This window comes from Buteo buteo, chromosome 2 (assembly GCF_964188355.1).
Source record: "Buteo buteo chromosome 2, bButBut1.hap1.1, whole genome shotgun sequence".
In the NCBI taxonomy this organism is placed as follows: domain Eukaryota; kingdom Metazoa; phylum Chordata; class Aves; order Accipitriformes; family Accipitridae; genus Buteo; species Buteo buteo.
In genome coordinates this window covers 26,004,878-26,522,429 of record NC_134172.1, presented here as the reverse complement: position 1 = coordinate 26,522,429, position 517,552 = coordinate 26,004,878, and the positions used below count along the sequence as shown (strand labels likewise).

At 39.0% G+C, this 517,552-nt stretch overlaps 6 protein-coding genes and 1 long non-coding RNA gene across 19 annotated transcripts in view; 4 read left to right on the top strand and 3 right to left on the bottom strand.

Annotated features, from left to right (window-relative positions):
* LOC142040889 (1-aminocyclopropane-1-carboxylate synthase-like protein 1) overlaps nt 1–2,335 on the top strand; it is a 14,858-nt gene extending 12,523 nt beyond the window's left edge. Inside the window, 4 exon segments of the mRNA XM_075049247.1 lie at nt 1–124; nt 211–353; nt 511–664; nt 1,369–2,335. The exon segment at nt 1–124 is cut by the window's left edge and continues 18 nt beyond it. Of these exon segments, the coding sequence (XP_074905348.1) occupies nt 1–124; nt 211–353; nt 511–664; nt 1,369–1,538 (591 nt within the window). The 3' untranslated portion in view covers nt 1,539–2,335.
* Nucleotides 2,336–4,944: 2,609 nt separating this feature from the next.
* Nucleotides 4,945–9,896, top strand: LOC142028628 (uncharacterized). The gene is made up of 3 exons (XR_012649646.1): nt 4,945–5,134; nt 6,553–6,806; nt 9,606–9,896. It is a non-coding gene; the product is annotated as an uncharacterized LOC142028628 (long non-coding RNA).
* Nucleotides 9,897–18,845: 8,949 nt separating this feature from the next.
* GATAD1 (GATA zinc finger domain containing 1) lies at nt 18,846–23,312 on the bottom strand. Its single transcript, XM_075049194.1, has 5 exons — nt 22,995–23,312; nt 22,775–22,900; nt 22,095–22,154; nt 19,870–20,053; nt 18,846–19,191 (listed from the first exon to the last, which is right to left on the bottom strand). Exons 1-5 carry the CDS (start codon nt 23,187–23,189, stop codon nt 19,001–19,003), a joined length of 756 nt encoding a protein of 251 aa, XP_074905295.1. The 5' UTR covers nt 23,190–23,312; the 3' UTR covers nt 18,846–19,000.
* A 7,932-nt stretch (nt 23,313–31,244) lies between these two features.
* ANKIB1 (ankyrin repeat and IBR domain containing 1) lies at nt 31,245–129,500 on the bottom strand. 5 transcript variants are annotated; one of them, XM_075049155.1, is made up of 21 exons: nt 129,000–129,500; nt 104,695–104,806; nt 92,517–92,785; nt 72,177–72,477; nt 66,279–66,461; nt 58,625–58,742; nt 55,167–55,375; nt 52,791–52,879; nt 50,895–51,039; nt 49,327–49,493; nt 44,968–45,056; nt 43,820–43,950; nt 42,735–42,869; nt 42,079–42,165; nt 41,920–41,986; nt 41,374–41,519; nt 40,516–40,694; nt 39,912–39,963; nt 36,574–36,685; nt 34,796–34,929; nt 31,245–34,449 (listed from the first exon to the last, which is right to left on the bottom strand). In XM_075049155.1, the coding sequence occupies exons 3-21, from the start codon at nt 92,702–92,704 to the stop codon at nt 33,697–33,699; spliced, it is 3,285 nt and encodes a 1,094-aa protein (XP_074905256.1). In that variant the 5' UTR covers nt 92,705–92,785; nt 104,695–104,806; nt 129,000–129,500; the 3' UTR covers nt 31,245–33,696. The 5 variants fall into 5 exon arrangements, with proteins under 5 accessions (XP_074905256.1, XP_074905246.1, XP_074905274.1 ...); XM_075049145.1 differs by lacking the exon at nt 104,695–104,806; XM_075049173.1 differs by lacking the exon at nt 104,695–104,806 and having other exon boundaries at nt 34,886–34,929.
* A 53-nt stretch (nt 129,501–129,553) lies between these two features.
* On the top strand, nt 129,554–151,326 carry KRIT1 (KRIT1 ankyrin repeat containing). 2 transcript variants are annotated; one of them, XM_075049124.1, is made up of 18 exons: nt 129,554–129,651; nt 130,755–130,826; nt 131,738–131,856; nt 132,282–132,441; nt 133,808–133,900; nt 134,804–134,933; nt 137,049–137,292; nt 137,589–137,704; nt 138,133–138,276; nt 139,371–139,527; nt 139,812–139,919; nt 141,580–141,736; nt 143,244–143,395; nt 144,032–144,198; nt 146,352–146,439; nt 148,175–148,381; nt 148,691–148,807; nt 149,576–151,326. In XM_075049124.1, the coding sequence occupies exons 3-18, from the start codon at nt 131,755–131,757 to the stop codon at nt 149,642–149,644; spliced, it is 2,211 nt and encodes a 736-aa protein (XP_074905225.1). In that variant the 5' UTR covers nt 129,554–129,651; nt 130,755–130,826; nt 131,738–131,754; the 3' UTR covers nt 149,645–151,326. The 2 variants fall into 2 exon arrangements, with proteins under 2 accessions (XP_074905225.1, XP_074905234.1); XM_075049133.1 differs by having other exon boundaries at nt 129,572–129,651; nt 130,755–130,955.
* A 6,842-nt stretch (nt 151,327–158,168) lies between these two features.
* On the top strand, nt 158,169–171,430 carry CYP51A1 (cytochrome P450 family 51 subfamily A member 1). The gene is made up of 10 exons (XM_075049111.1): nt 158,169–158,404; nt 159,189–159,287; nt 160,310–160,486; nt 165,836–165,962; nt 167,113–167,287; nt 167,472–167,591; nt 168,024–168,219; nt 168,475–168,570; nt 169,512–169,680; nt 170,340–171,430. The coding sequence occupies exons 1-10, from the start codon at nt 158,231–158,233 to the stop codon at nt 170,516–170,518; spliced, it is 1,512 nt and encodes a 503-aa protein (XP_074905212.1). The 5' UTR covers nt 158,169–158,230; the 3' UTR covers nt 170,519–171,430.
* A 388-nt stretch (nt 171,431–171,818) lies between these two features.
* On the bottom strand, nt 171,819–296,618 carry AKAP9 (A-kinase anchoring protein 9). Of its 8 annotated transcripts, XM_075049046.1 has the most exons (52): nt 296,512–296,605; nt 296,383–296,435; nt 268,293–268,547; nt 259,953–259,997; nt 252,339–252,392; nt 251,729–251,899; nt 249,055–249,210; nt 247,907–248,104; nt 244,690–247,128; nt 242,899–243,112; nt 242,007–242,086; nt 240,073–240,211; nt 239,527–239,648; nt 237,466–237,571; nt 236,846–237,044; nt 233,712–233,808; nt 232,765–232,857; nt 230,764–231,135; nt 229,555–229,779; nt 227,806–227,946; nt 227,160–227,266; nt 226,249–226,454; nt 217,997–218,208; nt 212,442–212,604; nt 206,264–206,476; nt 205,015–205,053; nt 203,585–203,817; nt 200,920–201,039; nt 197,719–197,895; nt 197,505–197,609; nt 196,917–197,069; nt 196,482–196,661; nt 192,033–193,121; nt 190,810–190,956; nt 189,912–190,415; nt 189,417–189,480; nt 188,592–188,710; nt 187,599–187,790; nt 186,519–186,707; nt 185,714–185,858; nt 184,752–184,971; nt 183,534–183,684; nt 181,951–182,619; nt 179,845–180,050; nt 178,859–178,967; nt 177,826–178,011; nt 177,065–177,265; nt 176,432–176,664; nt 175,363–175,448; nt 174,447–174,522; nt 173,061–173,200; nt 171,819–172,402 (listed from the first exon to the last, which is right to left on the bottom strand). In XM_075049046.1, exons 2-52 carry the CDS (start codon nt 296,428–296,430, stop codon nt 172,359–172,361), a joined length of 11,832 nt encoding a protein of 3,943 aa, XP_074905147.1. In that variant the 5' UTR covers nt 296,431–296,435; nt 296,512–296,605; the 3' UTR covers nt 171,819–172,358. The 8 variants fall into 8 exon arrangements, with proteins under 8 accessions (XP_074905147.1, XP_074905137.1, XP_074905155.1 ...); XM_075049036.1 differs by having other exon boundaries at nt 296,383–296,618; XM_075049054.1 differs by having other exon boundaries at nt 227,160–227,263; nt 296,383–296,618.
* Between the last annotated feature and the right edge of the window lie 220,934 nt (nt 296,619–517,552).

Genomic DNA, 517,552 nt, shown 5'->3' with positions numbered 1-517,552 from the left:
ATCAGAGTTGGAGTATTGTACACCAGAAATCATGAAATTCGGAAAGCTGTGAATCAACTGGCTGTCTTCCATAGCTGTCCTGGACCTGTTCAGCATGTTCTCAGTCAATTCCTTAGGGACAGAGGTTAGCCACACTAGAAATATTTCCATTGAACTGTTTTATTTTTCCATTGCAGGTGGAAAAAAATTATATTTTTCTTGTTTTGATAGATTGGTTGGATAATGTGTTTTTTCCCACCAACAAAAAGCGACTTAAAGAAGCACAGAATATTCTTGTGGATGGGCTTGCAGATGTTGGAATACCCGTGCTCAGAAGTTCAGGTGGACTCTATGTATGGGCGGACTTCAGAAAAGTATGTAAGAAATTTGAAAAGGGGTGGGAATGTAAAACTTGGAAGTGTAAAGTTTACTTGTGCGTGTTGTTACACACTTACCAAAGTCCTGGAAAATCATTTCAATGGATTTATATGCTTGTTCAGTCTTTAATACAAGATTATTTTCTTCTTTTAGTTCTTAAAATCACAGACATTTGAAGCTGAACTTGAATTATGGCAGAAGCTCCTTGATAAAAAACTCCTGATTAGTCCTGGAAAAGCTTTTTATTGTTGTGAACCTGGATGGTTTAGACTGGTTTTCTCCAATTCTGCAGATACGATTTACTTGTGTGAGTGGGTTTTACTTCTAATATGGCAAATAGTAGCACGCAAGTTTTAAGAAATGTTAACATTATAAATAATGAGTTCAAAACTAATTATTCTCTCTCAGCTTGTGAGGGGCATTTTTAGTGTTTGTATGAACTGAGAAATATTAGACTGGCCCAGAGCATTGGTTACAAAGCACTTACATTCGATTATATTAAACTACTAAAGCTTTCAGAATTTAATTTTTAAATTTATTTTTACTCTATCAGAAGTAAGGAACCAAATTTTATGTGAAAGGATTTTTACTCTTTCAAATTATGCTTTATAACATGTGGGAATTCCCCACCATCCTTCAGTTTTATGTGGCTCATGTTGGATATGAAGTATCCATCTCCTATGCTGTAAAATACTTAAACTTGAATGAATGCTTTATACTGTTGGCAAAGTGCATGTTTGTGAAGCATATAGAGCATATAGAGTTACAGAAAAATGTACATTGAAAGGGAACTCTTGGTTCATCTAGTAAAACTTCCTCCTCCAGTCAGGGCCAGTTTCTAAGTCAGAGAGCAGGTTGCCCAGGGCCTTATTCAGTCAAGTTTTGAGACTGTCTAAAGATGGAGATTACACAACCTCCCTGAATAACCTGTTTCAGTGTTTAATCACACTCATGGTGAATTTTTTTGCCATACATCCAGTCAGTATTTCCCTCTCTATTTTCTTTCTACAGGTATTCAGAGACTTGAGCAAATGTTGCACAGTTACGCTGCCGAACCAGTCACAAACAACACAACTTCTACTGCAGATGCTTTATGCAATCCAGAAAAAGATTCTTCAGGCAAACCTTCAAGCACACGAGGAAAAGATGTCTCCCAGCTAAAAAATATACTTGTTTATTAAAATCATATATGCATTTAATGACTCGATATAGTTTAACATGCTTGCGTTTACTAAAGGTGTGTGTGACTTCAGTATTTTTGGCTGTAACCGTGCATAACACTCTCACTTCGCTGTGACCCAGCATTAATAATCTTGCAAGTGGACTTGCTAATGTTGAATTTTAAGGAAAGTAGACCTGCTGGATATTGTGAAATTAGCCTCTGTTAAGCACAGCACTTGGTTTTACTCCATTTCAAGTGTACTATGTGTCAGTAAAATCAGTGAGTCTTAATATATACTTGCACAGTTGTTGAATTATGAAATTTTGAAAACACTGGTAAAATGGTTATGCATATTACTATATATTATGTACTGTATATTTTAATCAGAATACTGCGAGTACTGTAGCTGGCAAAATGTTTTTGTGTATTCGCAATCTCTCTCTAAGCGTACACTTTTCTGTATATGCATGCTAAGTGAGTACTGAGACACATTTAGATTTTTGGTTTCTGGGCTGCCGTTCAGATTATTTCTGTGTGCCTGTCTTCATTGGATAGTGTTTTCATACATTAACTATAAAAAACCCCTTGAAGGTCTGTAATGTATACTCATTTGGCAGAGTTGTATGGTGACTTTTTTGCTTTGGTTTTGATTTGTTGGGGTTTTAAAGTATTTGCAGAACTAATTCACCGTTTTCTCCGTTATTAAGGTTTGGTGAGAGAAAACTAGAACTGCAAAATTAACAGACTGCTGCTGTAAAGGCTCAGTAGGAGGATTGTCTCACTGTGGATACCTAATAAACTTGGAATTTGTGCTCCTGATAGTAACATGGCCATGTTTTTCATGGCATTTAAACTTGGCAACCTTACACTGTTCAGGCTAATAACATAAAGATAAATAATGTGCCACACAGCAATTTTTAAGCTCATAGAATCATGGAATAGTTGAGGCTGGAAGGCACCTCTGGAGATCGTATAGTCCAATGCCCCTTTGTGGGGCAGGGTTAGCCAGAGCAGGCTGACCAGGGCTGGATCTGGTTGGGTTTTGAGTATCTCCAAGGATGGAGACTCCATAGGCTCTCTCAGCAGCTTGTTCCAGAGTTCAATCACTCTTTTTTTACTAAAAAGTTTTTTCTTATGTTTAAACAGAACTTCCTTTTCTCATTTTGTGCCCATTGCCTCTTGTCCTGTCACTGGACACCCAGAAGAGCCTGGCTGCATCTTCCTTACACCATATTGTCCAGGATTTATACACACTGATAAGATCCCCCCTGAGTCTTCTCTATTCCAGGCTGAACAGTCCCAGCTCTCGCCCTCATATTTCAGATGCTCAAGTCCCTTAATCATTGTTGAGGCCCTTTGCTGGACTTGTTCCAGTCTGTCCATGTCTTTCTTGTACTGGAGAGCCCAGAACACTGGGCCCCGGCATTCCAGATGTGTCACACTATTGCTGTGTAGAGAGGCCTGTGGTGTTTAACGTACTCATCTGATCTTGACAAGGAGTGAAGAGTTACACAGCACCAACAGCAAAAAAAACTAATGAGTAAGCTTTTCAGGCCTGTAAAAACAAAGGTTGGTAATAAAACACAATAGAAGACCTTCAGAAAACTTGCTGACTGCACTTGGCAGATGAAATTAACTGTAGATGAAAGGAAAAGCAATGTGATAGAGTCTAACGATGATTACTCTTCAGTAATGATCCCCCATGAAACTGGGGGGATTGTTAAGAGGAATTTGAATGTTAGAAATGACTAGAGAAGAAATAGATGGCTTCAGAAAGTAGTCTGTCATTATAAAAAAGTCCACAGTTCCTGCATGTGTGCTGTTGAAGGTTACACGCAGTTCAGGTCCCCTTGTATCAAAAAGAATAGAGCAGAACTGGGAAAGTCAGTTCGGTCTACTGAGGAGTCCTAAACACGCACCTCTGAACTACAAGAGTGTTTCGGGAAGTAACATGGTGATCGCCCAGGTCTTAATTCCCTTCCCTGAGGCATTTTAAGTTGGGATTTGGCTGTTATTGGAGGTGGGCTACTACACAGAATTTAGGTTTACCCCAATGCATCTGTTCTTACATTAATCTGAAACCCTGCTTCTGAGCATTGGGGAAAGAGATAATGTAGAGATTTGTAACAGAAAAGCAAGGGTTGCTGAGGATGGCAGTGTGTGTGCCAGCACCAGCAGAAACAGCAGAACAAGAGTGAATGAAGGGCATGACCTGCATCGATAATGATGGACGCTGCTCCCAGTCAGTCAGACCAGGTTGCGGGGCAAGCCCAGATGGTGGGCACTGACAAGACCATAGCACCGACAGCTCCTCAGCGGCGGGCCCTGTGCTTTACGGGAGGAGGATGGCAACAAGCTAGCATGTCACACGTGCCATTCCTTTATGGCATTAATGTGAGTGTGTAAAACCAATTTGTTAAGAGATTTGTTAAATAAATTTCCCCCAGATCTTGCACTGAGTTTTGTTACACTAATGTTCTACAAGAGACATTGTTACTTGTTTCTACCTGGAAGTACTGCAAAGAGTTGCTCAAAAATATTGTTGCTCACTAAAAGCTGAGGTGAACTTGTCAGTTCCTTTTCTAACAGTCTCACCTCATTCAGGGTGAGCTGCAGGACATTACGAACAGATTAAGCTTGACTTGGAAGCCTACAGAGGGAGTATATCGCAATATGCATTCCTGTCATTATCCCACAGTATTTGTTTCTATGTATAGCCTTGCGTGGATACGTTAAGTTTCAGCATAACATTTCCACTTATCTCACCAAGGGAGCAGTTAAGCCGCAGTCAGGCTCTGCAAGTTCTGCAGGTAAGAAGCAGTTGCTTTTGGTTTTGTTTCAGCCAACAATAAATGCAGCATCTACTTCTATTTCCTCCATAGCTTGTGATCAGCTTCTCATGAAGAGAAGGGGACAAATCTTTTATCTTGCCTAGCAGCAGTCTACTACTAAGCAGTTTAGAAACAAAGATCTAAGAAAGCAGGAATAGTGAAACAGGAGTTATTAGGATCAGCACCGTGAAAAACTATTGGTTCTCCTGACACAAAACTCCTCCTTTCTCACACACCATACAACCATCCCACTTTTGGCTGTATGCAAAAGATGAACATAGGTAAGTTTTTCAATAAGCTTTACTAGCTGATATTTGCTTATAACTTTTGATGGTGTTCTGTTGAATGTGTATTTAATTTTTAAACACTTATACCATGACTACTTTGTGCAGTCAGACTTTACAGCTAGCTTACGCATTCAGCACTGAACCAATAGGTGCACAGAGAGCACCTTGTTTCTTGAGAAATATTGACAAAGCTTTCCCTTGGCCATTCATTATGCTGTCTTCAGTCAATCCTCATTTTGAAGTTAATAGTCACTAATTGTTTTGTGACATTTTGAAAGGTGAGAAATACGTGGAAAAAACAACCCAGTACATAATGACAATCAGTGAGACAGAAGATGAGTCAGCAAGATCCTGGCAGAAGCAGCACCCCACCAAAAGACGACAGAGGGAAGATCTGACATTCTACCTTCATATGCAAGATGCAAAAACACCCCGTTCCTCTGTAAACAAGCAAAACGACATTTTCACTCTGCCATGTCCTGACTCCTTGAGGAGAGGTAATTGGAAAATTCCGTATTTGGATTCCTGTAATTTGGGAAATAGATACTCTCGAGAAAGGCACGCTGATTAACAGGACAGGTTATCTTTGCTTTAATTCTTAATGGCCTACTGAAATCTAGCCTTCAGAGAGAAGAGGTTCCCAAATTCTGCTCACATATTTCAGATTCATTGCCACAAGCAGCCTTACAGTATGATTTTATCCAAATGTGATCTTATCAGAAAGAAAGGGATCATTGATTGTGTAGGATCCTATGTACATACACTTGTACAGGACTCTGAGTCTGGCATAATCCATGGTTTTATCAGATAACTTTGATAAGGTGGCTAATTATTGGCTAAGTAATCCCTTGCTATCCCTAAAATCAATTACCTCTCCTTCTGTATAGATTAAAACAACCCATTGCTATTTTCTGACGATCCTGGTTGTCAGTAGCCCTGTTAGATGCTCTTTTTGTGAGCAGACTATTCTCCTTTGGCTTTTGCAAGTGTGTAACTCATATACAGAGCATCAGACAGTAGGAAGTTTTCTTTCAGTTTTCTTTCTTCTCCCCACATCCTCTATTGACTGAAGTTATTTACTGGCACACCAAAGTGAAACTACCTTAACTTTGTACCTTTAGCAAGTAAGTAATCTGAAAGCTATAACATAGCATTTTCTCATATAAAAAGTGCACCTGGATGTGTTACACCCTTTATTTGTAAATCAATGAGTTAATTATTGAGCCAATAATCCCCTCTTCATAATAGTAACTGGAGGGTGCCCATGGAAACAAAAGCATAGAGCAACTTTTTACTCCTCTGAAGTACTCCCTTGATACAATCTCTGGGGTCTTCTGTTTTGCTATTCTGTCTGTAAAGCTTTCATGGATCAACAGAATTGGGATATGTAGTGCTTGTACATACATTGAAAAGGATTGTCCAAATTTGACCTTCTGAAGACAAAAATAAAATGTTCCTACTGACGTGTCCTAGAGAAAGATTTGTGTTAAGAAAAAAAAAATCGTGTGTTTGTTTAGAACCTGGATCAGTTAACAGAACCAGTTTGCAGAAAGGCACATTACGTTGGCAAAGGCAGAGAGGTGATGATCTTCAGGAAAGAAGTGGACAGAAGGACCACGAACACAGATTGTGTAGGAGAGCAGCAGGAACTTCTGAAAGTAGCTTTGCCCCTAGAGAAAACCTAAACTGTTTCCTGAGAAAAGAGGAACACTCCTTTGTTCTCCCTAAATGAAAGGGTTCAGAAGATTTTGAAGGAGCCCAAATTGCCATATGTAAGGAAACAGATGCCTGGGTTTACTGTTCTGAGTCAGCTAAAGGGACAATGCCCAGCACAGTATATTCTTGATGTTTTCAGGTGAAAACAATCTTTCTATCCACAGCTAGATTCTAATTATACTTCTGTTTCATTAAACAGACATCAAAGTACTGCAGCATTTCATCAAGATGCATGAACCACCTTGAGACATTGTCCATGAAGAAGTTGTTATTGTCACTGAAGAGATTGAAGTTATCAAAAAGGAAGTTACCAGAGAAAAAGAACCTCACTGAAGCTGTAAGCCAAATGCAAGAATAAAGGAATCAGTCAGCAAGCAGATATTCCCCAAGAGCCAGCATTAGAGTCACCTACTAGAAGGGTTGAACCAAGAGACTCATGTAATCTTCTTGAAGGTAATTGTGACTGTGTGGGTGAAAGAGAGACAATCTCCAAATACAAAATGCTGTTGAAAATGATTGCGAGACTCTGTGGTGGGGAGCAAACAAGAATAACTATTAACAATTATTAATTATTGTGAAAGTATTTCTGCTTGGGACATCATGTTCATCTTTCATAATTTTGGAGAAAGGTATTCTGGTAGCTAAGAGATGTACTAACTCTATCTGTGTTAATAGATTAAAACTACAATTTATTTGTCTGATCTTTCTAATCCAATAAATGTAAAGAGCAGTTGAAACTACAGTACTACATCTATTAATATTTTTGTTCTCAGTTCTGTAAGGCCATTAAGGCTTTACTAATCATAATATACAATATATCACCAACCACAATAAATGTGATCTTTGCTTCTTGTATAATATTCAGTGTAAAGTTGAAAACTGCATTACCTGAAGTTGAAGGCTGCATTACCTCAAAGCAAGGCTAGTATTGGATACCTACAGCTAAGTTCAAACGGTAGGGGCCAGCTCCTGGTTTTTGTGTGCATCCAGGTTTTACCAGGATGAATGAGGTGATCGTCATGTGGCATGCCACAGCAGCAAGAGGGGAACTCTAGCCTCATTTTAGAAGGAGCCTACAGAGCCATACATTTATTAGTTGTGTTTGCATAATAGTCATGTTTTGGCAGAGGACGGTAGCATTACCCTCCCAACAAAGCCATTGCCCAAATGCAAACCATTCTCCAGCACATATTGTTTTGCTACAGGAAAGTTCAGGTGGTTCTAAGGGGTACTCGTCCCACAAATTTCCCACCCCTACTCAGATTATTCGAGCCTGATTCTGAGGATGTTTTGTTATGAATTTTGATCGATTTGGTGTATAGATTTCTCTGTGTATTACTCAGTTCCATATGCACTACTCCCCAGCCCCAGTTGTAAAAATTGTGCATTTGTCCATGTCCCATTTCCCACCCCCTTTACTGGCAAATCCCCTTTGTACATCCTTCACAGAAAGTTGTCCATGTATCCCTAAAAGCCCATGGAGATTTTATGTTACATGGCAAGTTGTGATGGGGGGGGTTGGACTAGGTGACCTTTAAAGGTCCTTTCCAACACAAACTATTCTATGATTCTGTCATTTGTCTTCATCCTTCAAGTGTGAGTTGGTCAAATTCTTGCCACCCATATCCCTCAGCCTCTCCTACCCCTGAAAATTTTATTTGTTCCCTTTTCTGAGGTGGTGGTTCACTAGTTAAGGTAAGCGATGATCCAGCATTAATTAAAAACTGGCATATCCCTGGCATATTCAGAAATGTGCTCTGGATCTCTAGCTGTCTCTGGAGGGGTTGATTTTGATATTAATGCTTAACCAGGCCCTCTACAGCGGGCCTCCCTAATGAAGGGATAATTGAGTCATTGCTGCCACTTCCCTAGACCTCAGCAGTTTGGTTGGGAAAGTCAGATGCTAGGACATTTAAAGTACCTTTCACTGAATGGAAAATTGTTAAATTCCCACCTGCTTTGGGCATTTCCAACCATCCTTGCTTAACTGTGGCCTGTATTTAATATCCCGAGTTTTTTCCCCATGACAGTACGTCAAAAGTGATGTAAGGAGCTCGGCTGTCTCTTCCAGCTGCTCCGACCCAGGACCTCTCTGGCCTGGTGGCTGGAGCCCAGCCTGGGGACCCGGGGCCTCTGCCCAGGCTGGGGGACATGGCAGTCGCTATCCTGTTTGCAGGTTCAACCAGTAGCGAAACTGAGCATGGATCACAGAGACACACGGACACCCCTACAGACACACACGCACAGAGGACGCTGACACGACTAGTCACACACACTGCCACAGGCAAGCATATACATGGGCAGCCACGTCCCTTCCTCCGCCGCGGCTGGCAGAGACAGGAGGTGACTAGCGCAGGCACACACGACACTCTCCAGGTTCACAGCCATACGCACATTTGCACATCCTCAAGCATGGCCTCTTCGCCTGCCTGCCACCCCAACCAGATCCTGGGCCCCCTTACCAGCCCACGGGTCCCTGACTCACTGGCCGGCCCAGCTTGGTGCTCGCTAGCAAAACACACGGCACTCACACGCTTATCCCTCATGGTCCCCACATTTACGGGATACCCTGGTTGTACCAGCATGGGCCCCCCCACCTAACTGATACCCCATCCCCGGCCAGAGGCCTCCCTGACTCGCCAGCTGCTCCAGTTTTAGGTTTGCCAATAAAGGCACATGCACACCCCACGCACCCCACGTCTGGGGAAGATACAGACACACGTGCCCAGCCGCCACCAGGCACGTGGGCCATGACCTGCGGTCCCACTTCAGCCGCTGGTGCTGAGCCCCTCACTCACCTCACTCACCCCGCTCTCCCCCTCCCCAGTAGCTAGTTTTGGGAACATACACCATTCCCACCTCAGTAGCCAGGAGTTAAAGACCCTCAGTGTTCCACCAGACGGCACCACAGGCCGGGGCACCCACATCCCCAGCCTGACTCCAGTAGCCAGCATCAAATTCCACTTGGACATGCACAGGTCTCATAGTCCGTGCAGCACCCACACACAGGGTAGAGTGAGATTACACAGACAGATAGTTAATAAAAGATTTAATAAGAAGTTATAAGGTGACAGGACAGGCTGCAGTGACCAGGCACAGGGCTCAGCTGGACAAGCATACTGACCAGCCTGGTCAGGATTTCTGTCTACAAGCTTGCTCTCTTTTTCCTCATCAACCCAATTTTGTGAAGCCTTTGGTCAGACAATTTTATTTCAAAGAATAAACAGTCTCACACTCCTCATATCCTTACAGGGGACTCTTCGTGGACTCTGCTAGAAGAGATCATGGAGGAAACAGGCAAAACGTGCAGCATGAAGTCACCTGAATACGTGACGGTATACAGTCAGTGGTGCTGAAGGAACCTACCCATGCAATAATGCAACGTCTCACTGAAAGCCAGGTGGGTGGCAGCATGGCAAAGATGGTGCCAACTTATAAAGCTACTGTCATGGCTTAACCCCAGCCGGCAGCTAAGCTCATTCACTCCCCCCTGGTAGGTTGGGGGAAAGAATCAGAAGAGTAAAAACGACAAAACTTGTGGGCTGAGATAAAAACAGTTTAAAAGGTAAGGCAAAAGCCATGTGCGCAAGCGAAGCAAAACAAGGAATTCATTCACCACTTCCCATGGGCAGGCAGGTGTTCAGCCATCTCCAGGAAAGCAGGGCTCCATCACGCATAACGGTTACTTGGGAAGACAAAACACCATAACGCCGAACGTAACCCTCTTCCTTCCTTCTTCCCCCAGCTTTATAAGCTGAGCATGCCATCATATGGTCTGGAATATCCCTTGTGCCAGCTGGGGTCAGCTGTCCCGGCTGTGTCCCCTCCCAACTTCTTGTGCCTCCCCAGCCCACTCGCTGGTGGGGTGGGTGAGGAACAGAAAAGGCCTTGGCTCTGTGTAAGCACTGCTCAGCAACAGCTAAAACATCTCTGTGTTATCAACACTGTTTTCAGCACAAATCCAAAACATAGCCCCATACCAGCTACTATGGAGAAAATTAACTCTATCCCAGCACAGCTACTCCCAGAGAAGACATAGGGTACTACAGATCATAAGCTCAGTGTCTGCATGGACAAATTAGTAGAAAGTACCAAAAGGAGATGCGCTTTAACAGGTAGTGTATATTGGGGGGGAGCTAGCACAGTCTTTGGAAAGAAGAATTCTGCCTCAAAGTTACTGGCATTTTTGAAGGCCTCATCAGACCTGTGGACAAGGGAAATCTCATTGCTGTATTTTGCTTATTTCAAAAAAAGAAAGAGCTTCACTCTTAGGCAAACAAAGCTTCCATGGGTTAAGGGGTAAAGTCCTAGCATGACGAAGTGTTTAAAAAATGGAAAAAAAAAAAGAGTTTGAGTGAATGATTAATTCTGAAATTGGTGGAAAGCCATTGATGAATCCTGCAAGGATCTTCTTCCATGGTCTGTGGTGTTTAACATATTCATAAATGATCTTGACACGGAGTTGTATTGGTTTTGTGCGGCAAGGTTTTGGTAGTGGGGGGGGGGTTACAGGGGTGGCTTCTGTAAGAAGCTGCTGGAAGCTTCCCCTGTGTTCGAGAGAGAGCGAGCCCATACCAGTCGGCTCTGAGACGGACCCGCCGCCGGCCAAGGCCGAGCCAATCAGTGATAGTGGTAATGCCTCTGTGATAACATTTTTAAGAACGAAAAAGTTGGGAGAGTGAGAAGCAGCCGCCGGAGAGAGGAGTGAGAACATGTAAGAGAAACAAGCCTGCGGACACCAAGGTCAGTGAAGAAGGAGGGGGAGGAGATGCTCCAGGCGCCGGAGCAGAGATTCCCCTGCAGCCCGTGGTGAAGACCCTGGTGAGGCAGGCTGTCCCCCTGCAGCCCAGGGAGGTCCACGGTGGAGCAGATCTCCACCTGCAGCCCGTGGAAGACCCCACGCCGGAGCAGGTGGGTTCCCGAAGGAGGCTGTGACCCCGTGGGAACCCCACGCTGGAGCAGGTTCCTGGCAGGACCTGCGGATCTGCGGAGAGAGGAGCCCACGGAGCAGGTTTTCTGGCAGGACTTGTGACCCCGTGGGGGACCCGCGCTGGAGCAGTGTGCTCCTGAAGGACTGCACACCGTGAAAAGGACCCATGCTGGAGCAGTTCGTGAAGAACTGCAGCCCGTGGGAATGGCCCACGTTGGAGACGTTCGTGGAGGACTGTCTCCCGTGGGTGGGACCCCACGTTGGAGCGGGGGAAGAGTGTGATGAGCCCTCACCCTGAGGAGGTGAAGCAGCAGAAAATAACGCGTGATGACCATAAACCCCATTCCTGTTCCCCTTTTGCCGCTGGGGGGGGCTTGGTGGAGAAATCTGGGAGTGAAGTTGTGCCCGGGAAGAAGGGTGGGGTGGTGGGAAGGTGTTCTGAGATTTTGTTTTATTTCTCATTACCTTACTCTGGCTGATTTGTAATAAATTGAGCTAATTTTCCCTAAGCTGAGTCTGTTTTGCCCGTGATGGTAATTAGTGAATGATCTCTCCTGTCCTTATCTCGACCCGCAAGCTTTTTGTTATATTTTTCTCTCCCCTGTCCAGCTGACGATGGGGGAGTGATAGAACGGCTCTGGTGGGCACCTGGCATCTAGCCAGGGTCAATGCATCACAGGAGTGAAAACTGAAACAGCAACAACAAAAAAACCCCTAATGAGTAAGCTTTTCAGGCCTGTAAAGACAAAGGTTGGTGATAAAATACTACGGAAGACCTTCACAAAACTTACAGACTGCACGTGACAGACGAAATTTAATGTAGATAAATGGAAAGGGAAGGGCTTGCTCTGTCTTACACACCATACTACACCTCAACTTTAGTTATGAGCAAGAGATGAACAAAGGTGAGTTTTTCCATAAGCTTTATGTCCTGGTTTCAGCTGGGATAGAGTTAACTGTCTTCCTAGTAGCTGGTACAGTGCTATGTTTTGAGTTCAGTATGTGAAGAATGTTGATAACACACTGATGTTTTCAGTTGTTGCTAAGTAGTGTTTAGACTATAGTCAAGGATTTTTCAGCTTCTCATGCCCAGCCAGTGAGAAAGCTGGAGGGGCACAAGAAGCTGGCACAGGACACAGCCAGGGCAGCTGACCCAAACTGGCCAATGGCGTATTCCATACCATGGGACGTCATGCCCAGTATATAAACTGGGGGGGGGGGAGCAGGGGGATTGCTGCTCAGGGACTAACTGGGTGTTGATCAGTGGGTGGTGAGCAATTGCACTGTGCATCGTTTGTACATTCCAATGGTTTTATTACTACTGTTGTCATTTTATTAGTGTTATCATTATCATTATTAGTTTCTTCTTTTCTGTTCTATTAAACCGTTCTTATGCCAACCCACGAGTTATACTTCTTGTTGTGGTTTAACCCCAGCCAGCAACTAAGCACCACGCAGCCGCTCACTCACTCCCCCCCACCCAGTGGGATGGGGGAGAAAATTGGGAAAAGCAGTAAAACTCCTGGGTTGAGATAAGAACGGTTTGATAGAACAGAAAAGAAGAAACTACTAATGATAAAGATAACACTAATAAAATGACAACAGTAGTAATAAAAGGATTGGAATGTACAAATGATGCGCAGGGCAATTGCTCACCACCTGCAGACCAACACCCAGCCAGTCCCCGAGCGGCGATTCCCTGCCCCCCCCTTCCCAGTTCCTAAACTAGATGGGACATCCCATGGTATGGAATACACCGTTGGCCAGTTTGGGTCAGGTGCCCTGGCTGGGCATGAGAAACTGAAAAATCCTTGACTATAGTCTAAACACTACTGAGCAACAACTGAAAACATCAGTGTTATCAACATTCTTCACATACTGAACTCAAAACATAGCACTGTACCAGCTACTAGGAAGACAGTTAACTCTATCCCAGTTGAAACCAGGACACTTCTTTTCCCGATTTTCTCCCCCATCCCACTTGGGGGGGGGGGGGGGAGTGAGCGGCTGCGTGGTGCTTAGCTGCTAGCTGGGGTTAATCCACAACACTTTACTACCTGGTATTGGTTTATAACCTTTGCTGACGTTCTGTTGAAGATGTATTTAATTTTTAAACACTTATGTCAAGACTACTTTGTGCACTTAGACTTTGTGCACTTTGTGTACTTAGATTTTATAGCTAGCTTATGCATGAACCAATAAATGCACAGGGGTCACCAAGATCTCACAGATAAAGGCCTTTTTTCTTGAGAAATATTGACAAAGCTTTCCCTTGGCCATTCACTATGCTGTCTTCAGTTGATTCTCGTTTTGAAGTTAATTATCACTAATTGTTTTGTGACATTTTGGAAGGTGACAAATATGTGGAAAAAACCAACACAGCGCAGAACAACGATCAGTCCAATGAAAGGGTATGAGTCAGCAAGATCCTGGCAGACGGAGCCCCTCACCAGAAGACCAGAGAGGGAGGATCTCCTGGGATTCTACCTCCATATCCAGGATGCAAAAAGAAGCTGTTCCTCTGTAAACCAGCAAAGCAGTATTTTCACTCTGCCATGTCCTGACTCGTTAAGGAGAGGTAACTGAAAATTCCCTATGTGGATTCCCATCATTTTGGAAACTAGCTTCAATTTCCAAGTACTTGGCAGATTAGTCTAAAAGGTTAAAAAAGGGAAAATAAGAGGGGCTTCTTTACATCCCAAATGCAATGGGAGTCTGCTTGCTTTGCATGCATTGAGCAATACTGACTGCTGCAATGACTACCTGACATCAGGCACTGCAGATTAGCAGCTCCTGGGAAAGTTTCTGTGTTCTTTTCCAGGCTTGTATGACATACGAACTGCTTGTATTTACTAGTGGAGATGTTACACAAACAGAGAATGACTGTCTACCTTAAGTAGGCAATTGCTGTTTTCCTTCTACTTGCTTTTTCACAACACAGGGGAAATAAGACTGCGCACCAGATCTATTAAATGGACATTTTCAACGTGGAAGAACAGAAGGTCACTCTTTCCATAAACCTTCTCATCTTCAGCACACAGGCTCCAGAAAGCAGCAGAGACGATCACAGGCACATACTTTTGAAATCTAGGCAGCATAAATTACCCTGTATACTATCACCAGTATAAAACACTTACTGTTCAGCACTGTCATTATCTGTTACTGTTCATCAATCATCTTTGACATTTCAATTCATCACTTTGTGTTCTTGGCCCTCTGGGAATTGTAGAGACCTGGGTTTGAGGAGTGTGCAAGGAAAACCAAGGGAAATAACACTGAGCGCAAGCAGGGGTAGCAGTTTTATTCGTTGGCACTCTGGCAATCCTATTGTGCTCAATAGACATGCTGAAACATGTATTTTGCAGTCCCATACAATGTTGTAACTACTGCTTTGTCTTTTCTTGGGACCAGGGTATTGAAACAGCTGGAGAACTGCTGGCTTTCGCTTATGAAAGTACCCAGAAATGATGCACCAAATGGCTGGTTCAGATAAATGTTATGAACCGAGAACTTATTAACAGTACCACCTGGGACCTCTACCAGAGTGCATCAGGTTGGTATTTTGCTACTTCTCTTCCTACATCTTTTGTTTTTCTTGGTTGGTAGGATTATGGCACAAGAAAGAAATTAATCTCATTTCTTACCACTTACTATTGACATCTTCCATGCTCCTTCCTCTTAATTGAAGGCTGGAATTGCAATGTGAGGATAGTAAATAGATACGTACCTAGCCCTATGTACTGAAAACCATAAATTTTGCTAAAAATGTTTTGTTTGCTTTTTTTTTTTCTTATTTTTTTTACTGGAATGAGTATTGCTATTATTATTCTGTGCACAATTGCCGACCAAATCATTTCGAGTGCCTTACACCTTAAGAGAGGTAAGTACATTGCTTAAGTCCATGATTTTTCCTTTCCAAGCTCTTTTATTTCTCCTATATAGATATAGAAGTGAAAATTCTCCCTAGTCGTAAAGGAGTTTTAAAAAACAATATCCGCATTATTTCTGTCACGGAAACTCCTTCCTGTTCTGCAAGGCAAATGTTCTTGGATAATACCAACTTCCAACAACTACAAAAAGGGTATCTTCTTCCTGCAGGCAGAGAAAACTGCAATGTATGCATCAGGGCACACTCTATGTTCTATGCATTACTTAATATATTACACACACTCTGCATATTTTAGCTCTCAGCTACATGTTCCATCTTTAGAACTAGAACTGCTTAACGAAAACGTCTGTTGACTGGTCACAAAGCTCTGAAGCTTAACACAAGGCCATAAATTCAGTAGCAGTGTATCCACCCACAGTCCAATGATGCAAGAATGAAACCTACCTCAATTTTGACATAGGGGATACCAAAAAAGAAAAGAGAATAATGAGTGAGCTCAGCTCCTTCAGTTGCAGGCCATCAAAGCCTGTCCCCATGGGATCCTGTGATATTCTTTCTGCTGTTGAGTCCATTTTGCAGGTCTTCCTTTTGCCCTTCATTTTCCTAATATGATAAATTTTCAGAGAGAGACATTGCTCTCGGAGGTCCCATTCTTTCAGCTATGTCCATAAGAAGCTGTCTGGAGAGTCATTCATTCTTCCCATGTTACTGGTTGATGTTCTAGCCATGAACAACAGGACAGTACCATTGTTCAAATACCTATAAATAAAATTATAATGCTTTAATAACAGACCTTGCCTGAGGATCCACTCTCTTTAGGGACCTTACCATCAGAATCCTTGCCCATTTGGATTATTTTTTAGCACTTCCCAGTATAATCAAAAACGAAAATAAAAATACTTAGTGTTTACTAAGGGAGGTTGTTCCATAGCGCTCTCAAAAAAAGATTTTGTCTTTTTAGACTGTAATCGGACATATAATACTTGGAATTATTTTAGATAAAGTCTTTTAAGCATTCTTCTTTCACTGGTTTACATTCTGCTTGAGCATTTTGAGCTAACAGGTTGCCTCTTATGCCTTAGGTTCCCACCATAAAATGACTAGAATGCAATTTGGGGAGTAACTGCATTTGCAACTATGTTACTTTTTATTTGCTCACAAGACAAAAGTTACATACTATTAACCGATTATGTAACAACAAATAATCTAAGCTGTCACAATTTTGATGACAGCTTTATATCTGTTTTATCAAGTCACTCAATTTCTACTAGTTCTGTTTGCATCTCCCAAACTAGCAATACTTACAGTAAAAAGATAGAATTGAACTATCTGTGCTGGAAACCATTAAAACTACCAGGACTGATCCCGCTCTCCCACTAAGCTCTGCCCCAGCTTCATTCTTCTGTCCACAGGTTTGCAACACTAAGGGCAAGACAAATCAAAACATGTAAGTGAAATATATTGTATTTCAAAACAGGTTTTTCTCATGAACATATTACCATTTATCCGCTCCTTTCTTAGAGTGTCTCTTGGAAACACTGAGAGTATCAATAGGAAGGCAGCTGCATCTGGAAGTCAGTTTAAGAAGTTAACAAAAACAGAATTAGAAATCAATTAAATATGTTTCATGGAATTATTCAGTTTATTAACAGACCAGGAAAAGGAGCAAAAGCTTAAGTCAGCTGCAGTAATTTCAGGACTTACCTTTATACATGTCACTGATGATAGTTTATTACTTACCATCCCTAACAACAATTTTGGGGGCTTCAAAATGTGTTGGCCAACTGCAGCTAAAGACAGTCTCGCTGTGCTCGATGTCCTCAGGAAACCCCGACAAGCATAACCACATTAAACACCTCAAGCATTCTGCTGATTATTGGGGCAATTGTATGTACCCTTATAAATTAATACACAGGTGGTTTACTTGATGTGCACCTATTAGATGTACTGACATGAGTTAGCCCATACTGTACAGTACCTGTAATCGTTCTATCTGTCAGGGGTAGTATCAGTAGCTTCATATCACACTGCAGCAAACAAAATAAAAATGTTTAAATGCAGAGCTCCTTTCCTGTATTGGGGAGTCCAGCAAAAAATTTTAGAAGACAAGTTTTATGTTTAATCAGCTGACAAGTAGATAAATCAGCAAAAAAGAAATCTAGAGGAAGTAAAAGGAGAGAAAGGAGAGGAAGGCCAGGAGCGAGGTCACCTTGGGATTAATTACTGCAATGCACTGAACATGAGCACACATCTCACGTGTGTAGCAACTGAAGTTACTTAAGACTTAACTCCGTGTTAGCAGTACACTGTTACAAATTTCTGAGTATTTTGAACAACTGACAGTATCCCTCAAATTTAGCACCTGCTCCTTAAGGTTGACTATTCTTCCTTGTATTTGAAGAGGGCAGAACTGAGGCTGCAGATTGAAACAAGTATAGCTGGTTCGCGCTGTCACGGGTCCCACTGTATTAAAAGTTGTCAATACCTCAGACTTTCAAAATAGATTTCATCTTAAATCAAAGCTTTTCACAAAGTAAAAACATAAGCCTAGTACAACTTTTATAGACTTTCATACAATATACTAAAGTTGATTTGGGGCTTCTGGGTGCTATGGTCACATATGTCAGAAAAAAAAAAAAGCTGAAAAGATCTGTGAATGTAAATTTAAGGCATTTAAGGCCACTTACAGCTCTTATCCTTCATAGGCAGCAGGAACCACTAACCCCAGGGAATTCAGGCCATACAAGCATATTTCATAGTGTTTGGAGCTGACTGGCTTGTAAAAAGCTTAGTGCAGAAAACTTTAACATTTGTATTTTAGTACGTGGTGGTTTTCCCATTCTGCTATTTAAATATTTTCATTGGTATACTGTGACTGTCAATATATAAAATTAGTCTTTATTTCCCTTAGCAAATGCTTTTTTTTTCATTTGAATTACTTGAGGATTTTTTTTCTTACCATCACTAATTGCAAAGACTGAAAAAACAATTTAAAATCAATTTTAAGACACCAAACTAACACACACACCCCCCCCAATAGTAACAATGTGAAACTCAAATCATACATCAGTGTTGGTTTGTTCAGGAAATAAAGATACACTTCTGCCATAAGGATGCCAGGATGGCAAAGCCAAACAACATTAATTTTTAAATCTGCATCCAGCTTTCCAAGAAATTTATCCCCTTATATAAGCAAAGTTTAGCAGGAAGCTACAGACATAGGACCACATTTTAGATTCAGCTGAACAAAATTCCCTTAAAAGGTGACTGTTAAATAGAGTACTGCCTTGCAGAGGATAGGTTTTCATCTGAAGAAGAGAAATCTAAGTAGGTCACTCCTCTCCAGTGTAACAGAAAACTGTTAACTGCATCACTGACCAAGTTTAGTGTTTATTTGAAGCTAGTCTTAAATTATTTAAGAAGCAAACAAAACCTGCAGTCACAGTTAACTAAATTAAGTAAGTATTTAAAGTGCTGGATGATTAAGAGTATGTCTTTTAACTCCTTCTCTGGAAAATAAGTTAGAAAATAAGAACACTAAAGGCAACTTTCAGAAGTCAATTATTTGCTCACTAAAGTTGAAGATGACATGAAACTTGTGGTTTTGTCCCAAAATGAGCAATGATGTCTGAAGAACAGAGCACAGAAATGATGCATCAAATGGAAAGAAAACTTCCACTTTAAAGATCTGATATAATTTAAAATAAATAAATACCATAATCCATAAAGTAAAATGAAAATTTTATAATTTTTTAAAACTTCTTGTATGGGGTTCACAGACCTGAGAATACACCCAAAGTAACTTGTCCAAAGTATTCCTTTAAAAAATTATAAATTATTGGTAACAGTTTCTTTAATGGAGATTGCAGGAGTAGGTCCCACGTGAGTCCATATATAACCCTTCTCTGGTCTTGTAGGAACAGTAGGGAAGGGAGATGATCGAGATTTGAAATATTCCGAAGGTGCATGACAAACAAATTCTAAATATTCCATTTTTCTTGGGAGATCTTCTTCTGGTCCTAGGAAACAAAAAAAAATCTTCAAAGACGAAATTTAAAGGCATAAAATTGGAGTATGCAGGACTTAAAAATATGCAACAACAGCCAACATCCCTTGGAGGGATTCCTCTTCAATCAGTGACCTTCCTGCCAAAGTAGCCTCAAATACGAGGCAAGACACCTCTACCTTTATTTTTCCTGAGCTGATCTTTTTCTTTTTTTTTCCCCTCATTTGAAGCATTCAGTTATTTGAATGAAGTACTTTTGTTAATATATTTTAAATAGATACTATTTGTGGCCTGCCTGTGAAGAGGATTTTTCTGAATTATTAATAATTTTATCATCAGTAGCAGAACACTCTCTATGCCAGTGCTTGCATGCTATGTATTTTAAGTACCCGAGATGAAGATCAGCTAATTCAGGTCACTTTAAAAGAAAAAGCTTGGACTGGTATATCAGGTTTATAGTGTAGTAACTTCAATTCTATCTATGGAGTAATAATTTGATCTTTAAAGTTGCAAGACTGTAATTGTGCCTGTGAGCGCAAATACTCAGATAATCACACTCACTGCAGTAGCGCTAATCATATTATATACAGAAGATAAATAAATGAAGCAAAAAGGTTAATTAAAAAAACACAACTCTGCATTAGTCTAGGCACATGTAAGTAGTTGTATAAAACAAAGACTTGGAGATTACCTATGATATAGGATGCTGGGTCAAAACAATCTTTGGGGCTGGCTTGCGTAGGAATGAGCCAGGTTAGCGCAGCACTCTTTTCACAGTATTGGTCCTGAATAAACCCACGGATCTGAGCGTAGTATGTTTTTCCATCCTGCTCATCAACCACTGAAACAACATCTCCAATTTGATAGTATACACCCTAGAAGATGAAGAAACGATAATTAAATCAAACAATCTGATTTTAGAAGCTTTACTCTGTGATTCTGATTCATAGCTTAAGTATCCGTATCTCAAATTACTGCAGTCTTGAAAGACAGCCTTAATTCAGCCACATGCAAAAGAACGGTGGCGTAAGATAGAGCGCTGTCTCACCTAAGCAGTCATCAGCACCGCTTGTGCACAATCACCCAATGTCTAGGAGTCTGAGGCTACACCTCCTGTCTGCAGAGTGGAGATGGTCTCATTCCGTCAGAAGCAGGAGAGTGCAACACCACCTTCCAGAAAAAGTAACTGTAGTAATTTCCCTGTGTGCGCAGGGAAAGCAGCTTTCTGTGTATGAAGAAGTTCACTCATCTGAATGCAAAGGAGTCCCAAAACACAGATCCACCTCCTGCCACCTTCCATTGTCCTCTGCAATGTGTGAGGCTGCGCACCAAAGGCAACTCACTTCATGTTGTAACAGCGTTGCGCAGCACAATGCAGTGCCTGCACTACCCATCAAGACCAGAGTTTGCCAAGAATTATCCAGGAAGGTTTTGTTTTTAAAAAAGATAAAAAGAACACGAAAAAAACAAACAGCCCCCTTCTCAACAGCACAGCAAAGTATCAAAATAGAAACATTTTGCATAAAAAGATCACATTAAATAAAACTTCTTAGGAATAAAGAAATTATTAGGAATTCCTGATAAAAACACTCAAGACATTAATTCTTTTCTGAACTAGTCAACAGCAGAGATTCATTTGGGATGCCAGACATGAAGCATCAGGTCTCTAGAGAGTATACGGAAGCTCAGTCTACCACTTCTCCTCTGGCTGTGCAGTCTCCCACTGGCTATCCTGACCTTTTCTTTGGGGGAAAAGACATTTCAAATGTTTTGTTTGTACTACTGCAAAACAAAAGCAAATTTCAGAACTTCAAAACACTAACACCTTGGCATGCTGTTAAAAACTCTCTCAAGCATGAATGCGAGGAAGGCTAGCTTCTGCTTTCATTGCAATAGTCAATAGATCCTGTTCCCAGGGTGTTTGAGACTGCTTGCACTCAGCTCTGAGATGGGAGCCAGTTTAGATGTTAGGGCAGTGCAACCCACGCCCTCTACAGGAAACATTCTCTGTGCCTAAGGTAGGAAACTGTCCTGGTTTCAGCTGGGATAGAGTTAACTGTCTTCCTAGTAGCTGGTACAGTGCTATGTTTTGAGTTCAGTATGTGAAGAATGTTGATAACACTGATGTTTTCAGTTGTTGCTCAGTAGTGTTTAGACTATAGTCAAGGATTTTTCAGCTTCTCATGCCCAGCCAGGGCACCTGACCCAAACTGGCCAACGGTGTATTCCATACCATGGGATGTCCCATCTAGTTTAGGAACTGGGAAGGGGGGGCAGGGAATCGCCGCTCGGGGACTGGCTGGGTGTTGGTCGGCGGGTGGTGAGCAATTGCCCTGCGCATCATTTGTACGTTCCAATCCTTTTATTACTACTGTTGTCATTTTATTAGTGTTATCTTTATCATTAGTAGTTTCTTCTTTTCTGTTCTATTAAACCGTTCTTATCTCAACCCAGGAGTTTTACTTCTTTTCCTGATTTTCTCCCCCATCCCACTGGGTGGGGGGGGGAGTGAGTGAGCGGCTGCGTGGTGCTTAGCTGCTGGCTGGGGTTAAACCATGACAGAAACATCACACAAATTTAAGTAATCAGCTATAGTCACTTTTGCTTGACCTCTGCACGGTGAAAGTTAAAAGCTTCAAAACCTTGATTGCAATAATTACTAAGGAAACCAGATGCATCTTTTTCTTGGAAGAAAAAAATGGGACGAAGACAAATATGTAAACTACTGTGGTGAACTACGTTGCAAGACTTAATGGCAGGAACATAAGGCAGAGCAAAATCCTACACAACTGCTAGGCAAGGAGGAACAGTTTCTGGGGATACACCCCTAGTGCTTTCACTATCTGTGATAATTTTTGACACTGGAAACAGAAACAGTGAGCTCTTTTTTTTCAAACAGATTTGCACAAACCGTACCTTATAGAAGATTGATTCTGCTGTAATTATAGTGGATACAGACTCAGGAGCCTTGATGGGCTAAGAAAAGAACATAGAAATGGAAAATCAAGAGGGTTAAAACAAACCAACCATGTAATATAATTCCAGGTTGGGTTTTTTCCTTTTAGACAACATACTGATACGTTGTCCTCTTAGAAAATTAGCAAACACAGGAAATGGGGCGCAAACATTTCAAACATCTGTACGTTAAAATTGGAAACAATAAGGTTAGCATTTTCACCCTCAGGATTTTAAGCGGAGAAGCGAGTACTAAACTTACACGGCTGGTTTCTATTTACACACAACCCCTTCCCTCGAGAAGCGAGCCCGAAGGACTGGATGCTGTGCGGACGGACCGGTGGGTCACGCCGGCGGCCGCGCCCGCGCTACAGAGGAAGAAACCGGCTCCGGCTCTGGCGGCGACTACGGCCGCTTCCCGGCCAGGCTTCAGGCCGGTTTCGCGGCAGGAGCTGCACAGCTCCGCGCCGGGGTCCAGCGCGCCGGCGTCCAGCGCGCCGGCAAGGTGAGCCCGGCGGGGGCCGGGCCCTGCGGGCCCGCCGCGGGGAGCCGCTTCTTCGGGGGACGGGACGGGGCTCCAGGTCCGCCCCGGGGGCCCGCCGCTTCCCATCCCCGCCGCCGAGAGCCGCACGCCACCTTACGTTTTTTAACTTAAAGATGTGCCTCCTCCCCTTGCCCTTCGTGGAGACCTTCTTCTCGGCGGCGGGCGCCGACTTGTACTTGGTGTTCCTCAGCCGCGCAGAGCGCCGGTGGATCTCCTGCTTGCTCTAGGGGGGAAATTGCCGAGTAAATAGACGGAAGGGCGCTGCCCCGGGCGCGGGGCTACGGCCGGCCCGGCCCGGCCGGTCCCTGCGGGCTCACCTGCTTCCCGCCGCCGCCGCCGCCGCCGTTGCTGTGCTGGGCGGCGGCCGAGGTGGTGGCGAAGGCGGCGGGCCCGGGCGGCGCGGAGCGGGCCGTGCAGTTGTTGCACAGGATCTCGCCCTGGCCGCCCTTCTTCCACATGGAGGAGGACGTGCTGCGGCACACGCTGCAGGTGGGCTTCAGCCCCAGCGGCATCCTGCGGCCGGCGGCGGGGCCCGCGGCCCCGGGCAGCGAGACCGGCGGGGAGCGAGCGCGACGCCGACACCGGCCGCGGCGCCGGCCCCTTCCCGCCGGCGGCGGATGTCGCTGCGGCGAGCCGAGGCGCGCCGGGAGGAGCGGGGCGGCCGGCCCTGCCCCCTGCTGGCTGCGGCGCCGCCCGCCGCCGAGGGGCGGCCGCGGCCCGGACCGCCTGGCCTGGCCCGGCCTGGCCTGGCCTGGGCGCCCGCCGTGCCGACCCCCGCGGGGCACCGCCTCCCGCCGGCGGCCGGGGCCGCCGCGCCTGAGCCCCGGCAGGGGCGGGCGGCTGCGGCGCGGCCCGGCCCTGCCCTGCCCTGCCCTGCCGGCGGGGTCGGGGCCTCGGTGGCCGGGGAGGCTTTTTAGAGGCAGAGCGGAGCTCCGTGGGCCCGCGTCCCGCCGGCGTAAAGGCTGTTTCTCTCAGAAGTGGCAGTCAGCCGGCGTTGGCTCTCGGTCCCCGAGGAGAAAGGGTTCGTGTCCCAAGCAGGGCGCGTCGCTTGCCTGGGCAAAAACCGTGACGGAGAGGCAGAGCAGCGTCCCTGCGATCCGGCGAGAGCCGCGGGCGGCCCGGGCCGAGACCCGACGGGCGCAGCAAAGCAGGGCAGCCGCCCGCGGTACCTGCGCCCTTCCCGTCTGCCGGCGGACGCCAGGCGCCCTCGGCCGAAGGTGTATGTACAGCTGCCGTCCTTCCTACCCACCGGAGAATCGGAGGGCACGAGGAGGGCTCAGGCAGTCGTCCCGATTCAGGAGAACAGTGACTGTGGATCTCACCCTCCACACGCGCCAGCTTCGGTCTTCATGAAGCCGGCTGCCCCTCAGTCACGTATCGAACAGTTTAAAAGGCTGGGGAACGGACGCGTGTCTTGGTGAAGCTTTGCCAGCTAAAGGCGGGAACCACGGATCTAACGGTGGTTCCTCACCCTGACGCCACTTCCACGGCCCCAAGCCATCCTGTGTAGATGTTTCTCTAGTCTGATGCTAAGAAAGAAATGCCCACTCACCCACGAGGATTTGCAGCCTCTTAGTTTCCCTACTCAGCCTTCATCCCTGACCCTCAGGTTTCATTTAAACCTTCGTTGGTGCAAATTAAGTCGACTGCTTTTTGTCTTGTTCTCAATGGACACAAAGAACAAATCATCTTCTTTAATAACATTTTTTACATAGAAGAAAATGATCCTGCTAAAATAAATTTTTAAAAAATGTAAAATAGAGGCTATTTCTTTCAATGGTATTATGGTAACAGTTGCATAATTAATAGACATAATTTGCAGGGATCTGTTTACAGATGCTCCCCTCATGCAGTGTGCGGTGGCTGGAGGGCTTGCTTGCATTGGTACTGACTCATGGGCAGCTACACTTAATCTCTTGCATGCCTCTCTTTCACGCCAACTTTGACTTTCTTGTCTCAGGTGCCAAATGTATTTTGTTTGGATTAAAATCCTATTTTACCTTCATCTCCTTTCAAGCTGTTCATAGTTCTTGGGGTGTTTTTTTTTTATCTGCTTCTTTAATCTATCCCTCTGTAGTTTTATGTGATTACCTTGCAGATCAGTGATCTCACAGAGACCTTTACATTCTTTCCACCACTTTTTTTGCAGCTTCTGCCTGCCTGCCTGCCTTCCCAACCACCCATCCCAGAAGTCCTTCACTGCTGGGGCCCTCTCAGTGCCATCACGTTGGCATAGCATCACTAGTCTGTGTAGAAATAAGCAATGGTGTCCATTTCTGCCGAGATAAGTACCTAATACTTTGTGAAGGCTTTTATTCTGTGAATTTTATAAGATACAGTGTTAATGGATTACAAGTACATTTGGAAGTAGTTGGTTTTTTTCAACTCCAGTTTTGCTGTAGCCTTTCTATCATCTTCCCCACTCCCAGCTTCTTCCCCTTTGGTCTTTCCAAACCAATGCTGCAGAGTCTTTTCCTCTTCTGTCACAAATGTAGAATGTATGTGTTTTACACATATCTGTATATTCTTCATTAAATATGCCACTGTATATTGTTCTGATAACTTACTGTGATTTTTCCTTTTGCTTTTAAATAATAACTTGAATTAAAAAAAACCCTCAAGCTTTAAGAAACCTAATTTGAGGTGATAATTTAGGATAATTCAATGTGTTTTAGCCAACCATATTTATGTAATGTTGGCAGAAAAGAGTTTTAATTCAGTATTTTTAGACAAGTCAAAGTGCAGCTTCATTAATGGCTGCCATTTCAATGGAACCTCGATGAAATGACACCTTGAGATTACAGTGCACTTAGTATGATTATTCTGTTGGCCTTGTGAAAGGCCATTAGAGCTACCATGAGGGAGAGACAGGGATTGCTGTCTGTGGCGTTTGATCACTCCTTACCTAGCCTGAAAGGTAATGCAAGGAGCATTGGTTAGGGTATTTTGTCAAAAATTGAAAACAGCATGTCTTTTATTTTAGTTATGCCCAATAAAATTAGCATGGATTAACTTTTTTATGTAGGCAAGAGCTGAAATGTTCTGATCTGCGAGTTGCTGAATACCCAGTAGTTAAGGGTAGCAGGGGACAGGGGCTCAGGACTTCTTAAAAGTACCCCCCTCTAAGTTCCTCTCTAGAGGATTCCAAGTTTTACAATGTTGATCCTAAATTTTGAGCATCCTCTTCAGTTTCCTGATTCTCCTTAATAGGACTAGCCTCTCTTTCAAGCTGAAGTGGGTTGAAAGGCAACTGTTAAGTCTATGGCCTGACTGGAATTGGAAATGCCTGATTTACCCGAGGGATTTTGCACAGTGTAAGCTCAGCTAAAGCTGGGGAGTAGATCTATTTTCTTCCAATTAATGCATATTTCCACTTTATTTTTGCCCCAATAAGAGAAAGGGGTGCTCTTGGCTGAGCTCTTTGGAGTCATCAGAACCCATCCCTGCTCTCAGTCTTCAAATGTAAATAGACAGGACAGAGAAGTGGAGAAGACAAAACGTTGGCTCCACCCGGGGAGCCCACTGGCTGTCATTGCAGAATCATTTCTTCTTGGGAGCTTTCGGGAAGGGTGTCTTTTATTGGAAGTGATGCATGTCCATGGACTCTCTGCATCTCCTGCTTAAGTAGCTGAATTGTTCTGCAGTGGATTTAACTGCATTGCTTCCTCTTAGCTTCCTCCTGCTATCCTGTAGTCTGCTGGCTCACATCTGAAGAATCCTTTATTCTGATTTTCTCTGTGTCACTGTTCCACAGTCAGCTGCAGAGGATGCACCTGGAGTGTCTCTCCAGAAATTTTTGCGCTGTAAATGCATGTAATTTGGTATGAATCTGACTGATTGGTGCACTTTGCATTTCCACATGGTCCTGTACTAAGGTTCTATACTTAGTAGGTCCCTTGTGAGAAAAGCAGGGTTTATTCTCTTAATTCCCATAGCTAAAAATGAAGCCATTCTTGAAACATATTGCACAATTACTACTTGCATAAGTAGCATGCATCTATCTTTGAAACTTCTAGGTCTTAATTACTCATTTAAGTGTGTGGTAGAGCCAAGAACCCCAGATTTTGTGAGGTCTTTGTTTTTTGGCCCCGTGGGACATGGCTAGGTAAAGCAATGGCAGTGATAACATATCATGACCACAAGTACTCTGTTCTCTTAAAGCATATTAAAGCTGTCTCTCAAAGCACTTTATTTGTATTCTAAAATGCCTCTGTGATACAAGAGCAGCAAGAATACACCTTTTAACAAAAGTTAGTAATTCTGCACTTGTCATGTTTTGCCAGTTCAGGCTCTCGGGACTAATTTTTGTAACAGCTGAGAGTTTTTCACTATTGTATCTACTTGCAAATGGGGATCCTGTAGTACAGGCTTTCCGCTTAAAAGGTTATCTTTACAGCTTACTGTTTCTGTGTCGTTTGAGACAGCTCTTGAGGAGCTTGGAGCAGTTTTGATGTAAGTCTTTGGACAGGACTTGAATTAGTGGTTCCAGCTAAACTGCATGCCACTAAAAATACTTTAGGCTTGGTTTTTAGCCTTTACAATACTGATGCAATCAATGATGTGGTCCTTGGGTACAACCTCACTGGTGACTCTCTTTTTGCACCTGTGACAAAAGTGGGTACTGCTGTTAACTGTAACTATGGAAGGTCATTTTCTTTATGTATGTTTTTGTTAAAGAATGTTTTAATGTCTCCTTTATAAGCCAGTATGACAACTGCAAGTCAACACTGATTCCTGAAGGCACAACATGCACATTCCCACTGTGCATGTAAATTAACTTGTTAATCACATAGACTTTATTTAATTAGTAAAAATATGTAAAGGAAATCTGCCAGTTGGGTAAGATTTCATATTAAGTGCAAACCAACCTCAGTTATTTACTATTGACAGTTTATTACAGCTTTACACTTAGATTTCAAAAATATGGCAGATGTTTGTCCTTTTCAGTCAGCTGCACTTAACAGGTTACTTGGGATTGTCATTTTATGTTTTTATTTCAACGAACTTTTCCTCTGGGGTAGACACCTCCCCCCTGCCCCTTCTGATGCAGCCTCAGTGGCATTTTTTAAAGCGGTGCTCAAGTCCTTCCGTGGCTGTAGTTCTATACATTGCATGGGGAGTCCCCACTTCTGAGAAGCCGTGTAGTTAGAGCCTTTCCAGACTCCTGAAAGGTGGCAGGCTCACAGTATAATTTTGTGACTTTTTCTTTATTCTTACACTAGTCAAAGGACCTGCCATAGTAGACAATAAACTGAACCAGTTTCATTCATTACCTCCAGTGGGACTTCACTGTAGTACCTGAAATGTTCCTGGTTTTGATCTTAGCACCTGTGTCCTTAGCAATCTTTGTGCCATCCTGCAACGGCAAGTATAATTTTGAGTATGAGACAATTGTGAGTATACCTCATTTTCCATGACGCTTTGCAGCACATTGCTCTATTTGTTGGATTCTGCAACCAGTTCAAACTTGCCTAGGATATTTTTCCATGGTTTAGTCTGGGAGTTTTTCCTACAGTCCCTGTTTTATTCCTTGTCTGGCGCTGTTAGTGAACTTCAACCTTCCTCTACGTTGTTATTACAATGGAATGTAGAACTACACTCATTCTTATCTGAGTTTATTGAAGTTTCTTCAAAGATGAAACTGGACTGCTGTGCTGTGTTGATATAGCAGAAGCCCTGTACTCAAGCAAAACTTGAAGGGCGACAAGCATGACAACAGCAGTGTAATAGGAAATTGTCTTACAATTATTTTCTTTATGTAACAAATTGCTATTATGTTTCAGTATAAAGATTTCCAATGTGAGTCTATAGAACACAGTAAGATCATTTATGAAAAATATTTTGTCCTTTGTTTTTTTAACAGTAGCTACAAATAGGTAATGCCCTATTGGAACAGTAGTCTTCAGTATTTTGATAATCTATTCAAAGTGCATCTCTGGTGTTACCTCACCCACTTATCTAACTTAAATCTCTAACACTTTGGGAGAAGAGCTATATGGTAGCACAAAGTGCAAAAATCCATCAAGACTGGCTGTGTATCAAGGGGAAGTTACTTGATCTAAATACCTTGCATATCTCCTTATATAATGAATAAACATTATATACACCATAAAGGTCTACATCCTAATGTTTCTTTCAGTGCCATGTATATTGTGCTCACTTTGTACAAATCGAATAAATGTGGTTTTTACTTAGACCATCAAAGAGTCTATCAATTTCTTCTGCCTTCCAGGACAGAATTAATCTCAAATCATGGAGAATGGCTAAATTATAGCCAAGCAGAATTTGGACTGCTGTGCTCAATAACATTGTGCTCCAGAGAACAGAACTGGAATTTTAAGTGTTGCCTGCTGCTGAATTATATGTAAAGACAACATGGTCAGAAGGAGGGCCTCAAACTCTAGATGCCTGAACAGAAGATAAAGACCACTAATTTCAAAATAAGTTGGTTCTGTTTTAAATTGCAGAATATGAAGTTTTCCACTATAACAAGTATAAATTCTAGTATTCTTTGCAATCACAGTAGTGAATCTTGGCTGGCTAATTAATATGACATTGCTGTTTGTTTGCATCCCTAAAGGTGATGAAGTTGGCCACATGGACTGCCATGCTAAAAAATGTAAACAGCAAGGCTTACTGTGCCATTTGCAGAGTAAAAATGTTAGAGCCCGAGTAAGACCTTTTTTCCCAATAGATTATTATAAATAAAATTGATTTGATAATTAAAGCAGAAGGTGCAGTGGCCAAAATATAACTGATGAATAATTTGCATAGTTATGTTCACCGTTGCTCATAGAAAAACACCTGGGTTCATAAACTGATAAATACTCCTTAAAACTCTTTATGTAAAGGTAAATCATTCTTATGTGGTGAACAATTTCTGTGTAAAAACCCTCAAGATAAAATCCCCCATCTTTCTTCCAGTATCGTGTGGTGGATAAGACACTTATGCTTGGATGAAAATATCACTATAATCTGAATCCTGAAGATTATCTATTTGCAGTACTGAACATCTATCTGGATATATTAAATATTTTCTTGCTTATAGTCCATTTATCTGGATATTCACGCAAATGACCTAAAAAGAAAAAATATATGCAAAACACCTTCTCAAGTTTGTATTTCACTGCAGAAAGGATTTCTGTAAAGATCAAGACCTGCATAATTTTAAAATAACACCATCCTGTTAACAATTAGCTTTAACATTTCGTTGGTGAGATGTAACCTTAGGTATCTATGAAGAGTTGAGGAAAAAAGGGCTTTGCAGTTAAGTTAGGAAACATTTTTTCTTTACTCCAGTATTCCATTTTTAGTATTTTTTTATGAACTACGTGGATTGTTTTATGGTGTTACATATTTGGAAAATTGTACAAATTCTATACTTGCCTATTTTTGAAGTGGAATGAAAGCATATCATAGCAGAAAGTCAAGCCTTCATTCACTTCTTTGCCCTCATACAAAGACTGACAGCAAACACAGCTTTACGCTGTATTTACAGGGGATCCATCTCCTTCTTATCATGCACATCTTGTGCTTTACTCTTCAGTTAAAAGGATGAGATGGTAAAAATGACACTCAGTTTTACATCATCACTGGCTTCTCTACATCTTTCAGCTTTCTATATCTGGCTGATCTATAGAAGACTAAAAGGGACAATAATCAGTATATTGTCTAATTCTTGAGTAGATTGTCTAGACAATTTTTAGTAAAGAAACTAGCTATCATTATACCCCTGTTTGGCTTCCATTCTTAACAGCCTCCGTGAGTATTGCAGTGGGATGCCCTGTGTATGCTGGGAGAGGGGAAGAGAAGGAGGAGAAGGTAATGGTGAAATTGGCCTTGATAAACAGATCTCTAAAACTGGGCTGTGGGGGTGTCTGATATTGAAGCATGTTGTGATTCTAAACACCTCAGAAAGTATGTTTTAAATTTGTCTATCTATTAGTATGTTCTAGCTGCCATAAACCCCCAAATCTCTCTTGTGATACTCACAATCTTAGTAAAACTCAGTACTTGCTAACTGCAGCATATGCAGTGACACCACAGCAGCAGGTGATGGAAAGTGCCTTGCAGTGACTAATCCAACTTTGTACACTAGATTTTAGAAGCTCTCCAGCATCTTGTCATGCTTCTTGGAGGAAGCTAATTAAATTACTGTAACAATGAACAGAATAGTTTAGTGCATGTTAACATAACAGAGGTGGTCTGGAATTTCCTGGTAACAACGGAGACTGGATATTAAGTGGTAATTAAGTAACACTAACAGGATCTTTCTCAAAAATTAGTCCCCCCACTCTCTTTAGCACCACTATTTGTAATGACAAGGCATTACTCTACAACAAAAAAGTGCACAATACAGCTGTAGCAATTAATACAAAATTGTCTATTTGAGATTTTGTTTTCAAAGCTTAGTGAACATACATACCTTATATTTACAAATAAAAACATTCAACTTACTTTATGGTCCCCAGCTAATCTGGCACAGGACTGAACATATTCTAAAAATGTCCATCATCAGTCTTAAGAATCTGCTACAGTAAGTCTAAGATGTGATGAGACAGACGGAATTAGTTTAAGTAATAAATGTTTAATCAAAGAATTTTACATATTATTAACAGCATTCATTTGGCCAAACATCTACATGGTTGTAGTATCCTACTTGTATATAAAGTGGGAATGTATCAAGTATAGACTATGAAAGTGCAAATAACAATTCAAGGTTAGAGTAATTTTTTTACATTATAAAATTAACAGGTTTACAAAATAGTCTTGCCAAACTTTATTTTTGAATTGTAAAGTCAATGACTATGGTGTTAAAATAAGTACCAAGAAAATACAAATTTAATAGGCTAATTTCATGCTTATAAGAGTAACACGGAAACAATGGATATACTGCACAACCTAACCAAATTACAAAAAACCAGAACCCACAAACTTCACTATCTTCACAGAGAGCACTCTAACATATCTTACTGTAACTTTGCAAGACATCTCAATGCAATACACAATCTTTTTGTGAGAATCTTTCTATTCAGAAATTACAGTTCAAGGAAGCTATGTGAGTTGAACAACTTTCAGACCAATTCATGATGGTAGTTCATAAAGAACTGTTTTAGTTAAAGTATTTTATACCATAGAACAATTTAAAATAGGTATTCTTCAAAGATGTCCAAAGGTTCATGATTATGGCAGGAGTAGGGCGGTTAGAGGACAAGTTGGAAAATGATTGGAGACTATTCTATTCCATTCTCTCTAAAGATGCCTGCAAAATGAACCAGGGTTTTATGGAGTAAGGGTTAAATATTCTTGTTTCATTTTTTACTAATATGAACCTTGTGACTGCAAGGTTCAAAAGCTGGATTTGCATGAATTAGTTACCGAAACACTCACTTGAACTCACAGTAATCAATACATAAACTTTGCTATCATGACACTTGCCTATACACACTCAGTAGTAATAAACTTTTATATCATATCAACAAATCTCTGGTAACAGTTAAGCAAAACTTAAAATGGAGTGTATGTAATTTGCTCATGTTATGAGAAGTTTTGATTATATGTAATTAAAACAGCCATTTCAACAACTTACTCTAGTTGTAATTACATACTGTACCATTGTATCTCACTAACTGTAGATTGATGCTTTTAAGCAAATCTAAAACCAGTATATTTTTTTCACGGTACAACAACTAGGAAAAGGGTTTTTTGTGTTGGCTTTTTTTTTTAATATATTTTTTTTTTACACTAAACAGTAATCACACAGCAAATGAATATTGTGCAATTGAACAAATACCTAGCAGTGTTTTGTTTATGCAAAAACACTGACTGAACATTTATTTATTTACTGTAAAGGCAAGGCCATGGGTGGTTTTATGGAGGTCTTTGCAGTTAATAGCATAGTTACTCCAGAACAGACACTGAATTTGAATTACTTGTTTAACTGTGGCAACTATCGAGTTGGGTTAGGCAAAGGCACCGTAACATGTTGAGCAGAATGTGTTATCTGAACTTCAATTGTGGGACTGGCTAACATATGAAAATTCTGTATTCCTATATTTTTATAAAATGTTATCATTAAAAGTAATTGCACTACTAGTGCATAGAATGCTTTGTAGAATTATGAAAACAAAGAACTATGATTGCACTTCCATTAAAGTGTCTCTTAAAATACAGCATAGCTGTTGCTAACTCACTGTATTTTAATATTTAAAATAACTGTTTAACAGCAGCATTAGGTTTTATTAACTTAAGATACAGGCTACATTTAATTAAATGCAGTCACCATGGCAACACATGCCAGTTAAATTTAGAGAAGCAATGCTACCCAGTGGTTTCTTTCACTGCTAAGAATTGTGGGGTTAGTCTGATAGAGTAACACTGCACTGTTTCGTTAGGCTACCGCCAGCTAACTATTCACAGTTTGGCACATTTGGACTGTAAATAGACATGAAAAAATCTTTGATTTTAATGGGAAAGAATATCCCCTAAAACTTGTTCCTGGAGCAGTACTAAAGAGAAGCATTAAATACCTCCGTTCACACTGCTAACAAAAATGAAAAATGAGTAACAAAAAGTTATGGAAAACTAAAACATAATGCAAATGAATTGCTAAATGTTATTTTGGTGAACGAATGAGTTCTAAAAAATGGAATAAACTATTTTTTAGGAAAATCAACCAAAATAATCAGTGTAAGCCTTTAATCCATACTTTCAAGTTAAGGATCGTCAACCTAAGGCTAAACAGATGCTGCATTGTATTAGGAATGTGGAATACAACCTACTTATTCCTTTTTCTTGAGAGCAAAAAGGCAAGTACTACCTAATTAAATGCAAAGGATATTCCTTGAAAGGTTCACATTATTATAAAGAACTACAATTCAAGAGAACTCCTAAATATCCGTTGTTACGTCAGTGGTTACAACTGACCTGTAATTATGTGGATCAAAGCCTCCATAATGCTGACTCCACATAATGTACCATCTGTCACTGCCATTCATTTACTCCAGATTTAGTTTTTATTCATACCAGATGCACATGTTCAATCCATTCACTTGAGGTTTGAGGAGTCTGACTTGAAGTATCTCCTGATGCATCCAGGGTGCTTGCTACCTCCCTGCTATGATCACCACTTTGTGATACCGTTTCACCTGGAAGAACGTTTTCTTCAGAAGTGCTTTCCTCTGTTTGGGTTCCTCTGCCTTCGTTTTTGAGTGCATCCTCAAATAGTGCATGCTCCTCCTGAGGCGCCAGCCCTCTGTCTGTAAGATTTGGTTGCCCTGCTGACCCATCTTCAGTACTGGGTTGCTGTGAATCCTCATCTGTTTCTGTACTTGTTGAAGGGATCAGAGCAATACTCTGTGGGTTCATGTCATGAAACCAGGCCATAATATTTCCAAGTAGATTTTCATTGGTATTGGGATCTTGACTGCTGGAATCAGCGTCACTAGATGTTGAGTATAATCCGCTTCTTGTATCGCTGCAGGGGTGTGAATGAAGACGATCAGCTGAAAAGGGATCGTTGCCTGCACCTAGTCTCATCAGACTGTCACCAAGTTCTAACAGCTCAGAGCTGCTCAAAGCGCCTCTTGGATTATCTATACTTATGGGAGCAGAGTCCAATCTTGTAGGCAAAGAGGTACCTATTGCTCCTAAAGATGCCTCATTATTTAGAAAGTCTCTAGTTTCTTCATCTATGGCCAAGCCTGATTCTTGTAATGATAACTGAATAGCTAGCAGGATGTTTGGGTCATCTTCGTCCAAAGAACTCAGAGCCTGTGGAAATACATAAGGTTGCTTTCAGAATAAAACTTTCATCTTGTTACATATTTTGGATTAAAAGTAATTTGGTCTCAAATCTGAAATTCATTCATTATTTCTACATGTCATTTATCAGAATCAATTTTTACTGACAGAGTTGACAACAGAATTTAAAAGGTGACTATTGTTACATTAGTGATTGTTTAGCAGTTCTTACCAGTGTGAACATATAATTTGTTGTCCTAGATTTTCCCTTTCTCATTGAAGAATTAAGAAAATTTGCAGAGACAAAATGACACAGAAAAGCAGAGCAGAGAAAGGCAAGGAAAGCAAAGAATGGAAAAGAGATTAGGGGAGGTACCTGAAGAGAATCCTGGTTTTCAGAGCGACTGACAGGGGTATAGTCATGAAGCGAAGAGCTGTGCAGAATACCCATAGAAGCTGAACTCACCATGGAGGTGCCGTGTCTTCTACTACTGCCACCTTCCTGAGTGTCTGTTGGGCAATTGAAACAAAAATGATTGATCAACCAGTGAGGAAGCCTTCTCCACTGTTTTTTACTGACAGAATCTCTTCCTTCCTTCTGGATTCCAGCTGTGTAATTTTACTCCTTTATTCACTCTGAACTAGATAATCCAAAACACTCCTTCCACACCAACTCTTACACAGTGACAAAACACCAGTCCCACTGTTTTAGGAGTGACTGCCTGGCTCATTTGTGCCTTTCTTCTCTCAATACCCTTCTCTTTGAAAGGATGGGGTATGTCATCACGAGCATGAGCATGCTGGCAGGACGGGCAAAGTGCTTCGAAGGCATATACATGATTTATGGAAAGTCCTGAAAAATACTGCACATGGATACAATATAGGATGCATTTACAGGTGGATTACAACCAAAGTTTACCCATTTCTCTGTTCTTTCAAAGACAACAACTCAGCTGTAATGTTAACGTTACATTAATTTTTACCATAACATTGCAGCACAATTAAGAGTAGAGTCATTAATGTATACCCTCAGCAATCGCTGACATTGCTGTTTCCTTAAAACAACCAACAAAAAATAGAAGTAAAATGCTGTTTCCAGAAAAACCGCTCTTTAATAAAAATAAATGTAACTCTTTTGACTTTGGAAAATGGAATTTTCCACTTCAAAACTCAAAGTGAAATAAGGTGAGACAAACCAATTCTCTCTTGCGTGCTTTAACGGTATGCACTGGTCATCACTACAATATCCAAGTGTTCAGTCAAAGTCTAGTTCTCAAACTAACAGGATGGTTTTGCATTTTACTCGTAACAGGGAAGGACCAAAGCTCACCAAAATTCTTTTTATGTTTCTAAAATAAAAAACGCATTTGTTTATTTCTCCTCAGAAAAGGATTTCTCCTTTTGTTTTTAAAGCACAAGCTATGTACAGGACTTAAGTTCATGAGACACAGCAATGAGAGTTTGTGCAGCATGGATTAGAGACCGAGCACATAACTGGCAGCTCTGAAGAAACAGCATCACAGTTATGATTTGGATTTGAGCTATTTTTGTACCTTTGCTAAAGCTCCTGGCAGAATGGAGACAGCCCAGCCAGCCAAGTTACAGTGACCTTAAGGGACTGCGCTACCGGCCATAGCACTGCTTAGATGAGCAGCATGCTGGAAGTTGTCGCCCATGCCAACTTGTTTCCTGGCTGTCTGCCAGTACAGGAGTTTCTGAGCAGGGTTTTGGAATACAGCTTTATGACTATCTTCCAGCAGGCCTGTAGCAGCGGAACCCTCTTCTACACTCTTTACGCACAACTGGCCCTTTTCATTTGCATAAAAGAGCTTATATACATAAGACTGTCATATGAAGTAAGTGCCCTCCAAATTTCTTCAGAAAAGCAAACCTGCTCTAAATAGCGGAGGAGTTGCTAGCGGGAAGATCAATGCATTTCTCTTCAAAAAGAGGAACAGCCACAATGAAGTGAGGAACACTTCTAAGATCACATACAAAAATACAAAAATAAGCCTTTATGTTGTATGCTGGAAAATACAGCAATGTATTTGAAACTTCTTTAAAGTGTATCCGCAGAAGAACAAACACTGTGGTCACTAATAGCAATTTCTGAAGTAGGAAGAAAAAAAAAACCAGCCCCAGGCAGGAACATACCTAATGTACTCTCACTGGGGTCATCGGGATCTGGAGTATTACTCAGCAGACTGTGCATGTCTCCACGTCGACGCTGCCTGTGCCTCCTCCGATACTGAAATTCAGCATATTCCTGCATAAACCAAAGGTAACAAAATACAGGGCAGCATGCAGTAATATTTTTCTGATGTAACGAGCACCACATTTTTATAAAAAATGTGTGATTTTATATGTTTATTATAAAATCACCTGTTTTCAGAAAAATAAATTGCAAGTTATATCATGCAGTGCTTAACATAAATAATAAAAAAAAATTTCAAAGGTAATCCTAAATCTATAAAATAATGAATTAGCAAAGAAAAATACTTAACGTATTACTGACATCTTAATACTTGCAATCTCCCTTTTTAAAGAATTCCAAGTACACTTTTTTATAAAAGCTTTGATGCCAAACTTTATATACACACACATTGACACCCTTTTTAATAAATATATACCTAGTGATTTTAGAACATAAACACAATTAATCTGAATTAGACCAATAGATTATCTCAGAGTCCCTGTTGCCACCAATGGCCAGCAGAAAATAACCTTTAGAAGGCTACAGAAAGCTGGCTGACATACACCGGGACTTGTTTTACTTTTCCCAGCTTCCAGGGCACTATGGCTCAGGAACTTCTTAAGTTACAGCTGATACTCTTCTACTGAACACTCTTTGATGGATTTTTACTCCATGAATTACACAACTCCTCTATTTTTACCTAACTTGAGCTGACAAGCCATACCATATGGACTTGAACTCCTGCAGCCTGTAATTTCTCATGCTGTGTGTATTTACCAGAGACAGTTTATATAACATTTATGGAAAAGACTCTTTCGGCTACATCAAGCTAACATACCAAGGGTTAATTATCTTAATATTTGGAAATAAATGCTTTGATTTCCATAACTTTCCTAACATTAAGAGACTAATTTTATGCTTGAAGGCAAATTTCCAGATATGCTTTCTGGTTAGTACAGCTGACACTGAACCTGACTCTGTAGGTAAGATCTCAGTTATGCATTTACACAAGGCAATAAAAATATACACACAGGTACTAGCTCTACTCTTTGGAAAAGAATGTTGCTATTTTCTTCCCTAAGCCCCAGGCTGGGAAATCTGTAATCCAAAGGCTTCATTTACCCAAATGACTTGGGAAAGATAACATTACCATTAGCTTTCTTTTCGTACATTAACTCTTCATTCTAGAATATTTCAACATCTGAAGTATCTAAAATTTAAATCCAGAAGTGTCATTTCTCTTACACAATGACCTTATTAATTTTGATGGTATTATGATAGTATGTTGTCTTTCCATGAAGTGTTTCAGCCCAAGTTCTTATGCATAATGACACGCAAACCAAAAAGGTATAGTCACAAAATGATCAGTGTAGGCAGATTTTTATCTATGTAAGGCCCATGAAAATTGTAAGAACATAAAAATAGCTGTACTGGATCAGACAAAAGGCCCATTTAGCCCAATATTCTGTCTTCAACAGTGGTTAGTAGTAGATGCTTGTTAGCCTATGGAACAGCATAAAAACGAGGGCAAACATGAAGTGATTCTTCTCTAAAATACTCTTCCAGCTCTTAGGAAGCTCAGGGATTTCCTAAATGGAAGGCAGTGCCCCAAACAACAGAAAATCTAATCCTGATATGAAACAATATAACTGCATTATTTTAAAAACATATAATTATATAACTATGAATTGGATAAGGAATAATGAGAAGTGATCACTGAACACTAAGATTTATTAGTGATGTCAGAACTTTTATCTGTTTGCAATAAAATCATAGATTTTACTGATAGCCATTTAACTTTTGGTTGCTTTTTAACCGTTAGAAAGATATCTTGACTACTACCGACAAAATTTTATTTCTGATTACTTGGAACAATTTTATACATGTGAACAAAAGGATTTTTAATTTTATTGGGTAGGAACATCATGGTTTCACACAATGGTCTACAACAAGCAGTGTTCCTTGCTAAAACCAGTAAGGTTTTGTTTTCTGTAATAATCTGGTATACACAGACATTCTACTACTTCTCAGTAGAAGTACAGCTCTATGTCAAAAATTTTGTAGTGAAATTCACTAAAATAAAGATGACTGTTATTAATTCTACAAAATTCCTTTAGCATAGGTGGTTGCAAGTATCCTTGATAGCTAAATAGCAAAGAAACCAACTTGCATCATACAGTGCCACACTTAGGCAAATCACAAAAACTCATAAGCAATCATCTAAGCATGACTGCAATGGCACCTACTGCTAAACAGCTTATCAACATATTTCTTATCAGCTTTTTCTCATAACCAGTTCCACTGATGATACAGCAACATCACAATGAGTTTGATATTATCAAATGTGGAATTATTTCAAAAGAAAGGACTAGAGGAACTAGACAGGAGAAGCAAGTTGATCTTTTGTAGAGGAGCAAGCTATTTTCTCACCAGCATGATGCTCACCAACAACAATAGCAAAGGAAATATATAGAAAAAGTACATGGAGTTTTCCATAGAAAAAGTACATGGAGTTTTCCAGGATGCTTTAAAATGACTAGCTAGAAAGAAAAGAGCACCACGGAAATATTGAAATGAAGTTTCCTTCCAAATGGAATGCTTTAATCTAATGTTCTCAAAGTATTAAATAAAAATTAAGATGATAAGGAAAAGCTTTATAGGAAGCTTCTTGTATTTTAGTGCAGAGTCTTGAAAATTATTTACTCTTTCCCATATAAAGGTAGTGGAATATTCACTTTAAAAATTATAATTTTCATTCTTGGTTAAGTAGCAGAAGTTCATCTCATTTGAGTATACAATTTCCATCCTGTTCCAATACATAAAAAGAAACAACTCAAACAGTTAACAATACTTAGGTGTATGCCTGCATGTTTTTGTTGGATTGTTACAGAAGGATGGAAATTTCTTAGACTTTTTGTTAAATTCTGTTGAACTGATGTTGCATTCAAAAATAATCTACACAATTTCATATATTTATTACTTGAAGGTTCCCCAGCACACAGACACCAGTTTATATACGGTTTTAAACTGGTTATGTACTTGGAAAATTATGAATACAACATAGCTTGCCTAATGCCACCTTAAATAACTATAGGCACGTTAGAGGCATTGTTTCAAGTCATTGCATGATCAGCTATGCATATATTTCCTTCTATTGTGAAATAAATAAAATGGTAAGCTTAAACCAACTTGAAATGCTTTGAATCAAAATAAGGAAGCTCTTCATGCAGAATGCGATCATACCTGTGTTTCTAGAATATGCAGAACTAAGTTAAAAAAAGGAAGAAAAATAGTTTACCTCGGGGGATGCAAATCCTAAATATTCCCAATCCCATGTTCCACCAGCAAAGCTATAAAATGAAGAGATACACCATAAAGTTTAGAAGTAGAACAAAGTATGAACCTCAAGAGCTTCAAAACCTATCAACATCTAAAAACTAGCGCAATTGTAACTCTTTAAACTTAACAAGTCTTCTGCTTTAATTCTTACCTCAAAATTCATTTAGAAAACCATACAATTAAACTGTTGACTATTCCAGAACTGCTCAATATTTTTAGCAAATACTTATAGATTTTTTGGAGTGTACCAGGTATTTTGTGACAATCTTAAAGGAAGAAAGTGAAATGGAAGCCATGACATCTAATCATTAATATACTACAAATGGGGAAGCAATTTAGGTTGCAACATACAGAGCAGTGATTCTCAAACACATTTTTCCTCCGTGAAAAGTTGTAATTCCACAAGGATCAAATGTCCAAGAAAATGTCACCATCTGGTGATTTACAACCACCACGTTTATCAGCTCCACTTTACCTCACTGTCAAAGAATGACAGTGGATTCACCCACTGTGGCAGCTATCAATGAACTTTTTTGACTTGCACAGAATTTTGTTTGGATTACCTGCGCCTGGGTGCTTCCGGGGAGTCTGCAGGAGCAACACCACGGGCCACAGAGGCCAGGAACTCTTGCCGCTTCTGCTGCACGAGACAAGCTGCACGGATGATTTTATGGCGAGGAGTCCGAAGGTAAGGCCTGTTCACTTTCTGTGCAAGGTCTTCAGTGACCATTTCTAGGTCTGTCTGCAATAGTTAATAAATACAGAGTAATTTTACATGAAAATGAAATGAAAATCAGGCAGAGCTCTGCACCATAAATACTGAGCAGAATGATATACGTTTTCCTGGAAATACCATTTAAAATACCAAAATACCCTAAAATGTCTGCCCTTCTAGCCTACCCTTTTACTGACCTACATGCTGTCCTCCAGCCTGGAACAGGGATTCCCTGCACTCACACATATTGAACATCTGCGGGGGCCCTAATGGAAAGGAAAGGAGGCAGCAACCCCTGCCGCTGATGCCACCACCACCCAGGTACTCCCCCAGTTTTGTCCCCACCCACTTGTTAGACACATTAATAGGGAAAGACAGGAAAGAGGACCTAGAGAAGGAGATGAAGACTGAAGGTAAAATACCATCTTCAGAAAAGCAGGTTAACAGTAAATAATTTTCTTTTTTTCCTATTATACCTGTCCTTATCCCTTTCATTCTGCAGCAAAATGTTGATTTTCATTCATTCTAAAATTGAACTAAAAGCTACTGTGTCACAGAATAATAAAAATGCATTAATTCTCCAACTTGGTTACAAATACAAAACAGGTGTATCAGTTTTACACTACAAAACCAGCAAAAAGACACTGCTAACTAATATTACACAAAAAAAGTAACATTAGAAAAGCAAAATATATGCATGTATTACCTGCATAAGTTCAAATATTTCCTTCTTTGTGCTTTTAGGCTCCAAAAAGAATCCATATGGATAAGAACACTTAAGAATGCGGCGAGTTTTTAGAAGCTCTTGTACTGCATCTTCAATAAATGTGGTATCAGGACAACCTCCCTCAGCTGTAAGATGAAACAAGCATCGTGAAAATATTTTCCTGCTGATGTCAGTGTTTCTTTTACTCTAAGGGTTTTCCTCCAAAATAATAAAATTTACGTGCATGTCAGTTAAATATTTCACAAGTGAACAGCAGCAAGTTCTCAATGACTACACAGTGTTTTTACTAAAAGAAGTAAGCACAGAATATTAGCTTCTCCCTTACTAATGCTACTTTCTCCTTGAGTCTTTGGAATAGGTAAGATTTACTGTACATTTAGCTTTCATCCAGTGCATATGAATTCTAGTACCGGAGGGATCACATCACACAGCAGACTAATATGAGCTCTATAAAAAAAAAAGGTTTAGCCGTAACAGAGTTGATTTGATTTAAAATCAAATTCATAGATCACAGCAAATACTTACTCCCACTGAGAGCTCTACTCAACTGCTCCATCTTTTCTTTGGCTGTTTTCAGAAGGCGCTGTTCTAACTAGAAAGAGAAAATAAATAAAATCCAATAAGGTAATTATTTTGGATGACTAAAAGAGAAACAAAGATCAGTAAAAATGGCTTGACCCACACCTGGTAGCTAAGTTCATGGTTCTTAAATCTTGTGTAATAGTGCATAAACCTATCAAGCTCTTGAAATCTTCTATGCTTCCTTTCAGCCTGGAAAATAATTAGGAAACAAAAGAAACCAAGATAAATTTTATGATTCAATTTAGCAATGACCATTAGATATAATTACATAACCAAGTGTTTCTATTCCCACTATTCATGAAGTATTTTACACAATGCTGATGAGTGCCATGTAAGTCAAGAGACAAAGCAATTTTTGAAATTCACAAGTCTTCAAATACTGTAACCAAAGAGTTGATACACTATGTGTGCACATATTAAGCAGACCTTCCAAAGGCCAAAATTAAGGCATGTCTTCTGTAGTGCACAGCAGCTAATTACAATACCAGCGTGCCCATTTTGCAAAAGGAAACCATGGCACAGAGAAGTAAAATGACTTGAGTAAAGTCAACCAGTGGTTGTTACCAAAGCCAAAACAAGAACGAAATCTTATGTTCCTATCCACAAATAAGCAGTGTTTTCTTTCTGTCTCTTTGATATATTTAAGGTTGTATTTTTCCATTTCGAACTCAAGTTGGGAAGAATTTTCATTAAACTTATCCTAAATAGAAAATTGCAGCCTTAGCATTATTTTTCAAAAACACACATTCATTTGTTACCTCTACTGTCATCTCCTTGGACTGTTCCTCTACATGTTGAATAACCTCATAGCGAGTGCATCTGTAATAGCCTCCAGTGGAAGAGCTGTGCTTCTTCCATTCTTCTAAGCATATCCAGCAAAAGTCATATTTGCACTTCAGAAAACAAAGGAACAAGGGAAAAAAAAAAAAAAGAAGCTGATACATTGTAGATTTGCAGTTATGCATCATTATTCCTCCATGAAAAACTGAATTAACATCATTCTGAGTGTGCTTATGGTCAAAACAATTTCTGAGGACACTCCCTCCTATTTTACTTTCTAAATCTCTTAGCATTTTATTGGAGGCCAACTATGTGAAGTGTGTGTTACTTTCTTATTTTTAATGATGCTCTTCCAAGAGCACGCTCCTCAAAGAGACATATAAGGTATTTCTGACATAAAGAAACAGTATTCTTAAATATGCTGCTTTTAACTGATTTGAGAGACAAAGCATTCTCAAATGATACTGAACTCATGGCAAAAAATATTTTTTTCTATTTCGGTAGCATAGTGCAAACTCGTGACTAATTTTTTGGCTGCTGTCACCAATAAGTTTCTTTTAGAATTACTCTTTGCTGTCTTTTCATTCTTACTGATTAATTCCTCTTCACAGTTTTCCATTTAAATTTCTCTGTTTTGTTGCTGTTAGAGAAATAATGCAAAGAAAAATGTAGTAAGGCAAAATCTTCATTAGAGCTTACCATTACTTAAAATGTTTCATCTTCTGCCAACTAAAAATGTTCTCTCCCATATCATTAATGATGATTAAACTATCAATTACTTCCGTTTCCTTAAGCTTCATACTGTATTGCCAGTAATTCTTAGGTGTTTATGAAATTGCAATCATTACAGTGCTCAACTGCCAGCCAAACAGATTTCACTACATACTAAATATTTTCTAAATACACGTAACCTGGCATTTGCAAATTATCTAATTCTTACAACAGGTTCCATTAGATCTCAGGCATGACATTCCAGAGATTTTGGACATCTGTGCTCCTAAAACATGACATACACAACCTGAAATATGGTTTCACGAAAAATTATATGAAGGGCCTTTCTCACCTTTGCACATTGCATGTGGTTGCAGCCCTCATTCTTCTGAATTGGGGATTTGCAGTTGGCGCATGGTTTGGAGTTCGTTAGTAGCCACAGGCAGTTGGCAGCATCCTCATATGCCTCACTCACTCCCACAACTTTTTGAAGGTGACAGGAGGAGATGGGGCATGCAAAACCAGAGAAGTTGAAATTATACTTGTGTAATCTTTTGTGAAAATCAGATTAGTAAAGATTTATGTTTACATGTTTCTTGACAGACTATTGTAAAACTTCACTATATATCTTTCTCACGTATATAAATATATACATTTTCTAATTTATACATATTTATATATTATTATTACATGTATTACTCCTATATATTTCCACATGTGTTTCTATATAAATTTATATATATTTGACACACATATAAATGAAAGAATACATGTATGAGAAAAACCGGCATAGTTTGACAAAGCATGGTGTATTTTGCCTCTTTATAAAATTTTCTATGCTTTCCAGAATATTTATAACATATTATGGAAAGGCTCTGAACTGTGGTAACCAAGTTAAGTTGGTATTTAATGAAATTACTGTTCACCTTTAATTTTTTTGTTAACGTTGACCAAGAAAATGTCTGTCCTATGTAAACGCAATCTTTATTAGTTTTTTTCAGTAAATGTTTTTTATCATTAAGCCATTCCCTACAATTCCCTTGCAATTCACCCTCAACCTTACTACTATTATCACCTGTTGGCTTGAATTAGTTTCAAAGCACACAATCAACCACATGGAACACAACTCAAACAGAAGTGCAGACTGGGTTAAAAGATTTAAAATTGTACAGGGCAAATAAAGTTATATTCAGGAATAAATCAATTAATTAAGGAAACAAAGCTGTAAGAGTAAGGTAAAAGAGTTTTGTATGGCCTGACTGAACCACATGCAGATTTATGGGGAGGAATGGTTTATGAAAAACAGTCTACCATAGTGCTCCCTAATATGCAGTTAAAGTGTGAGGCAGCCCTTCATACATGGGTTTCATTTTCTTTCCCTTTTACCCTCTTTTTCAACTAATGTAGAGTTTCTACTTAATGCAACTAAAAGATCCCTCTAGAACCAAAAGACAAAAACAACAGCAAAAAAAATTAACCCCCCCCCCGCATGACTCTTACGTTCTTCTGGTTTCATTTCAGATATTTTCTGTAGCCAGTCCTTCCAAGTTTGGCAGTCACAAGGTTCATGTGCTTCACCAAGACATTCCCTGGAAATGAAGGTGTATACACAATTACTTATCATTTAGAGATTTAGAATTAAAGTTAAAATAGGTTCAAGCTAAAAACCATAGAAACTTACCAAGACACACTCAAACTTTAATTAAGTCAGGGAGATAAAAAGCCATCCAATTAACATTATTTTAAAATACTCTCAGACTACTTGCTCACAAGCACAGATGACCATTATTAAGATTAATGAAGAATTTAAATGAGACAGGAACAGAAAAGAGCTTTTAAAAATTACAATCTAAAATAAATCAGCTGGTTTGCAGTTTGTTTGAGTTATGCCCCGGTACTGTTTTAGTGCCACAAAATGTGCTAGTATAGTTTCTGTGATAAAGGTAAACCAGAATAAAGAGATTATCCAAAACTTGTTAGTTTGCTATAGCTGAAATGCATTTTATGTAGAATTACTTGCACCTATTCAGTTGCAATAATTAATCTTTAACTAGATTCAGGCTTTTAACTAGAACAAGATCCAAGCCCTTCAACACCAGCATGAAGTATTTATGGATGTTTACTCTTTCCACCAGAGTCTCTTAAATGGGGGCTTTAGCTTAGTTACATGGACACAGTGGAGAAATGAATCCCTTGAGCTTCTCTTGAAGTTACTACTAGCTTTAAGGATGGCAATCACTGCTACACAGTGGCAGATATATGGCTTCCAGATGGTGCTTCAGTGTAGATGTGTCAATATGGACTCCGGGTTTGTAATGACTCCTTTTTTTACTGGAATGGCAGCAAATAGCCTCAGACATCTGCCACATCAAACAACACAATTCAGAGCGAGTATATTTCAGATGGGCTCCAGCTGCATCAGAGCATATGCAAGTTTTCTGCAGATCCAATGGTGAACTGCTCTCTGCAGTGCAGATTCAGAAGTTACATCAATACTCTTCTGATTGCTCTTGTCCACTTCTTAAGCAGGAATGCAGGAACAAAGAAAAGGTTACAGCAACAGTTTTCAATGTTTTTCCCACTAGTTAGTCTGCTATCAAACAAGCTTAAATTCACTACACAAGGTTGTCTGGTTTGGAGATACTTAAAATCCGTAGCTCGGAAAGATTGTACTGGAATAAATAACTAGTCTGTAATAAGGCCATCTCAGCCCTGGTTGAAAACTGACACCTTTAACTTCTGTGGGACAGTAGTACACTTAAATCATTGACTTCAAGAGACCCAAGACCTCTTACTCAGTATTTGTTGCCAGAAAGGACTGAAACTAGCAAAAATTAACTTTAACAAACTCAGTTTTAAGTTAAAAGCTGATTAGTCAACCTATTACTGGGAAGGGAAAGGTTGTGTCTTTGATGTTTTCAAATTTGTAAATATGTGGATTTTTAATGAAGTGCACTCATATAGATATCATGTATCTAGATCTAAATCTATAGGATAGTCACAACAAAGTGTTAAAGAACAATTTCTCATGGAAGAAGTTCTTTCTTCAGCCCACCCCAAACCAAGGATTTTTATACTGGGATGTCATTTTACTAGAGTAAGAGCATTTTGCCTGTCACTCATAAAACTTTTTATGAAACAAAGTTGTATTTTGGATAGACTTCCTGACAGCACTGAATGAAGGGAACTAATGCCAAATGGCTGTAATAATTAACAGCATTAGCCTCCCCAGACTGCCTTCCTCGATAATCAGCAGGATGATTTATCGGAAGGTGCAGTACATACTTAATAAAATTGTAGCAAGTTTCAACAAGTTAAAATTCATGGAAGGGCTAAAAGCATCATCCAAGAAGAATGCAGTTCTGGATTTTCTTTCCCCTCATAATAATATTTATATCACATAATGCATTTTGAATCAAAACAGAAAAACACTGTTGCAACTTATAATTGGCTTCCCAAGTGCACCTGAAGAGATGCCTCTCCCACAGGAGAAGACTCTGAGTCTTCATCTAGGATGAAAGGAGGACTGATGATGCAAACCCAAATGTGCACTGCCTGCTACAACTGTGTTCCAGAAGTGTCTGCCTGCTACAATTCTTTGTGCTTCTGAAACAGCATGAAGGGGTTCTAATATATCGAATGTACCTGATAATACACAGGTATAGGATTTGTGCAGTTTTCATTTGCACTACATTTAAATATCTCAGAATGCTGTTTCTGAAAGGGAACAGAATTTTGTATGTCACAATAGATTACAAAGATTACACACAGATTACATTTTGTTGAAGGTGCTGTTAGTGGTGGGTAATGAAAAATGAGTAAATTCTAAGGAGCTCTGTAGTTAAGAGGAACATTACTACTTTCACATAAAAAAAAAAAGGAAATTTCTCAATAGACTCAGAGAATTTTCTTGCTTTTATGAGCAGGAAGGCTATAGATCCAAAAAAAGGAAGTGATTATCTAGGGGTTGGTTGGGGTTTTCTAATGCATAAATTCTGAAGAATCTCTTAGTAAATGCAGTATCAATTGCTACTATAATACCTAAGCTCTAGATTACCTGGGTAAAACTTGCAGAACTGACATAAGTATGGAACTGTGGGATTTGTTGATTGAACCTTAAAGATATGAAGCAAGCTCCCTTTAAGCACACAGTAATGATGAAAACCCTCTGAACTGAGAATACACTTTCTTTTTCTGCAGAGGAACTCATTCATGCACGGGGTTTTTTGTACTGTAAGACTAATATGGCTGTCCTCAGCAAATGCTTCTGATTTATAGTACTGCAGGATGCTTTGGTTGCTAGCAGAATTTTCTTGCCATTGCTGAAACTCTCCATTCACTTCTGTGGGGATGAAAAAAATACCTTGGAAAGCCCCTCTTGGACATTTTGCTGTTAAAATGAGATTTTTTTCAAGACCTTAACCGTATTTGCTTGTGCAGTATCTCAAAGCATTAACATAAAAAGAACGTTCAGAAATATTATCAGGAAACATAAAAAAGACATTTCTCATAAAAATTAGGCACTCAGAGGACATTCTCATGCTCAGAGGACATTCTGGGGAGCTAGTACATTCAGCCCATGTAAAGGAAGCAGAAGGTGCCAATGTCTGAAGGATCATGTCAATATTACACTAAAGTGGTCTCAAGCTGTCTTTCAGGTTAATGGAAAAATTGATTCTCTGTAATCAGAAGCAAGGATGAGAGGATGGTAGCTTCTTGTGGAATAGTGCTAAAGTTTGTTATATGTTCACTGGTAAGAACATTTTCTGGTTTGTTTCTACAGGATTTGTTTCTTTCCAAGTTCTCCATCCATTGTGAACAAACTTGTACCAAGAAGTTCTGTTTTCTGGCTTTTGTGGTTGTTTCATTATGCCTACTTTCCTCTTCTTCCTTTCCATTCACATGGGGAAAGAACTAAAATCAGAAGCATCCTTCATTAAGAGTCTTATGATATTTGGAATCACACACGTTATTCAGGATCTCTACTTCTTGCATCATGGTTTCAATTGAAAAATGAAAAGAAGTATTACTCAGCTTGTCTGAATATCTATACTTTGGTTGACTCTTTTTGGTTTTCCAACCTCAAGAAGGATGTCCCACTACAATAGTCATGAATTGTCAGTCTGATAATCTCAAGGAACTAGGATAGGTCTTTGCTCTGCACTTCAGAAAAATATCCCACTACTTTTTTGCTCTTGTTGATACCGTTGTTGTCCTTTCCCTGGAAGTGCTGAAGATAGGCAATCTGAGGGATGTCTTTTAAATATCTTCTGGCTTTTTACTCCTTCTCGAGCTTGTACTCATCTTAAGACTCAATAGAAGGTAACATAAAGAAAAAGTGCTGATCCTAAAGTGAAATAATGATTGGAGCGATCCTGCAAACAGAATAGCTATGTATGAAGCAAAAGATCCTTCATAGTCCTGTTTAAACTGCAGCTTCTTTGATGTGATTCTATCAAAATTCAGAAAGAGCTAAAAATTGCTGATTTTCTGTACTACAGTTCAGAATGTGCCATGTTTTGATTATACTACAACTATCTAGAGCACACACAAAAATCCCTCCACCAATATCCTGTTTCTCCTCTGTCCCCTCAAAACAGAAAATCACAACACTTCATACTGCTGGTTTGCATCTAACAGAGCCAATAATGAGCACTATAAACCTTTGCTGTGCCCCAAAATACTAAAATATTTGTGTATAAAAGGTTATTTAGTGCATGGATACAGGATAGTAGTGTCATATACCATCCCATACAAATTTTTTTTGCATGCTTGGTGCTAAGTGGGACTTTTTAATGAATCCCCGGAATAGTAGTGACTGTGAGTTTATGTAGATGTTGGTAAGTTTCTAGTACTAACCAGCAGAAAAGATGTCCTTTTCCACAATCTACAGCAGGGGCTTTTAGCATAGGGAAGCTAAGTGTATCCGATCCTGTTGAATTTGATCCTTGTCTTGTTAGCCTTACTGCTCTTTCACAGCCTGGTATAGGACACCATTTAATAGCAGGATTATTTTCAACAAAGGCCTGGGGGAAAAAAAGGAAAAAAGGAAAATATTTTACCACATAAGATCAGATTTAATCATTGATATAAAACAATCTGTATTCATAATCTTCCCTTGAAGGAACAAAGCCAAAAAGCGTAAGGACAATCTTGTAGCTACTTTGACAGGCTTTTAAAAATAGTTATAAAAAGGAAATAATTTAATCTTCACCTTAAAAATGGTATATTTTTTTGAAATAACAACAGTACTCCAGACTTATGCTAAGATGCAAATAACTTGCATCCCAAACAAAATGTTCAATCTGTGCAAGTCAATTCCTTTGTGATATGGCTTACTGTAAACTTCTACTATATACGCACTCGCAATATGCTCATTAACAGAACTGACTCTTGTAGTTGAAAAGAATTAAAACCTACCTTATTGTTTAAAAGAAAAATCCCACAATATATCCCACCCACAATAAACTTGAAATTAGAACTAGACTAACTCAGGAATTTACCTCCAATCTTTTTTGGTTAATGTAGCAGATTTTCTTCTGTAAAACTTACATCTAATAAATGAGGAGGAAAAGAAACTTTCACTACTTTGCTTCGAACCTATGCTGATCACCAGCTACTTCAAATATGAAGATGTAAAAGATTAATCAGATCTGGTAATTTAATTTGCATCCTATTGTGGAAGACTCTTAGAGTACATTAAAGAGACTTGTCAAAGTATTTTATTGTAAACAAAAAAATATTTCTCTACTTTCTTTTGCCCTGCCACCACTGATAAAGTAGCACATTATCTCAAAGACTAGTTCATTACTACACTAGTGAAAAAGAAAAAAGATGAATTAAAAGATTGCTTTTAAAAACAAGTTGCAATGATGGAAATAAACACATAAAGAAATCAAATGGGAAAACCGAATCAAGGTTTTCCTACTTCTCTTCCTATATATACCAATCATATTAAGCGTTGGATGGAAAAAAAATTAATTCACTTGTACTAATAAATTTTTAAAATGGAAACAGGTACTATTTCTGAATGTAAAACAGTCTCTTTGTAATAAAAATAATCCAAAAACTCTTAAAAATTTTAGATTGCCAACACAAACAAGTCTGGCTGATTAAAAGCTTCGTATGACCTGTTACAAATATTAGTTTGATCAAATAATTTTATTAATATTGCATTAGATTACACATTATGGAAGTATTGCATTTGTGCTTAAGGAATAAATATAATGTTCTCTCTTTTTTCTCAGTGGTATATCAAACATTGATATTATGGCATATAAGACAGCCAATTATTCACTGTACGTATTAATTTATGAATTCTACTCGGAAAGTTACAGATGTATTGCAGCATTTCACATAGAAGTTTTAAGTTATTTTTTATAAAATGAAATACAGTTCAAGAGTATAAGAACAGTTTGATAATTTACCTTAATGTCAAATTGAAGGTATCTTTTGTCCATCTCCTTGGAAACCACACTTTCTATGATGTCTACAGGCACAAGCTGGAAACAATCATATGCTGGGCAAAAAATGTTGTGAGCTTCACCCTCCTGAATTTTCAGATTCAAAAATCTGCCAGAATTTTGTCAGTCAGTATTTGTGAATAAAAAGTAAAAATTAAAAGGCTGCTGAATACTTTATACTAGGTTCACAGATATTCACATTAATCAATTTTAAAACAAAGAATAGGAAGTATCCCTTTCTGCTCAAAAGGGCTACAGATTTTTATGATCAGAATAATTAAAAAAAAATTAAAGAACACTGTCATGGTTCAAAAGTGAGCACCATCAGCTGTGCTTAGCCCTGTGTGTTTGTGGCTTCCATCCTTGCCATTTATCAGAGACAGCTCTGCAATGTTTAATTAAACTGAGCATTACTTCTAACTTAAATCAGAAGCAGAACATGTAAGTGTAATTAATCTAGGAAATAATTAATTTGATATGCAATTAATTTTTACAACTGTGCTAGTCAAAATAGGTTCACTCTTGGAAACAAATTTCTAAATGGAGACCTTTACAGTCCCAAAGCACCAGAATGCAAGAGAGAATGAGCTCAGAAATCTGCTGAAAGCTGGACTTTTAACTAGCAGTGCACAAGGTTGCTTAGTTCAAGAGCTGTAACTTACTTATTAATCTGACACCAAGGATGATACTCATCTCATCTAACTTTGATCATCTAAAGGACAGGCAGCTATTCTAACTTAGTCACCTGGGATCCTTTAATAGTTAAGGTAGAGAGACTTGCCAATTCATCCCATCTTAGATTCGTATCTTAGAATGGGATAACTCAGTCCTGGCTATGCTCTGAGTAACTCAGAAATGACTGGCTCAGAAAGATGAATCCCACCCTAGATGTGCCACCACAAACACTTGCTTGACATTGAAGTGTAGCTCTGAGTGTGTGCACAAATCGCAGTACACATAGTCCAGCACCCAATTTAGAAGCACCATGTCAAGCCAGTCATCTTTTGGTAACTTCTACCTCGCTGCATAACAATGTGCAAGACAACAGAAGCATGACTATTCATTTTCTTGCCACTGAAAAGAACTGCATTCTAAAAGCGTATATGGAAGAGAAAGTGCTCTTCCTTAATGTAGGAGGAATGGGTTCATAAAAATGGGGCTGATCTGCAGTAGGACTATCTGCGCTGATATGACACTGTAACAAGACACTATAGTGGTACAGTTCAAGTAGTACAATCTCCTGAATGGGGAAAAGATGAATATAAAAGCACTGCATGCAGATATTCCTGGGAAGTATGATTAATATTTATAGTAGCATAACTATCCATGTCTGAGTTCTTTACTAGCATGACTATTCTGACTTTAAAAAAAATTACGTAGTAACAAAAGCATTACACTAATAGAACTTTCAAGCTAAATCTACTCCTCAGTTATTAACCCTGAATGTAAGAAAGCATTTTAATTGCTCTTCTGACTGGAAATGGATTTTCGATGCCTAAGTTTAGCGTGCTAAACTAAGAGAAGGAATTAAGCATGTGCTTAATTTAGAAAGTGTAAACCCCAACGCCACCAACACCATACACACACTCAGCAAATCAAAAGTAGGCTCATCTATTTACACACAGGCTTAAAACATTTGCCTAAGATTTTGCTAAATCAGGACCAAACCAAACATTATGTAAGCCTAAAACAGTTGATGGTCATTTTGAGTGACAACTTAAATATTCGATAGGGCCAAACCAGTAACTCTCTGAAACCCAAACAGTACTTTAACATTAGCTGTTTACAGTCTCTGTCCTTCCCTCTTCAAAATGGCAAGTATGAAAGTTTCTCAAAAGATAGACAAGTACATATACTCACGCCTCCCAGCACGCTCTGCAGAAGTCATGTCCACAAGGCATATCCACTGGGTCTTCAAACACAGAAATATTAGACATACAAATGTCACACTGTAGATGAAAAAAATACTTCTGATTAAGAAATACCCTAAAGCCTTTCATATTGTTAGCAGGACACATTATGGTGGAAAACCTCAGCAAAAATTTAAAGAACTGCTCAGTATGGGGAAAAAATTAACTGTAGCCAGAAAAAAAGTTATTTAAGCTATAGAAATAGAAATGGGAAAGATCAAGTATCTCTGTTTATATACCACCCTATCCAAACAGCACATTTTGGGGTGCCTTCTGTCATGTCCTCCAGCTCAGTAAGTGCTTCACACTGCAGAGCACTGGGACCTCAGAGTTAGAGTTCTAGGGACAAAAGGGACCTGAATTTTTTATCAGCTTCACAGGCAGCCAGAAATGGGAGTTTGGAGATGACAGAGGTTACAGGAAATGTTTAGTATCTCACACAATCAGGTCCAAATCAAGGCAGACCAATTTGGTTGTGTAACAGCAGCAACTATTGTAAGCAATAATCTACATAAATACTATTTTTTTAAAATACTTCGAGGCTTTTGATCAAAATAAAGAGTAAGTTAAGCTACAAATATTCCAACAGAAGATACCACTGCTGAATTTTATACTACTAGCTACTATAGAAAAAATAACATTGAATATTGAGACCGTTCCTCTGAAAACATTGAAAGCATAGGGATGAAACTACTCATTGCTTGTGGTTAGGCATGAAAATAAATATTCAAGTTCTTCAAGGAGTACAAACAGATTTTTCTTTCCATTGGAACACAGACTGCATGAGAATTTACTTCAACTTTCAATACATTAGATACTATACATACAGAGGATGTTTTCAAAAAGTTAGCCTACGGTATACCACTTTCTAAAAGCACTTGTGTTATAGCCAAAACAAAACCAAACCAAAAAAGTCAGCCTTTAAAGTGCAAAACTCGATGAAGGCATTTATTGTTGTTTCAGTCATTTCAGCTTATTGTCTTGCCAAAATTAAATATTTTAGAAGTCGACAATGCATCAAAAATATTCAGTATTAAATTTATATGAGTTTTCAATTTTGTTTAAAATGTAACTTTAAAATAAGGAATTTCATGAAGCCCTGAGTTCAAAATAACAAGTACAGAACATTTACTGGGACAGTTTTAATTATAAGATAGGATGTAAATGCAAAATCTGAAAAGAAGCTTTATAACTTGTGGATTTATTTTATCTAAACCTTTTAGTTTTCATTTTCCTGCCAAAATGAAAGACTTCAGAAAATATGTATTATTTCATAAACAACATTTTGAAAATATTATTTTGATAGCTCTTTATAAGATTTCTAAACAAATGGGAATACTAAATGTGTAACTCTGGATTTGGATTTAGACACACTAGATCTAGAATGGCAATCATTATCCAAACCTGCATTCCTGGCTTATGGACCATCAATGAAAAACAAAACATGCAATGTAAAACTGAAGACGCGTAATCTTTCATTACCCATTTCAATTAGGAAATATTCCCAGACAATATTTAACTGCTAATGTAAATAAATGTATGATAACATTATTCCTTCTATATAGCATCTTTTTCAGCATTTTACAATTAGAGAAATAAAAGATTTCTATGTAGGAATGCAAAATCTTAATTTTAATATGAGATCTAGGGACGATGCATTTGCAAGACTGCATGTAATATTCCAGAAAAATGCTTAGGTCATGGAGCAAAAGTTTTATAATGCTGCAGCTGTGGATTATTAAAAAGAGAACTCTGTCTTCCAAAAGAACCACACTAATTTTAATGAAAGGCGCTTTCATATTTCAGATTTGCAATAGCCTTGTAAACCGCTTGAAGCAGCCCACACATACTAAAAGTAATTATAAGCTTACAGTACACTAGTGGGCTGACATTTCAAAATGCAGACAAAGAGAATTTTGTTTTCTAAAGAAAAAATTTTCAAAAGGCAGGGTTCACAGCACTGGGTACATTCAAGGAAATGGATACAATGAAAGTGAACATCTTGTTAAGTATTAGATGAGGAGATGCTCAAAAGAGCCAAATGCACTGATGTGACTGGAGCTGGCTAAAATGCTACTTTGTGAGTGACAGTCAAGGTGAAAACAGAGTGCTTTATATTAGCCAGATGCTCGATTGTGTTATTGTATAGAATGTGTAAGGTGTCAACTTCTCTGTTCACCACTTCTGGAAAGAGAAAACACTTTACACCTTTACAAATGTATTTTCAGAATGAGATGACAATGTAGCTCTCCTATCCACATAGGTGTGCTATGTTTAGAAATAAGCTCTTTTGCCCTGCTAGTTTCTGATCTATTTATAAACTTACCACAGCTGTCTCAATATCTCCTGGTGAGGGGCTGATTTCATCAGGGGAAGTTACAGAAGAGCGAGTAGTGCGTGGAGTTCGCGGAGAAGGGAGCGTATCCCATGCGTTGTATCCACTTGGAGGGGGAGTTGGCATCTGAACTCCTGAACGCTGGCAGCAGTTCTCCGGATTAGACATCCATGCTTCAAGTAACTTCTCCCTGTCCCAGTCTTCAATAAATATACAGATACAGGAAATTTTGCAGCTGACAATGTTTAAAATATGTTTTGTAACTGCACGCTCAAAAGAATGTATAAACACTAAGCTAAAAAATTTAGAAATAAATAAAAATGATAAAGTATGAATGGAACTTTAGACATTAAATTTTACAGAACACATTCCAGGATAATACATAATGCAATGTATTTAAGTAAATAACTGCATTGCAAGCATCTCCTTTCCCTGTAATATCAGTCTTAAATAAAATTATTTTTATTATTTATTTACAGCAATTGTGGTAGCCAGGAGACTCAATCAGAAACCAGAACTGCAGTGACTTGCAAAGACAGATCAAAATATAACAGCCCTTTCACCGGAGAATTTTTAATATTTTCCCTTTCTATGAAAAAAGTAATTGTTCAATATGCATTCACTTTTATCTATTGTAGTTTTTTAAGAAGATGAAGCCAAGTGCTACAAATGAAGGAAGAAGACTAAGATACAACTAGATTACAAAAAGATTTGTGACCTAATGAGCTACCAGTCTTTATATATGCATATAAGAGTGATGTATTTCTGGGAAAAAAAAAAGAACCCCCCTCCCCCTGACTGCAAAAAAATTTCATATATTCTTAGCATGTTTTTATTCTATAATTGTTACTGAATGCTTTACTTTCATTCATAATTAACAGTGTCCATTTATATACAAAAAAGAACTAGTGAAACAAATTTTATTATGTATGAAGAACTTAAACCTAAATCAAATTTTTTTTTAATAATTGTTTGAAATGTCTTCTGTTTCTGATTCCTAGGAGTAATACTTAAGATATCTTAAGAATAATGATTTTTTCTATTAAAAATACTTTAAAGTTCTCATTTAAATATAAATCTACCAAATTCCTATATGAATTTGAATCTAAAACCATATTATAGGCTAGTTTAATTTCATTTTTTTAAAGACATGGACGCTGAACATATTTACACTTCAAAAATTATGAACTTTATTAGCATTTTTCAAATTACTCTGAGTTTATAATCTTTCAGAGGGGAACTGACTGATGCTAAGATACACATAAAATTTGCTAAAAGTTATCTTGAGCTCCTTTGTTTGTACTGTATCTTTAAAATTACCCAGGGTTAAGACATGCTACTAAATGGATTCCACTGTGTTTTCTTTACTAAGTTATGAGTTTTAGTAAAATATGAGGTAGTTACATTTGCTAAATTGACTCTCTTCTATCCTGAAATCAAATGCTGTATAACGAACTAGAAGAGAAACAGGAACAATGTTGAAAAAACACTTGTAGAAAAACTGTAAAGTTATTTATTTTCATGACCACCATAATAACAGTTTTTATCTTGGCTGTAACTCTACACACTTCTGTCTTTTGATTGAAAAAAAATACACTCTTAACTCTTACAGCCTGTGTTAGTAAATTGGTATGGTTGTATGATAAAAGAAAGCAAAGTTTGTTGGATTAAGTATTACCTGTCTGTAAACTATTAAAAGTAGTACACAAGAATGATCTTTCCAAGAATTTAAAACATGCTTTTCATACATTAAGTGTGAATTAAGTTAAGACTTCACATTATTCTTTTATGAATTTCAAGATTAAATGCAAAAACATTATAATTTGGCATTTGATGCTTCCTAATTGTCTAAGCCTTTGTAAATAGCTCGGTTATTCCCTTTACTAGGCTGAACCAATTCTATGTCTTCATTTCAAATAAAATAAATTCTGTTTGAATAATTTCCAGTGTATGAGTACAGCTACAGGCAAAATAGTTGACTTTCTCATGATTTGCAAATTGTCTGTGCTTCTTTCTGTGCACTGGCCAATTGCGTTAAGTTATCACTACATCACTAAGGCAACATCAGTAGAACGACCTTTCCAACACAGACTGATTTCTTCTCAACTTTCAGTTCCTGCTTGCTAGATGCTGGCAGACATTTCTCCACAGTTTACATAAACCTCACTGCTTTTGACTTATTACGGACTGTACTGCGACAGTATTGCCATCAGTTTCTTCAAAATATATGCACAGGCTACACAATCTGTCTACCCACTTAGTCAAATATTAGTAATATTTAGCCTTAATGAGAGCATTCTGAGAATGCAAAACAGCATTCAAATAGTGCACAAATTATAAATACATCATAAGAATTAAACAAATAATCAACGTTAAAAACCATATACGCAAAGACTGTGCTTTAAATATCATCAGACTGGCACAAGGTCATGTTGACTTAATTCAGTCTTAAAAGGAACACAAATATCAACTACTGAAAATAATGTAAAAGATATGAGTTTCAGGTACCATACCCCCTCATGAAAGTCTGCCAAATGTTGTGGGTTTAAAATAATGTTCTCCTATTTCACTTTTCCCTCTCCCTTTTATTTTCGCAAGGAGTCCACAAAAATAATAGGGTATGAAAGCGTAATCCAGCAATACATTGGTGAGCATGCAAACCATTAACTGCCTGAGTAGTTCCTTTGGCATACAGTAACAATGCAGATGCTTCAGTAAGCATAAGTTTTGAATCACTGAATTAAAGCCTAAAGCTTCCACTGAGTTTCAGAGATACTTTTGTTTGGAGCAAACACACTGAATTCAGTATATCGCCATTCTGACAACCCCAGTTTAAATTACACGACAAGAGCACTGACTGATTTCAGTGAAATTAAACTAGTTACAGATATACACATGGAAAAGTATACCCTGTATTAAAAGAGTAACTATAAAAATACTTCAAAGGACAAACACTCATATGCTTTAAACCCCAAGGCAATTTCCAGCCATTTATTACAATGGTCAGACTGCTTTTATTGCAACAATAAATAAATAAATAAATAAAATTTGATCCAGTTTTATATACAAATATAGAGTGGCAGAAAACCAACAGTCTGACAAAAATAGGTACAATCAATTTGACTTTTTTGACATATAAAACCATGGAAGTTCTACTTCTGTGTCCCTCACTAAAATAGGAAAGCTCTGTTTCTCCACACTGCTTAAGTTAAAATGTCTTCCATTGTAATTCCTAGTTTGAATCACTTTCCTATCAGCTTCCCTGTCTGCCTCAATGCTTTTTTGACATACTGCAGCTGTACTTCTCTCTGAATTATTGTGTGAACGGTTTCCTGGTCTTTGATTAACTGTTACTTCTCTTTTACTTGGAAATAAAAAGTAAACATACAACTGCAATTTTGATTTTGCTGAAAACAGTTTCTTTAGTAGTCTTTAAGGGTTTGGATTACCATGTGCCCGAAGTAGAGCTTCTGCAGTAAAGAGCGGGGCTTGGAGCATGTCAGCAGATTCCACGATCAGCATATCCTTAAGCCTTCGCAGGTCCTGAAGTCTTAGCCCCTCATATGGCTTTGAGAAGAAGAAAGACAATTTATGTCTAGCAGTATTTTCCATTAGTCTCTAATGCCATATTAAAATTAAAACATTCAAAGCACTGTTACTGATTATCATCTCAACTATGAGGTAATATGTGACAAAATTTAGTCATTGTGCAGACCAATGACCATGCAAAGCTTTATGGAAACGCTGTCATTCTGCAATATTCACAGTATGATCTTTGCACATTTCAAAATCTAAAAGACAGTATCTCTAGAGTCCTCCATTATAGTTGAAGGCCACGTTCAAATGATGAACTAGCCTAACACTGACTCTCTCTCTCTCTCAAAGAAAGCTAGATTTTCACAGAATCCAGCTGAATTTTGAAGTGATTAAACTTCAGACATTGTGGCATGGGTATGAGCACGCATGACTAGATTTGAACTAAGGATTTTAGGGGAGCGAGAGAAAGGACAGGTTAACATATGTTGCATATAGATTCTCTGACACTAACTTTATACATGAATTGAGACCCATTAACTTTGAATTGATCTGGAGGAGGATACATTGAGACATTAGATAGCAAGAAGGGATATGTCTGTGAACAGAATCAGGTACAAGTCTTTTCAGGCAATATCCATCCTCACAGAAGCGCGGCAGTCAGTCATGAATAGGAGAGATGAGACATGCTGTCAGAGGTTCAGAGAAACACAGAATGGTTGAGGTTGGAAGGGACCTGCGGATGTCATTTGGTCCAACCTTCCTCCTCAAGCAGGGTCACCTAAAGCCCGCTGCCCAGGACCATGTCCAGTCAGCTTTTGATTATCTCCAAGGCTGGGGACTTACTATACATGAAGATGTCAAAACTCTTTTTGAGAAACAATGCCCAACTCTGACAGCCCTACACAGTCAGAGCAGATCATCCAGCTGCCTTCCTCATCTGGAGCTCCATCCCCTTATTATAGCGTTAAAAAAAGGTCAAATTAGAAAGACAAGAAGGCAGTAATTTTAGGATTCTGAATTAGCTCCAACCAAGATACTAGATGCATACACATGTTTTGCAGACTCCTTTTTAAAACTAAGAAAGTAAGAACATGACAGCAAATAAGGTATTTGTTAAGTGTTGCACAGGGAAAATGCCCAAAAGGTAGAAAGAGAAAAACAAGTGGGAGGATATGTACAGAGTATGGATACAGAAAGGGCATGTAAAAAAATTCTTCTTAGATGCACTGGTTTTACTTATGTAAAGGATAGCTAACAAAAGATTGAAAGCATTTGACATAAAACTGGTTATGTGGTCAGGACTAATTAGGAACCTGGCTACCAAATGGCAATTGTCTTCACCAATTTGGAGAAGAAAGGACACAGGGCAGAAGCAATAACAGATAACCACAGTGAAGAACACGTATCATTATTATTTACTATCTATATTTTGATTATATATAGAGCATAGTCCAGGATTCTCCAGTGCTAGATAATATGCACACACATGCATGCATACATACATAGACACAAAGCAAAAGACTGGTTCTGTCCTCGGAAGTTTACAATCTAAGTGAAAGCCTACTGTGCGCATAACCCTTTGAGGGTCTTTGAAGGTTTGTCTTCTAACAAGCAGAAGGCAGAAGAGATGGGAGAATGGATACCCTGGGCTGCTACACGATTTTGTTCTTTTGAGACACCTACTTTTAAACATAACACACTTCCTATATTCTAGGTATCATAATAAACTCTATAAAATCCATCTAAAACCATAACTGACTCCCACAAGGACCTCTTCTGTTAGCTAGTCAGTAAAATAAACAGGAACTTCTGGATATTAAAAACTCTGTGATTGGCAAGAGTAATGGCGCCATGGCTCTGCATTGGGTCTTTGTCCTTTTGGAGAAAGCAAGAAATGCAGAAGAGAAATGGACTGTAAGTGTCCTGACCTTTATCTTGATTGCCCAAGTTTAGGGAGTTTCTGTATGTCCTTCCACTGCTGATCATGCATGACTCAGTAAAGGAGAATCTGAGCATTAATGGCTTGCACTGAAATGAGTCTGGGCCACTTGATTCATAGCATGCTGGAATTTGACTGACCTACTTAATTTCTTACAAAAGAAATCATTTATAAAAACATGTCAGAGAGACAGGGATACAAACAGCTGGGTGCCTGAATGATTATAATTGCACAAATATACTGCAAAAAAATGGAAGCAAAGAGTAAATCGTCTGAATCTGAACTGCATTTTGAATTGCAATTGTAAAACAAGTAGCTTTGTCAGCACAACAGTACTCAATTCTTGAAGACCACATATATCATAAAAAGAAATGTCTTTTCTGTTAAACTTGCAATACATATGCATGTTTTAGGACTTAGTATTTTATCCTGAAATGCAGATATGCTCAAAATTATATTTAACTGATTGGTTCTAGGTCAAACACTGGCAAGTATCTCCCTTGAGTAACACGCTATTATATTATCTCAGCTGGAGCATTCCATACAACCCAGCAGGGATTTTTGGATCCTGCGGTTTTTAAGAATCCTGATTTCATCTTTTTAAGTAATGAGGGAAGTATTTCTTAAGAATGTGTTTGAAACTTCAGACATTTGTTTCATAAAATAATATATAAGCCCACAGAAGAAGCTGAAAGAAAGAAAATTTTAGGCTGGCACTATTAAGTAGCTTAATCTGGAAATTCCAGAATGAAGGCTTTATACAATGAGAACCCTTAAAAATGTTAATGTGTACAAGACATAGTCTTTTAGAGACCTGTGAAAACACAGTCTTTAGTTATAAGGATGTATATCCTTTATGTAATATCATGGAGGTTTGTTTTTAACTACTTCCAACATTGATGACTTATCTCTGCACTGCCATACACTGTAAAGGACTTTGATTACAGCTTATGGTGCTCAGAGACCTCCTTTAATACTCATTTACGGAGGAGCTCTTTATTGATATTTGCTGTGAAAAAGGCATTGTTCAGTATTAGCATCACTTAACTATATAATGATTCTGGAATACACTATTTGGGTTACTACTTTAATGCACTGGTGAGCTTCTCACTACAAATATCAACACTTCTGTATTCTTAAGAGCCCTTCTTTTTAACTATTTTTTTCTCAATTTTTCATCAGTAATATTTAGATATCATAAATTATATAATTGTTTTTCTCCTAAAAGTACTTTTAATATGTAAGCTGATTATTTTAATAGTTCATTTCAAACTATTATTATTTTCTTCACTTTTAAAGTACCATTAAAAAAGACAAGGGCAAAGTAACTCTTTGCTACAGTGATGAGTATATAATTAAATGGTGTCAAATATACTCCATGCAAATATCCTCCTTTATGGGTGGATGGAGTTCTATAGTTAATGGAGTCATATATTTAAAAAATCATTTATACTCCATTTAACTCATTCAAGTATAAGTAAATGCACTATATGTATATAAATGTATATATATCTTAACTGCTTATAGTCCCCTCCTCTCTGTTCACTTTATAAACCATTCTCTATCTGTAGAGATAAAGTACCTTTTAATCACTTTAGATAACTCTTTGTATTTATGGTATGTGCATTATATATATTTATATGACATCAATTCTGGAACTGAAGTAAACCATTGCAATTACTACACACTCAATAAATCTGTGATACACTCACTAGCAGTGTATTTCTACAGTATTCAGTAGCACATATGTAAAATTAACTAAGAAATTACATACTTTGCTATTGCACAATGTATTTCACTGAGTCTGACTGAGAGCCAAAACTGTTCTGGATGATCTGCTCTGAAGTACTGCTTGTTCCCAGGTGTTTCTTATGTAAGTTTAAAGCATTGCATGATGTAATTGAAATGAAGGTGCATGTTATCTTCCAGGGATACATCACCAAGACAAATATGCTCCCATGCTAAATAAACAGCAAATTAAAAGACTGCAAATAAAACAACCAAAACCTATAAAAGCAGCTTAAAAAATAATCAGTCACAGTCATATTATTTAGTGTAACTTCAATTAGATGTCAAAGATAAATATAAACTTAGATGTTATATAACAGAGATATTTTTTTTGGAGATTGTTCATCAACCAAGTAAGAGAAAAGAATCAATACAAATAATGTAATCCAAAATACTCTCCTGGCTTGTCTTCTAATACCCTTTCCACCGCCCACACATCATAGATGGATCTTCTTTTGCTACAACTACCTACAGTGTTAAGAGAGTCACACTTTATACTCCATTCTTAAAATATTTAGCATTTCCATTTTATATCAGGAAATACAGATTATGTGTGTGTTGGTACATTGTTTTCAGCACTTTGTGGAAACACACTTAACAATTATGTTTGTGTTTCAAAACTATTAGGGCCTGTTTGCTACCCATCTTTAACTGCAGTCTCTAATTTGATCACTAAAAATGTTTGAAGTGTACTAAAACCAAAGTAAAATAGAACTGTTGCTTTAAAAATATGCTTCAGGGGGCACTGTAATAAAATGAGATTTTAAAAGGTTGGCTAACTGTATGACAGAAATGGATTTTATTCAGAAACCCTTGTGGAAGGAGTAAACTGAACTGCTGGAAAATGGACAGCTCTTTGCTGTTGGGCTCTCAAACTTGAAATATGGGTCTACTCAGCAATCTGTATTTCTTGACAGCTTGAGAGCCTCTGTAATCAAAGGTATGTATGTGCAAGTTATTTTTTTCACTATTACAAGTGTTTCAGTTCTAAACATGAGCACTGACATAATTCCCTGGTGATATTTCACTGTGAAGAACAACACAAACTGGTTCTCAACATCAGAAACAAAGCTTTGCTATTACTCTGAATACATACACTTAATTCAGTCACACTGCACAGAGCACTACAAAAATATTTTGCTCTCTATAAAAAAGAGGATTATTTTCTGCTGTAAACATGGTAGGTCTGGAAGGAGAGGTATTGGGTACTATGACTCCAGAAACTACTATGCATATCATAAACACTGGAGTTAAGCCCGTTTGGCTGTTTTGCCTGGGAAGAAATCCTATTCATCATTTTCAAATGTTTTATCTTTTTCTCTAACCTTCATTCAAGAGATGAAATGACTTTGAAAATGCATTTCTTGGTGTTCCAAAGTTTTTTAATTCTTTATGAATTATTTTTTTGTGTGTTTTGGAAGTATGTTAAAAGGCATCACTGAACAATTACAATCTAAATACCATGTTAAACAAGCATTTTGCACACTTGCTTGCCTCAGTGTTTAATACTTTTTAAAAATGAAATTGAGAGAAAAAAAAGTAGAGGACCATGTCTGAGGGGCAATTTTGGTGAAGGATATGTGTTCTGGGGAAGGCTTTTGGATCACTTCTTACGGCCCATTAAGATAACTGCTGGAGGCATCACCATAGCCAGTGGTTAAGTGCAGCTTTCACTGCCCATCCCAAACATTTGTCCAGAGACCTGGAGGATGAGGACATGAGGTCATTTGGATTGCAGTTCAGTGCTAGTCTTTCTAAGGCTTTTTTTTTTCCAACTGGTTTTGGCCACTCTGAGGGCTAAGACTGAAAAATGAACTTCCCCTGACTACATGCTCTTGGTATCTCTCTTGTGCTAGCACTTGTGCTGTTACAGTTACTCAAGAAGCTAGAGAACTTAACCCACTGAAAAGTTACAAAGAAAAGGGTGGGGGGATGAAGGGAGCACATGATAGCAGAATTGCTCTATGTGAAGTCCCAAGACCATCAACCGGTGTACCAAATACCAGGCTGACATTTTTCAGCTTGTGAATCTTTAGAACATGTGGGAAAGCTGCCCTGGCACGTCAGATGGCTCTAGGTCTGCAGGCCTGCCTGCATTTCGGTTCTCATGCTCAACAACTTTGCTAAAAACAAGTCAAATGAGGAACAGAACTGTATCTTTTAACAGTCTCAGTGAAGTGACCCCAAATTAACATAATTACTTTTTACTTGAGATGCTTGTAACTATCAAGTGTTTAAGCTGATTTTGCTCTGAGCATCTACCTTAAACAGTCACGAGACATTATTTTTCTCTTGCTGAAAAGCCTGTTCAGGTAGGTGGTTCTTGATTTGCCCCATCCATATTTGTAAGTTCACTATTTTCTTAGCTGTGCTGATGCATATGCCAACAAACCCATGGTATAAATATAATGATAAAAATTATTCAGGTTAAATAAAACAATTACATATTATCACTCTTTAAAACTTTCTTCTTTTAAGCCAAATCATTGCTATGGTCCAGTCCACAATATAACCATCCAAATAGTTCTACCTGTACAACCAAAGGAGTGGTAAACTGCAATTGTGGCAAGAAACTGCAGCAGTCTTTCAAATTGGCTTTGTCAACAGAGAAAATGTAATTTCAAACTACATTCTTACAACAATTTGGGTGTCTCTATATGGGAATAATCAGAGAAACTGAGTTAATTACATTTGCTATTTCAATGTACAATTCAAGTATATTAAACCTTATCTCAAAACCTCTCATCTAGGAATAAACAATCTAATTAAGCCTGTTTATATTGCATTTATACAAGAAAATCAGAAAATTAATTGAACAGTACAAAGACTTTCTTACATTCAAATAAAGGTGACCATGCGTGGCATTTTTCAGGGAAACAGTTGATGTGATCTAAGCCTACTCATGTCTAAATCTGAATGAATTTTCTTTTAAGTGTCATTAGGTCTTAAGTGGGCTAAGCTAGTAAAAGGCGAGGCCATGCTACTTTTGAAGGGAGTAGCCATACAGAAATCCATTGTCCTTTAATTTACACAGAATTACTTTGTAATATTTAGTGAATCATACAATTTATCTATGTATTCTTATTTAGAATTTTAGTTAATTAAAATCTGATAACGGATGGGGGAGGGTACTTCTGCTCAGAATCTTTTTGGTTATATTATCCTTATCAAATCACAGTCTTCTGTAAGGCATACCAGAATTCAAACAAATTTGTGTCAGTGAATTGTCTCTCTCTTTCAAAAATTGACTTCAGAATAACACCACCTGTTATTACCTGGTTTTCAAACAACTTCTGGTATGGAGTAGCTTAGGACATCATGTTATAAAACAAGAAAGTAAATGCACTGTTTTGAAATCCTGCACTACTCAGCTGTTTTTTGGTGACATTCAACCCAGTCTCAGTCTAGGAAGATCCACCAGAACATTTTCTCTATTCATTTTCCCATAGATTTTTCTCCTTTTCAGAATTTCTCCTGCCCTCATTTTCAGACAGAAAGGCATCTTAAGAAATAAAAATATGTAAAAAATGTTTTAGAGAAACTGTTTCCCAGCTTACTGGCCTCACTGTATTCTCTCCAGCCTCACAGCCTGCAACACTTTCAAGACAGTCCACGTAATTAAGTACATGAATAAAACTTCTCTTTAGTTTTGACAATGTGTTTGTTATGTTCTCCGAGCTTAACTTGAAAGCTATAAAGCGCTGGGTTAAAATCAAATGGTTTACAAATACACAGTAGAAAGTATAGTACCTACAGAAATACTTTGCAGAATTTTTCCACAATGTAACTCCTATAAATATAAATGTGTAAAATACCCCAAATTTAAAGTATCCTCTGACCTCTTTTTTGTCTAAAGCAGCATATTCAGCTTCAATGCTTTCAGCTTCAGGATCACGTGAAAATACCATTCGAGATTCCAGGTTGAGAGCCAGCTCTTTGTGGTGTTGTTTCTCTGCACAGTCACATGGGGTATCTTTATTTTCATTTTCTGCAAACAAATCTCCACCATGTTTTACTAGAAGCTGAAAAGTAAAATGGCAAATTAAACAGTTACTAATTACCAACTTTAATAATACCCTGAAGAAAAGATCTGTTAGTTAAGAAGAGAACAAAAAAAATATGAACAAGGAAAACAGAAAGAAGAGACAAATATAATAGCAATGGTCTTCAGGAAACAAAGATTCTCTATTGCTATTAAAAAAAATACTGCTTGATTTCAGACATAATTATACCTATACCCACCATAATTCCATGGAACCACAAAATCTCAGAAATATGTTACAAGGCAATGCTGTACAATATGTTGCTGTTAGGTATAGGGGTCGGCGTTCGGAAGATCTCGCATTGTCACGGAAAGTTAGAGGGTTAGTCGCAGCCTTGTGATGTACCTGTAACCCCACCTGCCCTTGTTAGTATAAAAGGAATTAACTGCGCAATAAAAGGCGGAAGTTGGCGCTCACACTGCGTGTGTTATCTGTCTCTTTCCCTGGTCCGGGCCGACCAGTGATCTAAGCGTGGCACCTTGATATGTAGCGAATGCTACAGTTAGGTTTTAAACACTAAAATTCTCCTCTACTGATATGGTCAGTGCTCCATAGAAAATGAGGGGCTTGAGGTCCTCAACCAACCGGCAAGATGGAGCTAGAAACACCTTTAAGTATTCTTTATATATGGGTGTAACTCCACCATTCTTCCCAGCACTGGTACACTGCTGGTGACAGAAAATGGGAGATTCCTTGGGTAGGAGGGAAGATTGGTACCAGTTCACAGGTTGCACGTAATACTGCTGGTAGCGCTACCTTATTTTTGAGGACATGAGAAAAGTGAAATAAAATAATTTTAATTCTAGAAATTCTAATACGGTCTAGTACTGTGCCATTTCACCCACCTTGTCTCTTGCCAGTAACCACCCAGAAATGCAGTCTCTAGGTAATGAACACTAATTGTGCTGCTCCCATTACCTTGCCAACCTTGCCGCCTGCTATAAACGGGTCTGATATAAGCAAGGACAACAAATGCCACAGATTTTAAAGGCCAACAGTGGACCATTTTGCTGATTTATTAGGACATCTTTATAACATGTGCTGAACTTCTAATGACAGGAAGTCAGGACAATCATTCACTGCTAAAATGATTCATCTTATTTCTAAATAAAACTAAAATCCATAAACATTATCTTGCCTTCAGACCATGATGGCTGTAACAACACTACCCTGTATTTTTAGCCAGAATATTTCAAAACTCAGCTTTTAATTTTTATACTTCTAAAATAATAAAATTTCCCCAAAAATGATCTGTTCTCCACATAAACCTTTTAGATCATGATCACTCACTTCCTACTTTTCTCGTCAACAGATTGTATCTCCTTCACCTGTCACTGTAAAATACAGAATGTATTTTACAAACCTGGAATAATTCTTGTAGATTCTTTGGAAACTTTTCGCACATTCTCTAAAATAAAAACAAACGCAAACCCCAAAACACCACAAACCAGTGTAATAACAAGATTCAGTTGAGAAGAAATTAGTGTGATTAAGTATGACACCATATTTTATCTTCATAGCAGTGCATCAGGCAGAAATAAAAGATAATACTGGGATAATTATCAAGACAGCCAGCCTACAGTTACCTTGTTCCATCTAAACTTCTTAACATTGCCAAAACTTCGTTAACTTGAGTTTCACATTCTGTCTGTACATTTTAAACAGAAATTTAAGCAACTAAGACACCTTCTGAGGAAGAAAACAATAAACATACTTGAAAGAACACTCCATAGACCTATGCAGCTCAAAATCTAATCTGCAAGATGAGGAATACGCAAATCAACAAGTTTTTAATAATGAAGCCATATTTCTCTGGAAGCACTGTTAAAAAGGCTTGTGTCTCTTAGGTAATTAAAAGGAAAATAATAATTTAAACAATCACATTAATATTTTAAACAATGGTAAAAATGCCATTTAATATGCCAAATATGCTGTGATAGAGTGGAATATATCTGCATAAAATCAAACCTATTCAGCATGAAAGTTAAGTCTTTTTTCCTATTCAGTATTTTAAGGTAAGCACATTAACTTTGCCCAAACTACCTTTAGCAATGGATTCCACACAGCTGTTCTGCTTAGAGAAGAAATTTAACACATGTGAATGGAGTAGTATCAAGACTGTACATTTGACTATCAACTCTGAACAAATCAACTAGTAGGTGGTTAATGCACAAGGGACTATGTTTGGTTTTTCCTTTCCTTATGTGGGTGTGGTGAGGACAGGGGAAGATACAAGGCCAGGGTTTTCCTGAAAAGTTATGGAAAAAGGAGACAATTAAAGAGGAATGTTGCTCTGAAGTGAGAGTAACCACCATAAAACTAGGCAAAAGGCACTCCTGGGGTTCTAAGTAACCTTCAGTTTACTAGAGAGGGAAGACCACTTCAGGATTAGGCAATTCAGTTTTTTATCTCTTCTTGTTTTGTTAAGAATGTGAATCCTCAAATACTTCTAGGAACAAAGAGATCATTGTTAAATTCCTTCACCAAGCTCTGTTTCAGGCTTTTCATAATGTAGCATTCCTGTTCATAATCCCATTCCTGTTGAAGGAGTTACAAGGACTACAGACTATACTGGAGGACTTATGATATCTCAGATACTAATCGATCTTCTTGGGGAAGGCTAGATAGAACAACTGTGACTGAAAATACCTGTAGCCAGAACTTATCAAGCAGCTGGATCAAACAAGTGGCACTAAAAAACAGAACAAGAGAAAAGTACACAGTCCTTTGCAATTAGTATTTTCGTTTATCAAATCTAAAAAGAATTAAAAGTTGACAATGAAGATAAAAGTGGTATTAACATAGACCTAGGAGACAGCCTGATATTTGTTTACAAATCAATCACATCAAAGGCTCTAAATCAATCATATAACTATACAAATAAAAAAAAGATTAATTCCAGTTGACAGGAAGAGCCAGGCAATACCTGTATGTCATTCAGTTACTGTGTGCATAATTAGCTGGGTCTGAGTATAATTCAGCTAGCAAAGACTGCACAGTGACTTGCCTCCCTGGTGAAAATCAGTTAAGTGTGTAAATAATTTCTAGGGACATGTTGAAGACAAACTGCTAGCATGGAGCTTGTGGAGCTCTAACAATATGGGGCAGAGAACAGAGAAGGTACAGGGGCAAGATTCAGTCTGTGATACTGGAGGTTAAATATCAGCATCTACTCTTAACTCCTCTCAGTACTGAGCAGAGGACCAGAGAGACAGAGGCTTAAGTTAGAGCACAGAAAATGGCATAAGGAAGCTGAGTTTCCATTCATTAGAAGCTCAGAAAACTAGGAAGGATGATCTTTATACTAACAGAATGAAAGAAGTGTTGGCTATTGGAACTAAAAAGACACTATCTGAGATTTTAGAGGGGACTAATGAAAAACCAGAAGATAAAGAAGAGCATCCAGTTCAAGATGATGCACAGCTAAGGCTGAGGAATTGAAATGACAAATTTTAAATGAGAATTTTCAGACAATATCTGGAAACTTGACAGAATACAATCAGTGTTACAAATTAATACCACAGAACATATTATGTGAGAATCACTAAGAAGTTCATAGTATTGGAAGGGTGGCAGTATTTACCTTTTTTTAAAAAAAACAAACCCACAGATAAATAAAATAACTCTATCAACAAATACCAGAGAATCCCAGTGCAATACAATTCTGGACTTAAAAAAAGAATCGTGACCACTGACCAAAACTGTAACGATAAAAGTGACATGCTGACCAAGAACAGAAATGTTGCAGGGGCAGAAACCAGAAAAAAAAAAAAAAAGGGAACTTCAATCACTCCATCTCCCAAGCATATTGAGCAAATTCTATGCTAATACATGATGCTTAAATTAAAATTTCAGACTACATAAGTGGCTGAATAATAGACAAAATAGTTAGCTAACGCATGAGAGGAGAAGCAACTCCTGACTCTGTCCAAAGCAGTCTACAAGACCTAATTCAAAACGTTACCATCAAAGACTCAATAACAATTCCCAAAATGTACTTGGATTCCCCATTCTTGCAGAAGAAGAACAAAGACAAAAAATTCATTGCCTACTTTCAAAAAGTGGTACTAAATAAAAGCATGGAATAAAATTCCAGAAACATCAGAAGAATTTGTGAAGCAAGAACAACGGGACAGAATCGTATGGGAAATAAGAAGCTGAAGTTGTCTCCAGATGAAGAATACATAAAGAACAAAGTCTGGAAAAGATAAATGTAAAATCACAATAAAGAAGGTTCTGAATGTTTTTTTGAGCAGTATGCCACATGCATTAACAACTCGGAATAAGTAATTTTAAAATACCACACGGTAAATCTGTCAATGTGTTTGTAAAGTCGGTTGCTGGACAAAGTGCAAAAGCAATCTCAAATAACATAAAGCAGAAAAGTGGTATGAATTGTTGGAGTCCAGATTCAATGTGGATGTACCACACATGCCTTATGAAGGACACAAAAGAAAGTCTGTTTCAAATTGAAGTCTTAGCACAAGAGGTTCTAGAACTACCAATAAACCAAATACTAATATAAATTACTTAAATTGGTACTTATTCATGAGTCCTAATGGAACTCAAATATGAAATTTCTGAACTATTTATTACAATATGCAACTTATTGTTTAAATCTGTCATGGCACAAGATTAGAAGGTGGTAAAAGTAACACCAATACTAAGAGAAAATCAGGAAAGTACAGGGAGAGCATCATTTTTTGCTGCAGAGAGATCACCAGTGAGGTCCCACAGGTGCTGGGACCTAACTGTTTAAACTATGCAGAAGTTATCTAGAAAAGCAGGTGAATAATCAGGTTATAAACTTTGCTGATGATACTAGGTTAATGAGTGTAGTCTGAATAAACATGAAGTTATACACAGAAGAAAAATAACCTAAATTATACATATAAATGCTGAACTCTGAATTAATCATTACGATTCAAAACACAAATCTTGATGTTACAATAGACAGACTTATGAAAATGTTAACTGTGTTTGAAAATGTTAGATGTTTGTTCTTGTGTTCTTTAAATTAAATTACCAGTACAATTAAATAATAGTCCTCGTTACTTGGTATAGTTTTAAAAATAAATTTGATGGGAGACCTTCAAAGTCATTATAATTCCCCATTACTCATTACTATCCACTACTTTCACAAACATTAAAGTAATTTTTAATCTGTGAAAAGGTAATTATATTTAAGTATGTCAGCACATATGTCTGGCATCCTCTAAAAAAGCTGGGCACTGTAAATTAAAGATATCAAACCTGTTCTTGAAACATGGACAGCATTTCCCATTCTCAGCTACAGAGCAGAATAAAAAGAGCTCTTATTTTCTCTCAGGCAATTATTTCACTTCTCTTTACACATATAGGTATGCCTATGCCTACCTTTAAAGCTTTTTCTCCAGTGTTACAGTCTGCTAATTATATCCAATTTTTATAAGCCCACACAAGTCTTTTTCGCGCTGCGTAGTTTATGTCATGAAGTTAATGTATACGCAATCCAGTTTTTTCATTGTTCTCTACAGACAGTGTAAGTTTTGGGTTGTTTATCTTTGTAATTTTTCCAATTAATTAAAAATAGAATTAAAAAGTTAATTCAATATATATATCAGACTTTTTTTCCCCAAAACAGCTTTGTGAACAACTGTACATGTCATTTACTAATAGCAGTATACGGACTTGTAATTATATATGAACTTTTACCTCGACACAGGTTTTCATCCCTGAGGCAGCAGCATAGTGCAAAGGTGTATTTTTTTTGTTATCAACAGCATCAATGGCTGCTCGTTCATATTGTCCTTCATCCAGCTTTGCTCCCTTCCACTTCAGGATCATTTGCAGACAATCTGCTCTTCTGCAGTCATCTTCTGAGGGTCGTGTCAGGCGAGGATGAAGAGCTCCTTCCGAGATCATGATCTGAGGTCCCATACAGAGCAAGTGCATAGATGTCTCATTGTGCACATTCCGTTTATTTGGGTTACCATCTCTAACAAAAAGGAAAGTTCTGCGGGCGGTGGAGGGGAATAGAAGAAAAAAAATTAGCACACAATTCCATTAATTTCCTTGAAGTGGGGTCTATTATGACAGCTTTCTTCTTGCCAAGATTTTTATTAGCCATGTTAGTGATAAACACTCTTAATAGATAATTACTACTGGACAGTTCTCATTTCTCTTAGGAGTGAAAAGCCAAGATCTGGATGAATTACTGAAATATCATTAAGCTCCATATATAATTACTTTGTCAGTGTGTGACATAAATTTTAGTTGGCAAAGTTTATTCTACAATTCTGTGTTGCATTGCAATAAATGTTATTAAGTCACAAGATTGATGAAATAGATACTTCCTTTCTTCTACTCTATGTCCTGAATAGCAGTGCATTTGGTAGTTTGCAAATAGATAATGCCAGAGCAATTTCCCCAAAATTAATTCTCCTTTCCTGTATCTTTAGTCGGATGTCAATGCAGTACTTACTACTTCTTGAAAATATATGAAATACTTTTCCTGCCAGCACTGCATGCATTGAGGAAAGACTCTGATTTCTCACTCTAGAACATATGGAAATGCCATGTAATGCAAACCCTCACCTATGCAGATAACAGAGGCTGGCAAGAATTTAAGACTTCTCCTGAATGCTTTAGAGGCAGTTCAAAGTGGACAATAAACTATACCGGCAAAAAGGGTCAGCTTAGGAATGAAAGGGAAATAGCAGACTGATTCCTGGAATCACAACTCTGAATCCTGACAGCTTCTGAGACAATGCAGCTCTCTGCTGCTTCTTGCCAGGAAGGAATTATAGAAGTTACAAACCAATTCTGAAATGGAAGAACTGAGACATATCATACAAGTCCTGTGAATCCAAACTTGCTTTAGCCTTTTGAGGTATACTAAAATACAAATTTTTTTCTTAAGGGAGAGTGAATGGTAGGAAATGGCAGAGAAGAAAGACCATCCCTTTGTAGGGCTGGGGTCAGAGACAGCAACGGTGAAAGAACTCTGTGCGAAGGTAGGAAGGACAGCTCCCGGAGAGGTAATACCAGGCTAAATCAGAAGCATGGCACATACGTTCAAGAAATCACTGCAGAAACACTTGCACTGTTCCCATGAGCTCCCTCACATAAAACCAGCAGAAGTCACTGTTCATCTCCTCACCAGGCTGTTCCCTGACTCCGAACAGTTTGCAACTCTGAAAAACGCAGTTATTCTGGAATCCTCATTAAGTCAATACAGGGGACCACTTCCACCCTCCCTGCCCTCACCCCTAAGACTCATTAAAAACAGTTTCAATCACTTCACTTTAAAACAGGCAGCTCAGCCACCTGAAGGCAGGCACTACCTAAATACAAAATCAGACCATATTGCTCTTGGTGAACAGAGGAGAGCAGAAGAATTTGGTAACCAAACTGACAAAAGAAAACATTATTTATCTCAGTTATTGCCTTATGCTATGGTTACAAGACTAAATGCCACCTCCTCTTTCTGTTGTCCCTGAATATATCCCACCAGGCGCTACACAGTATTCTCTCTCTCAGGGTTCTCCCATGCTTTGTTCAGGACAAAGAATAATCCTGAAACTTTTTTATTAATAAAGGAAGAGGCTACACAGGGTGGATGTGGAATGTCCCTTTCAGAAATTATTGAAAACAGACTGGACAAGTACTTCAGCAGAAAAAATTAGGCACAGCTGATCTGGTCTTGCAATGGAAAGATGTCTTGATGATAATAACTGTTTGGTCAGCTGGATTTCTGTCCTTTCTTCCCTCTGAAAATTGCTGAACAGTTTGAGTTCAAAATGAAACTTACTACTAAAATAGTGTTGTTTTAAATAAGTGGTAACAAAGTATTCAGAGGAAAAGACAAAAACAAAACAGTCTCCTCTATGTTGTCCTATTTTGGCAGCAAAAATGTTCCTTAGAGAAATCTCTCTTTTATTCCATGATAGCTGACTTGATAGATACGTTTGTTAGGAAATAAGAATATGCCAAACTTGAGATTAAAGATGTTGCCAAAAAAGTGATAGCACATCTTGATTGCTTGGTTTGTTTTGTTTTCAGAGGAAAGGGATTTAGCAACACAGGCAAAATGCTTCACAGCCAATTACATGAACTGACAGGACAAACCACTATCAAACACTATCCAAAATGAATTTCCTTGTTTGAATTAGCTTTACATAGAGACAGAAAGAAAGGAGGGGAAGGAAGATAGGAAAGAACAGAGAGACAGAAGGAGGGAAAGGAGAGGGAAAGGAGAGGGAGGGATGGAGGAAGGGAGGAGGAAGGAAGGAAGGAAGGGGGAAGGAAGGGGGAAGGAAGGGCAGGAGATGGGAGGGCAGGAGGGAGGGAGAGGGAAGGGAAGGGAAAGGAGGGGCGGGGCAGGGCAGGGCAGGGCAGGGAGGAGAAAAAGATAACTCACTGGGGAACAGGGAGATGAATTCTATAGAGGCACTTAGATATGAGAATGCTAGATGCCTTAGGTATGAGGTTTTGCAGGTACCCACTGCAAAACCTGGATATAGAAAATACAAGGCTAAATCTAAGTAATTTTGGTCTCTGAGAGATGTAACTTTGGTTTGGAGACTCACTAAAACCTGAGTTTCTCTACTTCCGCAATAAAATCTGTTTTATGATACATCAGTATCTTTTCTTCTGTTAACTCCCTTTCACAATTTCGTTTGTTATATTTCTACTTCAAGTAAAGATCACCCCCAGCTTAGCCTTCAATGCATTTGTAAACTGCAGTATGAACAGAAAAATGTAAAATTGCTCATTTTTCAGTTCTGAGAATAAACACAGGGTTTTAAAATTTTATTTTACTATTCCCTCTTCCCCCTACCCATGGCATTTACTATCCATATGCCTCCTAATATTCCATCCCAAAACTCTTGCATCTTCCTTAAGAAAAAAAAAAAAAAAAAAAAAGATCACAGCACTGGGAAGAAAGAGGCAGCGGCTAAAGATTGTAAAAGACTTCATGTGTGGCTCCTTCAAGTCAGTAGGCCTAACTATTTTTACCTGATGTCTGTAATATGAAGTTTGTGAAGCTAGCAGACATCTGTTACCTTCAAATTCGCTGTGGAATAAGTAGAGAATAAAGGGTGATAAAGAAGGGGCCAGATCCCTTCTGCAACCACTACAGGGGACTGCGGTATGGTAGCAAAAGTACCTGGTGTTTCAAATGCAGAAGCATTCAGTAGGAATCCCTGAGAACACACAACTGAGCAAGTATTGAGATTAAAGGCTTCAACTGGCACAAAGGCATAGCACCAAGCTCGTGGTATGAAGCTAAAAGAAACAATTCAGTATTGCAAAGAGGGCAGACTTTGTCTTTCACATCAAGTGCCTGAACTCTTACTTCAGAGTTTGCACTTAGACTATATAACATGCTGGATGGCCGCACTAATTAGACCTGCATATTTTGAATGTCAGGAGAGTCCTTTGGGTATTTGTTAACCAAATCTTTTCCTCCCACTCCGAGTTGCTTTATATTCAACGTACTGATTCCTGCTACTTCTCTAATTAAAAGTAAAATGTTACTTTAAAATTCAGTGAAGAACTGTCTGTGGTTTCTGTATGACGCTGAACCAGGGCCTGAATTTTTTAAATTGCAAGAGGACCTTCATTGTCTCCTCCCAAACCAGATGAAGTTTCTCTAGTATCTTTAGCTATCTAATCATTACCTTCTAGGCTTGATAATATTATAATGTACATTTCTGCTTTCAATATTTAGCTCTTTATCATCACTAGAATTCTATGCTGTGGTATTTTAAAGCATGTGATTCACTCCTGAATCAGGTTACAGTGCATCTGATTTCAGAACAGCACAATGTTTGTGTGGTGACCTGTGAAAGTCATAAATCAGACACTTTTTCTTAAAAACAGCATTTTACACACAAACAAAAATATTCATAACCCCTGCTAACATAATAGCAAGGTTAACTAAATAATATCAATTAAAGAGACCATCCTGCTTATATTCATCTCCCTTCATTTTTTTAAAAACCTTACTATATTTCTCCCAACAACTCTGCTGAAATTCTCTTTAATAATCCCAAGCTATGGGGATTTCATCCCTATCTGACTGACTATAAGCTGTAACCTATAAGTTTTCCATTACTAAGATTTATGTCAATTATAGAAGAACCTTTGTAGAAGGCACAAATGCTAAGTGGATACAAATGCTCTCCTATAGCTCAAGGTAGATATTACACCTTATCCTCAATAGTTCAGTGATGAGATGGTTCTGCCCTAGGCTGAAACTCTGTGCATAGAAGTAGAATTTGAAGGCTGTCAAACCAGTACCCCTTTTTAAACCCAAAATTCCTCTCTAAAGGGTTAAACAATAGTTTAAAAGGTAGCTTTAATAGTGAGTAACTATTAGTATAAATTTTTTCCACCATAAAATTAAGGTCTTGGGGAAAAAAACAATAAAACTCTTGTTTTAAGAAGTTATGTATATCCTAATCTAAAATGAGAAGGGCTTATATCCTGCCTGCTTGCAGATTCTCTGTTCCTAAACAAATAGAAAGGCACTTTCCTGTATTAACCAGATGATGAAAAGCTCTAGGATGGATTTAAATCTTTTAAAGTGTCATTGCTCTGTTTTAGTCTTGCTCCATAGCACAAAGAATATCCCTACTCAAATAAGTCTAACAGCATGGTAGATTTTCAACCCCTGCAGCAAGAAGTATCAGCAGATTATTTTTTTTCCAAGAGAGAAATCCAAAAAACCTCCCTAGAAGCCTACTCCCTTGCCTAAGCTCAACATTTGCCCTTCTGTCCAAGTTATCTGCTAAAAAATTGTCCAACCATCTCTAAATATGTTGAAAACTTCAGTAAGAATAATCTGCAAATTTTCGAGAACTATTTTGCGCCATTTGTAAAAAACACTGGTGGGCTTGGGGAAAAATTAGGTTTGATTACTTGTTTTCCTTGCTTGTCACTCAACTTCTATGTCTCATAAATGGGTATGATAAACACCAGAGCTGCCAAAGGCAGCCAGGACCTCACTCTGGGCACATAAATGGGCTTCAAAGTGCCACATTATTCCCCCTTTTTCTCTCCTTAATCTCCTGATTAAGTGTAAGGGGAAGTCAAGCCAATGCTGAAAAGCCCTGCTGAACCCATGACTTAAAGTTCAGAGAAGATGACTAGTGTCCAAAAAAGGGTAAATTAATACATTTTACATCCACAAATTCATTATTCATCAGGGCTCCATTTTTACCAGTGGTATTTGGTGTGTAAGACTTTCACAGAGCACAGCTACAGACCCCTGCAATTTGGCTCACAACTTCAGAGGTACAAGAAGCTAAATTTTGCCTGGAAATGTACTGATAGAGTGAAAATATGCATTGCCTATGGGAAATACCACTTAACCACAAGGCAGCCAAGCTTTACTCTAGTTGCAGTTTCCAGATTTTGCTTCAAGCTGTAGCTCTTTGCAGAATCCAAACTTGAGGTGACAAAAACATCAAAAAAGTGTTGAAAATAGTGACAAGAAAGAAAGGGCTGTAACATTCAACCTACTATCTGTATTTGCAGAAAAGCAGCGAGAGACTCAAGATCACAAGGCTGTGAACTTGAATAATAAACAACTGGCACATTCCCTCACACTGGAAAACTAACACCACAACCATTTCTTCAGGTTTTAATAAAACCTTTCATATTTGGGGCATGAAAACAACCACATTTACAGTCTCTTTCTCTCTCTCAACAAATGCTATATACTTTATAGCTATATACATGTATACAGATGTATGTGTATATATATGTATGCATATAAAAAATATGAAAATGTACCTATGTATAGAAAAATGAAACCAAATTACAAACTAACGTAAAATGAAATTATAAAGGTAGTTCTGACAGCTGGAGACTAAAGCAAGTCTGAATCTGCTCAAAGACAGTGAAACTTACTGATTTTTTAATGCAAAGCACTTATGTGTACTACATAAACTACACAGCAAATTGCACCATTGCTTTTAAGCAAGACAAGTAAGGTACTAGCAAAAGGTGAGCTGCAGCAACAAGATAAACTAATCTGCACAGGGTTCCCTTTCACAACATCCCCTCTGGTCCTTGGGTTAGACAGCCCATATAAGTCCAGCTTGCTATTAAAAAAGTTACACTGCAAACTCCATTGCAGGCCTAAACCTAAAGCTCATAGCTTTCTGAGCATTAAGAGAAATCTGGGTAAGCCACGAGTTACAACAACATAGAGAAGAGCCAAGCTCTGTTACCCTGTAATTTAAAACTCATATGCAATGAATTAATTAATACAATTATTGAATCATTCAGCTTCCAACACAGTAGGTCAATACTCATGCATTAAACCTTGAATAATAATGGTTATTTCATTAACTCAAAGTACTTTTCTCCCCAAATGTATTATAACAAAACAACCACACCAAGCACTTGAAGAAATCTTTTTAGTTGTTACTGACAGCTGTATAGAAGTATGAGCTGGTTTAAATAATTTTGTGAAGCTTATTATTATTTACTTGATGTTGAGAGCCACGTCTAGTAAAGGTATTTATTGATATTTTTATACCTTACAGTGCTAGAAAATTCTTTATTAGTACTTACAGTTTCTTCTCTGTTTCATTAAGATTCTTAGGCTTCTCTTAAAGCGCAGGAATCTCCTGCATGCAGTAAAAAACTGGGCAGGACACAGTGACTATTTCTGTTCTAAGGTAAAGAATCTGCTGACAGATCATTAACCATTTATCAAAGAAAAAACAAAGACTATTACACTGACTTCTTGTAAGCCTTACATTCAGTTGGCCCCTTGCCTAAGAACTGTTACTAACACTACCAGAATCCCCATAAACACTACTAATATCCTACTGTAGTAAGGAGCAAGGTTATACCAGTGATAATTTGGACTAACAGCAAAGGAAGCATCTGAGAGGCTGTCAATGATACCATCTCCACTGCTGATGGAAGTCTGTGAAGAGCTAATCCTTCCAAATTTGAAGTCTTCACAGACATTTCAAGATCCCTTACGACAAGTACTCCACTCTGGCCTCCAATTCTGTATTTCTCCTAAACAGAAATGCCTCCCATTTGTTCCCATTCATATGACTCCTACCAAGTACAGTACATCTGGCAAAATGGGTTAAATTGATTTCCTGAGTACTCAAACAATTTCTGCAGATTTTCAGAGAAAACCATCAATTTGAGAACCAAGTCCTGACTATGGTACATATGAATCATTTCTTTTACTTAGAGCAATCTAAACTTCAAATGGAAATCTTTGACTCTACCAACATATGCTCTTCTGGGCCTATTTCACTTATGGACTTGATGTAATGTTCAGTACAAAAATACTGCCTAGCACACAAACACTGTCTTTACTCTCTCCTAAACTGGCTCTAAGCCTTACAATCTTTTTCACTGTATTGCTGTCATTTCACCTATGGTTTCCCCAAACAGCTTGTTTCCAAAAGACTATTAAAGTGATTAAAGGTAGGTCAGCACCTGGGTCTGAGTTCCAGTTCTGGACTGACTCATGTTAATGTAGTAGCCCATCATGTAAAGACACCTAAAAAAGGTCTTATACAAATATGTACCTGTCGTGGTTTAACCCCAGCCAGCAACTAAGCACCACGCAGCTGCTCACTCACTCCCCCCCACCCAGTGGGATGGAGAAGAAAATCAGGGAAAGAATTAAAACTCGTGGGTTGAGATAAGAACAGTTTAATAGTATATAAAAAGAAGAAGCTAATAATGATAATGATAACAGTAATAAAATGACAACAGTAGTAATAAAAGGATTGGAATGTACCAATGGTGCACAGTGCAATTGCTCACCACCCGCTGATCGACACCCAGTTAGTCCCCGAGCGGCAATCCCCCCACCCCCACTCCCCCCAGTTCCTATACTAGCTGTGACATCCCATGGTATGGAATACCTTGTTGGCCACTCTGGGTCAGCTGCCCTGGCTGTGTCCTGTGCCAGCTTCTTGTGCCCCTCCAGCTTTCTCACTGGCTGGGCATGAGAAGCTGAAAAATCTTTGACTTTAGACTAAACATTACTTAGCAACAACTGAAAACATCAGTGTTATCAACATTGTTCACATACTGAACTCAAAACATAGCACTGTACCAGCTACTAGGAAGACAGTTAACTCTATCCCAGCTGAAACCAGGAGAATACCAATGAAGAACTTGCTATTCTCTTTACAAAAAAATGCAAATATGTTGAAAAGTTTCTTTGGTTTAGTGGTTATGTGTCAGCTAACATGATTAAGTATACCTTCTCTAGGTAGATAGTAATCTTTGGCTTGGTACAACACAAAAAACCAAGAGGGACAATGTGTAGGAGTGGCAAAGAGACAGAATTGAATTGTGGAGCACAGATCCAAAGACAGTGTACGCTAAAAGTGAGGAACACAAAACTTGGTTAATCCTTACATTTGTTATACTGTGGGCCAAAAAAATCATGTTTTATATATGGTTCCTATGCCTGTTAGGAGGAACAGCAGCACCAAAATACAGAATTAAACCATTCCTGATGCAAAAACGTATCAACAACATCCTTAAGTTATGCTTAACCAGAAAACTATGGTATTTATTTATGAAGGCCTTGAGCTTGGCCTTCCCTTAGACAGTCAGGAATACTGTTTCCATGATCCCATGCCACTTCCGGCTTCTATTTCAATATTCTGAGTAAGATTTCAAAAGAAAAAGAGCTGAGTGCCAAATTAGAAGCCGCTTCCACTGGAGCTGGCTGCTTACCAGCAGCTTTTGTGACTAAATGTCTTCTGTAATGCAAAATCTGTGTGATTTTAATCTCTGTCTCTGGCCCTTTCTTCTATACATTTCTTTACAGCTAGAACCAATTCTCAAACTTAGGTGTCATCCTTCCAGCCTTCTCTCCAAATCCCTCCTTGGAACACGGTTTTTTCTGAAAAGACTTTCCACAATGAATTCTCTTCTCAGATACCTGTGAGAATATTATTTTTAGACTGGTTTCAAACAAATGTCAGATGAATTAATAAGCATTAAACTACTAACGAGTGCGTTCATCTTCACCACTTAAACACACAGCTTCATATTTCTGCACAAGGACCATTATCTACATATCAGCTTGTAAATCACCTAGCAGTGTATGACATCTAGTGTTGATATTATTTATATAGCAATAATGATGAAATTACACAGCAAATACTAACAGGCTTTGCATCACTTCTATTCTTTCTATTTCTTAAAAACTATGAATGTATTACAGAGATTGTCTTGCCTGCCTCTATCTCTCCCTCCAGAAAAATCCTTTCAATCTGTATGTTGCTTGATCTTTAATGACACTAATTTTTATTTTCCTTAAATGTCTCCATTAAGTAATTTTATTACACTTACATTGAAAAAAATCACAAATTTAAAAAATCAAATCATCCACAGTCTGTATTTTAGCCAAAAGGAAAACTGGGTTTATGTTCAATGTCTCTGAATATATTAGCTGGATATTGCATTTAGCTATAAAAGTTAATTAGTTATTTCTGATAAATTTACTTCTGTTTATCAGAAACTGCAATTCTCTCGGTCATTATTCTGGTAACTACTGAGCCAACAGATCTCTCTCACAAGGAAGTCATGTGGGCCTCTAACCCCAGGGTGAAGTTAAGCCATTTGACACAGTGATTCAGCAGTTACCAATCAACTCGACAGAGTCACAAACTCTACCTTGTAACAAAATGAGTTGAAATGAAGATTCAGTCATCCTGGCTGGCAAGGACCAAAGCTGTACTTCTCTACAACCCAAATGTAATTTTATTTTGCCTGTGGTAAAATGTTCACAGGGATTCTAGTAAGGGGAACAGACAACACAGAAAAAGAAATCTTTAATAGTGTACTGCATTAATAAATCTCATCTCACCAGTCACTAATGAAGCAATCTTATTCTGCAGTATCTGATTTCCAAGGAAAGAAAAATAATAACAATGTGGGGAATAGATGATCGTTTCAGTAAGAGCATTTAAACAGTGTGTAAACATGTGCAGGGAAAAGCACTGCAACCTAAGGTTCCCACTTTCCTAAGGGTGCAGAAAAACCTACTAGTAAGAAGCAGGAATAACTCAACACACTCAACAGTGGCACCTGTAACTGAGAGCAAGGCTCTGTTGTGACCAACAAACTCCATAGGCATCACATATATTCAACCTATTAAGCTTAAAATAATCAGAAATCAGCTAGGAAAAGGGCAGTTTTAAGAGCTGAAAACATAGCAGCTGACTGGCTCTTGAGCTTTGCTTGTAGATCAGACTACTATTAAGATAAAGCCTACCGACTGTTTTGTATTTTGTGAGGAAGTCATGAGGAGCACCAGGGAAGCCACCTTGGGAGGCCACACACCTAGTTAGTGAGAACAGCTTTTAAACAAGATTTTGAGCTTTAGGGAAAAAAAACCAAGGGAGCAAGTCAGATAAGGGTGTGAGTTCTTCAATCTGCCTTAGCTGTACTTCAGAAGACAGTGCCCAACTAAGTGACAGCCTTTGAGAAACCTAGTAAACGCTACTGCTGCTACTCCATGTCTGTAGCTGCTCCTCTAAGTGTCCCCACTGTTTTCTGTCTTTGGCAGTTTTCTCCAGTGAGGATTCAGTCACAGTAAGAACTTGCTCAATTTTAAAGGCTTCCTAATTTTATCATTTCTCCATCCTCTTCACTGCTTTTGAGACTGGGTATCATGAAAATGACCTTATAAATGACTATTTTCTACCATCCAGTCACATGTTCTGCTACTGAAGTCATGGCAATTTCAATTCACTTGGTCCTCTTGCTTCTTTATAAACACTCCCACAAAACCTGGTCAGATCATGTTCTTCATATATTATTCTCCTACATCAGATGTAAAACTCCCTTCAGTATTTCATATTCCAAAGCATTTAGTAGGTGACCAAGCCTCATAACCATGTAAAATAACTAATCTGAAAAGGGTCTTACAGAACCAAAACCCAGGTATTTTTCAGCAGCTGAGAAGAACAAACCCAAAACATTCAGATAAACAGCAGTGCTTGGCTTGGATGGATCCAAGCACTGCACTGATCATTCACCACAGAAGTTAAACATTTAATACTTTATCACAAGCAGTTATGTCTGACAAGTAGCATTCATGTCTGATATGGTAAAACCATGGAAGTGTTCAATTTAAAGCTTTGCAGGTGCTTACTATTCAATTCTACATGATCCAGCATATTCTAGGATGAGATTCATCTTCTCAGCTCAGGAGATCTACAATGCAGAAAACTACAGCTGATCCAGTTCTCTCAGATTCCCTTTATCATCAATGGGAAGAAACAGGCACTTCTGGCACACAATTAATTTAAAATATTTTATGGTCAACTTCACAATAAAATGAATTGTGCTGTCACCTTCACTAATTATTCTGACTAGATTTATTACCTAGGTCTACACTGACTATAAAGAGAGTCTAGCATGAATAATTCCAATGCAGACATACTTACTTTTATGAATAAATTTAATCTTAAATAAAATTATACTCTAAATATTCAATTTATCTGTGCAATTGTTGCTAATTAAAAAGAAGCTTGTTTTTTGTTGTTCGAAAGTGAATAATCTAGACAATGACATTCTAATAAATTATGCAGATGAAATATTATAAAGTATTGTAATATTTGAAGTTATTAAACCAGGACAGAATTCTTTTGTTGTGTGGGAGAAAGGGAAAATAGTTAGTTGGATATCTTTTATACTGAGATCAGGTGTCAAAACTTTTAAAAACTACTTTTAGGAAAGAAGCATATGCAACTATTGTACCCTCATAATTTTTTTCCCAAATGAGCTGTAAAATTGCCTGAAGAACACCAAACAAATTTAATCATTCAAAGAGTTACCATGAAGAAAGAAAAAAAGAGAAAAAAAAAAGACTCCTCCAGGATTTCTGAACAATCTGCTGAAAATGTCCATACATTCAACACAAATTTCCTTACACTGGGACCCTACTGTTTTGGTTAATAACTCCATGTTTTTCCCGTTGCCCTTATTAGACAAAGAGCTGCTATTAATCTTCTTACTATTTTTCTTTTGCTCACATTTATATTGGAAGTACAGTTAGGAGAGTAATTTAAAAGGGAACACCAGTCTTAGTGGCAAGGGCATTGAATAGATTTTCAGAAATTTGATAAAGAAAGAATATATTTTGTAGCACCTTTATGAAGATTTCAGCGTGAATGATTTATGTCAATTTGGATCTCAAAGTTTAAACATTTACAGAGCTTCTCAGTCAAAAGAGTAGAGAGTGAAGTAGCCTCTTTTTTATTTGCCTCTCCAGAAAAAAATATAATCTGAAATTCAGAGTAGCTTCAACCTTATCAGAAAATAATCAAATACAGCACCACTCTAAAGGCACAAGATCTGTGAAGAAGTTAAAAGCATTTTATCTAATACTTCTCATTGACATATATTTTTGCAGCACAAAAATCGCCTAATATCCTCTCAACTGGAGACGAGTCATGTTCTAAAAAACAGTCTGCACACGACTCCCTCCAATACACCCAAAATTAATTTTCAACATGACTGCAAAAGGAATAAAACCCAACAAGACCTGACATGGGAAGAGACAGTCCCGAATGTGTTGTGACCAATGCAGTGTTGCCTCTGACATCAACAAATTTTCTGTCAAATTCATCCTATATAACATATTGGTAATCTCAATACACTTTCTCTGATTGCATTACAATTGCTTAGACCAGTCCTTACCGAAACCTCTTAAAATGCCATAAAAACTAGATAAGGTAAGACAAGACAAGACAAGACAAGACTGTAGCCTACATTGACCTGAAATTGCAAGAGCTGCGTATTTATTTAACATATCAGGAAATTTCGGCCTAGAAGAAACCACCACTACTTTGATCTTCTGTCATTCTACTGCTGTGAAAAATACTTCCCAAATCATAGCAATGAAACAAGAAATACCTCCCATAGCCAGATCCTGGGCACATTTACCAATGTTTCTCTCTGGCTAGCTTAGCTATGCCTTGAATGCTAGAGTTCCTTTACTACTATTACTGACTGGCAGGCATCAAAAACATTTAAAAAAGCTGTATTTTTTCAACATTCACCTCAATTTCCAGAATCTTCTGTAACTGGAAACCTTTGTTTTTCCTGTTCTACGAGAAAAATCAGCTTCAGAAACCTGTTTTGTCTCCCCACAGCTCCATGCTTCTATCACCTCCTCCTCCTCCCCATCCCGCGCCTTCAGCCCAGGGCCAGCAGCAACTGCTACAAACAATCCACTTTTGGCTTGAATACTCACGAAGTGCTCAGACATAGCAGGATGAAGCACACAATGAGGAAAATCTGTCATTGATCCAAAAAGCTTCCCAGCAAAGCTACAACACTGCAAGTCACGCCACAACACATATTGCAAAATGACAGTTTATCTAAGATTTTTTTTTTTTCCTTTCAACTACAGGTAGCATCCACATGATTTCCAGCCACTCCATCTCAGCCACCCTCTGGAAAAGCCTATTCTTCTGTTGTATTTTGGGACTGGTTCAGCAACAGCCAGACCCTAGTGAGTAACTTTCCACATTGATAGCAATTCTTTCGAACTGAGCAGTCAGATGGTATCAAATGTACCTTAGGCAAAAAAAAGCCTGAGGGCATTGGAGGTGCTTGATCATCTGAAGACTGCATTTTTTAAAGAAAACATATTTCCTGTATGCTTTTTCTCTGTAATATTTTTACACCCATTTAGTGAATGAAATTTAAACTATCCTCTTGAATAGAAATCTTCCGTTAAGACCTTCATTCATAGGGAATCGTGATAAATGTTTATAGTGGAGTAAGACCAATGTGTATGTTGTACAAAGCTCTCCATCCATCTCTGCTACGTATCTTTCATTATTTTTTTAATGTTTCTGAGTGCTATGTAACTTTTTTCTTTTACTTCCAGAAGCCTTACCTATCACCCATTAGAGACTACCTATTTATTAGCTTGCAGTGAACATAGTCTGAATAGTGACATCAATACAGTTTTGTAACAAAGATAATTCTGAACTAGAGCTGTTAACAACCAAGGCACACTTCTCTGAACATTAGTGCTGAATCTAAGCACCACCAGCAGATGTCTAAAGACTGTAGCAAAAAATCACTGAGTAAATCACACTCAAATTGTTCCTGCAGTATTTACAATATAGTCCAATAAAGAAAACTTAAAATGTTTAGTTCTTTGCTTCCAAAATGAAAAGTAACCTTCTCATGTTTTCTGGAGAGATTTCAAGGCATGTATTTTATCTTTGTATCTTTCTATTTTTAGTAAAAAGTCCCAGACTGTTAGGGGTTGGCAAAGATGGTAGTCCATGGGAGGCGAGGCTGCTGTGGCTCCATGTCCCCAGGTCCAGCCAAAAGAGGGGCTGGGCTGCATTCCCAATAGACACACAGGCAACACCTATATACGTGGCGGACCACACAGATATATGTGGACAGAAACACTCAGCACTCACATGACCACAAACAACACTGGTGGCCTCATCCTGTTCCACTGTCTAGGCAAGCAGGATGAAGGTCTGCTAGTGGGAAAAATCTGCATATAAACAATGTTAATCCCTTCAGCAACTGGCCTTGGATGTTGTTTATCCTGCAACTGGCACTGGATGACCTGGACCTTCCAGTGACCTTGCACGCACACGTACTGCAGATCCTCAGTAACTGGCCTTAGACATTACCAGTACCTGGCCCCTGGATCCTCTCATCTCCAGTTGCCTCAAACAGGCCTTCTGGCTGACCTGTGGACTTAGGGCTGATTCGAAACATGGCTCCCAGGCCACTTAATCTACTCACTGGCTAGTCCAGATCGATACTCACTAGCCACTACACATTGATATATGTACTGACATATGCATGCACTCTGTGTCTCCAGCTGCTGGCACCCGAGGCTCAAGGACCCCTCTGTCATGAGGTCCCTACTTCAGTTGCTGGTACTTAGACCTCCATACACAAACGTGCACACAGCAGAGTCCCATCTCCCGGAAAATAATTAGAAATAGAGTTTAATGAGAAGATAGGACAGACTGCAGTGATCAGGCATGGTCAGACAAACATCATGGTCTGACAAGCCACCCATTTCCACGTACTGGCCCCTTTTAGCCTCTGCTCTATTGTCCCAAGTGTGTTCCTCCCCAAACCGCCTTGATCCCTGTGGTGGGTTGACCTTCACTGCCTGCCAGGTGCCCACGTGTCATGGTTTAACCCCAGCCAGCAACTAAGCACCACGCAGCTGCTCACTCACTCCCCCCCACCCAGTGGGATGGGGGAGAAAATCGGGAAAAGAAGTACAACTCGTGGGTTGACATAAGAACGGTTTAATAGAACAGAAAAGAAGAAACTAATAATGATAATGATAACACTAATAAAATGACAACAGTAGTAATAAAAGGATTGGAATGTACAAATGATGCGCAGGGCAATTGCTCACCACCCGCTGACCAACACCCAGCCAGTCCCCGAGTGGCGATTCCTCACCCCCACTCCCTCCAGTTCCTATACTAGATGTGACATCCCATGGTATGGAATACACCGTTGGCCAGTTTGGGTCAGGTGCCCTGGCTGTGTCCTGTGCCAACTTCTTGTGCCCCTCCAGCTTTCTCGCTGGCTGGGCATGAGAAGCTGAAAAATCCTTGACTTGAGACTAAACACTACTTAGCAACAACTGAAAACATCAGTGTTATCAACATTCTTCTCATACTGAACTCAAAACATAGCACTGTACCAGCTACTAGGAAGACAGTCAACTCTATCCCAGCTGAAACCAGGACACCACCCAGCCACTCTCTCACTCTCCCTCCTCCTCAGGACAGGGGCAGAAAATACAACAAAAAAGCTTGTGGGTTGAGATAAGGACAAGGAGATGGCTTACCAATTACTGTCACAGGCAACACTGACTCAACTTGGGGAAATTAATTTAATTTATTGCCAATTAATAACAGAGTAAGGTAGCGAGAAATAAAAACAGAACTGAAAACACTTTTCCGCCATTCCCCCTTCTGCCCAGGCTCTACTGCACTCCTGACTCTTCTATCTCCTCCCCGACCGAGCAGCAATGGTGTGTTCATAATGCTTCATCTCAGCTGCTCCTGCCACCGTTTCCCTGCTCTAGCTTGGGGTCTCACCCATGGGATACAGTCCTTCCAGAACTGCTCCAATGTGGGTCCTTCCCATGGGCTGCAGTTCTTCAAGAACTGGTCCAGCACGGGTCCCTTCCACAGGATACAGTCCTTCACGAACAGACTGCTTCAGCATCCTCATGGGGCCAGAGGTCCTGCCAGCAAACCTGCTCCAGCATGGGCTCCTCTCTCTACGGGTCCACAGGTCCTGCCAGGAGCCTGCTCTGGTGTGTTCTCTCCACAGGGTCACAGCCTTCTTCAGGGCACATCCCCCTGCTCCGGCATGGGGTCCTCCCCAGGCTACAGGTGGAGATCTGCTCCACCGTGGACCTCCCTGGGCTGCAGGGGGACAGCCTGCCTCACCATGGTCTTCACCACGGGCTGCAGGGGAATCTCTGCTCCGGTGCCTGGAGCATCTCCTCCCCCTCCTTCTTCACTGACCTGGGGGTCTGCAGGGTTGTTGCTCTCACATGTTCTCACTCCTCTCTCCGGCTGCTGTTGTGCAGCAGTTCCTTCCCCTTCTTAAATATGTTATCATGGAGGTGCCACCAGCATCGCTGATAGGCTCAGCTTTGGCCACTGGTGGGGCTGTTCTGGAGCCAGCTGGAGCTGGTCGTGTCTGGCATGGGGCAGCTCCCGATCTCTTCTCACAGAAGCCACCCCTGCAGCCCCCTGCTACCAAAACCTTGCCACAAAAATCCAGTACAATCCCCTTCTGTAGACTCCTCCTGACAGGTGTCACAGCTGGGACATGGGGTGGATGGCTCTCCCGTGACAGCCCTGGAGCAGGGGGCTCCTCCCTCTGAATGAGCTTACTGGGATCCCCCTGCCGCTCTGCCTCTGGGCTCCCTTGTGCTCCTGGGGATGAGCCCTCCATCACACAACCTCACCCAAACTCTAGCTCTATAACCCTACTAACTGGACAAAGAAAATGAGATAGCTGTTGTTTGTGCTAATTAGCTGTGACGAGCAATTTTTGGCTTTTAAACATTAAATGCTCTGTTAAAACAAACTGGTCTGTCAGATAAACATTATTCAGGGCTGCAGACCAAACAGAAGTTATATATTAATGGAATGTCTATTTTCCTTTTTTTATTTCAACAGTTCTAATATATCAAAGCTTTCTATGATACTTAAGAAAAATTGACACAGAAACAATCCTAGTATTTTAACACAATGTTGCTGAATCTTGTGAAAAGAAATTAACAGCTAATTTTCAGATTTTTAAAGCTCGATTATATATTAAATCAAGTTTCTGGGCTGTAAATGCTGGATGGAAGGTGCAGCAGCCAGATGACTCAGACACCTGCTGTAAAACAACTGCAGTTCAAAATCGTTAAGAAAGTTTTGTTAGTTTAAGTTTCTGCCAGTAGACTTTACGCTGGATTACACAAAATTTGTCCAGGTCAGGAGTTTTGCTTCATGACCCTTTCACCTCTTCTCCAATTTCTTGTTTCTTCACTTCTGAGATTGCTATACCAAGATGCCCCCAACTCCCTTTCATTGCAAACTCAGTGCCTGTGTTTTCACTGTGTCTTTGGACAGTCACCACCAGCCATATATCCGGTAACAGGGAGTTTGTCCTTTTGCCTCAGTATTTGGTAACAGCATGGCCAGATAGGTTATTTCTAAACATCCCAGAATATCTCCCTAAATGTATTGGGTTATGCAAAAGGTGTACTGACAACTGCATCACAGTACAGTACTCTGTTTCGAGAAAATTTCACACAGTGAATTGTAGAACGTGTCAGTTCATGTCCACCTACGATAATACAAATACCAGCTTATAAAGAAAAATTGAATAATATGGTATACGTATAAGTAACATCTAGAGTTCGAACTACAAGTTAGTGTAGCTACAGATTCCCAATTATTTAAAATGTTTAATGAAGAGATAAATATAAAATATTGTAGTATTATGGATATCTCACAATTGTAAATTTCTTTCAAAATACAAACAGGTTAAAATTAATTTTATTTTTAGCTAGTGTACTTCATCAGTAAATCGAATTATTCATTTTAATATTCAGTTTATTTAATCACTGCCATACCCAGGACTTTCTATATCAAAAGGAAGAGGCTTAACAGGAAATCAGTTCTGTCCTTTCTATCAACTTTGCAAACAAGCACACTGTAAGTCTGATATTTATTCACTATTACTACTTTGTTTAGATAAAAAGGCTACACTTTTGAGCAGCTTGTCTTAGACAGGAGTTCTGAACAAAGCCCTTAGAAAGACAGAAGAAAAGTAAATAGTAAAAACATCTCAGTAAATTACTCCCAGCAACAGCAACAATTCTAACAGTACAGGTTTTCAGAAGCAGACTCTAGCAAATAATAGCACCTTCACTATGTTTACAGGCAAAAAATGTATTGCAAACTTTGGACTCAAACTAGAAAAAGGAATTATTCTTTTGATCATTTGTTTGCAATATGTGCAAAATAAAACAGTTGTCCTGTGAGACTTAGATGCTGAAGGTCCCATACAGTTAGTAGTAAAATGTAATTTCTAAATTAACTTTTTTTTAACACAAAGAAATTATTTGAGATCTTATCATAACGGTGCAATATGAATTAACTAATGGACTGCTCAGAAGTCAGTAATTATGACTTAATTTCTTTCCATATGTGCAAAAAATTTCATGTGTCCTTGTTGTTTCAATGAGGCTTATTTTCTTAAGAGATATTTTCTTGACAGAAATAACCTGAAAATCTCAGAGGAAAAAAAAAATCACACAGAAAATGTAAATAAAAACTGCATGCTATTTTAAATTTAAGTTTAGTTAAATTTTTCCTGTAATTCAAGAATCAGGAATGGGGGAAAGTTTGGGGATGTTAAGAAACAAACAAACAGATTCAGTGATGAAATGAAAACATCAATTAAAACCAGAAATACAGAATACACAAGGCAGGAGAGAAAAATATTTAGCAAAAATCAAGATAAATGAGAAGTTATAAAGTATAAAAAACTGTTAGGTAAATCTAAAACACTGAGGAAAAATTTATGGTGGGAGGCTAGATAGCTAGTAAAGTTACAGCCTATGAGGGACAAAACAAACCTTATATATATATATATATATATGGGCATATATATGCCCATCAGTAGATAGAAACAGAGAGATGAAAAGAATATTAACAATAACACAGGTCAGTATATATTTCCATTCTGTTTCCTAATATAAGGAAGAGGATATTTATGAAATTCTCTCTAACTTACTCCCTACTGAAGAAGAGGTTTAGCAATGTCTACTCAGTACTAGCTTCATGAAATACTAGACCAGAACAGCTTGTACCTGTGATGTCTGGACATGGATGAGATGTTAATCTTTAACTGATCTTAGAGCGCTGACAAAAATACAGGAGAATGGAAGCAGCTAATGTTTGGGATTGCCGTACATGTTGACTGCAGCAATTATTAACTTACTTATTATTAAGATATTAATGTTCACTGTTATTATGCAAAATGAAAAAGAAAACCTGCCTGAATAACATGAGAATAAACATATATTGCGCCATCTGGAAGTAGATACAATCAGTATGGTATCCATTAGGTACGGCTTCACAAACAAATTAAGACAGGAAAACACATCAAGAACTGTGGAACAGTCACTATTTTCAAAGAACTGTGGTATAGGAGTCTTCAGGAAGCAAGCTAAAACTGTACAAGACTAATGTTACAAGGAACAAAGATACTAAGAATAAAATTAAAAACTGTTATACCAGTCTGTGATTATAGACTAATTTCCATGTTTTCTATTACTACTTGAACATGTTACAAATTCCATGTCTGTAACACACACATACATATGCACATAATATGTGTCCATGTATGTGCACACACATAAGGTATTTATAACCTAGCTGACACTCTTGCATTTCTTAGGCCAGTTTTTCACACCCAAGCAAAACTTCAAATCATACTTACCCCAGAATACGGTTCATTCCATGCCTAGCAGCATAATGGAGTGGAGTATTGTGCTGGTACGTTTCTCCATAAGAAGTATTTGGGTCAAGAGTTTCTTTTAGTTGAGGGTTGCTCTCATAGATTTGGCAGGCCAAGTTTTCATCTCCATTTATAAGAGCTTTGCGGAATTTGGTGGTTGTATTTCCCATGTTGCTATCCTAGCTATCAATGGCACTTTTTCCTTCCCCCTTCATCCACTTGTTGTATGGTTCTGTAACATGCTTTGCAGCCTAAAAAGACAAAAAATATTTCAGTTATTCTGTGAAACACTCTTTCCTAGATGAATTCACCGGGAGCTACAGCACTGTAAGCAGGCATGTGAAGAAGTACATAGGGCCTGTAAACTCTACTCATGAATTGCTGAAGTCCTTCTTTTTAGGTAAATACACACAAATTCTCAATTTTTCACAGGTTATTTCCCTGATAAATTGTGCCATCTCCCAGTGCAAATATCTTCACTACTTATACTCTTTGAACATATGGAAAAGAAAAAAAATGGCCAACATCCACCTGTATTAGAAGACAGGGATGAACACTGAATATCCATTTATGAGAAGTGAATTAGAAATTAGAAGTGATTTCAAAACACATTAGAACCAAAGCAAAATTCTTAAATGAGGTAAAATTCTTCAAAAACATGCAAGAAAGCAGACATTGGTTTAACTTTCACTTAAATCATGCAAAAATGTGCTTGAAGCACCTGTGCTTGTGTAGGTGGGTGTAAACAGCAGTCTTCTGTGCCAGCAAGGCGAATGCCCATGAACACAGGAACTACCATGGCCCCATCTTAATAGTTCTGCTAAGCGGACTCTTTTAAACACCTAACCCCATTTTTAAAATGACACTTAAGAGATCAATAATGAACAGGTCCATACAATGCCAGGCATTATACTGGCACAAACCAACTGCACCTTACAAGTACTTCAAAGTACTTTCCAGCTGCTATGCTCCCCAGCCTCTCACCTTTATCTGATGGAGGGGACCAGCAGGTTGAGTTGCATAAAGACAGGGCAGACGGAGCATCTCCACTCATGAGATGGGTCAAGAGAAGCTTATCAGGTCGTGCAGTCGAGAAGAGCACATGTTGGTTTATGTCAGTGGGACAGACAGGGGACTCAGCACCAGTCTGCAGCTGGTAGCACTGTGAACCTTCTAGGAGGTCTCTTTTGTGCATGAGTCATCCCATTCAGACTGATCCATGCCAGAACTTTCACCCCACAAAGCACACACTGGGATCCAAACATGCCAGGCACAGCACGTTAGGCATTGAGGTTTCTAATGTTGGGCACATATAATCAGGCAGGGCAGGAGCTGCTTCGTGCCCAGTACCTTATATTCAACCTGATGGGACTATCTCAAAACTTCTATGTCTACATTGGCTTTCCAGCACAGTTACTGGTGCCCAGACAGCCTTATAGACAGAAGAAATATAGGAATCCAAGGGGTCTAGTGCTGCACAAAATCCCAGGGAATCAGAATGTAGATGCAACTCATGTGAAAAGGATTTGGGGAAACCTGGGGAAGAGCTGCAATGAGATATTTTTGTTTCTCCAGAGTAGTCCTCTCATGAGCTGCTTGCGGCTACTGTTGTAAACTTCTGTGTCACGTTGCATCCCAGTCTTACTATAGCTTTGCTCAGATCCCTTTCTGCACAAGATCTTACCAGAGCGAGTGTTGCTCTGTCTCCTCTCTGCAGTTCCTCTGAGAGGTCATTTCGTGAAGGGGAGGGAAAAGACTACTTTCATCCTAATCTCACCAGTGCCATTCGAGAAGGAGAGCGGTGGCCTACATTTTCATTGCCTTTTCCTACATAACCTTGGTGAGGCAACCCTTATTTTGGAGTTGTTGTGTCCTACCTTTTGATGTAATTGCGTGAGATAACAATGACACTGCCAAATCAGCTGACTCAACATGCTAAACATGTTGCTCCTGTGACCAGAGTTACCTAACAAGCAACTGCATTAAGCAGCTGAAAGTTTATAATACTAATACTAAAAAAGTTGGCACTCATTGAAAAGCAAATGCACACCCTTCATATGTTTAGTTATATACACAAACCAAAGCCCAGATTCTTCAGCCACACTAAGGATTCTGCAGCATTTTGTATCTTTCCATCATCTCTATATTATAAAATATAAACATGAGATACTATGCAGATATATTTATATTCTTCAAGAAAGCCACTACATGTTCACATTACCATGTCACAGCTCTCAGTGCTGTAGATTAATGTTTTCAGATGCAGAAACAGCTGCATTACTCTAAATATTGTATAGTTTCAGGTGTTAATGAAAGACTGTACAAAACCAAGAAAAACTCTACACTCTTCTCAATCAACCAGCAGTTCATATTACCTTCAACAAATAGGATCTCAAAAATAACTTGAAAGAATTATTTTTCAGTAAAGTTTGCTAACGAGATTAGTTTATGATATTATAATATCTGTCAATCCCTATTCACCACCAATAGCTCTCAAGACTATAAACTAAATTGGACAAGAACAAGTGCCTGGAAGATATCACGTTCCTAGAATCTTCATGAAAATCAATAATGAAGATCCCACTAGTGCCCATAATAAGAAGAAAAGCACAAAACCTTCTTCCATCATTTGAAATTAGAAGGCAACGGCACCAATTGCCATGCACTTATTTCTGGAAATTAGCACATGGATAGCTTCTGCCAGCTGCGGAACATGCTGCCTCTTGCCCCAAACTGGAACGTTAAACAAGTCTGGGTAGGCATGAGGGAGGGTGTTGAGAGTATAAGGAGATAAGATGGTGCCCTCAGGCAGTCTGAGAGGAAGCTGGGGCAGGGTGGTACTGTTGAGATGTTGAAGAAGAGATCTGAATGGATTTAGGCAGGGGTCTGGAAATGTATGGGAGAACTGAGGGTCTGTGTAGGGTGGCTCTACAGAACTAAAAAGCTCAACTTACCTCAGTGCAGAAAAGGCAAAAATTGTAAATGTCATTAATTCTGTTGCACACCAAACAAACTGTATTTATTTTTGATGGCGTATGGACATATTAGGTGGTAGCACAGTCTTTAACTACTAATAATACAAAAGGCACATTGCTTGAACTATTATGTACATTATCATAACATCTGGGAATTTTAGGAATGCGCAGCATGTACTGCATAAGTCCCTGAGCAAAACAGTGACATCTGCTTCCATAAAAAAAGCTTACAGCCTATGTGCACAATAAAGGGTTACATGTGATACAGACATGATATAGAAAGGTGAACAAAATAAAGAGTAAAATACTTGTCTGCATAACAGGACCACTCTCCAAATGAAAAGATTCTCAGTCAAAGGAAAGGGAAAATTTGAAGAAGGATTATGAAACAGAGCAATGATGCAGCTTTGAACAGAAACAAGTGAAAACTCCCTGCAAAACCAAGAATCAGCATAGAGGTATTGAAAATTTAGCAAATGGCTAATGTAACTACAATCATCACGTTATCAAAATAAAATGGAAGATGATAGAATGGGGATAGTCCATGAAAGCCCTTCACGTGAAGGCAAAGAGCTTATATTTGATGTGATAGCAAGAAATCAGCCTCTGGAAGAATGCAAGGAGAGAAGTGTCAGGGTCAAAACTAACCCAGAAAACAATTCCCTACTTAAAATACATGATACGATAAACTGTACTAATGTCTTTCAACTTCATACAGTATCCACAACGTCTTTCATCTTTAACACTAAGACAGGCATTAGTCTTTTATGCTTTGGAAATTTGGTGGGCCACATTGTAGTTTTCTTTTCTGAATCAGCCATTAAACATGCCAGCAGAAGTACAGAAAGACAGGGGAGAAGCTGCCTCTGTACCCTGGCTGCAACAGTTGGCTCCCAGCATATTTGGAAGTCTAGAAGAAACCAAGATGTGACAGCTACTGCCTCTCTCAAGCTGGCATGGCTCATGAGTGCCCTGCTGTGAAATATTCAAGATCTGCCCATTTGCAGTCTCCAGTTCATCTTTCAGCTAACAGACCAACTGCATCTGCCACCAAAGAAGCCTCTACTTCAACTGAAGGAGAAAAAGGACAAAATACGAATTCATGCAACAAACTTCTGGATCCGAAAATGGCTGAAAGAAGCCAAGTCTGACTTTTTTTTTTTGGTGGTGTTTTTTTCCATTAAGAGCTTCAAACCCGTTATGTGTTCTCAGAGGACAGTAAGCTAACAAGGCCGATGCTGGAACCAGGCAGTGATTCAGTGAAAGGAAACTTGGTTTGCTCTTTCGACCTCTCATTTCATGTTTTTGAAAGTGAAGGGCATGTATTTTTCCTCCTGAAAGGGGGGAAACGGGTGGCAGGGAAGGGGTCTGGAAGGTTCAGCCAGTCCACAACCTCAAGGACCTGGAGGGCTCCCGTGGGCTGAATACAGGGGTTGCTAAAGCAGTTTCAGCAGCTCTCAGGCTCGCATGGGTAGTGTGCAGTGTCAATGTCACTGGTCTTGCTTTGATGTTTGTGTAAACCCAGCATTTAAAATCCATAGGCTATTTTTTAATGTGATGTATAACAAAAACATCACAGTGGAACAAAAATGACAACATGAAAACGACAATTTTCAAGTATTTTATCTTAATAAAATGAGACTTGAGTAGAATTTTACAGGACAAAGACAAGATATTTGTCTGGTAGGCAGACCTATTCACTAAATTTTCAGGTTCCGTGATAACAGAAGGGCTATATCATAGCCTTTACCATAACCTCATAGCATTTATCATGACCACAAATACCATAACCTTTACACCAAAGAATACAAGAAAAACTATATGCAATGTTTGCTAATTATACCCCGTATTATTTCAGAATTCCAAACATCAACCATCTCATTCAAAATTAGAAACTGTATTTACTATGCTACTATTGCCAAATAAAAGTTCCATCTTAAATGAAAAAAACAAAATACTGGTTACACAACTCATCATAAAGTCTAAGGAAAGATTTTTATAAACACAGTCAGGGGCATCACACTTCTCTGCTTTGGCAGTGAACAGTAAAACTTCTATGGGCTTATTAGCAACACTGCTAACATCAACACTTTGATATAATAGCTCTATAAATATTTAACAAAGAGACAGATACTCACATAGGAGCGTGAAGACTGTGTACAAGATGAAAAAAGGGTGGATACAGAAAGACATGGGTAGAGCAAGGTAACAATGAGAGATTGAGAGCAGTTGCACCAGCTGCCCAATTACTATCGATTTTTCCATGGGCATCATCATAGAAGTGAGTTTGAAGAAGGACAATTGTAATGGCTTAATAGGATTTCAGAAGGGGTTCGTCCTTTGAAAAACTGCCACGGTACTTGCTAGAAATTTATAATGAATGACAAAATATTGTACAAGTGGGATCAGGTAAGTATTTTTGAAACATCCTACTTCTAACACTCATTTAGGAACCATGTATTGAACACACAAGTCTTTAATGAGATGACATACGTCTCTCAATGTACATTTGAATTGCTTTAATACTGAAGCTGAATTTCTCACTGAATGTAGCACTAGCATGTGATCATACAGCAGCCGTTCTGTATCTTGGGGGATGAAGAAAAGGAAGGGAGACATACTGTACTACACCATACTGCTTATGAAATCTATCAAAACCAGTAAAAAAATACTCAGGTTTAACAAGGAGAAGAAAATGCTATGTATTTCTTGCAGCAAAAAATCTATTATCTATATAATGAGCAAAGATCAGCAATGGATCTAATCATCACTTGTAACCATTATTTTACAATGTAATACTGTGTAATTCCACAGTTTAAGCCTAAAAAGTTTGAATATCATTCACAGCTTAAAAAAAGCCTACTTCTTATTTGACAAAAGTAGTTTTTCATGTAAACTATAAGAACATTATGGTGAAATAGCTAAGTGACCCAAGCTCAAAGAAGCAAGACTTTACAGACCCCCATAATTAAATCTTAATATTATTAAAATAAAATACATTATTGACTAAAATTAGTGTACATTACATGGTTTCTACACCTTTGGAAAGACAAGTGATAATGAATTCCTTATGCAAAAAGGATAAAGAAAAAAGATATCAAAACTACTTGTTTTCCAAAAGCACCTGGCTTTTGCTGACAGCATAAAATACTATATTGTGTTCTAAAAGCATCTTCTGTTTCAAGCACAATTAGCTCAAAAGGTAACGATTTTATTTGCTTTGGATACTGCAGTTAAACAGCTCATTTTTAAAAGCTGAGTTTCTAAAATATTTACTGCAGAGTCTGTCCTGCATTATAAATCATAATTTATTGCAGAAGAGAACTATGAACAGCTTCGTGGTTTAGGAGAAAGCCTAGTAACCTGGTACACTTAGGAGGAGTGTCACATCGTCATGTTGGTAATTTTAATTCTCACTACTGGGACGGACTAACACAAATGAAGCAAGTCAAAAGTCATGTTCAGGAACTCTCAGGATACCAAACCCTCTCCCTAACACCGCAGAAAAAGTCTTGGTTAGTGCTCCTCTTCCTCCCTTGTCTCCTTCCCTCTCTGCAAAGTAAAGAGCACCACAGTGCCAAAAAATTGCTCACTTTATCAAGAGGAAAAAATTAAAAATTAAACATTCAAATGTGCACACCTACTTTATGTATGGCTGGCAGAGATGTATATAATTAAGATGTAGCAGAAAAAGTTAGGCTAAAGCTAACTTTTACATGTTTACAGTAAAGATTTAAGATTTGCCAAATTTTAATTAATGGGCAAAAATTGCTCTTGATGGATACCTGCATCTGGAGGAACATTTCAGCAAACTTTTAAGTAACAAATGCACTAGCAAAGCTTGAGAATCAAGTTATGGAAAAGTGGTGGTGGAGGTGCTTGTTTGGTTTTGGTTCGTTTGGTTTTGCTGTTTGGGGGTTTTTTTTGTTTGTTTTGTTTGGTTTTTTTTACACACTGCAATATTCTAAGGTTTGTGCCAAAAGTTCTGAAGTCATCAACAGGAAATGATGAACGCATCTCTGCCACTTTAAACCTCTGTGAGTGGAGCCTGACATTATCAAATTCAGTGTCATATTTTACACGTCAAAGTACAGACCAAAAAAATAATTGTTATGCCAACATCTCACCCTTTGTAGAACGATCACCAATATAACGTTCTGTGTTTTAAATACCAAGGTTGAAAAGTGGCAATAATGTTGCAAGTTGACCTGCATAAAACATAGTGTATGGTAGTGAGAGAATTAATTATTTCCTCATTTATATGTTTGTGGGATAGAGAGTCTAGCAACTTATGTTAGGATCTTTTTATGCTGGCCTACGTACCCACAAGTAGAAGGCTTAAAGTTATTGCTCAACTCAGTAATTTGAGACTTTGGCTTACTGACTCAGGCACAACGACTTTAATGCAGGTGGAGTATTTTCTTTCAGACACATTTCTTTCACAACTCCAGTTTGTGGAGAAAAAGGGATTTTAAGCATGGCTTTGGTTTTCTTTGCATTGATACACTTACAGGCAGCTGCAGCACAGACTAGAAGCAGTTATCACTTTAAGGAAAAAATTGTGCATAGATCTAGCTAAAGTAATTGCTACATTAATTTTGATGGTGTTGTCTACAGTCCTTGTATTTATCATCTAAATGAAATGTGGGAAATCCACTGTGGTGTAGGTACATACACACATGGCAGAAGAGACAAGATACTGTGCAGCCAAATCAAAGGTTTACTGTGACAAGTTAGATGAAGATAGCATCCCTGCAGATAGTTGGGAAAAGAAATCCAGCGGCACAAGTTAAAAGGAGCACCTGTTTTGGCGCATCCTGTTTTTTTTATCCATAGGGAGCAGCAATTCAGTAAGACAGAACAAAAGAGTTATCATTCTATAATTACGCACTGTAATATCCAATAGTCTCACCTGTAATTGCAGATCATTTCATATTCATTCCAGGGCACCATGTCTTTAGAAAATTATTTTAAAAACAACAACAAACCCCTCAAAGTTCTCTGAAGTCCAGATAATGCTGGAGTTGTTCCCAATGCAACTGTCTGTCAAGGCCTTAATAATCTGATTTAATTTGCTGTAGCTTAGTTACTGCTACAAGAGAGATATACTTATTAATGGTCTTTTTAGGCTCCAGTCATAAAATACAGCAGAACTCTTTTAGGACTAACTCTTCAATCCTCAGGTTAAGTAGACTAACCAAATCTAAAATAATATAAAATATCTGTACATAGTGTAATACCGGCGCTATCATCCTAAGACCTCCTCTATCCAGATCAGAAGGTGAAGAAGCACAAGACAAAATGTTTGACATTTTATTAGATTAAGTCAAGCTAAAGACAGACATGCTTGATAGTTCTGGCATTTTAATCTCAGGCTCACTGTATGTCTTAGTATAAAAAGCTCACTATAGACTGTTCCACTGACTAAAGTAACTCAATACACTTTTGATACAGTGCATAAAACAGTTAATGAAATAAATGGCTATAAAAGTGACTTCTCTACCACAGGTCAATGCTGATAGCACCACTTTTTCATCAAGCAAAAGTGAACAAGTATCACCCACACCCTACATAAAGAAGCACCAGCAGCCCGTGACTCACAGGACAGTTAGCATCAGTGATAAGCTAAAGAATATGAACCAGAGACTGGTAATGTTCTTAACCAGTGCAATGTTTCTCCTGTTGGCAGCATGAGAACCCCATTCACGTAGTGTAATGCCTCTCTGATTGGTTTCTCCTTAACCCTCACACATACTACATACCCAATGTGTTGGCTGGGATGGGAGCCTCTTTGTAAAAAAGACTCAAACACACTTTATTTAACCGTAAGATAAGCAACAACCCAGCTCAGTTCAGTTAAAGACAAATGTGTGTCCCCTCCAGAATCACTTTCAACAGACAAAAAGAATACAGTGAAACCACCACCCAGAGTTACAAGGCAATGGTTTACAGAGTAATGGACAGATGGGATAAACAGACTGACGCTATATGGAGCAAAAAGTCTGAAGAAATTTGTGTGCTCCTGTCAGATTGACCTGCTTAGAAAAACTGAAGGTAAAGACAACCAGTACTGGAGAGCACTGCTAGGACATGAAGCAGAAATGAAGACGGATGCAAACAGCTATAGAAAACCCTATGGGGAGCTTGACTGACCAAACTAAATAGGGTGCAATGCGTCTTGACCCTGGCCTTAACAGAGCCCTGGATGTATTTTTCAAGTATGTTTGTTCAGCTTAACACAATTTAAAAGCCATGTTAAGATTCAGGTAAACAAGTTTGAAACTGCACTGCAGCCTAAAGCCAACCCTCTGGAGAGCCTCTGGTACAATCTGGCCACCCAAAAGCTTTAATGTTAACCATATTTTCAATGGCGTTAAACTGATACAATTGAAAACAAAACTTTTTGGCTGCCAAGGGGCATCCACAGAAAGCAAAAATAAAGAGGATGGCAACACAGGGCTGCTCACGAGCATGCACCTCCACAGTAAAATCTGAAAAACCCTTATACATTTAGAAACCTTAGCATGTTCCTGAAGCAGAATTCTCTCAGTTTAAGGAAGCTTTTTCACAGGAAAGGTTATCAGTTGGTAGGGTCATGCTGTCACTGGATCTTGTAAGTATGCAAGAGGTCTACATGGTGTATCTTAAAAAGTAAGGATAGCTAGTAGACCAGGTCAGCCAACTGCAATCAGACTGTACATAGTAAGCATTGTTCCACCACCTTCTAAAAGTATACAGTTGCATTTAGAAATAATGAGTATCTGAAGTCAGTGCATTTCAACACAAAAACTACTGGTTTTATAAACAGCAATGAATTTTTAATAAAGTAAAAATAAAAAGGTGAGCAAACAAATAAATCTAGATTTTTCAATGTAGAATCTCCCAACATATCGTGCTGTATTTCAAACCATCAGAGGAAAGCAACAATCACAGTAACCTACCACTGACTCCTGACTCGTAACTACACTATTGTGAGGACCAGTGCTCTATCTGTAGACTGCTGATAGTCTGCAGGTTGCACGTTCTGAATAAACCAAGCAACACTTACTGCAATTTCTCTATTATTATCCAAATAACTGAAAGCACTGAAAAGAATATTACACATCATTTCAAGGAATATGTAATGTACGCAGAGTTCCCTATTTTTACTTAACCAAGTTCTGCTTTGAAGAGTGACAGAGTACATCTCTACTTGGTGCGTTATAATTATTTCATAAATATTTATGGGATGAAACTTTGTAAAATATACACTACTTACATCAAAGAAGTATCCGTTTCTATGCTATTCAAGTGGGAGGTGAGGAAAGCATATTCAACTGTCTGAGAAAGATGATGAACAATGTTCACAAACGTACCGGACTAAAACCACACACGCACATACTTTTATTGTTTCCTGGAAGCATTCTTATGTGCTGGTTTTGTTCTCCGTAAAGCTAAAAGACAATGTGACCCCACTGATCTTTCAGAGATCTTGATTTTTTTCAGATGAATGAGTAAATCAATATCCTTTTAACAAAGAGGTAATTTAACTGGTCAGCACTCCTTCAAAGCAATACATTCATTTAGGTCTAAACACAGAATCCAGGAGAACATAGCATGTCTAAAATGAGACAGATTCCCAGAGCAAAATACGTTTTCTCACAATATTTCACAAATGTTTTATGACATTTCTGAGAGACAACTTTAGGAACTATTTAACTCTTTCTAGTCCAAGAGGTATGCATCCTGCTTGTCCTTGGGAGCTAAGCTCCCAGAATCTCAAGAGTCATCATTGCTAAGAACGAGCGATTCAGGTAGCTACAGTGACAAGGATCATCACTTGCACCTTACATAGGCCAGAAAATTAGCAGAACTGCAACTGCTGCACTTCTGATAAAATATTTAATATACCCATGGGCAAAATTCTGACTCTGGCAGGGAAATGGCAAAAGATATATTGGATCTAATCTAACATTAATTTACAAAAACACATAACTTGAAGAAATATTTTTAACTTTTGCCAGAACACCTCTGCTGAAATATTGGGCTGTTTTTCCCACTGCGTACAAACTGTTTAATCATTTACATAAAGGCTGTGGATAACAAAATTTAATTATAGTATGTCACTTACAGTTTGTATTTACAAAGATTATTCTTGACTCTAGCGTAATTACAATGAAACACAACCTTGTTTTGCGTGATAATGATTTTTGGCTTCAAGACAAATATCAAGCCAAAGAAAAGAGAGAGAGAATAAAGCTTATCACAAAAATCCAACAGAACCTGAGATTGAATCATAGAATCACAGAACGGTTTGGGTTGGAAAGGACCTTTAATGATCATCATGTCCAACCCTCCCACCATGGGCAGGGACATCTTTCAGTAGGTCAGGTTGCTCAAAGCCCTGTCCAGCCTGATCTTGAACACTTCCAGTGGTGGGGCATCCACAACTTCCCTGGGCAACCTGTTCCAGTGTCTCACCAGGCTCATCATAAAATAATTCTTCCTTATGTCCAATCCAAATCTACCCTCTTTCAGTTTAAAACCATTGCCCCTTGTCCTGTCACTACAGGCCTTGCTAAAAAATCCCTGTCTTTCTTGTAAAGCCCCCTTTAAATATTGAAATGCTGCAACAAGGTCTCCCTGGAGCCTTCTCTACTCCAGGCTGAACAACCCCAACCCTCTCAGCCTTTCTTCACAGGAGAGGTGTTCCAGCCCTTTGACCATTTTTGTGGCCCTCCTCTGGACCTGCTCTAACAGGTCCACGTGCTTCTTGCACTGGAGACCTCGGAGCTGGACACAGTGCTCCAGGTGGGGTCTCACAAGAGAGCAGAGCAGAGGGGGAGAACCACCTCCCTTCAAGCAGCTGGCCATGCGGTTCTCCTATTAGTTCTTCTATCAATTCTCCTATTAACATAATCGACATACTGACTGATGTAGACACTAATACAATACGAATGACTGCTGTTCTTTGTAGAATACTATTACTGACCTTTCCTATGTAAGGCAAGGAAAGGAGTAAAGACAAATGCAAGTTACCAGAGTCTCTTATTTTGCAAAATCTGACCCATTTGGCATCAAAACTGCATGAAGTGCAACAGAGTACGCAGGCTTAAAGTTACAAAGATTTTCAAGAACCAGTCTAAAAAAAGCATTTACCCAAGTAATAAAATCTTTTACTTTAATTGAGATCTTCAGCTATTTACCTGAAGCTTCCACCAGAAGTAACTGTACAGACACTGGGATCATAAAATAGCTAACGGTGCTTGATGGTTAGTGGAACTTTCTTCATGATCACATCCAGGGGTCATGCTGAAGCTAGACAGAGAAGACAGTAACAGCAGTTATGCCATTTCTCCTATGCTCTCACTATTCCTGCCAGCAACCAGATAAGATAGTAGGAAAAGAGCAACAGGAGTAACAAGTCTGGCTGGATTGCCAGGAGCATGAAAAATGCAGGAAACAAGGGAAAACAGTTTGCAGTAGTCTGTGGGTGGAAAGTGAAAACAGAAAGGAGAAAGGACACTACAAAACCTTCATCATCCACGGGCCACTGTCATGCAAGCTAAATAAGGCAAATCTAGTAGGTGTTCATTAAGCTAAAGGACATATTAATAAAGGACCTACACAAGTAGGTGAATTGTGGTCATCCTGAACAAACATTCCTTATTCTGGCATTTTTTATTTCTAGGAAATGACTGAGACTCTGTAAGTCTCTTATAATGATTTTTCTTTTGTTGAAACTTTCTCAGGTAGTATGTACCTATGCTACTTGTCAGTACAATGCGTCGGTCAGGACAATCAAGCTTCCTTCAGAAACAAAGAGAAGCATAAACAAACGATTAATATTACTACCCTTCCTGACACCCAAGCTTAAGAAAAATGTATGTTACAATGTGCTTGAAAATTAGTATTTATGTCAAAAATCTGAGCAGTAAGTAAAGAAAGCAGATGTTCTATGATAGAAATAAAATTATTTTCAATTTCACTTTTTCTATGTTCTTTTCACAGCTAATATTGCTGACAAGTTTGGGAGTATCAACCAGGGAGTTTTCTGCTCACTCCTGCCTGACATACACTTCAGCTCACATGCCCAAAGAATATTAGTGAACACAGACCTACTTTTTTTTAAAATCGTTCTTTTAAAAGTCCTGTTACATTTGTCTGTTATGGTCTTTCTTAAACAGCAAAACTGTGATATAAACCCCATTCCTTATATTCTAAACCACAACATTCAGGTCACCAGATTCTTACATCTTGTGTCTGCTGGAACATTTCACTATTGCATCCACTGTTTCAATTTCTTATTGCGCCTGAAAACAAAAAACTCTCTGTTCATGCAGAAATGTGTCATAACAATAAAAGAACATCTGTGCTCCAACAAAGCCAATGGCATTTGTAGTGATTAAGGCTAACTGGTTTGCCGTAGGTTTTCCTTTTAAATTATTGCAATACTGTTGTAGAAAGCCAGGAATGGTTTTGTTTTATTGGTTTAGCACACAGGCTACATCATACCACACTTCACTAACCAGCCTATCTAACCAAATTATTCTTCCTTCAGACAAAGTCTTTTAAAAATTTCTTTGTCCCTAATGCAGTAATTTAACAGCAACTTCCATGAGTTTGGATTGAACAACATCAAGACATCTCTTTGGACATCATCCTACAGCTGTGCTAAAAGCTAAGAGAAGGCAAACAAGAAGTCTGTTCAAAGGTATCTGGGGCAAGATACAATCTCAGCCAAATTTGATGATCTGCAAGTGTTATACCAAAGAAATGTCTAAGCTAGGTAAACGGCTACCTGATACAGCAAAAGATAAAGGTGTAGACTGACACTTTCTGGATGAAAACTACTGCCCAAATTCATGAATGAATCCATGATTTTTCACAGAAGAAAGAGAGCAAGCTTTTGGGTAGGGAGAAATGAAGGATCCTTGAAGACAGTAAGGGCTCCTATCCCTATGCTTGCCAAGATCAAGATTTAAGTAATCAGAAAGGATCAGGATGGTGCTGAACTTCTGGCAGAGTCTCTGCTATATTCTCCAGGGGAATTCTGTGGATTTAACACCAGAATGAGTTTAAAAGACTTCGAAGACCTGCAGGAGTTGCTTTCCTTGGTTTTATTTACCACCTTCTGCATGCTACAAAGAACCTGTTTTCCTGGATCGCAACCTCAGAAATTGATATAATCCATTATCTTTCCTGCTAGCAGTCAGTCCTATACATTATAGAGTTGTAAAAAGAACAATCTGCTAAGGGAAGAAATTTCTTTAGTCCAGCAACTAAGTGATTGACCTTGTCCTGAAATCAGAATTTTTCATCATTCATATTTACTCATGAGCATTCTTATTGCTTGCATCCACAGTGTCCAATACTCCAAAAATTATAATAGAATCTTGGAGCCAATGTGTTCTTGAGATATTGGGTTCAACTGATACTCAATTTGGAAACCTGTAAAAACTACCTGGCTTCTACAGCAGACTAAGAAAGTAAAAACTTTAATGAGCTTTTTGTAGCTACATTACTAAGCTAAAAAAAAAAAAGAGGAATTGCAAAAATATTAGACAAGACTTTAAAAATTAAAAGGAAAACCCCCAGGGGTTTTTTCAGCTTTGTAGATTTTGAAGGGTTAGAGTACAAATTAAAAATGACTGTAGGTCTGACAAAGACTGCTAAGAGTCCTTTGCTGTTTTGGAACTTACTTCAGACTGACTGGGAAAAAAAAATGTTGATCCTCAAAAATAAAGGCAGACTTTGCTTAGGAATAAATATCCAAAATTCTAAATGGGAGAGAAACTAAATGGGAGTTTATTCCTACCTTGAAAGAATTCTATCTCCAACAGCAATTTTATTTCAAGACTTTAGCTTAAAGCAAGCTGATTTTCATTATATATACTCAAATGTTATTAATGACAACTAGGTTACTTCTTCAGTTCTAACAAACTCATTTACCACTTCTACTGTTTATATGTCAACATCTTATTGATTAACACAATTTATTGTGTGCTTTCATGAAACAGCATTATATCTGGTTTGCAGCAAACTTTCCAATGGTTTTAGACTTCACAAATATGAAATTGACTTTAGTTCTTCTAAAAGTTTGCTGTTACCAATGTATGCATTTTTTTTTTCCCATTTTGTTTCCAAAGATTATAAACATAGTTACAATAATGGCCATACTGGATCAGATCCTTCTGATTTAATACCTTGTCCAGAGAGTTGCCAGCAGACTATACCAATGAAAACTACAAAAACTGGGCAAGAGTGAACTGATGCTTTTCCACAATACTCTCCCAGTCTTTGGCAATTTACCACTTGATGAATTCTTGAGCCAGACGCACTGTTTTTATGTTAATAACCTGTAATGCATTTTTCTTCCATCAATTTTTTCAAAACTCCCTAAATCTATGGAAAATCTTAAAAGCCCCAGCATCTTGAAATTTCACAGCTTAACTATTAATTGTGAAGAAACATCTTTTTTTAATTTGCCACTTGTTAAATTTCACTTTCACTGTCTACAAGAACTGAAAGGTAGACAGCAAAAGAATTTTCCTATTTACTCTCTCCATTCCACTTGTGATTTTAGAGATTTTTATCACATCACCTTTTACAGGTGATCACCTTTCTGTCACACCAATCTTTTGCTCTTTCACAGAGTGATTAACCCTACTCCTTAAGAAATCAATTCTGTGCAACTTTTAAGATCCTTTCTGCTTTTTCTGATCTTTTTCCAATGCCACTAACACCTTTTTGAGTTAGGAGATGTGGAGCTGTGTACAACATGCAGCATGCATGGATTTACATGGTGGTGGCATGATCTATACTCTTTCAACATTTGTTTTACTTTTTGGACTGGTTACTAAGGACTATTTCTTCAGAGTTTTTATTATAACCTCAAGATCTTGCTCCTGAGTGGTAACAATTAAGACAATAATATTCTATATAAATTTAGTACCCCCCCCAACCATGTGAATCTTTCACCTTTAGCTATATTGAGTTTCATATGCTATTTACCATTGTGTCTCATAAAATTCTTTTGCAGTTGACACTGTGTTTGTAGTATTGTCTAGAGACTATCATCTCACCACTTAACATCTTTTCTGGATCATTTATCCTTACATTAAAAGCAGAGGTCCTAGCACTGATCTATCTGGGACTCTATCAGTAACCTTCAACCACTGCAAAAACTGTCTCTTTATTCCTACCCATTTCTTATCTTTTAACCAGAGACTTCTGCACGCAATGGACCCTTCCTCTTTCCCAAAGCTGTCTGGACTCTTTAAGGCTTCTAAGCAATGTGATCATGTGAAATGCCCTTTGAAAATCCAAGCAGATTATATCAAATGCATTTGCCCTGCTAACTTCTTCAAAGAATTTCAGTAAGTTTGTGAGACCAGACATTCCCTTACAATGCTATGTTGACTGTTCCTCAGGACATCACATTTATCCACGTGTCTTCTAATTTGGTCCATTATTACATCATTTCTACTAATATTCCAGGAACAAGCATCAGGCTTATGTATCGGCTGTTCCACAAGTGTGTCCTAGAATCTTCTAAAAATTGCATCATGTTAACTCACTTCCAGTAATGCAGCACCAAGTTAGTTCTTAAGGGAGAGGTTGAACAGGTTTTTTGCACAGTTTTAATTACCAAAAATTGTACTAAAGAAAACCATATTTCCGCTGAGAAAAATAACCTGAAACAAGACTCTCCACAGCTTTTCCACAGGATTCAACACAGATTGACAGTTCTGAGATCAGACCTACAAAATTAAGACCCTGGCTTTCATCACTAAGTAGGTGCATCTCACTTTGGCAAGTCATACTTGATAAAGGGATGGCATCTATGCTAATCTCCTTTTACCTTGCTTGATTCAGTCAGAATGTAGGAAATCTGTAAAGCACATCTAGAATATTTTTTTACATTAGGATGGATGAGTGTTACTCTGTCTTTTAAAAATGTTGCATTATTTTAGACTTCCCTCCCTCCCCATTTTCTCATGAAAGACCTCTCACTGAGAGCTGGTGAATTATCAAGGAAGGATTGTAGCCAGATACTACAAAAAAGAGAGGAAAGCATAAGTAGCATGATATCACATATGCAGACCTTGCTTCTCCTTACTCTTCACTACTTCACAGCAACAACAAATAAAAGGATACTTGCAAAAAAAATTGCCCCTCTCCTCTAAATTCCCCTGTTCCCATGCTCTCCTGTAATCTGTAAACCTTGTCACTCTTATTACTGTTCTTCTCCACTTCATGTTTGCTGGGGAAGAACAAGGAGAGACCTCCTCACAGAAAACACTTGACTAGCCAAGGCATACCTGAAAAATTTTACTGGATTTCCCCATGTGAAGGAGGAGAAAATTCCTCTGTCCAGAAACAGATTTAAGCATTCAACCCTAATTATACAGTCTAATATACCAGTCAGGAAATACTTTACTTTTTATGCTTTAAACCAGAACACTGCAGTCTAAAAAAGGGAATCATTATAAAAAGATTTAGATTGTAATTTGACAGTTATGCTGGATTGCCACAGAACCAGATCATCTGAGGTACCAGATTTAAGCCTATTCAATAGCACATTGCTAATGGCCATACAGTAATGTTCCCCTGCCTCAGCAAAAGCCTTTGGCTTGCTATCCAGTAGCCAAGATCATCTCATGCCTTGTCCCCGAATTCACCTTTGTGTACTGCCCAAGTTTTTGCAGGATCGGGTTTTTTTGGATGGAAAGCTGCTGCCTCACCTCTTTTTACTGTCTCTTTTTACTGTTACTGTGCCAGCAAGCATGTGTTCTGAAAAGCAGCATTTACTAGATTTACATACCCTTTGTTTCTAAAACCACTTGCCCACGAGCCCATCTAGTATCAAAATAGACAATGTGGAGTTAGCGCAGCCTGGGCTGTGTTCATCACTGACTCTTCCTTCCATGCCTGCTCCATACAGTTCCCAGGGTCATAAGAAAATTATGACTGCAAACATAGCTAGCTCACCAGTGGATCCAGTACTTCTTGGTTAGGTAAGGTGACCTTTAGGACCTCTGTCCCTTACTTGCTGCTACATTAGACAGAGAGATCCTGCAGAACAGAAAGATCCAAGTCATCCTCCTGACTTGGGGAGGTGTCAGTGACACTGCACAGGAGGTTCTTAGCCAGTGCTATTTCTGAACACTGCTCACAAAGTCACAGAGGACATCTGCACATGGGCTTTCCCCGCCGTGGTGGTGCTGCTGCTGTGACTAGGACACATGTTCCCTTCCTGCTACCTCCACAGCTAGGCATGCCTCCTCACATAAGGGAGACTTTTACTTTGATGTCTACCAAACCTGGCTGCAAAGCAGTGACAGCAGACACCCAGCCGAAGACAGCACATGGCCACCTAAGACTACGCAATCCAGCCTGCTTACGTAAAAAAGCAGGTCTACGGCCACCAGTCAAGTCACCGTGTCTCTCCTTGAGCTTGACAAGCCCATTCACCCTCCTCTACCATGACCGGTAAAGCTGTTCTTAAGCAACCTGACCTATCACTAGGAAAACTTCAATTATCAATCCAGCATCTCCTAGGTACTGGTAGAACTTGTATTTGGCTGCCTGAAAGTGACACAGAAATCCACTGGGGTTAGGTCCAAGGATAGAGCTTGTTAGAAGAAGAATCCCACTGCCAGTTTCACTGCACACATCTGCAGGAACAAAAGCAAGCAGTGGTAGATGAGATGTAAGCTGGGGGAACCAGCTGTATTAGTTTCAGCAGCTTGCAGAGTTGTGATACTCAGGAATCCCTTGGTGACCGCTTTATGAAAAACCTACTCCTGTGCCAATGTAACACACAGGAACTTATTTAAGAATAGTTCTTCCTGCTTGTAAAGTGAAAGGCTCCACAAGAGACCCCCCCCTAAAAAAAACCCGAACAAGTGCATTTCTTTTTCCCCTACACTTCTTGTTCCTGTCTTGGGTTGTTCTCCTCCCCCAGGTCCAGTTCCCTGTTATCGCTGCCCAGATCAGTGTGTGACCTCTACCAGATTTCCCTGAAAGGTTCAGAAATTATTACAAAGTCATTTTTATAGTTATTATGAAGCATGCACTTAGCAAGCTGGAAATCTGTCTCCATTAACTTTTTATGACACTAATGTTGTTTGAGAAACTTAGACAGTAGTTTCTAAAGTGGTTTTAATTGACATCAGGGCTGATCCTGCCCTTTCTGTTTCTGATCCACCCCTTCTGTTCATCCATATTCGCGCACTTTCCCTTGTTTTGTACTGTCATGTGCCTTTGTGATTACAGAGAGAAGAATAGCTGTAACTCAGATCAGCTCCCTCTCTTGGGTTTTCTTCCTGGATGTTGATGGTCTGAACAGCCAGAGCATGGCAGCAGTGATAGGGAGGCAGGACTATTTGTACCAGTGCATACTGTAAAGAGTGGAAATACTTTCAAAACTGTTTGTTCAAACTGAAGTGCAGACAGAAGCAGAAACACCAGCAATGTGCAAACTGTGCAAAGCCCACAGTTGTTTGGGTGCTGGAGGCAAGGCAGGAGTACACCAGCACCACTGCGTTAAAGTCAAAACAGTTTTCAGGAAATTTCTCTTGTAGCCCATCATTATTTTATCAGCTATGACTCTGACAGTGGCTGTGCATTCAAAAGGGGATGGTGGATGGAGCACGGACTGGAGGATGTAGCCGGGTGGAGTGGAAGACTGCAGATACAGAGCAGGCATCACAGCACCATAGGCAGCACTGGCTGCTGTAAACTGCACCCAAGCTTACAAGTACCCATGCTGAGCCATGTACAAAGGAGTATCAAACTATATCAGGATGCATACTCCCAACGAGTAACTGATACAGCAGCTTCACCCTAGTCCTTTCCAAAAATGTAAGCAGAACTGGTACCTGAGTCTGGGTCCAGTTTTAATCTCATTATGTAAACAAACAGATGCTATTCCAGTGCCTGATGCTAGGCAAGCAAGACTAGGTGGAAAGACAACTAACATCACTGTCCAACAGGCAGTGAAAGCACACAGGTCAGCTTGCATTTTTACTAGAGGGCAAAGACATGCAAGCTCTGTTACCCTGGCAGTCAAAAAGCAGCAGTGGGGCAAGAAGGTACTGGTGAAAGGTGTTTGGTTTAGCTGCAGGAGGCCCAGCAGGACTCTGGTGAGAACAAAATCTACCAACTTGGCACAAAGCTTTTTGAACAAAGACAGTCTTGAAGCGGAGGGGTGGTGAGAAATATGCCTAATGTAGTCCCTATCCACTTGCACTTTGGGAAAGGGTGATGCTTAACAACAGTCTCCCCTTCCTTCCCTCCTATATCGCATATCCTGTTGCATCATATTTTGTAATAGACTTAAAACTTGCTGGGGGACGATCCATGGACCAGTTTTTCAATTGCTGGCGGATATGCAGAAACAACAATACTTTATCAATAGGGTTGAGGTATTCATTAGAGGATTTAAGTCTTAAGGTCTTCTGAAAATTTCAACAGGCACACAGCTTTAAAAATCCACTCTGGTGTCAGCCTGTGTACTTGTATAACATCCTGCATAGCAAGAAGCATGTTCTAATTGCATTAAACTACTCTCTAGAAAATCAGAAGGGGAAAAAGAGCAACAGACAAGAAGTGAGAGAAATGGAACAGTATTTGTATTACAGTAAAAGTAAGAAGCATCTCTGAAGCAAGCACCTAACAGCTTAAAGAACAGCCATGACTAACAATATACAGTATCAAAAAATATACCTCTATAAAGAGATGAAATAAATATAAAAGACTCCCTTTTCAAATGATGTTTTGTATGAAAACATATTGTATTGCAGCAGAAGGGTGCGAGGCTGGAATGTTCCAGGAATCAGGGATGCTGAAACCACCTACTCTAAAAGGCACATAATCCACCTATGCAATAGCTTGCTCATTTTCAGGAGGTAATCAAGTGTCTGTGTAACATCGAAATCTTATTTCCTTAATCAATTAGAATGGCAAACTGTAAAAAAAAAAGCCCAAACCTTTGCATTTTACAGCCCCATGTCCCATTGAGTCCATTTTGAAAACAGAATACTGCTCTCAGGTCTTCAATTCTACGTGGACAAATTTAAAAGTCACTTCCATTTTTAAGAACGCAACTTATTTAAATAGAAAGATAAATGATTCTTTATCAGAAGCATCCTCAATTGTAGGGAATTGGGGCCACAACATACAATTACTGCATCCTTTCTTGGACATCTCTTTGTGTGCCCTTGGTTACAGCTGTTTGGATACAGCAGCTGGGTGGGCAGCTTGGAAAGGACAACAGGAATCATCAAACAGAGAGTAAGCAGACACAGGCAGTACTGGGGAAAATAAAGTATACAATAGCTAAAGCAAGGCATGATTAGGGTGGACTGTCTGGCTTTAGGAATGTGAAAGGATTTATTTTCACAGTAAGCTGTGGGCAGACTGGTTTGGGAATATTTTTTTGTTCAAAGTTCATACTGAGGTTTTAGTTTCAAAAAGAAACTTTTTTGAACAACTCCATTTAGCACTAACCCAGTTTGCTTTGATCTGCATGTCAACATTACTTTGAAGATGCTACTACATGCTGAAGACACCCAGAAAATACTGCCTGGTTTTGCTAGAAATTGTATTATTCATACAGAAGTTATTCCCAGGAAAAACATGATTTTGGGGTTTAGGATTTCTTCCCTTGCACCCATGAGTAGATGCTAAAATTGAGAACCTTTGAATATTTGCAAAATAATAAAGGACATAATTATTAGTAACTCCTCATGGCTACCCTGATACCACAATGTACAAAACTGAAGTTAATTCAGTATACTTTTAAGGCTTGTGACTAATTTAGAAGAAACTTGACTCATCTCTTCTTAGAAAACCATACGAATAGCTAAAACAGAAGTGTGTGTGTGTGACAAAATCAATCTTTAAGAAGGTGATTGGTCAATTTTTTTAAACTCTGGTTCTCCATACTGCTTCCTCACTCATTGTATATATAACAGAAATACATGCAGAAAAAAATCAACAGGATTTCTGAATTGAGCTCAGTGAGACTGAATTTAAAAGGTATTTCTATGAAATAAAAGACCAAGTCAATAGGCACTTTACATTGCCTTTAAAGTAAAATTATGTGACTGTTTTGTAACCTATTCAGGTTTGCTCATTTTACATTGTAGTAACATCCAGGGTAACAGAGACTAAAACCTCCAAATTATCTCTTTTTAGTTAAACATTACAACTAAGTATTTCATACCAGAACATGATGCCTAACTCCCACTCCAGACAAATGAATTTAGCTTTCTATTCCTTATTAAGTAAATAAGGATAAACCTCAGGCTGCTTGTTTATGAGAAAGTCTGGATTTATGAATTTGAAAAAAACCCCCACGAAACAACACAATCCCCCCCCCCAACCCTAACCTCAACAAATAAATAAAACCAGAATAAGCCTGAATTACAATTACAGTTATACATTTATTTCATTGCCTGAAAGGATGCACAAGAAATCAGGCTAATATCACATAGCAGGAAAAAATTTTAAAGTCATATTACAGAAAAAAAACCCACAACGTTATTTAAAAATACAAAACTCTGGAAAAAAGATACCTAATTCAGGATTAGTCTATTCCATTATGGACACATGATAATTTGAAGCACTGAACTAATCACTTCAAATTTTTGACTATGCAGAAGTCAGGCTAAAAAACAGGGTCTGAGCCATATAGTAGAATTTATGTGAGATAATCATATTGTTCTCTTCTGTGAAGCTCCACAGCCCTCCGGCCCAAAACCAGTTGTATGCAGAGGAGGGAGAAAATAGCTGGTTGTGCAACCACATCATCTGATACAGAGCAAGCACTTATTTACATTGGAAGGAACCTCTGGAGGACAACTGCTTCGATCCTCTACCCAGGGCAATCTTCAAAGCCTCAAAGGCAGCTCAAGGCCATTCTCAATTAAGTTCAGAGTATCTCCAAGGATGGAGAACCCACAGCCTCTCCAGGCAACCTGTCCCAGCATTTGACCATCCCCATGATGTAAATCTTTTCCTAATGTCTAATTGAAATATCTGTTGCTGAACTTTTTCTGTTGCCTCTAGCCCTGTCACCCAGCTCCTCCAAGAGTCTGGTTCTGTCTTCTCTGTACCCTCCCATTAATTGAAAACAAGATCCTCCCCCTAGTCTTCTCTGAACACTGAGGACACCCAGCTCTTCCAGCTTCTCTTTTTACATTATGTGCTCCTGCCCCTTGATTATCTTGGCAGTCTTCCTCTAGACCTTCTCCAGTATGTTAGAATCTCTCCTATATTGGGGAGTGCAAAACTAGACACTGTTTCAGATGCAGTCACACAAATGTCAGCCAACCTGACAGAAATACTCACTTCTCTCAGCTACTGGCTTCATTCTTGCTAAGTAAAGGCACACTGCTGACTCACATTCAACTTGGTGTCCATCGGGGAAAGTGATATCATTTGTTGCAATGTCACTTTCTAGCCATTGGTTCCCAGCCTGTACTACTGTGTAGGGTTATTCTGTTTTGATTTTCAGACTCTTGAATACCAGGAGGTTCTTGTCAGCCCATTTCTCCAGCCTGTCGAGGTCCCTCAGAAGAGCAGCCCTGCCTGCGAGCACACACAACTTGGTGTCATCAACAAGCTTGCTGATGGTGCATTCCATCGCCTCATCCAGGTAGTTAATGAAGATTATAAATGCAAAACTGCACTATTTAATCTTACTGAATACTAATTATCATGTCCTGAAAAGGACAAAGGACTTCCAAGTGGTTTAATTTTAACTAATTAACAGGTTGGTAAATGGGACTTTACAAAGAACTTGTATTTCAATACACAAGCCATCAAATAAAGCTTCTTCAGTATTTTTTTTTTAATGGGCAGTTTGTGCTTGGTGACTCATTGAAATAGCTCCAATGAAAGATTTCTCTCCAACACATCCTTCTAAATATGGAGAACTAAATACATAAAGTATCTGTGTCAGTGACTCTCAAGAAGTCAGGGAAAAGGGCCTAAATTAAGAGCCACTGTATATTTGTACTGCAATACGCTACAGAGCTGTTAGCAATGTCTCAGTACTGCAGGCTGTGTACCTCCATATACAAGCTTTCAGAGAACTCAAGTAACTGGAGTTCTTTCATAAAAAACAAATGCTTTATCTCGAAATTGTACATAACTCACAGTGCTTCATAGGCCTAGATTATTTGGTATTACAATTTTGTAGTAGAACTATTTCTACAGAATAAATGTGTTATCGGTCAGCTCATTGCTGAAGAACCACATGTTCTGCTATCATAAAGTCTGCTATATAGCCATGTCTCAAGCTCTGAGCTTTAAAATATCAAAATCCTCACCTAATGGGTACAGAGATAACTTCAACTATTTAGCAAATGTGAATGAAACTGCACCAGTCAGTAAGTTCTTTAAAACGTTAAAATGTATAACCTGCATTATTAGCACAGCTGGAACTTTGGTCTTCATAGTTTAGTGGCTACACACTTCTGCAGTTTCTTCAAGACATTGATGAAATTCACCATTTTGATAGACTAACAAGAAATTTTCTGGGCTCTGTTCTCCCAGGATGTTTCTATAAATCTATCTGTAGTCTTTCAACATAGGAGAGAGTTAACTGAAGATTAATACATTTGCCTGTCCCCCAACTGCTTAAGAGATCTAGAACACAGCAGAGCCACCTGGATTTAAAAAAAATCCTAAAAAAGTAGCAATTCTGCAAGTAATTTACACAGGCAAGGTTAAGAAAAAGAACATTTAAGAGGAAAACTCTATTGCAACAGCATTTACAGGTTGCTACTGCTGAAAATTAGTCCTGATGTGCATCCAGCCTTGCATGTATTATTTTTATATCTTACACACATAGTAGCTAATAAAAATACAAAAAAAATTACAGAACTGCATACCACAGCAATACAGTAACAATCAAACCCTTAGTACAGGGAAGAGTTCATTAGTAAATTACAACAGCCCTAAAACTCCTATTCTTAAGTCTACGATAAAATTTTAATAGAACCAGTATTTAATATAATGCTAGTGCAAAAACATAAACAAGTATACATCATGATCTTTTCTCATAATATTTCAGCTATTTCTCTGAAGGCTGGCTCATAATAGGAAATATTTCAATTATCATTATCAGTGCTTCATCTGTGCATCCTAAAAAATACACTCTTGCTTTTTAATACAGTAAGACTTTGAGTTTCTAAACAACAACTTTGATAGAAATATACCATTTTAACTTTGCTTTCAAAATTCCTATTAGAAATTAATTTGAAATAAAAGGGGTGGGGGGGATTGCTATCCCAGTTAACATTTGTGAAAGCTCCTTGAAGAGGAGATCTTAAGTGGACTGTAAACATAGCTCAAACTAATAAATATAACAAATACAATTTTCTCCACTAAGTTATTTGATTTGTAGTAATTTACAATCAGGACCAAAACAAGCTGCACACAAACAGGACATGATGTTCCTACAGTCACTTAAAGTACCTGCTATAAGAACAAGCAGGGCCTGTTTTTAAAGCAGAATTATATTTACAAACTAGAAAAATCCAAATCTTTACTATGCTAAATTCCAAGAAGAGTGATCATCAGGTTAAGTACTTGGGGCAGAGAATCAGTGTCCAGCTTATGTTCACATTTAACCACAACTGAATACAGAGTATATAAAACAGTCGAGAAATATGCCATTAGTATATACATAATTAGCATTATATATATTAATTTTAAGTGTATTTTCCCAGAAATAGCTTTGAAACCTTCAAAGCTGTACCTTTCCTCAAGTCATCTTTCATTAAAAAAAACCACACAGAATTATGTTTTCCTCTCTGTAACCTTTAATTATATGTGAATTACAGTTAAATCTTAATTCACATTGGTATTCACATAAAAACTTGCCCATTTGACTTCATTTTCCCTTAGTTTATCTTACTTCTTGCTAGTGCTTTGCTTCACAGCCTATGCAAGACTATGTGTCTCTTCTTATGTTTTCATCTGCCAAGAACTGTTTAGAATTTCTACTTGCACAGAAGTGCCAAATCATTGATGGTGGTCAAAAAAAAAGAACCAAACTCCAAGACCACAGCATGTCTAAACAGGTGTCACCCATCCAATTAATTTCATGAGACAGAGGCATCAGGTAAGTATAACTCAGCGTACCAGCCATTATCACAGCAGATGATGCTGAAGACAATCCTGACTCCATAAAAATGTTCTGCAAGAGCAGACCAAAGCTAGAAACCATTCATGTTGTCAACAGAAGAAACAAACCTTTGCTTCAAGAGGTACAAGACAACAGTGCAACACAAAACAATAATCAGAAAAATAAGGAGGAAAGGATAGAAAGAAGAAAAGCAAGAAAAATAAGAACAAATATTCAGAAGCTAGAGCGCCATCTCAGTAAATACAGAGGAAACAACAACACAACACTAACAACAGCTACTACAAGATACTGCACAGACACTGTATATAAGAGAAATAACACAAACCTTAAGAGTAGTAGCCATCATGGTTCAAGAATATAAACAAACCTCTTATCAGTAGGTTCTACTTTTGTTAACTTGCATAAATGGAAAAGGATTTAAAAGCATCAGATTTAAATACACTACATGATGAAGAAAAAATCTGCCTCCAGAAAATGCATTCTAATCCCTGAAGTTATTCCAGAATTTGAAAACAAGCAACAGACCTTTTCTTTAATAAGCATTTAATAAGCATATTCCTGCCTTTGATAATGACTCCTGAAGCCCCCCCCTTAAATATAAGAACTTACTCCACACTACAAAAAAACGGCCCCAAATTACAAACATTTCTTAAAAGTTGTATGTAGGAGGTATACAAGTGGTGATTTACTTTCTTGCTTGATAGAGAAAATAATCTACAACCAATTGGTCTCTTTGACAACAAAACGACTCTCTTTAGGTTCTTTTGGTTTTCAAAGCCTATTGTCCAGTTACTAGAAGTCAAGGTTCTTAAACTGACTTGTATACAGTCTTGCAGATGGTCCAGAAGTTGATCATTCTTCATCTTTTCCTCTAAACTGTGCTTTATTTCAGAATGCTGAAGTGAGAAAGGGTTATGCCTACGCCTTACAGACTGTCAGCTGTAAATATAAATGGAATACCTCAGATCATTCCAGCAAACTTAAGGATTCACTCAAAATACCACAGTGACTTGGAAATGCCTAGACTGTATTTCTGACCACAGCCTTTATTATACAGCAAGGACTAAGTGGTTCACAGCAGTTTAAAAATACTCCTTTAAAATGAATATACATCATTTGGCTACCACATGGAACTTGGTGACTGCAGTATTTCCAAAAGTCTTTTTGGTTTATTTACTCATATGCTTCTGAGGTACTATTTTCACAATAAAAGTGTATGTCAAAATTGAATACTTATTTGTTGTTGTTGTTATTTTTGTTGGAGAGAAAGGAAAACCTAAATGCAGCAAAGAGATACAGAGAAGTAGCAGCCAACAACTAACTTTCTACTTCCTGGAACGCTATATAGCATGACAGACTACACCACAGAAGTTGGAATCAGAATCATAGGATCGTTTAGGTTGGGAAAAGACCTTCAAGATCTTCAAGCCCAGCCATTAACCTAGCACTGCCAAGTCCACCACTAAACCATATCCCTAAGCACCACATCTGTCTTTTAAATACCTCCAGGGATGGTGACTCAACCGCTTCCCTGCACAGCCTGTTTGAATGCTTGACAACCCTCTCAATAAAGAAATTTTTCCTAATATCCAATCTAAACCTCCCATGAAGCAACTTGAGGCCATTTCCTCTTGTCCTATCACTTGTTACTTGGGAGAAGAGACTGACGCCCACCTCGCTACAACCTCCTTTCAGGTAGTTGTAGAGAGTGATAAGGTCTCCCCTCAGCCTCCTTTTCTCCAGACTAAACCACCCGAGTTCCCTCAGCCGCTCCTCAGAGGACTTGTGCTCCAGGCCCCTCACCAACCTGGTTGCCCTTCTCTGGACATGCTCCAGCACCTCCATGTCTTTCCTGTAGTGAGGAGCCCAAAACTGAACACAGCACTCGAGGTGTGGCCTCACCAGTGCCCAGTACAGGGGAACACTCACCTCCCTGCTCCTGCTGGCCACACTATTTCTGATACAGGCCAGGATGCCGTTGGCCTTCTTGGCCACCTGGGCACGCTGTTGGCTCATATTCAGCCGGCTGTCAACCAGCACCCCCAGGTCTTTCTCTGCCGGGCAGCTTTCCAGCCACTCTTCCCCAAGCCTGTAGCACTGCATGGGGTTGTTGTGACCCAAGTGCAGGACCCGGCACTTGGCCTTGTTGAACCTCATACAACTGGCCTCAGCCCATCGATCCAGCCTGTCCAGATCCCTCTGTAGAGCCTTCCTACCCTCAAGCAGGTCAACACTCCCTCCCAACTTGGTGTCGTCTGCAAACTTGCTGAGGGTGCACTTGATCCCCTTGTCCAGATCATTGATAAAGATATTAAACAGAACTGGCCCCAATACCGAGCCCTGGGGAACACCACTTGTGACCAGCCACCAGCAGGATTTAACTCCATTCACCACAACTCTTCGGGGCACGGCCATGCAGCCAGCTTTTTACCCAGCAAAAAGTATGTCTGTCCAAGCCATGAGCAGCCAGTTTCTCCAGGAGAATGCTGTGTAAAACGGCATCAAAGGCTTCACTAAAGTCCAGGCAGACAACATCCACAGCCCTTCCCTCATCCACTAAGCAGGTCACCTTGTCATAGAAGGAGATCAGGTTGGTCAAGCAGGACCTGCCCTTCATGAACCCAGGCTGACTGGGCCTGATCACCTGGTTGTCCGGTATGTACCATGTGATGGCACTCAGGATGATCTGCTCCATAACCTTCCCCGGCACCAAGGTCAGACTGACAGGCCTGTAGTTGCCCACATCCTCCTTCCAGCCCTTCTTGTAGATGGGTGTCACATTTGCTAACTTCCAGCCAACTGGGACCTCCCTGGTTAGCCAGGACTGCTGATAAATGATTGAAAGTGGCTTGGTGAGCACTTCTGCCAGCTCCCTCAGTACCCTTGGGTAGATCCCCTCTGGTCCTACAGACCTGTGTGTGTCTAAGTGGTGTAGCAGGTTGCTAACCATTTCCCTTTGGATTATGGGGGCTTTATTCTGCTCCCCATCCCTGTCTTCCAGCTCAAGGGGCTGGGTGCCCAGCAAACAAATGGTCTTACTATTAAAGACTGAGGCAAGGAAGTCATTAAGTACCTCAGCCTTTGTTGCTCTTTCCCCCTGCATCCAATAAGGATTCTCCTTAGCCCTCCTTTTGTGGCTAATGTATTTACAGAAACATTTTTTATTGTCTTTTACGGCAGTAGCCAGATTAAGTTCTAGCTAGGCTTTGGCCCTTCTAATTATCTCCTTGTACAACCTCATCCTTATAGTCCTCCTAAGTTGCCTGCCCCTTCTTCCAAAGGTCATAAACTCTCTTTTTTTTCCCTGAGTTCCAGCCAAAGCTGTCTGTTCAGCCAGGCCAGTCTTCTTCCCCACTGGCTCGTCTTTCGGCACAAGGGGACGGCCTGCTGCTGTGCCTTTAAGATTTCCTTCTTCAGGTATGTCCAGCCTTCCTGGACCCCTCTGCCCTTCAGGACTGCCTCCCAAGGGACTCTGTCAACCAGGCCCCCAAACAGGCCAAAGTCTGCCCTCCAGACGTTCAAGGTAGCAGTTCTTCTAACCCCCCTCCTTCTCCAAAAACTATCACTTCCTGATTGCTGTGCCCAATACGGCCTCCATCACATCACCCACAAGTCCTTCTCTGTTCACGAACAACAGGTACAGCGGGGCACCTTCCCTAGCTGGCTCACTCACCAGCTGTGTCAGGAAGTTTTCTTCCACACACTCCAGGAACCTCCTAGACTGTTTCCTCTCTGCTGTATTGTATTTCCAGCAGACATCTGGTAAGTTGAAGTCCCCTGCAAGAACAAGGGCTGGTGATTGCAAGACTTCTCCCAGCTGCTTACAGAATATTTCATCTGCCTCTTCATCCTGGTTCAGTGGTCTGTAACAGACTCCCACCACGATTATCTGCCTTGTTGGCCTTCCTCCTGATTCTTAGCCATAAACACTGAACCCTATCATCACCATCATTAAGCTCTAGACAATCAAAACACTCCCTAACATACAGGCCTACCCCACCGCCTCTCCTTCCTTGCCTATCCCTTCTGAACAGTTTATAGCCATCCATTGCAGAACTGTGGTTGCACAAGTCATCCCACCATGTTTCGGTGATGGCAACTGCATCATCCTGCTGCACAATGGCTTCTAGCTCCTCCTGTTTGTTGCCCATGTTGCATGCATTGGTGTAGATGCACTTCCGTTGGGCTATTGATCGCACCACCTTTTGTCGGGGGGGGGGAGAAGCCCTGACTCCTACATGATCATTCTCAGGCACTTCCATGGTTTCTAACACATCAATAATCCTTGCATCTTAGCTGCTGCATGGATCTCCATCCCCTACCTCCACTGAAACAGCAGATCGAAGGACCTCGCTAGCTCACTGTCCCTCAAACATTGGTGTGCTGCTCCCAGGCTTATCTCTAGTGAGTCTGGTTTTATTCCTTTCCCCCTTCAGATCTAGTTTAAAGCTCCTTCAATAAGCCCTGCTAACTCCTGTGCAAAGATCCTTTTCCCCCCTCAGAGAAAGGTGTACCCCATCTGTCGCCAGCAGGCCTGGCGTCATGTAGAGCAACCCATGATCAAAACAAAAACCCCAAATTCTGCTGGTGACACCAGGCTCAGAGCCAGGTATTGATCTGCTGTCTCTTCTTGTTTCTTCCCTCATTATTCCCTGCAACTGGAAGGATAGAGGAGAACACTGCTTGTGCTCCTGATCCCCTAACCAGTTGTCCCAAGGTCCTGAAGCCTCTCTTGATTGCCCTGAGACTTCTTGTTGCAACTTCATCACTGCCTACTTGAAAAATCAATAATGGATAATAATCTGAGGGCTGTACCAGGGTAGGAAGCTTTCTCTTCACATCTTTAACCTGGGCCCCAGGGAGGCAGCAGACTTCCCTAAGAAGTGGGTCCGGTCTGCATATTGGGCCTTCTGTTCCCTTCAGAATGGAGTCTCCTATGACAATGACCTGTCTTTTTTTCTTTATGACAATGACCTGTCTTTTTTTCTTTATGGGAGCAGTTTTGACGCAGGGCATAGGCTGACTTAACCTCAGTGACACCTCCATGCTAGATGAACCACTGTCCTCGTTATTGTTTGGTTCCACTTGCACAGCCTCATACCTATTATGCAAAGGCACCTGGGAAGGTGGGGTAGTCACAGAGAAGACGCGCTTGCTGTGCCAGGCAGGAACTTGTCACCATTGCCCCCTATCCCTTAAGTCACTGTGTTCAGCCAGGTAGAGTGAGGGTAAGAAAATATCGTCCAAGTTCTTCAGGTACGTCAAAATGGTAAGCACAAGCCACTGGGAAACTCCCTTAAATAGGGAAAATCCCCAAGAGATTTAATAAAGTCTGCTCCAATATAGAAGCCTGCCCATAAGAACTATTCTATACGTAATTAATAATACACTGCCTCAGTTGTCAGGATGTAATATTTAAACTACACTAACTTACTGTCAAAGAATAACATTACTATACTGCAGGCCGTGTGCAAACATTGATTCCTAGGTGCAAGTTTACGCACCAACATAAAACTTACTTTTAGAGAATTCATTTTGGCCCCTCGCCTTCCTTGTCAGTACAGAACTGAACAAGAAAAGTTACAAGAGGAACTCTACAGCCAACACTGTCACACAGCTGCACCATAAAGCCACCTGAGCCAGGAAGGATGCCAGGCATTCAGCAGAGAGGCCCTTCTATTTCCCTACAGTAATTCATTTACAACCTGTTACTATATTTTTACTGCAAATATCCTTCAACAGTCAGAGTTCAGAATTTATGTGCTTTAAAATATAATTCAAAGCAACACCACTAAATGAAAATATCTCTGAAGCAACTCCAACAAAACTCCTTAAAGAAAATTCAGGGATACTAGCAGTACTACAAATTAGCTTTAGGTCAAAATCAGTGTTTGTTTTATCCAAAAACATGGTGATTCTCTTGTTTGGAAACAGGAAAGTTAAGGATACACATAAAAGTGAATTTGAAACATTAATCTATATAATATATGATATTTTTGCAACTTCTGAAAATTACTTTCAATTACTAAAAACAAGAATACAGGAAAAGGATCAGAGAAGTAACAAGGACTCCCTCAGATCACCTCTGCACACCAATAAGAGAAAAGCCTGGTTGATTTTACACAGGCATTTATTTTATTTCTTTTTATTTTCATAGTACAATTTATGGTTTGTAAGACTAAAACCAAAGAAGCAGAAAGTAAGGACGGTACTTTTAACAAAGCATGGAGGCTAAAGGAAATTCAGAAACCATTTTAAAAAAAAAACAAGAAAGCAACTGACTAGTATCTGTCTTTCTCCAAAGTGATTTTTGGACTAATACACTGAAGATATCCCACTATTGCTACACTTACTTGTATAGCACTCCACTTTGAGTATTTTTTGAGATGAGACAGATAAATAGATATACATATACAAACATAAATTATGACAGTGTGGAATGGAAAACATGCTATTTCACTGATACTAGAGAAGATAATCTAATATTTCTAAGAAAAAAAAAAATAATCACAGAATCACAGAATGGTTTGGGTTGGAAGGAACCTTTAAAGACCATCACGTCCAAGCCTCCTACCACCGGCAGGGACATCTTTCAGTAGGTCAGGTTGCTCAAAGCCCCATCCAACCTGACCTTGAACACTTCTAGTCATGGGGCATCCACAACTTCTCTGGGCAACCTGTTCCAGTGTTTCACTCATTGTAAAAGATTTCTTCCTTATTTCCAATCCAAATCTACCCTCTTTCAGTTTAAAACCATTGCTCCTTGTCCTGTCACTACAGGCCTTGCTAAAAAGTCTCTCTACCTTTCTTATAAGCCTTGTTTAAATACTGAAAGACTGCAATAAGGTCTCCCTGGAGCCTTCGCTACTCCAGGCTGAACAACCCCAACTCTCTCAGCCTTTCTTCACAGAAGAGGTGCCCTCTGACCATCTTTGTGGCCCTCCTCTGGACTTGCTCCAACAGGTCCACATCCTTCTTAAGTTGGGGGCCCCAGAGCTGGACACAGTACTCCAGGTAGGGTCTCACCAGAGTGTAGTACAGGGGGAGAACTGCCTCTCTAAACCTGCTGGTCATGCTTCTTTCTATGCAGCCCAGGATATGGTTGGCTTTCTGGGCTGCAAGAGCACATTGCCAGCTCCTGCCCAATTTTTCATCCACCAGTATCCTCAAATCCTTCTCCGTAGGGCTGGTCTCAATCCATTCATTCCCCAGTCTGTATTGATATTGGGGACTGCCCCAGGCCAGATGGAGGACCTTGCGCTTGGCCTTCCACAATGACAAACAAAGACTATTTTTACTGATTCCACTTAAAATCTGGAAGACATTTAGTGGTTCTGAAGAAAACAAGCAGTTTTTAAACATTAGGTAGACTTCTCCAGCTTGAACCTTTAATGTAATGTAATCTTGCATGAAATATCCTCTGCCCCTAAAATTTACACATATGTGTGATTTCAATAACACTCCAAGGAAAAGTATGTGGCATGTATTTTGAGAGGAGGGAGGGAAAGCAGTAAAAGTCTTGGCTGATGATGATGGTGTTGAAAACACAGCTTTCCCTGTCATTTTGAACATTTCAGAATTTCCATGGGGCTGCTCTTCAAGCAAAACAGATCTCTTTTTGCTATGTATCATTATCAATTACGCAAATACAGTGATGTGATTAGAAACATAACTGGTTCAGCACACCTATTTGTAACCTCCAGCTTCCCAATTTTTCTTTCTTACTGGCATGAGCCACCTTAGCAAAGGCAACAAAACTTCAGCAGTGACAACTGCAGAGAGCAACTTCAAGTTTTCAGATTCCAAAGTGAAATTAATTAACTAGTCAGGTAATGATAACTACATGACATCTAAACAGCAAAGTTAAAACAAACATACCCCAACCCCCCCACCCCAAACCACACATACACAACAAAAAAAACCCTAAAAATCAAACAACCTAAAAAAACCCCACCCCACTAAAAAAGAAAAAAATCACCACAAACCCTGCTAGCCAAACTAGTTAACAATTAATAAACAAAGCTCTACTACTGAAACAAAAAGCAATGTAGTGCTAATCAATCACAGCAGAGGTGTCATAGACCAGTGGGTAAGAAACTGCTCAGGACAGATTAAATCAGCCATAGTGTTAACAAGGTCTTATATATTGAACAAAGAGTAATGACATTTTCTAAGACCATTTTTTTATAGTTGTTCTACTGAACAAAAGCTGACAGCTGTAGAAGGCATTCCCTTTAAAATTTACATGTTTAGTTTCCTTTAATTTTCTGGAGTGTGTATGCCTAATAGGAACATATAACAAACAGACGTGTGTAAACTTACATACAATATGTAACTATGTCTAGGAAACTCCATGTTTTTTCAATAAGCCTAATCACATACTTACATATGTACATACCTAGTGCTATCTAGATGTGTATGACACAAGTAAAAATTAGAGGGACTGCATAAAACTTACCGATACTATTATTATTACAATAGTGCCACTGTTGGGGTTTTTTTTCTTTTTTTTTTTAGTTAGTTTTTATTCATAATATTCTGCTGATGCATATATATATATATATATATAAGACAGGGCACCACCAACATTGTTTAGCTTTTTAGTAAATTTCTAGTAATATTTTTATTCAGGATTAATATATTGTGTTATTAAAATATTTTATTCTTTTGTTTAAAAACTAAACTAAAATTTGTTAAAGAAGGAATTGCTTGAGTACACAGAAAGTCTTGGAATTAAAGTTTCCAGAAGCCTCTCCTATAATTTGGTCTCTTATTTGTAAGGACAGCTATTTATTCTTTCCATGCCCAGGGAGACAAAAAAAAAGTTGCTATAAATTTTACCACTTCAGTTCTGTGTAGACACCTCAACTAAATAAGCCACATGTTCTTAGAAGTTGAAAAATGCTGTTGCTTTCCGTACGACTAAAGCCATTTTTTTTGTTTTCCAAGGAAGAAGAGTATTTTTCCCCTGTACCCAAGAGAGATTAAAGAGAATTATGCCACCACACTTCATATTGAAAATCAAAGAGATGAAAGTAAGGAAAAAACACTCATACGTGTAAGGAAGAGACAGTCTCTTCTCATTGCTAACCTCTACAGCTCATAATTCTCTCAAAAGTGGTCTCTCTCTTTAGAGAATGTACTTAAATTACAGTACACCTACTGATGTTATGTCTACAACTAAAACTCCATTTCTGGAACCGGTAAGCACAGGAATGCGCTCAAAGACGAAAGCACAATCAACGGTTAGTAATGATGGAGGGGTCCATGTGAACAATTTAAGCTGTGGTATTAGTGCCTTACTCTGCAGAGCATTTTTTTTGTGACTCCATACAGCTCTGCATGCTATTTGAACTGTAAATAATTCATGACTGCTCAGTCTGTCTTCTAACAAGGTTGTTCTTCATTTTTAAAAGTCTCCCAATTTCCAGTATGCGTTCAGACCTGCCTGGGAGAGTGATACTGCTACTTACATAAAACTGTTACAGGCAGTACCAAGACTCAAATTTTTCCTCTGAGGAAAAAAAAAAAATAATTAAAACACGAGATCGTGAGCGTTCAATTTCATTCAAGAAGACTGTTTAGGACAGCATTACCCAGCCTGGAAGCAAGGTTACGCTGTCACAGCTCACCCAGCAGCATATATGCTCCCACTCTGGCCACTCACACTTTTTCCCTTTTGCCTTCAAGGCAGGATTTCCAGGCTACGAACAAGGCGGGCATGAGCTCAACAGCGGGAGCTGGCTGAAGCCAGGCCATCGGGCAGCTCCAAACTTTCCGACGGTCCCGGCCGAGGGTACCCCGCCGCCCCGGGGCTGCTGCTGCCGCTGCGGCGCCCCCCCCCCCCGGCCGGTTTCCGGGCGAGACCCCCTCCCTCCGCCACCGCAGGGCGCGGCGCCCGGCGAGAGCCTGGGCCGGAGGCGGCCTCCCTCCCCTCGTAAAAACCCAGCCCGGCGGCCCGCCGCCTCCCGCCATTACGCTTCCCCACAGCCCCCTGCCCACCGGGGCCCGCGCTGCCGGGGGCCGTCCCCACGCCGGCAGCGCCGCCGCGCCCGGGGACGGCCAGCCTCGATAGATAACCTGCGGCTTGTTTACCTCGGCACGCCGGCGCTCCCCTCCGCTCTCACCTCCTCCGCTCCCCTCGCCTGCCGACGGCGCCGAGGCGCCCCCGGAGCCGCCTCTCGGCCCGCCCCACCCGCGATGCGACGGGCTGCCGACGCCCAGATGTGCAAAGTCTCCCGGCTGCGCCCGCGGCCGGACTCGCCTCGCCTCACCTCGCCTCGCCCTCCCGCAGCCCCGCGGACCCCGCCCGAGCCTCCCCCAGCGGCGCCGGGGGGCACTCACCGGCTCCTCACAGGGGCTCTCCCCGGCCCTTCCCGGCGCCTCCGCGCCCGCCACCCAGCGCCTCCATTTGCTCAGCGGCCGCTCCTCTCCCTCTCTCTCCCCCGTTCCGCTCTGGATACGGCGCCCTCTGGAGTGCCCGCTCCGCCGGGCAGCCGGGGCGGTCACTCGGCGGCTGAAGCGGTGGGGAGTGCCCGCCCGGCGACGAGGCTCCCTCCGCGCAGGCAGGGCGTTGCGGCTGCCGCCGTCTCGCTGCCCCTTTGTTCGGCGGCGGCTGCTGGCGTTGTGGCGGCGCTGACGGCTGCGGGCGGCGCTCCCCGCGCCCGGGCGGCCGCTCCACCTCAGCGCCTCCCTGCCCGCCAGCAGCGCCTCATGCTCCCGGCCCGCGGCGCGGTCTCTCTCCCTCTTTCTCCGCCCGCGGTCGACAAGCGGCGGCAGCAGCAGCGGCAGCAGAAGTTCAGGCCGCCGACCCGGAAACTCATCGGCAGCCGAGGCCCGCGGGGCTCCGACGGGAAGCGGATCCGCCGAGCCGGGGGAGGGAGCGGGGCGGGGACGGGGCGGAGCGGGACGGGACGCGTCTCTGGCGCGGGGCCTGGGCTCCGGGCGCGGCGAGGGGATGCGGCGGGGGAGGCGACAGCCGGCACCACCGAAGCAGGCAAGGGAGGCAGGGAGCCGAGCGAGCGGGGCCGGGGCGCTGCCCCTCACCCCGGTGGCCTGGGAGCTGTTCCCGCTCTGCGGGGCTGCGGCGTGAGCACCCCTCCGGGGGCCCGGTGCCCGGCCGGCTCCTGGGCGCGACCGGGAAAGTTCGGGGGGCGTTTCCCGGCCATGAGGCGCGGACCGGCGGGGTGGATGCCGCTGCAGCGGCAAGTCCCGGCGGCGCGGGGCCGTTTCCCGCCCGTCGTGCTCCTCTCTCGCGGCGGCGGCGGCGGCGGTCTCGCCACGCCGGCGGGAGGCCGAGGCCGCCGCCGCGGCTGCCTGCTCTCGGCGGGGCGGCCTTCCTCGCGGGCGCGGCGTGGCCGTGTGTCGCTGCGGGGCGGCGGGAGCCTCCCGCTGCCTCGTCCCGGCGGGTCCCGGGCGGCAGCGGAGGGTGCCGCCGGGCGGCGCAGGAGGAAGCCCGGCTGAGGCACGTCCTGGAGAACGCGCACCCGTTGGGACGGGGACGCGTTGTTGGCGCCGGGATTTGGTCGGGCCAAGTTCACTGGTGGTGCCTTCTGAAGCTGGTCATCGCTATTGTCACACCCTCACCCTTCTTCATCCTCTCTTTTTGTTTCCCGGGGTCAGTCGCATCGCAGCTCTCGGGGCTGCCTGTGTCCCGGACATCCTCGCTCCGCTCTGGATTTAGTGCAGAGCGCTGGCGGAGGGAGTTCAGCCACTGCGTATTCACCTGACCATCGCCTGCCACCCCGGCGGCCCAGCCCTGCCTGTGCAGGTTCCCTCCACGCAAGCCTGTGACCCAAACCCAGTATATCCTGGTAGATGTAAGGGAACGCATGCCTTTTCCAGCTGCCCGTAAGGGATGGTGGTTTCTTGTTCGTTTGAAAACTCTTCAATATCCCAAAGTAGGAGCTCTCACAAGTCAGCACATTGCTTATTTAATGTTTCTAGATGCTACTGTAGTGCAATTCAATAGGTGTTTCTATTCGGATATTACTGTCCAAGTACCACTATTAAATCATCTAACTAATGTGTTTATTTTAACTGAAGGTGAAAATGTGCATGCGGTTATTTATGTTGGGTTTTTTTTAATAATGTTTTCAGGTAGTCTGATCCCAGCGAAAATACTGGACTAAGGGCATGTGAATCTGAAGACCTCTGTTTCTCCTAGAACAGGTGAAGAAGCTAGGAACAGCGATGTTAAAAATCTCTCTGGAGGGATTAATCTCCAAAAAGCATGTGCTTACTGATGATATGGAATGAAAAGAGGTTCATTTGCAGACGAAGAAAATTATCAGCTGGAAGGTGCTAATGCCCAGACATGACCTTCTTTTCAAATCTGATATGTGAAGTGATTTAGCCTTAGGAGGTTTTCTTTAACATTCTCATAAAATTTTGTGAGTATAGGAATTGTCACTGGGGGTTAAAGAGAAGGGTAAGCAAAGTTTTGTCTTAAATCTGCTGACTTTTTGCAAAAACTGAAGACATATTCCTTTCATAAGCTCTGTGTTTGAATGAATTGTGCACCAGTTTGCAGCCCCACTGAAGTAAAACTAAGTAAATGAATCCATATTATAGTTTATTTTTATCAGCTTTGTTACTTGGGCTGTAGGCAAGACTGTGTTCTGCTTCCTGGGGGGGGTAGAAAATCAGGTATTTTCTTGAAATCCATGTGGAACTTATAGAAATGCAGTACTTTGTCATAGCACGTTTTATAAGTTACAGTGCTTGTCACTTTAGAATGGTTTTCTTTTTGAATTTCATATGTTTTTCAGAGTTCTAAAATTTTTTGGCCTTTTGCCTGGCTTGCAAAATGGAGAAGATAGTTACAAAGTGGAAAATAATACACGTTGTTTTTATTTTAGAAGTGGGTTAGAGAGCAAGATTATTTGTATTAAATCTATGTGATGTAGGATTTTCCCCTTTCATTAAGAGGAAGTAGAATTGTATCAACCACTGGTATTTCTCCAGCTAAAGAACAATAAAGGAATAATGCAAAGAATCAGTGGATATGATTACTGCATCCTGAAGTTTAGCGTGCTGTTGGATACACTGAACCTTTACTTCCCTTTATTCCTTGTTTCCAGTGATAAATTAAGGAGAGATGGGAAACCCAGAAAACATTGGAGATGCATATGTTGCTGTGATTCGTCCAAAAAATACGGCTAGCCTGAATTCTCGGGAATATCGAGCTAAATCCTATGAAGTAAAACTATTTACTTTTTTTATTTATTATTTTTTAAAAATAATAACTTATAGTAAATATATAATAATATAGCAGAACAGATAATATGATAATAACATTGCTTAAATAATGTCCATGTATGTCATATCTACTATGCATTGCCCCATCCTTATGGTATTTGAACACTTTATGGTTTTGTAATACCTGTATGTTTCATGTCATTTCAGAGCCTTTTGCTCAGTACAAGGGTGCAGCCTTGTCTTATTCTCTTTAACCTTACTGTTACGGAAGTCGTTCTGACTTCACCATCCTGCTTCTCTCCATTCAATACTCCCTGAATTTTGTTACTGCTTTTACAGTGGTACAATGAATACAAAAAAAAAAAAAGTGTTATGTACTTGTTTCAGTTATGCTTAAACTCCTTTGGTTTCATTACTCTTTGAAAGATTTTGTTGCTTGAAGTTCCCATTGAAGGCCAAAAGAAAAAAAGAAAGAAAGTTTTGTTGGAAACTAAACTGCAGGGAGGCACTGAGATAACCCAGAGCATCTTGGATTATGTATTAGAAGCCACCAAACCAATTTCACCAGCCAATCAGGGTATTAAAGGTAAAAACATTTTAAGCTGATTTTTTTGTTGGTAGCTCTATAAAAATATTTTAAAAATTAAATGGGCGTGGAAAGGTTGTGCAAAAGCATGAAATTAGTTTAAAAAAAGGTGTGTTTTGAGGTTCATCAAAAAAACCAAGCCAACTATACAGCTAAAACCTTTAATTTATGTTTGTTTCCCTTTACCTTCCAACTCTATAAAATGCTTACTAAAAGATTTTTATTAAGTGTAACTTTGCCTGTCTGTAGTACTGCTTTACCTTATAGCTAAACTTTTGGTAAACCAGATTGAAGTGGCTTTTTTTATCCTTAATTTCAGCTAAAACTTGACATGAACTAGTGAATTGATCGCTTCTAAAGTCTGTTCTAAAGCCAGCATTGTTCAGCAGACAGTATCTACATGAAAATATTTCTTGCATAACTGTTATCACAGATATAATTTGCGTAGTACATTTTCTTTTTTGGTTGCATAGCTGGTTTAGCAAACCATCTCACACTTGTACTGACAAAATTTGTTTTAGCCAGCATATTACATTTCCAGATTGGTATAGACTGTACTGACTAAAGCACTTTTTTTGCTGTGTACCTCATCTCTGCTTTGTAAATGAGGTTATACTGGGAAGGTTGTCAGTGCGGACAAGACAATACAGTGCTAACAATTTAGAAAAGGAAAGCTGGTTGCATGGTAAAATGTTGTGGGTGGCAGTAACTCGAGTTGGATAGACTTAACAAAGCTACTTGAGCAGCAAACATGAAATAATGTAATAGCATTAATACACATTGAGGAATGCCTAGTAAAAACAAAAACTCTGTTTCTTACACAGTTCAGAGTGTTTTACATTGACTCAGACAGAGGGCCCAAGCATTAATATGCACAGCTTAGTGTGGCCACTGCTAAAATATGCAGCTGAGGTCAGAAAAGCAAACAAAATACTAAATTCTGTAAGGGTGGAAAGGAGGATAACATGGAAAATACTGTCCTACCACTACATGAATAAAGCATTCACCCTAATATGGAATATAGCATGCAGCTGTGCTTTCCCATTTCAAGAAGAGTCTTGTTCAACTTAGGTGGTTTGGGGGGTGAATGCTATGAAAAGTCAGGGGTATAGAAAAGTTGCTATGAAAAAAGGGGTACGGTCATGTAATTTTTCATGTTAATGGGTATATACATGTTTATGTTATTTATTTTTTCATATGTATTTAGACTTTCCTAACTTGCTTTAGATTATAGTTTATAATAATCATAATTTTTTCTTCCTAGAAATTAGGAAGGTTGAGTCTGGTAAGCTTTCAGATAGCCAACATTTTTTTGTTTGTTTTGTTGGTTAATTAATTATTTTGGTTTTTTTTAATACCGTGCTAGGAAAGCGCGTAGTGTTAATGAAGAAATTTCCCCTTGATGGAGAGAAGGCAGGGCAGGAGGCATCACTTTACATTGTTCCAACTGTTGTGAAAGGTAACATGTATAATTTCTGAAGTTGCACCCATTTAAGCAGAAGCTGAGTTAAGGTTTTAGTAAGAATTTTTGTGAATATGCTATATGGCTTTCTCTGTATTTAAACATTAAAAGTTAGATTCAGGTGGAAACCTCTCTCTGAACACTTTAAAACTCAAAAAAATATTTAAAATTAAGGAAAAAACCTTGGTTTTAATGTTTTGCCTTTGTTTCTATAATGATAGCACACTTCTGTTTTAAGCTGTGTTTGTTCACTTGATTATATTTCAAAACATATGCATTAACTTGTATAGAATTTACTGAATGCAAGTGTAAATAAGACATCCTATTCAGTTCAGTGTTGTTTACTCAGAGAAGAATGCTTATTGAAGTCTGTAAACGGTTTTGTTTGCATAAGGAATGGTGAATAAAGTCTTTAGAAGGCTAAGTAAATTGTTTGTCAGGAAAGTATTTAAAAAAAAAAACCAACCTGAAGTAAATGTCTGTGTGCTTTTGAGGAAGCTCCTTAATTTTTGCCTTACCATAGGCCTTAAGGATAAAACCTATCAAATAAAAACCATTGCAGAGTTACCAATAGCAATAAATGCCTCTTCTAGTCCTGAGTCCTATCCTTTTTTTCTGGCAACAGTATACATTTAATATTAATTCCTCAGATGAAGTTGATCACATTGATGGAATAATAACTGAACTTTAAGGTTTTTAAGGCTACCCTGTTAAGTTGTGAATTGTTACATAAGGATTGTATGTAATTTCTGTCAATTAGCATTTGGAAAAAAATGAGTTACTGTAGTCTAAAGTTAGATTATGCTCTCAATTAGTTGGGAATGTGTAACTACAGAAGATGCAGAAAAGAAAATAAGATTATTCTTATCAATGTGTCTTCAGAGTATGTTTCCTTTTTAGATAATACAAAATATGCATACAGTCCTGGATGCCCTGTGTTCTACTGTTTACAAGACATCATGAGGGTCTGCAGTGAATCCAGCACCCATTTTGCTACGCTTACTGCAAGAATGTTAATTGCCTTGGATAAGTAAGAAATGCCATCAGTAAAAACACATTAAAATAGAAGTTAAACAAGAAAATTTGTAGAAGTAGCACATAGTTTTTATGGCATTCTTGTGATTAAGAAGGAAATTATTGTGGTATCATATTATTTTTTCATATTTATCAGAAACTGAAACCTTGACAACGTATTTCTAAACATTTTTAAAAGTCTTTTGCAAGCTGAAGAATGGTGTGCTTTTGTAAATCAAGCGGCTTTTTGGAAGTTCTTGCTCACAGTGAAGATTTTGTAAAATCCTATAAAATACTAATGATTAATCTTCTGTAAGTGACATAACTGCCATCTGTAAGAGTATTTGCCAGAGTGTAGTAAAAATATCCTGTTAATTGTCTACCATTATGATTTGCATTTAAATTAACCCCACTGTTTACGAAGGGAGTGCATATTCCCCAGCCATACAAATTTATTTGCAATAGGGAATTAACTTTCAGAAAGGTGATTAGTTGTTTAGCCAGATTTATAGTAGTTTTACTATGGAGCATTTTTCTGGTCTTTTTTATGTACTCTTAACAAAGAAATACCAGACCTACTTCTGTAGGAACTTATTTGCATTATTAAAGTTAGGTGAAACTCTTGGCTAACATGGAAAATTATAAATTACAGGCTATTATCTAAAAAGTTACCATGTGTAGGGTTTTTACAGTTTATTAGTAGAATCATATTATTTCCATGTATACCATTGTGCCAGTTGTTATATTTATTTGCTACTTAATGAGTGCCTTCAGACTCTAAGCTCTGCTTAAGATGTTTTACCAGCCTTACAGTTGTGAGAGAAACCTTGAAAGTATAGTAGAAAATAGTTTATTTTGATTATTTTTTATGTACATAATCTGAAACAACACTTTTCAAAAGTTCAAACTACCATAACTAATTTATCTGCCAACTGCTTAGAGAAAATGCCTGAAATTACCTCAGAGAGGCAAGAGGGTGTTTATAGTATGATGATCACAGTTTTACAGTCCTCCTTCCCAGCAGGACTATGAGTAAGTGAAGAGAACATGGCTTTTGCAGAACATGATAGCTTGGCTCTGGGACTTAAAAATCCAGGCCTGAGCACATGCATTGAACTGCAGGCCACGTTCTGCCATCCTTACACATTGTCCTGGGACAGACAAGAGCCAAGCGGTCTGTCACTGCATCTATCTTTCCAAAGCATGTACTTAACTTTCTTCTATATTTCTGGGCTAAATCACTAAATGGAATTTATTGTATTCCAGCAAAGTACATGTTTATCTCAAGCTTGTGAGAAAGTATGTGCAGAAACCTGAAATATAAACCTGGCTTTAGACCCTTAGTTAAAATGTGCCCTATTCAACATAACACTGAAATAATTTAGCAATTCAGTCGAAATACATTTATCCAAAAATCCTGAGCACTGTGTTATACTGCATATGTGGCAGGAAAAAATGCAGCATGTGTACAGTGCTGACTTTCCCATCTAGCTCAGAGTAAGAGGGCTCTAAAGCCCTTCTATACTGTCAGTAGGAGTGCACTTAGAAGGGAATGACCTTCAGTACAGCTTTGTGAAAAGGCAGGTGGTAGCCTATGTGAAGGAGACTTGGCAGCTTGGAAACTACCAAAGGACCTTATAATTTTTTGCCTTTTCCCACCTCTCCCTAATGAAACCCATGAGTTAGAAGGCTTAAATCAGCACAGATACTGAAACTTAAACTCACCCTTAAAGAAACTGCTTTAAGTTTCAAAATTTGTATGTTGAGAGTAGTAATACTGATAAACTGAAAGTAAATGAAATGGCGACATGGTGGTGTGGTTAAGTGCTTTGGCTATAACCAACGTTACTCTTGCCTTAGCTTATACTTTCCTTTTCTTTGAGAGCTTGCATCCGCAGGAAATGTGTTTGAGCAAATACATTTGCTTACCTATATTTGGTTAAGAAGTTGCATGGCTGGGAATTAATTTAGTGCTATAAAATTGGCTGTGCACATTATCATTAATATTATTTTTTTTAATTAAGATGTGTAATTATCATACACGCAACCCTTAATCAAACAAAATAATGGACACGCATGGCCAAAATAGTCCTTCCCTACCTCAAAATTACCTTCCCTTTTTCTCCTGCAGGTGGTTGGATGAACGGCACACCCAGTCTCACTCCATCCCAGCTTTATTCAGACCATCTCCTCTTGAGAGAATTAAAACAAATGTAATAAACCCTGCCTATGCTATAGAACCTGGTCAAACAGAAAGCTCGTTACACATGGGTTATACTGCCCTGGAGATAAAGAGTAAAATGCTGGCATTGGAGAAAGCGGATATGTGTATCTATAATCCTTTGTTTGGATCTGACCTTCAGTATACCAATAGGGTAAGAACTATATTTTCATTTTATATTTGTGAAGCATACATACATTTTCATTTTACAATTCATTCATTTATTTGATATGAGTGTGTGCTTTATGTTTAATATAATCAGATTTCTTTATTGCATACTTACTGCTAAATGGTTTTTCAAATCATCACATTTGAACATCATTCTCTTTAATTACAAAATGTTGCTATCATAACTTCAGTTTCAAGAGAATACCCGGCCTGGACGGGGGATTGTTCAGCCAAATCTCAGTAAGATATTTTTTCAGCTGTGTTTAAATTATGTCTTCACAGGTTGACAAAGTGGTAATAAATCCATACTTTGGCCTTGGAGCCCCAGACTATTCAAAGATTCAGATTCCTAAAAGAGAGAAGTGGCAACGTAGCATGAGCAGTGTCACAGAGGACAAGTATTACATTACATTCCTTTGTCATTAATGGATAATTCTGTTTTGTTATATTACAGTAGTACTTGGTAGACTTGCTCAGAATGAGATCCCTATTACTTAAGGGCTTTGCGGTATAAATACATATTTTAAAAAAATATTTGAGGTTTCTGAGTACTGAAACACAACAAAGGACAGATCAAGAAAGGTTAAATTATAAACATTAGGGGAGCATTTCTTAGCATAATGAATACAGCTGTGGCTTGACTACTGCATGACTAAAATACTAGTTGTATGAATATTGGCATATTTTAGCTGCATGAGCTTAATTTTTGTTCTTCATGTAGATCTACAGTTAGTGCTAAGTTAGTAATTTAAAAAAACCTGATGTTCTCAACTACTGAAGTATTTCTGAACTGTGTTTTGCTTCTGTTTCCCCTTTTAATTCATAGGGAACACCAGTGGGTAGATGATTTCCCTCTTCACCGCAGTGCTTGTGAAGGCGACTCTGATTTACTAAGCCACCTTCTGGATAAAAAGTTTTCTGTTAATCAGTTAGATAGTGACCACTGGGCACCTATCCATTATGCATGCTGGTGAGTCAAATTAGTATAGTTTTGCCAATCAAATGTATTCTTGCTATCATGATTCCTTAGCACTCATCATTTATGTAATTTATCATATAGACTCAAAAATGAGAAATCAAAAAAACTCTAGACTTTTTACATTTTTACTCTAAAATATGTTATTGTTAACCTTTTGAAGAGGAAGATGGCTTCAGGTTTTGAGATAATTTCAATCTGAATGGTTTCAGAGGAGGCCAGGTGTGGAGATCATATCATCAAACACTTACCTATTGCCTCTTGTATCTGTCCTGAAGCATCTGTTCTAATTCCTATTGGGGACACTGGGTCTAGTTTAATGTGGTAACTTTTACAGTCTTTGTTGGTTAAAGGCTGTGAGCAGTTTTACAGCACAGGAATTGCTGAGCTGAGCACATCTTAGTGATGGTCAAGCTTTGAGTAGAAAGCTGAACTAGGTAATCTACAGATGTCAACTTGTCTAACTAATTCTGTGATGATTTAGTCTGTTCGTGCTTGAGAGCTTTCCTCAGTTGTTGTAAAAATGCTTTTGTTTTGTCTTTATGCAAGTTAGTCTTCTGTATTTATAGTAGTGTCTGATGATAGGAATAACCTGAAAATCAAACTTAGTTATAAAAAAACCCCACATATTTTATTTTTAGTGTTTGTCAGCAAGTTTGCGTAAACAGTATACGCAAGATTTACCATTTATCAGCATGAGGCTTAGAAGTCCTCGGTATCCATCTGCATGACAATCAGAAGCTTTACGCTGATTCTCACACAGATTATTTTTTTTTTTCAGGCAAGGCTGAGCTGAGCTCTGTTTTGCCATGACTGAATTGCTACAACTACCCAAACTTAGCTAGTTTGAAGCAAGGTTTGGTGTGTCTATAATGAATCCAATAAATGGTTACTAGACCAATGGTTACCAAAGAAGTGCCGAACTGATACTAATTTCTACAAACTTATTAGTGTTCCACTGTCTTTGGTGTAATTTCAAAACTAAAAACACTTGAGCATGGAAATGCACTTTTCTATATCTAGGACTATCTGAAAAAAGATTTTATTTTACATTTGCTGCGTCTGTTCTGCTTTAAACCTGTCTGCAGGTATGGAAAAGTTGAAGCCACTCGAATGCTGTTGGAGAAAGGGAAGTGCAATCCAAATCTTTTGAACGGCCAGCTTAGCTCTCCTCTTCATTTTGCTGCTGGAGGTGGGCATGCTGAAATAGTACAAATTCTACTAAATCATCCAGAAATTGACAGAGTAAGTTCTGTTTGTGTATAGAAATAGCAGTTCTAGCAACAGTTTTGAGCTTGTGTATGTGAAATGTTTTGTGTCCAGATCACAGTGTGTAAACGCAATGATTCCGTTGAGAGATTACAGAAAAATGGTTAAATCTTTTTCATTACCTCTACTTTTCCAATTGTATATCAATTAAATGTTTGAACCCTAGGACCAAGGATTTTAATTATCTCAAAAAATGTGTAAATGTTTACCTATCTCCAGTGAAAACAATGTATTATCAGTGTTTCTGTTTCTGTTTGTAGCACATTACTGATCAACAAGGAAGATCTCCACTGAATGTCTGTGAAGAAAACAAACAAAATGAGTGGGAAGAAACTGCAAAACTGCTGAAGGATGCCATAAATAAACCTGTATGAGTTCATTTTCTAACTAGTTTAAACTTTATATTTAATTTACACAGAAACTTGTAGAAGAGCTAGGCTCACTTATAGTTGTTATTGAAAATGTGCAGGATACTGAAATTGTTAATGTAAATATTGACAAACTGACATTTTGTCTCTTTAAATAGTTCTGCCTATATTTATTGCTCAAGAAGTACATGTAAGACTTTAAATGTGATGTTTTAATTTATTTGTAGGAGCATCACATCAGCTACTGATTTTATATCTACTTTTGATCATACAACCATTAGCTTGCTTTATGTATTGTCATCTTACATGTTGATAAACTGGAGCATTCAGCTGGCTAAATAAATGTTGGCTTCTGCAAAATAGGCTGTACGTCAGTTAGTCAGTGTAGGCTTCCTTGGCAGTCAGTGGAGATTTAGCCAGGATAGTAAACAGAATTTACGATGTGATTCCTCTCATCCTGAAGTAGATTTAAAATTAGCCAAATGATATAAAACTACTTGTTTCTTTTCTTTGAATTGGGATGCAACTTCTATCTCTGTAGGCAGGTGGCAGTAAACCTGTCAATTTTTCAAGATGTTTTAAATTACCTTCATTTCACTCTATATGAATGAATCTTCCAAAATAATTAATGAAGAATTGACCCCCTTTATTTTAGGGATCATATTATGCAGTTGGTCAAATGGCACATATGTGTCTAATGACTCTAAAAGACTAATGCACACATTTTAAGTAGATCTCATAGCGTTATAGGTCATATTAAGTTGTTACTTATTACTGTTGAATTAATACATTAAAATAAAAAAAAAATACTGCAATAGGAGTCACAGTGACTACTGCAGCAAAAATAGACTAATGTTTTCCATCCCAGTCTCTTTTTCAGTCAGTTGTCATTTTCAAAGGTATTCGTCTTTTTTTCTGGAAGTTTTTAGGACCTCAGTTCTTGATGACTAAGTAGATTTGAAGAAGGGAAATAACAAATTCCTGCAACTTTTTTACTCAAGCAGCTGAAACATGTAACCTGTTAGAGAGGTGAAAATGAAAGGTTTCATTGATTTATGACTTGTGTGTGTATATATATGCTTTAAGCACCCAATTTACATTTCAGTACATCTTTCAGGAGGCATACTCCGGGCCCCCATGCAATTCAGTGAAAGCTATGGGACTTCTGAAGGGGAAAATTATTTATTGTTAGTAGTATTATAGAAGTGCTAAAAGATCTTAGTGAGATTGTATTCTTATTGTACTGGGATCTGTGTAAAGGGTGGTGCTTCCCTCTGAAAATTTTTAGTATGGACTAATGAGGGGAATAATTCATAATCTGCCAGTAATAGTGAGGTGGACATTTCGGGTTATGCATAGGCAGTTGAGCCCAAATCCCTCAGGGAACTTTTAAATGCCTGCTTGCCTTTTTGTTCAATGGAAGTGAAGTCCTCAAAGTATCAGTAAGATCTTTCTTGTAGTTATTGTGGTAAAAAGCACAGCATCAGAACTTGCATAGGATGAAACAAGCAGTTTTGATAAATAGTGAATATGCAGGAATTGTGCAATGTTCTTTCTCTCAACAGTATGGATGTTGCTGAATTATGGTAAAATTCTTTTCCTCTTCAGAAGCACCAACAGAAAGGATTTTAACAAGTTCTTTGTTTAAATTTTTATGTAGTATGAGAAGGCACGGATTTATCGCATGGATGGGTCATATCGCTCTGTTGAGTTGAAACATGGAAACAATACTACTGTACAGCAGATAATGGAGGGAATGCGTTTGTCTCAAGAAACTCAGCAGTACTTCACTATCTGGATCTGTTCTGAGAACCTCAGTAAGTAGCAAGGAAGATCGTGATACTTGAGAGGTTATCATAGTTTTTTTTATTTCTGCTTGCCTCTAGAAAAAAAAAATATTTTCATAGGAAAATAGGAAACATGCTCTCTGACAGTTCTGTATTACCCTCTTTCTGTCAACTTTGAAAAGCCATCTTGTAGGAGTTAATTTGTATCTAGACTGTCTGTTAATACACTTTGTCCCTGCCAGAAACTCTGTAATACCTGTAGGTCTCATTCTTTATATCTTTTGCATAGGGAGTGAGACCAAATTTTCTGTTTTCTCTGCTTAAGCTTTCTTCCAGCAGATCAACTCCCAGCCTTTACAGCCTGATGTCTCTAAACTGTGCTTTCAGAGCTATAGAGAGCTGCTCCGTTGTAGCTATCATTTTGGGTATCCCCTATAGATCTGACCCTGTATCACTGTGGCATCTATAATGTATTTCATCTAGGAAGATGAGGCTAGTCCATATTGCCTTTCTGTTATAGGGCACCATTGCTGTCGTAGTCCTTACTGTTAATTTACCCTGATTTTAGTGGTATTTTTCTTCCCAGATTATCTGAAATTGGATGCATGTAGTTCTTTTTACTAATGTTTAATATAATTAAAAGTAGTAATTAAAACTCGTTAATGTTTTTTCATTAGGTCCTCTAATCATATGAATTTTCATGTGTTTTGCACTAAAATGATTTTTGATAAAAAGGTTTTCAAATATATTTGGGAGGTAATACTGATACAAAACGTCATTACATTTGCTGTATTTTTTTTTGGTATTTCTGATCTAAATAAAAAGTATATAATAGTTGTAGTCTTGAGATATATAGCAAAATATATAGAACCACAAAAGAGTCAATGATTGTGATTGTTTTGTTAGAAAACATGGTCAACAGTACTGCTGCAACAAGATAGCTATGGGACACATTATAATAGATTTACAAAGGACAATTCAGGTCTGGTAGGATACTGTGTTGACAGTACCATTAACACAGAAGCCTGCATTTAAAATTTTATTTAGTAATGTCAATCTTCTGAAACTTTCTGAAAAGTTTATGGTTTATATATATAAAAAATGGCAAATATATTTATAGGATAAGCTGTATCTGTATTTTTTTGTCAGAAATAAGACTATTGGACTTTGTATTCTTCCCATAATAATTGAGACAACAGTGTCTAATGTTGTATTACTGTTTTTTAAGGTCCATCTTGGTATTCCACTGAATTTTTAAATACCACTTGACTCTTGAGAAGCTGAAAATAACAAAAATTCATCACTAGTGCATTTAGTGAATCAATGCTGAGAGTTTTGTCAATAAATCCATATTTTCAAAACCTTTTATATATAGCAGTTTAGAAAATACAGGGAAAAATGTTTGTTAATGAGTCCTTAGTTACAGATACTCTGGTTTTGGTGCAGCACTTAGTCATATGTGTATATATGTGTGTGTGCGCGTGTGTGCTGGGTTATTCTGTTTGTTTATTTATAAACAAAACCTGTTATTTTTCAGGCCTCCAACTGAAGCCATACCACAAGCCTCTGCAGCATATTCGAGATTGGCCTGAAATATTTACTGAACTAACGAACTTGGATCCTCAGAGGGAAACTTCACAGCTTTTCCTGAGAAGAGATGTGAGACTTCCATTGGAAATAGAAAAAAAGGTCTGCACTTGGAAGTGATAGTGTGAAATCATGGTCAGAGTCAGAACACTTTGTGTTTAATGACTGTAGTAATTTCCAAACTTGTTTAAACTAGACCTCTCTTTTCCTTTTCTGTAATAGTCTGAGTCTTCAGGTTATTCCCTCCCTCTCTCTTGCCTTCCCACTCTCTCTCTCTCCCCTCACCTTCCCAACTGTTTGGTTTATCATAAGTTTATGTGCCTCAGTCTCTGTCTGTCTGTCATACAGCTAAAAACAACCTGCCCAATTTTGTTCTCTTCCTTGTGCTGTGATTTTTCAGATACTTAATTGGTCAATTTCATTGGGATTATTCAAACATATTATTCAATATGGATTCATGGGAGAAAAAACCCACAGATGTCAGTGTTTCTGTGAACCTTTTTATTGGGCATGGTATGCTAGTCACCTTTAATTTGTAAGTGTGTTAGATCAGTGATGTCTTGAATTAAGTCAATGAAAATACGTCATTTTTTCTATTACAAAGCATTACTAAAATGTACTCTTCCGTCAGGATCACACCTTTGTCTTCTGTCTCTGAATCAGTGAGAAATTGTGTTTATAGTTTCTTAGCTCATTTACTTTTACAAAGAAATCATATTATTTAAATTTTTTTAACAGATTGAGGATCCATTGGCTATTCTTATCCTTTTTGATGAAGCCAGATATAATTTACTGAAAGGTTTCTACACATCACCTGATGCCAAGCTGATCACACTGGCAAGTCTGCTTCTACAAATAGTCTATGGAAATTATGAGAGCAAGAAACATAAACAGGGCTTTCTAAAGTAAGTGTGTGTGTTTTAAAACTGAAAATTATGGTTTTAGATTAAGTATTTTTAGATAGCATGTACTATGGAACTCTCAAATTTTAGGTATGATATATTTAGTATTTTTCTCCATCACTGAGCTCTAGTTCAGAGTAACCACATAACCCTCGTAGCATTAATAGAAGCTGGACATGGGGTCTGAAAAATACATTAGTTTTAGTTATTGCAGTCGCAGGCAGAGGGATGGAGGTTCTGTATTCTCCAAGTCTATACTGAGATACAATAATACCAAAATGAGTGACAGTATTCATGTGAATGAGGGTTTTGACTGGACTGAGATTTGGACAATGCTGAAGAAACCTCTTACTATGTCCAGTTAGACCAACTTCCAGGACTGCCTTTCCTCCCTCTTTGAAGAGGACAGAGATATTATTTCTGTTCTCTCATTTGTATGTGAACTGCTATACTAAATTGGTCAGAAACATAGCACCAGTAGGGCTCTGCCAGATGGTGCTTTTCTCTCCCCTTCTTTCTGCTTGCCAGCACAACAGTAGCTGAGCTGTTCAGGGATATGGCTTTTTCTTCCCACATACATTTCTATAGCAGTATCTGAGCACATCAGGATTCCAGTTATCTACTGTGTCCACCTTCACTCCACCCCCTACCATCTCCACCTCCATTCATGTAACAGCAGCTGTGCTATTCTGGAATGCTACTATACTTCTCGTCTCCTCTCATTCACAGCATCAATTGAACTGTCTTGGCTTGATTTTTTTGTTTGGTTGTATTCTCCACCGTCAGTAAAACAGAGTGCATTTTCTGCCACCGTTACTCTGATGTAAGTGTGGGCTGCCTCTGAAAGGGCTGGCTGTACCAACTGCACTTGTTCATTCTTTTCCCTTCCTTCTGTTAGGTGTAGAGACTGAACCATTACAGAGTAAGCTAGGTGAATGAGCTTGCTGACTGGAGAACTTTTGGGTGGGCTGTTCAGTAGGTTCAGCTGTTGACCCATCTTGTCCTGCAGTTACACAGTTGGTAGATTGAGCATAAGGAGAACTGGGTTTAAGCGGGACTGCCCGCCTGCAGGAGTGTGCAGTTAAACGCAGCTGGGTTTAATACAAAACTACCCCCTGCTGAATCCCAGGAGCTGCACAGTGGTGTTCCTTTCCACACTGAGGCAAATCAGCCATGTGGTTCTGAGCTGATCCTGCTCAATGGAAGTGTTTGGCTCTATAGACAGGACTACTTGGAAAGATGGTTTCGGCCAGATAAAGAGCCTTGTGGGCATTTGGGCATGCTTTCTGCCCATATTTAAATGAATATGTTGGAAAATATCTCGACTTGCTCTTCAGACAGGTGAAGAGATTTATATCCTGAATTTTTTTGTAGTTGACATAAATGTTTATTAAAAGACTGGTCATTTCAAAAATATATCCAGGCTGTTGTTTGTATGAGAGTATCCTTGACCTCGTAAGATCTGGATGCATCGTCCTATGCAGGGTTTTTGCTTGGTAATCATATGTGCAGTTACTGACAAACAGTTTAAAAATGACTAAATAGGTTGCATCACTAAGTTTTTGAGACTATCTTAATTGTGCATAAAAGCAAACTAGGAAAGGCTTCCTTTTAGTGGTTTTTGTTTGCTGTGTTTTGGGTTTTTTTTAAAAAGGCACTTCATATAAATAGCTTCACTTTCATGTCATGTAATACATAACTTTCATGTGGAAATTAATTGGGCCAAGTCCTTGATGGTGCTGAATACAGCAGTGAAGGGAAGAGTATCTGTAAGCTGTCATCTTTTCTGAGTATGTGATATTCTGCTGTAAATGGCTTTTGGTATATAATTTTGGCTTCCAAACTGCAATTCACCAAACTGGTCTGTAATCAAGTAAGAGTCAGGTGTTCTGCTGCTAGCATTTCCTCTCCCTGCTGTGTCCATGATGCAAGTGTGTAATGCAAAGCTGCATCTCCATTAGCTGAGAAGAATTACACTGTATCTTAGGAAGCCTTAGCTTACCTTTCAGGAAAGCTTCTCACCTGATGAGGCAAGATAGCGTAGGAGCTGACTGTCTAGCTCAGTATGTGACTTGAAGATACAAATTGGCAGGCATTGTTCTTTCTCCTTACTTTGTTTAGTGAAGAAAAACTTTTCTGCTTTGTTTTTCTCTTAGTGAAGAAAATCTTAAGTCTATAGTACCAATCACTAAACTAAAAAGTAAAGCTCCTCATTGGACAAACAGGATACTTCATGAATACAAGGTGAGATAAATAATAAAATAGTAGAAAATACTGTCTTAAAACACTTTTTGACTGTTTGGTTGTCAGTTAATGAACAAAAGTACTAGTATATAAAGCTAGAAATGTGTACGTTCTGTATTTTTGGGATGGGTTGTTGGAATGCTGTTTTTCTTGTACATTTCCAGTTGATCTGTTTGTTAGAAGTAAATACAATTATCATCTGTTCATTTATCTTCAGTGTTAACTGTGTATTGGGGATACTGCCAATTCAGGCATACATGTAAAAAAATCCACTCTGAGTTACATTTTCACATCTGCTTGTAAGCAATAGATCCACAAAGTCCTTTTTGCCAGTGTTACTTGAATGTTAGGGATCTGATAGTGCTGCTGATACACACGTGTGCATACACACAAACTCCTTTGACTAGAGCAGTTAATTGAGCAAAATTTTTAAATGTGGACTTGGGCTGCTTCTGTAAAAGACATCTAACTGAGGGCTGTGGATTCCAAATGGGGTCAGAGGCACCTGAAGATTAAATTTGTGAACTTGATAAAACATTATGGAAAACGTGAGGTGTGTCAGAGGAGAACTGTATTGGCTGACATGCATCACTAAAGGTAGCTGCCAGGAAACGCTGCAGAGGCACCCAAAGACTGTTTTCAGGCCTTGCTCCTCTTTTGAAATGAGGTTACTCAATCATAAACTTTCTCTTGGTGCCTGCACCCTTTTTTGTCAGAAACCAGCAGATCATTCCTGTTCTTTTTAATACAGATGAAGGAGGGGATGATAGTGATCTTTCTAAGACTATGGTATAGCAGAGGGCATAGCAGAGTAGTCTCTACTCTTTCTTGTATCAGATAATATGTAAGAATGAGCATAGCTTTCTTGACTTCTGCTCTTAGACCATTATTTTGGGGTGTGGGGTATGGGGGAAGGGGAAAGGAGTTGCTATCTTTTGTTCCAAAGGTATTAATATATTTTACATGTTAAAAATAACTGTGTAGAATTCTGATAAGCTGCAATGCAGGGTGTGGATCCAAAGAGGTTGGTCCCATCCACCACACCCACAGTCATTGCCCCCTAACTGTTTAAGACTTGTGTTGTCTCTCATGCCTGTGCTTTATCTTGTGTGTGGCCCAGCCAAGTTTTTTGTTTGTTAGGGTACTTTGCATCAGTCTGTTTTGAGGTGGGAGCACTCTAGCGATCCTTTGTTGTGACTGTTTCGCTCTTCTGAAGAGGAAGAAATGGAAGCCTGTCTCATTCTGAATGAAGGCTCCACTAAAGAAAAGAAATCTGTACTTCTGTTCTGCTTGCAAAAGAAAAAAAATCCATGGTTTTTCAGGGGGAGGTTCTTGCTCATCTTATCATGCCTCACTGGATTGGACCTTAAAGGAGGAAGAATGCTTAGTTTTAAGGATTGTGATGCATTTAGTGTCAGATGGGTGCATAGCTGCATATCCCTGATGGGTCCAACATACTTCTGAGAGAGGCAAAATTGTGGGGCCCTGCAGAGGTTAGGTCTCTGTGGTTCAGATTTCTGAGGCTCGTACAGGTATCTGCTTTCTGCCTCAGTCTCTTTTTGCGTTTGAGCCTTTCCGTGGCTCTAGGGTTTAATTTAGATGTAGGAAGATCGTTGCTGGGAAAGCACTTTGGGAATGCTAGCTTAGTGGGAATTCCACTAAATAGTGGATTTTCTTCAAATAAACACAACTATTTGGGAAGACTTGTTGATTGCCATTGTTCCTTTATTTCTAGAATCTCAGCACCAGTGAAGGTGTAAGTAAAGAGATGCATCACCTTCAGCGCATGTTCTTGCAGAATTGCTGGGAAATTCCTACTTACGGAGCAGCATTTTTCACAGGACAGATATTCACCAAAGCAAGTTCAAGTAGCCATAAAGTCATCAAAGTGTATGTAGGAGTAAATGTAAAAGGGCTGCACCTCCTCAACATGGAAACAAAGGTCAGCTTAAATGAACTGCCAATGATAGCTGTTAAGCTTAATTCTGTTCTCTTAAATTCTTTGTGCTAGTAGTCATTTTACATCTGGCTGTTTAAACTTGACTGTGAAGATTTCCAAGATTTTAAGATCTTTATAAGGCACTACTAATAGAAAGCCTTGTATTTTTCCACTTTACTACTTTATAAGCTACAACTACATAGTGGAACATACTGTTCTGAGTCAGAATCCTGTCTAAGTGAACGAAGGAAAGTTCAGTTTGTAAGTATGGAGAATATTTTCTGAGTGACAGTTTCCTACATTTCATTGTAGGCTTTACTCCTCAGCCTAAAGTATGGTTGCTTTATGTGGCAGTTGGGAGATGGAGATACGTGTTTTCAAATCCACAGTCTGGAAAACAAAATGAGCTTTATAGTACATACCAAACAGGTAAGCATTGTCATTTCTCATCCTTTATATTCAACTGTTTTTTCCTAAACTAGATACATGCCTTTTCTCTTTTGAAATTGATCACCCTAGTACAGTATAAAAGAAGCCCAAGTCAAGCCACCGCCAAAATTATCTTAAAACTTTCTTTTTAAGATTTCAGAATGTTTGCTTGTTTTCCTAGCATGTGAAGCCTTTAGGGTTCAAAATACATAAAATGCATCTGTAATCATTAGGGTAAACTTTTTTTAATCGAAACTGTTTGTTGCATGCGCCCAATCCCTCGGACTCAAGGATAATTCCAAATACAGTGAGAATCACAGAGTTAGAGCTGGTAATTTTGCTATCAAAACTAGCAGAGCTTAAGACTGGATAAAACTGAGGATCTGCGAAGGCAACTTCACTGCAATTGCTACCAGAAATTTTTTATAGTGTTTGTGGATGTCTGATGGAAAATGCTTGTTTTACCCATAGTCTGCATCAGTGGTACTATGCCATGTTAACATATGTTGTGACAAAATTACACCTTTGAGTATCTTGCATACTTTGACAGTAGTTGCTTTTGATTCTTATATATTAAGGTGGTTATAGGGGAAGTGACTGAATGTTTTGAAAAACGCTTTGATAGCTGAGGAAAATCTGGGTTTTATTTTCCTTGTTTCTAAAATGATCCACCTTCTTACTTATTTTTATCTACTTGCATTTGTCATATATTTGATTGCGTCATAGTTCCGAAATGCTGATAGAATTTAACTGTATGCCTTTATATAGGCAGGTCTCGTTGTGAAACTTCTGATGAAATTAAATGGCCAGTTAATGCCAAGTGAAAGAAATGAATGATGGAAATGAACAATAGCTATGAAACAGCATCTGACAGCTAAGCAAAAACCAACTTATTTCTCATCGTAACAGAAGACTTCCATATACATGAATTTTACACAATAGAGAAGTCAATTTGTACAGTTTTTTAACTTTGTACAGAAGCTGCATGGTTTATTTTTTTAAAAACTATACAACTTATCTATTATTTTTATAAATATTTTTGTGTTTTATGTATAAGCTATTGTAGGGCTTGAGCTTAACCAATAAAGCTAATGAAATGTAAATGGTTTTCTGAGTTGGACGAGTATGAATCAAGTAAGGCTTTTGTTCCCAGAGGACTATGGGACCACCAGTGCCATTAAGCAAGTCTCAGTTAACCTCTTTACCTTTCATGCCATTCTGTGGAACATCAAGGAGGTTGTATATGTTATGGTATTTTGTAGACACACTTTATTTTTAAGATACTGTTGATAAGTATGCAGTTAGACCTTTGAGCAACTACTTTTGATAAACTCTTGTTTTTTATTTGGTTTCTGACAAACATTACAGCTAGCTTTATTTTTACTCTTAACTTTCTCATACTTTGTATTCATATTTATTCTAAAATATTGCATGAGGATGTCAAAAGGGAAATACTTTAAATCATTCAGAAGCCATATTAAATGTTTAGCATGCTTGTTTTTTAAAAAAATGGATTTTTACTTTTGCTGTGCAATATTAAATGTGTATATGGAGGAGGGGTAGATACAGATTTACAAATCAGTCTTACTCAGAGGACTTCAGAAAGTTTAATAAACCTTACCCTGGATTGCAACACATATGCAGTAATGAAAACTCATATACAAGGTACTAATTTATTTCTGTTAAACTAATTTTCCTACTGATTACTTCAGTTTCTTGAGGCTGCAAGCAGTGCAGGATCCAGGAACAAAGATTTATATTGCAAGAAAGTCAGATACAGCTTGTAAGCATTTGGCCGGCTCTTTGCAGAGTCAGGATTGGGTCTCAACAAGTTGGGTCCAAAGTACAAGGTGGGACCCTATGCAGCCTGAAACATGTCCTTGTATGTAAAAATAGTATCCATAACATAAATCCTTAAAATACCTGGTTGTATTTCAGGGTTTTAAGTGCACTTGACTATTTCTTCCGTGTAAAACTGCATGCTAAAACAGTGTGCAATATTTTGTAAGAAAGTTTTTATAAAAAAAATAAAAATTAGCACTTGCCTCTAAGTTTTCAAATAAAAGTTAAAATGAATGTTAGGAACTGTGCTGTTGTACAGTAACTTTACTCATACCTTACTAAGTGCAGTTTAAGAAATTAAAGTAGTAAGCAGTTAAAAAAGTGAACAGGAGACTTGTATTTTTTAATCTTTTTAGCAAGCTATACTTTTCTAGTTAAACTTCACTGGCATAAGTAACAGTAAATCTTCATGGGTTGTTATATTTTATTTAAGGTAGATAACACAAGTCAGGTCCTTCGTAGTGCATCCTTGCTGTCACTTGGCACTGGTATCAGAAATACACTTCTTTACATAGCACTTTGTTAGAAAACTAGAGGAGAAAATGTTAAAATGTGTGTCAGTTGCATATTTAACAATACTATTAATATGCCTTATTGCTGTATAGTTCTTTCTGCTAAATTCTTATTTATTACTACCTAATAAACTGTTTGCAACAAGTCATGTTGTTTTTGTTGTTGCAGCCAGCGTGAAAGTGCCATCAAATGTCTTACCAAGCAGGTGTTAGTACCAAGGAGCAGTAAAAGGCTCATCTTTGCAAAGTATGTAGGAAGCTTATCAGAGAGGATCACAGAGGAGGTCCCATGGTGACTACAAATTAAGGTAGTGCACCTTGGAAACCACTCAGGAATTCGTCAGGAAAACTGGAAACCGTTACTCATGGCAAACCAGAAGTTTGCAGATGTTGCATGTCAGTGGAGTCATTAAGTAGGGAGTGCCCAGTTATGCAGTCCTAGCAGGCTTCTGGCACCTGGGGACGTAGGAGTTGTCTTCCTTGTCACAGCAACACAGGGAAGAGTACAATCCTTCAGTCTAAAAGTGGGGAAATGAAAAATCACAACAGAGAGAAATCCAACACCGTAGAGAGACCACTAGTAACAACCATCCTATCTGTACCAAACAACAACAACAACAACAAAATGAAAACGAGCTGCAAGAATGGCAAGTCTGAAAATTATGCCTTTGTAAGCAGGAGATACTCGGCTCAACTCCTACAGCTTACCTAGCAGGCACGTTTTTAAAAAAAAACATGTAACGGTATAGCTGATGAAGCAAAGACTGGAGTGTAGAACACTCCAGCCAGGCGCACTAAGGCAAAATAGTAGCTGCAAGCTTAAAGCTGTGACGAACAGGCACAATTTTACCGACCGTAATAATTAATCGTCGGACCAGCGCGCTGGCCTGAGGATTGCTCACCCCTGTGAGGGCGGGCCTCGCTTCGGGCGAGGAGCGGCCCCACCCGGCGTTGGGTGCCTTCTGCCGTGCTGAAGCGAACCCGCGTGCTTTTCGGTTGGGGACAGCCCGCGCCGCCGCCTCACTTACTCCAACCGCCCGCCCGTGGGTCTCCGGCCCTGAAAGGTACGGGCTGGCTCAGGGCCGCCCTCCTCCCAGCTTCGCGCCCCGGGGCGAGCGGCGGCCCCGCTCTCCCCGCGCCCCGGTCCCGGCACCACCGCGCCCTCCTGCGCGCGCCTGCGCAGCCGCTCGGCGGCGCCGTCGGTTGCCGCGGCAGCGGGCGGACGCCCTTAGGGGAGCAGCGGCGGCGGCGGCGGCGGCGCTGGGGAGGCCGCGCCGTGTGGCCAGCGCCAGGGCTCGGTGTGGCGGCGGCTGAGGTGGGCGCCGAGATGGGGTACCGGCCCCCTTTGAGCTCAGGGGCCGCTCCTGCCTGCGGGACGGGGAAGGCAGCGGCTTGTCCGAGAGGAAGGCCTTGGTCCTGAGGGAAACCCTTCCTGCAGCCCAGATGTCCTCCTGCCGCGGCTCTGGTGACAGGGGAAGAGTAGGGGTTTCCCTACCGTTGTTAGCTCGCAGCTAGATACGCTTCAGAAAATAGGCGGTTACTGAAAAACCGCAGGTACGGGCTCAACAGAAACAGTGTACATGGTTTGCAAAGGTCCTGCTTGACCTTAAAGCTTTTTTATTAATATGGGGTAAGGATATTATAATAACCTTGCACAGCTTTACTCCATCGGCAGGAAGACTTGTATTAAGGGAACTAGGAAAAAATGTAAATCTATTCGAGGGACTCATGTCTGAAGACTTACAGAGGAAGATGGTATAACTGTGCCTGTAAGGGCAGAGGAAAAGACCAACTAATACCTTTGGTTTGTCAACTGGCAGTCAAGTGAAGTTGGGAAAATACTGTTTATGATACGTCACTAGTAGCAGGAGAACAAAAGTTCAATGAAGTAAATTAAAGTTTAAAGCAGGAAGAATGCGCAAACAGAGCTCCAGAGAACTATGGAATGTCCACTAAGCTGAGCAGTGTATTGTCTACGAGACATATAAGGCTATTCAGTGAAGTGTCAAGCAATAAATCGCACATTTCTGATGTATGTTGTGTGATCTGTATTCTATTGTCTGGAAAAACAAGGTATTAAAGTAGCAAGCACTGCAGTAAAATAATCCCTTTTTTGGGGTAAACAGAGAAGTGGGAGAGTTCACAAATGTGGAAGAAGTCTAGATTTTTTTGAAGATCTCTTACAGTTGCTAGATCAGTCTGCTAATCTTAAAACATATCATTACACATAGGTTTCACACTTACAGTTTGATTTCTTAAAAAAATGGTAAGAATCAATTAGCAACCCAGAAAAAGGAACAATGTTTCTGGAGAAGAAAGAAGATGAAATCCCAAGTGGTCTAAATACAAAAGGACTAAACAAAAGCTTTTGTGAGATTCCAGTTAATGATGCCAGGAAAGACCCACTGCATTCATCAGAGAATCCTAAAGTAGCTGATGTAACTATGAAAAGTTTGAGTGGTATTTCACATGAAGTTCCTAAAGCAGCTGGCAATGAGGAAAGCCATAAAATGACTGAAAATAGATCAAGAAGTGATTTACCTGAAAAAAGGTATGAATGTGAATTCTCAGCTGAGATAAACACTGCCACGATGCCGCAAGGTGTCTCTGAAACAGGTGTGAGAAAACACATACTACTTACATCACCTGAAAAGGATACTGGAGAATTAAACCAAATCCTTTCAGAAGCTGCCAATGGAAATGCCAGACCAGACATATTACCATCAGCAATGAATCCTGAAAGCGAAGAAAATGGATGAACATACATGTTGCCTGAAGAAAAAGCTGAGCATTTCACACTTGGACTAAATGATAAAGGATTAGGGGGCATGCCTCTGCTCGCTTTTGAAAACCAAAATTTAAAATATTTGCTCTTACACAACAATGAAATAAAAAACACTGCATTCAAATACAGGTGATCTGACTAATCTGGAAATCATGTTATTTGAAAGAAATACACTGACACTGTTGCCACCAGAAATATACTTACTTCATAAACTGACAGTACTGAATGTCAGTCACAACCTATTACCTATCTGGTCTCCCTAAAGAATTGTCAAAGCTTGTTAATATTAAGGAACTCAATCACAACAACACTGATGAATTTCCTTTTGCATTGGAAAGCCTTGAGACTTTAGAGCTTGCAGGCAACAAGCTAAAAACTTTATGAGATACCATAGCTGACATGAAAAATTTGAAGGTACTCAACATTGATTCCACTCAAATCTCAATATTCTCAAGGGTTCTCTGCTATCTTCCTCATCTAGTAAAACTCAGCATATGTGAGAACTTGATTCAGAGTTTACCAAAGGATATTAAAGAGCTTAAGAAACTACAAGATTTTTCAATTAGTAACAATAAGCTTATATTTTTGCCTGTGCAGCTTTCCCAGTTGACAAAACTAAAAGTACTCAGAGCTGATGATAACAAATTGGAGGTTCTTTCAGATACAGTGGAGTATTTATGAAACCTTAAGTTTTTGAATGTTGCAAATTTATTCAAAAGCATTACAGATAATCTTTGCAACTGTACCATGTTGAAACATCTCATTATACATAGTAATCAATTAACTCAGCTTCCTGCTAAGATTCACAGACTTAAACATTTAAAGTTTTCGCTAAGTAGAAAACAACTGGACTCACTGGGTGAACAAATACCGCATTTAAAAGACCTCTCCAAAATAGAGCTTTCTGGAAACGCATTAAGATACATTCCTGTTGAATTAAAAAATTGTATATGGATAACCAAAGCTGACCTCAGCAATAATAAGCTCTCTCATTTTCCAAATGTATTGTGTGCACTATTTGATCTTAAACCCTTAAATCTTACTGGCAACTGTATTTCAGAAATAATACCTGGAATTTCTGACATTAAAGAGTTGGAGCAGCTAGAGTTAAAGAAAAAATAAACATTTTCTGCATGCTTGTGCAGCCTTTCAAAATGAGGTTACATGGATGTAAGCGAGAATGAAATCAATAATGGTATGCTAGCACTGGTGTCCAAGATGAAGGCTCTCCAGGTACTGCTGTTACACCATTATCACTTTGACTCATTTACTGAGGAACTGTGTTCTTTAAAATGTTTGAAAACACGTGACATTTCAGATAATCAGATAAAGAATATTCCTTTACAGATTAGCAGCCTGGAAGTGATCAAAGACCTAAATGTACCAAACAACTAGTTTGCATCTTTTCCTTCTGATACATGTCATCTTTCTTCACTGGAGACATTGACAGTGTGACAAATGAATAGGTGGAAGGTAAGAGAACATTTCCTTGTGTTGCACAGATTGTTGTGCTGCAAAATTATTATCAATAGACTTCCTCCTAAAAGATGTAAAAGCTCCTGTGTTTGAATACATCTAGAGTAAATGAAGAGCAGAAAAATAGCTCCTAAAGAGGCAAAAACATGTATGTGTTTACCTATTTTTAATACCATAATTGGACAAAAATCTATTAGGATACACTTTTAATTAGAAATACTAGATATGAACCTCACTTTATATAGCGTTACTGAGGTATATCTTGAGGTGATATTTTGATAATTGGATTGATCTGAAATAGACCATCTATTTTTTTATTTTTCTAGTACTATTAGGAATGTAGGTATTTTCCATCCCAATGGATGTCAAGAGGCAAAATGACTAGCTGGAAGTTGGTAGATAAGCCTGCCTCCAAGATTCCTCTCTGTGAAATGAACAAATCCTTCCAACTTGTGTCATACTTCTTAAAATTAGTTGGTCATTAGACTTTCACTAAGTCAAACAAGAAAAGCTATATTGGATCCCTGATTTCTTATAGCAGAGAAAAATGCCTCACGTTTCTAAAATCCAAAGTTTAATTTCTTTTTTTTTTTTTTTTTTAATACTAAGGAACAAAGCAAAACAATCTCCTGATGAGTTAGGCATTTAAAATTCTCCTTTCACCAGAATTTGCAAAATCAGTATTTCATACCTGATTTCAGAAAAGGCTCATATTTCTTAGTATGATATCAGATGTGGTTATGATCCTTTCTAAGGGCTGGTTTTCTTCAGACCGGGAGCAAAAAGTATGCGATCTTATGTCTGTTTCTTTATTTTCCACAATAATTGGACAACAGTTGAAGTTCCAAGAAGGAAAATAAAAATCAGAAAAGACCAAAGTAAGAACAGAACCAAAAAGAAGAAAATGGTGTGTTTAAATTCCTTGTGGCTGAAGAAAACAGAAAATAAAATTAGTGTTCTGAGAGGGTAAAATTTTTCATTAATGATAACAATGACCAAAAGAACTTGTAGAGCTCCAGCTGTGGAGGTATTATTCTACTGCATGTTTTTTATTGCCTTTCTGTTGTCATGTCTAAAAAGCTTCCCTGCAAATTTCTGTGCTCAGCATTCGTATTTTTATTGGAAAATACCAAATTAGCTTCCACTAGAATCGAAGGTCAGAAGCTTTTATTGTTGGAATAAAATTATGGGATCTTATTTTGCCTGCAGGAAAGTTACCTTTTAAACTTTTTGCAGAAGAGAAAGAGTTGTATCCAAATAAATGCATTGCTTTATTTCTTTATCAGTTAACTAAAATTCCAGAGGAGCAATCTAAACTGGTTTGCCTTGGGGAACTGGACATATCTCACAATGCATTGAATGGAATCCCAGACAGCATAGGGGAACTGGAGTATTTGGTCCATTTAATTGCAAATAATGATATCAGCCAGCTCCCCAAATTTATTACATCACTAAGAAAGCCACAACAGCGTGACCTGAGTGGTATCAGGCATCCAATCCGTTAGCAAAATGTAAGCACTGAACTATTCCCCAAAGAGTATAAATACATCATGAGATTAAAAAGGTGATGGAGCACACAGCCAAGGAAAAGACAGCTTTCCAGTTTTTCACGTCCGCTGCTGTGATCTGCCACGGCTTCTAACCAAGCATCCTCTCTTAAATTTAGTATTTTTAATACAGATTTTTAATAAAATCCGTGAAATCTTTTTAAGCGGCACGATTTTTGCAAGTGAGATCATGAGGCACATAAAGGCCCGGCACGCACAAAGCACGGATCGCTACAGCAGGTGCCGGGCAGGGTCCCGTCGTTGACGAGACCGACATTTTTCTGCCGCAAAGCACACGTGTCTGTGCTCAGCTGCCCACGTGACGCTGCTGGTAGTACAGCCGGTTGTCCAGGGGAGCTCCCGGCGTGGATGACTGTGGGCGGGTTATCTCGGGCAGGCTGTGCCAAATGGATTCTCTGGTATGGGTTATCCTGGGTGGGTCATTCTGGCGTGGGTTCTCCTGCCGGTGTGGCTCACCTGGTGTGAATTATCCAGGGCGGCCTGTCTGGTCAGCTACCCAGGTGGATTACCTGGTGTGGGTTATCCCGGGTGGATTACCTGATCCCGGCGCGAGCTCGCGCCCACGCCTCTCGCTCTCCCCGCCCCCGAGTTCACGACGCGCACCGCCCGGGCAGGCGTGCCTCTCCCCGCAGCGTGCCGCTCGCTCCCCTAGGGCTGTGGCGCCAGGCGGCTGCCGCGGCCCCGCGGGGCCGAGCGGTGCTGCAGAGGAAGGAGGCGGAGGGCAGAGGCCACCGAGCCGCCGGTCAGCGACGGGACCGCGCCGGAGGCTGAGCAACGCCCGAGGCGCCTCGAGACCAGGAGCTCCGGGACGGCCTCGGGCGTTGCCCCTGCGGCAGGCAGCCCCGCGGGGGCGGGGAGCAGCTGCGGGAGGAGGCAGGCGGGGCCGCGCTCCCCCGCTCAGGGGCCGCGCCGGGCGGCCGGGGCTCGGGGCTGCGGCCCGCGGCGACGCTGCCCTCGCCGGCCGGCGAGGCCCCGCGCGGCCACACGGCCGCCGCCCGGACGCGCGAGGCCTCAGCCGGCGGCCAATCAGCGGTCAAGGCCCGGCGCCCCGCCCCCCGCCCGCCCAATGGCGCCCCTCGCAGCCCGGCAGACGCCGTCACCCCGTAGAGCGCGGCCTCCGGTTGGCTCCGGCGCCGGCAATCGTCACATAGGCAGAGATCAGCCCAGCGCAGAGGGGCGTGGCGGTGGCAGGTCCCGCTCCGCGGCGCGGGCGGGCGGGCGGCGGTTCGCAGCCCGGCGGATGGCGGTGGGCGCTGAGGGGACGCTGAGCCTGATGGAGGTCGGCGGATCCCTGCTGGAGCGGGTGGCCGTCGGCAACCCCCTCTCCCTGGTGCTGGCCGCCTCCGCCTTCGCGCTGAGCCTCGGCTACCTGTTCCAGCTGGGTTACCGGCGCCACGTCGGGTCCGAGCAGAAGGTAGGCGCTGGGGGACGCCGCCGGGGAGAGGCGGTGGGCCGGGGCGGGGGAGCCGGAGGCCTCCGCCACCCTCCCGCTGAGGCGGGGGAGAGGGAGGGAGAGGGCGAGGGCCGGGGGGGAGCCGGGCGGCCTCCCTTCAGGGTGCGGGCGGGGAGGCAGCGGTGCGCTCGCCTCTGGCCGGCCCTTCCCGGGGAGCGCCACGGAACGGGCGGTAAAATCCAGGTGTGCGGGAGCAGGCTCTGGCGAGCGAGGGGCCTTCCCGGCAGCCTGCCCAGGGACGGTTTCCAACGGGAACGTTGCACCGGCTCGTCCCTTCGCCCAGCTGGCTGGTACCACGTGAAGCAGAGGCGCCTAGGTGTTGTAGAGGCGAAGGCTGTGCCCCGTGCTGCTTCATCGGTGCAGCTTAAAAGAAGGCTCCCGTGTGTGTATGAAACTTGTTGCTAAAGCGAGGGTCATGCCTTTGGGGGACTGTTTAGCAAATCGTCGACACTGTCTTGTTTCTGACTGCTTTCTTTCCCATTGCAGTAACTTTTTGCTTTGCTTTCAGAGGCATGTTAGCAAGAATCTTAATCGCATTAATTTTGTTTCAGCCAATGCTGCTTTTAAATATGGCTCACTCTTACTCTAAAAAAAAAAAATCAGTTGTCCGAAGTTGGCCTTTTCACAAAAGAGTTTAAACAAAACATGTATAAAGCCTCCTCTGTGTTTAGTTTTTATGTAAATGTTCATGATGTTATTATTCTCTGAAGAAAATCCAATATGCACTTTTCTCTTTCTTCCTCAGAAATACCCACCTTATATTTCATCAAGCATCCCTTTCCTTGGACACGCAATTGCATTTGGAAAAAGTCCCATTGAATTTTTGGAAAATGCTTATGACAGGGTATGTGTTCCCACATGACTTGCTGAGCATATGCTAAAATATTTTTGTGTATCTGTTAAGTTCTCTGTCTGGAACCTGTTTAAAAATAAGTTCATTCTCGTTTACCACCTCAAATGTGGAATGGAGTGTGCAGAGTAGGTGCTGGTTTCTTCTGATCTCTGTATGTACATCACTGTTAGAGAAATGGTGTTTTCTGAGATACCTCTTGTGTTTCAGATTTAAAAAATGTCTGTGTATTTGGGTAATGCTCACAGCTGAATCGCAAGTTAATTAAAAAGCCATTTTCGTGATGTTATTTCTTGTCTTACTTGGGAACTTTTAATCTCACTCTTTACTAATCTGTGACCAGGCTGGAATGTAGCTGACCACCTCTATAGGCAATCATCTGATGAATTTTAAGGCCGTCTCCAATGTTAAAAGGGCTGGTGTATGAAACCTCAGTAGCTTTTATGCTCTAACAGCCCAAAAGAAATTGACTAAGGCAGTAGAGCCTTAATTCCAATGAAATAAGATTTATTGATCTGTTTCACGTTGTCTAAAACTTTTTAGAGTCATAAAGTTAAATCTTAGTTTGGTTAGCTTAGAGAAAGCCAAATTTAGTAGTGGAGGGTCTGCTGGAGATGACCTTTAATCTTTAAAATCTTACATGCTCTTGATTACCAATGCATAACTCCAAATGCAGAATTTTTTGAGACAATGTTTGTAGGTTACTGGAGGCTATATGTGCTGTAATGTCCCCGCTAGATTTTGTAGCATAATTGATCTTTTATTTACATTTTTTGAACTAAATGGTTTTAAAATGTGCAAGATCATGTGTGTTGCTTATAACGTTAGATATCACTAGTAAGTATACTAAGAACAGAATTTAAATGTGGTTTAAAATATTTCTATCTTTATTAAATCTCTAGACATTTCTTAGGAGAGTAAGTGATTTATGGAAGCCTGTACATAAAGAGATAGGGATTTAATGATTTGCATTGTTCTTATTTAAGATAAACTGGTTTTTTTTTTTCCTCTCTCAGTATGGACCTGTGTTCAGTTTCACTATGGTTGGCAAGACATTCACGTATTTACTGGGTAGTGATGCTGCTGCTCTACTCTTCAATAGTAAAAATGAAGATTTGAATGCAGAGGATGTATACTCTCGGTTAACTACACCAGTTTTTGGCAAGGGAGTTGCTTATGATGTCCCTAATACGGTATGTATTTTAAATATAAGATGAGTAGAAAAGTAGTGTAATTTAAATTCTGAGTAGGCAGCCCTGAGCTCTTGGCTCTGCATGATGGTGTTGGTATGCAATTCTGGCATATTGCAGGTAAATTGTCTCAGTTGGATAATCAAGACTGAACATGTTTAGGTTGCTTTATGTACCACCTGGCCATTCATCAGTCTGGATGCTATTTTTTGTTCTTGAAACTATCTAATCCCACCATAGAGGAAAAACTAATAAGTGAGTCTCTTTTTCCTTCCCTTATAGCACGCCACTGACTGCAGCTTACTTTTCCCTTACAAGCAACTTTAGGCCTTCCTTCTGAGAGGGCTTTAAGAGAGATAATTTTTCATTTGTGCCAGGCCAAATCTAGATTAAACAGGAGTATTAATTTGACAATTTCCAGTGCAGGGTTTGTCTTGGTTGGACAAAAGTCCGTCTGTGTATGTTTGCAGAATACAGTCTGCGTGGGTCTGGGAAGCACAGTGGCTGTGTCATGTGGCATTGTTTCTGAGCTAAGCATTGGTTGCTTTCTTGTTTGTGTTGTCTGGCATGGCAGAGTCTTAAACTGCAGAAACCAACTTTTCTGCAGACAGACTTACTCCACTGGGACTCTGTATTCAGTATATGTTGACGTCAACAGCCTGTTGTACAACAGAGTAGTCTGGTGGCAGAAACAGCATTGTGATATATGATATACTTTATTTTTGGATTTTCAGCTTTGACTTAATTTTGTTTGTATAGATGCCAGTCATTTGACCAGTAATAGCTTCTGTGGCCATCAAGACTTTTCCTCCTTAGCATGCCTCTTCATTCTCCCCTGCCAAAAGTACTTGCAGTGATTGTTGCCCTCTTAATTATGTGGCTTAGGGGCAGTAATCACTAGTGTCTTTTCCTTCACACCAGCATTTTGCAGTGACATATGTTGTTCTTATGCCATTCTTTTGGAAATCTCATATACAACTGACTACCAACAACTTGCCACATTGTAAATAAGTAAAGGAGAACTTAGTTTTCTCCTGCTTTGTCAGGAAGTGTTAAATTGTGGATAGACAGCATCACAAAGTTTGGGGGGAGGGTTGTTTGGGTGGTGGGATTTTTTGTGCTTGATGAATTTGCTTAGCTCCTCCCATCCCTTTGTGAATGAAACCAGCAGGACTGCAGCCTGGATAAGAAGTAGGAGATTATTCCTTGTGTCCTAGGAGACCTCTTCCAAAAGTAGGGTCATTCTAACAGACTTGTTTCTACCAGTTCTGACAGTCAAAGGTCTTCCTCAAGAAGTCAGGAATGGAGTTGGGCATCCCTTGTGCAGCTGCTAGAGTGGAGAGGGTACATGATTCTCGGCAATACATCTTTCATGTTCTTCTCTGGTATATACTAGTTGCAGAAAAGTGTCTGTGAATCAGACATAGGCTGCTAAGTTGGCCAGATTTTCACTGTGTTGTGCTTATTCTTTTGATTCTGACTATTGTGGGATGTCTGCTTGAAACCGAAAGGTGCTAGTTTGTCTCTTAGTTCTGTGACAGTTCATCCACTTGTTACAGCTGTCTTGACTTCTGCTTTCACACTTTATAGTTCATGGATGGATTTGAATGTCTGTCTTAATTCAAGAGCTAGTTCTTCGATGAGATCTAATCTCACTCACCCTTCCAGAGTTTTACAGAACTTTCTGTAAGCTCCTTGGAAATGGGCATTTGATACAACTGTGTTCTTCAGGCATACAGGGATGATTAAGGCCTACATCATTGGTCCACCATATACTGTTTTTTTCGGAATTAAGGTCTTTTTCTAGAGTTACCCTAATTTTTTTCCCTAGATTGTGAGTTCTGCTTTAGTCAAGAGATGAATCTTTTCATACTACTCAGCCTTGGCTATCTGTCGAGTCTACTTCATTCATACCTTTGATACTAGAAGGACTTCTTCCTTTTTATCTCTGAACATTCAGGTTCCTCAGAAAATCACCTGGGCTACTGTTTTCCACAGCTAGGAGATGCAGGGATTTTGTTATTGGCATGCGCTGGTTATCTCTAGTTGTGTGTTTCCCTGTATGAATCTAGTGAGGTAGCATGTCCGGTTGTGGCCAGAATGCATTCTGCTAGAGGTGAGCTGGGTTTTTTGCATAGTGCTACCACCATGATTTCATTTCAGACATCTACTGGGAAGGCATTTAGAGAGCCTTTCAAACTTTCATTGGTGTTCTACTGTTGATGGATCATCCAGAACTTTCTTTTGAGACCCCCTTCTCTCTGCTCAAGCTGCTAAGTCTCTATGTCTTAGTCTGACAATGACTTTCAGTCATGTGTTTAGAAGAACCACCCCTTACATTGACTACTTGTTAGAAGGTAACTGATGACTCTTTAAAAGGAGGAAGTTATTTACCAGTAATTCTGGTAATTGTTTGTTAATATGCATAGTTTATATATCAACTCATATTCACTCTGCGTCTCCTCCCTCCAAGCCTCTTGCAGGTAGTTTTGCATTGAGAGGAGCTGAAATGGCAGAGATGTGTTCACTCCTGTGTGCCATTCCTACCTCCATCAAGCTGCAGATGGACTAGCATGTTGCAAGGGAAAATGTGCTTGTCTCTTTGCTCTGTGGCATGTATACCCTCTGATAGACTGCTGGAGTCCCCACTGCATTCTGAAAACAGAAGTTTCTAGGAAGTAACCTTTCTTTTTATGCCTTTTGTTTCGTGAATAACTTCATAGCGCATGCAGAACCCTTGGTGGGAAGACAGTTTTTGGTGTATTACTCATGGTATAGTGCAGATCTATAGGGCTGTATTGGGTTTGTGTGGCAAGGTTTTGTTAGCGGAGGGGTTACGGGGTGGCCTCTGTGAGAAGCTGCTGGAAGCTTCCCCTACATCCAACAGAGCCAATACCAGCTGGTGCTAAGATGGACCCGCTACCGGCCGAGGCTGAGCCCACCAGCGACGGTGGTAGTGCCTCTGGGAGAACGTGTTTAAGAAGGCAAAAAAAGTTGCAGCAGGCACAGAAACAGCAGCCAGAGAGAGAATTGAGAACATGTAAGAGAAACAACCCTGCAGACCCCAAGGTTAGTGAAGAAGGAGGGGGAGGAGGTGCTCCAGGCGCCGGAGCAGAGATTGCCCTGCAGCCCGTGGTGAAGACCCTGGTGAGGCAGGCTGTCCCCCTGCAGCCCAGGGAGGTCCACGGTGGAGCAGATCTCCACCTGCAGCCCATGGAGGACCCCATGCCAGAGCAGGTGGGTGCCCAAAGGAGGCTGTGACTGTGTGGGAATCCCGCACTGGAGCAGGCTCCTGGTATGACCTGTGGATCTGTGGAGGGAAGAGCCCATACTGGAGCAGGTTTTTTGGCAGGACTTGTGACTCCGTGGGGCACCCATGCTGGAGCAGTGTGCTCCTGAAGGACTGCACACCATGGAATGGACCTATGCTGGAGCAGTTTGTGAAGAACTGCAGCCTGTGGGAAGGATCCACACTGGAGAAGTTTGTGGAGGACCATCTCCCATGGGAGGGACCTCATGCTGTAGCAGGGGAAGAGTGTGAGAAGTCCTGCCCCTGAAGAGGATGAAGTGGCAGTGACAACATGTGATAAAATGACTGTAACCCCATTCCCTGTCCCCCTGCGCCGCTGTGGGGGATAGGTAGAGAATTTGGGAGTGAAGTTGTGCCTGGAAAGAAGGGAGGGGTGGAGGGAAGGTGTTTTGAGATTTGGTTTTATTTCTCATTACCCTACTCTGTTTGACTGACAATAAATTAAGTTAATTTTCCCCAAGTGTAGTCTGTTTTGCCCATGACAGTAAATGGTGAGTGATCTCTCCCTGTCCTTATCTTGACCCATGAGCCCATTGTTATATTTTCTCTCCCCTGTCCAGCTGAGGCGGGGCGGGGGGAGTGATAGAACGGCTTTGGTGGGTACCTGGCATCCAGCTAGGGTTAACCCACCACAAGGGCAGATGCCCTAATTCATAATAGGGGCTGGTTTAGGGTGGTTTCGAGGATTCCCAAGAAGGCGAACACACACATACGACTATAAGGGAAAAAGCAAGCATTTATTAACTACAGACATGCGTTATGCTAAGGGTATCTTGTAAAGCAAATTAACATACTGACCCGAGGACTGTGAGGAAGATGGACCATCCGTACATTCTTGTGCTGTCTTGCGCCGTGAGCTCAGCCCAGCAATCAGTAGGTGCCAGCTTTATGTGGGCGTCCCCATGGAGGCAACGGTGGCCTTGCTATACACCAGCCCAATGCTCTTTGCGAAATCCCGGTATTTATACATTTGCAGAGGAACGGCTTTTGGCACATATGGCCAGCGGGTGCCAAAACACGCCTCGGTTGCAACATAGGGAGCCTATGACGCATGCGCTCGGTGGCCAGGCGTGCTGCACAAGCCATAGCCATCCTGTCTGTTGGTTCATGGGCTTTGTACAGGCGGCATATTGTCATAATCCAGCAGTCATGTGCTGACCATGCTCACAGCTGTACCACGCAACAGCCCGCTGCATGTCCTCCCCCAGTATTGCTAAGCTATCTTATCTCTGTGGTCAGCATTCCAAGCAATGGGCAAAAAAACCATTTGTTTTCTGTGCTGACTCTGTTTTTTTCGGCTATCTACTTCTCCCCCAGTCTTCATCCACGGACCAAAATTCCACCTTTTAACTCTCCGTATACAAGGGTTTAAAAATTCATTGAATAATTTTGAGTAGATGTCCTGTCAATCCATTGAATGGTTCTCATCTAATAATGGGCTTTTTACCAGTAGGTTTGTTAGCTATGAGTCTGTACAAAGAAAAAGAGGAAGAGGTGAGAAGGTTGTGAAGCTCACCATTTTCCTAGGAAGCAGTTTGCTTCCTGCTTCTGTGTGTGACTTCCTGGGCAGTGAGATCAGACGGCCTTGTAAAAGAAAGGTGCATCTCTAGACCAGGGGTAAGGTATTACTGCATGAGAGAAGACAGATGCTCTGGGGAAGAGAAAGCAAGGAGGCCACATAACAAGGAACACAGACTGAATGCAGACTTCGCAAGGACAGGTCTGATTACATTTGTGATTATGGATCTAAAGTGCGTTCCATATTTCAGTCTTGAATGCTTCTTCTATCTTCAGGGATAAAGTTTAACAAAGGTATTAAAATTACTTTCTGTTTTTGGTACTGTAGCTCCCTTGAGCTAGTATTTTACTTGGATATTCAAAATGGAATATTATCTATTATTTAAATTCAAGTATCTCTACAATCCTAATCATAATTTCTTTTTACTTCTGTATGTTCTTGTAGTATAAATGATAGTAAGTTGTTAATTACATTAATGTGGTGATTCTTGTGCTGATTGCTTTTTCTGTCTTGGTTCCTCTAGGTGTTTTTGGAACAGAAGAAGATGCTCAAAACGGGGCTAAATATTGCCCAGTTTAAACAGCATGTATCTGTGATTGAGGAAGAAACAAAGGAGTATTTCAAAGCATGGGGAGAGAGTGGAGAAAAAAGTAAGCAAGCCCAGATGCATTTTTCCTCAGATTTTCTGGGAAGGAATTAAGGCCAATGCAGTATGTTTTTGTAAATAATTTACTGCGGTATTAAAGAAATGAAAAATGACATAGGTATAACTGATGTACAAAACATCAGAAGAAACATGCAAAATACAGATTTTATTTAATCAAGTTTAAGGCTATTGGAGAATAAAGCTGCTCAGAAAATCATTGACAAGGAGTAAAGGACTATCTTTTTGTTTCTCAGTCAGCTAATAGAGAGTGTACCTGTTGCCTGGCTGAATCATGCTCGTTTTGCATGAGATGAGTCGGCTCAGTGTAACCACCTCTTAATCCCTAGGAAAAGATACTGCTCTGGCTTCCCAGAGCCTGTCAGAGATCTTAGCTCAGAGAACTTCTGCACTGGAGAACTGCATCCTTGAAGCTGATAAGGTTAGGTTAGTGATCTAAGTGGAATTATTTTATTTCCCACCTGTCTTTCCCAGCTAGCCTGCTAGACATAGCCCATCACTATTGTTGCAAGCCCACAGTGGCATAACAGTGTCAGAAATACTGTTTATTTAAACATATATATTTATGTTATAAAAATATATAGTATTCATATAATATATAATACTTTCGTGTAAAATATACAATATAAATTGTATTAATGATTACATAATTTATATATTCTATAATTAAAATAAAATTATATATTATATTAAATGTATAAGTACTATTATAAAATAATTCATTGAGCAGCAAAACTAACTGGTTTCCCATGGATTTGGATTTCAAGATTAAGTTTTTGTATGACTTCTTTTGTATTTATTAAGGATTGAGCTTGTGCTGCATGCCTTACTTTGGAAGGATTACTAGCTCCTAGAAAAATTTATAGAAAAAAAAAATACCTTAGAAAAAAGTTGTTGAAATCAGCCATCTAATTAAAAAGTTGTTTGAAGAGAGACCTGATAAGACATGCAGAAATCTAAGATTAGATGCTTCATTCTCCCAGTAAAACAATCTAAAACTCTACTTAAAATTATTAATCTGTGTCCAGTTAGCTACTTATTTTTCTCTTCTTCAAAATAAAAATTAGAATAACCTGTAAAACATAACATCTTGCCTGAAATGCATCTTCAGTAATATTTTTCAAATCTTTCCTTAGACCTGTTTGAAGCCCTTTCAGAACTTATCATTTTGACAGCAAGTCATTGCTTACATGGGAAAGAAATAAGAAGCTTACTGAATGAGAAGGTGGCTCAGCTGTATGCCGATTTGGATGGGGGTTTTACTCATGCTGCCTGGCTTCTGCCAGGTTGGCTACCTCTGCCCAGCTTCAGGTACCAGAAATAACAGATGAAGCAACTAAAGCATTTTATCTAAACATCTTTATTGTTTGGGTTTTGTTGTTTTTTTCCCCCCATGTCTTGTTTGTTAGCTATTCTAGACATCCCAATAAATCCTCATAAGCATTTTATGTGTTACTTAGTATAAAGTTGCTAATGGAAGTGTTTTGAATTGCAGACGTCGAGACCGAGCACACAAAGAAATAAAGAATATTTTCTACAAGGTTATCCAGAAACGTCGGAAGTCTGATGAAAAGGAGCATGACATGCTCCAAACTCTACTTGATGCTTCATACAAGTAAGCCAAGGGTTTGAAGACTTGTCATTTATAGATGTTTTACTTTAGCTTTGAGCTCTTCAGTTAAAACTATCTACAAAATATAAGAAATACTCTCTCATGTTCTGAATTTTGTTGCCAGCAATTGGTCCTAGCCTGTATTCTTAAAAACTATACTTGTAAATGGTTATTCAGATTTCCGAGATTTTCATCAGTGTTCCCAAGGTTTCTTCCTTTCTCTTTGCTGGCTCTTCAGTAATGATTTTCTTTAAGGCTCCTAGAGAGTGTCTCTCCCTCTGTTCTCCCTTCTCCCTGTCCCTAGATCTTTCACTGCTCCATTTAGGGTAGGCAACAAAAGAGAAGGAGAAGGAAGTACATTAGAAGAAATTGTAAATGCTACTGTAACTGGAAAACTGATCAAATGAAGCTCTAACATAACACCCTTCAACCTAGGGATGGCCGTCTGCTGACAGATGATGAAATTGCTGGAATGCTTATTGGGTTGCTGCTAGCGGGGCAGCACACATCCTCCACCACCAGTGCTTGGCTTGGCTTCTTCATAGCCAGAGACAAATCAATACAGGACCAGTGCTATGCGGAACAAAAAGCAGTTTGTGGGGATGACTTGCCACCATTAACTTATGACCAGGTTTGTATGTTACATATTCCCACTGGGTATTTTTGTACTTTTAGATGCTTATTAAAACAAACAAACAAACCACAAAACAACAAACAAATGTGAAATATAGTCATATGCTTCATGTTAGAATCATAATCTGGCATAGTCACTCTTGTGATGAAGTACATGTAAATATGAGCTGCTTACTGTTGTTTTTTTTAAAATTTTGTTTGTCTCAAATAAATTCAGGTATATTTTGATACATCATTTTCCCTGTATTTTCAGCTCAAGGATCTTAGTTTGCTGGATCGCTGTCTAAAAGAAACTTTAAGGCTTAGACCTCCCATAATGACCATGATGAGAATGGCCAGAACTCCCCAGGCGAGTACACTTTTTGGAGCTAACTTCACTTCAGCAGAACAGGGCTGGAAAAGGCCGGGCAGGGGGTGTCCTGGTTGGCAGAAGGAAAACAAGAGTGAGCAGTGTTTGCTGGCAGGGATAAAAGCTGATAGCAGCCTGGGTTACACCAGTGAGAGTGTAGCTGGTGTTGATTCAGGAAAGCAATTTATACCTTGAACTTGGAAGTTGTTACCTTCATGTGGAATTATTTGTGTCCACTTTTGGACCCCTCTGGCCCCCAGCAATCGAGATGTTGATGAAGTGAAGCAAGCAGAGGGCCACCAAGATGGCAGGGGGTTGCATCACTTGTCACGTGAGGAGAGGCTGAGGGAACAGGGTTTGTTCAGCCTGGAAAAGGGAGGGCTCTGAGGGGACCTAGTAACAGCCACATGCAGTCTTATTCAGCAACACTGACCCTTTGTTTTAGCTATCAGTCTCACTTGAGCTTAGTTTGGTGCTACCATTTAAAGATATTTTTTGTTTGCCAGGTATTTTTTAAAAAAAATCTATCTAGCTAGCTGTCTTGGAAAAATTTGGCTTGCACTTAATACAATAAAGCTAGGTATATCTGAAAGAAAACTTGCTGTTTGTACAAAGAGAATGTCAAGTAAGTCAATTTTTTGCACAGATGTCCCTCCCATGACAAGTGCTTTCTATAAGTTTTAAGTTCATTCACTTTTTTAAAAACTCTTTCTGTAGAATTGCTAGCCTTGTTAAAGCAGCTGAAAGGTTCCTGCAACTACTTGAACATTGCGCCCTTTACAAGTAAAACAATAAAGTATTAGGCCCTGTTAATTTTAAACAAGCGTAGCCAAAATCTCCTTTGAAATTCAAGCCTCACAATGTATCACTTCAGGTAACATTTTAAAAAGACAAATGGAGAAATTTTGTGATGTGTGGGGGTCTTGTCTCTTCTCTTGTAGACTGTTGCTGGATATAACATTCCCCCCGGCCATCAGGTCTGTGTATCTCCCACTGTTAACCACAGACTCAGGGACTCCTGGAAAGATGCTCTAGACTTCAAGCCTGACCGGTATCTCCAAGATAACCCAGCAGCTGGAGAGAAATTTGCATATGTTCCATTTGGCGCTGGTGAGTAAGAAAACACACCACCTTACTAAAGTGGCTCACACTGGTCATCTTGTACAGCACCTCCCCATGCTGTAGTGTCTGAGGATGTATTTTTTAACTTCTGTTGCTGCCTAAAAGTCTTCTTACTGTGAAAGTGCTGTTAAAAGAATGAAGTCAATAGTTTTGTGTTAGTAGTACCTGTGTATAATTCAGAGTAGCAATCAAAACAAATCTTGAGGTTAGCATGGGTGATATTTGACTCAATTCTTTTCAAGGCAAGGTAAAAACCTGGTACTACAAAGTCAGTTTAAGGCAGAGCAAAAATCTGCATAGAGTTGTAACTGCCAAAACACTTTGCATATACCACTGCAGTAGGGCTAGGGTTGGTATCTTTTCTCAGTGTTGTAAACGCTTCTTTGGTGATTCATACATTAATGCTTTCTGGACAACAAAACAACACAATCTCATTCAAATTACTTCGTCTGTTTTATGCAGTGACAGCTTATAAAAAGATGATGTTGAGGGAGTTCCATAATGGTGTATATGCAGCATCAGAGCCCCACGTTGTTTAGAAAGGAAAGAAGCAATTACTGTCTGCATAAAACTTTAAAAGTTAGCTTGTTTTCAAAAGGGACTTACTAACTAAGTATTCTAACTGCTTTTTATGGTTTTCCTTGTAGGCCGTCATCGCTGCATTGGAGAAAACTTTGCTTATGTTCAGATTAAGACTATTTGGTCTACTTTGCTTCGTTTGTATGAATTTGATCTCATCAATGACTATTTTCCGACTATAAATTACACAACTATGATACACACACCTAATAACCCCATTATCAGATATAAAAGGAGGTCACTGTAAATTTTGGAGCTAAATAAGTAAGGTTTTAAGTTGTGTAAACTAACAGACTTTTGAATAAAATTGTGACAAAACAAGTGGCAAATGGAAACTCCTGCATCTACTGTTAGGAAAGCAACAATAATCTACCACATGCAAAGTCTTTGCATCTATTTTGTTTGTTTGCCCACACCATTTAATGCTGCTGTGTATAACTGCTTGTTCTACAACTTTCTCATTGCATTTTTAAAAGAAAAAGTTTTTTTTCAATTGGTGTAACACTGTTAAGGTGAAGAAACAAGTCATTTCTATAAACGGAACTCTTTGCTTTTGAAAAATAATTGAAGATTACTTTTCCCCAGATAATATGGCATGAGACTGTGTACTGTACCTCTGTATCCAACTACAGTAAATCGGCCAGGGAACAAGTCACAGAAGGGGAAGGTACTTGGTGGTGCTCTACTTCTGATACCTGTGATTCTGTTCCAAGCAAACTAGGTACAGTCTCAGCTGATTCTTGGAAGTGCCCACATACATACTTATTTAAAAGACGTTACTGTACAGCTGAGTAGTAGGCACACTACAAAATGTCCACAGCGAAGTCTTTCTGGGAATAAATGATTTCAATGTCTAACTTGAAGCAGTTGTAAAATGCTTTGGTTCAGAAAGCAATGACCGATTTTCTAAAAATTTCTGAAAGTAGTGATCTCTAAAAGCTTGATGTAAGTGTGAAATTAACAATATGATGATACAAACACTAATTTTGTAAATAACATGTTTGTGTATAAAATGGTCACAAACTAAGTGAAATAGCTGAATGTTGTCCCCCTTTGTACTGACTCATGCAGGATTGTTAAATGGTGTTTGGTTCAAGAGTGGTGATAAATGGTAATGAGCTCTGGCTCATAGGAACTTTGAATTAAATTTATAAACAAACCTCTTGTGGAAGTTTTCTGTACCCTGTCAATTCTGAAAAGCTTTTGTAAGTAAATTTGTAAGAAAATTTAAGGATGAAGTCAATCATGCAAAGAGCTCCCCCCTTCATCAGTGCTCACCATAGCAAGGGCTTTGCCCCAGCCTTCATGTTCTAAACTCAGGTGTAACTGTTATAAAACCTTGTGTTTGTATCAGTCACAGCAACTGAGGGAGTGCAGTATCTTCCCATCCAGCCCTGTCAGATGTGACCAGGGTCTTCAGAAACCAAGCTTGTACCTGTCCACTCTTCTTGGCAGTAGCAGTATTTTGGAATCTGTAAAAAGTAAAGCTGTAGCCACCGTGAGTAGGAGGAGCACAGTGTGAATAAGGGAGGGGTTCCTGAACACAGTTAAAAGCATGAAGTCATCTTTATTTCAGTACTTTGACAAAATACCCATAAAATTCAAAACTTCTACCATTACAAAAATAGGTCTCTACAAGTGATATTCTGTCTGCACTGCCCATAGCAAATATTACGAGTCATGTAACTTCAGTAGCCTTGCCAGAAAAAGTGCAAGTAAACTTAGCTGAATGTAGCTCAATTTCATTAATACACAAGTTTCATCTTCACACCCTTTTGATAAATACAGACTTCATAAGTTAATCATTTAAATTAGCATTCCACAAATATACATGTAATTTAATGGTGGGGTGGGTTTCTTTGTTTTTGGGTTTTGTTTTTTTTTTTTTTTTCATGAACACAAAGTGTCTATATACATAAATCCCAGTCTGTGTGGGTGTGCCAGGATGGAACTGTAGACAGTTGTCTAGCTGTGTTTGTATTGGTCCCACAATATACACATTATACAAAAGCACAGAAAGAGCACAGATTTACAGAAGGCAATCCATTAACATCACTGCCGGTGATGGAGATGTTGAAAGGGTATTATTATCTTCTCATACCCGCGTGCAACTGAGTGTATGAAGTCGAACCTGTAAGAGGGAGAAAGATCTTCATCAAGATTACTTGGAATAAGTAGATGAGGATTCACCAATGACATGTTATTTAGATGAATAAGTGCAAAAGATTTTACATGGGAAATTTTTTAAGAAAACTTCCTCAAATGATGCATTTTATGCTGAAGTAAGACTTTGACACAGTAACTGCAAAAATCAAGTTTGATAAATTACATCCCATTGATTTGACAATTTTCTTGACATATTCATATTCCTTTTACAGCACAAAATTACCATCATCTATGGGACAAAAAGGCTGTAACTTCTGTAATCAAAGTGGGAGGAGAAGAAATTCCCCTTGTACTCCCACTCCTCAGTCTTTTGGGTACATTTTCCCCCATCTAGCTTAAATCTTAATAAGATGCCAACTGAATCCTTGCTGCATATTCATTAGAGATCACAGAAAGTTAAAGTGTTGCCAATAAACTCAAAATCTAGAATTAAAGCACACTCATATGTCTCCCTTCAAAGAATTTAACAATTTTATTTTTAATAAGCTTTTTGCTACAGCTCAGAATATGCCTAAAATCAAAGACGTTTATTACGCATCTCAGAGAACCAGCACATGCTTTCTAACTTGGAACTGTGCCTTGTGCTACCCAGGAGCCACGGGGAGGACTGCCTGAGCCCTTACCAGACTGCACACTGCCAAGCCGCCTTTGTAGTGCCTCCAGCCGATTGATGTAATCTGTTAAAGCTCTTTCAGGATCATAGTTCTGCAGCTGAGAACAGGTGAAAGAGACTGGGTTTAAATCAGCATGCATTCCGTGGAACCTAGGGGCAGAAGAACACATGTTTTTAAAAAGTGAAATTTTAAATAAAACAGAAGTATCAGCAGACACGGCAAAATACTGTAAGTAGGAATACCTTACTGACTGCACGTCCCTTACTTTACCCATGTGGTAGCCAGCACATCATACCCATTTAACCTCCCTGCCATTTATGGCCCAAGCCATCATACTGCCTTCCCCAGAGAAACCACTTTTCCCAGCTGCCTTTTCTTTCTGCTGATTTGTTTTAACCTGATTAGTTGCTGCATTTCTTTGGGACAAAGACCGACCAGCAAATTCCTACTGAGGCTGTAGCAGAAGCTGTGGCATATTCAAGTTTGCTTTTCTATTAAGAAGCTTGCGTGAACAAGGACACAGCCATCTTCACAGGATTCTGTCTCTTCGTTACTTTCTGTAAGTTAAAGTCCAGTCTCTCTTTGTTACTTTCTGTAAGTTAAAGTCCAAAGTGGCTAAAATAGATTAAACATTTTCTCCACGTAAACTGTTACTGTTGCCACAAACTAAGACTACAAATGTTGAGGTGGTTTATATAAAAATGAAGAACCAAAATGGCTAGAATCTGATATTCAATAAAGATCCAACAACTTCGTATAAACTCATCAAAGCCTGATGGCGCTCATAAAAATGCTGCCTTTGACAAAAAATACCTGGTTTCGGTGGCATCCGATTCCCTGATGCCTCTGGTATCACAGCTCAGTACAGCCAACCAGAAGGGATTAATCAAGAGCAAGCAGCGGAGCTACCAAGCAGCTTCCACCCACTCTCTGGCCATGAGGCCGCAGTAACCAGATGACTCTCCCCAGCCCCAGCGAGCGGCCCTGCTTCTCCCTTCCTTCGGCGGAGGGCACCTGAGGCAGCTCCTCCCTGCACCACACCCCGCTGCCAGCCAGAAAGGTGGGCAGGCAGCGGTGGTTTGCTTGGTCACAAAGCCCAGGCTCTACAGACGTAGGTAAATGTTGCTCCCCCCAGCCATCTACCACCAGTTCCAAGAACATGATGTGAATCAGGCAGCAGAAGTCTGCAAGCTTTGGCCTTGATCGAGTGATGAGTAAATGCACACTGAAGCCAAAAAAAGCTAAAAATCTTACAGGATCAAAGATTACAAACCTTAGCAGTAGGCACTGATGCATTCATTTAGTTAAACAGTGTTCTGACAGAGAATGATAATCTAAAATGAGACATACTTATGCTGAAAGTTTACAGGAGGTCTAGGAGACTCTATGTCTGACCTGGATCTACAGGAATGCCTTTGTTCTCCATAGAGATCCATGCCACCAGAGAATGAATCAGGCCGTAATTCATTACCTAGAAATATAAAAAGCAATGTCTTGAAAACTAAAAAGAAAAAAAAAAAAAGAAAAAAAAAAAAAGTAACACCTTTTGCACTTTCCTGGGAATCTCAAATGTGAGTTTTCTGTTTGCATACCACAAAAATGGTGTTCAACAAACGTAAACCACTTTCAGACTGCTTCAGAGAAAACCAGAGGTGAAATCCTGGCCTCACTGATGTTCATGAGAAAACTTTCACAGACTGAGTAGGACAGAGTTTTAGTGCAGACCTAGATAGCCAGGAATTAATAAAGAAGCTTCTGATTCTCCTTAGGCTCCCACCAAAAAGCAAACAGAAAACCGGATTTCCCAAACTTTAAGCTATAACAAAAGAATGACAGGCCTTTGTTCTGAGGAAAAGGCCAGGGAGGGCTGGTCAATAAATAGGCTCTGTCACCACTGTGGGGTCCTGTAGTTACCACGGTTCCTCTGTCCGTCCCTGTCCTAAGCATCCTCTCTCGGAGCTGGGGGTGCAGGTCTCTTAAGAGAAACCCAATGATGCAGATAAAATTGTTTTTACAAACACACTCCATAGGGAAAGTTGTGATATTTTTTTAAATCCCATCCACAATGGAGCAAAACAAGATTGAAGAGAAAGCAAATAGATTAGTGTCTGTGCTGAGCATGAAAACTATCAGAAACCTGAGAAATACGTTAATCCAAGCAATTATAGCAAAAAGGAAGGGGGAACAGCACCCCATTCAGAACCCCCCATTCATTCCACATGAGGAAAATACAAAAAAAAAGCCACTTCCATTAAGCAGTGGTGTGACTTATGAATACCATTTTTTCAGTCATTACTGGACTACGATTTACCTGTGTTCTGGCTAAAGACATCCCTATTGATACTTAGTATACCAGAACCTGTAACTCTGTGCCATCGACGAACCAGGAACTTCATTCTGCATTTCAAATAAAACAAAACAAAACAAAAAAACTTTAGGATAAATGAAATAGTCTGCTAAAAATAATCTTGCTTGTTGTATTCTAGAAGGCATAAGAATTTCTTGAACACCAAGTAAAATTAATGGATGGGCATCTAAAAACTGAAGATCAAGTAGAAAACATCTTTATACACATCCCTAAGAAAAACATCTTTTGGCCAAATCTGCTTTCAGCTTCACTTCTGCAATTCCAGTGATTCCAGAGGTGCTGCATAAGTCCAAATGGACAGCAAATGGCTCAAGCAGCTAAGCAACAGGGCATCAGCATTTTAAAATCATGCTAAATACACTTTTTGCCCTATCACATCCCCAAAATTGTGACTACAGAGCGCTACGAGTAAAAGCCTCACTTACAACAGGTACATGAATAGTTCCTTGAATTTATACTACACACAAGGCTCAGACCAACAGCAAGCAGAAGTGCTTGGGGGTTCAAACCTTTGAGAAGGTTTGCTAGCAACATGGCAGTACTATGCAGTAGTAACCTTCACTACTTCTTCTTCTATTCCTATTCATCCTCAGTCTGAGACCTAAAGTCTTGTTAATTCAAAGGACTACCTAGACAGATAAAATTAGTTCATAAATCTGTATTATACTTATGCATAAGAATTTAACCTTTAAAGGAAATTAAGTTGCAGAAAATACCTTTGTAGGTAAGTGCATACCCTAGAATTGCTAATAATTTTTTTCCTAATATTATGACTTTATGCAATACACTCCATCTTTGATTATCAAATATTGCTTATTCCTGTTACAGATTTTTCGTATGCTCTGCTCACCTTGTCACCCTACACAGTATCTACTATATTCATGACTACCAAAAATGTGTAATTTCAACAGGATAGAACATGACAAGTTCTAGATTCCACTAGAGAGCTAGAAAAGTATATATTAAACTGCACAGTCATATCTGTTAGAAATCGAACTTCATCCAAGCTTACCTTGAAATTGCGATGGACACTCTGACTGCAGAGCGAAATCTTGTAAAACCCTTAGAATGATGTGTGATGATTTCGAGGTCTGTGTAGGAAGGCTGTCCACCCATTCGTGCAATGAGGGCCAGCGTGGCTTCCTCACACTCCTGGAATCCGCCTAGTAACAGCAGCAAATATTTTTTCTGATATATGAGAGCTTTCCGAAAGCTCTCTGCTCGTAGGTATTTGCCATAAATTCTCTAGAACAAGGAGAAAAAAAAAAAAGGCCCCATAAGCTCCAAGAATGATTACAGTTCTAAGACTTTTGACATCATTACCCCTACAGCATTTCTGTGATTATTCATTTCTCGCTATCATGGAGAAGACTGCACTACTGCTCACACTTGTTGAATGTAGCTTCATAATATGAGGATCACCAGAGCAGCAGAAAAAGAGAGCACACACAGAAGGACAACATAGATGCTTACATATCATTCTTGGGGAGAAAAACTAAGGGTCAGTTATCTGAGGATGAAAATTTTAAAACTGAATTAATACCTGTTTACTTAGAATAAGCAGAGTGAACACAATGAAAAATAGGCCCAAATCAAAATGAAAAAAGCGGCTGTAGTTAGTATGCGGGCAACAAATTCTTCCTACCCTTAAAACAGCATTTTCAGAATCTGATCCCAGTTCTCTGAGGAAAGCTTCACTCCTGAGCTCTGCTCTCAGCTTGGAGAGCTCCGCATCAGCTTTTTTCAAAGATTTCTGCAGTGACAGCTTTTCTCTGTTCCAAATTTCCTTCTCAGAGGCAACCAGAGTATCGATATTAACTCCAACATCCGATGAGAGTCTAGAAGACTGAAGACAAAAGAAATTGAATTTGAACCACAGAGGCTGGAAAAGCTTGAGCTGTGACATTCTAGTCATTGGTTTGGTGGAGAGCTCATAAAATTAATGAGAGAAGACCTACCCCCTGATTGGATTTGAGGCCACCTTTGCATCCTAACACCTCAGCAGCAGTGAGTTTAGGACCCTGATAAACGTCCTAAAAAATATAGCTTCTCCAAAAAAATCCCCCTCGTTAGATCATACTAGCTTCATGATCTTGAAGCTATCTGGATCTATTCGCTACTCATCACAGTGACAAGATACCAATCAAAAAGAGAAGCACATGGAATTTAAAAAAATAGAGCAGTTAACAAAAAGAAGCTGGGTAAAATCACAAAGTTTACTGCAAACAGAGTGAGACGAGATCTACTGACCACAGGATAAGAATAACTCACACCCATTTCTTCACTCTGCAGAGGGAAGCCAAGAAAGCCAGACAGCTTGATGACTCCCACTTAGGGGACTAGGACAAAGAATGATGCTTCTATGCCTATATATACATCATTATATCAGCACCACTAAAGACATACATAGTCTCCAGAAGGTTGTCTGTGCTGGTATCTTCTCAGTTCTTCCTCCAGTTTCATAACAGCATTCCTCAAATTATTCTTTTCTTCACTCAGTCTGCTGACAAAGCCTGTCAGCTCAGCATTTTGCCTCAGCAGCCTCTCAGTCAGTGAGCTAGATGGAGTCCCTGGTGGTAGCACTAGCTTCAGCTAGAAGGAAGAAAGAAAACCAAACCAACTTCTATTAGATCCAACTTGAAAATAACTGGCTTACAGTGAAAAACTTTTGTAGATAATGACAATAACTTTGTAATAACATATATAAAGAAAACATAAGTGTACATGTAAACTATAGATCAATGTGACTTTCTCTTCTATGCTTACCTTGTAAATCACAGCAGAATATTTCCATGCAAGCTCAACTGTACCAGACAACAATTCGCAAAGCTTTACTACTATGTTTAGATTTATCTAACTTAGAAGAAAAGAAAAGCCTCAAAGCTTTTTTCAAGTCATGTTGAAAACACTTGCTTAAAATGCAGGTAAGGACCTAGCCAAGCTCAGTTAAAATCAAATATTGCCAAATGCTTTGTATCTCATTTCATTTTTTGCACAGGTGCACACTACTTGACTGCCTTTCCTTTGGTAAATACAGCGCAGTTTAAGTAAATATGTTGCATCAACACAATATGGTAAATATTGAATGTTGATTTTAATATTGGGAAGTACTGAGGAAAGTTTCCCCTCAGTTACAGAAATACTACTGAACAGAAAATATCTTTTCTTAAAGAAAAAGCCATGCGATTCAAAAATTTATAATTAAACTGGAAAAATTTTTATTTGAAAGTTGAAAATTCACTTTTAAGGTGACTAAAATTGAAAAAATAAAAGGAAAGGGGTTTTTACACTTCAACTCCAAATCAGCACACTCACTGGAGCAGATTTTCCTCTAGAAAGTACAGACCTGGATAAGACAGACTTAACAACTCCTTGCTGGTTTCCGCTCACAGCTCATCATCCAAACTCTCCCACCAAAGTTACAATATTGCACTCTCACCTCTTCCAGATAGGACAATCCAGGCAGTTTTTGCAGCTCTGAAATAACTTCTTCAATAGCATTTTGTATTGCAATGAAGTCTTGATCATCTGCTGTTTCAAACTGTAATCTGAAACAAAAGCGACAGTTTCAGCAGCAGGTATAGTCTGGCACCACGAGCCAGCCTGACAGGACTTTCCATCGATCCACGCACACTGGGACTTCAGCATATCGATCCACACACACTGGGACTTCAGCATAATTACTGGAGACATGGCAACATTTTCAACACTGCTCAGCGAGTCTAAATGAAATCGGCTCGATTTTATAAAGAATTTCCATAGAACAGTTTCCACTGATTTTGAGAAAAGGGTGTTCTACGTGAAGCACATTTAAGATGTGGTTCTGCTTCCCACAAATTTGTTGGATCTGTGTGAGCAATTCCACTTTGCCCAAATGTTTCAGAATGAATCTTTAATATTAAATCACCATCACAGCAAAATAAAAACAGATTCAAACCTCCCATAGACCTGGTACCATACTATTTTTTTTTTTTCTTAAGGAGATAGTAACCTGAGAAAATAAGAATCAAGATCAGCTTCACCTGACCATAAAATATTAATTTTTGCTGGGGGAAACAAGAGGGATGATCCACAGCAACAATCCCTACATTCATCTCCTAATACAGTGAATTATTTCATTACTAAATTGTTTTAAAATGATCCACCTACACCATACCCAAATAAACCTTATCACTTTTCAGAGAAAAAAAAGACAATTTTGCTGTAACTTATAAAGGACTATATTCAACACATAACATTTAGAGCTGCACTTGATACTCTGTGATCCTGTCTTACATCACTACATCTCAAGTAATGGCACATACTACAAAACTAGAACAACCCCCAAATCAATTAGGTCTGCAGTCTGTGAATTGATTAAAACCCAATATATTAGCTTCCTGGTTCCTGTTAAAAAAACCCCAAGTAGCTGAAGAGTGGTCTAACCTGCTAGCAGCTTTCCGAGCCAACTGCTTCAGCTTTGGAGATGTGTTTTGCAGCTTTTGTCTGACATGTTCCAGAATTTCAGTGGCAGCAGAGAGATCTCCTCCTCCTGTCAGTGTGGGGTAGGTTGATTCATTTGTCTCAGCTCCTTCCATTTTTTGCTGGAGAACCCAATTTCTTGTTCTGTCATTGGGTGCAGCCCAGGTAGTCTGTACATAAATATGTATTTTTTGAGAGAGAGAGAGAGAGAGAGAGAGAGAATGCATGTGGTCCAGTGCTTTAAAATGGAAACACTTGATTCTGAAACACCCCCGGAAACTGAAGAACAAACAATTCTGACACAGAAAGGAGTTTAGTGTGATTACACTACTGTTGTAGTGTACTACTAAACTATTATTTGTGAATGGTCCAGTGTGATGCCTCTTGACTAAGATCTAGTAATCATACAACTACAGTGTGAATCCATTCAATAAACTCAGCCTCCAGCAAGCCACCCAGCATTTCTGTTTCTTCTGCCAGCAGCTCCTTTACCAGTTCTGCATGGAATTTGGGCAACTGTGCCCCTATGTTTCGGTGACCAACCCATAGTCAGAGGAACAGGACTGGAAAAGCCCACCACGGTCATGGAGGTCAGTCCACAGTCATAGGCAACCATAGCACTGATGCTGCCACAAGCGAAGCAAGGCAATGAACACGTACGTACACGTACTCCTCACCCTTGCTAACACCCCCTCAACACCACTGGCCATGGAAGAAATGCCAGTCCTCCCAAGGAAACCTGAGTCTACAGCTGCATCTTTGAATATTTGGCCACGGTGTGGTACCAATGGAAAAAGGGAGGGTGTTGCAAATATCACAGGAAGCAGCAGGAGATTCATTATTTGAAACTCCAGGCAGATCGACTCAATTTTATAAAGAACTTGCATAGAACAGTTTCCACTAATTTTGAGAAAAGGGTGTTCTACATGAAGCACATTTGAAAATGTGGTTCTGCTTCCCACAAATTTGTTGTATCTGTGTGAGCAATTCCACTTTGCTTTGTGATCTGGAAAGCAGATCACACTGTCTGCTGCCGAGGAGGGGAAAAAGCCCCAACAGCCACTGCCAACCTGATCCAAGGGAAGACTCTTCATTGCCCGCCGTGCTGGCAGTTACCTCTGAGCAGAAGAGCAAGGTGCACAAACTGACCGCGGCAGGAAGGCCGATGCTATCACAGTTACCGATATGCTCAACATCCTGCCTCTAGCTGTGGGTAGTTTCCAACGCTTTGGAAGATCGAAACCAGTAGCCAAATTAGGTGAAGAGAAAAATTTCCTTCCTGGCTCCACAGACAGACAGCTTCCAGAAAGCATGGAATGATGGCAGAAAGGGCAAAAAAATGGTCAGCAAAGAGGCAAGTCTCCTGTCAAACCTCTCTGGGACTATCCACAAATCACTCACCCTGCAACACTTATCTCTTATAGGGAAGTTTCTGGAGAGTTTTAAAAGTAATTTAAGAATAATTTTAAAACTTCCCAAACCTTTTATGAGAGAGAAAAAATTATAGGCAACAGTGGTTCCAACTTTCATTCATCTAAAAATTAGGCTAAATTCTTAAATTAATTTTTAACCTTAATTTCTTCCTTCTGTTTTGTTTGCTAACGTATACATATTCATGCATATGGTTGTTTGATTACTTACTCAATTATTGAAGTTATTGGGAGACCACTTTCAAATGTTTCAAAGACCACTTGTGGTTTATGAACTAAAGATTAAGAGCACTGACCTGGAGCATTCCTGAGTAGGAACAGCTCATTTCTGTGACTGGGTGCAGGGAATATTCTTCTCCTATACTGAGACACAAAGTGTGTGTATACACTCAGACGCATTTCTCCTGCTCATGCTTCTCCTTACACACCTCTACAGCTTCATTCTCAGAGGATGCATGTGAATAGTTTTAGGTAGCAAAACTGGAGTGCTTTCCCTTTCTCTGGTGCCCATATTTTGTAATTTGCAGGCTGTTTTATAAACTGAGTAAAGGCACAGTGACACACAATGCTGATTGAACAGAAGAATTAAAAGCTAAATTGCACAATTCAGTATTACACATTTCTCTCAGTCCTACTGTACCTCATTTGGATTGTGGCTTGGTGTCCTTTCGGCTTCCTTTCTTCCTTCATTCTCCTGCTCTTTGTTCTGTAGTTCTTGGATTATTTCCTGCAACTTCTTTGTTTCATTCCCTAATTTATGAACTTCTTGCTTCTTTTCCCCAAGTTGCCACTGAAGGTCTTCCACTTTGGACTCCAGTTCATGGAGTTTCTTCTGTGCTATTATGTTAGCATCTTGTTCTGCTTGTAATGCTTTCCTCTGGATCTGCCTTTCTTTTTCCATTTGCTGTCTCACTTGCACAGATTCCAGTTTATACTTCTCCATCTCACTTACTAACTCCACTATACGGTCATGTTTTTCATCCATTTGTTTCTGTAGCTCTTTAAGTAATTCCTCAGATGGATTAGGTGTTCCAGCTTGCCCCTTATCTTCAGCACTTTGAAGCTGAGCACATAGCTCTTTTTCCCTTTCTAGGGCACTGCTTATTTCAAGAGCTCGAACCTTCTCTGATTCAAGAAGCACCTGCAACTCAGAATTACGGCCTCGTTCACGTGACAGCTGGGCAGCACTGAGTGCTTCTTGGGATTCAATTTTCTGTTGCAGATCATTTGACAGCTGTTTCTCTTGCTCCAGAAGTTTAGTTAACTGTAAGTTCTTTTGTTTTTGATCTTCAAGTGAAAATTTTAAATCCTTCCATAAGAAAACAGAAGAAAAGAATTGATTAAAGCCATTTGTGTATGCTTTCCATTATCTTTGGCAAATTGCAGATATGCTACCTCTACACATGCTGCTTGTAACAGGTTTTGCTATTCATGATTAATGTGACAATACTCTGAATTCTGCAGTTACATCTGATATTAAAATGTATTACAGATGTCTATTCTAAAATCAGATCATCTCATAAAAGAGTATCTGTAACATATACTTTTTAATGAGATACAAACAGCCGTAGTTCTGAAGTTGAAGATAACTAGCTGCTTTTACTTTCTAAAACTGTGAAAGTGATTTTGCAAGTTAAGATTTCAAGATGTAAATAAACCTATGCTGCTAAAGTGATTGCCTTTTTGTCTTAATACTTGTACTAGGATACCTGCTCTCTCCCTCACTATATCAGATACTGCAGAGGTACCAAGGAAGCTACTAATGCATTTTTTCCTAAACTGAACTCCCTACTTTGGTTTTCATGAGGTGAAACTTTTGACTTTTAAAGTGGAGACAAACAATGTATCTCCTTCAATAATACCCTTAAATACTATCTTTTATAAGTTAGGTTGTAGTGGGTGCTAGGTGTATCCATGTTAGCAGTGTCCTGTCCCCTTGAATATCTGAGGGCTATTATACAAAGCAGAATCTCTTCATCTTGGCCCTGAAAAGCGTAGTTGTTAAATTCCTAATGATTTAAATGGAATTTGCACCAGGCCTTTTTCTTTCTTTGCCACTTCTGCTTCTATACATCTTTCTTCAGCTCTAGATGATATAATACGGCTGTTGAAGACAGAAAATGGAGCACATGTTGGACAAAAATGTAAGCCGAGATGAAATGTTAACCAAAAGAATATTTGTGTGCTCCTTGATGTTCCAGGCCATTTGGGATTATGGAATACCTCAAGCTCTTCTCTTCCTCTTTCCTCAGTGCGTTCCATTTTAGCTTTTTCCTTTTCCAAAGCCCACTGTAGCTCTCTTGATTTTTTCTGTTCACTGGCCATTGTATCCTTGAGAATATCTAGCTCAGCTGCTTTTTCTTTAACTTCAGTCCTAAAAGAGAAATAGGCAACCTTTAGATTAGACAACGGCTCTAATATCACGGTAACATCAGTTACTTGGTATTTATTCCATCTTGTGCACTGAAAACACTGCTCATGTAGTAGAGTAACAGTGAAAAGCCTATTTAGAAAAACAAGCCTAACTAAAAAATAAAGAAAGAGTTGCATAGCTCAAAAAATGACAGAAAGTGTGTCCATCCTGCTAACTTTTTAGTTGCCATTTTTTATTAATTGGTGGCTCAGAGGCAGTTAGTGTTCAACTTAATCCAGTCACTGGCCAAAATCTGAAAGAATGCAGGGGAAATGCATCTTGCTGCCATGTGTCTCAAAGGAAAAAAACCAAAAGAAATGCATCGCGGGGGGTGGGGCGGGAAGAATCTATGCCCTGAATTTTCTTTTTTTTTTTTTTTTTTTTTTTTTGCAAATCAATTTCGCATGAATTTGCAACAGAATCTTGCTCCTGATGGTCTGTAAAGGCTGTAAGGTAAACTATAAAGTAATACCAATTTAAACTCTGTCTTAATTTGTTATCTCTGAGCTGAACATTACGATACCATACATTGGCACATCCATTTGGTAAAGGCATAAATAATAATGGCTTTCCTGAGTGCCAAATATTTGGTCTGTTATCTCTGCTGTTGACCATGCCAAAGCAACACTTAGAAGTTACAGAATTTCATATGGAAGTACTTGCAAAGTCATCTTAACTCTGCAAGTTTTTTCTCCATATTCAGTGGTAGAAGCAGAAAAACCTTTAATAAATATGGTATACTTATTAGCTTGTATACAGTAATCTCGTGTCAAAATTTTAAAAGAAATTTGATATTAATAAATCATTAAATCACACTATGAATCAGATCTTTTTAACCTATAGAATTACTTTTTTTGTCAAATGGAACAGAAGTCTATTTTTTGTCAGGTATGTTTTAGAGAAAAAGTGAGAAGCGTTTACATTACATGAGATAAACTTTCTTAATAAAAACAGTACTATGATTTGAGACAACACAGAAAAGATCATCTTCACTGTCAACACAGAAAGTTTGGCACTGAAAGCCGCACCTGATGGCTTCTAGGTCCTTGAAGTGCTTGTGCTGTGCTTTAAGGGTTGCTTCAAGCTCTAGTTTGGCTTGTGCAAGTTCATTCTTCAGCTCAGCACCCATCATTCTCTCTGAATTCAGCTGTTCCTGAAGCTCAGCTGCTCTGTCCTTCATACTCCGGAGCTCCACTTGCATCTCCAGTATCTGCGACTGCTTCTGCTGCATATTATACTCCAGCATTTCTAATGAGAGTACCATTAATATGAAAATTACTCGGTAAACAAACAACACTGCCTATTTGGGTAAAGTTTCCCATAGCACAGAGAATGACTGCAAGGCTATCACTAACAGTGATATTTTAAAATAATATATTCTTTCAATAGCGGAGTGAAAGCAAAACAATGCCTTTTATACTGGAATACCTTTCATACTTTCCAAGAAATCACATCAACCCTTAAACTTGTTTAAAAGGCTGCGTGTGCAACCATATCAATATGTATCATTTGGATTATGACTAACAACTGAAGTTAGGTACGTATGTATACTTGTGACCACATTTTTGTGACAGTGAGCATTTACTTCAATTTTAAAGTACACGTTCTCTGAACTTTTTGTTGTTCATTCCAATTGCTTCTTAGTTTACTCATTATGACTGATTATCCAACTTAGATAATTTCAAAGCTGTTGAACCTAAACACTGAAGGGCATACCTGGAAAATAACCTTAAAATACAAGCCCAATTTTTACAGCAATTGAAATAACTTTGTATCACTTTCAATTTGATACAAGTCATAAGAACACAGACTATACCTTAATTTTTGCAAAACTAGTCCAATAAGATTGAGAAAAGATGAAAAGTATGCATGGTCAGAACACGAGTATCAAAATCAGAGAGCAAAGGAAGTCAGTATTCGTTCACCTACAACATTATGAGCACTGCCATGAAAGCATTTGGAAATAGACATATATTACAACAGAAGTCACCTTGGCTTTTTGAATCAATCTCTTGTTCTCTCTTCGGATTATTTTTCTTACTGTTCATCTGAGCATGTAATACTTGAACCTCCATCAGCAAACTTCTTCTGTCTGCATTCTGAAGACAGTCCATTGCTGCTCTCTGGTTAGTAGCCTATTAGCATTAGAAACATTTAAAAGTAAAACTCCAGATTTTATTAGAATATCTATGGTTGGATATTACATTTACTTATATATTCATAGTGCGTATATATTCAAAACATTTTCAATTAAGTCATAATTGAGTCAATATTATAATATTGGGAAGAACTGCGTGTTACTTTTTCTATTTCTCTCCTAGGCATCAAAGTTATGGAATCAAAAGAGCTGTCAGTTTTACAGCAAATTGTAATTTTCCTCACTAATCCTTCCATGTTCAGAGGAGCTAACTGACCTCTCTCTGTCCCATAGCAGCCTTTAGCACCTTCTCTTCTTTCAACTTGCTCCACATATACAAGCTACCTTTTCTCTTAGACAGTGTAACATAATTAGAATTAACTTAACGAAATCAAGCTCAGGACAACTGTGTTTTAATTCAAATTGATCTCTGAAGGCTGTATTTTTTCTATAGCTTGTGCACCCAAAAAATCTCTTTCCCACACCACATCAGTTTTTCTTTTTAAAGACACCTCTTCTTCCTACAAGTCTTACCTTGTTTTCACCCTTAGACTGTCAAAACTACTACTAATACATGTATTTTTAAATGGATTTATACATTCAAAATTAAAATTTAATGTAGACAAACACACTTTAACTAAAGTATGTTTTATATTACCTGCTCTTGCAGTCTGTGCTCTAACTGATTCATCAATATCACTGCATCTCTTGTGCCCAGTTCTGCAAGTTCAGTCTGAAATGCAGCAAGAAGAACATTTTGTTCTCTCACAAAAAGCTGTTGAATAGCGTGCAGAAGTTCTCCTCGCCAGTCTGAGACACCTTCAGGAGATTCGGTACTTGCATAAATCTACAGTGGTATAAAAACAATTTAAACAGCAGAATTCAAAGATTACATCAAGAATGGGCATTATAATTTTATGTAAAGTGTGTGTTTTCAGTGGAATATTGAGCTTTTCTTACTCAATAGCTATGTAACAGTCATTCACACAAATAGGTGTTATTTATTGTACACATTATGATTTTTTCTGCATGCACAAATGCTAAACTTTTATCTGTGTTTTAGATGGAAGCAATTTAGCTTTTTGTAACTGAAAACTTAGCCCTGTGTATGGTTCACATATGTATCACATTATCCTTTTAATTTTATGACGTTACATGTATGTTCCTAGAGTCTCACAGAGCTATGTGGTAGTGTGCAGATATTGTGTATGAAGAAGATTTAATTTTATAATGATATAAAGTTAATTCCCCCACTTTGCAAGCTGAAGGAAATGCAGAAGTAATAGAAACTACCTACATACATCCAAAAGTGTAACTGGGGTAATTAGTCCTAATAAGTTTTAACAGATTACCGATTCATATTGTGTTATATTTTAAAAATTTTCCCCCTCTTTTCTCTCACTACAGTATCTTTTTGATAGCATCCAGGTTCCACTACAGCAATAAACCATAACATTAAAAAAAATCTACTTTAACTGCTACTGGAATTATGCTTTCAAAATAGATTTATTTTTGAAAGGTGGATCTATACAGTCAAAAGCTATCAATGCACAGAAGAACAAATGCAAGCTGTAATTTAAGACATATTTTATTACCAGAAAGCGTGACATGCAGTTTTGCTGCATATTTTTAAAATCTTTTGCCTTGCAGAGCATTTAAACCTGAATTGTGAATGTGCCTTATAAGGTTATCATAATTTTTTTCAATTTAGGTTAGAATCTTATGATATTATTTATACCTCAGCTTCTCTGTGAAGTTGCATTTTTGCAATTAGGTCTTTCAAAGATGAAATGGTGCTTAGAAAAGCTTTCCTTTCCTCAAGCCAAGATTCTGGCTCTTGCTTAAGAGGTGGCACCTCTCTTTCACCATATGGAAATTCAGTGAGAGACAGCACCTGTATGCCTTCATGATGGACTGCTCTCAGCAAACCCTACAATAAATATAAAAAGAAATCAGTAATGGCAGTCCTAATAATAATGATAATAACAATCTTATTTCATACATATCTGAATACTTGTACTTCTAAATTGATCAGCACAAGGAAACTATTTATGCTTCCTCATATCAAAGACAGAAGTGTCACCCAGTTCTTAGTATCTGCCAAACAGGAGAACTTATTAAATAGGTGTATTTGTCCTCAGTTTCAAATGAAAATTCCCAAAGTTCATCTGTCAAATCAATATTCAAATTTTAAAATGTTGCTGATGGAAACTAACACTTTAAAAACAAAGTCCTGGGAAGCTTCCAGGTGAGCTTTGCAATTCACTTTTTGAAATCACTATTAAGCTTTGCTGCAAAAGACTTGCTTTTTTTTTAAAAATGTAATTAAAAGCATGATACCCTTACTGTTTTTAAGAAACACATTTGCTTACTTTCATAATATAGATATTATTCTACACCTATAATAAGAGAATCTATAAAATTGTGTAATATATGATCATGACATTATCATTAATACACAATAACTACAATGAATTATAATTAACAGGAGTTAGATCTCTCATAAACATAATTGAGAACAAGCCTACAGTTACAAAACTCGTATTTAGCTTAATTTAACATGCAAAAATGCACATAATTTATCACAAGTATTTTTAAATGTATTAAAATAGCCGAAACTTTAAAACTTATCTAAATGGCTCTATTTTCACTAATCAAGCAGCAGCAGCTAATCTAAGGTTTTGGTAGTATCACTGTTGTTCCATAACAAAAATGATCAGTTCTACTTTACCTTAATTTTTTTTGGAAGTAAATCTGTTGAAGTTCCACCTTCATCTATTCCTTCAGATATTGTGTCAGATCCCTGGGTCTGAGCAAGATACATTCCTTGACTCCAGTCTGAACTGGAGTCTAAAATAAAAGGAGAGAAAAACATGAAAGCTGGATTACTGTGAAACTTTGAAGAACAGGCATCAAAAAAGTATTTTTGTCTGTTGTTGTAACAGGTGGTTGCATGTCACCAGAGTCGATTCTAAGCCTGGAGACTACCTGTTTCATAGTTTTTCTTTTTCAGTTTCAAAGCAGTAACAGCAAAACAAAACTAAAAAAACCCCCAAACTTAAAAATCCTAGTTTAGTTCTAAAAGAGAAACAACTACTTGCACAAACTCTTCTGCCAGATGGCCCTCCCTTAATATGCTTAGCCTTTGCCTGTGAAAAGGATCTTCATCATAGTTTTTATTACTCTTGGAGAAGTCAGTACCTGTCATCATCTCCCACTGCTAGGGAGCTGTAGCTTTAAATTCCATCAAGAGATTATGAAGCTCCAATGAAGTGATAATGTAATAAGTAAGAAGACTATAGGAACTCCGGTGAGAAGAAAAAAATTGGCATCTGATGCCTGGACTCAACCCACCTCCCCTCTAGTCACTTTCCTTTTGTAGCAAATTAATAGACATGGCATGCTCAGCACCTCTGCTAGCATGACATGCTTCTGCTTTGATCTGAGGAGCGGTTGTTTTTATTTCTTAGAACACAAACTCTTTAACAGTAAACTTAATATTAAAAAAGCAGATTTAATTTATAATGCTGTTTGAAATCTATAAAAAGTTTCTTACCACTAGAACCTCCATCTCTAGCTTGATACTGTGGAGAACGTGCTAATCCAGGAAATGAGATTCCCTATATTTAGAAAAGAGAACAATTAAATCTTTAATCACCACACACCCACTCATGACAAGGGAACTAATTCTAAGGAGCAGAAAACCATATGAGGTCTTTGTTCAGTTTCCCCTGCAATCAAAGTAGTCAAAATGGAGACGAGAAAGATGGCATTCAATAAGGTGACCTACACTTGTCCTCATTTCACAGAGCAGGACAGGTCCAAGGCAGTAGCACAAGGAAGCATCTGATAGTCGAGCACACCCCAAAACTTAAATTGCTGAGGAAGGGGTTCATGATCTCTCCCCAGGCCATGGAAACATTAGAACACTTAAAAGCTTTATGCTGAACATGTGGTGGTTCACACTTAACAGACTTTAAATGGGAATTTCTGTAGCAGAAGCGAAAGCACAAACCAAAGTAGCTCCATGAATATGCAATAGGATACATACCTCTTTAGTTTGTAGAGTTTCTATGACTTCCTTTAAAGTATTACATTCTTCAGTCAATACTTGCACTGCAACAAACTTTTCTCTCTTTAATGCTTCAGATTCAGAGATATGCCTTGTCTCCATGTCCATAATTTCAGCAGCATGGAGTTCTTGCATTTGGTCGATTTTTTCAGTAAATTCTCTTATGATCTCTGCAATCTCTTCTGAAGAGCATCCATTTTGCAAATCAATTTGGATTTCTGCATTTTTAACAAGGACTGGTGAAGTCTGGATACAGCTGTTGATTTCCACAGTCTTGTCTGTTTGTGATGATGAGCTTTTTCTAATAAGAGCAGACTTACTGGTTGACAAATCACACAATATTTCCGCATCCTTTTTGCTTTCAGTTTTTACCATTTCCTTGTCCTTTCTCACATAACTTGCAAGCCTCTCTTCTGCTTGAACTAGGTTCTCTTTGACTTTGCGCAGGTCTTCCTGAAGATGTATAAGACTTGCTTCTTTTACCTGTAAACATGGAGAATCTGAATTGCAGTCCTCCCAAACACTTGAAAAAATATCTAAAGCCCAAATAGCCCTCTAAACGATTAGAGCTCAGTTTAGTCCTATTTTAAAGCAGTTATTACACATGGTAACAAATACTATCTCCTAAGAAACACAGCTCTAGATCCACTGTTGCACTACAGTGGACTGTAAAACCACGTACTTTGGCAACAAATGAGGATTTGGTCTACAGCATCAGCTCTGTTCCACTGACAGTAGATGCCAAGTGACCATTTTTCTTAGTGGCATTCTCAGTACTTGAGTAAAAAAACCCAAAAAACTATAGCATTCACATTTGGACAGTAAGTCCTGTATATTCATTTGCTTTAAATACAATATGGAACAATCTGGTTCTTACTGCCAGTTCTTGCTGAAGTTTTTCTGCCTTTTCTCTGTAACTGCTCAGGTCTTCCTTAGCAGCAGCTGCCTCTTCTTTAAGTTGCTCTAGTTCAAGTTCATTAATAAGCACATTTTCTTTTTGACTTTCCATGAGTTGTGCTCGTACCTACATGGCAACACAAGATATGGAAAATGGTGAAGAATCTTACGAAGAGTCACGTATTAACAGCACTGATGGTTTTCATACCAACTTCCAAAGCCACAAATGAAAAGATCATAGGGGAAAACAAATGTATGTTATTTGGATTAACATAGCCTCAGAAAATTAAGACTGAAAGATCACTTTCCTAGATTAACTCCCACAAACTGGATAAGCGTGGGAGGAAAGACAAGTGTGGTAGGAGAGACTGTCTTCTTACAGTTTACTGAACTGCAAGCAGAAATTGGCTACACCACATAGAAAGCACAGGGAGGAAGGTCAACAGAGAGTAGGAAATGAAGTCTGATAATATTATTAAATTTATAAGACATTTATGACATTCATTCAACCTACGTTTGGACGAAAGGTCTTAGAACCTTTTCTGGTCCAGCACTGGGTTCCATGATGTCTCTGAACTTAAGGCCTTCAGCAATCAAGCTAATGTTTGGGCTATCAAGCATAGTCAACTTTGAAAGTTTTAAATTCAAAGGCAACATAACCAGTGGTGGATGGAAATTCAGGACAGTGGTAAAAACTACTGATGGGAAATATCTTTGGAATCAAGACAGGAAAGCAAGAAAAAGAAAACGAAACTCAAAGCATACATAAACAAACAACCTTGTCCCCCAAAAAACTGTACAGACAAATTGCTATCAATCCCTTATCATTCTGAACCCTATCCTAGATAATTTTTACCATTTTAATTTTTATCTCTCTACCTCCATGCCATGTGAAAGTGTAATTCACTCCATTCTATGTCAATTCAAAGTAACAATAAGAAAGTATATGTCCAAAATTCAAAATCATCCTACATTCATGAAAAGGCAAAGCATTTTTAATGCAAAATGGAAACTGATAGTGGGGTTCACCTAAAATAACACCCTTCTCTTCTTTGTAACTCCAGGAATAATAGAGAAATGAAGGTCTACCCCCCACACCAGAATATTCCTATCACTAGTCTCTTAAGAAGTGTTTAATTCATTATAGGTTACATAAAATAACAGATTTCGGTGAAAACAAGCCAAAAGAAAATGGCATCTAACCTGATATGTCTGCACTTCTTCTTGCTTAATGTATTTCTGAATCTCTCCTTCATGTTTTTCTTGAACCTCTTCCAGTAATTGCTGAAGTTCTAAGAGTCTCTCTTCCTTCACTTTAGCTTCCTTTTGTGCAACTTTTACATTTTCTTTTTCTAGCTCCAAGTTACGATTGACTGTTGCCAGTTGGTCTTCCATCTCACTAAGCCTCTGTGTTAAGAGTGATAATTTTGATTCCATCTCATTCTCAGTTCTATCACTCGAACCCTCTGTTTGGGCATTCTTGCTTGCTTCCTCCACACATTTTGAAGCTTCCTGAATTTCCTGCATGAATTTCTTTTGCTCCTGAACTGCATTTAGCTGAACCTGACTCACAAGAGCAGCAGCAACTTTTTCCATTAGTGTCTTTTCCAGTTCTAATATCCTCTTTTTAAGTGTTTCTCTTTCAGCTTTGCCTTGCTCTTTCAGGTCTTCCATTTCATTGTAGGACTGGCACAGTTCTGAATCTTTTTCCTTAATGCATGCCTGAAGTTGCTGCAGTTGTACCTCCATCTTGCTAATGGTGACTCCTGTATTCTCATCTGAAGACCTAAGCTGGGATTGATCTAGCAACTCTATCTTCTCACATAAGCCTTCTTCCACTTTTTCAGTTTTCCCATTGCTCCTATCTTCTGTTTTTTCCCTGTCACCTTTCATCTGTGCACACTTATATTTCTCTGTTATTTTTTCATGCTCTTTTTTTAACATACTTATTTCTTGCTTTAGCTGGTTCATTTTTAACTTAGTTTCCTCAAGCTCATTCTTCGTTCGAGATGCCTCTACATGTATGTTTTCTACTTGCTTCTCCAAAGCTTCCTTTTCTGCCAGAACTGTTTCAAATGTGTGTTTCAGACTGTCAGCATCTTCTTGAAAAGGAGCAGTATCTGCAGGTACTTTTTGTTCAATATTTGCTAGTTCCTGCTGAAGCTTATCAATTACATCATTCAGCTGCTCTACTTCCTCATAATTTTTTTTCTTCACACGTTCTTGATCACTTTTCAGACATTCTACCTGGGCTTCAAGCTCCCGTATATGCTCATTTTGCTCTTCAATAACCTGGAAAAAAAAATACAACAAAAGAACTTCATAATGGGTAACTAATAAATCCTCAGACAATTTTTCTCCTGGACTTCATAGCAACAGTTTAATCAAACGTAAAAGAAAGTATGTCCTCAGTGAATTTCTTAATGGGATGTCTATTGTAACACTTCATGAGAATCAGGACATCTTCACATAGGACTGACAAAGCAGTCTGTGACCTTAATGAACTGCAAAATAGGTGTGAAAGCACTAGATTAAGTGAAAGCATGTATAATATTCACAGAGATATGAAACATTGAAGTTTAAGTGTTCACAATACTTTTTTCCCCAATAGTTTAGTCTAAAGCTCTGTCTTATCCTTTTTATTGAAAATTAAAATGGAAACAAGTGGAGTGGTCATGTCGACTGTTCAATCTTCTTATGAAATCAAGGTTTAATATACTATTTTTACTCAAAGAATTCCAAGGAACCAAGATTTATGAAGCTTATAACTTACAGATAAATTTTCCTGCATTACATTACATAAAGAACTTCCTTTAAAAAACAAATCCTCAAGCTTACCGTATACAGGTCAGATATGTTCAGTTAGATTAGACAGATACTGTGCCCTTCATAGAAAAGAACCACTCATTCATATGGTCAAACAGATTTATGTAGGACAAAACCAATTAAGATGGATATGTATTTTAAATATAAATAGACCTTTAATTAATTGTGTTGAAAAACACTGTTAACGCTTTTTAGTCTGAGAGCACAGAAAACACCTGTCAGTTGACTCTGACATTTCCCATCACAAACCTAAATATATGTTTGTCTGTTTATGTGTGTGTGCATACACATATACAGATGTGCACAAAACCAGGTAGGGCAAATAGTACCTGTAGACCCAGAGCAAAATTATTTCTTTGTGCTATACTTTAAATGAAAGTAAAGAGAGACAAGGTTATAGAACCTTGTAATTTTTTTTAAAATGTATATGACTATCCAAACAAAATACAAAGAGCAATTAGTTCTAAAGACACTTCAAATTACAGGCTGTGTAAGGAGCTCGAAATTCCAAGAAATTCAAAAAAATCATGTAAATGAGCAAATATGAGCATGACGACTTTATGATGCAGAAAAGAGAAGCCATCTTGTATCAGCCTCTAACAAGACATAAATGACTAGACGCAAAAAAATGGAATGATTGGCATTGAAAAACACTAAATTTAATAAATAAAAAAGCCTTAGCAAAAGGAATAATGAGACAAGTTATCAGATTCCAATAGAGTAAGTTTGATAAAATTCATTAAAAAAACCTGCTTGTTAAACTGCACTGGGAGCAAATTCTCATTCGAGTGTAGAAGAATGACAAAAAATCCTTTACAAAGTCAAAATGAAGACAGACCAGATTATAAGTAGTGAGTCTAAGAAACAAAGTGGATATATTTTCTTAAGGGAATGCCTGGAGATCTGAAATGAACAGTGCTTCTACACTGGAAATGAAAAAGGCAAAAGGAAATCTGTCAAAAATATTCAGAAAGAGATACTAGAAAATTAAAATCAGTTATGGAACATAAAATGTGTAAGTCATCTAAAAGTTTTCAAAAAGAAATATGAAAAAGAAAGAAAATGCAGAAGAGACGAAAGATGACTAAATTCATTACTCCAATAGCCATGCTTTTTCCTTTATCTCTCAATACTTCATTAGGTTTAGTTAGTTAAATAGAATAGTAAGAAGACTTTGTAGAAAGTAAAATATATACAAAAATAAATGGTAAATGTGACCACATAAATTAGAGAGGCTGATTTGTCAACCAAGAACTTATTTTTAAAAATCCACAGAGATTAGAGAAAGCTCAAAAACACTAAATAAAACATGAACATGTCATTGGTTTTCAGAAGAAAAGAACAGTGATCCTGGCAACTGCTATCAAGTCAGCATAGCAGTTCCTGTTCTTTGTAACATAATAGAATAAAGGACCACAGAAGGCAAATACAGCAACTAAATGAAAAGCACTTGGGATGAATATGTCTAAGGGACTAGGAAAGTGTTTAACCTAAGAACAATCTATTAATATTTAATATTGATCTCATAATCAAGCAGAGTAATTATTTAATGTCCTGGAAAAAATTAACTGAGTAAGAGGATGAAATGAAGAAAATGAAACTTCATGTAACAGGAAAAGAACCAATTATTAAAATGAATTATACCTGAATGCTGGGTATTTTTCTCAAGGCAAGAAATGTAACCATATTACTGTGGTCATTGTATAAAGCAGAACCATTCTGGATTCCTAAAGTATGATATTGCTTAAATCCAGTTTATAGCTTTGTCATTATTCACTGAGGTTCACTGTAACTAAATTTTGCACATAAAAACTCAGTGAAATTATCCAGCTCGGTCAGAGCTCTATTTTAGTGGATTCAGTATGTCCTAGTAGAATGTTACCCTACAATGTTCAATCAGCTACTGAGGGGTGACAGAATGCCTGTTCTTACCTTACTGAATAATACTTGCTTTGGGGTTAAAGCTTATGACTAATAAATTTTCACATTTAAAATGGTCAGAATGCAAAATTCATCCACTGAAAAAAATCCCATTTTCTTTCTATAAAAAATGTGAGACTGAAGGCCTGTTTCTGCTGTCACTTACATCAATGCAAAATAAGTAGTATTTCTGTTGAAATCAAATGTGTTATATCTGTATAAAATGGAAGTAAGCTAGAAGAAGATGAAGTTCATTATCATAAAAACACATAATTGAAAAATAACAGAAAGCTACAGGTGTTAAATCTCAGTAAATAAAAGAAAGATGAATCTGCTTCTTTCTTTCTTGCTCTCCATTTATAATAAAACACAGCATTTTCTTTGCACATCCACCATGCTTCAAACTGGATTAAAGATGTTGCCAACATTGGTATGGTGACAAAGTATTTACACAAGCTCATGGAGCACAAAAGTTCAACTGCTAAAAGAACCTATAAAGTCCAACATGATCCAGCAGGTGTCACTGAAACGTAACACTGAAAGTAAGTCAGTGAAGGGAAGATGGTAGAATGAACGCTGAGATTGAATTCAGCTACCTACATGCTACTATATGTTCAGAAGTATTAGAAGAATAGAGAATGAAGAAGAATTTAAGACAAAAACTCAAGCAGAAATAAGGCAGAATAATAAAAAGAAAAGGAAGCAAAAAGTATCTTTCATAAAAAACAAGACAAAAGAGGAAAAACAGATTAGGGTTAAAGCGTTGCTTGAAACTGAAGGATGTGCATTTTTAAATTAAGGCAGCAATAGAAGATAATGTAATTGGTGCTGGGACAGAGGGTTTGTTTTCTTTAAACAGCTAGCAACACAAAGTAGGACTCTGAAAAAGATTTCAAAAGTATGTACTTTGTTGTCGGTTGTGACTTCAAGTTGCTGTTGCAGTTTTGCAATTTGTTCATGAAGATGATCTATTTCCTGCTCCTTCTCTTGCATAATGTGAGCGAGCCTCCCAGCCACTAAATGATGGTCCTTTATGGTGGCATCTTCAAATTTCTGGATAGCTAGTCCCAGTATTTCCATTTCATCCTACCAAAAAAACCCCCAAAACCATGTTAGAGTTGTACATAATGTTTTCTGCATATTCTTGTATGAGTATTTAAGGCATAAGAATTGAAATAAACGAATTGCATGGAATGAGAAGTAATTATTTGAGCTTTTTAATATTTTGCAAGCTGAACTGTGGAATGCTTAAGAAAGAATTTGGCATCTTGGCTTTTTCCAAGCATTTATTTCTGGGGAGGAGGGACAATAAAGCTCTAGGCTTCTCTGTTACACAATTACCTTAAATAATTTGTTCTCTTGTTCAAGTTCTTGCATGTGTGTAGTGGACTCCTTTCGCTGAATTTCTAGTTGCATGTGCAATTGCTGAACTTCTTCATTTTTATTTTCTAGCTCTTCTCGAAACTGCTCCAGTTGTTCCTCAAGGTTCGTGATCTATGTTTCCAAAACAAATGGTGGAAAAGGAGTAGACAGTCATACCAAAAATTAAATGTCATAATTTTCAAGAGCAATGCGTACAGTAAACTGGTTTGGCATACACAAGCAAAAGAATGTGTACTCAGTAACATTCTGAGTCCTCAAACTGAATGGAATTTTAAAACCCATTACAAATCAACTGAAATCACTATGAAGTTTTTCTTAATTAGGCTGAATTTTGATTCCAGAAATACTCTTGTAAGTCATAAGCATTTACATAGACAATAACAATTATCATGGCTCACAAGAGAATTTTAAAGGGATTTAGACTGCTGTCTCTCCGACCTGTTAAAAAATTTCACCTGTTAAAAAAATCCACTGAACTCAACAGAAGGCAAGAACTGACAAACCAAAACATCAGCAGAAGCATGGAACATTTGACAGGTATTTTACCTCCTTTTCCTTTCTGTCCACAGCTTCTCGTTCAGCTTGCAGTTGTGCTTCAAGAGGTAATTCTCCCTTTACTATGATGGTGCCAAACTGTTTTCTTTCCTCCACCTTTAAATATAAATAATATTAATAACAAACAAATAAAAAAAATATACTGTTTTGTTCTCAAGCAAACAAGAAAGTAGTAAATACATGATAATTTTAGACCAAACAATACCTTTTGCAAGTTGTCTGCACTGATGATCAAGGCTTGTTCCAGTTCTCTTATCCTGCATTCTAGTTTCTCAATTTCTTCATTTCGTTCTTGTATATCTCTCTGAAGTTGCTCCTTAGAGAGCAAAAGCTCACTGCATTTGTCTGTTTTTTCTTTTAGATGATTTGTTAACTGTTCAACCTGGTGACAATATGGCAAGATGATGAATACATTGTACCAGGCTGGAAGGGTTTGCTAGCAATAGCAACAGCACTCATTTTTGACAAAGTATCCCTCTTTTTTTCTTGTAACAAAACTCCTACTCATTAGGTGAAACAGAATGTAAAGTTAGGATACTGCAGTGCTACATCCAACAAATACAAACACCATTTTTTAAGAAGTCATAGATATCATGTACTCTAGAAATGACCTTGTCCTTCTGAAGCCTTCAGACTGTCTAGTCAGTTAAAAGCAAGTAGCACAGCATCCCTATGCAGCCCACTAAAAAGATACACCTTTAACATCTACGGATGGAATGTCTTGACCCTAAGGTCAGGATGGTATTTGCATCTCTGAGAAATATCATAGTTCTAAAAATCTGTAACAAAATTATTCAAAATAAGGAGTTGATTAGTGACATACAGACATATCCTAAAACTCACTGGGTCTTGGGTCTTTTAGGATTGAAAAGAATTGCTTCAGTCTCAAGAAACACGAAGCTTTGTTTTCTTGCTGGGTTTGTTAAATGGGACCAAACAGACGTGATGGATGATATAATTTCACTTTGTACTGGGGACAAAGCATCCAAATAAAGTATTCTGAATCTCAGTATTTCAGATGTTTGTGGCTCAGAAACAACATATTAAAAGAGTAACCAAAGCAGCAGAGATAAGAATGATCCCAGTTCTAGCAGTATTTCAGAAATGATTATGTGTCTTTTTTATCTGTAGTTTTCATTAACAAATCCATGGTATTAGTCCTGATGCACAGAGTTAAGACCCGAGTTAAACTAAGCAATCGAGCAAGAGACATGAAAAGTAATGTTTGTCCCACTCAAGAAACTGATTTCAGTATTTACAATTAGGAAGTTACGATGTAGCCAAAAGGTAGAAGACTCAAAGCATTTCAATAGATAGGAGAGAAGAGGACCAGAACATAAAGCTGACAGGATGGTATTATTGACGTTATCCATCCATGAGTAACATCAAAGTCTGAAGTGACCACAGAAAAGTCCTGAGAGAGAAATGGAAAAAGAAAAATCAAGTCTAGAGCAGACTCTTTATGACAACCCTCAGAGGAATAAGTTGACAGAGTACGCTGAAACAACAGTAGAAAAGAAATGAAGTTATCAACAGAAAATGCTCACAGCATCCACGCAAAGCAGAAGAGCATTTCAAAAACTGTGCAATTATTAAAAAATAAAGCAGCTATCTCAGAAAAGCATGAGAAATAATGATAAAATGTATATTTATGAAATATTCCAAGTAACATTGTGACATCAAAATATACTATATAGTAAGATTATGTGCCTCATTTGATAAATATTAAATGTAAATCTAATACACTATTGAAAATTCTGCCTATAATTTGTAATGTAATGTATCACATTCAATGCTACCCAGCTCTAAAATAGCTGCTACACCTGTGGTGCTTACAGACATTATCTTATTGTCTATATTTCTACTTACCAAAAAATCCTAAGTTAAAAGCTTCTAATACAAATCTCAAAATAGTAATCACAGTTACAGCTGTCTTTCATTTTAAAGCATGTTTTAAATTTCCATTGTAGCATATCTGCCAACTTAAGAGTATACAGGTATGTGTATATGTGCATATAAATCAGGACCATTTTTACATATAGATTCTGTACAGAAAAATAGGGCAATTTTTATTATGCTATCAAATTTCAAATCTTTTTCTTGGGATTTTTTTTTTTTAATCTCTTTTTTTTAATTTTGACCAGGAATTCAGACACTACTCATGCCCCAAATTAAAAACAGACACATAAAGAAATGAACTCAAAATGAACATCCTGGATTCAGGAAAACTAATTGTGCTAAAGTGTCTCCCCCATCTGTGTAATGTGTCAACAGGAGAGGAGTGTGCACACAGTTTGCAATAGGAGGAAATAGATGCAGAATTGCTCTGTATGTGTTGGTTAACACATACCCAGCTAATTCCAGAAGATTCATTGTTCACAGAGGCTGATGACAGCTATATCACATAGTGCTGACTGAATACTTTAAGATTTCTTACAAATGGTTGTATTAAAAAACCCCCATGAAATACACCTCTAAATCTGAGAATTATAAGTAAATAAATATGTCAACAACTTACACCTCACATATATCAATTTATGTCCTATTACTGTCTATGGTCCTAAACTATATAATACAGAATACTAAACGCTGCTAATATTTAAGAATTGAATTACAGCAACTGAACTACCTCAGTAAGAACTTTGATTTGAAAATCGCAGTGCAACCTAATAAGAGGCATTTTAATACTGAAAATCAGGCAAGAAAATTATGCAAAAATATCAGCCTTGCTCAAAAAAAGCAGGACACAAGAAAACCCCAAAACCCACAAAAAATAAAATGTGATTTAACTGACTAACACGTCATCAAACAAAACATGCAAAAGCTTCATAATATATAGCATTTGCACTGCTGCCACTTTTCTTGATTTTGCTGGGTCTAAGAGTTTTCTCTGACTCCCTTGAGCTGCTGTTCTACAGTCACTAAATTTGTTTCAGCAGAGACAGACTTTCACTGGGGAGGTTCAAGTGTACACAGAGAGCACTACTACATCTCAGGTCCTAAACCTTGGTAACTCAATTCCTTCAGTTGTGCACCTGTGCTATAAACAGGATGTCACAAAACAATGTAAGAACATGTGAAATTGCTAAAGTAGTCCTAAATGTTTCCACAGGCTTTTGAAAACAGTGGATTTTCTAAATTAAGCTATATGAAAAAGCCTTTTTCAAAGTTATGAAGTCTCTGTATGTCTGCTACAAAAAACAAACAAGGCACCAGCCTAAAAAATCCCCAAAACACAGTTTTACAACTTTCACCCAACACCTTACCCTTGATTTAAGGGGATTTACTTTCCTGGCTTGTAAATGGATGCAGGTTAGATACACTGTAAAATAGCTTCATTACAGTATCATAACAGCTGTCAACTTGTCATTTATATTCATTGAGTACAAGTAACAAGATATGTTACCTCTCTAGTTTGATGTTCATTGACAGGCTGACTCCTTTGTGGAATCTTAAGCTGTTGTTCCAGCTTCTGTATCTCTTGTTGGAATACATCTCTCTCATGCTCTCGGTCAATTGCTTGCTCCTGAAAGTTAAGAAATTATTTGGATACACAATTTGATTTAAAAACTAAGTATATTACTACTTATTTCTGTTAATGTGAGGCTGGTAACAGTATGTCAGTATTTTTAAGGTAGCAGAACCTCTTGGAATTACCATTAATTCTTTAATCATTTGGGGCAACAAATTTCACTTTTTTTTATTGAAGAATTAGGACAGGACAGGTACATCCAGCTTTATTTCACAAAAATGACAGTTTTGTTTCTTCTGTTCCAGACACACCACACAAATGGTAATAAGCCAATATTTTATGATTTTCTTTCCCAATGTTTGTCTTTGATATATGTAGCATAAATAGAAATTAAGACTAGAAATTAACTCTGTGTTATTATTGATGAGAAGCCAACAGAAAAAAAAAAAGTTATACATTATTTGCATTTTGCATTTCAGTTTTACTTTTGACCAGTTTCACTTGTTATATCGCAGTCTGACATTTGAGAAATACATCTTTGTATAGGAAATAATGCCCAACTGGTAGCATCCATTGAAATGCAACCTTTAAATGCCACTTTGTAAAACAGACAAACCTTATCGGATGCATTAAAATAAACTAGCTGAAGTATCTGATACAAAGAGGAATGCTTCTGTCTAGCAAAAAAATATTTAGCAAAAATTCAGGAAACCAGAATAAAGCCTCAACCTTTACAAGTTGCAGATTTTAAAAACTCACCTGCTGTTTCAAGGAAACAGAAGAATTCTAATGCTGCTATTACAAACAGTTACTCGTCTCAGCAGTCCATAACTCTGCAGTTCATGCTATTGATAATTCCAAACCATGATGCATTTATGACTATGGGACTTGTAATAGGAATTTTTACTTCTGAACCTTGTCCTATTATGACACACTAGTTTCAGTGAGAAAAATAATCTTCTAATTGTAGAAAATAAAGGAAATCCATTTGTGCTAAGAAGTATCTGGAAAGATCTCTCCTTTAATACTACTTAGTAATAGATAATGCAGAGAAGGTGCCAGAGGATGTTATATTTAGTATGTAAAAAATTACTCCACCCTACTGCTGTCAGCTAGAGAGTTAATTGAGAAGGTACAGAAATAATAGTTTTCTTCCAACAGCAGCATAGGACACTTAAGAGGGAAAAAAAAAAAATGGGAAAAGGAGGCAGGGAAAATTGTGTTTGCTGAAAACAGGGTAGAGTCTAAAACAAAGTTGCAGAGTCAGGCTGAGGTAGGAAGAAGTTGGGTACGATGAAGGCAGCTGCCACTGTGAATGGGGACAAACACACATATAATATAACTGGCTGGAAGGTGTAGCTTAATATTTGGAGTTAGATCCTTGGATGCTATGAAGGAAGACTATAAAAGAAACTAGAGAAATTATGCTTTCAATTTCCAAGTGCAGATGAAGTAGACTACTTAATTCATCGAATCATAGAATACTTTGGGTTGGAAGGGATCTTTAAAGGTCATCTAGTCCAACACCCCCTGCAATGAGCAGGGACATCTTCAACTAGATCAGGTTGCTCAGAGTCCTGTCCAACCTGACCTTGAATGTTTCCAGGGATGAGGCACCCACAACCTCTCTGGGCAACCTGTTCCAGTGCCTCAGCACCCTCATAGTAAAAAAATTTCTTCCTTATATCTAGCCTAAATCTACCTTCTTTCAGTTTAAAGCCATTACCCCTTGTCCTACTGCAACAGGCCCTCCTAAAGTTTGTCCCCATCTTTCTTGTAGGCCCCCTTTAGGTACTGAAAGGCTGCTTATAAGGTCTCCCCGCAGCCTTCTCTTCTCCAGGCTGAACAACCCCAACTCTCTCAGCCTGTGTCCATAGCAGAGGTCCTCCAGCCCTCTGATCATCTTTGTGGCCCTCCTCTGGACTCGCTCCAACAGGTCCATGTCCTTCTTATGTTGGGGGCCCCAGAGCTGAATGCAGTACTCCCGAAGGGGTCTCATGAGAGCAGAGCAGAGGGGGAGAATCACCTCCCTCGACCTGCTGGCTGTGCTTCTTTTGATGCAGCCCAGGATACAGTTGGCTTTTTGGGCTGCAAGCGCACACTGCTGCGTCATGTCCAGCTTTTCATCCACCAGTACCCCTCACGTCCTTCTTGGCAGGGCTGCTGTCAACACCTTCATCCTCCAGTCTGTATTAATACCAGGGGATGCCCTGACCCAGGTGCAGAACTTTGCACAGACTTTAGACTAATACTAACAGACTTTACTGAAAAACATGGAAATTCCACAAACTTTTAAAAATTAAGGTCACAAAAATTTATGTCTCCTCATTAATTTTAGAAGTTTCCCATTATTTTAAACATTTAAGAAGCCTACTAAGTTATACTTAGAAATACAGAGCAGTCCTAAGCAAGCATCTGAAATGAATTTTCAACTTTTGAAACATCAATTAAATTCTTGGGCTGGAACCTATAATGCTGTTGCTATTGCGTGCTTCTTTATGTTTGCTCAAAATCTGAAAAAAATAGCATTTCCCACTGAACCAAACCTCAGTGCAAGTGCCCACCCACCTTCACGAAACTAGCCTTTTACCATACTTACATCTAGAAACTTTCTTGTTTTCTCAAGTTGCTTCTCCAAAGCCTGGTTTTGCTGCCTTAAGTCCGTTAGTTCTGCATTTTTTTCTTGCTCTAGCTCTATGAAACGATTGACCTGTTCTTCCAAGTCTATCTCCAAGACTTTCACTTGCTTCTGAAGGTCATCATACTCTTTTTCAGCTTGACGCTGTACTTCAATTTTTTCTTTCATTAACTTTTCTGTTTCCTCCAGCAATTCTGGTTATAATAAAAGCATCACACACTACTTTTAGATATGAATAGTGAGTAACGTTATGAAGCAAAACCACTCCCCAAGGTATCCATGCTGTCCTCTGCAGAAGGATGTGAACTGGTTTGGGTTTTTACTATTTTTCTTTTTTAGAAAATGTATTTTCTTCTGAGAAATAATCAGACAACCACTAAAGCAAATTCATATTAAAATTACTATCCTTTAGTTAGTCTTCAGAGGACTGTTAATGAAGTTGTATCAGATCACTTCCCTGTTTAAGTTTCATATAAATTAAAAGGTCTTTGTATAATTGAAAAGAAAAGAAAATGCATGGATTTAAACTACAGCTAGAGTCAGCACAGGGGTTAACAAAGAAGTACAGAAAACCCAACCCTCTTCTCATCCCCAGCGTCAGTAAAATCAATCCACTCCCAGTCTTCATCATTTAATGGGATACATTTAAATAATCTGAAGGAAATATTTAAAGACTTAGCAAGATTGTCACGCTGACAGAGAGGGAAATTACTGACCTGTAAGTGGAGCTTTGTAATATCAGTGACTGCATGGATGCCCAATTTTGAGTCCTCATAAAACGGCTGGCAAGCATATATAGTAAAGCCCCAAACCACTCTATTAAGACTCTTAAGCCACAGCCCATTGAAGTACATATTAACTAACCATATGAATCCCTTGAGGTAAAATCCAAACTGTAAAGTGCAATTACATTTGGAGAATCTTTAAAACATGATTGATATTTAGACAGAAACAATACAATTTACTTTCACTATAGAATAAAGATCCTTTAGGCACCATCATCTTACATCATATTTAACCAATTCTCATTTCTAGGTAACCATTATATATCAGTATAATACAGTGTTTAATTATCATAATGAATGACTCAACTGTATTTGGGAAAAAAAAAAAGGCTACAAAAATATCCCTCCAATACCATCTAAGTATCTGTAATTCACAGGTGAATAAGATGATGGTTATTCATGAATTTGCTTATTATGTTTAGAAATTATAAGAAATGTTGTTAGCGAAATGTAAAACTGAGTATGAAATACAACATCAAAGCTGCAGGCCAGTAAGAATTACAAGTAATGTCAGTAAGCCAAAAGCCCAATAATCCTGATTAACAATGTCAGTATGTGTAAGTCTTCCACCCAATTACAGATTGGCCATGCAACATACAAACACACCTGCTTGGGAAGCTGCATCGACTGCAGCATCTACTAGGCCTAGGAGAATAGAGAGAGAGAAAACAAAAAAAAGAAGCAAAGTAATTCACATGCCAGCTATAGTTTTCTTGTGGTGCAACAATGTAAGAGAAAATGAAGCCAAAGATAGATGAGGCATTTAATGACAAAGTTGTTGAGATAACTTAGGGAATGTGGTAAGTTATTCTGGTATGCATGACATAAGTACCTACAGTTATTTAGAGAATTGTGTATCCTTACAGTTGTTATGCATGAAAATAACTTTAAAATATTTAGAACCTAAACCATATAACAAATAACTAAACTGGAGTCATAGACAAGGATCTTTTTTACCATAAAGTAGGAAGCAACAGGTTGTTCTTAGAATTCCATTGTTACACAAAGTGGATGCAGGAAATTGCAAATACACACCAAGATGTGTAATTTATTAAAACAGCAACATTATAAATTGTCATAAAGTTTTAGAAATTAAATAAAATCGTGATTTCATCCTGCTATTTACAATGTAAGCACTGCAATCCATGAAAGATCAGTACTTCTTAAAACATCACTGTTCTAATTTTCTTCCCTCCTCAAACATAGAGTATTAATTTATTAGTTTAAGGAAGAGTTAAAAGACATATTTACTTCATGAAGGTAAATGCTTTTTTTGAGTAAGCAGATAGATTACATTGACATGGTATTTATCTGGAATTTTCACCATCAGTGCTGAAAGTTTTCATTACGGATGGATATAAGGCTTTCCTTATCATGCAACTTTTGTGCCATTCTTCCCCAAAAGAGGAATTTATTACCAAAGTGTATCTTCTGTGTCTAAACTAAGTATGGCCATCATGTGTAGTTCAATCATGTTCTGGTAGGTATGCTTGCTAGTCCCTCTAAAACTCTGGAAATTATTTAGACCAGTATTTTTATCCATAGCTGCTAACTTCAAGATATTCCACTGCCAGTGATAGTATAAAAACAGATTTTCAGAGGTATCAAACTTTTGCTGGCTTAAAGAACGATTGTGATTGCCCAACACTCCTGAAAATTCAGTCATTTTTTGTTTAAATATCAAGAAAAGTTATCATGCTAACATTAGGCATCAGGTATGAAAATACCACATTTTTCCCTATCACATTTTTATTAATGATTACAAAGGGGGGGGGACACACCTTCATCAAGATTACTTATTATTTTAATTGAAAGTATAAGAAAATCTCATAGAAAGACTGTGAGGAATACATACGTTGCTCTACTGGCCCCGCATCTGCTCTCATGGCATCCTTCTGTCTGGAGAGTAGCTCCTTTTCTTCCTGGATCTGCTGCTGTTCAGCCTCTAACTCCTGCAATTTGTTACCTGTACACAGTAGTTCTTGCTCAAGATGGTCAATTACATCTATTTTTTCCTGCAGTTGTTTTTCCAGAAATGATTTTTCATCTGCATAACCATCAATGAGGCCTGTAGAACATCAATTTTGGGGCAGATTTAACAGACAATAAAGAACAATTTGAATTTTTTGCATGGTGAAGTCACAACAGTATTCTCACATGAATGCACATGCATGTTAGATACTCAGCACCTGACAACTTCTACTCCTGTCCCTGCTATTCTTCCTTGATGAACAAATTAGAGGACGAACAATAGCACAAGATCAAATATAGCTCTTAACTTTTTCTCAGCACAAGACCTCTGGAGCAAACAGGAACTCCAAAGCCAAGGGAAAATAAGTGTGTAATAAACACAGGAGAAATAAGAAATTTCAAATAAATTCAGGTGCCAGGTGCTGTTTTAGGTGCCTCAAGACATTTTTCTCACCTCAAACCACAGTTTCTGTAAGATCACGGGTCTCCTGTAGGTCAGGTATAATATAGATGCCTCCAACAACATAAGGCACCAAAACTGGCTGTAGGTGTGTCATGGTTTAACCCCAGCCAGCAACTAAGCACCACACGGCCGCTCACTCACTCCCCCCCATCCAGTGGGATGGGGGAGAAAATTGGGAAAAGAAGTAAAACTCATGGGTTGAGATAAGAACAGTTTAACAGAACAGAAAAGAAGAAACTAATAATGATGATGATAACACTAATAAAATAACAACAGTAGTAATAAAAGGATTGGAATGTACAAATGATGCGCAGGGCAATTGCTCACCACCCGCCGACCAACACCCAGCCAGTCCCCGAGCGGCGATTCCCTGCCCCCACTCCCCAGTTCCTATACTAGACGTGACATCCCATGGTATGGAATACACCGTTGGCCAGTTTGGGTCAGGTGCCCTGGCTGTGTCCTGTGCCAACTTCTTGTGCCCCTCCAGCTTTCTCTCTGGCTGGGCATCAGAAGCTGAAAAATCCTTGACTTTAGTCTAAACACTACTGAGCAACAACTGAAAACATCAGTGTTATCAACATTCTTCACATACTGAACTCAAAACATAGCACTGTACCAGCTACTAGGAAGACAGTTAACTCTATCCCAGCTGAAACCAGGACAATGTGTCCATGTTTAGCACCTGAATCACTCCCCAAAGCCCTGTAACAGCTGACATCTAAGAAACAATTTAATTTCTTTACTATTAATGCACAATTTTTAAAGTAGCACAGAACAATTAATGATCTTTTTAACAGAGAATCTGGGACACTACCTTGAGAATATGTCTTGTATGCTTTTAAAAATTGCTCATAGTGAAGTAGTTTATCTAGGATTCTGAGGGGGAACTCTATTTTAGCTTTATGAATGATATTATGGCTGTAAGAAATGGCACCTTCTTGGAATGATGCAGAAGTGAGCACAAAGCTGAAGATTTAGGAAAAACCAGTGAATTTCCTTGAGGGCTGCATATACTAAACTGAGATCCTGTAATGGTATGGGCTTCAGAGGATTCAAATCAGTCCTTTCAGAAACATCTGACCACAGAACACAAAAGACATTTTTACTGCGTGACAGAAGGTACTACACAGGTATCCCAGACTTCTATGGCAAGATGTGTTCTGTCATGTCAGACACTGATGGTTCCAAAAGACAGAGAGGACATCAGTCATACGATGTCTAAACTTTCTCAGTTGGACACACACCTATATCACAGGTTTCTTCTTACTAAACCCACATAATTTAAGAAGTATTTTTTCAATATCAAACTATTTTCAGTCTGAAAGTACTTTATCAGTATAAATTTATAGTCTTAAGTCAGTATTAAAATGGATTTTACCCTGGCTTAAGAATATAGAAAAACTAAAGATGTTTCTATTTGTTATCAATGTAGACAAAGTAAAACCTCTGTGAGCACTTAGTTCCGTATCAGAGAAAATTAAGTATCAGTAGTGTTTGCATATACAGTCTGAGAACCACAGGTGTGGTCCTCATGTATATCAATCATGCACTGCTGACCAATCTTTTTTTCCAGATTCACACAGAACACAGCTGCATAGAGGGACTGGCTTTTGAAGCAAAAAATACTGAACTAGAAACAGCATTCCAAAAATTTGAGACAATACAAATTCTAGTATTTATTCCCACTGTATCAGATGCTGTTCACTTAACAGACTGGAAGTTGAGAGGGCATTCCCAGGTTAAATGGAGTGCTTGCCCCCACCAAAAAGGTATGAAAAATGAAGAAGTCATCTGCTAAGATCACGTGTTGTGGTTTTCACTCCTGCCTTATTTTTCTTTTTCTTTTTTTTTTTTTTTTTGAGATGTAATGAAAGTTGTCAGAGTTCAGTGAACAAATTGGCATTAGCTTTTCTATCACATTAGATAAGTCATATCTGACACGACTAAAACACTAGAGGTTTGAAAACGTCACAAAAACTGCTGCGGCTGAGACAAGAAAGAAATGATCAAAAATGACACATTTTATCTCAAGAGAAGACAAAGTACCATCAGATGTATAATGAACTAAGACATTGCTCTGCATACCTATCTAAGGAATTTGATAAGAGAATGTAGTTTGGCTCTGTCAGAGTATGCTCACAACTCAGTTCAATGAGCAGAAGAAATTAGATAAGAAGGGTTCTATGGCATTTTTGTTTTGTTACAACAACACTAAAAAAAAAAAGGTGGTGTCATTTAGAGTGCATTAATTTCAGAAGCTCACAGAAAAAAAGGATGAAAAAAGATTTAATTAATTCTGGAGTTAGAAAGCATTAAAGCAGTAAGAAGGACAAACTAGCTGAATTTCTGCAAAAGACTGAACTGAATTAAATCTCTACATGTGACATAAATCTGCACCTAACCTAAAAGCTCAGCTGTGCAATATATGTCAAAGGGCTAAAACTAGCATCAAATTCTGTCTCTTATATTCCAGAACTGTTCATCAACCAAATCAATACAGTCAGTCTGTCAAGTCTTATAAACTGACATTGCTATTGCTCTGATTAAAATGAAATTCCAGTTAAAAATTTTTTAAGATTGTTTCCACTTTATATGCTTTCAAGTTTTTTTTCCCCAAATAAAACATTATCAGATAAAATCTAGAGAGTGCAAAACATAGCTTCATAGCTCTCACTAAATTTTACTGTTTAATATACTTTCTTTGCTAGCAAAAAATACATACTTGACTCATCTGTTATGTCTCCAAACCAAGCTCTGATGGCATATTTCAAGCATTTAATAAAACGTTACAGGTAAATTTTGCCTTCATTTAGTTATGGGCAATCCCATTATCTACAAACTGGCATCTAGCAAGAATTTGCAGTTTCTTTGATGCTATTAGTTTGTTTGCACGGGCAAATTTTATAACAGAAGTGCATTGCTCAAGAGAAGAACCTAGTTAATTTTAGATTTTTTTGCTTGTCTAGTGGTAATGGGATAAAAATGATAATAAAAATATGAAAATAAAAATGGATAATAAGCAGGTCTTGTTCTGTGGTATGTCATCTTCAAATACAATTATGCATGCACTCTTTGCAATATTCCTGCAAAAATGGAAATTAATTTATTGTAAATGAAAAAGCAAGCCTCTGGTTCTTAGTGGAGAACGAAAGCCAAAAAATACAAATCCAGAAGGCAAAGCAACAAAATAAGTTCTTAATAAAAACCTTTTTTTTCATACATAAAATTAGTCTCTAGTATTTTTTTTAAATGCTACTTGTAGGATTAAACCTATGCAGACAGCTCTGACGTTATGACAGATTCCTACCTTTAAATAAAACTTAACACTAACCTCTCTGCTTTGTCCTAATGTATTAGGCCATTTTACTTCATTATTGAAGATTTGTGAATAAAAATTGTATCAAGACAAAAATATTATCCTTCAAGGAAAACAGCAACAGATGTAAAACCTGCCTACTTTCTGAAATTCATCAATACTAAACAGTTTTGTAACTGTGCAAGAATGTAAATTCTGAGGTCATCTATATTTTGGTAGAAGATTTCATCTTTTTTGCATGTTAAGATGCGTTCCATACAAGATTTTTTTTGCTCTTAATTTAATATTAAAAAAAAGTAATAATGCCTCTTTCAGATTTGAATCTATTCCCTCTGAAATCATAGAATGGTTTGGGTTGGAAGGGACCTTAAAGACCACCTAGTTCCAACCCCCCTGCCATGGGCAGGGACACCTTCCACTAGACCAGGTTGCTCAAAGCCCCATCCAGCCTGGCCTTGAACACTTCCAGGGACGGGGCATCCACAACTTCTCTGGGCAACCTGTTCCAGTGCCTCACCACCCTCGTGGAGAAGAACTTCTTCCTTACATCTAATCTAAATCTACCCTCTTTCAGTTTAAAGCCATTACCCCTTGTGCTATCACTACATGCCCTTGTAAAAAGTTCCTCTCCAGCTTTCCTGTAGGCCCCCTTTAGGTACTGGAAGGCTGCCATAAGGTCTCCCCAGAGCCTTCTCTTCTCCAGGCTGAACAACCCCAACTCTCTCAGCCTGTGTCCATAGCAGAGGTCCTCCAGCCCTCTGATCATCTTTGTGGCCCTCCTCTGGACTTGCTCCAACAGGTCCATGTCCTTCTTATGTTAGGGACCCCAGAGCTGAACACAGTACTCCAGGTGGGGTCTCAAAAGAGCAGAGTGAAGGGGCAGAATCACCTCCCTTGACCTGCTGGCCATGCTTCTTTTAATGCAGCCCAGGATACAGCTGGCATTCTGGGCTGCAAATGCACATTATTGGGTCACGTTGAGCTTCTCATCAACCACTCAATTTTCCTCCTTTCTGGTTTTGCTCAAGCTATTGAAAGCTGCAGCCAGTAGTGGTGCTGATGACACACAACGTTTATGCTGTGTGAACTGACAGGCTACTAATTGTCCCTTGTGCCACATTTTAGACAGGTGGCTTGGAAACCTGCATTGTTCAGGTTATGTGTATCCCAGCTATTAACAGTGTGTGAACTCATGTTGGATTATCTGTCTATGTAAAAAGAAGAGGAAGACTGGCAGGGTAGCATTCTCCAGGAATAACATTTGGCTATGAAACTTTATGCTCCCGCTTTGAAACAGAAGCCCGCTGAGCTTCAGAACTAACTAAAATATCTTTTTGCTTACTACTACAGAGATCCTACCTATAGGGTAGGTGTTTTTTTCATCTTTTCCAGATGCTAATTACAAGCAGAAAATGGTAAAAATGCTGGGCAGAAACAAAAGATGGAGCTATTGAAACAATAAAGCTACTTCTAAAGAACAAACTGTCTTGTCAGATTTGAACATATTTTCCTGATGTCAGAAAAGATTATTAGATTCCCCCTGTTTTAACACCCTGTAATTTTAAATTGCTTCATTAATACAGTTGCAAATACACTTAAAAAGACTACTTCAAACAGTGCAAATTGAAACATTATCACCACCATATGATCAAATTAAGAGTGAAGGTGCTACATTTTTACCCACGTTTGTGTGGAACTAAGTCAAGGTCAAGAAGCAGCAGGCACAAACTGAAGTATGGGAAAATGCATTTCAACATAAGAAAAAAAAAATATTTTTTTTCCTTTCCCCTCTTTGTCGGTGGTCAAACACTGGAACAGGCTACCCAGAGAGATTGCGGACATTCAAAACTTGACTGGACACAGTCCTGGGCAACCTGCTCTACCTGACCCTGCTTTGAGCACGGGGTTTGAATAGATGATCTCCAGAAGTGCCCTCCAGCCTCAACTATTTATGATTCTATGATTCTAAGTTGTTAATATTTAAGCTTGTCTACACAAACAGACATGTTACGATGAAATAAATTAATTTTGAGGATAACAACACATATCCAACCTATTATTTTTAGTAAGTCAGACAATAATAAGTGAGACAAAGCTGGGAAACAGAATCAGAGTGGTTGATGTTGGAGGGGACCTCCAGAGGTCATCTTGTCCATAACTATCCAAAAGGCTGATAACATTCTAAAATTTGCAAAGAAATTGATCTAATTTGCAATTTCTTTACCCAATTAATAGGTAAGTAACTATGAAGTTCAACAATTCATCAGAAAAGCTACTCACCTTCAGCTTTACTAAGCTCCAAAGCCAACTGCTCTCTGGCTTTGGTTTCTTCATTAAGACGTTCCTGTAGTTCTTCTTGATACTTGATAAATTCTGTGGCCTCTTGTTGCTTTTTGAAGGACTCTCGCATAAGTTCTGTCTGAGTAATTTTAGCATGTTCAAGCTACCACAGGAAAAAAATTACAGAAGTTAGATAAACCAAATGTGTTCTGAAAAATAACTACTCTACCATTCCTATTTAATTAACAGTTGCTTTACAGTGTAATGAGAAGTTTTACATAACTTCACTGGACATTCGATATGATCTTTACTGAACACACATTTGCAGACTACAATAAGAAGATCGTCTCAGTACAAAAGTCTAAGCAAATAGGCTTTGTCAGTATAGTGAACTCAATAAGCCACCTGGCTAAATCCGTGTCGTTGTTCCGGTAATTCCTGGTTTCTAAGTTTACGCTACATTCACCTTTATTTACCTATGAGTTTTGTACTAAATATGAGTAAACTGTCACCCACCACATACTTAGAATGACTAAAAACATTACATAAAACTGGCAGAAGTTTTGATATAAATTGACAGAAGGGGTGCTTCATCTCTTTTTCTCCTTAAGATGAAGATAAATGAGAACACCAGGAAAATGTGAATTTTTAATATACTGCACTTTTCAACCAACAAGGCAGTAAAGCAATGCTTCTTCCAACTGTGTCCACCTGACAGAATTACTAACGATTTTTTTATTCTTCTCTGCTTGTCTGATGAGTAATATTTAATGTGTACTACCACAGATGTAGCGCAATCTCACTATGTCACTATCCTCAACTAGTGGAAAACCAGGACTGAAACGCATAAAATTGTATACTTACTGCCCAGTTTAGACATGCACAAAGTGATAATTTCAAAAAGAATTGAAATTAGAATTACAAAAGCAAAATAGTGAAAAAGGAACATTACCCTAGTGTTGAAAGTTCTGATTACACAGAATGTTAATCTAAGATAACAGCAAACGAGTCAACTACCAAGACCACCTCTACTTCTCAACTGTTAACATTTCCAACTTACATGCACCTCTTCAAGGGACACAAATACAAATTGTCAGAGCTGAACCAGGTATGAGTTCTTTCTGTGGCTTGCATTCAAAATAAGACAACTTATTTTGAATAAGAAGAATGTCAGAAAATGAAATAACACGTATTTCCTGCTTCTCTCCCCTTTTTTTTTTCTTTTCCTTTTTAATATTATGGATATTGGCAGATTTTTATAACACAGTAACATCTGTGGCTTTGCTACAGTTTCTATAAAAATATACTCTCTCAATTTCTTCAAAAATAAAAGCTTTCTCACCATCTTCAGCTACGTTCATGAGTACGATTAGCTTGCTTTAAAATCTCAGAAAAATAGGATAGGAACATAGCACATTGCACACAAAATTATCCACTTATAAATAAAATTACACTTTGAAAAGAATGTCTGAATAATCAGTACATTCTCTTTTATGATCCACTGAATTTAAATACTTCATTTCTTTCCAACACCATTCCTTTTCAGATGGACACCATTAATGTGAACTATTTATTCTGACAGGAGTTAGAGAAAGGTATAAATACTGCAGCTGAATATCTGCACTGGTTTGAGATATCTTAAAAATCACAGAGCATTCTTACTTTATTCTTACATTTTGAAGTGCTTAATGAAAAACCCATCTCAGATAAAAGGGAAATGTATGACAGGTTTACTGTACCTAGACAACCATAAAAATGGCTTACTCAAATGCATCAAATACTCCAACTAAAACTCAGAATAAAAATTGTTCTCCAGCTCTTTCCAGTAATAACAACTAAAGGTATTATTAAAAATATCACAGGGCAAAACCAAAAAGAAGCACAAATATGAACATGATTTTTCAAGAACAAAAGTTTCTTCATAGAATCACTGGAAGCCATTAGCAAGCTTGTGCTAGTTAATGTTACTAGTCAGTGCATACAGCTATAAAGGAACAATTTCAACTGACTGCAGCCCCCCCCCCCCCAATTATTCACAGTGAGAAAAAGGTAATGTAATAAGTAACACTGAAGTGCTTTAAAAAGAGATCTCCAAGCTCTGTAATTCAATATATTTCTATGTCTGCTAAACTTCTTTTGTTAGAAATTAACAGAGAGAATTGTATAATTAAAGCTTTTTCAGTGCCCATTAAAAACTGTCTAGGAAAAAAGCCTGTCAGCAGTACATAATAACTTTAATGATAGAGACAAGTTTATACCATTATTCACCGCATTCTCTTCTATTTAAGCTGGTTTAAAATACAATTTCTTTTAAAAACTTTTATACTTACTGAATAGGGTGGTGTAGGCAAGGAGATTTTAGAGACAACTTTTAAAATGTGCCCTTTTTTTTTGTGGCTGAAGCGAAAAATTGAAGTATTTACAACTACAGAATTATTCTCATCCAAGTGTTCAGTGAAAGGAAAAGGATATGGTAAAGGCACACGAGATTCAACCTCGTATGTATCTTCTTCTTGGCCTTCAGTCCACAAACCACTAAACAGATTAGTTGCCCAGTAAGTGCGGTAAGAATCCATTCCAAAAAATATCACTGTTGTTATCTTCTCAAACGTCATATAGGTATTTTGCACTAGCCAGGCTGGTTTTAGAGATTTCTAACAGGAATTTGTAACAGAACTGGTACATTTAACAGTCTGAAGACACACATCAGCACTGTCAGTGACAAACCTACTCAGATTCAGCAGGAAGCCTCAGGTCACGTTCTCAAGCAGAGTAATTCAGGAGTGGGTTAAACCGAAGTAGAAAGGTACAAGAAAACTTCATATGGTCACTCATAAAAATCCTTCTTAGAGAAGTTTCACATGAAAAAGCAACAGAAATCTTCCCATAGCAGCTGGCAGGTAATTTCCGAGGCAAGGAAGTGTAATTTTTGTTTTAGCTGCACAGGTACGCTGCAGCAGACAAGCAAGCTAGCAGCACAGAAACGAAAAATGATTTTCCATCTGTACTATGGCAAATGAAAGAGAAACACAGATGTGCCATTATTTGCCTTCATTCTTGTTCTTGGAGTTAATTCAACAGGAAGAACGTTCTCAAACTCTGCTAGTTTAAAGGCTTCCTGTTAGTATCTCCCAACTGAAAGAGTTCAGGGGAGTGGCCTGATTTATTTACCTATACATAACACCAGCAGGTGGAATTTGAATTAACACACCCACTATATGCCTTGCCTGAAAAGATTCAAACTGCATTTCAGGTCTGAAAGTGTGTGTTCAGACAGGTCTCAGATAGTTACTTTGAAGATTTTGCCAGGTTTCTCTCACTCTTTTAAGTTTCCTTGAAGAGATGGGTACATGTCTTTAAGCACAACACAACTGATTAAGAGGAAAGGTTAAAATCTTTTCTGCCTGTAATTACTTTTAGATCATAAAATATTGCAGAGTAGAAAAAATAAAGTATTCAGTTTCTGAATATTTAAAAATAATTGTCAAGTCACCTACAAACCCTTGGTATATACAGGAACTGTATACAATCCAGTAAGCACACAACAGACATTGCAAAGCAGTCCAGCTTGAACGCTTCCAAAGTACCTCCACAGAACACCCAGAAAAGATGTCAATATTTATACTTAATACTGTGGGAAAATGTGTAAACAGATTAACATTTTATTAGCTTAAAAAAACCCCCAAACCCAGATACGATCATCAGGGATAAATCCATACTTGTATAATCCATATTAAGAAAAAAATGTGTATGTATGTGTTTGAGCCAAAACATAACTCTCTTGCTGGTATTGGCAAGCTCTCAGCTACAAAGCTATGAAGGGAAAATAAACTTTCTTGATCAATTGACAATAAACAAAAATAAACTGCTTAGAATACACTGAGTACTTTCAGTGGTATGAAAAGTAAATACTGCAAAAATGTCAGTCACAAAAATAAAATAATTTAGGGCTATGTATAAAACTACTGCATTTAAAGATCAGCAGCAAAATGTTCAGAAAAAAGATGCACCAAGTGGAATAAATAATTGACAATACTTTCATAATTGCGGCATGAATTCTTAATTATTGTAAACCTTTGAAGTTGTTTTTCTTTGTCTGTATCATCTGCTCTTTAAACGCAAGATTTCCTACAAATGCGTAACTATATTTTTTTAGGAACTCCACATATCGGAGTATTTGTGTATCCTTTTTTGTTATTATGTAATGCTAGGCCTTAAGCTGAAAAAAAGACCTCAAAAAGCTAAACATCTCTTTTTAATTGAACTCATGCTCAAACACAAGAGAGCTGTTGCAGAATGAGTTTGTAAATAAATGCAATGCAGAAACTGATTTAAAAGATCCACCAGACTACTTGCTTTAGTAAGCCAGGGTGTGTGTGCTGAATCTGTATTTAAATCACTTTTAACTTTAGTAAATCACAAATTAGTCTTTTGTCCTTTTTTTTTAAAAAAGAAAAGAGTATCAACTTCATGTTTGAAGTATTTTTCAAAAGCAACAAATACTTAAATGCTTAAAACCTTTAAAGTATTAGACAGCTGAATTTCATATTACTTTTATCACCACAGATTTTTTTTTTCTCTTTAATTTCCAGTAGTTATGATTCACACATTTTACACCTAGAGACAAGAAAGCAATGACTTTTTAAAGTAGTATCATTATTAGGTTAACTAACAGATGGGTGTGTAGCACAGAGCACACTGTATTCTTTGAATTCTAGTCTCAGATAAATTAAAGAGCTGATTCTAAAGACTGAGTCTTCAAGAGAGCTTAAAAAGTTACAGTGAAATAAAGTATTAACTTTGATACCTTCAAATTGAGGTGTACATAATCTAAAAGTAAAGTACATGGCATAAGCAGTATGATTTGAACTCACTGAGCAAGGTATATAGCTCCCATTTAAATTATCAGGGAAGTACTCCAGAGAGCAACTAACATCCCGCCACACAAAATACCCTGACTGATAGCAAAGAGAAAGGAGTAGCCATACAATGCCTCTTTTTTGGAGACTATTCATGCATCACATACCTCACATAAATACTGGAAAGCTGGAGTGCAGACTCCTTGTCTGAGAGCAAGGGGGATATGTGCTCAACTGGCAATGTTTAAATCGTAGTTGGAAGAGACAGTAGGAGGGCTCCACCTTTTTGGCCAGTCAATTGACTAAAATGTCAAGAGAACTGGGCACAGTTCCCCCCTTAATACTCTCTCTTCACAAGGTCCAGCTCAATGTGCCCTGACACCGCCTGTCTCATCTCTGGATTGTAGTAGAATGCAGATGACCCATATGAGCAATGAAAGAGTGCCCTAGATTGAGAAACTTGCCCAAATTCAGGTTTCCTCTCTAGTCCAAAGCAGATTTCTAACATGAATCTAAATCCATCAGTAAAGTCATGCTGGAGCAGACTTTTCTGGGTGTAGGCATCTCAAGTATTGTTTCAGCTTTCAAAATGAGCCTACAGGTTTTAGGCTTATAAAAACACATTCCTGAGAAAAATAAAGAAAAAAAATAATCAAAACACAAAGTTCAAAATGCCTCACTATTAGATCACCCTACCTGATTTGAAGTTTCATTGATAGCTTCCAGAAGCTTTTCAACAGCTGCTTGCAGTCGAGAACTAACATTCAGAACGAGTTCTTCATTTTCAGGATCTATTTCCACTCCACTTTCTGCAAGATGTTGGCTCAGTAGTCCTTCATCCATTGCTCCTGACCACCTGTTAGTATCATCATCTCCCATACTACTACCATGATATGAGGAAGAGGACTCTGGAAAAACAATAGTTACCTTTTCACACAGACTCTTAGCACTTCAAAACACAGAGAACTGTGCATCTGAGTTATGATTAGAAAGACATGTCATAAAATGATTAAAATATTTGTATTGGTCACAAAGAAAGAAAGGGAAATACTGCGTACTAAAACTTACACAAACAAGATACACAATGTGTTAACTACAAAAAGCAGAAGGGAAAGAGAAAAGGAGATACTAACAGAGAATATTTTAGACGTCCTTTCAGTATGCTTTTGGGCTCTGAGGCTCATCTTCAAACCTTTGTTACTATCAGTAACCCTTACTACTTCGAGTAACTTGCAAGATTGTCTTTAAAATACAACCAGGTGAAAAACCCCCAGACTGTCAGTCCCTGTTTCACCAATGCCCAGCTATGTTAGCATGCATTAACACAAAACTGTTCAAGGTCGTGATTCAAAAGCACAGACTCAAGGGACTAAAGTGAAAGACAAGCACGTAATTCGGACAACTTCTCAGGACAAACAGACTAGAATACAGAACATCAAAATTCAGCATTATTATTAGCGAATTGAAAATTGATTAAAATGGATAACTGAAGAAATGAAGCACAGTGCAGGGGGGACTGTAACTGTCCCTACTAGGCACCTGCCTACTTCTCAATCTTCCTGAGGTCTGGTTCAGTTTAAGGGCATTATCTATTCTGTCTGAAAAGCAGAAGAAACAAAGTTTGCCTATGGTATTAAACTCAGCAATTCATCTAGAAAACAGTAAATTTGACATATTTAGAATTCAGGGCTGTATTTAAGCAAGATAAATAAAAGCAAACTCCTGAAATGTTTTAAAATCACACTTGCAGTATGAAATAACAATACAGTAGTACATCATGATGGTAGATAACTATTGCTGATACCGTGTTTTAAAAATGAAGAAGTGTTATGCCATTAGGCTGTTAGATTTGAAGTGTCAGAAATAAATGCTACTGTGGAAAATTTTTTTAAATGACAGTTTATTTTAATGAAGTATATTACTGAAATATATTTTAAAAAAATAAATCATATGTTTTGGTGTGTTGGGTTTGTTTTTTTTTTTAAACAATTAGATGTTGGTTTTGCTTAAGGTTTTCTCCAAAAAATACCTTATTTTTGGGCAACAGCAGTATGACTAAATGAGTTAAGAATAATCAGTGCCTGTTTAGCAATATAGTTGCAATACTGGGTTATCTTGAAGTTCCTGGTTACTCCAGGGATTTTGACTGCTGAACTAGAACTGTTTAGTTACAGAAATTGAAATGAAATTATAATAGGTCAATTTTACAAATTGCCTTTGAAAATGTGCTTAGTACTCTCACTGGATACAATTTCCTTATACTTGCTTTTGCCTCTTAACCAGGCATGCAGATAACATTGGAAATACAAGTCCCCTTGTTGATGTTGTTTGAACCTAGCAAGAAAGTCAGATTCTAGTTTTCAGGTTTGTTTTTATTTTTTTTTAACAAGTTGCAACACGATTAACCACCTGGTTTACTTACTATACTTTTATACCTGCAAACATTCTGATAATTATATCTACGCATTTATTTCATTATGGATGCAGCTGTATATATGACCCATATACAACAAACTAATTCACAGCTATTTGCATTTGGAAAGGTTTTGTTTTGTTTACTTTTATAATTGCTAAGATTTTTTAAATGCAGATGTATTTAGTAATTTTTTTCTTCTAGTTATATCATTACTGTTTCATATCTCCTTTTAGATATGTGGGATATAATGTTACAAACTCTTTTCACACTCCAAAGGGAAAAAACAGAAGCACACTATATGCATGAATGGAACGAATATCCAGATGGAATAGAATATACATTCACATGGCACCTTTCATCTACACAGGATTTCAAAGCACTTTTGAGTACTGCACTTTGGAACTTCAGTCACAAACTACTGTAGCGGAGTCACCTTAGCAGTGGCTGACAGTCATTTTCTGCCAGCACACTAAATATTTGCAATGGGTTTGTATAGCACAAAAGGTTTCCCATACGATCCTAATATTCCACCCCCCTGCAGTGTAAGGAAGGCTGCAAAATGAACAATTTCACGTTTTTTTATTCAATAGCATTCTGATTTCTCACCACCCAAATTTGGGTTGGCTCTGGGTGTCTCAAAATATCAATAGTGATGCAGAAGCTTTAATATCCTCAGAGTAGAAAGGACCTTCATTTAAGATGGACATCCAGCAGCATAAGCATTTCCAAATGCTGTGCCAAGGTATTGGTTAAAGATCGAGTTGAAGGAAAACATATTCCCTACTGAGCCACCGACACACTTACTGCAGCACCTGATGCTCTTTGGAGGCCACCCATCTTAAGTACTGACCACGTAAGACCCTGCTTAGCTTCAGAGATCTCACAAAATAAAAGCCCACAGTACAGTAGCACAGCTATAAACAAGATAAAACAATGACATATTAGTTACTGCACAATCTAATTCTTTCTTGATGGAGTACAAATTATCTATGTAATGTTCCTGTTTTCCTTCTCAGGCTTTAACCCATAATTCATGTCCTATAACCCTTATATTTTGGTAAATTATTTGCTTGAGAGGTACAGCTGAATTGTGCAATGATAAGTGTATGTCAAGTACAGAAATAAACATTATACAAAACAACTGCGGACATGTGCAGTCTGTTGCAAAATTATCTGAACTTCTGGCTCTCTGGAAACCTTTAGAGAAAAACTTAAAAATATTGATGCCTGCTCAGAGTGTAATCTTTTAAAAGCCAGGCTCGGAATATGTCTCTTACATTAACAGTACCACTAATATTATTACTTGCCAGTGACCAGAACAGTACAATTTGGCCTTCAAGAACCAATGATTAGATTTTAAACTCCTGTTTTGCTTATGTCAGTTCTTTTGTAATTTGCTTCCATTTCTTCTGGATACATACAAAATAAAAGAATGTGAAAATATATTTTTGCTATATGAAAAATCTCAGGCACCCATATTATAACTTCTACAAAGTGGCACTTAAGAACAGGAGCCCATGTTAAATCCTCCTAACTGCAAAGTGAGAATCTCTGCATCTTTTTCCCCCAAAAATGGTCTTAATACTGCATATTTCCATAAGTTTTTCAGTGGTGGAAGCAAGAAACAGAAATATTGTCAAGTCTTAATAACCCCCTGGCAGTTGAATGCCTAACTCCCATTTTACTAATCCTTATAATGCTGCTCAATCTCCCACCCCAACAGAACTAAAATAAAATTCTCTGTTCCACCCCCCCTTTTTTTTTTCAGTCAACACAAAGTAATAAATAGAATATAACTGGCCCAAGTAAAAATGTCTTCTCCTTGTGTAAATTCTCTCCTTGTAACAACAACAAAACAACCCCAGCAAAGTTTCATATTGTTTGCTTGCCATGAAGCTTGCAGTTCAGCACTTAAGATTTAGTGGGGCATGACATCTGAAGAAAAGTGCTTAATTATACAGTGCTTACTCAGAAGTTTCAGATACAGAAGTTGTTTATGAGCTGCCAACTGACATTTAGGAAGCAATACATATTTTGCATCATGTAGAGCAAGCATCTCAGTTCACTCCTGGGATTCCACTGCGGAATTAAGGTTAGGGGCTACAACTTGAAAACAAAAAAATCAGTTTTATGGCAGTTCAGTGTCTAAAGCTATTTACTACCTTGTTCCTGGTACACTGTTCAGAAACAAGGAGCTCAGAAAGTATGTAAGAAGGTTTAATGTTCAAGGAATGCCATAACCACACAGGCTTTTCCAGAGCAACCTGCATTATGCAATCCCTCTACCCAAGGTACAACGTGAGGGAAGAGAACAGCAAAGCCTGCTGTCTCTGTCATGATGATTCCTGGCCCAAACCTCCACATGTAATTAACTCACCAGATTACTTTGCACAAATGCTGTTCACTTCCAATGATACGTTTTATGACTGAAGTTTGAACTTTACTTACTCTGCTAGAAATAAAATCCTGTGTTAGCCAATAACCTAGGCAAGGTCCCAGATAAACCTCCGTATGCTCTATAAATCAGGTTATGGCTATAAGTATGTCACCTTAATGATTCAGCTTTTCAGAATGCTGAAACTCAGCAAAACCAGTAAGCTGAGTTTTGCTTGTCAATAAATATGTATTACATTCAGAAGGTCAGAGAGAATTTGCTTTATTAAACACATTATATTTTCTATTTTATTATTAGATTTTTATTGGTACAAATTTATTCCTACAAATTTCCTACAGAATTAAAAGGGAAGATCTATTTGGCTAGGTATTAGAAAATACAATAACATGAACAGGTTAAAATATAAAAGTAGTGTCTACCTATTTCTTAATTCCAGAAAACAATGGGGGAAAAAAAATTTAAAAGTTATGTCCTCTCAGGCCATTCAGTGGAAGTATAGGAAATGAACAACAGTCCTGTTGCTGAAAACAGTAACAGAATTTGCCATCTAATTCCATTTGAAGAAGGATCAAATACTTCAGCTGAAGAAACAGTACAACTGCTACTATGGCTGTCTGACCCCAGTGGCAGAACTATGTACACAGCAAGGATGCTGTTGTACCATTTTGAAAGGAAAAAAAGAGAACTGTGAATACAACCTCAGAGAAACATTACAAAGTATACATTCACCCATTATAGCCACTGTAAGCTTGGGTCTTCTTTAATCCTCACTCTTTTCTTTGGTTTCTCCTCCTTTCATAATTATTTCTGAATGTAATGAAACATGCAAAAAAGAATAACAGAATAAGCAACTGCCATGTGAACAGCTCTATACCAATGGGGGGCATTACAATAACAGGCAAATTACTTTGTTGCAAAAGAGTGAACCCTTACATGCCCCCTCAAAATACACTAATAGCAAACAAAAGAGTTAAAACAGTCAACCTTCACTGCTAGTGGAATGGAATACAGTTCTCTTCTATTTAAAAGAGTACACTTTCACAAGAAAACTTCACAAGAAATTAACAATACACTCCAATTACAGGGCCTGTTGTGCTTTTAAACAGTAGTATTATGAAAGCTAGACGTAAGTCTGTATTATACCCACCTAAAACACCAAATAAAGCTACTTTTTAACTATATTTTTCTACATATATGTAATGCAAGTAATCCATATTAAGAATTGTTAATGGCAATAATTAGTGACAAATATAAGTATACATATTGTTGTGCAGCACAGGCAAAAAGCAAATGCATGTATTGTGCATTGTACATGCCCGTGCAGAGCAAGCACATATGAGTAGTGAAGAGCAACAATCATGTACCAGCGCTTTGTACATAGTTATGCATTTACTGTCTGAGAAAAGGGAGCAATATTCTCAGCAAATGAGAATGAAGGAGATAAGCAACAGTACATGTTCTGACAATAGGCATGTGTGAGAGACTGAAAGAGTTAATGTCTCAAACATTGTGGTGGGGCAAGTTCTGCTTAAAGACAAACCCTGCACAGCAAGGAGCCAAGGTGAAAAGCCCATCAGCTCAGACATCAGCAACAGGAGGGGGAGGGCGTGCTGGAGGGTGCGCAGCTCCCTGTTCTGATAAGCTGGTCTGATACAAAGATCAAACAGTGGCCACGGTCTGCAGGGAAGGAGAAGTTACTCCACAAACTGCTCATTAACCTGATAAGTTCAGGTGCCCACCCAAAGGAGGGGCAAGGATGATAAAAGGACACCAGCTGAAGCCCTGGATGTGCAAGCCCACTGGGACTGGACCCTCGGCTGACTGGACCAACACTGGACCCAGGACCAGTGAAATCTTTCTCTCTTCCTTTCTCTCTCTCTGTCTTCTTCTCTCTTTCCTTTTCCACAATCCCTACACCTCATCCATTTCAAGATATAAACCGTTGATCAAGTCTGTGACTAAGAGTGGATCCAGCCACCCCTAGACCCTTCTCTGAGGAGAAGTCTAGAAAGCAAGGGGGTCTGCTCTGAACCTCCTGACTCGACGGGAGGGATCTCCTTATTCCCTGAATTGATGTATATGCTTACTCTGGGTTACACGGTTTGCAGAAGTAGTCTTATGCAAATTCCTGTTGTGAGAAACCCTGCCACCTACTACTGCACCCCCCCAGTTCCGTTTGCTTCTGTCATGAATAAAATCTTTAACTGATCCTTTGGTGTCGTTTCACCTTAATTTAGCCCGAGGGAATTTCGAATTAAACACGACTCCCTGGTCTGTCCAGTCTGGGTTGTGACAGCATGATATAACTATGAACTAGGTTCAGCAAATGCACTAGGTAATACATGTAACTGTGACAGCCTGTGATCGCTACCTACATAACCAGAACACATTTTTATTCCTTTGGGCAATGTATGTTGTGAAAACCCCAATGCTTTTTACACACCTCAGACTATACAAAGAGAACACAAAGAATACAAAGAATATTTAGAAATTGCTGGGTTTAATATAGAAAACTTATTTAAGATGCAGTTTACATAAAATTTAAGACTACCTCAGGATACAAAAGGAGGTGGTAGTCAACTTTGAGCCTGGTGATTGCTCCTTTTACTGTTTGGCTAGGAGACTGTGTGGAAAATACTCGCCAGTGGTTGAAGATACTTTGAACTGCTTTAACATAAGCAAACTCGATTCATTTCCCACCCCAAAGTAAAGTGCAAGAATACTCCATTTTGAAAGAAGTGATTCCTTCAATTATAGTAGCAGATGTTCTCAGTCTTTAAGGTCTCCTGGACAAGTATCAAAAATTAAGGCCAGAAGCTTAGTTATCCAATCTAAAATTTGGGGAAAAAGGCAAAGTCTCAAAAGTCTGAGTTTTCAAAAAATAATTTTCCTCACAATTAAATACAGAGAAATGTGCAGAAAACAAAAGTTATGAGGTTTTTTAATGGAACAGCAGTAATAGACAGGCATAAAAGTGCTTTTATTTGAAAAATTCAAGAATCTTAAGACTGCAGTTGTACACATTTCACCACAGATAACCTTTTGAGTAATCAACTGAGAGAGATATCACAGTGCTGCAAGTCATACAACCTTTCTTAACTCGCCCCAAGGCTTAATGTGACCTTATTTAAAGCCAAAGGGAATCAGTAATACTTAATAATCTACATTTTGAATGAAAGAGGTAAAGATCATCTTCATTTACCATTTGTATTATTACTCTGTAGTAGATTCTTTCTTAATAATGTAGTATTTGACTTCCAGTTCTTTTTCTCGTTCACAGTAGTTAAAATTCCAGCCAAAATCAGATGTATAATGTGTTTTAGGCTGAACTGATCTGTTGCACATTGCCTCCCCATAAGACCCAGGATGAACGTACACATCCTTATGCTAAATGGCAATACGATAAAGTGCCTATTCTTGCCCAAAAGAGAAATGGACGGACACTATCCTAGTACAATCACAGGAAATTAAACACAGCCTGGGAGAGTTCTTAAAACACTAGCAACCAATTAACTACAACGTTAAAATGCTCCTTTAGGCTTGTGCCAACTAGCACTCCTCCAAACAGCTGATGGGCAAGGCTTGGCAGTTAGAAAGTTCCTGGAACTGTTTCCAAAAGGCTGTTTGCATGCAACTATCCTCTTTAGCAGGCTAAGGAAGTCCACAAGCATATATACAGGCTGCCCCAAGACAGCTGGCCAGAATGACCAGCAGCGTCCCTAAGTACATTTAGTGGACTGGTAGAGATATGACCTTTGACACCAGCTCCCCTTCCCCATATGTAAGCAGGAAGGTGTAAAGTTGGCGCAAGATGCCATGGAGCTATGTTTCATTCTCTTTCCCTTCGTCTCCTTCAACAGGAACGTATTTATTTTTGTATGTCTCAATCACTTTCCCATTCTGTTGCAGGCTTTACAACAGGACCATAGATAAGAGTCATAACTGGTTTGAGGCATGACCCAGGCAACTCCTGAAATGTCTCTTAAGCAGAGATGTCATATGCATTCAAATGACAAATAAGTTTTTAAAAAAAGTGTTTATTTTTAATTACAAATTTCAAAACTAAGCTTATTTAAATATATAATAAAATTATGCAAATGCTACTTGTTATGAAATAGAAAACCATACAAGCTGTACCTTTTTCATACCCCACATGGATACAGGGTTTTACTGACTCCTCTGTCTCTGCGTCCCATCCAGCTGGTTTGGAAGGCTGGACTTTCCCAGACCGATCCAGTAATCCGAGAACATGGCGACCAATTGTCTCCTCCATGGCCACAGTTGTCTTCACAACTTCTAAAAGAATCTTCATGAGTTTCTCATTAGCCTTCTGAAAAACATGCCTGCAGGACAGAAACTAATCAGTCCTTTCATTTTCCCCTGCTTTCAAAGTGTTTTTTTCCCCTTATACACCCTTGCAACCAGGAAAGATTTGCAGTTGGAACAGTAAAATTAATATTTCTTTAAGACTAAAACCCACATCATATACACAAATATTAAAAGCACATTTGGTTTAGAAGTCAGTTCTTTTTACAAAATATGTAAGTAGTCAAAGTAATTATCAATATTTGTACTTTTATCTTGGTATTTTATCTAGTTATTCTTTCAAAACAGAGGTCTACATTTGCCTGGTATTCATTACAAACTTACTCTTTTCTCAAAGTGACAATTAAAAAGATTGCCTACACAGATCAAAAAGTTACAGAACAGTGAAAAGGTATTAGCAAATAACTCATATAAACTTATTTCAGATATGCACATACAATGGGTATACAAAAGCACGTGTATAAAAGATGTATATGATTCTATATGTAATATGAAAGAGTAAAATATGTTAAGATTTGTCTCATCCTCTATGCCAATACATCGTTAGGCTTTATAAAAAATAAGACATTGTTTAATCTAAAGTGTGTAAATTAGAAATATGGCTATCTAGAATAAAAAATGCCATTATCACCAGTCAGGATAAAGCTTATAAATATAATTTAACAAGAACATGATTCTCAATGTTTTCTAAAAAAAAACGTTTTCTTAACAGTTCTAAGCACCTTTCTTTAGAAAGAAGAGCTGAAGATGTTTCATCAGGCTTTCTTCCTCCATCTTCATCCTCATAGATCTGCTCTCTCACATCATTTTGGTTCTGATTTTCATCCTGCTTAAGTTTTTGCAGAGGGAGAGAAGACAAAAAGGACAGAAATCCTGTCATGCCAGAATCAACATATTCTTCTTATATGCAGTATAACATGAAATCTAAAACCTAAATTAGTTGCGTTTTGTTAATAAAACTTCTGCACCAAATTACAAAACAAGAAATACTCTTCCTACGTGGAAAAGTTAAAATGTAAATCAAAACAGGAAATTCAAGGCAGGGCCTATTAGAAAGGACTTCGTTACGCTGATTAAACAGCCCTTGTGCTTTCTGTTGGTGTTGCTATAGCAATATGAAAATGGGAGTTTACCTGAGCAAATAGCTATAGTAATAATCCCCACCTTCACGCTGTTAAACTAGCTTCTGCTTACCCAAAGTAAAAAACTCTGTCTAACAGTACCACCTCTTGATTCTTAAACCTGCTCCATTCAAGCAATACCCAACATCTTTTAGGAAAATATATTACATAAAAAGAATAGCAGCGAAAAGGAATTTTACTGGTTTTACATGCCACAGCTGCCAAGAAAGTCAAAGTCCATATTTACCTCTGTTTGTGTGCTGCTGTTTTGTAGCTCACAAAAGAGCCTCTCTTTTCTGGGCACAGAATGTTGTTTTAATGATTCCAGTTCTTCCATAAGGATTCTCTCTCTCTCTGCAACCAGGCTGTCATTCTCCATTGAGACACGCTAAGAAAGAAGTGTTATAGAGGCACACACAGTTTTTTTAAGCTTCTGAGTATTAGTGAGTCCTGCCACTTCTAATTTTTTACGTATTTTGCACAAAGAAATTTCAGTCCACCTCTTTAAATGGTTACAAAGACATTGAAAACCTTCTACAATGGAATACAGCTAATAAGTACTTTCGGTATCTTACACCTTTAAGATTTTATACAAGTTTTATGCTCTTCATGAAACACAGTGGTCACAATGTAAACTGGATGGAATTCCTGGATATTACATGCTATAGTACATGTTTTGCACAAGAATAAAGATGACAATAAGTTCTTTTTATAAAAAGCCTACACACACTCTCTTTTAGAAGAGCTAGAAGTGTTCATGGCTTAAACACAATGCACATGTTCCTATATGGTTCTTATGGATAAATATCCTTGGCATTAAAAACTGAGGAAAAGCCAGCAGCATAAATTCTAATTAATGTTTGTCTGTTTCAGGAATTTGCAACCCCTGATGAAAGATGCAGTTGCAAATTGACAAAGAGATAAAAGGAGAAAGATTATCAGGATAAATGATAGAAAGACATCTACAAAGCAGCTAGGAGAAACGGACACCTGACATTGCTGGAAAAGACACCTAGGATACAAGTGACTGACTCTCTAGATTCCCCAGCTTTTTGAACCCAAACTTAAACAGAACACAACCAGGTTTGGATAAGGTCTGAAGGAACCTAAAGCTTCACTCCACAGTGAAATCAAAGAATTTTAGAATTCACTGGTTACAATTTCCATGTGCATTTCTGCAATGTTTCATTGTTGAAATTAAATCAGAGCAAGACAAATTCTTCTGGATTCTGTTTACTTTATCTTTCAAGGGAAGGAATCCTTGAAGACAAGTCTATAAGTGACATGACTTTTGAAGACGTAATTATTAAGATAAATTAATGAGTTTCATTAGCAAACCTACTATAGGCTTTGAATAGATACAGAGTGACAGCAAGTTAAGTTTAAAAAGGCAAAGAAACAGTGGTGTTTCCCACCAAACCCCACTGATTTTGTTTCATTCTAACAGTCAGCAAGGACTTAATCTCCTACGATTACAAGAAAAAAAAAAAAGCAGGAAGTTGTTGCAGAAAGCCACTGATACTGTTCAAGTTCTGACCTCAAGTAGGGATGAGATAAAATGAAGAATTCTATGGTATTTCTAGCTATGGCTGGTGGCTTCATTGATGTAAATGGATGCTAGCCTGCATCCTGCACAGGGCCATGTATCTGGAAGGTGGCATGGTTTACAATGAATCTGCGCTCACTCACTCACTCTTCTGGCTGCTGTGCAGCACTGCAGGTTTTCTCCAGGTATACAGAAGTCTAAATTGATCCATCACTGACTGAGCTTTGATTAAAGAAATATGCCTATTATACATATAGGCATATATGTGTTTGTATATATACACACACAAATAGATATATGTGTGTGTGCACATGGTGTGTATGCACGCATACAGTAAATATGTGCGTGTCTCAATATATATTAGAGATACAAGTATAAATAAATATAAATCTGCCTGGTGATGTCCCTTTGTTAACCCATGTTAACTCATTGAGCCAAACTCCATGTTACCTCAGCTAATTGCACTTTAAGACTCTCAAGCTCTGCTAAGAGTTGCTCTTGATTTTCTTTTTGACGTTCCATTTGCTGCATGTGCCCTTGTCTCAATAATTCTGTTGCCTGCTGATGTTCCTGATATTGCCGTACTAGCTCCTGTCGCATGTCTTCCAAACGTTCCTCATATAACAACAGCTGACTTGATGTTTCTGTGTCTGATGCCATCATCTCGCTGTAGTGCTGAAATATTGAAACTATTTTAGCATTTTATGTTCAGTGACAGTTTCTAGTAAATATTAAATAAATTTTAGAAAATACTTTCACAAATTAAAGTAGCTATCACGAAAGCATTATGTTGTTGCCTGCTTCTTGGAAGGTCTAGACTTAGAATTATTCTCCATTGAAAATACAAGTTTTTTAAAGTAACTGTGAACAGTGTTAATGCTTATGCGTTTTAGCGGGTGGGGATCTCAGCAGAAAATACAGTGGCACATACACTTGTGTATGAGTGTGCGTACAACAACAGAAGTTTGAGAGAGCAGTATCATACAAAACTGGAATATTACAGTTTATTCGCAATCAAGATAAAACAAGATCAGAATGTTTAACTGTTACACAAATTTGAAAGTGTAATTTTTGCTTCAACTAATGCCAAATTTAATTAAAAAAAATTTTAAAACTTAGGATGAAATTGAGAGTCAAAATTTATGACTGCTTTTTACCATATTTATTCCACCTTGCCCCCACCCCATCCTTGTGAAATGCCAAATATATATTTTACATATTACTTTTATAATTTTTATGTTCAGCTGATATCCTTTATCACAAGGGACTCAAACTCTAAGCATTATTTTTAATGTGTTCCTTGCATAAATACCAGAATATAACCCAGCTTACAAAAAGTCTTTATACAATTTATTGCCTGCAATACAGTTTTATCCATGAAATGGAATAATCTATTTTCATGTAACCAGTGTCATATTCCTTTCCTCACAGCATAGCATAATGCTATGACAGTCAGGCAGAACACAGAAAATAAGGGTACATAATTTAGGTCTAAAACTGTCACCCCTTTGAAAGGGAAATATTTAAATGGAATTTTCATCTTAACTTCTTTCTTTGTAGTTTTCTCATTGAAATGAACTGTAAATCCATTGGAAAGATTATTCAGATATGGTGGATATGGTGTTACATACTGCCTTCCCCCCCCCCGCCCCCACTTACCGGTGCCTCTTCCACTGTAAGCCCTTTGACATGTGAAAAAAATTCTTCAGAAATCACCGATTCCTGTGCTGTCTGTCCTAATATGCAACCAGGCTTGCTATTAGAATGAAGCTGTTCTCCAAGTGAATTGATCTCACCAGACTCTTCACTGAGTTCCTTGCAAAGTGATTTCAATTCTTCTTCATGCTTACTGCCTTTTTCTGTTGCTTTTCTAAGAGGGTTGTCAACCTCTTCTTCACTACATTGCTTTTTAATTTCAAAATGCATTCCCTGTTGATGTACAATCTGTGTTTGTACTACTTCTTCCTTCAGCCTAGCAATCCTTGACAATTCAGTCTGTTTGGCAAATGCTACACTCATTGACACAATTACCTGCATAAGAAAGAAAAGTCTGTATTAGTTTATGCTTTACAGCATCTCCTATTTCTGAAGAAATCTCATTGCTGACCATCAATAATATAAATATAAGTACTAAGAGTTCTGAACTATGATTTTTTTCTCCCCAGAGGAAAACATAAATGTAAAAGAACAGAGACATCTTGCCAATCTCATCAACAGTCACGTCTTAAAATACAGACATGCTGTATTTAAGGTAGTTTAATAAACTATGATGCTATTTTCAGTTAAAATATATTATTTAGCACAGAATTGTCCAGCTCTTTTCAAAAAAGATTCTATAAGGCAACTTTAAAAAGTCCTGGCATACTGACATAAGTGCACCTGTGCTAAGCTTCCTCTATCTAACCAAGCATCCTTTGTAAAGGTTTCACTGACATGGAATTTTGGGCTGTATAAAGACAGCAGTGCCGTGTGCTTGATACTCATCACAGGAATTTTACTTGACCAGAAAGAAACTTCTACTGGCATTTGTAGCTGCAGTTGCAGTTACAACAGGCTAGTAACTTCTGTATTGCTAAGTATCCCCTTCTAACACAAACAAACCCCTATTCCAATCACATGAGCAGTTCTTTTCTAGATTTAAAACATAAGCTACAAAAAGTGTGAAAAAAATAGTATAAGAAATAGAGAAGTGTTACACTTGAAAAGAAAACGCCTAACTCTTACTTTCCAGAAAATGTGAGTTTGTCTTTTGAACTTAAACTGCTCTTAACAAGACACTAGCCAATCGTGTACTTCGCTTTCCCATTAAGAAGGGTTTTCTTAGCAGCAGATGAGAGAAATTGAACTTTTACTCCAGAAATGTGGATTACTTAAATTAATGTCATCACCCAGCGCTGGCTATAACATTCTTCTTAACTCTGACTGCAAATCCTTTAAAGAAGTATTTTTTTATTTTTTCAAATTTTTCATTTATGTTAATTTTATTTATGCCATGATATAATGAAAGCAGAGATAATTTTTCATTGTGCAAAAAAGTGAAAACTTTTTTGAAAGTCAAAAAGTAAGTAAATCCACAAACAATTTAATATACTCTACCTATAAAATCTTAATTTTACTTCTCATGTTTTAGAGAAAGTCACCAGATCCAAATAAAGAGTATGTATTTTACACAATATATTAAAATGCACAAAATATGATCAGAAAATAGTGTGAAACTTAAGTGCAAAATCTTTTGAACTGACCCGCTGTTAAGCCTAAAGTATCAAGAAATCCACTCTCTAAGCCTCTGGATTTTCTAAATAAATTCTAGTGTCAAGCATGGGTGCATGTTGTCTATTTTCTTTGAAGTTTTCAAGCAAACCACCACCACCCCCCACATGAACAGAGATTATGAGTTAAGAATAGGACAGACAAATAAAAAACCCCAAAACTTTTCAGAACTTTTTAGGAATAGGACAGACAAATAAAAAACCCCAAAACTTTTCAGAACTTTTTTTTTTTAAGACTTTCCCGTTCAGAATCTGAATGAAACAATTCCTTGTAAATAAATCAAACAAAAGTTGGCATACAGTGTTGTAACTGTCTGAATTGTTAGAAATGGCAAGTGAAAATGACAGCATTTTTAAAACATATTTTAAAGTAACAAAATAAAAATAATACCTTTGCTATTTCTTCTTCTAATCTTTCTTGGTACTGTTTTTCTAGCAATTGAACAACATCCAGATCATTCTGCATTTCAGTTTCACTAGCAAGCTGTAAAAAACAATGAAATCTCAGATCATATATTTGGGCTTTTATTTCATTAATTTTAGAAGTTTTAGAATCTGACAGAGAATTTTCTCCTCAATTAGATTATCTGCATTTCATGCAAATCACATGATCTTGTACCACAACATAAACTAGGTAAAAGACTTTGCCTTGTTTCTGGTTCAAAATTAATTTTAAAAGTTGAGTTTGCAACAACTCTTCTTCCAACACTTTTTAAATTGTCAAATGCAGAGAAAACAGGTGAGAACGCACAGCATCACAGTACAAAACAGCATCACTATTTTTCAAAATGCAGAATTTTTAAGCCAGGTTTCCAGCAGTACTAGGGGAGGAATGTATGGGATCTTTTCCATTTGCATTTGGTTTCTAAGATCTTTGGTATTACTTTTTCAAAATTTCTCCTAAACTGTGCAGTCTATACTTCAAAAGTACTAGGATTTCACTTAAATCACTCTTCTTTCATAACTAGTATTTAAGGAAAAGTCACTATTTTTTAAAGACTCCTCAAGAAATCCCAGAATTTGAACACTAATTTTCTTCAACTTTAGTAAGAAGCAGCCCAACCCAAATGTCTTGTTTCAGAGAAAAATAAAAAATATAATTTAAACCAGGACCAATAAAGCAAGTTTTATTGCTCATAATTTCCAGAAATGTTTTTCAGCAAAATTTAAATCTTTTTCCTCTAACACGGACTGTCTAATAGCATAGCATAATACTAAGATAATAATTACTTTAATACTACCTAATATTAGTCCATATTTCAATTTCATCTTAGAACCCAAAGCATATCAATTATATTGACCATATGTATATTAGCTGTCAACTGAGCTATGTGATACCTCCAGTGCTTCATCTGTTTTTTGCTGATGAAAATTTTCAGTGCACTTCACTTTCCTGAAGACGTCTTTTAGCTTTATTTCTGAACCTGTGGATACACTAAAAAGGTAGAAAAGGGGTGTGTGTGTGTGGTGTGGAAATCAATATTTCAATAGACATTATTTTTCCTCTATTCAAATATGCATTATATGAATATCTATATTATATATATTCAAAGACAAATAACTGCAAATATTTTCTTCAGGACACACTTTTTCCCATGCCATTAATTTCATACACTTGACTTTGTAATTCATCTGCCTTCCAAATGCTAGCTCTTCCTCTCAGCATAATACACCTTAACACCAGTTTTGCCAAGGACCTCACAAACTTACTTTTAAAGCTACCTGAGAATACTTTGTGCTCAATAACTACACAATAAGATGAAGACAAAAGCACCTGTTTGAATCATACGGATATGAGAGAAACCAGAATGGCTATGTGTATGAAGCCATAAAAACACCTAGAAAATGGTTATATTTATTTTTGTTCTTTTAAATTGATGTGTAGCAACAAATGCACTGCTTGCTTGCTTTCTTGTGTTATATAGATGAGGCATAAACATAAGAATAGTAAGCAATCTAATATGATTCATTTTATATTTAGATAACAACATGCTGAAATATATTCAGAGACTGTCTTTTCCAACAGAACTGCTCTATATATTGAGTGCTGTAAATCAGTAAAAAACAAAATAACACCACACACCACCAAAACTCTAGCTCCCCTTTAACTACATATTGAAAAAGACTTAACAGAAATACACTGCCAAAAGGCTAAGATACAGTATCAAACTAGCTAAAAAAATAAATCTCTCCTCTACAATTTGTGATCTGCTACCACACAGAAATGAATACCTTGGTAAAAGACAGGGTACAAAATAAATAGTGAGAAGGTAAGTTTTTTGTCTGTGAGACTTACAATCTTAACTACACTAAGGTTTTACAGAGATCATGAAGCTTTTCTTTTGCTCAAATCTGAGAGCTGGTTTAGATAATCCTGAAATGGACTCCAGAACAGTAAAAGTAATTTTATAAAACTTGTGACATTTTTAACTACAAAAAGCAACCATTATTCTTAGCATTCATGCTTGATTTGATGAATGAACAGTGGCAACTGATTTCCTTTTTTTTAACTCCCCCCCCCCCCCCCCTTTCTGATGTTGCAATAGGATATACAACCAGATGAAATTGTCCCCCCAAAATTCCCACGCTTGGCCACAGCTATACTCCTACTTAGAGCTTAGTTTAAAAGATGCAGCAACAAACCAGGCATGGAAACAGATCATTCAACAGGTTACTGACTACCCCATTAAAAGACACTCATCTTCTCTTCAGGCTTAAGATGTAATGAGACAGACCTCCACACTACATTATTAGAAACCAATCTATATACTGATCTAGGAACTTTTCCTGTAAAACTCCAGTTTAATTTTAATGTTTAAAACCTGAACTTCAGGTATTAAAGCTAAAAAGAATGCAACTCTTTACGGGAAATTTTTTCTCTACTCTTAGCTTATAAATATCAATAATTGCTATAAATGCTTATTTAACACATGTAAAATGAGTTTTGAGTATTTTAGCTGAATACTTATCATGAATGAATTCAGAACACTATTTAAAAATAATTTAGAAATCATATATGAATATTTGTAACTTGTCCTGGCCAACACACAAACAGAAGTATACAGTTTCACAAACTGCATTTTGAAAATGCTCATAGCTTGTACTTTTTTTTAAAAGGATTAAAAAGTACTTAAGAAGCCATACAGCCCCTTAAAACTGAGCTCAGGCTAATAAATATGTACTGATTCTATAAGGCAGATAATGGAAAACAATGATATAAAACTACAGCCTCAGTCTTACAGATGCATAAACATTTTCAGACCTTGGACCTCTTATTCACCTCAAAACAAGTATATACAAGTATTAATTCAAATTAGGAAAAAAAAATTGTTATTTTACTTGCCACTTCCAAGACTAGAAACATATTTTAAGGAATGAAAGGAAAACTGTTTAAAAGTTAGAAAAACACAGATGGCTGAGAAAAGGCTGTGATCAAACAATAAGGGCAAAACAGCTGTTCGGTTTCTGACGGGTCGTGGTTGAAGGAAATACTTTTATCTTCATTTCTCTCAACTTCTAAGGATTTATCTTACCACAGTCCTTTTGCTTTTTAAGAGAGTACTGTGGTAAGTATATCAAATATTTAACAATTTCTAGAAACATCTAGACAATTTCCCCCCCTCCTTAGTAGCATTTCCTATTGCCACTGTGTCTACCCATTTCCCTTTTACAGTTGGGCACTGCTCTGATTAACAAACCCTCACAGTTCTCTCTCACAGAAGGGAGATTCAGATAAAAGAAAAATGTAGAGAAACTGAGTGGATTTGTAGTACAGTAAATGAAACATAAGGAAGGAATACGAGGGTCAACAATGGAAGAACAGGAAACCAGAGATGACATTGAATAGGGCACAAAAGCACCCTTCAACACATTCAAGGAGACAGTGAATCAAGGAACAGGAGGCTCCACAGCTGTCAGGATCCTCCCAAGACACTTGCACCTTTTTCAGGTTTCAATGGCCACAATGGTCAGGGCCAGGAGGAGGCTGATGAGTACATCCCACAGCCCATGACTTGGTGAAAGCCAGAATGTGTCAAGCGGACCTCAACTCTGCCACAAACTTTCTTGCTACGCATCATTCCGGAAAATCATCAATTTCATGCAACTATTTCTACATGAGGTGTCTTTAGATGTAATGTACATTGCCTGGAGTTTCAAGGGTTAAAAGTTGTCTGTTGAGTTGGAAGTTTTGAAATTACTGCCAAAAAGCTCATATATATGAAATGACATTTACACATCATTCCAATTCTCATATCTTCCTCTATTAACTATAAAAACATAATAAATTCTAAATGCTGCCTCATTTCTTCGTAACACTCAACTCTTGCAGGAACAAAACAACATAAGAATAATGTGTTTATAAAGAATTTCTCAAATTTAAGTAAAGCACATAGCTTTACATGAATGATTATTTGAAACACTTCTTTTTGTGCGCAGCACAAAGTTATAAGCATTAAAGAACGGATTAATACCTCGTGTGGTCAGAGGATACCCCAGCATTCTGAAGCTTATCCTGCAGATGGACAATCTCTGTAGTGTACCTCTCTTCACTTTCTTTCAGCTGCTGTTGGAAATAGGACCGCAGGTGTTCCAGTTCTTGAGCATGTTGTTCTTCAAGTTGTGTTTTAAGGTTCCCTATCTCCTTCAAACAGTATTCTTGAATTGTAGGATCTATATGTACATTATTTGGGGGGAAAATAAATTACATCAAATTAACTCCCTCCAAACTTACTAGCAGTGATGGACTGAATAATTACTGTAGCTAAAAATTTCTTCTGGTATCATATCAATTACTTTTCCATAACAAGTAATTATCACTTAATCTTCCAGTTTGCAAAACTGTATTTGATATGGGTAACAGAACTTTAACTGTGAAAAACTGAAAAAGACTGAACAAAAACTGTTTCACAGAATATAATTCTGAAATATTTTAGAGATTTAAGAAAATCAGAGTATCATACTGCAAAATCTGCAAAAATCTCTTATGTGCTTCAAGCTGTAGTAAGCTATAAATCAGTTAAAATTTAAAGTCATTGTCTTCTCTCTCTCTCTGAATATACATATATTAAAACCAGCATATGCATCTTTTTACCCATTAGACCCTGTGAAGGGGTCTGCAGACACTCCTTTCTTGTTTCCAGATGGCTAGGTTCCTCTCCTTTTGTCCTTTCTGAAGATGATGGACATGGTTCTTTGACCTAAAAAATAATCAAGTAAATACAAATTACAATAATTTGTCTAGCAATAATGCAAAAATACTAACTGTAATTATAAACATAAGAAAGATTGGTGGCCAATGCATAAGAGAGTGTACAGTGTAACAATGTGTTTCATTTTACAGCCTGAATGACCAAGTATACATTTATAGCTAGTTGATCAGCCTGTGCAGAATGTCCACTGTAAATCTCAAACTCCTCTCTCTGGATATAAACTGTTAAGTCATAATTCCTCTGACTCCAGGAGCACTATACTTCCTCTCCAAGGAGGAGAGCAAGACACTAACACCCCACTGAGGCCCAAAATGCAGTTTTCACATACAAATATTTTTTGTACATGTATACCCATCAATACACATGACCTTCAACCATCTCTAGACATAACTGGTTACTGTACCTTATTTAATACATGGAAGTACTTAACTCCAAGTTTACTGATAAAATTTGTCTTTGGGAATCCCAGGCCCCTGAGGTGAGTGTAAAAGTTTGGAGCAAGGAAGACAACCTTGATGGAGGAGGATCAGGTTAGGGAACAAACTGGACATGAACAATTTGTGGTGCCTGATGGGATACACCAAGGAGTGCCGAGGGAGCTGGTCCACGTTATTGCGAGGCCATTCTCAATTATCTTTCAAAGTCATGGTGATTGAGGGAGGTTTCTGAGGACTACATAAAAGCACTCCCACCTTCAAGAAGAGAAAGAAGGAAGATTTGAGGAACTACAGGCAAGTCAACCTCACTTTGATCTCTGGGAAAATGACAGAGCAAATAATCCGGAAACCCTTTCCAGACACATGAAGGTGAGAAGATACTCCATTTAGCATGGATTTATGAAGAGGAAATCATACCTGACCAATCTTTTGACACCACCTCCTATTACATGCCCATAGACAAACAGATAGATAATGGGATTGGTGAGGCCAACTGAAAACTGGCTGAACTGATGAGCTCAAAATGTTGTGATTGGTGACAAGTCCAGCTAGAAGCCAATAACTAGTGGTGTAGCTAACGGGTCAATACCAGAGCCAACATGTTTAACCTTTTCATTAGTGTCCTGGATAACGGGAAAAGCATGCACCCTCAGCAGGTTTGCAGACTGTACAAAACTGGGATGAGTGGTTGATACACCAGATGGTTGTGCTGCTGTTTCAAGAGACCTCAACAGGCCAGACAAATGGACTGAGAGGAGCCTCATGAAGTTCAACAAAGACAAAGCCAAGTCCTGCAACCTAGAGAGGAGTAGCCCTGTGCACCAGTACATGCAGAAGACTGACCAGCTGGAAAGCAGCTTTGCAGAAAAAGACTTGGGGGCCTTGGTGGGCACTAAGTTGAACAGGAACCTGCAGTGTGCCATTATGACAAAGTCCAACAGCCTCTTGGGCAGAATTAGGAAGAGTGTTTGCCATCAGGTCGAGGGAGGTGATCCTTCCCCTGTACTCAGCACTGGTGAGACACATCTAGACTGCTGGGTCCAGTGTTGCACTCCCAGTGTAAGAGAGAAACGGACATATTGGCATGAGTCCAGCAGTGGGTCACAAAGAAGAGCAGGGGCTTGGAGCACTTGTCTTACAAGGAGAGGCTGAGAGAGCTGGGAATATGTAGCTTGAAGAAGACAAGGTTGCCCACCAGCCTTGTGGAGTCTACATTGTTGGAGATATTAAAAATTCAGCTGGACAGAGTCCTCGGCAACCTCCTCTAGCTGATGCTGCTTTGTGCAAGGGGTTGGATTAGACGAACTCCAGAGGTGCCTTCTAACCTCAGCCATTCCACGATTCTGTGACATGGGTAGCAGCTTTCTCCATTTTATCAAATCATTGCCTTGCTCTGCCTCTCAACCAGGAACATAAACACAATTTCAAACACTTTCTTTGCTCATCCAGAGGAAAATCATGCAACAGATAAAATTCAAATACTCATATGTGCTATAAAAAGTTTACCTGTTTACAATCCTTCATCAGCTGTGTTTGAAGTGCTTTCAGCCTACTGTATTCTTCCATTATCTTGTGTAGAAGTGCATCCAGTTCTCTCACAGCTAAATTACACAGATAACCAGCAGGGACTTAAAAAAGAAATCAAACATTTTAATACAGTGAATTGATCACAAGTTCTCCACTGAAGAATTATCTGATAAACATTACACATTATTGAAACAAGTGACGCCCCTTCCAAATTTTGGATGCATTTTTATACAGTATTGATATGTATGATTTTTTTGTAGAGCTGCTAGCTTCTTCTACAAAAGGAGGAGGGGAAAAAACCCAAACCAAACCAAACCATGTTTTTCACCAATTTCCACTATAATGGAAACAGCACAAGAAAATAGCCATAATGAAAGTGGTTCAGAATAGTGAGGAACTCTCTAAAGCAGCTATTTAGGCACATCAATTAGCACCTGAACAACTAACGGCACAATTGCCAGTCTGAAATACTTGAAATCAGTTTGTTTTTTTTTTTTTAACAGCACGATAGCATAATGTCATTACCTTGAGATTGACCTCTATGTATTGGTAATTCTACACTCAGGTTTTCTTTCACAGCAGCAGGTCTACAGAAAATATGCTGTTCCCTATCACCAACTTCTAAAGCAGCTGAAGAATGTTCATTCTGCTTGTCACACAAAACCTGCACAACAAATGAAACAAAGAAAAAAAGTTAAGAATTTTTTATTAACTTATCAATCACAATTCACAAAGAAAGCAAGAAAAATAGTGGCAGGAAAGTAGTATTTTGTGAGTATTATCTTCTATGGAAATGATGGCATAGATGTTGAGTCATAAGAACCTAGACAATCTAAAACTCCTGATAAAAGAAACAGGTATGGAAAGACTTTTCAGCTAAAGCACAAATACGTGTATTTTGGAATCGTTAATTAATTTGGAACTGCCAAGTATTAAAATCTTGCAGCGAAAGGCCTCCTTCATTAATGCTGAAAGCAAATTTACATTGTAAATGTCTCATTCTCATTAACTACAATTTTACTTGGAAGAAGGATTCCCTGTGGCAGAAATCTGTATCTTTTTAGACATTACAATTCATCTTGTTCTTAAGTATTGAACAAATAAGATAAAAGGGGATGGCATAAGAAAACACAAGCAAGTCATAAACAGAATGCCTCATGTTTGTTAGTGCTACATGGCCATCAGAATAGTTGCCATAGTTACGATGAGTAGTCAAACAGATTTATCCATCTGATTTTTGAAGATAAATGAAAAGGACTGCTCAGAATAAGTGAGATTCTTTATTTAAAGATTTTGGACTTAACAGACACCAAATTCAACTTACAAAAGTAAAACCATAATTTCTCCAAAAGCTCAACATGGCATCATATAGATCTTCCCAGCTGCGAAACAACTAATGCCAAAGACTCTCAATCAGCTGCTAGTTTCTGTGAGCTATCATGGAGTCCTGCTTAATCTCTCCTATGTCGGCTCTGAAGTAAGAAAAGTGCTGCTATCCACTTTCCCAAAAAGGTGTTGAAAGTCCAGCAAAGAAGGAAAAGAAACCAAAACAACAAAACCAACCATTTGAAGTATTTAAGATTGGAAAACCATGGCTTATAATGAATGATAGAAGTAGCTTAATCTACCCAGAAATAAGTTCAAGAAGTAACTTTATTGATGGTCAAAAAGTACCTGTAAGGGCCATTGATTACTAGTACTCTACAAAAAAAAGATATGGCAAAATAGTATTATTGCTGGTTGATACGAGAATACAGACTAAAAATGAGCTTCAATTTTTGACTATAATATTTAGTTATTGAAACACTATAGACAGCAATTTTGTTAGATTCTTAGACACTTTTAAGTCCTTGAAAGATATGCTGCAGCTAAGACAGAAATTACTATCTTATTGCAGATATGAGAGTGTCAATATGTGCGTGACATCAGACTGCTGTTAAATCAAAAATATATAGCTAGCAACACACAGAAAGGGAAAAAATAATTTCAAACTAGTAGATAAAAGACAAACATTAGATAGGAGATTAAGACTGATTGATTAATAGTTCAATTATTACCATAGAACTGCATGCTCAAGAGGGGTAAGTGATAAGAAATGACTTTGTGTGTTAGTGACTTCTAGAAAGATCAAACTTTACAGAAACATACTGGAGGGCAAAGAACTTATACCAAAAATATACACAGGGGCAAATCATGGGATGGCAGAAAAAGTAGGGATAGAAAACCGTCATGATAAGATAAGACAAAAGAATTCTCTGGACGAGGACATAAAACAAAACTCTTGCAAAGTTATTTTGGAAGATCAGGTTTAGCAGTCTCTATTTTGAGATCAGTGCAAAGAGAAAAGCTACAAAGAAAACCTGTTAAAAATTATGTAGAAAAATATGACGACTCACCGTATACATGATTTTTCTTTTTCAAAATTTCCATTTTAAAGAAGGCTTTCCGGTAAGTCTTACCTGAGCAAGCCTAGAACATTCCTCAGTTACAGCTTCATTCAGCTTTTCTATAAGACTTTGTGCAGATATGACTTCATCATCTAAGAATATAAATTATTCATATTATTTCTAAACACTAGATGCTCAACAACTATTTGAAGGCCTAATTTCCTGCCTCGGTGAGGTTGCCTCTTCAGCTCTTGGAGAGGCATAGGTTTTTTGTTCCCCTCTTTCTTGTTCCATCACACAGACAGATTCAATTATTAACATAGAACTGTATGTTCAAGAGGAGTAAGTGATAAGAAATGACTTTGTGTGTTAATGACCTCTAGCGAGATCAAACTTTACAGAAACACACTGGAGGGCAAAGAAATTATGCCAAAAATATACACAAGGGCAAATCATGGGATGACAGAAAAAGTAGAGATAGAAAACCGTCATGATAACATAAAAGGTCACTGAGGCAAAAAGTAGTAGCAAAGAAGTAGTAGCAAAGATGCTTACCTAATGTGGGCAGGAAGTCAATGCAACAATTCAAAGAATGTTCAATGAAACAAGCCCAAACATATTTTGCTGATGCATTTGCGTATTATTTCAGTACAGAATACAACCTTATAGGTGAATCTATTATATAGTTCTTTACAATTGACCTAATACAACACAGCAAAACATGAGTTGTAACACTTCCTATTCCTCCTTTTTTTTTTTTACACTACTATTACTTTTTTTTTTTAAGTACCATGAGTAATAGACTACTTGTAATGGGTAAACAATTTGGTACAAAAACACTTCAAAATGTTCTATAAAACCAATTTATTGGACAGCTACATGCACAAACTCTTGTGCTTGTTTTCTTTTGAAGTCACTGTTTTTCATATCAAGAGCTTCACTCCCATAATTTTGGTCAAGTTACCTGCTTTTTGAATTTTCAAGGTCTGGAGCTCCAGCTGATGCATTTTTTTAAGATCATTCATGTCTTGTAGATGACTACGGACAAGCTCCTCTTTAAGACTGCAAAGTGCACTCTCTTTTTCTGCTTTCAAGTACTCACGAACCTGGTCTACATGAGCTGAATAAACCAGGGATAGGCAAATGCGCTGTGCTTCCATCTGTAGCTGTAAATCAGTCTTTGAATAAAAAGACACATTTTACAAAGAGTGAGAAACAAGAAAACAAAAAGGTCCCGTCTTTGTGAATTTTTGAAAGTAATAGTATGTTGAATGGAATGCTGCAGATATGGTATGCATTAGGTAAATTTAAACTTATGTAGTTTGGAAAATTGAACGGTAAAAAAATAGTATGACGCTTCTTCAACTTAAAATAAAAATCAAACTAAAATCAACAAAACTCAATATGCTTCAACTCCTATTTTGCAGCAATAAAAACCCAACAAATTTTACCCCGATGAAGTGAAAGCAATATCACTACCAACAGAGTAGGTTAAGAAAGTTCACTCCAAATACAGGAAAAAAGACTTTATTATTAGCAGACCTTAAAAATACTGATTTCCAAGGCTTGTAGTTCTAGTCTGCACTTTTGGGGATGTTATTGCTAAAGCAAAAACATGTTTAGGATATGCCAATAATGCACTATTTAGAGTTCAAGTTTGAAAATATTTTTAGACACCTCTGGACCACAATGATTTTTTAGTTCTATGGCAGGAAATTGCAAGACCCTTACCACATCCTCATAAAAAAATAAAATACATTTTACAGCTGTAGCTCTTTTCTATAATCTCACAACTGTTTCCAATGTGGCTTTGCTTGTGATTTTATTTCTTAGAAAATGAACAAACTACAACACAACATAAAATTAGGCAGTAGTGGTATTAGTTCACTGTTAGGTGGATTTTCAGAACATGAAAAAAATCAATCTAAAAAATTAGTACAAGACTGGCTAACATCTATTTCTACAGAAAAACTTGGTTGCATACTTCTTGCAGCATGCTATTCAACTTCATCACTATATATAAATTTAAAGCCAGATTTATGATGCCAGCACCTAATTAAATACTGATAATTCAATACTTGGCTATTTTTATTTGCAAATAACAATCCTTCCCATACCACCTGCAATTCATTTACAATACCAAAAAATAGAAGCAAAATTTCTTCAGCAAAACATAGAGATTGGTTAATCACACGATATGCATAACTTCTGTATCGTCACACATTTCTCATGCTCACATCCAGACACATTTCTTAAGAAGTGGTAACCACATATAAAGAATAATTTTGATAATGAAAGATTAGTTTTTTACAAGTTTGATAAAAGATTACAGAAGAAGAGTTTCATTATCTCCTCATACTGTTTGAATGAGTAGTTAGAGAACTGAAAAGCTAATCAGATTAAAAATTTTGTCCTGAATAAGTTTTCACCTCAATTAAGTAAGTTTAATGCTATATCCAAGTATGAAGTGCTCTAGACATCTTCTCCTTATCTTTTGTTGTTGCTGATTTAATTAAATGTAAGGGAAGAGCATTTCTTTCACTGAAAAATAGCATCCTCATACACATTGACTATGGCTATCATTCTGGTCATTCATGTAACCACTTTCAACCATTGGCCACGCTGCCACACACACACAACCATTCACCTGTACTTCAAAGCATCTAATAGCAAAAATATGATGCAAATTTCCAAGTGCAAGCTCCTACAAATTTTCATAGGTAAATTACTTTCTACACTGCTTGATGTAACATACCCGTTCTGATTTTAAGGCATCCACTTGCTGCTGAAGAATATTATTTTCACTCTGTGTAATGGCTATTAACGATGTTTCATCTGTCAGCCTGTCTGTCATCCCATGCAAATGTTCTACACAAGACTGCTGTTCCTGTTTCAACATTTGCTGAACCTCCTTTCTTTTTGTTACCTCATGACTGATATCTTTACCTGAAACTAGATTTCCTCTTACATTTACTCCTTCATCAACTTTATTCCTTGGACCAGGGGTTTTATTTCTATTTTCAGATGCTGGAGCAGCAGTCTTTGGAGCTTTAGAACATTTTGTCTTAGGGTCATCACTACTACTATTTCCTCTCTGAGTATGACTAATTATGACTTCTAGTTCTTTACATTTTGCTAGAACTTGTTCTTTCTCATCTTTTAAGGATTTAACTTTTTCATTTAAATGACAAATTTCACTATGCTTTGACTTCAACTGTTCAGAGAGATTGGAAAGTCTCAGGGATAATTCCAGTTTCTCACGCTGGGTAACTTCAAGCTTTTCCATAAGTTCTGTCGCACCTTTCTCAACAACTTCTCCAACCTCAAATGCATCTGCCTTGAACACCTTGATTTCTTTACTCCCTTCAAAACCAGAAGTTTTAGTTTTAAATAAAACAGGTCTACTGCTTTGTAAGTGGTGAAGTTTTTCATTCAAAGCTTTGAGTTTGCTTTTATATTCAGCTTCCTGCTTATTCTTGTTCTCTTCTATCTCAGTTTTTGCCTTCAGAAGACTTGCACATTCTTTCTGCAGCTCTTTATAATTAGCTTCAAGTTTTTTCTCAGTAAATGAAAAGGCACTCTTCTGCCTTTCAGTATCCTCTTGGAGTTGACTGTTTTGATTTTTAAGTTGCTCATTTTCAGTAATCAGCTTTTCTATTCTTTTTTGCAAGTCCAAAATTTCTGACTTAGAGCTACTACTGTTGTTAAAAATGACATTTTCTTCAGAGCTTACCAACATACTTTTTAATTTCTCTTCCAGAGTTTTGTTTTCCCCCTTAAGAAGGTTATTTTGTGTTTCAAGTTCTGAACATTTTTTTTGAAGGCTATCTTCCCTCTCCCTCATTTGTTCCTGCATCAACTCAGTTTTAAGCTGCAGCTCTTGCATTTCTTGTTCAAGGGTACCTTTTTCTTTTTCCTCTTGCCTAAGCACTTCAATCTCATTCTGCAGCTCATGGATTTGAAGTGTCATTTCTTCAGATTTAGAATTTACAATAGACTGCTGTAAATCTTTTAGGTTTGAAATCTCTAATATCAACTGATTTTGCTTTGTGATTAAGTTATCCTTTTCATATTGCATGGCTTCTATCTTTTGACTCATTTCATTTTGTACCTCATCTAACTGCTGTTTATGGTGCATATTCAAGTTATCTTTAAGGCTTTCCATGTTCACTGTGTGCTCTTTTTGTAAGTCTTCTTTAAGTCTGGAAAGTTCCTCTTCATGACTAAACAGAAGCTTTGTTCTCAGTCTCTCTAATTCTGCTTCTTGAGATTCTGCCATCCTGTCCAAAACCGCATCCTTCTCCCTTTCTAGCATTTCAAGTTTTATTTTGTAATTTGTGACTTCTGCCTCATGTTTTAATTCCAATTCCTTCCTAAATTCAGAGGCAGAAGCCAGCTGAGTTTTTAAATCTTCAATCACAAACTGGTATTTTTCAGCTTCATTTAATCTACATTCCATATCCACTATAGTTTGTTTGGCTCTTTGAACCTGCTCTCTTGAAAAATTCAGTTCTTGGAAAAGATCTTCAATTTTAGTTTGTTGAAGAGTCTTCTCTGCTGAAATAACTTCCATCTGTTGTGACAATTCTTGCTTTATTTTTTTCCTTTCATTGTCAGCATCTTGCAATTTCACATTCAATTCATTAATTTTAATATTCATTAAATGCATTTGATCTTTATTAATATTCTCATTCAAACATAGACTTGAAGTTTTCTCCAATTCTACTTTTTGTTGCAAAAGACGCTGTTCTATTTCCATTGCATGTTGCTTAATTAATTCTTGCTTCATTTGTACAATCTGCTGGCCATGCATTTCATCTAATTCAGCCTGAAGTTGTGCCAGTCTCCTTTGTGTTTCTAATTCCATTCTTTGCACAATGTCAGCTTCAGACTGGCTGTCTTTATAACATCGTTTCTGCAATTCTTCCACAGTTCCCATTAATTGTTTTATTTCATCAGAACATTGTCTTTCTTTCTGTTTGTAGGTTGTAAGTTCAACTCTCATATTACTTATCTCCTGGTTCTTTAGTGAAATCTGTTCTTTCAATTCTTCAAGTAATTTACTGACATCTGATAATTTTTCCGTAAGCTGAAATGATTTTTTTTCTTCTTCTCCAAGTTTTGCTTCCAGTTCTTCAACTAATGCTTCTTTTTCTCGTTTACTCAAATCTTCTCCCTCATTCTTGTGTTTTTCCTTTAAAAAAAAAATAAAAATGAGCAAAACCACGTTCTCATTTTTAGTTCATTATCTGAACATATAAGAACATTTACAGACTTAGCTATTTAAACACAATGCCTTTCTTTACAAAGCGAGTGATCATTTATAAAAAAAATAAATATAAATTATTTTTTTACCTCATTTGGAGGTTTTCTGTACCTTTGGAATAAGTGACAATCCCCACTCCCTGCCCCCGCAAAAAAAGAAAAAAAGCAAAAAAAAAAATCACTTCCATTTTTTCCAGTTGTGCTCTGATACTTCAAAAAAAAAATTTGGTACAATCTACTGAAAGCTTTGTCTGTTGTCACTTTAGATGACATGTAATTTTTTAGGTATTTTTAAGATGTTTTCCATGAAGGATAATTTTAAAAAGTACATGAAGAAAAGAGTTCATTCTTTCTTTAAGACAGAACAGATTGTTCAAACAGGTTATTTTTCTTTTTTTTTTCCTAACAAAATAATGTCATCTAATGAAGGCATTCTAATATACAGTGTAATTTCATCACTTGTTGTAAATATTTCTGCAATTTTTTAAAACATGATACTTAATACTGACATAAAAATTTCAGCTTGAAATTATACACATATTATGTGTTAGTTAAGAGAAGCAGTCTTAAAAACTTAAAATCTTTGTATGCATTGTACGCAGCACACTCATAATCTGTGCTTTGGCATTTATATTTCAAAGGAACTACAAAAGCCTGGAAAGAAAAAAAGAGATTAGGAAAGAGATCTTTCTTTGTAAGGAACATACCATTTCATACATTGTGATTTTGTCTTGAAGACATGTAATCTGCACTTCAAATTCTTCATTCTTTTTTTGATAATTCTTCAGCAGACTTTCTTGTTCTTCTAGCTGTTGCTGATGTGAAAGTATCTGTTGCTTTGCTTGCAATAAATCAGCAGCTGTGCAACTATGGCTGGTATTCCTTAGGGCTTCACTTGCCTGCAACTTGAATGTTAAAAAAGATAAAACCTAAAATATATCAAGTTTTTCAGAAACAGCTTGCACTACGTACAGAGTTATCTTTACTTTTTTCTTCCACGACACAAGCCCAAAGACTATCGCAAAATTTTATAAGTTCTTTTAGGAGGAACTGAAATATCCTTATTCTTTTGCGATAGCCAACTAATAAAATTATTTAATATCGTTTTATGGTGAGCTAGCACAAGACAACACTGTCTCAGAAACATTTCTAAGTAGTAAAATGAACTAGTTGCAATTACTGTCCCCAAAATAAAATTTTTAATAATAAATACTCAGGCTTCAGAATACAATCCCCTTGAAGCTCAAAAAAACTGTATTAAGTGCTTAAACAGCACAAAATACTACAATATTCAATTGCAACACTGTAAACTGTAGTCATACAGATTAACAGAGCATCCATGGCACCTCAATCACCAGTGCTTTTTAGAACAAATGCTTCTCTGAAGCTTATCTTTGTTATTTAAACTACTTTCTAATAACACCACAAGAGGCAGGTTTTACCCAAAAATACAGGAAGGACTGGAGCATGAAATGGCGGCCCACCAAAGCTGATGGCTGGCTGTTTTGAATTCAAAGAGAACAGGTTGGATTTCTGCCCAAAGCTCTGATAACTAATTACACAAGTGTTCTTCCCTAAGATAACTGCCATCATCCAGTATTTATCAGAAGCTATTACCACATACTAGGAAAGAAAACGGACTAATCTTTATTATTTTATAGTGAATTAGTACAATAAACCAGGTACTATAATGACAACTGTAGGATGGGTAAAGTGACTGCTGATCTATACTGAGACCAATTCTTCAAAAATGCACAAAAATTTCTGTGTTTCTGCAGGAAGTAGCCATTTATGGACCCTCCAAAGTGACACCAACTTTCAAACCCAAAGAAATATTGGTAGCACTGTAACTTACATGCTGAAACTGAATTTGCAGGTTTTGACTTTGTTCAGTAAGCTCTAAGAACTCCCTCATAGTTTCATCCTTTTCCTTCCGTGCCTGCTGTAGGTTAGTAGTGAGTTGAGTGATAATGTCATCTCTTTTTTTGATAGCAGCTTCAAATTCTTGCAGCTACAAAAGAAAAAATTTAAACTATTAGTGCACGTCAAAGCCACAGACAAAAATAATACTAGCTTATTCTAGTTAAGTAGGAATACATCATCCCTAACTTCTCCAATTAAAAGATGTCACACAGACCTACTGGAGCATTTATGTTTTCACTAACTCTATTTGGAAATAGTTCAGACACAGTTCCCCCCCGCTTCATTTAACAATATATGACGTCTCCATAAAATTTATCAAAGAACAAAATCTGAACCTTTAAGAATGTTAATTAGTTAAATATATAACTTGCTTTTAAACTAAAAAGCATGGCCACATAAACAAACCATCATAAAGGAAGACAGAGTATCTACTTAGAGTGTTTCAGCAATTTTGTACAACTACTCATGTCTACACACTTTTCCCACAATAAATGCAAGTTATATCATCTCTCACTGAAAGTGCAATAAATTGCATTCATTGTACTAACAGCATATAATAGATAGCATGCAGTATCCCACATTGTGAACCCAGAGAAATTATTCATAACTACATCAGAAAATCAGCTTAAGCTGCAAAACTGATACAGTGTATTTTATAGATGAATCTTTTGTAATTTGTAATGATGAAGAAATGATAAATGTACAGAAAAAAATCCTTTGCAAGTGTTTCATTTTTTTGTAGGATTACACTCAGGCAGTCAGAAAGTCTACAATATGGGACTATTTTCATGTGCAATTATATAAATGGATGCGTTACTCACTTTAAAGTCACTTTGTCAATTTGAACTCATTTAAGGCTAGTGGAAGCTTCACCTCTACGTATTGCACATTTCTTAAACCATCAGTCACCTTCTGTAACTGTTTTGTTTACAGTGCTCCCCAAAAGAAGCTTCTCCAGGTTATATGCTGAGTCTTGAAGTTAAAATTATAATGCTTCCAGAAAAAGTTTACTGATTTAGAGGATAGGGACATTATTCAGTGGGACATAAAAAACAGAAGTCCCTTAAACAAGCCAAACTATGCAAAGTATTTGAGAAAATTCTTTTAAGGTTCTTTTCAGAACACTGCAGTGAACTCCTACTTTAAAAGCACAGACCTAGTGGAAATACTAGATGTTTGTTATAATAGAGAAAATTAGGAACAGATCAGACACTTAAGTGTGTCATATCTTTCCTTTTGCATCTGTTCAATAAAATCAAAGAAGTAAATTTATCTGTTATATGGTAGTTTTCAACTTTTTAAAATTCAATCTTTTTCTTTAACAAACAGGCAGAACTAAAGCACACAATATATCTGCCGCACTCCCCTTTTACAATTCTTTTGTTTCTTCTGAAAAATAAACCATATGTATTTCTCAACTGAGATATTACGCACTGTACCACTATCATACGAACATATGCTGCAACTATTAAAATATTATTGTACCACAGCCTGTTTTGTTTTAATATATTTTAAATTTATTTTAAAAATAGTAATCATAGCCATTTTTAAAATGCAAACATTTTCACTTTCAGTTTTTTCAGGAAAAACTAACAATAGTCACAATTGTGAGAAACTAAAATTATGCTTATGTTCTTTATTATGCTGTAATTATGACTATTATGTTTAGCACAACAGATACAAAACATAGTAATTAGAAGCTAAGTTTGACTTAAAATGCAACACAGAGATTCATCAATGGACAAAGGAATGATAAACCACCTCCTCCAGGGCAACCACCTAAAGATCACTCCAGTATGGTGGAAAACATGACATCCATTTTCATAGATAAAATACAAATGAAAGCAGAAAAAATTATAACTGTACAATAACCATGAAGGTGAGAATGACTGAATATTGGAACAATTTTTGTATTCTACTTTGCAACAAATAGAAAAACACAATGATGTGACCTGAATCCAAATTAAAAGAGAGAGATAAGACATCAAGCATGACAAAGCACTGACTTCAGTGCATTGCACCACTTGCTTAAACTGGAAGAATATTCTTTACTTTAAAAGCCAACTTTAAATTTCAATGGTATTTCTAGAATAAGAAATACTTCCCTGTAATCCCAATTTATTAGATGTTTATTAAAACATTCTGACACAGTTGCCTTGTAGTTCAGACTGGGAAGTCTGACATACAAATACCTTTTTAGTTCAAGGATCAACTCAGTTATATCATTCCTTAGGAAGTGAAACCTGAGGTTTTTTGATCTTGGAGGAACAGGAAGGTATTAAAGAAATGCAGTCTTTGCACAACTAGAGAAGAATTAAGGCTTTTCTTGAAGAAAATTGTCTTTCCATTCCTGACTTGAAGAAAGTCACTGCAAAGACAACTGGAATTTTAGTCACAAAATACAGAGAAAAAGGACACACAATGGAAATGCCATTCAAAGAAATAGAGCGCATGGTATGTGATTGAAAGAAATTATGTGTAATTCTGTATCACACACTGACTGCATTCTGAACAGCTGCCATCAAGTGTGAACTCTTTCAGGTGACGCTCTGCATTTTTTGCATGTAACCAAGTAGCAAGTAGAAAGCAACGTAAGGTAATTATACCTGTTGCAATCCTTCTGTACCATATGCTGCCCTCATTTCTTCTAGCTCTCTGTTTAGCTCTTCAATCTCTTGTTGTTTCCCAGCCAATTCATTCTCCATCATCTCTAGCTGCATGTGAGAGTGCTGCATTCCATGCTCAGAACAAATCTCTCCAACTCCAAATTCTTCTTCCTAAATCAATCCAAGTTCCTTAACATGCCATTTTTTTATGCTTTATCACAGTAAGTAAACTCAAATATCAAATTCTGTATCAAATGCCACCTTAGAACATTAACATACAATACAGCATCGAAGATCTTATTGCCATGGTAACCTCCTTTGTTAGTATAATTCACACCTCAAAAGCACTGACATAAAGCATTTCTTCAAGTTCTGCTTTATAATCTTAGCCTTAATAGAAGTAGTAAATTGTTTTGCATTTCAAGTTTAATGACACACTATATTAATATATAACACTATATATATAACACTATAGTAATATATAATGCAGATGCAGAGCACAGCATGCAAAATAAAGTATTAGTCAGCAACATAGTTTTTGTTCAAAACAAATTGTTTGAGGTGTTTAGTATTCACCATTAGTATTACGATTCAATTTGCAATACTGTACCCTGATTAAGTCTGCAGGTATAGCTGTTCTTGTCACAAAACTGCAACCATTTACCTGTATAAAGACAATTTCTAAATACATTATTATTTGAAATAAGGCTTGATTTCTATTTTCCATTCATTTGAATCTTATGTGGTGTTTCCTGCAGATTTACAGGAATTTTTATGCTACAAAAACTTATTTCATTTGAAACACAAAATAGCTTTATATATAGTAAATTGCATCACAGTAACCATAGGTAACAGGTAAATCACCCAAAACTGCAAAAAGAGATACTACTGTCTAAAAACAAAAACCATATTATGAATTTAAACATGTACAGGAAACAAAGGAATTCAGATTTAAAGGTCAATGCAAAGCTTTATATTTTAAATGATTAAAATGCAGTACTGCTGCATTTCATATTATACGTTTAATATTTCTATATAATACTAAACATAGTTTTGCTTTCTAAAAGATATTTATACACCCCAAGATTTACTCTTTCTGAAAGTCACCAATCTCTCGATAGTCGATTAAAGGCAGTATCATAGACTCTCATCCTCAGCTTGAAGGAATTTCTTAAAATTGAAAAAGAGCAGAAATTTTACATTTAACGTAAGACATTTGAAAATAATCCTCTTTCACTCACCTAACACCGCAACCCCTTTCAGCGTCTATGAGAATTTTGGTTCTACAGACTGTGCAAACCTGTAACAACGAATCTCCAAAAGGCAAGCACAAACCAAAGTAGCAGTTACAGGTTTAAAAAAAATAATATATCCAAATGAAAAGAACATGCTGGGTACTTGTGAGTAACCATAAAACTGACAGGCAGGCTCTTAAAACAGCAGATCAATCTTTTAAAATAAGAAAGCAAGAACAGCTGTGTTTCCCCTCAGAGCTGTTTATTATATCAGAGCCTAAAACAAAAATAATGGTATTAGAGATGGAAAGGCATCATAGCATTTCAGACCTAAATACTACGTCTACATTAAAAAAAAGGTATATTGCTCAGACATCTGCCATAGTCTATATCAGGGCTTATTTACAGAGGACTGTCATGCCTAAGAAAATCAATAAGAACACTGTTATAAATGGGATCAATAGTCATCGAGTTTGAATTAAGAGAATGAATAAACCTGCATTAGACAAGAATTTGCAGAGCTGACACAGTGCCCTTTCAATTCCTGACTTCCTCAGTAAAAAGGAAGATACCACAGTGAGATTACCACCTTATTTTAGGAGGAATAAAGAAAATTGCAGCAAACAGCAGTCCAGGCAACTCATAGAGACACTGCACATCATTTGTGTATTGCCAGATGTTCGCTCTACATTCAGACATACAAGTGCCTACACAGTGCCTGGCACCAATTTCTTTATTCAGATTTTGGCACATGTCCCAGATTAATAACACTAGCAGTTTAATAGAAACTCTATTATGGAATACTTCTTTTAACTTCCATCTTATTTAGGCTTAATTGATAAAGATGTAGTGTATGATTCTTGCAAGCTACCACAGTGGACATGCTTCTCTTCCTGTGAATCATTTCTGTGTGCAACAATCAAAGACTCTTAGATGCTTTATGGAAAGACATAAAAGCCTTATCTCATTAGATGTTCCAGACTCCTTAGCAGCTGAAATTTCTACAAAAGACCTTTTACTTATAAAAGGGATTTTGCTACACACATTCAGAACAACTATCTGGAGCTTCAGAAATCCTGCCTCATTTCACAGGAGCCCAGCTCTTAGACATCACAGAAGTGAACCACAACAACACGGTAGCCCGTGCTGTTTCTCATCTGATACCTCCTCCTTTCAAATGCCTTATGCCTTCTGGTAAAGTGCAAGTTGAAACATGACAAGATAACAAACTGCCCTGTAATCTACGGAAAAAGCAGCCAGGTCCTGCGCTGATGGGGGCCTCATGAGCAGCGTGGCAACTTCCCGCATGACAGAAATTCTGCTGAGTCAGAGCAGACAGACAGTTGGGGCCGAGTTATTAGCTTCAAAATATCTTAGTTTAAGATTAATTTCTCACTCATCTGCAATATATGAAGGCTGTAGTCCAGACACCAACTTCAGCGTTAACAGATGTCTACGCAAGGCCTATCGGACTTCTGTGTTTTGTCTCATGGCCCCAGCAGTTTACCTGCATAGAGATCTTCTGCAAGCCCATAAATACTATTGATGTACATCCTTATAATTTCTTCTTTTAAAGCTTTGCAGTTCACCTTTAACACTGACATGTCCTTATGCCTTAATACCTTATGATGTGCTCAATTACATACCCCAGCAAACAATTAAACATTTAAAGAAATAATCAAACCACAGAGCATTTTAAGATAATGGAAGCAGGGAGTAACAAGAGCTTTGAAGACAACTGCATAAATAAATAAACACAAAGTAAGAAAAAATTAAATTTTACAATACATTAGCTACCCAGGAGCAACTGTTTTGGTGAACGAAATATATGAAACAAGTGACAGTTATGGAAGTCCCTCAAAGGACGTTCTCTCTGATTTTTGTTCCTTGCTTGTATTTTCAAAATAATTCACAGAAATAGTATTTACTAATATAAAGGAAAATATAATTTGTAGTCTATTGGCTAAAAATAAACGTATAATTTATACTGCATCAGTAAACACATATGCTTAAGACAAAGGAATCTTCTTCCAGAGAAACACAAGAAAAACCAACTTCCACGACTGAATTAAGGCACTGATTCACAACAATAGCCACCAGAGGTCAGGATTAAATTTATGAAATCACTGTATCCCTTTTAATGTTCCTTAGACCTTGGAAGACCTGAAATTTTACCTCCAAAACAGCAGTAATAATATATGATGTGTAACTGCTTATAACGTTAATGCCAGTATCACAGAGATTTCCCTTTATAATTAGCAAATCCATGCTCAGCAGAAATCAATACATACTGTTCAATCACTGAAAAATGTAGAAAATACCTTAATGCATGAAAAGAATATAACCTTTTACAGAAAGGCAAGCAGACTTCTGACTAAAAAAGTGCTTTGATTTGGTAGTAGAAACATGCAGAAGTATCTGGAATGGATTCACAATTTTACCTCATGTTTTCTCCCCCCCCTTTTCTGTTACATTTTGGACATCTGATTCCTTCACAAAAATTAATACTTGGACCTCCCACACTGCTTGTCTTATGCAATGTTCTTAGCCTTTCCTCAGTTTTCTAGTTATGTCACAACTGACTACATGAAACTTCGCTAAAATTAGCAACTAGGCCAATTTGGGAAAATGAATTTCAGTTGTTTTGTGTTTTTTTTAATACTCCATCAACAAAAACCATTTTCAGTTTGTGATGAAATTAATTACAATCATATAATATAACTAAGGTTAATAACTTCTGAAGGATAACAATTGATGGCTTTTTAAAATATCATGGCTTTTTAAAATATCATGGCTTAATATACTTTTCTAATTACTAATAGCACCCAAGGTAAGATTTCTTTACATAGTGGTTAAGGTTGAGGTATAGAAGTTCATTAACATTTCCAAAAAATCACCAACTTTGTAGACTTCATATTAACCATCTTTTCAGAAGTACACTTTGCAAATGGGTAAGAGAGTCAATAAGAGGAAAAAAACAAATCAGGTGGAACAGTCTTTCAGTTATACTGGAAAACTGACACATCTGGAAAATACGTGGGGGCAAATTTACCTCACAGAGTTACAAAAAACCAAAAAATTCTAACTGTTGGAAAAAACCTAACTTCCCTTAGCTCTAAGTGTAGACCATAACCTTAAATAGCTAATCACCATTATCATTTAATTTAAGACTATGCAGGTAGGTGTCATTCTTGCTCAAATTGAGTAATTTGTTACAAAAGGCAAGTTGGTCATATGAAGGACTTATCAGTCTCCAGTTTGGCTACTACCTTTGATAGTGTAGGTATTTAGAGAGGTGACAGAACAAACTGAAAAAAAGACTGTTATCTACAGTAAAATTCTTTCAAAACAATAATTCTTATATAAACATTCACTGGTTCTTTCAACTTTGCTTAGACAACTGTATTGGCTTATAATTATGTGTCTGTTAAGTCTCCTAAAGATGGAAATACTTATCACTGAATTTTATCCAATTCCTCAAGAGAAGGGGCAGAAGAATTAAAAATATCTGACTTATTTTACCAACTACAACAAAACAAATTACTTAAGACCTATTTCACTTTGAACATGACAGCCTCAATCTCAACATGATTTCTGACAAAAAAAACCACTAAGAAAAATACAGATGTTCTTCTAATCAATGAGGGAAAAGATGGATCAACAGGCCTATGTTTCTACAAATGTGTGGTTTCTTAGCTTTCCAAAAAGGTTGTCAAGTATCTGAAAGAAAGGTAAGCTCAAGATTTCATACAACTTCATCATTACGCTGTTACAGACAAAATTTAACTTATTCTCACCTTCTTCAACTGAAAAGGCTTCAGATCGCTTTATTTACAGGGTGGCCATGAATGTAAGTAGAACTTTTAATAATGAAAGTAACATTACAGCTGATATGAAACATATTGAAAATTCAGTTCCTAAAATGTATGCATTCCTAAGCATGTTGTTTCCTCATTGCAGATACCAGACAATTGTAATGAACTGGAATTAAAAAGAGCTTATTAAGATAGCAACTCTCATCACTTGAGTTTGCTCTTCACCAGATCCAGTATCACGTTACTAGACACAAATTTTGTGTTGCCTACTTATGTCTTGGAAAATAACTTTCAGGAAGGTAAAAAGTCTTTTTGCAAGATTGAATACAAGAAGTGCCTAGAAATGCATCTGTCATTGCATTTTTGAGGAAATCTGCAATTTTGAGGAAATCTGCAGGTTTTTAAAAGGTACATTCAGAAGGCAGTCTGGCTGTAATTCTGTTGTCTTTAGTAGATGGAAAATTGGTCCCTAATGTACCAAATGTAGGCACCTACAGAAATCTTTGAAGAATAAAGCAGAGTGAAGTTAAAGGTTTAGATGTGAAAATTCATTTTAAAATGAGCTTTGAATTCAACTGATACTAACAACAAAATACTAAAAATCAGAACATATCGACAATTAGCATGAGGCACTATGCCAGATCTTTTCTGTATTCTGTCTCCTTGTGCAAAGATGTGTTTTCTTGAGCTTCTGCAATTAGTCTCCAACACTGCTTCCTACAGCCTCAGAAGTGATCAAAATTTCTTAGTCGTATTTCATTATATATGTAATATCTCTAACTTGTAAAAATACATGAACATCAATGCCACTGTCAACTGTTTTCACGGGTTCATTCTTCACATACTGCATGTTCCATTTAATAGTAATCACATACCATGGTGATGCACATTCTAAAAAGGTGCAGTAAGGTCACAGCAGTTGTTCCAAAGTGTATTTGCTACACTCTCAATGGCAAACTGTGTGCACATACTGCCCTATCATCTTACCATACATAAAGCAAACTGAGATTCTTTTTGTTCTTTGCTACTTTAATTCCTTGGACAAAATAAACCACATTTTATCTATGAAAAACACTACATCTTTAAACTGATTTTTTTCCCCAGGTAGCGTTTGCTTCAAGCCCTTGCACCTATCCCTCCACAAAAATATTTTTTCTTTCTTTCATTTACAGCACTCCAACAGCTGCACTGGAATCTTCAATTCCAAAAGCACCAGTCTCAGATACTTTTTTTTAAAATTTGCATCACAAAACCCATGCCACAGAAACAATCATAACTGACCAGACCAAGGGTCCATATGGTTCCGTATTCTGTATTTGAAAGTAGCCAATAATTAATGTAAGGGAACGTTTTCCCTGTACTCCCCAAGTGCCTTCTCCCAACATGCCAGAATAAAGTGAGGGTGTTTACAAATAAGGACAAGAGGAAGAAGTGGGAGAGAAAGGTGTCAAACTGGGGAATAGGGGGACAGGAAAAGAATTCAACTAAAAAGCCTGAGACCAACTCTATGGAGGAAACTGTAACCAGGATTTGATGAGAGAAGTTGGAAAAAAACACTACTGCTTTTATCTAGGACAAGTTGAGCTGAACATTAGGAGGACCCCAACATAAGAAGAGGGAATAAAGGAGAAGAGGTTTTCAAGGGAGAGGGAGAAAAAAAATTAAAAGAAGACAGAAGGAGAAACAATGCTTGGATGAAGTTGGAAAGGCTGGGAAAGAAACTGGACTTCAGAATGACTGAGGAAGGAAAAGGAATAATAGAAACAGGCTAAAAAGCTTGTAAGACCGAGCTAAGAAACCAAGCAAGGGGAAAAAGGGGATGGGCAAGGGAAGGTGAAAAGATTGACAGAAGCTATTACATAGAAGGGAAGAATTTACAAAAAACTAAGGGACAGAAAAGAGAGTTGGTCAAGAGAATAGGCTGGGAGAAGAGGCAAGTGAAGACAGAGCATTTAAGTTGGGAAACAAAAGTCTTTCCAGTTTTCAGGGTATGTCTAGACTGCCCACTGCGTTAACGATTTTACTTTTGCACCATGTGATGCGACAGGTCAGGGACACATTGTCTGCCGTGTATATTCCCTTAGGCTTCACAATAAGCAGCTATAATAGTAGTACTGAACAAATAGTTATTCTAAGGCATAGTCACCTTCTCTTACAAAAGGCTAAATCAATAGAGGAACAAAGTATTCTAAACCAAATTTACTTCAGCAATGGAGACTCATTTGATTACTTCATCCCCTCTTACTCATTGCCAAGTTTAAGATTCTGGGGTGTGTTTTGCAGAAGCGTTTAGCACAGAGATCTACAAAACAAAACCCCGATTGTCACTACAGAAAGTGATTATTTGATACATGAAAAATTAGTTTTTTAAACTAGATTTTTAAACTAAATATTTACTGTAGATATTCCATGGCTATTTCTTGCAAGCATGTTCCTGACCCACACTTATGCATGAGGTAGTTTACTCCTTACAAACATTAACAAACCGTTTTATTTGGCAAGACCGAAGTTCCATGTATGCTACTACCCTTCGATGTGACAGAGATGAGTAGTAGCTGCCAACGTGTGGTGGGTTGACCTTGGCCAGCAGCTAAGCCCCCCCCTCCACAGTCAGTCACTCACTCCCCCACCAGCGGGATGGAGGAGAGAATCGGCAGGGCAAAAGCAAAAAAAAAATTCATGGGTTGAGATAAAGACAGCTTAATAAGTGAGAGAAAACAAAACAAACCCCCCAAACAACAAGCGATGCAAAGGCAATCACTCACCACCTCCCACCAGCAGACTAGCCAGTTGCTGAGCAACAGCTGCTTTGGAACTCATTAAAATGTAATCAACTTATTAAATAGTTTCCCACAGAAAATTAGTAGAAATTATGCACAGCCGCAACTCCAATGGCAACATGAAGCATTAATACAACCGTAACGATGACATTGTCACAAAAGTTCATGTATCTACTACATTATTGATTATAGTAGCCATCCCATTACATAGTTGACATAATGCCTGCTTTAGTGGTACATTACTCATACCAGTAATGACATGCAACAGCTTTGTCTATAATATCACATCTGTTCTTTCTTTCCTTCTCTTTTTGAAAAACAATGCACAGCATTGCAGTAAACATGTAAAATAAAGTTGAAAGAAAAGTTAGGAAAAGCATTACTTCAGCCTTACCTCAGAACTGTAATCTTCTACTGTGGTGGAAATTTCACTTTCTGGCTAAAATAAAATATTAAAATATTTACAATGATGGCACTCTAAAAATATTAAACAAGACATTTTCCATCTGTTTCTGAGAATGTAGATAATATTTGAAAATATTAAGGTATCCATGAATTTGATTAGAATACATATAGCGAAGGCCACCTTCACTTCCTTGAAATCTCAGCTTTAAAAAAGAAAAAGTTACTTTGCTCTTCAACTATGATCATGGAAACATTATAATTACATGACAAAGTCTTCTAATGAAAATATAGCGTACAGGTACAAAATAATATTTTGGAAATGTAACTTATTTCTTTAAAAAAAAAAAAAAATTAAGGAGTACCAAGAAAAGGGCTTTTCTCTGATAGATTAATTTTACCTAATTAGGAATTTTGCTGGCTTAAGAACATCATCATATACAGAATGCCATTTTCATACATGCAGGACTTTTGACATTGACTAGAATTTTAAAGCAAATACTCATCATCTCCTTCAGCTTCCATGGAAACCAAGGAAAGGTAAAAGTGATCAGGAAGAACAAGGACAAAGACTCAAAACTTGTGATCTAATGAATTAGAGCAATTAAAGGAACAAAGCCTTAACAAAGTGAGCATAAACATACCATGGAAGATGCCTGAATTAAATATAGAGTATCCTGATGAACTACATACAATGTATCAGATTTGAAAATCAAGATGTTAGTAGGAAAATATGCAAAATATTTAAATTATCTACATAAGGTCCACTATTGGGGAATAAGCAAGTACCCTTTTGAACTTGAAAAGTGTAATTTTGAGTTAAAACTACTTTAGCAAAAATGAAATGTACATAATAGGGCTTCTTCAAAATTCACTTAATTTTAGCCAGCCTTACATTAAATCAGTCTCCATTTTACACTAGATTCTGTCAGGCTTATTTTCAAAGGAACATAGTCAGGTTTGCATCAGTAGACATCAGTAAAATTTGGAACTGTCAACTGCGTTTTGTTTTGTATTTATTTTAAAAGAAATCTGCCACTCAGACCTACTGGAGCTCTGCAGTTTTTATAACCCCCAAATCATCAATTCTACATATGTTGAATCCAATATGTAGCTCCACAATGTAATTAACCTAAAAAAGGGGTATTATTTTATGTACAGAGTACACAAAACTAACTTAAAATATAAATGTGGAAGCTAAAATTCATACAGTGCATATGATCTTAAAAAAGTCCACCTTAAAAATAAGCCACAAACTGAAACAGAAATCAAAATTATGTTGTAAACCTACAGGGTGACAAAAGTGTTTCTGCCATGGAATACACAATTAGTACTTAATGACATTTAATTTTTATATAAATATACATTTTATTCATATTATATATACTTATATACATGCATACACACACACAAATTTTACTTATGTGTATATTTGTGTGTGTGTGTATATATATATATATGCATACACACACACACACATTCATTTCACATATCGTTTGTAATCTATGTCCTTGGTCTAGGACAAAGTCCTCCAGAAGGAATAAAATCAGGGAAAACCACATTCTTACTTATTTTCATAATACAGATAACAAATGTATGGCCATATCCTCCTACAATTTTTCATGGTTTGTTCCAATTCAGAAGACTTCACAAAGAAAGATTAGAAGTATTCCTACAGAAGCTCAGAAGTATTCCTATAAATTTACATATTTAATTAGATCTAATGACTTTTGAAGTTCTTTATACAGTGCATGAAATACACTTCTTAACATGCAAAAAACAAGGAAAAGTAGTGTGACTTCTTATATAGTTTTTCCTTGTAATGCTTTTGAATTATATAAACAGCCCCTTTTATAAGAAAGTTGATAAATGAATGTTTAGATCCTGGGATAAGCTCAAACCTAGTAGATAATCATAGTAAAAGGCCAAGAACTTGTAGATTGATGCTTAGGCTAGAGTGAGAAAATATGAGTTCCCTAAGGAAAGTGATTACTGAAAATAATTCTCTAATTTTTTATGGTAATTTGGCCAGATATGAGATTTTTTTTTTTAAATGAGTGTATTGCTTCTCCTTCCTGAATACCAATCTAAAGTAAAAAAAAATGAAAATAATTTTTTAAAACTTATCAAGAACCATATAGTGCTCCATCAGTTTAAGTGTGCAGTATCTGTTAGCAGCATAAATAATCCTTCTAAAGTATCTCCTTCAATCCTGTATCTAGATAGTTTTTTGGCTGTTAAGACCAATTATTTTTGGCAAGGGATTTATTGAAGATAAGCAAAGAAAGATGGCCAAATGAACACAAGTTAAATGGATCTGCCTTCTATGCTAAGGGGTTCATCCAAACCCTGCTAAAAATCAGTTAAAAACACTTAAATCCTATGAGCTCACACATTAGACTCCAACACTGTAAGACTTAATGCTATTCTTTTACTGTCAGAATCAATAACATTACAAGTAGTCAACATTTTATGGGCACTTATATTGTTCTCCAAGCAGCTATGTTCTATTCCTAAGACCTGACCAACCTTATTTCAAAATCCAGTTCCTTCTATTATTAAGCCATCCATTCCATATGCTTCGATTCTTTTATGGTCAATAGAAGTAATTAGGTTTTACACAACTCATCTGTCTGAACCACTGGGGTCCAGTTTAAAAGGAAATACTTCAAAAAATTCATATATATACACACAGTTAGCAACAACACAACATCTTTTGTCAGGATAATGCGAACAAAGCTATTCATCAGTTCGCTCAATATTTTATGGAATCTGAAATAGGTTTCTGTCACACTCTGACTTCAGGTTGTTAGTTTGCATGTATTCTACCACCCATGTCCCACAGCATTTTCTTGCTACAAACAGATGCTCTCTTCTGGCAAGATGTTTTAATTTTTTATTTAATATTTTCTTCACTGACAACGTAGTTGATAGTTGCCTATAAAGAGTCTTTGAGGTGTCTGTTCAGTGTGTTTTAAGTATCTCAATCAACTCTAAAGGTAGTACCTTTAATGATAATGCTTAAGTATTCAGAAAATTAAAAACACTTTCATCTGTATACATTCTTCAGAGGAAATACTGCAAGATGATACAAAAAATGGGAGTAATCAGCCTGTGAAACACAGGAGGTCCATTTCAGAATAACTTGTTTCTGTATGCAGTTAAGCATTGCTCAGAAGTCACGTTCTTCAGCACTGGACGCCCAACATTATCACAGGATTCACAAAAGAACTCATATACGAAATTGGCCACAAGAACTGAAAAGTGATTTTTATGTTTCTTTAGAAAACTTTCATAGGTGACAATAAAACATTTTGCAAGAATGGACATCCAATACTAAACTACTCAAATTGCAATGGATGAGAGTATTAAAGGGTGAGAACCAAGACTGAGTATTCATGGAACAGAATTCCACCTGAAGTAAATTACTGACTTTTTAATGACCTTAGTGTAAACTGTTACAAAAATTTAACTACAAAATTCTGGACTCGTTCTTGAACATGTATTAGCCAGTGGTAGAAGCAAAACCAAGTTATTTTATCGTGGCCAGTTTCACATGGGTCACTAGCGATCCAAAGATAATCAAACCTGAGTAAGACTAATTAAGAGGACCATGACTAGTAAGGGAGGCAAAGAGAATGTAAACTGAAAATCCCAGTCATGAAACCCTCTCTTTAGGTCATCCTGAACTTTATGGGCCTTTAATACTTGCAGAACATTCTGAAGTGCTATTCTTATACATTGCCTCACCATGCCTTTCTTAGTTCCTAATCCAAAACCCATTCAATTCAAAGAAATGTATTCTCTGGTAACTTATGACCCAAACCAATTGACTACAATCAGATTTAAATAGTGGAGATAAACCACTGCCAAATCTGAACATAATGTGCAGCAAAGTAGCCCACTCTTCAGTGTATAAATCTCCTGTATCAGAAAACATCATCAGCAGAGAGGTAACCTAAGGATTTAATTAGGTTTTTATTCTTTGGTAATAACGGCCTTATAAGTGTTTAATCTAAACACTCTGTAAATCTGCAAAGACTAGGTAATACAGGTAATTTCTGTGTCAGTAAATCTACTATATATCAGTATTTACAGAGAGAAAGGAAGGCATCATACTACAGGTTGTCTTACATATCAAGAAAAATTGGCAAGATATCTTGGCAATCTCTTGGCCAGGCAGCGAATGGAAAGATGACTGGCTTCAGTCAGAACCACATGCTACTAAGAACCTATTCTCTTCTCTCGAGGCACTGACTTTACTACTGAATAGACCACTTCCAAACATTTGTTTACCTTCATTCTCCAATTTCAAAACATTTTTCAAGTGATGCTAGATTATCTGAAGTGACTGGGCTAATTTTTACTACATTTTATTTAACCACCCTTTTTTTCAAAACCTCCATCGTACTGTACATCCCAAAATATCTCTTCTCTAGTCAAAGCCTTTGGTTGCTCTTTGCTTTCATGTTTCTATCATAGGAATGCCTCACCCACATTCATCACCTATACCTTTTCTCACTGAGGTGTCCTCTCTGTTTCTCCACACTGCTTATGTTTCCATATTTCTGTCACATTTCTTCCTTAGTTCTCAAGAATCCTACCCAGTGTCTCCTCCTTACTCTGTTTCTGTTCTTTTCCTGTCAAATCTCTGGCACTAGCAACTGGTGTAAGTTATAGAAATGAAACAATGAACACACTTCATCACATACCTGAGTAAACAGTTAAGCTATTCTAAAACTATTACCAAATGGATTTGTCCTGTGAAAAACAAAAGACGAGTTACTAATCCAACCTTAGTCAATTAGCAGGTATTCTTCATCACAGAACTTTTAACTTTTCTTTTCTAAGAAGCTTTGTATAATAGCTTTTACTACCCAGGTGACTCAAGGACAATTTTACTGTGCCACAGGTTAATTTCTTTTGCTTTTCTGGCATTAGTACATTCTCGCAAAGCAGCAAGCTCTGATGCATTGCTTCAAGACTTCTCAGAGAAGGTGCTCTCAGCAATTATTTACCCTGGAAGTAGCTTTTGCTTTCTTCCATATTTAATTGCAGGAAGTCACAAAAAGAAGCAATCCTAAACCCAGGAGTTTCATTGATCCAATTTACTTCCTCGGCTGTGTCTTCTAGATTATTTTTACTTCTATATGGAAAAGGACACTATGGATGTCAAGACCAAAAGATATCAGGGTGCAACAGAATGAAGACAAAAACCAAAGGCAACTAGAAACTCAACATATTATTCTCTTTGTAAGATGAAGACAAAAAGCATTTAGCACGAAACAAGTTAAGATCCAGAGACTTTAACCAAGAAATACCAACTGGCATTTCTCTAATATATCTTGCAAATAAAACTGTTCCTCTGATAGAGGATGGAAAACCTTATAGGAATTACAAATAAGTTCAGACAGAAGGTAAAATGGAATAGATAAGGACAGTACAAAACAATGATAGTTATTCCAGAGTTCTTTGAATTAGTTTCTGTAACTTGAGGGATTACACGGGATGGAGGAACCCACCCTTAGGAAGACAGGGAGAAAAAAAAGGGAAAGGGATGACTGCAAAAAATAACTTTGAATTCTCTAAACAGACTTTTTGCCTTCTCTGAAAAGGAACTCCTCTAACTTCAGATAGGGAATAAGCTCCCAGAGGCGTACCTCTATTTCACTTTCTGTTATTCATATTGAGTAAGAGAACTCTCTGTTATTTGCATTTGGACATGCTAATTCCACTGGGGACTAAAAAATCATACTAGAAAAACTGCAGGGAGATAAACTGCTACCCACAAAATTACCACAAAAGAGCTCAGTCAGGATTTTTAGATAGATGGGCAGTAAAGTCAGATGTTCTGAGTCTATTTTGTGGTACAGAAAGAACAATTCTAAATAAGAATTCCAGTAAAGGACAAAATAAGTAAGTGGAATCAAAATTTAGCTAGAAAATAATCCTGCATGATGCCTCCAGTAACCTTGCCTTACTCTTTTGACACAGCAGCCTATAAAGATTTAATGTTGGGTGAAAAAGCAAACAGCTCAAAGAAGCTGTCTGTAATTCTCCATTGCACAGATTAGCTTGAAACTGCCTATTACATTGGCTGTCATTTCAACTAAGCAAGCTCTAATCCAATTACTGTAATACAGGCTCTCTGACCAAATCATTGCACTTTTAAGACTAAAATCAGTAAGTTATAAGATTCATTGAAACTATTTCAGAATTTTTCCTCTTCTATTAATACTGCACAGATAGAGACTTTAGCAATCATTTTCCAACTCCAAAATACCAATTACTTATTTAACATGAATAAGCAGGCCACAGACAACATGTAACAAAGAAAAATGCTCTCCCGATTGGGAGCAGCTTTTTTTTGGTGGAAGTGAATACAGTTTTGGAAGTCAATAAGACATGAGTAATTCAGGATAGTCAAATTACAAATAAACACTAATCACCATACTTATTTTTTTTAAAGCTACATTTAAAAAAAACCCCAAAACAAAAAAACCCCAACATACCAAAACCCCCTATGCATCTCTATACTTATTTATTTAAACTTAAGTTAAGCTGCTTTGGGAATAAGGCAGACCTCATAAAAATCGTACTCAATCTTAAGAATATATTTATGTATGCAATCTTTAGCAACTGCAGTGTAGGTATTTTTTCCATTTTTAAAATCATCTGTGTCTTGTACTGTTAGCATTCAGAAGCCAACATAGGCTACTAGGACCAACCTGATCTAATTAGACCTGCTTTGAGCACAGGATTGCACTAGATGACCTTGGAGGTCCCTTCCAACCTAAATTATTCTATGATTCTGTACTTTACCCTGTTTCTCCAATTGTAGTAGAGATATTTACCCTGACTGAGAGTAAGTACATCAGCAGAGTCCATCTGTAACATGCAATCATGATATACTTCAATATATATTTAGTTAAGAAAGTGTCTTCATACAGTTACATATTTATGTAGACTATAATAGTTAAAACAACAGTTTAAGTGATTCCCTTTAAACAGTGCTCTGCCCTAACAGTCCTCTCTCATTAGTTGTAGATAACCTGCTGCATTTCATAAAGTACACCTTTCTCTTCTCCTAGAAGGCAAAAAAGTCTCACCTTCACCTATGAAAACAGTCATTCAAATACTCTTCAAAAAATTTACTACCTCCTCCAGTAAAAGCTACGAGTGGAACAGACAGTTTTATTGAGTTACTACAAACAGTTCTGAAGCCCTCACACCAGCTTGCTAAGTATAGATACATGCCTTTACTATGTAGCTTTTCATGAAGTTCAAAATATCTAGTATACTGACATACTGTAGGCTTAAAATTGTAAAATAAATGGATCAATTACTTTACAAGTTTTTATTCACATGTATGATTTGGTCTGCCCCTCCACCAGGGTAACTTTTTTTTTTTTTAACACAAACGCAAGAAATTTTTTAAAAGTGTAATTTCTCTATTACTTCTCAGCTGCAGGAAATGAGATTATGGACCCAAAATAGTTACAAAGGGTCTATCCTAGCACAGGACTGACAAGTCAAAATGCATTGTGCTCATCTGTACTACATCTCTCAGAAAAGACTGCATTCACATGCACAGAGCTGGGATTCTGCATTGACCTGCTTGTTCAGAATGCCACTCATCCTTTTAGAGGCACTGCTTTCACAAATAGAATAAGCTATTCTGTAAATAACATCAGCATCTCTTGTCCCTCATATTTGGAACAACATACTACGTTATGTGAATTCATGTCCACTCAGAACTGGAGTGCCAGTGTATATCACATGGGGCCTCTTACAACTTTTCCAGAGCATGTACTTTCAGCCACTAGCAATCAGGATTATATTTCATTAAGTAGTAAAAGTATCTATTTATCAGTCTCGTAAGACATCCAGTTCTAAGTAGTGTTTTCTAAATTCATTCCTCCTCCTCATTAACCAGAAAGACTCAAATTACATTATGGATACAAGAAAGATGTTTAGTTTTGCATTTTGCTCTAGCCGTAGCTGCAGTGATCAAAAATCCACTGCAATTTGTAAACTTTTAATAAAACAAAATGCATAAAATGAAGCAATAAAACAAAACCAATTTTTGCCCATTTAGGGAGTACAGCAGTACCAACAAACTTTCCATAATCTACACTACACTGATTACGACAGAAAACATGATGCCAGCAGGCAGGTAGAAAGTGCCTTCTCTGGACATATTAAGGACAGGCAGAGGAGGCAAGGAAATAATATCCAAAATCGCATATAATTCTTTCATTTCCACTCTCAAAATTAATGGACTATTTTTCCCTCCCCAAAAGTAACTGTTTACAGCCTGAGACAAACTTACCTCAATGGTGTAAGTCTGGCTGTGTTTGATAATTTCTCCACTATGCAAAGTCCTGATAATAGCAAAGTCAGCAGTAGCAGCTGCTCCCCTTCGGCTGCTGCACGTGGATGTTTCATCACCTTGAGATCGATCAGTATCAATCCCATCTCGTATTGATTCTTCATCTTTGATGTTTGCTGTTTTCTTCCTCTTTTTCTGCTTCTTTGATCCATTTTGACCATTGGTTTGCGCCTTCCGCTGCCTAAATTGGGCAAGCTGTATAGAAGACAAAATCTTGTTAAAGATGAAAGTTTTCCTCTTTATTACTAATGACATCCACTACAAAGGCTTACCAGCTGTTCTACATAAAGCTTCAAACTAATCACTGCTGAAAACAAGTTGGAAGTTAATGCTGCATATCTAAGACACATTCAGATTATTTTTCTGTTTACATAGTTTACCTTAAAAAAATTCTTAAATGTGAAACAACAATCTATTAATGAATTCCTTTTCAGTTTCATACTAGCAAGTTACTGTTCCACAGATTGATACCTAGAAATCAAAACATTCAAAGGTAAAGGTACAAATGTCACTATAAAAGACAAATAGAATGAAATAACCTCTGATCTCATTTTTCAATTTTATAGTAACAAATACCTCAAAAATAATTTACAGAAATTACTTTTAAATTTTATACCAGAGACAGATAAAAGCAAATCTCTCTTCCAGCAAGTATCACAAAGTTTTTTTAAAAGTTTGTTACAACTGAAAAAGCAGATCAAGTTACTGAAAACATCATAAAGAAATAGCAAAATACATAATGAGGGAATAGTCTAAAAACAAACAATAAGCAAATTAAAAGATACACTACCTTGTAGCAAAACATGCTGATGAGCAAAAAGTCACAGGTGAGCCAGGCACACAGTTGAAAAACCAATTAGTATGTAAGCTATTCAAATACTGTAAGACACTGCCTTTTGAAGAGCTTATCACTTTTAATCACTTTATAGTGGTTTACACAAGAAAATCCATTTAAAATATTTTTTTCTTAACAAGAACAGAATTTCTGTTCAAATAAGAAAAAGCAAGCACGACAGGTTTTACCAATTAAAATTCAAAATTAAACAGATCCTACCAATGATATCTGGAAACAAAGATCATTATTTTCAAATTGAAGAGTCCAACATTAATTAAGTGCTACAATATATTTTATAAATGTAGCTCCAACATAAAGCATACAAATCAAGATCCTAAAGCTTTAAATACTTTTTACATCAACTAATACCCAAGTATCATGTATTTTTTATAAATCTGCTGTAATCTTAAGAAAAATCTATAGAAAAGATAGCGTGTTTGCTCCTGATATTCACCAATCGAGAAAGCCAGGCTTCCATCCAACCTCTTCAGCAACATGCAAATCAAGCAGGACACATGGATCCTCTTTCCCAGTCACCGGTTACAGTGTGAGCTGTCACTTGAAGTGTTCTCTAGTTCTCATCTGGCCCCAAGAGAGCTGAGAAGCCCCAATCTAAATAAACGCATCACTGACAGATCACTGCTGACTTCTGGCTAGTTTATGCTTACATCCCTTTATTTGTATTTCTTCATGGGTTTCTTCAGCCTCCTTCTCCATTCTTAGGATGACTGACAGCTTGGCACATGGCTCCTGCTCTGTTTACAGGAGGAGGACCTGAAGATTTCCTGAGCAAAATATGCTCACCTATGTATTTAATACTTAACTCCTCCCTACCACATCCCTAGTTAGTTCAACTTCATGATTTTTTTTTTCTATTTTGTAAATAGGCAACTTTCATTGTTTCACCAAAACTCTATTAAAGCTTATAAACACCACAAATTCTGAACAGGAAAAGAAAGGATAGTCTCCTCCTGACTTCAAAGTTTAAGGAAGAAAAAAAAAAAAGCATAGATTTAGCTTCTTAAAAATGAGAAGGGTGAAGGTTCCATTTGTCTCTTTATGACATTACTACATTCTGCTAAAACTGTAAATTTACCTCAACAAAATAGTTTTCAATTTAACCAAAAGACAAGCAGAATTTGTCCAAATGCCACAATGACATAAAACAGATAACCTGATTTCAAATGCAACTACTGAGATTTCACATTTTTTACTTTTTAAATAATGGAAGACATGTAGTGCCACTGGTCAAGAACTCTCTTCCCCAACTTGATTGAAACCTTCTGTAATGGAAAGTTAAGTTGGCTTTTTAAAAGCAGCTTTACAGTCTTTATTTGTCTACAAAATTAGATGTGTAGCTCAAGGACAAGTGAATTACTCTGGGTCTCTCCTCAAGCATTTTGCATATTTTAGCTGAGGCATCTGGGTATGCCAGATTTCTCTCCTTTCAAAATTAAGTTGTCGACTCTCACTTGTTCAGAATTAACAGATTAAACTCTACCATGGCAGTTATAAACAGACCTTATTTTTTTCTGTTTAAACGTTGCTGAAGATGGGCACATATGAAAGCTAAATGCATATGCAAACTAAACTGCTCTATTTTTATATTACACAAGTTCTCAACTGACAATTTCTGTACGAGTATTTAATATTTTGGAAATAAATTACACTACACTATTAGTGCAGATGCACGCACAAATGATAGCACTTTGTACTCTGCACATTCATGTATACACAAAACTGTCCAGCTATTAATGCAACATAGCTTCAAATTCACATTTTTAATCAAATTTAAAAAACTAGAAATGAGAGAAGCAGCATAATAAAAAGCTACTGGTAAACAAATACTCTCTGATGCTTACATCAAGACAGGGGAGTCTCAGATACCTAATTCCTTCAGAAAATGGGACTCGGGAACTAGAGTTGAGGATCTATCTACACTTCAATGACAAGCAAGAAAACTTCGAGCAGCAATCATGGAAACTAAGGAAAATAAATTTGGTAGAATTAAAACTTTCATTAAAACAGAAAAACACTTCCAGATTTTGTATTTCCCCAAAAATTGTTTTTCCAGTGTGAACAAAATGTGAAACAAATACAAGCTGATACAACTATACATTCCTTTACCCTGTTGTATTGGGTTTGTGTGGCAAGGTTTTGGTAGCTGGGAGGCTACAGGGGTGGCTTCTGTGAGAAGCTGCTGGAAGCTTCCCCTATATCTGATGCCAGCCGGCTCCAAGAGGGACCCACCGCTGGCCAAGACCGAGCCCATCAGCAATGGTGATAGCACCTCTAGGATAACAGATTTAAGAAGGGGAAAGAACTGCTGCGCAACAGCAGCTGGAGAGAATGAGAATATGTGAGAGAAACAGCCCTACAGACCCCCAGGTCAGTGAAGAAGGAGGGGGAGGAGGTGCTCCAAGCGCCGGAGCAGAGATTCCCCTGCAGCCCGTGGTGAAGACCCTGGTGAGGCAGGTTGTCCCCCTGCAGTCCAGGGAGGTCCACGGGGGAGCAGATCTCCACCTGCAGCCTGTGCAGGACCCCACACCAGAGCAGGTGGATGGCCAAAGGAGGCTGTGACCCCATGGGAACCCCGTGCTGGAGCAGGATCCTGGCAGGACCTGTGGGCCCATGGAAAGAGGACCCCACACTGGAGCAGGGGAAGAGTGATGAGTCCTCCCCCTGAGAAGGAAGCAGCAGCAGAAACAACAACTGCAACCCCCATTCCCCTGTACTGCTGAGGGGGGAGGAGGTAGAGAAAATCGGGAGTGGAGTTGAGCCCAGGGAGAAGGGAGGGGTGGGGGGGAAGGTGTTTTTAAGAATTGGTTCTATTTCTCATTATCCTACTCTGGTTTGATTGGTAATAAATGAAATTATTTTTTTTCCCCAAGCTGAGTCTGTTTGGCCTGTGATGGTAATTGGTAAATGATATCTTCCTATCCTTATCTCAACCCACGAGCCTTTCCTTATATTTTCTGTCCCCTGGCCAGCTAAGGAAGGGGAGTGATAGAGTGGCTTTGGTGAGCACCTGGCATCCAGCCAGGGTCAATCCACCACACCTGTCTTCCAGGCATATCAGCTTGATAACACGAAAACTAAGTCTGTGGAGAATTTAACCCTGCTTCTGTCAGTTCTGAATCTGCAGTTTTGAAACAATTCAAAATCAAGTGTCTGTCAAGTTACAAAAGTTGCAAGGAAGAAGAAAAGATGTAAACACAGATGTTACTCATGGAAGAGGAAGGATCCAAAAACAGAAGCTGAAGGATGCTCAGAACAGGCTCTCTGCATCGATCCATCTCCAAGGAGCAATAGAGAATGAGCACTTTACCCCGGGAAGGCATCAGGAACATAGCCAGCTGTGATGCAACTTTACCATAGGTTTTAGCACATCCGAAAACCAATCTAGAGCAAGTCTTCTTTCACTATCTGCCAGCATGTTGCCTCCAGCTTTTCCCATCATGCTGATAAGACCTTGGATCCTCCAAGCAGTATTGAATCCTGTTAAAAATTCCATCAGTGTTTTCTGGTAGTGAGTAACAGCTGATTTTGCTCCTTATCCTTGTCTCTCAGCTTTTCCATCTAAAATACCTAACACCTTGCAATTTTCAGCTTATAGGTTTTTCAAGTCCTGCTTGTAGGCAAAAAAAGGCAACACTCTTGGAAACAGATGTGTCCACTTTATAGCAATAAAAAAATTGTATTATGGTGTCCATGTTTATTGTCTGAATTATTTCTATTGAATATCCATTGTATAATTAAATTCTTAATTGTAATAAATAAATTGAAGTTTTAAGCTAAACTCTGAGAATGAAACTATGTTTCTTTCCTTTTAATGCATAACAACCTACAATAAAATTGTGCAGGAAGAATTACATGTTTATTTTCAGAAGTGCCGTTTACAACAGGTGCTCAGCTTCCCATTAGACTGAAAAATGGGAAGTCGTTGGATGTTAGCACTAAATTCTGTGGATGCACAAGACATGCTGCCTCTTAGAAAAACACCTATTCAAAATCACAAGACTACAACAGAGCAGCGTGCAGATAAGTAATGGGTATAATTTTCAAAATAATTTCCCACAGTAAAAAAAACAATTGCACCAGAGAACTCAGATATTTAGAGCATATATTTATTTATCTGGTTCTAATTATAATTTCTTTCTACTTATGAATCCCCCCAAAAATACTAGCACCAATCACGCATCACAGACTGCAGCAAAATTACAGACACCTGGTACAACATTACCTTAGCTTTTAAATGCTGATATCCTCCAACTGGCAGAAAGTCAGAAAAGTGGAGGAGAATCAACCACTATTAGGAATTAAATACTCTTGAGACAGAAGGGAACTGACTTGCAGAGTGGTGGGGATTACTTGTGTAACCGTGTCAATTATGATAGTTAATGCACTGCTATAATTACAACAGCAGCATTGTTTATTTATTTATTTATTCAGCTATCTTCAGCACATTCTGACACTTGGCAATTGTGCCAGCAATCTAGATTGCTGGGATACGCTGTCCACTGATTAATTTCAAATATGGTCTGACTGAACTATTTCTAGAGTAGAAGTGCATGTTAAAATAAAATTTGGCTCCAACAGAATGCAAAACTTAATCTCCTCTTAAGCATTTAAAAAAATATATAAAATATCCAAACAAAAGCTGCAACATTTAATCACTGCCCATATATCAGCACAAGAAAATACTGAAAAAATCCATGAATATTTAAAAAGCTACAGTTATAAAGCATAAATAGCTATATTTTTACTTCACATGCATAAAAGACTTTTTAAAACAGAAAAAACTGGATGCTGCCTTATGATTGCTTATTATTCCTTAACATTCTGAGACAATGTATTAGATCTGGATAGTCTCATTTTCAGAGTTAACAGGAATTAAAATTGCTCAGTGCCTCTGAAGAAGGCTGTTATGAAATAAGATAACCAATATTTGCTGTACTTACTGTTTAAAAAACAAATTCTAATTGCTAAGACAAGAAGTTTATAGGTAGCATATCCTGTACAAGTATAGTTGTACAGTTATATTTCATGTATTAATTTCAAATTTTAACTTACTAACATTGAATGCTTACATCTCAAATTCAGTGCTGCACAGGCAGCTCTTACAGAAAGAGCAGGGACTGTTCATCTCTCATAGCTCCTCGTAAGTATAAAATCTCTATTTCTTTTCTTAACTTGTATTTAAAGAAGCAGCATAGAAGCATGAGTTGTGAACTTACAGACTGACAACAAAAAGGAACCTCAGAGAAGCTGCTACAGGCAGTAATTATTCTTTTTCATTTCTACACTGTACAATAAAAGCATGAATTAAGATCTACATTATGGTCTTGACTTCTCAACTACTATCGTTTCAAAAGATGTTCCAGATACTGCTTAAACTTCACCTGAACATGTCCTGCTCACAGAAGGGGACTTGCTCTTTGTCAGAATTTCTCAAACAGTCTGGTATCCAGTGAGAAATGTTTTGTACTAGACCAGGTCATCTTTAGATCACTCAGTCAATGTAAGAAGACAAGGACTTCTGTCTGAATCTTCCTGTCTGTAGCTTAGAGCAGTGGTTAATGGCTCAAAGTCAAACTGGCAGTCCAATAATATTCAGTATGTTTATAGATAATCTGGATGATGAAATCACATGCACCTTAACCAAGTTCATGGATGACATCAAACTGGAGGAAAGCCAGATACACCAGAAGGAAGAACCACCACACAGAAAGACCTCAACATGCCAGAAGACTAAGCCAACAAGACCTGCATGAGATTTACCAAAGATAAACATCAAGTCCTGCACCTGGGATGGAATTACCCATACAACAGTAACAGCTGGGGACTGACTGGCCTGGTAGCTCTGCTGAAAAAGACCTGAGAGTCCTGGTGGATAGCAAGCTAACCATTAGAGAGCAGCATGTCCTGGCAGCAATGAAGAGAAACCATGAGAAACCTCTCTGAAATGACTCTCAATGCCTACCTGTGATGGGTTGACCCTGGCTAGACGCCAGGTGCCCACCAAAGCCGTTCTATCACTCCCCCATCCTCAGCTGGACAGGGGAGAGAAATATATAACATAAAGCTTGCGGGTCAAGATAAGGACAGGAGAGATCATTCACTAATTACCATCACGGGCAAAACAGACTCAGCTTAGGGAAAATTAGCTCAATTTATTACAAATCAGCCAGAGTAAGGTAATGAGAAATAAAATGAAATCTCAGAACACCTTCCCACCACCCCTCCCTTCTTCCCGGGCACAACTTCACTCCCGGATTTCTCCACCAAGCCCCCCCAGTGGCACAAGGGGGACAGGGATGGGGTTTACGGTCATCACATGTTATTTTCTGCCACTTCACCTCCTCAGGGTGAGGGCTCATCACACTCTTCCCCTGCTCCAGCGTGGGGTCCCACCCACGGGGTCAGTCCTCCACGAACATCTCCAACGTGGGCCATTCCCACGGGCTGCAGTTCTTCACAAACTGCTCCAGCATGGGTCCTTTCCACGGTGTGCAGTCCTTCAGGAGCACACTGCTCCAGCGTGGGTCCCCCACGGGGTCACAAGTCCTGCCAGAAAACCTGCTCCACGGGCTCCTCTCTCCACAGATCCGCAGGTCCTGCCAGGAACCTGCTCCAGCGCGGGGTTCCCACACAGTCACAGCCTCCTTCGGGAACCCACCTGCTCCAGCATGGGGTCCTCCACGGGCTGCAGGTGGAGATCTGCTCCACCGTGGACCTCCCTGGACTGCAGGGGGACAGCCTGCCTCACCAGGGTCTTCCCCACAGGCTGCAGGGGAATCTTTGCTCCGGCGCCTGGAGCATCTCCTCTCCCTCCTTCTTCACTGACCTTGGTGTCCGCAGGCTTGTTTCTCTTACATGTTCTCACTCCTCCCTCCCGCGGCTGTTCCTCACTCCCAACTTTTTTTCCTTCTTAAAAATGTTATCACAGAGGCGTTACCACTATCACTGATTGGCTCGGCCTTGGCCGGCGGCGGGTCCGTCTTAGAGCCGGCTGGTATGGGCTTGCTCTCTCGCGAACACAGGGGAAGCTTCCAGCAGCTTCTTACAGAAGCCACCCCTGTAACCCCCCCCACTACCAAAACCTTGCCACATAAAACCAATACACTACCATAGTAAATGACTAAGATACGAAGCCAACGGTCTGTACACCAGTTTTGCGATTTAATACTTATTGCATGACTGAAAAGACCCTATGCAATCCTGTTTTGTAAAACAGAATTTGGTAGCAATAATACCATTTGTTATTTGAGCATCTGGTCTCACAATACAGTGGAAAAAGGTCCAGTGAGCCTAACAAACACTCCTAGCTTCAGTGCTTTAATGTAAATGTTGTATTTAACAACAGGAAGCATATCTTAAGCTTTCAATCTAGCAGACTGAAATTCTCCACAGGAGCAGTGTCTGCAACTAAGCACATGGAGGGTAGGCAGATGTGAAATAGTATTGTCAAGTGTTGCCTGGGACTTGTCACCAACACAAAAGCCACAAATTTGGCCGAGAAAGGGGTATTTATTTTGCTTATAGAATGAATGCTAAAGAGTCTGCTCTAAGCTGTGTCTGAATGTATAACATGCATTGTAGCAAACTGTATTGTACAAGTTTTAACTACAATATATCCCAGAATCAGATAGACTGTGGCTGCAAGTGCAAGATAACACTCAGGTGCATCATGAAACTCATGGAAGATCATAAACAGTCCTATGATAAAAATGGCTCAGGCTTTTCCAAATATAATGCTCCTAATCCTCATCACTGAATGATAATAAGGTATAATTTCTGAATGATTACTGAGAATGAAAGTGAAACCAAAATATTTAGACTAAGACCGATAACTTGTCTTAAAAGGCGAAGGATTAATTTAAGATTCACCTGCCCTAGTAATGATAGGTCACTACTCCCCTTGAGAACAGGTAAGCAATTATTGCTACAGAGGCTTTCAGTGACACACAAAGGACAACAAGCAAGGCCCTGGGGTGGGATTTGTTTTGGTCATCTATAAAGCACAGATACGTCCCATGAAGTCTTGACTTGGGTGTCTTGCAAGCCAATAGGGACAAAGCAAAAAGGCCAACCTGAATTTGAAATTTTGACAACATTCAGAAGCTGAAGATCTGCTGTGATTTTAAGTCTCAGGTTATCTATTCCACCTTCCCCTGGATAACTGAAAAAACACCTGCTGTAATCTGTTTCACCTGTGACCTGGGTTTATGATTCCAATATACAGTACCATTTTTATGTTCCATGGCAGCAGATAAGAGGCCCTCTAAAGGAATAAGGAAGAGAGCCTGGGAGACAGCAATACTAAGATTTAAGCAGTAAAGCCTCACCTAGGCTGTTCAAAACTCATTTGTTGTTATGTCACCAAATTTTGTAAAGCTTGACCATCCGTCCCCTAAAGAGGTATTGAATAGGCTAACTGGTAACTGCGTAAGAGATAAAGTGGCACGTTGTCACTTTTTGTCATATTCTCAAAAGGTCTAAGCACTGAGGGTTGCATTGCCAAAGCACTAACTCCTGAAGTATAGGCAAATTTACAGTGCCGCCTGCATCTTCTAAGTTCCTGATGCCTAAGAAAAGGATAACAGAGAGTGAGATGAATGGAAAATTATCAAATACAGAGGATAAATAGACATCCTTCAAGTGAAGTCTACTGATTCTATTCTATTATTCTATTCTGCTAATCAACAAATAGGAGAGTATCACATCTCTTTCCAAATCCTGAGATAAAAACCTACAGAAAGAAGATAACTGACAAGTAACCTGCAAATATGTTCAACATATTATATCACATAGCTGAAAATCCAAACTGTAAGTAAAGAATTAATGTTCTTTGCAATTTTCAATCTGCTTATCTATTGAGGCAAATGGAACTTTAGTTTATTTCTTCCATTCAACAGATGCTGAATTTACTAAGTGGGAAACATTAGCCTGAATGAACAAGAAAATAATCACCCAGGAATGAGGTATTTCCAATCTACTTTTTTTTTTTTATGTTGCACTTAGTCAGATTTTCCCAAATAACATGAGCAAGACCTTAGAATGTCTCTCCGTACGGAGATTTTAAGTGGCTCATGAGTATTAGAGGATGTCAATAAGGCTATGAAAATTTCCAAAGAAGAAATGCTATAGTCTCTACCTAAATACAAGCTTGAGAGTCTTTCAGCTTCAGAGACAGCCGTTCCTGTGCAGTACTCTGAAGAAAACCAATGGGATCACCACAATTTACAGTTACAGGTGAAGTACCATAGAGGACAACTGAGGACAGTGAGAATAACAGCATGCAGGGCAATTGTCTTCATCTTTTTAGCAGTCTGTATCAAGTTAGAGACTACTGTTGTCAGTGCTAATAACCAAGGGCACTGAACTTGAATGAACCCCTCCAGATGGCACTGTGAGCTGGAAAGCCTCAGAATTAGCGTGGTTCTGATCTGGTCTGCTCTTCCATGTCCCAAGAATTTAAATAGGAACAGACCTAGGAACAGCTAAGTTCATTACAGCTGGGTTATTTTCTGGACAAGGAATGTAAGTTAAGTGTATGAAAATACTCTCAAGTCAGGTTACAATGACAGACACAAGTACACCAAGCACATTTCAATGCTGGATTGCTTCAGGAAAAGCAATGCCTCAAACTAACTACTAAAAAAATTGCTCAACTGGTCTCTTAACTAACCTACTTATACATGCATGTTTTATATATTGCTCCTATCTACTTTTTAACTTTATCTTTCTCATACTGAATGTTGTATAACTGCCTCTGCTGATACAGAGGGTCAAAAAAGCACCTGACCTGCACTGGTACCATTATTTCCCTAAAGTGAAGGGGAAATAATTGGATTGGTCCAAGCTGTCAGTGACAAAAATGAGAGGGCAAATAGAAAGCTTGTTTCATGCTGCTCTGTAAAAAAGCACAGATCACCCATGCTCGAAGCCTGAAACATGAGGATGTCTTTGTCACATCAATGCAAAGGCAGCTAATGTAAAACAGAGCTTCTTTTACTCTGCATTAATTGAGGAAGATCACCAGTCGGGTGCTGTCTCAAAAGGCATGGTCTATCCTTTGCTTCTGCCCAGAGTTTCAAAGGCTCTGTAATAAGGTAAGGCAAAAGAGTTATGCAATGACAGAAATGCACTCCTGTTATACTAGGCTTATGTGTAACACCAACTTTAATTAAAAACTGGATCCTGAAGCTTTATTCAGCTAGGCTGAAAAAAAACCCCATAGCACAGAGACGGAGTCAGTCTTCAACGTCCTACAACCTCTTGAAACAATTTTTGGAGGGGAGGTGGGGAAGGACGACGAATTATCACAATGTTAACAAATGGATTAACAAATGTGTTTAAGAAAATCCTTCAGCCCCCTGGAAGGAAAAATATTTCCCCCTCTCCTCCCTTAGCTGTTCTAAAATCATCCAGCTTGCCAAAGCCAGGAAATTCCAGGCCAGAGCTAAAATTTGGTCAAGCAAATTTTAACAAAGCAGATGCAAATGTTTCCATTACATTTTATTCTTATAAAAGAATGGGGGGGGGGAGTTTTACTACTTAAATTGCTAAACTGCCAGTTTTTAAACAAGTCATATGATTTTCTTCACCAACTTTCTGAACTAGAAAACTTCACTGCTCTGCGATGCTGTTCTTCACATCTCATGAAAGTATTCTGAAAATTTGCACCCAGCAGATGGGTTTGTATATTAATTCATTCTTGAAAATGAATCCTAACATGAAGATTTAGATACTTTGAAAGCATTAGTTGTTTTCCATACAGTTACAGTACTGTTCATTGGACCGTATGAACTTGTTATCTCACAGCCCTTTAGAAACAAAAATATCAGTCATTATCCTCAGGCACTAACCAACCTTCAGTGTTGTCATAATCTTCAAGAGAGTCCTAAAATTCAGTCACTAGGCTATAACATTGCAAAGATTTTCTACATGCCACCATGTTTATGTCTACACACAAATCCACTAGACTTCAGCAATTTAATAGTAGTATGTACTAACCGCTAGTAAGTTACTCCCCCGCTGGACCTAGTTCTCTGGGGTGTTTTGGTATCCACATAAGGCAATGGGTAACTTCAGCTCTGACATCCACGTAAGGACAGTAAGCTCACTAAAGTGCAGGACCCTAAACAAGATGTAAACGTAGACAAGGTTCTATTAACTAAACCAGTTCCTGTTTTAAAAGTGTACATGAGAGCCTACAATATGATTTTAGTATCACTTTCCTACTGAATGAAAACACAGGATGTGGTATGTTTTGCTGACACAACCAAAAGACAGACTCTAGGAAGTGAACAGACAATTTATCTTTGGGGACTTAAATCAAGATATAAAATTATTATATCTTAGTAACACTTAGCAGCTGAACAGTAAGTGGTAGAGGCTATGACAGACAAAAGAATAAATAACATTTTTGAGCTCCAAAAGGTGACACAACCTTACCTATCATGGTTTTAGATGTATAACAAGATGATACCTTTCATCTTAATGAAAAGTTATGAAAATTCTAAGTTGTCAGATAGTGTTAGAACTTAAGAATAACTAATAAAACTAAGTCACTGGTGGCATGTAGTACACTAAATTAGGTAGGCTACACATGACACCAACTGAATGGAAACTAGATTGCTGTGTATCCCCTACTGGCCCAGGAGATGCAAAGAAATCAAGACAAAGCTTGTGTTCATTAATTCAATCATATGAAGATAAAAGCAAAACAAACAAACAAAGGCCTGGGACTTGCAAAAGTTACCACACCTTAAAGCCACTGGGACAGATTAAAGTAATGCCTACAAAATACACTTGGCAGAAAAAACATTAGACTGAAAGCCACAACTAGTGCCATATTTCATAAAGATCAATTCTCCAGCAAGCTTCAGCAATGACATTTTTTGTAAGGTTGTGCAATTACAAATTTGGCTAGGATTTTATGTACTTTTTTCCCCGCTCAACTCGATGAAATCAGCCTTGTGAAATGAGTTGTCTTCTGGAAGTAAAAGGCAGATACAGCCCTACTGAACAGGAGGCAAATGAGAGATAGTCCCCATGCTACTTAAGCATTAAAATTATGTACTAGCTTCCAATTTTATACCCACTTTTTCTTTCAATATTGTGTTTAAATTTATAATGCTAGGCCTTACATTTACTGCAGTTGATTTCTATAAACCCAGTGCAGTCAAGTGAATTACAACAAGGATCAATTTTACTCATTCTCACCTACAGAACCATAGTTCATGAATGGTTCACAATGAATTATTTAAACACAGCATACAGGTGAATACCATACACCACAAGAAAGAGAAATAAAGAAAGAAGTAATGGACATTCACAGATAACAAGCTTCAGCAGGTCTTCAGAAGAAAGCTTGTTTTATGGCATAGTAGCAATTTAGTGGTCAAATATAGGCATTAAATCATTAATCTATTCAGAACTTGAATTTTTTGGAAAGCAGCAGAGTCATCAGGCATGTGTCAGTAAGTATGTTGCCTTCTGTATCACTAAAAAAAAAATTACTAACAATCTGAGCATTGTTTAGGTAGTTACTTCACTTTATTTCTTCTTAAAGCAACTGGTTTAGCACCTGTTTTTTAACAAGCATATAGTTATATCAGCTATTTAACTATATATAGTTAAATCAGCAGCTGGAGACTCATTTAATTAATCCCTTGGAGTTCTTTCAGGATAACAATTTATTTTCAGAAAACAATTGCAATACAGAGTTAAGTGTTAAGCATCTTTATTCCACTATATTCGGGTCTTAAAAAAATATTCAACTCAAAAGAAATGTCTTCCAGAACAGGAATAGTCTAAAAAGCAATGAAACCACGTCATTAAATGCTACATGCACACAAAAAAGTTAATAAATCTCTGTCTTATTCAGTAATTTTCTTTACATGCTGCCCTTCTTCCTCGAAAAATAACCTTAGGAAAACATGCCTAAGACCACAAAACAGCAAAAAAGTGAGTCTATTTCTTCCCTGAGCCCAAAGTAAGGCTAAACTCCAATCTAAATTTCTGTAATAATAGATGGAAAGAGCAAAGTTTCCTTCTGGTAAAAGAAAAATTTAATTTCTTGTCTAGTATTTAGTATTTTTTCCTCCTCAATTACCACTCAATTACTATTTTTCTCCTTACTAACCACACATAACTGAATTTATGCCTGAGAGCGCTGGTTTCATTTAACAAAGCAGGAGCTATGTTTTTATTTTACGGGACCCCTAAAGTCACAATGCATTGCATAGTTAACTTCAGACAGAAACAGTACACTATCTTTACATAAATTAGCTAAATATACTACTACAAAAAAGTTCCTATAGAGTATATTCAGATTCTTATTGCCATTCAATTCTCCTAGCCCCTATATAAGCTTATAGCAGACTACCAAGAATAGATAGCAATAAAAGCTACGAATTCACATCCTAGAAAACTGAGTTTAGTTCTTATTTTTGCTAAAATTCTGGAGAAAAAAAAAAAAGTTATATAGTACACTGAACTTCCTGGAATGGGCAGAACAAGCCTGATCCTTCAAAGAGCAGTTCACAGGGTTTCTCCAAAACCCTTTTAATCTCTGGGTTAGAGCAGTCCCAAATACTTTATGAAGTACCACTGAAACGACCAATTCCGACTTTGTGGTAGAACATTCTTCATTACCAGAAAGAGAAAGGCCTGATAGTATCAAATCTGATTAATTTTTTTCAGGAAAAAACTTTAAAAAGTTGCTACTACCACAAAATAACTTTGATTACTTAATGAGAAGTTGCTTGAGAACAAATCTTCCAATTATTCAAAAGCTGGGCACAGAAACCTTTCATATTATTAACAAAATATTAAAATAGTTGGTTCCAAAAATCCTATACTATAACTTAGCAATTAAAATCAAAACCCATATAGAGTAGTTAACACATGATATTTAGACAATGCAATTTAAAATACTATATAAATGTTTTCTCTAATTCAGAAACATACAAAAATCATAATCTACGGCCATCTGTGCTTGCCAGTTAGAAGCCAACTATAAAAATACAAAAGTATGCAAAAGCAACAGTTGCCAGTATCTCCACACAGTGCTTGTCAATCAAATTACTGGCAACCTGCAAGTTTATATTTGTAACACAGACACTTTCTTCCGCTTATTGTCTTATGTGTTTAAAAGTTAAGGTTGACATTTTACATTTTTATAAAGATTGATATTTTAACATTAATTTTAAATTATAAAACCAGAAAATATAAAGCTTCAAGAAGGAAAGTAATGATTCTCATGTTTCTAATAATAGGATTCTAAATACAAATTACTTGCACAAGATTTGATTTTGAGTATTACCAGACTGACTTATATTCTGATTTAGATGAATTTATGTATGAAATAATTATAAGCAGAACACTATTATGTTTGTTTTCAACTGGGAAAAAATCACCAGAATAAATCTACTTTCAACAGTTTTATGGCACTCCATGCACTAATTTGAGTGGGTTCCTAATAAAACACTTGAAATCGATTTTCCCCATACAGATACAGCTACATGGACATTATAGCCCAAATCAAAAAGGTGTTCTTCCCCATCCTCAGTAGATGAAGATAATACCCAAAAATACAGACTTATTTTTGAGACCATGAAAAGATTTGACCACATCAGTCCATTATCACCTGGGATGACAGCTATCATCCTACCAGATAACATAATTCTGTACCTCAAGTTATTCTTACCTTGTTTCAAGTAAAATCTAAGAATATTACCTACATAAGCTGACCACAAGAAAAGCACCATCAGACTTAAAGAACTCATGAAAACCAAAAATATTCCAAAATTGGGATTGCAGGTAGAAATAAATTTTGCCCTGATGTAGAGTATGCATGCATTAACAGCCCAGTCTTTACATTTTTTTCCCCATAGGATTGGCCTTAATCAGCACTCAGACTGTACTGAGATACTGCCATTTGTAGAATTACCTTCTCATTCACTGTAAATTGGAAGGTGTGTAGAAAACAAGTCAGTTCTGCAGGAATATAAATGATGATCTTATGTTGGAGAAAGGAGAACACTGCATACAAAACCTCTGTGCTTTTGCTATTTCTACCAATCTCCCTGCCAGTCACCAAAGAGATCAAACCAAGGTTTCTATGATGTTCCTCAGCTGTCTGTTCTTCAGTATAGTTGCATATCCTGGAAGAGGAGGAGGACCCTCAAACAACAGTGCTGACCACTACTGTGAAATGCAGGACCCCTTCCTGGCTTCAAGTTCCCTTCCTGGCTTCAAGTTAGATCACACATCATCACTTTTTTTTTTTAAACACCGGAGGATCCTGTAGACTACTGTTCCATCCAGTAATGAAATGGAAATTTGAAATTTCTCCTTTCTGCCATTGGGAAAGCATGTGAACTTTCCTCTATCATCTTCTTTCATGCTGCTGTGGTTTCCCAAGTTTTCTGTCAGCTCATTTCTCCAGACTGTCAAGGTCTCTCTGAAAAGAAGCCCTATGCTTCAATTCATTAACTTGGTATCATCCATGACCTTGCTGAAGGCACATTCCCTCCTATTGTCCAGGTTGTTAAAAAAAACATCAAACAGTAGCAGCCACAGTTGCAACCTCTGAGGAACACTACAGGCCACGAGCTTGACTTTGTATCAGCACTGAGCATAGCAGTCCAGGTAGTTTTCTATCCACCTTGCAGTCCACCTATCCAAACCACCTATCTCCAGTTTGGTTACAAATAGCCTCTAACATCATATCAAACACCTTCCTAAAGTCAAGGTAAACAGCATCCACTGTTCTCTCCCCATCTACTGAGCCACTCGGGTCATCACAGAAGACAATTATTTGCCCTTGATGAATTCCAATCATGTTCTTGCCCTTCATGTGCCTGAACATGGCTTCCAGGAGGATCTGCTCCATAATCTTCCCAGAGACAAGAGTCACGCTGACATTCCTATAGATCCCCAGATCCTCCTTCTTACCCTTCTTGAAGATGGGTCTGAATGTTTGGTTTTTTCCCTGCTCATTTGGAATCTCCTAATCACAATGACCTTTCAAAGACAAGCAAGGGAATAGCCTTGTAACGATAGCAGCCAGCTCTGGCAGGAAGCTTGGATACATCACATTCAGTCCAATAAATTTGTGTACATCCAATATGCCTAAGTGGTCCCCAGCTTGACCTTCTGTACTGTGGATATGCTTCAGTCCCTCCAATTCTGCCGTTACACTCAGGGACGTGGGAAGCCCAAGGACAGTCCTTAACATTAAAGGGGCAAAGAAACCCTTGAGTATTGCTTCCATGTCCTTTTGTACCAGATCATTTGTCAAGATAATTTTGAATTTTAAGCCTCTTCACCATGCTTGCTACTCACTTCAGTTTAGTACTGTCTACATATATTCATGCATTCTTTCAACTGCTAATAATGAAAATACTGAATGACATGGGCCCCTGAAAGACTAAAAGACCACCTACTTTGCGAGTAAGCCATTAAAACAAAAATAATGCTAAGAACCATTTTTTTATTCAGTTGTAACCACCAAATGATGATTGTACCTCGACCAAGTCTTTAGTTTGCTTATAAGACCATGTCGAACAGTATCAAAAATCTTAACACCACACTGACTTTCAGCTAGAAGTTCTGTCTGTGTTAGCCCTAGTTACCTAAAGGCACTCTCATATTAACAATTGTGCAGATCCCCAAGGACCTTAATGTTGACAATTCCTTTAGACAAGTCTGTTTCCTTTAAAAAGCAATCTTTGCCAGTCTTTTGGGACTTCCTAATGAGTATAAGCAGAGTCTTACTGATGACTGTGGCCTTAGTTATGGTGTATTATCAAGCGTCAACATAGCTTCCAGGGGGCCAGGGTTGGAGGTAATCAGCTGTTTCTCAAAAATCATGAATACTGATTAAAATCCTACAAGAAAAATCATGACACATCTAAAGAAAACTGTAGTCAAGCAATTGCTGTTTCCTCTGAGATTCTAATCAATACTCCATTCTAGCTCAAATAGTTTGTTCTTCCACAACACACTGCAAATTCTAATTAACTTAAAAGACTACCATTTCTAGAGTACAGGGCTTTAAAGATGCAGTGACACTGAGACACCTAATGAAATGCATGGAGAGAATCTGTATCTGAAGAGGCTCTGTCCAGACTTTTCTATGTAGCTAGTGCAAAAGAACTTAAATCACAAAAGCATTTGCCATTTCTGTTTGGTGTTGATGCTGCAAGAAAAGGGGCTACAGCCCACTGCATGTTGTTTCTGATCAGCAAGACTCCTACACTTCACAACAATGCACATTTTACTTCCCTCCTGCGCTGTAACATTTAGTCTATACACTATTAGAAGTTCGCTGAAAAGGGCTGAAGAGAGTATTTCACAGATTTTAGAAAAAGCATCAACTATCAATTTACTTTGAGTGTCTACGTACTGCTTATATTATCCTGATTCATATAAATTTAACTTTTTCCTCCTAAGAGAAAAAAGAAAGAATTTATCTTAGCAAAAAACTTTATTCTGCTGTAAACCACTTTAGTTGTATTTATGTACAATACATCTAGGTTTTTTCTCCTCCACTTCACACTGTGTCCTCTTTAATAAAAATGTATTTATGTCAGAGATATTTAAAGATCAAAAATTGAGGAAAAAAATTTAAAAGGTAGACAGAATATATAAATTAATGGAATAAAGCACAGTAAGATCTGAATAGTTTTGCTCGTATTTAATTTCTCATTAACTAAGAAGTCTGAAAGAAAAAGGTACCTTTAGAATTAATAGACTATGTCTAAGTAAGACTTTATTAATAACTAACATGAGATTATCAGTTTTTTCAAGTTGACAAGTGCCATGGACTTGATACAGAATTGGAGAGGTTACATCTTTGGCAACAAGACAATCAGCTTTTCAGATACAGATCAACAGTTTAAATTCTGTTCAAGCTTAGCAGGGACTAATAGCTACTCCTTGTTAATAAATATGAGTGATTTGATGACTTCCACCCAGTTGCCAAAGGCAATCTTTTCACAAACGTTAATGCTGAGATTTTCAAAGTAGTCTGGAGAATTGAGATACATTTTTAGGAAATTATTCGTAGGCATTCTGGCCACCTCTGCACACAGGGTTGGTGCAGAAACTGAACAAAACTTTAAATTTTGATTTTAAAAAATGTTTGTGGTTTTGATTTTTTTTTTAAATTGTAAAATACTTTAAAACAAGTCAAAGTCAGTTGCACTTCATCATTTTCCCACCTTGTTTATATTACTTTTACATGAATTCGTACCATGTGGCTTGTCTGGCACTGAATGGACAGAGTGAGAATAAAGCCCCCAAACTCAGTAGGTTTGTGAGAGACAGCTCTGTGAGGAGCAGAGCAGACATAAGGAAAGAACCAACTGCATGAATTTCATGCTCAGTGTGCAAGACTTGACAGGCTTGTATTATTTTGACAGGCTTCTATTATTTTTTACACGCTGCTGAATCATGAGAGAAAAGCGAGCTCACAAAGACACTGATAATGCTCACAAACTTCCAGACTTGTCTGTGGACTTTGCTTTTTTTTTTTTTTTCCCTTGTATCAGGATTTCCATTATCTCTTTAAACACAGCAAACTATGCTAGCTAGCACAACATACTACTAAACATACCAAGACAGGGTTTTCTTATCATTGTTATGGAGTGTTACCTGTGATAGTAAGATATTTCTCCTATATACTTTAAATTGAAAATATATATTCCCAATATATGGTACTAATATTAAATCAGCTACCTCACTTAGACAATATAAATGGATTTAGGAACATTTAAATATTTTTCCCTTGTTTTGTGGTTGGGCACAGCAGGTTTCTTCACAGAGAAGTAAGAGTTTAAGGACAAATAAAAACTTCAGAAAACTAAACCAGGATTAAGAGATAATCATGTCTGTTAAATCACAGCCTACCAGTGAAGTCGGATTTGAGTAAGCTCTTGTGCAACTTACTTTGCTTGTTCTCTGTAACACCTATTTTATCAATATTTGCACAGAAACATACTCAGTCCCAGAATCCCATCTACTCCACCTATTCAACTCCACCAATCTTCTCAGCTCAGGATCATAGTTTTAGAGATATGCTGTAATTTTGCCATGGCAGTACAGTTTTCATCAAATCTATGCTCTCCCCTGGAAATATCATCAAAATGGTATACATCCTCTTTCAAATTATTATCTCCAATTGTGGACTCTTAAAATTTCTTCATGTTTTGAGATTCAGAAGCATGGTCCAAGAGACTACCTCTTCTTTGTTTTGTGATGATCCTACAACTTAGGGTTGTTAAAACCGTGATCTGATCACTCCCCCGCCTTCCTAAGCTTAGTGTTTGGTTTCCAGGGTCTCACATTCTTTTGCCCAGCTGACAACTACATAATTTGTTCTATCTGGAACCTTGTTCAGGTTGCTTTTCAGAAGGGGAGGAAAGCAGGAACACTGACTCCATACTACCAAGAAACTAAGAATTGTAAGAAATCTTAACATATTTATTCATTCTTCTGTCTTTTCTCCACTGGTAGTAGGAAAGGTTGTTTATAAAATAAAATGTTGGCTTCTCAAGAAATCATGCGAAAATGCAGATTAACGTTTCTTTCAAGAAACAGGAACACCAGAACCATCAACACAATATGGCATGCCAGCACTTTGCAGTCAACATGCAAGTGTCTCATCATAAATTTCAAGATCTATTGACTTTATGTTTCAGCATAGCATTCAAAAGACTGCAGTTATCAGATGTGTTTCATTGAACTGTAGTACATTATCAATGTGGCTCTGCAAATTCAAAGTGTCATGTTAGCTGGTACCAGTAACAAAATTACTTTGAAACAAATATATAGCAATACATTTGAATCTCTAGCTCTAGGGCAGGTATTTAAGACAGAGCTTTCAGCCCCTAAATTAGGATTCCCAACAATTGTGTTGTTGGTATATAATCTCGTATTCCAATATATGGTAGGACAACACAGTTGGACCTACTTCAGCAACCTTTCTTCTTTGTCCTCATTTTCATCAGATTTTTCACTATTCCAAACACTAAGATGCTACAGTAACCATATATTATTCTTCAGTTAATGTCTCCGTACATCAATATTTAAAAGCACCTATTTGTTTGGTTATTTCCTGTGGGGAAAAAAATACAAGATTTTCTGGTAACACCTACATAAGCCAAAGGGTCCAATCTATTTTCCTTGGAGTATCAGATACGCTTTACTGCAAGTACTTTAGAAAGAATTTGTGGTGGTGATCCTGCTTATTTTCCAAATCAATATAAACAAACTTGTCTAGATACTGTTATAACTGAGGGAAACAAATGTCCCAGTCACCTCTGTTTTGCTATTGCAACACCCATACTAAGAAAATAAGTAGCTGGAAAGCAGACCATAGAAATGAGGGAGAGACGAGTGCTAAAATGAAGAAAGTCCTGAATGTAGGCAAAGACCAACTTTGTGCATTCTCTTCTGCAATTCCTTCTCTTTACACACGGCGAAGCAAGCAAACATTTTAAATTGTGTATTTACAATGCAATTTCTTGCTTTCATAGCGCTACTAACAATACTGTGTTGTCTTATTTCTCTATTTTTATGAAATTCACTGGGCATCTTGGATTAAAGACCAATTTTCTCTAAACTGGCTACAGAACAAAGGTTATTTTGAAGTGATATTTATCTGCATCCTCAGAAGAAAGCAAGTATTAGTTTAAGGTCATTCCACCTTGCATCTCTACTGTAAGGGAGACAGCTACTTCATAGCTTTGAACAAAAGGGTATATTGACAATCACACTTAAAACAAATAATCCAGCCCTGTATTGAAAGCAAGAATAGATCTCTGGAATGAGGGAAATGGAGATCAAAACCAGGAAATAGAAGAAAAATGGGGAACACATTTAGAAATAGGAAGAGTTCCAGTAGTGCCAATGGAAAAGAGAGTTGAAATCCCAGATTTCAAGTACTATTTTTTTTACAAGGACCCAATAAAGTCCAGAAAAAACTTGAACACAATGGGTAAAAAAGTAGACTTTCTTTTTATTTTTTTTTAAAGGAAAAAAGAACACTGAGAAAACTGTAAAGAGCAGGTAGTTCTATTATCCTCAAGAGAACAATTAAGTTCTACTAAAAAAACTCAACATTTAAGCTAGCCATCCCAATTTTCTGCTATTAGAAATAGAATGTGTCTTGAAAAGAGTTTCACAGACTACCTTTCTGTTTGATCTCTCATCTGAGCTCATGTAACAGCCCAGTAGCAATAAACTGTAGATAAAATATATTTACATCTTAAATGTATATAAATCTTTCTTCTATGATAAAATGCAGAGATATCCACTGTTTTGAACAAAAATAAAAGCATGCACAGTGAGGTGAACACCTCGCTTTTTGTTTCTCTCTCATCTCTACTCAATTTCTGCCCTATCTGCTTTTACTCAAAGAGTTTTAAAATGACATGTTTTCTCTCCAAGGTAATGTTTAGTCCTTGTATCTGTGATTTTCTCTGCAAGACAAAAACCAGTTCTTAAGCTTACTCATGTTCATAATCAAAATACACACAGGCAATTCCCTATACCTCCTACTATTTGCATTTAGAATTGACAGAGATGCAAAGGAGAGGGAGTGGATTGAAGCATGTAAAAGAAGAGGATACAAAAACCCCACAAGTTCAGAAGGACCTGGGAGAAGAAATAGCTTAGTAATACAAGAGAGGAATGCCTAGGAACTAGGTACAGGTTTGTGAGGATCTTCATGTGCAAGAAAAAGGGCTCCCTGAAGTAAATTGTCTTAAGGCCCATTTCTTCATTATAGTATTTTTTTTCATAGTTCCACTGCACTGTCCTGCTTCATTATAAACGAAGAGATTAGGCAGTTTCCATTCACATTTGTTGAGCCAAAGCTCACCTGTGCCTTTCCAGGAGCCTCTTGAGAGTTAGCCTAGACTCCCCTCCAGTTGCTTCCTCTCTTGTCCATTAATACGCACACAGCATCTTCAGATACAGAGAAAGCCCAGCATCATTCTCATTCTGTGAGCTTTTAGCCCATAAAGCTTCTCTCCTCCATACTTTATAAAGAGTGACAACAATGACTAGGGCTTTATGATGAAATTAGCACTTTGTGATACGGCTGAATATGACTTCTTATTTTAAGAGAAAAGCAGAGTAAAAAAATGCAGACTGAAAAGGAAATTCTTGCTTCCAGGATTCTGTTTAATTATTTTTGTTCAAGTTATTTGAGGCAGACAGAGGATAAAGAAAATGAACAGTCTACACATGAAAGCAAAAGAAGATGCGTTAGTAGGCCAGCTCTTTAATGAAATGTAAAGTTTAAACGTATTTCATTTGTCTTCTGTGATGAAAAACTCTTAATAACCACAGAAATACTGGGTTTTTTCCTCTTCAGGTAAATTACAGGAATTTAAAAGGACTGTGTTCTACAAACACAATCTCTATGTTGAATTCTTCTGGGGGTTTTAAATTAGACCTTTAATCTCTGTAGCACATAATTATTCCATGCTTTGCTTGAGTCATTTTTAAAAAAAAAACAACAACCTGATCAACAGCTTTCCTTGAGAAATACAAAACTTCTCAGTCCAAAGAGGTCAGAGATAAGGAAGTAACACCTTCTCTCCTCAAGAGTAAGATGTAAGAATGCAAACAGCGAACATTCTCAGACTCTTAGACAATGCTATTTTAATAATACACCTCATTTTCATTTTCAGCCATCTGAAATATTCACATCCATGACCAGAAGACAAAATATGCAATTATTTCTTTTTACTATTCAATTTGTGAAGGTAACTTGCCAAATTACTTCTACAACCTGTAGTACTTGTCCACTGAGTGCCATTAGAGCTGCCCAAACCAACTTCACCGTTCTACCTGCTCAGCAATTCTCTGGTACAGATCAAAAGCAGTCACACTGCTTATTCTGTGCTCAAGTGTTTAACTAAACCATTTCCCTAATTTCTTAAGGTTCTTCAACTATTACGTAATTTCTTCTAACACCTCAACAAGAACATATTACATATTATACATAGAACCTTTGAAAATCAGGACATTAAATTACATATTTCTAACATTAGACCTGAAATCCTAGACCAACCTGAGAAAATTTACAAAGTAAATTAGTGTCTTTCCCTCACCCACCCCTCCTACACCAAAAAAAAAGCATGCAGGTAAGGAGTGTACCCTTTTCTCAACACAAATTTAAACAGGAGCAATACACATATTTAAATACTCCGCAAATAAAATTTCAGTACTGTAAAATGGACCATTCTACAAAACTTGCTATGGGTAGTTTCATATCTCTTAATTTTACCAGTTATAATAGCTGTGCATTTCATATATCTGTGTGTGTGTATAAATTAAATCAAAATATTTTTTAAAATATAAAAAGCTTTACCAAAATATTGTCAGCTATTTTCTCACAAGGGAATCTGAGTCCCCAACATTTTTATTCTGAAGCTAGCACACTACTCTGCATAGTTTTGAAAGCTGACCAAAATAGTGCAACATCCTGATAAGAAAAGCCAGCTACTAAGCTCTTAAATAAATATATAAAATTAACATAGCCAACTACTATAAATAGTATCCACTGTAATGTTAGACGGGATTTCCAAGCAAACTGATGCACAGAGACATGCACACGTAGTACTTGTGTACATAAATATCACACTAAGATCTTCAATGACCATCCTCTCTAGTCTTTTGTAAGACCAGGTATATCTACACTATCTCAGGCCATCAGCAATATTCTAGAAACTCTTCAGCAAGGCACGTAACATATCTGATTGATTTCTAAATTCACTGTGTTCTGGGGCACTGATCAACTTAACATGCATCTACATTTCTGTTGCTGGCACACACCTCCTTTCCACCTTCCATCACAGTCAACCCTGTTTCTCTTAACTAGCATCTTTGACACTTTTCTTGCTCCACCATAATCAGATTGGGATATAAGACAAAGAAATTGCTTGTTTGGGGAGAAGGTAGTTCTATAAAGGCACAGAGAGACATTTTAACAGGTAAGGGAGACAGACATTTTTAAAGGCTTGGTTTATATCCAGCACATTTACCTTGCGGCAAAGGAAAATGAATGACTATAGGTCTGGAAAAAGGAGCATGTAATTTACTGGCTTAACTTTGTGCCTCCCTTGCCCTTGTGGCTTTGTAACAGACAGAACAGCAACATATGGTGCAACTGCTTCATGATAAAGACTTGGTATAGTCTCCAAAAGTCAGCAGGTACACATAAATGTTGGTGAGCTTCTATCAAGAGCTTCTTATTCAATTTTTCAAATGATATATTGGCAAAGGCTGTGTGTTCACACTGAGACCCATTCTGCCAGGTTTGAGTACACCTAGCACCTTTCAATCAAGGTAAGATTCACAACAAAGCTTCTCATTTCCAGTAATAATAAAGGACGACTCAAAAGAAACTTCTGTTGCAGAAAATCCATTTGTAATACACTTCTCTGTAAAAGATCGATGTGGGGACACAGTGTCTTAAGAAGACATGAAGAATAAAGAAAAACAAAGTTCCATTGCAGATAAATTCACACAGAACTAAACTCCACAGCTTGCCTCCTTGACATCATGATCAGAAACCAACCAAATAATTGCTTTACAGAAAGTTCGTATTGCTTAAAATGCACATACTGAGATTTGGCAGTAGTTAGCTATCTACTTTTTGAGGAAAAAAAAAGCAACAAAACAAACAAGAATCTAAGTCCCAATTTTGAATAATAACTCCACTGTTAGCAGTGCACCAGCCACCTCTATGGTACCTACTAGACTCTTTTACCAGCCTCCCAATTGCCAACGTTCATCCCGCAGTTTATGTAATTATATATTTTAAATATAAATAAGACATTTCAGGCAGATGCATCAAGGTATCTGTAGTATAGCAAACCTGCACTTTTAGTACAGTAACAACACATACTTTAATATACTTTTCCAGCTATTTTATTTAAACAACATTCGGTGGTTAGGCTCAAAAGTTTTTTGGATGCTTGTTCCTGTGGTTTGCAGAAAATGTTCATTGGAGCCAAGCAATTTTAGGAGACATACTGATTATGAATGTGTTTGTATCCTCAAAAAAAAAAAAAAGAGAAAAGCAGCTGCAGGAGCAACTCCTGCTTCCATTCTCTGCTAACGCAATTTCTTCTTTTTTGCCTTTATCAGTGACACCTGTCACTGGAAGACTGAGACCTAGTCTCTGCAGTAAAACACATGTAAAAAAAGGGGTAAGCGGTACACAGAACACCAGCGAAAAATCTGACAAACTAACACTGCTTTTACAGTCCCTTCCCATGTAAATCACATACAGCTTTAAAGAATTATAATGACTTAAAACCACATGGGATGTTTAAAAGCATAGGACATGAAAGTCTTCAGGCAAATACTTAGAAGAACATTAGGATTTAGTCAGAAAAGACTAGAAGAAGGGTGAGAGTTATGACAGTGCTCCTAAAATGCAAAATAAATTAATGAAGTGTGTACATGTCTTTTCTCAAAGTAAGCAGGAAGCCACTGAATTCCTGCTAGAGTCCTGGCTTTTGGTTCATTTTTCAGTAACTGTCCTTAATTTTCTGTGTTAACCCCAGGCCAACATGGTCAGAAAAATATAAATTCTCTTGATAAATTCTTCATTGTGCTTTATAACACTGGCAAATTTACTTCAACCATTTTCTTTGTGAACTACTTTCTAATTTTCTGCAAAAGAATTAACCAACCTGGGTGTGACAGAATGTACTGCCACCAGTACCCAATCTGTCCCAGTGCCTTTTAATAGTACTGCATAACATTGTGTAAACACCATTCTTGCTCTAAGCATTTAAGAACAGGTTTTCCTATAAAAACGTACAGCTCCATCCAGGAGAGTTTCTGCACGTATGTTTTGAACACTCTTTCAAAAGAAACAGAAACACGCCAAGTTACAAAATTTTTGTCTAGTACAGCAAAATTCTTATTCAATACTTCACAACCGACCTACATTCTCCTCTCCATAGACCACATAAACAAGACAATGGTGATATTTCATAGTTTCATCTTTAGTGTGTCTTCTCCTTGCCTGTACTATTACCCCCTGCCAAGTTACACGTGTATCTTTAGCATGAATGACTTACAAACTTCTAAAATTTTATCATTTAGCAATGATTGCTGGAAGGAACCAGACTATACCTAATGTCAAAACACTAATTTTATCTTATTTTCCTACGAATGCCATTAATTATCTTATCTCATTGACCACACCAAAGCTTTCTTTGAAGTAAAAAAGAGGTCCTCCTGGAGCGTGGTAACCCTAGTCTGTTGCCCAGAAGGCAAAGTGCTTTGCAGCCGGTGTGTGCTGAGCCATGCTTAAAGAGTAAAATGGTAAGCTCCCTGATTAACACACCGGTAAGCCCGCAGGGCACCGTCTGAGCCGCCTGACAGCCCATGAGGCGGTGACGGCTGAAGGCGGGTGTGCAGGCACCGAGGGCTGCCAGCGGCGAGCGCACACGGCCAGGTCCTGCCGGTGACTCCCGTACAACCCGGCGTTTTCAGGCGACGGGCAAACGCACCTCGCCGCATCACTGGAGGCACCTTTAATCCTCTGCCTCCTAAGGCTCTCTCACGGTATTAGCACCACACTGAGGAACAGCCGTCGGTTTTACAGACTGCCTTACAGGTTTACAGAGAGTTTTGCCGGGCTTAAGAGGCAAACCGGAATTCGTGCCTCGGGTGCGAGGCGGTAAGGAGGTTCGCTCTCCTCCTCCTCGGCTCTTCCTCCACCCGGCGCCGCCAACGGAGCGGGCCCCGCAGCGGGGGGCCGCCCGGGCCGTCGCCGCCCGGCCCTGCGACAGGCACCTGTGGCGTTCGCCGCGCGGGCCCCGCGGCCGCCGGCCACTCGCACCCGCAGCCCGGCCGGGGAACGCCGCTCGGCCCCGCGGCGCCCCGAGGCCAGCGGGGGGAGCCCGGGGCGCGCAGGGAGGACAGCACAAAGCGCCTGCTCCGCCCGCGGCTTTGTTCGCCGCGGGGCCCCGAGCCGAGCCCCCCTGCCGCAGCCCCACGCTCCGCCGCAGCCCCACGCTCCGCCGCCGCCCGGCCCGGCCCCGCTGACTACCCTCCCTCCGCCTCAGCGCGCCCCCCCTCAGTCTCCCCTCCCCTCCACGCCACGCCGCCGCCGCCTCCCCCTCCTCCTCCTCCCCCTCCTACCTTGGCTTTCCCAGCCTCCAGCTTCTTCAGCCGCTCCTCGTCCTCCATGGCGTCTGTGCGGGAAAGCAGAGCGTTACCGGCGGCGGGAGGCGGGGCCCTCCCCGCCCCCTCCCCTCAGCGGGGGCGCACACGCTCGCTGTCCTGTCCTGTCCTGTCCCGTCCCGTCCCGTCCCGTCTCACAGCGACGACAGCTGCCGTGGCGCGGCCACCGGCGCCGCCATCTTCATCTCCACGTAAACACGCGGCCGGGGAAAGTGACGTTGGGGCCGCCCGCTCCTCCTCCTGCTGCGAGCCCCTCCTCCCCACCGCGCCCCGGCCGCTCCGAGCGCCTCTGCCCGCCAGCGCCCCCCGCCCGCCCGGCGGCGAGTCCCGCCGGGGCCGCCCCCGGAGGAGCGGGTTTGCACCCCTGCGGGCCGAGCGGGAGCACGCACCCGCGGCGGGAGCCGAGTGACGGCCGGCCGCGGGCGCGGCCGCAGCCGCAGCCGCCGCGGGGAGGGAGGACGGAGGCACCGGCGGGCACACCCCCCTCCACACCCCTTCTCGCTCCTGCGGGCCGAAAGGCGGGGGGGGCTCGCTCTTCCCACAAAAGAACTGCGTCGGCAAGACGCCTGTAATTTGCTGTTGCTTTGATGCAAAGGTGTGAACAGACAATACCCGAGTCCTGCAGGAGTCCTGCCTTCTGCCCTCTCGCAAATCCCACCTCTCTGGCTACAGTGCTAATTTTGGCAGTTTTGATTCTCTTAAGTGTTTCCTTGCTCCTACGTGCCGCTCACCAAATTGCAAGCTTCCTATAGCACGGATCTAAAGCTTGGAAATGCTTTTTGATCCCGTGTTGCAGACCATGTAAGGATGACAACAAAGGATGTGTAGCCCCCCCCTGCTTAAATTACTTAATAGGCACTCATCGTGCCAGAGGAGTTGAAATAGGTATGTTAAAATCACAATGGGGAATACGGCACGCAGCAATTAAATGCTAATACAATTTCTATACCTCAGCATTCCATACAAAACAATATTCTGGGATTATTTAATGTTGTCTACTAAATGTGTGCCTTGTACTGGGAAAGACAACAGACTGTCTTACAGCAGCCTTCCCATACCTAAAGGGGGCCTACAAGAAAGCCGGAGAGGGACATTTTACAAGGGCATGTAGTGGTAGGACAAGGGGTAATGGCTTTAAACTGAAAGAGGGTAGATTTAGATTAGATGTAAGGAAGAAATTTTCCACTGTGAGTGTGCTGAGGCACTGGAACAGGTTGCCCAGAGAGGTTGTGGGTGCCCCATCCCTGGAAGTGTTCAAGGCCAGGTTGGATGCGGCTTTGAGCAACCTGGTATAGCGGAAGGTGTCCCTGCCTGTGGCAGGGGGGTTGGAACTAGAGGATCTTTAAGGTCTCTTCCAACCCAAACCATTCTATGATTCTATGATTAGATGTTCATGATGTGCTTTTTCTTTCAGTTACCCCTGAAGTTGGTTCCATTTGTGGTGGTGCAATGGATGGCACAGGCTTACACATCCCTGGCATGCCTTTTTTCATTAGTGTGTAACAGCTGCGTGTGAACAGATTCCTTGTTCTGCATTTGGAATCATTCTGCTTTATTAAATGCAAATTCTAAAATGTTTCTGAATTAACTTAGATCTCGGCCTTGCTGATCTTTTTAACATAATTCATTTAGTATACATTCTTTCCTCGCTTGAATTTTCCAGCAAAGACCAGATACGCTCAAAACAGAAAAAATGCCAAAAGAAAACATCATTTGCACAGTATTAGTGATCAGGACCAAGATGAAAAATATTAGGACTTCTAGCGGCAGAATTCCATAGACATATTACTGCCAAGGTAAACTAAACGTACATTTTCCACTTCTCCTAAAACACATTACATTTCATGGAAAAGTCTGAAATCATTTGTTGATCAGTACACGTAACGTGCATTCCTGTGTTTACAAGGCAATGTCCTCAACCTTCGGTCAAAAAGGAAATGAATACCATTTAGGTCAAAAGAAGAAAACACCATCCATGGTAGGGAATGACAAACATCTGCATTATACTTTGTTCCATATTTGAAGCAAGCATATGTTTCAGTTAATGTTCTCAGACTTTGCTATTTCATGAGAGGAAAAGCATGTTATAGAGAAAAACAGCAAATGAAAATGAAATTATGAATTACTTGAAGAGGAAATATTTTTATAGAAATACAAATTTAGTTGAGTTCATTCCTTAAAAATATGTTCTCAAGTCAGTAAAAGAAAGTAGTTTATGCAAAGCCTGTACAAATGGAAGTTTTCCCCAGCAATTACAAAGGCCCAGAGACCCCTGAGGGACAAATAAATCACCTTTTCTGTCCCAATTACATTCCTCTTGGCTGATGGAGGCCACTGTCACAGAACTAGCTCTTAGGTGTCAGTAGATTTTCACACACGCATGATACTATCATAGTAATTTCTTAATCAGTAAACATCCTATTTAGAAGATAATTACGAACTTCCCAAATCCCATAATTAAACGGGTTCTTGAGTTAATCCTAAGAATTGATGGGCCTAATTTTCCTCTCACTTACAGACTTATTTCCATGTCATTCTAATGGATTTTAGTTAAACACCTAATTCATGATGATGAAACTCATAAAGATCAGACTGACAGACTATAATGGAGTATTGTGGAAATTACTACTGGATAAAATATCCCAGGGAATAATATTTCCATATTCTCTCAACATTAGAAGGAGAACAGGACTTTCTCTCCTAGGAAAAAAAATCCATACAGTACAATTTCCTACTTCAGCTATTTAAATTCCTATTTTATCATTTATGCAGGGCGAGCTGACTGGAATTCACAACTTGGTTAGCCAATTAAACTTCCAGTTACAGAAAAGCATTAATCTTGCTTGCTTAATTCTCAGAATTGATCAGTAATGTTCACTTGCCTAAGAATGTAAGATGGTGCCCAAGAGTCAGGCTAATAACCTCTTTAAAAATTGGTTAACTTTCTAACACTCATTGAATTCACGTAAGTTAAACATGTATAAACTGCTTTCAACAGTAGCATATGTGAAGTGAACCAGATTAACAGGGTAAAAAATACAGATAAGACATTCTCCAGAATAGGAATGACTGGTGTTTTGGCCCAGGCTTATTTTTATATATAAATATATTGATTATTGGAAATGTTCATAAAGAACTGCACTGAACCAGCTTTGATTATCAGACCTAATTTTTGGTTGTGTTTGTCTGTAAACAAGGACAAAGGCCTCTTCACCTACTGCATTTTCTCTAACAATGAAACTCCACCTGCTTCCTACCCCTTCTGTTTCCTTTATTCACTGTTCAGTGAAGGTATGCCTGGTGACTCTCACCATGGTGCTTTGGTAGACTGCGAGGCCAAAAGATGAAGCCTAAAGACCATTTGAAGGAAATTCAAATTCTGCCATAGTCCACTGAAGTCAGAATCAGAGGGAATCTTGGTAAAACGCCAGTGTAAATAAGATGCAAAAATTACGAAGTATCACAGGCCTAAACTGATGATACAACCTCTTGGAATAGCTAAGGAGCTCAGATACTGTGTGTTCTCAGGTGTCATAACTATCAGCAATACCACTTAATAATGAGACTATCCAACTCTATTTTATTTCCTTCAACAAAAAATACATATTCGAATGGAAGTCTCCTACATGAACCACGTAAGATTCCCTGAACCAGCTTGTAAAAACAAAATATTATCTGACATCAGTCAGATGTTTTCCTAGCACCAATACAATGACCATGCCACTTTATGTGTCTTAAGAGACCTACAAGTTTAATTGTAAATGTCTGTATTTGGTCAACTTAATACACTAAAGGAGTAGTCCTCCTGCTAATGGATATGCAACCTCTGATGCATGTGCCCAGCAATTCTGCTGTGACACTAGATCTGCTGTAGAAAACCTACCTGGCAGGATAACACCTCCAATTATAGTGAACATTAAGTGGATCAAGTGTGAAAATAAGGGACACTTCCATCTGAGAGGTGACGATGCCGAAGGTTTTATTTGACTGGGACATGCACCAGCTTTTACTGAACCTAGTGGGAGTTCTACGGCTGATTGTACTGATAGTAAGGCAAGGCCTCACTGCTTACCTGTCATAGCGCTTGTAAAACAAAATGATTTGCCTCCACTTCAGTGTCAGCTTGCACAAAGAATACGAGGTTGACTTAATGACTAGCTTACCTCTGCCTTCGCCACAGTCTGCTGTGCCAGCTCTGTCCCCTATCATCTGCTCTGCAGCTGCACTGAGCATCATTTTGCACTGCAGTTTCCCAGAGTGCTGCTTTGTTGGCATGGTTGCAGCAGGCAGGTGATTTAGGTAAAATGTGTAAAGTTCATAATTTCAGAGACCCATTGTAGGTACTGCTGAGGGAGGATTACGAAATTATATTAATTGCTGTTAGCAAGTGCAAGTCAACTCAAATTTCAGGTAGAGCTTGGGCTATTGTATTTAGATAGTCTGACTACATGTTATAAAAACATTTTTTAAGACCTCAGCCACTTTCACCTCAGGGATTTTTGAGGTATGTTATTTATGTTAGGACTACCTTGAACTGTGTTTTAGAAACAGACAAATGTTCTCTCCTTCAAAGCAGGGCACAACAAATGCCATTACAGAATAAATAGTGAGGCTTGGTGGTTAACAAGTAGGTGAGCTAGAGATGTAAGGAAAACATCTTATGATTTAAAGAGTTTGGTATGTGGGTTTTTTTTCCTTTTGAGAATCACTGGAGAAGCATGGTTGTATGAAAAATTATTAGATGGGGTGACTGATGAATATATAGAGAATCAAGATCCCATGTAACAGCTAAAATTTCTATTCTTTTGTATGTATTTTTTAATGAAAAAATGTACCGAAGCCTATGAAACAGCATGGGCACTGAGAATGAAAATAAAATGTTCCCACATACGGAGAAACAGTTACCCCCAAAATGCATTTTTTAACCCATATCTGCAGCTGTGAAGTTAGAGAAATTTATATTTACAATTACAACCAGTGTCCCACCAAAGGTCTGGTTTTTGTCACCACTCAGCATGCATTTTTTTTTCCTAAATTAAAGTAAGTTTTATTGAGTTTTGTTATAACAGATGACAGAAGAAATCAGACACTAAAACCTTCCACACACATATGTGATCCAGGTATTCACTTAATACATGCATAAAAGTGGGCTTGCAAACATGCTTCAGTCACACACAGTCAAGTTCAACACACAAAAGTGTTTTTCTTGTTTCAAAACACAAATATTTTTCTTCTGCTGAAAGAGAATGAAATAACTGATACAAAAGTTGTAAAGCACAGAGCTCTTGTGATACTACAGTAACATACCTCCTGGAGATGTGTGTCTTTGTTTTCTGAATCCCGGAGTTTTACAGCTTATAGTTTGACAAATTGTAAGCTCCACATATCTTTTTTTAGGCATATTTGAGTCTATTCCTTATAATTTAATTAATTAAGACAAATACTGTGATATTTGGTTGCTGCTTTGATGTAAATACTGTAGCTAGGACAAGGCAAGACTCTTTAGCTAAGAAGTTTTATGAGATGAATAATTTATTCTGGAGGCATAGTATATCAAGGAAGGTAATTTAAGTAAGCTTGCAAGTAATACAACTAATGAATTGACCCAGAAACATCAAATTGGCATTTGATATTTGAGGTATGCACAGAAGATTAATTTCTACCACAAATCAGTGAGTTGTATCTGATATATGCAGAGCTATTATAGTATACATTTCTTCATAACCTAAGTCACAATTGTCCAAGTTTATATAAAAGTTCAGAATATGATTCTCTTATGCCTATTGCATATGAAGGTATAAAAGCTAGTTATTTTCCTACTGCTCTGGTTTTTTATATGGTCAAGTATTATTCATGAAACTCCATTTAGAACATGGAAGAATTTACAAATTTAACAGAATGTCCATGTGTTTCAGCACATTACTAATTTACCAGTGAGAATATCAGTTTCTTTTCAAATTTATCCAGACTGTTAATCTGACAGATCTGCATCCCCAGTGTTTTTTTTAGAAATTCCAGAATTTCCAATGGTTTCTGAGAAGAGCTCCAGGCACCAGAACTGGCAGCACGATTACAAAATCTGAATAGGCTATAGCTTCCTAAAACACTAACTATTTTAATATCTTTGGGTGTTAAAATAGAAAATACTTGCATTATTCATATTTTAGCAAGTCTCAAAATGTATTATAAATGGATTTACTTTCATAATGAGAATTACTCCTAAATCATTGTAGCATGGTAGGGGCCACGCCTTTTTTAGCATTATTTATGGGGAAAAAAAGAGGCGTCATTCCCAGTAATCCTGTAAGAACTGTTAAGTACAATGAATTTCCTAGGCTTAACTTCGATACCTGCAGGGAAGTCTTCTGCCATCCCAAATAAAGAGTGCCCCAGACACAACAGAGCTGTGAGAAGTGTGTAGGACTTCCAAAGACAGCATACCTCGCTAACACCCTGGCAAAAGGATTTGTTACTGGACTGCTATGAAAACATGCTGGGAGCACTGCAAATGCAGACAGACCTGATGCACTGGGCCAGCGTGTCAGGAGGAGGGCATGCCTAAGGCCACCTTCCCACTGAGCCACTCGTTCTTCCTGCTTTACCCACAAACATGCTGTGCATCGGAGCCTGGTTAGGCAACACAGCTGTGACTGCGGAGGCTTTACAGCAGTTCTAATTGTTTACTTATTGAAAGAGATTTTTTTTTTTCTTTTTTCTTGTTTGCACTTTTGTGAAGACAGGACTGGCTGCTGCCTGGCCAAAGCACCAAGCACTGGCGCTGGCCGGCCTGTGTTCCTGCCTCACACTCCCTTGGTGTGACTGCAGCTTTTGTTGTCACCGAACTCGGACATGGTTTTTAAACAAATTGTTTTCTGCCTGCTGCTCTAAACCTAGCAGTTTAAAAACTAAGTTAAGAACAAGGGGTTTGTAGCACACCGCTTACTTCTTCTGTAAATGGAGATCTTGCTGTAAAAGGCTTCCCAGGGGCCCGTATTGCTATCCGGGGGACACTGCTGGGTAATAGCTGGGACCAAAATTCAGGGATATTTTATTTTATGGGACCAAAATTCGGGGATATTTTATCTTATGCTGCCACCTCCTGGCAAATGCCTCAATTACAAATAAAATGGTGAGTAAAACAGCTTTGCAGGGTGGCAGCACTGGGAACAAAGCCGGCCTCACGTAATGGCGGTTCCCGCCTGTCGCCCTTCCAGCTGTCGCCCTGGGCGGCGGCCTGTGTGGAGGGGCCGGTTTCCCCAACGGGTTTGCCTCTCTGGCGGTGTCGGGCAGCCGCATTTTATTCTAAATTTAGTGGCCGTAAAGAGCAAGGTGAAAACCCAGCCCCATGGTTTCTGGTCAGTGCATGCAGCTCTTAGTCAGTGAGGTGAAAATAGGTTCTTGGTGGATTTTGACACAGGCTCACATAAATGTGTGGGCTATTTCTGCAGGACAGTTTAACCTAGCAAGGTGATTACAAATGGGGCCCACCTTTTGTACTGGCACAAGGAAAAAGGAGAAATTAGAGAATCCTTAACGGCAGTGAGCCCGAGTGACTTCCCACTGCCTGACTGCCCCTGCAGCACGTAGGGGAGGTGTTACGAAAATTCCCTTCCCTAACTATTGTGTCAATCAGTCTTTATAGTGTGAAAGTCTATTAACTTTGTTAATATATACATCAGTTCACATTATGTACTGTAATCTAATGAGGTACTGGACGCTTTAGTATTCTTCATACTTCAGTAAAACAAAGTAAAGGACAATCTGGCCCTGGAAATAAGGACTTTGCTTCTTGGAAGCTTAGGGCTGTCCGTGAAGGATAAAGGATACACCTGGACAGCTAAGATAATGCCAGCATCCTAGCCCCTCTGACATGTCTTTGAAACCCTCTCAGTGTTGTCTGGTGTCATAGATAAGTAACTATAGCAAGACTGACTCCAGGGAAAGCTAGATCAATAGACAAGCAGCAAGAATGCTGCAAAAATATAGTTACTTTACAAAGTTTTACTATGATTACTGATCAGTAGTGTGTTAGTGATTAGTCAAATTGTGTTGTACTCGAGCAATTGAAGGGTATAAGAACCTTGTGTAAAGCCACATTCAGGGTGCCCCAGTTTGGCTGGGACATCTCATGTACATAAATAAATATTATCCTTGTAATTCTGTACTTTGTGTCCTAGCTTCTCTCCTCAGCTGACATGGGCCAGTTGTGAACTTTTGTGACAGAGGTGAGGAGGACCCCTCTGTGGCTGAGCGATGCTGGAAATGGCCAATCCATGATTATCCAGGGTCTATCTGTATCATTTTTCCCTGTGTTTGGCATATAGCTCAGTGTAAACAAAGTAAAGCACTTACCGGACCATTGACACAGGTAAAGTCAAAGGCTGGGAAGCTTGCTTTAGGGTAGGAGAAAGGCAGCTAGTCATTTGGGAAACTGCTCCTTTCACAGGCCCCAGTGAAAGGACCTTGGGTGCTTTTCCATTCATTTTACTCAGTGTTTGGAGGCATAATTTGCAACAATCCTGTAGGAGTGTGGCCAATGTTTAGCTGGGTTGTCATGAGCAGGGGTTGTACCTGTGACACTAAGACAGAAAAAAAAAGTTACTCTTGTAGAGAACTAAACAATATAGCTTAACTAGTAAACTCACATGCAGGAATTTAGGGGTGAAGGGAGAGAACAAAACAGTGCCAGAATCTGATTTATATTTGCTAAAGGAGTAGCCTCAATCATATTGGTCCAGAATATTGCATGACCTTGCGTTTGTTGTGTATTTCAGGAAATGGCAACATCTAAGGTCTGAAGTGGTTCCCCACAGGCTCTTCAGTTGCTGTGGAGCTGGAAGTGATGTGTGGTACTTGATGTTCATACAATGCCACAAATTTAGCTCTGTAAACACTGATGTCATATTGCTGGGGAACTTCACTGAAACATGCTGAGAATTTACGAACATGAGTAGACCTCACTGCACTCATTGCTGATTAAAACATTGTGGTGACTTTCATCAGTGATCTATGTAATGTGATCTGGGTGTTGTGAATTAATTTTTTTATCTTCAGTAGTGGATAGACAACAATTGATATATGTATGGATCTGCTACTAGAAGAAAATTAACAGGTTGTCTCCATGCACTTGAGGGGTTATCACTGAGCTGTAAAGGCTTTTTAGTCTGAACTCACTTACTTGGCTTAACAGTATGAAGATTCAGTGTCATGAGCATTATTTATAGCTGTTTGAATTGAACCCAGTGTGATACCATTTGGGAAAAAAAGACTTGTGGAAGAGTTGAATGAAGTCTTGGCGGTTTGTTTTTTCTTTTTTACAGATGGCCTCAGGTATTGCTTTGATGGGAGCATAGCTCCTGGCCTCTTCCCATCTCATGCTACAAGAGTTACTTGCAAAACAGTGAACAGAGACTGGAGAGTGAATCAGCTTATCCTGAAGTAAACACCTACTGGATAGTCACCTGGATTGGACCCTAATTTTGATCTTCATTAACTATAATCATATATAGATAGCTACATTTAGATTACTGTACTGGGCTGTGTTGATCTTCAGCTAAATTGTTTCCTAAATTGTTGATGTGACACTTGGAGAAAGAAGTGGCCTCTCAGTGTTCCTATTGGTGTTACTTACTGCAGTGCCTATTTGCTGTTCAGAATCTGCATGTTTGGTGTTAATTATTTCAAAATAAGGGATCAGATTTTAAATAGCGGTGTGGTTTTTTTTTAAGTAAGAATAAGTTGCTATTTAAAACACAGGAACATTGCCAGCAGTTAATCCTGAGAGGTCTGAATCCCATTCTGAAACCTATTTTGTTGCTTTTGAGATTTTTATCTTTTGAAGCTTATTTTGTGAGCATATTCAGCAACTAGGTTTTGTAGACTTCTTAAAAAAGCATGAAAAATCCCAGTTTCTCTAAACAGGACAAAGGTTTCATTCACTTCAGCAAGCGGCTTGCGTCACTAGCTGAGAAAGTGTGCAGAGATTTAGGACTTCCAACCTGATTTTTGGCACTAGGAGAGCGACGTCATTTCCTGAGTTGTGTGACTGTGCTGGAAAACTAAAAAACATGGGATTTTTAAACAACCAACTTTATTTAAAAGCCCAAGAAATGACACATTGTGCTGAAACTCAAATGGTAAATTCTACATTAAAAATTACTTCAAAACAGTGAAGAGGAACTCTGAAAAGGTATGCTTTTTACAGCTCAGGAAATTTTTAACTTAATGCCATAATAAGATTTTGTAATATAGATAATCTTTACCAAAAAAACCCAAAACCCAAACACATATCTTTGTAACCATGAAACAGAGGCATTGTGAACCAGAATCAGGTGTTGTGATATCCCACTTTTACTGACAAAAACTCCTTTAGAATGAGATTGCTGTGGAAAAACAGCTAGATGCTGTCCTTCCAGAACTCCTTCTTGAACTCGTATTTAGAAAGTATATATAAGGCATAGCTGGTGAGTGTTGAGGGAAAAACATTTATGGGAAATTCTGGGCGGCATTTTAGTTGCCATAATTTATACTGCTTCTCAGGACTGTGTGCATGAAGCTTAGTACTCTGAGACTCTAAGGTCATGCAGAATTGGGAAAGTTTAGCAAAAGATTCAATTCATGTTGGCTATTCCTTCTCCAGGGGCTGGTGGTTTTGTTTTATGTTTCTTATAAATGGTGCTCTGAAGCTTTAATGTAACTTAATTTGGCTCCATGGCAAGATCAAACATCCATATATTGTACTTTTGAGTTTGAAGTACAATTAACTTCTTAACAGTCTGAGTTACTACTAACTTGTAGGATTATTTTGAGCCATTTGTTTTAAATAATTGCTTGCCTTTTCTTATTTTGGGTAGAGGTTTTTTCTCTTTTTAATCTGTAGCTAATGTGAAAAAAAAAGCCTCAGTACATTCTTTCTTTATCATTCAACTTGGTTGCGTTGTATGTATTTTCTTTTTCCTCACCTCCAGATTAAGAACCATGCAAGAAGAGCAATAGGAAGGTATATACAGCTTCTGATCCCCATGGCAGTCAGATGATTGATACACATGAAGAACACATTGCTTCTCCAGCACGAATGATTTCTAGCTATTAGGTGTTCAGGAGGGGCTGTATTCAGACTGGTGCCTTCTCTGGCTTCAGAAAGAAGAAAATGAGTAGTGGTGGTGCAGAATCACATGGAAGAGCCACCTGGCATGCGTTGGAGTGGATGTCAAAATAGTAAGACGACAGCCATTGAGTGTTCTTAGGAGAGTGATCACAAGCAGGGCCTGAAGCAATTCCTGAAGATTAAAGGAGCTAGCAATCTATTCATTACCATCATCTTCTAACATTAGCCATGGGTCATCCTATGAGTTTCTTGAAAAACATTGGGGAAAATATTATGGGTGATATGAAAATTAAAAAGATTCTGGAAAGTTACCTAGAGTCCTTTCTTTATTCTCATAGTGTTAAAGGTTTTTCAAATGTGTGTTTCTCTAGGTTTGCTTTATTTACAACTCAGAGTTGGGCCACCACTGCAGTGAACGGCAACCTTCCAAAAATTTCTCAGTCTTATATACCTTTTTACCACCTATTATCCCAGTCCAAAGTCTTTGTAATTTTCCAGTTGATCTCAGTTCCCATGTCGTTATCATTCATCATCTTATCTCATCAATTCTCGTGTCCTGCGTTCTTCTGAAGTTAGTGGTTGTAGGCAGAAGGTCTCCGGTCACCACAATCACTTATCTTCTTACACATCAAAGATCACCTTTGAATTTCTGAAAATCACTCAGGCTATTCTATTAATTTATCTTGCTCTAAAGTTAATCACTTACTCTTATGTCTTAGATCTAAGATGTATGATCCTTCTTCTGTTGATTCAGCTTGACTGGGTTTTAAGCCAGCCATGGTGAGGGCTACACATGGGACAAATAAGCAGCTTATGCATATTGTTTTATAAGCACCTGCATTCTATTAATCACATCTAAAGCAATCTCTAATCATTAGTTATATGTCTGATATGCATAGTCTTAATAACAATGAGGCTTAAGGCCTAGTTCCCTTTACACATAGTAACAGTGATGTGGAGAAAAAAGAATACTGTTTTTTGCTTTCTTGAGTTGATATATAAAAGTCTTTGTGACATGTTGAACAGAGCACCACAAATATTTTCAAGCAGAGTAGAACTGGTAGGTGACGTACCTGCTTCATGAGGTCACCTGTGCACAGTGAAAACCAAATGTTTTTTTAAAGACAACCATTTCTAGATATGTCTTAGTCCTCCTATGGAGCATAAAGTAAGTAAGAGGTAGCATTGAGTTTCTCTAGACATCTTTCAAAGAGAACAACTGACAACTGCTATCCCTGGTTGTGTGACTGGTATTTTAAACTTATCTAATGAGCACATTGAAAGAAATTTTACAGGTATCAAGGAGAAACTGCCTTCTATTGATTGTACGGAAAGAGATGTGGATAGACTTATTCTTGACTATCTGCAAGTTCTTTTTCTTTCATCCAGAAACTTCAATGATAAAATGGTTTGTCTCATACAGCCAGAAATCTACATTAAACATATAACAATAAATTCTTATATTTTGTGTACAAGTACAGCTGGATCAATAAACTTGAAAAGCTTGATTATAACTGAAATTTATAGAAATGGCATCTTGCTCTAAGTAAAAGGAGATTTGAAGCTAAACTGAAACCATAACATGTTGATTAATCAGATATAGCTATTATTCGTGGGTAGACAGCCTATTGTGCAAGAATTCCTTGACCAGATTTTGTAATTAAAAAACATTTTAAAGGGGGACTTTTCTATATGGCTTTGAAAAAGTTTTAAATTTTTTTTTTCCCTAAATAAACAGCTGTATGAAAATGTTCTGATGTTAGTACTGGAATTCCCTGCAGTGACCATGAGAAAGTTCTGATGCTTGACCTGTCAAATGTGAAGGTAGTGGGCCTCTGGAGATGTATTGATGTGCTTCTGCTGAGGATTTGAATAGAATCAGTGATGGCACAGGCTGTAATGAGGGACTGAAAGAGGTGTAAGAAAGGCGGGTCTGTTGTCCCAGTGTCTTGGAGGCAGTTTCATTAAAGGCTACAGAAGTCTTTGTGGGAGATCAGACTAGTTTGTTAAATAATTTAAGAAGGTCCCTGTCACAAAAAAAAAAAATAACATGATGCCCCTGAAGTATAAAAAAGGGTGATTTTGTTTTTTCAGATGCATTTTTTTACTACTGCTAAATTGCAAGATCTTCAAATACATACATATATGCACTTGTCTTCTGATCACACAACTGATCTTTTTGCTTAGTCTTGGTAAAAATAAGTTTCTATTGCTTTGTTTCCTCCTCCTTTTTAGGCTACAGTGTGTAGTCTAAGAACACCTATCTTTGGTCAGAAATCTAGGCAAATGTAATACAGTAACTTGTTGTATGCAGGTTTTTCAATTTACTTTTGTTATTGAATATTCAATCTTTTTAGATGTAATTTTAATTTCTAGTTAACAAGAAAAGCATTGTTCTTTGTTAGCTTTCTTCCACAGTTGTGTTTTTCTTACTATTTCCTCTTGTTAGAAATGCCTGGGCAGGAGAAGGTGCCAGGAAGGCTCAATCCTGACTCCTGTAAAGGAGAAATGTTGAGGCAGGTTGTATTTGTCTCTTAGCAAGAACTTCAGTTTCATTTTTGTCTTAACTTTGGTTCAAAAGCTGTTATGATTAAAAGGTTGACCCTTCTTTACAGCAGGAAATCAGAGTGCAAAAATAGGTTTTTTATTGTGTAGCTGTTACTATTTAAAAGGGACTGGTGATATAAGAGAAAATGGATCCACACCCCTCAGGAATGAACAGAATTACCTGCTTTTAAAATCTAAGGTAATCTGTATTTGCAGTTGGTGCATAATTAAGTTAAGAAGATCCTCCAGTAGTTTAAAGAGACTGGTTTTATTTCTCTTAGTGTTGTTTTCCAGTAACTAAAAAAGTGGAGATCCTAGAGACCTATGGTGATGGCATGAAGACTTTTTGTCCATTTCAAAATTTGTTTTTATGCAATGCCTTTTTTTTTTTCCTTATGGTCAACACATTAAAGTTACAAAGAAAAGTTTGCACTTTACTGTCCTGGTTTCAGCTGGGATAGAATTAACTGTCTTCCTAGTAGCTGGTACAGTGCTATGTTTTGAGTTCAGTATGTGAAGAATGCTGATAACACTGATGTTTTCAGTTGTTGCTCAGTAGTGTTTAGACTATAGTCAAGGATTTTTCAGCTTCTCATGCCCAGCCAGGGCACCTGACCCAAACTGGCCAACAGTGTATTCCATACCATGTGACGTCCCATCTAGTTTAGGAACTAGGAAGGGGGGGGGGCAGGGTTTTTGGCCGCTCGGGGACGGGCTGGGTGTCGGTCGGCGGGTGGTGAGCAATTGCCCTGCGCATCATTTGTACATTTCAATCCTTTTATTACTACTGCTGTCATTTTGTTAGTGTTATCATTATCATTATTAGTTTCCTCTTTTCTGTTCTATCAAACCGTTCTTATCTCAACCCAGGAGTTTTACTTCTTTTCCTGATTTTCTCCCCCATCCCACTGGGTGGGGGGGGAGTGAGTGAGCGGCTGCGTGGTGCTTAGTTGCTGGCTGGGGTTAAACCACGACATTTACAAAGAAAAGGTGCACTTTTAAGACAGTGTGAAATAGTAAGAGCAATAGCTCTAGTAACGACTGTAGATCAATGCTTGAAAACAAATACTCCAAAATGTCAAGCTGCATATGTATTCCTTGGCTCTGAGAGAAACTGCAGTAAATGCTGCTTTTATAGAGAGTTTCTCTGACTGCCAACGGAAGAACGGTAACACATTTATAGGGAGTAAAAGTTGGAATGAAACATGCCAGAGTAGAATAGCAATTACTTCCTTTTTACCAATGGGAGAGAATTAATATAATAAATCATTAGGACAATAATTGGAGATATGTTTGAAAGATGGCTTAGTTATTAGAAGTTATAATTTAATTAAATTATAAATTACAAATAATGAAAAATTTGTATATAATTCACCCCAACCCAAAATTTTCATTAACAAATATGTATTTTCTTCCTTTTTAAGTAACAAAGAAGATAAACCAAAAATTCATCACGTCTTTTTTATTAGTGCGTATGTGAAAGCAGAAATTTTATGAAGGCAAAGTAAAGCAATTGTAGCTCTTAAATGGAAAACTGACCGACCACTGGCTACTACAAATGGCAAAGCTCATTGTTTTTTAAGGTTAGCTGTAGATTAAAGTGTGGAATCCTTTGGGAAATAATTAATGTGATATTATATTCCAACTAATTATTGTACATATGAAATTTGAAGTTCACAGTATATTTCAAAGTAGTCATGACATTTCTTGGCAAGAAAAGATCACCCATTAGATGCTTTTGATTATAAAGTCAAAATACATATCTCTGTAGATGCTCATATATCCTGCCTCATTTTGTCATCTGAATGCTATTCAGGCAATCCTGGTAATATGACTGTGTTTTGAGACTGTCTGTGAATGAAGTTGAGATGTTGATAAAATGGAGAGTTCATTGTAGGACCACTGAGAGGTTCTGGGAGCTGGAGCACCTGACAAATGAGGAGATGCTAGGGGAACTGCATTTGTTTAGCCTGGAGAAGGAAAGGCAGAATGGTGGGGAACCTAACTAATAGCAGTCTTCTACTCCCTAAACAGGGGTCACAGGAAGATGGAGCCAGACTCTTCCTCTGAGGTGAAAGGACAGAAGCCAACAAGAGAATTTCTGATTAGGTATGAAGAATGAGAATGGCTAAGCACTGCAAGAAACTGCTGGTATTATCACCCTTGTAGGTTTTCAGTATCTGACGAGGCAGGGCCTTATGCAACCCTATCTAACTTTGAAATTAGCATGCTATAAGCAAGAGGTTGAATAAGATGACCTCTAAAGATCTTTTCCAAACAAAATTATTCTTTGATTGTAATGTCTTTTAATTGAATTTTGTAAGATACAGAAAAATGTGTGTCTTGTCAGTGTGACCATTGATGTTAGCTTAATAGGGAATGTAAAAAACTTTGTAATAGTATGTGAAATGAACGTAAGAAACATTGGTTGTTTTGTCATTGTGCAGCTTTTTTTTTAAAATACTTTCTGGATAAGGTATGTTTCTTAAATTAAAGTATCTTCAGAAAAGCAGAATTATGTTTTCAGTGTTCCCATTCTTGATTCTTATCTTTCCCTGCAAAATTGATAGGATTCTTAATAGTAAAGCTTTTTAGTTCTTCTTTCTAGTAAAGTTTTCTCAGTTTCTATCAGAGGTAGTAAATGGTAGATGCTAACTGCCAGATGGTTTCTCTTCTTCTACTATATTTTATTATCATAGAACTTTCTTAATGAAAAAACCCACCTCCTCTGAAGAATAAAAATTATTCTGAAAAGCAAACATCTTCCCTTACTTTCCTCTCTACCCTATGTGACTATAGACAGCACAGATATAAACTCTTCAATATTACTAGGATGACAGCTATTTTAAGGACTGAAACAAAGAATGGCAGTATGTTGCTGGGACACCCGAGGGAAAAATGCTGTGGTATGAGAGAAGGAGGTGACAGAGTAGGAATTGTATGGTTTTTAAAGAAGCCACAACATATATCATGAGAAGGATCTATTTAGACCTAGAATGTTAAGCCCACTTTGTTTCAGAATCATGGAGAAGGATTAAAAACAATAAAAATCCTCTTCTTTTATTGCAGAATACTTTGTCTATATTACAGCCAGGAAGGCCAAAATCAGCCAGCCAGAGCTGGTAAATGGCAGTGTTCCTTTTCTACTGAGAATAAATTTCAAGAGGGAAATAACTTTCTATCATGGTTTCTGAAGCAAAGGGATTTGAAGAAAACGTCTGTACTTCAAGATAATTCAGAGCAAAAGCCTACACATGATGAGCAGGTGCTATGTTTCATCTATGCATTATACACTTTTAAAAATAATTCCTTTCTTATAGAAAACAGCTTGAGAAGATTTGGGTATAGCACTGACTTTTTCTGGAGTTGTAAAGGAAGTTCATCAGCCAGACTTTTGTCAGCTCCATGTACTATTTGACAGATGTGTTTCTTACTGTGAAAGATAAGTAAGCAAATACTCTCTCAGGAGAACTGTGGCATAATTGGCTTGCAAGACAGAAATTCTTACTAGATTATAAGAGTTGCCAAACTGCTCGGTATGTTCTAGACCTTTACTAGCAGACATGTTGGAAGTTTGAGGGTCCTTCTATATAAAAATCTATATAGAAGTTGTCAATAAAAATAGAGTTCTTCCCAGCCTGTTGAGCCAAAAGCTAAAAAATACAGATGGTTTTTTGCAGCTGTTTCACTGAGGAGGTTCCGTGAACTTTCTTATGTATCTTCGTACTCCTTGTGCATATATGCCACTTCTAAACAAAGAAAACCACATTGTTAGTTATGGGAAAAAGATGGTGTTGCAGAAAAGGTATCTCCAGGTCCTCAAGAGCAGATGAGGTAAAGCAAATTACCCATGTCACATGGAATATAAGTTCCCAGTGGATGGGTTTTTCAAGAATTATGTACAGGAGTCACCATCCCTGGAGGTGTTAAAAAAATGCATAGATGTGGCACTTCAGGACATGGTTTAGTGGGCACAGTGGTGTTGGTTTGACGGTTGGACTCGATGATCTTAAAGGTCTTTTCCAACCTGAACAATTCTGTGATTCTATATGAATATGTTGAAATATGAACTACATAGTTTCTGGAAAAAGACCTAACATACAAGGTACCCATTTGGTCTAGATCAGCCATTGTGTCTTTTACTGAAAAAACTTTTGGAGCTGGAATTGAGAGAAAGATAAGAGCTGGCACAGAGATCCCGAAGTGGTAGGTGCATTAGAATTTGTAGTCTGTATGAACTTCTAGAAGTTCCCTTAGAAAGAAATTTCTCTCAACAGAAATAAGAATCCTGCTTTTTCCTCTGTGGCAGAATATAGACATTATAAACATGTTGATAAATTTAGACGTGAGGGTGACCTCAATATCCTACCAGAGTTTTATGCATTTTGTGGGAGGCTGCTGAAGACAGAAAGACTTGTTATAGTTTGGTTGCTTCTGTCAACCGGATGTCCTAGCTTTCAGTGTACTTTAGACATTGACCTGGGTTCATCTTGGGACTTATTCCTATTTGTAGATGTTTCAGTATTTACTAAGCTTCTTACATTCCTTATGCTCTGGGAGCCCCGTAACAGAGGTAATTAAAAAGACAATCTATCTTATGACGATGTCAATGACTTGACTTTGTTACAGTGCATAGTGGGAGGTCATGTCTGAGCTGATCATGAATAGATACTATACAATTGTTTTAAGGCTGCAGAGACTCTCAGTACAGAGCATGTTCTTCATAGTAAGTGGTTTTCTTAATAGATGATGCCAGTAAATTATGCTAGAAGCACTGTCCACAGGTGAATATGATTAGTAAAACTATCAAAGATCAGACAAACCTGTTAATTGATAGTCTGCTCTTTATGAACATAGAGATGAAGTACTGAACAGGCCCTATTCTAGCTAGTGCTGTACTGACATTTTCGGACTGACTGCAACATGGACGTTGGATGAGGGATAGAAGGAAACTTCCCATCAAACGAGGAAGTTTGATGAGCAGAGTGATTCAGTCCCTGTGTCCATTCAGGCCTTCAGTGTTGTATTCATCTATAGGAAGTGTACAGACATGAGCTATAGGAGTACAAATCTCCTCTGCTACCAGAAGATCCTGGATATAGGTTTAGCTATTCAGAAAGATCCAATTTACTGTAGAGAGAGGCATGAGTGGTGCTTAAATGATTCCGTCGGAAGGGACATGATAATTTTATTTCATTTTTTCTTCCCTCTCCCCACATTAGAAAGAGTAATAATAAGATAAATAAAAAAACTATGTTGTAGTTTGTCAGGAAACAACGCATCTCCATCTCACAAATAATAGATTTGCTGAGCACATAGCCAGTGCTGTAAGATGTTGACAGTAGAATCCTTGTAAAAAGCAATGTGCTGGATTTCCAGTCAAATAAATGCACAATCAGCTTCTCCTTGACACAGTCTGAAATCAGAAAAAGAAAATTTAAGAAGAGACCCAGATACAGTATGACAACTGAAAACTTACTACCTGCAAATAGGTCCTAGAAAGGAGTAAGAACCTGGTTTAAGATAAGCTAGAACTTCCTTATCTAAGAGAGGTCCTTGAAAAAGCAGTTGCAACAGCAGGAGAGATCCAGATCTCACTTCTCTTAAGGAGCCTGCCGGCAAATTGCTGTCCAAAGGAATGGGTTAAAAAGGTTCTAGGCTGAGGTACTGACAGCCAGGGCAAAAGAAGCAAAAGGCTCTATTCAGTGGCTCCTGCCACAGATGACTAAATGTCTGAGGGCAAAAGGAATTCCAAATGTTTCATGTTAATAGAGCTGAAACATTGGCATGCAAATCCTATGTTTATGGTATTTTTTTAAAGACTTTTAATTATTAATGCTAGTTTTCTGAGATGAAGGGGGACAGAGAAAATGCTGCTAAAAGCCTCACAATGGTTCTTTTGTATGCAAAGCCAAAAAGAAATTTTAAAACTTTCTTTGGCAGTCAAAATAAAAATTGCTTTAGGCTTTTGATGCCCTAGACATTTATTTTTGTCTATGCCATATGGTCCCTTAAAATTATTTGTTTTAAAAATGTTTCACTTGGAAGAAACCCGGAACAGGAGGAGAATTGCCACCAGCTGGAATTCTATTATAGCTGTACAAGAATGTGCAAACTATTATTTTACCTTCTTGGAGCTCACTGCTGACAAATTTAATCAAGTTGTGTAAGTCTGCATGACTTCCCAGAGAGGGATGACACCTTCAGCTGAGAGGATTGGGTGTGCGCTTTGTTAAATAGACTCATGCTGATTCTAATTTTTAATATAGCTTCCTAAAACAGGACAGGTATTTCACAAAAATGGGACCACTGTCCCAAAGAATTTACAACCTGAGTTGGCTAGATATGACTCAGTATATTACAGAAAAAAGCGGTAAGGAGAGAATGGGATGAGGAACTAATACAGTTATTAATGATAAAAGATGTGGTTCCTGCTAAGCTCCATTTTTCTGTTAAGCTTCTGAAATCCACATTTAAAAGAGAAAATACAGGGTGCACTATTAATTCATTTAGCACAGGGCTTGTAGAAGAAGGAATTTTCAGGACTGGCTTAAAGCAGAAACCACCAGTATTGAGTGAGTAGGCTCTTGTGAGATTTTCACTCACAAGGGGAAATGAGACAGTCACAGACTCCTGCTCATTAGCAAAAGTACAAATTCACTCCTGATACAGGTTGGAGCAACTCAGCTGACTTTCATGGCACAGCATGCATAAGTAAGCCCATATGGTTCAGTATCACAACTACCATTATTAACAAAGAAACTAATTGCAGAATTTTTTAAAAATTATGATGAATAATAACATTATCAGCTCTTTAATCTCCTTATAGGTGAAACTTTCCTGAAACTGTGAGAACAGCAGTGGGTGTTTTATTCACTCTCTAAGCTCTGTGTGGAAATTGTTGCAGGTTGCTGGTTTATAGTCTTAATCTTTTCCCCTGATTTCCTGTTTCTCTGCTCTCCCTCACTTGTGGAGACCACCAGACTACACCCACTATCACATTTAAGGGAATTTCTTGAGATGTGGTTTCTACAGTTTGTTTCTGCTTTTTCTCACTGTCAGCAAGCTCTTTTTCTGCCATGGAGTTTCTGAATGGATTGCCTGAACTCAGCTTCCTTCCTGATGGGTTGTTTTCTTGAAAGTACAATGGCATGATAGCTCCTGGTTAACTTCTGGGTCTATCTTAAATTTAGGCCTCTCTTTAATTTACAAGAAAAAGTTTAACATTTTTTTTCAGTGGTTTCCAATCAGAGCAGCCCATTAAGTTACCTCTGTTCTTTCACAAAGGGAAACTTTTAAGTACAAAAAAATACTTTCAGTACTATTGATTGTTATTTAATAAATTGTGATTTGAAACTACGTGTTTACAGTTTTTTAACTGAAATCCTCCCGTAGAAACCAGGTCTTTGGAATTTCTGCTGCTAATTTGAATGACACCGATGTGACAAGTTGGTGACACACTAGTTGCTTTACTTTGAGTTGTCTTAGGCTGAGGACTAAACAGTGAGAGACAGACTTCAGAATTGTAGTAATTTAAAAGATTATTGAAGCAGATTCCTTAGACTTCCCTTGTGGATCCTAAGGAAGCTTTCCACTGTCATGACACAAGATATCTTGAAAAGATGAAGGAATGAAAAGGCACCTTTTTCCCTTTACTATATTTTAATTTCTGTATCATGTGATGTGCACAGCTTAGTGAAGCTCTGGATTCTGGTTCCAATATGTAACTGTGCAATGAAACTTGGATTTCCATAAAATTTGAGAGTGTAGGTTTTTCTATAATACAGCCAGCCTGCATCCTGTCTTTGACAGTTACTAGTACCATGTATGATTGCTTTAGACAGTTATGAAAGAACTTGGTTAAAGTTTGTTGCAAACATTGTAATTTGCTCAATAGATGGTCAAATTGTTATTGATTGTCTTATGCCCTCTATGACTGGCTGAGATTATTTCTGAAATATTAATTCTCTCTAGTGTTACTGGGACATCTTGTGTTCCCCTCACAATTTTGAAATAAACAAGAGACCATCTCTGCTTGAGAAATGTCAACACACTTGTATGGGTCTTTTTTCCCCCCTAGTAATTTGTTTCATTGTGGATGATTTATTCTTTATACCATCTATAAATGACCAACAATGTGCTACAAAAGCACAGCAAACTATTTATAACCTTTTACTAGGCAGAAGTAAATATATGACCAGTTTGTACACAGTTGTTTTCTGCTCCAGCTTACTGCCAGCATGCACATTCCTCTGAGCCCCTTGTATATGTTAAGACCTATTCCTGCAGGTGTCCTAACCATGCTCATTCTCAAGTCTTCTGTGTGCTCTCTGTTCCTTTCTCCGCTGCTCTGTATTAATTCACTCCCTTTGCGTGGCAATGAGAACAAATGGGTGAATGGAAAGGAAAGGGCAGCTCTGTGTTTTTTCTTAGCAAGAAGCATTTTCTGGAAATAAAAGTCTTACTAAAATGGGCAGAGGAACCTTCCTCCATGGCAAGGACTATGTGGTTCTCAAGGAGACTGAGATAGACAGAGGACATGGGGAGTGCTGCTGTGTAAGCAGATGGGAACTGAGATGAACAAGTTGTTGATCTGCATTTGGTTTGTTTTTCCATAGGGGAAGATAGCATATGATTGTACTGATAAAAGTTTGAAACATAGTGCATGCATACTAAAGGGCTGAATTAAGTTCCCTAAAGAATTTTATTTTCTACATTTCTTAACTTCTCACTGTTTGACTATGCACATTTAAGAATGCTTTTCTGACATAGCTTTTCCTGTAAAGTGCAGAAGTGCCACAACTGTGTTACTGAAATACAACAGAATGTACTCTCAGTGGGTTATTAATCAATACTGAAAGATCACACATCAACATGCCTTCAACTTTATTTCGGTAAAAAATAAAATTCTAGATTTTAGTTAAATCAGATTTGCACTCCTTTTCATAGGGATAGTTCTTAGTCTTTGTCTAGCTGACCTTTCTACTGTTTGCAGCTAGATGGGGTGAGTGCAACACTAAAATTCAGTCTGGACGCCAGCACTAAATTACAGAATACAGTGGGTAGCCAATTTAAAAGTCCAACAGTATATTTAATATATGGCTACACAGAAATGTTGTTTAGATTAAAACATGCTATACTGTAATATCTGGCAATTCAGTAAACAAGATGCAATTTACATTTTATTTTTATGACTATTAAATGATTTTATAACTTCACTGCAGTCTTCATATTCATCATGGCTTATACCTAAACTATCAGATTGTGTTTCCTTGGCATTGTCTGTACCTGTGTAATTGACTTGGAGGGTTATATATGGAATTTGAAGGGGATGGGAAGAAGGGAGCATTGTTATTTCATAAAACAAATGAACCAATTGTGGGAAAAGAGAACATTTTTTTCTTTTTCCTTAAATATTTATCCTTCAAGACCATTTCATGAAAGTAACCACTAGATAATCATCTGTCTTGCTGCTTTTCTGCCCAATTGTTAAGAAGTTTTTAACTGCATTTTTCTTAAACCATGGAGAGCTAAGCCTTCATTTATCTCCTCTGTCACTTAGTTCATAAAAACATGGCAATGAAAGCATGGCAAGGCTTTGAGAATAAAATGTTTTCTAATCACAAAACATTGGCAGCTAAGGGAAAGAAAAAGTTGGATGCTTAAAAAAATGTTAAATAGATCCAGCTGAAATTTTTAACTTTGCAAAATTGAACAGATGCATAGACTTTATATCTGGAAGATAGAATCATAGATTTTATATCACTATGCCCTGATAATCATATACAATCTACAATACTTAGTGTAGAATTTTATCCAGTAATTCCTTTGTCAATCCCAGCAACTTTGTTGCTGAACTAGCTACATATGGGGAGCTGAGGAATGGAAAGAGCACTTGACTAGCTCAAGGTCCTATGGGAATCTGTGGTAGAGCTGGCAGCTGAATCCATATCTCCTGAATCACAGGCCAATTTTGTACAAAACAATCCTTTTTCTCTAGTTAGCACAATAAAGCACTGTCTTTTGTCAGTGAACATTTTAGCTGTGTGAAGAATGTTGTCAAACTATGGGAAACATCTATACTACCTCACTAGGGTCCAGTTCAGAAAAGTTATGGAGTTGCAGAGTGCCACAGAACTGGTTCATTGTGTTGTCTATACTGACCTGGGCTGGGCTTTGGAAGACTCCTATGGTACTGCCTCTCTGGAAAATGCCTGTAGCAGTTTTACTCCATGTTCTTGCTCCTACTATATAACCAAGCATTAAACCATTAACACTTTTTCTGCTTTCTTACATAGTACCTTACGTTTTCAAAGTGTGCTATGAATGTTCATATGCCATATCAGCACTCCAGTTACATCAATGTAATGGCTGAAAGAGTATTATAGCATATTGTTTTACTTTTGGGAAGAATGAGGCGTGAAAACATTATCTGATTGTAAGAACTGTGGCCTAGCGATTTATGCATGGATTCGGGTGGCAAGAGACCTGTATTTCAGTCAGAGCTCTGTCTGTCTCATTATGTGATATTAATGAGCAATCACTTGCCCTGTGGTTTTTTATTCCTAGGAGCAAAAAAATTATGTGTGATGGTGCACAGTGCTTTGTCCTGTGATCAGTCCAATACACTACACTTCTAAATACCTTGCAAAGGAGGTTATATTCAAACAAAAGCTACACTGCTTTCTCAGGAAAAGTAAAAGGGTTGCTATACTGAATGCTACACATACTGTTTGGCCAAGGACACTGTGTACCAAGGAAATGAACCATTTATAGACCTCTGAATTTCTGAATGACTGTGTCCTGGCTTTGGTGGAGTTTAGAGCAGTACTTAAATGCCAGTCTGGGTTTGCTGCAGTGTAGAATAACCTCACCATATATTTATCTTCTTGTTCTGATGAAACTGCAGAACAGATAATGATAATGATAAAGGGCACAGTAGTCTAGGAGAAAATTTATGATAGAAGGGCTGGGAGTGTTGATTTGACCCTAGCTCATACTTTCTTCACAATAATGTGGCTCTCTGCTGACTACATTGACCTGCTCTCCAGTTTTGTGCTTCCTAAAAAAGCCAAAGGCCCATGCTTCCAAGGGAATTGGGTCCGTTGTACATATTGTGTTCAAATACAAGGCGTATTCTGGTTTGGTGTTTTCAGACATTTGGGTGGGACATCTGGATTCATTAACAAAGCATGGCTCTTTCTCCTCTACATGCTAATGAAGCAGGAAACTAATTTAACTGAAAACTAGTAAAGGCAGCTTTCCTGTTACAAAAATGGGCTGATATTGCCTTTGTCATATACACAATGCTGGAAAAAGTGCCAGGCAGAGCTCAGTGACTGGCCTCTGCACACCCTCTGTGTTACACAAGCCATGGTATCTTGGTCATAAACAAAGTATAATAAACACTACTTTTATCCCTTTTTGGCATTAAAGGTGTTTTCTCACCTCTCTTGGATCTAAACAGGGAAAAATTAATCAAGCCTCCAGTCAACAAGTAGCAAAGATTTAACAACTGCTATTTGAAAAAAGCCTAAATCTGGCACCTACTGTATCTTATGTGCCTCTCAGTAGGCTGGGCAAGTGGCTTCCTACATTTCAAGAGGAGTTCTTGCAGAAAGGGAGGATTGCTTATGCCAGTAGCTCTCTCTTATGAAAAATGGAAAGCAATGATTATCTTCAAAAGTCCATGAAGGTTCAGTTAAGGTAAAATATGAGACATATGATCAAAGGACTAAAAAGTACACAAATCCCAAGTGAAGATCTGATTCCATGACAAATACTCTGTTCAGCCTTTACCAAGAGACATAAGGGCACCAGAGAAACCATCCTGGATGATTGAGGATACTCATCCCATAGTTCACTTTAGGAGGATTAAGAGCACATCTGCTTCCTTTTGTCAAGGAACATATTTCCCAGGCTGTTGATGGATTAGGTTAGCATCAGTGAGATGCAGACTGCATGACATGTGTCTTTTCATCATCTTGAAGCTTTTTTTTTTCTTTAAGAGTAGGAAGAACCCTGAAATGAAAAAAAGTTGAACAAAATATTTTTCCCCAAAATGTTATTTTTTTCCAGGAAAATTCAAGAAAGGCTTATTATGATTTAGCTTCAAAGAATTTTTGCAGTCTATTTTACAGTATTGACACTGAACTGGAAAGTTGATCATTGCTGAATTTCAGTCATTTTTAGCTCCTAATTTGTAGTCCAAGGACCTATATGCTTACCTGGTAGAGATTCCCATTAGAGCTTTTAGTTCAAATGAAACTCTGAAGTATCTCTATGTCTGGATAAGGAATAAGGGGTTTCAGACAGAACTAGGAACCAAAAAATCTTGAGCTTTCGCTGGTTTTAATTCTGTATATTTTTCATTAAGTCCCATGTGCTTCTGTGTAGGAAAAAAATGAGGCTATTTTCTATCATTCTTCTTCCAACCATTTGTTTTAGGACAGCCACAGGGCTGCTCTAAACTTAACTGCTTCCTAATTATCCTTAAAAGTCAATTTCACTTGTGTTGATGAAGATAATGGATAGAACAGAGGGAGATAAAAGAGTAACTAAAGTTCACTGTGCTTTGACCCCCTACCCTGCCTCCCAGCCCCCCATCTTCCCAGGTCTGGCAAAATGGAGGCAGGATCTGACTCTTAACCTTTTTGCAGCCTGGAGCAACACAAATCCTTAATCTCTTTGTCTTTTTTTTCTATTTGTAGGAAATAATCTCAAAGTTGCAAGTCTATCTCTGTGAATGAAAATGAAAAGTATGACTGTAACTAGGGACTACTACGATTAGCTAATTTGGTTTAGCTATAAAGCAGTATTTTGTTTAGTAATTTAATCAACAATGGGATATTCACTAACCAGGTAGATATTGCAAAAACTTTTCAGAAAGCAACAATCTTGTTTTATGCATCATTGTAAGAATTCCTGAAAAAGTTGCTGTATATGTTTTTGCAACGTATTGGGATTGCCTTCTCGGAACCTTTTGGTTTTCATTTGCCTCTCATTTTTTGGCCTGGGTGCCACTGCTAGCCTAGAAAAAAAAAGAATATGCGTTAACCATTTAGCAGTGTTCACTGTTTAGTTTTCTTTTCTTTTTAGGAGGAAAATACATTTCATAGAGACTATCCACTGAATTTATAGTGCATTGCCATGGTGATCACCATGGAAAACTCAACAGTTATGAACTATCATGTTCCACAAAATGTTAAGAAAATGCAAAATTTCTTACTGTAGAGACATCTTACCTGTCAATCTGTGGTTCCGATCAGCAAATATTTCATTGTAATGAGAACCATTGATGTAATTTCCCTTGAATATTTTTATCATCAAGGTTAAGAGCTCGGATTTGCTCTTACAGGACTGCTCTTCTTTTAGAGGGAACGTGGGGCTTGGGACCACGTGGGGAAGAGGCAGTGGTGGGAGGCTGCAGCTGGGGAGCTGCTGCCTACCTGCAGGACTCAGAGGGTGGGATCTCCCTCGACAGCAACTGCTCCGGGCTCCAGAGCGTGCTCCATCCTCCCTCCCCATCCAGGACCCCATCTGCCAAACACAATTTGTCGGTAGTCTAAACACATATATCTGATGTTGGATCCCAGAGCTGGAGGGAAGCTGAGGAGCTGTTGTGTGGTTGCCTGAGACTGAAGCACCACACTGAGGAGAGCGAGATGGAGCCAGGTGAAAGTCTTGTGTGTGAAGTATGAGGCTTGACAAGTCTGGCATTATGGACTCTGATACTGCTTTTGACTGAGTTAGCTTTTGATGTGAGTTACACCATGAAAAATCTATGTAACTCTACTGAAGTTTGCTTAACAAAATTAAGTATCAGTTTATTTTAGTAGAGTTACTCTGCATTTTACTGGATGCAGTTAAGATCAAAATCCTGTCTGAGTTATATTGTTGTCTTTAATTTTGAACACTTGAAATGTAAACAATGAATTCAGCAAACTTACGGAATGATGAAAGGACAAATTCTCTTCTTACTTATATCTATGGAAAATGAGTGTTTAGGCTTTGACACTGGTTCCATCAAGGCAGAGTGTGGCCCCGGATATGTATTTTAAACAAGACTCAAACGGTGGTTGGGTGAGGCTCACCTCAAATGAAAGCTTAATAAAATCTTTTCCTCTCTTGTAGTAACGACTTTTCTTCTCCTATTGCTGTCCACTTTTTTCCATATTAATGATTAATTGCTTATGTTCCTGCTTTCTTACTAAAATGCTGAGTCTTCCACCTACTGTTTCCTTCTGCTTTATTCCTTTATAGTTGTTCCAGCTAAGCACCATCTATATGCAAAGCATCTAAGTGTTCATATGAAACATGTGGTTCTTATTTTGCTCTGCTCCAGACATGACGTGTATGTGCATAGGAAGGAAGACGAAGTAGTTAACAGTGCTAACAGAAAGCTAGATGTTTTAGAAGAAAACTGCTTGCTTAAATGAACTAAAAAAAAATATAACCTTTCCAATTAAAATATTCTTAAATGAAGAAAAAAAAAGGAGATTCTGGATTAGTAGTCCAAAAGGAAATATCTTTAGCATTGCAAATTGTTGCTTCACAGTCTGAAACTGCAGCAAGGTTTCCAAAGTCTGGTTTAAATAAGCAGGATTCTTAAGGAATGCAAAATTTAAAGCTTAAAATATGGGATTCATTTCTTTTTTTGTTTCTTCTTTTTTCCTTTTTTTTCCTGTTTTCTTTTTTCTCCTTTTCATTTTTTCTTTTTTCCTTTTTTCTCCTTTTCCTTTTCCTTTTCCTTTTCCTTTCCCTGTTCTTTTCATTTTTTTCTTATTTTTCTACTTTTTCTTTTCCTTTTCCTTTTCCTGTTCTTTTCCTTTTTTCTTCTTTTTCTACTTTTTCTTTTCCTTTTCCTTTTTTTCTCTCAGTTTCTTTTACTTTGTCCTAGTTCATAGACAGCTTTCCAGGTTTTTTTTTAAAAACACCCTTCAAGACATGGAAGGTTTTGTCTCATTTTGCATATATTAATGAGGTAGTAGTGCTTTAAATCCTATTTAACAAGGAAGTAACCCATGGAGACTCTATTCCATTTTATAAACTGACTGGGAAATCTTTTTCTGCAATCAATATAGGAAATCAATTATGAGGAATACTGAAGCATCAGGGGACTCTTCTTAGTTTGACTTTACTATGGTTTACGGTGAGGATTTAGGTGCTTGAGGGCTAAATAGTCAAGATCTTACATGGATGTTGTGCACCTAGAAACTGGCTTTTCTGCACATAACTGTGTTTCTGAGCTCCCGTGAAAGTCTTTAGACACACAGGTTAAAATTCACCCTGCCTGTCATAAGGAACATCATTTGAAGGGAAAGAAAATCTACGTGTATGTATGAGAGTTCAATGCTTGCACAGAGGTGGAGTAAACTGTTTTTGGGGGAGAATGAAGTGGAGACTGGAGGTTGGGATGTACTACCGTAATTCAGAGGTAGGATACAGTTGTCTCACTCCCTTGGTTGGAGTGGTGCCTCCATCATCTTTATTTGCAGATCTCTTAGGTGGTAGGACTGTGTGTGAACAGTCTCAGGCCTCTCTGGGTGTGTTTCTATAGTAGGAAGCCTTTGTGTCACAACGCATGTGGTTTAGGACAGGGGTTTGGATTCCACCTATTGTTACAGCAATTGCCATTCTTTTCCAAATGGACTTAAATAGCTTATGGTTTCCATGGTGCACAGAATTGTGTCTTGTTAATGAGAGGCAAGGGGTGCAAATTCAATCTACAGTGCATATCAATTGCAGCGTCAGGGTTACTTTGCATCTCTCTTGATATGTTGCAGGGAATGGAAAGCAGAAATTAGACAACGCTTGAAATAATAGATTTGCTGATTTCATTATCTAGTTTCATTATCTAAGAGCCGCTTACTGGTTTGGTATGTCTGTGCCCCTCTCTTTCTGACAAAGTGCGTCTGTTCCATTTTTTGCCTCACTAAATCCTTTGGGACAGGAACTTTATTCTGTGTTCGTACAGTTATCTAGCACAGGGATCCTGACCCTTAGCTGAGGCTGTGATGAGTACTATGCAAATGCAAATAACATTGAGAGTATAAAAATGTCTGTACCACATAAAATCAGACCCGGCTAGCACAGACTCCTCCTTTTGATGGTGGACAATTGTGACTATTTAGGGTAAATATGTAAGATACTGGGCAGGAGTAGCAAGATGTTTGTTCTGATTTACCTTCCTGGATTCTGGCACTCAGCAGTAAAGGGACTTGTATAGCCAGAGGGTGCATCTAGATCATTGTATGCAACAGACACTAAGGGACCTACTCCCTGCATCCAATTCTTTCTCTACAATAAACTGCAAAGTAAAACTAGGTAAATATCACAGATGATATAAATATTAGTGTGGGTGAAAGTTAATACTATAGAGAGTGGAATAATGTGGACTAGCTGCTAATGCTGTTAGAGATTTTAGGGACTGGTACAGCACAGCTCAGAAACCATTAGCTAACTCCTTCCAAACACATTTTTATTCCATGAGCAGGTTGGGGAACCACACCTAAATTCTACTGTTAAAAAAAGAATGTAATGGTTTTATTCTTTTAAGTTTCAGTGGCTTTGAGCACAGCAGCAATCTATAGGTATTATTTCAAAGAAAATCATATTCAAAAGAACTATATAATCTTTCTTTTGCTTTAGCAAGCCCAGCATACCTGTCATATCTCGTTTTTCCTGTGCATAAGAAATGGAGTTTTAGTCCAGACAGACGATAGAATTAACATCCTTGTGTAACATTCCTCATTGGTCACTCATTTTATATTCTCAGAAGAGTACACAAGCCTGTGTAATTATAAGACTAATGATTGTACATGCATTGATGCAGTTTCTTATTAATAATGCTAGTAGGGTTTCACATAGATATGGAAAGTCATCTTCTGACTAGCTGCTGGACCAAGACATTATATACCTTAGAAAATAGTATGGCTTGTAACAGTCTCATTCTTTTATTTCACAGCTTTTCTATCATATTCTATCATATCATATCTACTATAACAAAACTTTATCATTTTTCTCAAAGGGAGCTGCACAGATGCTACATCTGATATTTTAAAGCCAAATAGTTTCTGCCTAATCTATTCAAAAGATCTCTTAACAGATCTTCAGCTAAATAAATAACCTTACACTATATTAGGTCTTGTATATCTAAAGGAATAGCTGGATGTTCTTCAAACATGAAGAGTATAAAAGATAGGAAACGTCAGGGGGGATAGAAACAAAGGCAAAATATTTCAGGCCAAAGGTAATAGCTGAGGAAGGTGCTGAAAACAGGGGCTTGGAAAGAAAACTCTATCTTTACCGTAGAGCGACTGAAGCAAAGCTATAATACTCTTCAGCACTCTCCACCCAAGAATTGGCAGCCTAAAATAAAGTTCAATTTCCACCTGTATTCTTAGGTGATAAGAAATTAATTCCAGGAATTACGTTTACTCCCAAAGTCCTTCCTCAAGGCTTATCAAGCAAAATTCCCTTTGACTTGAAATGGCCATTTGCCTAAAAAAAAGGGATGACAGGTTACAGCTCACTAAGAAGGTCTTGTGTATGGGGTAAGAATAAGAGGGAGATGTGAGTGAAGATTATTTTTCAAATCATATGGAAGATTAGCACCTTCCATGTTGAGAAGAATCAAAAAAATCCACATGGTCAAGAACACTCACACATTCTGTTTTACAAGCAGAAATTCAGTCTCAACATTGTGTGCAGAAAGTTATGTTTTCAAATTTTAAATTGTGGTACTTGTACATCAACTGGCTAAAAATAAATGTTTATTTTCTGTCTGAAAAAATGCACATTTTCCAGCTTAATTGCCTAACAGCTCTTTATTTATGTTGGATGTAAATTCATAAATGTCTTTTCAGGAATAAACTTGCCTGCAGATGGCTGCTATATGTTCCTGGAAATCTTTAAAACCCCCCTGTCTATTTAAATGAGCTTCAGTGGAAATCTTGTAAATAAACAAAGATTTCAGCTAATTCTTGCAAATACTTTGGAAAGAAAGCCATGTCAGGCCAATAACATGGAACTGTGCTATCATAGATTATGTTCTCACTGAAACTTTTTCGCTGCAAATACTGGATGTGGTCTTTGATTTTGCTTATGAATGGGCAATGGCATATACACTTTTTCAGGCACCCCCTAATTCACTATTTCTGGTAGCATAAATAGTTCCTGGGTTGGTATTTTTTCAAAGCATTCCTTGAAAAAAAATCTTTGAACTTTGGTTGGTTTCACTTGTAAGTGTTACTTTACATCATGTATTAAGCAATTCTCTCCATTACTTCAAAGTTTTCAAATACAGCTGTCCCCACTTTCATAGCTGTAAAATCAGATGTCTAATATACTACGCTGAAGCAAAAAGGGACCTCATTAATTGGTTTTAATTTTCTCAGGGCTAAAGGAGGAACGTAAATCTCTGCAGCCAAATTAAAATTCACCCATAGTGCACACTCCCACAGTTCACAGACACATCTCGATTTTTCAGAGCAGATGGATCAGGTCACTTCAGATCCAAAAGCACAAGCATGTTCTATTTGAATTACAAATTACTTCTTAGGTGGTTGATCATGTGTCCTTTATAGAACCTTTCCTACATCCTTCTCAACCCTTTAAATTCACACCTCATTTCTTAGATAATTTCTTCTAAGAAGCCTCTGCCCATCATCATAGTATGTGGACCCTTGGAGGGGAGACGGCTGCATTTGGTGTTTGCAGTTTCTCATGGGTAGAACATACCTTGGGGGTTGAGAAGTACTATTTTAGACAGCACAGTCAATAATTAAACACAGATGAGAGAGAAGGTTTATTGCAATTCATAACCTTCTTTTAGGCAACTGCAGGAGAGCTGTCTGCTCTGCTGGAACAGCAAAGAATTCACAGTATACAATGTCTGTTAGGCCCATGTAAGGGAGAGAGAGTAGTGACTTAAGGCCAACTTTACTACCCATTGCTCAAGTCCCAGCTTTGAGGCATTTAATCCACTGATAGATGTGGTTAGCTGAGCAGAATATAGTCCACTCGGTGACACCACCCCATCCATATGCAGTTCATTGTTAATATATAGCTAAACCAGGAAACTTCTACAATCAGATAAAGAAAACTCTGCAGTATGTGATTATGGCTTGGTCAGATGTGAGCGTCTGTATGAAAAATAATACCTCAGGTTGAATAACAAAGAACAGCTTGTATTTGAACTTGGCTGTGGTGAATTAAAATGAATTCCCCAAGTCCCTTTGCTCCTGGTAGCTTTCAATTTTGTAGCATTTTTCAACCCTTTTGCTCCTTCGGGGTCACGAGTGATTAATTTTATTGACTTAATCTCAACCTGATATTTTTACTGCAAATCCTTCCAATGTTCAGAGTATAATTATAATTTAATGATTTAAATTCATAGATTCTCTTCCCCAGAAATAAAGGACTATATTTCACTTTTACATTTTTAAAGCTATTTTTCTGTTTCTCTTGCAAAATGAGCAAATAACACATAGGGAAATTGGGAAAGTTTGTTTATTAGTGACATATTAATCACTACAGGTCTCCATCATTGATTTTTTTTTGCCCTCAATTTATAATTTTATAATGAAGTCTGCAAGCAATTTAGTCTTATCCTTGAGGAGGGCGGGTAGCAAAAGAATCAATAAAAGAGCTGCAGTTTAATACAGGAAGCAAAACTGTGTTTCGTGAGCTGCAGTATAGATCTGTATTGTGAATTCTATGCACCAAACCAGTATTGATATTAATGAAATTTCACTGTGTGTAATGAGCAGAGAATATTCACTGGAGATTTCCAGTACAGCTGAAGGATCCCCAGCATTGACATTGCCCTGAATGTAGAGCTCTGAAAGATAAAAATATCTAAACTACCAGACACATGTAACATTAAATCTGGCTAGTTACAGTGAAACAATTACAACGCTGTTCAGATAGCATAAGAAAGAAGTATTGCAAATTTAGTGAAGGACCTAGTGTGATCTCCATTCAAATATGCCTAAGTCACTCGCATATGCTCTTTGGTCAGCTACCTTTTGTGTTAACAAATAATAACTTTTAAACCCAGAACTCCTGTGCTCTGGTTGTGCCTGCTTTTTTTTTTTTTTTTTTTCAATATAAGCTGATTGACGTTAATGCCATTTCTATCACTTCTGCTCTCAGCTGCTAACATGAAAAAAGGCACATGCAAGACATATTGCTTCACATAACTAGACACTCAGTTGAGGCACATTTTGAAAATCTGGCCTACAGAGGTGTTATATTCCATAGACAGAATAAAAATTGCTTGACGTAATAACAACTAAGGCTAATCAAAATGACTAAATATTCTTTTAGTGACTGAATTTTTTTCACCTTCTCTTTGTCTTTGCTTTCACTGTACCTCAGATATCCATAATGAAATATGAAGCTGAGAAAACATGACAAGAAGCTAAAATAATTCCCCCCCCCCTTCTTTTTACCAGGCTAATTACTTTTAGTACATCTTGCTACCTCCTAAGCAAGTTACTTCAAAGGAGTCTAGGAGGATGAGTATCCAAACTGCTTTTAAATTTTCACTTATGTTCCAGTAACTACTCTTCTGATCGAGTAGTATTGCTACTTGAATTTGGTTTGTTCAAAATTGCGCTGGAATTTTGTTTCCTTATGTAGAATACTGCTTCTGCTCCTGAATTTACATTTTAGGGTACATGTGACTGGGGACATGTTCTGTAGCAGAATGGTCAGTACAAACTTTGTTAAGAGGCAGCCTAATCTGCCCTTTCTCTGAAGACAGAAAATTGTCCCATTCTTCATTGCAGCATGGTTGGATACTTGAAAAATACTTGGCTCATTTTCCTTTCTAGAGGAATCCTTCCTCTGTCTTTCTTCAGGAGCCTAGGAAATGAAAAAGATTTTGCTGGTATAATTTGTGTAATGGAGTCACAGTTAATATTGACAGATGTCTTCTTGTGATAGTATTCCTTAGGCAGATGCCCTGAATGAAAGAAGTAGCACTGACAGAGGGGTTTTTGATTGTAGAACTACTCCTGCATTGGGACTTTCTGCTGATACAAAAGTGGGGTATAGTCCCACTCCTAAGTGAATACTATTTCTAATGTGTGAACATATTTCAAATAAAAAATAATGTATTTTTTGTAAACCTCAAAGCATGCACAAGACTTCTTTGTGGAACTTGCTTTAAATTCTTTCTGATGGCCAGTGCTAGCTCTTCCTAGTCAGCTATGCACAGTCCCTTTGTAAATAGATTTGATGTAACTATTTATACCTAATTCACTATCCTGTCCCCAAATCACTCTAGCAACATTTTTCATCCGTTCTTTTCAAGAGAGTGGTATTCACAATGAAAAAGAAAGCAGGGGGCAACATCTGTGATTCCTGGCTTGCATGGACAGTATACGAGACAGAACATGGGGACCGGCTTCTAATCACTGCAAGCAAACTTTGCAAGTTTCATGCATAAGTTAACTTTCCAGAAAGTGAGAGATCTTAAAATTATCAACCCACAGAAAATTCTCTGATCCAAAGGGAAGTCCTTCAGTTGGGTAAAATGAATCAAAAGTCTTGGGGTTTTGCAGGTCCTATTAAAAGGATTGCCATAGTCCTGTGTTCCACATGGCCATGGCGCATGTTTTGAAGATTTGTAGAGAAACAATTATCTTATAAATATCTACCTGTCTATTTGTCTTTAGAAAGAGCTTGTCAGGTTTCAGCAAGCATTGCTGGATGAACTTGTAAGGTCTTATCCTGAATTCACTGCATTTTTTCTGAGCAGAATTGCAACTTCCATGAATCAGGGATGCTGAGAGCCCTTGTTAGCAGGGCTATTGGCTTTAAATCTGCATGAGCTGTAACCTGTAGATCATTCACTTGTGCTGGAGGTGATTCATAATAACTGAGGAGGGGGCAAACTTCTCAAGTTAGTTTGTCCTATGGGTCAAGGGGAGAGTAAGAAAGCTGACACTGAAAGAAGAAGCAATGGAAATAAAGAAGAATAGTTTCAAGCTCCTGATTAACAGGTGAGCCCTTCTTTCACTTTTGGTTTTTGGAAGGAGGATCAGCCCTGGAATAACAGGCTTGTGCAAATTTTTACTTGGAAAATTGCAGCAGTTTCTTATAAGTACAAAATGTGATTGTCCTTCTGAAAATCAAACCCCATATCAAGATTATGATTTTAAATTTAGTAAAACCTAGTATTTGTTTGCAGTGAACACAATTTTCACAGTTTAATTAGTCATATGTTTGTGGAATATTCAACTCAGTGCTTTTCACTTGCTTTATATCACTACAGAGCTGGATAATAATAATCCTTGGAAATGCTCAGAGGTACTGCATATTCAAAGAAACAAAGTCAGCTACCCATAAAGATATGGAGAAATGCTTATCTATTTTAAGGACATTTTTTAGATCCGCTGCCTCCCACAGACACATATAGGGGTTCTGCTCAGCAAACATTTAACAGATTCTATCTGTGACAGGTACACTTTCAAACCATATTTCAGTCCTTGTATGCCCCCTTAAACACCTTGAATCTGGATTTTTTTTTCCCCTGAAATTGTGCCCTTATACAAATACTTGGGCTTGGTAAGGGTTCTAATTTCCCAGTTTCCACATATAATTGCTGTCTTATGCTTGCGAAATCGAACAGCCAAATACTTGAGAACTAGAGCTGGATGATGAATTAAAAGTGTTTCAACCTTTAACCCTACATGTCTTTAAGTCCTGCCTACTTGCATAAAACTGACAAAACCACATTTTTATGGTTTGTTTTCTGTGTAGCAGATCTAAACCAGCTTTTTAGAGGAAAAGTAGATCGTATTCTGCTTCAATCAGTACCAAAGTAATGGGAGAACAATTAAACTGAAGAAAGTGTAAGAAAGCGGAAATGCCTAGCATCTTTTTGCAAACCTGAGCTGAGCAAAGAAGGCTGACAACTTTGGAAAAATAATACTCTCCTTTCCTATAGTTACATGGCCCTGTATGAATTGGTTAGGAGGTCATTCAGTGTAGGAATTGCCACTCATTACATTCTGCTCTCAGCTTCCCAGCTTCAACTGAGCGATTAATCACATACACAGATGAATCCAGCCATCTCTGACAAAAGTGTAGGTTTTTTTTAATCTAAGTTTTACATCAGTTCTTTGATAGAAGACCATTTCTGGATGCCTTTTTTTATGTGCCACCTTGACCCTTTATTGTGCTAGCTAGATTGACATTTGAGCTGTGTAAGTAAAGACAGAGTAGCAAGGATGTCCCGATGCATATTAGATATGGAGATAACTTTTAGCAGGTGTATATACAACTTACAATAACCCACAACTCAGGCTGTCATCTGCGATCTGTTCCTTTTCACATTTGTGAGATGCTGACTTTTCTGTTTCTTGTACTGTCAGCAATTCTGCTCATCTTTGATAAAAATAGCTAACTAAATTTGGAAAAAATCTTAATGCAGGAGAAATACTGCATATACTGAACTAAAGCCACCTTCAAAGAAGGTTGAGATACCTCTTTGAAATTAATGTTGCAGGCAATGTTTTGTAACTATATATTACAAAGAGGTTAAACTGCACTAGGGAGAAAGTGGCAACAGAAGGAAAACTGTAACAGGAAGAAATAATTATTCCTATGAAAATAAAGACGACTAGATGTGTATAAATTACTTTTCGTGCCAGAGCTAAACAGGCCCCTTAGGAAGTTAATAAAGGCCTCTTGAACCTCAAAGGCTTCTTGCTGCTTTCATATGCAGCTTCTTCTATAATACCTGTTTTGTTCAAATTAAAACTCACGCTCCTGTTGCCAATATAGAAATCTTTTCAAGCACATTGAAGGCATAGCTCTTGGGATCAGAAGTGGGGTAAAATATTCTGAAGAAATATATTTTCCAAAGTGAAGTTGTCATTTCTTTAACCTCATCCCACAAACACAAACCATAACAAGAATTTTGATAAACATGTTTATCTTCAGAAGAATGTAAGATCTGAATGAAATGTTTCTTGCTTTATTGCTCAGAATGAATGGACTTGTAGTGTAATTGCAAATGATAGAGAATATTTGTGCTGAAATACATTAGCTTATTTAATGGTTATGATAAGACTACAATATAAAGCATGTCTAAGCTGGAAGATCTGTTTGAATAATGATGAAATTTGTGAAATTAATCATAGCCAGACTGAACAAATGAGTCCAACAATAAATTATGCATCAGTATAGTAGAGTAGTGTAAATGGAGACCAACTATTTAAATAATTGAGTGCCAACTGATGCTTTTGTTACAGGAGTTAGGAATAGATCTTGGATTTCATTAAATTTTTTCCGTAGTACTATTAATTTTAAAATCTATATCAGATTGTATGAAAGTAATTGAAAGGCATCTTTTACTGTTTGAAGAGCCTTTATGAAAATGAAGGATGGGACAGTTTCCCTAGGAGAGAGTCATGATCCCATAAACAGAGAAATGAAATTCTGAAGAATGTGCCTGAAAACTTTTCAGCACTGCAGGATTACGTCTGGAGGTAGAAAACAAGGTATCAAACTGATGACAAACCTGGTGGTGACATGAGCATTGGAAGTCCTGTGGGATCATACCTTTTGTCCAGACTGAGGTGCTTTCTGGTACCAAATTTATGGTAAAAGACATTGTATATTATAAGTATTTTTTGATTCAGATGTTTTACTATAAATGAGAAATAAGGGAAAAACAACAGTAGAACTGAAAATTATTCTAAACTATGGAGATTGTGATTTAGGGAGAATAAGAAAGTATGGCATTTGTAAGATGATTCTCATAAGTGGATTGTCAGTAAAAGTGAGGATTTATCTGGAAGTGGTAGGAAGGGTGAAGAACTGAAGAGATGATCCCACATTCCAGAAGTGTGCATAATTCCACCATGGTGCAATTTGACAATACAAATATGCAGTGGTGAAATACTTTGGGTAAAGATAAAAGGAATAGAAACCAAAAAGAGAAATAATAACAACCATCTGTTACACATCAGAAGATGTGGAAAAGAGTGGGGAAAAAGAATTCCTGGAGCCGTTCTTTATGCTGTGGGACACTTTGCTCCTGAGGAATGTTTATAACTCATATATTTCTGGTTAGCAAATCCAACAGGCCTGCATCACTGAAGCGGTCTGTAGAGTACGGAGAAAAGCAAATTTTGGAAGCAGTGCTTAATTGTGCCTGCAAAGTAAAGGCCTACTGTGAGGGATTGATGAAAAATCATTCCCTTTAGCAAAACCCCACATGTTTCAGATATAGTCACTATTCTGAATTCCACCCATTTGGATTCCTACTCATTTTTGATGACATGGCACTCAGTTTAGGAGGGAAGTGTGGTATGAAGAGATAAACATTTATCAAGTCTTTGTTCTTGCCAAGGCAAGACTTAACTGAACAGTTCTTTGAGAGGCCCAAATCACCTGAGCCTGTGAGACTTTACAAATTGATAAAGTTCAATGCAAGTGTGGGCTTTGTTGTATCACTGTGGACGTTTGACTGCCCTGAAATGGTACATACAAGTCAGGGCACTGCACAGCTGGAAAGGTAAACTGTAAAAAGAATGAAAGAGTGCTGATTTTCCAAGTATACCCTTGAAAGTGCTATTTTGCTTGAGTTCCAGAAAATGCTGAAACAGAGGTTTGAATTCTGTTTTTGCAAAATAGAGATTATTGGTTGCTTTATATTAATTTCAGAGTTACCAGAAATCTGAATGCAAGAGGTAAAGTTTTCTCTGTCTACTGCATGACTTCTTGTGTTGATTTATATGATGACAAGCTGGCATCAGGTGAGAAGTGTTCACTGACAGAAAGAGAAACACACTGTTATTTCTAAGAGAAGTTAAGGTCAGAGCACAAATATATTCTTTTTTTGTTTGTTTGTTTTTACAAAACCCCAAGTCAGCCTGGTCAAGTTCTTCAGCCACACCAGGGTCTCCATTTCCTGCCCAGAGAAAACTTAGCCCCACAAGGTATATGCTTCATTCCTGACTTAGATTAGAATCTTCTCTCTGTGGGCTGGGTCAAAAATACAGAAAACTGCATGCTTTGGTAAGGGCAATAGTAACACATTCAAGATACACTTAGAATTTAGTTCTCATGAATTTTCAAGTCTTGGCTTAACAAAAATGAATAATCAAGTTAGTTACAAAAGAATCCCAGAGAAGAATCTTGTTCAGTCCTTCTTCAGTGCTAACCATATGTGAGTCCTGGTTCAAGAATCTGCTGTGATGCAGGCAATGATTTACAGTAAGAAACAGCTTTGTAAAGAAACATGCTTGACTCTGTGACCAGTTGTTATGGTCATAAAATTCATAATCGAGATGAAACTAACCTCGAACAGTAATGAAAAAATGATGGTATATAAGAAAAATATGAAAGGACATTTTTTCCTCTTATAGTTCAAGAAACCTGTGAGCAGTGCAACTGTTTCCAGGGTTTTCTGAAATACAAAATTATATAAGTAAAACAAGGCTATTTTTCTAAGCTAAATTAATACAGTGTTGAAACTATCATTTTCCCAGTTAATTCATATTTCTCTCAAAATCAAAGCACAATTTTAAAAGACAGTGGGTTCAAGGAGGAATTAATTCTTAAACATACTTGGGGTGTCTTCAAGGTTATTTATGTGGGAAGAAAGCTCTCAGTAACAGAGTTAGGCTGTAACAACAGCTACAAATACTTTTCAAGAAAACAAGAGGACAGGAACTTTGCATATCCAATAATGCACACAACACTCATCAACTTTGTGATAAGGAGCACAGTAAAAGGGGGTTTGTTCCTATTATGATTTGTTTAAAATTTTCCCATAAATTACACTAAGCAGAAATATTGGCTTGGATCACAAACCCCTCTCAGCTACTGCCTTATCACAGATTCCTCAAAAGCACTAACCTATGTGACCTCTGTCTGAGTCTCAGATGACTCCAATTATTCTGCTGTGAGCTCTGATTCTTTTACACAGCCTGCCCTTAGCTTTAAAAAATTGAAGAGGGAGGAGGTCTGGGGGGGAATGAAAGCTGCATCACATGGCCTGACCACACTTTGTACCCTATGAGACAGGCCATCGAAATCTTGGAGAGGTAGAGGGAGGGAATTTATCTCCCAAATCTGTAGATATCAAGAGGAACTGAGTTCCACCACACTGGGGTCAGCTGTGCAAAAGCACGGTATTTTGACAGAGTCAGCTTGAAAAGTAACAGGAGAGCAGAGATAAATGAGAAACAGAAACTAGGTCACGAAAGGGAACAAAAATGTGGACCAGGTTATGCAAGAACAGAGGGGTCAAGGCTTCAAGAACCTTGAAAGTTATTGGTGAAATCCTGAACTCAAATCTCAGTTTCAGAGGGAACCAATATCGTGGCGTGAACAAGGGGGCAGCATGGTAACAGCAGGGGCAGCAGCAGCGTGATGAAGGTGAGACAGGATGCTTTGATAAAAAATATGTCGCTGATGCAGACCCTCAAATCAATGCTACTTCTATGTAGACATCTGAGGCCAAGTTTAGGTCCCACTGAACCTTCTAGCAAAATTTCCATCCAGTTCAACAGGGTCAGCTTTTGGCTCTTAAATTTAAAGTTAGATGCCAGATTACTGTGAATACACAACAATACACACTTCAGTGTGTATCACTTCAAGATCTAGCTTCAGTATTCTTTTATAAGGCTTTGTGTGTTTCCCACCCCTCAAAATGCCACAAGTACAAAAATGTCCTCTGCTCTGCATCACATGTTAATTTGTGGCCAAAGATACCACAGGGCAATGGGCATACCTGAACTAAGGTTTTAGCTGGAGTTGGGAGGAGAATCAATTTGCCTATTCCGTGAGAATTTCCACTATTTCAAAGTCTTCCTGTCTAAAAGCAGAATAGAAAATCAAAATGCATTTTTTTAAACAGAAATAATAATTCAGTGGGTAATCAGAGTGCACTAGCTGAAAGGTTTTATGTTATTTTCTTTTTAATACTTTAAGCATAAATTAACTCCAATTTTGAAATTAAAAAATATGTTGAAAAAAATGCCCCAAAATCTTTTGACAGTTTCAAAACATTTTTCTAAGGTTTTCTTTGAAAAGGAAAATCAAGGAAACTTACTATTCTATAGATAGATAGATCAGCATTTCCTGTTGAAAGGTTTTATGCTAAAAATATTTTCACTTGCTCTTGACTTTTAGCCAAAACTCAGACCTTAAAATAATTTGGGACTGACTTTGACCCACAATGGAAAACACCTTCCTCCACCATTAAGCTGTTATCCTCTTACAGAAGAGCTACTCATTTGTATGTGAGTGGAAGGTAACTTGCACGGCCACATGCCACATGTTGACAACTACATTTTCCTACAACAGTATATGTTAATCTTGCTTTTGATAGAAGGTATGATTAGTCATTTCTATGGCTAAGCTACATAGAAGCTATAGCTGTCAGACATAATGCCAGTCGGGCCTCTTTCTGTATGGCAAGTGGGCTCTGATCGCCTTAGACTCACTCCCCAAAACTTTTAGATTAGGAAGTGCGTCATTCTAGCTCACACAGGTTTCTTTCCTGTGAAAACCTCGAGGAGGAGGCAAACACCTTTGACTCTGAGTGGTGGGAAGCACTCTTGTCTAAGCATATATGTGTAGACATCCCGTATTTGAATCTGCTTTTTGTCATTCCTCTTTGCTTTATTTATCAGCCCCTCCTTCAAATAAAGGATTCTGATTTCACTAATGTTTAACTTAAATACGGCAACTTCAAAGTTAGATTCAGCAGTATCTAATCTATATTTTTACCCCACTTAAAATCATAAACTGAGCTTGCTTTAGACAGGGAGTGTTTATACTGATTGGTCATATTTTGTAAATAAAACAAATGGGGCCAGATCGTGGTTCAGAGTTCACAGATGCTTTGCGGAAGGTGAAGAAGATAAAAAGAAGAGTTTTGCCTGACTAGTGAAGACACTCCTTGTCAGTAATGTCCCCAAAGGAGGAAGAGGGGAAGGGTAATGAGGAGAGTGCACTGGGTGAGTGCTCCACAGATCCTCCCTGGATATTCCACTGCAGTCTAGTCTTCATGCTCTCTGTGGTGGCTGTATGTAAATAGCTGTGATGCGACAGAAATAAAAGCTGTGAAGTCAAGATTACCATCATCACAATCATCATTAGACTTTAAGAAATAAATAATTATTTTTGAGTAATATCTTATACATCTCTTTTTTCCCTATGTTAATTTAAGACAGTAATACAGATGGGACAGCACCGTAGCTGATTTGGTTCATGGGGTGACCATCCTTGCACTTTTTGCTAAATAGTTTAAAAAATACTTTTTCAAACACATGAGACAGTGTGCAGGGAACAATAGATGATCCAGCTATAAAAGCAGAAAAAAGAAATTAATTGTTTAAAGTCATATGCACTGTGGGAGGCTGGGTGGATTCTTGCTCCAGAGTATTTTTGAATGGCACATCTCAGAAGATCTGTTATAAACTGAAGTGTTGGTAAAAAAGAGGTCTTTGAAGAAAATCGGTAACAATAGTTAGAAATAGTTTGTTGGTTTTTTTAAACTAGAAATAGTAACAGATCATTCAGAGCATGTGGTGATCACTTAAAGTTAGCTATGAAATAAGTGAGCTGTTAATTGTGACATACAGTCTTCTAAAATTTCCCCTTTGCTTATAAAAAGAAAATGATACAATTTGGGAAAAAAAGGCTTAATGGGGGAGTTGCAGATATGTAAATCTTAGTAAATCTGACATCTGCATTTAGCAAATTGGTAGTAGTTCTAATAAAGAATAGAACAAATGAACATATAAAAATATGATTGTTATAATAAAGAACAGAACCAATGAGCATACTTACCTGTGATTGACTGAGTAGGACACAAGCATTGTGTTTATATAGGGAATTCTTCTTAAAAATGTGGATTTCTTTGAAGGAATCAATCAGCAATGCATGGAAAAATCCTGTTGATGCGTTCTACTGGGTTTTCCAGAATAATTTGGGGGAGGTTTTCATCAAATGCTTTTAAGGAAATTAAGCGCCGTGGCACAAAATGAAGGGTCTTAGCATGTTTAAATAGCAAGTTTGGAGGTAGAAAACAAACCAAAAGGGGAACTTCCTGATTGATGCACCAGTGGAAACCCACAGAGATTGTTGCTGAGCTCTGTGCTTTCAAAGACATACAGGTCTGGTTAAGGGAGTCAACAAAATGAGGTGACACAGCCTTTTAAACAGAACTAGCAATTCAGGGTAGTTTTGGAGGGATCTTAAGGTGCTGACTGAATGATAAAATGGCAGGTATAATTCAGTGTTGGGAGATGTAAACTGATGCACCTGGGGTTGACTCTGGAATTGACAGCTGGAATTATTAAGAGAGGGATAGAAAACAAAATAGAAACCATCAATATAGCACTTCATAAGTCTGTGAGGTGGACATATCTTGAGGACTGCATGCAGTGCTGTCCCCTACATCTGAAAAAGGATAAAGCAGAACTAGAAAAGGGTGACAGGGTGCTCAAAGTTATGAAATAGCTTCCAGATGAGGACTGACTACATAAACTTGGTATCCTGAGTAGGAAAAGAGATACCCAAGGGAGGAGGGAATACAAACCTATAAATCATGAGTAGCACAAAGGAGGTAGCACAAATAGGGGCATAGAGTAGCAGGTTTGACAAACAAAAGCAGGGCTTTTTTGCAGAAAGGATAGTTAAATTGTTGATGGCATTAGCACAGGATTCTGAGGATGCCAGTATACATGGCTTCAAAAGGGATTAGATAAATCCGCAGAAGAAGTATCCATTACAGGCTGTAAAACACAAAGATGCCATTTCTGGCTCAGAAAATCTTGGAGCTCATAGAGTGCTAGAAGCTTTGGGAACACGACTGCATGTTTAACTTCATTTGCATGCTTCCCAGCCTCTCTTGGCCACTGCTAGAGGCAGGATGCTGAATCAAGTGGTCCTTTGGTCTCACTTATGATCATCCTTATGTGTCTATGCCTGCTTTTCCTCTGCCATAGCTTGGAAACTCATGTTTGCTTCTGCTGAGGTGTCTGGAGTAGTTGCTAGCGTTGGGGGCTGAGGGAGGATGTCCATTCCCAGCAGCAGCCTTTGCCCTGTTTTCCCCACTCTACTGGCAGCCTTAAGGGCTGACTTCTCATCAAGCTCCCTCTGATAGGTGTAGCCCAGCTCCGAATCCTGAAATTTGGGGTGGTAAATTTCCGTTTTGCCTGTATTATGTTCATCCAGAGAAGCTCTGTTTGGGGCCTTTCAGAGCCAGTAGACCTGACCAGTAGAGTCGCTCTCACCTGCTGAGAGATTTTAGCACTCAGCATGAAACCCATCGGAAAGGCATTCGGGAGTTTCCAGCCAAACATATAAGTCACTCCAGGATCTACTGGAACTTGGCCTGGTTTTACTCAACCAAGCAAAGTCAAGCCAAGCCAAGCAAATAAGCAGTCATTTTCAAAATATGTCCTGAGTCTTCAAGTGCAGAAATGAACTCCAAACAGATAGGAAGTAGATCCTGGTTTTTACTGAAATTGTGTGAAATGTTTTGAGTTAATAGGACAAAACAGAATTTTTTAGGGGTCTAAAACTGTTTGCGAATATGAATCATCTGCAGATAAATTTAGCTTAATAAAACTAAAAGAGATATTATATAAAAAAGAAGCATTTAATTCCTGAATTTTCTGAACAAAAAAAATTTCATTTTAGAAATGCTAGAATGTTTACTTTTGACATTTGCAAAATAAACTTCTTTTTAGTGTTTAATAATGGCCCTCTGTAAAAAGAGAATTTAAAATGAACACAAAAATCATTATAGATTAACTTGATCATAAAAAAAAATACTTCTCCTATTTTTCCAAAACCATGAAATGTCTCTTTTGATTCAAACTCAACTGATTACATTTTGTTTTCCTTTTTCTTTAGTGGCTGAACCAAAAAAATCTACTTGTTTGTCTAGCTTGGTTTTGGGTTACATTATGAACGTTTTACGAAGTGGTTTACACTAAATTGAATGCATTCATAACAAACTGTAGCTGCTTTTTCCAGCAAGAGTAAATACTGTTTTTTTATCTTTGTTTGCAAATAATGGTTACTGCCCCATGAATATCAATGAGGAAGGAAAGAAAGGAGAAGTTCAAAAATTTAAATTTGCACATTTATTGAAGCTTCTTGTTTTAAGTGCTTAATGCCAATTAATGCAGATGCCACGTTTTCCCTTTCTTCTTCATGGTCATTTTGACTTCCTTAGCTTAAGGAAAACATTCACAAGAAATCAGTTTCCCTTTTTTTTCCTCCTCTCTTTTTTCTTCTTTTTTTGACTGGCTATGTCTTCCCTAATTCATCTCTTTCTTTGAGTCCTTTAGTGCTGATAAATTCTTTTAAACTAAAATTCATTTAATGACTTTTTTCATGGAAAATTTGCTTTGTTGATTCCTTTTAAAAAAAGGCAGTTTATTTTAGCAGAATAACTGACTTTTTGTGTAATCATTCACTTCAGTGGGCGCTTGCCAAAAGGACCTCACAAACAAAACACTGTCTCTAATCTCACTTGGCCATGCAGAGGAGTGAGCTCCCCACATGCTTATTTGCAAGTTGATTTGAGGGAGAGCTGCGAGGGAAGGCAGCTTCCTCATGAGAGTGTGGATCCCCATGAGCCAGAGCTGTCATCCCTTTTCTCCTTGCTAGACACCTGGGAGGTACATGAGGTGGTGTAAGCCTGAGGAACACGTCAGTCCCCGTAGACATTATTAACAAGGACTTTCTCTCCTCCATGCAGTGCATGGTACGTCTGGCTGAGCCGAGTCCCCTTTTCCACCTTCCTTTGGAGCAGGAGATGTCAGTCTCTGCTGGATACTGCGCTGGTTTACTGCTGGTATGTTGCTGCTGCTAATTAGAGATGGTTTTCACTCACAGAAAACCCCACTGGCTAGTACATAAAATAGGCCAAACCCCATCCTTTCACCCCAAGACCAAATGGCATTGCACACATTGCACCCACTCTCCTCCCACTCAAAACCGGGTGGCTTCGCTCCTGTTGTCCCATCTCCAGCCCCTAACCCTTGGGTCATGCCCAGGCCAGGAGGGTATTTTGCACCCTCTCTGCAGGCAGTGCAGTGCTTCATCCCATAGCCTGTTTATTGACAGGCATGGATGTGGTCGTCGTGATTCGAGCTACAGAGAGGGCTGGTCCCTTGGCCTCTGCTATGCCATGCGTGGGGATGTAGCAACATGTGTTTTCCTTGTAGCAAAGGCTGGAGGTATTTGCTTAGATCGCCAATGCCTAAACCCATTACTATTACTAATTGCCATTTTATTGTGCCAAAAGAGTGACGGCTACCTCCCAAAGGAAAGCAGACACAATCTATATCTGTCCTAAGCAATTTATAATTAAAAGGCCCCAATCCTGTGCTGCTTTCTGTGATGTATGTAGTCTATATTTGCATTAGGTCTTCACTTAGATTTAGCTTTAGAGTTTATCAGCCTTTGTGAGGGTGCTGAGGGTCCCTTTAAAGGCAGCACAGCTTCTAGAGAGAGATTTGGAGAACTTGGATTCATGTAAAGCTTCTGAACCACCGTTATAGTTCACACCAGAAAGTTTACTCTTAGTTTTTAGACTCATTCATAACTGCTCCCAAATATATATTTCCACATTTAATCATCATCTACTTCAACACTTCTTGCTCTTTATAGCCTTTGCATTTTTAATTGCTTCCGTGTTGCTCATCGTGATTTCCCTTTCAGCCCTTACCAAAGTTCAGAATTTTCACTTTTCTTTTTTTCCTCTTTTCAGTGGTGAGGATTCTCTTCCACCAAAGACCCAAACCCATTTTAGTTGTGATGCTTCCCTGATATCCATTTTTAAAAGTATGGCCTATTGCTGGTGTGGAAAAATCTTGCAGTTTTTATTCCCTTGAGTTGTTTTTACCCAGTTATCTGGTTGGTATCAGTGGCACTGACTGAACGAGGAAGAGCCATTCACATGAAATGTCTGTGCGATCAAGACTTTAGTTACCATGACTAAGAGACATTAATGTCTGCAATATGAAAGACATTTTCCTTTCACAACGCATTTCCAAACCCAAAGTGGCAGATAGTAATTTTCTGTTGCTGGGTTATATTAATTTCTGGTGTAATCTCATAAAATGTTGTAGAATTACACCAAGAAGGAATTTAGAGCCCCAACTTGAAATTTCAGGTCTGCTTCACAGAGCTATAAATTGCAGTGGTCTGGCATAAGCATCTATGGAAACACTAATTGCTTGAACTTAAATGTATATTGTGTTCAAGGAGGTCACACAGCTCTGCTTACTTTTTTTCTGATTATTTACCTTAAACATCCAAGCAGAAAAAGCAGAACATGCCATATATGTGGAAATACTTAAATGACCACAGCAATGAATGATTTAGTGCAGATTACCTGAAAGATATTTTCTCATTTTGCATTTTAAACACTGCCATGTTGTCTGAAAATTCTGGGAAGTGTCCATGAACAACGGCAGAGCAGCCCATGTCAGAAGCACAGGAAAGTAAGGGCAATCTGGAATAACAAAGTCTAATTTTCAGTTTGTGAAGGATGATTTCTCTGCATTATGAGTTATTATGTTATTATGTATGGTATAGTTAAGCTTAGAGGCTTCAGTGAATTTGGCACCTCATTAAACAAGGCATAGTAGAAGCACATAATGAGAGACAATCTTTTCTGAAAACTTAGAATCTGCAAGACAAGAGTAGAAGAGAAGGACAGAAAAATGTGAAAAGCCTGTGAAGATCATGGTGTAGATCAGTGGCTGAGTCAAGAATATAAACTAAGTTTCCAAACTCTTAATTGATCTTCTTATTTGGACGCCACTGCCACAGTCATGAGGTCAAACCTAACCATTGGGTACCAAAAGCTTAATCTTTCTGTAGTCATAACAATCAATAACATGTGGTGGCCATAATTGCAAATAAATTAGTTTAACTTTGGAACTTTCTGTATAAAATTGATGGATTTTGCCACTTTTAATCCCACCATAAGCATTGCTTGTGCATTACGCACTGTGTTGCTGCCAGCTACATGGAGAGCACAGGGAAACTTACACATGGAAAGCTGAAGGAATTTCCACAACTGTTCCACTATGGGGCTGGCATTGTCATTTTTCTCTGCCTTCAGTGGCATACTGGTGGATTCAGCCACAACATAAAGTAATTGAAAACATTCCCAGGACGTCTGAAAAAAAGTGGTCATGCTCTCATCTCGCTAAAATATCATTCCCCTGCAAGGAGTAGTGCAGTAAAAGCAGTGTCACATTACTTTAACAGAAGCATTTAACATTTTTACTGACAGAATCTAAAGCATGTGGTTATGGAGTGTGAAATCCTCATTAAAATTCCTTGAGGAAAATCAGTTGAATAAATATCCAGTAATTGTCATGGTGTCCTCATTGCTGTAGTTTTACAATACAATAATTCTCTCCATTGATCAGCTTTATTCTCATATCATATAAAAAGCTCAGATTCTTGTTCAGGAATTTACTACCCGTCAGGGGCAATTCTGATATTTGTAAGTCTAAAGCTGTAGAAATATGTTGCAATAACTGTGGGCTGGGTTACAGCGGTGCATTCATAGAGCTTCCCTGTGCTACTCCCCTGGAGCAGTGGCAGCTGCTTTTCCCTGCACACCTCTCCCACTTTCCCCTTCACGTGGTGCCTACAGAGAATATGGACAAGGCAAGTGGGATTCCAAAATAAGCTGGTGAATCAGAAGTGGGAAACACCACCAATCCTACTCATCATGCTCAAGTCCTCTTTGGGCTTCTCCCTTTTCTTGTCTCCACAGAGAGGATTTCTGGAGACCAAGGTGTGCTACAGGACCATGCAGCCTGGGAGTGACAGGACGGGACACTGAACTGATACGCAAGGGGTGTGCCCTCCTTAAAAATGATCCTGGAATAGCGGAAGGTTTTAGGGAAAACTTCAGTATCTTGAAATTAGTCCTAGAGTTTCTTCAAAAGTGGAAGGGAATGGCCAAACTCTGCCCTTGCATTGAAGGGTATTGGAGAAATCTGGTAGGGGGATGTGTGTGTGTGTCTATATGTGTGTGTGCCCAGGGTCTCTTCCAACTATTAACTTTAATAAGCGGTAGTACTATCTTTACCTTGATCCTGTCACTATTTTAAACTGCTTGGCAGTTCAAAAGGACCAAAGGAGTGAGATACTGAATGTATTTTAAAAGAGCTGCTGGCTTCCCTAGTGGTAAATGATTCTTATTTTGGTTAAACTGGAAAATATTTAAATCTCTCTTATCTCCAAGCTGTTATGAAAAAGTCTCTGCATGTTGCAGAGTTAAGAGTTTGTAGCTATATAACTCCAATAACACATGAGACTCTCAAGAGAAAATTCACAAAGGCCTAATTTTAAAACATTTTTGCTTCCAAAGTTATTAAATCTTTGAACAAGGAAACATTATTAAAAAATCAGATAGTCTATGAAAAGTGAGTGTGTTAAAATTGGAGGCCAAACCCCATTGCTAACATATGAAATAAAGAGATTCTTTTCTTAAGATGCAAACCTCCACTGAATTTGTAACTGTTGAGTAGCAAGACTCTGCCTTTAGTCCGGGCTGGACTGCTCCAGAAAGTTCAGTGGTGGATATACTGTGATCTGCCAAAGAAACTGGTCCAAGCAATCGACTGTATGGTTATTGTGAACTCATACACAAAATGATCTAGTTACGCGCATGTGAGAATAGATAAAAACGTTCAATACAAAGCTGGTATATTTTTCTTTACATTTTAACCAGAAGGTGGCATTGTATCATGCCTTTTGCAGGCAAACCATCTCAATTTTTTTCTTTATAAGAAGACTGGAGCTTTACAAACAACACTAACTCAGGTTTTTATTTTCTGCTGTTTTGGGGGGGATTTGTTTTTATAGATGTGATGAATCATCATTCATACATGTTTCATCCTTACTGAAAAAGTGTTCTTTGCTGGCAGTCTGATACTCATATTATTGTTTTACTATACAGATATATTTCTGGTCAAAACAATTTGAAGAACTTTGTCTAGAATACTACCTGTATATGCTCTGTTGTGAAATGTTATTTCAGTTCACAGGCGTGTTTGAAATAACTTATAATGATGCCAAAAGAAATTATATTGCATTAATTCACAACCAGGACAATTACATACCACTAAATGTACAAATCTCTTATTTATGCTGACTCAATAAAGTCGTTCTCTTAGAACAGAAACAGGGCCTGCTTAAAAGCCAGAAGCCAAAGCAGGGAGTTGAAATGGTCTGAACGTGTGGGAGAGATTTATGTTTTACAAACTGCTTTATCAGAGTCTTCTGAGGTTTGAGCAGGTATCTGAAATCAGGAAGGAAAGTCAGCTGTGTTAAAAAAATGTGTTTGTGTAGGATTTTTGAAAGGCATGGGATTGGCAGATACTGTCAGTGAGATGTCGTGCTCCTATAGTCCATGGACTCGTGCAGATTATGGGAAAAGATTTCTAAAGGGGGTGACAGTCTCAAAGACTGGATCAGTCTCTTCAGCCACCCATCGCGTGGACTGCAGTGGCTTCTCCTCTGGGTCTGTGCCAATTCTAGTTGTGTCTTGTGCAGTATGGGCACCTGTCCATTGGAAACCACACAGATACCAGCAACCAGCCATAAGAGGGTGACAGCTGCTTATCATCTGAACTAATCCAGCATCCTAAATACTGAAGATTTATTTCACTTGTCCTTAATCAGGCTTTTAAGCGATTTTGCACAGGAGCTACAAATAGTGAGCCAACAAACACATTCTGCTGAGCTACAAGCCTACCCCATCCAGGAAGAAAGTATCCATCTCAAAGCACTGATTTTTCAATAACAACTTTTCTGGTACTTTGCAAGAATATTTTCACATCAAAATGGAAATAGAGCTGTATACAAAAGTGAAATATATTTAACTTTTCCATGGTGATCCCACAAGCAACATCTTTGCTTTTCACATTGGGAAAAGCATGTGTTTCTGTGGTATAATTCCTTATGTATATATGGAGACAGGATCAGTTCACAATGGCATTCATGCAAACCTTCTAAATCCAGCCAAAAGCAAGGAAGTGTAAGTGTCAAAATCAGAAATGCTATTGTACTAACCTTGCAAAGAGCCTATGGTCAATATGGCTACTTAAGGTTTTAGACTTTCAGAAACAGCAGCTTGACTCACCACGAGGGGCTTATATAAATGCTTTTAGAAACAGGTATAATAATCATCTCCTTAACCACTGGTTAGCAAATCATGTTGACTGTTTGACATAGAAACATCCCAGCAGCAGCAAGTAACAAAGATCGTATCATACAATTGACAGGTTTGATGTGTTCCTGTGCTGTATGTGGTTGCGAACCACATGCATCCTCTGCAATGTGCAATCCAATCCAAGATACTACATGAATACAGTTAAGACACCTACTGATACTATATAGCATCAGCTTGAAAGTGCTGGCATGGTCTGTATTTCCTATTTTGAGGACCAAATACTGGCACTGCCATATCCTAGAATCTGTGGACTGTGTGCCTTCACTGTATCTCAGCACTGAACCAAACCTATCTGTATTCTGGAGGGTACTGCAAGCATGCAGCTAAGACCTTTCCATTTCTAATTATATATGATGGAAAAGGTCATGAGACAGATGAGAAACCATATTCAATCAATATTGGACTGATTTTTTCCCCCTACTGATTTTGGAAAGTGTTGCCATGGTTAGTAACACTCTGGGATACACAGAGAGAGAACAGTTAACTGATGTGCCTGTAAACATATTTATTTGGCTTTTTGCTTCACTGAGCATAGAAGTCGTCTGGACAATCTTAATTTTTTTCTAAGGGACCATCACAAAAAGACCCCGTAACACAAAGGAAAAACAATCTGCAAATGCTCCCTTGAAATGTGGCCTTTCCTGCCTAGTTACAGAATGAAATCGATACACAGCTGCAGATTTGTTGACCTGCACATGAGATTGAAACTATAATATGAAAAAAATGAAATTCTTCCCTGATGATAGATTTTTCTCTATTTAGATACCACTAGTGGGAACAATATAATGACTAGAAGGATCTGCAGACCCCTGTATAATGTTAGAGAATGTCATGTTGAGAAAGGGCATATGTTCTCTACATCACTGCTCCTTAATCTTCTCAGATTTTCACAAAGAAATCATATTAATCAAATCTGCTTTCAGCTATATGAAAAGTGCAGTTTGAATGGTTCACAGCTTAGGAAGAAATTGAATGTAGAAAAAAACCTTGGATAGAAATAAGCCCAGAACTTAAAATAACTTGCTGTTGTCAGTATCTCACTTTATGATTCTGAATAGCTGTGACAATTATGCATCAGAAAGCTCTGAAACTGCCCCATACTGTGGCTACGGAGTGGTCCATGAAGGTGACACAGGAGCAGAGGAATTGCCAGATGAAATCAGGCTGGTGAGCCATCTGCTACTGGCTTGAAAAGAAGAAAAGCAAACCCAACAAAAAATCCTACTCAGAAATAAATCAGCAAGGGGCAAAATTCTGCCTGGCACTGAACAGATATGCTGCTCCCCCAGAGCATTTGAAAATCTGCTTGGGAGTTTGAGGAAGACTGGACTGTATGTGTATGTGTATGTGTATGTGTTGCTCCCTTCCCCTTGCCCTGTTGGGGACAAAGTGAGGGAGCAGAGAGCAGGGACATCACCTCGGTTCCATGCAGCGGAGGGATGGGTATGGAGGGGAAAGCGGTGGGCAATCTGTAATGACTGGGAGAAGCCAGTGTACTCCTTCATGTACAGGGGCTGTCATCATGCTTTCTGAAAGCAGAGTAGCCTTCCAGTTCTCCCTCTGACACGGAGCTGCCTCCTTGTTTTGGGTTGTTTTGGAGACAGTCTTAAATCTGTGGAAATATATTGTTTTTTTAAATATACCAAATAAAAGCCACAACACTTGTATGTGGTTTCCTCACTCCTATTAGCATTTAGTGTTTACTTGGCATGACTATTGTGTCTGCCACCATTCAGAGTACAGAGGAAGGCCGCCCGAATGCTGATGTTCTGATGACCCAGTCTTGCTCGCATTGAAATCATGAGGATCCATGCTGTTGACTTTGGATATGAAGAATAGGGGGGACATGAAGGGGCACTCCTTTCCTCTCTGTTAAATTTGAATATCAGGCATGTAGGTAGATGATCACCATATCACAAAGTAAACTTTGAGATATGAATGACAGAATGTTGGTTCTGGCGATAGGATCAAAAGGGCATTTCTGTGTCACTTAAAACAAAGGTAACAGCATTTCTTTTGAAGGTAAAGCATATTTAAATCTAGGAAAAACACAAATAAAAAAGAGGCACCAATCTAATGAGAATTATATTTTAAATTGATGCCAGAAAAACAGGATATTCCTGAGGTCTTTCTGAACACGTCTACTTCTGTCTGGACTCTGGAGAAAATCTACTAATAGCAAAGGCATGACATTAGATTACAACCACAAAACTGCAGTCTTAAGACTGTAATGAAAATGGGTTAAGTCTACACCATTTCTTATTCGTATTATAATCCCTGCCATAAGAATAGCCTTTCCTGGAATTATTGAAAAGGAAATTCTCCCTTGCTTGTAAATGTCATTTCATTTTTCCTCTCGCTATATTTGTAGAGATAGCTGAAACTGTTTAGCTTACCATTTTTCAGAATGCTGTCCAAATCTGAGGGTGGTTACTATAAAAGGAATCTAGCATGAGCTAACGATTATTGTACTGTGGTATTTGAAATCAGGAGTGTTTAATTACGTACAGACACATGGTAAAGTCAAACTTCTAAGGAGAAATGAGATTTGTAGTCTATGGGGCTTGCACATGCTCAGGATTGACCTGTAAGGCCTCTGTCTGCTCCGGTTGCTGTTGATATGGACTACTACGCATATGCCATGGCATTCCTAGCTCATGACGGGAAGACAACCTTCAGATTTACAGGTCTTTTTCTAGGTGGGATATGATGGATCTCAATAAAGTGGGGAAATACATCTGTGCTCAAAAAGCTAATTCTACAAGAACATGATCTCTTTTTTTTCTGTCAGTAAGTCCCAATTCTCATGCTGGTGAGAGCGGAGATACTTACTGTAGTTAAGGCAAAAGGTGTCCAACACACAGTCTGTAGATGTGTGTTAAGTCGCATGACTGGGGAGCAGGAGAGGCTGTGGGCCTCAGAAGTGTAGTGATGGCGACCAGTGTGCCAGTGCTATTCATTGGATTCATAGTGACTCCCTGCTCATATGGAGGTGCCTTCACAATGACATCAGTCAGGAGTGAGCCGCGGCTAGGTGAAATGCTCCATGCATGGCAGGGAGAAGACTCCTATTACGTGTGGCCAACTTAGCTGATAGGAGTATGTGCTGTTAATATGACTCTTTTTAGACAGTCGGCCTTTGCGGTGTGTGCTGCATACGTGTGCCTGCAGAAGCATTGAGTTAGGTCCTGTGGCCTGCCTTTGCAGGCAGTCTGGGCACCACTCACTTACAGCACTGTTTGCTTTGAAACAATCACTCAGACATAAATGACTCGCTATGAGGTGTTGGAAGTCATGCTGGTTGGTGTAGCGTTCAGCGGTCTAACAGCCTCAAGCTCAGTGCAGGAAAAAAAGACACGTTTTTCACTGGAGTTGTAAAAAAGTAAAGAGACGAGCATGCTGCTTAGATTGCCTTTTTGATGCTATTGGAAATCAGCCTATCTAGAAATTGCAGTAGACAATCCGAGGTGAGCTATGATGTTTTAAAAGCACTGACTGAAGGAGATGATGAAGCTTGCTTGCATAGAGTCAGGCTTGCTGACATGTTAAAATTGATGGCTGAAAGTATGGAAAAAACCACCTGATTTGGGAGAAGAAATATGGTTTTAGAATTATTTCCATTATTTTTTTAATTATTCTTTCTACTTTTGCTAGATCATCAGTCATTGACTTTGAATGGCCAGCTAATACGCGAAGGTCTCTCGTGTCCTGCAGCAGACTAGCAGTAGAGGTAACTTAGCAGGAAATGATGATTAACTTGGAGCTTGCGATTCACTTTTACTTGACTCTTCACTTTGCTTTTCACCCAGACAAAGTGGTTGGGAGTTGAAGCTGACTCTTTTTAGACTTGTACTGAGCACAACATGTGCTCTGCTGGCAGCAGTGGAGGGATACTGAACTTGGTCAGGTGCTGTGTCTTTCCAAGCACTTTTTTTGTGAGGGTGGTGGTGGAGAGTGAAGGGTTTGGGACGTTCTTATTCCAGGTATACCATAGTGTAGTGTACTGTGCATATAGAGATTCACCAGTGAAATTGACAGTTCGCCCAGGAAAAGTATAATGATAAGAGATTGTTATCTCTCTGCATGCTCCCATTCTGGACTCACTTTAGCTACTTCTATAGCAGGGTTGACTTGTTAAAGAGACAAAACTAGGTGTTCACTTCCTTCCTTGACGCAGCACTTGCCTCTTCATAGCTCAGCACGAGCTTCCAGTCATGTGGCCATTTTATCTGTCACGTAGAGACAGAAGAGGGAGTTGGCTGGTGTGAGTACGCTTCAGAAGATTTTGAGCTCACTTAGGTGGAGAAGTGAGCCAGACATAAATCCAGAGGAGGAGAAGGTAACATGGCCAGAAGTCCTGTGTCATTAGGCACAAGAAGGGTACCAAACCTGGCCCTTCTTATGGTGGGAGTGCTCTGGAAGTCTCCATCTGAGCTGTGATTTTTGGAAAGTCTGCTCTTTATGGTAAGATGGACAAAAATGTTGATATTCATGAAGCATAGAGGCTGCTCCCCCTGACATTTTCAGACAGAAGGGTATAAAATTTAAACTGGTGTATATTCTTTTGCAATTCAGAATGAAAATATGAAATTGTTATGGATAGCCTATTTGCTATGGATAGCCTAATACAGTCTATTTATCAAGGGAATCAGATACAGATCCATTCATGACTGCTAACCTTCTGTCTCAGGAAGGCCTTTCTCCCAAGCAATTATTCACAGGAAGTACATAGTAGGTAGAGGTCACTTTGTACCTGTTGTCTTTCTTCTTCTTTTTCTCTAAGGAACTGGTATTCATCGCTGTCAGATGCAGGATACTGTGCTGACAGAGTCTTTGCTCTGACTAAGTGGCTTTCTGAAGTTATAGTATTATGTATCACAGTTTCCATACCAACTGCTTGATGTTGCAGACTCTTGGGAAATGTTTGCTGCAGACACGGTTTTCTAGCAACTGAAACTTGAGAATCACTTACATAAACTTTATAGATAGCTCATTTTATAAACCTCTGCCTGTCTCCTCATCCTAGTCTTCTTTCCTGCCTACTTTTTTATTCCCTCCATTGCATCCTCTAAAATGCTAGATGTCTTGCTCCTTCTCCAGATACATTCCTGAACGTTGATGTTTTCTTGCGTCTCCTTTTCCTTCTCAATAAAGAATTCACTTGTATCACTTGATCCAGCAGGCCACCTACCTTGGTGAATACTGCATTAGGTTGTTGTCCCTGGTATTCTTGGACTTCAGCAGAACTAGGATTAGTTCTGGTCCTTTTGTGTACCCACTAAACCACAGTACAGTTAGAACACTTTTTTTCTGTATTCAGTAGCTTATAAAAAGGGCAGCACATTAATCTAAATGCTAAAACATACTATATTTTGAATGGCTGGTTACACTTCCCCTTTGTCACAGGTGGCCAGGTTTGTAAAAGGAGAGGAAAAAGAATTGTAAGCCTTCTAAAATTATTGAACTTTAAAAAGAACAGCTAGTATATAGTATAGTATGTAACAGCTGTCTGTCTGTCACAGAATGGTTGAACGTCTAGAAACATTACAGCATTTATAATTAATGAAAGTTGAAAATAGAAATCATGCAGTCTAGATGAGGCATTTGTAACAACAGTCAGAGTATCAAGATGGGACTAGGGCTGACTGGAAAATACCAACATTTGGGTAAAAGGGGAAAACCAAAAATTTTTACCTTAAACACAAAAATTGTCTGAAAATCAAAACAAATTTGCAGTTAGGGACTTGATACAATTTCTAGTTGGGTTTCTTGTTGGTCTGTCATTCTCTATTGCTCAGTTTATTTATTCCACGATATGCCATTTATTGCTGATCAATCAAGTAGGACATGTAGTCCGTCATGAAAACCAGGCTTATGAGGGCTATTGGGGGACAATGATGAAAATCTTAAAGTTTTTGTTGAGAATTAGATATTGAAAAGTAATTACTTGGAAGACCATAGGAAAAGAAATTTATATGACTTTATATAAGCCCTAATTGGGACCAGTCTTCTACAATCCTAATAGACATTGTGATTTTTGTTTTCTTCAGATGTGCCATAGCATGATAAAGTAAATGACTGGAGAAGTATACATAAGGGGCAAGAAAAATATTTTGGTTATGATGCCATCTGTCCAATGCTAGCTGACTGCTGAGGCAGTGAAAATGGAAATTAATGTAATACAGTTTCTGTAATCTTCTTAAATCTCAAATTAATTTAGCATGAGGATTGGCACTTTTAGGCTGAGTTGATGGCTGTGATTATGGCTCCTTCTTGCCTTCTCTAGTTTCATTTATTGTTAGTTGCTATTATATGTTCATTAAAAAGTAATTTAATAAATCATGGGATTTCCTGCCTGTAAAACAATTATCAGAATTAAGAGTGACAGCAATGGTTGGGGAATATGCTGAAATTTGGTAACCATTTGTGAAGGCAAAGCAGGACACAAAAACCTTACTATTTAACTAAGAACTATTTAGTATAATAGTGCCTTCCTCTACTCTCCATAAGTAAGTGAAGCAGGATTTGAGGCATTTCTGGATTTCTGGGTTCTGACTCTGTGTCTGCCATGGGTGAGTGTGCAAAAGTCACTTTTGTCAATACTTTTAGGAACCAGTGCTGATTAATCTGTTGGTTATTCAGATAGAAGGATGACTGGGCAGTGTCATGACACTGGGGACAGGAATTCACAGTTCTCTTATGCAGGTGAGTACTGAGGACTGTACTGATTTTAAGGAATCACTGACTGATTAATTTAAAAATTTCAGAGGCCTCTGGGTATCCAAATACAGACTCTGAACTTCATTATGGCATGGACATATGTGAAGCCATTCAGGACCAGGTGCTTTTTAGTGGCCTTTCTGTACTGTTTGAATACCTCTATTCAACTTGCTTGAAAGGTCTCCAATCACACAGTGAGAGTGAGGAATGGTGGAGGAAGCAATGAAAGTTTGGTGAGGGGGAATGGGGGAGCCTGAGAGAAAAAGAGAGAGATTGTTCAGACAGGCAGAGAGCATATAAGCAATAACTGGGACTGTGTTTATACTGTCATGTTAGCTTAGGATTCAAGGTCACACTCAATGGTTTTCTCATTGCTTACACATTAACGTTCACCCTGGCCTTACTGGCTGTCAGGCAGAGCTTGGATCTGACCATGAACACAGCTGCATACACACTCTGAAAAAACTAATGATTTTGAGGTCTAGGGAAGAGCTAAAGCTTATGTGGAGAGAGCTGAAAGAGGCAGGCTGATGAGGGATGAAGTGAGATAAATGATGGAGTGCTGGACAAGGAAGGGTTAAGCTCGAAGGGATTCAAGAGAAAGCAGGATGGTAGCCAGGCCAGCCTGGGGGACAGAGGAGGCAGTTGTCTTCTGCAAACAGAAACTGTGTCAAGAGGTTTTCCCGTAACTTCACTGAGATGCAGATTACCAGGAGCCACCCTCCTCATATGGTAAGCTGGTGTGGAGACAGTTACTGACAGCAGTCATCTTCTCTGACAGCTCCTCTGGTCAGCATGTAGCCTGGGGCAGTACCTGCCCAAGGAGACTTGTGTTTCCCATCAGCAGTGGAGAGAAATTCTCAACATAAAGATGCAACAACAGCAACAATTTTCCTTCCTGGAGATCAAAATAAATAATTCCAGTTCATACAATATCTCTTCAAAACAGACAAATATTTCTTAGTAATCGGTGTAGTACAAGGAATTAACATAACTCTGAGCACTCTCTGAGGACAGTGGAGCCTTCAGAGCCAGAGAACACACCTACACCAAGTATGATGTGTGCTTCTATGACTCAAAGATAATATTTACAGCTGTGGTGGTTCAGTTCCTCAGAGCACGTCATGAGCCTTCCTTTCACACTATATTATCCTAGACCTCATTGTTCTGTAAGGGAGACACTGAGTCTGGCTCTGTTTGGAGGATGCCGGGAAGTCAGAAAACGTGCATGCAGTACTGACTTCTACAGGATCACTCACATTCATCTCAGAGGTGGTAGGTTCATTGCAGCTAATAATTCCTCTTGCAAAACCTGGCTCCTCATCATCTTCATAAACCCTGAAGCAAATATAATAGCACCCTCAGGCCCTCAAGAATGCTTATACAGCAGGAATTTGGCATCTTCCAAATGTGATTCATAGGTTTATTTATTACATTGTGCCCCTTAAAAAATCAAGAGGAGAGTCCAGGTACACTGCATACATAAGTTCATTCCCATTTGATGAGGAAATATGTTTGCCTCACCTGGAGGACTTGATATTTCTGATAAGCTTGGAATTGAAGGAGCTGGTGAAGAAGCAGCTGAGAGTGCGCATGGGGAAGAAGAATTAAGAATAGTCGAAGTTTATATGGAGAGAGGAGGACCAACTGGAGGATGGACTGAGATAAGTGATGGAATAATAATTAGAAATTAGAAGATTTAGAAGGATTAAGTAAGTGAGCGAGGAACAGCAATCAGACGGCAGCAGAAGGGAAAAGATCCCTGTGAGAACTGGCTGGCCACAGTTATGGTATCTAAGCTTCGTGTGTTAGCTGACTTCTCAAATTTACAGTGGCTGAACAAACATCCAGGTCAGAGTATCCAGGCATTTGCCTATCAGGTGCAGAGGGCAAATTCTCAAAACCAATATAGACTGTTCTCAGGTTGCAATATTTTCCAAATCTAGTACCTATTTTGTTTATTATTATTTCTTCAAATGTATTACAGGCATTTCTACAAGGCTGAATCATGACTCAGGATGTACTAGATACAGTAAAAATAGATGGTTTTTAACTTCAGGAGAGTCAAAATATATGACAGGACACTGCAGAAAGAAACAAATGCAAGAGACAATGAGGTACATGATTAACAAGGTAGACACATACAACCTTTAGGTGGTAGGTTTAGTCACTTAGAGATATAAGATGTGTCATCTCACAGACCATTGTAGTCTTTCACCGTTCTGCATCTTTTTCAATGGAAGGTATTAATTGATTAGAAGATGCATCTTCTTCAAAGAAAAGTCACAATAAAAAAAGGTATCTTTCGTTCCTGAAAACTGAAAAGGCTTCAACACAAAGACAAGTCATTAGTTAGCATTCAGTGGTTCCTACCTTATTCAAATACTGCTTTTCTGCCTTACCCACCTGAAGGGGGCTGCACAATACACAGGAGGATTTGTTTAAAAAGGCTTCAGATGAGACAAGAGGAAAAAGAAATAATAGGTATAATGGCAAAAGTCCTTAGCAGAACATAGTGCTGGACAAAGGCATGTGGTGAAAAAAAAAGAAATAGAGCCATAAAATGAAAGGTTGTCTTGGAAGGGAGACCTTAAAGGTGATACTAAAGAAGATAGGAAGCTTTGGAGGTCATTTGGGGTAAAGAGAAATGACACGATCCTTATAGCAGAGAGAATTTTATATCCAGCAAATACAATTCACAGTCTTTTTAAGGACCTGCATAATAATTTGCTGGTGAGAGAGAAACATTTCTTCTCACTATGTGGTCATTCAAACCATGCTAACATACTGGCACCCTGTGCATGTTATGGGATTGCTTCTTCGTGAATACTGAATAATTACTCTTACCACTGGAGAGATTAATAGCATGAAAATTAAGCTTCTCTAAATGCAATCTTGATTATTAGGGCTCTGAGTGTGTTGCTGGGAATGCATCGCTCAAGTGTTCAAAAAAGTGCACAGTATGTACTGTGTTATCAGTATTTTAAAAGTTAAGAGTTTGATGGGAATTTCAGCATTGAACGTAATCCCATATGAAACACTCTCCAGGAGCTAATCTATTGCCATTTCCTGTTTATATAACTAGATCAACCATAATGAATTAATGAATTAATAATAATACATGGCAACTCTTCATGCACTTAGTAAAGCATGTACCAGTGGCGCATCCTTGAAATGCCTACTGCCTTATACAACACATTTCTTTTGCCCACTGCCTAGGCTTTTTGAAAATACTGTCTTATTTTGGTACTTAGCTCAGGCACAGAGCTGGGTGGAGGAGGATATACCTCTCCCATGCCCACATTAGGTCTTGGGACAGTACTGTTGCTTCTGCACCCAGCACAGACTGTACTTTTCATCCTGGTAGATCTGGGGTGCCTTTGTACAGAATCAAGCATCTGGAAACACCAAGCAGAGACACAGCCATTTGGTACTTTCCCCCTCAGTGTCAGACCTTCTGAACCTCATACTGGCCATTGCTGACCTGCTTCCACACCTCCTCACGCCCTGAGAAGGAACTGTGGCTTCCTACGCAGTGCTGAGTGAGGACACGGTGCCAGCACAGATCCAGTGGTGTGCCCCAGCCCCTCTTGGAGCAGAGACCACGTCACATATTCAGCAGGACTCTCAGAGTTCCAGTCCTTGGGAGATTTCCATGCTTTACTTTCTCAGCACATGCTTTTCCTTTTGGTGGCGTGATGCTTTCTGACAACTATTTCTCCATCCAAACCTACAGATACCTTAAGAACCCGCTCACAGCAAGACATGATGCAGGGGCATTTTTGACATGGGTTTTATGAGCTCTCAACTTGCTCAGGACAAGCTTATGAGCTCTGTGCCAGCACTAGCCGTTACACTTATGCTGGATCTGTGGTTAACTAGCACTTATGTTTCCTAGATTTTTCCATTACCTATGGTAACCTGGACCTCCTTCAGTTCAGATAATGGAGTGTTAATAAAGGTCCTTTTGCTGTAATTTGTGTTAAAAATGAGACAAACTTTAAGGAAGATACATATTTTTCCTTCTTGAATTCATAAAACAGAGAAAGGGTAAGACCCACATTTAAAAAATAATAATGAAGAACAGAAAAAACATAACCATGGAAAAATCAGCTCTGAAGTCATTTGGGAGGAAAAGAGAACAGGGCAGAAATATCCTGCCGTAACTGTTCCATGCCACCGTACAACTGGAAGAAAGGATTCCTTTAGTTACCATTTATTGTTAATACTCAGTTGCCCAATGTTTAACTAATTCTTTCAACAAAGTTTTGCAATGACAGTTCATTTTTTTTAATTTTTTTTATTTTAATGAGCAAACCTCTAAAGAAGTACATGAAGAACAAGGAACTGAACTTACAGGACAAAGTGTGTCACTGGGTGCAGTGCCACTATCACTGTTTTGTGAACTTACTCTGATAGTGAATTTGTCCCAGATAAACACCAGCAAACGCCCATGATTCTCTCACAAGTGGCCTCATCAAATTTTTTTGATGTAAAAAACAGTTATTAAAATATTTTAAATCCTAATTAATAATGAAAAGGCTGCACTAAAATGGCTTTATTTTCATGCAACAATTACAAAACAGCTGCTTAGCCAGTTAATTGCAAGTGAAAAAGAAAGGGAAATTTTCAGCCTTGAAAGTTTTGAACAACACTGAGTACAACTTGATTTTATTTTTGAGAGATGGGGGGCTGTGATGAGACACAAAGTGCAGGAGATAAAGGGATCTTGCAAGAACAGTTGACATACCTATGTGAGGGACCTGCTTTTCAGAAAAGTTATTTGTAGTTATTTGTCCAAAATGATAGTCATCTGTCAGTTAAGTAACAAGAAGTAGAGCTTTACTTCTGGTTTCATTCCAGGAAAAAAGTAAGGATTTTTAAGCTCAGAAACATGCCAGGTTTTCTTTAAAGTAGCCACTGGTACAAAATGAGAAGTTGTAACCAGAAATCCCTACTTGGTAACACAAACTTATTTCCAGTTTAACTAGAAATTTTTGAAACAGCAAATGTTTATGCACAAATTGGGATGGGTACACACTGAGAAGTCTTTGGAAAGACAGGACTAAGATACTGCTGAGCAAGTATGAAAGCAAGGTACTCACAAAGCTTGTACTCATGAACATACACATTTTCTTTTACTTTTGAAAAATATATTGGTTTAGTAAGAAATTCACCAACTGATTGTCTTCTGAGACTTCATGGGTTTGTCGCAAAATGCAACTTGTTTTCTTTAATTTTTTTTTAAAAAATCTGATCAAAGCTAACACTGGATGAGAGATTTCAGTCATCCCTGAACCTCTTCTTCTTCTTCTTCACCATCTTTTTCTTCTCTTGATATTCCTATCTGTCATTGCAGTTCTTTGGAGCTGAAAGTAAATTAGGGCATCTTTCAGAGCTGTTTCCAAAACCAGCAGAGGGAAAACCTCTAGATCTACGTAGTTCTTCAAATGGCTTTTCAAATGGCTCACAGTGATGCTGAGCTTTCTGCCTGCAGCTCATTCAAGCTGTAAAACATTTCTACACAATGGGGATTTTTTTCTCTGCCAGCACAACATAGGTCTTTAAGTGTTTCCCGGATTATAGCAGTTGTTAGAGTGCTGTGGGAATCAGCAGCCCATCTGTCCTGAAGGAAGGGTAAAATGTGGTCATTGTAATTATAACCACAGTCTCGAACAATTACATGAAATGATACAGGAATGGAAAATGGCAATAATGTGGTAAAGGGCCACAAACAGAATGCTTGACTGGTGATGCCATGCATGCTTCCCCTTTCTTTTCTTTTCATCCTACGCAACTTTGTTGAAATTTCCAGGTAAGGTTAAGTTCTGACTCCAGTCTACACTCTCTTCTCAATGTGGGTTATGCACACAGTTCTGCCATGGGCTGTCTATAGCCTACAGCATACCGAATAAGCATGAGAGAGCAATTTTACTTTTTTGATGACTGGTGTTACAATCCTCCAGTTACTGATCTGGGGCTGCCACACTGGAAATCTCTGCTCCTTAGATCGTCCTTAACTGCCGCATAAACAGAAAGCAGGTAGTGGATAAGGCAGACATTGGAAGGCTGTAATACTGGTCACACAAAATATGGAAAAAACCCAGATATAAAACATATAATTTTCCTTGAAAGCAGTGTCTGGCAGTGAGATCATAAAAGGCTGGGGTTTTTTACCCTAACAAAGATTAGCAGTACTTCATTCTGTTTGTTCTGTTCCTTATCTGTCATGACTCTTGCTTCTTCCTGACTGTTTTTTTGAAATCTTGTGATGGGTTGAATGTCACCCCAGTTCTTATGACTGCATTTGTTACCACCAGTCTCAATATTTTTCGATAACATATTATTACAACTGAGTTATTTCTGCATTTGGTGGCTTTTTTCTGTTTCAATAATTTTGTTTTCCTCCTTACAGCAGCTGTTTTCCAGTTCTCTGAACATCCCTGCATTTGATGGCGCTCCGTTTAGGTAACCGTATAATCATTCCACATCTCACTGTGATGGCAAGTCTTTAGAAATTCTGAGTTAGGACTGTCTGTGGGATTAACATGCGAAATTGCTGCTAGGCTCTTTGTGAGAGCCTGGGAACAGGAAAACATCTACCATCCATCTCCTGAATGTTCTCCAGCACCTTGTCCTTTTGGGGCTGTAAGACAATGTGTTAAATCCTGAGTAACATTCTGCGTTAATTTGCACCGATGCAGCTCTACCAGCAGTGATTCATTTCCATTACTATCGCTGATAATAGCCCAGTTAGATATGATGGTCTAAGTTCTTATTTGAGGCAAGGGCTATTACATGGCAGAATTGGGTGAAGCGGCCAGGACATAATTAAGAATAATTCCCCAGCTGCCAAAGAACTGTCTGGAGCTGGTGCTGAGATACAGCGTAACAGTCCCTTACAGGATTTTCCATGTCTGATTTCCAAAATCAGACAGTGATTTTTTATCTTCAAAGAAATGGAAAAAAATTAAAGTTTGCTCAATACTGTATTCATTTTGTGTATATATATGTAATGTAAATTATCTCTAGTAATTGCTGACAAATCTGAAATGCCTACATGAGCATATTGACCATCAATAAAAGAGAAGTGACAGTAAATGTATGGTTGGCTGCTCCACGTATTTCTGAACAAAATTGCTATAGTTAAGACTGGAAAATGCAGGACAAAAGAGTGAGCACTTCTGGTGGGAAAACATCTCTAGAATTTTACTTATTCTTTAAATTGTCTTTTGATTAAATTTGTAGATCACTACGTTCCTAGTGTAGGTTAGTCATTATTTAATTAGAAGATAGAGACAAAGAAGAATCCTGTTTATAACTCTTAATCTACTTAAGTTATTATCTAACCAGCAGTCCTGAGAGAATATTCAACATATTGAACTGATTCGTGCATGCTTCATTAGCTCTTTATATCTTAACTGTACATAATCATTCCCAGCTCTGTCATGGTTATCATGGTGGAATTTCCACTGAAGTCAATGAACTCTGAGTATAAATTGATTGCAAAACAGTGACTGGGACAAATTCTCTCTTTATCTGAAACCTTTGAAATGCTACTGGCTTGAGTGGAATTGCTGGAGACATGACTGAATTTGGTTTAATTTTCTGGTATTTATTCAAGTTAGTGCCTTGAAGACCTGGAGTTCTCTCATTTAATTTTAATATTTTGAGCTGAACTTGACAAATACTGATAAAAATAATGCCTTTAGGGTTTGGTTGAAAAGCCTTTTTGTGACAACCTGAAAGATTTCTATTAGCATCAGCAAGCCCTTGACTGAGCTTTTAGTGGTCATAGAGGAAAGGTAATTGAAAACATCAGTCACCTAATAGGTGCTTGAAAAATGGTAATTTTTTCATGGATTTTTAAAAAAACAGCTAAAAATTTATTGCATTCAGATTTGTGCAAAATACAGCCATTTAAAATATATATGAAATGAAGTAATATAATTCTGTTTCATTCCAGGATCAGGCCACATTTTCTGACCTTTTCTCTCTAGAATAAAGGGAAAATAAGACGAGAAGGGGAAGAAGGAGAGACCTAGAGCAGTCAAGACTTCTATTCACCCTGAAAAGGGGAAATATTTGAAATTAAATTATTCCATCAGACTCTTACTTCCCTTCTTCCTTTGTCTTTCTTCTCTCCCTCTTTTCATCCCCTCTTCTTTCCTATTTAAAGGAATAGGTTTAAGGAAAATAAAGGCATAAAGGGAAATATTTAGCAGCTCTACTGCTATAGGCACAGAGTTTTCAATCAGAACACTTTCCAGGACAATGTGGCATCCTATACAGTCAATAGAGAAGAACAATTACAATGTCTAGAACAATCACCTGCCATGAGATTTGTTTAATCTAATCTTAGCTACAGAAAGTTTAGATTTCTAGTCAAGGTAATCATTTAGGCTCCCTTTATAAGCAATGTAGGGATTTAAGTGCTTTCAGAGGAAAATTCTTCCAATTTATGTTGAAATCTGTCCTACAAAGAATTGAACTGCCCTCAAGATGTTTTTTCTCTCTGTGTACAGAGGCAGTCTAGCTGACCAGCTTAGACCAAATACTTGTCTTTTGAAGATGGTTAATGACAGCCAAGTGAATGGCAGGTAAGCTGAATACGGCCACATGCACTTCCATCTGAGATATCAGAAGACCCATTAATTTCCATCTAGAGCAGGTTCAGCAGGTATGTAAGAGGCACTGTGGATCTTATTGTGATATGTAGAGTTTTTCAGATGATTCTGATGAGAAAACAATCCTCTTTTTCTAACGAATACTGTAAAAATATTAAAGACCAATTTTATTAAAGAGGAAGTGTATTTTGCAGCTTTTTTGTGTACATCCTCTTTATACTGTTACTTAGTTTTCATGCATAGAAGAATCTATGCTTTTTGACTTCCACTGATCTTCGCTGTGGAGTTAATTTGAACTCAGCTTTGATTTTACATCTTATCTACATACAAAGTTTGCTCACCTGACTTTGGTGATGCTGTAATTTCATGATTATTGACCCAGCCAGAGACAGTGATAAGAAGATGCCACATTCATTCAGTTCATTGTCTCCCAAGCAGGATGCTGGCCGAGTCACTTGCATACTAATAATTCTGCCATCCTTTTCCACAAATCTCCCTCTTTATGCTCAGAAGACCTGACAAGTCCCATCGCAATTCATCATCTGGGGAGAACTGTAGAGGCTTTCTGGAGTGTAAAGTCACCCACTGTGGCCCCAGAATTCCCAGCCATACACAAGCATGAACACAGTACCAGGGAGGACCAACTGCTTAAAAAAGGCTTTGCATGATGTGGATAGTCAGAGCAAAATTAAGACTTTCTTTCAGCATCAACACATCTTTTTACAGGTTCCTATTGCCATAAGAGGCACCCAGCTTGTTCTAATTATGCTACTTATTTCTAGCTGCACAGAGTGATTGTAGTTAGAAGCCGACAGTTCTTCTGCATCCTTTTTCAGGAGCAATGTTAAAATGTTATTCCTGCTTTCTGAAAGTAATGAACTGTACTGCAACCTTAGCAAAATTTGCAGGGTAAATAGGCTCTAAATCATTAATACTACTTCCTAAAACTCCACTGAGGTTTCCCACCCACAGATTGACTTAGCCCAAACCCAGCTGGACCTGTGGTATGTGATGAGATCACAGCATTCATTTCTGGGACTGTAGGTGCAAGTTAAGAGCCTATCAGCATTGCTGTTGTGAATATCTTTCTGAGGATTTATAATTTAGTTTTTTAATATGCATCAATCTGAAACTTGGCATAGGTGCAACATTTGGTTTTAAAGGGGAGAAAGAACTTTAGGTAATCAGTTATTTTTCGAGTTTTGGGAATTTTTGCTGACTTTCATGCTATAGTAATAGAAAAGACAGTCCTTAAATCTGAAATATTGCAAGATCTTTCTGTGGAAGATGTGGTGTGCTGGCAATTAACAAAAACCAAAGAACAGAGTCCCTAAATAAAATGTGAAGACACACACCTGGTTTTCATATTTTCATCGCTGTTTGCATGTTATATCACATGAGGTATTTACAACAACACTTGCTGTACCATATCCAACCTATATATTCCCATGACACATTTTTGTTGTGCTTGAGGTTGAAGTACTAGTGGTTCCTCTATGCTCTGCTCTACCAAATGACATGATGAAGCCTGTAATGCTACAATTCTGAGGTTCCCTTCCCTTTACTGCTCTGAATCAAAACTCACAAGAGAAAATCATGCCTCTAGATGAGTTGTCTTTTAGTGGGTGCAGTATTTGAGATTACAAGTAAGCCATGTAGAGTTAAAGTATTTAATTTAATGGAAATCATGCAACTAAGCTATTATTGTTGTAATGTACCCACAGGCATAGGATTCGAAACATGAACTATATACCCAGGCACACCGAAGAAGAGGAACACAGGATAATACCTGGAATTGCTGATTCAAGACTGGGCGCTGCTGGCATAGCTCACAGCAGAAAGGATCCTTAAACTTACTGTTAAATCCATGGTGTCTGCTGGGTGTCAGAGGAGCTGTTTTCCCTTTCCATTTGGTCCAGCCATCAGCCAGTTGTCCCCAACTGAGGGCAGCTTCTTTTCACCTACTCGACAGTGTCCTTTATTGACTTAAGGTCACACAGAAATGTGATGTGCCGGACCTAAAATTTCAAACTTAACTCTTTGTCTGCACTGCCAAGCAGGGTTCAAGTTATAAAAGCTAGTATGCATGCTCTAATTAGCCGACACTATTAGCTCAGGTCAGCTCTGGTTATAGTCCTGGAGGAACAGACACAGCTTTTGTCAACATTAATGCTAACTGCCTCGCTGACCCAGACCTCTCTCTGTCAGCCTTTCTCTCCCCTCCTCCTCCTCCTGGCACCTGAGGGTAGCAGGCATCTCACCTGCTCAGGGCAGCCAGGGTACTGGTGCTATTCCAGTTCATCAGCCCCAGTGAAGTTAAATACTTGCATGCATTTGGAAATTAGATGGGATTAACTGAATGGTGTGAAGTGAGTGTGCAATAGCTGCTTCAGTAAAAATCCATGTGTGCGCAAGCCCTGTGGGTTGCTCTAATCTCTTCCAGCTGTCTGCGACATCCAAAGGGACATCCCTAGGCAGCTGAAGTAACAAGCTCTCTTGCCACGTCCCCTCTGTGCCACCTCTCTGGAGCAGAATCGCAGGGCTCCCCACTGATAGACTTCCGCCAAGCTGTAATTTTCTGACTCATTCCTCCTGTTTATTTTCTTTCTCCTAGCCAATTTCTTATCTATAAGCATACTTTGCCTTTTACTGCATGATCTCTTCGTTTCCTCTACAGCCTCTTGGGAGGGACTTTGTCAAAGGCTGTTCAAAAATTAAAATAGTTACATCATCCTGCTCTCTTATCTGCTCTTATTTTGACATACTCAAACTATTCTACTGGCTGGGATAATAAAATAGGATTGGCAGTACCACTGAGTCCCTATAGAGCAATACCTTTAATAGTGCTTATTTAATGCCAGGTTTTGTATTTACTTAATTAGTGATAGAAGAATCTTTTATATCTTTCCCAGCTTTGTGTCCCGGTGGCAGTCTTGGTTTGACATTTTCCTTGAATGGGGCAAAAATGAGTTGAACGGGGTGACTGTTAGATTGAAAAAAGGATCACTTTTTAAAGGTAAACATCAATAGCATTTCTATTTTTCCCCAGCAGAATTTAATGACACCTTTACAGCCAATTATACATTTTTCCATTCCATTCCATTTTCTGTTTTCTGTCTTTCTTTTTTCTCCTTCTGTCTTTTTTGTGTTAAAGCACTGGGCCCCATAAATGGGGAAAAGATAATGGTTTACAATCAATGCTCATGGACCAGACAGCTAATCTCAACTTAACTAAAAAGTCAATATTTAGCTGTACCTTATCAGTGGAGAAATGTCAAGCACAGAGGTAGGCATGAACAAATTTCCAACTGATTTCTCTTTCTTATGCCTCAGCATTCAAAGATTCATGGAAGAGTTTCAACATCAGATAAGACAAAACTGCCTTTGAAAAAAACACATAACAAATGACAAACTTGCGGCTGCAGAGACTAGAGTTTATGAAATGAAAACACACGTCAAAAATTCATTCTAATCTCTCCTCGCACATTCCATTGGTCACCTTCCAGTCTGTGTGATGCTAGCAGTTGATAGTTAAACACTGCAGGCAGTCTTTAAGAGATAGCAGCAGGAAATGTTTTCTTGCTGAGTGAAGTCGTTATTTGTTGCCACCCAAAATAAAATTGACATAAATCATTTTGAATTCTAAAACTGCTAAGGATTTTAATATATGTGTGTGGTACTGACTGGAAATTGTGCTGTTGTGTGAGAGCAACTCTCACAGCAAACAATTTTTCTGATTAAAAATTTGTTTGTTAACTTATTTATCAGCTCACAATGAACATCACTTTTAGGAAGTCTGCAGTTCATTTAGCTGTCTTGATTTTTGTAAAGGAACAACTAATAGAGTTACACTACTAAAGAATTTAACCCTTGGCTAAAAATCAGAAGTGCTTAGTTTATTCCCATTGCCACTCACTTCATGGATGATATCTTAATTTTAAGACATGATGAGCCCACATCTCTCAAGCAGAGTCAGGGGCTTCCCGAACTAAAGGGTAAACATTGTTTTTAAGAATCGTCATAGCACGCAGAATCCATTAGCTTTGTGTTTGTGTAATTTCAACCTCTGTCTATACTGCTCCCTTGGGAGGGAGGGGATGGATGAAAGGTGGGCTGTGGTGTGCAAAGCTACAGTTCTGGTGCTTTATGCTCTTTTTCAGTAAAATCCCCTTAGGAAAAATCATGTCAGACTGCAAAATATTACATAAAAATGTTGGTAAGAATAAACCCAACAGGCAGAACAAATATAACTGCATGACTAGCACTTACTAAAGCTTAAACATAACAGGTGAAAGATTGCCAGGGACTCCTCAAGACTGAAACAATAATGGGAAAAATCAGAAATTAGTAGCTATATTTGGATCCTTAGAACTGGTCTTCATTCATACACCAAACGTACGTATTTTGTTTAGGATTGCACCACTGTTCTGAACATTTTTGAAAGAGTAATGATGTCACCACTTTCCATTGTCCCCAGGTATTTATAACTTGTTTTAAATATTGGAGGAATCCCTGCCAAAATTAAAAACTTAACTTCTGCATTGCAAATACATTTATTTTCTTTGTCGCTTCTCTCTTCTTTTATTCAATGAACAATAAATATTCAGGATGAGACTAATATGGGGAAAAAAGACAGCAAAGAATCTGGGTAAAGTTTTCAGCAATGTTTTGGGACATACTTCACTAATGAGTCCATTTCTTTTGTGAAAATGTTTGAGATTAGCTCTGTGTGTGCACTTTATCAAAGAAACATCTTGGAAATGCAGACACTTTATATATTGTTACTGCTTTACTGTATCTTCAAAGATATTTAACCTTTGGCGCTGACACACAGCAGAGCCAGAAAATAAATTCACTTGTTGGACATATATGGATTAGATTATAATTAAATAATATTATTGTAAATTAACATTGACATTTCCTCAGAATAGCATATAAGATAAATATGTTCCAACTTACTAAGAACATTGCATTATTTTCTCAGCCTGATCACTCACATAACAAAGCTTTATGTGCACTGAATTAACACACTTTTCTGCTTGGGATCACTGCTATATTATGTTCAGTTCATAAGGACCCTGCAGAAAAATAGATACACAGTTTGCACTTCAGTGTAGCTGTACTGTTATTCCATTTTTGTTTGCATGTGCTTTCAAGATAAACAAAAAGCCTTTAAGGTTCTGGGGTGTATCTTCTCTTCTACTTAGGAAAAAATTAACTGTAAATGATGCCAATGTTTATTATCACACCTCTGTTCCATTGGACATTTTGGAAAGTTTGGAGTCCTATGGCTGGGGTGTGGATAGCAAGGTGTCACTGTCATGGATGAGTGCAGGATGTTTGGAAAGGGTAGGCAGGGAAGAGGAGGGAAATTTTTGCTTCGTATAAAGGAGCTCTTTTCCTGCACAGAGCTCCAGTGTGAGAGCAGAGAAGTGTCTGCGCACATTCTTTGGGTCAAGATCAGAGGGGAGGATAACACTGCTGATGGTGTGGAGAGGCCTGTTATGGGCTGCCTCACCTTGCCTTGTATTCCCACGCTATTCACTTTGTTAACAACCTACACGGTCCTGTACACTTCATAGTCAAATGACCGAGAGAAGGTAAACTAAATTCAGGAACTACCAGTTTTTCCCAGCTGCCTGTAGAAATGGTGAAATGCTTACATCTACTGAGTGAAATGTGTGGCTGAGCTTTTTCTGCTGACCCTGGATGTTTCCTAGTGACTTATTGCAGAGAAGGCTGCCATTGCATTCATCACGGTATGACAAGCTATATCAAAGGGAGAAAAAGGTTGCTCAATCAAAAAAGTGAAGAGCCTCCAGCTCTCCATCTGGACTGGCTTTCTCTACATTAGGGGAAACACAGCCAGAGTGGAAAAGATTATCAGATATGTTTGCTTGATATATCTGTAGAGATTTCTTTTCTACACAGATGTCAATGAAGGGAGTTCAGAATTACAAATTATGTATGGGACAACTTGTTATCACTTTTTCCTGAGCTAAAAGGTTGGTCATTTGGTGTGAAACAAAGATATAGGAAATTTGCTTTTGATAACTAGTTGCAATCCTAGTATAGAAACTGTTTAATGGGTAGATTTAACATATCATTTCATTCCTTTACTAGCTCTTTCTATCATGTCTTTAAATCTGATCAAGATTTTTTTGCAGTTGAAGTACAAATAAAGGAATTAAAAATATTATTTTTGGACTGCTGCCTTTTGAGAAATGCACAAACTAAGGCCAAATAAATTCATATTTTGAAAGACACTATAATTCAAATGTAGAATTTCACCCATTTAGACCTTCAGTAAGTATCTTTGTCCACCTAGGTTTATTTTTTAGAAGGGCTTTCTTTTTTGATTTTCAGACGCCAAGAAATGGAGAATCCTTCACTTTTCTTGGCAGCTTTTTCCAAGGAGTAATCAGCCATAGCTCTTAAGATCTGTTGCCTCTTCCTAGTTCTGTTTCAACCATTGGTCTTGCTTCATTTTTCTTTGGTAGGCTAAGGAGCACATTATTAATATCTGGTAAGTACTTAAAGAATAGTGTCAGGTAACTCCTGCACCTTTCTTTTGACGAGCCGAAGAGATGGACTTCTTTTAAACATTCTCAATAAGGTATTCGTTTAAAGTCTCAAGTTATTTTTGTGGTTTCTCTTTGTAACATCTCCAAGTTTCAACATCTCCAAGTTTCAACACCCTTCTTCTAATGTAGATACCAGAAATGAACTTGATATTCCAGAACCGATCTTGCCAGAGCTGCCCTTAAAGGCAGAACAATTTCCTCACTCCCAGCTCTTCTTTTTTCTTTATCCAGGGCTCAAAGAGCCCTTTGGATGCGGCATTGTACAGAGGTCCCATGTTTAGCCTGTAATCAATCATAACTTACAGATATTTAGCCGCTGCCTCCCAAAGCTCTCATCCCCTCCGAGTACAATCTCTGTTCTTTGTTCCCAGCTCTGTTACTCCATTACAGCTTAGAAAAAGTCTTTGAGACACAAAATACTTGGAAGCTGAAGAAGTCGTCTGGGGCAGGGCCACCACTGCATGCTCATGTCAGGGCACTGCGCTGCCCAGGGGCTCCCATGGACGGGGAGCTCAGCGAGGCTCACGGCCGGGCAGGGCAGGGCTGTGGGGAGCTGGAGACCAGCCTCCTGTGGCATCACTGGGGCAGGGACCGATGGCTATGGAGGGCTAAAATGGGGTCCTGGGCTGGGGGGGGGTGGTGGCCCTGGAAGCTGGGCAGGGAAAATCAGGTTTGTCGGTGCCCTGAGGACACGGACGGTTCATCCGGCTCTGACATGTCTCTCGAGGTGTCACAGCTGGCTGTGTCTGGAGGTGGGACAGGGTGGAGGGTGGGCTTCAGGTCTGGCCAGGCACAGCCACTCTTATCTTGTTTACCTGAACTGGGCTGAAAGTGATGCTCCTTCTGGACACCTCCAATGAGTGCACTGACAGCCTTAATACTTGTGCTTGCAACTTTTCTCTCCTCTCTCGCCATACTGAAACAGACAATGTTACCTTTAACACCAGTCACTGAGATGACCTACTCCAACCTGCTGCACTTAGTCAAGATATTTATGGTTTATCCCTGAATAACCTGTGGGTTTTTTTTAATTTTCCCTTAAGGAACCTCCAGAAAGCAGATACCATCACCTTCCTGGTTTTTCTTTTGCAGTGATTGCCTGCTTTTGTCATTTAGAAAGTTTTCCATCACCTCTGACTTTTATCTTTTTTACAGCAAAATAAACAAATTTGTTCTTGTCCTGTCCCTTCTGCACTCGGAGACCAGTTGTCCTCTTGGAAGACTGTTCTCATGCCTCTTGTAGTCCTCTATTTCTTAGACTAATAAGCCAACATTCTTTTAATCATCCCACAAAAGTCATACTTTTTAAATCTCTTATTTTTATTCTTCTCCTGGCTGTCTCTTATTTGTCTAAATTTTTCTTGAAGTACAGTGCCCCAACAGGTTCCTATACTGTAGTTGTGATTTTACTAGCTTCAGCTAGAATAATTACCACTTAGACCTTGCATATGACACTTTTATTAATACTTAAACAGCATTTAGCTATCAATTGCCTTAAATATGAGAGGTTTTTTGAGGTAATATATGAATATAATAACTATATAGGTATACACTGAAGTCAAGTGCATTTTATGCCATTTGCTCACTTGCAAAACTCAGTGAAGGTCACCTTCTATTGCATTAATTGGGGAGAACAGTGCAGCAAATTAAGGAATGGGAACTGAGACCTTACACATTTTTGTCTTTCATTATTTTTGTCTTAGTGTAGCTTTTTCTGTACAATTGCATGTGTAGACTCCATTGTCTGCTTCGCATCATTCAGCTGTCTGACTTGGTATGCTCTAGGTCAGGTCACATATATATCATTTCTGAGCAAGGAAATTCTTTATTTTGGATCAAGTAAAATAACCTTGACTACTTATCACTAAAAAGAATAATTGTCTGGAATGTCTGCTTTTAAGTCTACTATTATGTGCTGCAAATAAATTATTGTGTGAGTAGTACAATAAGCAGGGATACTTCTGAGTGACAAAACAAGCAATGCAAGCTCTAAGTAGTGTGAAATTTTGTGTCAACTCATCATGCTTATCATTAGTCACATAGGCAATAACAACCAATCAATCATTGACATGGGATAACTGAAAACGGTATTCTAAAACATTTCTTGAAAATAGGTCATATTTCATGATGCTAGCTCCCAGCTTTTCTTTGTGCATGTTTTGGATTATTTGTTCAATAAGAGCCAGCTATAAAATATAGTAAAATGCATGATAGATTTGACTTTGACAGATGATGTCTTTTCCTCTGTTCAAACATCATCTATCAGGCCTAACATGGGGTTTCAGCATTACCACACTGCACTCGGTGAACTAAAGCATATATAAAGCACACATACTTTGTGGAAAATGCGTCGTTTTTTCCTGAAAACTACTATTAATGTTCCAACTAAAAAAAAAAGATATTTTTCTCTCTTATGGCTATTTAGACCCAGTAAATGAACTTTCTTATCCTCTTTGGGATTTTTCCGAGAAAACATTTTTCTCCAGTGAGAAGACATTTTGACCATAATATTCATTCTTTTATGTGATGCCAAATATGAGATGAAGTCTAAAGAAGAAATGAAAGTATTTGTCTTGTTGCAAAACCCCTCTGGGTTCTTCTGTTAAGCAGTGAAGCTGAGCAAATGAAGTGAACATTAATTTTTGACCATTTCATGTATTTAAACAGGACTTTGTTTCTTAAGTGATGTATATAAGCCAAGGATTACATATAAAGAGAATGGAAAAAAAGTGTTTAAGGAATGCAACTCAAGGTTCATAACTGAAAACGGTTAACAAAATGCTGCTAATCTGGGATGAAACAAAATTGCAATCCAATTTGTTGAACAGTTGAAGTTAGCAAACGTGTTCCTGTCTGAGACAATCTAAATAACCCATCTGTGGGGGAAAATGAAAGGGTAATTTTTCCAAACAAATCTATTATGATGAATTGTTTGCTGACAGACATTACTCTCAAAAAAAAAAAAAAAAATCATATTTGATAAGCCCTCTGTATGAGAAATGTTGCCCCCAAACATACCAGATCATAAATCCTGTATGAATCCCCCCTAAATTTAGGACAATTTCCATTCTGGGTGTGAATTTTGTAATCTTGGGGTGTCTCCAGCTATTTATAAATGTTATGTTTTTTCTACTACATAAATACAGCTGTATTGTTATACCTGTATAGGTTTCAAAGACAGATCCAGTGTTTTTTGCTAGACCAATTGATACAGCTATTCAGATTTGAAAAAGAAGAAATCTTCAAATGACTCATTATAATTACACATAATAAAAGGAAGGTAAAAGAAAAAATGTTGTAAGTAAAATCTTCACAAGAGGTTTAAGAAATGGATTTATTTATGTCTGTTCTGTAGGTTACCTGAGACTAAAAGCAGTGGCTGTTTCTGCTGCATGGAGATTAATTTCCTTTCATTTGAAGGTTCAGTCCACAGTAAACATGCTATAATAACTCATACATGTCACGTACCCCCCAACGCTGTGTACCTGGCAAACAGCCTTGATCTTCCGGGAACTCTGAGAAAGTTATGATAATGATTCAGCTTCCATAATGAAGAAGAATGGAGGGAGACTGGATTTGCAGACAGACATCATCTAATGCAAGGAGATGATGCAGCTGTGTGTTCTTGCTTGTCTCTTTCCAGTGTGCTACCCTGGCAATTGGTAGCAGAGAGTCATCCCTTTCCTGGGACAAGGGTTTGTTTCCCTTTGCTGTCAGAGACGAAGGAGGAAAATGCAATGTGAGGAACCATTTTGGGCTAGAATGGCAAAAGGAATGATTGCACCAGGGTCAAGGTGACATGGTTACTTCTGACTCTGGACAGCAAATGGATATAAATGGTGGGAATGACTGTCATGGATCACATTGAATAATCAACGTGGTACAAGAGAGAGAGGTGAAGAGAAGGTATTTAAGGTACAGGTGTTCAAGGAGAGTGGTTATATTCTTAAAAGCTCAGTCCTAGAGATAGAAGGAGCAGTAATGTCAAAGGAAAAAAACCCCAATATCAAAATTGGAATGGAATGTTATGACATTTTGCAGCATTGTACAGGGTATAGGGGCTTGCTCTAGGATATGCATATTCCTGCACAAAACCAAAACCAAATTAAAAAAATCCCAAACACGTGCTATGTATGTGTTAGACTGACCTTGAAAAGTAGCATGGGGGAATAAGGGAAAAAGAATAAATTATTAAAAATATTCTACAATGAAAAGTGGGTAAATGCACGTTTCCAGAATAGGCTTTAACTGCTCCAAGCAGAATATGTCAAAGTAGCAGAAGACATATCTAACCCTGAACAGAGAAGAAAGCAAGAGGAAAAAAACCTAACCCCTTCAGTGACTAAATTGCAGTGCTGGTTATTCAGATGGCTTCAGACGATGGAACAGCAGTCCATAGAAAGGGGCCTAAGTGGTGAGAGACAACATTATGTTCTAGAAAACAAGAAAGATGCAAACAAGTCTGACAGGAGAAAACAAGTAACAAGAAATTATTTTTTTATCAAAGGCAGGAAGTCTGTGAACTTTTATCAAAGTAGCCAAATCATTCTTGCTGCCTTCCTTATCAGCAAAAAAAAATGTGGGAACTCCATCTTCTTAGCCATTTAAGACATGTTTATTCTGTGAAGCAGGATGAGGGGAAAAGGAATTGCTGTAGCTGGAATAGCACTGAAATAAAAAATTCATTAAAATTAAATTAAAAATTTACTTGGGACTGGAAAATCATGACATAATCTCAGTTGGAAGGGACTTCTGGTCCAACCCTTTGGTTCAGAGGGCAATTCTGAAATTAGAGCAGGTTACTCAGCACAATGTCCAGCTGGTGCTGGATCTCTTGGATCTCCAAGAAGGGAGATCCCACAGCATCTCCAGACAACTTACTGTTCACAGTAATTTTTTTTCCCCTCATCGTGCCCCCTGCTCTGGACACCTGATGCAGCGTTATTGTCAGCATATGGTAACACCCATTATGGACCAGGGAAGAGTAGCAACACATGACATATTCTGGATGTCAAAACCCATGATCCACCGGTCGTCAGGGATGCCTCTTGAAACTGTTCACTCAACTCTTGCTCACATTTTGGCTGGCACACGGCTCATGCTAAGGCCTGATGTATGCTGGGAGCATCAGCATTAGGTCAAAGCGAGAGCAACAAGTAGTCAGCAGACAATGGAGAACAAAAGATAAAGATCGTTAAGGAGCCATTACCACCTGCAGCTTGCTGTCTCCTGCAGCCCAAATTCTTGCATATTGATTGTCTGGCAGCCTCTTCAGAATCCACTAACTTATTGCAATGGTAAAGACCAAACTCACATAGCATAACTACATCAGCTTATCCAAAAAGTTTTTGAAATGGATCCAACAGCAGCCTGACTGATGGAAGAGGAAGGGGGAGCACCACATCACCATTGACTAGAGGACGAAGACACTGCATCATTCTTCTTCCTCTGAGGGCTCAGTGGTTGACTTGTGTACTTTTTAAAGTCAGAGTCTAGACTGTGATTATTGTATCATGTGCTGATTATTAAGAATTTGACCCAATCTACAGAGGGTCCAAGTGACTGAAAAGTCTAGGTAACTGAAATTTTAGGTAATAGGAAAGCTGTCATAATTGCTAGAAATTCTGTGTAATGATAAGCTATGCTGATTGCTAAAATCTTTATATAATAATAAAGCTCTAAATATAATATAACCCTGTGGCCAGTTCTCATTCTATCAAGGATCCTTAAAAGAACCTGCTTGTCCCTGTAGTGTTGGGTAGTGTCAGGTGACACCTCATAGTTAATGAGAATTTCCTTTGCTGCAAATTTTGTGCATTGCACCTTATCCTTTCACTGGGAGAAGCATGACCCTGTCTCGTCTATATACTCTATGCCCTCTATACCCTCCTGCTACATAACTGAGAACAGCAATAAAATCTCCTTTAGCCAGCTCTTTTTAATGAAGAACAAAACCTTGCGCTCTCAGGCTCCCTTCTTGTACCTTGAACTTTAGGCCTCCAGCCATCTGGGTGGCCATCCACTAGACTCAGTCCAGTTTGTCAATGTCTTTCTTGTACTGGGGAGCCCAAAACTGGACACAGTATTCCAGATGTGGTCTCATCAGTGCTGAACACTGGGCAATAATCACTTCCCTTGACCTGCTGGATCAAATTCTTCTAATACTGCCCAGTATATGGTTTAGCCTTCTTTGCTGCAAGGGTGCTTGGTGGATTTTGTTCAACCTGGTGTCTACCAGGACGTACAGGTCCTTTTCTGCAAAGCTGCTTTCCAGCCCCCAGTCTATACTGGCACATGGGATTGTCCTTCCCCAGGTGCATGCAGGAGTTTGCATTTGTGTTGGTTTCACCAACTATAAAATGGTTGGTGAAATCATCAAATTTATTCAGGAGGCTCATATAATTACCAAATAAATTGGAGGACATAGTTATAAAACACTGAGAAGATGTAAAAATACAAATTTTCAGCATAAGAGTGGCAAGGTCAAGTGTGTTTTCTGTGTGCAATTATGTGCTACTGCTCCTTGAGTAGGATAAAAGAAAACTGGCGAATATATTTTATGTGGACTTTCATAGTCTTTTGATAAGATCACTCATAAGTTGCTAGGAAAATAAAATTAATCATAAAGTGAGAAGCATAGTTCTGTTATATCTTAGGAACTGGCTAAAATGAGAAAGATCAGAAACATGGTCCATTTTCAACAATATGAACAGTTAATGACCTGTGCATTTTGCTTGTAATGAGGTTGTCTTGGTTAAAACCATTTTTCAATCATGTGGAAAAGAGAATGGAAACTTGAGACCATTTTCATATGGCACAACATTGCTTAATTTGGCACGATTAGGGAAGATTTATGAGAAATTCACAACATAACTAAATTGGCAGTACTATGGCAGCCAGTTCCATATGGCCAACAGCAAGATCGCACAGACTGAATATTTTTTATTTCTTGTGCATAAGGCTGTGCTCTAAATTCATTGTAGCTTCATCTCTCAAAAGAAATCTTGGAGTCTGCACTAAGAGATCATTAAAAGTTTCTGTATTCTGAAAAAGGCCTTCCTGTGGCAAGTTGTATTAATTTCTGATTAGAAAAGAAATCAAAAGAGACATAGGTAGACAGAAGATGAAAGGATTTTATATGTAGAGAAAAAGAGTTATTAGAAGCACAGGAGGTCCCACCTAAACAAATAACAGCAGTCCTGTAGAAATAGCTAATGAAAAAAATGAAAATTATTTAGTAAGAAACAATTAGACTAACTGAAGCAAATAGAGTAATTATATATAAAGATACTTTAAAACAAATGACAGAATTTATATTGAGTGCTAAAAGTACAAGAACAGAGATACCGAACAAAGTAGAAATATAGGAAACATAAAAACTTTAAAGCAAATATTTTGCACTAACAAGCAAATGACCTATGGAAATATGTGCTGTTGGGTGTAGCTGATGCTAAGAAAATAACACAATGCTAGAAAGGAAAACATTTACAGGAATAAAAAGAAAATCACAGCTGTAGAGGACTGAAACTATGACTCTTACGAACGTCACATTTAACGGCATTCATCAGCCATTGAACTCAACTGAGCCTGGGAGGTCGTATGTCTTGTGTCCAAAGATTTTGACCAGCTGTTTTCTATGGACTTTAAATGAGAGATAAGCTGCTTTGCAAATCTCCCATTTTTGAATCTTTATTTGAAGCTTTTGATATTGGCAGCATCTGGGTTGGGCAGGTCCTACGTCTGATCCAGTAGCATTTATGTTCCTCTTATGCAATTGCCAAGAGAAGGGGTTGAAAACCTGATGTTAGAGACTGACTTAGAGACTGCTGTGCCCTTGAGGCAGCATCTGAATGGAGTTTGTTAATTTAAGGCTAGGAATATCTCAGCAAGAAGGAATAAAACCAGCTGATGGTGAGTTTATACAAACACCAGATACAAGTGTCTCCAGCCTCTGCAAAACATGAATTTATGAAATAATAATCTGGGATTCTCTGATTCACCTTGTCCTAGTGTAAACGACAAAACAAGAACTGGGTGATAGTCCTGCAATGGGAGGACAGACAAGCTAAGCAAATAGGTCTTTTTCATTTTAATTTTGATGATAATGGAAGTGGGTTCACAGAGAAAGCTGAAATATCATCTGTAGCTCGCCTTCTGTGTCTTGGCATTGCTGCAGACTTTTTTCTGCTGAGAGACCTCTGCAGTACAGAGGCACCAGAGGCTGAGCTAAGCCCATGCTGTCAGCTTTCATTGTAGATTCAGTTTGGACTCCCACATTTTTTCAATGTGTTTTTATGGCTCCATCCCCTACAGATTTCTTTCAAATAACCAATTAAAAAAGGAAACATCAAATAAAAATAAGAAACCTTTCACACGTAAAAGCATTTGCAAGTTAATTGACTTTCAGAGCAGGTTAAAAAACAGTTTATCAGAGGCAATCCATCTACACAATTTGCATGTTTTAAAAGGCACCTACTATCTTTCATAAGACACATTATGATCTCATGTGAAACCCTGAAGCTAACAACAACAGCAGTTTGGTCAGTTAACAGGAACTGCAATGTTTGAAAAAATGTGGTACTTCCTATCCAGTAAGAGTTGTTCTGAATGAGGATTATGAGATAGTACAGAAAAGCGGAGGGTTCACTTGATATATAGGAATTCTGGTTGGTCTGATTGGTGGTACACCTCTAACCACACACTTTTTTCAAGAAATTTATATTTTTTGAAGCACAGACACATATACAAATAGATATTAGAAAAAAATTAATCTATAAAATGTTTCAAGACCTTGAAATTCTGTTTAAAAATCATCACACTACTGGGACATGATTTAATAAAACACAGTTGTCAGGATTCCAGGTGAACAATTTGTCCTGAAGATTAATTTCAGATGTTCCATTTCTTACAGATTACCACTATCTCATTTTCTGTTCCTTCATGGTACTTCACTGTGGCCAGATGGGTTCAGAAATGATTCCCAGCAAAAAAAAATATTAATTTTGTGTCTTTTGGTCTATATTGTAACATGATTTGTCAGCACACCTTTGTGCAAAAAGGCCCAGGATAATTGTTCATCAACATCCATCCACCTTGCAGCAAGAAGAGAAACTCTGATCCATGTGGATTTCATATCAATCCTAGATACATTCCAGAAAACCAGAGAAAAAGGACTAGATATGAAGCCTAGTGTTGGGTCCTTGTTGTTTATTAACTTTTTTATTATTCCTAGGTAAAAGATGCCCTGATTAATATTGTCATGCTTATTCATCCTTTAATCTGGTGGAGCGTCACTGAAAAGTTGCTCCAGTATTGCAGCATCAGCGCTGTAATGCAACACTACCCTGAAGCTGGGGCAAGATAGGGTAATAATCTTCTTAAGATAGAGATATGGAGTGACTTGCCCAGAATGGAATGGAAGAGAGGTGATGGCATGTTTTGGATGTAAGGTCTCCTGCTGGATTCCCCGCAGACACAGCTTTTCATGAAGGAAAGGGCCAGATACCTGCAGAACAGGGAACCTTTCATCTTTATCTTTTGCTTCTGAGCCCATCGAGACCTCCCCATGTGAAATTTGTACATCTGGGAGGCTGGATGATTTTAGAGGGAAACATCTCTGGCAAACTGTCAGGAGGAAGTTATTTACTAGGAATTGGTGTTGGCATCAGTCCCCTGGCATTGGGAAGTGTTGTAGGAAACCAGGTTCTAGTTTTGTGCTTCTGGAATAAAAGAGGTATCTGAAAAGAAGCATGTATCACAGAAGAAGCAAGAAATAAGTATATGTATTTTCCAGCTTTCTCACACAGGTTGTTGGGGTCTGCAGCACCGGGAGATCCCCTTGCTGCATCTGCAAAAAAAAAAGGTAGCAAATCCCTTGCTCCCCAAGGGGAGAGTGCTGTAGGAATGAATCAGATCCAAGCTGTAGGGTCTAAGGGACATTTTTACCATGTTTGTAGAGCAGTAGGTAAGTTGTCCCCCAGCTAAGGTGGGCAGGAGCGAAGAAAGCCAAGGGATCTTTGTTCCTCTCCTGATTTAATAAGTAATGAAGCTCTGGGATGAGGGCAGGGTGTCTCAGATACAACGTGCTGAACACTAAATGGCTGAGACAAACTGCATTGGGGTTTTTTTTTTTGAATGGCAGTGAAAAATTAAGGCCCCTGGGCTAAGTTCTTTCCTGCTAAGCTACAGCTAAGGTGAATTTTCACAGAACTGTTTAAGTATTTTGAGGACCTGAGTGACAGCCCCACCACTGGGTACCACAGCAGAGCCACTACACTTGCTGCTGAAGAGACTGTCTTATGGTTAACATTGGAGGCTCTGCATGAAAATCAGCTTCGGTTCTCCACTTGGTCGCAAGCAATTTAACAAGATTCATATGTGCAGTTGCAGGGCTACAGCTCTCTTCAGACATGCAAGAAGAGCTCTCATTCCTGGCACAACTTAACAGATCAGAAACCCCAGGTCTGCTTTCTGTTTTCTGATGATGGTTTTGATTCGCAGCTAAATTGTAATTACACAGGAAATCCAAATGTAAAGGTATGTAGCAGGGAGAGGTGCTTTTTCTTGTTCAAAAGCATCTCGCGATTCTGTGGGTGGTCGCGTAATTCAGCAAACGCCCACAAATGGCAGAAGGTTGTATCAGCCGGCTCCACGCAGCCCAGCGCCGGCGTGCAGGGCTGTGGCACACTTCGCCTAAACGCTCCAGGGCACTCCGTCTTTGCTAGAAGGTAAAACTGGCACTGAAAACAACATTTCAAAAAGGATCACGTTTGGAAGAAAAATATTAAAGAGAACAAATAGCATGTAAATCAGGTTTATACTGCTCTTACCAGGTGGGGGTTTTAATCCTCACTTCCTCAATGAAGTACAAAAGTGGAGAGTCATGAAAGCTTCTGGTAGAAGATGATGGTTTAGGATTTTTGTAATTGTATGTAAGTGTCTGGGAAGGAATAGTCAGAAGTTCTCCATAAGCCACTTTAAAAATGTGAGTAAGTCTGCTTGTCAAGATCCACTGAGTCCCTGCTATCCATTTTCTGGGCCACACAGTTTATTCCTATCTCTTTAAATTGAAAATTCGCATTGAAAATGAAATGTTCTTTATCTAAAACTTTGATTATCCAACAGCTTATATGTTGTCTCCTGAGACATTTAGATAATCAAATTGCAGCAATGCATGGAGAAAATGAACTGTGGCTGCAAATAACTATCTAAAAACTGTACCTTCTTTCACAGTAATAGAATCCTGTCATGCATCTGAGGCCAATCTCCTTGCTTTGCTGACAAAAACACGGATTTGGTCTGGAAAGCAAAGCAAAGACTCCAAAGTTGCAGCACACTAGCTGAATTCTGGCTCCAGTGTTGCCAGTTGGACGGTCAATTAAGTTGTGATTACAGGATGTTTATTACCTAACAGAAAGCTGCCTGCGTTAGGGTTTTGTTTTCCTCCAGTCCCTGTCACCGGCACGTCTCTGCGTTCACTGCTTGTGATCAGGAATGGACCGAGGCTTAAAACGGTGCCCAGATTTACCAAAATCACCGGGTGCTCCAAAACGCTCCCTTGCTGCCCCTCCCCGCCCAGTCTGCCCAGTGGATCCCTCCTTCCTCCCTCTCCCGGCGGGATGCCATCTCGTCTTCGCCTGCTCCTGAGCCCTGGAAGTCTCAGCCAAGAGAGGCAGCTGAGCCCCCCGGGAGGCCGGCTGGCACCCCTTCCGCTGCCTCTGGCACCCCTCCTGCTGCCTCCGCCACCCCCGTGCTCAGCCCCGGCTCCCGCCTGCGCCCCGGCTGCTGCTGCCCACGGATGCGGGTTCCCGGGAGGGCCGCTTAATCCCCTCCTGCTGGTGCTGGGGATGCAGGAGGCAGAACCACAGCTTGCTTTCCTGATGGGAGGGGGGTTTGCAGCAGGAGGGTCTCTGACAATAACATTTGGGCTCGTAAACCAAGCTGATCCCATTGAGAAGGTGAGGAGGGGATAGATCGTATCCCCAGATAATGTCAGGACTACAAAATAATTTATACCTGCACTTCACAGAAAGTGAGGCAAAACGGAGCAGTCATTAAAAATCTAGTCCGTGTTATTATTTTGCTGTGGCTTCATAATAGCAGCAGTATAAACTACAGGTGAGAACACACTGGAAGTCTTTATTTTCAAACACTTACGATCATTAAAAAATAAAGTGCTCAAGGCCATGAAAATTGTCAGACCAAAAAGATTTTTGTTCTCCCATTTGAAAGTCTAACAACATTGTAGTTGGCCATTTATAACACTCCCACGTGCTGGGAGCCTACTGCTCCCGGGTCAAAATTATTTCAGCCCTGCTAGCTTTTATGCATAGCCTTTTCTCCTTGTTCTTTCTATACGTAGGGCAGAGACACTGTCTGAAGATGGGGAAGGGAGATTGCACAGACACTGCCTGAAGTCGTCTGTGCGTTCCCGCTGCCGTCAGGTCCCCTGGTGTCCACGACTCAGGGCACCATGGCGGGTGGAACTGTAGAGCCCCAAAACGATGCCCCTACAGTCCAGTTCCCTTGCTGATTTTAAATAAACTGGACTATTTCTTGAGGCTAAGGAGTATCACAGTCACACAGCAGCTATAGAAATCTATTGCATTCTTTCTCAGTGTCAGCTCACCAACAGTAACCCACGTGTGTGTGCCTGTATGCAGGATGTATTTGTTTGTATGCACACGCACGCACGTGTGTGCTCATGAACCCTCCCACAACATCAGTGACCATTTCTCTTTTGATCACAGGGAATGCTCATTCCAGCTGGTTTATGGTTTTATTGATATCAATGCCTAAAACTCCAATAAGCTTGAAAAATCAGAACTTCTGTGTTGTCTATCAACATTAGTAATGACTCAGAAAAATTATTGCCTGTCATCTTTAAGTACAACTGGAGTATGAATTATGGAAACCTCCAGGGAGTAAATAGCAAGTAGTTTGTGAACAAAAGGAGGCAAAACTATGATAGACAAATGTCAAGATTTTAAATCAAGTTGATTATTTAATGATCTGTTAGTCAGAAGCTGCTTGATTGATCTTCTTTAGCTTTACAAATACATTCTTTCTTGCATTAGGTCTTTTAAATACTAGACAACTGTTCCATCTGAAATAGCTTAGGGATTGTAGATCCAGTTTTGAAAAAGAGATATGGGCTAGGAAATCTCCTGAGTCTTCTCTGTTGCTCTTTACATGATCCTGTGTCTTTTGGGGCAGATCAGAATACTACACTGACGTTAATCAGAGTGTAAATTACGGGTTTAGTGTCACCTTAACTAAGGAGTGGAGGAACATTTTCTTCAGTAAGGGAAGGAACAATTCTGCATCTGTAATTCTGCCGTGTAACCCCATGTTTCGCAGCTCTGTTTTCTCTTGTACATTGAACTGCACATTTTTGATAATTTTACTGTATATACAATGTCAGTTCAGTCAGGTAGCTCTAATGCCAACCTCCTACTGTATTTCACAGAGTGAGCTGAAAGGAGATGTTACTCTTGGCATCAGGCTGTGGCAGGCATTTTGGGATAAAGAAGCTCAAAGACCAGTCAGGCAGCCAAAATAGAGGCTGAAACAAACAAATGTAGCAGACCACAGTTGGTTTGCTGGCATATTACTTATTTTGTTAATCAATGCTGATAGCAAAATCCTTTCCAAGAAGTCATTCAAGTTTGATATTAGTTCTTTTTGAAGCTGTGGTTCATTAAAGCCTATTTTGTTATTAGCATTAAAGTTCCCCGCATATAAAGGCTCAGGCTCCAGGCTCCAGGCCAGGCACAAGCAGTTTAATAAGATTCAGATGGTATACAAGCTATCAGAGAGGTATAAAATTCTTCAGACTTGCAATAACAGCTCCTGTTCCTGGCAGACCATAATATCAGCAAACTCCAGTTCCGCTTTCTGTTTACTGTAGATGGTTCTGATTCACAGCAAAATTGAAATTACACAGGAAATCAAAATATTCAAACTTAAAGGTATGCGACAGAGAGGCTCTCTTACCCTTCCAAGACTATTTTATAATTCTGGGGAATGAGGGCATTTTGCAGTGTTTAGTACGCTAAAAATCTCACAGGGAGAAAAATACGTGGTAGGAAAAAAGGCAACATAAAAAGATACTGATCCTCACTCAAAATATTGCAGTGTGCATAGTCTAAAGACACATGACTGTAGAGACTTACATTTCCTATTGTTTAAAACATTGCTTCTGGTGTTTAACATGAAAAAGCATGATGCAGGAAGAGAAGAGCAGTATTGGATAGAAACATCTGCAAATGTATCTAGCTCATCAATACCTCCTTATTTAAGCTCTGATTGGAATTTTTGCATAGAAATGAGGTTAAATCCCTAAGCAGTTGCTAATCCCCCACTTAGAGTTGTAAATTTCCATGCTGAACAGTATTCATTTGGATGAAGAGAGTCAGGCTTTGCACATGTGTTTGCATGTATGTATGTATATATGTATATGATACACCTGTGCCTGTTTTAATTGCAGAATTTTAAAAAGAAAATGGATTCATAGAAATATTCATATCCTTCTCTATTTTGTTGTTCGCAAGCGATCTCATACATTTGGGTAGAAGATCTGCCATGCTGACAATGAATTTACAGCCTGGAAATGAGCCAACTTCACCATCTATTCATCTCCTATTTAGTTTGCTAGTGTTATTGGCAAATTGCACCAACATACCACCATCCCTTTCATTCTGAGGGAAATGGAAAAACTTAAAAGATATTCAATATTTTTTTGTGTGAAATGTAGATACCAGTGAGGGTGATAAAACCTTCAGCAGCAAGGAGAAAAGAATGAAACCTGGCAGAAATTATGTGTTCTTTCATGCTCTTTCAACCGTATTTTTGGACCAGTGTGATTACAAGGGAATTATATTCTGATGCTTGTGTGTGTATATGTGTGTGTGTGTATATATATATATATATATATATGCATGTGTTGGGACATCCAGATGGGCCACCCTTTTACAAAGCACACTGTCACTAAACATGGTAAAAGACCCTTGTTCTCATTTTGGAGCTGTTCTCAAACTAACTAATTAATTCTACAACTCATATTCGTAATTACCATTATCATCTTTTTTTTAATAATGAGTTTAAATTCCACAGAAACCTGGCTTCTTTTCCTCCCTCTGTCTCCACACAGAAAAGCTGTTGAATAAGCACAATCTATTTCTTATCTTTCAGGAACTCAGACTGGTTCACAGTGTAAGCAGCTAAGCTGAAAGATTTAATTCATCTTGTTCATTAAAATTCAAATAATTATAAAGTCAGAGATGTTAACTTTTCGGTTATTACAATACAGCTGGCAAACAGAGACTGTTGCACCAACTGGGAGACTTAAAACCTCATCTTTGGTGGCCAGGTAATTTTATTTAACAGTTTAGCAGGAATTTAAATCAATACTTCTGAGAAATCTGCTTTATGAAATTATTATTATGAGTAATTGATTTAAATGTGCTTTTCACAATCTCATGATATTTCACACGACATACATGTAGGGATTATTTCAAGTGCCTGCGGGTGTGTTTCTTGCTGCCTTTAAGTAGTAGATAAAGTTCAGTGTAGAGAGGAATAACCCATAACACCTTTAAGTCCTGATTCTGCAATTTTAATGGGCAGTTGCTCGTAATTATACAAGGTGGGTGGGACTGCTCAAAACAATTGTGCTCAGGAGACAGGGTAGAGCTGGGTTTATAACCTTTGCTGAGGCATTTTTGATTCTTTCCTCTAACTTTTTGCTCTCTGAAATCCCCCCTTGAAACATTTTTCTACACTAGCTGCACTTGCCTTCTCAACATAAAACTTAGGATGCTTGCAAGAAAAAGCATCAAAAAAGTCAAGTGTATAGTTAGCTACAAGCTTTGGCATTGCCACACTTAAAGATGAAATACTTCCACCGAGGCATTTACTCTGTGGTGTATTTTCACCTTCTGGTGCTACTGGTTAGAAATGTTCTGAATGCCTACAGATTTACCAGTTGTAAAATGAATGTCTGTCCTTTGGGAAATTCCCCTGAACTTCAGCAGCACTCATGTTCATTTGCCACTTAATTACACTTTTTCCTCGGTTATATGCCAGAAAATGGCTCGGGTCCTACAAAACTTGAAGAATGGTGGGAATGAATGAGGCAAAGGGAAGGTGTTCATAGCACAGCGAGCCTGGCCTCATTTATCAGCCAGATTTCAACTTTCAACCTACTTTAAAAGAAAGAAACTAAAAATTTGACTGACCACCACGTCACCGTTGTGCCATACAGATGTGTCCCATTGCAGCCCAGCAGGTTTGGGCAAAGGAATGGAGGTTATCTGGCAATCTGATGCTTTTTTGTGTGATCAGAGATACTAGTAATGCTTCTAGGGCAAAGGGGTATTCTCTGAATCCTGCTTTGAGAGATGTGAAAAACTGCTGTGTTATTTGACAGCCGAAGGGACCTGTTCTCAGTGCAAGGGGTTACTCCTAGCAATGTGTGCAAGGACAGTAAGAGAAGAAATTGTGGGCAATAAAATAGGAAATTCCTAGCGCCATCTTCGCACCCCTTCTAAACGAATAGCTCTCTCCAGCCTTTTATATTAAGTGATTAGAAAGAGTTAAATGAGCATGATTGCCATGGAAATTTCTTAGGCATTAATGTTTTCTACTTCTTCTGTATTGAATGCCCTTGTGATAGAAGAGAAAGAACAAACATCAAAAGTACCTTTTAACTTCACAATTCTTTCTAAATTTCTTTAAACTTATAGGCTATACTGCTGGCTTTCAAACTTCAAAGCAAGCAGGAAGATCAGGGTCACACAGAAAATTATTTCTTACAGTTTAATAAAATATGCATGTGAATTGTATGACCTGCCAGAGAAATTATTTATGTGTTAATGTAATGTTGTAACTTTAATTACACACTTTAATTTCTTCCTTAGCAGCTTCTTTACCAGTAAGAACAGTACCGGTTCTAAATTGGGTTTGAAACATCTGTTGTGTCACCAAAGCTTAAATTATTTCCAGACTGAATTGCTTTTTCACTTCCAGAAGATAACAATCGTTTGGGTTTTTTTTAGTATTTGGGAAAAAGGAAGCAACTGAGATCTTTTACCTTTAACTCAGAGGATTCACGATGGATCATTTTCAGCCTCATTCTTCCACAGTGTTGTAGTCTGTACATACTGTATTTATTGATAGTTGCAGAAATGCCTATTGCATGTTTTTTGTGAATGAATCACACAGCTTTTATTTATGGCCACTATTGTAAAGCACTTAATCCCATAGGATTGGTCCCTTTGGGATTTCCTACCTCTTTTTCTATGGTATACATATGACTAAAATCATGTACGTGCTACCACAAGGATGAAAACTGAGCCTTATCTTCTGACTTACTATTCATATAAAGTTCTTAATAGATACAGAAAAGTTCCATGTCACTTATTTCAACAATATCCTGTAGCAGCTCCATAGTTCAATTCTAAATTGCCTGGAGGCAGTGAGAATAAAAGAAAAGAGTTTCTCTTCTCAACTACCACACAAGCTTTCTGTATGGACTTTGCAAATCACCTACTTGTGTTTTAGTCTTCTCAAATGTTAATCTGAGGCCTAACTTCATTAAAGGGGTTTGAAATCATTCAAGGGAAAGTGCTATAGATGTGCAAAATATTTTTATAAAAATCATTTGTTTTTATCTGTGTTTATTGTTTTACCTTTTAACATTTCCTTGGTTACTTTTTTGTTCTTGTACTATGGCCCAAGGTAAATTAAGAAGAAGAGTAAATAAGAGAGCCCATTTGGCATTGCTGGTATCATTCATTATGTTATATATGTCTGTCTTACTTTTCTTAAGTAAATACCCCTTGTCATTTTAATCTTCTGAAGTGTCTACCTGCCTAGTATTTCAAAGATATTTTTTTTAGTGACAATGATGTTGGGGTTATAATTTTGTATAAAATTATTGATTTTTTTTGTGTTAGTGTCAAATGGTTCACTGCTGTACTTCTTATACTGTCACAGAATAACCTAAAACCGTAGATCACTAATGGCTAATATGTTTTTTCCTAGCTAACATGCCACCTTTCTTGTATTTTATCCTGGCATCCATGCTATCTCATGATTTTCCTATTGCTCCACATTCAGCCAGTCTTCATGCAGTCTTGATGGCACTTGATGACATCAAGATGATATATAAGGCTTTTTTGTCACAAATGTGCAGAACTTGGAGTCCAAATTGATTTCACAAGCCTCCTAATAAACATATGACACTTGCACATAACTAGTCTTTGGGCTGTGCTGGATTTCACTCAGTATCCTCTATGTTCAAAATTATTTACTATCTATTGCTAGACTTTTGAGTCATACAGATCTTTGCAGTTGTTAGGCTTGAGACATGGATGGGGACCTGATGACCATCAGCAAGTATAAGCCACCACCTACATAAGAAAGGTAGCTTTGTTCGTTAAACATCCTTTTTAGAAAATGAATTGAGCAAACACAATGTGTTTATCCAAATAGTGCAAAATACTGATGCCAGAAGTACAAAGTGCATTAGGATTGTTACAAAAGTCATGAAGGAGTCATAAGTAGAGATGAATACACATTCCATGGAAAATACCATTTAACTTGAGCTTTTCCCTGAAGCGCAAATAAGCCAAATATGAAACTTTTTTGAGGTTAGGAATAGTGTTTAATTTTACATTTTCTCACATGTTGGCACTTCTTGGAATCTGCGGGAGCAAAAGTGGAATTACCAAAATACCACAGGTATTTTTTGTGTACTGCTGGTCTAAAGGATGTCAGGAAATACTGGAAACCATAGAAAGACATTTTTTTCTTGACATTTCATATCATTAGCATTCTGGGATGCTTTAGATAAATTTCTGGAAGCTTTGGGTGGATGTCCAGGTTTTGCAGTTCTCCTTCAAAACGTACTGAATGGCCAAACATCTTTGCAATTCACTTGCAGCAGCTAAAATGTTTCCATTCATTATTAATGATACTATGACATCTTTGTTCCTTCACTTAATCATGTCCTGTTCATAGATACAGATTCAGATTCTTTATATTACAGTCTCTTGAGTAAGTGATAGAATGTTTTCTTCTGTCTAAAAGATTTTTGATGATTTGCGTTTAGGATTAGCACAGTGGAGTCCTGAGCTCTAAACCTAAACAGCCTAATGAAGAACCCAGAAAGACAGGAGACAAATGTCAGGGATTGAGAGAAGACAAGGGGATCCTGTCTATCTGTTTATTTTAACTTAACAATTTTTCTAATTAAAAAATTGCTTATCCTGGAAAGACCTAACTCTCTCCAGGAGTCTGCAACACACAATCAGACAGGTCCCCTCCTCTCCCTCCTCTGTGTTTGCTGGCTCCACCATGGTCCCCTCCCCACTGTCCCATTGCTACCCCAGAACTGCATGTTGACTCTGTATCTCCACAGCTCTCCTGACAAGTGGTTGTCTGCCTCTGCCTTGTGCCAGTCTGACTGCTCTCAAAGGTTCATTTGTTAGCTCGGCTCACACTGATGTCATGTCTGCGGCACAGGTTTCCCCCACAAGAATGAATTCTGCTCTTCTCACAGGTCAGTGTGCTCTGTTTGCCCTCCTGTCCTGGTATGGCTTTGCTACTTTGCTAGAAGTAGTTAAACTGGAAGAAGACTGCTAAGCGTGGCCTGGTGCTGGGATGGACATGGTGGAAGACATGAGGAACAGCAACCCATGAGAGGTATGCTGCATCCACAGAGCCCATGAGCATCACGCAAACCCAGGCTTCAGTTTCATCCCTTTTCAAGTTCCTCCACAGATCGTGTTCCCTGGTTCATGTCCCAGATAATCCCCTTCAGCAAGCACTTGTCTGGGTATATGGCAGATGACTGGCACACCAGTGCAGCCTCAAGCTTTCTCCCGGTTAACTCACAGTTCCTCTCATCAACCCCTCTGCTATTCAGGCTGTCTTAAGACTTCAAGTTTTTATGTTGTGTGTTTGTTCATTTAAGACAGCACTGATGCCCACACATGCCATAAGGTTGCTCTACATTTTCAAGTGAGCTATGGTTATACCTCCACAATCCAGCCTATGGCATATTGAACCCATCCACATGGCCAGATATATGTTAAGAACAAATTTGTACCTATATGGCCTGAGCAGCGGTATATTTCCTGCATATCTACTCTGTTTTCCACTGGAAATCAAAACCAAATCAGTACTGCTGTTCTGCTCCATCAGCTTTCCTGATCAAATCAGTCCATTCATTGAGAGGACTGTCTGGCTATATTTACATACAACATGTTTCTAACCTATTCCTCATTATCCATATGTAATTATTTTTACATTGCATTCCCAGAGGTGAGTGACAGCATACAGATACCAGAGATGCTATTCTGCCTCCAGCAAATGCTCCGAGAAGTGTATGGTATTAGTAAGGACCCTGTTTCCTTGGTTACATTTAGCAAATTTGCATGTCAGCATGGTGCTATTCATCATCAGAGACACCATAGACCCGTCCATGGAGAGAGGGTTTTGGAAGAGAATAACCTTTGCATTCTTAGCTTCTGCTTTGAATATATGGATAAGGAAAAAATAGCTGTCAACATAAGCATAAGTGGGTGATAAGCAGGCTGAGAAGCTGAGTCCCGGAAGCCTTTGGGAATGAAATCAAGTCCTTTATAAGACTGGGCAAAGTATCTGTGGTTGCAGGAGCAGTTCATTTGTTTGGTCTAGTGCTGCTTATGAATGACCATGAGACAATTAGATGACCTTGCTCAGGACTTGTGTCCTGGCCTCTCTGGTTATACACTGTGATGGGGAGGGGCAGGACTCTGCTGTTGCATGCTCACCCAGTATTCCCTTGAACATGAGGTGTAGGGGAGATTTTTTTCCAAGGTGTGTAAAAGCAATGGATCAAGAGCAAGTTAACCTGGCCACAGAGACCAAATTAGTAAAGGCAGACCAGCAGAGATTATCCTGGGAACTAAAGCTCACCCTCTCAGATAGCAGATGGTAAAAATATCACCTGCCTTCTTGAAGGCATGTGTGCCTCAGCTGGAAGGGATCAGCCTTGTCCTAGAAGGCACAGCTTCCCCCGTATCCCCCAGACATGGTGGATAGATGTTATTTCATTCCTACAGTAATCATTGGAAATGGGATTCTCCCCTGAATGAGCTATCTGTGTCACTGTGAACAAATTCAGCTACAGGTCCAGTCCTAGCTGACAGTTTCAGTGAACAACCCAAAGCCAAGGTAAACCATGAATTTAATTTGTCTTTTCAGAACTTTTTTTGTTAAAAAATTGTTTATCATGTCCATTCGGTGACTGACAGCCAATAAGCCCGCCACTCACTGAATGAAAGCTCGGTTTGTTATCTTTCAAACTGGACAAGGACAAAGAGGGTACAGCAGTGATTTGGAAATGGATGAGGATTCAGGGGTTCTGCATTGCTCTGCCTGTGATCAGCTGCACACATGTGGGTAACTACCTTGGGTTCAGTTTCTCCTTTCCATAACTGTCTCTGATTTGTAAAGTGCTTTGAAATCCATGGAGAAAAAATGCTGAGTGGTAAGCAATATGTACATAGCTGCATTTCCAAACCAGGAAAAATATAAGTGCAGTTTCCAGTAACACATTAGAATTGGATTGAACAGTAAGCCATTGATCCACACATGTAGGCAATTGAAGACAACATAAGTTGCAAGTTTATTAAATGGATGTACCAGCTATTTTCCAAGTTGCTCCAGGACTTGAGTTCATTTGAGTTCCAACCGGTGTGGTGACGCACACAGGACTACGTGCAGGGCCCCTCTCCATCTCCAGATCTCATGGTGGTGCATTGAACTCCCCAGCATTTGCTATTGTGTCTCCTCAGACAGCAACTGCAAGTGTGTTGAGCTAAATGTCTCCGTGAAGTGCTTCCCTCTGTGAAGGAGTGTTACACTTTGAAATCTATTGCCCTAACTGTGCCTTTGTGGCATTAAGAGGAAGATAGGATGAGCTGAGGGTCTATATAGGCCCAGCTGGAAAAATTCCTTCCTGATCCCCCAAAGCAACATCCTCGAGTCAGAGCTATCTGTGAAGGAGGAAAGAGGTAACTCCCAGACACTCCAATGCAAATGCTTAAATTACCAAAGGAAAGGTAAAAACCAGCCAACTCCCCTCTACTTCAAACTGGCTAATGGAACTATGAATTTTTGCCTATCTTCTTTGCAAAGGACTTTCCTGCCCCTTGGTCTCCCCCTAACTCACCCTGATTAGATCTTGGCACTTAATGAAACAGGGAGAGGGGTTTTGAGATAAGCTCTTACAGAACAGTAAATGGTTTGAGTCTGGAAAGTGTGAATACATTTTTCTGTTTTACAAAGAAGATTCTTATCAGTGTAGAAATTAATTACCTTTCTTAAAGTTTTGCTATTTTTCTCATATGGCAAATTAAGATGTGGGGACATTTATTGTCAATGCATAAAGTGCCAGTGTTGTCTGGCCAGGGTTTCCTTTTTTTTGAGGTGCCCTTCAAAGTGTCACTAAGGACATCAAAAACTAGGCTGATGTTTCCAATTTAAATTGCAAAGAAACTAATTTTAAGGTATAGAAACATTTTCAATCCTGGCATTTGGCTGATCTATGGCGTTGCATTGGCAGGTGGCTTAAATGTGCACAGCTTCAAGCAGCACTAGCTGTGGGCATCAGGACATCCAGCTGTGAAAACAGATCTGCATGGCACAGTAATGATAACTGGTACTAAGGGAGCTCTCTTTATCTTGAAGTATCCCAAAGTGATTTATGGCTGGTGAGGACCACAGCCAGGTGTATTGGAACCAAGATACTGATACCCTTTCTGTCTCTGCTGGGGGCTTATCCATCAGACCCAGATTATTCCCTTTGGCTCTGCCTCTCATTGGGTGCTAGATGTCTTGCTTCCCAAGCAGTGCTTTCTTCCCTATTACATGTCTTTTATTTCCTAGATTAGTCAGACCAGGAGCCAAGATCCTAAATCCCAGCTCTGTACAAATTTGCAGGGTCAGAGCCAGTGTCAGAGCTAAGCCTTAACTGCTTGCAATAATCACCAGCCTGAAATCATAAGGGAGGCCTTCAGACTCTGGTGAGACAGACTTCAAAATCAATTTAAAAAAATGGGGTATTTATATTTGCTGCTTTTATTTCGTTCCTAGTTTCAAGATCTTCTTTGTGAGCTTGGGAGCTTTTTTCATTATAAATGAAAGTGCAAATTGTCATGTAATCTCTAGATGCCAGAAGAGAATGTCATGTCCGCTACGGGGAGATTCTTGATAAAATCATGAGAGTGGGCAGCTGGATACATGGGCCTATGAAATTATTGTAATAATAACAGAGTTTAAAGGCTTCTGCCAGAGACCCCCTGTGTTAGACCCTGTAATCCCTAAAGAATTTACAGGCATATATATTCTGCTTTAGAGTATCTCTGTTCTTTCCATGTTTGATAAACAAAAATTATTTGTGCACAGATGTAAATTTCATGCCAAGGAAACAAAATAAGCTTGGCCTTGTTTCTCAGGGGTGCATAATAATAGTAGTTCTTGCTCTTTTAGAAGATCACACCAGAGTTGAATAGCACTCAGCTTCCTTACCCAGGGGTGGGGGCCAGAGCTGCAGGCTGTGAATTCAAACACTGTGCTTCCTGGGCCAAAGCAAGAAAAGGAAAAGGAAAACTTGAGGGATTCCAGCAAATGCCCTGAAATGAAACATTTTTTTGTTGTTGGGTTTGTTCTTGTCGTGGTTTAACCCCAGCCAGCAGCAAAGCACCATGCAGTTGCTCATTCATTCCCTCCTACCTGGCGGGATGGGGGAGAGAATCGAAAAAAAGCAAAACTCATGGGTTGAGATAAAGACAGTTTAATAGGAGAGAAAGGAAAAAATATTTATAATTATAATAATGATGATAATAACAATAACAATAACAAAACAATAATAAAAGAATTGGAATATACAAAACAAGCGATGCACAATGCAATTGCTCACCACTCACTGACCAATGCTCAGTTAGTTCCAGGGCAGCAATCTGCCCCCACCTGGCCAACTCCCCCAGTTTATATACTGGACATGACATCCCATGGTATGGAATAACCCTTTGGCCAGTTTGGGTCAGCTGCCCTGGCTGTGTCCCCTCCCAACTTCTTGTGCTCCTCCAGCCTTCTTGCTGGCTGGGCATGAGAAGCTGAAAAAATCCTTGACTTTGTCTAAACTTCGCAACAACTGAAAACACAACTATGTTATCAGCATTATTCTCGTACTGAACCCAAACCAGAACACTATACCAGCTACTAGAAAGAAAATTAACTCTATCCCAGTCAAAACCAGGACAGTTGTTCAAGATTCTACATCAACACATACATCAATGTTGTCAGCATCTGGACTAAAGACCTATTTAAAGCCCTTGGCTTAGCCTAAATATACAGAATTAAATACAGAAAGCATAGTTCCACATCTTTTAACTATTTTGTTTCTGCTCAAACATGAATCTTTAGTTCCTGACAGCTAGCCCTGGTGTGAAGCCATCTGCTCAGCTGAGTACAGACTTGAAGCTGCACAAGTGCTCGTACGTTGTACATTATACTAGTGCTCTGCACTCTATTACCTCCATATGCAACCTCCTTGGTGTCAAGTGTTAATGATGGAATTTGTCCCCTCAGAATTGTGTGGAAGAGAAAGAAAGGAGAGAAAAGAAAGATATGTATAAAGATGGCAAAGGAGAGTAAACATGTGTGTGGGGTGGTAACACCATAACTCATGTAGTTCTGGGAATCTGAACTATATTTGGTATGAACTGTATCTGGTAATGAATGTTCTTGACAGCCAATAGGATGTATTGACACTAAAAAGAGAAAAATGATTTGTTTAAAATTACGTGTTTGAATGAGGAGCTCTGGAGGCAGAAATCAAAATATTGGGGAGTCTGAAGCCATGCACAAGGCCAGAACACACAAGTCAATTCAAGGAAATTCAATTTAATCTATAAAGCAACCTGTGTCTAATACTTTTGCCAACACAGGCAATCTTAAGAGCTAGACTGGGTTAAAGATAATGATTGTGGAATTTGGTTTTTCACCCTGATCGTTTCAACTTCAAGGCAGTAGGAGCTTAACAGTGAAAATCTTATGGAACATAGTAGTGCTGTTTCTTTCTTACTTGCCTACAACTGCTTGGGTGCATGGTAGTGCAGCTTTGGGCTGCTACGGAGCGACAGAGTGCACACTGGACATGCCTTTAGAGTTTCAGTCCCCCTTTAATAAATACATTCTCATGTACCACTTCATACTCTTTTTAAAATCACAACAGACATCGTAGGTACACTGGGGTGAATTTAGTTTCATAAATAAAGTATGCCCAGGTTAGCTTTTCCTCTTTCTCCCATAGAGGCAGCAGAGAGCTATTTTTCTTTTTATCCTTGCAAGTCATCCAACTCTGGAATATACAGAGAGTAAAACAAGTTTAATGACTGAAAGTCCTCTATGTGTGTATATCTGTATTTCCTAAGTTATGCTGACTTCTCTGAGTCACAGAACATTGGAAACTGAGAGCGTGTAATGGGGAAGTAATGCTCTGTGCTGTCCTTACATTTTATATTAAGCATCTGCTTTTGGCTACAATCACAGAGGATAAGGACCTTTGATATGACCTGGTACGGCCATTCCTGCATTATAGTAAGACACATACAAAATGCCTAAAGAAAAGACCCTATACCAAAATAAGGAATCATAATGTATACAGCTCATCCGGTACACACATAAACAGACTTGTAACTGGGGAGCCTGTGCCAGCAGTGGTAAGTAGAAGGTGTGTTTGTGAATGCATATCTGTTTTCAAGGAAGTGGTAAGTAACTAATCAAAGCAAAATTTATTTCAGAGCCTGGTAGAACCCAGTTCTTCATGGAGGCCTGAACCTTAAATTAATCAAATTAATAAAAAATTACTAGTTTGAGATATCAAGAAGCCAGGTACTATGATGAATCTCCAATGGCTTCATTTTTGCTTCAGTTTACCGAGGACGGACTATGGCCCAGCACACTGAAATGTGACATATTGGTGGAATCCTGGCAAAAAAATAGGTGCTCTGGGATGAGGGCAGGGCTCTCTGCCCTTACCAACCATCTTGATTTAAACTTTGGATTAAGTAGGAAAAGATGGAGAAAAGTGCCTTTTTGTGTGCAACGAAGAAAAAAAAAGTAGACTCTGTTAATTGCATGGAATCCAGCTGGAGTGATATATATTCACTACAAGTTTCTTTTTCTGGGTAGGAGTCTGAGCACTTAAACCAGGAACACACATTTTTCTTGTTAAATTCTCAAAATTCAACACCTCTATTTTACTCCCAGAAACATAAGTATTTATGTTTCCCATTAAAAAGTAAGCTGTTTGGGCTCCCATGCATTTGAAACAATGCTTTTTCCTTGGTTTCCATTAACCAAGTTGTTGTAACAGACTCCTGTTCTCTGCCCCTGTGTTTTGCCAGCTTTCTGGCAGGCAATGTCTCAGCTTCCAAAAGCAAAAGCAAATCCTGTTTCTAATCAGTTGTCTGAGATAACCCATTTGTTTGCTTCGTTTGTGATTAGGCTGAGGTGCTCACCTAAAAGCCTGACTCACTTTGTTGGATGAGATTTTGCAAGGTGCTTATGTTTCTCCAAGCTTTCAATAAAATCTATGGGAAACAGGAGATGGTCGAGTTGGGGTGTGATGTTGATGAGAACAAATGCTCTGAATTAATGTGGCAGGTGTCAAATTCAAGACTATTCAGAGTGAATATGAAGTTAATGCAATTAAAACAAAAAATATTTAGGTTTTTTTTTCTTTTTTCTGATAGATTCACTGCATTTTCTTTAGGTATTTTCTTCAGGACGTTTTCTTCATGTATGATCAACAGAATTTGAGGGAGAGCTGAGAAGTAGTTATATTATCATGCCAAATAACCTGAAGATTTCCAAATTCAATGGCAGGAAAGTTTTGTAAGAGAAACTAGTAACAATGAAAGATGTGTCTAACAATATTGTAGAACATCCAAATGGTTGGTTCTAAAAACAGAAAGGAAAATATTGTGGGTTTGCTTCAAGATAAATATTTCTGCTTTATGCATGCTATAAAAATGTATCCCCTTCTGGACAAATTAACCAGTTCTAAAAAACTGGCTTTTTTTGCACTCCCTAAATCTTTCTTTTTTTAATGACCTCTGTGCCACAATTTTTGCCTCCAAGCAGTAATTAACCACTCTGCAAGTCACCACAAGTAACCCAGAAATGAATTACACTTAAAAAAAAAAACCCTGTAGCATTAATATAGTTTAAACCAAAGTAATCAAACTTGTACTGCGACCCTCTTGTGTTTTTCAAGTACAAATGTTATGAAATTTTCAATAGCTTTCAGTGTCCTGCATTACAATTGTGGTTGAAAGAACTGCAAAGCCTGAACCACCAAAGGAAGTATGAAATGAGCAGAACTGTCCTTGAACACACCTTAAAATAGTTTACATTTATTATCCAGACAAAGCGATACTTGCTTTATGTAACTTTTTTCCAGCGTCTTGCATAAATTGATGGGAAATATGCAAATAAGATTAAACATCTTGCATTGCATTTGATCATATCTTGCAACATCTTAGGGGTGGAGAAAATATGAAGAATGCCGTCATCCAATTTTCCCTCAGGTTTTTAGTTAACCAGCAGAATGTCTACATACAGAGCTTGATTCTTTCACTTAGGCTGGTACCAGTTGGGAGTAAATCTATTCAAGTCAACAAAACCTCCCTCAGGCATACAATGCATAGAGAATTGAAGGCTACACATCCTATCAATTTACAGCTACAAATCTTTCAGTAAGTTTATAGTAAATCTCTTTGCTTCTGAGATATGACCTGCTTAGTCTAAGGAATACATAGCAGTATCTTTACTATGTTTGCTTTACATCAGTTTATACAGCAGCAGTTTTTATCTGGAGCTTTCCTCTGACTTCAAATTTGCCAAATGACTTGGGTTTGCATAGCCAATATTACCAAATTAGAATAAAGTGCACAGCTTTACCATTTTTCATCAGTTTTCTGAACAATTTACACCAAAGTGTGACATATCTCATTATTTAGAGCTCTGCTAAGTTTGCTGGGGTAAGATTAATTTGATATGAATGCTGATATGCAACTGTTCCCTTTTTACATCAAGGAAAAATATATTTTTTAAATAGGAATTTTGAAGCCGTGTGATTAAAATATTTTATATACTTCTAAGTACATATTTTGGAGTCTGAGAATAAAGGTCATCTTTGAGTTTGCTATGCCCAAATCCATTAAACCTGTAGAAAATAGATTAGCAAGAATAAACCTTTTAATCTATTGGAAGTTAATTATGTAATCCATACCGGGAAGAGAACACAAAAACTGAGATATACCAATGACAAATTGACTTTGAAGATCAGACCAGTGAGTTAAAAATTATTTTTCTGGGCATCACAACTTAACATTACAATCAACTTTTTAGGCTATGTTATGTTCATCTAGGCTGGAAATACTTCTGGGTGAAATCTTCAGGAAAATCCCACCTGCTGTCTACTGTCATATTTAGAGTAACTATATGCACCACAGCAAAATTAGCTAGATTTACATCAAAATAACTAAAATCAGACCTTTGACTCCTTAGTCAATCTAATTTGAAACAGGGCGCTGAGAAGCATTTGACTATGACATTCAGACAGAGGGATCCAGTATCAGCATTGCATTCTGCGCGCATGTGTATGTACTACCTTGTATGGTACCTAGGCGTCCCCAATGTAGGCATACATTTATTTCTTCTGTATTAGATCATTTTCTCTCTATGCATATCACAAACCTTGAAGTAGGAAAAAAAAAAAAAAAGATTATGAGTTTTTACAAAAAATTTTGTGGCCAGGAGAAGGGCCATATTACATTCAGTCAGTGCAAAATGACTAAAGACCCGATGTGACACTCCAGGTTTCTGTAAGACAGTCTGGAAACTTTAGGCATTTTCCAAGATTATTGCACCAAAATACCTATCTACTATCCTACTTCTTTTGTCATATCATTCATATTTTTGGTTGTTCTTTGATGACAAAAAAAAATACAAGTCTCGGGCATTATGTCTGAGGGTGTAAAGGAACAAGGGTAGTATATTGGCTATTCTGTGTTGCAGAAACTGTGCAATGTTTGTAAAGACCCAGGCAGGAGATAAAGAAAGCTAAAATGTAAAGTGGAATGCTCTCTTTTTTCTTCTTTGTCCCCCTTCACACAGCTTTCCCTGCTCTCTCCTTTACCCCCCTCCACCGCTTTTTTTTTTCCCTCTTTTTTTTTTTCTTCCTGGATTTCCTTTTCCACTATTGTCCTCTCTTTTCTGGCATTTCTGTCTCACCATTGCAAACCAGACATTGGATTTGCGGAGAAGTGCTGCCATCAACAGCCATGGGGTCTGCCTCAGTGCACCAGCGTCATCTCTCTAGCAAGGCTGGCAGTGGGGGAAATCCAGTACCAGGAGTGGCAGGAGAAGCAAACAAATAAAATACATCCATTTCATGAGCTGAGCTACTGATTCCTCTGAGAAAGAGTCAGAACCCACGGATGGGGACACAGAGATCTCAAGCTGCCAGTGAACACTTCTGTACCCATTTCACTTGATGTGAAGGCTGGAGCAGAAGCAAGATCAGGAGCTCACCCGATGAATTTGTCAGGGTAGTGAAGCAGTCTGTATTTCACTCAGAGTGACTCTATTTAGTTGGAACCTTCTCAGGGTGGATTTTGGGGGTAATTTCTGCTTATTTGTTGTCTGGGTTAGCATGACAACCCCCGTGTTTGATACCTGCATAAAGCATCTCTGAAAAAACAGTTTATTTCCAACAAAGCGTTACTTCTATGCACAACAAAGGGTTAACACAATAGCATGTTTCTCTCCCCCTGCTTGCTCCCACTTCTGGTTATGAGAAGCAGCTTTCTCTTTTTTGCTGGGTGCCTCTGTGCATGTGCTGAAAACCTATGTTCCCAGTTCCTGCATATCTCTCTCAGTTTTCCCTTTGCTCTTGGGCCCTGCCTGGGAAAGGTAAATCTTACTTGCTAGATTTCCATCAGGCAGATGTGGTCCCTAGTTATTGGCTGCTTGTGTTGTTCCCTCCAAAGTTTCCTTTATAACCTTATCTTTGGCATTGTCTCATTTCCTGCTTGTTTTCCACCAGGACTTGCCTTTGATTTAGCAGGTGAACTTAGGGGCAGATCGTATTTAAAATATATATATATATATATATGGGTGCCTTATTCCCCACTGAAGCCTCAGGAGGGCTGTTCATGTGCCTCCCTGTACTGCTCAGAGGGGTTTTTGAAACTAATTGCAGCTCCTCCTTGGCTAGCTTGGCTGCCCTCCTGCCTGCAGCTGTCTTCCAGCTCTGAAAGTCAAGGACAACCTGGAGAAAAACAAACATAGGGAATGTTTTGTTGGCTTGTAGTTTAAAATAATTGCTTTGCTTAGACCTTCTAACAACCCCCATCATTAACTTTTGGGAGGGAGTTATTTCCTTAAACCCAAACGTGTGCTCACATGCTCTCTGGGAAATTTGTGACTTAACCCAGTGAGGTGGCATGACCTTCTGCTGGGATAAATAATTTTTGAACAGAATTCCAGTGGCACTTAGTGAGCTGTGCTGGGAAGGTTGCATAGATAGTGTACTCATGATGATAACAGCATCCAAAACCTTACCATTACATTTTTGTGTTCATAAAATATTTCAGCAACAATTTGTGGCATTTTGCACTCAATTTTTCCCATATGCAGAATCAAATATTGCTAGCAACAAACCAGTGAAGCAAAGGGCAGTGAAGCTGCCATTCCCTATCTGGTATACGTATTCCTCGATTTTGTGTTCCGTGTACCCCAAGAAATGGGTTGATTTGGCTTATATGTTAATGGCACTGTGAGGTGGAGCTGAAGTGTGGTCCCCCGGAGACAAAGATCTACCACATAGCCATCAGAAACCACTTAAAAATACATTTCACAGCCACTTGTCTATTCTACAGCATAATTATGACCTGCTTACCTTATAGCAGGACTGATGAGATAGCAGCCAATAAAATTTCAGAAAGGAGCTTTTCCCTTTCTGCTGGGGAGAAGAGAAAGCAAGAGCAATACACCAAGAGCAAGAGCATGCAAATGTACAAGAACAGTAGGTGAGAAAAATGTTATCCTGCCTGAGGTCATCTAGTCACCTTTGTGTGCTAGCTTTACTTTAATTTGACAACAAGAAGTTTAATCTTTCCTGCTTTTTCCTACCAAGAAAGTTGCTTGCCTAAAAACAAACAAACAAACAAACAAACAGGATGAGATACAAGTGGACCAGGGTGAGAGTGCAGCAAGGAGTTTTGGTAGCATATGACCACTTTGTTGCTGCTGTTCTTCTCAGTAGCTACCCGTAACTAGGTTTTACTTTATTACTTAGAGTATTGAAATGATGACTTTTTGGAGAAGTTTGGTTAAGAATGACTTGTTGGCTTCACGGTTCTTACTGGAAGCTCTATCTTACCAGGCTGCTGGGCAAATCAGGAATAACTTGGTCTGCATCTTAAATCTGATAGATGTGAATATCTATACCAGTGATTTAACCATAGGAAAAACCCAGTAGAACATAATGTCTGATGCATCCAATTAAACTAGTCAACAGAGCTCAGCTACCAATCCAGCAGATTGCTTGTGAACAATCTGCAAACTACTTGCATGAATTGCTTGGTGAACAGTTTTGGACAGTGAAGATGCCTAATAAGACTTCACAGAAGAGTCAAAAAAAGCCCCCAGGGCCTCAAAGCACTGAATGCCCAATTTGCTAGGAAATATTTGCTTTTTTTATCTTTAAATTTTGCACTTAAAAAAAATTCTGCAGTTGCAATTTGGTAAGAGCTGTGATAGTGATGCTTATTGGGTGACTGCTCAAGCACACATTTTGCTCTGTTCAGGGTTTTAATCTTGCTAGATTTCAATGGATTAGCCATTAAGGATCCTGCCTGCTTATTAGCAATAAAAGAATGGATTAAGTAAAAGTGTAATGCTGGCAATATTTCATTTTTATAGCAGTGAAATGAAATGCAGGAAAGAAGTGGTGCAGGGGCTTGAGTCATGATTGTGAGTCCCATAGACTCTGCTGTGGGTCTCAGAATAGGTCTTGAATGACACTATAAAACTCTGTAAAAGACATACTATTTCTTAGAGTTTTCCATATCTACAACCATGATAGCTGCTTTAATCTCTGATTAAGAAACAGGGTCTACAGAGCATCCTACTCTACCAGTTGCAAAGTAGGCATATCATACGATGACAGAAAAGCATCAGCAGCATTTGGGTCAACTTCACACTATGACTTATTAAGCCTTTTATAAAATAAAGCTCAAAGACCTTATTAATATCAACAAGGTGTGTTATAGTCACTCTTAATGGCAGGGATTAACCTTGTCATGGTTTGCTGCTTTCGTTACAGTGCTAACAGCGAGCTAGGCTTATCATTCTGTTCACTATACTGTATCTTTACTGAGTGCAACGAATAGCTGATTTGGTCTTATTCACAGCAGTGAAATGATATTTCAGGATTTCAACTTTCAGGATATTATGAATTTCTTCTGCAAAGCATGGATCTAAGCCTTGTGATACTGTGGCTAATCAATTCTATTAATTTCTTGTTGAAGCAGTGAAATAAATTTTCTGACCTCTTATGTATTTCTTCAGTTGTGAACCAGCCAGGGGAATTGTGGGGACATGACAGACCTTCTGGTTAAAAAAAGAAAACAAAACTGGATTATTGAACTAATATTGAGCTTTAAATTTAGGGGTAAATTCTAATCTCAGTTGAGGAAGGTGCTGGACATTTTTTTTAGTGTCCCTGAAATTCCTATTAGTGGTATTCAGTATCCCTGTTAATGCCTTGTGCTATATTAAAACTGGGAGGGTTTGGACAAGACTGAAGAAGAGTGTTTTGGAAAAAGGCTACTACTCTGGAGAGAACAAAGTAACTCAGATGGATGTCTACAGCTCTTAACCATTGAAGGAACACTCATGTTTATCCCAGACATTAATCAGCCTGTCAGTATGGAGTTGGCCATTAAAGCACAATATAACAATTTAAAGCGTAGATAGTAAACTTAAACTGCAGCTTCCCAGAAAAGCAAGCATGTTCACTTAAATCTAAAAGATTAAAATATTTATGTATACCGTATCATTTTAGGCTTTTCACCTGTGAATCTTTCTTCATGCCGGGGGAACCTCTTAAGTCTGACTGATTCCTGCTTCCATTACACTAAATGGCAACTCTCCATGGGACAGGTGAAAATACTCAAGACCTCAGAGACTCAAATAATACATTGTTTTTTAAAGTAGGCTGAATAAGTAGAGAGAAAAACCTGCCACAGCAGTGGATCTTAATGACTGTAATGCACATTATGTTGGAAACTAGGACAATTAATGGTTTAACATAATGACAGAACATGCGGAACGGTCTCAAGGATGGCTTAATAGATTCACTTCAAAGTCAGGAAGAATCCACATCTGGGAAGAGGTAATGCCTTTGTCTGCAGCTTCCCTGAAGTGAGTGTTTAAACAATTTTTTTCTTTCCTAACAGCTGGGGAAAAAACTCAAGGGACTCGCTGTGTTTGAACCAAATCTCAAGGTGATCTGTTTCAATGCAGCTAGTAAAGGCTGCTGTAAATACAAGGAGGAGATCAATCTGTCTTTTATAAAGGGGACAGGAGAGGTAAAAAGGTATTCCCACTGCAGGAGTGCCTTACTGGAGTCTGCCAGGACACCCCGAGGTGTGTGGGACCTCCAGATGTACACACAAAGAGACCCTCCATCTTGAGGGCTCACCAGCTCGATCATTCTACCAGGCCTAGAGGATGGCATGTGTACTTCTGCATTTTGATTAATTTGACATCATTTTTTTTTTCCTCATGCTTTATATCAATCTATTTCTGCCAGTCATTTATGAATTATTTGGGAACAGTATTTCAAAAGGGAAGTCTGAGTATCAAAGGCGGAGAGTTATGACCCAATATGTCGCATAAAATCCTATCGTCATGTACATGTATTAGGTGTTTGTAGGTACGGATGACCAGTTGGGCATTCACTGAGTTAATACTCTGAATAACGCATGGGTCCACACACACGTCAAAACAGAGGTGGGTGTGCAACTGGACCTTCACAGGAGCTTCAGCTAGGTGTCTTCTGCTAGTTACAGTCTGAAAGCACTCCTGTGGCCAGATGAATGAACAGTGGAGGTGAAAGAACTGCACCCCAGTCAATGGAGTCTGTAATGGTTATACTTGTTTGTCAGGAGACTCAGGGCCACTGGTTCCCATTTCTGAGCATGTCCTAAAAAACATTTAGAGCTTCCAGTAAATTGATCTGATCCAAAGCTACCCACTACCTGTCAGTGCTTTGCTTTGATAATCCTGATAATTGTTTATCTTTACAGGCTATGGTTCTATGGGATTTTTTGTTTGTTTGTTTTGCTTTGCTTTTTTTTTTTTTTTTGCCTGCTCCATTCCAATTTCAACCACTTCAGTGGAGTAAAGGGATGAGACTTGGATCTGATTTCTCCAGCTGAGATGGAAAAACATCCAGGGAATATAGGGTGTCTCTTGCAGTTCTTGTGCTTTCAGCTCCAGCTATACCTTGCTTATACGCAAACTGTTTTAATCTATGCTGGGACTAGTGCCAATAGTTAGAGTTGGCCCAAATACAAGGAAACTGCAAATGAACTGCCCCCTCAGCTCTCTTGTGCACAAGCTAAAGGTATCAGCAGACCTGGTCCTATTTTCTCATTTGTGGACATCCTTTTATGCAGATTCATCCTGTTTGGACACCAGAGACGGGAAGAAAGCCTAATGTGCCTTTGAAATATAACACACTGCACTTAAAGAGGGATCTGGAGGAATGACTTATATCCCTTGCAGAAACAAAGATCTTTAAAATCAAGGTTGATACGAAGGCAGTGCAAACTGGCATGATTTCCCTTTGTTTATGTTTCAACTCAGCTGTAATTTCAGGGCCATGGTGTTGAGGCAGAGCAGGGCACCAGGGCAGGTAGCTGACAGTAAGCCATAACCATGGCGAGCCCTGTGTCTCCTCTGGAGAAAGGGCTGGGCTTATGGGATCATTTACTTCAGAAGGCAGTTCAAGTCCCAGGTCTAAATACTCCCCAAAGATTCAGATTTTGAGTTTGAACCCCTTTCCTCTCTGAAGACAAATTAGGAACTGAACTAAAAGTGAGTAATCAGAGATGTCCCCAGTGGAACCGAGTTATTTTAATGTAGTCCAGAAGACTGAAAAAATGAAAGAGTATATGAGCTGTGTGATGAGTATGTCAAGAGAAATTTTAGGAGAACTTTCCATTGTGTTGGGATGTAACTGACCCAAGTAAAGGAGACTAATGGAACAGCAGAGGCACTAGGAAACCTTGAGGGTTTGCAAAATCTTTCTGCACTGTTTTTGCCTTGGCTTTCCTCAGGGATTGTTCCTGTGGGTTACTTTTCTGCAGTATTTCCCTTGAATAGATTTCTACGCTTTTTCCTCTAAAGAATCTAGGGAAAGATCTACCGAAGGTACCAGAAGACCTGTAGCCTCAGTGGCATTGTGGCAAGTGATGACCTTTGTGTCACCAGTAGGGAAAGCAGACACACTTCTGCACTGCTTTCTCCTCAGTCCTGCTACCAAGCAGCGCTGAGACCAGAGCCCAGGGTCTGCCTGAAGAAAACCAGAGCACCAAAGTGCATTAGCAGCCGGGACGAACAAGGGTAAAAGGAAGCCCCTTTGCTTTCCTTCATGAATAGCGTATAGGTTTAGAAAGTATCCCTCACTGCATGTCAGCAGCAGGGGTAGCCTCCCTGTGGGGCCAGAGGGAAAGGGACAGACAAGACCCTCTCAGTGAGTAGATGAGTTGGGTTAGCCAGTAGCAGTGTGAGCGCAATCTTGTGTAGAGGGCCCCAAAGCCGGCTCCTCAGTGTGTGCTCACTGGGAGACCCAGGAGGTAGCTGACCTGAGTCATCCCCACTTCCACCTGAAGCACCCGCTATCAGGCAGATCTGCATCTTTCAGTTTTTTGAAGCCAAAACCTTGGCATCACAGCAAAATTAAGAGAACTGATGCCCTAGTTCATGTTTAGCTTAGTCTACAGATGAGTCTGTCTCCAATTTCAGTTACTTCACTGGCGTGCTGAGCTTGCTCAGCGCTGCTGACAGTGGTACTGCGCAGCCAGGTGTTGCTTCTGTGACCAGTCTCACACTGTGGTAATATTGTCTGACATCATGCACATTCCCATTTTGTCTCTGTTCCTGCCTCTTTTTAATGAGGTTACTTCATAAAGTGAAGCTATTTCAACATAATAATTACTAAGTTTTCCTGTTTAGGAGGAAACGTTTGCCTTATTTAAAGTTCTGAGGAAATATATCCTATGTCACATTTTTACCAGAGAAGCAGTAAGTCCTGCTTGGTTTCTTTTTCTTCTGAGTAATTAACATTATGAATTTTCTTCTATGCATATATAGTAAGTCTTATGTACAATCCCACTTCTTCTAGTTGTGGAAAATTACTCTAAATTAAATAAGCGCGTGTCCCCCCAACTTTATAATGATTACATCCTCAGCACTCCTCTGTGCAGCTGAGGAACACCTCAGTACTGCTTCATAGAAAGAAAAACTGAGGCACAGAGAGGGCAGGTGGTTTGCAAAGTCAGAGCCAGGCATGAATCTCAGATCTACTGGGTCCCAGTTAAGTGCTTTGGCTGCAAAACAGTCCTTTTATGGACATTACAGCTGTGATTTGCAAAGAGGCTTACAGAACCTGCTTATGCCAACCCATAAGATTTAAGCACCTAACTCCTTTAGGACCTTTGAAAATCCACTTGAAAATATTTTCTCATCCTTTTTTGTAGAAACACTGTCTTCTCCATTCCCCATCTAGGATTATACCTGTTCATAAAGATGGATCTAAAGTACAAAAAATCTGTGGTTTTTTCTGATTTGGAAAAAAGCATGTAAGACCCAACACTTGACTATTTAGCAGGCTGTGTTCTACTGCCTTTTGCTGCCATCACGTTGTTTAATAACTTTTGTTAAGTCCTGTATCCTGTCTTAGAATGAATACGTTCTCGCATAAATAACAGTGTTGGCTCCCCAAAGGTTGTGTTCAAAAATCTGTTGTATGAATGTTTAAAGAAAGGAGTTGGGATTGCTGATAAATATTTCTATTATTTACCCAGCCAGTGCTCCAGCAGAGAGATGCTGAAAATAACTGCTGTGCTATGTAGCTAAAGAAAAGCTGAGGGAGCAAATCATCTGGCAAGTCTAGATTTTGCAAAAATCAGATGAGCATCAACTGTTTGGTATTTTCATTTTTTGATTGAGAGCAAATTATTTTCTGGGTTGCAGTGGATGGAAGACAAGTTACTGGGGAAGCATAGAGGAGAGCCTGTAAAATGCATGCATTTTAGGGCAAACTGCCAGGCCCCAAATCCTTCTCCCCCTCTATACACAACCTGAGCTAGTTTAGTAGGACTTCAGCAAATGTCACAGCCTTTCCTGTTTGCTTTGCACTGCTAATATATTTGTGCATTGCAAAACCTTGCATCTTCTTGAAAATATCCTTCAGGGAGGGGAGCAGGAAAACCATATTCCTCTGTTTGGCAGAATCTCTTTGACGTCTCCTCTCCTCTCCTGTCATGCTTCTGTCTGCGTGAGGATAAATGCACTGCAACTGGAAAAGTGAGATAAATAGCATAAGGAGAAATCATTATAAACCTCAGTGCTTGAGAGGTGCATTCTCGGAAACGTGCCAGTCATAAAACCTGACCAGGCCTGAAAAATAAAAATCCCTCAAATAATAATATAGGATCCCCATGGACCATTTTCTTATGCCTCTTCCACAAGCATGGAGCATTAAAAGATTGAAAACTCCTTTTCACTTCATTCCATGCAGCCTGAAAAACCATACGACATACTCCACATGCATTTATAACAATAAACTGCGGAATAAAAGAATTTTCCTTTTTGGGGCTGTGCACAAAATGAACCTTGTCCCTGCAAAATTAAATACAAATAAAAGGAATCGGGGACAACCATGCTATAAGCCTAAGTATTCTTCCCACCCCTCTTCTGAACGATAAGCTGGAACAATGCTGAAAATGGATGCTTTCTCCTGTCTTCTGTGGGGCGGCGAAGGTGTATATATACATTTATGTGTGATTGAAATGTGTGTCATATAATTTATACGGGAAGTAAACCTCTTAGAGGCAGGCCCAAAGACTTCCTTTCTTTTCTGAGAAAATTTCAAGTGCACAATGAATGTGAAAACAATGTAAGAAACCTTTGGCCACCCAGGATGCCATGGGTATTGTTCTGCTGTGCTTCTGGCCTTGCTGGAGCTGACATGCAGTGTAATGAGTAACTGGACTCCTCCCCGCAGTGCTCTTGTAGGCAAGTTACACGACTTGTTTGTGAATCATTCTTCCTCCCTTTTATTAACAGCAACTGGTATAATGATTTTCTGACCGTAGTTATCTCCTTGAGGAAACCTTGGTGATGCAGTGTTATCCTCATTACACTTTGCAGGTTGACTTCATCAAACTTCACCTTCTGCTTTGATGCGTGATTCTCATGCATGAGAGGGATGGGCTTTTTTTTCCCAAGATTATTCACCGAGTTATTATGGAAACCACATTTTATAAATGGGGATCGCCTTAGTAGAAAAAGCCAATTAGCACGACAACGGTTCTGCAGCACTCCCTTGCCAGCTGTGTTTAAAATAACACCAAAATGATACACCAGAGGGATCTATCGTGAACAGCCTGCACCGGCACTCGGCCCCTGACTTACACTCTCTTGCCTGACTGAGATTCCTGGCGTGCAGGACATGAGGTACACAAGGCAGAAAGCAAGCCTTGCTCCGACCTGCACCCTCCTGAATGGCCCACAGGAACGAAGAGGCTGGTGATACCTCTCCTCCGCACCGCCTGCCTCCTGCCTCCCCCGGCAATGTGCCCCGGGACGTGGGGAGCTCTCTGCCAGCTCCCCCTCTCTGCCACCTCCCCAGTCTTTCACCTGGTGGTAATTTTCACCTCGCGGCTTCAGCACTTTTTAACCACTGGTGAAGTAAAAGCTTTACAATTGATGTAATAAATTGACATATTTCTTCTATGAGAGGAAATAAAAAACAATGAAGCTTTTTTATTACAATGTTTTTATCTATCTATCTTATAGGTAGGCTTTAATTACTCTCTAATTATGTTTTTCCAAGTTTGCCCCAATTTCTTCCTTCAAATGAACACTATTCAGATCACATATTTATGGATTTGCTACTCATGACATGACCAGTCTGGCATTTTTATTATCCTTCAACTTTATCTCTCCTCCTGAATCAGGGTTGCTGTCGTTAACAGTATTTTTACTGCCACAGTTAACTTCAGTTCAGGATTAAGACTGCATTTTTCTCCACTTGATACAAACACCTAAGAAAACGAAGTCTCTGTACTGGGGAGATTATCCGATAAAGTGACCTTTCAGGGTCCTCATACATTCTTTTCAAAATGGTTTCAGATGAGCATTAATTTATTATTTTCTGCCTACATTTGAATCTCTGAAGCTGTGTTATTTTTATGTCCTCATCCTCCTGCTTCACTGCTGACTGTGAATTTATTGATATGACACATCTTGTGCCATTGCCCAAAAAAGTACCTAGCTGTAAAATGGCTAGCGCAATCATTATTCAGCTTTCAGAGAGTTCACCTGCACTAAGCAATGCTCCTACCCCGGCCAGTTTGATTTCACATTTTAGGTAAGGCTCTGTGAAATACAGTACATCACAGTCAAATACTCAATAACTCTGCTATGTTTTGCCTATATTATTTTCTCTCTTTCCTTAAAACCATAAAGTCATATTGCAGTGGGCATCACTTTATATGTGCAAGCACAGAAGCATCTCCCTTCATTGCATGTTTTTGACCTTCTCTCTTAGCTCTTGCCAGCTTCACAGGCCAAAGTAGCTGGCTAACAATTTATTTCCATTGTGCTGGAAGCTCTGTTTTCTTTCCCCTCTCAGTTACCCATCTCTGCTGATCATACACTATTGGACTTCCTCAAGCTTCCTTTGAGACACCCAGAGATTTTTTCAAATCAATGATTTACAAGTAAAGTAAGTTTGCTTTTTAACTTCTTGCCAGACAGAGTGCACTGTTGTTTGTTTAAGGACTGCCAGAAGTTCCTCTAAAACTGTTAGTTAAGATGGTTGTATATCGATTTGTTCATTGATTCCTGCTCTGTCATCAAATCTCTTTTGGAGAGAAATTATTATTCTGTCTCACTCAACAAGGAATATAAAATTACCTTTTGGCACAGATGCAATCAGCTGGCATTTGATATGTTTCCCCTTAAATGATACGATAAAGAATATGAAAGTAGCTCATGTTTATCCCTGATTATGAATCAAATCTGAACGTGAAATACTTCAAAAGGTCACTCCAAGAGACTTTTTTCCTACCACTCTAAAAAAAATCTACTTATCCACCCACCTACAGTGTTCATCCTGGCTATGTAAATACCATAGACTGAAGTTAAAAGAATGCCTGTTTCTAAATTAACTATGAAAAACCTTATACAGCTATGGAATATAGAGACTGCCACCAAACTCTTATTTTTCCTTTGTCCTAGGGAACTTTTGTGTCCAAGCTCAGTTTTGTAAGATTTATTTTTAAATTGAAAGATTTAGCTAGTTAAAAAAGATCCCCTGCATGAAATTAATTTTAAAAATCACTGAGGCAAAAATCTATGTCAAACCAGCTTAAGTGAAAAAATTCTTCCAAGGTAGAGTTAGGAGTCAATGTTAATTACCTAATGCCATGCAGCACAATGTCCTGCAGTGTAGACACAGTCCTTTCGGAAGTTTGCATGGCCATTTTGGGGACCTCAGACCTAAAAGGCCAGAGTAAAATTGTCATCAAAACAGGGAAGAGATGCTTATAGTAGTAGAAGGGTTGAGACGACTAATGTTAAGGCTACAGAAGAAAGCAGAGGAAGCTGTGGAGTTAAAGGTCAAGCCAGGGGAAGAAAACAGAGAAAAGAGGCTTTTTGCTTGAGGTGGGAAGAGATTCTGATTTTGAAGGAACTTCTTAGGGCATAATGACTTGCATAATGGTTAAATGGTGCATCAGTGCATAATGACTAAATGATGATGGAGAGCTGACTCAGTGCAGCAAATAGCTGACCATGGTGGTACATGTAGGATCCAGTTTCTCTCCAATAATTAGCTTAAGTGAGATGAGACCCACCTTTGCTGACTCTGAACCATGTTCCCCATTTTCTTTGGTTCTGTAGGGGCTTTATTTTCTTGGGTACAGCAGTGAACAAACATGCGGCTCAGGCCCTAGAGCAGTACAGTCCCACCTCCTATGGGGCTGAAATCAAAGTAATACACCCTGATGGACCACAGCTTTCTCCAAAAGGAGGCTGCTTGGGTATGTCTTCACCTGTAAAGCAACTTACAAACCAGACAATCTGCCTATGAATAATGGAAAGTTAAAAATACACAGCTATGGCATGCCTGAAGCATACAATGCCTTAGGACAGGATTCAGCTTGCTGACTATGACATCAGCGTTTAATGTCTATAGATGGGATTTGATATGTACACTGTGTATCTAAACTCTCATGAGAGCTCATGGAGATCAAGTCAAGACAGTCAGTGCAGCCTAAAGAATGATTCAGTTCCTCCTAAAACAGCCAGCACCTTAAGTATGAGGAATTCACTTAGGCAGAGGTGTTCGGTGTCATAACGGGTGTCCCAAAACGAAGATGGCTGGGCGTCAGCCTCTGATGCAGCAGCATGATGTGGTGTGTAACGTCTGCTGCCCCCACACAGGTGTCCTGGATAGCCCCAGGCATCCCAGCTGGTACCATATACCTATGCTTTGGTACAGATTCCTGCCACAATGGCTCATCAGCTGAGCTGCTCTTGAGGTGTCACTGACTGTCCTGACCAAATCTCCACCAAGTGCAGTGAGAGCTTGGACTCTAGCTGACATGTAGACAGCTACCTGCAGACATTTGATTTTTTTTTGTCTTAAGCTGTGACCTAAGTCCTACCCTTGGTATTTACATGGTGCTCTGTAAAGCATAGCAGCATTCTCTCCTTCAGCATCCATCCCATCTCACCCTGGGGCAGGGAGAATGATTGGGTGGGCGGCCCCATGACAGTGAACATGATTTTCCCTGATTTTTATTTCTGTTGCAAAGAACGAGCCTTTAGGAACTCTCTGGAGGTAACTTTGCCTCTTTCGTGCAAGCAAAGCCCATGTTCCTCATCCCACACATCTGTGATTACCCCTGTAAACTGATTTATTTTGTCACAGAAGGTGGCGCTCATTTTGACCAGGGGAGTAAGGTACCATCAATGAATCATTAGCTGTAGGTCTCATAATACAAATCTCAATGACTTTTTACTTATAATTAGACACATTCCGTGGCTTGAAGATGAATACTCAGATCTGATAGTGTGCTGAGGCGATTTATCAATATTTATGCACCTGTAAGGTTGCATCAAGAACATGACTTTGCTGAAACTAACCTTCCTTATGGGAACAATGTGAAACAGTGGTTGGTGTAAATAAGAAAGAAACTAGTAGGCTGTGGATTTAAGCTCATCTTAGAAAGGATGAACTTACTCTATCTGACACATCCAGCTGTGCAAACAGCAGTATGGAGTGAGCTGTGTTAACTTTACTAATACATGGGGATTAGAACAGATCCTGTGCTACATATAAATTATTCCTCTGCTTATAAAGTACTTGAATACTACAGAGGAAAGAAAGGAAATACAGAGGGAACACAAGTTATTTCTCCTGCTCTCACAAAATAGGATTGAAAACTGTTCATTTCAGAACTTAATTCTTATGCGTGCCAATGGCTTTTGCCTTTCTGGGGCAGAATTTACACAATATGAAAATTTCCACGATGTATCAGCTGTTAGGAGAGAAAATTATGACCATGCCAGAACTATTTCTTCACTCCTGTAGCACAGAGTGAAGCACATTCTGATGATGATGGCCTTCTTGAGTGATGGATGACTCCAGCTGGATCCTCAGTAAAAGCAAAGGGAACTGAAGCTGTTATTTCTTCTTTTAAAACTGAGACTATGACAAAAATTGCAGTCATACATTGGAGGAGAGGATGTCCCATGCTCACCAATGCTTTAGGCAGAACTGGTATCCTATTTTCCTGGAGTTTTGTCCGCCCAGTGACAGTAATTCAGGCCTGTGTACTTGTTTTACTTGCCAGCTGCTATAGTGAGTTTACTGTGTTACAGAGGTGGGGAAAATAAAACCAAAAAGAAAAAAAAAGAATAAAATCTATATCAGTAGCCATATGCAACGCCAGATGTTATCAATGTTACAAAAATACCAGTGTCTCTTAAGGAAACTTTCTAGCTGAGGTTTCAAATGATGGACATGGAGCATGCTGCTTCCACTAGAATTTCCCCTTTTCTACAGAGCTAAACCAGTGTTGACATCTTGTTAATTCACCCAACTGTGACTATGCTGTATCAACATGTATAGCTAACCTTTGTGTTCAAACAGTTCACTTTGTGAAAACATTTTCTTGCGCTCAGTGCCAGGCTCTTCCTTGCTGCTTTTCTTCCATTACATCTTTTTCCCCCCTTCAGCCAGAGATGTGTGAGACCATTTCCCTTTGGAGCATATGCCAGTGTTGAGCTGTTGAAACAGCAGGGGAGGTTATAAATCTGGACAGGGAGCTGCTCTTCATCCTTAGTAGCTGAATGCTTTGTGGCTATCGAAGGCAATGCTTCCTCTAACCTCTGTGACCTTGCCTGGTCTCAGACACAAACCTTTTAGTTGGGGTGGAAACCTGCATTGTGCTAACACACATCCAAACCTACTGTTACCGAGTCACTTTTTTAGACAAATGTCAAATAGTAATTTTAATTTGTGACTTTTCAAGTGTGTCCTCATGACCTTTTTGGACTACTTCACCTCTACAAAGATAGAAATAAAAAGAGTAAACCCAAAAGCATATGTGAATACAATATCAAAGTTACAAGAGCTTATTCCAAAATTTCTAACACTAAAGCAGCTTAGGCCCTAATTTAAAAATACCCTACTGCATTCCTTACCATTACCAAATATACAATTCCAGTGTCCCCCAAAAACATGGCTGCTGAAAGCAAAAAAGGTGAGTCACCTTTTCAGTGCCTAGAATTGTTACAGATGTAACTTAGGCTTTTTCACAGCAAGAACTGGCAGAAAATGGCTGTCCTGATTGCAGCTGGGATAGAGTTAATTGTCTTCCTAGTAGCTGGTACAGTGCTATGTTTTGAGTTCAGTATGTGAAGAATGTTGATAACACTGATGTTTTCAGTTGTTGCTCAGTAGTGTTTAGACTATAGTCAAGGATTTTCAGCTTCTCATGCCCAGCCAGGGCACCTGACCCAAACTGGCCAACGGTGTATTCCATACCATGTGACGTCCCATCTAGTTTAGGAACTGGGAAGGGGGGGGAGGCAGTTTTTTTTTGGCCGCTCGGGGACTGGCTGGGTGTCGGTCGGCGGGTGGTGAGCAATTGCCCTGTGCATCATTTGTACATTTCAATCCTTTTATTACTTACTGTTGTCATTTTATTAGTGTTATCATTATCATTACCAGTTTCTTCTTTTCTGTTCTATTAAACCGTTCTTATCTCAACCCACGAGTTTTAGTTCTTTTCCCGATTTTCTCCCCCATCCCACTGGATGGGGGGGGAGTGTTTGAGCGGCTGCGTGGTGTTTAGTTGCTGGCTGGGGTTAAAGCACGACAGTGGCTAAATTCTATTTTTAGTACATGATGCAAGTTTCGGTTAATTTTGCAAGCACCTGAAATAGTGGATGCCAAAGTTCTGACAGTTCAAAAGTTTTTATTAGTTCCTTCTGTACCCTTGATAGTAAATGTTTGATAATGGACAACAGTTCTCATTAAAATGTTCAGCTTTCCCTGGAATAGGTGAAAACTAAGTGATTTCCCTCTTTTCTTTTGCTATTACAACAGATACAGAATATAAAGTCAAATACCTGATATAGGAGGGACAAATTATTTTTGTCAAAGTCTTTTTTTCCTTCTGAAAAAAGATTTAAATTTAAAAGTCTCCTCTTTCTCAGTGAAGTTTTCATTTTTCATCAAAAGAACATCATTGACTTCAATTTCCCATTTGCAACACCCCTGAATCTTGGTACAAAGTAGCTGTCTCATGCTCAAAACTTCACAATCCCTTGTTTGAGATTTTTTTGTGTTTTGATGAGAAGGGTGACACCATCCACCATGTCAGGGTCAGAGTGATGATGGTGGGATACTTTCAAAGGTGCGTTCTTGGACTTTCCAGGAAAGAACAGAGAATTCATTGAATTCGGGTTTATTTCTGCTGTAGTCTGAAAAGGGAGAACTATTATACTCCATATAGCATATATAGACATACTCCATATAGAGTATTTCTACTCTATATTTTGTAGCTATTTCATGAAAAGGGATTAACTTCACTGTGCTGAAGTCTCAGCAGCATCAGTCAGGGTACATGGTAGCGCCTCTGCTTCTGGTCTTCCAACTATTGCAATCCTGTCTGCCAGTGGCTCTGCTTTAGGAGGTGGTATAGAACATCCAAATTCTCATGGCTTGGCAACTACAGAAATCTTTTGGGACAAAGAAATATGGACTCAGTGAGGCTGAGAGCAGTTTAGCTGACATTTGCTGTGTAAGTGCTCTAACCAGTTAGTAGGTGAAAGGCAAACCCTAACAAAAAGTAGAGTTTTTTCCTCTTCAGGCCTAATGAAGAAGTCTACTGAAACTCTGTTTCAACAGGTGTGAATGGAGCAGACAGAGGTATTAAAACTTTTGTATTATTTCCTATATGAAGTAAAATTCTAAATTAATGGGACTGGATCAGTGTCTGGAGGGTCCTTGATTCTCATACAGTCGATGGAAAGAGGGAAGCGCCTAACCTCTAACATGGTCTTCACCTGCACGTCCTCAGAGAAATTTATCATTCCTGTCACCTCTATGGGGAGTGCAATTAATTAAACTATGCAGAATGACTCGACAGATACCTAAATTTCATTAAGTTAGAGATCTGAATGAGTAAACTAGAAAACTCCAGTTGTGGATCTCTAAGCCCTGTAAGTGTTTAAAAGCATTTCTCTTCACTGCAGACCACTGGCACTTAAGAGATCAAATCCAAACTGAGTCAGTGAAGAGCTGTACGTACAGGCATGGTGATGAAGATGAGAAGCTCAGGAATTACATGGCTGTGTCTTGCAGCACAGCTGTTTCATGCTTGGGGTTTGGTTCATCAAATGTCTTCTAGTTTATATACATCTCCTGTGCCATGGGATTGGCTATTGTAGCTACTGTTAACAAACCAATCTGAGCATAATTTTGGTTCAAATGAGCTGAAAGTATTCTTATTCCCTATCTTCTTTTTGTCCGCTCAGAATTACTTTTTCCAACTGAGAATGTTTTACCGTCAGTGTTGCTACTGGTTTTGTTATAATACTTAGATAACTTTGCAATTAAGTTCTTAATCTTCTGCTTTTTTCCTTTTTTCCCCTCAGTTCTCAAAGTAGAGTGCTTTTATTTTGCTTTGTTGTATTTTTTTTTTTTTTCCCCCAAAAGACTTTGTTGGAGATTTTCAATAAATATCACTGTGGGGTCGCTTGTATTATAGGATTTGGTGTGACTCATCTGATGGCTAAGGATGTCAGTTGTAATATTTTGGTACTAGGATGATCCCTGTGGTGTCTCAAAACTTGTGCTGATTGTCTGGGTTGATTTATATCATCCAAAATATCTCCAAGTACATCAAACTTGTTTAATATTATTACAGGATTATTTCATGAAATGTACTGAATTCTCATGGACAAATACCACACCAGACATATCTCTGTGTTGGAAAGATAATTGTTGTTTTTGCAAGAAAATGGCAAAGGTCAGTATAAATAAGTTTCAGATTGTACTATATAATAATTTCCAATCAACATATGGCCTGTGTCTTCCCATGTATGTATGTCATTGGATATGCAGTTATCTAATGGGTATCTTGATGTTTGAGCTAAATGACTGATGATGATGTTATGTACAACAGAAATCATGCCAAATTTTTGCTTGTTGTTCTTGGATGAAAGTGCCATAAAAGTTTTTACAAGGCAGTGTTGCATGGTGTTCATTTCCCTGAGTATGATGAGCTCATCATGCAGTGGGACAGACGATACCCTTGCTTCCAGTTGCAGACTGAAATAATCTTTTTTGGCATTTGCTGCTTCTTCAGTAGCATGCTGTATGCCTATGCAGAAAACTGAATCAGCTTGCATATAAAACGTTACCAGATACAGAATTTCACATTAAAAGTGGTTTCACATGAAGCATGGTCAAAGGATAAGTATTCCATTTATTTCTCAGGATTGCAGCAGTCCCATGTCATCCGTGAGTTATTGAGAATTATTAATGAATCTAGCCCTGATATTTCTGACAGCTCTGATACTGTTCCTTTTCAGTTCTCTGTCTCCAAATGCTCGACAGCAACCCTTGTTACCTGGCAGATTGTTTGAATTTCACAGCCATTCTCAGATCAGCGTTGTTCTTAGACTCCTAGGTTTTCAAAGTAGCCAAATCTACAGACTTGAGAGTCCAAGCTGCCTAACCAGACACACTTAAACTTTTGGATTATCCCTGTAGACGTGGCTATAGTTCTTCAGCCCAATGACAAGTGTCTGGAAGTCTTCTTGGCAGGGAATAAGAGAATTAAATATTTAAATGTTTCTCAAATGTAGGTGTTCAGAAGAAAAGTGTCTGTTAAACCTTGGCCAGGAATGATGCCTTCCACAGAGCAGGGAGTGATGGCTCTTTTACGTTTATGGCTCTCAGGAATAATAATTTAGCTCTGGATGTGTTCAGTCTGAAAGAAGTTAATGTGCAAATAGAATACTTGTATGACATTCAAAATCTGCTGGAAACCTTGTTAGAAATAAAAAATTGGAGCCCCCTTCTAAGCACAGTAGGGCTGTAAGATTGCTGGCTGCTAAATCATGGAAAAGAAGAAGAAATGAGAAACTCTTTGGAGGATAAACCTGTTTAAGAAGGATTAAAATATATAAACTGATTCATTCAATTGGGCATATCTACCAGCTCTGCATGTGCTCATTCTATGTCTGTTAACTATTTCTAGCTGTAAGAGATGCAAGTGCTGTGCATAGGCAGTGATAATGGTAGCTCTGCATTTTGTATGACATATTCTCTGCTCCCAGGGACTACATATATAATGAACCTGTGACTCTATAGGCAGTACCTTATGTTGTACCTGGATGGTCCTGAGAATAATCTGGGTCTTAGCGTAATCCCCAAAACCTCACTCCAGTCTGCTCTCATTGCCCTTTTATTTAGCCTACAAGTCGACGCTTGTAAATCCTGCTTTATCAGTGATAGGTGATGCCAGCTTCTAATGGGGGCCCTTGGCTGATGCTGTGAAATAGTATTGTTTGATGGTGGTTAAGGAGCTGTCCCCATGAGTTCTGTCCATCCGTACTGCAGGTTAATGTGCACTTGGTGAATATTCAGCTGGTTTGTCCCGAATCAAAACCCAGAGACATTCCTGAAGATTAACAGCTGAGACTGTGCATTTGCCCTTGCTACTCTGCAGCTATCCTTTAAATGCATGAAATGTGCCTGAAATCCTTTTCATATCATACACTAAAAATCAGCTATGAAGGTTGAAGGTAGAAGGGCACCTGAAACTCTGGAGTACATATCCAAAATCATGGACCAAGCAAACATCACTGTCAAGAGCTACATGACTATGGTCTAGGACTTTAGGTCTTGCCCAGCAAGGTTGGATACCATTTCATGGATGTAGGATTGATCTACACTACCAGAGGAGTCTGCAGTTTATCAATGGCTGTAGATCATTGATAGAATGGCTGTTATTGGAATTCCAGATTAAATTTAGTGTCTGAGGAAACACTGATAACTCCCAGCTGACCTTGTGTCCCAGAGTGTCATGGAGACCAGGCTGACATCATAATTCCATGAGCAAAAAGAAAGGCCACCTGATCTTTTTTTTTTTTTTTTTCCTCCAGAAACTGGGAAAATGCAAATAAATCAGTATATAGAAGGAGATTTCTTGTCCCTCATGAAAGCAGATTTAAGAAGCTGCTGGATGACTTCTGCCTGGGTTTTATATATCACATACTTGGGGAAAGGAACTGGATCAAGGCAGGATTTTAGATACTGTACTCTTGAAGCATAAAGGCCCTCCTCATTCTTGAGGGAGAGGAGCACAGTAACCAGAGGGGAGGAGGGTAGGAAAGGTGGTCTTCACGTGCCTCCTTTCATATGCACACTGGCCAGCAGTGAGGTCTGACTATCAAGATATCCATGGAGGACACATTACATCCATGTCCTGCTCATGGCACTCATCACTGCCTACAGATCCCACTGCCCCTGCTCAACCCCCTTCTACCCACCTCATTACAATGGTCTGGAGACAATTCATGCAGTCAGGCCAAGAGATGTCCCTTCAGCCTGATCCTGCACTCTAATTTTATGCTGGTGCTCCACCACCAGCTCAGAGTGGCAGCTTCCTTGCACCATGTGTCTTCTATGACTGTGACAAAAGTGAATGCAAAGTTTATTTAAACTCTGCTATTCTCCACTGGTAACGTTTGACACCCATTTTTCTAGATGGCTATATAAGGTACGAGGCAAAGAGGAACAAAGCTCTTTAATCTAACTGGAGTCCTCCTGATTTGTATCAAGGAAGTTGAGAGCGGAATCAAATCCTAAATCATTATTTTTTGAACCAATACAGAGACAGAAACCCTAGGCTGTGAGGCCCTGATTCAGGAAAGCGTTAAGCACCTGCTTAACTTTGAGCACTGACTTCAATGTATTTAAAGTTAATCAAGTGCTTAAGCTTTTTCCTCTATAGGGATTCTTTTCTGCATAAGGGCCTAAGAGAAAATAGATAACTATAAAGAGCAACTGTAATGAGCCTGCATATGGGCCAAAGAGAAGGGGATTATTAATGCTTTCAGGTTCAGTGAGGACTAGGGTTTAAATATCAACCTCCTACAGCGAGACATGAAAGACTCTCATAAATGTGTTAAATCGCATCAGGTCCATTTAATATCATTAAGTTTAATAAAAGTATCTTTGCACTATAATAATCAGTGAGGACAGTAGGTGGACCAGTTAGGCTGTTCTGGAAGCAGAATATATTCCTTCTGCTAGGGTTATCCTCCTTTCTGCTGCATTCTGTAGTGTAGGTCTCTAATAAACAATAAGCTTCTAAGTGCTTTAATCTCTGGGAAAATCTTGAAATTGTGGTAAAAACACAGCTCCATGACACAACTAAGCTGCGAAATTAAGAACAAGGTTCTCTGAACCAGCATGGTAGAAATGAGTGTGGGAAAAGTTCTCTTGCAACCTCTGTTTTGTTGGCAATGCTTCCAATAATTGGTAAGAAAGACCACGAAACTGCAAATCAGAACAAAACTTATAAAGCTGAGACTAGGGCTTTTATCAGAAAGGCCTTTCAACAGTCTTTATTGTTGCTCCCTCTCTCTTTCTAAACCTCTTGCTGTGGACAGAGAAAAAACACATCTCTCTTTGGTTGTTTATGACCCCAGAGGGCAAGTTCAAGTTGTTGATTTAATTAAGAACATTTAATTTTAAACTTAGTTTATGATATGTAAGTGCTGCAAAGATCATTTGTCGAAACAAGAACATTGGGGAACCTTGACCCCAAACCTCAACAGAGCTTATTATAATCACTTTATGATGCCTAAACATCTTAGCAGTGTGAAGTTTGCAGGTAGTCAATGGCAGCTTTTATGTTTGAAAGTTTATATGGGTAATTTTATTTTAAAGAGGTCAAAGACAAAACCACTCTGTGCAGGAAATTTAAAGGCAGAATTTGAAATAGCCATTTTGGATTTTACAAAATCAAAATCTAGTTGATGAACAATTGCAAAACCAATTTGTATTTCCTTGTGTTGCAGAAAGTTTAACATAAACAGAAGCTGGCTATTCAGTGTCAAGACCTCCCGAACTTCATGCTTCAAATGAAATTGCATTTTTTGGAAGAAAGAAAATGAGTTTATGTAACTTTGCTAAATAGAACTAGAAAGCACAAGTCTTTTTGAGACATTTGCAATTTGTATTGTCTTTATAACAGTTTTTTTTTGTTATCTTTTATATTAGGCAATAAAGGCCTGTGAATAAAATGTAATCAATTACATTAATATATAATATGACACATTGTCAAGCAAAAAATACACCTTTCTTTACCTCTGCTGGAGCCATGATCATCAATTCCAGAAATTTTCATGGCCTGATCACTGTACCCAATCTACAATTAACCCATGGAACCCATTACTACAGGTTACCAGAGCATTGATTTGTTCAGGAAAGCAAGAAGTCAAATTAATGGAAGGAAAAAAATCCATCACCAGGAACATGTGGATATGAACTTTGGCTGAGAAATTCCCTGAACTGCACATTGCCAGAAACTGGAAGGACACACTTAGAGAAGGATCCCTGTATGCTTGGCCCGTTTTTCTACTCCTTCGATAGTATCTGCATCTTTGACTACAGTCTAAGAGAGGTGCAGAGAGGTGGTATATATGCCCAGACAGGTGGTAGATGCCCCATCCCTGGCAACATTCAAGGTTAGATTGGATGGGGCTCTGAGCAACCTGATCGACTTGAAGATGTCCCAGTTCAGTGCAGGGGGGTTGGACAAGATGATCTTTAAAGGTCCCTTCCACCTGTCCTGGTTTTGACTGAGATAGAGTTAATTTACTTTCTAGTAGCTGGTATAGTGTTATGTTTTGGATTCAGTATGAGAAGAATGTTGATAACACACTGATGTTTTCGGTTGTTGCTATGTAGTGTTTATACCAAGTCAAGTATTTTTCAGCTTCTCATGCCCAGCCAGCAAGAAGGCTGGAGGGGCACAAGAAGTTGGGAGGGGACACAGCCAGGGCACCTGACCCAAACTGGCCAAAGGAATATTCCATACAATGTAACATCATGTCCAGTATATAAACTGGGGGGAGTTGGCTGGCAGGGACAGATAGCTGCTCAGGAACTAACTGGGCATTTGTTGGCGAGTGGTGAGCAATTGCATTGTGCATCACTTGTTTTGTATATTCCAATTCTTTTATTATTATTATCACCATCATCATCACCATTTTCTTCCTTTCTGTGCTGTTAAACTGTCTTTATCTCAACCCAGGAGTTTTACTTTTTTTCAATCTCTCCCCCATCCCACCAGGTAGGAGGGAGGGAGTGCGTGAGCGGCTGCATGGTGCTTAGTTGCTGGCTGGGGTTAAACCACGACACAATCCAAACTATTCTATGATTCTATATGGGCCACAGATCTGCCAATAAGGCTTAGGATGCATTCAGAGTTCTTTGTCACTGCATTCACCTTTGTTCATATTTCACTTGCAAGTGATATAATTTAAGTACTTCTCATTTAACTAGCAGGCATTGTAAAGCTTGTTGCAGAGAAAAGATGTGTAGAATATCCTTCCATCCCATCACTGCAGTTCTAGGTTTTAGGTGGTACGTACCTGAGCACTTTCAAACCTTTAGTCCTCTATCCCAAAAAGGTGCAGCAGTGAACCCTGGCCTGGAACAAAAGACAACAGTGAGCTATTCATCTTCAGGATGCAAGTCACCCCTTCTTCATGCAGGGCTCTCAGAGCTGTGCTCTGACCTGGCCATCACTTGTCAGGGAAGCACTTAATCCTTGGTCATCCATCCCTGTCTGTCAGAGCAGCCACAAGCTCTGGAGCTACTGTTATAACCTGGACAGTGATCACATCTGCCCAGGCAAGAAACTCCAATGACTCCAAAACCCCAAATCTGCCAGACTTAGTCCTTACCTAAAGGTTCACCTGTCACATATAAGTTAGTTTGGACTCCATAGCTTGTTCCACCTGGGGACAGAGTACAAGGAGAAGAGGCTGTATGACAAAGAAGGTCTGTTTTCTCCCTTTTACTGCATACAAAGTGTTGGCCCACTCCAAGCATAAAGCCACCCTATAGAGGAAGACCATGTGCATTTTGCAAATACTCTGCAAAAGGCAATGAATTTTGTTCTGGAGTGGGAAACATGTCATCCATCAGGCCAAATTCGGTCAAAACTTTTCCCTTACTATTCCTAGGTTCATGGTGACTTGAATAGTTAAAAACAGTTTTTGCAAACAGTGGTAGGGAACAATTGCAAATCCAGTGAGAAGTCTTTGTTCCTTCCTAGGGCAGTGTCTAGGCAGGTGATATAAAAGATGATTAAATTTCATAGGATTTCCATAAAAGTTTTATCAAAGACGAAACAAAGATACAAAGCAGTTGTCTAATGCTGCCTCACTGTTCATTTAATAGTGATGGTTTGTAAGAAAGATAGAAGAGCATAATTCTATTAAGTGAATTAAAAAATTAGACTTAGTAGAAAACTAGTGGCTGCTGAACACTTAAATCCTTCATATACGTCTGAGAGCACACCTTTACTGATGAATGATATTGGAGAAGAAAAAAGAATGAAGAGCAAACCACAATGCAGACTGCTCTTTTATGCACAGCACAAAGTGTTTGCATGTTTTGCATGCTCATCTCTTTAAATCCTGATAGAATCCTGTTCAACACAATTACGATAAGCACATAAATCAAGTAGTGAGATAGTACCTTGTGACAGATGGTCTGAGTAGGGGCTTCCAGATTCTGTGAAAGGGAAAAGCACAAAGGGAATAGGAGAAGAGGTGAGTTCAGATACGAACAGCACCTTTTCAGAAAGATTGTCTAGGTCAGGAACTGCATTTTTGTCACTTATATTGTTATTCTTTTATGAAGGTATTCTTTTTTTTTTTCTTTTTTTTTTTTTTTTTGTTACTAGACTGCTTTATGAGCACAGTGTTAAACATGGTAGGGTGCCAATCTACAGTCAGGACCAAGAGCCCTTCCTAACAACTAGGTCAGCCTCAAGGGTTATATCAAGTAACACTCCCTGGCTAAGTTGCCCTTCAGGACTTTTCAGGAAAATATTTTCTATTTTTCCCCATTTTTCTATTTTGTGAATATGACAGCAGTTGGGAACAGATCCCCCTCCCTTACCAGGACCACTCTTCCAGTCTGTACTGCATGTTGTCTGGGGACAGTGGCTTCAGAAACAGAGGAAAACTCAGAGGACAATTGCTGTCTGCTAGGAAACAATACAACGCATCTTATTTTCATTTTTTATTTTTTAGAGTCTGTGCTCCAAATATTCTCTCTTCCTTGCAGTATGAAAAAGCATACAATCTAAACAGCACTGGTTGAATGTGAATTTTTTGTAATACTTTCTCAAAACAAACTAATCCCCATTCATACTTAATGACTCCTTTCCCAACACAGTTATCCAATGAAAATAAATTGGGGAGTTGCTCATCCTAAAGGAATCCAAATAATTTAAAAAGTAATAAATTAGGCATATTCCCCCAGGATCAGGGCATATTATCAGTCAATAAGCAGGATTAATTTAGATTCCAATATGTTATGGTCTCCATAATCTTTGCTTCTGGTGCACGTTAGAGAGTATTTTGCCCCATAAGATTAGTCCAGAATAAGTAGGCTTTATCGGTGTTCATCTAGCCTCTGAGAATGATTTAATTTTCTCAGTACTTTAATAATGAAGTGATTTTTTTATCTGTTTGTGTATCTAAAAGGTGATCCTCCCATTTTGAGTAGATGATTTTGTTCCCAGTTTTAAGGAAAATTTAATATAGAATAGGATGAATCACTTCAAGATATTTCACCATGCTAGTGCTTCTCAGCATGCACATCTGGATAGAGGACAAATATTTCCTTCATTTGATTGTCAAAAGGACTTCAGATCAGGTTTTCCTAAGACTCTGTCGTGGTTTAACCCCAGCCAGCAGCAAAGCACCATGCAGCCGCTCAACCACTGCCCTCCCACCCAGTGGGATGGGGGAGAAAATCGGGAAAAGAACTAAAACTCGTGGGTTGAGATAAGAATGGTTTAATAGAACAGAAAAGAATAAACTAATAATGATAGTGATAACACTAATAAAATGACAACAGCAATAATAAAAGGATTGGAATGTACAAATGATGCGCAGGGCAATTGCTCACCACCCACTGACCAACACCCAGCCAGTCCCTGAGCGGCGATTCCCCGCCCCCCCTTCCCAGTTCCTAAACTAGATGGGACGTCCCATGGTATGGAATACACCGTTGGCCAGTTTGGGTCAGGTGCCCTGGCTGTGTCCTGTGCCAACTTCTTGCGCCCCTCCAGCCTTCTTGCTGGCTGGGCATGAGAAGCTGAAAAATCCTTGACTTGGTATAAACACTGCTTAGCAACAACTGAAAACATCAGTGTGTTATCAACATTCTTCTCATACTGAACTCAAAACATAGCACTGTACCAGCTACTAGGAAGACAATTAACTCTATACCAGCTGCAACCAGTACAGACTCCTAGGATCCTTCCCAGAAAAATATTATTCCTCAGATTTGACTTGTTTGCTTTTACCAAACCAGAGATTCTCATTTGAACAAATAACAGCAATTGATTCATTTCTATCACTTTCCTCTCATTCTGCTGTATTAAGGTGACAGTCTATTTTATTTCTGTTTTACGGTTTCAGAAGGACAAAGAAACCTGTCCACGATCTCATGGGAAGCCAAAGTCAGAAAAAGTGCTAGAGCCCAGGCAAAGAGAAAAAAATATCTGTAGCCTTTTTCTCAGTATACATGGTGTTTCCACTGCTTGTAACAGGCACAGCTTTGCGTTAGGCTACCAGTACAGGAGGCATGGCTTTGCATTAGGCTACCGGTACAGGCCTCTTAGGGTTTGTCTGGACTTGTCTTGGCCCACCTGGAGATTTGCTTCAGCTTGTAACAGCAGTTGCCTATTGGCCCGGGCAGGGAGGTGTCATTACCTGCTTGGTTTTAGCTTTTACTTAGCTTGGAACAACTCTGAGGTATAACACCTGTTATTAGATAAAGTTTTCTCACTAATTGATAGTGAAAAGAAGAAATAGACCCTAGAGCCTAGACTAAAATGCAGCAGAGAGGGGAGAAGGCACAGGATGAGGGCAGAGGCCTTGGAAGCACAGGCAAAGGCAGATACAGGAGACTCGAGGGCTATAAATTGGGGTCTGTTGCTGGTCAGCAAATAAATGCAACCTTGGGTACTGTGTAAACCAGTCTCAGGGGTAGTGATGAGAACCAAGAAGCATCCAACGTATGTAAAACGCACCATATATAGAGTACATGGAGATACAACATGGACCTGCAGACCTATGACGAAAGACCAAAGTGCACAGCACGTCAGCAAACATAAAAATACCCCCTAGCAAATCTCAGCAGAGGAGGAAGAAACCTTCAACACCAACACCATAGTCCTCCTAGCAAAGAGCTTGGGATACTTAAGACTCATGGTAACCCTACCTGTGCCCTGCACAAATGGACGCTATCAGCCTTAGGATAGCAAGGGTCAGTGGGAGGGTGAGTATAAGACCAGAGAAGGTTGTAAGTACTATAAAGTTTGTGTATATATCATTTTAACTGCAATATGCAATTTGAACTGTGTATTATCACTGTAACCACACTAACAATTACTCCTTGATAAGCCTGTTAAGACTGTAATTAGATCAACAATAAATTACTGGCTTTGTGTATATGGTGTGTTCCTTTTGCCCATAGCAACCTGTTTTTCTAACCTCAGAGTGTTGGGATAGTGCTATATGGTTTGCATTTTCTGTATGTATTTAGAAATTAATATTGGTAATAACCAAAAATCCCAGCAAACACCAGCACAAATTCTTTCTTACTGGTGGGTATCCATGAGTTTCCCATCCTGAAGTAAAACCTCTCCTCCTTTTTTGAATCCACAAGCTACATTCATGCTTCAATAACAGGACCTTAATGCCACAAATATCTTTGTGTGGACAAGGGCCCGCACACAGGACAAAAATACAATGGTGGCCTTTCCTAGGCACAGCAAGATTATAATATTGGCCATACTAGAAGATAAAATTTAGTCTCAGACTCAGCAATGTGGTTACATGTACACTAGTGTGGGACTTCACATGCAGGGCAATTTTTAACTCACACTTCTTTGTAAACAGATTCAGACAGTGTAGGAAATTCTGGCCTTGCTGTGCTGATCTGCAACTGTCTTCTCTTGCTCTTTATAAATCTCTTCCCCTGTCTGCTTGCAAAATGTTATCTTAACTAGGATTAATAAAGATACACTGGGGAGCTTCTTATCTCTCATAGGAATTATGTTTATAATAATAATAAAAAATCTTTAATCTTGGAAGAGCAAAGGAGGGGGAGGGAAGCTGGAAAGAAGAAATATGTGTGTAGGAGAATAGGCAGGTAAAAGGTGAGACAAGGGCATTGCAGGTCACATATGGGCCCGCACCAAAACCTGAGATTCAAATACCCCTGAACTTTGAGAACATCTGAAGCCAGATTCAAAAAGTTTTGATCTGGACCCCTACCTTTCTCTCAGAATTAGGGATGGATAAGCTGGTTCTGATAAAAGAAGATCCATCCTGAGACTTTTTGAAATTCAAAAGAGCTCAGTTTACCTTTTAAATTAAGTTCTGAGCAGCTTTCCTACTTCTTGTGTTCAGCCAGAAGAAGATGTGGAAATATCAAAACACAGCATGAAAGACATGCCTGCCCAACCTGAATGAGGGCGTACTGAAAATCTCCTCAGGGAGATTGATCCTCTGAGATTTCCAGAGCAAAGAAGCCTGGATGTGCTTCAGAAAAATAGTTGAAGTTTTAGGCAATTGACTGAATGAAACCACAACATCAAACAAATTGAGGTTCACCATGGCTTGCTGCTTAACTGGAATATAACTAAGTTTATTTTAGATATATGGGATTCTCCTGTTTGTAAGCAAAGACCTGCAGAGTTCACTGGCTCCCATGCGAAAGACGTCGATGGTTACATCTGTACTAGGAAATAAAGCGCATCCTGGCTCTCCTCTGGTCAGCTGAAAGAGCACGGCTCACGCTCATGGGACTGAACTCTCCCATCCTCTAAACCCCAGTGCCTGCAATCAAACTGCCTGTGGGGAACGGTCCTTGGCCTATGCTCACCCATGAGCCATGCCAAGGACTTGCTGGGGAGTGGGCTAGCAGGCATGACCAAAACTGTGCCAGATATGGTGTTCATATTTAATGGTATGGACAATCATGGGATAGCAGTGGGCCAGTGCCCTGCCACTTTTTATTTCAATAATAAAGACTGAGAGAGCTTGATGCTGGTTATCTGCTGCTGTGACTGTAGTCTTCCTTCCTGGTAAAGTGTAAGGAGACCACCATAGTTGCCAGTTTGGGGTATCATCAGTCTTTCCTGCAACTCTTGCTAAGTTTCGATATGATGTTCTTTGTGAATAAACTTGTCTCTAGTCAGCGATTAGATGTCCTTGTTCAACCCACTTGATTTTGGTCCTGTTCGTCATTAAATATTCAGTAACAGATTCACTTTTTGCTGAGGTGTATAGATCTACTGTCAAAGCTCTATTGCTGTTCTGAGAAGCTAAGATGGGAAATTACAGCTAGTTCATCTGGCAGTGGTGCATCTCCGAAGTGATATGGACAAGGTAGAGCATGTAAAGACAATTTGTATCATTGCCTTATTAATTCAATGTTGTCCTTTAAAACCTGGGAAGCCAGCCACCACTGGTGAGCTATTACACCCAGCTCTTGAGTCCAGTGTATATCATGGACACAGCTTGAGTCTGTGTTGGAAAGAGACCTGGATGGACAGAACTACGTCTTGTCTCTCACTGCATGCCAATTTTCTCATTGGAGAGAAGCCTAAACCTATAGACCAAAGCTACCTTGCGGACATCTCTGATCTAGATGACTGAGGAAATAGGGCTCTGAAATATGCTATGAAGTCTAGCTACAGTGTTGCATTTATTTATGTCTGCAACAGAAGTATTTCAGGTTATAGGCTTGATACAGCATCATGACCACGGGTAGGTTATCACTAGAAAGTTTGCTTTTGATAAAGGTTTGGGATTGCTTTTGTTAAAGGTTTGGAATTGCTTTAGCATCATTAATTTTGAAGCTCAGTGAAAGATCAGTTTTTCTAGATATGCTTTCTTCAAGGAGAACAATACAAAGGCATATTATAATACTGAAAAGTGGATAAGGCCTCAGTATTCTTTCCTGTTTTGACATCTCTTCAAAACAGCCTTATTAGAAATATAATTTGGTTTGTCTGGATTTTAAATTGAGATATTAGATAATGTTCAAAGACCTTTGTTAGGTGAAGTTGCATACTTAAAATGAAATCTTTGCCTATATTATTAGTATTATATCAAGCAATTATCTAGTAGATTTTAAATAACTTGTTCCATCTTCAGGAGACTATAAAAGAAGTTGGAAAATCAAACCCACATTTGTGTCAGCTTTCTGTCCACTACTTTATGAAGATCATGCTATTCTAGTGTCTAATTAATGCCAAATCGTTACCCAGTAACACTCACATGCACACTGCTCTCAGTTTGCTGAAGAAATAACTGGCTTCATTTGTGTTCTGGCTGGCTGGGGTGTTTGAATGGAAATGGAGGCAAAGGGAGAGTGGTTGCTGGGTGGTCAAGTGGAGAACAAATAGCAGAAGAGATAGATTAAAGAGATGAGTTTTGTTCATCGTTCTGGATGCAATGAGACCTGCAGCATTTAGTTTCTGCTTCAAGGGGGCTGTGCCTGACTGTGGTGTAAGATCTGTGTCCTGCACTCATGCTTCTCATGCTTTCCCCCACACATTGATCACTTAATTTCTTCAGGAAGTTGTTGTAATCCCAGAAGACCCCATATGGGAGACCCCACCAAGGTCCACAAATGGGATCTGGATACCATCTACTTTAACTGAACCCCATGGTAAGTGAGGAACCAAAATGGACTGCCAAGGCACAACAAATATGATGTCTATCTGATGACTGTCTGTGACGTTCTGCGAGAGCTGAATTTTCAGAGCAAGGGATGAAGCTTCGTTATTGGATATAATGAGCTGAAAGGGTTAAGCTTGAAGGTGGTTAATGCAAGGACATCCTTTGATGGGGCTGAGGATGTTTGGATAGAGCATGGCTTCCCAGCTAGGGAATCATTTCCTTTTGTACAATATGAATTGTGCTTATGTGCATGTATTTTTTTATGTGGATAGATGTTTGTGTGAGCATCTGTGTCTGTGTTGAGGAGCTGAAGCACCAGAAAGAAAATCCAAGCATGCAAATGAAAAAAACCTGTTCTTTTATGAAGAAAATGGGTCTGTTCTCTTTTGGTTGCATTGCTTACGTAGTTGTTAGTTTAATCTTTATAATAAAGCTTTTTGGGTTTTTTTGTTTGGGGTTTTTTTTTGTTTTTTTGTTTGTTTGTTTTTTGTTTTTTTGTTGTTTTTTTTTTTTTTAAATGTGTGGCAAACTAAGTAACTGGAACATAGGTAGAAATAATATATTTGGGTTACAGGAAAAAAACTGGCATGACTTTAAAGGCACACATTTCATAACACCACATGTGCAAAGCATTATTATAATCACACTGTGCACATCTGTAACAGACTGAGTGAACAATGAGTATTAAAAACACATTCCTAAAGCTGGCCCAGAAGCTTGGCAGCAGTATTTTATATGGGAGACCTGTACTAGAGTCCAAATTCTGGGTCTTCTGCGTCCAGAGCTGGCAGGCTTTGGTGGCGGCTAAAGTGATAGGCTTGGGCGCAAGTGAGAGCAGTGGGGAGGAACATGGCAAGGCTGCTCCATTTACTGCTGCTTCATTCCCCGGCTTCCTACCCCACAGAAAGTATTTCGCTGAGGAAATCTGGCTGGAGCCCTCAGTGGCTGCTGTTCAGAACTGCTTGTAGTGCCAGGATGAGGAGGAAAAAGGATTAATGTGGAAGCAAAACAGTGACAAGCAAATGGTCTGAAGGCTGTGCTGGGAACACCTGGCCTCTCTTCCCAGCAAGGATACAGAGACACTCAGATTTCCTGAGATACGCACTCCTGGGCAAGATGGGTAAGATAAGCACCCCCACTGAAGTTGTGTGGTTCCTGCTAATTGGTGATACACACCACTTAATTAGTGGGTTATGCAGCATATTAAAGGCATTTTATGGGGAAGAACAGTGGGATATCATTCCATCAAAATATTCCTTGAAGACAGTGAAGAATGCAGTAGCCACCTCTCAAGGAATGGTTCATCTTTCCAGCAAAAAGCCAACTCCAGAAGGCTTTGAAGATTGTGATATTGCTTCATGAAGCAAAAAGCAGGATATCATGTTTTTCATTTTATAGCAGCAGGAGACATGCCATGAAAAGCCCCAGAACTCAGATGCCTTCCACAACCATAGGAGGGTAAACTTCCTCCCAGACCCTAAAAATGGGACAGATGTCAAGATGTCCCAGCTCTGAATCCAGTGGCTTTGCTATGAGATTGCAGCTGTGAAAGCAACGCCCAAGATTTTATTATATCCTGTAGAAGGAGAAACATGGAACGCTTTGTCCACAGCCCCAAATGGTAATCATTTAACAGGGAAATGCTCTTCTTTTCCCTTTTCTCTTCTCTCTTTATGTTGAGTTCATTGGTACATCCAAATTATTTAAGTTATTAGGACCATTTTCTCCACTTTTTGCACCTTAGAACTTTTCTCTTTGGACGCCTACAAAAATTAACAATTGTGATGTTGTTGCTGTGTTATGTGTACCACACTCAGCATCACTATTTCACTGTTGCCTTTTACTTCTGCATTGATCTGTATCATAGATTGAGAGCATAAGCTTTTTAGAGGAAAGACCGTCTTACATTCTGTGCTCATATAATGTCAATATGACCCATGATTAATGTTCAAAAGTGCTGTGGTAATACTTCTATTATTACCACTATTAATCCATCCATGGTTAGATCTTTAACAAGTACTATTTAAGACAATGACAAATATTGAAAGACTGTTTTGATCTTTGACAAAAATAACATCTTCATTGTCATGAGACAGATTTAAAAATGATACAATTAAAAATAATAAATAATGAAACTTTTCCTGAGGCAATGCGAAATAGATGCTTTCTTTTTTTGCCAGAAAGTGGAGATTTGCCAGCAATTCTGTAACATTTAGAGCAGGAGCTTAAAGGAAAAATAAACATTAAGAGATTAGCAATAAAGTCATAAGTAATGAAAACATTGGATATTCATAAGCTAACAGTCACGAAAATCAGAGATGCAATGAATTTCAATAGTAAACATGTCGGTCATCTAAAAAAATAATCATAATCCCATTTTCTTTTCTTTCCTTTCCTTCTTTGACACACTTCTCTAGTTAAATGAACTTAACTAAACTGTGGATTGCTTAGCCCAAACATGTAATACCTTCAAAGACAATTAACAGCATTCATTCAGAAAAGCTCTTTGATGTGAAATGAGAGAAAATTAATGTATTAAAAATATGTATTTGGATTTTGATTAAGCAACCCAATAAAGAGCTTTTCTGAGATGGAGAGGTAGAATTTGTATTCCTTAAACCAGACAGTCATGGTTTGTCTAAACCCAAGCAATGGGTCACTGTGTGTTATGGTTAAATTCAAGGAGGTTATATGGAAAAAGTACTTAAACGCCATGCCAGCCATCTTCCTTATTAATATGGCATATATGGCCTCTATCAAAAACTCACAGTGACCTAGATATTATGAAATCTAATGAGAAGTATTGAAAATTAATAGTTCTGATGTTACATGATTCAAAAAATACTGTAGCTGTCTTGAATTGTTGCAAAGAGCAAGAAAGCCAGTGGGGCTGGAGGAATGTGCTAATTAAGGAATGCTCTTGGAATGTAAACTCAGGTAGGTTTCCAACAGGCTCTGGGGAGAAGAAATCTGATCCTAGCCAGCAGGGAAGAGGGTGTCATACTTCATGTACATCTTAAACCTACATTCCCAAGAGCCAGAGATAAAGATAAAGCAAAAGTAAGGCAGGAGAAGTGGGAAGGGATCCATCTTGGACAGAGAATGCAACCTGAAATATCTCACTGATGTTGGCAGCCCTGGACTGGTGGCGGGGGTTTGGATGTCTGCCTTTCTTCCCTTCCCTCCAATCTTCTATTAATGTTATAAATCGGCTTTGTAAAATGGCATTAAAGAGGCAAAGAGCTGCTAACTGCTGCCTTGGTTATTGAGGCTAACTACAGCCTCAGAGAGTATAATCTGAAATAAGGCACCCTCAGGGAAAGGCTACCCAGGATCTATTGCCACCTATCATAGCTAAGTATTATCTCAGAGAAGTCATGAATGGCAATTTGCAGCAGAGACTAATCCCAGAGGTATTTTAAACTGTTGGAAGAGTGTTGCTTTTCAAGGATACTCCAAGCTCAAGAACAGTCCAACCCAGTGAGCAGGAAATCAAGCAAAGATGTCAGGAGGCCTGCATGGATGAACAAGGAGCTCCTGACAAAATTCGAACAGAAAAAGAAAGTGTAAAAGCAGTGGAGCCAGTGTCGAACTTCCAAGGAGGAGGCGAAAGCCTACCTGGAGTTGAGTCTGGCAAGTGACATGAAGGGCAATGAGAAAGGCTTCTACAGATATAGCAGCAGCAAAAGGAAGGCAAACGAAAATGTTGGCCCATAGCTGAACTGGGCATGGGACCTGGTGGACATGGAAGGTACCTCTCTCATCTCTTTACTGGAAAGGCTGGCCTTCAGGAATCCCAGATCCATGAGCCTAGTGGGAGAGTCTGGACCAAGGAAGACTTACCCTTGGTGGAGAAGGATCAGTTTAGGGAATGTTTAAACAAATTGGACATGAACAACCCCATGAGGCCTGATGGGATAATGGGATACACCCACAAGTGCCAAGGGAGCTGGCCAATGTCATTGTGGGAGCATTCTTGATAATCTTTGACAGTTCATGGAGACTGGGGGAGACATTTGAGAACTGGAAGAAAGAAAATGTTACTGCTGTGTCCAAGAAGGGCAAGAAGGAAGAAACAGAACTACAGGCCAGTCAGCCTCAGTCCCTTGGAAGCTGAAGAACCAAATAATTCTGGAAAACATTTCCAAACTCAGTTAAGACAAGAAGGTGCTTGAGAGTAGACAACATGGATTTATGAACAGAAAATCATGCTTGGCCAGCCTGATAACCTTCTATGATGAGATGACTTGCTTGGTGGATGGGGAGGATAACAGTGGATGTTTATCTTGACTTACGCAATTTAAGCTTTCAACACTGTCTCCCATAGCATCCTATTAGACTAACTGATGAAGTACAGAGTACATAAATGGACAGTGAGGTGGACTGAAAACTGTCTGAACTGCTGGGCTCAAAGGGTTCTGAACACCAGCATGAAGACCAGTTGGAGGCCAGTCACTAACATTGTACCCAAGGGGTTGATACTGGGGCCAATAACTCTTCATTAATGGTCTGGATTATATGACAGAGGCCGCCCTCAGGAGATTTATAAATCATAGAAAAGTGGGAGGAGTGGCTGATACATCAAATGGTTATGCTGTCATCCAGAGGGACCTCAACAGGCTGGAGAAATGGTCTGACTTGTGAAGTTCAACAAGAGGAATTGCAAAGTGCTACATCTGGGGAGGAATAACCCCATGTACCAGTATACACTGGGAGCCAAGTGGCTGGAAAGCAGCTTTGCAGAAAAGGATCTAGGGCTCCAAGTAGATGACAAATTGAACATTAAACAACAACCAGCAGGTCAAGGGCGGTGATCCTGCTCCTCTACTCAGCACTGGTGAGACACACCTGGAGTGTTGGGTCCAGGTCTGGGCTCCCCAGTACAAGAGAGACATGGACATACTGGAGCAAGTCCAGTGGAAGGCCACAAAGATGATTAAGGGACCACAGCATCTGTCATACAAGGAGAGGCCGAGAAAGGTGGGACTGTTCAGCTTGGAGAAGAGAAGGCACAGGGGAATCTTATCAATGTGTATAAATACCTGATAGATGGAATAAAGGAGATGGTGCCAGACACTTCTCATTGGTGCCCAGTGACAGGACAAAAGGCAACGGGCACAAACTGAAACACAGAAAATTCCATTTAAGCATAAGTAAAAACTTTTTTACTGTGAGGGTGATCAAACACTGTCACAGATTGCCCAGAGAGTTTGTGGAGTCTCCATCCCTGAACACCTCCAAAGGCCAACTGGATACAATCCTGCGCAACTTGCTCTAGCTGACCCTGCTCTGAGCAGAGGGGTTCAACCAGATGATCTCCAGAGATCCCTTCCAGACTCAATGGTTTTGTGATTCTGTCATTGTGTTTACTTCACTTATTTTCTTTTTAGATTCTGTGATCAATAGTTGAACTGTTTTGCTAATGTACTACTAGTTGATTTGAATTTAAACTTGTCTGGTGCCCAGTGAAAATTCAGGTTAATCTAACAGGCAACACATCCACATAAATCCAGGTGCCCGTGACTCTAGCCAAGTTTGGATATTGGTGTGTGTCCCATTAAGGTGTCAATTAAAAGTCAATATGAATTCTGGTACTATCAGATTCCAAGCAAAATGGAACAGGCTGTCCCGAGCTGACATTTGAAAGCCTCTCCAACAGACAATGGTGAAGTAAACTTCAGTTACAACCAACCCTTATGTCCCCATAACATGCAAAATGTTTGTCTTCTGTGCATCTTGTGGAGAAGTAGGGGGAGTGGACAACATACAAGGTAGAAAAAGTCCCCCTCTATTTATCACCACTTGTTCTCATGGTTCTGAAGCATCACAGTCCTATTGTTCTGAAAGACTAGGTGTTGCACATGGGCGGAACATGAAGCTATAAAGCTTCTACCAGAAGCTGGTGCTGCTGCTGCAAGAAGACAGCATCTGGGAGGTAGTACATTTTGACATGGGGATATGGAAATTTGCCATAGTACAGGTTTGCAGGAGCCAGTAAAAATCAGAGAAGCTCTGGACAGAGACATAAAGAGCAATGGCTAATCATCTTCTTAATCTAGTTATCCCTCATATCCTGTGCACAGTTTTGCAAGGATGACTTCCAGTACAGTCTTGTTGTAAACCTGAAGCTGTAAAAGCCCTGGGAAACATATCATCTTGCACTAATAGATAGCTATATTGATTCAGTCATAAAGCATTAAAATAATTAATGCATTTAAATGAAGTGTCACAATTCCAAAGATGCTATATAAAATCTCTTCAGCTGTATCAAATAGTCTTCTTTTAAGGAAAGAAAGCAAACACATTTATGTAGCCTTGGGGAACAGTTTGCCTAATGTTGATGTCACAAGGTTCATACAGCAGGTATTTAGGATTCACCTACCAGTAAATGACAGCTTGCTGACAAGTCTGTCTTCATTTGCATACATAAAGTCAGGAAAAAAATTAAGTGGTACAATTTTTAAGCCATGTTCAGTTTGAAAACAGTCTTAGATGTTGTAGCAGTGTAGTTATATGAAAAAAGAGCTTGACAATAGAATTCAAAAAAATGTTGCTATCCTTTTTAACATAGCTGATTTCTTTAGAAGGTCAGATAATGAAATCTAGCTCTCTTCAATTGCTGGATAACCTTGAAACCACATTTATGATATGAAGGATGCATGCTAACATTAGCTAATCTCTCTGATTACAATTCTACACAAGTTATTTTAGTCTTAAGGTTTGAGCCTTTTCCTTTTCCAAGAGACAGATTTAGAGTTATTAAATTCTATAGGGAATAGGTGAATAACTCAATATATGAATTATTTACTTGTCTACATTAAAATGTTCTAGCATATAAAATCATGTGAAAATATGTGTCATATATATCTTCACCTCTGCACTTTGAGATACAGGGCTAGATTAAGATCTTATTATGGTTTTATTTCAGCTATGAAACTCCATTCATTTTAAGGGAGTTACTCCAGGCTTACCTCCAGAATGAAAACACATGCAAGTTCAAACCATAATGAAGATAAGGATTTATTGATAATATTTGTGATTTTAATGGTTTGGCTGCTTGGAACTGTTTTTTTGTGAGAACTTCTCTTAGAGGAATAACAAAAACTAGTTGTAGGATTTCTATCAGTAAATTCATGTCCTACCATCAATAAATGTAATTTGTCTGACAGGCGTGCAGAAAACCCTTGTCATTACACTGGCATATAGAACATGTTCCAACTGCAGTGAATAGAACAGAAAAAAAACCAGAATTGCTTGGAAAGAAGTCACTTATGGCTCAATTCATAGACTTCACTATAGCATCAAAATTCTTGCCCTGGAACATCCGAAAGCAAAATAAGTGGATTTACCAAAATTAAGGTATTCCTGGGAAAGGAGTAAGGTTAAAATCAGAATATTTAGACATGTGACAATAACCCTACTTTTATGCAAATGCCAAAGTAAGGACTAGTTTGGGCTACCAAAAATTCTAGATGACAAATAGAATTCCTCACTTTATTCTAATCCTGTGTGGCAAGAACTGGTAAAATGAATAACAGGCTGGTACAGCACAGGGCTCAGTTTGATGTGGTTATTAAGCATGCAAGCCTGATGCATGTGCTGTAAAATAGCACTAGGAATTGAAGAGATGTGCAAAATAACTAGAAAAGAACTTTAATTTCACAAAGAATGTGGCTTCTTGAGATATAAAATTTCCACCTGTAAACTTACAGGTTTTCTCATTTTGCAGGGAATGATAATTCATTCTGTCTCTATTGTTTTCTGAATAAGGCCACAGTTTTCCTCTCAAGAAAATTACTTTTTATAAAATGAAAATTTTGCATCTTTTATGGCTTCACATTACATTATTCACCTGTTAGTGAACCCTATTATATCAGAGAAGCGATGGAGGGCACAGACAAGTATTGAAAAAACCCTTATCCTAGGAATCATTCTTCTCCTTCTTTAATATTTATATTCCAGTAGTGCTCAAAGACTTTGTTGTTGTATGTGAGATACAAACACGGTGATACGAATGGACTCTTTTCAATGTGCTTGCAATCAAAGAATCAAAAAAATGAAATAAGCAGGGAGACATTAAAAAAAGAATATTGAAAAAAGGATAATAGCCTGCAGAGCTTCTGAGAAGGCTGCTCTCCACCCTCAATTCTGACTTCATGTTTTAAAGGGTCTCTGCAGCAGATGGAGAAGATGTCTTCAGCATCCTAATCTGGAAAGAATTGAGGCCACATAGCACATAATCTAGATTCCTCATCGTGATTATTATTCCAAGTTAACTGTCAATTTAATAAGCAATAAATCTAGTTGATCAACATATGGAATGCTTCCCACATGGAAAAAGATTTTTTCAGATTAGACAACAAGCTGATAGGATAATGCCACACCATAAGCCAGGAAAAAAAAATAAATCTGAGTGATTACCAAATAATTTACAGCTAGTTTTGCACATCTGTCTGAGAGAAAAATGACTGGGGAGAGGGGGAGGAAGCAAACCAAATATCTGCTGACATATAAATGTGAGAACTAAAGAGCAAAAGAAGTTAGGTTAACCTTCAAATGACTGTGCGAGGTAAAATCAAATCTGTACAGCTGCATTCATTTTGGTAAGTAGTGAAACTGGGAGAGGAAGTTTTTAAGGTAAACTACCAGATTTTGCAAAGGGAGGACTAGATGGAGTGCAAAAGAGGCTTTTTTCAGTGATGGTCTCAGTCTGGGGTCTGCAGAGAACTTTGAAATTGTTTGCAAAAGGTGACTGTGGAAACCAAGCTCATAAATATTCTATAGCAATCCACATGTGCTAATTTTCACTGGGGTTTCCACTTCTCCGAGTGAATTAGTAAGGGGTCCACAAATCAAAAAAGTTGAAAACCACTGGGCTGTGGCTAACCTCTGTCCTTGGATATGCACCCAATTCTCATCACAGGCCCTGGGAATGGCTCTCGTGGCTGAAGAATTGGCCCTATTCATCCAACAGTCATTAAGAAAGAAAAGTCGTCCCTGGCTGAATACTGAGCAGGAGTAGATATATGTCAGATAATGGACAGCCCCAGTGTACACAGAGGCTGTAATTCACCCGTGGGGTCCCGGCGGGTGCATGTGCTTTAACTGCACAGCAGTTTGAATTCAGCCTTGTGTTTGCACCACAGCCATCTGGTGCTATTTAAAATATATACTTTTCAACTTTGACCTTTTAATCTTTCTGGTTTGAAAACATACACCAGTTCAAAGGTTACCTCTCTTAACCTTGAGCAATTCCCTTTCAGAAACAGCACTGAAGGGTTATTATTATCATCACTTTTACTGGTGTTAATGAAGGGGTACTTCTCTATTGTGGTTTGTACACACATTTTGAAATAAACCAAAACACAATTGTTATACATTTAAAACCACATTTTCCGTAAGTGCTGTGATTTTTAGGTGCCTCCATTCTGGGAAATTCAAAATGATCAGCTTTCTCAGGGGCCTAATTATCAGAGGGGCTGAGCACTTATAACCTTTCCACTGCCCCCAAAATACCAGAATTGGAGGCGCCTGGGAGTGGAACTAATGATTTAAAACTTTGGCCATACATGGCCATGCAGACGCACACAAATCACTTTGTGAGATTACGTTCTGTTCTGTCTGTGATAACAGAAAAACATAAAGTCACCCCAAACATGCTTTCCACCCCCAGGACTGCGATGTGCAACATTTCAGTCCTTTTCCTCCCTACAGCCAGCAGTGAGGGTTTCCTCACCTTTCCTGTAAGGAAAAGTGCCATAAGGAACCTAAGCACCTTTATCTGGCAAGTATCAAGACAGCCTGTAGGTAAGCATGGTGCAGTGATATCCATTTTCTTTCAGTGCCCAGGAAGTAGCCCTGACAGTTTCATCTCTTCTTTTTAGATGATTACTTGTATTGAATGTCACCCAGATAGTTTAATGCTGCATGAAGCTCTGCATCAGGCAGACTGAGGCATTCACACTAGGGACCCCTCTCCCTGGAGCCGTTCCGTATGGAATTTGAACTTTTATTTTAAAAGAATGCAAATTTATAATATTACTTGAAGGGAAACTATTTCCTGAACAGTCTAAGAAAAGAGCAAACTCAATGGAGAGGTAACTGACCCTGTAGGTACCATTTGAAAGAGCTCAGACCTAGCCCTCCTATGTTATCCTCAGACTTAGGTTTGTATTTCCACAACTGCAATACCTGTTACTGATTATTTTAACAGGGCTCCAGATCCCCTGGGACTGAGAGTGAAGTATGAGAAGCATACCTCTCATTTGTCCCCAGTTTTGAGCCTAGGGTTTGAGTTTTTCTATCAAGTTATATTAATTCTTGTTTCTACCTAACTTGATTCACAAACACATAGTCATTTCAACATCAACTTAAAAATGATATTGAATAACCTGGGGCAGGGGCTGTAGTTTTACCATTGCACAGCAGATTTTAAGTATCACACAGAGAATATGAGAGGAACCGATTCTCTCCCTTACATTTGAAAAAAATATTGGAACTCCTAAAAAGGATTTACACATATTGCTTCAGGCTGCTAGCCACTTGCCTACAGGTGGGTGGTGTTTGTTTAATAGCTGAAATACTTTTTGACTTGACTTTCTGTTTTTCTTGTTTCCCAGGTGATTGGTTCTGGTGTTTTTAGAACTGTCTACTGCATCCTGAACATTTTCCATGCATCAGTGACTGGGAACATTTTAAGCTGGCGTCAAAGATAGAGTCTGTGGGGAAGTCTGCACACAAATAATACTTCTTCATTGTTCTTGCTCAGCAGTGATCATGCCTTTTGCGAGCTGCTTCACCCACCGCAGCAGAAGAGTAAACTAAAAATAATCAATCAGATAATTTTTTTCCTAAGCAATCCATGTTCTCCTTTTCAGAGCCAATGTACCACTGGATGACAGAAAGCGCTCAGCTCCATTAGCACCAGCCATCCAGTAGAACCCGACTTGGCAGGCGTGTGATAACAGCCATGTAAGGAAGCATAAGAGAGGCCACACAGGAAGATTATATAAATGAGAACCACAGTTGTAGATGAATAGTGAAATACAATGAAATGGGCTAGAGGATACTGGATGTCCTTTGGCATAAGGAAACAATCTAATTTCTGTAAGCCTTTATTCAGGAAAAATGCCTTGACATCAGCATATATAGACCACAATCTGCAAGAGTGGCATAAAAAATAACTCCAAATCTTGAAGTAGCCTCCTAAGTAGAGACACGTATGAAACAAGGGTCACCTTTGAAAGTGCAGTGACTGATAGCTCCCACTGGAGTCAAACCTTAAGCAACTTGTTTTACCATATATAGCTGTGAAGTAGGAGGGGAAGGTGAACAGTAGGGTGTTGTACACAGTGTCTGAGCTTACAGACTTGGTCAGGGTCATTAAATTTTGAAGGGTGTCTTCACGGGCCAGAAGGGAAATAAGGAGAGTGTGATAATGTGTCTCTGAAAAGGGACTGGAAGCTGCATTTGCCAGGACTTTATGAGTGACCTAGACCTATATCCATCCCATCAAACTGGAGCTGGAGGCATCACAACAACTGTGGGAACTACCCCAGCTACTCATGCATGCTCTGCTGTGCCGTATCTGCCAGCAGCTCCAGGCATGGCCCCAGGCTACAGAGCTGTGCAAGGCAAGGAACAAAACGGTAATTTTTGTCAGTAACTTTCTCCTTCTACATTTGGTCTGGGTAAGAAATGGCAGGAAAGGAAAGGGGAAAGCAATAGGGAAAGACATTGAGAGTACAGGTTCTCCTGACCTTCCCTATATAGAAGCTGGAAGGAAGACAGTCATCTAGAAGTGGTGCAAAAGAGGGAATTTAGTCATGAAGAAAAGGTAAGGAAATAGGATAAAAGTCCAGAGGGAATATGAAGTTTAGGGAAAAACCATCTAAGAAGTAGTTCCCTTGGGAAACAGTTAATTGCTTCATTCAGAAGACTTTGGCTATCTCTAGGAGCTCTCATAGCTGCTACCTCCTGCACCACAAGTGGGTAAATTCCACTTACTGGCCATGTAGGAAATCTGAGGTGTCAAAACCAAGAAATTCACATAGCAACCAGGTTTTGAACAGGAAAAGTGTAAGTCCTCACAAAAAGCTCATTGTGGATGTTTTTATGGAGAAGGAAAGAGAGTGCAACTTGCAGCCTTCAAGCAAAGGCCGGGGAATTTCAGCAATGTTACACCTGGATCCTGGACGGAGACCTAAGCTGAAGCCAACAGAAGTGGAGAAAATGCTCTCTATCCCAGTAAGCGTACATAGAATTCTAACTTAGTGTTCATAATTTTTGAGAATAGCTGCTTCTCTGATGAAAGGAAGGTTCTGTGTTGAGTGTCCTGTATGTCCTCTGTACATTTTTTTTCTGAGAGTCTCTACTGCCTGTATTTGTACACTTTGGAAACAAGATACTTCTGCTTGTCCTCACATTTGAATTCTGAGCTGGAAATCCTGTTTACCAAGTTACCACTTGCCTGGGTAAAGAGTTTCTTTGCTAGCTCTTTACTCCTGGGACACACGGAGCTCTGAGGAAAAAGAATAATTTGCAACACATAATTTATTTGGCAAAGTTAGCCTTTTGCTCTTTTTTCCATGAGCACAGCAGCAGCATGGTTTCTTGAATGTACTCATTATTCAAATATATTCTCTGAATAAACAGCCGAACGCTCTGTACTGTCAGATTTTGCCATGACATGTTGACTGGTGATGCATCTCTCTGAAGGCTTGGCTGATCACTCTGAGGTTGAGAGCACTTATGTGGAGAAGATATCCTGCTGTGGTTTGTAATTTGCCTCTGAGCCCCTCTCCCCCTGTTCTGAAAGGCTGATTTGTGTAATTATAAAGGCTAAACTTAGATGCAGGTGGTGGGAGGGGGCATCAAAGAAGAGCCTACTATTCTGCAGTTCTGTAGTGTCTGATAGGACAAGCAGTCTCATATCAAGGGTGTTCTTCTCTATTTCATTATTCAGAAGGAATTTCTGGAGAGAGCTGGAGAGTGAGGAAAAGCAACTGAGTTTTGTCTACCCCAGAGCCTGACTGACTTGCTCTGGTGGTGGTGGTGTTTTCTACCTAGACAAGACTTCCCTGTCTGTCTGCATCTCAAGTCAAGCTGCCGTGGCACCAGCACAGGGTGGGGAGAATCTGCCGAGGATCTCTTTGAGCAGTGCAGGCAGAGCTGGGAGGGCCGGGGTGTGTGGGAGGAGTTGGCAGGGCACACGGGAATGAGGTATCCCCATCTGCACAAGGCGCAGGAAGCACTTGGTGGGGGAGAAGAACCAAGCAGAGGCCGGTTTTTTGTTGTAGAAAAGGGTGGAAAAGTGCACGTATTTCCTTACCTAGCACCTACGCCATGCAAGCATGGGAGAATGTGCGTGAGTCTGCTGTGGTGGAAACTTACAGGCAGCCTCAGTGTCGATCACTTCTCTGCTGAGTCACTTTGACTTAAACCTTGGACAAAGCAAAAATGTCAAATATATGTGGGACATTCCACAGCTGGAAGGTGTCACCTGTCTGAGCATACAAAGCAAAATCAACAGTAAGGTAGATGCTTGAACACAAGCTGATTTAAGCTGGCAGTTCTTTAACTTCACTGTTCTGAAGGCAAATACATATTCTGCATCACAAATTGAATTTGGAAAAAATTGCAGATAGCTTATTTGTGCACAGAAACTATGGTATTTTTTCCTTTTATGAGCTTCATAATAATGCATCGCTTCCCTTGCTAGCTAATGCAGTTATAATCAAAGGCAGGTCTTAACTCTGGTGAAAGTGAAAGACGCTACCAGAACTCAGATTGAACTTGGCACATCAATTGTTACCACCTCAAATCATCATATGATGGTTATCAGTGTTCACACTGGGTCTGGATCTGAAAAGCACCAAGTAGTCTCAACTTAGTGGGGCTTCCCACAGGGTAGTTGCAATTTTTCTCGTCTCTTACAACTGGGTCCCATCACAACAGGAAGCCTTGGAAGGAAGGGAAAGGTTGGTTATACCAGTGCCTGTTTCCATTCTTCAAGTGAAACTCCTGCGTAATATAAACAGCTCTTTATATCAACCGCTAGGATTGCAGAGGGTGCAGATTTTAAAAAAAACAAAACCTCCTCCCGAGACATCTTGATTGCAGATGTTATTAAATGATTCTCTGGTGCTGGAAATACTCATCCTGGCTACATGTTGATCATAGAATACATTCCGTTCTCATGGTTTTCCGACTCAAAGAATGGAAGAAATGCCTCAGAATGTAACAAGGGAGAAAAATACTTCTATATGTGGTGATAGTTCTCCCTATCTTTTGGTCTGGGAGTCAGGTTCCTGCCTGAGGGGGCCTCTATGAGGGATGGTGAAAGTAATTATCCTGTCAGCTTAAATATGATTTTCTTCTACGTGTCTGTTTCTCGTGATGTCAGTTGATTAACCTGTCAGTCATCTTCACATGGCATGTGGCCACATGATGTCATGTGATGAGGTACATGGTTTATCGTGCTAGTCTAACAGAAGATTAAAAAAGTCTCCAGTTTAAGCCTTATTTCTTCACCTATGTATTATATTTTTCTTTTGCTTCAACCTTACATGTTCCTTCATTTCTTGACTCATTCCCATCTTACCCAACTTTTTTTTTGCCTTCCCTAACTCATTTTTTCCTTTATTTTTCTATCTTGGTTCATCTCACTTTTTCTCTCGCACACTGCAGTTCTGCTCCACCCTTCTCAAATCCCTCTAACCCATCTCCTCATTGTTTCCACATCAGGGCAGACCACAGAGACCATTTTGCATTTGCCTCCCTTATTACATGGTGCTCCTCTCAGTCCTCCTGTGCTGGATGTGACCCACTCTGACAAAGGAAAAAACCAAATTGAAAACCACACATCTTCACCTTAACTGCCCTGGTTAGCTCTGAAAAACTGGGGGCAATCTAGACAGTGCTATAGGTTACACCTAAACCTTCCCTGTACTGGTGAGTTTTACTCTTTTCTCAGTGGTATCAGCATTTCAACTTAAAGGACTTCACTCGAGTATCCCCAAATGGCAGTAAAGTCCACTTTATTTGTTACCTCATTTTTCTCCCTGATTTATTATTAGATACTCAAACAGGCATCATGACTATTTTATTTGGGGAAGAACATCTTAGCTAGAGCCCAGCTGGATGGAAGGCAGATTTAAGATGAAGGCTTAGCATGAGAAAGGTCGAAAATCACTAGGACAGGCATCATATTCCTCTAACTGAAGCCAAAATATGTATCATTCGTATTTTGTTAGCTTGGGATGCAGGGAGTGTAAAAATAACAAATTATTTCACCCACGTCTGCTTTGAGGCCCATGCCAAGCACAGGGTGGCCATTTGAGAGACTCGGACATACGGTGTTCCTATGCCAGAAATTCAAAAATCAGGTGCAGCACACATTTACATTAGCAAGCTAGGGATGGGATTGTGGGAATGCATTTCTCACACAGGCTAAATCTGTTCTTCAAATTTCACATGGGCTATGTGCTTCCCCATCCAGGTGGAGGACAGTTCTGTATGAATTCTGCTCTCAGTAACCAGGAGTGGAGACATAAAAAGAACTATTCAATGTCTCTGGTTACAGAGATAAGTGAAAGAGTCATTGGCAATAACTCTGTAGTAATAGCAGCAGTAAGTACTGGGCATGATTTGAATCTCTTGATAGTGATACCGGGATGCCAGAATATTTGTCAAGCCATTAGGAGAGTCTGTGCCTAGCTGATAAGATGACTACAACTGATGAAGTCCACCTGAAGACTCTGATGATGCTGGGACAGATTTGCAGCCAACAACGGAGGATAGCAGGGAGTGCTGCCCTTTAGAGCGGCATGTACCATTCGTCAGCAAAATTATACAATCTCCTGCCTGGGGCAAGCTTGTGGAATCTTTAATAAACAGAGTTAAGAAACATCCTGATGTATACGTTCCTCATGGCTGGGGAGCCAGGAACAGCTTGCCCTGCCGAGAAACTGTTTCACTGAGTTGGTGGCAGAGAGGAGGGAGCTGGGAGAGGTGGGGAGAAAATCGGTTCCAAGAGTGATTAATCCAGGGCCTCATTTTAAACTGTCCCTATATTGAACTGCCAAACTTGTGATGGTTCTGTCTTTGGAAGATGAAATTGCCCAATTTATATCACTTAATGTCTTTTAGTGTCATCAAATCAAAAGAACATTCCGTCATTTTGACTGGAACTGGATTGGGAACAGATTTTTTGCTATAATCATCTGTAAGCAACATGAATGAGGAGGTATTTCTCTCTGCTCTTCTGATGTTTGATCAGCACATGTGCTGTGTCATGGATAAGATCAGGTGCTAGCACTTGAATTTAAGTTGAGAAGTGTTTTTCTTTGAGTGGCTTTTGTCAGTCAAGGTTTCAATAACTGTAGAAAGATTTTATTACCTATTTTGCCTCAGTTGCTTATCATCTGCCCAGGTAAAGCACTGAAGTTAATGCTGGCATTTGTTTTTCCTTCTTGCTTTGCTGTGGAACCTCCTCTCTGCTGATGATCAGAGCCCTCTGGAACATGGAAACTGGTATGGCCATCAGGCTGTGCAAGTTCAAAATACATTTGCTGGATTTCTGTGTCTCTCTGTGGTATAGACAGAGAGCTCAATATAAACAGACAAGTTTTTCCTTAAAGAAATTTTAAAGATTATAACCATGAAGGATTTGCAAATGAAAAGGCTTTGTGCTGTTTACTTCCAGTAAACAGAAAACAGTAGAAAGAGAGGAGAAATGGAGGACCAGCTTGTTTTGCTGTTCACAATGAATTAAGTGGATAAATCCTTAACAATGAATAAACACTATTGACAGAGAAAAGTAAATATGTCTTAAATTTTTTCTGGCTTTTAAAACAAAGAATATCAATAGCAAAATTGTGTTTTCAAATGTGTTTTGAATTTGACAGTGTCTCTCTGACATTTATAAAGTACAGTGATGAGTATGTAATTAAAGTTCTTTGCTTATTTTTCAATATTGCATTCTCAGTCCTCCAAATTTCCTTTGAGCTAGAGAGTGACTAAACAAAGGAGGAAGGCTTGCCAGTGAGTGGCCCGTTCCCATGCACGCCATGCTGTGCACCAGCAATGTGCTCGCCTTTGAACCCAATGCTGAGCCAGCCCATGTGCATGCACTGAGGAGCATCCCTTCCCAAAGTACTTGGGGTTTTGTTTCAATTACCACAAAAGGGCTGAGTGAAGAATAGAATGTTTTTCTAAATTTATTTGCCTGCCTTTCTGTCTAAATATGAAGTATCAGACATTTCATTGCAAAGAGAGACATTTTCTTGGGAGCTCACATATCTGGTGTGACTGCAGATAAAATACTGAACAGCATGTATAACCCTGGAACATTAGCATTGAATCCACAGGTAATGAATTTTGCTGTAGGCTGTTTTTCAATTGTTGTTTTCACTCCTCGCTCTCAGAGTGTGCTTTTCAGTAGTAAGCATCCTGTTCAGGATTACAGCACCGACGCTCCAGCCTGAGAGGTTTGGAGCGGGCTTAGCTGTGTCGGTAACACAAGCCCTCGAGCCAACAAACTCTCTGTCACAAGCACACAAAAAGGCACAGCACTGAAGCTGTCTAGAGTCTTTCACTGTTTCTGTATGAAAATCCTTATTTGGTCGGGACCATAGGTTGACATACATGTTTACCTCAAATTACTCATAAAATGCAAATTACTATCATTAAGCTGAACACTGCATTAAAAAACCATTGGTCAAAGTACATAGACAGGCTGGAGGTCAAGGACAGGAATTTAGGTGTCCCCCTTACTGTCTGCTTGGCTCCAGATTGATGTTCACTCTTGTATCCTCTGACTGCCTACCGATTGTCCTTTTGCTGGAGACGGGACATGTTGGTTTGAATCCTTTCTGATGAAAGAGCGAAGTGGACCTGAGTCTCCTCCATCTCCAAGAGGTAGTGGTGGCAGTAGACCTGTGGGCAGGAGCTGTTGCTTGGGTGCTGTTTCAAATGAGTGCTGCTGTCCCCATGTTGTCTGGACTCCGATTTTGCAGATGTACACTAGCTGTGCCCTGAGCACAGCTGTGGGGTTGATGCCTCCCAGTTCCCGATGGCAGACTTAGACATTGTACAGGTGTCAGACTGCATGGTAGTAGCAGGTGAAGGTGGTTCATGGCATGTCTACATACAGCTTGAACAACTGGAATTTTGCTGGTATGTAAGCCTTTACATTAGATATCCCAGTCATTTTATGTATTAATTCTTCCTAGGTCAGTTGCTAAATTCATATGGAAAATCATCAGCGGATGATGGGATTGAACACGAGTCTCCAGAGTCCAGTCCAGGAGCCCCTGGATACCCTTTTCTGAAGGCACCAGAGGTTGGATACCTGAAATGGATGCATTCAAAATTATTTAGATCTTCAGACATTAAAATATAAAGCAACTATTTCAAACAGAAAGTTAATCCGTGACTGGATACTGAATGACTGCTGCAGGAATAGGCAGACAAGATTGCTAAGGGCAGTTGCTTTAGGAAAAATAGCAGAAGGTTCCCCTGAGAGACTTGTAGGAACTCCTGGAGAGGCTGGGGTTATGGCAAGAGAGCAGCCAAGTGTGGCACAGCCTGATCAACAGCGGATAGAAGCCGCTTGTGGATGGAAGTACAAGATCTCTGTGTCATGTGAATGTCAAGTTGGTCCTATCTCAGGAGGAAAGTGGTGCATGGGTCCTGTATCCGTTCTCTGTTGTACACAGTTGGTTTACCCTCAGCAAATATTGTTCTAACAGAGCCAGCTGTCAGATTTGTATCTGTTGAACAGATACAAAACACTGATCTCAGTGGGAGGCAGGTACCTACTCTGCATAAGCACTTTTGCAAATCCCAAAAGGCATTTCTCCATCTTCAGGCACTTCAATATCTTTGAAAATCTTGCCCTTTGTGCCTAGCTTTACCTCTCCACAAAACAGAGAGAAATCTTCCTCCCTAGGAAGTGAAGCAGAGTTAAATTTATTCATATTTGCTTTAAGCTTTAGAACCGTAGAGAAGATGTATGGCACAAAGGTGTACTTCTTTTTTTGGCATATTATACAACAAAACACCTGTGTGTTCAGTTATTGTCCATGCTATCATTGGCCTCATTGTGAAAGATGTATCCATGACTCAGAGGAAGACAAAGTGCTACATTAATGAATGACAGCTATTAAAAGATTACAGTATATAAGGTACACTGTTTTGTGATGGCCCAGCAGTTCTTTTATGAAGAACACAAGCAATAGGATCCGCTTCAGCTATCCTCCTGTGCTTGAATGTCTTGCAGAAAAGAGGTAGAAAACTACTACAGGTGCTCATCAGCATCATTGTGCAAGATGTTTGGTGAGATAAAGACAGCAAAGATGGCTATATGTCCAGATCTTCAATTTTGGTGTCTAAAAGAGATCTCCATTTTCCAAAAAGAGCCCCATGCTCCATGTGCTGAGGTCCTTCTGCAGTGAAAAATACAGCAGCTTCACTTGGGCCTCCTGGTTGCAGACATCTTCTGGCCCTCGTATCAGTATTTGCTCCTCTACATCTTGCCTTGACTGTGAATTTCCCGATGTTTCAGAATCTGTCCCCACACTCTTTTGATAACCTAAACAAAAGCAGAGGTTGCATTTGTGCCCTGCAAAGTGCTTTTGCCCTAGTTTCTCCATGAACTGCCTGGGGTGGAAGTTACCATCTGACTTGCTTGCCCTACCCTCAGATACATGAATTCACTCAGGCTGCCCAGTTACGGCTGATCTCATCTTGGGGTTTTTAGCCACTTTTCTTTTGCTGGGGCAGCAGCTATCCTGCTAGTGGAGCTATCCTGGCCTCCCTAGGACACTCCATTCTCAGCATGACTCTGGCTTCGATCCCTGGCTCATCCCAGCTTCCCAGGTAATGGCCTGTCCTCTCTATCTAGGAAGAGTCCCCCTTTCCCAGGGGAAATTCAGAGGATAGTGTCTCCTGCTTTCTGCTTCCTCTTGTTTGCTTATCTGCACAGACAATACCATGCTGTATGAGCGTGATGGGTTTTCTTAATTGTCATCTACTTTGGCCATTTAGGGTTTGAGGTTATTTCAGTTTATTCAGCTGGGGAGGTTCTTGACCTTTCCCGGTGGTAAATGCTGTAGAAAGCCATACCAGTATTTTACCCTTTTCTTAAGCAGCAAGGCAACATGTCTTAGCTTTCAATAGTTGAGAGTTTCAATAGCTGAGAGGCAAATGGAAGACAATTAAATGACATGATTTGAATCCAGGGTTCTTTGTTTTAGTGCCTGGCCAGCCCAGGCATTCTGGTGCTCTGCTTGTAACTTTTCCATTTACTGCTATGAAGACAGAAATATGATCAAAGAAAATAAAAAAGGAGGATCTGCAGAAAAGTTGTTTAAGCATTACTGAAACATTCTACGTTAGCAGCGCCAAAGGCTGCGAACTCTCTTAGTGTGTTAAAGCCTTTTAATAATTTGAGATCACATTATAATCCCCTTGTCCAGAATCCTTATAATTTAGACATGGTTTAATGCTTGGAATAAAGTTAGAATCTCAGTCTCTCTTCTATTTTTTTACTCTTATGCCACAGTCAAGGATAATAATTTTAAATGCTGAAATGTGTTAGAAGCATTAATTGCACTAGTTGAAGTATTTTATTTTGAGTTAAAGTCACTCAAAACTTTAATATGACAGATAAGATATAGAGCAATAATTCTAGCTGTGACTCAGAACAGGAAAAAAAATCCTGACTTTGATCTGAGTAATAATGCTTCTCTCCCTGACCGACAAGGTTGCTTTTGTGCTGTACTGAGCCTTAACATCAGGAGAACCCAAAAAGCTGCTGGCTTCCAGTGCAGGGGAGGTAGCTGGCAGCCAGCAGGTACTGGATCTTGCCCCAGGCTCAGCCCTGCATCCCAGCCATGCGGGTCAGAGAGGAGATGACGTCCCACGCCACCACCAGCACTGGAGCAGATAGGAGCTGCCTGCCCCAGTGCTCTTAATCTGCTTCGAGGCAGTCATGGAAACTAGCTTAGACGACTTCTGGCATTAAACAAAATGCATTCTGTCTCAGTATACATAGATGTGTAAAGCTGGAGCATTTTAAGCGTTTGGTAGAGTAGTTAAACAAGCAAAGCAACAAATGTGAGACAGCAGAAACCTCTGGGGAGAGAAGGGGCAGCTGGAACAAATGTGTAAGGGGCAAGCATGGGGGGACAGTGGGTCAGGTCTCCCTCCCATGGAAGAGAGTATGTTTCCACAGCTCCGCTTCACCTCCCAGCCCTGGTGGGGAACAGTAGGGTTTGGCTTAGTGCGTGCTCCCACAGCGATTCAGGGTATAAAATGTGCATGCTAGCAGGAAAACATCGAATGAGCCTGGGGTTGGGAGTCTAATCACATAGCTATGCTGCTGAACCCTTGTGCTAGTTCACCCCAGGCCTGTTAATCACCTTTGGGGATACAGTGAAGCTATTCAGGGATGGATTTCTAAAAGCAGGAAGGGCAAGCTGCCACATTAGTTCCACTTGAAGACACCTAGGGAGTGATTTGGGTGCCTGAACATATATGTCCAGCACAATTTAGATGCCCTATGGTCTCCTGCCTCATTGCAGAAGGCCATGGGTTTCCAATATACCTGTCAGCCCACCAGAAATCATCTGAAATGGTACTAGTCACCTATGTTTAGGCACCTGAATATCTCCCCTAATGCCACGTTGCGCTTGCAGCTATTCCAGCTTGTACCAGAAAGACGGAAAATCTGCTCAGTTCTTCAAGCTTATTTCAGTAGGTCACTTCCACCTATTTTACAAAACCACAGTGAGCTGGTGGTCTTGCAGTTTGGACAGATTTTCCTAATTTTTTAATGTTTTGATTGGGAAGAATTCAGACTTCAAAATTTTGTGCCTAAAGTTAATCTAGGATTATTGGGTTTCAGAGTTAACTTCCATTTGAAAGAACCTAACTTCTTCACCTCACAGGCCATCATCACCACTGTGCCAAATATTTTGAAGGAATGTTGGTCTTGGCAGTGAGTTTGGAAAGTTACAGGAATCCAGTTAAACAGCATCACAGAGGAAATTTTTTAGAGTTGTCTGACTTTTACAAAAGATGTCCTACCAGAATCTCTCTTTTCACTCTGAACTCTTCTGGTGATATGGAGGAATGGATAGACTTGATCAACTTGGTTTCAAAATCGGCAAATATTATAGCTCTGATCAAAAACCTACCAGTCTAAGTACTACAACTCTTTTGAAAAGCAACATTGCTATGCTACATTCCCCATTACACTGGTAGTATCCACTCCTGAAGCTTTTCCTTGTTGCTTGTGTCTGCTGCACATCCGACAACCTGAACACCTTCCCAGGCCTTCCCAGCATGAGCGACCCAAGCTCTATCTGGCCGTTGCTCCATCAATCCAGTCTCTCTGCTGGACCCCTGCATCTCAGACTTCTCTGGCCCTGAGTCCAAGAAAACTCCCCTTTTTTACCACTTTGCTGCTTTTCTGCCCGAGCCTGTTAATGCCCAGCTTGGACAAACATATCTGCCGCTTGCCTAGTTTCAGCCTACCCCAGTGCAAACCTTCTTGTTCAGGGTATTTTATAGCCCCCACCCCAAGGAGAGCACCTGCCTTTCCAGGAAAATTCTACCAAATTAATTCTGTTGCTTCTTCACTCTTCCCATCTCCTCTCCGTATTCATTACATCAGGTGTCACAAACAGCACCCATTTGGCTGTCTCAGATTAGAAAAAATGGGAACAGGGTGCCCTTATTTGATTTAAATACTAACCGACTTGCACTTTACATAGGTTTTGGACAAGAGGATTTCAGTGTGACAATGAACTGTAAGACACAGCCATGGGTCACCTTCTCCATCCCTTGGGTAAAAGTTGCTTAGGGTGACTGGCAAGCCTGCAGCACTCATATATATAAATCATGCAAGGAATTCATTGCCAGATGATATCGTCAGAGGCAAAAGCTCATAGAATGAGCTAGGACCTATGCTGTGAGGATCTAAGATTGTGAGTGTCCAACTTGATTTTCCTCAGAAGGCTTTGATTTTCCAAAAAATAGTGGACATCTAATTTCTGAAAGTCAGAATCATTAGCCACTTAGGGAAATCAAGACCTAAAAGCTGGAGCTACATTAATGTATATTCATTATGTGTATACATCCAGAATATATATTATTTTTGAAGGAAGGCATATAAACCCTCAAGTTTCAGTCCATTAAGTTAGAAATTACCAGAGGTCATGAATAAATTTCATCAATTGAGAGGTTTAAATTTCAGTGACTGCTTAAGGAAAAAATTGTATTTTTGCCTTGCTTTAATTGCCACAGGCTACAGTTTCAGAGGAAAGAATGACGGGCTAAGCAGTCAGCAAAAAAAATGATACCATTAGCACATGATATATTGTGCTATTTTCTGTGCTGTGGATTCCCTTCCATATTGCTCCATATTACCCAGATCTCACAACAAACTCCAATCTGTCTGTCTGCAGCCTGGCTCTTATTCCTGCTAAGATCAATGCCTCCTGGTTGGTTGTAGATATTTAATTGTCCTCAGACATATAATGTACAGACTGGAGCCTTACTGTACATAGGACACTGAGGATAAAGGGTCTGTGACCAAACCTTTCTCCGAGCAAAAGTCACTTAACACATTTTTGCATTACAAAATATCCCACAGTGAGATCTCACTGGAACCAGATGTTCATAGCAGAAAGCATATGGTAAGAGGATGTAGATCCATTTTTCTTAAATCCTCTTGAAAAGTCATTGTATCATAGCCCAAATTCTGCTGAAATTCATGCTTATAATCCCAAAAGCCTTTTCCCAGTAAAAAAAAAAGGCACATGTCTCTGTTTTCATTGCTTGTGAATCACTTCCACATCCATTGATTTCCAATGGTTTGCAAAGCAAGCAGCTGAGAAGAGAATTTGACCCACAGTGTACAAGGTGTGCATGAAGCTTGAATGAATGGAACATGTGTGATGAATTACTGAATGAGTGTTTGTCCTGGAGAAACAGAGACAATGGCCAAATAAAAGTCAGACTTTGTGTGTTCTGTAAGTATTTAATCTCAACTTGAAGAGATAGAAATTTCCAAACAATATGTGTGCTGTTTATCATATCGTGTCATCTCATATTATACAATGCCCGTTGGTACACAGCGGCTGCCTAATCTTTTTATGTAGTTGGGCTTAATCAGGTGAGTTTGTTCTTATTGCATGGATTATGGTGTCTGACAACAGACCTCTTTTTAGACTGAAAGTCTCTGCCAATACGAACAAGAGCAGGGCCTTAAAAAACACTGTAATCCAATGCCCCCTGGCTAATGAAGGCTGAACCACTACTTCAGTCATTCATTTAACCCCCTCGAGCCCACCGCATTTGCCAAAGGGGTTAATCGCTATGTCCTGCTGGTACAAACTACACCCAGCAAAAGCCTAGTTGCATGGTCAGGTGTATGTCCTTTATGCCAGCAAGGAAGAGATCCAGCGCTGAGAGGAGCATTTGGAAGCCTGTGGCAGGCAGGCATCCAGGGACAGTAGCAGTGACCAGGACACGGACCGGTGTGTGCTTCCTCTCCTGCTTGCTCTTTCGCCCAGCGGATGAGTACAAGAAGTGTGAGGCTGAGGGGTTGCTTCCTTGGTGGCCCATGGTCAAATCTCCAGTGGTCGCTGCAGGTCTGGCACTGCTGCTAGCGCGGTTCTGAGGCATGGCAGAGGGAGTGCAAGAGTTCACAAGTGTCTCAGGAAGTATATGAAGAGTCACACTTCAGATCTTTCTATATGAGATGGTCAATTGGCCATCCTTAGGCACAATCCAAGCTACTCTCTAGAAATGTTACTACTGCTTGACTGTGTTTGACCTTGCCTATAAAAGGAAAACTGACGATCATAGTCAGTAATGTCCCCTATTCTTTGTTCACTTTGCTCTTCACTTGGGATCTTTCAGGCAATTGCTTTTTTTGAAGTCATTGGTGGTTGGCAATACTTTCAACAACATTTGCAATATATAGGAAATGTAAACTGGACAGGACTTTCATGGTTTGTCATTTAATAAAGTCCAAATATATGAACCATGTTACAAAACAAATATGATGTGGCAGTCTGTGCTCAGGAAAATACAATATTTCTTTGGTTTGTAGGCTTTAAATAAATAAATTGTATTTTTAGTTCTTATCTGTCTCTTTTATTTAGAGAGACATATGTTGTCTTGCTGAATTTCCATGTTCATAAAGAGCTAGTACATGCCATATGTAGACACAGTAACAGGAAACTTTGAAATACATGAAGAGCTGGTCCAGTAGGACAGAATAAAATCTGTTAAAATCATGATGGCAATTAGGAATGCTCTTTACAATTTTTGAACTGAGAAATATGTGTCTGATAGGTATTACATGAATTTATATTTGATTTTTAACAAATTAGTAAAGCATCATTTTCAAATACTCAAAGAAGTCATGTTTTGTTTGCAGACCAGAACCATTTTGTATTCCATGTTTTTATAAAGACATAAACCCTTGAAAGAGATTATATAATATTGATATACGAACCTTTATGCAATTGGACTTTCTCTGTGATGATCTGAAAGCACTTCTCATCCACTGATGACTGAATTCTCACCGTACCCTTTTCTAGAGCTGGTTTTTTGCCGTTTTGGAGATGAGTGACTGAAAAATAAAGGTTGTACTTACACTGGGAATGCTTTACTGGTATAAGAGTTCCTGTACATTATGGGAATGATGTACACTTAGTCTGTTGGACAAGCAGGATTGCTTTGTACTGGTATAATAAAATCATTTCACCCTTCAAATGAAACAAGCTGTACTAGTAAAAGCACAATTTTCCTAGTGCATTTGCAAACCTAAATTCGCCTGGACAGGTCTTCTTTATCTAAACGAAAATCCTGTCAGAGCAGATTTTTAGGATTTTCTACCTTTGTCTAGACTTTATGGGTGGATGCCTCGCAGCCCTCGGGGGCCGCTGATCGAGGCAGCAGCTCTGGCCACGCTGCCGCAGAGTCAGACATTCAGGAGATACCAGCGTGAGCAGCAGGTCCCGGCTTAGACTGGGCTAGATGTGCTGTGTGGCGCTGGTGCTGCTGCTGTGGGTCCGTGCGCAAGTGCCAGCACTGCTGGGTTGTCTAAGCTATCAGTGCAAATCAGCAGCAAATCCGGTAGCAGAAGTTTATCCCGTTAAAAGCCCGGCCATGCAAAGAAAAGCAGTTCCCATTGAGTTCCCCCAGCAATAATAACGTAGCCTCTTTTCACTAGGGCAGCTCTGTTGCTATGCAGCATTTCTGGGGTAGCAGCATGTTTCTGTGTACCATGTGGTACATACGTTGCGTTTGAAGCTTTCAGGGCAGGGAATACTCATGGGGGGTGTGTGTATGTGTGTATATATATGTGTGTGTGTATATATATATATATATATGTATGTATCAAATGTAGGCCATGTTCACATAGTTGCTGATACTTCCCATAATGTCAGATAGATATCATTCATGAACAAGTCAGTGATTTCCATACAGCCTGCTTAGTAGTGTCTGACTTGAAAGGTACCTGGTAACTCTAGAAATTCCAAGCAAATACAGAAAAATCCTCAGAATTTCTAGATAGAAAGAGAGGAGGTTTCAGAAAATCCAGACATACAGTAGCATTAGTCTTCAGCAATATGAAAATACAATTTCTAGGCTACATCCTATTTTCTCGTTGCATTGGTACTAGTTGAAATGCATCTACCAGTTTTTAACCTTAGTTTCTGTAGCAAATATTTTAGTAATCAGACATATTAATTAGAGTCAGAAAATTCTTTAATCCCACAAGTTTGTGATTCCATGAGGTTGAAGGGAGTCAAACAGAAAGTGCACCCTTAAATGGAAAACAATTACTTTTAATATGGAAAACTGTGGCAGGTTGACCCTGGCTGGATGTCAGGTGCCCACCAAAGCTGTTCTATCACACACACACCCCGCCCCCCTCAGCTGGACAGGGGAGAGAAAATATAAGAAGGGCTTGTGGATTGAGATAAGGACAGGAGAGATCACTCACCAGTTACCATAACAGGCAAACCAGACTTGACTCCACTTGGGGAAATTAACTTAATTTATTGTCAATCAACCAGAGTAGGGTAATGAGAACTAAAACCAAATCCCAAAACACCTTCCCTCCACCTCTCCCTTCTTCCCAGGCACAACTTCACTCCCAAATTCTCTACCTAACCCCCACAGCAGCACGGGGAGATGGGGAATGGGGGTTACGATCAGTTCATCACACGTTGTCTCTGCTGCTTTGTCCTCTTCAGGGGCAGGACTCCTCACACTCTTCCCCTGCTCCAGCGTGGGGTCCCTCCCACGGGAGACAGTCCTCCATGAACTTCTCCAATGTGGGTCCTTCCCACGGGCTGCAGTTCTTCATAAACTGCTCCAGCGTGGGTCCTTTCCACGGTGTGCAGTCCTTCAGGAGCACACTGCTCTAGCGTGGGTCCCCCACGGGGTCACAAGTCCTGCCAGAAAACCTGCTCCACGGGCTCCTCTCTCCACAGATCCGCAGGTCCTGCCAGGAACCTGCTCCAGCGTGGGGTTCCCACGGGGTCACAGCCTCCTTCGGGAACCCACCTGCTCCGGCGTGGGGTCCTCCCTGGGCTGCAGGTGGAGATCTGCTCCACCGTGGACCTCCCTGGGCTGCAGGGGGACAGCCTGCCTCACCAGGGTCTTCACCACGGGCTGCAGGGGAATCTTCGCTCCGGCGCCTGGAGCATCTCCTTCCCCTCCTTCTTCACTGACCTTGGGGTCTGCAGGGCTGTTTCTCTCACATGTTCTCACTCCTCTCTCCGGCTGCCATTTCTTTGTGCCCTGCAACATTTTTTCCTTCTTAAGTATGTTATCCCAGAGACACTACCACTATCACTGCTGGGCTTGGCCTTGGCCTGGGCCGGCGGTGGGTCCGTCTTAGAGCCGGCTGGTATGGGCTCTGTCAGACATATGGGAAGCTTCCAGCAGCTTCTCACAGAAGCCACCCCTGTAGCCCCCTGCTACCAAAACCCTGCCACACAAACCCAATGCATTGAATTTCAGTGAACTTTTAAGTAAGCCTCTTCTTTACCTAGTGCTAGTGAATGACTAGAGATAAATCACATAAAAACTAGTATAACATCTACAGACTTCAAGATGGGGAGCCAAATCTTATGCAAGCTGTTTAACTGAGCTCATACAGGATTAAATCATTGTAATCATGGAAAAAAACACTATAAGGAATGGGTTTATCATGTTGTTTTCACATTTGCCAGTTTGATTTAGAAGTATGTAAAATCAATGAGACATTTCAGGTCAAGCTGCATGTGAACCCTTATCTGTTATGTTTTATGTCTTTTCTCCCACTTACAAATGCACACAGGGTCAGGAATGCCTGTCCTCCTGAAACGTGATCTTGGGTGCTTTACACAGCAGGTCAAGGGAATGCTCCTGCCAAAAGGATTTCACCAGCCACATGAGCACATACCTTTGGTTGGGATTCACTAGTCCCGTAACCCCTTGTCTGAGGACTGTGTTGCTCAAGACAAAAATCCTGTCTTGCCAAAAAGAGGGAAGAAATGAGCTCCTAGAACAAGCACCAGCACATTCCTCTGAACCTTTAAATAAAATTTCCAAAATATAAGTTTGAAATAGATTATTCTCAAGGTGGATTTACAATTACCAATAAACTCCTCACTGACTTGGAATAACTTTTGTAAGAGGGAAGAAGTATTTTTTGTGGTTATGGCCCAGAAGCTGTATTGCTGAGGTGTTTTCTGGGGCAGCTGTAGCCTCATTGCAGGGATGGGTGAAGGTGTCAGGAAAATGCTTTAAAATGTGGATGCATAAAGTTACTTTAACTAAAGTTAAAGATATATTGCGGAGCAAGTTTCAAAACAGGACCTTTAATCTCTTTGTACTGCATTTTGCTCAGCGACACACAGGTCTGTTGGGAAGCTTAATTAATGCCTTTTTGGTCCTTTGTCCTGGTTTCAGCTGGGCTAGAGTAAATTTTCTTCTCTTAGTAGCTGATACAGTGCTGTGTTTTGGATTTAGTGTGAGAATAACGTTCATAACACACTGATGTTGCAGTTGTTGCTAAGTAGCACTTATCCCAAGTCAAGGATTTTTCAGTTTCCCATGCTCTGCCAGCAAGCAGGTGTACAAGAAGCCAGGAGGGAGCATGGCCAGGACAGCTGACCTGAACTAGCCAAAGGGATACTCCATACCACAGAATGCTCAGTATTTTGACTGAGGGGAGTTGGCCGGGTGGGGCGGATCACTGCTTGGGCATCAGTCAGTGGGTGGTGAGCAATTGCATTGTGCATCACTTGTTTTTCTTGGGGTTTATTTCTCTCTCTTTTTGTTATATTCCTTTTCATTACAATTATTATTATATTTTATTAATATTGTTGTTATTATTATATTTTATTTTAGTTATTAAACTGTTCTTATCTCAACCCACTAGTCTTGCTTTTTTTTCCCAATTCTCCTCCCCATGCCACTGGGAATGGGGAGGAGTGAGCGAGCGGCTGCATGGTGGTTAGTCGCTGGCTGGGGTTAAACCACGACATCCTTCAAGAATGTTACTACAGAAATGCAGGATTTTATCACCTCTAATTCTCTTTGTCCCTGAAGAATAATCAACACACAAGTTCAAGTGATAATGGCTGAACACATCTTTTGCCAGATACGTGCTGTGCCTTTAGGATCATCTCTGCATAAAATACAGTGTACAGCATGCAAACCTCCATAGCGGATATTCTCGAAGGAGATATTCTCCATGTCCCCATCTAACAAGAGGGAAGAATAATAGACATCTTCCCCCCTTCTCGTCTCTATCAGAAGCTACCCAGAGAGCACGTGTGCTGCAACCTCTGAGGGAGGAGAGCATATTTTGTTTCCTCCGTACCCTTTGTCTCCCTGGTATCCGCACCCAGAGACCATACCCTTGCTCCTCTCATCTCTGAGGTCAGTAAAAAAATCAGCTCCTTGTGAGTCAAATATACCATTTGTATTTTGGTGGTACCCATGGCATGCAGCCCTATGCATGAGTGGGCAAGTGGGCCTGAAAAGCTTGGGGAACTCATTCTCTAAGGCTTGACTTTCTCTGAAACAAAAACATGGGAGTTTCTGTTGCTTAATTTAATTGGTAACAAGATAACTAACACACAATATTTACCTTATTGCATGTAACCTCTCCGCTTGTGGTCGTCTTCTCCAAATTACCTCTCAGTAAAATAACAGTCCTTCCCTGGGGCCCTTCCCAGATGGAAAGCTCTGGAGTAAGAACCAGAGAAAAAAGCTGGACGCTGAGTGACAGGGCACACTTACCCCCTTAGCAAGGCAACTACGGAGAGACAAGACAGTCCTTCCAGCAATTAGCACTGTCTGCAGTGGCTGTAAGAGCCTTTCCTAAACAATTTCTGATGGCAAAGGAGAGATTCAGCCTCAGGATATTAGTGTCTTGCCTCCACCATGGTTTAATAGTAGACAACTAACATTAGCTTCACCTTCCAGAGGTAAAACACCCTCCATTTTTGTCAGTGAAGACATGGTATAAACAAGATCAGGGGCCCTATCCCATGTTTGCCTCTTTTCTGCCAGACTTTGCTCCTCCAGGAGATCCTGAAAAGCAACACTTTCCATGATATGGGAACCTGACAAAGTAAGGTACTGAAAGAGAGGGATGCAGCTGAGAGAAATGCTACAAGTAAATAAATACCACCAGGATAATTTATTTCTCTTTCTTTTGGCTTAAAGGAGTTACTGTTTTGCAATCCAGCCCAGAGAGATTGAACACCCCTTGGTATCCTGCAAAAAGCCTTCTAATGTCACTGGATATGTATTACTCTGCTATTTAGCTGGTGATGCCCCCTCTTTATCTTCATATTTTTTTAATTAGTTTACATTCTGGAGATGTTAAAATAAACACAGCTTTGTGATTTTTGGACCAGGAAAGCGGAGGCCAAGCACCATTGTGGAAAATGATATGTGATTACAGATTCTGTTTTTGCCACATGATCCCTAGCTACATAGGAGTCACAAAAGATGTGGGGGGGAAAAAAGGTATTTTAGGCATAACCCAACATTCTTTCTGTACCCACCGCACTCATTGACCTCAGGAGGAGACTTGGGCATACAAGGAAGTCAGAGCTCAACTGTCAGGATCAGATGAGGGTCTCTGATACATACATATGTGTTTAAAGACACTAAAGAGGCAAACAGGTGTCCAGGTACCTCAGATAACTTGGGCCCCACGTACCTCTCAAAATTCCATTAGCTGTTTTAAATACGCCCAAAATAATGCCAACATGCAACCACATGCCAGTGTTTTATTTTTATGTATATACACTTGAGTTAGTTAGCTGGTCTTCTTTTATAATTAGTAGAGGAAAATAGGCACTTTTAGACATAATTAATTTCAGTTGAAAGTAGTTGTCTAGTAAGGAGCAGACGTTATAAAAGTGTATATTTCTCACCACTGGTTGCACTGGGAACTCAGGGCCATGAGCTCAGGTACAGCTGTCTACACTGCAGACAAGTTGAGCTGAATGAGATGAATCCTCCACTTGAAGACTTGCTTATCATGTCTTGCCGTGGTTTCCTGTGCATACCTGTCACTTGAAGTTTAATTTTGGGGAGTGGGGGATATATGGCACGTAGACATTCTGGTAGAAGTTGATGATTTGGCAGAGGCTCTGGACACCACTCTGGTATTACCACTGATGGTGGTTGATTGCACAGTTCACAAGAGGAAGACCACATCGCTGTCTTTATTCTGCACCAAGAGAGGCCTCCCTACCCTGCCTGTACAGAACAAATGTGCCCAGCCATTGTAATCAAAGCATAAATGGAAAGACTGGCTCTTTATTTTGCTCCATCTGTCCCCAGTTTTGAAGACTGGTGATCTAGACTTCCATATGTTTTCTCATATTCCTCTGACTGACCATTAGCTTCTCCTTTGTGAGCTGGATACTATGACTAGCACCTGATTTCACTTGAACCTGAGGGAGCAAGCACCTTACGTCCAGCTGTGTTTGGAGTTTATTAGAGAGTGGGTTTAGACTGGGAACTTTTCTGAGCAGGGAGGTCCAGCCACTTTCTTTTTCAGAAACCTATACTTTAAAATTATTTATTCTCCCTTAGCTGACTCTGAATATTTCTGCACTTCAAAGCACCTCTTTATTCACCTGAGCATTTCATAAGTCAATGTGCTATCATTAGCACATTTAACTGAATAATTCATTATGATGATATGCCAGTCCATATATACCATACAGACAAATTTGTTAGTACTTCATGGGCTCACAGTAGTTTTAAGAGCCCTCTAATACATCGGGTTATTTGAAGAACAAATATTCCCCATGTGTGTGAAAGAGAAAAAGGAGAGTATGCAGAAACTCCTACAGGCATACAAGTCAAAACACATGGTTACACATTTTGTCCCCACAGGATAATGGTGAGACATCCACAGTATGTGGCCTACTTTTCTCACAGACGCAAGATTAAAGTCCTGAGAACTGAAAAAATGCGCTAAATGTTTGCTTCGTATTCCCTTATCACACTCACATGAAGATCCTGATGTGATAGGTACAGACCGTCCCTCCTCCAGCAGCCTACAGGACCACGACCTAGTGTGGGAGTGCTCTGATCTGTTTTTTAAATGAAGTCTAAATAAGACATTTTTGGAAATAATCCAATGGCTATTAGAACTAGGGAAGGGGGAAAAAAAAACATTCCCAAAACTTTCTGCGGGACTTTTGGGACTAGGTCTCAAAATAGTAGTATTTTTTGCAGTAGGAGAAGTTCAGGTGAATGTCCTGGTCAAATTCTAGTTTGGATAATTGCATTTTGTTGATTTGCAGTAACCCCCTATTTCTGTGGTGTAATGCATCCCATACCAGTATGGGTCTGGAAGATGGCTGAATATATTTTTTCCTGTCCATGCATATTTTAAATCAAATCTGATTTCTTGTTGCCTGCACCACTGACTTCCAGTGAACTTTTAAGTGAGACTGTCTTTGTCTGCACAAATGTTTGGTGAATATATTTTCTCCACACAATTTGATTAGTCTAAGGCAGCCTATTTTTATGACTCCTGTTATCGTGATAGCTGGATGCCGAATGTTGATTTGCCTAGATTTTGATCTCATGTGAGGCTTTACACACTCTTGCCTTGTATTTGAAAACATAATAAAGTGAAAAATCCCTCAGAGTAGTGGTTTCCCAGACACTGTTGCTAGGTGATCCTCCAAAGCTGAATGAATTCTTAAACTCCTTGGGCTCCAGGTACCCGACTAATAACCAGTAACCACATGTTCAAGTGAAAAGGGAGCATCACTGCTTTTCTGGTTGCTTCCTAGTTTTGCATTGTTACACAGACTGAGATGGGTACCAGCTGTCCTGGTTTAAGCTTTTTGTCCCTTGGAAACTGGGCAAGGCATTTACAAATACTATCAAGATTAGATGAATTAGCTGGGTAGAAAATCAACATACTTAAAGCACGTCAACATGTACCTCCTCACTGCTTCTTCTGGCAGCTATGTATGTGACAATGGTTATGTTAAAAACCAAATACATGCATTTATATGAATAAATGTTCACTCAAAGATACTCATGAATGCTAGAAAAGCTGAAAGTCTGTGTTCGTAGAAATGGAACAAAATAATTTGTTTTTTTTTAAAAACAGCAGTTGTATATAAGGACAGACTCTCCTAAAACTCAGTCAATTTAATTAGAATTTAGATCAGAATTGGTGATGTCCTATAATACATAATATTATACTAGGATGTCTTCCAGATAAAACTTAAAGTTTCCCCTTTTTTGGATTCACTAAATCTGTCTGTCCTTCACAAGGCTTGAGTCAGCAGACTGACCCTGCAGCAAGTGGTCAGATAACGTGGTAGCCCTTGTGAACAGAACGGTGAATATACACGCTAGAATACTTTGTATGAATGTGATACAGTGGAACAAAAAGCAGATACAGCCAGTAAATCTACATTTTTGTGGCTTTGTCTTGATTTCCTCTCTTCTAGGAGGCTACCAAGATATTGTAGACAATTGCTTCATTTACACTGCCAAAATTCCTCTGGAAAGAAGGAAAGTTCTAGCTTTCCATAATGTCATCAAGCTTCCTTATCTCTTGACAAGCTGAAAATCCTCCTCCTTTCTCCCTTGATACTCCCTACCTTATTCGGAATATTCTCTCACATACAAAATACAGCTCCCTATCTTCCTCTAAGCCAACATCCACACTTCTGCTGTAATGACTATGTCAACTTGCCTGCTGAGCATGGACTGGTTGAGGCATGGCAGTGATGGCAGGTGGTGAGGACAGCCTTCTGAAGGCCCCTCCTTTTCTCCTGCCCCATGGGAGAGGCACACCAAGACCTCCTGGCTTTGCGAGAAAAACTCCAAACTTCATTTCTGATGTCAGACCAGCAAATTCCCAACAGTGTCACAGAGAGATAGTTACCATGAAGATGAAGTAATCTGTGATTGTGTAATTAAAGGCTATCATAATGTATACACACCAAAGAGACTAGATTAAGCTTGCACTGGCAGCTTAGTATTCACACTGAGTTATTGACATTTCAGTCTTAATAACAGTCCTTTAACTTTGATTCCGTGTATGATTTCATAAGCTTAGTAAAAATGAAATTTGGAAAAAATAAGACCAAATCACCCCATTATCTGACATCTTCACTACCCCATATGAATTATTAGGAGTGCTACTAATGGTGAGAAAAGATTCAAAAGAAACTTGTCAAAATATTTGATGGAGATGTTTCTTTTTTGCTGCTTTCAGATAAAACCTATGCATGTGTCTGTCCAAAGCTCACTCTCTAGATAGGTTGGGAAACGACTTTCATTAGCCCATTGCCCATCCTGCTTCTGGGAGCCCATTAAATCAGCTAATGCCATGTTGTGACCCTAAATGGGGAGGAATTTTCCTGTAGGCCCGGTGTCCAGTCCTCCTGGTAACATGTGGCAGAATGAGACTATCCTAAATAAAAGCTTGACAGAATTGTTTTTTGCATCGGTAAGAATAATTGTCCCTCACACTTGTTCTTAAAAATCGGTCAGGAAGAGTGACAAAGATTTTTGGAAACTCTTGAGCCTGAGGCTAATACATGGCAAGGCAAATTTTGGCCCAACCAGCTCAAGTCTGGCATTTGAAAACAATTTCCCTGTAACAGTAGGTGTCCGGTGAATGTATTGAATGAAAAGGTTCATCATTATCAGGCAGCAGTCAAGGGCAATGTCAACAAAAATAAGTATTGATAATTTCCCCGGTGACCAGGGAGTGAGCATCACTGGTGTGAAAGCTTTTTGCTGGCGAGGCAGACTTTCTCAGACAGTCCCTCTGGAGACAGATGGACGATGCAGGCATCATTGCCACCACCTCCTCACACTTTACAACCACTGTGAGGGTCTCCGGCCAACAAAAGAAATCAATAAACATATCTGAGCTCTCAAGTGAGACCCTCGGTGCTCCTGCATGTTTTAACAAGAAAAACTACTGTGGTAGTCAGGGCTGCGAGACTGGTCCCTTTCAACAGAAAAAAACATTACAGCCTCAGGGCTTCTCTCTAAATGCCTTCAGAGAGAGAGAAGAAGGGGTGCTGAGTGGGATTTAGGTACTTTTCATATAGCACACAGGTTTTGGTCCTCAGCATTAGGGTCCTTAGGACTCTCAGTGACAGATTCGGAAAACAGAAGCTGCAGTCAACAATTACTCCTCAGTGGGTCGTTTATCTGCACTGTGCATTACCCATGGCCTGAAAGAATAGACACTGAGGTGGTCCTGCTGACTCAGCAGAGCTGCTCAGGGGCACAGCTAAGCTTATTTTGGGGCTAGGTTGAGTCACAATCCTATTCAGTAGACCTTGCCCAAAAGAAAATGGTGCTGTGCTGAACCAGCCCTGCGTTTTCATTAATAGGACCCTCAGAAATTTGGAAGCAGTGGTGCTGAGACACCTCTCCAGGACTCTGGGAGGGCTTGTTTGCTCAGTGCCATGAACTGACATGGAGCAGCTGGAAGTCCGTTGCTGTTATTGATGACAAGTCTTCTTTTTCCAAAGGTGCAGGTTCAGGAGCACACCTTAGCAATACTCGGGTTAGTTTGAGTCCAGCTGGGCTTGTGAGCTTCAAGTCAGCACCAGACCGAGCACTCAGTTGCTTTGTTCTCTTCCTAACAAACCTGGGATGCCCTGTTATGTCACAGTTTCTGCAAAGTCTGTTTGCAAGTTCCACAGCAGGTCCTGGACAAAGCACAGCAGCTTATGAAGCCCAGGAAGGACTGTGAGTAATCCGAACCCTTCCTAAGCAGTGTGGCATTCATTTTGTAAGTCACTTGAGAAATATTGTTTGTTCAGCCAGGCACCCAGGGCAAGACCCAACTCCCCTAATTTTAGTTATCTGCAATTTAGGTGTCTAGTCGAAGCAAATTATCTAGTCTGTCTGGATGGAGCCTATATGGAGATACGCATCTTTAGAGTGTTATTCATCCCACCTGCTGTAAAAACCTATATTGAAATTGGATGATATGTACTGTGAAAGAGTCTGTCTTTCTCCATTGCTTATCAAGGAATTCTGATGAAAATTTACATTAGTCACCTACCCAGTAGATAGCTGAAGTTAATGAATCCCATTCAAGTGTTTTAGGGCAAATTACTCTTATTTCTTATACTGAAATCTCCTGGGTGGTTATATGCTTACTATCAGATTTCTTCATTATGCTTATCCAGCACTAAATAATTATTTTTCTCCTGTTCTTTGGGTATAAGTCTACTCAGTGTTTCAGTGCCTGGAGAAGACAGGTGGGGTGTTGTATATAACTGGTTTCAGTTTGGAGGGACATGGTCAGATGATCTTGCTTTGATGCTGGAGACAGAATGTTCTACATAGCCAGCATTAGTACATCTGGGCACAGCCCAAAGGGAGAAAATGGAAACATATGCACTTATTTAAACATTTCCTTTAAAATAGGTTATTAACTTGAGGATGGCACTGAAAGTGACTGGTGTGACATCCTTGTCTCTGCAAAGGAGTGCTCTGCAATAGTAGGAAAAGGTTCTTTTTTTTCTTAAACGACACTTCACAGAGATGCAATTCAGGAAAGGAAATTTGAAATATCTCAGCTATGGAAATTATATTAAGAACACCAAGAGATATTTTGTAAGCATTGACTTAGGGGGTTTGCCCTCAATGGAAGAAGACCAAAGCATTCATGATGTTTTCTTGGACAATATTGCTTGAATTAAGGAAATTTTAAAGTGCACATGGATATATTTTCCTAATCAAGGAGCAAAAATAGTGCCAATACCATCTCACTGCATATTATAGGCCATGCTATGAGCTGCAAAATGTCTATAAACATTAAAAAAAACCCCAACAACCAACCAACTCTATGGAAAAACAACAGAATAAGGAATTACCATAATTTTAAAACAGTTTGTGACAAAGGAAAATTCTATTAAAAACTTATTCACTAAAAAAAAGTACATGTGTCTTTTTTTAAGCTGTTTTCTATTGTTATTCCACTTTCTTTTATCCAATTTCCAACCTCTAGATCTCAATTTTTGGAAGTTTAGTATTCATTTCTGACCAAATAATGACAGCTGGCCTGATCTATTGTCAGACTTCTGCTGTTAGACCATAACTTCTTAGAGACATTATTTTCTTCCTAAATATAGAGGCTGAAAGCCAAACATATTCAGATGTAGATTCCAGATAAGCCTAAAGGCCAGGACACATGCATTGGGGATTTCAGTCCAATGTATCAAAACAGGAACCTTTTGAGAAGGGATGTGAATTTGGATTTTGGGCAGTGGATGGAGGCAACTGGTTTAGGCTTAAGCCTCTTCTTCAGGATTACTATAAGTAAAATTGCAGTTAATTAACGTATTTAGAAAGCTAGTTGATGCTTACAAGTGATGATGAACAGAATTAATATTCAGAAAGAAAGCAGAGACCAGTACCAGATTCTTCTAATTATTATAATTGCAGTAGGGCTGAAAATGTAAGCTCTGATGACTGGTGGGAAGGTTCACTGACAGCTCTGACTTTAACATAATTCTCTTGAAATCAGTTACCTATCACAGATGCTATTCAAGTAATTAAGTGTTACGGGATAAGTTCTCAGATAACATAATATAACTCTATCTTAAATTAATGAAGACAGAGCAGTGTAGGCCATCTGAAGTCTTAATCTCATACTTATTTTCTTTCTTAAATCAATATGCTTTTGAATAATAATAAAAAAGTTAATTTCCTTTATATATTAGACAGCAGGGAAGTGAATTGCTGTCCCAGTAACTCCATAGTGAAGCACAAATACCAGTTAAACTTCAGGGCCTCCTGGCTATCCTGCCTGTCAACCCACTATCACTCTGGGAGGGCACAAACCTCCTCTGTGGCCCTGTGTTGTACATACCAGCCCATGCAGCTTTTAGCTAACCTTAGGTGTCCAAATTGACATCAGGTGCCTAAGTTTAAGCACTAAGTCATTTTTTAAATAAGCAATACTTTTAAGATCATACTGGGAAGATAATGATAGGCAACAAAGTCCCATTATCTGATCCACACCTGTATCAAAATCTTTGGCCTTGCTGTGCATCTTTATATGATGCTTTATTTTTATGCTTATTTGTGTCTGATACTTAATCCTACTAGGTTTAGAACAAGGAGCTACCTTCCATTCTTGGTGCTGGCTTTAGGCACAGGAGCTGGAAATTTAAAAATTTAATCAGCAGAAGTAAAGACAAAGACATGATGGAGATGATACAGAATTTTTTTGTATGAGTCTACAACTAAAACTATATATACATGAAATATACAATCACCAAGAATTAAATTATTGCTTTGCTGTCTAGTTAAAAAAATATGTTCGCTTCTCACCGTGCAGAGGGAGGGCAACTAAAGTGAAGCTTAGTGGGAGCCTAAGGCCAGGAGGATTGTAACAAAAATCTCACCCGAGCCCACTGCACAACACAGAAATCCTGCCATCAGGGCTGATTTTGTTTGAATCTGTTTTAGAAAGACATCCTGCCTTATTTGAAAGCCTTCAAATGAAGGAGAATCCACAGCAAGCTGTTTCAATAGTTAATTGCACGCAGTCTTAAAAAAACTAGTGCTTTATTTCCAGTCTTATTCCTTCCTTTTTTCTTTAAAGGAAGAGATTAGATAAGAGAACAATTCATCTGTGGATCTCATCAGGCTTGTTCTACATTGTTCACTTGTATTCCCTCCTGTAACTGCTCCTGTTTGCTCACCAGCTCAGAAATGAACTACAGCCTTAGACGAGTCCCACACACAGAGACAATACTCTTATCTTTCTACCTTAAGCTGTATTAAATGAATGATAATGTCTTTCCACAGGATGAAGGCACAAGCAGAACCACCTCACTGGGAAGAAAGTGATTTCAAACAGAGCTGGCGGCATACTCTGTACTGTTCAGGTTCCTCCAATGTGCCCATTGCTGTGTATATGAGCACCTTCAGAGCAAATCCAGCACCAACGTATAAAAATTCCCTTTCCACCTCCTTGGCCATGGGGTGTGCATGCAATAAATACCGAGGGATTAGGCGCTGCCTCCTGGGATGTGGAGACACAGAAGAAAATATTGAGTGGAGATTTGAAAGTGACAGAATTTGCCAAGAAGCTAAGCTGCTTCAAGAGTAAATTCCTGTGTCTTGGTGTAGCTGCTGAGGACAACCAGTTTCCCACATGCACAAGGCTGTTCCTGATGAACAGCAGGGCTGTATGTAGGCAGTGCAGGCACTTAGTCATCATGCTGGCCAAGGGGCAGAGGTTTAAGTGGAAGATGCTTCCTTTGGACCCTTTGCTGCCAGGTGTGATTGCCAGACCAGCTGATGCCACAAAGTCCTCCAAATGCAGAAGTTACACAGAGCTGCAAGGAGACAAGGAGGTCTGGTTTTGTTTTGGAAGTGATTGTCAACCCCCAGTTTCCCAGGTAGGCTCAAATGATGGAAAACAGTCTGGTGGCTGACCCAGTAAGGAAATTACTCTTCCTTAGGTTCCTACGAGCTCAAAAAGGCTCCTAGGATATCGACAGAAAAACCTTGCCAAGGGAAGACACCAGGACTCCCACTTCTAAACTAAAGGGAAAACTGAGATACTGATGGATCTGCTATGCTTGCAGTTTGGCATAAGATTCATTCTCTAAATCAGAGATCTGTCATGCTCTTGTCCAGCAACTTAAATGCCTATGTTTGATTTTCACTCTTCCAATAACTTTGTTAATTGACAGTTACAATGAAACTTGCTTACTCACTTTTAGTGCACAGTGAAAGCAATACAGTTGTAGTGGTTGTAAAGCTTTTCCTTAGCTTTTCCACTGCTACCTACCATAGAAAAGTAGCATTTTATACACACTTTGGATGTAAATAACTATGAAGCATGTGGAAGAAGATTAAATCAAGTTTGCAGCAATGCCTCAGCCTATAAAGAGGCAGTTAACAATATGTTTCTTCTGTAATTAAGTCAAATAGAGAGGTTCCCATGGTTTTTTTAATCATTACAGCAATCTGGTTTACAGCATGGATCCACAAAAAGCTGCACTGGCACAAATGAGGGAGAAGCAGCACAGAGGTGAGAGGGAGTAGCCAGAGGGTGGGAAGGCAAGAAATTGTTCTGCTGGCTTTGTCACCTGTATCCTGAAACTTTTAGAAACTTTAGGACTTTTGGAAAAATATGTAGAATCTCCATCCCCAGTATCTGTAAAAATCAAGACTGCATTTCTGTTCAATAGGCTGTGTTCCAGTCCAGCCACAAGTTCTTGAATGGGAATTACTGGAAGAGGTTGTGAATCTGTGTCAGATCAGACTGCCTTTGTGGTTCCTGTCCCTCAAATCTATGAACTCTCATTAGGGCTTCTCAAGTCTGAATTCAGCCAGCCAGTATTTTTCAGTAAGAACAGGAGGAATGACAATGCTTTTGATACTCAGACAAATTGCATTGTTTATCTAACTGTCAGTATTGTATCTCTGTATTCAATGGGAGTCAGGAGCCTACTGCAGAATTGCTATCCAACATCAGTTTTTTGACCAAAGGCCTGTTCAGTCAAGCATTTCACCGCTCATCTGTCATTGGGGCTGCCAGTAATAACAATTAGCTTGACTTAATTGTGTATTTTAACAGCTGCTTAATATTACCCAGATCTTTCCTTCACTCATAATGTAAGATACCTTTCTGCTGAATGTGGTTTTAATTAAGGCTCTGTTCACAACTTTTCACAAGCTGTTGAAAAATTCATGTCCTGTAAGAAAAGTGATGATGCAGTAAATGCTACTGGGGCAGAGACTGACTTTTTCTTAGATGAGCATTGGACCCTTATGAATTTGTGACTCTAGATTAACTGATGTAGGTGCCAAAGGAAAGATGGAATAGATTTAACAACTGCAGTAACATAAAAGGCATAAAATATGCAAGTGCTGAAACCAGCGAGGTTGTATGTTGGGAGGGAGTGTGTCCTTAAAGTGGTGGCAAGCTGTAATCAATTGCAGAACACTGTACCAGTTGACTAGATTTCCATGTGGTTGAGAATTACCAAGCTGAAGAGCACTGTGACTGAGCAGTACTGCAGCACTGCTTCCACTTAAAGCCTATAGCATTTGTTGCAAAAGAAAAAAATAAACAAAGTCACATTTTGCAGGAATGTCACAGGAAACGAATGAAGCCTGGAATATCCACTTCAGCATAAGAAAATCTCTCACATATCTGTGTGTGTGCGCCAAATGGATAATTCTTTACAAGATAGTAGTTATTGAGTTATTACCCCTCATCTTCATAAGCAGAATTTGAATTCCATACTCTGTTAGCAAGCCAATACTGTTACACTGACAATCCTCCCCAGATGCCCCAAATAATTCCTTGGTAACTGCAAAAAAGTTGAGGAAGTTGTTATATATGTGGAATTACATTATGAGCATGAATTACTTTCATCTGGAGCAGATGTCATGTGTCCTTAGCTTGGCTTCTACTCAGACATGGAAGGCATGACATTTATGTATCATTATAAATGGGCTGGGATTTGGGACTGTACAAACTTTTGGGTTACAGACATTCAGAAGTACAATCATCACCCTCTCCTCCTCTTTATTGTCCAGAAGCAAACATTTTATAAAATTCTCTCCTCATATTCTGCCAATAAACATTTTAGTTATCCTAGCAACAATTTTTAGATGTGCTGTAAATATACTTGGCAAGCTAATGGATGCCCTTAGCCACTTTAAACAGCCACTTTCCACTTAGTTTATGTATTTTGCACATGTGGAGAACAGCAAAGCAGGGTGGAGCAGCATATGCAAGTCCCACAGTATTCATGCCTTTGGTATCTAGGAAGGTGGGAACTCCCTGCCTGAGAACTTTTGGTCAGGGCTCTGTCAGTTTGTTGTGGTTTTTTTTTTTTTTAAGACAGTTTCCCAATTTAATGGCTCATTAGGACGTGAATGATCTTTGAGAATTTACACCATTCTGAACTTGGTTGAAATATGTAACATCCTGAATAGTTGTTTTGACAAGGCATGGGTCCGTGGAAACCCAAGTGGTCACACAAATAACAGCTATCCCAAGGCTGTGTTTCTATAGGAACCTGGGCTACATATCAACAACTGACACAGAGCAACTGGTTCAGAAAAATGTCGGGGCACAGAAGCCACAGGAGATGGTATCTTCTGCTCATCCCCATTGTGATGGGAGGATATTGTCCAAACAACTGGCTGATCTCCGGAACAGGCCTCCAGCACCTCCCAATTCCTAAGGTTTAAAACCTGAATGACTTGCAAATAGCTTTTACCAACATAGTATTAAATATTGCCTAAAGAAGCAGGCTGCTCTGTGAGCAGTGGATCTAGCAACAACCCTGCCTTCTCAAGGGTCAGTGTCCCACGTTGAGATTCTCTGGCATTTCTTAAAGGGGAAGACACTCAACGATGCTCTTCCCTCAATACAGGCAATAATATTATCTTCCTTATGAAGTGGCTAGCTATTTTCATACAGCTCATAGGAACTTTACAGATCTAAGTCAAATCCCAGAAGTCAAAAAGTTCAAATGTATACACAGATATACACTTATACAAACAACAAAGCCATATGAATCTCATTTTCACAGGAAGTCAGACTAAAAACTAACCCACATTATGCCCTTTCATGCTGGCCATGCAAATATGTCAATTCAACCAAATAAACCCTAACAGTTTGCTCGCACAGCAGAATGGTTTGCTTCCTGTAAGAAGTGAAGGCTCTACACATAGCAGAGTTTCTGAACCAGTTTGTTCGCATAGTCCCTGAGAAATCTTTTCTCGTAATGGTCTTTCTTGATTTAAAGACAATAAAGAGCACAGGTTCACAGTAGAAGAGATTGTTCCTGCTCTGAACCTTCAGAGAATTCAATGGGATTTTTATAGGACTTTTTTACACAGGTGAAGGTGAACCAGTTACTGTGTTAATGATCCTTGCTGAGTTTAATGATGAAAAGAAGTGACTGGCAAGCCGATGCAAAAGACTGGGACATCTGAAAGTCTTCCTCAGCTACTTCCAAAGCAGCAGCTTGAGTCCCTTCTTTGGGAATTAAACTGCACTGGGGAGTTGTCTTTGCTGTGTTTTAATGTCTCTTTGACTATAGCTGTGAATGTTGGATCAGTGGGGTACTGCTGCTCCTACTTATTCAGAAATGAGCCCCAAATGCAAAATGTGGGTCCAGATCTGGGACTAGAATTCAAATGTTGGAAAGACTCAGTATGTTTGGATCTCTGGGGTTTTAGTCTCAATGCTAAGAATAGAGGCACAACTCGAAGGAGCTATCCTCTACATTGGCCCTGATTTCTTGGGTGTAGAAGGGTTTACATTTTGACAAAGAAACGTCTAAAGCTTTCATTAGACTAGGATTCCTGTAGCTGAACTGTGCTGTCCCTCTGTGCTCCATCTCCTGCACACCCAGGACAGAGCAGATAGGACAACAGGATAAAGGAGCCAGCAGGCAGATGTGCTTTTTTTGGAAAAAGCCCTACAGGAGTTTGCACAACATAACAAGTCCAAGCAGGTAACAGGAGAACTAGTATTTTTCCCAAACACCAAGACAGTCATAATTACAGTCATATAAATCAATATGATGAAAGAAAAATCACATATTTCCAGATGCCCATGGTAAAACTACTTACTGTAAATTAGAGCCAGAGTTAAGTGTGTGGAAAACTCCTATAATTTGGGCAACAGCTGCAAGAAAACCTGTAAGAAAAGGCTCTGAGCTGTGACTTTGTTTTCATCACAGCATTTTGTTATGTCTCTTATTATTGCTTTATCAAAAGAAAGTTGGGTTAGCAACATTCTCTTTTACAACAGGTCTATTATTCATTTGGAAAAAAATAGCAAAAAAAAAAATACACTAAATGAGTTGAATGATTACCTTTAATTACCATTCACTGACTAAGCTATGTCAGATAGAAAGATTCCAATATTAAAGTGAATGCTTTTGAAAAATACATCAAGGACATTGCTGTGATTTGTCCTGCCAGCAGATTCCAACATTAATCCTTCCCCAGTGTTGCAACAGAGAACCGAGGTCTTGCCAGAATTTCAATAGCAGTCATTGCACAGTGCTAAATGATTAATCTTTTGTGAAAAAGCATCAGTGCCTCATCTCTCATATTTTGTTTCATAACAATAATTTGTAGCTTATTGATCCTTTGAGACTTACCTTTTCATACCAGATGGCTTGATATTATATTTTTTCATTAAAAAGCATTATTAGTGATAGGTGATGATTCATGAATAAAGAAAGTAGTCATGGATCTTATTTTTTATTGTTTACTCTGTTTTACAACCAGGACCCCGCTTTGCCAATGGGTTTCAGTACTACAGCTTTAATAGTGATGGGATCTTTTACACTAATGGCTAGTATGCGAACATCATGTACCTTCTTTACAGCTTCTAGCTATAGGGAGATACTCGTTAGAAAGATAAAGGCCGTGGGTTTTCTCCAGTCATACTGATAAATGCTTAGAGATGGTTGTTGGTCATCCCACACACAGAGCTTGCAAGTGCCTTCATACAGCTCAGTAGAAGTTCCCAAACTGCTGTATGACAGGCTGCTGTTCTGGCCCTGCGTGTTGCCTGTGCTCTGTGCCGAGCTCTTCCAACCGGGACGGAAGTTTTGTTTTACACAACAAGACTCACAATCTGCTTCCCATTGTTGTGGCAACATCTCCAGCTGGGAAAAATCCACCCCAACTCAAGCCACAAGCCTCCCAGCTCTGCAGTACCTGCAGGCCATTGTAATTTAACTAATTTGCCCACCAACGATTTTGTTTTGTTTTGCTTTAATGGAATATTCCAGTGATAAATTGGTTTCAGACTAATTTTCTGCTCAATCTAAGTTGTCATCATGGGCTGGCAGATGGTGAACACCAGAAAGAAGACCTTGCCCAAGCAGATTTCCTGCTAGGATATCATCAGGGAGCCGGGCAAGATCTGCAAGAGCAGGCAAATGACCAGAAAGATCCCACCTGGTCCCCCTTTTCCCACCACCAGTGCCCCAGGGCCAGCGGGGTTCCCCCATCCCGGCAGCCCTGGACCGCTGCCTGCAGCCTGCCAGCCCGGGGGCACCCTCAAGGACTGCAAGGGCTCTCGGTGGTTTGGGGGACGGTCTGCTCTCCTGTCAGAAAGAGGTGGTGCTGGCAGACCCTGAGGGGTGTTTTGGCTGCTTGCAAGGCGTGAACACTTACAGGAGAAGGTTAAAGTGGGGCTTTTAGCATGTGCAGCCGAGGACTGCAGGTCAGTATGTTAGCGTCTGAGGCTTTCCATGCTGTGGTTTCTGTTAAAGGCAGTCCTCAGCGCCTTCCATTTTTAAAGACAAATAGGCTTTTCTTCTAAGTAAAAATCATCTGAAATTGTTTAAAATCTGAGCCTTATTTTGCCTGTCTTTCACTAAGAAAATGTACATAGCACGTCATTTATACAGAGCAAAAGTGAACACATTTTCACAGCCATAGGTTCAAGGGCACAGCACACACAACTGTATTTAATTCTGCTCACTTACATTATTAAGCACTTATGCCAGATCAGGAGCATTAACATTTTTTGATTCAGGCTACAGAAAGCTAAATGGTATGGCCAACATTTTCAGGCTTCAGTGTCTAACTATCACGATCTGAAGTCATCCCTACAGAAAAGGCTGTTCAGAAGGAATGAGAGACAATCAAGACCCTGAATTGTAATTGGGCTCCATAAACAACACCTTAAACCTCCACAGATGTATTGCTTTGTTTCAGGCAGCCTTGGCTTCTATAGCTCATGTGTATTCTGTTTAGCTCTATCAAGTGGTTTTATAAATTTGGGCCTTTTTTTAATTGCAAAGGGGCATTCCATTAGAGTGCATTGAAGGACTTGGAAGAAGAGTGATATTTACCGAGGAGGGGCCCATTCCAACTCCTATTGCACATGTTTTATGAACTTCTCCCGGAGAGAACCGAGACACTCGCTTTGGTGTCTAGGTATGGATTGACAGCCTCACTTCAGAGCCACTCCATTCAGAATACTACCCGAATATTTGGCGTGCACCAAATCTGGATTTTCAGCAGGGCCTGTTACAAGGGATGGATTTTTGGTAACAAAGTCTGGGAAGTTTCTTTCACAAACACTTTTTACCCTAGAGCCCTAGTTGAGCATCATATTATATCCAGATACCTACACTTTGCATTAATAGTTTACTAATCTAATTAATCTTAATTAATTAATCTTACTAATTAGCAGACTGTTCTAGGAATTCCAGCCGTTCTAAGAACCTAATCCTGTTCCATGTACTGAACTAAGTAGATTTTGGTCATACTCATATTGAATGTAAGAAATCTGCTTATAAGAACAGTGGCAAACGATCAGGCCTAGTACCTAATAACAGATCTAATCAGTAACTGCATAATAGCTGACATGAGTAAAACAGAATATTATAAACTCACATTTGCTATAGACAGCAATGACTCTCTTAGAGTGTTCTTTTCTGCCTTTTTACTGGTATAATTATTTACCCTGACTACTGAATTCGGGTATTTTTATTTGAATAAATGATTCATGAATACAATTTGAGATTGTTTAATTACCCTGGGAGAATGATAGTCAAGGTAGTTGAATAACATTCAGCTAGTAATGTCTTGGCTGATTTTTATTCCTGCTCCCAATTCCATCAATTGGGAATCCATCTTCTTCTTTGATTTGCTTGATCTCTCTTAAAATTAACGCAGAAAAAAGTAGCAAGAAGAAAATTGCCTCAAAAAAGTAAGGAAAAAATAACATCACCATTTTTTCTACATATGCCCTATAAATTTCTTACTGTAGTAGGAAGCATTTAAAATCAAACAACCCATACCGTAATTAGAGTACAGTTCATGGGAAGGACCATACTCAGCCTTATGTTTCCGGAACTATACTTAAGTCATGCAATAATAGCCAAACCAATGTATTATTTTATCAGATAAAAGTCACTAAAATAAACTGAAAAGTTTTCTCTAAAATACATAATGTGGTTTTATATATATGTATTTTTACTTATTTTACAGGCAGTAGGAGATTAGAGTGGATTTAAGTAGTTCCACTAAAACAATTCAACTATAAAGCTTGAGCACAGGCATGTGCAAGAGGCATGAAACTATTCTGTGTTTTATTGCACTAGTTACAATGACCATTATATTTACAGCTTTCTTTTGAATGTACATTAAAATGATACTGAACAGAAGCAGGTAAAACAGAAACCTTAGTCTTTAGCTCTCCTGGTTTCCAGGACAGTTTAAATAAAAAAAAAAGAAAGAAAGAATTATGAGTTAGTTGTAACAAAAGCCTTGAAGCGGATATAGAATCCAAGTTAATGATATCCTGTAATCTGACCCTGAGCGGACACGGACAGCTGTTCTCGGGGCCCTAATGAAGCACGCACATTTACAGATCACAGATTAGCAGAACTTGATACTGGTGGGCACAGACAAGTCCTAACACTATTTGAAATAGCTCTGGTGGTATTAAATAACAGGGATCTGTTATCATGTGATCACCTGTCTGTAAAATTCCTATTTATCTTCATTATGCTGCTGCTTTTCTCAGAGATGAAAGTGGTAAAGGCTTGTCATCTTTGATACTACACCTGTTGCTTTAACTCTTTGTGCTTCTTTGGTAGATGAACAGATTCTTCGGGGTCAGGTTGCAGAGAGAAGCTCTGCAGCAGAGAGCTGCTCCGGGCACAGCCATGGCCCTGCTGCCTCCTGTGATGCTCCACAGGGCAGCAGTGTCTCCAGCCAAAACACAGAAGGATTTCTTCTTGATTTATGATAACAGTCACTGTTTACTGGGGGTGGGGGTGTGGAAATGTGGTCCCATGCAAATAACAGTACAGGCAAAGATGTTCAATTTCAAGCTACTGGACATACTAAGAAGACCAGCAGTAGTAGCAATGCCAATTATGCAACTGGGCAATCCAATATGCTTTATTTATGTATCAAGCTTCTGCACTTCCTTAATGGTATTTCAAGTGCTTAGCTCAGTCTGTGCAATCTGAACATTTAATTTCCATTAAAAAAATGAGGTAGCTGCTAGATACATGCATCTATTTGCAGTGCAGTTGGCCTAGCTATCTCCTTGAAGGCAGTAATAAGGTAAAAGTAATAGCATTGATCCTTTGCATAACAGTAAGAGACTAAAGCATGCATCTGTCTGTGTGATGTTGAGCTGATAGGCATTATTTATGGCCAGTCTTCAGTTGATGAGGACTCAACATGTAAAATACTACTAAATGCAAAGTGATCTTGCTAGACAAGTGGGACTCCAGTCACTCCAGATATTCAGGGATGAAGGAGATATTAAGGGATGAAGGATGGAAACCTCAGCACTGAAAACCTTCTTATCTCACTTTCTAAAGAGTGACTGAACTAATCTCTGTAAAACATTACTCATTACAACTTTTATTTTAAAAACCCAAGTGTGACTTTAAATTAGTGAGCCTTCCAGATACTTTCCTTCACCTGGGTTTTCTCAGAATTAATTGTTCTGCAACATTTGTTGCCTGTAAGTCATCAGCTTGGTCCTGTGTACATGTACAACCTTTCATGTCCCAGAGAAGGTAAAAGTCATGTGTCTAAGCAACACTGAACACTGAAAATGAGCTCACTTGCAGCATCACCAACTGGCCCCTGAATCACCATTTCCCTCAACTTTGCCACTTCCCAAACTGGTTAAGCAAAATGAGCAATACCTGTACTGACATACATCCCTGGGATAATGGTTAGATTAAAACCAGAAAAACTAGGAATCAAGTAATTATGACTGAAATCAAACCTGTACAACAACAACACATTCCAAACTTGCGCTTGTTATTCTGTTTTTTTTTTCACTGTGAGAGGTTCAAGATTTTAAATATCCTTGAGTAACACTGACTGCTATAAAAGAACCTTATGTACAGAGGTAGGAAATTCTTTTTCTGAGTTTATTTGTCCTCATTTGCATTTTCTTGAGAACTTTTTCTTAAATATTCAGTGTTTCCTTTTATAAATTGCATGTAGAACAAGCTGTTATTTTTTTCTGAGCAGATGGACAGAGGGAACAAAATAAGGTTACTGGGAGAGATTATTCTTCTGTGGCTGAAAAGTCCATTTCTGGAACAATTTTGAAAAGATGTCCTTCCACACTTTGGACTTGTACTTCAGCATAAAGAAGAAGCAGTTATGCTACTGACCAGCAGCCCCATTTTAAGGCGGATAAGTGAGATAAGAAAAGTTTAATAGGAGAGAAATGAAGAAAATAATAATTATAACAATCATAAAATGACAATAATAATAAAAGGATTGGAATATACAAACCAAGTGATGCACAATGCAATTGCTCACCGCTCACTGACCAATGCCCAGTTAGTTCCCAAGCAGCAATCCACTCCCCACCTGGCCAACTTCCCTCAGTTTATATACTGGACATGACATCATCACATGGCGTGGAATATCCCTTTGGCCAGTTTGGGTCAGCTGCCCTGGCTGTGTCCCCTCCCAACTTCTCGTGCCCCTTGAACCTTCTCACTGGCTGGGCCTGAGAAGCTGAAAAATCCTTGACTTAGTCTAAACACTACTTAGCAACAACTGAAAACATCAGTGTGTTATCAACATTATTCTCATACTAAAACCAAAACATAACACTATACCAGCTACTAGAAGGAAAATTAACCCTGTGCCAGCCAAAACCAGGATAACCATCCAGACATTTCTAGGAAATTAATGCAATCTTATCCAATGAGCCTATCCTGCTGGGTGGAGGATGCCAGATGGCTTTATATGCCTAATAATTTATGCTCTGAAATGAAAGTTTTTATTTCCTTGATTTTTACATTAGTGTTGATTTCATAAACAGTTTCAAAATACTACCTTAGTTATCTCTAACATAATCCTACCATGCAAAGTTAAAGGAACCTGGTAACAGTCAGTATTTATAGCTTGGGGTTCCTCCTGCTGGCAGCTACCAGCTTGCATTTAATGTTCTCCCTAGGATATTCCCCCTTTCTTTCTTCTTCTAAGGCACTAAGGAAGCAGCATTTCAATAACATTTTTCTTCAGTCCTTAAAGAAAATAATCTTTTCTGTGATGACACAAAGTTCGGGGAGGCTAATATTTGTCTGGAGTCCCTTTCCAGTCAGGGAACGCAGCCTAGGCGAAATGTTCCAGCTGCCTATTTATGATGGGATTCATCAGCCTTCATCCTAGACCTCTGAAGTTAGGCGTTTATTCTCTGCCAGTCATTAGGGTCCCTTAATAGTCAATGGGAAGAGACAGGCACTTCCAGAGGGTGATTTATTCCATCCTAAAACAGGTGTTTAAGATAGGGAAGATGAATTGCCCTGTGGAGGTCCTATCTCTCCTCGATGACTAGAGCAGTCTGAAGTCGTTTGTTCCTAGGATCTGTACAACAGGACCATAAGGTATGCTCTGTCATTAATTCCAGAATAAAGGAGTCATTGAAAATGATGTGGCTGGGGTGAACAGAAAGTATAGCCAGGCTTTTCAAATCATACACAAGGAAAATTTAAGCTGTAGTCAATGAGGTACTTCAGAAAACGGCAACTGGAATCTAATTCCGAGGGCAGACAATGGTGGGGAGAGCTCAGCGCTGAGCCGACAGAAGTTGAGCCTTTGGCTGTTAGAAGCATGGTTTCTTCTTTCTGATCGCTTTAATTTTACACCTTATATCCTGAAGAGAGGCAGTTAATTTTTGTACTTCCCTCAGCCACAGCTCATTTAGGAAAACCTCCACGGAACTGCAGAACTAGAAAACGCAGAGAATACTCTGACAAATTGAAACCCTCGGCTGTCCTCTTGGCACAGCATAATTGCCACTTTTTAACCACCATTTTGGGAGAACCATCCAGAATGGCATGGAGTAAGGGGTGACCGCAAAGGCACATGCCCCCTTCTGTGCTCTCTTCCCATAGCCAATCAGTTCCTCATTTGCTCAGAGACTCTGAAAAAGCAAGAAACTGAAAACAGAGGCCAGGAAGAGGACTTTTGATCAACACTGAGGCACAGTGGGAGTGAGCATCACAGTCAAAAGACCTTTTCCCAGGCACAGGGAGTAGAAGCCCTACTAGCTGAGCCAGGGGAAACAGGACCTCCTTCGGCAGAGACCTCCCATCTGTGGGTGGCCACCAAGGCTGCGGGTACCCAAGGGACGCTGGAAGTCAGTTCCCAGGGATGGATGAAGCACCCTGTGAGTAGGGTAGGGTGAAAGGGTAAACTTAATGTTTGGAAGATGAACAAGTATTATTTGATTCCACTTAGCTAATGCACTCTTCCTTGTTTTTATTAAACCAACCAGCTTTGATTGAATCATATCATTTTAAAATAGTAGAGATCATCCAGAGTGGATGGTGCCATTTTGGGTAGATATCTTTTGTGCTACACAGAAATTACATTACTTATTCACTTGGGGGTGTATCTTTCAACATGGTTGTAATCCGATTATCAGATATAAATATTGCCAGTGAAGTTGCTTCAGATGAAAGAGATAATTTTCCAGAGGCCATAAAAACATTTAATTTCTGATTCTTGAGGCAGAAGGGACTTTTTAAAATCTTTGGTGTTGGCTTTAGCAAAGTAAAAGGTATTGATGTGTACCAACCATATGATTTCAAACACGGGAATAACAAAAGAGCTGTGAAGTATCTTTAAAGATAAGCGGTACATTCATTATACCCAATCAATACCACAATCTCTCTCACTGGGTCTAAATCAGTCTACAGACTCCAAGAGCAATATCCAACTCTCACTATAGCAGTCATACAGAATCAGAGAGGAAGTGGCATGCAGTAGACCTCTGCTTTACTCTGTACTGAAGGCAGTGGAAAGCCCAGGATGTGTATAAACCACCTGGAGAAGAATATATTCTTTCTCTAAAATCTTCTGCCGTTGTAGCAGATGCGTAAGAGAGCTGGTCCTGTCCTGCTCCATCTTCAGTCTAGCTACCTCTGCAAAAGAGAGCCAGTGCTACAGAGAAGGCTGAGCTGAAATCAACCTTTTCCAGAGTAACTCGCTGAACCATGCAGGTGACCCTCTTGGGCTCTTGGATGTACTTTGCAAGTGCGAGTGCAGGGTGAAATTCATCTATCCTAAATACTGGCATTTACAGTGTGGATACATTTGCCTAAGCTAGTCTCAATATACAATCAATGCAGAGAAACAGCCATTTTATAGGGACTGTTTTTAAAGCTTTGGAGTGAAATGAAGCATGTATTAGTTCCATTGCTATTAATGGCATTGGTACCACCTCAATGTAAACATCTATATTCAGAGGCCTTTCCTTCCTCATTTGTAGTACCACAAAACCTGTGGGACAAGGATACAACTTTTACCCTGTAGATGTGTCTTAGACCCTTCTCTGGCATCAGTGCAAAGGAGCTAGAAAGCTACCTCAGTAGGATGACTGGTAATAAAATTTATCTGCAAACCTCCCAGACCTTGAGTTAAAAACAGGGCAGCTTCTGGAGTGCTTACATTCTGTTCTAGTGAATTTTGTTGCAATACAGACCTTAAAGTATAAATGTAAGCTAGCATACGCTGTCTTGAGATTGCTTTGTCTTTCACTGGGAGCCAAAGAAGCCATCTGCTCCCTAGAAACTGCTGAATTGCTTTAAAACATTTTAAAGCGGATCTGCAAGCAGTACCTCTACCACCACTGACCTCTGGAGCACTGTAGGAATACTTCAAATCAATAATCAGCTTCTTCCTCTGCAGTCCTCAAGCACCAGGCAGCCAGACTGTGGCATCCTCTGTCTTTTCTTCATTTGAGGGAAGCCTTGGAAGAGTGTCCCTAACTGAGGTCTAAGCAAGAAGCTGCAGTACTTTCCCTAGAATAGAGTCTCCCATGCTGATGAAAAATCTGCCCTTTTATCAATCCTGTAGAGAAATTAAAGTCATGGATAGGATTTTGAAATACCAGGATCCTGCTTTCAATATTTAGATGCTGTTATTGAAACTCATTGTATTGCTATCCAAGAAAGCTTTGTGATAACTGCTCCAATTCAATTGCTTTGACTGTGAAGATATGCAAAAACAAGGAGCAGAAATGAGTCAAGATGCTGAAAACTCTCATAAAGAGTGTCTTTTCTAAACCACTGCCCCTGGGTTTTAACCTATGCTCATTTGTCAATATGAAAATACCTTTTGATCTCAACAGGAACAGGAATAGCCCATAAAGCAATCTTTAGATCTGAATAAAAACACAAACCACTGAATAGTTTCAACTTTAGACCTATTGCAAGGCCATTGCAGAGTATCTGATAATGGCATTTATGTTTATATAGTCCATTGTTTTTCCTGTGCTGCAAACTTTCCACTCTTGACAGCCCTGTTTCCTGTTTCCCATTATGGAAGTCTCCAAAGGGGGTTTCCTTCTGTTTTTCTTATGGTCAAAAGGAATTTCATAAGTACAAGTCAAGTTTCTTTTCAGTGCTACACGTGCAGAATGGAATCTGAAAGCTCCCAGCATAATCATCTCCAGCATGTACATAGTTAGTGTTACACATAATCCACATCTGGGTCACAAAATCTCTGAAACGCTTCCAGGAATATTTAGACAGCCATAATGCAACACGTTGCTGTATAAGGGAGAAATAGACCTAACCTCAATGTCAAGGTTATAGCTTTTGAGAAACACAGCAGCTCCCCTTCAGAACTTCGCAGCTCACCTTCTGGGTCCTGACTGCCATCAGTTTGAGTACCATTAATATTTTCCTTTCCACTCAAGCCCATAGACACATCTGAAAACAGTTTACATCCCAACATGCCTTATGCTGCTGATATTTGAGTCTAAACTGTGTATAAAACTTGATGCATATGTAACCCATATATTTTAATACAAGAGGCTGTCTTGGCACCTTTTTCTGCTACAATCAGCTCAGAACCCCAGGAGATAAAATATGGTTGAAACCGAACTAGTAGGCAGTCTGCATTACAGTATTCATTTCAGAGTTAAAACACATTTCTAGATTAGATCTGGGCTTGGCACTATGCTGCAGCACTGCCTTGTGTGTAATATAGTATCTATAAACTACTTTTTAACCACTGCTTATGGCATAGAACCCATGGTAATATAAATGCTATATGAAGCCCTTCAAAATTTTCTTTTCAGCATAGTTTACTTTGATAGTGGATTAAAGATGGTGCATCAAGGAACACAACAGCAGGCATTACCTGTAGTCATCAATCATAATAGCTATTGTAATTTCTTAACAAAATTTTTGGAAGAGTGAGGATAAAAAGGTGGTTCATATTTGGTGTATCTTCTCTTCATGCAGCTGTGTCTGCTCCACAAATGATTTGTGCCAAAGAATTCCTTCATTTTGCTGTTTTCAATCCCCAAAAGAGATCTAACCAGAAAATATTATCCAGATCTATGTTAATCTGCTCTGTCTTGCCACTGCCTTTGAACTTTCTATCTGCAAATTTGCCTTTTGAGTTGCTTTTACTACCAACGACTCTCTCATTTTGTGTCACTGCCCATACAGGTCCTCTGGTGAGTAAATGTTCCTGCATGTCCCTGTATCAGCAAGAGAGGTTTGGGGTTCAATCCCTGGTCAAGATGGTAGGTACTGTATCTAAAGAGCAAATGCAATAGTGCTTATCCACTGTCCATCTGTGTGCACCTCTGTTGTTGTCAGGTTTGCACAATAACCTGAGAAGAGACAAGAAAGATACAGCCCTTGGAGGGGCCTCTCTCTCCCTACACACTATAAAAGAGCCAAAATAAGTATCCTAGATGAGACACCTACCTTGTAGATTGCTGAAGTTGGCTGAGTTGATTCCCCCCACATAGTTTCTTTTACTCATTCTTCTCTTCCTTTCCCTCGCCCTTTTAATGCCAAATGGTGCAAATACTTCGTGGGGGAACAGGAAGAAAACCCTTTGGCGGTTGCTTGCTCTCTCTACTGTAAGAAGATATACCATGGTATCAGAGGTAGTGCTCTGCTTCATAGTGGCTTGGACAGGGTAGGGGCGATATCACTGTTTACTTATTTATTTTGCTTTTTTCTAAGCTTTGTGTATTGTTAGTGCCCCTGACACTGACTACTCATCCAGCAGACATACTTTCAGAATCTTTTCTTTTCTGAATCTATTCTTTTTCCCCCCTTTCGTTTGTGTAAAGGATATGTACTGGCTTTGTGGAATCCCTGTAGCAAGTTGTGAATGATGTATGAACTGAAAAATCTTTGCCTGGTACACAGTAGGAATACAGAAAGTGCTGTGCAGTCACTGCTGTGCTGTGTTTTTTTCTGTATATACAGACACACAGTAGTCATCTCATATTCATTTTGACAAGCCCTTTATGTCCAGATACCTTGGGATGGGATGGCTTGTGTACCATTGGCCTGCACTGGAATATATATCAGAGATATTTTTGTGCCTAATTGTTCCCTGTGCTGTGCTTGGAAGAAACTGGTCTCTTCTGCTTTTGCTAATATGCCAGCCTGAGGTCCCTCCTCAGTTCATGTTTCAGGCAGTAAGTATACCTGGGAAGCATCGCTAAGATGTCTGTATTTTGCAAATGTGTGCTCAGACAGGGACTTGAATCCTAGACACTGAGCTATGAACTTCAGGACATGCTCATTTTTTTAATTGGCATGAACCATGGCTATTCCCTGTTTACAGCCTATTGTGGACTCATTCATTTTGTTTCCTTTCGGCATCCAGTCCAGCTTAGCTAGTGGAAAGAATACAGAATACCCAGTAGAAATGCAAGTGCAAATAATCAGAGAGGAGATTTTTCCTTTCTATTTTAATGGCTACAAGATTCATGCTCTTCCTCAGACACTTATTGCTAACTTAGATATTTTTTTTTTCCCATGCTGCCATACCTAAAAGAGACTGCTTTGCACTAAGATATTTCTGCAAGATATGGGCCACCAAAAGAAATCTTACTTGGTTTCCCCCGATTATACAAAAGTATCTTCCTAATGTGGGACGGCTGACTGTTTTACCCTGTGTGGTCACACAGCACATTATTAGTTGCTTGAACCTGTTGTTTGATTCCACCTGACTGAAGAGATTTCATTTTTATGAGCACTGGCCAGTGAGACACAAGTTAATTTTAGCCTTCCCCTAAGTGTAGGTTTCACATTAATAATAGATACTGAAGACAAAGCAAAGGCTCATTTTATTAAAAGTGGAGAGCTTAAGGAGGAAGCAGAGGTGACTGACTAAAGCACCAGGATCCTGGGTTACGTTGACTAAATCACATCCCTGCTCTGAGCCTCAGTTTCCTAATTTGAAAATAGGGATGAAACAGATAGCTCTTCAGTTCTGGAGACTGACAGGTGAACTGCACTGAACAAAAATTATGGAATTGTATAAAGTATGAGTAAAAAGAGAAGCAAACAGATGAGACCACAGAGGGAGAGAAGCAGCAGCTGGGGAGGGGGGATACACCCAGGTCACCTGAAAACAAGCTGTCAGAAATCCTTATGCACAGTGAGGCAGGCGGTGAAGGTTTGCAAGGGGAGGTGATGCACAGCCAGTCTGGCTGTAGAAGTCCCGGAGAAGATAGGTAAATCTCCATGCACGGAGAATTTATCTCTCGGGAAGAGAAGACAGGAAGAAAAAAGCCAGAATTAGCTACAGCTGAGCACACTGCTTTGCCCTATGCATCCCCAAGCCACAGGGAGAGAACAGAAGGGTCCTGAGCGAGCGGCAGGACTGCTGCAGCTGCGACTGTTGGGGTTGCACAGGGAGATGTCAGGAGGCTGTTCTCACTACAGCAATTAGTATAAAAATGGTTATCAGCAACTATTGTTTTGTCAGTTTTTTGTCTCTGGTTCCCCCAAGTAAAACAGAAATTTACAGTATGCCCAAAATAGACTGTTTACGAGGGGTTTTTCATAACTGCAAATAAAGATTATCCTTGGCAACTTTTCTTTCTTATTCTTAGCAATCAGTTGTTGAACCCTGTGCCACATCTGATATTCCCCTGTATTCATGTCTGGACAAACGAAGCTGATTCCTGAGCCTGTGAACACATTGAAACTCTTGCCACATTCATTGCAATCTTGGCAGAAGTAAATTGGACCAAGGCGATACTCCTGGCCATGCTTTCAGTATAATTCCTTTCTTTTCACTACAGAACCCTGACGTGGTCCTGCCCTAACCTTTCTTTGAGTCAGTTCTCCTGCTGGGGGAGTTAAACAGCGAAAAAAGGTTTCTGCACTTGCTTGAATTCAGCGGAGAGTGGCTAATGAGCCCTCCTGATCCTCTGTTCCACCAGGGTGTGCGGGCACGGCAGCAGCATCTCTGCCTGAGCTGTGGGGACCCGAAGCTGCCCTGCACCCAGCGCCCCATCCCAGGCTGCAGGGTGGGACGGGTGGCCAGGGGCTCCCCCGTGTCCAACACAGCCAGCACGTTCCTACCTGCACCCTGCAGAGGGGTCAGCTTCCCCCACCCCAGGGATGGGCATCTGGCTGCCTCCCCAGCTGGGCACACATCTGCCTTGGCTTCCAGATGTTGTGGCCACCCTTGGGGACCTCAGGCTGCCCATCTGCTGTGGGCAGGATCTGTTGTGCTGCACAGCCGGTGTGCCTTATGCATATTTTTTGTAACGATATTATGGCATACCGTACATCTTTCAGACTTTTATTTTTGCACTGTCTTATGCTCATGAAATAGTATATGATACTCCCTACCAACTAGATGATTAATGTTTGGCTCGAGAGTAGCCTATAAATTGTTTTCGGATGCTTGCAGGAAACTGCTGTAAAAATGTTTCTAGATAATTGGAATGTTCTGAAAACTTATGATTTTTGTTATCAAAATACGTTAAAATTGACTATGATAGTATAGTCTGCATTTTGTTAATGCCCCTGAGGTTTTCTGGCCATTCTACTTTTTAAGAGTTTAAAAGTAATACATCCAAGTCTTTACCACCCAATTTTTATTCATAGATTGAAAGAAAAAACCACTTTCCTGTTTTTTCAGTAACCAGTCAGTTTCTCAGCTTGAATGAATGACTTGAATAAGTCCAAATGCAGAATAAAACCTTCTCTGCACCTGTGAGGAAGCTACAGCTGGCAAAAGCAAACATTTTTCCAGGTGTTCAGTCACTGACTTCCTGCTCCTGAATGGTGGGACTCTCTTAAAATGTCAAGAATAAATATGCTTAACTCAAGTATTATTTTTAATTTAACATGAAATGGCCTTAAGTTATTCCAGTAATCTTAGGCCTTTGTATAGGTTAACCTAATTTCAGAGTTAATTTTAAATTATTTAAATATTTTAATGAGTCAGTATTAGCAACACTTAAATACAGACCCTTTCATTATTATTTCTGCGTACTAATTTTTGCATCTTTTGTCTGTAGAAAAAGTTGATTAGAAGTTTCCAACTGCTAAATCATATTGAGAGAGTAACAGTGATGTTATTTCTAATGTAAGAAGAGCAAAAACTGTGATTACCAAATAAAACAGAAGTCAGAAAGGTTGTACCCAGTAGGCAATTTTTTTTAAGACTTGGCTAGCCTTATTCAAAATGTTTGAGCCCCCCACTCCAAAGCAAGGGCCCAGCCAGACCACTGCTCCTTGCTGGGCTGGTGCTCTTCGTGCCTCGGTGGTATGGTCTTTTCATCACCAAACAGCTGGAGAATACTGATTCAGGGAGGGAACTTAAAACTACCTATACTGAAATGACTTTCTGAAGTTGACATAGGGATAGATACCAGGCAATTTAATATGTCTGCTTTGGAAACTCCGCAGCGTACTACCAATGAGGCTGTCACGAGGAATCCTAATCTCCTCCCCTTTATTGTCTGAACCCATCTGCTATCGGGCATTTTAGGGCTGAGTTTCCATTTGCAGGAAAACAAAACATTGCGCTCTCGGCGGAGAGGGAGCGATCAGACCGAGTCTGCGAGACACCGTGCTACCACAAACAGAGCTTCGGCGAGGGAGAGCAGAGAAAAGGGGTGCAGGCCTACCGTATGGCATTTCAGGTCCAGTGGCAGCAGGGCGTTTGGGCGTGCTCCGAGCGGATCAGCAGGGTCCCGAGGGTGAGTTATGCCACCCAGCCGGACCCTCCGCTCCCTGGGGTGGCACTGCGCAGCAGAGCAGCATGCTTTGCACGCCCCATGATGCTCGCGTGTGCAGCACTTCCTTGCACTAGTCCACAGTGATTACTTACGTATATTTACTTTAGTACATGGCATATAGAACATTAAACGGGTTTTGAAAATCTCTCAGTTTTTTAACTTCTGAAGGATTATTAACTTCAAAGTCTGAAGAAATGCCGGCCTTCTATGTTTGGAAATGCCAGCAGCTTTTGCATATCCCCACCGCACTACCAAGCAACCCCCAGCAGAGAGGAACGATTACTGCCTCCGTGGCATAAGGATGGCTTTTGATCTCCTAACATATTGGAAATTACTTAAAGGTAAGCCATCTGCTAGCTGAGGAACAAAAATAGATTACATCACACCCTGCTAGAAAGATTGTGTTAAATCCTGTGTATCAAGGCTTTTAATAATTCTAAATTAAGTCAGCTAATAGGATTAGGTACACATTTTCCTTAGGCTTCTTTCACCAACTATTCACAAAAAACTTTTTTTTTGGTGGAAGTCTGTTAAATTCAGGCGTGTTCCACTGTGAATTAAAAGCGTTCTTTCAAGAATGAGATATTTCTTCAGATCACAACTGCTCTCCAAAAACACTTACAGTAGGAGAGCAAGTCAGTATGTGGGGAGTGGGAGGAACTCAACCCCTTTATTATATGTTAATATAGCAGTATTAACTGCAAATGTTGGATTGCTTTGCTGGGGTATTGCAGCTATTTATATATGATGCAACCTGTGCTTAAAAGATCATTCAAGAAACCGTTAAAAGGCTTTAATTTTCCTTTTTTTTTTTTTTTTAAAGTAGTTGGCCACCTAAGAAAGGTAGTTCAGACCAGTTCTGTTTACACTTAGAAGAGACTTTGGCTAGTATTCCTTGTGATTAGGGAAGTATAAACCTCACTATTTTGGCTTTCATGCTGTCCAGGAAAAGACGCTCATAAGACAATCCTCCCACGCTCCTTTCACTGGTACACCCTTCTGGTTCCTGGCAATCTGTGAATCATGGACTATAATAGCTGGAACTTATAGCCAAGTCTTTGGGTTTAATAGCACTTAGTGGACATTTTCTTTCATTAATTTGTGCAATTATTTTGTAAGCTCATTTATAGTTTTGGCTTCTGTAACATACTTTGGCAATGAGTTTCACAACTTAGGTATAAGTTGTGTGGTAACTGCTTCCTTTCGTTAAAAACTTTTGAGCTCATAGTTTTATAAGGGGCGCCATTTACTGACTACTGTTCTTGCCAGAATTAAAGAATTTGGAATCATGTTCGTATGAAAGATAATTTGGTCATATCCTATTTGGAACTTGTTTTTTATACTTATTGCCATTAATTCTTGTGAATTTATCAGTGACTAAGTTTTACTGTCTCTTTATAAAAAACACATGAAAGAAAAATGATTTGTAATTTTTTTTTTCTTTCAGGTGGTCTAGGATTTATTACTGAAGATTTTTAATATGACAGAAGAAGGCATGCTTGTTACCATTAAGAAATCCTCCTTAGCCAACAAATATTCATGGCCTTACCATGGATTAATAGTTAACGGAGTCAACTGTGGTGAGTGGTACCTTCCTCTATGAATAATTTGTTTCATTTCAAAGCAAATTATCCCCCCATAAAATAAGGCTAAAAGAATCTGGAAACATATCAGTCAGTTAGAACCAAACCCAGAATGTATGGTTTCTGAGCAATGCAAGAAATGCAAATATAGAGAAATTGTGGCCCCCTGCCGCAAAAACTTGGTGAGTTCCATTATCTCAGACACAGTAAGAGTCACTGGGATTACCCTTGTGCTCGAGGTTAAGTATGTATTACTTTTCTATATGTGAACCCCAGAAGTCATTACTTGTGTTAGATCAGAGTGCAGAAAACTAAAGCACCAACTAGTTGGTTATGGTTTTACACCTATGTTTAGGACAAAAGAAGTCTTTTCCATTTCTGATGTCAAATATACCATCATGCAGATATTAGGACAAAAGCAAAGGAAAAGGTTGCCAAGTATGGAATTGTATTAAACAATAACAAGAATTCCCCTTCAACTTCTGTGTCTTGGCAGTTAAGTATTTCCAGAACTTCGGTTCAGTAGAATTGGGGAATTTGGCTGGCCAGGGAAAGCAAAGTGCTTTATACTTCTTTAAAATGGAAAGTGAAGCATAACAGCAATACAGACATTTGAAGATGAGCATATCACATATTTACTGGAAAAATGTACAGTTATCTTTGCAACAACAAGCAAAACACACCACTCTGGATTTTTTGGATATTGGACTTGCATGCAGCAGACACTCACAAGCATGCATTGCATAGTTGAATATTCTATTTATATGCAAACTAAGTAATCTAGAGAGAGGTGAGGAACAAGCCTTACTGCAGCTCAGTCAATCTGCTAATCTTGGCCTTCAGACATCCCTTTGTGTCACTGAAGAGCGGTTGCTTTTCCATGTCCTTTCAGTTGTGGCCTTTTCCAATGTGAAACTGCCAACAATATCCCTGTAAAAGCTGAAAAGGAGAGGAGAATTGACTTTGGAGCTCCTATACAAATGGTGATCCTCACAACTTCCACCCACCAGCTCCCTACCCCATGGAGAGGTTTAGAGTCCTCAAGCACACTAGTTTACAAACCCTGCAGTTTAGAACACATATAAACACTAAATAATTAAAAAATACAAACATGACCTTACTACTTCAGATCAAATGTCAATGTAGCTCTGTTTTCTGCCTCCAGCAGTGGACATAAACATGTGCCCATGGAGAAATAAGAGCAAGGCAAGTCTGTATGATACTTTGCACTATGCCTCACATCCAGCTTTCAACTATTTGCAGCTCCATTTGGCTGCATTGCATGCCCACTAGTTCTGGCACCGGAACAGTCTGTGAAGAAACATTCTTTACCTAGTTCTTGATGCCACTGATGATTTCATAGATCTAAAACTCTTTTCCAGACCTCATTGCCTAGAACCTGGTTTAGATCTACTGCATCCATTTTGAGACCACGAGATCACAACTATACAGAGTCTTAGGACATCGGCAGATCGTGGCTTTATACAGTGGCATAGGGATGCTCTCTGTTCTACTGCTTTCCAAACAATTCTTAACGTTTGACTTGCTGTTTTGACTACTACTCAATACTTATATGACATTTTCATAATTATCTACCTTTGCAGCTAGATGTCATCCCTGAGTAGTGAGATCATCTGAGAACCCACTGTTTTCTATATTGTTAGAATTTTCCTATGCACATTGCTTTCCATTTATTAACAGTGAATTTCCTTCACTATTTTATTGCCCAGTTGCTTAGTGACATACAGTCCTCCACATTTGGCCCTTGTCCTTTGATGTTCTGGGTAACTAAGTATGATTAGCAAACTTGACCCCAGTCCTCATCCCTTTTGCAGGACATTTTAAATATATTGAACAGTCCCTGCAGAATTCTTCTGGTAATTTCACTTCAATGTGAAGCTAAACATTTACTCCTACCCTCTGCTTTCTGTCTTTCATTCAGGTATTCATCTAAACAAAAATTCCCCTTTAGGCCACAGATGTTTAGCTTTCTTAAAATCTTTACTGAGGGATTTTGTAAAAAGCTTTTTGGAAATCCAAGTAGACTGTACCTACCAGATCTCCCTTATCTACATGGGGTTTTTATTTTTCAAAGAACTCTACATTTATAAAGCCATACTTCCATGGAAAAAGACATGGAGTGGTTCCAGATGTGCATTATTTCTATTCTTATTAAACATGCTACTGATGTGCCCAGTATAGATGTCGGTCTTACAGGCCTGCAGTTCCTCAGATCTTCCCTGGAATAATTTCTAAAAACTGACATCCCATTTGGCATTCTTCAGTCCTGCTGCTAAGGCAATTTCAGGCAAGAAATTACACACCCTTACTAATAATTCAACTATTGCATCCTTGCATTGTCCTAGAACTACTGGTTGAATAACATCTGCTCTTGGCAAATTTTTTTACTGTTCAATTGTCCATTTGTTCCTTATCCTTTTCTGTAGTCATTTCAATTTCAAAGAGATACTCTACTCATTACCCAACAAAAAAACCCCACTCCTGACTGGGAAGGTCCTTAGTTTCTTCCATAGTGAACACTGATGCAAATAATTCATTTTACTGATCTGAAGTGATCTTTTCCTTCTGTATCATGATCATCAAGTAGTCCTGCAGACTCCCTCAAAAACCTACTGCTCAAAAAAAATATTTTAAATAGTTTTGCTGGCCTTACTGCATTTTTACATTCGAACTTCCAGAATTTATTATTGTATTTTCCAGAATTTATTATTGTATTTTCCTTGTTTGGATACGACTTCAGGTTTTTGAAGGATGCCCTCATGCTGTACAAAGCAGTGTTTTCCAGCTATGTTAATTGATACACTCAACTGGAATTAGGCACAATCAGAGAATTCTTACAAAAACTGGTTTTGCACAGAAAACAGCTGAAAGAATTATTCAGGCCTGTACCCATGCCCTAATCAACAGGCAGATAGGCTATATTTGGACACTATCCCTTTCCTCCCTTCTTGTTGAAGATGTTCCTTTTCTCACGGCATTTGTAAAGTGTTGCCTAGGTGACGGAACATTTATTTTGGAAGGGAAGTCTTGTTAGGTCTCATCATCTGTGACTTTTTCTGTTACACATTATATGACCACTCAATAACCCACCTATACAGCTTTTAGTACGGCAGCAGGACTCAGCTGTCCACCTTATATAGTGAATGCTGGTAAGCTGCAGAGCCATGCTGACTGTCCTTATAGCTCAAAGAATTAATGTGAAGTAGAACTTCAGCAAAAAGGAATGTGGTTTTGATTTTTCCTCCGTCCAAAAGACCCTGTAACTTGGTCTTTAGGGCACATATTGGCAGGTACGGATTCAAATTCACCGTGATCACAGTAAGAACTCAGCCATGGTCTCCCAGCTTGGAACTAAATCATGTAGAGTCAGCAGACAGAAAGAGATACTAAAGTAATCTTGTACCCAGACACCCACCTTTAGAGAGATAGAGGCTAAGCCTGAGTCCTCTGAGAGAAAGGGTTTAGATGCTGGTCTTCAGAAGGTTGTCCAGGGTCCAAGGCTCTGCCGCAGGGTCTGGCCAGCTTCGGTGTGCTGCCTCCAGCGTTTTGTCAATCTCCTCTGATGTACCGAGGGGGGAACTGGACCTCTCATTCAAAAGTGCAAATTCTGTTATGTGTGTGTCTTTGACTTTAGGCCAAAGGGCTGAATCAATGATGAGATTTATATGACTAACTGCTACTTAGTCACCTAAACCTAATGTTTATATATTACTGAGACTCTCAAAACTCCCACTGAATAGCTGCCTACCATTTTAACTCATCCTTACTTTCAGGTTTTATATCACCTAACCTTAAACATTTGCAATGTAGATGTTTACATCGGAGTTAGTCATCCTCAGTTCCTCTTGTGCTCAGCAGAGAGAAGAGGGAGTTTCTGAGGAATGATTCATCTGACCCACTTTAGAGGTCTACAGTACATCTTATGGACTATACAGCAAGCCTGCGGTGACAAGCTAAGATGTACCTGCCGGCGCAGTAGGTGATTGCATTTAGAGAGATGAATTGAAACCCCGATGTCAGAGGAGCTGTGGATCATTTGTACGCTCTGTACAGCCATAAACCACCTGTGAATAGCAAATGTGAGCTATTTTAAACCTCAAAGAAAAATCACGTTGCACATCGATATAAGCTAAGAGCAAGACCATGAACCATTACGATGGCTGACACGCAGGGAATAAGCAAGTTGCTCTGTGTGGTGTGTATGTAAAATGGCCAAGGGCCTCCTGTGCTAGAGCTACACAGAGCCCTCGTCACCTCCATGCCTCACCGACCTGCTGGCACCAGGCATGACCACATCTCCCCCCAAGGCGCCAGCACACTAGGCAGTCTCCATTTACACAGCACTCTTCTTGGAGAGCCTGAAAATAAATGGATGCCTTAAGTTGCAGGATGCCTAAAATTTAAGCACCGCTAGCCCTAGATATAGTGAGTTTCAGTATCAAAAGCTCCTGTGGCTTTAATCTCTAACTATGAGAATTTAGTGTTGAATTATTCCTAATTTGACCTCATACCTCATAGCTTATCTATTACCTCTTTCTCATGGGAAAAAAGGATGGTGAATATCCTTTCAACAATAGGTCCTGGAACACTCTGACTTCAATCTGAACTGTTGCAAGGCAAAACAGACTGAGTGTCCTAAAAGCTGGTTAGAATTTGGGCTTGGGGCCTTTACAACACTAAGGTATGCAGAGGAGAATTTGCTGAAGCTAAAGGAATAACTTGAGTGGTCAAAGTGATCTGCAGTGCAAAAAAGAGCTGCATGATGAAGACTGTACCTAAGCAGCTGAGTAGACAGGATGCAATATTTTACTTACATATTATCATTAAAGACTGACAGAAATGCTAATAACCGTTAATAATAAAGTTAAGAAGCAGCATTTCTATGACCACTGGAAAACTCTGGAAATGTATATTAATTATAACCAAAACAAGCTCAAAGCCATTTGTCAAATCATACTTTAACAGATTTTTTTGCACTTGAGTGAATGGCCTGGATTTACAACTAAGGTACCAGCACATCCAGAAATGACAGAAGGAAATCTCTGAAAATTTGCCACCTTAACTGGAGGAAACCTGAATGCTGACATTCATGCAGGTCTTAAAGTACATGGAAAATTTCTCTATCCTCCTACATCTGGAAGCTAGTTGTGAGAAATATAGATCACTAATGCCTTTTAATAATAAATTTATCTTCCTTTCTGAGCTACTTTTTGCAGTGGCCCTCTCAAACGATTCTTATCCTTGTTACACTTGGCAAGCTCAAACAAGACGATGGCAGGCAGCTAGTGCCATATTCACTGCAGAAGGGAAAGATTCCCAATAGTGGTTTATGAGAGAAAAGGTTGTTATGCTTTATTTGTTATTTGTCCTAATTTTTCACTGAGGGAAGAATTAATGTATTTTTTCACATAAATGTTATTAATTGTATGTATCTACAGCTCTCTCTAGTGACAAAAAGCTCATAAAAACTGTAGCTTAGAACATTTAGTAGCTGTCTGTTATTCTTTAAGTAATGCAAATTACTTGATTTTCTCGTTTTAATCCACTTATTTCACAAATCTACATAGCTACTGCCAAAACATGCTGTACTGAGTCATTACACACTCAGTACTCCCAGTGATGTCAACAGAGATTGTGACAAAACAATCACTGCAAGATTTGGTCTGGATGGATCCCTGCATCCCCAAGTCATGGATATTGCACAGCTTTTACATGGATGTGTCAGTGCTACCCCTATTGAGATTCATTTGCTTTAGGGTGCTTTTCTTTTTTGCCCCGAGACAAAACAGCATGCAAACTGCTGAAGCTCCCATGCCTTTTGACCTTGCCAAGCTTTGTTAGAGCATCTTATCTTTAGACAATACCCACAAGCATGCATAGGACACTAGAATCAGTGTACCAGAAACTCAGCACAATCTTGAGTTACAGCACCATAGGCTAAGAAGATGTGACATATATTTCCATATCAAAACAAGAAAAACCTTTCTTTCCCCTTTCCACCGATGCATAACATCCCAAAAGGCAAGAATGGCCTTCAGCTAACACAGATCAATTTTCTTTCAGCTTCAATCACCATTTAATTACTGTTGACTTCTTTAACCTTTTTTTCTTCCTTTATGGATTAGATTCCTTTATACTCTATTGCCATTTACTTTCTCTGTGACATAATCAAACTTAAAATAGTATGATAAAATTTCACATTTTTCTTCTTCCTTCCTACTCTTTAAGTTTAATTTACTTAAAAAAACCAAATCATTTCTTGAGGAGAAAAATATTTTTAATGAATTGACTTTTAACTTTATCTTTCTCTGGTATCTAGACATCATTTGCTTTAAGCAAGTAATTGCTTAGATGACTGGATGGCATGCTGGATAAAAGCACTAGCTTTTTACCTCTTAACATTTCAGGAGAAAAACACCCACATGGCAATATATTTTGGATGCAATGAGTTCTGTTGACTCAGCTTCATCTTCAGCAAATATTTCACATTTCACTAACTCTGAGCCCAGACAAAACTAGTACAGTTAGCACTTTTTATCACAAGGAAGCCATTACTCAGTAGATGCAGAAAAAGAATGATTTCTCTACTAATGGCTGTAAAACAAGCAGAACATTGGGCAGAGATCCTCCCAGCCAAATCAGAGAATTCATTCTTTGTCACTTACTCCTTCTGCTGGATCAGATCCACATAGGCGTGTATCACTGAGCATGAACTGGTATAATTCAGGACAGAATATGGCCCTCTGCATCTTTTAAACGATCGCTTTGAAACCCCTTTAACTGGACACGCAATGAACAGTCTGTTTTCTAGCACCCAAAATTTTTCAGGACTCGGAACTACATGTGTAACCACCTCTTGGTGGAGATGCAAATTCCTAATATCACCTCTACACTGTACTGGTACCACCAAGGAGTTAGGCACTAAGCTGTGGGGCAGAATGATTTTTTATTTGTTAAATTTTAGGGCTCAACAGAAGGACTGGGTCTTTAATTACTACCATCTGCAGTGTAACTGCTTGTGAATCTGTTACCATAGATTTTCTTTTGAGATCTTGTTTTTTCAAAACATTTGTCCTTAAACTTCTAATTAACCTGGAGCAATTGAGTTCCAAGAACTACAGAGCAGAAGATTTTAGAGAAGTGAGGATGCTCTGACGTATGTGGCATTATTGGCAGTAACTTTGATCCTTATGCATCCTTTGGACATCACAATTAACAGAGAGCTTTATAAAAATAGCTTCATCTCATGGGATCCTTAACACTGGTGTCCATTCAAGCTATTTCTTTGGTTTTGCTACATCCCTTGTATGGGATGTCGTAAGTATTTGTGTCTCCTTAGTATACATCCAACCAGTAAGAATGAGGTCAATCCTTGAGGGCAAAACGAGATATAGAGAAGTACCAATTCTTATTTATGTTATACTACATACTAGTTATCTCCTTTTTTTGGATAATAATTAAACAATTAATTAAGTTGCTTTTTATGTTAATTATATATTACTGCACAGCAGTAGGTAGTTATTAATTCACTGGAGAAATGCAGTTTAGTTTTTATTCAGCTACAGTAAAGTAAATGAGGAAAATACTTTTAAAAGAATTGTACTAAAGGGAGAGCATGGAGAATAAAAAAAAAAAACAAAAACACACATCAAATACAGACGAGATGGGTCACCTAGTCTCTTCTTTCAGCCAGCACAGGCTTGTTTTGTGTTGGTGTCTGTTCCTACACTCTGTATACTGCTATACTGTATGCTTAAATATACACACATATATATTTATAGCAGATGATGTGGCTTTCAGATACTTTGAAGTGAGGATGAGCTTAGTCTGAAGCGCTGTGACCTCATTGGTTTAATAACTGGTAATTGTGATCTGGCTTGTTTTAATGATCTGGAAAACACTATGCACGACCCATGACATCTTGTATTAAGACCATCATTTTCAAATATACATGTCTATGGACATTAGACCTTAAGACAAAATGTACATATCTGAGTTTAAGAAGATCAATAAAAAGACCTGCCTGTAATACATCTAGACATGAGAGAATGGCCTTTAAAAAAAGCCATCAATTTTAGCTAGAAGAGTTGGAATTTGTTGGATTGGTTTATAAAATTTAGACCTTTCTGCAGTGAGTCATTTATTTATATAACTCGGTCATACTATCCACAACTGTAAAAAGTGTAGTAAATCAGATCTTCTGCCATTCCATTTCATTCCTTCCTCTCATACATATTTCAGCACAAACTGGAAGGGACATCTACTGTTCACATATTTTAGAAATAATTTTAAAGAGCAATTTTTTAGATTAACATTGGAAAATGTTAAATAAATTGCTATCAGTCTTGAAGGATTTTATCCTCAGAGTGTCTGGTTTTAATGTTAGTAAATATGTGGTACTCTTATGTACTACAGCACCTGCTTGGAATCAGTAAGCAATTACCTTAAATTCTGGAATTTTTACAAGTTTTTTAGTACTTTTGCATAAATTAACAGGTTATCTTGAGATTTCAGCTAAAATGCTTTTCCTATGGTTTAAAACAGTTTTAGTCCAAAAAATAGATATGAAATCTTCCAAACTAAAGATTTTAAAAGCAAATACAATTAATCAAAGCTCAAAATTTTGAGAAAAAATCAGGAATGAGCTAAAGCAAATGACTGGATCTTCCTGTGTTTATATAGCTCATAAAATGAGCAAAAGTTCAAAAAAACATGACTAATTTCAAAGATTAGTATGAAGTTTAATCGTGCCAATTAAGTCTCTGCATGATGCATTCAGTCTTCTGGTATAGACCATGCAGTTATTGCAGTGTAATTGGGCAGTAAATGTAATTTATATCACAGGTATTAATATTTACAGTGTAAACAACCTGAAAGGATTTTATCTGAGGCATGCAATATTAGTTTCTGATTTTTAATGGTCACTTTATCCCAGTGGCATCTGAAAATCCCATGTGAAACTGAAATCCAACCTTTTATAGAAAGAGAAAATATAAGTATACACTGATAGCTGAAGATTCTGCAGAATAAAATTGTCAATGGGACAAATTCTGAGGCATGGCAGTGCATATTTTACCATTCTCTTTATAGAAGAAATCATATCCAGAAAAGATCCCAGAAGGAAGGATGCTGCCACTATGTCGTGGTTTAACCCCAGCCAGCAACTAAGCACCACACAGCCGCTCACTCACTCACTCCCCCCCATCCAGTGGGATGGGGGAGAAAATCAGGAAAAGAAGTAAAACTTGTGGGTTGAGATAAGAACGGTTTAATAGAACAGAAAAGAAGAAACTAATAATGATGATGATAACACTAATAAAATAACAACAGTAGTAATAAAGGGATTGGAATGTGCAAATGATGCGCAGGGCAATTGCTCACCACCCGCTGACCAACACCCAGCCAGTCCCCGAGCGGCGATTCCCTGCCCCCACTTCCCAGCTCCTAAACTAGATGGGATGTCCCATGGTATGGAATACACCGTTGGCCAGTTTGGGTCAGGTGCCCTGGCTGTGTCCTGTGCCAACTTCTTGTGCCCCTCCAGCTTTCTCGCTGGCTGGGCATGAGAAGCTGAAAAATCCTTTACTTTAGTCTAAACACTACTGAGCAACAACTGAAAACATCAGTGTTATCAACATTCTTCACATACTGAACTCAAAACATAGCACCATACCAGCTGCTAGGAAGACAATTAACTCTATCCCAGCTGAAACCAGGACACACTAGAAAGTGACAGTGACTATTCCTTGGAAAGAGTGAATTTACTGTGTATTTGTGGCATTCCCAAGCCCAGGGCTGTGCTTTTTTGCCATTGCCGTGAGTACACAAGGCTCTACAAATCCCACTCCTTATGCTTTGCACCAGGGTAGGTCATATGAAAGAGACAGCTTCCTCCATGCAACCTTGAGCCATGTCTTTCTCCATTGCTGGCAAAAAGTGATAGCAGCCAGCCGAAGAACACAGCCTGGTGCAACCTGGTGTGGTCCAAGCACAGTCCCTGCCCCCAGGCAGTGATCGACATATCACTCTATTTTACATAGGCTCAGGAGCAATGCTGGTATGGGGAAAATCTGGAGCTGCCTTGCTGTTCTAAACCAGGGTAAATTCACAGCAACTTCACAGTGGACCTGTCGTGATTGCAAACAGTGCATAGACTATGTTTACCTGAACTTTCAAAAGAGCAGTTGAAAGCCATGATGTATCTGGACTTTTGCCACTGCCTGCTGCACTGGTCATGTACCTTTCTGCATATTACCTCTACAATTTTTCATATTAGTCCATTAAAAAAATGTTGGTGTGCTCAGTTCAGTCCAGATAGCTCAGGGAAAACTCAAACCCAGGATATGAAGCAATAGAAGATGAAAAAGGGGAGGTTAGCTTATAACTTCGAGTCAGTCTCTGAAGTTGTCGCCTATTGTTAATTTTTACTTCAAACTTGAAATCTACTTTACTTTTTTCTCCTCTTCACAATTTAAAACTCAATTATTTTGTGATTAGACTGTTTCATTTTCCTAATCACTGATATAATGATTTAAATTGAAAAAGAACTGGTGTTAATCATATTAGTTAGACAGTAATTCTCAACTGAAGGAATTAAAAAATGCCAATTGCTTGATAGACAACAAAATTAAGGGTGAAAATATGTGTGGAAAAATTCCTTTTAACATTTGATTATCAAGGTGGCAGAGATCATTAAGGAAAGATCATATTCTTTATGAATATCATGTATGTCTAAATTATTTTTTACTCTTATTCAAGGTATGAGAAAATATTCTTGTTCTACAGAAACCACTGTATTAAAACCACTAAGTATTAACAAGTGAAAACTAATAAACCTTTGGCCAAAATATAAAGCCAGTAAGTGGCAGCTAGTATTGATTCTTATCACCCAAGTTGTTACCTGTCCAGAAGTACTGTTCTTCTGCCTCCCTGCCTCCAAGCTATTTCTTTCTCCTGTTAAACTATTTATACTCTTAGACAATATTTTTGGATTCTGTGTATATTCTTTACAACCCACTGTCCTAACACAGAACATTCACTGAAAAAGTCAGATGTTCGTATAATGCTCTCTAGCTCTTTTGCATCATCTGTATCAGATAGGATCCCATTTTGCAGATTTCTTCAGCCCATTGTAATGCTAATGCTTTCTATCCACTCCTCAAGCTTTTCAAAAAGCAATCAAATATGCAATAAAAGTATCTTTGTTTTCTGTGTTGTGCTTTATAATAGACATCCATACAGTTCTCTGATATTCTTCTGTTTTAATGAAAAGAGAATGAAAACAAAGCTACCGTACTTCCATTAACACCTGCTCTTGTCTCCCTTCCTGTGGCCTTGGTGCACAAATGCCTTCGCAAACCTATGTCGCATCGCTGGAAATCACCTTCACATCTCATTTATAAAATATGATACTCTCCAGTTTGGGATACTGCATTTATTTTAGCTATTGACTAGGTTACACAATATATAGAAGAAGCAGTATAGGAAGGTGTGTTCAGTGAGAGGGGGAGCTTCAGGTAACACCACCTGACAAACCTCTTTTGATGCTACACACTAATTGAGTTGAAAACCAGCACATTATTCATGAACAAAGAAGTAGCAGATCTCCACTAAAAGAAAGGGATTGAGGGGGTGGAAGAACAGGCTGAACAGGAGGGGAAAATACAAAAAGACACCTGTTCTCATTAATTCAATGACTAGTGTCAGCACAGTCCTATTACAAGGAGGAATAAAAACCGTAATGAACACTCCTCAAAATACATTCACCACGGGAAAAAGGGAGGAAATAATGCCATTCTGGCTGATGTAGCACGAGGTTTGGGAAGTTGGTGCACTCACAAATGAGAACTGATATACTGCACTCAGCATGAAAGCAGAGACATGTAATCGGAAATGTTCACATCACCAAGTTCATGCTTTGCGTGGAATCTGTTTTCAGCAGTCGTGAAAGATCAAATGCTTTTAAGTACAGAGTGATATGCCGAGCTTCTCTGGTAACAGAAAATTAAACAGTTACTTCCTTTGTCTGTTCACCATGCAGAAAATGCAGAGATCTTCATCGGTTGTGCAGGAAACATACATATCTCCACATTATAAACCAGTACTAGTTAATGGGCAGCGTATTGGAAGGAAATCCAGAGCCATTTTATTAATGGATTACTCCTATGAGAGCTTACAAACTGTCATGGTTTTTTCCCGACTTTGAGGCATATGACTCACAAAAGGAGGATATAAACATTTTTGAGGCATGACATGAAGCTAGAGAAGAAAGCAAAATGCTAGAATAATAAGTGTCTTAACTGTATACAGACTAGGTATTACATGCACCCTTTTGTAAGTGCAGAAAGGATAGCTTTTCCACAGGCTATAATTGTCAATAAAAAACCCATCAAGTCTGTTTAAATGAAGACAGAAACTATTGTCCTGTAAATCCAAGTTTAACTTTGGAGACTGCTGGAGTTTCTCCTTGAGCTGAGTAAGAAGGAACAAATTACAAAATCCAAGGAGCTCAGTACTTAAGGATCCACATGACATTTCAGATGGGTCAGCCAAAAATGTTATATTGAACCTTTCATGGTTTCCACTTGGCACTCCTGATGCTTTCCCATCCTCTGCCGGAACGGAGTCCCTGCATGTCACACAAAAACCACAGTCACAGTGTAAGGTTTTTAATATGACAAAGATATATTGCTTCACCCAAATAGAAAGATGGTAGTTTATTTTGTTTGCATGTTATTTAAGGCTTGCTGGGAAAAGGAAAATATTTTCAGCTGGACTTCAAAAGCACGTCTGCAAAATATGGCATGAAGTGCTTTTTGACAGATTAGTATGGATGAGTGCTTATATGTAATCTGTCATTTATTTGTACGAATCCATTTTTAGCACGCAAATAGATACTTGTCACTGGACTCTATTTCTATAGTTAGTCAAACCAAAACCCTGATGTGCATTGTGCCAACCAGTGGTACCCAAAAATCTGCATTCAACTTCTGTAGTTCAAACCTATTTCTAAATAAAAGTGGCACAGTGTTCCAGGAAGGTCACTCCCAGTAAAGATTGTGGTTGTGTTGGGATCAAGTGGAATACTTACTTTATAATTCAGCATTTCTTTCTTTTTCTCTCTCTGTCAGCATACATATTCTCCTCCTGGTCTGATTTTTCATAATTAGAAAGATTTATTCTTTTTCTAAGAAGATTTAATCACTACTTCTAACTGAACATTAGCGGGACTAAGCATGATTCAACAGGATGTGCCAAGTTCAACCAACAGGGAGAATTCCTCTACATGGATCCGGTATGGAATTTTAAACTTCAGTTAGAGAAAAGACAGGAGAAATCTATGTTTTCCACTCTCAGAAAAATACATGTGTGAACCGTTATTCTGGTGTTGACGTTGTACTTTCTTTGTAAGCATTGCCTATTGCTTTTAAACATCATTTAAATGCGTGGCATATACCAGATGCTATGTTTAGTCATTGGGATGCAGGTGAGTTTCAGGGACATTGAATAGCAGAGTCTGTGGGATTTGATCCCTTGGAGTTCCCAGCTGGCCACCATGGGATGCAACTTATCTCACTAGACCTTGGAGGTCTAACAGCCTACCTCTAAAGTCAGTGAAGAGGGCATGAAAGAGAGCAATCATCCTCTCCTCTGAAAAACGTTCAAAGAGTTGGGATGAACGATCTTCTGCAGGTGCACATTACACTAGGTTGATTTTAGTGATTTTTTTTTTAATGAGGATAACTATTAGACATCTGAAGTCAGATTAGATTAAGCTTATCATCACACAAAAACATTTAAATTTAAAAAATGGAGTTGAATAGTTCAGGGTTAGGGCTCTGCGTCTGAACAATTGTAATCACATCACACAAAAAGTAGCTGTGATTTTGAACTGCAATTTTAAAATGACCACATTTGGCAAAGGGAAGCTGTATTCTTCACCTGACTTCTTCCTCAATCGTTTTCTCTGACAAATTAAATAATATGAATATGTAAATAAAGCTACTGAAGAGCAAAAATTACCTGGAGGTGCTGATCCCACATCCTGATGTAACCATTAGCCTTGGTACTTCTGCAGCTGAGAGGTAAGCAGTCAGAGACAGAGTGGGAGCAAGGCAGGAAAGCGAAAGAGATCTTTAGGGTCCCCACTTGCCTTACTTGGGGGTAAAACATGCGAATGAGCTGTAGGCACACCAGTGCTGATGAATTTAATATCCTGTCTGCCTACCTCTGGAAAGCAGACAGTGCCAGCAACAAGAGCTTGGGGAATTCTCACTGCAGGGAAATAAGATGGCAAGGGAGGAAGAACAAATAAAAAAGGGTGTTGGCTCTGGGTTAGAGAAAGTTACTAAATGATCAGGGTATAACAAACTGATTAAATCAGGTTTTCTCCGTGGCAGTTGATGGCTGTGTTCTCTTGTTACCAACAAGCACTGACAGAGGTGGGACTAGGAGAGCTGTACAGGGAGGTTACAGCTTCAGTTTTCTCAAGCTGCTTTTACTGAAGCTTTTCCAAATGCCAGGGAATGCCAGGGACCCTGTGTAAGACAGTGAAGCTAAGAGGCCTTTTTAATTTTTGCCTATTATCTTAAGGGGCTTAATTCTGCAGTACTATGTAAAACAGAACTCCAGCTATCTGGAAGTACAGCTGTCTTTATCTGCTTTCAGTAGCACTTTTAAGCAACTTACTGCCTCATTACCAAACCTGAAGCCAGAAATTTATTTGCACAGGGACAGAATGATCATGCCCAATGTCAGGTGAAGGGCATTTGCTTTCATTATTTTTCCCTTGTCTCTTGTATTATTCACATATTTCCTCTTCTTTAATGTCTCTCCTCTTGATTATTAATGTATGAAGAATGCTGGCTGCACAGTTCAGAACATGACAACACCTGAGAAACCCCAAAGAAGCCAGGCATTGCTATGTGTTATTTATAGGATTTCAGGCTTCTCTGTATTTCCCTCAATTTCTGGGATTTTATAATTAAGGAGAGAAAGACTACTAACTCAGATTCAGATGGTGAAAGAAGCTCCAGAGCTCTGCATTTGACCTATTTATGCCAGAATGCCTCTTTAATCACTAAAACATTCATGTTGTAGGGGGTCAGAGGCTTCATGTATTAATGCACAAAGTCATTGGATTGAGTTGAATAATTTATTAATTTCTTTTGTGCATCACACCTAGGGCTTTTTTGGGGAGGGGGTAAAATATTTAATGAATTAAAACAGTGTATTTGAGTCATTTAAACTCAGTACAAGTCTTATGAAGAGTGGCTGAGGGAACTGGGGTTGTTTAGTCTGGAGAAAAGGAGGCTCAGGAGAGACCTTATCGCTCTCTACAACTACTTGAAAGGAGGTTGTAGCGAGGTGGGTGTTGGTCTCTTTTCCCACGTAACAAGCAATAGGACGAGAAGAAACCACCTCAAGTTGTGCCAGGGGAGGTTTAGGTTGGATATTAGGAAAAATTTCTTCACCGAAAGGGTTGTCAGGCATTGGAACAGGCTGCCCAGGGAAGTGGTTGAGTCACCATCCCTGGAGGTATTTAGAAGATGTGTAGATGTGGTGCTTAGGGACATGGTTTAGTGGTGGACTTGGCAGTGTTAGGTTTAAGGTTGGACTTGAGGATCTTAAAGGTCTTTTCCAACCTAAAAGATTCTATGGTTTAACACTGAAAGGGCAAAAAGACAAATGATTCCTTCTATGATTTCAGTGCTTAAGAATTTGAACTGGTGCTTAGCACCAATAGCACAGAATCCCTGTTTTAGTTGTTGTCCAACATCAGCATCATACCTCATGACTCGAGTGGGATTAGCACCAGGAAATAGTGTACAGAGGACTAATACTCAGGAGAATGTGATTGTCTTCACCACTCAAGCTTGAGTAGGTCAAATTCTGGACCTTCATTTTTTTTGTTTGTTTTGTTTGAGGCTTTTTTTGTGCAAAAGTGAAGGAGAGGGGAAGGGAATTATCCATCTAGCCACTGGAAAGTGTTTTGAAATCTTTGAATGAATAATGCTACATGGGCAGCATTTAACCTCAGTTTGGACAGCCAGACAAAATGCTACACATCTCGCAAGACCTTTCGAGATCTTCCAGCTGAACAAATGCTCACAGGTCTCCATCCATGGCTGGGAGCAATGACCTACAGATGGCTGAGCACTTCACTTGGAAGGGCTTTTCCACGGGCATTTCCACTGTCTGGACCCACCAGCCACCTAAGGCCATTACAGGAATGACTCGTTCCTTGCTAGCTGCTGGAGAAGACCAGAGCAGCTGAGAGAGTGTAATTACTGCTCAGGGTCTGGCTGTTTTCCCACCTTTAGTGACCGCAAAAGGTATTTTCTTATAGAATACCTGTAATCCCTAAATAATTTCCATTTTGTGTTTACTAAGAAAACAGGAGTTCAACTTTTTACTAGCTCATAGTCCTCTGAAGCTACTTGTTTGGAAAATGTACTTATTATCTTTTTATTTTGGTTACCACCATAAAAAAATAGACAGAAGAATGTAAAATGTATACACAGGGCTGTGATTGCTGTCCAGTTTGTTTAAATTAGAGAAACTCTATATTTTATAGTTGTACAAATAACTTGGAATTGTTTGGATTATGAAACTAAAGATAACATGGTAGATGTAAGAAGACACGACAAAAGAAAGAGTGGTTAAAAAATACTTCTCAGTAGTCTTCCATTTGCCTTAAAAAGAGAACTTGCTACCAGTTGTGTAAAATAGTGTCAGGTTTTATGCCTAGAGAGACTCTGGATTCTTTCTGTTTGCTCATATTCTTAATTTTTCTTGTAATGTTTTAATATTACTTTTTGTTCAAGGGTTTATTTATTAAATACATTCTAACATCTTTTACTCCTGTGAAGAAATGAGTGCCAGTAAGTGACAATGCTTACTTATTTTTCTATTTGCCTGAATTTTCTATAAAGTAATTACAAATTAATTGCATAATACTTACAGAAACTTGCCATTGAGCTGTGTGATTGTTTGCTTCAGCCCTGTGGTCTTGTTGCTTTCCTAATTTGGATGACTCTGTTTCAGAAAAATGTAAAAGACCCTCAAGGATGAGCTCCAGCATGAAGACTGGAGGTGTCTTCTGAGTGGTGTCGAAAGTGACAGCAAACTCCAAAATGAACTTGGAAAGTTGCCACTTCACCAGATAAAGAAGCAGTCCAGCAAATGGTATGTATCATGAAATATTTAATGGAATGGGGTGTAGGAGGCCCTTGGTACAGCCTTTTGGAAGTTATGTTTCCCTCTCTCTTCTTACCTCAATGTAATAATTTTCCTCCTGTTACTACATGTGCTGCCAGGCCACGTTACCCATCATCCCAAGCTGTACAGATGATATCTACTGCAGGTGATCAACTGGACACCAATCAAACAGAAAGGGAAAGAGGTGCCTAAATGCTGCAATACAAAAGGCACACTGAAATGCAGTCAGTAACTCGAAAAGACTATGCCAGAGAGTGACCCAGCCTTCCTGGCACAGGTAGTGCTAAGCTCAGTAATTCCAGATTTTTCAGTTTCTTTTTGTGTTACAAGGACCTGATTTCCTTGTTCATTTTAGTAGTCTCCTTCTGACCATACGTATTTGAATTTGTCTTACGATGTCTGTGATTGTTGGCAATTTTCTATATGAGGTCCCTGACAGTGGCTTGTACATGGCATTAGTACCCACTTCTGTTGGAAATATGGGAACTGATATGTTCCTATGAGCACATTTTCTTTTTTCCCAATGTCTTGTACTATTGCATGATCAACTAACCTCTCTCTTCCATCCATTGCCAGCCTATAGCAAGAGTCTGTGCTATATCAGACACTATCTTGCAGTTGTACAATTGAATTTATTCAGGTCTGTCTCTATGACAGCATTCACTTCCTGCTTCTCAGACCTGAGCTCTTCTCAATCTGCATCATTCATCACTCCATTCTATTTTGTGTGTCAAAATGATTAATGAAAATATGAAGCAAGATCAGTCCTGAGACTAAGCTTTGAGAGGCACATAAGGCAGCTATACCCTGGTACTTTTCTATGCAGCAGGATCCTTTGCCACCACACTTCAAGCCAGCTCACTGACTATTTCAGAATTCAGCTGCTATCTCCACAATCTTCATCTTAATTGTTTTCTATATGACATAATGTCAAATGCATTTTGAAAAACAGATAAATGACCTCTACTACAATTCTCTTGGTAAAAATCTTTTCTTGTTTAAAACAAACCTACTACCTTGTCAAGGAAAGATATAATGTTATTTCAGCATGATCCGTCTTTAGTAAACCTGTTTTGCACTTCATGCTGCCTTCAACAGGAGCAGCAAAGTCAAAAATGAAATCTTAGCTCCTTTGGAAAATACCAGATCTTTATTATTGCGGTCATTATTATCTACTGCATTTATTATATTCTTTACTCTCAGATTTCATAACTGAAGAATTTCAATTCAATGATCCAGCTGATTGCTTTCCCATACACTGCTGTTCTTGACATGTAATCCCAGGAAAATGGATTAAGAAAAAGTGCAATGAGATGGGATGCAAATATTAGACGGTCTAGTACTCACAGAGCTTCCAAATCTTGATTTGTAGTGTCAGAAATAGCTAAAGATCAACAATAACTGTATTTCAAATCAGTTTGGATTTGCATTGCCACAGTGAGTTATGTGAGGAAGGGAAGGCTACAGCAGACAAGCAACATTGTTTTACCCGTCAGAGTATTTTTACCATGCCTGTTGGACCTTTAAGGTAATTTCCACCCTCCTCAGGCTCACACGCAACCAGACCCTCCTTGCTAGGTGAAGACAACACAAGACACTTCTGCAGGACCTGCAGGCAGTGTTGGCCTGTGCTTAGGAGAGCTGGCTTTGTCCATGCAGCATCCTTCCAGCCCAGGGTCGCTCCCACATTGCTGGCGTGAGCAGGAGACACAGGCTGCCGTGATCCAGCCCTGCAGCACCACCAGGTTCCTAATTTGTGTTTCCCATGGGGAAATAATGAAGTTTGCAAATAGGAAAAGAAGGGAGCAAACAGATAATATGTGATGTGTGAGCTGAAATAGCATTTCAGACTGGCCTTTTTCAGGAAGATTTCTCTCTCTCTCTGCCACTAACCAGAAGATTAATGCGGTGGTATGCACAACCGCTAACTGCCTGTGTACGCCAGTGCAATAATTAATAAATGTTTTGCAGTTGTTCAGTCACAATGAGAAAATTACAATCAATTGGCATTTTTGAAACAGAAATTAATCGTACACTTCAGTGAGATGAGACTGATAGGATAAGTGACTGCTTCAGGCACTCAGCTACTCATCTCTATTAATAGCCATATAGCTGAGGACAGAAAAAAAAGGAAGTGGGTGGGAGAGAAAATAAATCCCCAAAGGATCTCTGTTAATCGCTTCTCAGTGTACTGACTCACCATATTCTTTACCAGAAGATGGCTTTCAACAATTTTATTTTTTTAGGATTCGTCTCATCTAGCTGTGTAAATCTACACTGCACCTCTGAGCTTGCCTTGGTGGCCAGCCATGAGAAAGGAGCACTGCTGGGACCTGACAAACTGGTCCATTCCTGACACCTGCTTGAGGGTGAGACGGATTGTGCCCTGGACTAGCAAGGGAGCCCAGGGTGATTAGGACAGATTTAGCTCTGACCCATTTTAGATGTTTACATCTAAGCAAGTCACACCCAGTACCTTTTGTTTCCTTAATTTCCCATTTTAAAAGTTACTATCTCACATGATCAAAGTCAATTTTTCTGTCAGTCTTTCCAATGTGAGAGGTGTGGCATAATGACTGACAAGATATAAGAAGTCATGAACGCGAGAGCTAAAAGTGGCTTTGTATAGACAGGTGTTGCAGTGAACATAAGAAGCCCGGGTTGACAAATTCAGTTCAGCTCACTCAAGAATCTGTAAACATTGATATTGGCCCAAACTTCATTTCACTCTTACGGGCAGTGAAGTCTTGGAAAGGTATCAATGTGTTACTGGAAATCTCTTGGGAAGCATTTCAGTACTTCTGATTCAATCCCTAACCAGGAAGTATAGAACACACGGGGGGGGGGGGGGGGGGGGGAGATATTTTTAAACCCATTAAAGCCTCTGCAACACCAGCTCTGATGCTGCTGAACAGAAATGAAGCAAGTGTGTCTCTGGAGGGAGCAAGCAGGCTTGCCTTACCTAGGCGCACAGACGCGTACGAGAGAGGGAAGAGGGATGCTGTGAAAGAGGTTGTATTGCTGTCCCACTTGTAAACGCAGTAGGTTTTTTATGCTGTGACAGAGGATGAGTGAACTGATACAAGAGCACCAGAACTTTCTCCCCTTGCTTTTCTTTCCCTTTGGCCTGTTGGGGCTCAAAGTCAGAAATCCTCATAATATTCCATGAGCTGACAACTCAAGCTGGAACAGACAGTCCTGAAGCAGGGGAGGCCAGGACCACCCTGCAAGGCCGGTACCAGAGCTGGGACCAGAGCTGCATCATGGAAAGCTGCAGCTGCTGCAGCGGCAGGCGAGAGCAGGAGGAGGACACCAACGAGCTGCTTGTGAAGGTCATCTTCTGGGTCGCTTTGCTCAAGGAAGCACCATTTCAGGGCTCACAGAATAACTGCCAGGTGGAGCGTAAGGACTGTGCTGCTGAACAAAGTCAATGTGGCTGCGGGAAAAAAGCCTCTTTCTGACAATCAGCACAGAAGTCACCCCTAATAATGGAAAACATTTTATAATAATAACATGAAACACTGAATTTGCAGGGAATGAATCACAAAGTCTCCAGCAGCAGGGATGACACATAAAGTTAGCATGCTTTGGGGGATGAAGAGGATGGAAAGGTGGCTGGAGTATTTCTTGAATTCACTTCTCACCCTGTGAGTCTTCATTTTTTTTTCTACATTCACATAACTATTATCTGCACAAGAATGTAAACAACAGTAAAAAAAGTAGAATCTGGAAGCAGGTCAGCTCTTGAGGAGTGCCTGCTTTCCAAAGACATGCACGTGCACACAGTCTTGCAGCTTACAGCCTACAACTGCAAGGTTACATCAGACATGAAGAATATAACTTTCTATGTCAAAACAAAGAGCAAGCCAATTATGTCTTCTGATGCTAGAAACATAATACAATGCCTCCCATTCCTTACACTGCAATTTTATCTATATCTATATAAAGCATTCCATAAAATTAATTGTGTTTTTTCATTATTGTTGGGAATTATGAGTGTTGATAGTGTCCCATTCCTCTTGCCTTGCTGGCAATTCCCTATTTATTACTTTTTTCTTTCATGCTGAGGCTTGTACTGGGAAATGTTCCCCAGAAAGATTTCACTGCTGAACATCTGTGTTGTGCCTAATAAAATGTTGAGGTGTGAAATGTCTGTCACAGAATAACACTGATGAAATAGCATGGAATATATTCTCCCAGCCCTCTTGGACAACAGCAGGTAATGTACTTCCTAACACTTTCTGAAACCTGAAACCTTAGGTAAGTCACTGATTGCACAGGGAGGCAAATGAATGAGGGCTGCACCCAGTTTTCACAGGGCTCTATAACTGTTTTTATTGTTAAGGTCTTCTGTAGTGCTCTAAAGTTGTAATTTTGAAAAAATGGAGCCTATGAGGGAGGGCACTATAGAAGAGGACTGACTGGAAATCACACTTGAATAAAAAAGGAAAAAACGTGAACAATGGGGTTAGTCTTCCTTCAGGATCCTTGATGACAACTGCGGGTCGGTGGCCTCAAACCTGCATCCAGCTCCTCATACTATGTAAGCAGCTGACAATGCAACATTACCTTTCTCAGCAGTGGCTTTAGCAATGGCTTTGCGTACATCTTTGCGTACATGAAGGACACATCCTCCTTCATGAGGCACCTTGGGCCCTCCTATTCTCTCACAGGCGGAGGAAATCCAGCCATCTGCATGTCTCTAAGCACAAGCTACAGCACAGCATTGCTACTGCTTTGGTCTTGCCCTGTGTCCCCTTGCAGCGGATGGTGATGGAGAGTGGAAGAGGCACCATGCAGTGCTGCTGCTCCTGGGGGTGGTGGGGAGTATCCAGAGGCACTCCGAACTCAAAGGGCTGCCACCAGCGAGCAGCTTCCTCAGCTCAGAAAAACCCTTTCCCTGGGCATCAGCAAACATCAGGGCACACTCTGGGAAGGAAGGACAGTGAGAGATGCGGCTTAGCCCACTTAAACATGCCTACAGGACAGGCACTGCCTGGCAATGCCTGAGATCAGAACTGTGATTTGTCTGGACTAAGAATGAAACTGCCATACAAAGACGCTGTCCTGGACTGACCACCTACTTCCGAAAATGATTTAATGTGAACAATGCTGTTCCTTACAAGAGAGCAAACACTTTCTTCTCTCTGCTGCACCTGGAGCTCTGTTCCCTACACAGTAGAGGAGAAACAAAGGTGGCTGTTTTTCAGAAGATTTACAATGACCTGACACAAGATGCATTTATTCAAGATGCAGTGCTAAGTGGAATCAGCCTTGCTCCAGAGAGCTCGTAAAGCTACATCTTTTTGCAATAACTTAGGGTCCAGCTCACACTGCCAAACACTTCTGTGTACAGTACAGAATAGTCACTTCTCGCAAGAAACACCACGAAAACTTGCAAAACCATACTCATCAATAGGTGGAAAAAGCACTATTGACAGAATATGCTACATACTTTACAAGGTCAGACAGAATTTTTGGTACCGTTTTAACTTCCACAAAGCTACTACAAGAGTGTGGGATGTGTTATTTGGTGCTGGCCTGTAGAAATCTGACTTTACTGTAAACAACAGAAAAGATCTGGGAGACAAGAAAGTGAAATCTTTTAATATTAATTACAATTAAGACTTAGAAAATTCCCATTGCATATTATATGTAGCGATGGTACTGGTCAACATTAGGATCCATTTTTCACTTTTTGAAGACAGCTGGTTTTATTACCACAGGTGTATGCAGTAATAAATAACTGCTTAAAAGCATTTAATGTAAAATCAGCCCTCAAACTAGCAGCAATACACCTTGAAGTCTGCAGAGTCTATAAATAGGTAGCAGTCTACTGCATTTTTTTTAAAATTTATTTTTTCTTCATCAAGGTAACAGTCTAGTGTGCAAGAATGCAATACAGTGTATGGTTTTGATTATTAAGTAGTCATTTCCCTAATTAACATGTATAAACAAATACCCTAAATTTGTTTTGTCCTGAATACACTTTTCTTAGTATTACATACCTCACCCACAGTTTAACTCTAGAAAAAATATTTACTGTAAAAGATATTTGCTGAAAGGTTTTTGTTTCATAGCCTGCTTGGTAGCAGGTGAACAGCCATCAATAGAAGCTGGAACAAAGACAGAGGACATGTAGCTCAGCATCTGCCACATCTGATGACAGCCTGGCCAAGAGAAAGAACACGTCCTCATAGCTCAGAGTTTCCACTCCATGTCAAGCTCCTCATAGTAAAATCCTTAGAATCCACCTGCTAAAGCCTTTGGTCTAAGAAGCATGCTTATAAAAGCCTCTGACTTTGAGGTCTGCTTTCTGGTACTAAATTATATTATTTCATCCTCTGAAGGAAAGCTGACATTAGTGGGACTTGGTGGGTGCATTAAAGGACAGACTTTGACCCACTGGCTTAAGAAAAAATAAAAGAGATAGGACTCAAAGGTTCAAGTCCATATTACTGCTTGACAAACTGAAAGGAATGAAACCATTGCCTAATGAAGAAAAATAAAAATTAGAACATTTTGCCTGCAAGACCTATAAATCCACATCCATGAATGCATGCTTTATATTGAGGAATTTGTAAGAGTCTGGTAGTCAATCAATCCCTTAGTATCTGGTAGTTCGGACAGGTCAGGAGAGATGTGCCCTCACTCTCTCCAACTTTTTGTTAGAGATGGCAGAAGATCTTATTTGCAGCTGCTTAGTACTTTTACTTTTTAACCATCTTTAAGCACTGAAGAAAGTCATGCTGGGTGTCTGGCTCTGGCTGATTTTCTAGGAGAAACTTTCAGCAAAAGTAATTCTGGCTCCAAGAATGAGGTTGGGGGTAAAAAAATTGTTTTGTCCATGTGGGCCCAGGAGGGACTAGTTCACATGGGGACTGGGAGGCTCAGCAATGCAAACTGCTCCAACTGCCAGCTCTGCAACTTTAAAGCCCCAGCATGTGAGAGCATACTGGATAAAGAAGTCCTCCCCACGACTCCAGCTGCCAGCTGTATCACTTCTGACTAATGAGAGGCAGAAGCAGAAGAGGAAGAAGACAAGTGGCAGGAGATGGCAGCAAAGGTGCCATAGATAAATGGGGGGGAAGGATGAAAGGGGAGCGCTAGTCTGTAAGACACTTTCACCAGCACAGGACCCGAGACCTGAGCCTCAACAGTCTGCTATCAGCAAATACCTGCGAAACCACTGATAAAACCAGCATGGCAGTCCTTTCAGGTGGTGGCTCAAACAGCACGCTATTGCCATTGGTTACTTCAAGTCACCCGCTACCAGAGACCTGGAGTTTTTATCCCTCCTGAGATGGTCAGGACAATGACTTGGACATTTTCAGCTTTGTATTTTTTAAAAAGGGAAGAAATTAAATTAGACTACTATTAAAAGAATACCGAGATTGCAAAGTCAAGCACTGAAAAGATAGGAAATGCCAGAGTCAGGTTGAGCGATATAGCTGCCTTTGGTGTCCTGGTACCTAAAAGAAGTGACTACATGCTCTTTTTTCTGTGCGCACAGTGACTCATTCAGACCAGAGGATGGGAATTGCTCAGAGCGTGAAAGCTGGTGAGTGGATGAGGGATTGTGAAGGATTGCTTCATCCAGACATGGAAAAATGTGTCCTGGGTCACACAAGCCACTACAGGATGGTTTCAGCCTAGGGTTCTCATTTTCCAAGTCAGGGTTGCCATGAATCACAAACGCTTTCCATTGCAAACAAAGTCACAAAGAGCTGCCTTTTTTTAATAAATAAAATGCTATCATAATGTTAACGATCATATAGAATGGTCACCAAATTTTTGTAGGGAGAGGTGACGTTTTCATGAGATCAAAGCAGAGAGGTGGCAAAAAAAACCCTCTCAGATTTTCAGGAATGCAAATACATGGTGCCTTGAACAGGAGCAGCAGAAAGTAAGTACAGTTGTAGACCTAATGGAAAGAAAATAAACAGAACAATCATACTGTTAAAGACTGTCATGAGGAGTATTTTCAAAGAGGCCAGATTAAAGTCAAACCGAACCAACTCTGGCATTGTTTTGTAGTGTCAAATGTTTGGCCTTACAGGCATGTAATTTAGAGATTGGCACGTTAAAGTTATGTATGTGGAAATACCAGAACAGGATACAGAACCCTATACCCTCCATTCAATCACTTTTTTGAATACGGGTCAGGTTATAATGACTGAAAGCCCGTGAAACATCCACGATCTTCATCCAGTTTTGGTAGATGTACAGAAATCAGCTTCAGCTGAAATTAAGTTTTATACCTAAGAGGCAAAGAGCAGTTGGGAACTGCAGGCTGCTTTTACCTAGCATTTGAAAGACAGCTCTTTCTGATGAAAATCTAAAAGCTTCGGTAAGGGAATTTTAAAAAAGCATAGCTATTGGCTCTACTGTTTGGTAAAATAAACCACGTTTTCCAATGTTTTTCTTCCAGCACTGTGCTGAAGCTAATTTAATACTTTGTTATTGCAGAGGTAGTTCAAGAACCAGGACAAAATGCCAGCGAAGAGGCAAAATAGGGGAATGGAAATATCTTCCTTGGAAATATCCCCAAAGTCTAGACCCACACAAATTGCCAAATTCAGAGAGGCCAGGCATTTTGCAGCTTCCTTACTGCACAGTTGACAAAGGAGAGAGCTTAAAGGCGTGAATGTAACACCCAAAGTAATGAGGAGTCTTCTTCTAGAGTCTAATCCCAGCTTTCATACCTGGATCTCGAAAAACAGAGCACAGAAAAAAGAGCAAATGCAGGCAAACCAAACTTAACAAACAAAGAAACACCACCACCACCCCCTCCAACCTACAAAACACATGCTGTATTTTCTTAGTCTCCATACCTTGCTTCTCTGATACAAATACTATCAATATCCAGTCAGTATGTGTGAGATTCCAT

Coding starts and splice junctions, on each gene's coding strand:
- ANKIB1 (XM_075049155.1), bottom strand. CDS start 92,704: ATGGGAAATACAACCACCAAATTCCGCAAAGCTCTTATAAATGGAGAT. Junction 55,376..58,624: donor AGCTCTACTTCGGGCACATG/GTAATCCAAACC, acceptor TATTTATTGAAG/ACTGGGACAGGGAGAAGTTA. Junction 42,166..42,734: donor CCAAGGAGATGACAGTAGAG/GTAACAAATGAA, acceptor ATTATTTTCCAG/GCTGAAAGGAAGCATAGAAG.
- KRIT1 (XM_075049124.1), top strand. CDS start 131,755: ATGGGAAACCCAGAAAACATTGGAGATGCATATGTTGCTGTGATTCGT. Junction 132,442..133,807: donor AGCCAATCAGGGTATTAAAG/GTAAAAACATTT, acceptor ATACCGTGCTAG/GAAAGCGCGTAGTGTTAATG. Junction 134,934..137,048: donor ATGTTAATTGCCTTGGATAA/GTAAGAAATGCC, acceptor TTTCTCCTGCAG/GTGGTTGGATGAACGGCACA.
- GATAD1 (XM_075049194.1), bottom strand. CDS start 23,189: ATGCCGCTGGGGCTGAAGCCCACCTGCAGCGTGTGCCGCAGCACGTCC. Junction 22,155..22,774: donor ACATCTTTAAGTTAAAAAAC/GTAAGGTGGCGT, acceptor TTCTTTTCTTAG/CCCATCAAGGCTCCTGAGTC. Junction 20,054..22,094: donor CAGAATCAATCTTCTATAAG/GTACGGTTTGTG, acceptor TTCATCTTCTAG/GGTGTATACTATCAAATTGG.
- CYP51A1 (XM_075049111.1), top strand. CDS start 158,231: ATGGCGGTGGGCGCTGAGGGGACGCTGAGCCTGATGGAGGTCGGCGGA. Junction 167,592..168,023: donor CTACTTGATGCTTCATACAA/GTAAGCCAAGGG, acceptor CCTTCAACCTAG/GGATGGCCGTCTGCTGACAG. Junction 168,220..168,474: donor CACCATTAACTTATGACCAG/GTTTGTATGTTA, acceptor CTGTATTTTCAG/CTCAAGGATCTTAGTTTGCT.
- AKAP9 (XM_075049036.1), bottom strand. CDS start 296,430: ATGGAGGACGAGGAGCGGCTGAAGAAGCTGGAGGCTGGGAAAGCCAAG. Junction 252,393..259,952: donor TAGAAGATTACAGTTCTGAG/GTAAGGCTGAAG, acceptor GTCTTTATACAG/GTAAATGGTTGCAGTTTTGT. Junction 227,947..229,554: donor TTAAAGTGCAATTAGCTGAG/GTAACATGGAGT, acceptor CTTCTTTCTTAG/CGTGTCTCAATGGAGAATGA.